We start from the raw sequence: 576,716 nt of genomic DNA, 5'->3' as shown, positions 1-576,716 counted from the left end.
ATCATCATAATAGAAGGGCTCCTTCCTGATGCCATTACAAGGGTGCACTGCAACAAAGGTCCAATGTGTGAGCTTCTGAGCTATGCCTGCATATTCTTGTTAGCATAAAAATGTCCATTTTGTAACATAATATGAGACAGACACCCAAGGACTGTAGACACATGGGCCAGGAACTATTGCCTCGTAGTTCAAAGCCTGTCTCATGAGCTGGGGTACAAGGCAGCTGGAATAAAGAAGAGATCACAAAGTCCATAGTGGTTGGAGGAATCGTTTGGGATGGGAGATGTGTGCTGAAGTAAATAAGGGACCAAATGTGGTAATCTCTCAGTATCTGTATTGCTGATAATGATGCCCCAAAGTAGAGAGTATGGGGGAAATTGTCTGCCATGGAGGCAGGGTGAGGGATGGAAGGGGGGTATAATGGAGACATTGGTGGTGGAGAATTTTCACTGGTGGAGGGATGGGTGTTTGATTATTGTATGATTGAAACTCAAACACGAAAGCTTATAACTGTATCTCACAGTGATTCAATAGTATCTTTTAAAGTCCATTTTTGTAATAAACCCTCCTTAATTTATACCATCTTTAATTGTGAAGCAGAGGTGATTTTTTTCCAGGAAACCATGCACTGATTAATTAATATATTCCAGTTTTGTTTACAAGAGGATAGATGAGGCTATGTGACTAGAAGTGTTTCATCAATAAAGACATTTTTTCTTCCATAATAGACTAATGCTATTAGTTTAGCGTGTCTGCAAACACATTCCATTACCATATTTACAAGGGGATTTGATGAGGTCTGTTTTTCCCACTGGGGAGAGAGGAAGGGGCTAAATTCCAACTATTAATCTTCCTATTCACTGTCATTACCTGTGAATTGCCTAAAGTGGGGTGATATTGGCAGTCTAGTCAATATTTTTCAATAATTATCCTTTTCAGAAAACCCAAACAACTAGTTTTGTATCCTGTTTTGGTTTGTCAACATGGCAAATTCAGCATTTAAATGGGGAATTAAAACAAAGTTATAGCCATACTAGACAGTAATAACCTAAGGCTACTTTATGAGTATAATAGATAACATCTATTAGATAGATGCAATGAAGATACAAGGTAATATTTTTAGACCTGGGAAATAATGAAATGAAAATATGGTAACAAACACTAAAACACAATACTTAAATCATATATGTTGATTGATCACCTCAGTATCTGGTGTTGAGAGTCATTGTAGTCATTGTCCAAATGAGGTGAATGAAGTTCCCAAATTTCTAAATTTTTGTTCCTGCTTCATTTTTGGGGGGTCTGTGTTAGATATCTTTATTTCCCAGGGATTTACAAAAAAGATATATTTTTAAAAAGATATCGTTTGAATCAAACAATGAATGCCCTTTATCTCAGTGAAATATATCAGTTCCAAGTTTCAAATTTCAATGATTTAATTCATTTCAAGAATTCTATGTTATAAGAAAATCACTTTGGAAGTTACACAGGTAAAGAATTTTCTTGCATCTTATGAGTGCATGGCAGAAACAAGGCCTCAAGATTCCTAAGAGACAAAACACGAAGCTGGAGAGTGAGTGGACCATTAAGAACATGTTCCAGGTACATTTTAGAATGTATCATGAGGATTTCATCCCAGCCCGAGTTTTGCATCACTGGGACTGTTTGCCACTGGTTGGCAACCATCCAATGTAATAGTCACAACTAGGAGCATACGTTCACCCAGCTAGAAACTCTCACATTCAGCATATTGCTTTGGCACAGTCACAAAATAATTTGCTGAAACCTGTTAAAAGAGTAAGAGCATATCTTATCTCAAATAAAAATCCACTGAAATAGGAGCTTCAGGAAATCCTACAAGTTCAACTTTTTTTTTTTAAATTTTTTATTGAGTCACCATGTGGAAAGTTACAAAGTTTTCAGGTTTAAATCTCAGTTATACAATGCTCGAATACCCATCCCTTCACCAGTGCTCATATTCCACCACCAAGAATCCCAGTATAGCTCCACCCCGCCCCCTCACACCCCAAACCCCCCCACGCCCCTAGCCCCCCCACCCTAAGCGCCCCCCGCCTGTGTAACTAATAAATTTCACTTTACTTTCATTTTGATTGCATACAATATTTCAACAAAACTCACTATTATTGTTTGGAGAGTCTCTCCCCTAAAGTCAGACCTGCTGAAAAGGAAGCATTAGATAATTTGTTTTCCATTGCTGAGGATGAAGAGGTATGAGGTCGAGTGACCACACTTTGCGGCCTCTCAGTTTTGGGTTTCTGTAATTTAGTATTTTAGTAACTAAGTCCAGAGAGATATCTGCCAGAAGTTGCATCGTTGCCAACTTGTACTTCTCAGTTACATTATATTCCACATATGAGTGCAATCTTTCTATGTCTGTCTCTTTCTTTCTGACTCATTTCACTCAACATGATGCTTTCCATGTTGATCCACTTATATGCAAATTTCATGACTTCATGTTTCCTGACAGCTACATAGTATTCCATTGTGTAAATATACCAGAGTTTCTTTAGCCAATCATCTGTTTTCGAGCACTCTGGTCTTTTCCATATTGTGGCTATTGTGAACAGAGCAGCAATGAACATGGAAATGCAGATGCCATTTCTACTATACCTTTTTGCCTCTCCAGGATATATTCCCAGGAGTGGTATTGCTGGGTCAAATGGGAGCTCAATTTCTAACTTTTTGAGAATCGTCCATATTGTTTTCCAAAAGGGCTGAACCAGTCGGCATTCCCACCAGCAGTGAAGGAGAGTCCCTTTCTCCCCACATCCACGCCAACACCGGTTGCTTTTGTTTTTGGGGATGTGGGCCAGTCAAGTTCAACTTTTAACTAGATGCTTCACGTTGGGACTGGAGTGATAGCACAGCGGGTAGGGCATTTGCCTTGCACACGGCCCACCCTGGTTTGATTTTTCCATCCCTCTCTGAGAGCCCAGCAAGCTACCAAGAGTATCCCACCCACACGGTAGAGCCTGGCAAGCTACCTGTGGCGTTCAATATGCCAAAAACAGTAACAACAAGTCTCACAATGGAGACATTACTGGTGCTCGATGCTATAGTGCTTCATATTGAGGCAGGCAGTAAACTTTGGGGCCCCATGCAATAGGGTTTAGAATGTAATAAAATAAAGATCATATCTAAAGAAGGGAGTTACACTGTTGCCAGCTCTTTTTCCAGTCATAATCAAAGAACAAAACTGGACCCATTTTGAAGGGAAGGAGCCAAGACGTGATACGTGTGAATGACTCCAGAGCAGCCCCGAATACGCTTGGGCCACTCCCACTTGTGAGTGGAGAAACTTCAGAATGAACAAAATATTCCCAATTGAGAATATGGAAGCAAACCTGCCTGAGTTCAGAGTTTTTCCTTCTCCCTTGGCAGTGGACTCCTCTATTCAGGAAGCCCCTAAGCTGAGGAAATTGGTAAAAACCCTGCACAGCATCTTTGCAAAAGCAGGTGACACGCATTCCATTCTCAAATCACCCACCTGGGGCACTGTAGCACTGTCCTCCAGTTGTTCATCGATTTGCTCCAGTGGGCACTGGTAACGTTTCCATTGTGAGACTTGTTACTGTTTTTGGCATATCAAATATGCCAGGGGTAGTTTGCCAAGCTCTGCCATGTGGGCGGGATACTCTTGGTAGCTTGCCGGGCTCTCTGAGAAGGATGGAGAAATCGAACCCAAGTCAGCTGCATGCAAAGCAAATGCCCTACCCTCTATGCTATCGTTCCAGTCCAACTATACGGTATTGGAGTTAAAATTATAATCAGTGAATAAATTCTACCAAGAGCAATAGTTGCAGAGAGATACAATTTAATATACAAAGTATGCGGGGTGAATTTTTGTTAGAGAAAAGAGATTAGCTTTGTCCTAAAGGAAATTTAGCAGTTGTGTCAGAATGAGAAAAGAGAAGTTTGATACAAAACTTGAATGGATATTAAAAGTTTTATAAAGTAATTAGAGAAGGAATTTTATTTGTCATGTTCAAAGCTGGCTAAGATTTGATAACTTATTTATAAGAATTTCAAAAATAGATTTATTTCTGAGAAGTAGCTGTAGTGTCAGAGTATACCTATGCAAAATGAAAATTTGGTTTTCTTTCTATCTTTATTACAAAGTTTTCTTCCTTTATTGGTCTATTCTGAATAACATGCTGAAAATATTTCTCTATTTAGAGTATAACTATTCTGTAATTTATCAGAATTCATCTGGTTTTTAGCTACTCTTTTAAAGTTCCTAATTATTTGAGAGAACAAATTTTCTTATTAAAAAAACTGAGGTTCTTTGAATATTATATCATCTATGTTAACGTTTTTTGTTTGCTTTAGGGTCATAACCAGTGGAGCTCAGGGCTTACTTTTGGTTCAGCATTCAGGGACCACGCTTGAGGATTGTTGAGGGGCCATACGTAGTTAAGAGGAGTGAATCTGGGTTGGTCACATGTCAGGCAAGTGCCTTAACCACTGAACTATATCCCCAGTCCTATGTTAACTTTCAAAATATTAAGCACATTTACAGAATAATGGTTTATCACATTACACGAATTTCACATATATATATATATACATATACATATACAGAGAGAGAGAGGAAGAGGGATGATCTTACAGTGACACGTCATAAGAACCAAGTTAACAGCTTACTAAGATCCTGCTCTTGGTGATGTGCATCTCTATAGATCTGGATGAATATGTCAGATAATATCATAATATTGTTGTATTTCCTTATACATTGTAAGTGAACATCCTCTTGGTGTTGTCTATTCATTTCTTCCCAGGCTCCAGTAACCACTAATTGTTTCACTATCTCCACATATGTTTTCTACATGTAATTAAGATATATCGTTTTAATTCTTCTTTGGTGGATTTCTAAAGTTTGTGTTTTTCAACTTAATTGGGGTAGGAATTAAATAGGAATTGACTCCTATTTCACTAGCAGATCTATGAGAATAAGTTACTTGTAGAATACCTTTATTAACTTTTTAACATCTGTAAGATTGGAGTGAGAAACTCTTCTTTCATTTGTTTTACAACTAATCACCTTTGAGTTCTATTGACTTCCTATATTGGTTTCCTATTTTCAATTTAATTAATTTGTGCTCTAATATTTTATTGCAATTCCAGGGACTTAACATAGGAGTTTGCACATGGGAGACATGCTCTCTACCACTAATCCACATCCCTGCTCCACTTTTTGTTGTATTAAATTAAGAAAAAAAATTTGAAACTTCAATTCCATAGTTGAATTACACAGTGTTCTGGGAGGCGACATGGTGTGATATCTTCTCTGAAATTTGTGAAGACGTGCTCTAGGACTCACATTGTGTTCTATTTTGGTGAATGTGATATTGAGAAAACTGTGTTATCTGCTGGTGTTGAATGAAGTAGTCTGTAGATGTCAATTATATTCAGCTGATTGATGGTGTTTTGAGTTCATCTATGTCCTCGGTGACTTCTCACATGCTACAACCGTTCATGTCTGGTCAAGGGATATTGAAGTCTCCAACTGTGAGAGTGAATGCAGAGATTTTTTTCTGGAACACAATTCAGTTTTGGCCTTGTGTACGTAGACCCTCTGCTGTTAGGTGTACGTTTTTTAGGGATTTTTGCATCTTCTTGGAGAATTCACTCCCTTGTAATCATATAATGCCCTTTCTATGACAAGCTATATCATTTAAAAGTTTTCTTTGCATGAAATAACACAGTTCTTCCATCACAATCTCTGTTTAGTTGTTGAATTTAGACAATTGACACTCAAAGCAACTGTAAAGATGGTTGAATTAATTTGTGTTATATTTATATTATTGTTTTCTGTTTGTTGAAATTTTTTTGTTTATGCTTTGTTTTCTACATTTTGGGTATTCTGTGGTTTAATATGAAGTTTTACAGGTTCAATTTCTCTCCCTCAGTAGCTTATCAGTATAGTTCCTTTTTTTTCAAAGTTATTTTTAGTGGTTGCCATAGAATTTGTAATATACGTTTACAAGTTATGCAATTCCATTATCAAATAACAAAACAGCCATAATTACTTCAAAGACATTTATTTCTTTTCATAGCGAATGCTCTGACTAGGATTTTGATATGCTGAATAAAATTGGTGAGTGGGTACCTTTTGGCTCCTGAGTGCTGAGGAAAAGCTTTTTAGCACTGAATATGCTGTGTGCTGTGGGCTAATCTTATATGTCTTTATCATGCTGAAATTCACTTTCTTTTTTATGCTTTTGGGTCACACCTGGCGATGCAAAGGGGTTACTCCTGGCTCTGCACTCAGGAGTTACTCCTGGCAGTGCTCGAGGGACCATACGGGATGCTGGGAGTCAAATCCGGAAAGGCAGTGTGCAAGATAAATGCCCTACCCACTGTACTATCACTTTAGCCCCTGAAATTCACTTCTCAATACCCAATTTATTGATATTTTTTAGTTGTTGAAACTAATATGTCTTTCCTGCATCAATGGAGATGATCCTGTGATTTTTATTCTTCACTTAGTTAATGAGGTGTATCAAATTTATTCGGTGTTTGTTAATTCTGCCTTCTACCACAGGATGTATGATCCATGGACTGTGCTGATGGATGCAATTTACTAGCATTTTGTTGAGCATTTTTACATCTATTTCATCAGAAATATTGGCCTGTAATGGTTTCTTCTTGTAAATTTTTTGCCTGGCTTTGATATGTGGATAATGCTGATCTTATAAAAAAGTAATTTGAAATATCCCTTATATTAAAATTATAATATATTACACAGCCACTGCCACGCTCCAGGCCACTTTCCGGACACTCGGGCCAAGCCTCATGCATGAATGAAGCCCCACAGAACCAGGTAAAGCAGGAATTTGTGATCTTGGACAGCAGGCTCAATGGGATCCAGAAACAGAGATCCTCTGCCTGCTCCCCCCAATCTCCAGTGCCCCAGGATTGACACCCAGATGACCCACCCTACCAGTGACATATAATACCTGATTGGCTGGCCTCCATTACCTCCACTACCCAGCCTCCGCCACACTCCAAGCTGCTTTCTGGACTGTGCAGCCGCTTCGTGGCCACATGACACATCATAAGAGAATTGATTAAACTCATTTTCCATAACTACCACAACATATTTGATGGGGTTCAAATATGGTGTGAATGATGGGAATACCTGTAAGCATGATTAGAGGCCTCCCTAAAAGCCTCCATCCCTCTCGGAGAGCCCAGCAAGCTACAGAGAGTATCCCGCCCATAGGGAAGAGCCTGATAAGGTACCTGGGGCATACTCAATGTGCCAAAAACAGTACCAACAATGAGTCTCATATTCCCTGGCAATGAAAGAGCCTCCAATATGGCAGAGTTAAGTAGGATGAGCAGAGAAAGTCTAATAAAATCTCAGGGATGAACTAGACTGCCAAAAGGAAGAAGGACTAAAATGACTGTCTGTACTTTCAGCTCATGTATGCTGGCATCAGAAGAATCCATCAAGGACCCAATGGTGCAAGCACAGAAGATCAAGCATGATATCATTGGTCTGACCCAGACAAGAAAGCATAGATCACATTATGCCATTTTCGACACTGGAGAGGAACTGTTCCTCGGAACATGCAACAACAGAGGTGTCCATGGTGTTGGTGTCCTTGTCAACACGAACTGGGCCATGAGCATTGATTCATTCGAATGCCTAACAACCTGAATTGGATAATTATGCTTAAATAGATGTCGCTCACTGCCGGCAGTTTCTATCTTCATTGTCTATGCACCAACATCCAACTACGATGGAAAAAAAATTGAGAAGTTCAACATGAAGCTGGAGAAGTTCTATAAAAAAAGATTACACTTTCTACGAGATCATTGTCGATCATTTTAATGCCAAGATAAGATCGAGAAGGTTGCCTGAAGAACTCCACACAAGGACCCATGGCCTAGAATGGAAAGAACAGGGTGAGAGGCTGTCTGAGTTCATCATATCTACCAAGACCATCCATGGTAACTCACAGTTCCAGAAGGCCGAATCTAAACGTTGGACATGGGAGTCTCCTGGTGGACAGTTACACAATAAAATTGAACACATCATATTCAATCAAAGCTTTTTGCCCTGACCTATGTCTCTGTGGTCTCAAAATTCCAAACAGGATTGGACCACTGTCTCCTTTGTGCAAAATTCTACTTCACAGAGCAGGGAGAAAGGACTGTAAAGTTTAAGTTTAAAAATAGAACTCCCAGGGGTTGGAGCAATAGCACAGTGGGTAGGGCATTTGCCTTGCATTTGGCCGACCTGGTTCAATTCCCAGCATCCTATATGGTCCCCTGAGACCGAGAGGAGTAATTTCTGAGTGTAAAGCCAGGGGTAACCCCTGTGAATTGCTGGGAGTGACACAAAAAGTGGAAAAAAAAATAGAACTCCCAGAATGACCACCAACTGGAAGCTCTTCAGCACTATTACAGCAATGAGGGAAGATACCATCCTTGACAACATCGACGAGGATAACGATCAACTGGTTCAGCATCTCTATGACTGTGAGAGGAATGCCAAGAGTGGGAAAGCCACAAAGAGGTGGACACCTGTCTTCGGAAACTCTCAAGCTCATTCGCCAACGTGCTTTGGCATGAGCCTTGGGCAATCACAAGCTAACGTCTGAGCTTGCAAAGCTGTGCAGAGAAGCTATGAAAAAGACCTCAAAGAGAGAGAGCAGCAGTGTTGGCCGATGTGGCAGAACCTGAGAAAAGTGTTCGAAATGCTTGCCTTTCCTTCCCTATCTATAAGACCAAGATGACTTCCCTCCGACTAGGTGATGCCATTTCACCTAGTCCTGATAGATCTATCACATCTTCTAGAAGGGCAACGAAGAGGATTATTCACTACTTCTACTCAGATCTCTTCAATAGCATCATCTCCCTGCCCACATACCAAATTCCACAGAATGGATATGTTGTATCCAACGTTCTCCCTTCCGAAACCCAACATGCCATTTCGTCGGTAAAGACCTGTACAGCACCTAGTCCAGACAAGGTCAGACCCAAACACCTGAAGAATCTGCCACCAGTAGTACTCAATACACTGACTCAGCTCTTCACAGGCTCCCTGTCTGAATGAAAGGTACCATCCCAATGGAAAACCAGCAGCACCGTTCTGTTATACAAGAAGGGAGACATCCACGACATCAACATCAGCAACTATCGACCAATCTGCCTGTTGTCCGTCGTCTACAAGTTGTTCACTAGAGTCATCCTGAATAGAATAGGCAGAACACTAGACTGAGGACAACCATGCAAGCAAGCCAGGTTCCGAAGAGGATTCAGTGCAATAGACCATATCCAACAGTGACCAAGCTCATTGAAGTTTTGCAAAAGTTCAAGATGCCGCTCTGTCTAATGTTCATCAATTTAAAGAAGGCCTTTGATTCTGTTGAGACTGAAGCGGTCATCGAAGCCCTAGACAAACAGAGTGGTCAAACTCAGTACATCAGGATCCTCCATGAGCTGTATTATGGATTCACCACCAGGATCTCACCATTCTACAAGGAAGTAATCATTGATGTAAAGAGAGCGATTTGGTAGGGTGATGCCATTTCACCGAAACTCTTCAGTGCCACCCTCGAGAACGTCATGCAATGACTGGAATGGGAAGGAATGGGATTGAAGTTAGAAGGTCGGCAACTACATCACCTCCACTTCACTGATGACATTGTTCTCGTAACACCAAACATGAGCCAAGTGGCACAAATGCTGGATGACTTCGACTGAGAGTGTGGAAAGGTCAGACTGCAGCTGAATCTCAGCAAAACAATGTTCATGAAGAACGAACTATTCCCTGATGTTCCACTTGCTTTCAATGGAACAAACATCTCTGAATGAAGCAGCTATGTTTACCTGGGTCAAGAACTCAACATGAGGAATGACTTGGCACCAGAACTGCGCAGGAGAAAGAGAGCAGCATGAAACTTCTTCAAGAGTGTAGAAGTAGTTGTTAAGAGGATAAAGAACTCTGCTCTGGGCACATCTTTTCAACTCCTCTGTTTTCCGTACACTAACATAAGCCTCAGAGACTTGGGTCCTACGAAAACAGGATGAGAATGCTATTTGGGTATCCCAAAGAGGAATCTGAAAGAGCTATGCTTGGAATATTACATTTTACTCAAGTGAGAGAAGGAATTCGGAGTTCCGACCTCCATCTACAATCAAGAATCAGGGATGCTATCTCATTTGCCAAGGCATTGAAAATCAAATGGGCCAGACACATAATGCGATTTAGAGATGATCGCTGGACTACAGCTGTTACCGACTGGATTCCACGGAAAGTCAAAAGACCCCATGGCTGCCCACCTACGAGATGGTCAGACTTCTTTGTCAAAACCCTGAATGAATGGTTTGAGGCTTTTTGTGTTCCTGGAGTGAGCAGATGCCATTGGGCTACACCAGCACATTACAGGGAGGATTGGGGACATTTCTGGCATCCACTCGAGCAAATCGAAGATCAATAGGATGACAAGTGATACAAGTGATTAAAATTAAATGAAAATTATTTGCAAGAGTTTGAAGACACAGTATCAAATATAGGATGCTGTGCTCTTTAAAATTTTAGAAGGACAGATCAAAGGTTGGTCTTACCAGTCTAAAAAAATAGCTGATACGAAATATTCTAAGTTTTATTTTTACTAATCTCATATACAGCTCCCTTTATTAATAAAAGAGTTAAAACATAATATTATTACTAGTAATGTGGTTTTTATCACATTACTAATAAGATAAATAGCATTTTAAATTTAATATAGAATATATCCACATTACCAAATAGCTGCTCTCCACATTAGTGCATCATTCATGTTCATTTTATGAAACTGCCTAGAGAGTAGACTAAGCACCGCCTCCTGTTTCAGGCCTGAGGATGTGTGTATGCATGTTACTGTCACAAAAATGTAGACGATAAATGTGACTATAGTTACACATAAGATGCTTCGGCCATAATGCTATGTATTTACTTTTGCAAATTCAATGATATCCATGTAAGAAGCATGTGATAAACATAAAGGGTGAGCAGATCCTTGAGATGCTCCACTTGACCCTCCTCAAGAGAAGCTGCTACTTCCTATCCTGCACCTGTGAGAGGGGGATCAGCAGTTTGCCGCTGGCTATTGATCCCCTAAGTTACGCCTTCACTAAAGCCTGAGTTTCTGTTGGACTGAGGCAGCCTACTGGTGATTAGAGCTGACTTTGGGGCTCTGGATGGACAATTATCTTCCTGAGGTCAATATCAAATTGGCCAAGTACCAGTGTTAATGGCACTTCTATTCCTCTACCCAATCCCATTGCTTCCCTGACCCCTCTCTGGAGTTGGTTCCTAATGGGCTTTCTCCAGTCCAGCCCTGTCCGGGTCAGCTCCAGGGTCCCGCCAGCCACAGGAAGCTCTTGTTTGCCTGCAGAGAGCTCACAGTGCTCCTAGCACAGACACAGGTCAATCATCACAGCTTAAAGATGCTGGAGTGAGGACACATTTTGAATTTAAACCAGTCTAAATGTAGATTGGATGTCAACTTTGTATGCATTGCTCCTTAGTATCTTCTCTAAAGACTTACTTCCAGCCCCAAGAACAGATATAGGTTCACTGCCTTTACCGGCTTTAGACATCAAGGGATATCCTTATTTTTTTCCTTTGATTTTTGTCTCTCTGAGAGTGGGATGGAGAGCCTGTTTGAATGACTTTTGTTTTTTTGGTTTGTGAGTGTAAATAACCTGTCTGAGTTTTGCCTTGCTGAATTTTTTTACATCGTCCTTTTGGATTCTGGATCCTGTCCTGTTTTTGTTTTAGGTGATATGAATATCCTTCATTAGCCAGCTGTTTTTTATTTTATGTGTATCTACCAGATAAATACAAAAATTTATGGCAAAATATTTCAATCATTCCACTAATGAATTTTGTGTGTATGCATATATAAAATATATGCATATTATATATACACACATATATGGGAGACATTCCATTTAAAGCTCATGGAGATTGGCATTTCTTATTTCCATCATGTAATTTTTACCTTATGCATCAAATATATTCTTGCTGGAAGTAAAGGAGGAGAGTCTATCTGTTTCACATAGTTCTTTTAACCTGTGGGTCCATTCTCCTGAATCAAGACCCCGCTAAAATAATTTTGCATCAGTCCCATTGTCTTACATTACAGCACTAAAGAATTTAGTATTGTGATTTTGTCATTGAGGAAACAGGTTTACATTTCTCTGAAAATCGGGCAAGAACCGTTTGGAAGGTTTGCGCTGCTGGAAAAACCAGTGACTGGTGTCTGGTGTTGTAGGTCACAGCGTGCCTGGTTCATTCTCCTGTGCTCTGCAACACCTCAGTCACGATTAAAGCAAGGAATCCAGTTCAAGTATCATTTTAAAGACTTTATTTTCAGTTTAAATTACTCTTTTGAGCTGGAGACATAGTACAGGGAATAAAGAACGTGTCTTACATTATATAGCCTACCCTTCGTTTGATCCCTGGCATCATGTATGTTCCTTTTGAGCACTGCCAGGAGTGATCCCTGAGCAGGGAGGGGGAAGTAAGCCCTGAAACAGTTGGGAGCCCCACCCCCAAAACACTCCCCCTCTCAAAATTATGATTTAATGCTAAAAGGTCAGATTCTAGAGTGTGAGTTCTTAAAAGTAATTAGGAGCAAAAATTTGCAAATTTCAAGTAAACAACTGACAAGAAAGACAAATATTTCTGCTTTTGAAGGGAAACTTCCTCCTCTGGGATCTCCTTAGTCCAGAGTACTCCTTACTCCAGTAACCTGTCACAGGAAGAATAGAAGCCAATTATTTGTGGAAGAAGCCCTTGAGAGTGATCTTTTCCCCATTGAGACAAGGGAAAAGCAACATTAGAAGAGAAATAAACAAGCTCAGTGGTCCTTCTAAAGGCAAAGCAGAGTAGAGAAGAGAAGCACCGGTGGGAAACCAGCCCTCAGTCCCGAAAGAAGTTAGGTGGATTCTTGGTTCTTGTACACACACAACCCTGAAGGGAATGTCGGGTTTTCAGAAGTGAAGGTGAGAGTAGAAAGTTCTGGACTGCTGAGTGCCCAGAGCGAGAGAGATTCCATCTGTTTACTTACCATGTCAACTGTTTCCCATTCTGGTTCCTGCCCCTTTGTTCTTAAGTGCCCCTCACCCCTACGACGAGCTGCTGTCCTTTTGTCCTTCCTCAGGGGTTTGAAGGATGTCACAAATTTTGCATCTTCTAGTATTCTCCTTGGTCTTAGGTACCAACCTTTTAATTTTTTTTGTATAATCTTCTAAATTTTCTCTAATTATTTAAAATTCTCCCCTTTCACTATCACATAAATGTTGATGGCACCGCACAGATGTCCCAGTTCATGATTGAGTTTTCAGTCCTTTCCATTATCTGTGGATTGCAGCTACATGGTGCCTCTGTGGTCCATTGGATTTCAACTGGTCATTGCTCGGGGACTCAGGGTCATGTTGGGGTCTCCAAAGGAATGTGTTGACACAGAGACACTTGCAGATGTTATTGGACACTTTAGTAGTATTGAAGATGAAGTAATTTTTTTCTTTACTTAAAACCATGCATTTAAAATAATCATTGGTGGTGGGGAATATACACTGGTTCTTCATGGACCAGTGAAGTGGTGGATGGGTGTTGGAATGTTGTATGACTGAAACCCAATCGTGAACGACTTTATAACTGTGTATATCACTGTGATCCAATTAAAAACATTCCAAAAGGGAAAAAAAAGAATTGGACCAGACATATGATATGCACTAAAAGAGATATTGGTATAAAACTCAGATCAAAGCACTGTAGCATGGTCATCCTGCTAATCATTGATTTACTTGAGCGGGCACCAGTAGTGTGACCATTTCTTCCAGCCCTGAGATTTTAGCATCTAAATCTAAATCATAGTAAAATCTCAGATCAAGAATAAATTGAAAAAACACGCATGAAAATATCATTACACATAGTTAATGTGTTTATGGCCCGTTGTTGTTACTGGGCTTCATTGCCCTGACTGTAAAAGAGCCCCCAATACAGCAATGTTAAGAAGGATGAACAAGGAGAGGCTGATAAAATATCAGGGCCCAACTAGGCTGCCAAAATGAAGAAGGACTAAAATGGCTATTTGCAGTTTTAATTCACATTGCTGGCATCAGAAGCATCCATCGAGGACCTGGTGGTGCAAGTGCAGAAGATCAAGTATGATGTCATTGGATTGACTTAGACGAGAAGGCATCGAACACATCATGCCATTTTCGACACTGGAGAAGAATGATTCCTTGAAACATGTAGCAGTAGAGGCATTGGTGGTGTTGGTATCCTTGCCAACATGAACTTGGCCATGAGAATTGATTCATTCAAATGTCTAACAACCCGAATCGGACGCTTACGTTTGAATAGATATGGCTCACTGCTGGCAGTTTCTGTCTTCATCATCGTCTATGCACCAACATTCAACTACAGTGAAGAAAAAATTGAGAAGTTCTACGTGGAGCTGGAGAAGTTCTATAAAGAAGACATAACTTCTACAAGGTCGTTGTCGGTGATTTTAATGCCAAGATATGACCTATAAGGTCATCTGAAAAACTCCACATTGGGACCCACGACCTAGAATGGAAAGAACAGTGTGAGAGACTGTCTGAGTTCATCATGTCGACCAAGACCATCCATGGTAACTCACAGTTCCAGAAGGTCAAATCTAAACGTTGGACATGGGAGTCTCCCAGTGGACAGTTCCACAACGAAATTGACCACATAATATTCAATTGATGGTTTTGCCAGACCCATGTTGCTGTTGTCCCAAAATTCCAAACAGGATCAGATCACTGTCTCTCCTTCATGCGAAATTCTATTTCACAGAGCAGGGAGAAAGGGCTGCAAAGTTTAACAAGAGAATTCTAGGACGACCACTAACTGGGAGCTCTTTGGTACTATTGCATGTCGAAATTCAACATGCAATTTAGTCGGTAAAGAAGCATACAGAACCCAGTCCAGACAAGGTCAGACCTGAACACCTGAAGAATCTGCTGCCTGTACTTATCAATACACTGGCTCTGCTCTTCACAGGCTACCTGTCTGAATGCACGGTTCCATTACACTGGAAAACCAGCAGGACTATTCTGTTGTACAAGAAGAGAGACATCTACGACATCAGCAACTATTGCCCTATCTGCCTGTTATATGTGGTCTACAAGTTATTCACTCTCGAGTCATCCTGAATAGGATTAGCAGAACACTAGATGAAGGGCAACCATGTGAGCAAGCCAGGTTTCGAAAAGGATTCAGCACAGTAGACCATATCCAAATGGTGACCAAGCTCATTGAGGTTTTGTGAGAGCTTAAGTGCCGCTCTGTCTAACGTTCATCGATTTAAAGTAGGCCTTTGATTCTGTTGAGACTGAAGTGGTCATCGAAGCCCTAGACAAACAGGGCATTCAAACTCAGTACATCAAGATCCTCCCTGAGCTGTATTACGGATTCACCACCAGGATCTCACCATTCTACAAGGAAGTGATCATTGACATAAAGAGAGAGGCTTGGCAGAGAGACACCATTTCACTGAAACTCTTCAGTGCCACTTTAAAGAACATCATGCAGCGAAGGGGCAGAGGTGGTGTGGTTGTTGATCGTCTATCTTGACTCCCATTCCTTCCCATTGCAGTCATTGCAGGATGAGAACGCTATTCGGTATCCCAAAGAGGACTCTGAAAGAGCTATGCTTGGAATATCACGTTTCACTCAAGTGAGAGAAAGAATCCAGAGTTTTGACCTTTGTCGACGATCAAGAATCAGGGACGCTGTCTCATTTGCCAAGGCGTCTAAAATTTAGAAACAACCGCTGGACTAGAGCTGTTACTGATTGGATTCCAAGGGACGTAAAAAGAATGCGTGGCCACCCACCTATAAGATGGACAGACTTCTTTGTCAAGACTCTGAATGAATGGTTTGATTGCTCTTCATTTTCCTAGAGGGAGCAGGCGCCATTGGACTACACTAGCACACTACAGGGACGGACAAATGGAAATGTTACTGGCGCCCGCTCAAACAAATCGATGAACAACAGGATGATAAGTGATACAAGCAATGCAATGTGTTTGTTTATTTGTCCTAGAAATTGGGTTGTAATAGTGATGAGGTTATAAAAACACTTACATCTCAATGGAATAAAGATCCCTAAAGTAAATGCTTTCTGAAGAGGGAGGCTGGGGCATATGAAAGTTTTTTTAAAGTTTAGTCTAGCTGAGGAGAGTGGCAATTTCCTCTTGATCAAGAGCCTTCTCTGTTACCGTTCACATTGATCCTCTGATCTAATCAGAGTAATGTTTCCAAACTGTGAACCTATTATGTCAACCTGCCATTGACAAATCCTGGTAGGCCTTCCCACAAAACCCACAGGGGCAAGCTTCTTCCTAGGGCTCAGCGTACCCTATAATTTCATAAGAACTGTTCTCTAACCATAATGAACTATTTGTAGTTACTAAAATCTCATTTGCAACTCTCCATGCTGTATTACTCCAACTTTTGTTCTCTGATCATGTTTTACATTGTTACTCCTGGTGATGTTGCAAAAATTTCCCAGGACACTTCTTTTTGAATCTTCTCACAAATTAATGTCCTGTGACCCCTCCTCAAGTTGTTTTCAACTCCCCAGCTGCTCCTAACTTCCTATCTTCCTTTGCTCAGAAGACAGGACACTTCTGAGCAGGAGGTGTATGGGCATCTGTGTTCTGAGTAAGAATGATACAACTGATATAAATAATAGATTGGCTAAGCTTTGTTAAAATGAAAAACATCTGCTTTAGGATGAAGGCTGTAGCTCAGTGACAGAACACTTGACTGGTGTCGGGTCTGTGAGGCCCTGGGTTCAATCCCTGTAAGCATAAACACAAATTAAAAAAAAACAAACAAAATAAAACAATGAAACAAGAACATCTGTTTTCTGAAGACTATGTTGAGAATGTGAAGACAAGAAACACAGATAGGGGAAGGTCTTTTCAAAAGACACACCCAATAAAGGGCTATTTCCCCCCAAATAAAATTTACTTTAAATTTAAAGTCAAAGTTGTGAGGGGTAGGAAATCATAAAACCGTGTGAGGAATTATGTACAAGGTTATATTCAGTACATTAGAATGATCTTTGCAGGAATAAACGCAGATGTTGGAGGGGCAAAAATAATAATAGAAGCAAGCGTGTCTCTAACAAGGTTTGAGAACAAATGATATCAAGACTCTGGTATTTTCACACATGTAATTTATAGCTGAAGTTTTGATTATATATTTGGGATCATTCTGATAACCATCTTATGCTCATGTAGTGACATATAATTTCAGTATTCACAGTTGAGATTGGATTTAAATTATGAAAACCTTCCAGTATTACTGTTACAATTGCAAGAGAAAATAAGAGGTACAAAAATAAATAATATTGATGTAGTAGCTGAACATTCAAGGAATTTCAATAAAAAATAAATAAACAATAAAAAATAATTAGGATGAGAATTATATCCTCCATACACTCTCACATGGGAGAACAAGTGTTATGAATTCTGAATGAATGGATGGTAGAAAATCTACATCTGATAGTGGGTCTTTAGCTTTAGTTAATTGCCATTTATACAATTAAAATAATACCTTGAATTTTCATTGAAATGATTTTTAACTGTTAGATATTTTCATTTTATTTATTTATAATTAAATGTGTCATTTGGATAAATTTTATATAATGTACCTGTAAGTGGTCTTCCCTTGATTTATATTTTCACACATGCATGTGACATAATGTGTGATAATTTGATAAAAGATAATTTGATCCTTGTGTTCTGTAAGAACTTGTTATCCTTTAAAGAGGCTCTGAAGCTCTGTTTTCCAACCAGAAGGTCAATATTGTTACTTCTCAGCAGAAGATTCCATAACTGGGTGGGTGTCCTTTGTACACTAGTGTGATCAGAGAGGAAATATTAAAGTTACGAAGTGCTCCTTCCTTTTCATCTCTTAACATGGTTCTTTAAAAAAATTATCTCTTTGAGCCAGGCTATGGAACCTTACTAGGTTTTTTGATAATGCTGTCTCTGGCCTTGTCCTACTGCTTTGATATCGATGGTTTCTTTCTTTTTTTTTTTTTTTGAAAACATTGTATGCTAAAACATTAAATGAACACTCATGTCATTCATGGTGCCTCAATTTTTTTAACAAAGTAAAAAAATTCTAAAGGTTAACCAACTCTCTAGTCTCACCACATGTGTACACACACACACACACACACACACACACACACATGAACATAACTAAGTTACCTTCTGTTCCATCCTTATCATCCTCTACCAAGTACACATGGAAATTCTCCTCAAAGATCCACTTCTTTTGGCAAGAGAAAGATCTGAAGGCAAATTTAGATGTAAAATAGAGGCTAACTTCGGTGACAGCTCTGATTCTTGAATAGGTGACTGTTCAGGTGTCTCCCTCTCCCCAAACCCCTTCCTCCAACAGAAGGGACAGGACAGTATGTGACCACTTAACAGTACAGCCAATCAGATTGGTGTTTTCCACATGTGTCCGGTTGGGATAGGTCCCAGAGAGACAGGGAGACCAATTGACACGCAAAGACTACCCACAGTTAGGGCTACCTGAGCAGCCATCAGTAAACTCACAGGTCCTCCTCCTCTTCAGTACAGCATCACCACTCCCCCTGCTCCCAAGCTGTGAGCCATTGTGTAAGGACATTAAGGACAGTCAGTGAGCCATGACATTCCAAGGGTACAGTAAGAGCAGAGGCTGGGGCTTCTTGACAAGACCAATTTGCAGGGCTTTTCAAGGCCTGACAAGTTCCTATTCTCTGGTTGCATCTAAAAGACTCTAATCTGTCTTATTCTATTCTTTCCTGAGCACTTTTTTCTTTTTTTCAGATCATTATCTAAAAGACTTTAACTGTTTTGCTCAGGAACTACCTTAACCAAGGGATTTTTTGGGAGTTGGAGGGGGTGGCTGCCCACTCTGAAGAAGACCCATCAAGCATCAGCTTTTTCATCGGGAACTAAGCATTCTCTCTTCTAGCAGGAGACAAAGCTCCCCATTCCTCACCTCCACCATGGGAAAAAGGCTCCAGTGAGGAGAGCACTGAGCATAGAGTCTTCCTCCGAGAGAGAATTGGGAGTATCCATAGAACTCAAGAGCTTAATCTCAGAACTTATTTTGAATTTGTGATGTCATGAGGAAAATCGAACCTTTGAATTTTAACATTTTTATATTTTGGTCGTTGGGCCCCACGCAGCAGTGCCCAGGGCTCAGCTGGGCTCTGCACTCAGGGAGGTGGTGGGGATGACTCCCAAGTCAGCCGAGGACAGGACAAGCACCTTCCCTGCTGTACTATCTCTCTGGCTCTCCCAACTTCATTTTCTCAGTCTTGTTTGTTTGGGACCACACCCGGCAGTACGCAGGGCTTATTCCTGGCTCTGAGCTCAGGGTTCCCTCCTGAGGGAGCTGGGGACCATATGGGATGCGGAGGATTCTCCCTGCGTCCGCAGTGTTCTAGGCATCACCCTACTCTACCGGCTGTGCTGGGATTTGAACCTTTGAACCTTTAGCCCCTCCTCACAGTTTTCCTCACAATGGCAGGTCTCCCTCACTGGCTGCCCCACTGCTTCTCTGCTCTGGAGCCCTCTGGACACAGCCAAGATCATGGATCACAGAAGGCTTCTGTTCCTCAGGCATCTCACTCTATCACTGTCACTGTCATCCCATTGCTCATCGATTTGCTTGAGCGGGCACCAGTAACATCTCCACTGTGAGACTTGTTACTCTTTTTTGGCATATCGAATACACCATGGGGAGCTTGCCAGGCTCTGCCATGCGGGCAGGATATTCTCATAGCTTGCCGGGCTCTCCAAGAGGGACAGAGAAATGGAACCCCGGTTGGCCACATGCAAGGCAAATACCCTACCCGCTGTGCTACCACTCCAGCTCATGTCAGGCATTTCAAATCCTGAAAATTCTGTCCTTTTGGGCGGTGGTTCGATTTGGAGCCTCTCTGTCTGTCATTAGGTCTTTCTCTCCACCTCGCCCAAATCACACTTGCTTGCTGTGAGGCTCCCAATACGTCCTCTGCTTCCCTAGGCTGATCTAAGAAGGGAGTAGGGGGTGGGGGTGAGGGAGGGAGCCTGTTTCCTGCCTCCACAAGAAAATCCAGATCCTCCTAAGATCAGACTGAACCTTTATTTATGGCCCTGAGCTTAGAACAATCTAGAATTCGGATGCCTAGACAGACCCTAGAGTAGACTCGCCCGGAAGCTTGAATCCAAGGGAGCACGATGGAAAGCTAAAGCATCAGAGCCTGGTGGGGAATGTGCACAGGTGGAGGGATGGGCGTTTGATCATTGTGAGACTGTAACCCAAACAGGAAAGCTTGTAACTATCTCACGGTGATTCAATAACATTAAAATGAATAAATAAATAAGTAAGTAAGTAAATAAATAAATAAAACATCAGAGCCATCCTTGAACACATCCTTCGGTCTTCAGTGCCAAGAAGAGGACGGGTGTTTTAACATCTGCTTTTCACATTGACGATGCCAGGTAAGCGTATTAGAAACTGTTTTAAATATATAGCTTCCTTTCCTACAAGGCTTTGTCTTCTCTTTTCTTTTCCCTGCTGCCAAAGGTAAGTGAGTCTTAGAGAGCAAAAGTAGCAATCTGGATCTTTTCCCCGAAAATACCCAAGAATGACTCCTCAACTGCACAAAACAGGGCAAGTGAAAGGAATTCAGGGGAAAGGTATTTGCAAAAGACACACCTAGTGAAGGATCGTTATCACCAAAATAAAATTTACTTTATTTGGGGGCTGGAGCAATAGCACAGCAGGTAGGGTGTTTGCCTTGCACGCGGCCGACCTGGGTTCGATTCCCAGCATCCCATATGGTCCCCTGAGCACCGCCAGGAGTGACTCCTGAGTGCAAAGCCAGGAGGTAACCCCTGTGCATTGCCAGGTGTGACCCAAAAAGAAAAAAAAAGGCAAAATAAAATTTACTTTATTAAACTGCAAGTAAAAGTTGTGAAGGGTAGGAAATCATAAAATCTTGTAAGGAATTATGTAAAAAGCATTATATTGAAAGTTCTCCATAAGACACATGTTATCACTGTATCACTGTATCACTGTCATCCCATTGTTCATCCATTTACTTGAGCAAGCACCAGTAACGTCTCCATTCGTCCCAGCCCTGAGATTTTAACAGCCTCTCCTTACTCATCTTTCCCAAAGATTGGAGGCTCTTTCAGGGTCATGAGACCTGTTTCAGAGGAACGAGACATGTTATCGTTACTGTTTTTGGCATATCAAGTACGCCACCAGGAGCTTGCCAGGCTCTGCCGTGCGGGTGGGATACTCTCAGTAGCTTGCCAGGCTCTATATTTATGTGCCTCTCAGAGAGCCTCTATGATGATGTCGGTCCAGGAATATGTTCACTCATGCGTGAGGCTCCGTCCAAGTGTGTGGAAAGCGATCTGGGGTGCGGCTGCTATTGGGTAGTGGAGGTCTTCTGCCAGGGCTGGGTCCCTTGGGGTTGGAGGGGCTCTCACCCAACCTCCTCTGGGGCGCCTCGAGTGGAAACAGGCTGGCATGGAGTCTGGTGGCATGGTTATGGGGGCCTCATTTTATGCTCCCTTCTGGGGAGTTGTGGAGGGTTGTGGAGGGTGGCCCATGAGGAGGTAACCTGGAATTGGCAGGAGGTGGCTTATGGGTGTGACCCCTGGGCTGCTGGAGACTGGGGGAAGCAGGCAGAGGATCTCTGCTCCCTGGTCCCATTGAGGCCAGAGTCCAAGATCACAAAGTTCCGCATTACCTGGATTCCGCGGGACTTCTCTCATGCATGAGGCTCGGCCCAAACTCGTGGGAAGCGGCCTGGAGCGTGGTGCTGGTTGGGTAATGGAGGTCGGCTGCTGGGCTGGGTCCCTTGGGGCGGGGAGGGCTCTCACCCATCCCTCTCTGGGGCACCCTGAGTGGAGTGGAAATAGGCTGGTGTGGAGACACATGTTATAGGAAGGAAAAGTTGTTTAAAATTCACAAAATAAATTAAATTCTGTAATTCAAAGGATGTAGCTCATTCTTTATTAAAAAAAAAACCTGAAGAATACTACTAACAAAAAGATGATTTTATTACTACTAACTCCTTAATATCTGGAACTTGAAGTTTGAGAATTTACAAATATCAAAATTTAGCGGCTTTCCTTTAGAGAAGCCTGTGTTGATGATGATGAGGGAATAGCGATTGTTTGCACTTGAAATAATATATTGTAATAAGCAAAAATAAAGCAGCTAAAAGAGATATGACCATAAGGGATTATGGTTTAATATCTAGAGTGCTCTGTTATTTTATTAAGAATTTATTGACTCCAAAAATTGCTTTGAATTGTTGTGACTCATGAAACATGAGTTTCTTGAATTAAAAAATATGTTCAAGAGCTCAAGTTTCAAAAAATCTTTGGAAAGACTCCTGGAAGACAGAGTTAATAAATGGAGGTTCCACAATCCAATAAGTTATTGTGAGTAAATGATAGAGAGAGAGGGAGAGAGAGGGAGAGAGAGAGGGATAGAGAGAGAGGGATAGAGAGAGTGAGTGTGTGTAATAAGGTGATTTTTCAATGGGCTAATATACAGGAATGGCAGTTATAAAACAGTATGCCTGAACCTTCAGTGATACCATGGCTGAAAACTGGGTCAAAAAACATGAAAGGGGGATCAAGGGGGCCTAAGGGTTTATAGAGCCTGATGTGACCCAGAAGAGATAGCGAAAGCCAATGTTTCCATGCATTCTGGTTTCTCTAAAGCTCTGAGGTGGTGGGGATTTCCACTGACCAGTAGTAAAGAAGGGAATCCCTGCTAATGGAGAGGTGCAAGTCAGCAACCTGGGGGAGAGACCGGGATAACAGGAGGAAACAACAAGTTACATAAGAAATGCCAAATGCCAAGTGTCAGACACTCAACATAGCTGTTTCCCCAAACAGAGATTTTGAAAAATAGAAAACAAGACATTTTGTTGGTAAATAAAAAAAGATCAGTGTTTATGTTCTTTGCTTATGTGGATATGTTTCTAAATACAAAAACAGAGTTATTGTGAATTATTTATATGATGCTAAAAATTACAGGAATCTATCTCATTAGACTAAAAAACTCACTCATTTAAAAAGCTTTGTCCTACATACAGAAAAAAATTAAACTAATGGGGCAATATGAGCAGAATGCAAGCCAAGAAAGTGATAAAGGGATCAGCTGATCTGGGGCTAAAAGGTCTTTATTTTTTCAAGAATCAGTTTTAAATCTGATAGCAGATGACTGGGCTTTACAGAGGAATCAGATCTCTAATCCTCTTCCATTGGTGAACAAATTACTTATGGATCTCTTTTTCTAAATATCTGTTTTTAATTTTGTTGGCAAATATTAAGTTTCATTTGAGTTAGAAAATGTGAGTTGAAAAGACAGCTTGATGGTCTGAGACATGTTTTATATGCAGGAGGTCAGAGTTCAATCCCCAGTACCACATGGTCCTTTGAGCACCATCAGGAACAATCCTGGAGCACTAATCCGAAGTGGCCCCTGAGTACTGCCAGGTGTGACCTCCCACAAAGAAGGAAAAAAGAAGGAAATTTGAAAATGGGATAAAAGCGCATGTTGCATATCAAAAGAATTGAATTTTTGTCTTCATATTTTAAGAAGAATGTTTTGTTTGTGGTTATGGAAGTGAGCACAATTGATACTAAAAACTGGAAATTGGTGGTAAGTACTAATTTCCTGGAAGAATAGAATATTTCACTAAATCAACACAAATAATAGGAATTTAGGGTTGTTGTTGAAAAATTACTTACAGTTTAATGGCTTAGAATCTTATAAATTAATATTCTTCTGAAACTGTGTATCTGTATATATGACTCTATACAATCCTTGTCTCCCATAAATATCTTGAAATTGACTCTGATGTCAGAAGCTCTGTTGTTTAATCAGCATCGTTCATTATGTTGCCAACATGCTGAACTCCTATTCCAATTACTAGTCACACAGCAAATGAAGGCAGTTCTAGATTAGAGTTAAAATTAAACTAGAAAATCATAGGATACTTTTCTGTTTAAACATATTGCTGACACTATATTAATTGGGTCACCTTTGAGCAAAATTTAACTCACAAGTAAATTTTGGTCACACCTTATTACAGCCAGAAACATGTCACCAGAGACTTCTTCTTAATAAGATTTGTTTGACATTAATTTGGAATTTTTATTCTCAAATACATCTCCCACCCCCTACCTTTGATCACAAACCAACTTGAAACCACAATGATGTTTTCAGGTCTTGAAATAATCTCATAGACCCTGAGTATTTTTATTGAAACCCATCATATGCCTAAGTATGTGATTTTTGAAAAAACGTTTTCATGTTTTTAAAATTCCATTGTTTCTAGATGGTAATGGCAATTTCACAAGTGTGTCTAATTCTAAAACTTTCTATCAGATCCTCTTTATACACAAGAAAAACTGTTTCTTAAAGAAAAGATTTCCAAGTTTGAAAAATATACTTGAATAACTGCACTCATTTGTGGAATATAAAATAGCATAATATGAGACTAACATCCATGGAGAGTCCACACACAGACCAGGAGGATTGGTCCATGGTTGGAAGCCTGCCTCAAGTGCTGGGGTGAAAGGCTGTTGGATGGAGATCGGATGCCTATGGCAATGATGCTTGGAAGGACCGCGCTGGATGGGAGATGTATGCTGAAAGTGGGTAAAGGACCAAGCATTATAGCTTCTCAGTATCTGTATTGCAAACTATAATGCTCAAAAACAGAGAGTGAGAATAGTACCTGCCATAGATGCAGGTTGGGGTGGAGGTACATTGTATGACTGAAACCCTATCATGAGTGCTTTGCAATTGTGTATCTCACGGTAATTCATTAAAAAAATTTAAAACAACCAACGGTGACATTTAAAAAAAAAGACTTCTATCTTCTAAGTTTATAATACGCTCAGTAGTAGTCTTAGGATTTTTAAAGGTTTTTGGTGGTTTTTTTTGGCAAATATTATATCAATTTGTATATTTTTTATACTTCACTTTATCCTTGGCTATAAATTTATTTTGTTTTAAGAAAATATTTTCCGTGCTATAAAGACTGGCTTTGCATTATAGAGAGACTATAGAGAGAGCTTCACATTATAGTGTTGAGAGAAAGGCAGAATAAATTAGCCAAAGCAAACAATAAACATGAGATTTTAAATGTCAATAGCAAATAAAATATGTGTAATATCAACATTTCTTTTTGGAAAAAATGTTGCTTGTCAATACTGTTTTTGAAAAAGAAACTGGTAAAAAATAAAGAAAAACTATATTTCTTTATCTTACCCTCAGCCACCCTTGCCTTATTTATGGCATAAAAGTATGATCAGTGAAATATTTAAATCATTCATTTATCATTTATTATACCTAAGAATCTAACACTGCAATTTTGGAATGCTAGCACAGTTTTGTTTTGTTTTGTTTTGTTTTGGGACCACACAGGCAATTCACAGGGCATACTTTTGTTTCTGCACTCAGAAATAACGCCTGGCGGTGCTTGGGTGACCATACGGGATATCAGTAATTGAACAGTGCTGGCCACGTGGAACTACTGTATAAAACCAGGGGATTCTTTAGAAAAATTCCCATTTGTAACAGTAAGTAACATAAGTACCGTGAGCCAATTACATGCATTCCCATGACTGAGATCGCTTCATAGTAAAATTTTATTCATCTTTTAGGCCTGCCGAAACAAAACCTTTTAAAATCTGTCAAATGTTTTGACTGTGGCATTATTTTTTTTTCATTTCAGGCACTTTAAAAAATGTTGATAACATATCAATCTTGTTGTCCCTTACATCCTTGATGGAATTATTATTTTCTGACTCTTCTGCCTTATTTGATAATTTGGTCCTTGATTTCACTAACAAAGACTATCTTGTAACTTAATTTAATCGTCCCCAGAAGGATAAAAATGTACACTTTTAAAAGTAAGAAGTATCAATAAATTTGGACTCAGTGATCAGTGTCTTTTTTCCATTAATTATTTTGGTTAAAAGAATACTAGAACTTCTACAAGTAAAAATATTTTAGTTACTGGTAGCCTGAAAGTCAACTGTGTGTGCCTGCATCTGCACATGTATGCACATGTGTGTATACTTACGTTTACATGTATGTTACATGTGCATATTTATAAAACCACTAGCTTTGTATGTAGGTCTTTATCAAACAAAAATGTGTGTGGTGTCATTGAGGTTCTCATATGTTTGCTAGTTTTTCATACAACTGTATTGACCTATAACTTATAGATTGTGAAATTCACCCATTTAAGTATGCAGTTCAGTGTTTATTTTTTTTATTGTAGTCACAAAGGTGTCCAATCTGCATCTACTTTCAGAATGGCTTTCTCATTCCTAAAAAGAAACTATATGTCTCGAGTCATCACTTCCTTCCTTCCCTTAGTCCTTGGTTACCACTAATTTGGGGGTCTGGGGGCACTAAGATTTAATGCCTTTCTTCAAGGAGAAGACAAGTGTATTTTTGGTCTGCAAAATCTTATGTAAAATCAAAATTCTCTTTATCAGAGAATACTGTCCTGGTGTGTTATCAGTTTTACTGTTATTATAAGAAATCCATACTGTTTTTAGAATCTTGAAACAAATATGGTCTCATTCACTTGTTGACCCTACATTTGGTGACCTCGACTGACTTCTTTGCTCCAGTATTTACCAAGTAAAAGTTGTGGGATGGACTTACCTGAACTAATTTTTGCGACTCTAGGAAGAACTCCCTTCTAGAACCATCCAGATGGTTAGATGGCAATTGGGTTCCAACACAGCAATGGTAGGGCCTAAATTCCTGCTTCTAGCCAAATCTGTGCCTTTACTCTGGACACTGACCCAATCTTTGACCCATGACCCCATTGCCCCGGACTCAAGGCAAGAGGAGGCTCATGTCTGTCTCTTACCCCTGATTCCCCTGAGAATAAAGCTGTTTTCTGCTAAGGGCCTTGGTTCTTATATGTACCTGCTTTTATAATATAGTCACATCTACCTATTTTGTTTCTTTATTCCATATGCACAATGTTTCCAGAAATGAACTTACTTTATTCATTTTTATTTTCTATTTAGGCACTGTAACTTGCAAGACCATTTATAATAAAGTTTTGGGCACACGTTTTTCCAAGATTACGCCCACCACCAGAGAGAGTATCACTGTCGTTCCTGATTTTGAAGTCCTTCATTTAATTAGATCTGTGAAGTCCCATTTGCCAGGAAACATACTGGCAGGTTTGGGAAATAAAAGTGTGAATTTCTCTATAAACAATTCATCTTGTTTTACCCCTCATCGAAAGATGACATACAGCATTGAACACAAAAACAAAGCAAACTCATGAGAAATCTGTGCAATGACTATAGATTTCTAAGAGTCACCAAAGTGCTTTTCAAAATGAAATGCTTTTATTACTTTAACTGATTTTGTTTTCAAATCTGAAATCTCTGCTTGCTCCTTTGCAATTAACTTAATAGAAATGGCTTCTATAAATTAAGTCAACTATTTTGGTCTTCGAAATTTGATAACTGTACTTAATTAGATGCATTAACTGAAATTTGGTTAGTGTGATAAATTCTCACTTGATACATTCCACATTGAATAATCTGCTAAATTTGACTTGATAAATTCTAATTTTACAAATGCAGTTAACAAATTCTGAGTGGTTTTCCTTACTCTTATCCAATGACTTTGCTTTTATCACCAGAGGACAACTAACAACCTCAAAAGGTAGACTTAACCTTGGTTTCTGCTCTCTGGATGTTCCTTTTCTCTTGTTACTCTTCAGACCTCAATTACTCTTTACTTGGTTGCTTGCCACTTGACCCACGGCATATTTGATTTCAAGGATAATATGGAGAGTTGGATCCTACAGTCTCAGATTGTGAGGTACCCACCTGAGAACTCTCAGCTCAGACTCTCACCTTTCCATTCATTTTCTGAGGCACCTACCTATAAGACCCACTGTTTACCAGAGCAGGCTCTTGGTAAAACCAGGTGATCTTGGGCTCCTGGAGAGACATCAATGATATCCTATTCCTAAAAGATCACAAACTTGTGGCACCTTGCTTACTATTTCTTGTCTTCATTCCTTCAGGACTCTGTGGAGAAAAGAGAATGGTGAATCAGTTTCCTAGCCTAATTTTTCTGTGCACCGTTTCCTTCCTGCTCCTAGCAGGCTTCTAAGGAGCACAACAAAATAAGATCTAACTCCTTACAAACCAATGGGAGTCATAAACATAGACAACAGAAATAACCTTTTTTTGAGTTGTGTTCAGAGCTGTTCATTTTCCACAGGTCAAGCAATTGGTATAGATAAATCAGGAGGGCAGTAGGAGGTCATAATTCATATCAAGTAACTGGGAATAGCCAAATCAAGTCACATCGAAAAATTTTGTAATCCAATCACATAACCAATTTCTAAATTTAAATGCTCACTTTATCTTCTTCCTTTGGAAAGGCCAAGTTACTCAAGTTCATTATTGTTCTTTGTTTAAAGTTAGTAAGTCAGCTGATATACATCATGGTTGAATAAATGACAATCACATTTAACTCAAACTAAGGTATTTTAATGACAGGTATATACTATTACTTTAAAATATGGCTTAATTATAAAAAAATGAACCATTGATTATTTAAATTTCTCTTTTCCAAATCTTTACTCCTCATAATTAAGACTAATTAACTTTAAGAACACTTGAACATAATTAACTTTAGGAAAACTTACTGTGTCCTAGATAACAATGATCTGAATTTACTCAGAATAGTTACCATTAGATTGTGTTTTTTTTCTCTATTTCTTTTGCTAATTAAAATTCTCATCCTTACTTTCTTTAAATGCAGCATTGAACAAATATCTGGTTTAAGGAACTTGAGCTTCTTCAGTTATTCATTCAAGCCTAACATTTGATAACATGAAATAGCAACCTTTTTATTGTACCAAAGATTTGGAGGTAAGAAATTGGGTCCAGCCATAGAGGAAATGATTTTTTTCTTTTTCTTTTTCTTTTTCTTTTCTTTTCTTTTCTTTTCTTTTCTTTTCTTTTCTTTTCTTTTCTTTTCTTTTCTTTTCTTTTCTTTTCTTTTCTTTTCTTTTCTTTTCTTTTCTTTTCTCTTCTCTTCTCTTTTTTCTTTTCTCTTCTCTTCTCTTCTCTTTTTTTCTTTTATCTTCTCTTCTCTTCTCTTCTCTTCTCTTCTCTTCTCTTCTCTTCTCTTCTCTTCTCTTCTCTTCTCTTCTCTTCTCTTCTCTTCTCTTCTCTTCTCTCTTCTCTTCTCTTCTCTTCTCTTCTCTTCTCTTCTCTTCTCTTCTCTTCTCTTCTCTTCTCTTCTCTTCTCTTCTCTTCTCTTCTCTTCTCTTCTCTTCTCTTCTCTTCTCTTCTTTTCTTTCTTATTTTACACAGGGTCTGCTCTGGGCTTGGTGACAGGAGCTATACTGGTTCTATGGGATCTACTGCTCAGCCTCTTCCTGGCATGCGGCTTCAACTGGAAATGCAAGGATGACTGGTCATACTATTTCAAGAACACATATCCACAGGGGTGTTTCTCAAAATCCTTGCATAACCCTGATTTTCCTAAAAAATAACATTCTAAAATTCCAAGATGGAAAAAAAGACACTTTCTTGCACTGAGGTAAACTTGACCACTGAGGTAAAAAGGTATCTGTTCTGCTACCTTTGGTTTGATGTTGGTCACATAAAGTTTGTGAGGGAACTATTGAAGAGCATAAGTAAGAGTAAGGTGTCCACTGGAACGCACTTACCTTTGGATCTAAGATGGGGTGTTTATCTTTAAAATATCTGCATTTCTGGAATGCTGTATGTTCTACCCACAGTCTTCATGTTTTCTTACTTTGTGAATGAAAATCCAGGAGAGGAAAGTATAATATTTTCTTTGCTAAGTGGTTTCCCTCAAAGCATAAGGTAAAACATATTCTAGCATTATTATGCAGTACCAGAAATTATGTACATGTGCAATTTATTTAAAAATTTTTTATTTGCATGTGGAATTTATTTAAAAATCATCCAATAGTAAGGGCTGGATCAATAATGCAGCTGATAAAGCACTTTCTTACACGCTGCCGACATGAGTGAGATTCCTGGCACCTCATATGTTTCCCCGACTCTGAATCCACCTGAACTTATCTCGTAGCACAGAGCCAAGAGTAAGACTTCAGTACCTCCTGGAGTGCCCCCCAAACAACCAACCAACCAAACAATCATCCCATAGTAGAATTGCAAAACTAAAATATAAATAGATCTCCATTGACCATTTGGGCTAATCAATGATGTATTTCTTGTTGCTGCTGGTCACAGGTTTCAGATGAGAAAGTATGTGCAATACTTACACATTTATTCATTTTGCAGCATCTGAAAGAGGATGGCTAAAACTTTAGCTTCATGGTGATGTAGAACTGTGGTCATAACAAATTCAAATTGGGATAGATAGTATGTTCAAGATACAAGCACCCCCTCCCCAAACCAATAGAAATAATTTGCAACCTTCACAGCCACAAAGATAGTACAGTGGAGAGGGCAATTGTTTTGCAGCCTACTTGGGTTTCAGTTCCAGAACTCTATATGGTACCCCAGGTAGAAACAAGAGTTACCATCCCTGAAAACAGAGGCAGGAGCAAGTCCTGAGCAGGAGCTGGCTGTGGCCCTAAAACACAAAATGAATTATAATCTTGATTGACATAACTATAGGGCAACAGATTGTACATCTGCAGTAGTAGGAAGTCTTTTTCCATTCTAGGACTCCCTCTTTGCTTACATGCAAATTAGATTAGTCCCTCTCAGGTTAGCAGCTTAAACCAGTAGATGTCAGATGTTTCTGACATTTAACAGTTCATTTCTTGTTCGTATAGACCCAGCTCATGGTTCTATACTTGTCTGTCACATGCTAGGACATTACTGATGTTTCATTCCAAAGTATATACAAGTCTAAAGACCTATAGGACACATTGCATTGAGCAGCTTTCATCTCTGGAATTCTTGCAGACTCTCCTAACCTTTTCAGCACTATCAGCCTTTGGGTTGGGACACATCTGGATCCCTGGACTAGTGTTCTTGTCAAAGGTAACACCATGCCTGGAGTTCAGTAAGACTATGTAGTTGTCTGAAGAAGTCAGAGGAATGTTAAGGCGATATCGAACTCAGAGAAAGGTCCCTGGAGCACGGCCTTTGGAGGTTCGGCAGTAGACAGAGGGACTTTTCACTCCGCATGCTAATAATTGGCTAGTGCTGAACTCTTATTTCAAAAGCAGTTATTCATCATTGCAAACATGATAAAATCATAATCTTTGACTAAGTTTTCAAACTTGTCTGCAAATGTAATTCTCTGTGTTATCATTGCACTTTACATTTCAGTCTATCTAATTGCATTTTATTATGAGTAGTCCATGTATTTGCCATTTTCTATAACTTGGCCTTAAACCATTCCTTGACTTTTTTTTTTAGGCAGTATCTTAACAGTTACATTAAATTAAAGTTAAAGGATTATAAGAGACAGTGCAATACCGTGCATGTTATATAAGAATATTTTGAAAATTTCCACATGGGCTGTGGGTGAAGAGCAGAATCTGAATGATGGAATTGGTTATTTGTTTTCTGATGCTTTAATTAAGGAGAGTTTCTCCCCTGGATATTTAAAAGAGAAAAGGAGATTAGTGAAGATATGTGTGGAGATGTAATAGGATATTTTTCCTTATAAAATACTTGTTATATCTGAAAGAACTCCCTTCCAGCGTCCATTTGAATATAATATCCATCTTTGCAAGCTGGCTATCTCACTGCAGTTTTGTATTTCTTTTTTTAATTATTGAATTATCTTTAAAATTTTTTTATTAGAGAATCACTTTGATGTACAGTTACAAACGTATGAACTTTTGTGTTTGCATTTCACTCATACAGTGATCGTTTACCCATCCCTCCACCAGTGCCCATTCTCCTCCACCAATAATCCCAGTATCCCTTTCATTCCTTGACTCTTAAATGCTTGGATCAGTTTCTACTTTATCTTCAATTATCCAAAGCCGACAGCATTCAACTATATTCTACCCTCTTTATAATTTCTACATTTCTTTTCAGAACTAATTTCTTTTTTTTTCTCAACTGCTCTTAATCTTTACAAAAGCAATACCTCTGTTGCTTTTCAGTTTTCATTTCATTTCATCTACTGATTTTGGTTACCTATCCTGTTATTGATGCGCTTACTTGATATCAACTATACATTTTATTTCCAGGAATCTAGCAGTAACGCTTTGAATCTGTTAAATGCTTAAATGATGCTTATATGATTTAAACATTGTGACTAAATAAACAGGGTGTCTGTGGTTAATTGTAATGTTTTTTTAATTACTATTAACATTTGAATAAATGAAGGATTCAAGACTGAAATAAGGAATGAAAAATGCTGAATAAAATGAGATCACTCAGGAAACACATCAGAGAGCCCACCAAGTAGCTGTCTTAGATAATTTTCTGTATTTTCCCACATAAAGGCTGGAAGCATAATAAAACTACTTTAGCATTCTAATGTTTGATGATGATTGTCCTCGCTTTAATTAAAGAATGCGTAGTGTCTCCCTTGGGTTTAAAAACAAAATAAGATTCAATTATGAATTTAGTAATTATATTCTCTTCATTGTCCTTTTACTTATTTTATAAAAAATACCCATGGACAGCGATCCAAGAAATGAGAAAACTGAAGTATTTAATGTCAAAATGATTTATTGTTGGGTATATTTTCTATGTTAGCAACAAAAGAATAAGGAATTTCAAAATACACAATGATCTATGGAAATTAAAAACAATAACACTGAAAATGGAAATGCTTTGTAAAAGAAAAATATACCAGATAAATTTTGTGAGATTTAAGTATTTTTTCAGTCAGATTTAGCATGAGTAGAGCATGCCTAATCATCCCATTTCTGTGGTTCAATATAACATCATTTAATATGATTGTTTTTAAGAAGCTTTGCATAAGTAAAAATAGATGCAATTTATCATATTAAAAATATAAATATGTAATTCATATACATGTATAATTTAAATATTCAGATACTTATGCTATTTTATGATATGAAAATATGTATTATAAAACATTTAATTTTTATATCAACACATGGAGATATAGAGCCAAAAATATATATTTACTTTATTATTCTAAAAATATATAAATTCAGTTTTTGAACATTTTAGCAATAATCTGGATAATTTTAGACATTTTACTATTGAAAAAAACACTAAAATCTCAAAAAATTTCTCCACCCAAATTGTCATCTGGGTTTATTTTTCTTGTTACTGCCTTTTTTCCTCTAAAATCTTTGCCTAAGTCATTTTTATCTTTATCCTTCTTCCCTCTTTCCCTTCCTTACTTCCTATCTAATATGAGAAAATTTTAAATCATCCTAGTTGGGGAAAGTATATCTTAAAAATTTATTAGACTTTTTGAAAATCATACATGGGATTCATGCTGCTCTAAAACCTAAGAATTCTCTAGTTCTGAGCTAACTTTGATCTCTGGAACAATACTCAACTTTTTTTCTTAGGATTTACATATGGTTATTTAAGAGAATTATGAAATGTCTTTTCTTTCTTTTATTCTTTTTTTGAGTCTCCCTGGAGATGCTCGGGAGTTACTTCTGGCTCTGTAGTTAGGGATTACTCCTGGCAGTGTTTTGGAAACCATATGGAATGCCGGGGTTGGAACCTAGTTCAGCCACATGCAGGGCAAATGCCCTACCCACTGTGCTATTGTTCTGGCCTGAAGTTTGAACTTCCTATGTCTGCTTCATATCTAAAACAAACTTAATGGAGCTGGAGAGATACTACTTAAGGTGCTTGCCTTGCACACAGCCAATATGGGTTTTATCCCTGTTACCACTAGGGATATGGCCCCCTGAACCCCACCGGGGGTGATCTCTAAGTCTAGAGCATAAGCCCTGAGCACCCTCGGGTATGGTCCTAAAACAAGCTTGACTTATCAGTCCTTTGGCCTACTGCTTCCCTCCTCTATTCTAAATGACATCCATGTAATTATCCAAGCTGAGCACAGAACCCACTTATGAATGACACCGCTCATTAGCAACTCAGCCTCTCGGTATTAATGAATTTCCTATTTTGCTTACTCTTTCTTCTAGAGTATAAAATGCAAAAACCCAATACAGCCCATTCTGAGGGCGGCTGGAGGTTGCCATGTTCTGGACAGTGAGAAAAAGCTAGACACGCTGGGGGCTGTCAGGGAATTTTTGTGGTCCTCATCAAAAGAACTGATGAAACTCAGCACTTGAAGTCTCTTCACCTTTCCTTTTTTCAGCAGATGGACATGACAGAGGATTGTGGTTGTGTTCATGTGACAAGGAGGCAAAGATTGTGAGTAAAATTTCCCCTAGTGAAAAATAGGTTGATTCCTAGAGGCATTGCTGTAGGTTAGGATGGAACTGAACCATTAGCAGCAAACACTTCCGGCCATCCTTTTTATCTCTCAGGAGAGAGCCACCATTGCCGGGCTCTGAATCCAGGTACTGTTCCTTGCAGCTAATACGTTTCTCCCTGACTGAGCTCTCTTCATCCCTAAGCCCGAGCATCACTAGTGCTTGTGCATCTTCAAGTTTCTGAAGCTGTACCACCCTACTTTGGTGCTCTTGATCTCTTTCTGAGATTGCTTTGGTAGTGATCAAATTGGTCTGTAGTTTCATTTTTAAATTCTACCTTTACATCCCTCATACATCTTGAAAGCGGGCATTTCTCAGGGTTATTGAACACTGCAATTTTTGTTCTTGCTATCTAAAATAATCTTTGAGCAGTTCTCAAATGGTTGAAGCCATTTTATTCTTAGGTTATTACAGACATCTATGCTGAAAGTATCCTACTTACTTGACTATTTCATCTAAAGAAGCCCTTTAAACTCATTTTTGGATTATAATGTGTTTCTCTTTCCTTTCATACTATCTAATATTACCCCAGCTTATCTTTTTATATAAATATTTTTATACCATCACCTTTTATAAACTACTTTATAAGTTCCTGAAGATCTTACTTGCCACTATAAACCAGTATTAGTAAGAATTTATTGATAATTACCATTCCATAAATACATGTTGGAAAAATGCATTAATGAATCAAAATTCAGAATTGTCTGCAACATTCAAAGGTGTTTATACATAAGCCCCCCCCAATATTTAATTAACACAGTGTTTGTTTTTTAATAAGCACACACTGAAATATCATATATTAATGAGACTAAATCATTAACATTATTTTGTTTGTTTCATGTATTTATGCTAATCATATTGAATTAGAGATGTATTACATAGGTACACAGCGTGATTATTTATTTCTGTCTCTTTGTCAAGATCTTTGGAATGATACTAAGATTCACCAGGACTAAACTGGAGTTTGTGGTAAGTACTGGAAACCTAAGAGAAAATGGGACCATATAGAGATCAGAAAGAAACACAGTATGGAGATCACAAAGGTGTGCCCTAGAGTTACAAGGATAATGATAGACTATAATATTACAATGAAATGCTGATGTCTCTCTGGAATCAAGTTATTCTCGGTAAATTCCATAGAACTTATGGGACAGTTCCTGGCACTGTTAGACTCCCAAACACTGGAGTACTTTTCTGTCTCTTCATTTCAAAACACAGGGGATCAGGTACATAGAAAGACTCATCAAAAACATAACCCAAGTCAACATAAATTCCTCACCTTCTATTTTCCATTCTCTAATGAGAAAAGGAAAATCTGACATTTTTTCTTCTAATCTTTATCATGCATCAATTTGCTAAGAATGTGTTACTGTAATTGTTGATGTATCTGACAGCTCCCCCCAGGCTAACAACAGCCCCTTCTTTGGCAGATATAACAGCTCTGTTTGCAGGGTCTAGGAAAGTGACAGGTGTTAATATTGAAAAATCATTACTTCTTATATAAGTTAGGCTATTTTGAGTTTAAAGGAAAAGATGCAGTCATAATTTTAATATTATTTACTTATTCTAAAAAATATGAAATCATAAGGCTCCATCTCAAGACTTGTGAAGTTCCAGCCCAACAAAAATTGCTAACTATTATGACCATGAACTGTCATTGAGAAATTGTCTTTATCCTGGGCACTAGAAGAAAATTCTATTGATGACAAAAAAACTCTTCCGAAGATAGTTATATATTATTTAATAAGTGCCAGTGAACCAAGTAATGAAGAAAGGCAATAATGCTTTAGAGTAATGCTTTGAGTAATGAAGTAGTATTAGCACAATGGGGTAATTATTAGAGTAACAGAGCAATGATTTAGAGGCAGGTATCTTTGTACACACGTATCATCTGTTATTCCAAACTCTTTTTAACCACTTTTATGAACATTCACAGTAATGTTCATGACCCCATGCAAACTTAACTTTCAGGCAGAAAAGTCATGGACATTCCACTAAAATTTATGTTCAGGATGTGTTTTCAAGGCCTCTAATGTGAATGTAAAGTATACTAAACTATTATTTTATAATGCTACAGTCATAAGAGATATTTTGAAATACCAAGATTTGTCTATTGATAGATACTCAGATTTTTAGATTTGATAGGCCTTGAGAAGTCTATCAAGTTAAGCAGCTTATAGTTTCAGTGGTCACAAGTTTCTTCATACTACTTCTGTTTAATATGGATATGTTTCAAAGCACATATCCTCTGGAGAGGTAAATCAATTTTGATGAAAGTTTTCTAGTTTATCTGTAAATTTCACATGTCGTTGGCTTGAAAGTTGCCTAGTAATTCCAAGTCACATATTTAGACTCCAATGAGAGATCCTACAGCAAAATAAATAATATCTTCTAATAGAATTATTTGTCACTTGTATCACTTGTCATCCCGTTGATCTTTGATTTGCTCGAGGGAGTGCAAGTAACGTCTCCATTCGTTTCTGTCACATGCTAGTGTAGCCCAGTGGTATCTGCTCACTCCAGAAACACGAAGATCTTCAAACCGTTCATTCAGGGTTTTGATGAAGAAGTCTGACAATCTCGTAGGTGGGCGGCCACGCAGTCTTTTGATGTCCCATAGAATCCAGTTGATAACAGCTCTAGTCCAGCGGTCATCTCTAAATCACATTACGTGTCTGGCCCATCTGATTTTCGACACCTTGGCAAACAAGACAGCGTCTTTGATTCTTGATCGTTGATGAAGGTTGGAACTCCAGATTTTCTCACTTGAGTGAAACGTGATACTCCAAGAATAGCTCTTTCAATTCCTCTTTGGGAGACCCGAATAGCATTCTCATCCTGTTTGTGTAGGGCCCAGGTCTCTGAGGCGTATATTAGTGCAGGAAGAATGGTGGAGTCGAAAATATGTGCCTGGAGCGGGAGGTTCTTTGTCCTTCTAACCACTTCTTTGACACTCTTGAAGGCGGTCCACTGCTCTCTTCCTACTGCACAGTTCTGGCGCCAGGTCGTTCCTCATGTTGAGTTCTCGACCCAGGTACACATAGCTGCTGCATTTGATGATGTTCATTCCCTTGAGAGCAAATGGAATGTCAGGGACTAGTTTGTAAATAATTAGAATTATTTACAGAATGCAAACATGACTTTTATCATGAAACCATAGTTTCAAATACCCAGTCAACTTCTTTTTGTACAATTATACTAATCTTGAGTTTTGAGTTAAATTCCCTCTGTGCAATCATTTCCAATTCTATTGAAGTCTCAAAGATTTTCCTCTATTAGAATAAAGAGCTTTCTACTCATATGACTCATGAGTTAGAAAAGGTCACCCACATAGGTATTATCTGCCTTTATAATCTAAGAAATGATACATCGATCCCATCTACCTCCTTCGTAGTGGGATAATGACCAAGAAGTAGCTCCATACTCTTTTTCATTACTAAGACTCTCCCCGTGAGCCCAGAGTGAACGAATGCTCTGTAGAGGGTAATGGATCATTGTAAGGCTTTGCTTCCTTCCTCTTCATGCAGAAAGAACTTGTCATTTCATCCTTGATGTTATCAATTTAACAGACAAGGACAATATCCTAAGAGAGAGGACATCCATCAAGTTGCCTGAGGACAACTTTGAGGTCCAGGACTAGGAACTTTCCATGACCTTGACGCAGACTTCAAGCTGAGCATTGCTGCTCCTTGGGGTTAAAATGAAACACTTGGTCGTTCAAGTGAGAAATAGCAGAAAAGAAGAAATGTCTTCACTTTCCGGTATGAGAGATATGCTTCAATAACATTTACTGGACTGTGAGTAGGGCCGCTCTTGGCTAGGTGTGGGGTCAGCTGGGGCTGGCTCTTCCTTCCAGAGCAAGATGGAAAATCAGAAAAGGCACCAAATTTGTACTTGATGTATTTAATAGTGCTTCTTCCTGAGGTGAATCGAAGAGAGGGGGAATGAATGCTCCGTTCTAACTTAGATACCCTCAGCCCTTTTACTTTTATTTACTTTATTTATTTTTTTCCCCTCAGCCTTTTAAAATTGAATGTCAGAGGACGTTTCAGTGAGTTTGAAGTTTTGCTTTATTGTTATAGCATGGAGCCAGAGATTTCTGAAGAGGTGAATTTTCAAGACATTTAATATAAAAGAAACAATGAATCTAATAAAAGAGCTGCCCTTATTCTGTTGAGGTAGATTTTTTCTTTATATACCTAAAAAATTAATCTCCATTATTTACAGTTACAAAGTTACTCATCAATAAGTTTTAGGCATCCAATGTCCCAACACCAGTCCCATAAATGGTGTCCCCCTCCCTCCATCAATGTCACTTTCCCCTCCAACATTGTCCTAGCGTTCCCTTCCCTAACTTATTCCACCCGCTGCCCTAGTGACAAGCTTCTTACTGAAGAAAAGGTCAACTTCTTATTGCTATTATTTTGGGGCCACACTCAGCAGTGCTCGGAGAGTTCTCCTCACTTGACTGAGGGACCATGCGTGGTTTAGGGGCTTGGGGCTGGTCTGTGTGCAAGGCAAATGGTCTACTTGCTTATTATCTCTCCAGTCCTGTGGAGATGGAATTTATAATGGAAGGTCAGAGTGAAATTGAGAAATAATTAGAGAAGTAACTATTACTAAGTAAGAATTCCTGCACATATGACTGAGATAGTTACTTTTCTCAATAAGCATAGCATAATATATGCAAAACTAACATAGAAACAGAGAAGCTTTAAATTAATAAAAAATGGAGCACAGATAAATTTTACATACTTCTGTAAAAACGTTATCAATTTAGCTTAGCTTTACTTGGCAGAATAAAATTAATTCATTTAAATAAAAATACATATATTAATAAATAAAAACTAAAAATAGTTGCTATCCACTTGCTACCTCATGAATTACCTTGTGGAATTGCTGTTTTCTTTTAAAAAAGTTTATTGGCATTCTGTGGCTTACGATACTATTAATAGAAGTTTCTCATGCACATAATTCCAAATCTACACTCATTACCAGTGTACCCCTTCCTCTCACAAGAACCCTAAGACCCCTCCTTCCCATGCTCCCCCCAGCTCATTGTGCAGATTAGTTCTCCCACTATGTTGCCTTTAGGTTTTTGGTGCTACCTTTCTGTGTGACTGGAGCAATATCACAGCAGATAGGGCGTTTGCCTTGCAGGTGGCCGACCTGGGTTCAACTTCTCTGATCCTCTCCAAGAGCCCGGCAAGCTACTGAGAGTACCCTGCCCTCATGGAAGAGCCTGGAAAACTACCCATGGCATATTCTATATGCCAAAAACAGTAACAGCAAGTTTCACAATGCAGACGTTACTGGTGCCCGCTCGAGCAAATTGATGAACAACGGGATGACAGTGCTTTACAGAGCTTTGCCTTGTTTTGTATCCTTAAGCCCCAGATAAAAGAAATAATTCTGTATTGTATCTATCTCTTTCACTCTGATTGCCTTCACTCAGCATGATATCGTCTAGTCTAGTTGCATTAATGCCATGGAAAATTGCATAATTTTATTCTTTCTTAGAGCTGCATAGTATTCCATTGTATACATAGTGTCCGAGCCAGGTTCAGTCCCTGGCATCCCATATGGTCCCCTGAATACTTCCAGGTGTGATCCCTGAGCCCATAGCCAGGAGGAAATCTTGAGCATGGGTGTGGTTCCAAAATAAACAAAAAAGATGCTTTGTTCCTATGTGCACAGAATACCAAAAACAAAGGGAAAATGTCATCCGATTATCTTTTATTATGATTAGAACTTAACAGGAAACCTATGCTCTTCTAAAATGCAAAGTGCAAGGTACAGCATTGCTAACTCCAGTGCAGTGTCGCTCAGAGGTATCTGGAATTGACTCACTTGCATAACTGAAACTTGCATATGTCATCCTGCCCTAACTGTCATCAAACACCATCCTAATATATTTCTACTGGTTCAGTGATTTAGACATTTCAGATGCATATAATGCAGTATTTCTTCCTTAGGAATAACAGATCATTTCACTCACAATAATATCCCATTGCTATCTATAATTAATTTTTAAGTTGAACGCTAATGATTCATTCTTTAATCTAATACCTGAAGCTATAAAACTTAGGGAAAAAAAAACATGGAAAACCTATGACATTCATCTAGACAAAAAAGAACAAGCCACTAAGGTTAAAATAGAAAAAGGGGGAGGGACTCCATCAAACTAAAAGCCCTGCGGAGCACAGCAAGAAAAACACAGTGAAAAATCATCTTTGAAAATGGGAGAAAATATTTTCCAGCTAGATGTCTGGTAAGGGGGTCAGTATTCAAAATATGTAAGAAACTTCTAAAACTTAAAAGAAAACAGCAACAATTATACAACTCTTTACACGCACACAGTTATGAGCCACTTAAAAGTAGATCAAGTGGGGTCAGAGAGATGGTAGCAGGGTAATGTTCTTGTGATGCAGGCAGACAGGTCTGATCCTTGGTAACCTATATGGTCCCCAAGCACTGCTAGGAATGATCCCTGAGCACAGAGCTAGGAGCATGTGCTGGGTATGGCCCGAAATAAAACCAAACAATTGGGTAATGTGCTAAAATTGGCATTTCTGTGAAGATAAAGACATGATTAACATTTCAGAAAAAGATACTCGATATTGTAATTATTAGGAAAAGGACCCTGCACACTACAGAGTTGTTACTTCATGCTGCTAAGATGGTGGTTACTGCAACCATCTTAGCAGCAAAGGGAAGTATTGGGGATGATTTGGAAACAAAACGGACCTTAATGCCTTGGCAGAAATGCACAGTGGTAAAGTCATTATGGAAAACATATTTCAAGTCAAAACAGCCAGGCACTACAAGTGTCCCTCTTCATTTGTAAAGTAATCAGAATCTGAATCCCGAGGAAATACCAGTTTCCCATGTTCATTACATTATTCACAACAGCAATGTGTGGAGGGAATCTGAATATCTGTCCATGACCAAACGGATCAAGAGAATGATGCTCAAATATAGAGAAATAAAACACTAAAGCATGAGCATAGTAGGTGATCAACAAATGGTCAACATTATCAGAACTGAGCATTTCATCAAGCAAACTGAGCTTCTGTGGGGAAGGGATCTGGGAAGGGCAGTGGGTGGTGGGTGTGGTCTTGAAGCACATGTGTCTGCAAAGTGTGATTGACAATGTTGGGACTCAATAAAAACGGGCTAATTATTTGTAATTTAGGCACTGTGATATGTAAAGCTGTCAGTAATAGTTGCAGGCAAACAGTAAGTTTTTGATTTGGGGCCACACCAGGCCAGTCTCATGGCTTACTCCTGGCTCAGTGCTCAGGGTTGCCTCAAGGTGGTGTTTAAGGGACCATATGCAGTGCCAGGATCAAACCAGGGTTGGCAGCATTTAGGTCAAGCACCTTCACCTCTATCCTATCTTCCTTTCTGACACCACGTGAATTTTTATTTTTACTTTTTTAAAACATTTTCTGGCATTGCATGAGGAGGGTACATAGGGCCAGGGATCAAAGCGGAGTCAGCCACATGCACAGCGTGCACCGTAACCCTTATACTATTCTCCTAGCCCTTGATGTATAATTTTGAGTTGTAGATACATTTTGATATATTGGGAATGTCTTTTACTGATAGAGATGCACATTTGTAAATTGTTTATTCAAAACTGGTAAGAAGTCAATGGACTTTTTAAGAAAATGGGCAAAGCACCTTGTGAATCACTGTAATAATTTTGAATCTAAGATGGATTCCTGGAAAGGCGTTATGTGTAATGTGAGAAGGAAAATAAGAGAAAATCATGTCGGTAAGTATTTCAGATCAGAATTAAAACAGTTCAATTTAACGTTACCATTTTTAGGGGCCAGAGGATGGTACAGTGGGTACGGTGCTTACCTTGCACACAGCAGACCTGGGGGTGATCCCTGGCACTCCACACGGTCCCTGTGCATTGCCAGGAGTGATCCCTGAGAATGCAGAGCCAGAGCAAGGAGTAAGCCCTAAGCACTGCCAGCTGTGGCCCTGAATTTAAAATATATAGTAGCTTGTAAATAAAATAAAGTTACCATTTTTCACTTCCATTGTGAAGGTCATTCTTAAAATCTACAGAAAGAGGAGCCAGGTGATTTGACCAAGTTTCTCTTGTTTTGGCACCATACTTGGCTATGCTCAGTGCTTACCCCTAGCTCTTAGCCACTGTACTATTTCTCTGGCCTTGGCCAACTGTTTTGTCCTCATTGGCCGACCTCCCCTACTTCCACTACCCAGCCACCGCCACGCTGCAGGTCACTTTCTGGACACTCAGGCCAATCCTCACTCATGAGTGAAGCCCCACAGAAGCAGGTAAGGCAGAACTTTGTGACCTTGGACTCTAGGCTCAACAGGACCCAGAAATATGATCCTCTGTCTGCCTCCTCCAATCTCTGGCACCCCAGGGATGAAACCCAGATGGCCCACCCTATGGGCACCAGATAAATACCTCACTGGCTAAACTCCACTACCTCCACTACTCAGCCACCTCCACTCTCCAGGCTGCTTTCCGGACCTTCGGACTGCGAAGTGGCCGCACCATGCACCATAAGACACATAATACACATTTTCCATAATTTCCGCACCCTATTTGATGAGGTTCAAATATGGTGGGAACCATGGGACACCTGTAAGGGCGATTGGAGGCCATCCTAAAAACCTACATCTCTCTTGGAGAGCCCAGCAAGCTACCGAGAGTACCCCGCCCGCAAGACAGAGCCTGGCAAGTTACCTATGGCATATTCTATATGCCAAAAACAGTAACAACAATGGGTCTCATTCGCCTGACACTGAAAGAGCCCCCAGTATGGTAGTGTTAAGAACGAAGAACAAGGAGAGGCTGATAAAATCTCAGAGACGAACCAGACTGCCAAAACAAAGGACTGAAATAACTGTCTGTATTTTCATGCATGAAAGCTGGCATGGGAAGCATCCATCGAGGACCTGATGATGCAAGCACAGAAGATCAAGTACGACATCATTGGTCTGACCAAAATGAGAAGGCATCGATCACATCACGCCATTTTTGATACTGGAGAAGAACTGTTCCTCGGAACATGCGACAACAGAAGCATTGGTGGTGTCGGTGTCCTTGTTGACACTACCTTGGCCATGAGCACTGATTCATTCAAATGCCTAACAACCCAAATAGGATGATTACGCTTGAACAGATATGGCTCACTCTGGCAGTGTCTATTTTCGTCGTCTACGCACTAACATCCAACTATGATGACGAAGAAATTGAGAAGTTCTACATGGAGCTGGAGAAGTTCTATAAAGAAGACCACACCTCCTACAAGGTCATTGTCAGTGATTTTAACACCAAGATAGGACTGAGAAGATCACCCGAACAACTCCACATTGGGACCCATGACCTAGAATGGAACAAACAGGGTGAAAGACTGTCTGAGTTCATCATGTCGACCAAGACCATCCACGGTAACTCACAGTTCTAGAAGGCCGAATCTAAATGCTGAACATGGGAGTCTACTGGTGGACAGTTCCACAATGACAATGACCACATTATATTCAATCGAATATGATTGAAAATTGCCTGACTGATGTCACTGTTTTCTGAAAATTCCGAACGGGATCGGACCACTGTCTCCTTCATGCAAAATTCTACTTCACAGAGTGGGGAGAAAGGTCAGCAAAGTTTAAGAAGAGAACTCCCAGAATGACCACCAACTGGGAGCTTTTTGGCACTATTGTGGCAACGTGGGAAGATGCCATCATTGACAAGATTGACGAGGAATACGATTGACTGATTCAGCACCTCCATGACTGCATGAAGAATGGCGAGAGTGGGAAAGCCACAATCTGATGCCTGTCTTTGTAAACTTTTGAGCTCATTCGCCAATGTGATTTGGCATGAGCCTCAGGCAATGACAAGCTAGTGTCCGAGCTTGCAAAGCTGTGCAGAGAAGCAATAAAGGAAGACCTCAAAGAGAGAAGAGCAGCAGTGTTGGCCAATGTGGCAGAAGCCAGGAAAAGTATTTGCAAAGCTCGCCTGTCCTTTGCCAACTATAAGACCAAGATTACTGCCTTTTGATGTCATGATGGATCTGTCATATGTTCCAGAAGGACAGTGGAGAAGATTATTCATGACCTCTACTTGGATCTCTTTGACAGCCATGTCCACCTGCCCACATGCCAAATTACGCAGGATGGATATGTCTTTCCCAACATCCTCCCGTCCGGAATCTGACACGCTATTTCGTAGGTAAAGACTTGTACGGCACCCAGTCCAGACAAGGTCAGACTCGAACAGCTGAAGAATCTGCCACAAGAATCTGCTGAGTCAATACACTGGCTCAGCTCTTCACACGCTACCTGTCTGAATGCAAGGTTCCATCCCAATGTTAAAAAGCAGCAGGACCATTCTGTTGTACAAGAAGGGAGACATCCACGACATCAGCAACTATCGCCCAATCTGCCTGTTGTCCATTGTCACAAGTTGTTCACTCGAGTCATCCTGAATAGAATAGGCAGAACAGTAGACAAAGGACAACCATGCGAGCAAGATAGTTTCCGAAAAGTATTCAGCACGATCCACCATATCCACACGGTCACCAAGCTCATTGAAATTTTGCGAGAGTTCAAGATTCTGCTCTGGCTAATGTTTATCGATTTAAAGGCCTTTGATTCTTTTGAGATGGAAGCAGTCATCAAAGCCCTAGCCAAACAGCAGGAAGATGAGCAGCGTGGAACACCTTCAAGAGTGTCAAAAAAGTGATTAAGAAGATGAAGAACCTCTGGCTCCGGGCACATCTTTTCGACTCCACCGTTCTTCCTGCACTAACATACTTCTCATAGACTTGGGCTCTATGCAAAAAGGATGAGAACACTTTTCGGGTATCACAAAGAGGAATAGAAAGAGCTGTGCCAGGAGTATCACGTCTCACTCAAGTGAGAGAAAGAATCCGGAGTTCCAACCTCTGTCAATGATTAAGAATCAGGGACGCTGTCTCATTTGCCAAGGTATCAAAAATCAGATGGGCTGGACACATATTGCTATTTAGGGACGACCGCTGGACTAGATTCCATGGAATGTATTCCATGGATTCCATGGAATGTCAAAAGACCGCATGGCCACCCACCTATGACATGGTCAGACTTCTTCATCAAAACCCTGAGCGAATGGTTTGAGGCTCTTCCTGTTCCTAGAGTGAGCAGATACCACTGGGCCACACTAGCACGTGGCAGGGACAAATGGAGATGTTACTGGCACCCGCTTGAGCAAATCGAAGATCAAAGGAATCACAAATGACAAGTGACTTGGCTGTACTCAGTGCTTACTCCTAGCTCTTAGCCACTGTACTATCTCTCTGGCCTTGACCCTTTTTTTGTTTTGTTTTAAGAATTTTCACTTGTGGGGCTAAAGTGAAAGTACAGTGGGTAGGGCACGCAGCTGATCGCCGTCTGCCCTCAGCATCACGGATGTTAACCATATACCTCCGGGAGTAATTCCTGAAAGCAGAGCCAGGAAGAACCCCTGAGCACTGCTAGGTGTGACCCCAAAACGGTGTGTGTGTGGGAGGGGATTTAAATAATTTTAAATTGTGAAGAAACACTGAAAGACAACAAACTCTGCTTTGGAATTAGAGTATTAGCACTTTATTTTTTTGCTTTTATTTGTAAAGGAAGAATATTGTCTCTCAAAATTAGTACCTATCCTGATACGAAAACAGGCTGGGACTCTGCGCCAGGCTGTTTCACTCGGGGCGCCCCAGAGGGGGACGGGCGAGAACCCTCCCTGCCCTAAGGGACCCAGCCCCGGCAGCCAACCTCCACTACACAACCGCCACCACACTCCAGGCCGCTTTCCGGAACAGACACATTATAAGACACTTCCTACCCATTTTCCATAATTACCACACACACACACACACACACACACACACACACACACACACACACACACATACGATTATACCTACCTCTCTTGGAGAGCCCGGTAAGCTATCAAGAGTATCCCTCCTGCACAGGCAGAGCATGGCAAGCTACCCGTGGTGCATTCAATATGCCAAAGACCAAAAACAGTAACAATAGGTCTCATTCCCCTGACCCTGAAAGAGTCTCCAATCGTTGGGAAAGACGAGTAAGGAGAGGTGCTAAAATCTCAGGGCTGGGAGCAGTAGAGATGTTACTGGTGCCTATTTGAGTAAATTGACAAACAATGGGATGACAGTGACACAGTGATATTTAAACACCATGGTTTACAAAGTTTTCCAAAATATATTGTTCCGGGCATTCAATGTTTCAACACCAGTCACGCCACCAGTGTGACCTTCCCTCACCATTGTCCTTCTTTCCCCACTCCTCCTCAAGCTTACCCCTTTAGCAGACACAAAGTAATTCATTTTATATTGCTTGTTACAATTAAATGGCTAATGGCATCATTGAAAAAGAAATATTTCAGTAAAAGAAAATTTGTGAAAATTGTTGTATCTTACAATGGGGTCATTAAAGTCATTTTGTTTGAGGGCTTAACTGAGCTTTTCATCACAATTTGATCCTTCTTTGTTACTGTTTTTGTTTATTGAGCTTACTGGACTTCTATGCAGCTTCCCCATCTAATTTAGTGTACTCCTACTGGGCTGTTGGTATTGCACTAGATGAAGGGGGCAATTAAAGAGGTGCATTTCAAAAGATTAAGTGCAACCCCTAAATGAGACACTTCCTGATTCTTGTTCTTAAGAAGTTTCAAAAAGTAGAGAGACAAGTCCTATCTGGTAGCATCAATTGCGGGTGGGCAGCTGAGCGTCTGTACTGAATGGAAATTGGATGATTTGAAGGCGTCTCCAGGGGGTCCCGTGACTCCCAGCCCCACTCTCTTCCACCCTAGGAGTGAACAAGTTCCTTCAGAGGGGAGATATGACGACATTCGCCTTTCTCCTCTATTTCATTGTGAGAAGGGGAAATCTTTGTTGTAAAATTTATGTGGTTCTTGAAAAATTCTGGACATTAAAAATGTATTTTCTGGTCTCCAGTTTCAAGTTTTAGTGCCAGTGCCATTGATGATTTATTCTTTTCGGGCATGGAGGGATGGAAGGCAACATGGGGAAATAAATTATTTTTGAAAATAATTTATAGAACATTTTCAATAAACGTTTGGCGTGAATACTAAGTGCTGGTCACGGGTCCTTGTCCATGAGACCAACACTTAGCACTTCAGTGCAAGGAGGTAGCCGAGGGTTCTCTCTCATTGCATATGTGAAGCATCTCTTCAATTTGTTACATATTATCAAATATTTAAATTGTTTCTCTAATGTTAAATACTGTTTCTCACAAAATGTGGCTGATGTTTTTACTTAAAACTTTTATGAGAGAGATAGCACAGCAGCAGGGCTTTTATTTACCTTCTGCACAGCAGACACGGGTTCGATCCTCAGCACTGCATGTGGTCACTGGAGGCCCACCAGGAGTGACCCCTGAGCACAGAGCCAGAGTAATCTCTCAGCACTGCCAACAGCCAGGTGTGGGACTGAAACAAGCAAATGAACAAGCAAACCCAGAATTTTCTGGGTGTGAAAATGAAAGGCTGTCAACTTGAACTTCCCTGCTACGAATTTGTCCTCGAGGAACCAGGGAGACAATGCCCTCAGCATACAGAAATTCACCCCCATTGCTGAACTTCCTGATTTTCTTCCACTCAAAAGACCTCTTCCAAGCAACATCTGTAATCATGCAATAGTCCAGAATCCAAAAATGATCATTCACCACATTGAAGAACTCACCATGTGATCGTTGAGCTTCTTCTCCCTAGGTTTCAAACCCATTTTCTACCTATCTGGTCTGGGTCCATCCCTTGTTGATGACCCCTCTCCTGAAGAATTAAACTCTGTGATGTGAAACACAGTGAAAGTCATTTGAGAAAAAAAAATTAAAGCCCAGCATCATCCCTTGAATTTTCCTTCCTGATCACGACAGACAATAATCTCTTCAGCGGTGCCCTGTGGCTCATGATGTGTCTCCCCTGGCAGTCTGAAATTTCTGCCGTCGTTCCTGAGTCATACAACTTCACAGTTATTTTCTCATTTTCGTTCATAGTTTTATTTTTTCCTGTGTTCCTCTCTGTCTGGGTCCCTGCCTCTGTCTCTGTCTCTCTCCATCTCAGATCCAGTGACTTTTGTACAACGATTTTCAAACCTGTACTCATTCCAAAGGAGTTCAAGTCCACCCGTTCTGAATGCATGGACTTGATTTGGTGTCTCTGCTCACCAGTTCTTTTTTGATCACATGGTTAGTGTCATTGATCCTGAGTCAACAAAGCTGGCAGGTGGGTACTGGGGTCTGAAGATTGAGTGCTCTGGTGATGCTGAAGACACTAGGGCCAAGCTAGTGGAGCTGGGCTGAAGAGACTCCTGTGATGGTCAGGGGGCTACATGATGCCGAGGTTGGAACCCAAGTCAGGGTCCTGCTCTCCCCCCAACGCCAAAGGAACTTGTGGAAATGGTACCTTCTCACAAGGAAGGTGTAGTGACAGGAGAGTCGCTCAATATGGTTTTTTAGCTCTAAGAAATTCTAAGCTTCTCCTTTATGTTACACATCACACCAAATTCTAGCTTAGTGACTTTTCCCTCTCTCAAATCTTTATTCTACATCCCCGTTCACTCTTCTTGATAGGCTTTTGAGAAGTGGACACATTTTGTTTAGTTTTTGCTTTTTCAGGAGTGTCGCTTCTGGTGATGTCTGAGAAACAATTTCATGCCTAGGACGGAACCTCCTGCTTACAAAGCATGTACCCCAGTCCTTAGCCTTGGATCTATTTCTTATTAAAAATAAACTATTATTCACAGACTCCTACGGGAATTTTTTCTTTATATTTTACTGTTAATTGTTTAAAAGTAATATGTCTAGGGGCAGGAGAGGTAGGACAGCAGGTCGGGCATTTGCCTTCCATGATGCAGACCCAGGTTTGATTCTCAGCATCCCATATACTGCCCTGAGCACTGCCAGAAATGACTGCTGGGTGCAGAGCCAGGAGTGGCTACAAACAAAACAAAGCAACAAAAATATGCGTAAGTGTGGAGATTTTTATTGTTTTTATTCTGTCTGATATTTTTTGTCTATACTGAATATGCTATTTCATAATTGGATTTCATTTTGGGAACATCTTTATTTACCATTTTTGAAAATTTTTTCTACTTTTTTTTAAAAACACAGTTACAAGTTGTTCATGATTAGGTTTCAGTCATACAATGTTCCAACACCTGTCCCTTCACCAGTGTACATTTCCCACCACCAATGTCTCCAGTTTTCCTCCCACCACACCCCCTGCCCCATCCTTAATTTTTTTTCTGATATTCCCATTGTACATTCTAACTTTTGGAGCTGACCCATAGTCTTCATATATTTATTATGTTCTGTTTTTATCCTTCTTTCTCTTTGCTTTTTGACTTGGGGAGTTTTTATTGAGATAATGTCAGACTCAGAGATTCCTTCATCAGCTGTGTCCTCTATAGAAATTAAGCCCATGGAAATAAATTTATTTCTGGGATGGCTGTTCTGATATCTAGCATATTACATATTTTGGGTTCTTTAGTAGCTTGTTTTCTCTTTCCTTATATTTCCCACTTGTTCTGCATACTGTGAACTAGATCCATTAGCCTTCTCACAGCGTTAATCATTGCTTTTTCTTTGTTCTATGAAATTGCTGTTGAGTTTAAATTTTCTTTTCTTATTGAGATTCTGTTTACAGTGGTTTCTCATGAACACAATTCCGACATCTGAAATCACTATTCCAATATATATTCTGTACATGACAGTCTTCAATAGGTGGGAATTTATGTTTATTTTTATCACATTTTCTACTTTTTATTGATAGCTGGATATAGTAGCTCTTTTGTAAGAGGAAATGGGCAGGTGGGTGTCCTGTAGGAGACAGTGGACAGGCCTGGGGCGAGGGGACCTTTTCTTTCATCCTTGATTATTCTAGGCTCTTCAATGAGCCAGTACCTCAGGGCTGCAAGTGCCATGCGTTGTTCTCAAATCCTGTAACCCTGCAGGACTCATGTGGTATGCAATGGCTCCAGTGGCTGGAGAGGTCCTGTCCCCAATGCCCTTGTGTCATTTGGGCTTTTCTCATACCCCAGGAGAGCAATTTCCTGGGGTATGAGTTTTATTTATTCATTTTTCTCCCAAGGGCACACTTTGTTCAGAACACAGGACTTTGGAATATGCCGAAGGGTTTTTTGTCTTTGCCGTTCCTGTTGCGGAAGTATAAGGGACTTTTCTCTGACAACCACATCCAGAGAACCTGCTAGCCCTTGGAGTGACTCAGTCAGGAAAGTGGCCTCAGGTGGCCCTGGAGTCCTGAACTCTGGGATCTGCAGATTGAATGAATTCCGCAACCGCACAGCAGACCTTGCCTCCTGCCATCAGGCCCCGCGGGTTTCTTCTGAGGAGTCATGACTGCGGCTGCCTGTCTAGCTCCCTCTCAAGGCAGATCCTGCCAGCGTGACCAAGCGTCTGACGACCCTGTGTCTCTCTCAGTGCCTGCTTGCCTGGCTGCCTTCCTCCTGCCTTCCTTCTCTCCTTCCTTCCTCTCCCCTCCCTTCATCATTCCTTCCTCCCTCCTGCTCCCTTCCTACATTCCTTCCTTCTTTTCTCCTTTCTTCCTGCCTTCTTTCCTCTCTTCCTTCCTCTCTCACTCCCTAACTTTCTTCCTTCCTTCATCCTTCCTGCCTTATTTCCTGTCTTTTTTCTTCCTTCTACTCTCCTTCCATCCTTCCTTCCTTTTTCTCTACTTCCTTCCTTTTACTCTTCTTTCTTTCTTTCTTTCTTTCTTTCTTTCTTTCTTTCTTTCTTTCTTTCTTTCTTTCTTTCTTTCTTTCTTTCTTTCTTTCTTTCTTTCTTTCTCTCTCTCTTTCTCTCTCTTTCTTTCTTTCTTTCTTTCTTTCTTTCTTTCTTTCTTTCTTTCTTTCTTTCTTTCTTTCTTTCTTTCTTTCTTTCTTTCTTTCTTTCTTTCTTCCTTCCTTCCTTCCTATCTTCATTTTCTCATTTTCATCAATAATCTGGAAAAACAATCTTAAAATAGTAGTGCTGAAGCTACAGCAAAATGGTGGTTGATGACATGCTTTGTGTAACTCAATGACAATTCTGACTCTTTGATTACTTAACATTTTCTATAACACAAGTAAGAAAACTGGCTCATGGTCTACAATGCCCCACATTCTGGTATAAGAAATATAAGAAAATCATTTCCTTGCACTGGTACTAATTTTTCACTATTTATTCTTGGATTTCTAAACCACATGAACTAAAAATAAACCTTAAATTTGTACACATGGAATTTTTGCTGTTTTAAAACTTCTCAGATGAACCGGGAGCCGCAGCACGAGAAACAGACCCTCCGCACCTATTGACTGTGATCCTGAGGTCTCCTAACCCATCTTGGCACCAGAGCGGATGCTTGCAGCCATCCATTTTGACTGTGAACTGAGCTACAACCTCGTGCAGCCCGGAGAGGGATTTTTCCCTCTCCACCCCATTTTTCTGAGCGAAAATGGTGGCAGCGGTAGCAGCCACGTGGTAAGAGCCACCCTCTAAGACCCCTCCACCAGGAGGTAGGACTTTCTTTAGTGACGTAGCCTGTAGGTGGTCCTGGGAGCGGGGGTGTTCCCGGCGCGCCTTTCCCCCAGAGATGAACCGGGAGCCGCGGCACGAGAAACAGACCCTCCGCGCCTATTGACTGTGATCCTGAGGTCTCCTAACCCATTTTGGCACCAGAGCGGATTCTTGCAGCCATCCATTTTGACTGTAAACTGAGCTAAAATATTAGAAACCCAAAACCGCTCGGCCACGATAGCGGCCGTGTGGACTTAAAGTCTTCACTCTTAGCAATGAAGATAAATTATTAGATGATGCCTATTCAGCAGGCCTGATTGTTGGGGAAAATTTCCAATCAATAATAGTGAGTTCTGTATGGAAATATGGAATGTACTCAATATATATAGAGAATTATGGGAATATCATTAGCTACTTAGATGGGGGGTGGGTTGGGAGGGGGGTGTATTGGCATTCTTGGTGGTGGAATGGGTGCACTGGTGAAGGGATGGTGGTTTAATCAGTATTTGACTGTGACTTAAACCTGAAAGCTTTGTATTTTTTTCTTTTTTTTCACGGTGGTTCAATAAAATATTTCTTTAAAAAAAAACTTCTTATGAGCAGATATTTTATTTATTTATTTATTTATTGATCACACTCAGCAATGCACAGGGTCACTCCTGGCTCTGTGCTCAGGAATCACCCCTGGCGGTGCTCAGGGGACCATATGGGATGCTGGGAATCGAACCTGGGTTGGCAGTGTGCAAGGCAAATGCCCTACCCTCTGTGCTATTGCTCCAGCCCCATGGAACAGATATCTTAAACAGTATTACGCCCTACCCACTGTGCTATTGTTCCAGCCCCTATTTTAAAACTAAAGGACAATGAATGAGACAAAAAATATTTGAAGTAGCATATTCATATCTAGGTAGTCGTTAATGACCAACCCCTTTAATTGCAGTTGGTGTAGTGTTTTGGGGTACAAGTCAGAGCCTCAGAGAACCAGAGAAATTTTGAGGAATTTATTAACTGGTGAATGCAGTTGTTCCAGACCCTAATCCTGTAGCCGTGAACACAGTTTCCCCCCCCGCCCCCGCCTTTTAAAGGGCTTTGCACATCCTTCTATCAGACAATCAGGTAGCAAAGGTACAGAAGCAGATCAGCGATTTGGTCGATATTACAGTTTGGTCACAGTTGGGGCGTGGATATTTCCTGCAGTCAGCAGTTTGGACAGCCCTATCTCTGGTCTTAATCAATAGGTGATTATTTCTGCAGTCCATTGTCTCAGGAAACCCTGACACTGGTCTAAAGATTATTTAAATGCTACAGTTTTAGTTACAGCTCTCGCTCAGTCACTGGCCTAGAGCATACGAGGCATCTGCACGCGGCTATTTCTGGCGTGGAGTCTGCTCGAAGGCAAAATGAAGGAGAAGCGTGATGATTTGAAGACAAGAGGATAGCCCTGATGTGAAATGACTACAGTAGCTTTGCATTAACTGAATTAATTTTAGGGCCAAAGAAAATTTTAGGGTTCAAGCAAGGCTCCTGCCTTGCATATGACCCACCTGGCTGAATATCGGGCAATATGCTGCCCTACGATGCCCGGAATTTGTTGAGCACAGAGCCAGAAACTGTCCCAGAGCAAGAGCAGCATGTGGCCTCAATGCAACACCAGCAGAAAGTAAAGTGAGCAAACAACCCGGTTTTAAAAATGAATGGGTGCAATCAACAAGACCTTTACATTGAGACAATTCGAAAACAGCATACAATGAAGATTATTACATATAAGTCTCCCAATCGTTTTGAACGTCTCCTTGAGATTATTGAAGATGGGCATTTCACTTCAGTCTGTGGTGATGTTGAGAAGACACGAACGCCCTGGTGACAAGCGTTACAGGTGTTCGCTGGTCCTTTGCTTCCATCCCAGTGGTTAAAGTAAGTCAGAAGAATTAAAAGTGTTGCTTTTCCCTAGAGACACGAAAGGGAGTTCTGAGTGAGTGGGGAGTATTTTCTCTTCTGTCCGTGGACGCATCTGGGTGCAGACGAGGATCATTGTCATGGAATTTGGCTGGAGAAGCATCCTTGGCTGCTCTCAACAGTCACGTGCGCATGGATGACGGTTTGCAGGCAGTTGCTCTGAACTCGTGTGCTGACTGCAGGACACCTGGTACCCTCCAGGAAGAGCCCCAGACAGGGAGGAAACACATGCCTGGGCAGATCAAGCTGAGGCTGCAGTGACGCAGCTACAAGGTAAGTGATCCCCGTGCCAGCCAGAACTGGCGGAAGCCAAAACGATCACTGCTGGAGACGGGAGAGGCTCTGAGCTCAGTTCTGGACTCACTGCCTTCCCCCCTTCCTTGCCCGAATGACCACTGCCTGGACACTCCCGCAGACGGCCTCCCTGATGGGTTCCGCGGGCAGCTCCGTGACAGCAGCGCGACTGCTGCGCGCCAGGCCGGGGAGTGGTACCGCTCTCTGCTGATTGGCCACCGGGCCAGGCTGCTCCCCGACGGACCCGCGTGGCCGCTGCGCATCAGTGCCCACCGCCGGCACGTGCCATCATCTCTCTGCAGAACGCTGTCGCCGTGTATGCGCGCGGTAACTGGGCACCCACTGCAGAAAACTGCGGATTACACTTTGTCGTTCTCTACTTTTGGAAGATACGTGAAAGAAAACAGTGAAGGATCAGCCCACAGAGCCAGACCTGACTTCCAGACCATTGTTATGTGGTACCCCGCCTGGCCCTTCGCTAAATCCTGCTAGATTTCCCTGTTTTCCGGTTTCATCACTTCGCAAACTTCCACATAAAGTTCTGTGTGCGGCATTGATTTTTCCAGTGTACCTTCCCCACGCCCCCCAGAATTAAAACTCTAATTTTTAATGTGTGCTAGAAGAGCCAGGGCCATCCTTGCTGACATTCTGCCTAGCGGTGTGGGACCAACATTTCCTCAGGGAAAATAGTGCTGGCTAGATACCAGAATCACAGCACCCAGGCGGGTCTGTGTGTATGAGGAGGTAGGATAATTCGTAGACCTCTCACTTGAACACGCATCACATACCTCTGAACCACGTCCTGGTACTGTCATAGCACTGTTGTCCCATTGTTCATCGGTTTGCTGGAGCGGGCACCAGTAATGTCTCCATTGTGAGACTTATTGTTACTGTTTTTTGGCATAGCGAATACACCACGGAAAGCATGCCTGGCTCTGCTGTGCGGGTGGGATATACTCTCGGAGTTTGCTGGGCTCTCTGAGAGGGATGGAGGAATCGAACCCAGGTCAGTTGCGTGCCTGCTGTGCTGTGGCTCTGTGTCCTGGCACTCAGGTTTATTTTAAAAGAGTTGATTTATATCATATGTGTAGTTAAAATGAGGGGGAATAAAAGCTAAGTTCTGGCTGGTTGGGAAAGGGAGAGTGGAAAAGTGCCAGTTAACTGGATGGGGAGATGATCTCCAAGAGTCTATGTAGAGTCTGGTATTCTCTCTGGCCTCATTCTAGAATCTTCTGCTAAATTGAAAGAAAAAAGAATGCTCTTTGGACCTTATCCTAAAATAATTAAGGCACTATGTTTTTTAGGTGTGGACCTAATAATTCTGTTGGGGACTCTACTAAAAATTCTAATGTAATTTAATCAGAATGGAGGAGGTCTGTTTTGGGCATGTGAATTGCAACACTAATATAGATGCAAAATTTAATGAGAGGATAGAGAGGGAATAAAGAGATAGAGAGATAAAGATCTATTCCCCATTTTAAATCAGAATGTACTTAATATTTTTTTCTCTTGGAAACTTGTTACACTTGCCCTTTGGCCATTCTTTCTGTGAAAATGTCTACCTTATCCTGTGAACTTTAAAACAAAGCCAGGGTTCATAAAAAGAAAACATTTGCTTCAGTCAGAAATGATCTTAGTGGAGACACTTAGATAGAAACAAAGGCAAAATAAGCTTGTTATGAAGCAAAGATTCAGAGTGTGGAGGGAGAGTATAAGAGGCAGTAGAAAAGAATTATGAATAGCCCATTTACAGTCCATAATCAGCTCTGACCTACAAGCGTTCCTACTCTTCTTCCATTTCCCTTTTCATGATAAATAAATTCCAAGGAGCCACTCACAGTGTGTCCAGGAAAGACAGGAACATAATGGCTAGAAAATGCCCAGTGACCAGGGTCAATGTTACGTCCTTGTTGAAGATTTGTGAAGAATTTCAAGATGATGCTTGAGTCTTAGCCCACTGGGAGGCTTAGCTTGTGGCCCAGAACTGGCCGTGCTCCCACGAACCTAGGGGGAAAGGAAGGCTCCAGTTTTGGCTGTTGCCCTTGGCACGGGGCAGCAATGATAAACCCATAAGGGGGAGCTCCCTGCTGGGTCCCCAGTCCCTGACCTGCTGAGCACAAGAGGCTCTATTCCTGCCTTCCGAATCAGCCAAGTAGTGGTGAGCCCAGAATAGAGCCGTGTCCATATTTTTCAATATAGAAATATGTGCTCGCTGGTATCCAATTTTATGTGAAGATTTGATAATCATCTTTGCCTCATATAACCTTAGCCTCTGAGAAAAGTTGCTGCCAGTGTATGAGAATATTTCAATGATAATGACTTGTCCAAGAGAGGTCAACATCTTAATGACTCCTTGGACTTCAGTAAATCATTATGATTTGTGTTTCAGTAAGCAATAAATCACAGATAAGTTTGTCCCACTGGCGAGACTTGCTCACTTGAAGCTTCTATTTTGTTTTTGTTCTGTTTTAATAAGAGCTCTTGCCAAATGGCGGAAGATGGATTAGTAGGCTGAGCAGTGATTAGAGTTTGTCTCTCCTCTAAAGAGCTTTTAGGAATAGTTGAGCCAAGAGAAATCCACCCAGACTTGCTCCAAATGAATCCTCTGGAGAGAGGAACGGTGAGATGCAGTTGAGCATCTGAGGCCCAGGAATCACGTGGGAAGCACCGACGGTGAGTGGGGAGGTGGGCCGAGGGCTCAGGGGGCCAGGATTGCAGGAGGGGCTATGTGAAAGGCTCAGAGCTTGCTGTCAAGCCAGTGTGTCCTGCAGAAATTCCTTTGATGAGTAGCAGGAAGCCGGAGAATCCAGTCCATGGCACCTTGCATGAGCCATGCCCTTCACTGTTGAGAGTATGAATCAGAAGTCGAATTCAAGGATGAAGCAAACAGAATTGCCATGTGCTGCCTGTCTTGGCACATATACTAAAATGAAGTTACAGTCCACCTTTTTTTTTGAATGCACACTTAACGATGTGCCAAGCTCCTTAAGAGAAATAGAACAAATGAAGGTTAAAATATTAGTAAGCCCTTATAACTACTTGTTGTCTAAGCTATTCATTGTGACAAATAAAATATGGAGTATAGCATAAAAAACTTGTTGCACTTAAGTATAATTAAGAACATGTAAATTACATGGTAGTATGGTTTATATGCCATTATTTGTAACTTAAAAGACATGATGAATCATTGGGTTTCATAACTCCCATAATAGGATTGAAAGTAACAAATAGAATAAGCAGGGAAATAAAATCAGTGAATACTGAGAAAATTTGAAAAACCCCATAAAAGAGATTAGTGATTATAGAAAACTCACTGAAAAAAGCAAAACCATATATACATTTATATATACATATTATTATTGTTATTATTATTTTAGGTTTTGAGGCAACATGCAGTGGTGCTCCAGGCTTATTCCTGGATTTCTACTCAGGAATCACTCCTGGCAGTGCTCGGGGACTATATGGGATGCCAGAGATTGAGCCCCTGTTGCCTAAGTGCCAAGCTCAAGTCCTACCTGCTGTACTGTGTCTCTGGTCCTGACAATATAATAATTTGTCTCAATTATATCTGAAACATTTTGTAATTTTAGTTATATTTTAAGCCATAAAAGTAGCCTAAAATATTAGATTTTTAATTATTAAAAACATAATTAAATAACTGGAAATTTTAGCTACTACCTTTTTTAACCATAGAAAATTAAAATGGGAATTAATAGTAGAAGCAAATATATCTTTAAAACCCCTATATATCTGGAATGTAAACAATATTCTACTAAATACTTATGGGTTAAAAGTTAAAAGGTAATTAGAAGATATGTAGTTTCTATGTTTATTCAACTCAGGTTCATTCAACTCTGAGTTGAATGCAGAGTACGAATCGCAAGGCAAACAATTCTGAAAGTTTTCGTCTTTGAGATAATGAGTCATGTTGAGTGTGGTGCAGAAACTGTTCTGCGCACTTTGCATTTGATCACAAAATAGGGGGGAAAACAGACGGAGTCGATTAGCTTTCATAAAATGAAGGTCATTTTCACAAAAGTCATTCTTCCATGAAACTGGCCTCCGATCATGTGACTGCATGGCATTGAAGCGTCCAGGTGGCCTCTGGGCCTTAGTGCCTGTCTACCTTCAAGCCACCCCCAAACTGCTTAGCTGCAATGCGAGTGTTCCCGGGTGAGACTGAGACACTTACTGAACACTTGAAAGTGGGGAGTTCTATGTGCTCTAAGGAATTACTGAATGAGATAAAGTATTACTATTTTCAGATTCTTCATTCTGATTACTATTTTTTTTTCAGATATTGAGTGTAGGAGACTCTTCCTTCCAGTATGGTGCACGTCAGGGCACGAGAGCTTCCTTCCCAAATGTGATTTACCTACATCTAACTGAACGCTTGCAGGGTTATTTCAAACTCAAATAGGCAATATCATGGATGCTGGCGTTCAAGGTGGTCTTTATTTCTAATTTTGATCAATGGAGAATCATTACTTTTGTTTCAAACAATTGTGACAGTTACTGATTTGGCCTTATTTTGTCTAGTTTATCCATTGAGAATATAAATTATATACATAAGTTCTTATGTTGTGGAGAGTCCTCCAGGGACCAAGGGGCACCGGGAAATGAACCCGGAGTTTTCCACAGGTTAGGTAAGTGCTCTGCCAGTCGAGCCATTTCCACAGTCCTGAATTATAACTACGCTGACCTTTGTCCCTCAACATTAAAATGACTTATTTCCTCTTCCATTGCATCTTTGCGTTTTCTTCATGTGTTTATAATAAATCTCACTTCATAACATAAATTCCCTCTAAACGTATTTTGATACTCATTACCAAAGTAAAACCTTTATTCTATTCTTTAATATTTGGCTATTTTACCATATTTTCTTATCCCATTTCTTTTTATCGAAATTCACATAGGATGGTGTTTGGAGGTAGGTCTCTGGGGAAGTGACTGGGTTTGAATACAGACATGGAAGTGGAGATCCAGGGTGGGATTTTGTGGCCTTTTCCAGTGGCAGGGGGATGGGGGAGGTGGGGAGATGGAATCCCCCCTCTCAAGTCCAGTGAAAGAAGAAGATGACCATTTGTGAACTGGAAAGAATCCTCAGCATGGTGGCTCATGTGCTAGCTCCAGTTTACCACCTGAGCCCTACATCACTTAGCTTATATAGGTTTGTTTGACTAGGAGTTAATTTAGAGAATCCTGTAGATGTGTTTTATGTAGATTTAACAAATGGCAAAACTATTTTTCTCATGCTATTTAGACTATGGGTATCGTGTCTGAGATGTATTTTGTCATGTTCTCAGTCTTTGATTAAGTTGGCTGTTTTTCCTCATTATTTTTCAAAGCTCTTTAGGAGTGTTCTATTACACGCCTATGTCAAAATATCACCTTCACTGCGGCTGCTTTTTCAATCGCCTAATGATGTCTTTTGGCAAGAAGTTGTCAATATCATTGTTGTTCCACTACTTATTTTTATCTTAGAGTAAAAATTTGTAATATCTTAACCTAATTCACACAATTTCTGTAATCCCTTGTGGTAAAAAACATCTGCCAGGGTTCAATCAGGGGAGGGCCCCAGTGGATCTCTGGGTTGGTCACACCCAAGTTCAGGGGGTCAGTCCGGGGCTGCTCGCCAGCTGGAGCTGCCCGGGTCTTGGGGCAGATGGAGGAGGAAATGAGAGCCAAGCTGGTTGATTGACCAGTTGCCGTTTATTCCATTCTCTCCATGTGCCTGTTCCAGTCTCTCTGAGCCCCCCATTCTAGTCTCACGGTGCTCCTCATTCCCGTCTCTTGTCTCTCCTAGCCCTTCATTCTTCCATCCCAGCTCTCTGGATTCTTCTCTTCCTTCCCTAGTCTCTCCACCCTGACTTGTCTCTCTGGGCCCTAGTCAGACCCATCAAAATCAACCTAAGAAAGCCCTTCCTGAGGGCCCACCAGGTCCAAAGGAAACACCCTCTAGAGGCATTCCCCTCCTCCTAGCACCTTAATTAACATCTTAATATTAGTTTTTTTTTCTGTATGGACACAGTAAGAGGTACATTGAGGCTTGTAGGGCAGCTCTCCAGGGAACATCTTGCAACAGACTCAGACTACAGCACTCAGGCCAGATTAATCATTCCTAACTCTAGCAGGGTTCAAATCTAGTTATTGCTTTTTGGATCATGGCAGCATTTGTCCACAACCAAGCTCTTAACTTAGAGTTAACATTAGGCACTTTGGCCAGGCCCATCTCGATGCCAGGGTAGCACACAACTCACTGCTTTCCCTGGGTCCATCCCGTCCCTCGTCAGGACCCTGTCTTTGGGGGTGGTAGGAAATAAGGGCACGTGAGTTTTAGGTCAAGAAAGCAGATACCCAGGAGAAAAGTATGTAGAGTCAAATGACTCCCAGGTTACAAAAGCATAGTATTTGCTATTGCTACTGTCTTCCTGTGTCCATACAAAAGGACATGCTCTGAATAAACTATGCAAAGGACTCAAGGAGAAGAGGAAAACAATATTTTCAAATGAACAGAGCACAAAGAAATAAGTTACAAATAAGTACAGAGGAAAGGGAGCACTGTGATGGGAACAACCCAATAAACCTAAACTACCTTAGGCTATGTTATACTACACCGTGTATCACACATTCTTCAGATACTTATTATGTTGGGTTTCATTCTCCTCAAACCCATTCTCCATTTTCAATATCCTAGTTCAAACAATGGGGAACATCTAAACTAATGAATGTATGGCATTTGTTTGTGCATCTTACTATTTTGATCTGTTTTGAGGGAGTTGTGATTATAATTAATTTTATATACATTTGAGAAAAAGGGGCAGGAGACTGGGGAAGGAGTTTGAAATGATTGGCTGCTTCACAGATAAGTTCCTGCAGAATAGACTGAGGAGTATTTAATGTTTCAGTAAAGATCCCAGCTCTTTAATTCGAGAATCAGGACATCACAAAGAATTTTAATGTTCGTGCTTCAAATTGTCATCTGAAACAAATCTTCTACTCACTGTTATATAAATTCTGGGGAAAGTTATGTAAATGCTTGGCCTTTTCTTTTTCTTAGCATAAATGTCCTGCAGACATTGAAATTGTATGGTGGTATTAATTTTCACTGTGTGTGTAATATATTTGGAGAATTGTTTTTACTTCTTTATTGGCTTAAATGTTTCATAGTTATTTTAGTGGGAAATGCTTCCCCAGACCAACTATTTATGTCTCTACTGAAAGATTGCGTCTCTTAAGGTATCCTGTGTGTGTGTGTTTACATGAATGTTCACATATGTGTGGGCACGTGCTTTTGTTTGCACATGTTAGAAAAGACTCTCAGGAAATAATCTGATTGATGATGCTGTGAGTCTGAGTGAGAAATCAGCTTCTCATAACTTTAGGATTTATTATAAAGAAAGTTAGGCATCACCTTATCAAGGTAATTTACTAATAAAAATTTCAGGAGAGTCTAGTGACCTGGAAAGGAGTATAATTGAGAAATGCAGTGGAGACATAGAATTTAATGTAGCTTCTGATTTGGATTGCTGCATTAATGTCAACAAAGAAAAGGTTGGGTTAGAGCCAGTGCTTATTAAAAAAAAATCTAAAAGGGTACTTTACTCATTTCTATATATTCTTACTATGTCATTGAATTAAAATACTAAGACACAAAGGTTAAAATTGAAGTTTCTTCTCATTTTTTTTCTTAAGGGTAGAGGTGGGAAAATGGCGATTAAAATGAATTATGTTTCATTTATGTTCTTTCACAAGAGACTGAATTAATTAAGACCAACCTCGTGGTCGATTTGTTATAGCATTTATTATTAAGATACTAATGTCCGTAAAAATATTAAACTAGCCAAGAATTCTCTTGCTATTTGCCAATATTTACTTTTGGTCATTTTTCAATTCGTAGCATTCTAGCCAGATCATAACTGTAAGGTATCTAAAAACACTTGACTTCAAAAAAGGAGAAATAGAAAGCTGAACTACTATGTATATTCAAAGATTTTTCTACACTTCTTTTAATACATCTCCAAATATAGCACTTATTGACTTTTAAATGATAGTTATATATTTTATAAGGGATTTCAAATCAGCTGTAATTTAAATATAAAGTATAAAACTTTGAAAATATTTACATTTGTGTGGACATTATTTAAAAATAGCATTGAGCATATATGGGAGAATGCGGCAGAGTCAACATTTACTTGAAATATGCCATGGATAAGAGTTTGTTTCTTCTAAGCCATCTTTAGTTTTAAGCAATAAAGAATGCTCATCTAGAAAGGAGCATTTTAGTCAATGTGATGGTAATTCGGGTCCACTTCTTCACTCTGGGAGATGAAAACAGGCTTCTGACAACTAGATGCCAATTGCCACTCTACAGGGACAGCTGATCCTTGAAAATTATCAGACACTTACCATGAACTATTTGATTTTGCTGCCCTTTGGCCAATTGCATTGAAATCTTTCCTTAGGCAAAATGAAACACATTGAATCATCTCCTTAGCAAACTCTTCTCCCAGTAAGTTTACACTTGCTATATAGAAAGTTTGTTTAGATGCTAGCAAACGTATATACATTTTCAGCAATTCTGTGTTATCAAATTAATTGCCCCAGAATTACTTATTTTGCATTCATAATTCACTTGAGTCATTTAAGGGTAAAATATGTAACATTAAGCACTTTATCCCAAGCAGACAGATCAATTAAATAATCAGTGTTAGAAAAGGAAGCAAAATTTACTGGGGGGGAAAAAGCTTTCAACTTCAAAATAGATTTTCTCTATTTCCTCCATTATCTTCTAGTTCTTTTTTTAAATTTCTCTCATCTATTAAAGGTGCTAATATCTTTTTTTAAAAAAAATTTATTTTATTGAATCACTGTGGAAAAAAATACAAAACTTTCAGGTTTAAGTCTCAGTCATATAATGATTAACCCCCCATCCCTTCACCAGTGCACATGTTCCACCACCAAGAACCCCAATATACCCCCCTCCCACCCACCCAAAACTAAGTAGCTAATGATCTTCACTTTATTCTCTCTATACTTTGAAAACATTCAATATTTCAGTAGAGAACTCATTATTATTGTCTGAAGTTTTCCTCCAACAATCAGTCCTGCTGAAAATGCATCATTTAATAATTTCTTTTTGTTGCTGAGAATGAAGATTCCATGAGCTCGTGTGGCCTCGACAGCAGCCGTGCGGTTTGGGATTTCTGATATTTTAGCTCAGTTCACAGTCTAGATGCATTTCTGTAAGAAGCTGCTCTGGGTGCCAAAATGGGTTAGAAGACCTCTCGGATCATAGTCTGTAGGAGCAGAGGGTCCATTTTGCGCGAGGCAGCTCCTGATCTTATCTGGGCAGAGGGCATGCCGGTAAGGCCCCCCCCTCCCATGATCGCCTAAGAGCAACGTCACTGTGAAACTCATTCCTCTGGGTTGGGAGTCTTAGAAGGTGGCCACATCGACCGGGGAGGGATTTCCCCTCTCCACCCTGTTTTTCTGCATGGAAAATGGCAGCGGCAGCAACATCCATGTGGCGAGAGCCACCTCCTAAGACTCCCAACCCAGAGGTATGAGTTTGAGTGACGTGGCTTGTAGGCGATCATGGGGGAGGGGGGCGTTACCAGCACACCCTCTGCCCAGATAAGATCCGGAGCTGCTGTGCACAAAATGGACCCTCTGCATCTAAAGACTATGATCCGAGAGGTCTTCTAACTCATTTTTGGCACCCAGAGTGGCTTCTTAAAGGTGCTAATATCTTGCACTGAAAATTAGTTTCTTTAATACAGGAAAAGAATTAACAAAGGTGGAGAAACCCAAAGAATTAGACATATGAACAAAATGCAAGGTACAAATGCAGCAATATATGTGATAGAACCAAATGTGGATGGATTAAATAACTCAATATGAAGGATAGTTAAATAAATCATATCTAATTATATGACATATACAGGAGACACAATGGTTAGGAGATGTTAATTAAAAGCAAAATCCTGGAAAATATAGAAGCATAAACAATAGACCACTTGAGTGATTATCCATATATTGAATAAAATGGACCACAAAACAATGTTACTAATAAGAAAAACTGAATTAAAACAAACATTGAACATCCATCTGACAGGAAAAGCAAGAATAGATGTTTGTAGACTATTTTGGCATTAATAGAAAATATTTTTAAAATTCTATAATTTTTCCTGGGAATTATTTGTCTAAAAATTACTTTGATGATAGGAATAAAAATGTTTTAAGAACTTAAATCTGACTTAGAATCTTCCCAATAGTTGTAGAGACTGAACATATTAAGTGTTGCCTCCTTTTTAGAAAACCACATAACACAGATACAGCAAGTTTTTTCCCCTTATAATTCACTGATGTCTACAGCTCAATTGAAAAAAGAAAAAGGCACCAAAATCCTGCCTAAGGAAACACAATGGATTAGAAGATATTAATTAATTAAAATCAAAATTCTGGAAAAATGGGGAATACTAAGAGCTAAGTCCGTTTGAATAAGACTCAGAATAAAGATAGTAGGAAAAACTAGTTAATAAAAATGTTTACATAGCATATTTGAGACATCTTATGGAATACATAAAAATACCAGGTACAAACTTAAAAATCATTGTCGCAATTGTAATTAGTTAAGCTCTGGAAAGGAGGAAAAAAAATCCCTGAATTATAACTAAAGTCAACATCAATGAGTAACCAATAAACTTTCTACATCAAAAACTCCAAACTTTGGATTCACTGAGGAATTCTGCCAGACATCTTCAGGACATGTAATTACAATGATACATAGAATTTCCCAGGTTTAGAGTGAAAGCAGAGTGAAATTTCCCCTAAATAGGTGATAAGACTCAGGTCCCTTAAAAAGAAGTGCAACAAGCAGGCACAGCAAAATAAAGAAAACACCAATCTCAAAAGCATCCATTTCAAGAATGCCCTTTACAAAATCCTAAGTGAAAATTTTGATGGTAAACTATGGAGGGAAATTCATCATGAAGCAATTTGAGATAAGACAGAAATACATTACACTCAATACAACCTGCCATGTTGTAAGTGAAATCAAAATAATATTAGTATGATTATAATATTTGACTTTAATCATTTCTATTCAGTCTATGGTTGGGGAAGGAATGTTTCCAAGAGGGTTATGTGGAGGGACAATCACCCCTTGGGGTAAAAGAGCTCACCCAAGGATGCAGGACACAGGATGGGTATAATATGAAGCAAAGTTAGCTGTGGCCTACGGAAGTGAAATAGAGCATGTTCATGGTAGAGTGTCTCTCACTAGCCATTGAGAGTGTTATATCTCCATGGAAGGATTCTCTAGATTTGCAGGGAACTGGCAGCCATTGTCAGGGACAAACAGGAGCGATTGCTCTGGTATTTGATAAGTAGAGTTACTTGGCTGGAGAACTTTATCCTTGAAAGCCAGGTGGATAGAGGATCCTGAATACAGACCTTTTGAAGCCCACCCAAAGTTTTCACTTTAGTCACACAGGATATTCTTCCTGAACTTTAGACCTAACACCACAAACGTCTGCTAAGAAAATGTTTATTTGGAAGTGGGGGTAAATAATTTCCTAAACTTTTTCCAGGGAAATGTTAGTTGAGCTGTAACTATCTTATCCAAACCCTACATTATTTAGTTTTGCCTGGAAGCTAGTGACAAAGCCCAGATAGTAGTTGCTAGAAAGAAAACTTCAGGTGTTGATGCAATCCTAAAAGTTCAGCGAGTGGATGTTTTATTCTCCTTTCCAACATTTTGTTTTCCGTTTGTTTTTGGACCACAATGAGTGACATGGGAGATCTACTCCGAGCTAGGGCTTAGGAGGGCACTCCCAGTAGTACTGGGGGACCATACTGTGCCAGAGATGTATCTTAGACTTCCTGCAGGCAAAACGTAAAAACAAACGTTGAAGTAGGTAGCTCACCCCTCAACATTTTTTGTCAAGATTTTGGGTTTGCCATCAATGTTTTCTGTAACATTCTCTCCTGGAAGGGATCCTTTGTCTGGGTGTGGTGTTTGAGCAATATATGCATGGAACCATGGTAAACAGTATTGCAAATCACAGTATGCCCTTTGGAATGGAGGTGGGTGGATTCATTTCACATCAAGTGCCCGTAACCCATACCACCTAGTGTGTGGAGATGCTAGCAGATGAGGGAAGAAGACTGTGGAAATGTGGGTTCTCCCACCCAACCACTAGCTACCATTCCACAATGCCACCATACATTGATGCAGACAAAGACAAATGTGAGGAAATAAGGAAGGAGTTCAAGTGTGATTTTCTTAATTTGTGCTAAATTGAGCTCCTTAAGACACTCCCTACTGTCTCCGCTCTCCGGGGTGCCTTCTTTGTGCTATCAATCTGCCTGATAATTTAAAGCATCTGCTTTTTCCTAACTCCAAGATGATTATAAATCTGGGGGCTGTAGCTGGGAGGCTTAAGCTTTGGAATTTTCAAAGATGTTTGTTTCACAATTTATGGGAGAGTGAATAAGACTATCTGAAATTCCTATCATTTCAGAAATATATTAGCCCACTCAGTCCAATATTTAGCCTTTTTATTTAACTACCCAAAGATTAGCTGAGCTGAGCTGATTAAAATGGAAACTCATATGAACAGACAGTTCTCAGGAAAGATTGCTAGTGGCTAGGGTTTTTAGGCTAGAAAATTTAAAACAGTTTACTTCTTAAATCTAATTTAGGAAATTTACAACAAAGGGAAGTCACGAGGTTGTTTTTCCTCAGATGAAACATTCAAATGTTTCCAAAGATGACATTTTGGATTGACAACTCTGATAATGATTACCTCATTGACCCGAGATTTCATTGGTTTGGGGGAGCACAGGAGGCATGAGGGTTATTTCCATGCTAAACTGTCCACTTCTGTGTTATTGTTATTGCTTTTGGGGGGCGCAAACCTGTTTGTTTGGTTGTGTTCTGGTGCTACTTGCAGCTTTGTGCTTGGGGATTGCTCCTGGCAATGCTTGGAGGAGTTTGAGGTAGGAAGGCTCCAGCCTGAGCCTGAAAAACAAAAAGACACTCTCTGCAGGCATTGGGCTGCTGCTACAGCCCCTGGTCCATAATTTTAAAACATATTAAATAATTTACCCATTAAATATCGTGTTAAATTATTTTTGTGTAAACTCCTTTGATTTGACGCCTTTAACAATCGCAACCAGACATAGCGTTAGTTACTCTGATTTTGCAAAAGTGAACCAGACAGTTTCTTCCATTGAATGCATGTTTTATATGTTCATTTGAAAAATAATTAGATAAGTGATTAAATATTAATAGTTAAAGTATTGAAAAGAATACCACTGAGCGCTAGAACATGATTTAATTTTTAAACAGTACTTTCATATCTACTCTTGAGACAAGAATTATTTTTCAACTTAATTTTTCAACTTGTTTTTACTATGAGGAGACAGAAGTCTGAGTAATGATCACAGGCTGTTTATTTATAAAGTACTCTTTCCCCCTGCATTGTGTTTGTGACCAGAAAAGATGTATTTTAATACATTGCCAATTATTAGATTCTAAAATTACCTTGAATTGGGTGCAAAATTCTGAAAGAGGTTCATATAACCTGTCACTGTTAATTAGCTGGTAAGCCTGACGAGTGGCTTATTGTGGGAAAAATAGATGGCTTTCATTAACTAGTAATTAGCCTAGTTACATTATGAAGGTCAAATATTAGTCTTTGGAATACAACATCTTACCAACAGTTTCCCAAAGACAAATTTATCAGTCTGAAAACTCACTGGGCATTACAGGTAATAACAGAGACAGAACCATAGCTATTCAATAAACAGCAGTGGCAGAAATTCCAAATAGAATGGAGTTGCATGTAATATATAGTCAGAGGAAAATAAGTTCTCAATGGCTACTAACTTAATAGCATTATATATTAATTTTTATAGCAATGTAAAGGATGGTTGCATATTTTCATTTTTAACCCGTTTGGAGATTCAGGGATGTCATTTTTCCTGTCAAAAATAATATAAGATCTGGGAAATGATTTCTTTAGGCAGTCTGTTGGTTGCGGTAATTTGCACTGCTATAGAAACAGGGGAAAGATTGAAATAGGAAGTATATACAATGGATTCACAATAAAGAAATATATGTGTATGTATAGCAATCTAAAGTAGATAAGCATTTCTTTTCACAATTTAAAATTTGCATATGTAGAATTTTAAGTAGGGAACATTGTACTGGTGGTTGAAAAGTAAAAAAATGGGAAATAGAGGCAATATTAATGAAACTAATATTAGAAAATTTAGCTTTGCCAGGGACTGGAGCAATAGCACAGCGTGTAGGGCATTTGCCCTGCACTCAGGGACCTGGGATGGATTCCTCTGTTCCTCTCAGACGGCCCGAAAAGAGTATCCTGCTGCACGGCAGAGCCTGGCAAGCTCCCTGTGATATATTCGATATGCCAAAAACAGAAGTCTCACAATGGAGACGTTACTGGTGCCCCTAGAGCAAATCGATGAACAACGGGATGACAGTGACAGTGTTACAGCTTTGTCAGATTCTCATAATCACTATTGCACTATTGACCCCTGCTTACTCGATTTCTTGGCCTTTAAACCCTTTTTTTCTGACCACTAATTGATCTTATAGTTTAAAACTCTATTTTGATTTTATTGAAATAACCCATCTCGTATTTCTTTCCATATTGTATATTATTAGTGACATATGTTAGCAGAGTATCTTGCCTCCGTGCCTGGCTGTCTTCACCGGGGCCTCTCGGAGCAGGGTGGGTTGAGTTTCCCTCCCCAGTAGGAGCAGAGACCCAGCAGCCAAAGACCTCCAGGACCCAGCCACAGCCATGTTCAAGGCCCCTCTCCACACGTTTGGATGAGCCTCACACGTGAAGGAACTGGCAGAGGAACCAGGTGTGCGGAACCTGGGCCTGAGATCTCCAAGCCTGCTCGGATCGGGACTGGATCTCTTCCATCCAGATCCCCCATTTTCCAGTAGCTAGGCAGTCACACCCAGAAAGTGCCCCCAGTGCCGTGTAATCCCATCAATGGCCAACATCCAGAGACTATAAAACCAAGCTCCAGGAAGTGCGCAACATCTTATAGCCTGGTTCTCCCTCTCAGAAAACCTGGTAAGCTACCGAGGGTTTCCTGTGAGCATGGGAGAGCATGGCAAGCTTCTGTGGCGTATTCATATGCCCAAACCAGTAACAATGGTGGGACTCATTCACTTGACTCTGAAAGAGCCTTCAATGTGGCACCATTGGGAAGGATAAGTAAAGAGAGACTTCTAAAATCTCAGGTCTAGGATGAATGAAGACATTACTGAGACTGCTTGAGAAAATCGATGATCAATGGGATGATGATGAAATTAGTGATTTATATTAGTGAGACTTGTTGTTACTCTATTTGGCATATTGAATATGCAACAGGTAGCTTGCCAGGTTCCTCCATGGGGTCAAGGTACTCTCGGTACCTTGCCGGGCTTGCTGTCCTGAGGGGGCGGAGGAATCGAACCCAGGTCGGCTGATAGTGAAATAATATCAGTTGCTTTCTCTGACTTATCACTTATGTCAGGAATAACACTGTTACAAATGACCTGGTTTTATTTCTTTCAGAGATGAAAATATACTCTATTTTTTTACTTATTCACCTGTCAATGGGTATCACTGTAGCACTGTTGTCCCTTTGTTCATCGATTTGCTCCAGCAGACACCAGTAACATCTCCATTGTGAGACTTGTTGTTACTGTTTTTGGCATATTGAACATGCCATGGGTAGCTTGCCAGGCTCTGCTGTGTGGGCAGGATACTCTAGGTAGCTTGCCGGGCTCTATGAGAGGGATGAAGGAATTGAACCTCGATCAGCCATGTGCAAGGCAAATGCCCTATCTAATGTGCTATCACTCCAGTCCCCAAAACACTGACTTCTAGATATCAATGCAATAAGGATGGGCATTTATTTATTATAGTAAGTATTTTTGTGGTGTATGTGTAAATATTCAGTAGTGGCATTAGTGGATAATTGAAATTTCTGTTTTTTGATTTATATTCTTTTAAGAATGGTCACAGTACTTTCCACTTCACCTATTTATGACAGCGTGTAAGGAATCTTTTCTCTCCAACAGCTTCTCCAAAATTTATTAATTTTTGTCATCTTTTGGCTAATAGGTATTCACAGGAGAAGCAAAGTATCTAATATTCTGGGATAGAATTTTTATGATAATTAGAAAAATATGAAAACATTTAAGTTGCTAACATTTAATTTTTCATTTGGAAATATAACTTGAATAGAAGGGCTCTTTTTAATATTATGAAGAGTACAGAGTATGTTCATGGTCAGGAGAGAATTTAATTCTAATTCTTTGAATTAACTAGATATTCTTTGGTTTGTGGGAAATTTTATGGTTTGTATTTCTATATTTGTGCTTATAACATACATAGAGGGAGTGGGAACTTCAAAAAATAAGTTGGAAAGAGATTTGGCCCATATTTCAGATATTTATCTTGAAGTTATTTTGCAATAAGACCAATGGGGCACAGTACTAAAGTTGGATCCTGCAGATAATAGTAATGTCCTTATCTTCTCTCAGAGAGGATGAGATGACTAAGGAGGAAAGTAAAAACCTATCTGGGAGCAACAGAAGTTGCTAATGATTATAGCAAAATAGGCAGCACTGTAGCACTGTTGTCCTGTTGTTCATTGATTTGTTTGAGTGGGCACCAGTAACGTCTCCATTGTGAGATTTGTTGTTACTGTTTTTGGCATATCGAATATGCCACGGGTAGCTTGCCAGGCTCTGCCATGTGGGCTGGATACTCTCGGTAGCTTGCCAGGCTCTCCTCAGATTATTCTATTATTGAAGTGTCTGGTAATGATATAGAATATTACCGCTTATCACTGCCAATGAGGTGTCCACAGCCCTCCGCCATCCCTCTGTCACCTCCTGCATTATTTCAAAATTAATATAATAAATCCGAAACACCAAAATATCAAAAATTTGCAAGTTGGATTTAATAACTACAATAAAGGTAGTAAAAACTTAATACTTTGGCTACAAGGTTGTATTTTCAAAATACTCTAAAAATAGTTCTTTTATAAGAAAATATCTTATCAAGAGCTGTATTATCCAGAATGCCAATAGTTCTCCAGAGAAATAGATGAATCAGAGTTAAGTGGGGATGGATGGTAGAGATGACATACAGTAATTAACCCGCCATGTTCTATATATAATGCCATGTGCAAATAGAGCCAGAAAAGGCAGTGATTTCATTCAGTCCAGTCCAAAGCCCCGAGACTGTGGGAAGCCATTTATGCAACTCCCAGTTTGGGGTTGAAAACCTGAGAAAGAATCTGTTGTTTTCGTTAGGTTTGAGCACAGCTCTCTGGGAACCTGTAGCTCCAATGTCTGAAGGCCAGTGAAAGTGGTTGTCCTAATTCAAGCAGAGGAAGGCTAATTTATTATTTTTTTGCATTTTTTCACATTTGGCGGTGCATAGGGGTTACTCCTGGCTCTGGACTCAGGAATTACACCTGGCAGTGCTTGGGGGGCCCTATGGGGTGCTGGGAATTGAACCCGGGTTGGCCACAAGCAAGGCAAATGCCCTACCCACTATGCTGTTGCTATAGTCCCTATGAAGGCTAACTCTTTTTTTTTTTTTTTTTTTTTTTTTTTGCTTTTTGGGTCACACCCAGCGATGATGCTCAGGGGTCACTCTTGGCTCTGCACTCAGGAATTACTCCTGGCGGTGCTCAGGGGACCATATGGGAAGCTGGGAATAGAACCCGGGTCGGCTGCGTGCAAGGCAAACGCCCTACCCGCTGTGCTATCACTCCAGCCCCATGAAGGCTAACTCTTTACTTGTCCTTTCCTACTGGCTAGAGGCTGCTTCCTTTAGTGCAGATCTGTCTTTACTCAATTCTATTGACCCCAGTGCTAATCCCCTTGGTACATACCGTCAGAGACAACCCAGTAATAACAATTTAGCATAAATTTAGCCATCATATTTATCTGAGCCCTAGAAATAGATTAAAATACTTGTGAACAGAGAGATTAGAAAATTCAGATGTGAAATCTCTAGTTATATGAGGCCTAGAAATAGATTTAAAAATGCATGCGAACAAATATAAGAAAACTCAGAAGTGCAATGGAAGGTAAAGGCAGGAAAAAAATGTGTTGAAAGCAGAGACAGATCTTTTTGCAGCAATTGTTTTATGCTTTTTGGGAACTGGCAAATATCAAACTACAGAATAGGACAATAGACTTCAGGTGTTGGTGTAGCTATTAAGTCAAAAGCCTTTACAGCGCACTCAGACAGGGTTTCTGTGTGACACCCCGGTGGTAGACTTGATCACTTCAGGACTAGAAAAATCATGGTGTTTGCTCTCTAACTGATTGGCTGAAACCCACTGACATTTGGATGGTAATTTGCTTTGCCCCAAAATATACCAAGTATAAAACACCAATCATTCTATTGTTATGTGCCTAAGACTCAACTATCAATAACTTTGTAAATCATTGCTCTTTAAGAAAAATTGAAAAATTGAAAAATTAAAAAATACAAAATAATATATTTTAATCTGAAATATTTTGTCACAAGAACATAGAAATTCTTCTCACTCAGTCAATGTTCAGACAATTCCATTTAACACAGGCAAGTCCATTAACACATAAAACTGATTTCCAAAGGATAATATTTTCATATTGTAGCACTGTAGCACTGTTGTCCCGTTGTTCATTAATTTTCTCGAACGGGCACCAGTAATGTCTCCATCTTGAGACTTGTTGGTACTGTTTTTGGCATATCGAATATGCCATGGGTAGCTTGCCAGGCTCTGCCGTGTGGGCAGGATACTCTCAGTAGTTTGCCTGGCTCTCCAAGAGGTGTGGAGGAATCGAATCCGGGTTGGCCTCCTGCAAGTCAAATGCCCTACCCGCTGTGCTCTCGCTCCAGTTCTGATTTAAGTAATGAAATAAAAATTTCCCATCAACATCATATTTAATAGAGCAAGTCCATAAACTATCAAAATACACATCCATTGAGAATAGTTTACATTGGTGAAATCAATATATAGATTAATACAAATAAAAGATATATCTATCAAAATGAATACACAAAGGGAAAATCATTTTAAGCAAATAAAAACATGTTGCAAAATGATCAGTGCTGTTACATGTGACACATATGTGCATATATACAGAAACATATGAAATATAACTTTGAATGGAGAGAAAAGTTTAACATCTGGCAAAAACTGAGGGAGAACAAGAAAGAAGCAAATTTGCTCCCCAGAGGTTGAATTTCTGCAGTATATGTGTGAAGTGTTTTTGAAAGATGGGAAATATGTGAGAATATATATTATAGTCGTTAACCATAGGGAATCACTTTATGCCTCTTTTATATTCATGGCTATACGACTTTATCTTCAAAAAATCACACTTAAGACAAAAAGGTGATATTAAGATAAAATAAGAACAGATAGCAACGACTTGAAAAGCTGGGTCATAACTACTAATTAGAGGCATTTGCTTCTAATCCATCCTTTCACGAAGAAAATCAGCAGTGAGCAATTTTGCTTTGTTTAAAAGCAACTCCACTTTTGTCTTTGAAAAAAATTATACTGTTTTCTACCAAATATCCTTCAAGTTTCTAAAGGAAGAGCTACGAATGCAGAATAGAAAAGTTCTTTAAAAACCAAGTCTGACCAAGATGATGTATAACACACTTGGAATGTTACACTAAATAGTCCCAATGCTTTGTGATCAATGATGTAATCATATCTCATCTAATGTCCATCTATATTTAAAACATAATTAAGCATAAATATATTAAAATATTGCAGCATTATTCTCATAATCAGTACCATATACAGAATGAAAATCTTTTCCAATATTAAGGAGAATACCAAGGTCAGAAAAAGTTTTACATGTGGCAGAGCTATCAAGAGCTGTAGGCATTCCTGTAAGAGCGTGAAATTCTATGAATTGGAAGGAAAAATCTATAGTGTTAAAAGGGAAACTATCCCTATGAGAAACTGCCTATAGAAAATAGAGAAGTAAAGGCTTATTTTTTTTCTGTAAACATATACTTTAAAGATGGGGTTACATAATGGCCCCCTGCTACTTTTATCGGAAAGGCAGTTAGAAGTCAAACAAGTTGAGCTTTATATTTCTTCTGTCATCTCAAATCAGGCCACACAGTGAGACAGAACTCTGTTGTTTCCTGAGAAAGGGCCATTTTCAGAAGACATCCTGGGCACATCGCATGGAGTGGTAGGCAGCCCTACAATGGGGTTTTTGAACATGCATCTCTTCATTAGTGTGGAGCGTTTGGAAAGCTCCAGCTATCATCAAAAAAGGGCAGTCCTTGGATAAGAAAACGGCAGTTTTTTGCAGACGAGAGAAATTACTTACAAAGGTGATTCATGTGATTATGCTACTAATAGGCATGAATAATTATAATTTGTGCTTTCTTTGCCAACAAAACAATTCACCAGATCGGAGCATGCAATAAAGCAATGCAGAGAAAGAAAATAAATAGATAATAAACAAATAATTGGGTTTTCTCCTGCTGTACCGGTACTTTTCTCCAGAATATTTTTTGCGATCATGGAATATTTAATAGGAAACTACCAGGAAATCATAAGTGAGTTTGTAAACACACAAAGCTATTATATATGAAGCATTCACAGCTTTCAGATTTTTAGACTAAAAATGTAAGATTGGGGCAGAATCACAGAGACAGACTTCCATGTTTTTGCTGTTTACTTAGGACCTTAGGCCACTTCTGCTCACCATTTCCGTTGCCTAGGAATGAAAACACCAGGAAAGACCTAGTTTGGTATTCATCCTGGAGCACTTGAGGATTTCATCAAACAGATTCTAAACTATAACAATTCACAGGACCCCGTGTTTCTCAAGATGGGCAATGCCACCTACCAAGGACTACTTGAAGGACATGGGGCAAAGCAGTCTCTAGTAGTTTCCTATATGATAAGAGGGGCTTACTACTTGATTCCTTAAAGAAGGTAGATACCTGAGGGTGGTAAGTATTTTTTTTAAGAAAAGAAGATGATAGGCTGAGTAAGTCTGGGACCTTCTTGACTAAGCCAAGTCAAGGCTCCATAAAAAAAAATCAATGACTATATCATTAATGAAGATAATTATTACATAGAAGGGAATGAACATTATCATGCCAAATTATCATTTTATAAGAATAGTAAGAAAGAGTGGGGCATCCAGAAGCAATGATTCAAGAGAATCTTAAAAAAGAAAGGCCATCTGTATCCACTCATCTGTAACTGGACACTTCGCTTGATCCCATTTCCAAGCTAGTGGGCTAAGTGCATCAATCATTAACCGTGTCCAGATGTCCTCTTGAATGAATGATTTTGAGTCCTGGAGGCAGACACCAAGAAATGGAATTGCTGAATTACATGGCCAGTGCATTTTCACTTTTCTTAAAAATCTCTATACTGTTTGCCATGGGAATGGAATTTACAACAATCCCACCAGCAGTTGACTGAGACTTCCTTTTTTTACCACATCCCTTCACTTTAGGTGATACTCAGTTCTTTCCCCATTCTCACTCATTGGTGGTCTAACTACATATCTGTATTGCAGACCCAGTAAAACTGAAAGCATGAGATCAAAACTTCAGCAACCAAATAAAACCTTCTTTTACTTTATTTTTGGGTCACACCCAGCGATGCACAGCCATACTCCTAGCTTTGCGTCAGGAATTACTCCTGGTGGTGCTCAGGGGGACCATATGGGATGCTGCGAATCGAGCCCAGGTATGCCGCCAGCAAGGCAAACACCCTACCCGCTGTGCTATTGCTCCAGACCCGAGCAACCAAACTTTAAACCAAACTTTACACTGTGTATGTCAAGGAGAGAGGCCCCCGGTGGGCAGGAATCCTGAGACATTGGTGGAAGGACGGTGACTTTGGTGATGGAATGAATGTTGGAACACTGTACACCTGAAATTAGCTACAGACAACTTTGCAAATTATAGTGCCTTCATAAAAATTTTAAAAAGAAAAAAAGTTCTCTAGCCATATTTAGTAACAATATCTAAAGGAATCTTTCATGTAAAATATAGTGTTCTGCCAAGAATTGTGTTGTCCTTGAAAATACACAGATTAGTAGCGCGATTCCTGCTCTTCCGACTGTCAAGAGCTTTTGTGGGTGAGAGTGTCACATACAAGTATGTTAAGAGCAATGAAGAAATTGCTATCATGAAAGGTGGCAGAAAATGCTAGATCATTACAAGTGGAGATCCGGGAAACCTTGGGAGTAAATAACCTTTCAGTCATTTGAAAAGTGGCTAGAGTAGCAAGATGCTCAAAAGGGTGCTTAGGGGAGAGAGTAGAAAGGTACACAACTGAAGAAGATCCTGGAAAAGAGCAAGTGTGGGGGGGGGGCAGAAGAGGGGCTGTGGGCTGAACTGATGAGGAGCCAATGATGGTTTGGAATGTGGTGGGCGAGGGGAGGGGAGGAGAGCCAGGATGGGAGGGAGCCTGCAACCTCCTCACAACGCCCAGCCCTGCTCATCCACAGGGCTGACCTGTCCAGTCCAGGCAGGGGCAGGGGGCTGGAAGCCGGGAGGGGTGTTGTTGCCCCTTTTCCTCTTTTCCAAGCTGCCTGCCTTGGGAAGTCTGGGGGATCTGCAGGGGAGGTGAGAAGGCTGGGAGTGGTGAGGGTTGAGACATTGTCATCTCCCTCTGGACATCCTGTCCCCGGGTCCAGAGCGGGCAGAGCAGCGAGGGACTAAGCAGAGCACCCAGTTGGATAGCTGGGACTTTCTCGTTTGCAGAGTTGCACGGTAGCCAGAGAGTCTGACATTAACTGGGGTGCTGCAAGTGCAGTTCCTTTCCGCCCCCGCGTTCCGCCCCTGCCGAGCCCCCAGAAGCCTCTTCACATGACACGTGAACTCTGGCCCTGGTTCTTCTCAGGAACCGTAGGGAAGGCACGGAAACAGCTTCCAAGATGACAAAGAAATCCAAGCACTGGAGGAGAGACTCGAATCCCGGGTGTGCCCTTGGCCCCAGGAACCTGGCAGGTCTTTTTTCTCTTTATCTCTGCGCCGGGGTCCCCTGCAGGGTTTACCTGGCATCCTGCGAAGCCACAGCCCCCAGCAGAGCCTGTGTGAGATGGAGAACTGATGATTTACTTCCACAGAATGCTCGTTTTTTCTTTCGTAATTTATTCAGGGCATCAGAAGAGGAAGAGGAATTCTGTTTATGGGCTGCGGGGGCCCAGCCACCTCCTGAAGCATTGGTACTCACCAGATTTTTGCTGAATGAATGAAGGTAATGTTTAATCGAACTCTATAAGTGGGAGGAAAATTAAATTAGCATTAAAGTATCATACGCAAAGATATATATGTGTATATATATTTATATTTAATGTCCTGTGCTTCCAAAAGCTGTTGATTCATTAAATCATTTGCAGGGAAATGGGGTTTGGAAACACTCCTCTTTCCAGCATTATGCAGCAGGTATATGAGCTAGGAAAATGATGGGCCACACAGGGTCAGTGGCGAAAATGGCAGCTAATGCAGAGATTTTATGAGACTCTAAGTAAAGGCTACAAGGCCAGCCTAGGCTTGGGGACAAAAGGAGAAGCGTAAGCACTCAGAGGGTGATCTATCTGTCTCTGTCTGCAGTCATATCTTTTGTGCCTCATGCCCCCAAGTGATCCTTTCTAACCACACTTGGCATTGCTTATGCTTACATCAATTTTCGGGGTCAACTACAAGTTCATTTTATTTTCTTGGGTGAAGAAATTAGGGTGGGGAGGGTACGGTGATTTGTCTCTTGCTATTAGAGGAATTACTTTTAGAACGTGTGCGGGGATTGGGCTGCCATAGTGCAGTACAGGAACAGTCAAGGGAGTTTCATCGTGAACTACAACATGCCTGTTTGTTGTTTGTTTTAAATTCAGTTATTTTGCTCTACAATAGCATGCCTAATTTGTTTTATTTGAGCAAATCAAACAGAGAGGCTAAACGCAAATTAAGAGGCTTAAAGAAAATAATATTTACATGAAATACACATTTTACACATAGAAAATCAAACTCAAAATTGTACCGACAATAAAGCATGACCATTCTTCTTAGATTTCCCAAGAATAAATAATTCTGCGGGGGTCTCCCAAGTGGTACTAAGGAGGTCTGGTAGCCCCATTGGTGATTCAATGTGGGGGACGGGGGCTCCCAGTACTGGGTATTAAACAGGGTCAGGTTCAAGCCAGGCACGCAGACGAATCATTGCAGTGTCTTTAGGCCCCAAGAATAAACTCAGCCCAAGTCTGTGATGCACTTTAAGTATTCTGTGTTGTTCTCAGAGAACTTTTGTGCTTATTTTCATCAACACACACTCACACACAAACACACACACACACACATCTCCTTATCCAGATGTTCTATGAACTAATTTTGTATGACTCTTCATTATCCACTTAAGTGGAATTCTCACAGGTGCTTTGGGTACTTAGCTTCAGACAGAGGTCTTTGTCATTTTTCTCATGTAACAGAAGGAGGAAAATTACAACTCACCAATCAAGAAAGGGTTTCCGGCTTCCTTTAATAAGACACACGAAGTGCCCTTGCTTAATCCCCTAGACATCCCTCATTTCCGTTCACTAAAGATAACTCCTTTGGACTCACTGGGAAGTTCTGTTGCTCAGGTGTTAAAATTCTTCAGAATTGTGAGGAATCTTCTCTCTATCTTTTCAAAGGACTAGAAGCTAGGAAGCCTTTTAACAACACTTACCCCCCAAGACTATAAAACAAAGCTCCTAGAAGCGCACGGCCACATTCACAGCCTCACGACCTCTTATTCTCCCTCTCGGAGAACCTGGCAAGGTACCGAGAACATCCTGCCTGCACAGCAGGGCCTGGCAAGCTCTCCGTGGTGTACTCAATATGCCAAATACAGTAACAATGATGGGTCTCATTCCCCTTACCCTGAAAGAGCCTCCAGTGTGGCACCGCTGGGAAGAATGAGTAAAAAGAAGCTGGTAAAATCTCAGGGCTAGGACGAATGAGCAAAATTATGATCAACGGGATGACAGTGATATAGTGATACCCCGCATAGCTCTTAGCTTCTTGAGTTCATGGCTAAGCTGGCCAAGAAGGGTCTCCCCTGAGTGCAGAGCAGGGACCTCAAGTGCACATCTGTGAGGGAGCAGGTGATACCCTTCAACTTAGGCACACGGACATCAGCATTCAACCTCTTGCTTGTCATTGTGGTTTGTTCTTCTTTTGGTTCCGGTTCTGCTTTAGGGCCGAATGGTTTGCTCATGTGCATGAAGCTTCAGAGATATGATGCCAGAATGGATGTGTTGAACATTCAAGAGCACAGATTAGAGTCTACTCTAATCATAATTTTGCCTATGCCCCATGTCTACATTGTCTGTGTGTTTGTGAGTATGTGTTTACAAAAGGAGCGAACTAACCTATTTATATGTTAATCTTTTATTTAGCTCTGGTTATTATTATTATTTTTTTGGCAGAGGGTGCACACAGTGGAGCTCAGGATGTTCTCCCAGCTATATGCTGAGGGATCAGTCCTGGTGGGGCTAAAGCATCTTATGGGGTGCCAGAGGTCCAACCAGGTCTGGAGTGTAGAGGGCAAGATTCCTACCTATGATACTATGGCTTTAGCCCAGCACATTAATCTTTCCTTCCAGGCTCTGGGCATTCCAGAACACGCACTTTGCATGACACACACATTTAGTCAGTGAATCACATGTAGTAGTTCCCTAGAATGTGCCAAGGAAAAGATTGTATGACTTTATTTAGTGAACAATTTAAATCTAGCTACAGTTTTAATTTTAAAAATAAAATGATGCCCTAAAACCTTGAAATTAAAAACATCTATTAGATTTATTAGAATTTATGCATGCATTACAGTTGCACATCCTGAAATTTAGTAGAGCTTATTCCCAGTGTAATTTACATAGTATCTGTCCTTGAAAGATTGAGCTTCATGTTTCCTATAATTTCATACAAATCATAGTTATTAGTGTTTAATTAAAACATCAACTGGAGTCATCAAACGGCGTCCGAGAAAGTTTAAGGAAAGCTTTGACTTGCGTTTCCATTAAAATTTTCACTGCTACAAATCAATTACAGGTGCTGATATAAAAATTCGTTTTAGGCACCTGAGTTTAGCTTGTGAAGCAACAAGTTCCCAAATACATAGCGCTAATCATCTTCATCCTCTATGGCCCAGGGAACTCAGGAGGCCAGATTGACGTCCCAACCGGAAGCCTGTGTAAAAGTGACATAACCCCAATACAATCAATATTCATGGGGTGTAAACAACCCATGTGTATCAAATGAATTGTTATTTTTTTTCTAATTTGGGGGTAGCAATAATTTTAATTAAATTTTAACGCCCAGGCATTTTGTTCAAATTCTGTTCAAAATCTCAGTTTAGTGGGCATTCACTGGTTGGTGGAAGAAACTTACAGATATGTAGTGTCTGATTTACAAATAAGTTAAATTAGACACTATCCCTATCATCCTCTTAAATTAATAAAATAACATAATTGAATTTTAAATACAATTATTCTTTAAATTAGTAGGAGTTGCCTAGGTCTAGATTAAGGTAGATGAAAACAAAAAAGCATCAGACAGTATATTACAATATAGTTATGAGATAAATCAAATTTATCCTTTTTTGGGAGATGGTGGTTAATGGTTTGATATATGGAATATGAGGATTCTAATTTCTATCCCTTTAGCCTTATGAAACAGAGTTATTATATGGAAAACTGCTCTTTGTGAAGGTACTCACAGAATTCCAGAGAGATGTTGACACAATTACACCCACACACTCACACACATACACTCTCACACACTCCATACATGTGATTCATTTTCTATTTACTCATTCAAGAAATCTTACTGAATACTTGGCCCAGCACTGGCTAGAGATATCCAGCAGAGAGCAAAGATGGACAGGTCTGTCTTTCTGGGCTGCGGAACACGTGGGAGGGACATTAGTGCTGACTTCGCTATTCCTGAAGAACCAGAACCAGAACAGTTCTGGCTTCCCTCAACCTTTCCCCACCCCATCCCGCTACATGTCACATGGGACACACACATAATTAGCCTTTCCTTAACATTCAGGCACTCTTATGCCTCTCTCTCCCTGTCCCTGTCCCTGTCCCTCTCCTTCTCTCTCTCTCTCTCTCTCTCTCTCTCTCTCTCTCTCTCTCTCTCTCTCTCTCTCTCTCTCTCGCTTTTGTGTGCAAACTAAAATGCAAATGGTTACTAAAGCATTTACTCTCTTCCAAGAGCTCATCAAGCATGCTATCCTCCCTAACTCTCCTAGCCAACCTGCTCCCTACTTCTTGGTAGCGCTTAATACCACCAGACATTCCTTTATTTGCTAGTGGAGGCTTTCAGGGGCACAGACTTGTCTTAATTTCCCACCCACCACTTTCCAGCTGGTAAAGGGCCAGAGAGAGCACAGGGCTTGAGGCACTTGCCTTGCTTGCTGCCAATGATCTCTTCTTTGTCGCTGGCCCCTTGTAAACGGCAAGGTGGGCGGGGTCCTCCAGAGAAGCTGCAGGGCGGGAGGAGAGAAGGACTCGACCTGCCTTATTTGACTCGGCACTCTTGTTTACAAAGGACTCCTGAGCACTGCGGGACTCCAGTGTTCTCTGTGACACCTGAGTGATTCCCCGGTGTCAATACCCGCAGAATGGATGCCCACTGTTCCCACAGCTACCCCACCTCCAACTCCACTTCAACCCAAGTCCTTTTCCTGTGCTTCTCAAACTCTTCCTTGCTCATCTGTTTTGCCACAGGATTTCTGGTCCCTGCCTTCAGGAGCGCCTCTTAGCTGGAACCAGTGTTTGGTTCTTGAATTTTCTCCTGCCCTACACTCGATAGATTCCAGCCTAGACATTGGAAGTAGCAGGTATCTTTTCCCACCAAGCAGTAAATTCGGAAGGACATGGTGTGCCCTTGTTACTCCTGTGCCCACACAGCCAAACACATGGCGTATCTAATTTTGTCCCTACTTCCTCCCACCAGGCTGTCGATGGGGGCAAGATGGAAGTAGCAGCAGGCTCTGACTTTGCTTCTGACCTCCTCAAGACTTTTCCAAATTAACAGGATGCTAACCTCAGGTCCTGGTTTGTTTGTACATCCTGGGATATCTGTGAAAGCAAATTTGCTCCCATTGGTGTTACTTAAGAACTTCATTGAAAACTTAAAGCATCCTTGAGCTCAAAGACTGGCGAGATGGTGCTCTATTATGATGGAGCATGAACAGTAATAAAGAAACAGAGTAACCTCCTTCTATCTTTTTAAAATTTGTAGATGAAAACACTAATTGTTAATTATTGCCTAGGAGGGACTGTCAGGCTCTGATAATGGCATTCCTGAAGCAAGTTGGTGCCCGTCAAGGAAGAGGATGTAAAAAACCCCTGGGGTGAATCTTCCTGGGAGAAACGTTTTATAGTTGCAACTCTGTATTCACCACTGCCCAAGATTAATAGAAAATAACTGCCAACCTAGCCCAGGAAGGAAAAGTACCACTAAGGAAGCTAAGTGCCATATGTCTTCCAATCTTCAGGTTCTAAAGGACATTAAGAGAGCCATTACATTGCAACCACGTAGCATCCGGTGTATACGCCATATGGTGCAGTTCCTGCCCCCAGCTGAAGCTCAGTGCTTAGTCAGCGAAAAACAGATTCATGTTTATGGCCACTTGTGAATGCAAAAATATGATTTACTATTTAAGGAGAATAAAGCTTGTAATAAGTCACTTATTATCTTATTATAAATTCTTAAAATTGGTCTAAAGAATTAGCATGCAGACTTTCATCAATTGAAAAACTAGTAATATAATAGGCAACATTTGTTGAAAACTTTCTAAGTGCTAATCACTATTCTAATTTTCTTAAAGATATAGACACTTAATTTTTGAAACTGATGTCTTTCTTTTTTAATTCTGGTCTTATAATGGCACTGAACTAAAGGAAGCAATTCTTCCACAGCTATATTTAATATATGGAAAAATTGATATTCCATACTTGATTGACTTAATTTTATTATGCTACCTTCAATTAAAATATTATTGGTGTTTTATAGAGTGTCAAATCTATAGAAAACATAACACAACACACACACTGATTTTTCACTATAGCTATTAATCAATTTAAAAAAAAAGAGTTTTTCTTGTTTTTACTGTGTGCTGACTTCACTGGTGTGAGACGGTGGCTTGCTGTTGTTTTGATTTGTACTCCCTGAGAGTAAATGATGAAGAACATTTTTACATATTCCTTATGGTCATTTGTATATCTTTTAAGAAATTATCAGTGCATCTCTTGTCCCCATTTTTGAAGGAGTTGTTAGTTTTTGCTGTTGGTCATAAGATTTATTAGTTTCTTTTTAATATCTTGAATATTAATCTTTTATCATACAAGTGGTAGGAAATAGTTTCTTCCAATCTGTGGGATGTTCTTCTAATCTAGTTACTGTTTCTTATCATTAGAGAAGTTCCTTAATTTTATGTATTCCCAATTGTCTATTTCTGCTTATTTTCTTCTCCAGTGATATCGAGTCACTGAGTTTGCCTCTTTTTTCAATGTCATGAAAGGTTGTGTCTACTTGTTACTTAGTATAATTTATGAATTGATATATGATATGAGATGCTTATCCCATTTGAATTGAACTTTGTGTAGAGTGTGAAATAGAGGTCTAAATTTGACTATTTAAATACATAACTAGTAGTCTTCTGAGCACTGTTTGTTGAAGATGCTTTCACTGTCCCACTTCATAGTCCTAAATCCTTTGTCAAAGATCAGCAGACAAATACATATACCCGAGTATACATATACATATACCGAGTCCTGGGCTCTCAGTTCTATTCCATTGATCTGAGAATCTGTCTTTGTTCCAGCACCGTACTCTCTTGGTTGCTATAGATTTATACTGTAATTTGAAATTTGGGAAATAAAAGCTTCCAACTAATTTCTCTCTAGGATTGCATTAACTATTTGTGGGATTTTATGACTTCATATTAATTTTAACAGCATTTGGTCTATGTCTAAAAAAATTTAAATCAGAATTTTTTAAATATTTAAAAATATGGACACGGTGTGTTATAAAGTTGTTTTAGTAAGGTTTCAGGTTTACAATATTTCCCCCTTTAGTCCCATTGCCCCATGATCCCATTCATTCATCCATGACCCCATGTTCCCTCACCCCTGACCTAATCCAATTGCTTGTGGTATATAAATTAGCATGGCTAGTGAATGGAAAGTAGAAAAGCTGTCACAGGTATTTTTGTAGGGACTGTGTTGAATGTGGACTGTGTTGACTATGGACAGTGGGAATGGTGGTCATTTTAATAATAGTAATCCTTTGCAGCCACAAGAGGGAATACACTTTCTTTTCAAACTATCTTATATTTTTTAAGTAGTAATATGTTTTCTTTGTGTGTCCTTCACTTCTTTTGTTAAGGTAATTCCAAAGTTCTTGATTTTTTGAAGCACAATTATAAATAGATTTTTTTCATTTTCCACTCTCTATTTGCAAACAAAAATGCCACGAATTCCTATGTGTTGGAAACTACCCACAAAAACTAAGAATTGAGCCTTTATATAGCACAGCAATTCAACTACTTGCCTCTAGACCTAAGATCCAACAACATTGCTTCAAAAAGACATTTTTGCCCTTATGTTCATTGAATAACTATTCACAGTAGCCAAGATCTAGAAATAACCCAAGTGCCCAAGAACAATTAACTGGATAAAGAAATTGTGATCTACATACAAATGGAATACTATTCAACCATGGGAAAAGATGACATCATGCAATTTATAGCTACATGGATGGAACTGGAGAGTATCATGCTAAGTGAAGTCAGTCAGAGGGAGAGGGATAGTTACAGAATTATCGGTCTCACATGTAAGATGTAGAGAAAAATAGGAAACAACAAATGACCAAAGGCAACAGAACTATAGAATTGTTCTACAGAATTTAGCTTACATGGAGGAAAGAGAATTGGAAGATGGGAGGAGTTCTTGGGACTTTGGCAGGGGAAAGTAGGCTCTGATGGGGGGGGTGTGTAATGTTGGAATGATGCATGGATAAAACTATTGTTCATAGTATTATAAGTTATGATGCCTCAAAAATGGGGAAGAAAGAATTGCTGAAGAGTAGATATTCTTAGATTGGTTTGAAGATTCAATAAATTCTTCACACTTTTAAGAGATAGAGAGTAATTCCTCTATCCTTCATTGCGAACTGTGCCCAGTGACTTGTCTTAAGAAGGAAAGGGATAAATGATCGTATGCCCTCTGAGACAGATAATGAGAAATGCTGGCTGCCATTGTGAGGGCACTCCTATTTTCTCTTTCAGAAGTGAACTCAGAGGGAGCCTGTACAATCTGCAAGCGAGAGCTCCATGTTCAGGCTTGGAAGCATCTGACTCGGAACGACCCTCATCACTGAGCGTGGAAGCAACGGTTTATTATCAGGTTGAAGCTTTGGGGCAGCATCTCAGACCCACATATTGGCTATCATCTCATGAAGGACCTGCGGCCAGAATCACTCTGTTCACCTCCATCTGGATTGCTCAGTCTTCTTTTGAGTAAATCAATTGATTAATTTTTTGTCTGTGTTTTGAGCCACACCCAGATTTTTCCAGAGTTTCCTCCTGGCTCTGTGCTCAGGGCGCACTCCGGGTGGGCTTGGAGGACGTTATGGGGTGCCAGAGAGCAAACCAGGCCAGCTGCGTGTGCAAGGCGAGCACCTCTAAGAGCTCTGTGGCCCCAAGTGTGTGATGTTTGAACATGCTGACTACATAAACAATTCTTAGAGAGAAACATTTGCTAATATAATTTCCATAGAATAAATTCAGAGTGCATAAATGATGAATGAAGCTCTAGGTTAATCTTTCAATTATTATTACATACAATGTATCCTCAGGAGGACATTAAATACATATGAATATAGATATATCAATTTATAGCTATATAATGTGTTCTCAATAAATAATATGTGTAGAAGGAATAGGTTCAAAATGTCCATATAAGTGCTGGAGAGATTTTCCAACTGGTACAGTGTTTGTGTTCTTTGCACCCCATATGTCCCTGAGCACAGATCCAGGAATAAGCCGGGTCTGATGTGCCCCCAAAGTCAAAACAATTTTACAAAATTCTTATTTATGTGTGTTTGAGCACGTGTTCCAACATGTTCATACATATTGTATGTGGCATATTATATCAATGGTCTAGCATGATTTCTGTTATCATATTTAATAACAATAAAATAAATTTTATTTACCAATGGTATATAACTTTTAATTACTTTGAAATGTTATTGGTCTTGATTTGCATTTTTAAATATTAGAAGGAGACACAAGAAGGATTTGGGAAATAATTGTGTTTTATATTCATCAACGAGAATGACTAAAAGATGAAATGGCTTAGCTGGCTGACATGATGATGGGAAACTATAGTTTAGCTCATCTGAACCTGTCTGCCACAGAATGAAGCGTTCCCCTTTCAAATCCATGTGTTGAAGGTCTAACCCCAATAGGAAGCTTTTTGGGCTATAACTAGGTTTATCCCCTCCCCTCTTCCTCTCTTCCTCTTTCCAGCTTTCTCTCTTTCTATATTACTCCTTACTTCCTTCTCTAATTCTCTCTCTCTCACTCTCTCTCTCTTCCACCATATCCACATATATGAACGATGCTCAGAGAAGCCTCAGGAAAGCAACTGGCACTCTCTGCCCCATCATGTATGTCCTATAATCTTGTTTCCACTTTCTCACTAGAACCGATTATTATTTGAGATGTTGGTTTAAGTGTGTATAGTTCAAGTCATTCCTTAGTAAGGTTTGGAGAATCTAGACTCATTCTCTTTTAATTACAGTGTTGCGTCAATGCTGAAAAGCACTCTGGGATTAATTAGTCTTTGAAAGAAACACATACCTGGAACATCTTAAAATTTATATCACTATAGATCCATTTTATTCACTTTCAACAGTTTGAAATAGTATAAATGTGTTTACACCATTTTGACTTACCTATTATTCATTTTTACCTATTTATCTATTTTAAAATTAAATTACTTTTAATTGTTCTTGAGGTGACATTGCTGCAATAGGTAATAATTAATTGATGTTTGTGTTAAGCAACTTTACTGTAACACCAGAATTTAACTGGAATTTAAATTATTTAAATGCTGTTCCTTGACTCAACTTCTCCACTACGAGTTCTTACTAAAAAGTGGTTTAGTTTTTTAGCTATTTATTTGATATTTACTTCAATATTCTCAATAACTGTTTTCTATTCATATTTGCATTTACTCTTCTTTTCAAAAATTTTCTTTTCTTGCTCAATAATGTCTTGAACAAACATGTACACATCACACAACCCTATGTACTCTGAAGTTAGTTATTTGAATTCTTGGATACAAATAAGCATTATTTTACCTTCTAGAGTTATGAGCATTGGTACATAAATAGAAGGGTAAGGAGAAGTAAATATTTACCTCCTTCCATTACCTTTTTGATAAACGGCCATAAGACGTACATCCTGGAAAGTCTGTTTTCATTTAGTGGACATCTTAGAAGGGACCCTCTGTTTCTAGGATCCCACGCCTCCAGCTACCTAGGTCTTCTAAAGTGCTTTGGAATAGACATCTTAGAAATTGAGCTAAGTGAACAAATCAGATTCTCTCGCCATATGTCTCTTAGTACATTGCCAACAGCATTATCTCTCAGGGCGTGGGGTAAAGATTATGGCACCCTGCTATTCACGTTCAGTCCATCGGATGTTCATGCCTTTGAAAAATGCAAGAAAAAGACATACCTGGTGCTTCCCCAATGTTAGTGTTCGTCTATCGAACAGGTGTGTGGCCCTGTACCTTTCCCTTGCATCAGACTCCTTGAACTAAACGCTCATGAAAACCGCAAAGAGTCCGTCTTTTGTGGTCACTGTTGGGGACTGAAGGAGGCTGAGAATCTCTCCAACAAAAGGTGGAAAGCCTTCCAAGGAGAGCAGCTGTCTCGTTGGCAAAGTCTGTCCGGCTAGGGCTGGGAGCCCCGGAATGACTACGGGCTTGGCACTCCTGAGATGGACAGGGCGGCTATTTTATCAATTATAAAATAATTAATAAGGGGAGCACTGAGAAACACATTCATGATAAAAAGGAAGACACTTCTTCTGAACACTCTCCTGCATGCCACCATCCGGACAACCCTTTATCTGATAGACAACTGTTGGAACACAGCGGGGAGCACTTGCCATTTTCTTTGCATAGAAATGTGCTGTGCAGGCTCCGTGCCATGCACGCTCGCTCCTGGCTTCCCACCTCTCCCGCTCACATGCTTCCTTTCTTAATTAGAACTCAACGATGCCGACTGTCCTCCATGCTGGGAAATTGCCTCCTTCTCTTTCTTAGGGGCGGGCATCTGCAGGATATTTTATTACAAATAAAATCTTGGTTCTTGGGCTAAACTAGGGACTTTCTGACAAGGAAATTGCATGCTTATTTAACGACATATCATCTCATTATTTCAGGTTTCTCACTAATGATATATCCCCCATTGCAGATCGATTGAACGTTGAATTTGTTTTCCTAATGAAAACATTGAGCCAGAGGAAGGATCTTTATATTTATCTTCATTTACCTAAATATAGATCTCACAAATTTGGAACAAGTTAGATGCTAAGATACATAATAAAGCCACAACAACAATATATACATCAGGCACTGGGATTATTTTATTTGGAGCATATGGAGTCAAAAGAGAAGAGAATAGTTTAAAAAGGTGCACAAATATATCTATATTTGGCAAAAATGTTCAAGAGAAATAATAGTAAATCTATATAATAATAAATGATACTATAAGAATTTCACTGTAGCACTGTCATCCCTTTATTCATTGATTTGCTCAAACAGGCACCAGTAACGGCTCTATTGTGAGACTTGTTGTTACTAGTTTTGGCATACCAAATATGCCAGGGGTATGAGAATTAATATATTGATTTTGGTTTAGTTGAGGAGCAGTAATATAAGGGCTTTCAATAATTTCCAAACTAAGTCTATAATATGGACGAATGTCTAAGTAAAGACTAAATACTTCCTTCCTTCCCTCCCCTTAATAGGCCACACCCAGCAGTGCTCTGAGATTCTTCCTGGCTCTGAGCTCAGAGAGCATGCCTGTAGGCTCAGTGGACCGTATGGAGTGGCAGAGATTAAGCCAGGTCAGCTCTGTTGGCATGTAAGACAAGTAACCTACCTGCTCTATTACTTCTCTGGCCCCTAAAGGTGTTTTTCTCTAAAGATAATTCTATAGCAATATGGGGATATCAAGATGATATTTGCATATAAGCTGTAGGTCTTTTTTGATAATTTCCTGGCAATTATTGGACGACTTAGTTCAATACTGGCTGTGTTTTCTGAAAATCAGAATATGCACCCTCTCACTAAGAGAAATACTCATGGAAATGTATCTTAAGCCTATTTTAAAGTCAGAAAAATTAAGAATCAAGCACTGCCTTTGGAAAGTACAACTTCTTCCACATTTAGACTAACTATAGTAGAGAATACATTTTCTTGGTCTACTTGGAGAAACATACAATATTAGCAATAGTTAACTCATGTTGGCATAAAGAAGAAAGTAGAAACACGTTACAGAGTTTTCTTTAAGGAATGCATGCTAACAAGGTTAATTAAGTTCCATCTGTAGCAAAGGAAAGTAAAAGACCAGCGTTAGGATACTGATTTTTCAGTTCATCATTATTTACCAATATTTATTATTATTATTATTATTATTATTTGTCAATATTAGATGTCATCCATTAACAGGAATGCTCAGTCCTTTAGACTAATTGAGTGATAGCTTTTAAAAAGAGAGAGAATTAATGATAGCCTTGTATAAATGTTAGTTTTGAATGAACATTTAAAGTGCTTAATGTGAGCAAACATACTGATTCCATTTTTAAGAGAAGAAAGACATAAATAATTGCCTTCATTAGACATGACAGTTATGCACAAAAATTATTCATTTTTTGGTTCAAGAAGAAACTTGAGTGTTCTAAGATTTCTGAGTCTTCAGAGATGTGATGTCTTGAGGGGTATTCGTGTGTCATTAAAATTAATAGTTATATGGGTTAAGCAGGAGAGACAGTTTGAAAAGTTGTTGTAAGAACCAGAAAGAACTGTCTCATGCGGTTGAAGTTGACTAAGCCTTGAGACCCTGAGTCTGACAGGTTGAGGTTGCTGACATTTTTTTTCTGTGGGGGTAAGTATTTTTATTAAAAATTTTTATTAGGAGTCTGTGTTTTACAATGCTATCAATAACAGCTTCTCATGCACAAAATTCCAACAGCAAACCCATCACCAGAATACCCTGATCTCTCCTCGCACCTAAGGCCCCTCCCTCCCCCAGAGCTTCTCGGTAGAGAATTTTGGAAAAACAGTTCTAGCCCATTTAGATCACATGCCAGAGAATAGAGTCAGTTTTCTCCTTTCTCTTTACGAAGACCCAAATAAATATTAGCTCACATGTTCCCTAGGTGCATAACGTGATGCTAGTGACTCACGTGACATTAGGAAATCACATAGTTCTTAGAGGCACATGCAATTTAGCACCAGGCCTACATGCTATTCACACACCGGGCTTATATACTAAAAGTGCCAATGTCCTGAGTCTTTTTTTCTGTCTTTTAGTGAACTCACTCTGTAAAACCCCTTGGGGATTATACCCCCAAACTGGGGTGTCATCCTGTCTACAGCAGGTGTGCCACTGTGCCTCAGATCAGTTGCTTCATTATATCTTTCTGCTTCTGTCTACACTGTCTTGTCCTTGAATTTGTCTCCACAGCCTGACAAGAATCCTGCGTTTTGTACAAGAGATCACCTTCTGGCCCCTTCTGGGCCATTTATACTTAAACCTCCTTCCGGCTTATGTTTCTTGGTTGTCCCGAGTCTCAGGGTGGTAGAAGTTAATTCCCAGGGGAAGCAGATCAAAAACAGACTTAGGTGTGACCTGACAACTCCTTCCTAGAAGTGGCAGAGTAATCGCCCAGTTTCTCATGTGTATTCTCTCTCTACTTCTATGACCGCCCCCAGTCTGACCTACAACACAGGCAAATCAGTGTTTGTAAGTTAGGCTACTCTCCTCATCCTGCATTTTATTTCCATGTTTCAGCTGTCGGGCTGGGTGTCTGGCCTAATGAAATTTGCCTTTCATTAAGTGGCCGATGACAGCTTGAGAGTCATTGTGCTGTGACAAAGAAAATGGCCCACTTCTCGATGGGTTAACGATCAAGAATGAACAGAAAAACTCATTGAAAGCAAGCCAACTTCTATTAGTGCTATTGACCTCACTCCGGTTTTATTCTTTCAAGCAGAATGCTTCTTTTTAACATCTAATTCTAAAGTGTGTGCCTTCTACATTACTGCCAATCCCATCTCCATTTTTAACCTGAGCTCTTTTATTTTCAAACGTGTACTCTCACCTCTCACAGAAGCTGACGTCATAGCTGGAGCTCTTGTTCACCACCCAGCCAAAGAGACCTCCAGCAAACCCTCTCCATGAAAAGCTTTCTAATTGGACTCCACTTTCCAGTGCATCTGTTTCCCTCTAGCATCTTCCTTTTTTGGCATACTTAGTAGTAATACCAGATTTTGACTCACAAACTGATATTTTGCCATTTGGACCCAACCAATGGTCCAACCAATTGGCTGTACATGTACAGCTAAGCTTCTGGAGAAACTGAGGATGCTTTGTGACCAATGCCAGTGCTCTAACTATATATAATACTTTTGTCCTTTGCATCAGCAACATAAACAAGTAAAGCTTTCTTTTTCCAAACTTATCATGTTTTTAGTTCCAAATGGTGTTGTACCAGCTTTCTACAGCCTTTCTCACTGTTTTACTTTAAAACATGTTTTTCTTTCCTTTCTCTTTTCTTTCTTTTTTTAGGACAAGCGACCTGGAGTGACAAATGATGACAAATATAATCTCAGGGACCAAGACACACACACACACACACACACACACACACACACTTCAACAACAAGTGAACAAAAAGAACATCATTCTAGAATGACATTCGAAAACTCTATTGTTTGAATGTCACCTCTCACCAAGAAAATTTCTTATGTTACATTGTGCTAAGAAAATCTGTATTACTGCATTCTTATGGCTGCCCAAAAATCAAGCAATTTGACTTTCAAATGGAGTGCATTTTTTTCTCATTAATAGATATGAGAATGAAACCAGCATACATACTTTCCCTTTAATTACGTGCACCATGATGGAAAGAAAGTATTTTAATTATCTGGACTTTTCCTTTTTGAAGAATCTAAAGAATCATGCATTTAAAACCACTAAGATGCAGCTATTTTTTCAGTTTCTCCTTTTGTCTGATAGAAAGTTTCCTTACTGGGTTTTGATCATTTGCATCTTAATGTATACTTATGGTTGGCTAAAACATATCATAAGCCCAAAGTTCCTTTCCCTCCATTAAATGACTTAATTCTTACATTTGGAGTTAGGAGTAAATAGACTTATCTCTGCATTTTTGAGTGGTTAATATAAGATCATTATTTTGGCCAGTGCAAGGAGAGATAAAATTTTGTTGAGAATATCAGGGAGTTTATTGAATTCATAGAACTCTGGAAAACTATGCCAAGGAAACAGGGGAAAACAAATAAGAGAGAATGAGTTACACGGACTTCATTCAAATCATGTTACAAGCAAAAAAAATTCTTCAGCACTAAAACTGTCCTGCTAACATGCTCCTCTAGGCTTCATGCCATCAGTGGTGACTGAGTACATCTGACTGCATGTGGGTTACATAGAGACAGACAGTTCACCTGGATTAGAGAGAGAGTTACAGTCCATTACAGAAAGAGGACAATTCTTCCATCAATAGCTTGACATCAAGTATCCACCTCTTTGAATAAAGGATTTTACATTAAAGGGGCAAAACAAAACAATTCACAACCCGTGAATACATACTTAACAATGAAAGCCCTCAGGCTTTTTCTTTACACTAAATAATAACAAGAATTACGTAATTATGTGCGGTCCTATTTTACAGTAAGTTAAAAGAGTACTTTTCATTTCTTTTGACACCTGACAATATGAGTCACTAGGTATTTTTATAATGAATTTATTTATTTATCTCTCTTTAAAAACAAAATCCCACTGATCCTAAAATAATACATTGAATAAACGTCTTTCTTCATGTGGTAGGTAGAATAATGCTCTTGTGTCCTGGAAGTTTATAACTTAATCCGTCTAACCATTAACTATGTTTAAGATATTCTGTAGATGAGATCGATGTTAAGGACTTCCAGATGGAAGGATTATTTTGCATTCTCTAGAGGAGGAAGCAAATTTAATTAGATGAAACCTCAAATGGCAGATAACTTTTCCAGGATCTGCTTAGAGAGATGTGATGAGGGAGGTAGGATCAGACAAATGAAACATTATTGGCACTAAGAATGGGTGGGGCACCAGAGATTGGGGGAGGCAGACAGAGGGTCTTGTCTCCGGGTCTCCTTGAGCCTGGAGGCCAAGGTTACAATCTCCTCCAATCTCCTGCGTCCAATCACCAGATAAATACCCCATCCACTGACCTCCACTACCTCCAATATCCAATACTCAGTCACCGCCAAGCTCCAGGCCACTTTCCAGACCATGCGACCACAAGACCGTGTGACACACCATAAGACACTTCATACACATTTTCCATAATTTCCACACAATATTTCATGGGGTTCAAATTTGGTGTGTACCATGCGAACACCTGTAAGTGCAATTAGAGACCACCCTAAAAGCCTCGATCCCTCTCAGAGAGCCCGGCAAGCTACTGAGAGTACCCCGTCCACATGGCAAGCTACCCGTGGCATATTCGATATGCCAAAAACAGTAACAACAACGGGCCTCATCTTCCTGAAACCGAAAGAGCCCCCAGTATGGCAACGTTAAGAAAGATGAGCAAGGAGAGGCGATAAAATCTCAGGGATAAATGAGATTGCCAAAACGAAGAAGGACTAAAATGACTGTCTGTACTTTCAACGCACGTACACTGGCATGGGAAGCATCCATCAAGGACCTGATGGTGCAAGCGCAGATCAAGTACTACATCATTGGTCTGACTGAGACAAGAAGACATCAATCGCATCATGCCATTTTCGACACCGGAGAACTGTTCCTCGGAATATGTGACAAAAGAGGTGTCCGTGGCGTCAGTGTCCTTGTCAACACAAACTTGTCCATTAGCATTGACTCATTTGAATGCCTAACAACTGGAATTGGATGATTATGCTTGAATAGATATGACTCACTACTGAAAGTTTCTATCTTCATCGTCTATGCACCAACATTCAACACAATGAAGAAAAAATTGAGAAGTTCTACATGGAGCTGGAGAAGTTCTAAAAAGACCACACCTTCTACAAAATCATTGTAGGTGATTTCAATGCCAAGATAGGATGGGAAAGGTCGCCCAAAGAAATACACATTGGGACCAATGGCCCAGAATAGAATGAACAGGGTGAGAGACTGTCTGAGTTCATCATGTCGACCAAGAACATCCATGGTAACTCACAGTTGCAGAAGGCCGAATCTAAATGCTGGACATGGGAGTCTCCCAGTGGACAGTTCCACAAAGAAACTGATCACATCATAGTCAATCAATGGTTTTGCCTGACTCATGTCACTGTTGTCCCCAAATTCCAAATGGGATCGGACCACAGTCTCCTTTGTGCAAAATTCTACTTCACAGAGTGGGGAGAAAAGTCTGCAAAGTTTAAGTTTAAGAAGAGAACTCCCAGAATGACCACCAACTGGGAGCTCGTTGGCACTATTGCAGCAACGTGGGAAGATGCCATCGTTGACAAAATCGATGAGGAATATGATTGACTAGTTCAGCACTTCCATGACTGCCCAAAGAATGCCAATAGTAGGAAAGCCAAAAGCAGATGCCTGTCTACGGAAACTCTCGAGCTCATATGCCAATGTGGTTTAGCATGAGCCTCAGGCTAATGTCTGAACTCACAAAGTTGTGTAGAGAAGCGATAAAGGAAGACCTCAAAAAGAGAAGAGCAGCAGTGCTGGCCGATGCCACAGAACCCAGGAAAAGTATTCGTAACACCCGCCTGTCCTTCAGACCAGCCTGTCTGAATGCAAGGTTCCGTCTCAATGGAAAACCAGCAGGACTTTTCTGTTGTACAAGAAGGGAGATATCCACAACATCGGCAACTATCACCCAATCTGCCTGTTCTCCATCGTCTACAAGTTGTTCACTTAAGTCACCCTGAATAGAATTGGCAGAACAGTAGACAAAGGATAACCATGAGAGCAAGACAGGTTTCGAAAGGGATTCAGCATGATTGACAATATCCACACAGTGACCCATCTCATTGAAGTTTTGTGAGACTTCAAAATGCTGCTCTGCCTAATGTTCATCAATTTAAAGAAGGCTTTGATTCTGTTGAGACTAAAGTGGCCATCGAAGCCCTAGACAATCAGGGTGTTCAAACTCAGTACATCAAGATACTCTGCGAGCTGTATTACGGATTCACCAAGAGAAGAGTTCAGCAGGGTCATGCCATTTCACTGAAACTTTTTACTGCCACCCTCAAGATCGTCATTTGACAACTGGAATGGAAAGGAATGGGAGTGAAGATAGACGGTCAACAACTACACCACCTCCGCTTTGCTGTTGACATTGTTCTCCTAATACCAAACATTAGCCAAGCAGCACAAATGCTGGCCGACTTCGACCGTGAGTGTGGAAAGGTCCGACTGCAGCTGAATCTCACCTAAAGAATGTTCATGAAAAATGAACTAGTCCCTGATGTTTCATTTGTTCTCAATGGAACGAACGTCTCCGAATGTAGCAGCTATGTGTACCTTGGTCGAAAACTCAACATGAGAAATGATTTGGCACCAGAACTGCACAGGCAGAGGAGAATAGCATGGGACACCTTAAAGAGCATTGAAGAAGTGGTTAAGAGGACGAAGAACCTCCAGCTATGGGCATATCCTTTTGACTCCACAGGTCCTGCACTAACATACACTTCAGAGACCTGACCTTACAAAACAGGATGAGAACGCTATTCGGGGTATCCCAAAGAGGAATCAAAAAAGCTATGCTTGAAATGTCACTTTTCACTCAAGTGAGAGAAGGAATCCAGAGTTCCAACCTCCATCGAAGATCAAGAATCAGGGAAGCTGTCTTGTTTGCCACGGTGTCCAAAATCAGATGGTCCGGACATGTACTGTGATTCAGAGACGACCGCTAGACTAGAGCTGCTACCGACAGGATTCCATGGGACATCAAAAAACCGCGTGGCTGCCCACCTACGAGATGGTCAGACTTCTTCATCAAAATCTTGAACGGTTCGAGGTTCTTCCTGTTCCTGGAGTGACAGATACCTTTGGGCCACATTAGCATGCCACAGGGATGGATGGAGATGTTACTGGTGCCTGCTCAACAGGATGACAAGTTACGAGTGACATTAATGGTTGCAGGATAAGGGAAAGGATCAACCAAGAAATGGAGAGAACTATAGAAATTCAAAAAGGCAAGAGAAAGGATTTTCTCTTGAGGAAAGCATGCAGGAATACCAAATACTTTGATTAAAGTCAAATACCTCCGTGTTTCTTAACTGTTTTCTACTGTGATTCACTTTCAACCTTCCTTGCTTCCTCATTAATGCTCTCTCCCATGTCATACTGGTTGGCCCCGTAGTCCTGGGCTGTGGCTCCGCTTTAAGCAATTTTTCACCTGTAGCCCCTTGTCAAATATGTGTTTTATACCAAGAAAAAAGGCATTGTTCTTATGGGAAGTGTGCTATGGATTTCCAACTGAAAGCATGAAGACAAAACACTTATTTAAAGCTAGATAGTCAATGTTTAACTCACCTGGTCTTATAAAATGGTCAGCTCTTCGTTTCAAGCAGGTCAGTATAAGGGGGGAATCTTCACCTTGAGATGGACGCTATATGGCAGGTCATATACTTTACAAGATGGTGTTAGAATAGAAACAATTTTTAAAAGCTAAAACCAATAAGAGAATGCATACTCATCTAACAAGTCATGAGTTGGAAGAAAGCTGAGTGATATTTTGAGTACTTTTTCTTGCAAAAATGTTATATAACATTTTTGTATGAAATGCAAAATGCATGAAATACAAAAAATATAAATTATATATATATATACTTTAGTCTTCAATAAAAATAAAATATGGACACTAACTCCTTTATGATTATTAGTCTCTGATAACAAAGTATTGTGAGTAGTGTGACTTAACACAATCTCTACTGTGACTTGGTTAACACTTGAATCTGTGAATTTTCATTCTGTTTTATGGTAGTCAAAGGAGTTCTTAGCAGTAGACTCATTTCTTAAATTCAGGGAACAGGATATGAAAAAATACAGACATTAAGGCTGTAGACTCCACTTAAATAAATATAAGCTAAGGTATATATATGTATATATATAATACACATAAATAAATAAAGGTAAATACCTAGATAACATATTGATATGTCAGCTGCATCCTTAAAACAAAAAAATACAATCACTAACATTCCCCCAAATCAAATTCTACTTAAAGAAATACATTCATTACAACTGAAAATAAGTTCATAGATATTTAGTGAAATGAATCAAAAGAACAATCTCTTCATATTCTTACCCTGGCACAGCTGATGTTCTAAACCAATTCCACAGGATTGAAATAAATGCTGTTGTGAGCATAAAGGCATCTAAGCAGAGCAATGGCAGCTATGCCATTTCCCTCTGTGCCTTTTGACTTAATTATACCATTAGTTTGATTGTCTTTTCCAGCTAACTGGTTAAAAGAGTTTGAAAAGAGCTTATATATAAATCCTAGAAAACAATCCTACATCCTTTGAGAAGTTGAATGCCAAATTCATATTCTAATAATGCTTTTAGAGCAGTATGATGTAGACAGATGAGACATCAGTCCTCTAGAGCTGAAAGACGTTTATCTACAAAATATCACCTGGATCAAGAAACTGAGTGTTGCATTTTCAGAAACGCCCCCATAATCTCCTACATGTGCTTCCTCCACTCTTCTGTACAAGTACCCACTTTCTGGATTTTGACACTAGAGTCTTTTGGTTTCTGAATGTGATATATATATATATATATATATATATATGTTAGGCATCTTCTCACACCTGCCATCGCAAATGTACTATCTTTCCAGTCCCAACTTGAAATGATTTTAAGTTTTGTTTTTATCATTAAGCATTACCTTGATAATGTGTTTTGTTGTTGATTCTTGCTTTATACACTCCCATTCATATATAGTGGGTGATTACTATATATACTTTTACATAGTTGTTTATTCTTGAAGTATAGTTGCTAGGTTAATGGGAATGCATTAGTTTAGATCAAGGAAATATTTCTAATGGTTTTATAAAATGAATATAGCAAATCACAGTCCAAAAACAATGCCTAAGATTCCAGTTACTCCATTTCTTTTGTAATACATGTAAGTTCTTCTTTTAAATTTTCTCACACCTTTGGTAGTATTATGATATTTTATTGTTAACTTTATTAATGGCCCAGTTTTCATCTCCTTTCACATGTTTATTTAGATGTACTCAACAAAATAATATTCAACCCTAGCAGACTAGTGGGTCATAGAAGTTTGAAGAAGCTATTTCAAGCAAGATTGCACTTTTGACCGGGACATGGAAGAATAAATTTACCACATTTTCTGGTAGCCTAAAGGATTTCAAGGTGAAAAGAGAAGGGCAGATTCAGATATTATGATATTCAAGCTACAGATAACTACCAGAAAAAAAAAATCACTCTGTAAAAACTTGAAAACTACTGAGAATATGCAATGTCTCTAGAACTTAAAATAAAGAGATATGAGTAACAAGAGAAAAAGTGAAAGATGATTAATTCAGCTAGAAATGAACAGGAATTTGCATGTCTTTAATAAGAAAACACGGCTTATTATTCTGGAAATAAACATGTTCCTTTAATGTCTGTATTATCAATTATGGGAATAGAAAAAAAAAATGGAGACAGATAGTTTCTAAAACATAAAGACCAGATTTCATGGTTGTAAAATTTTAGGTTTATTTTGCTTTTTTTTTCTGCATAAACTGTTTTTCAGTAGATGCAGGGATCAAAGCCAGGGCCTCACATACAATTAGCATGCATCTACCATTGACCTACATTTCTGGCCTCCACACATGACATTTTTAACTTGTAGCAATTTTGACATGTCCAGGAGAGGGAGAATTATTGAGTCCATTAATAATTAATGCTGGTTTAAATCTATGATTTACATTTGTACATATGTGAACTCTAATATTATGAGTAAATATTACAAAATATTACACAAAAATAAATTTAAAAAATTATCTCACCAAAGAACTCGAAAGTTCTTATGAACCTTCTTATTCCTGAACCTTATTCATGAGCCTTCTTATTCCTGAATATAATAAGGGCACATGCCCATGCTACAGAAAACAAAAAATTGGGGTGTTGGTATACTCAGCAGTGCTCAGAGCTAACTCCTTGCTCTGTGCTCAGGAATCACTCAGCATGGCACAGGGGGTCATATACAGTGCCAGGGACTATATCTGGGGCAGCTGCATTCAAGGCAAGCCCCCTTTACCTACTTTCTTTCTCTCTGCCCCCTGTCACTGTCACTGTCATCCCGTTGCTCATTGATTTGTTCAAGCGGGCACCAGTAATGTCTCCATTGTGAGACTTGTTGTTACTGTATTTAGCATACTGAATACGCCATGGGTAGCTTGCCAGGCTCTGCCGTGTGAGCGGGATACTCTCGGTAGCTTGCCCACTATCCGAGAAGGGAGGAAGAATCAAAGCCAGGTCGGCCTCGTGCAAGGCAAACGCCCTACCCACTGGGCCATCGCTCCAGCCCCCAATATTAGAATTTTTAAAATGATATGTCTACATCACATAATGTATTGTGTTGTTCTATTTTATAACTGCTGCCTTGCAGTCTAACCCCTATACCATTTCCTGGCCTAGATCTGATCATCTTGCTCACCAAAGGACATCAAGCTCCCCACTGCTTTTCAGTTGTTTTTGTTCTTCTCCAATCAATTACCATCTAAAACCTATGCCAATGAGTCCTTACATTTTCTACTCCTTCACTGTCCAATTATGTGCTGCCAGTGATGCTCTATCAAGTTTTATGTGTTCTAAACACCATCTACTGAGAATCGCATTGTATTTCTCATCGAGACAGGCTATCTGGATTCGATAATGTGTTGCTGAGTCAGTGCTATTACAGCGCACATCTTCTGTTCTTTTTCTTTTTTGTTTCATTGAGTAGCTCACTGCGAGTCAAACAGCTTTAGGTTAGTATGCATCGTGATCATTTGAAGTGCTTTGCTCTGAGAACCACAGTTACTGCGAAATGTCTTGCAAGTGTCTGGGTACAGTTCATAAGGCATTTTCTGTGTGGGGCATCACCAGCCTGGATTCTGCAGGAAGAGGATGTGTGGTGCTTTCTGATGCTCATAGACCTGTAGACTCACACGAGGAGCTTCAAGTCTGCCCAGGCCTCACTCCCTATCAACAAAATCAGAACGGTGAGAGGGGAAAACAGGCCGGGGTCACTCTACATCACCAGTTGATGCCAAGGTGAGCATTGGGGGCTTGCTTGGCTCCAAGACATAATGCCAGCATCATTTTCCAGAGATGTTACGCTCCGTTTTCCATCTGAAGCTGCCATGGGCAACTGCTTCTAAATCTTTTAGTTTTATATTATCCACAATAAAAAATTTTGTCGAGGTAGCCAATGAGAAATAGCATGCACATGGGGTTTAAGTGTGTGTTGTTCTTGGTGGCTGGTGAAGTTGGTAATTTGTTTCAAGATTTATGGAAGAAAGACACTTAGGCCTTTTCATCTATTAAAAAAAAACACTTTTTTTGGGGGGGAAAAGCCTGAAATTGTATGTTTGTTCTAATTTACAAATTGGGAGGAAATATTTCTATTTTCATTTAAAACTTTCTTAGTTAAGCTTTTCATATAAAGACTGGAAGTTTGCCTTATTCTTGGATTTCTAAATTCCCTTCCTTAGACAAATTATTAACTTTTATCAAGAGGCAAAAAGTAACTATTGGGTAGATGCCCCGTTTTCTCCTTAATTTTCAGTGTTGCCTAACATTACTTTTTAATTGAACTGTATTCTTGGAATAAGTCCTCTGAGTTCAGATCATTTTGTTAAGTACCACTGTATGGTAACATAGCCTCAGGTAGTTTAGGTTTATGGGTTGTTCCCATCACAGTGCTCCCTTTACTCTGTGCTTATTTGTAACTTCTTCCTTTGTGCTCTGTTGACTTGTAAATACTGTATTTCTCTTCTCCTTGAATCCTTTGCATAGTTTATTCAGAGCCAAGTCCCTTTGTATGGACACAGGAAGACTGTAGCAAATGCTATGCTTTTGTAAGCTGGGAGTCATTTGACTCTGCATGATGTTTTCCTCCTGGGCATCTGTTCTCTAGACCTAAGCCTCAGCTGCCCTTACTTCCTAGCACCCCCAAAAGAAGGGTCCCCACGAGGGACGGGATGGACCCAGGGCAAGCAGTGAATTGTGTGCTACCCTGGCATCGAGACGGGACTGGCCAAAGTGCCTAATGCTTAACTCTAAGTTAAGAGCTTGGTCTTGGACAAATGCTGTCATGATCCAAAAAGTAATAACTACATTCAGACCCTGCTAGGGTTAGCAATGACTAATCTGGACTGAGGGCTGTTGTCTGAGTCTGTGGCAAGATGTTTCCAGGCTGCCCTATAAACCTCAATGTATCTTTTACTGTTTTCATACACAAATGACTAGTATTAAGATGTTGATGGAGTTCTTGGACTGAGGAAAGGAGGAAAACACCTTAAGTGGTATTTTACCTGCAGGCTGTCAGGGAGGGCTTTGGAATACCTCTAGGAGGTGTTTCCTTTGAACCTAGTGGGGCCTCAGGAAAAGCTTTCTTATGTTGATTTTGCTGGGTATAGCTTGGGCCCAGAGAGACAAGCAGGGGTGGAGAGACTAGTGAAGAGAGAGAAGAATCCAGAGAGCTGGGATGCCACTGGGGCTCTCCCAGTCCTCCCCACACCCCCTCCCCCATTGCACCCCTGCCAGATATTTTTAACATCCCACTATATTCACTTTGGTAATAATCCATTGAGTATATATGTATCTGTTTACTTTGAAGTTTTTACTTTTATAAATGTTTATACGGGGTTTCTTTTGTTCATATTTATTGTAAATTATACAAAAAAATTTATCCCAAAAGCCTTGATTTTCTATTCTAAGAACCTCCCCCAATAGAATACTTTTATTTATAGGACATGCAAAGAATGAAGTTATACTTAACATTCTAAATCACAAGATACCGAGCTTTGCAATTTTCTAGCTGTGTAGACCTCAGCAATTAATATACTTGATATGTGTGTGTGGCGGAGGCCAGGGAGGGGGGTGTTTTCTGATAGCCAAGCAAGAGCAGTTCATTTGAAATCATCCACCATGAGATTTGATTCCTTTGTTCAGTCTTGAAAGAGCAAACTAAGCTCTAATCTTGCACATTTATGGGATGACACTTTCAGAGGCAGCGTTAGAGCCAGGAGGTTGTGAATGATTGAACTACAGAGCGTTTCCCCGTGATCCTGGGATGCTGTGATACGCCTCTCAGTTTCTCCTTCAAAAAACGTGCCTGGTAATAACTGTCTCACTGGTTTACTGTGCCGAATAAATGGGTGCATATCTGCGAAACATTTGGGAGAGTCCTTGGTGTGTAGGAAGTATGAGATACAGTTGTGCTGGAAAGCAATGAATTGGGACACAGAAATTTCTTTTTCTTTCTTTCTTTTTATGAAGGTGTCGCTTTTGGGGTCACACATGGTGATGCTCAGGGGTTACTCCTGGCTCTGCACTCAGAAATTACTCCTGGTGGTGTTAAGGGGACCATATGGGATGCTGGGAATTGAACCTGGGTCGGCCATGTGCAAGGCAAATACCCTACCCGCTGTGCTATCACTCCAGCCCCAATGACATCATTTCTTGGGTAGGAGAGAGAGCTCAAGGGGCTAAAGCATATGCTTTCTGTGTAGGAGACCCGAATTCAGTCCCTGGCACCACAGGGTCCCCAGAGCACAGCGCTGGGAGTAACCCATGAGCACTGCCAGGTGAGTCCTACCCAAAATAAGTAAATGATGACCTTGATCACTAAAATATTTTACTGTCTCTAGGTATGTGCATCCCAGTAAAGAGTTGCCGTATTTAGTTTATACTTCAGTCTGTGCATGTTTGTTGTCAATCCAAGAGCAATATTCCGTTTTATCACATGACGTACCTGGAGAAATGTCATGAGCATCTGAGGTTCTTGGCTCCTGGTGCATGTTCTATAGCTGGCATTTCACAAACTCATCCTAAGCTGTGTGCTAAGGCACAGCTACATGCATTTCATCCCAGGAATAGAAACGCAGCACATGAAAAACACCTTAGCTGTGTTAGACATTTCAGGGGGAAGGTCTAATTACCTTCCATTGTCTCCCTCCCACGTTAAAAATAGATGCAGCTCATCTCGAAAATCTCCAGAGATTTCCACTTAATGGTAAAGGTCAATGAAACAACACAGAAGTAGTTAGAAGGAAAGCAAAGCCCCTTGCGCCTAGGAACAGAATCACAATGCTCTCTGATATGCCAGCAGTTGCAGAAGAATATCTATTTTGAAAATGAAAACGAAGTGTCATCATTTCCATTCTTGCCTGGTACATTGTGTGATCGCGTCTTTTACAACGTGTTCCGGTCAAGTTCATTGTAATCTGCAGTCTGGATTTCAGGATCATCCCCAGTGTTCTTACATACGGGAGCTTTCACTCATTCCCAGCTTGAAAGAATGGAGTTACCAGAGCAACTAGGAACATACCAGCTGTGGGGGAAGCAAAAGCCATAGCCATTTTTTCTAACCCCCAGAATTTTAAATCCCTCATGTGTCTGAACAAGGACTGTTATTTCCACAGGCATCCAGTTTTCTGGGGTGCTTCCTGAGAGGCAACTGACTTTTAGCTGCCCCATGAAAGCAAATAAGTACTTTCCTTAAGCCCTCCCCAGCTTTCCAAGCTTGGTGCTGTCTTCTTCATTTCATGACTGATACCTGCCCCACATATGTGTTTTCTTTCCAAATGCATAGTTAGCTTTGGTTTGAGCTGCTGCAGGCTTGAGAAATAGTAATAATGTCAATGAAGTTTCTAGTTTAGAACTCAGCACCCGACTGGCCACATGAGGAGTGCTTGTCATTGGGTCTATTTCTACTGCCTCACCACCCGGCTTAGCCTTCCTGAAAACTCAGCCCATCTAGCCCCTGGCATTAGTGTCACAGCCCATGAATAGAGAATGGGGCTTCCAAAGGGCTACTGTTCTGACCAGTTTTCAGAATAATACTAGGAGAAGATATATTTTTTAATATTATTGTTTATGCCATGTTGCCTTTTTACTTAAAATGTATTATGAGATTCGTATATGTCAGTATACATAATTTCATTCATGCTTATATAAAGTCCAAAAAATATAAAATGAATTGATAGGGATATAGAAGCCTAAGAAAAGCAAGGCTGTGATGGTTTAAAGTTAGAGAATAATTTGGGATTATAAATGGTGGTTCATATATTTGGAGTGAAGACAATATCTATTTAACATGGAAAATATAATAATGGTACTGTCTGTGTGCTATTAACATGCTAATCTGCACACTTTTGCTGTTTTCTCCTCCTAAAGCACTTGACCAATTAAATGTTAACATTCATAAAAGACAACCATAACAAAATTCTAACATATTTGGAAGTGAAATTAAAGATAAAAATTCATTTGGATTTTAAATGTCACTTCTTAACAAAATAAATATCAAATAGCGTATCAATACTGAGATAAAATTCCTTCCCAGCTCTGTTTAATTTTAAAGAATAATAGAAGTAACTCAAATCTTCTTTTTCCAATTCTGGCTGGCTCTTAAAATAGATTGAAAAAGTCTAAATTTACAGATAAAGAATTGATAGAAAAAAAGTCATTTGCTGTTAATCTCTGCTATATACCTACATGTGGGTTTCTGTCTGCCAAGACTAAATTTGTAGGCAACAATATAAATGATTTTTAAGATAAGCATCACTTATTACAGGTTAACCATCAGTCTTCAATAAAGAAGCCCAAATTTAGATAAATTGCCATCGATGTTCGTAAAGTTTGTTGGTTGAACATCAAGTTTACAGAGATGTGATTGGAATTCTTCAGGTTTTCTATACATTACTTTTATAAAATTTAACTCAAAGCATGAGATAATATTTGTTTAATAAGGAATACTGAAGCAGTTCTTGTACCCCCACTACTTTTTATTAAAGCACTGTGATTTACAAAGTTGTTCTTAATTGAGATTTAGACATATAATACTGCAACAGCAGTACTACCACCAGTGTAGACTTCTATCCACCAGTGTTCCCAGGTTCCCTCCCATAACAAACACCACCCCTCTCCCCAGTCCAACTCGCCCCCTGCCCCCTCGACAGCACCTTTCTAAGGTAGTTAAAGTTTTGGTCTCTTTGTTTCACTACTGTTGATTCTGTGGTCTGAATATTTGGTTCTATCATTCCTTAATACCACCTTTGTACCTAGTTAGTTCCCTGGCCCTGGCCCCTGTCGCTTCTCATCTATCTCTCTTTGCTCCTTTCCACTCCTTCTTCCCTCCTCTCTATTCTCTGGGGCCAAGTTGAACAGAGTACCCCCCCTTTAATACACTGTCTTCCCTCTTCTGGTTATTCTAAACACCACAGAAGATTAGTGTCACTCTGTGTTTACCCTTCTAATATGGATGCATGTCTAAGTGTCGCTACACTTCATAGACAATTAAGAGTGGAAGTTCTAAGTTCATTTAAATGATTTATTTAGATGGACATTTACATAGCACATAATAAGTATGAGAATAGCACAATATTTTACTAAGAAGATATAGTATCAATAAATTATTGTAACTTAGACATTATACATAAGGCAATCATTAACTTAAGATATTTTTATCAAAACAGGACACATTTTCCTTAACTGATTCTATAATTTTTATGTATGATTGTGTAATTTTTTCTTGATTAAAAGTTATAATTCACCACTGCAGCATGTATGTATCAAAACAGTGAAATATGAAACATGTATATATATGGTGGTATATAAAACATTTACATATAGGAATAATTTTTATATAAAAACAAAAAATAGAATGCTTAATTTTTTAATTAAGCATTTTCGGTTGTTGCTCTGAGCATATGTTTCACTTGTTCTTCATTTAGTTGGAACTTCTGAGTAAGATCTTTTACGTGAATGGAAAACCAAACATTTTAAATATTAATTCACCTAAAGGTAATTATGACATTGATATGGATGTGAAAAACACAAATCTAGTGCCAGAAGTCTCAGGGAGAGACAAACAACACACTCAAACATAGCAAATGTTCAAAGACTGCCCAGGCTTTAGGCCCCGCTGGGCACCCGTGAATGAGCTCACAGACTGGCCATCTATTTAATCCAACATCATTTCCTCACCCGGAAATGATAAACTGCATTAAGGGCAGTTACTGAGCACATCTGCACTGAGCACATCTGCACCGAATGGGTGTGGTGAGAGCAAGGACTGGGGCATCCCACACATCCCATCAGCAGGCACCCTGAGAGGAAAGTTTGACAGATTCCTATTCTACTGTTTCCCATGTTGCTCTCTATATGTCGAAGAACCTAAAGCGTTTTATTCTTTTCATTTGGAGCGGTCAGGCAGGCAGTTAGGAAAGCCTCCCACCCCCACCCAACCCACCCCCACCATGGCAATGAACTTTTGGAAAATAATTAAACTAGCTATCCCTATAAGCCTCCAGAAACCACGTGTGGACACAGGAACTAAGGCCTGATAAGACCTTTAACGGAGGCCACAGAGACCCAGAAAAGCCTGGACCTCAGTCTGAGGAGCTCCGGCAGGAACAAAGGCCTGGAAAGGCTTGTTGAAGAAAGCCATCAAGGACTCCCAACACTTCCCCTTGGCAACCACCCTAGCAACAATCTCTAATCTGGGCAGAAAACCCAGGAGAGGCAGGTTGGGAGAAACCCTATAGAAGCTTGCTTGGAACAAGAAGGTGAACACATCTGCTGCCTCAGCCCATGTGCTGCCTGTGCCCAGGTGTTGCTGCTGTGTGGACTTTTATATCTTCATACTTTCATGCTGGAATGTGTCCTGAGGCTCTGACTCTCTGGAGCAGCCTGTGTTCTCCCTTGAGCAGGTCTCTCTCTCTCTCTCTCTCTCTCTCTCTCTCTCTCTCTCTCTCTCTCTCTCTCTCTCTCTCTCTCTCTGATTCTCTATCTCCTCCTTGGAACTTCCAAATAAATAAAATCTCATTATTTCATAACACTGCTCGTGTCCTCCTGAAACTCTTTTTCTGAGAAGCAAAGGTGCAGCCCGCAAACACCTGGGCAAGGTGTAGGAGTGACTCTCCTTGCCTGCCCACAGCTAAGCTCCCGGCATCCTCATCAGTCCTCAGTGCTCCAGCTGCCCAGGTGCAGAGGTGCGTTTGGAGAAAGCAGAGCTTCCCTTCCAGAGGCTGCTCATTCGCTCTTTCTCTCCCTTCCTTGCCCAACAAAAGTCATGTGCAGGCCCCTCTCCGGAGCATCACCTTCCTAGGTGCATTTTCGCTCCGCGTGCAGTCTATTCTGTTCTTTCTGGGTGCCCAGATTATATTTTAAAAGACTTAACCTGTTTTGACCAGGGGTCTACCCCAGCATTAAGGCTGTTGTTAGAGGTGGGATTTCCCACAACCGGGACTGTAAAAATTCCTGACTAAAGGGACACTTACTTACCTCAGTCTAAAAGGTAGAATAATAACAAGCACAAGAAACATGAATCGGATATTTTATTGTTCCAGTTTTACATAACTTTTAAGCATGACAACTACTGTTAATGGAATAATTGTATAAATAGCTTATATTGAAAGGGAAGATTTTTCTAATGTTATAAAGATTTTTCTAATACTATAAAGAAATTGAAGATCTTTTATTGCTCTTTTTTTGGGCACAGCCAGAGATGCTCAGATGTTACTCCTGGCTCTTCACTCAGGTATTACTCCTGGCAGTGCTCAGGGAACATATGGGTACTCAGGGATAGAACCTAGAACCCATGCTGAAAAGTAACAGCATCCATAAAGTCAATGGGCATGGTTTGGAATACTCCCATGTGGACCCGAACCCGTCCCACTTCCCTTTGTCACTGTTGTGTGCAAGCCAAACACCCTGCCTGCTGTACTATAGCTCGGGTCCCACTATAAAGAAATCAAGGTAATGCTTTTATCTGTTTTTGTATTGAATTCTTCTATGATTTTTATAGGCTTTCATTGATCCATTTACTACGATATGACTTTATCTTAGCAAAGATGAATTAAATTTCCGGGAAAATGGAAGGAAAATCGAACGGTGCATATGTGAGCCAGGGGTGGCCAAGGCTGGCCAGAAGCACTGTAGCACTGTCACCTGTTGTTCTTGGATTTGCTCGAGCAGGTTCCAGTAACATCTCTATTGTGAGACTTTTTGTTACTGCTTTTGGCATATTAAATATGCCACAGTAGCATTCCAGACTCTGCCGTGAGGACGGGATATTCTCGGTAGGTTGCAGGGCTCTCCGAGAGGGATGGAGGAATTGAACCCAGGTCGTCCACATGCAAGGCAAATGCCCTACCCACTGTGCTATGGCTCCAGTCCAATGACGGCCAGTAACGATCAGAAGCACCCAAAGTGGGGAAGGATCCTCCCCTGGAGCCTGCAGAGAAAGAACTCCACCACCACTAACACTTTCCCCCATATCTTGCCTCAGGAATTAAAAAAAATGCAATTTCTTTTGGAGTAGTCATGTAGAAACCATATTGCCCCAGCATTTCCCCTCATTCTTGTCATATAAAACAGACCAGAGTATACACAGCTCTCCCAGGAAACGGCAACCTTGATGGGATTATCATCCATAAAACATGGTTGGCAGGATTGTGGAGGATGGGCCTGTCCCTCAGGGTCTTAAAGAACTGTATGTAGGCAGAACTTGTTCTACATCCCTTAGCATCTTATGATAATTTTGAGATTATGACAGAACATTTCTTTGAGAATCTGTTTTGCACAAATTAGATATTTCTGATATTTGCACCCATTTGTTCTTATTCTGAAGATTGGCATTACTAAGCATAAATTAATTCCATTAACATTACAACTCTGAAATATTTGATAAAATACAATCCCTGTATCTTAAATCTTTCTTCAGAATATTTGTAATATAATTACCTGAAATATTCAGTCACACATTACGGATGTAACTTTGCCGTTATTACAAGCACATACACAAACTTACCTGCTTTGTAAAGAGAGTTTGAAATGAATCATGTTCTGATAAAGGCTAAGGCAAAACAATGGAGAAATTTGAGGTATAAAATACTTTCTCGATGTTTTGAGTTTCAAAAAAGCAGCTGCCTGACTCTGACTAGCTTAGAACTGAAGTTAAAATGTGCCTTTGAATAACCCTGGGTGGGTGTAATGGCTTGAATAGAACAAAATGCATAAATACTAATCCAAATTGACTTGTAATTTGTATCATATTGGGGTAACAAAATAACAGCAGAGTAGTATTGACATTCCTTTGTATGACTCTTGATTAGGGCGAATAAAGAACACAAAATCACTTGAAAACAAACAGCATCCTTAAAGTCGGCGGGCATGGTTTGGAATGCTCCCATGTGAATCCAAACTCATTCCACTTCCTTTGTCATTGCTATGAGTCACTGCTTCTCCACGATGGAGCAAGTGCAGATGCAGAAACATCAGGTGTGAACGTGCATCCTATTAACTACCCAGATGGCATTCCTGCACATTTTTATGTTTGTTTGAAATTCATGATATGCTCTTTCTACATCCATCCCTGATGAAAAAAAATCTTCAAATGAAGGAGAGAAATTGTGCATGGGGATGTGGGTGGATGGATGTGCCTATGTTTATGCAGTAAATAGTCTTTGTTACAAGTATTTCCCTGTAGGATGTTTTAAGACGATCTGATTTGTGATTCACCCCCTGGACAAATCAGTGGTTTCATGTCAATTGTTCTAATTGCCTTGCCTTCGTACAGTTTTCTACTTTACTCTTTGATTATGCGTTTTGACATTCCATCTGGCGTTCAGACTCTTCCCAACGCTCTCTGTAGAACAACCTGTCTTTTGGTAGCTAGAGGTTTGAATAATCTGACTTCTCTTCACCCCTTTGGCTATTTGCTTTCTGTTCTTCATAATGACGGTAAAATCTCACTAGTATGGATATCAATCGACTCTACCTCATGCATATTATATGGATCGCACTGGTCAATGGCAAGTACTAACCACCTTGGTTTGTAAAGAGTAAGAAAACTCAGGGGTTCTAAAGGATGCAGCCTACTATATATGCATGGGTGAGTTTTTCCTCACATGGCATTATTAGAAGCACTCCGAAGATATTTGTTCTCAGTAACTATGGATACAAACTTTCAAACAATATTTGCTTTGGAATCTTCTGAGCTAGGGATGTATAGATACTAGTTTAGATTATTGATATTTGCCAACAACAAATTTGTCTTCAACATTTGACTTATTTTATATTTTATCAAAGTATTTGTGATAAACATATAGTTTAAAATCTCAGGGTTGTGAACTATTTAATTTATTAATTAGTAGCAGTTTGGATTTTGTTGTTGTTACATGAGCACACCTTGCTGTGCTCAGGAATAACTCCTATATCTGTGCTCTAGGAACACTTCTGAGTGACTCGGGAGAACGTGTGTGGTAGCAAGGATTGAACCTGGGCCTGTCAAAGTAAAGGCAAGCATCCTATCCATCTTATCGTTCTGGACCCATTATCCAGTTCTGAATATTTACAGAATATGCTAGAGGATGATTTTGCTTGTTACGCCTTACATTTGCTATTGAGTTGACTGATGCTTTGAACCTTCTTACATACTTTTTGTATGAACAGTTACAATTTCAAAGTAAATTGCATATAAATGTTTTTACATATCAGTGAGTTCTCAATGAGTTATGTTTTAAAATTAAAAATGTCTTTATTCACTTTTAGATGAATAAAAATAAGTGTATCTTTTCAATGAATGACTTTTAACCCTTTACAAAATCAAATAAGGTGGGACCTCAAGTTTTAGGTGTCAGTTTATATGGACATTAAAGATATATTTGTTTTAATTTTGAATTTTTGAAATTAAAATAGCTTCCTGATTACAAACTGTAAATTCAGAAATGCAAATAGCACAAATAATTTGTTTTCCTAAATAGAACCACTCACTGCAAGCCTATATTAATATTTGAGTATAATGTCTACCTGTACATGTGTTTATTCCTTTCTCTCTGTTTATTTTGGCATCTTACTTAGCTTGCTCAGGACTTACGCCTGACTACATATCAGGGTACTATATGCGGTGCCAGTAATTGAGTCCTGGTGGGCCAAATAAAGAAGAACTTCTTAACCCAAGTATTATCTTTCTCCATATATGGGACATTTTTCTGGTCACTATAAAAATGTTTATGGGGTTGAAGTGAAGAAGTTAGTCAATAAACTCTAAGATCAGAGATTTGGGACACATCAACCACTATATAAATGTGTGTCTTTTGAATACCACTTGAACATCATTCCTTGGAATATAATTTTGACTTCTGATATTCATGTAGGAGCATGCTTTAATGGCTGGATAAACACTCACATGCATACTATTGATCATTGGTGGCTAACCCAAACCATTCACATTCATACTTGATTCATAAGGATCTATTTAACATTAATTTGAAGGCACACTGATATCTCTGCTGGAGTGATAGCACAGCGGGTAGGGTGTTTGCCTTGCATGTGGCCAACCTGGTTTCAATTCCTCTGCCCCTCTTGGAGAGCCTGGCAAGCTACCAAGAGTATTTCTCCCGCATGGCAGAGTCTGGCAAGCTACCTGTGGTGTATTCAATATGCCAAAAACAGTAACAATAAGCCTCACAATGGAGATGTTACTGGTGCCCGCTTGAGCAAATCAATGAGCAATGGGCTGACAGTGATACAGTGACAGTGACTGATATCTCTGTGATCACAGAAACAAAAAAATGGCCTGACAGGGATCTGAAGAAAGTATTAGAGCATTCTATGGCATTTGAAATGTTAAGAAGTGTCAAAATCCTCTGGAGAATCAAAGTGTAGATTTTGATCAGGCAGTTGGGTGGAGGTGGGGTTGAAAAACTGTAGTTTTTCAGGTGCCCTGATGTTAGTGATTCTGCTGACTCAAGGGCCACATTTTAATAGCAAGGTTTAAATCCAAGAGAAATTCAGTCGGTGGACCAACCAGGCTTAGCAACCCTTAATTAATGGGTAATTTAATACGAGTCCACAGTAAGTTTTATAGATGCAATATAATACACAAGTAAGCAGAAAACATATAGTGCTATTTCTTTTGCTCAAAACTATTAAAACAAAAGTCAATAACAGATGACAGTATGAGGCATGGATACTATAGCTGGGTTTACGGGATTACAGAAAGAAATTTGCTCACACAGAGAAGCTGTTTGCTGCATTTTCAAGATGGTGAATTTGGGTTCATAGTCAACCTCGCTGATACCCCAATGAGGGTGCTCATTCATCTAGTAGAATCTCATGATGTTAGATAAAGCACCTCTGAGATAAGCAAGAGCCTGATCTGGGAAGAACTATGTGTCTTGGAGATGTCAGCTGCCATATCCTCCAGTTCAAAGATATTTGAAGGACAGGACTTGAGCTGGTCACAGACAAGTATAGTTTCTATAGATTTATATAACAGTCACTCAGCTTTGGCAAGTCTAAATCCAGTTACAGATGACACTTCACTAGAAAATTGGAAGAGTCCTAGCATGCAAGCACAGGCTAACATTTAGCTACTAGATTCCTAGTTTGAAGGTAGGGTCATGGAAATAATTCTGGCCCTTTGAAATCTCAAGATCTTAAGTCTCAAAGGTACTATCTGGTGTAGAAAAAAAGCAAATAATTTATTTATACCACACATTCAGGGTGGTGTCATTTTATAGAGCTACGTCCGTATTCTACTCATCCAGATAAGGATTCTGTCCTTTATGGAAACCTACAGTCAAGGAGACAATTACATGTTCTGCAGTCTGATTTGAGATTTGACAACTTGATTCACATCACTGAAACATCACTTGTGTTTAAATAATTCTCACATCCATTCCTTTATTCAAATATTTATTGTCACACTTTGCACTTTTGGTTGAATCATTTATTGGTTGGTTTGTAGGAAGTATTGCTAGTTTTCCCAAAGTGGAAGTTGAATAATCTTTGAATAGATTTTCACCAAGAGTAGTTGGGTTCATTTAGAGGCAAATCCCAATATGCTAATACCCAAGGAATTCTCACTACCAAATATAAACAGGTCATAGTTTATTTTCTCTTTTTACAAAATATTTAGTGCAAGTTTCTTGAAAAAGTTTTTGAAGGAACCTGCTAGGTTGAGAGGTTGCATTCATTGTCCATGAAATAACTCGATTGGGTTTCAAGGGAGAAATCATCAGAAAACTTGTTAATATTCCCCGGGAGCACAGTTTCAGCCAGTGATTAGAGTGCTCAGTGAATGGCTCCCAGAAAACATCTCTCTATATCTTCCTGACTAAGGTGTTAGGGAAGACATGTCACTCATGAGCAGTTAACGCCCATCTCACTGTCAGCATGCAGTTCCACACTCAAGCCAACTCTGATCCTTTTTCACTCCTCCCCTTCTCAGGCTCTCTGAGAGGGACTGAGGGACTGAGGAATCGAACCCAGGTCGGCCGTGTGCAAGGCAAACTCCCTACCCACTGTGCTATCGCTCAGATTTGATATTAATTTTGAATAATAATTGGGAATATTTGACAGTGTGGGTTCTAGGGACAATTTAGGTCAAGAAACTGAATTTAATTTTATGGGCTCTATGTATAATTTAAAGGGAGGAAGCTTGATGTTTTAATGGAATTACTGATGCAGATAATATAGAATGATACAATGTTGAGATAAAGTTATTAAGAGGATAATGTTACTGACCTACAAAATATTATTGGACAGACAAAATGAAGATGAAATTTCTATATAGAGGCCCTTCTTAACTTTTTAGGTGCAAATGTTTAGTGTTAGCAATAATGAAAACCTTAACTATGGGGGTAACAAATCATAAGAATTTGATGCTGGCATTAAATTGGGGAGAGACACCCAGTAGAGTCCCACAATTTCAAACCCATTCTGGGACTGGAGTATGTGGAAATAAAATACATAGAAGGAAAAGAGACAACACACTAATTTATTCTTCCTACTACCCATTGATGGGCTGGAGTGATAGCATAGCGGCAGGGCATTTGCCTTGCACGTGGCTGACCCGGGTTCAATTCCTCAATTCCTCTGCCCCTCTCGGAGAGCCCGGCAAGCTACCGAGAGTATCTTGCCTGCACGGCAGAGCCTGGCAAGCTACCCGTGGCATATTCGATATGCCAAAAACAGTAATAACAAGTCTCAAAATGGAGACGTTACTGGTGCCCGCTCGAGAAAATCGATGAGCAATGGGATGACAGTGACAGTGACTACCCATTGATATTTGTGATGGTTCAGAGCAATGATGAAAATTGATAGTTATATTTAGTGTGGCTATTAATTTGAAGTTCATAAAAGAGAATTTGTTTTAAGCCAATTTGGAAGCTAATACTGTTTAATGAGTACACACAATGCATTTCACATTTTCCAATAGTAGAGCTAGGAATTCAACTCAATATTCCTACCTGTGGTTTAATCGGCACACAGGCATTCCAGCAGCTGTTGTTTACAGCTAAGATATTTTTACTCAGAGAATATTAACAAAGTTAGTGCTTCTTAAAAAAAAGTACAAGTTGTGAACATTTTATTTTATACTGCCAAATCATTTTTGTACTTCTAAGTAGCTAAAAAATTGTCATAAATGATTTTCAGAAGTTTTGATTATTATTTCTCATGGCAGGGAAGCATTTTCCTCAACAGTGAAAACTTTAAATTTTTAGTAATACTTCTGATAGGGAAGTAAACATGTTTTTGCAGAAAAGTAGAAAAATCATACTAACAATTAGACACTTTAAAAAGAGTACTAGTTCTTCCAAAATAGTGGAAGTTTTTTCACTCATGAAGGAAGAACTCAGATATCTCCATTGCAATATTTTGAGAGACAAGGGAATATTTCCCTGGCTGTGTGGTAAATGATAACTTTTGTCATACTAACTCATTTTCTCCATCTATAAACAATATTTTTACTTATTTTTATTTTGTTTTGACTGACTTTATTGAAAGTCAATTGACACATTACAGTGTGCAAGCTTAGAAGTGTACACACACGGTCATTTGATATATTTAAAATGGATTGTCATCATCAGGGAAACACATCCCAGTGGATTTGTTATCAACAAAAGATGGTGCTAATGATCGAATTAGTCCATTGGGTTCCAGTGGCCATAAAAGAAATAACCACCCACCCAAGTAGTAGCACGAGGCAGACATTAATTTTATTCCACTCCCATTGTTTAGGAGGCGTGAGTTATTCTACTGGCCTGACTGGCTGGTGGAAAGGCTGGCGTACAGGACCTCCCGAGAGTCCCTCACTGAGGTGTCTGGTGTCTGGTCCTTGGTCATCAGGGCTGGGAAGTCTCCAACAACTGGAGGCTGTGATCCTGGCCAAGTGTTTTTATTTGCTCTCCTCTCATTATTTTTAAAAATGATTTATTTCATTTTGTTTTGCTTTTGGAAGCCACCCTCAGTGATGCTTAGGGATTACTCCTGGCTCTGTCCTCAACAATTACTTCTGGCAATGTTCTGGGAACCAAATGGGATGCAGGGGATTGAACCCAGATTGGCTGCATTCAAGGCAAGTGCCCTCCTCGTGGTGCTGTTGCTCCAGCTCTACTCTGATTATTTTGCAAGGGAGATGGCGTCCTGGTAGCTCACAGTGTTCAGGCCTCTGATTTAGTGACCTCAAAGAAAACAGGTTGGGAGGACCATGTCTGAGCATGTATAGCCGAGCTTCTCACAATACAAGTTCCCTTTGGAGTTGTGTGACTCCAAAGTGGGCCCCGAATGAAGGGAGGAAAATTAAATCCAATCTCCCCATGAAAGGCAGGTCAAAATTTTGTGAAACACTTGATTTTAGATTGTCAGAGAATATTCAGATTTAATTACAAAAAAAACAAACACAGAGAGATGTTTTCCATCTCTATGATGTATGATTTTTTTATTCCACTAAAAAAAGGGGGGAAAGAAAGTAATTTTTGACCTAACTGACCATTTTCTTGTGATAAAAGAGAAAGGCGGGTTATTTTTGAGAGCAAAGCACAGTGATTTGATCACGTAGGGGAAGAATCCCTTTTTCCAACTAAACTTGAATGGAAGAAAGGGACTCTCCAAATATGCTAGAAATTGTTGAAATGCTTCAAGGAAAGCAGAGATCCAAGAAGCTAGATCAGCTTTTTATTATTTAAAATAAATATATGAGGGATAATGGGGACATTGATGGTGGGAAATATATCCTGGTGGAGGCATGGGGTTGGGACATCATATAAAACTCAATCACGAAAACTCTGTAACTGTCTATTTCACAGTGATTCAATAATAAAATTGAGTAAAATAAAATAAAAATATGACCTGAAAGCCAAAAAAAAATGAAAGACATTAGAGGCATTAGCTGATTCTTTCTTTCTTCTTACCCTGGACAGAAAATAAAACCACTTCAGCTAAAAGCCCTCCCATTGGACTTGGTCTCCAAGCTCTTGTTGTCTTTCTTTTTTTTATGATTTATCTTCATTTTTATTTATAGTAAATAGAAAATAACATGGAAATATATAATCAGTTTAAACTGATATACTCGATAATGAATAAATGTAAATAAATGAATATTTTAAAACCATTTTTATTCCTCTGGGAAGATATTTTACCTGAGCAAATTGTAAGCTTCCACAAACTTCTCTGCAACAGTACATCAAGAATAAATATTGATATTTATAATTCTTCCCTGGAAACATCTCTAAGATGATTCATCATATGTAGTTTTAATATATACATACAGACATTTACATATGTATATATGCATATACATATACATATCATTAGCCTGAGTTTTCTATATCCTTTAAAAAAGATTCAGGACTGATTATGGAAGTCCTACATGAATTTGAGCAATATAGGTTTAGAGAGTTTATTACTGAATAATCAGATTCAACTACTAAATGAATGAATGATAAATAAATTTAAATGGTCATTTTCTGTTCCAATACCTCACTAGTGTTCCACCCACAACCCTAATAGAACAGAATAAAAATCAAAACAATAATTTAAAATTATTTATTATATATACCAACTTTCTTTGAATGCTTGGTTATTATTATTTTTTTTTTGTCCCTTGCTGTCCCCATGTGTCTTTGCTGGTTTGTTCTACTCAGGAGCTGCCTTCTCTCTCGAACGTGTACTTCTCTCGTTCTCTGCCTTCACATCTTTTTAAATAAGTTTCCATAAAACACTATCTGGCTTCACTAAAACCAAAAAGTCCTTGAGGCAGGTATAACTTCTGATTTTATGATGTCTTTATTCCTTTGCTCATCGCCTTGAAAAATTATACCCATAACAGATAGCTATCAATTGATTGGTAGCCTTTTAAATGTAGACTGGAGTTTCTTCTGGCAATGTATACCCATAAAACATGAGCAAATTTGGGGAAAACTCTTGACATACAGACATTGCAATTATTAGTCAAAGTCAAACATAGCTGCAAGTCATTTTGAAATGTCAGCGACTTCACTCCACATTCAAAGTTAAGCGGTTGGTGATATAACTGCCTGAACTTCAAAAACGGATATTGTCAAGCCAGGTTCTGCTCAACTTTAGGCATGTACATCCTGAAATTATTTGGCTCATTTGTACGGGGAAAAGAATAGCAACAGTATCTCTTCTAAAAAAACGGTAACAATAGCAGTTTGAAGTTCAAGCATCCTATCTTCTCATGAATGGAGACTCAAAATTCCGTGAAACATTTAGAAGAGTTCAGATTTTGGGTGCTCAGAGAATATTTAGAAATGACTACAAAACTAAAACAAAGACGTGTTTTCCATCTCAATAATGTGTGATTGTCTTTCCACTGAAACAAAGAAGAAAGTAATCGACATTACTGGCAATCTTCTCACGATAAAAGAGAAAGGTATTTCAAGAAAAACGACTGCCTAACTATATAGACAGATGCATTTATATAATTCAAAAGTTGATAAATAAAATAATGTTTAGAACAAGAGCTTATATAATTTAATGATTTTCATAATTGTTTGCAAAGGGATATTATAGCCCTGAAGTAAAATCCCGTTATAGAAATATTCTAAGACACTGGTAGTCAAGTTTCTAACTATAAAATTATTGGAGTTTTATGTGAATAGTGTTTTTCCTATGTATGTACAGTTTCTAATGTGCTATAAAGTTTCTGACTTTCTAAATTAAATATTACAATTTTAGCTCTACTAGAATACCTGCATACACATACACTAACCAAATATATGCCATTATGTCAACTTATTTTAAATGTCATTTAAATGCATTTCATAGTTCTGTATTTCAGTCAACTTTTAAAAATTGCAACAACTAAAAGAATTTTAAAAGTATCATTATAATTAAAATCTAAAAATAGTAGATACTCCCTTTAAAAAAATATTCATGTTAGACTATTCACCACAACATTTTAGAGAATTCTGATAGTCCCCTCACAAAGTGTTTCGTGTAGAGGAAATGAAAATAAAATTGGAACATTCACCTCAGTTTTTTTTATGCAAGACACAGATTTTATTTATGACTTTAAAATATCAGAGAGCATATAGTATTCCTTACAAAGAGAATTTCTGGAAAACATACAGATGAGATGTTTTTATGTAGCTAAATATTTACTGATATGATTCATGTAGCTTACGTGTATTACCTGAACTTTCACTCATAATTCTCACACTGCGTTTCACATATAGTTGCTTATAGTCAATTAAGAGTTTTTTTTTTTATAATTATTCTTCTGGCCTTATGGCTGAATATACTCTGTGTGGAAGTGCCTCTCTGTGGAACAGATATGCACTGGCCAGTCCGGACTCTGGGATGTGTTACTGGATAATGCTACCCAAAAGCAGTAAAACTCTAATGGAGTTTTATTGCTTGCAAAAGAATCAAAGAAACAAAAACAATAAAATAGTGAATGATTAAAAGAGATCAAAGAGAGTCTTTCTTCCCTCTTGAGATATGCCATTTCACATCTTCTTATCTAACGTTGGAGTGTTCTGGGACTCTCTCCGCCCTGAAGAAGCCATGTTCTCTGCTGAGTGTGTTATTCTCTCGGTCTCTCTGTCTCTCTGTCTCCCCCCCCCCTCTCTCTCTTCCTTCTCTCTCTCCCTCTCCCCTACTCCCTTTCCTCAGAACATCCAAATAAAATTTGTTTCCCTTCACTGGTGGAAGCGATAGCACAGCGGGTAGGGTGTTTGCCTTGCATGCGGGCGACCCGGGTTTGGTTCCTCCGTCCCTCTCGGAGGAATACAAGCTACCGAGAATATCCCACCCACAAGGTAGAGCCTGGCAAGCTCCTCTGGTGTATTCGATATGCCAAAAAACAGTATCAACGGGGCCGGAGCGATAGCACAGCGGGTAAGGCATTTGCCTTGCACTCAGCCGACCTGGGTTCGATCCCCGGCATCCCATATGGTCCCCCAAGCACCGCCAGGAGTAATTCCTGAGTGCAAAGCTAGGAGTAACCCCTGAGGTTACTCCTAAAGTAAAAGCTGGGTGTGACCCAAAAAGCAAAAAAAAAAAACACAAAAAAACAGTATCAACAAGTCTTACAATGGAGACGTTACTGGTGCCCTTTCGAACAAATCAATACATAAAGGGATAACAATGCGACAGTGCTACAGTGCTTCCTTCACTGCTCAGTTTCTCCCTCCGGCCTGAGTCCTTGGCTCGCGGAGGAATCGGGTGGTGGGGACCAGCTCCCGTGCTGTGCAGAATAAGTGGGCGTCAGGGGTGTCTTGAGGGCACGTACTGGGGCTAGTGGGATGTGAGTTCCCTGCCCTGAGGGGCTCAGCGCACACTTGGTCAGTCCTACATTTTCCCACCTGTCCCAGTGCGGCAGAGGTGCCTAGAGAGAAAACGGCAGCCCCCCCTCTCGGGGCTGCGGTCTCTCTCCCCCCTCTTACGTCACCTGGGGACTCTGCTGACATCAAAATGATATAGAAATACTCTACTAAATACCTTCCCATAAATTGACTGTAGCCAAATGTGTCCTGCAGACACTCAGACCTTAGTTATTTGTGGGTTTTTCTGCTTAATTTTCCTTTCCCTGGGGGTTTGTGTGGTTCTTCCCGCCGACCACTTAGATCATCCAGCATCAGTTTTGCCAGAGTTCCCATGGCTTCAAATAGGAAACGTTCGCTCCAGTCCCTTTGCTTTATCCCCTAAATGACACCCCTCCCTTTGTCATCACATGGAGGAAGGGTTTTCCTGCGTCCTCTCCTGTGGGATGCAAGCTCCAGGAAATCTAACGTGTTCACCCACCACGAGTTTACTTCTATGGCGTCGAACAGCACCTGTCACGCTGTGTGACATTTTGAGTCATGAAAGGACGTCTACAAATAATGAATAAGATTATTTTGTTTTTCAATACCTCATGAATACTCTGACAAAACATGGTGGAAATTCAACTCATGATGCAAATGATTTCATATGAAAAATTTCACAAAATCCAGGCCAGAAGCAGTTGCCTATAACCTAGATTTGTGCCTGAACTGAAGATTCGATGTCTCCAGTTTAGTGCTCAAGCTCTCTCCTTGAAAGCTGCGTAAAGCACAAGGAGATTCAAATGATGATCAGAGACTACTTTGAAAGTCTGTATGCCACGAAACAAGAGAACCTAAAAGAAATGGATGAATTCCTTGACTCCTACAATCTCCCAAGACTGAGCCAAGAAGACGTGAAATACCTCAATAGGCCCATAAATATCAAGGAAATCGAAACTGTAATCAAAAGTCTCCCCAAAAACAAAAGCCCAGGTCCAGACAGATTCACTGGCGAATTCTTCCAAACATTTAAAGAAGACTTGTTGCCAGTTCTCCTCAAGCTTTTCCAGGAAATCGAAAAGACAGGAACCCTTCCGAACAGTTTCTACGAGGCACATATCTCCCTAATACCAAAAGCAAACAAAGACACCACTAACAAAGAAAACTATAGACCAATATCCTTGATGAACACCGATGCGAAGATCCTCAACAAAATACTAGCAAATAGAATCCAACAACTCATCAAAAAGATCATACACCATGACCAAGTGGGATTCATCCGGGGATGCAAGGATGGCTTAACATTCGGAAATCAATCAACATAATCCATCACATCAACAAAAGTAAAGATAAAAACCATATGATCATATACATAGATGCAGAGAAAGCATTTGACAAGATCCAACACCCATTCATGATAAAAACTCTCACCAAAATGGGTTTTGCAGGAACTTTTCTGAAGATGGTCAAAGCCATCTACCATGAACCTATGGCAAGCATTATCATCAATGGAGAAAAACTAAGGGCTTTTCCTCTAAGATCGGGGACAAGACAAGGATGTCCACTCTCACCACTTCTCTTTAATACAGTACTGGAAGTATTAGCAATAGCCATCAGGCAAGTAAAAGATATTAAGGGGATTCAGATTGGAAAGGAAGAAATCAAGCTCTCACTATTCGCAGACGATATGATACTATACCTAGAGAAACCTAAAAGCTCTAGTAAGAAACTCTTAGAAACAATTGACCTATACAGTAAAGTCTCAGGCTATAAAATCAATACCCAAAAATCCATGGCCTTCCTATATGCAAACAATGAGACAGAGGAAAGGGACATGAAAAAAGCAATCCCGTTCACAATTGTGCCCCAGAAAATCAAATACCTTGGAATTAGCTTAACTAAAGAAGTAAAGGACCTCTACAAAGAAAACTATAAAACGCTACTCCATGAAATAAAAGAGGACATGAGGAAATGGAAACATATCCCCTGCTCATGGATAGGGAGAATAAACATTGTCAAAATGGCAATACTCCCCAAAGCATTATACAGATTTAACTTGATCCCTATAGGGATACCCATGGCATTCTTCAAAGAAACGGAGCAAGCAATCCTGAAGTTTATATGGAACAACAAATGCCCACGGATAGCTAAAACAATACTTGGGAAAAAGATGATGGGAGGCATCACCCTCCCCAACCTTAAACTCTACTACAAAGTGGTAACAATTAAAACAGCATGATACTGGAACAAAAGCAGAACTGCAGACCAATGGAACAGGGTGGAATATCCCCACACACAACCTCAAATGTATGATCATTTAATCTTTGATAAAGGTGAAAGAGATGTGAAGTGGAGCAAGGAAAGTCTCTTTAACAAATGGTGCTGGCACAACTGGACAACCACATGCAAAAAATGGGCTTAGAACTCGATCTGTCACCATGCACAAAAGTCAGATCAAAATGGATTAAAGACCTCAACATCAGACCACAAACCATAAGGTACATTGAAGACAAGTTCGGCAAAACCCTCCACGATATTGAAGATAAAGGTATCTTCAAAGATGACACGGAACTAAGCAATCTAGTAAAAACGGAGATCAACAAATGGGACTACATTAAACTAAAAAGCTTCTGCACCGCAAAAGATACAGTGACCAGAATACAAAGACTATCCACAGAATGGGAAAGGTTATTTACACAATACCCATCAGATAAGGGGTGGATATCAATGGTATATAAAGCGCTGGTTGAACTCTACAAGAAGAAAACATCCAACCCCATCAAAAAATGGGGCAAGAAATGAATAGAAACTTTACCAAGGAAGAGATACGAATGGCCAAAAGGCACATGAAAAAGTGCTCTACATCACTAATCATCAGAGAGATGCAGATCAAAACAACCATGAGATACCACCTCACACCACAGAGGCTAGCACACATCCAAAAGAACAAAAGCAACCGCTGTTGGAGAGGATGTGGGGAGAAAGGGACCCTTCTACACTGCTGGCGGGAATGCCGGCTAGTTCAGCCCTTTGGGAAAACAATATGGACGATTCTCAAAAAACTAGAGGCTGAGCTCCCATTTGACCCAGCAATACCACTCCTGGGAATATATCCCAGAAAAGCCAAAAAGTATAGTCGAAATGACATCTGCACTTATATGTTCATCGCAGCACTGTTTACAATAGCCAGAATCTGGAAAAAACCCGAGTGCCCTAGAACAGATGACTGGTTGAAGAAACTCTGGTACATCTATACAATGGAATACTATGCAGCTGTTAGAAAGAATGAGGTCATGATGTTTGCATATAAGTGGATCAGCATGGAAAGTATTATGCTAAGTGAAATGAGTCAGAAAGAGAGAGACAGACATAGAAAGATTGCACTCATCTGTGGAATATAGAATAATAGACTATAAGACTAACACTCAAGAATAGTAGAAATAAGTACCAGGAGGCTGTCTCCATGGCTTGGAGGCTGGTCTCTCATTCTGGGCAACTCAGAGAAGGGAACACCAAGTAAAATGTGGTTGGAGGTCATGTGGGGGAAAGATGATGTGGCCGAATATAGACTAGAGACTGAACACAATGGCCACTCAACACCTTTATTGCAAACCACAACACCTAATCAGAGAGAGAGAACAGAAGGGAATACCCTGCCACAGTGGCAGTGTGGGGTGGGGGGAGATAGGACTGGGGAGGGGGGGAGGGATATTGGGTTTACTGGTGGTGGAGAATGGGCACTGGTGAAGGGATGGGTTATCAAACTTTGCAAGGGAGAAACATGAGGACAAAAATGTACAAATCTGTAACTGTAAAAAAAAAATAAATAAAGTAAAATCAAAAGAAAAGATCAACTTAACCAAAAGATAATTTTAAAAAAAGTAAACAAGATCCACAAATGAAGTCGAACTCTCACTATTTGTGGCCAGCATGTTGTTATACCTAGAAAACCATAAAGACTCTACAAAAAATTGCTACAAAGAATATACTTGTAGGGGCCAGAGCAATAGTACAGCAGGGAGAGCATTTGACTTGCATGCAACCAACCTGGGTTCAATCTCCAGCATCCCTGTATGGTCCCCCAAGCACTGCCAGGAGTAATTACTGAGTACAGAGGCAGGAATAGCTCCTGAGCATTGCTGGGTGTGACCTAAAAACAAAACAAAACACAAAAACCCAAGAGACTTGTAAATCGCAGGCTACAAAATCAATATGCAGAAATACATAGATTTTCTATATGCAAATAATGAAATCAAAGAGAGAGAAATTGAAAGCATAACAATCCCATTCACAATTGAGTCTCAGAAAATCAAGTACCTAGGAATCAGCTTAACAAATGACGTGAAAGACATATACAAAGAAAACTGTAAATAATAACTGAAAGACATAAAAGGAAATGAAGACACATCCCCTGTTCATGGATTGGAAAAACTAACATTGTCAAAGTGCCAATCTTACCCAAAGTAACTTACACATTCAATGCAGTCCGTATAAAAGTATCCATGAGATTTTTGTCATATTTTTTGTTTGTTTTTCGGCCATACTGGGTGATGCTTAGGGCTTACACTTGGCTCTGTGCTCGGGGATCACTCATGACAGACTCTGGGAACATTTGAGGTGCAAAATATGAAACATAGGTCAGCTTTACGCAAGGTAAATGATCTACCCACTGAACTATCACTCCAGCAGCCCCGCATGAAATTTTAAAAAGACGTATCAAATGCTGCTAAAATTTATGTCATAATACCATATACTCGCAATGGCTAAAACAACCCTTGGGGGGAATAGGGGGACTTCTCTTTCCCCAACTTTAAACTGTATTATAATATTATAGTAATCAAAAACTGTTTAAAGAAATAAAGACAGAGTCTAAGATCAATGGAATAGAAATGAGAGTTTAGAAATGGATCCTCAATATTTATAGTTAATAATTTATAAGTTAATAATTATATGGTCAGTTAATCTTTACTAACCTAACAAAATGCCTAAAATGGATCAAGGGGCAGCCACACAAGAAACGACCCATTGCTTCTTAAAGACTATGATCCGGGAAGTCTACTAACCCATTTTGGCACCCAGCAGCTTCTTGTAGAAATGCATCTAGACTGTGAACTGAGCTAAGATATCAGAAATCCAAAACCTCATATAATCTTCATTCTCAGTAATGGAAAACAAATTATCAAATGATGCCTTTCAGCAGGTTTGATTGTTGGGGGAAATTCCAAATAATAATAGTGAGTTCTCTGTTGTAATATTGAATGTATTCAAAGTATAGAGAGAATAAAGTGAAGATCATTAGCCACTCAGGTGGGGGTGGGTGAATATTTGGGGTTCTTGGTGGTGGAACATGTGCACTGGTGAAGGGATGGGGGTTTGATCATAATATGACTGATACTTAAACCTGAAAGCTTTTTTTGCGGTGATTCAATAAAATAAAAAATAAAAAATAATAATAAAAAATAAAAAAAGAAAGCTGCGTAAAGCAGAGGATGTAGCTCGGTGTGGGAATGTTCACTTTGCAAGTGTGAGGTTCTGGGTTTGATCTGCAGCACTGCAAAAATGTAAATTAAAAAAAAAAAGAAACATAGACCATTGCTCAGTGCTCTCCCCTCTCTTGTTTTGTCTTTCTCTATTCCACAGCAGAGTGAGATCGTCAATGAAAGCCCTCAGCATTGGATTATAAAACCAGTTACCAACTGGGAGGTCGGGGGTCCGGGGGAAGAAGACCAGATTGGAGGTGACACAGTGATGCAGAACCATGAGACATTTGGTGGTGGTTGAGCATAGTAATGTTGAATATTTCTGCTTTAAATTTAAATAGTACTATTAGAACTGAAACTGTAATAAATAAAAATTGTTGAAATAAATAATACTCCCCAAGAAAAGTGAAATAAAAAAGGAGCCTGAGAGATGTCCAGGGTGCCTGCATTGTGCGTGGTGGGCTCCGCCCCCGATCCACAGCTTTGGGGGCCCCTGAACACCTGTGGGGGTAGGTCTGGAGTCCTCAGCACTGTTGGGGTGATTCAGGAAACCACCCGAAATCCAGAAACTGGGCACATCAACACTCTCGGGTCCGAGAATGGAGCCGCAGACTCTTCTGGATGAGAATCACTGGGAAAAGCCCAGGTCTGCTGAGGTTCGCTGGGGGAGCTTCCTGCCAAAACATCAAATATTAAATTTAAAATTTTAAAAAGCCTCATTCTATTCTGAAGTTTCCCATATCCATGGTGCAATTTCTCCTTTATTCTGTAACACATTCTCTCTATTAAAGTTACTAAGAAAACAAAGAAAGAGAGAGGGAGGAGGGAAGGAAGGAAGGAAGGAAGGAAGGAAGGAAGGAAGGAAGGAAGGAAGGAAGGAAGGAAGGAAGGAAGGAAGGAAGGAAGGAAGGAAGGAGGGAAGGGAGGAAGGGAGGGAGGGAGAGAGGGAGGGAGGGAGGGAGGGAAGAAGGGAGGGAGGGAAGAAAGAAGGAAGGAAGGAAGGAAGGAAGGAAGGAAGGAAGGAAGGAAGGAAGGAAGGAAGGAAGGAAGGAAGGAAGGAAGGAAGGAAGGAAAAAGAAAGGGAGAGAAGGGAGGAAGGGAGGGAGAGAATGAGAAAGAAAGAAAGATAGAGAGAGAAAGAAAGAAAGAAAGAAAGAAAGAGAGAGAAAGAGAAAGACAGAAGAAAGAAAGAAAGAGAGAAAGAAAGAAAGAAAGAAAGAAAGAAGAAAGAGAAAGTCAGAAAAAACAAAGAAAGAAAGTGAGAAAGAAAGAAAGAGAGAGAAAGAGAGAAAGTGAGAAAGAAGGAAAGAAAGAAGGAAAGAAAGAAAGAAAGAAAGTGAGAAAGAAAGAAAGAGAGAAAGAAAGTGAGAAAGAAGGAAAGAAAGAAGGAAAGAAAGAAAGAAAGAGAGAAAGTGAGAAAGAAAGAAAGAAAGAAAGTGAGAAAGAAAGAAAGAGAGAGAAAGAAAGTGAGAAAGAAGGAAAGAAAGAAAGTGAGAAAGAGAGAAAGAGAGAAAGAAAGAAAGAAAGAGAGAAAGAAAGAAAGAAAGAAAGAGAGAAAGTGAGAAAGAAAGAAAGAAAGAAAGAGAGAGAGAGAAAGAGAGAAAGTGAGAAAGAAGGAAAGAAAGAAGGAAAGAAAGAAAGAAAGAAAGAAAGAAAGAAAGAAAGAAAGAAAGAAAGAAAGAAAGAAAGAAAGAAAGAAAGAAAGAAAGAAAGAAAGAAAGAAAGAAAGAAAGAAAGAAAGTGAGAAAGAAAGAAAGAGAAAGAAAGTGAGGAAGAAGGAAAGAAAGAAAGAAAGAAAGAAAGAAAGAAAGAAAGAAAGAAAGAAAGAAAGAAAGAAAGAAAGAAAGTGAGAAAGAGAGAAAGAGAGAAAGAGAGAAAGAGAGAAAGAAAGAAAGAAAGAAAGAAAGAAAGAAAGAAAGAAAGAAAGAAAGAGAGAAAGAGAGAAAGTGAGAAAGAGAGAAAGAGAGAAAGAAATAAAGAAAGAAAGAGAGAGAGAGAGAGAAAGAAAGAAAGAAAGAAAGAAAGAAAGAAAGAAAGAAAGAAAGAAAGAAAGAAAGAAAGAAAGAAAGAAAGAAAGAAAGAAAGAAAGAAAGAAAGAAAGAAAGAAAGAAAGAAAGCTAGCTTTACGTCCAAGTGCTATAGGTTCACAGTTGACTTCAAATTCTTTCCTGTCACTTTCCCCATCTCTTCGCCATGGCCCTGAAGGAGCACAGGACGAAAGCTTTGAAGTCAGTCTACTCTTACTTCTCTCTCCAATGCCACCCAGCCCGCAATTGAGTCTAACTTCTAACTTGGAGCATCCCGAATCTGACCCCCTCCCAGGCTCTCCTTGGCCCGTGCGCGTTCTCCCAAGGCTGGGCTGCAGCCCACGGGTGCCTGCATTCAGCTCTGTGCCCCGTTCTCTGCTCAGTTTTCTAAAGCATCAGAGGCCGAGTCAGGCTCTGCCCGTTATTTTCCCAGGGAAATTCTGCATTCCTCTCAAAAGCCGAGTTTGGGCGTCATCTTTACATTCCCTTGTGTTAATTTTTGCAATATTACAGCTAGATTTGACACAACGCCTTTAATCCAAAGTGGTAAAGAGCTAAAGCGAGGTTAAATACCCAGTACATTTGCCCCCCACGGGGGAGATTTATTATTTTGTTCTTTTCAGGCTCAGCAAAACAAAGCAGAAACATAATTTAGCCACTTTTAGAGAATTCCCTTACCTTTCCTATGGATAAATAGAAGAGTTCATTGTGGAATTTAATTCACTTCCAGTCGTATTTTTTAACTCTCTGCAGCACTTTGAAAGTTAGATTAAAGCTAACAAGAGTGACCTGGTTCTCCTGACCTTGCTGATAAAATGTTGCATTATCAATGACTTATTAGAGGGCTACAGAATGAAATCAACCCTCATTAGAATTAGAGGAACTGTGCCTTATATCCTCTGTGTCTTGTGCAGAGTTTGGGGATAAATAGCTTCAAGTTCATCTGGGTTAGTGCAATTATAGAGGTGTAAAAAAAAGAGATACTGCAATGAAAATTATCAAACTCAGCTGGAAAACTTTAAGAAACATTGATGTGACTTTTAGGTCCCTTTGTCTTCTGTGTATCACCAAGCAATGTACCTAGGAATATGTAAAATAAATAGCTTATGAGTGAAAAAAAGAATCCCCCCCCAATTTCCATTTATTTGTCTCAACATATGTATAATAAACACACATACATATCAAATTTGGATGAAGAAAAAGGTGACAACTGAAACAGGAAGGAATTAATACTTTGGAAATTTTAATTCTGCACTGTCATTTTAAGAATTCATACTTTGTGCACAATATTTCATGATTGTATTTTTGGTTCTTCGTCTTCTTAACCACTTCTTCTATATGTATATATCTCAGAGAGCCTGGCAAGCTACCGAGAGTATCCTGCCCACATGGGCAGAGCCTGGTAACCTACTCGTGGTGTATTTGATATGCCAAAATCAGTAATGATAGGTTGCATTCCCCTGATCCTGAAAGAGCCTGCAATTGTTGGGAAAGATGAGTAAGGAGGGGCTGCTAAAATCTCAGGGCTGGGAGCAATAGAGACGTCACTGGTGCCTGCTCGAGTAAATTGACAAACAATGGGATGACAGTGATACAGTGATACATATATATATATGTATATATATACACACATATACATGCAAATATATATGTATATCTACATCAATCTGCTGTATCTGCAGGAAGAGAACTATAATAAGAATTACTGGTTTATTACTATACTATTGAGTTAATGATCTGACACAGTCTTGGGAAGCCAAATTCTGAAACAAACTACTGTTTCATCTCCTTACACTGTATATCCATGTGAACTCTGAGTTCAGTGTGTATGGTAGTCTTAACAGCAAACATGATGGCCACTTGATACCTGTATTGCAAACCACAACACCCAAAAGGACAGAGAGTAAGAGGGAATGTGCCTGCCACAGAGGCAGGAGGTGGGAAGGGGTGGGGTGGGGGGTGGGATACTGGGAATATTGGGGTTGGAGAATGGGAACTGGTGGAAGGATGGTTACTTGAACATTGTTTGACTGGAATGCAATCATGAAAGTTTTAAGTCTGTAACTGCATCTCATGGTGATTCTTGAACATTTTTTAAAAAATTAAAAAAATAAAATAAAATCAATTGTAACAGGTATGCAAATGACATCCACATTTTACTCTATAGTTACTTTGTGGATTGAGATATGAGTCTCAGATCACTGTTAAATTAACCAAAAATTTGTATGTTCTTGGTTTTGCTTTGTGTTTGACTCTTTCTTTGAATTTCAAGGTTGCATAATTTAAAATAATATGCAAGTTTCTACAGCATACCTTTACTTAATTATCAAAGATACTCCAATATTTAGAAATAACTGGAAATAAACAAGCCTACACTTTGCAAACTGGAAAATTCAGTTTCCAATACATATTAGCATCTCTCTTCATGGTCGTTGGAGGGTAGATGGCAATCCAAGCTCTGTAGAGAGATCTTGATTGTATAGCCTCATGTCTAGGTACATTTAAGAGGACATAAGATGCTCTAAAGATAAATACTTATATTTCATATATAATGTGTCAATGCATGTATGCATAAGCATATATAAACACAAATACATTCACAACTCACTATAAAAGCCATCAAGGAAAAGAATAATGCTTGAATATGCCAAATAACTCTCTGTATTATCGTACATATTATTAAAGTTAGTTCTTACAGATACTTACATAATTTATTTTCTGTTGATTTATATGGTGGCAAAATGGAAAAGTTGCACAAGCTCTTAAATTTTAATGGGGACACTTGCGTTCATTTAGCCTGCTTGCATGTCATCCGGGATTCTATGTCTACCTAAAGAAAACCGTACACTGAATTCACTGGTATTTAATGCCGTGGAATGATAATCAGCTAAAATCCTGTTTATCTTTCCAATGTCAGTCTATTAAAACTGAGCAAGGCAGTGTAAAAAAATGCTCTATTATTAAGTTAAAGACAAAGATAGCAGAATAAACTTGAAGGGATTAGAAACCCCCCATTATACAAACACGTGGTAAGATTGTTCAGAATACATTAATTTTCAAGTGAAAGAAAGGGCAAGAAAATTGTAGACTTCAAGTATTGGAAATTGTAAGCACTGATATTTTCACCCAATAGATCATCCTTTCTTGGTAAAATATCATTGGGCAAAAGAAACCTAAATAAAATAGAGAGGAGTATTGTGATAATTATGGAAAGGTGTTTAGTTGTGAGACTGTTTTTTTACTGAACAGGAAGCAATATGTTCTTTGTGATATGTCAAAATTTGGAATCATCTCATACAGATTCATGCTTATTACCTTTTATTATTAACTTTAAATACACACAAAAATGGAAAAAATCATTCAAGGGTGTGAGAAAGTAGACAATATTCACAGTAGACAGTAGAAGGAAATACACTTTTGGTTATAACACTGCATAGCACTGTTGTCCTGTTTTCCATCGATTTGCTTGAGCAGGCACCAGTAACATCTCCATTCTAAGACTTTTTGTAGCCCGGCAAGCTACCGAGAGTATCTCACCTGCACAGCAGAGCCTGGCAAGCTGGCTGTGGTGTATTCGATATGCCAAAAACAGTAACAGCAGCACTTTTGGCTATGTCAAAATATTGTTAACTCTTAATGCTAACTTTCTCTTTGTTATTATAATAGAATGCAGGTTTTCTGTATATTGTCATCTCTGATGCAGACTAGATTTTTCCATACTTTGTGGCTGCTAAGCTCCGGGCAGTGAAATGTCAGCGGTCCTTTATTGGTGAAACCCAACGAAGCTGCCTTAGAACACAGCACATTCTTCTTGTGCCCCAGCCTTCTCTGTGAAACAGACACAGGGCAGCTGGCTCAATCGAGCTGCCATCAAATTCTACAAAGGCGCAGCATTTAGAGGTCTGAGTTCCTCCCATCTGTATGAAACTACTTACCCTGACTGGACTGACAATGCAGATTTTTTTTTTTATTGTAGAAAAAGAAACTTGCTTTTGTTGATTAAGGTGTTTTACTTCATGAAAAAAACACCTACCTTAATTAGGTAATATTTTTTTAAACACAATACACCACTAATTTGTGTAATAAATAGTAACTATGACTATAGAAAATTATCACATCTTCAAATTTCAGGGTCAGTAATTCTGGGAAAAAGCAAGTACATCCATTTCTAAAAATATGAGGCAAATTTCTACAGAAACTTCTTCCTTGGAAAAAAAAATTCAGTAGACAAAAACACACAACAAATCTGTATTGTTACCTCTCCAATACTATCAGGTGTATTTATTGTAGTAGATAATCCTTTGATTATTCTATTTTGAATGTGCTGAAAACATCCAATCTCCATGATGTTGATAATACCATTTGATTGTGAATGTAATTGAAAATTGCTGAAGGCAGAAAGAATTGTCATCATTCTCTATAGACAGATTAGTTTTCTTGAGTGTTCATATAAAATTACTATTTATTTACTTCACTGAATTAATGAAATGATTGCTAAATCCTGTGAAAAAATTGTTAGACATCATGATATTTATGGATAGATATTTTAATGTTAGCTTGAATTGTAACATGCAATGCAAGGGAATTTTTATACCAAAATAATGGGGAAATTTTTTCATATGTGTTTTTCATGTTGCTGTTAGAGGAATATTTGATTTGAAATTTATTTCAACTCAATGAACTTAAAATAAAGAAGTTTAAATTTTATTAATATTTAATTATCTTATGTTATAGAACATTCATCATTATCAAGGTTCTTTTTAACACCTTAAAAGTTCCAATTTTATTGGATCTAAAATAATTAACATTGTGGGTACATATTTACCCTTAAATTGACATCACTCAAGTTACTTCTTTTGCTAAATAAAAAAAAACTTTTTCTATTTCCTTTCAATAACCATGGTTCTTATGTTAATAGGAATGAAGTACAGTGAATTAATTAGTCTTTTAATAAAATTTGTCTTTCTTATGAGATAATTATTAAATAGAAAATCAGGGCTTATCAGCAAAATATTAACTTTTCCTCTTGACATTAATTTCAATGTTGATTTTTTCTGAATATAAAATGACCCCTTTTCATCATCTTAGTTATAGGTTTCATAGTAATTTTCATTCTAAATTCTACTAAATTTTTTACACCTTTTTAACACCAAATCAAGGAATGCAAATTACTTCAAAACATGCAAAGACCAGTGGTGCTGGGAAAACTGGTCAGGTACATGCAAAAAAATGATCTCGGACCTCATTCCAACACCATGCACTAGAGTCAAATCAAAATGGATTACGAATTTTGATGTCAGACCTGATCCACAGAGACATAGAGGAAAATGAACACAGGACTCTGGTGACATTGAAGCTCAAGGCATCTTCAAGGATGAAGCCCCACCGAGCAAGTGAGGGGAAGCAAAGATAAACAAACGGGACTACATTAATCTAAGAAGCTTCTGCCCCTCCAAGGACATGAGGACGAGGATACAAAGACACCCACAGAATAGAAAAAATTATTACCTTAATACTCACCCAAAAGGGGATTAATATTTAAGATATATAAGACACTGGTAGAACTTTGTAAGAAAAAATAGCCAGCCCCTTTGAAAAATGTGGGGGAGAGATAAATAGAAACTTCCTCAGAGAAGAAATCCAAATGGTTAAGAGGCACATGAGAAATGCTTGACATCTCACCATCAGGGAGATGCAAATCAAAGCAGCAATGAGATGCCATCTCACACCACAGAGACTGGCACACGTCCAGAGGAACACGAACAACCAGTGCTGGTGTGGATGAAGGGAGTCCCATTCATTGCTAGTGGGAATGCCAAGTGGTCCAGCCTTTTTGTAAAATTCCTCAAAAAACTAGAAATCAAGCTTCCTTGCAACCCAACAATATTGCACCTGGGGATATATTGTAGGGACCCGAAAACACAAGAGAAAAGCCACCTGCACATCTGTGTTTCTTGCAGCACTAATCACAATTGTCAGAATCTAGAAACAACCCAAGTGTCTGAGAACAGATGAGTAGATACAGAAACTATGGCACATCTACTTAACGGGACACTATGCATCTGTTGGGGAAAATTAAGCCGTAAAATTTGCTTATACATGGATGGACAAGGACAGTTTCATGCTGACTGAAATTAGAGGAAGAGGGACTGACAGAATGGTCACATTTATTTGTGGTACACAAAACATAAACACACAGAGAGAGAAAGAGAGAGGGAGAGAAAGAGAGAATGAGAAAGAGATAGAGAATAGAGAGAGAAAGAGAGAGAATATCATCTCCTGTAGAGACAGGCTGAGGGTGCAGGGAGAAAAACTGGAGACACTGCTGGCGGTGGGCAACATAGATTGGTAAAAAGAATGGGTGTTGGAACATTGTGTGACTATCCCAATCAGGTACAACTTTATATTATAGGACAGTAAATTTTACTAGTTAAGTTAAAGTCTAGAAAATGATGGAAATTAGTTTTTTAATCAAGGAAAATGATAACTGTCCTATATTTTCTGTTATAAATGTAATTTTTAGTATTTAAATTATTTATTGTAACATAATAATTAATAGCTGGTAGATATCTATGTTTATGGAAAGATTTATGCTGTAAAATTTCATTGCTATTCCTAACAACTAGTTTCCCTCAAGGAATATTCATTATTGAAAATTTTCCCTTCCCAGGGAAGGAAAACATCTGACTCCATCCTTCTCCCAGGAAAAGGGCAGAAGAAAAAGAACAATAACTCTAAGATTTCAGTTCCAGAATGAGAAACTCACTAAAAGAGAACAGCAAGTATAGGAATGCTACTCATCACATTTCAAAGACCTATTTTCACAGTTTTATTTACCCAGACAGTATCCCCATCTAGAATATAATAAGGCAGAGCAACATGCAAAAACCAACCAAATGAGCCTCCACAGCTTATAGACACAGAGAAAGCATCAGAAACCATTATGATAAGGATGCTGGAATAATCTATATGGAAGTTTAAATCAGTCAGATTTATACAATAAGGCTTCTAATGGTTAAAGCAGGCAACATGCAAAGAAAGAGGAGCAATATAGACAGATATGAGAATACAAGAACTATAAATAAATGGGAAAGATTTAAATAATACTTTCAAAGAAATGAAGACTTTGATGGGTTTCTAGTAGGCAAGATGCAATAGAGTGCAGAACTTCTAAGCTGTAGACTATATGGAAATTGTCTGGAAAACCAAAAGGTTAAAAACTACTGAAAGAAAGAGTATGCAGGGAACACAGGGTGATTACAAAGTAGGGGAAGGAATCAGAATAAGAAATCAAGAAAAAAAAGCTGAATATAAGAAACACTGAGAATTTCGCAAAATTTGTGTGAGATAGAAAATATAAATTTAGGAATCTTACAGAGCACAAAGTGGAATAACTATCTCAACAATACACCAAAGAAGATCCATTTCATGTGATAGAAAAATCAAAAATAGAGGTAATAACCTGGAGGAAACAAGGGAAAAAATAGAACTTATAGAGTAACAAAAAGGGATCTATTTTATTCCCATAAAACCAAGTAATGAGAATGGAAGAATAATATAGAGTGCTGACAGAAAAATATTACACCAATATAGAATTATGTACCATGAAAAATTACCCTTCAAAAGTTAAGGATAAAGAAATTTTCAGACAAAAAAATTAAGTAAAACTATAGCCAATATGTCTAGTTTCCAAGATATACTAAGCTGTTATTTAGAAAGAAAAATAGTATAGATAGAAATGTCCATCTGCAAAAGAAAAAGCATACAAGTGAAATAAAAATTCATAAAGGTAAAAGAGAAGTGTACATACTGAACACGTATGCAGAAGGGACATGAAGAAAGCAGTTACACAAAATACAAAAGGAACAATTCAAAGTACTTTACTGTAAGGTACAAAATCTGTGTGGTGGTATGGGGTTAATTACATTAGATTTGGATTAATTATAAATTTTATCTTGTAAAAATAAAGCATCACCTTTAAAGAATCACAATTAACATGGTTAGATTAACTGTGTACTTATATTACAAATTAAAAGACAACCACTAATTGTAGGATAACATAGCCTCAGGTAGTTTAGGTTTATTGCGTTGTTCCCATCACAGTGCTCTCTGTTCTCTGTGCTTATTTGTAACTTCTTTCTTTGTGCTCCGTTGACTTGTAAATATTGTTTTTCTCTTCTCCTTAAGTTCTTTGTATAGTATATTCAGAGCAATATCCTTTTGTATGGGCACAGGAAGACAGTAGCAAATCCTATGCTTTTGTTATGTGGGAGTCATTTGACTCTACATGATATTTTCCTCCTGGGCATCTGTTCTCTCGACCTAAGCCTCAGCTGCCCTTACTTCCTAGCACCCCCAAAGGCAGGGTACTGAGGAGGGACAGGACAGACCCAGGGCAAGTGATGAGTTATGTGCTACCCTGGCATCGAGATGGGCCTGGCCAAGGTGACTAATGCTTAACTATAAGTTAAGAGTTTGGTCGTGGACAGATGCTGTCATGATCCAAAAAGTAATAACTAGACTCGGACCCTGCTAGGGTTAGGAATGATTAATCTGGCCTGAGCGCTGCAGTCTGAGTCTGTGGCAAGATGTTCCCAGGAGAGCTGCCCTACAAGCCTCAATGTATCTATTACTGTGTCCATACAAAAATAACTGAAGGAGAAAAACACCTTAAGTGGTATTTTTCCCGTGTTATGTTGTTTTTGCTTCCAGACCAGGTGGCACTTGGGCCCAGAGGGCAAGGTGGAGAGATATAAAGAGGGCTGTAGAGGGAAGCCTAAGGGTGGAGTCAGAATCCAAGAGAAGCAGCCAGGGGAGGCAGAATCCAAGAGAAGTAGTGAGAGGCTGAATCCAGAGAGTCTGGATCCAGAGTGCTGGGTTCGAGGAATGAGGGGCAAGGAAGGAAGAATGTGTGAGATGGGAGAAACAAGAGGTTGAATAAATGGTAACTAATCAGCAACCAGCCTGGTCCTTGTTCTTCCTTCGCCTGCCCATCACCTACAGCCGTCCTGTCCATTCACAGCGGATGGAGAGCACCAAACTTGGGCAGTGCGAGAGAGCTGCCCGGAGAGCCCGAGAACATACATCCCTCATGCGCGGGGGTAGTTCTACAACTAATTTTGAAAGGAATTCAGGCATAATACTTAGAAGATAAATGGAATATAAAGTCCCTATTAAACCACATGAAGCAGGAGTGAAAGACAAAAAATAAGAAACTAGAACCACAGCAAATCAACTATAAAAATAAACATAGTCACTATTAATTTAATAATATACACTGGTGAAGGGATGGATGTTGGAACATTGAGTGATTGAAACCCAATCATGGACAACTATGTAACTGTTTATCTCACAGTGATTTCATTAAAATATATATATATATGTATATATATACACACACACACATATATATATATATATATTAAGTTTCTGTACATGGAACAGTCAAAAATTTATTCCAAGTAAATCATGTCAGGAATCATAGGTATTCCTGTTACCACTTTCTCAATGATGCTTTTCTTAGGATGTGATCATAAGTGGTAAAAGCTTAAGAAGACTAGAGATGAGGCTAGAAATATAGCTATATGTTCATAATCAACTGATCTTCGACAGAGGAACATGAGTCTAATAGTGGAGCAAATATTCTCTTTAACAATTGGTGCTGGAACAACTGGATAACCCATGTAAACTAAAGAATCTAAACTTGAGGTAAAATCCTTCACAAAACTATCTCAAAATTTGTTACTGATCTAAATGCAAAGAAAAAGAAAACAAAAAACCCAAAGAACAACAAAAAAACACAAACCTATAAAACTCTTAGAATATAATCTAGGAGCCAAACCAATATTCTCTGATATTTGGTGATTTGGCAATTGACAAGTCTGCATTGAAATAAAAAAAATTAAAAATATTATCAAAAAATGTTGAGACTGATAAGAAAAAAGAAATCATGAGAATATGTTTAAAAAAGACATAAAATACCATATGAAAAAGTGAGCCAGAGACTTTGACACCTTGTCAAAGAACATACACAGCTGGCAAATGAGCTGTGGGCACCTGCTTCACTAATCATAAGAAATCACAGAAGCGCAAATTAATACAGTCGGATTCCATGGCACACCTGTTGTAATGGCTAAAATGTAATCCATGGGCAACGTCAAGTGTTGGTGAGAAAGTGCAGAAACAAGAACTGTCATATGTCAACAGTGGAAACAGAAATGGAAATGGTACTAGTATACAATATTTTATACAAACTGCTGTTTGGCAGTTTCTTATGATAGTGGATACGATCCCCCCATGCTCTCTAATAATCATGACTTCTTAATATGTACACAAAGAATTTGCAATTTATAAGTGTATCAAAACCTAAACACAGACTTTTGTAGTCATTATATTCAGAATTCATGTAAGTATGAAGCTATCTTTCACTAGGTGAGAATGGGAAGGTAAATCAAGACAATGGCATAACATTCACTGCTTCAAAGATGTTGGCAATTAAGCCATAAAAACATGAAGGAATATTAAATGTGTAGTACTAAGTGAAGAAGCCACTTTGAAGAGTCTGCTGAAGAGTTTCTGAGAAATGATGTTCTGAGACGGACAACATCAACATCTAATAACATAATTCAAGGTTGTCAGGTAGGAACGGGAGCCAAAATAAAGCAAAAACTCGGGATTTCTAGGGAAGAGAAATTCTGCTGTCATAATAATGCTTATATGTCCCTCTGCTATTTCCCAAATGCATTGCAAGTGCAGCACCAGATGTGACTCCTAACATGAACTATGGGATTGGGGTGATTACAACATGTTAATGTTTTATCCCTGGTTTTAAAACATTGAGCCACTTGGATGAGTGATTCTGACCAAGCTGAGTGATCGCTGGTGAAGGTGCAGGAGATAGAAACTACCTATGACGTCACCTCTGCTCTCATACATCCCATAACACAAATGACAAGAAAACAACATGATAGTGGCATCCGTGTGCCTTTGAACACACAAGCCCAGAATACTTCCTTGAGTTCACTCAGATAGTGCGGATCCTGCTTCCTTATGAATAGGGAAGATCTGGTGTTTGTACTTGGAGCTCCACATCTCTGCGTCTCTCTTCAGTCACAGCTGGTAAAACACAGTAAGCGTATATAAAGATAGAGACTTTCCTGTGTGTTGGAGCACAGGGGATGACCAGCAAGGTTCAGAGCTCTGCCAGAGCCTCTTCTAGTCATTCTGGACCAACCGAACTATGACTCATGAATCTAGACCAACCGGAACTCTGACTCAAAGATGAGAAGACTCAAAGATGCAGTGTCTCCTGTGACCTGCAGAGCCAGTGACCAACCAGGTCTCCAGGTGTCCCCCAGGAAAGCTCCATAGCCCATGTGGTGAGAAGCCTCCATCCATTCTACCAACTCCCAGCCCTTCACTTGCCCATTTCTTAAAGGCACCTTCAGTTGTCGATAACCAATTTGACAAAACAAGTGAAAATACTGAACAAAGGTGAAATCTGCTTAGGGCATTGACTGTAAATCACCATTTAAGATAGAGAGGAACAAGCCTCTGGATGGAACAGTGACTGTGCTCGTTTTGGTGTCTGTGAGATTCTTTGGATGTTGTTAAATTAAGTGACATTGGTGCACTTTTAATTGATTATACTTGAGAGGGTTTTGTGCACCTGGTGAAATTATTCGCAACATTTAAATGGTGTGACTCTTGAAGAATATAAATTGACAAGCAGCTGCCTCCAAACACTGGTTATTAAATAAGCTGATTCACAGAATTCTAACACCTCTGCTCTTCCCCAACTTTTCTGCGTGTCATTTAGTCTCTTGATAATAAAGCAGATAAAAATAAAATAGCATTTCAACTTCTATATTTGAATTTCGACTATTTCCATATGTATCATAGATTATGTTCATACTTCTATTTTAATATTGGGCATAAAACATGAGCTAAATAAAGATATATACAACTTAAATGAGAGGTTACAAATAGCTGCTCCCTTATTTTTATAAAAAGGTATCTATTATATATATGTAGCTTCATTCCTCTAGTTGTTAATTACTAAACCTTATAAATGTATTCATGTACGTGGAGGTATTCTTAAATTAAATGGAAATATGTTTATGTGATAGGAGATGAATTGGGCAGGGGAGTCTCAAAGAGGAGAAAATTGGAAATGCAGGTAATTATGGGGGAAAATACCTGCTTATCTATATTTAGCACGAGAGAATACTGAGAGGCAAGACGGGGCAATCCGGGACAAACCTTTTGACAAATGTCCTAGCATGTGTAACCTAGAAAAACATGTCAGTACCTAGGGAGAGAGAGGTGAAATGAAAAGTAAAGCATCTGAGAGTTTTCTGGGCACAAAATCATGACATATGGCAACTATGGTGGACAACATGATATTAGAAATCAAAGACGTAAGAATTGTTGAAATTCTGTGCTTAGACATTGAGTAAGACTATGTTTGCTAGCCAAATCTAACCAAGGAGGTTTCGATGACTAGAATATATCCTTTTCTGATTAATCAATTCCTATTGTACAGTAGGAACATGGTTTTTTAAATAAATGCATGAAAGATAACAACCACTATCGGTCCTAAGTTGGAATTTACAGTGTTCTGCCAATGTATATCATAGATTATTTAGACACTTTTCTACCAAGAGATGGATCTGAACAAATTCAATAGAAAAAACTGAGGTGGTGAGAGAATTGAATTGAATTGAATTCTCATTTTTTTCTTGCTACTTGACAAGCATTTTAGGTAGTGCTATGTTAAGAAGATAGAGATCATTATCTTAACATATGAAAATCATTTCTTATTGGCTATTGGAATCTGATATTGTTTGCAGATTCTAAGAATTTTGTCATTTAATTGGACAGGTATATAAATGAAGAATATAAAGGCATATAACTTGATAACAAGTTTAGGATAGTTCTTATATAACGATTAATGAAATGATGGAACAGAGTAAAATTTCAGAAATGGCTTCTTATGGCCCCATGAAAGGAACAGATGGCAGGTACGTGTAAATTCTTAGGATACTTCTAAAGTTGACAATTGCTGCTCAGCTTCAGATTTTGAAAGAAACATGATCTAATGACCAAACTGCCTGTCCATTACAATAGAAGGATAAAGTGCATTGGGACAGAATGACTTCATTTTCAGTAACAGCTGCAGACACTAATCAAACCAAACAGTGCTAATTAAAATTGGGAAAGATCAGAGCAGTGACAAAGTACAAATGATTCTGTAGGATAGCAACCACTGAAAAAATGGACTCCTTCCAACCAGGAGGTAGCCAGAGTCATCATTTGCTACACAAGACTGGGGGATGAAGTGATTGCTCCACATACACTAAATTAAAGGGGGTATGCAGTGGTCTGCAGGATCAAAGTCTTTCAAAGCTAAGTTATGCTCATTGCAGATGAAACTTTGGGTTTTCTTTTGTCTTGGGGCCCACCTGACAGGCCTTAGGGCTTAACCTTGGCTCTATACTCGGGGGTACTCCTGATAGGGCCCAGGGTGAATCGTGTGCAAGGCCAAGATCTTTACTTCTATTTTTTCTTTTTGAGTTTTTGGGTCACAGCCAGTGATGCTCTGGCTCTACACTCAGGAATCACTCCTGAAGGTGCTCGGGGGACCATAGGGGATGCTGAGGATCGAACCCGGGTCAGCCACATGCAGGGTAAATGCCCCTACCTGCTGTATATATTGCTCCAGACCTCCAGAACCTTAACTTCTGTAAACTCTTTGGCCCTATAAAAGAGCTTTTAAGAATCAAAGTATAAGAAAAATCGTTGAAGATGATAGTTCTACATATCAGAGGAATTTATAAGAATAGCATAAAGACAGCCTTTTTATGAATCAGTCATATATATTAGAATAATATAGATCAGATATAGGGTATATGGAATTAATATCGTTTTTGAGCTATACTGGCTTCTACACTTTCAGTAGTCTTAGGAGTACAATCTCACCTTAACAATATCTACACCCTATCATGGACCACCAGCAGTTTAGCTGCCAGCTAGCACCGTCAAACGGACACCCAAGTTCATCCTCCTTTACTTTTCCCTCTGGCATTTTACTTCAGAGTCTGAAAGTTTTTGTTCTCTTTTGTGTGTTCATATGCTTTTTTTCTTTATATTTCACACAAGTAGATAATACCATTTTCTCTGCATTACTGACTTATTTCACTTAGCATAGTCACCTCAAGGTACATCCGTGACGTTGCAAATGAAAAATTCTCATGTTTTTAATAACAAGAAATATCTCATAATGAATGTATACATCTTTATTTGTTGGTTTATCAACAGGCACTTAGGCTATTTCATATATTGGCTATTTACATAGTTCTGCATAAACTTAGAATACCATTATGTCTTTGAAATATGTTTTTTTTACATTTTTAAAAAATTTTTTATTGAGTCACCATGTGGAAAGTTACAAAGTTTTCAGGTTTAAGTCTCAGTTATTACAATGCTTGAATACCCATCCCTTCACCAGTGCACATATTCTACCACCAAGAATCCCAGTATAGCTACACCCCGCACCCCCACACCCCTAACCCCCCACGCCCCTAGCCCCCCCACCCTTAGCCCCCCCGCCTGTGTAACTAATAAATTTCACTTTACTTTCACTTTGATTGCATTCAATATTTCAACAAAACTCACTATTATTGTTTGGAGAGTCTCTCCCCTAAAGTCAGACCTGCTGAAAAGGAAGCATTAGATAATTTGTTTTCTATTGCTGAGAATGAAGAGGTATGAGGTTGAGTGACCACACTTAGTGGCCTCTTGGTTTTGGGTTTCTGTATTTTAGTATTTTAGTTACTAAGTCCAGAGAGATATCTGCCAGAAGTTGCATCATTGCCAACTTGTACTTCTCAGTTACATTATATTCCACATATGAGTGCAATCTTTCTATGTCTGTCTCTTTCTTTCTGACTCATTTCACTCAACATGATACTTTCCATGTTGATCCATTTATATGTAAATTTCATGACTTCATGTTTTCTGACGGCTACATAGTATTCCATTGTGTAGATGTAGCAGAGTTTCTTTAACCAGTCATCTGTTTTGGGGCACTCTGTTTTTTTTCCAGATTCTGGCTGCAAGATGTTCTTACGTTCCAAATAGATATCTCAATGTGGAATTACTGGATCATTTTATGGCTCTACTTTTAATGTATTGAGGAGCCTTCATCCATGTTTTCCAGCTATGTTTTTACAAATGGTAGTATTCCATCTTTCATTTTAAGTTGTATTGTCCTACATTGATTAGATGTACTAAATTTTATCCGTGTCGGTGAGCCTTGCTGATGGTTTCCAGGTCTTGACGCCTGTAAACAGTGCTGCACTAGACTTGAGAGTGGAGGGCTTTACAAATTATTTAGTACATTATGGTGACTCCCTCACAATGGGAACATGGGACAAGATGAAATTTTTGGTTTTCAAGTTATTTTGAGAAAACTCTCACGGAATTTTCTATAGTGGTTTCTCCAATTGCATTCTCACCAGCAATTTAACCAAGTCCCTCTTTCCACTCATATCCTCCAGCTTCTGCTCCCTAGTTTTAGGTTAATACTGTCTCCAAGGTGGAAGGTAAAATCTAATTGGTTTTATTAATATTTCCCAAATATGAGATGACCAACAAGTTTCCCACGTGCCTGTTTGTCATCAGAGAAATTTACATGTGGAAGTATCTAGTCAGATCCTCTGTCCAGTTTTAATTGGTTATTAGCTTCACACTCGGGACAAGTGTCTCTCAACCCTGCACACATTTCTCACGGGCACTTTGTTCTAGGTGGAAAGTTTTATCAAGTAAATCCAATGACCACAGAACAGGCAAACCATACTAGATCCAAACGTGGCATGCATATACAAATTCAACTTCCAGTTTCACTTGTATCACTTGTCATCTTGTTGCTCATTGATTTGCTTGAGTGGGCACCAGTAATGTCTTCACTCTTCCCTGTCTTGTGCTAGTGCAGTCCAATGGTGTCTGCTCGCTCCAGGAACACGAAGAGCATCAAATTTTTTTCATTCCCCTGACTCTGAAAAAACTTCCAATTTATTTTTTAAAAATAGTCACTTTAGGGGCTGGAGTGATAGCACAACGGGTAGGGCATTTGCCTTGCATGCGGCCGACCCGGGTTTGAATCCCTGCATCCCATATGGTCCCTTGAGCACTGCTAGGGGTGGTTCCTGAGTGCACAGCCAAAAGTAATTCCTGTGCATCACCAAGTGCGACCCAAAAAGCAAAAAAAAAAAAAAAGTCACTTTAATGTTCTAGTTGTACTCTTTAATTATTCCAGATTCTGTACTGGAGCAGATAATTTATTCATAAACATAACCTTCTACATATTTATTATAATAAAATAAAGTCATATAAAGTGTGTTTCCTATGGCAAGTTTTCTGGGCAGAAATATCCATCATATTTAATAGGTCCTCATAGATTAAAAATTATCAAGTAAAACTTATGCATATCAAATGAAGTAGAAACATGTCATTTAAATTATGCAATCATTAATTATAATCATGTATGTACATAAGTTTTACTAGTTAACTCAGGTAAATGTTGAAATAGATCATTTGATTTCTTTTGAAATCAGGAATTAATTTATGTGCAAACATATAGCATATTCTTTTGGCCTCATCTGGAGCAGAAACATGAAAGAAGTCTACAGTTTCATAACACATAGACACCTAAGATATGTTCCACATTCCAACCAACACTTGCCAGTTTTGATCTTGGCTAAAACTCCATTTAAATTATTGACCCTTTTTTGATTCTTGTTTGAACACACAGACTCTTGTCAATTTTTTTTCCACTTACACTTATTAAATTTTAAAAAAAATTCTAAAAGTCTTTGTGCCATACGTGTGAATCTGTAAGACGTGTAAGACCAGTGGTTATATTATATGTTACCATTATTCCCTCAAGAGATTGTTGGCCTGCATGTCTTACCTCAACAGGTGTTCAAAGGGATTAGCTCCAAACTTAGGACCAAGAGACACTTTGAGTTCCACACTGACACAGAGAAACATTGCATGATGGGAGAAATTACACTCATGATCGAAAAGTGGCTAACCTTGTGAAACCATAGTAATCTCTATGTACCCCATGCTGTATGTACATTTCTGAGAGAAAGATCATGTCATGTGTCACTGATCATTGTTACCTTAAAGGCCTTTGAAAAATAGGAGAAGAAAAAGACATTAAATGAGGCAATTATCTCTGAGCAATTAGGACAAAGAGCTTTTGTGTTAAGTAATGTATTCTGAGTACTTAAACTCCCAGCTCCTCCTTATATATAGATTCCCTTACAGCATCCCTGTTCTTAAAAAAAAAACAAGCTTTTTTTTTCATATTCAGAGAACTATTTTAAGCGATGTTTGATATATGTGAAGTACTAAATAAACAAAATTCAAGTCAGGTGTTCTTTTTTGGACCAAAATATTGCATAACAGCAAGTTTATTTATGTTAGGTATTGGTAATATAAACTAACACATAGAACAAATCTCAAACATTTGCTAACACATTCCAGAGTCTGACCACCCAATTACCAAGTGAAACCTCAGAACGGTGGTCTTGCTATTGCCAGGGATCAGTCGCCTGGCATGTGGCAAACCTGCTGTTACAAGCATGGAAATGCAGAGGATGCTTTTTCAACCTTGGGTCTCTGTTTTGGTAAACAGCATTTTGGAATCAGAAAACAGTAGTACTCTTCAGCTTAAGGTATGCCACCTTAGAGCGTGTACCATTTATAGTGAAAAATTCCGTCACGTTAGTGGGAACTTCAATTTGTTAGTTCTCTATTCTGAAGATATATAGGTAAAGTCCTGCAGAAGGCTGCATAATCAACGCAAAACTCTATCTCATCTTCAAATACTCTTCCATCTGCTCTTGAGTCATATACTTCCTGCTACATGGTGACAATATCCACAGATTACACAAAGTGATATTTCTAATGTAAAACCGTTTGATATCTGTCATTCATCATCATCATCATCATCATCATTATCATCATCATCATCATCATCATCATCCCGTTGATCGTCGAATCTCTCAAGCGGTCTCAGTAACATCTTCATTCATCCTAGCCCTGAGATTTTAGAAGCCTCTCTTTACTTGTCCCTCCCAATTATGCCGCATTGGAGGATCTTTCAGGGTCAGTGAAATGAGACCCATCATTGTTACTGGTTTTGGCAAATGAATACCCCATGGGGAGCTTGCCAGCCTCTCCCATGCGGACAGAAAACTCTAGGTAGCTTGCCAGGTTCTCCCAGAGTGAGAACTAGGCTATAAGATGTCGCTTCCAGGAGCTTGGTTTTACAGTTTCTGGATGTTGGTAGTTGGTGGGATTACACGGTGCTGGGGGCAGTCCCTGGGTGTGACTGCCTGGCTACTGGAAAATGGGAAATCTGGGTGAGGAGGCCCAGTCCCGATCCGAGCAGGCTTGGAGGTCTCAGCACCAGGTCCCACACACCTGGGTTTCTATGCCAGTTCCTTCATGAATGAGGCTCTTCCAAACGTGTGAAGCGGGGCATTGAGCATGGCTGTGGCTAAGGCTCTGGAGGTCTTCAGCTGTTATCTGTCCATTACCCATATAAAAGTCTCCTTATTTCCTATATCTTACACCATGATCTTATGTTCTAGTTTTTTGGACGGAGTGTTCTCTCAGCTCAGCAGCAGGTACAGACCTGATTGTATATGGCAGCTGAGTAACAAGAATGGTCTTAGTGTTGGTATTTGGTCCTGGCCATCGAGTAGCTGATGTCAGCATTTTCCTGACAAGCAACTCTTCCCCAAAATTTTACTCCCACCCCTCGGTGCTGAAGGTCCCAGGACACATAATTTCTATAATCTGAAAGCAAAACAAGTTTTTTAAAAAGAGCAAATGTCTTCCTTTTGTAATAAACTTCCTTTGTTTTCATTATTGATTACTTGTTTATGCTTCCCTTCCTATTTCTTAGCCACTACTTTATTTGCCTCACTTTCTCCTAGGAAAATGAAAGAACCTCATCAACATCTATGTCAGGGCTAACGTCATTCTCTTTATCTTCATCATCAGCATCAACTGCAGTAATCCTCATCCTCGAATGGGCCCCACACTGAATTTCTAGTTAGTTCTAAAGAGAGGCTGATGCAGTTGGTGAGCAGCTTGCTACTCCAAGGCCATCATCTCCCAACAAACCGCCACAAGTTATGCCAAGTTCGAGCATTGTTTATCTTCCTGTGTATCATGGACCTTCCCCTCCTTGTTATCAATGCATTATGCCCCCTTAACAACATGAAACAGGAACTGTTTCCATTTCAACTTTATGTATAGGGAAACTAAATCACAGATCCATTGGGCTGATCAAGGCTACTAAGATAATACGTGGCAGGAACAAAATATGAACCCAGAAAGATTAACTGCAGAGTTAATGCTCTTAACCTCTCAGCTTGCCTTCTATCCAATCCTTGATGGCAAACATTAAATCTAAAGCAGATTAAAATTTGCATAATAGATCACAGGAGCAAAATTAAAAATTTCAGCTTGAGTCATATTAAGCAGCAAAGGAAATTCAAAAGTTTGAACAAACTTAATTCACATACTAAACTAATTAAACTTTGATAAAATAGAAGTATGAAGAACTTTTTATTTTAATTTATATTTTTATATTCTGATTTAATTTTTCTGATGTCCTGAAAGGACTATACATATTCTAATTATGGTAACAACTGTATCTGTATTGGCAATTAACTTTTGGGATGGATTTTCTCCCTTAATGTTGCTGATAATGTATCGTGATCTAACATTGATACCATTAGTTGTTTATTAAATATTCTTATTTTACCTGATATTTTATAATATTATAGATGGAAATGCAATAGACATTATTGTATCTCTCTATATAAAGAATTATAAAAGTTTATATAATTTTAGAATGTTCTTGGTAATTATTTATAAAACTACCTAAGTTTTTATTTCCAGTTACTATCTGAACTTTAGTATTCTGGTAATTTCTTGTTTTTCTTTAGAAAAATCTGTGATCTTATTATACAATCACTGAGTCAAACTTATTTACACAATGCATGTCAAACTATCAAAAACTCCAAGTGATCATTACCAAATATTATTTTCTTGAAATCAGATCTCTATTGTTGCATGTAGTTCTCATACAGGCATGCTGAATAGAAAATTAGACCATGTCCCAATAGAAAAGAAGCAGAACTTTTTTCACCTAAAGCAGTAATAATAAAGGGTTCATTTTCTTCCTTAATAATACTATTTTGGTTGTGTCAATGTTTGCATTTACAAGTATCCTTTGTATACCCAGAAATTCAAATTCAAGCCACAGGTTTTTTAAAACTCCCATATTATTTTACTGAAATCTGTATTTTATATGTCTTCTCACCCCTACCCCTACCCCCCACTACAATAAATAAAACTTTGTCACTATTTACTAGCTATTTAGTTCCTAGTCCCTGAGATACTTAGGTTAGAGTTATTTCTCATTAGTTATAGGAGAGAGGATGGATGAAATGATTATGATTTACTCTGCTTTATATTCTTCCACAGGCCAAAGTGTCCTACAAAAGTACTTTTAGCTGATTCTGACACTTTTATCCAAACTCCAAAATCCCAGTTTTTTAAACATGAAATATGGAATACAACCTCAAATTCCATCTGTAATTTAGCTTATTTGTTAACTTGTATTTATCAGAAAAATGTTGCTGCACTAAACATATATATTTTAGTATTAGAATGTGTACATATTATAAGAGATAGTAAAACATGTATATTTTCTTATATCTACCAATTCATCTATTTTTAATCTCTAAATTATATATGGAATGTCAATTTTAAAAGAGCCAAGAATTCCAATTTTATGAAGATTGTGAAATAATGTTATATGTTTCTGTAGTATTAGTATCATAATACTAATGGTCTCCTGCCCCTGTAACTGGCTGTCTTCACCGGGACCCCTCGGAGGGGGCCGGGTTGAGCTTCCCTCTCCTCCCTGAGCAGAGCCCCAGCAGTTGAAGACCTGCGGAACCCAGTCACAGCCATGCTCATTGGCATGCTCCACACGCTTGGACAAGCCTCACACATGAGGGAACTGGCAGAGGAACCCAGGTGTGCTGGACCCAGGGCTGAGATCTCCAAGCCTGCTCGGATTGGGACTGGGCCTCCTCCACCCAGATCCCCCTTTTTCTGCCCGCACAACAGAGCCTGGCAAGGTCCCCGAGGTATATTTGATATGCCAAAAACAGTAACAATGGTGGGTCTCATTCCCCTGACCCTGAAAGAGCCTCCTTAGGGCACCGTTGAGAAGGACAAGTAAAGAGAGGCTGATAAAATCTCAGGGCTAGAATGAATGGAGACGTTACTGGTGCCTGCTTGAGCAAATTGATGATCAACGGGATAACAGTGATATAGTGATACAATATCATAAATTTCCTTTTCATCAGTTATTCTGTTAGAGGAGGATACAATATACATTTGGGAAATTATGCAGATACAGAAGAAGCACCGATAATATTTGTATTCAAACATTAGGTAAAACTAATTGCGACAGGGGAGATAGTATAGAGAGTAAGTCTCTTGCCTTGCACACGGTCAACCAGGATTCAATCCCTGGAATCCATTACAGACCCCCAAGTATCACTAGAGGGATTGCTGAGTGCAGAGCCATGATTAAGCCCCGACCATCACCAGGTGAGGACCCCAAACTGATATAAAACAAAACAGAATAAAACAAAACCCTATACCATTGGGTAAAAGTAAACAACTGACGAAAATAGTAAATGTCTTATAGTTTATATGTCCTCAAACTTAATTTCCTACCTGTTTTCAGTTCGTTATATTAAAATAACATGTCTCTAGCAAAATTACGATTTTGAACCAAGGAAATGCTACAGCAGAAAGGTCATCTAGAGAAATAATAGTATTTTAACTTTCTCTTCTCTGGTAAGTTAATGCCACGAGGCAGCTGCTTTCCCCATTTAGATAAGAGAAGATAAAGGAAATTGTATTGCAATTTTAATATTTCCTTTGTCACTTTGAATGAAATCTATTAATGCCAGAGCTTTTACAAAACCATCCTATGTGAACAGAAAATACAGCCAGGTTATTAACCAAATGTAATTGCCTGGTGATAACAGACTCCTTTAGTTTCTATTTGACACCTATTTAACTTCAAAAAGGCTATCAATTAGGACACCACATTTAAAGCAAGTGGGAAAATTATGCCTGGGCACTTCTAACAAAAAGGTGACACATTCACAAAACAGTACATATCCCTTTTAGAATACCAAATCGCTACTTTAGTATTGTTTAAAATGAAAGGACTTAATACATTTTTGTCCCTCAGTGCCTAAAGGCATGAGGTAATGAAAATACCCAAGTGCCAATTCTGTGTACAATCCATATCCAGAATATGGATGGCTCTAATTTGGGGGATTTAATCCAAACAATTAAGGTAATTTCTATAATATAAAATGTGAATGTGTGTGTGTTTCCAAGGTGTCCCCAGCAATGAAACATGCTCGTCTAGCTCTGCAAAATAATGTTTCAGTTTTCGGCATTGAGGGTTTCCTATAAACATATAATGGATATAGTCTAACACACAATGAGAAATAAATTCATGGGTAAACTCTTAAGTCTAAAATAAATGCTGTGGAGCAAGACATTTGCATTCACTCTTCCTCGTTGATAAGCATGTTTACTCAGGGGTGTTCTCAGGAGCCTTGCTCAAATGTTTCTTCCCCTTCTGCACCTTTCTCTCCTCACCACAAAGGGAATTTGACGTGACCCATCTGGTGGCAAGCTGTGCATTAGTCACAGGCTTCCAGAGAGCAATGCGAAGTTGATTTCTCTTCCCCTGGGTCACCCACTTTGTTGACGGGTACTTTGGTCATCGCTACTGGGCATCATCCTTACTGGATAAACTGTGCGAGGCTCCTCTTCTGTGTTTTGGAGTCTCTTTCTCTTCTCCTTCACAGCTGGATTATTAGTAAACCTGACTCCTGAGCTGATCCTCTGGGTCCAGCCTGGCAGAAAAATATAACTTCTTCCCACCCCGGTCAACAAAAGTCCTGGAAGTCTCTACTAACTCCTTTCATTCTTCATGGGCCAAACTGAAAAACAATTCCAAGAATCCTCCTCTTCAGCAAGGTATACAAAAATGATGCACTTTTTTATGTCTTAAAACATTAAATTTGGAAGATACAGTTTTCTCAAGTCAGACAATTGACAACTATTTCTAAGTATTTGTTTGCATTGAATCTTATTTCAAAATCATTTCACGTTGATAATTACTTTTGAAATCTGATGTACAGTAGGTCAATTGTTTTTGTTTTCTTTCTAGTGGCGATAATATGGGTGTTAGCCAAACAACCCTGGATTTGAACAAAAGAAATGATATCTTAGAGAAAAACCTCAGAGACTTATGCCCATGAATTCCAAATATGAAGAGATGTAGTTACAGCTTCTAACACCGATAAGAACATTTTAATATTTTAGGACTCAAGTTGAGCAGGACACTTGTGTCATTCCCATCTGACTATTTTGGGAGAGGGCATCCTTCTCTCCCTTCACGGAAGCCTCTAGAGGGATGGCCAATTCAGACTTCAAAGCAAAATAGCCTATGACCTCCACCATTTGCCCTCAATTTCCTACCCGTGTCCAATTCCCTTGGCTCCATATTGAAACTATTGTATGTGTCCTTGTTACACCTCATGCCTTATCTACTCTTATCTCTGCAAATGGGCCCCATCTATTTATTTGTTCCAATTATTTGATGCTTAAGTGCACAGCAAGTTCACCTTCTCAGCACAGACTTCTGGAACTTTCCATTACTCATCAATCACCCTGTCTCTGAACTCCTCTAACATTCATTGCTTGCTGACACCCAATAACCTGTTGGCCAGTGGTGTGCCCTTCTCATTTGTTCTTCTGGCAGAGCTTCCGCACAGCAGTTGAATCTTTCCCACCCATTTACATCCTTTGTCCTATCAAAGAGAAATGCATTCTCCACCTGAGTGTTGAGTTCCATCATGAAGTCATGAATAGTATGTGGAATTGGGAATTCTATGCAACATACTGTTCTCTTTTAGATAAGTCACCCTCCTTATTTTACCAAGCTTGTGTGGTTTGGACACAACATTCCACAGTCAACATGGGGACACAATGAATGAATATCTGATAATTATATAATAAGCTAATGCAATTACTTAAATATCAATAGAGTCATCCTTTAATGAAAATGTACAATGGGCCAAACTACTCTGTATTTCAGAAGCTAAAGTAATTTTTTATGTCACTCACTATCAGAGGACACAGTACTCAAATTCAAGTCCCATTTACTCCAAAGTCCTTACTGCTCAGAAATATATGCTAGGCTTAGAGACAGTAGATTACTCTGAGATACGGAGCTTAAGGTGCTTGTCCTGCATTTGGTTGATCAGCTTTGGTCCTGGCACTCCATATGATTCCTGGATAATCTCCAAGAATTATCTCTGAGCACAGATCCAGGAGTAAACCCTGAACATAGCCAGGTGTGGCTCTAAAAACAACAACAACAACAACAAATAAAAAGATACTAGAGAATAAGAACGTTGGTTGATACAATCTGGGGCACTAATTTTCTGGTAATACTTCAATCGAATAAACGCGCTAAATGCCCTAAACTTAGTTGACTGCATGAAACAAACAAACAAAATCTTCCAATAGAGCATCTTAAATTCAAAACAAATTTTTCATTATTTCCTAGAATTTGGGGAGCAGTGTTGGAACTATACCTACCAGTGCTCAAGGCTGACTTTTGGGTTCTTCCCCCCGACAGTGCTCTGGGAAACATACGTAGTGCTAGGGCTGAGCAGAGAAAGTTGCACCACAGATGAAGGACCCCTGAAGCCCTGCACTATCTCTCTGGACCCCTGTTACCAAAGTGCCGTTCCCGCCTCAGTCCCAGGCTTTCCCACAACTCCACGGTCTCTTTCCAGCAAACTCTCCTGCAGTTTCTTCCCAGCCTTCGGAGCCATTGTCTCCTCATTCCGAAAGGGAAAAACCACTTTCACAATGTTATTCACAACATAAAATTGCGCTAGTCTTCCCAAACTCTTTCCCTGCAAGGAACATGTATTATGTATTTTTTGTTTTGTCAGCACATATAATAATTCACAGTCTTTGGGAGTTAAAAATGACCCTGTAATTTAAAAGCTGTATATTTAATGTTCACATTTCCTTTCTGCTTCCTTTCGTGGCAAAGTCATTCTTGTCACAGCCTTGAAATTTGAGTTAAGACTGTTATTTCCCTTTAAACACTACTAACGTTTTATTCAGGGATATTTTTCCTTAGTGAGAAACAGTAAAAAATGGCACCATACCAAGTAGGCTGATTCAGCAAGAATGCACCTGGCAAACGAAAATAATTTTGTTTTTATACTTTTAGGTTTTCGGCTCTGAAAGCTAGAAAGGGTCATCTAGTAGCTGGGGACAGGACCTTATTTAGATTTTACTTCCTTATTGTCTTAGATCACCCATGGTGAATTTTTTTAGATATAGAAACTTACATTTCCCTTGGCTATATAAGTAATTTATTTGTGGAATGAAAAACTAAAGCTGCATGCATGAATCAATTGCTTGCCCAAATCTTTATAGGATACTGATTTTAAAAATGAAAGTGTTGTTTGTCCTGTATAAAATATATGACAAAATTCAATGAGAGGTCATTATAACTACATAAAATGTTTAAAAAAAAATTTTTTTATCACTTTGCCACAGTTCTTGGGCTAGAGAGATAGTACTTGCCTCATGTAAGACTGATCTCCAGGACTTATGTCCTGGAGATTTGCATTTGTCCCAAAGCAACTCCAGAAGTTATCTATGAGCACAGTCAGGAGTAAGCCTTGAGCACTGTTGGTTGTGTTTTAAATTTTTTAAATATATTCATAAGGTAAATAAAAGAAAGGAAATTGCAGTCCTTGTTCTCAAAGTAATCAATGGCAAACTAAAATGTTTCCAGTCTCCCACATAAGAACTAAATGGATATTTGGTGCATTTATTAGAAAATAGTTTAATATAACTAAAATGACATGCTTATTGTAAGTGGTAGCTACAGTTATTTCCTTGTCATTCATTTTACAATTAAACAAATATGTTGTTTTCCCAATCTATATTAATGTATGTCCTCTATTTCCTAGAGAAATGTGTAATTTTGAGATTATTAGAATAATCAGTACAAATTTTATTTTAATGTCAGTTTGCATGGGCATAAAGACTGTGATCTTTGAGATTTATGTTTGTAATAATGACTGGAGTGATAGCACAGTGGGTAGGGCATTTGCCTTGCATGCAGCCAATCCGGGTTCAATTCCTCCGTCCCTCTCAGAGAGCCCGGCAAGCTACCGAGAGTATCCCACGTGCATTGCAGAGCCTGGCAAGCCACCTGTGGGGTATTTGATATCTCAAAAAGAGTAACAATAAGTCTCACAATGAATATGTTACTGGTGCCTGGTAGACAAATTGATGAACAACAGTACCACAGTGCTACAATAATGATCCTTAGAATGGTGACATATGACACAAAAACTCAGCATCCCTCAAATCTCTATTATTTCTTTGCTGGAGGAAAAATAAATCATTTAAGAATGCCTTAGTTAAAAATTCTGCCAAAGTATGTTACAGAACAAGAAACTCAATGAAATTTTAGTCACAATTAAACAAAGAGCTTCATACTTTTTACACTTCCAACAAAAGAGAGCGTGAAAACACTGCTTGCCCTGCATTCACTCAACTTTGGTTCAATCCCCAGAACCCAACATGGGTTGCCTGTGCCCACCAGAATTTATTCTTGAGTGCAAAGACAAGAGTAATACTTGAGCATCTCTGTTGTGGCCCTCCCAAAATAAATAAATAATGTGCAAGTCAATTAAAATAATCATGTGTTGATAACATTAAAAGGGAATGCAATGGTATTTAAAATAGAAGACACAATCATAAGGAAAAGTGGGTTAATATTTGGTAAATCGAAAGGAATTCTGATATATATTTTATTATAATACCGAGGAATAATTGTCAAATAATTGTTCTAAATAAGCCAATATTTGGTTTATGCATAAAAATCCAGATGTTGTAAATTAGACAATTATTCATAATTTTTCTAATAAGAATTTGCATTCTCTGTTTGAACAATATACATGGATTTTCAATTTTTTCTACATAAAAAGACATCAGTAGAATATAGAATGAATATGACCTAATTTTTTGTGGGTTATATGTTGTACCCAACATAGATATTTTTGTTTAAAACCATATTCTTACAAACATCACATACAAAAATGTATGAAATAAGAAATTTCAAAGGTAAATGTGGCAAAACACAAGGGATGAATAATTTAAAGAATAATAAATTTCATTTATGAGAATTTCTAATCTTAATATAAAAGTCTATGCTATGTATAGTCATGATTTCAAGTCACAAAAACCAATATGCAGTCTTAAAGTGTAAATAGTGTATAAGTTGTGTGGGCTAAATTTTAGGTGTAAATCTCGTAGGCTTACAAAACAAGACAAAAGCCAAATTCATGTACTACTTAAAGTCTAATTATCCAGACCTATGTCAGAATATTTGCCATGATTGCCAGATAACCTAAAGCAAAAGCCCTTTTTTAATTTGTGGTGACAAGACCACAGGGCATTTTTTGTAACTATAAAATTGGGCATTGGACAAGTTTTCAAACGTGACAAAGAATTTTAGGGTCTGAAATGCCAGCCTTAAAAAAAAAACGTAGATAGTAAATGAGCAAGAAATTGTAGGAGACACCGATTAAAGTTCAGGCTTCATCCCCTCCAGCTCTTGGAGAGTTCCAGAATAGGTGTGAACCTTGTCTTGTGTGCCACGATCACACGGTTAGAGTCCCTTCCTGGAAAGTCACCTGTGTTGGCTGCACACACAACAGGAACTGAATGAAGGCAGCTACTCTCTAAGTGGTTTTGGTTACGTGATGAGCTCAACTGACCCCCTTGGAAAGCATGGCACACGTGACAAGACGACTGGTCATCAAGAAGGTTTTTCATATCTTTATTAACAGACTCTATTTCCAAACCTCGCCATATTGTTTAATATCCATAGTAGACTATTTAGCAATTTCAGTGAACTCTCTCTTTGGCGTGTGGAGATTCTTCCAGCACTCAGCATCATGCTACCCAGTGTGAGACAAGAATTGGAGTCCATGATTCCCACCACTCAATCATAAGAGACAGTCCACTTTGTTGTTTTCAAATCGATACATGAGCATCATTGAAAGTATTGTTAGATAAAATACCACACAATATAGTCTAGAATATTTTGGAGCAGAATAAAGTGATAATTTTTTCTAAATATCTCTGAAATCCATATAAAATAGAATAGAAAATGAGATAAAAATAACAAAAAGTTGTTTCAGAGAGAGAACTATAAACCATTAAACAGAGAAGAGAAATCTCTCATTATATAATGTTTCATAACCTCACCAAAATATTTAGGTTGTCTGGAAAGATAAAATAATTTTTTTCCATTTAAAGATTTACAACTCATGAAATTAGGAAGGTAAAAATTTCGTGGGGCGTTGACAATAAAAGCCATGGTGACAATCACAAATTGATTATATTTAAGCTTTTATATTCCACTTTTCACTTGTAGGATGACAGTCTGATAGTCGAAGACATCATCTAAAATAAGAGAAAGAAAAGTGATCATTTTTGTACATGAGCTGCCTCAGTAATTAGAGGATAGACAAGAAATATCTCTTATTTACTGCATTCACGGAGCAATATATCAATGAATTGTTTTGTAGCTTTACAATAAATTCCTTTACAGAAACAATTATTTTCCCCATATGAAAATTTATCCAACAATGATCAGTACCAATATTCAAAGGATATTGAGAGATGTATGAATATATTTATTTAGAAAATATATAATTATAAATATAACTTTGGGTTTTGGATCTCCCTAAAATTTTGAATCATCGAACATGTGTAAAAATAGATCATTGAGAATTTTTTGCATATTATAAATATAGCCGACAATCTGCATGTTAGAAAGAGTCTCGGGCCCTCAACAGATTTGCTGTGGATTCAACAGCATTGCTAGAATAAATGCATCAATGGAGAGGTGACAGTTACAAATGGTATCAATTTTTTTGGCTAAATTTTTAGCAAGTCTATTAGTATCTTTCACCTTATATTCTCAAGAGACTAAGTTCAATCCATGGCATCATATCGTCTCAAGAGCCTCCAGTTATATTCCTGGACACACCTGAGCACCATGTTTCTGGGCTCTGGTGTGCACCTCTCTGAGATGGTTGTCCGAGTACCACCAAGAGTGGCCCCCAGAGATTCTGAGTATTAAAATTAAACATTTGAAAAGATATTGACTCCTATTAAAAAACTTTAAGAAAGTTTGATTGCCATGAATAATTATGGTACCATCTATTCTGTTTTCCAACTTAGTAATAAGAATGGCGGTCACTTCTTGTTTCAATATTCTGAACATAAATACTACATTGTCATTGCCTCTTGGGCTTCTGACTAAGATAAAGAATAGTGTCTGCTCTTACCAGTTTAATATGATACGTCCTCCATTGGAGAACAACATATTAAATAGAAGGAGGGGGGTTTCTGCCACAGAAGCCATCTGGGTAGGAGGTAGGTGGGGGCAGGAGGCAACCTAGGGACATTAGTGGTGGGAAAGATACACTGGCGAAGGGACACATTTTGGAACATTGTGTGAGTGAGACCTAATCTTGAATAACTTTGTAAATTCAATCTCATGGTGATTCAATTAAAAAAAATCCCACCAATAAGAAATAAAAACTATATTCTCTCAGAAGAAGCAGTACATTTATCAAGATACTAACATCTCATTTCAAAAAAAGGATTTATTGTGCATACTTTCCAAGTTATAAAAGTGATATTTTATTCCCCATGAATTTTAGAGGATTTGAAAGCAATTATTTTAGTAGGAGGATGTAGACCTCCTGACCTTGCATAATTTTCCACAAGAAAAATTAAATGAGGACTATGTAAGTATGTCACTACAAATCCACTTGGCCCTGGGGCAGTGCCTGAGAAGAAATAAGAATGCAGCAGCCGCAGAAATCGGACTACATTCAAGTTTCCTGTTCCCAGAAATCTGACTTAAATGAGCCTTGGCAGGAAGACCATAAGCATATGAACTGTCCGCAGTGCTGAAATATTTAAAAGTTGAAGGGATTATTTTAGAAAGAGTATGAGAATGAAGGGACACGCTCTATTTTTAAAAGTTGATTAAAATCTAATATAGGGGCCTTTAGAGAAATTGGGCGATGGTAAGACTAGCATCCTACATAATGTACTGTATCTCTAGCCCCTGGGCTTTCTCTGAAAGTAGCTATAAACTAGAGTAGAGACAGATACGCATACATGTTTATGGCAATGGTGCTCAAATGTTTCTTCAAATATTTAAATTACAGCTGAGGAATAACTTCAATTAGTATGTTTGTGGTTATGAAAATTCAAGATACATGCCGGTGTTTGAAAAGTATCTTTAGTAGAAAAATTATTGAAAGGACAATAGTGTTAAATAGCAAACTCAAACCAGACCAATGTAATTGGAATTATTATGCACAGTCATGTAGTTAGTCAATAAGTATACTGTGAGTATAATTGCAAGGCTATGACTGTGTGGGAATGCCCACAGAGGTACTGGAGAGTAACTGCACTCCAAGGTGAGGCTTCCTCGATGTGGATCCTAGATTTTCTGAGGAATGAGAACATTATTTAACATATTTTTCTAGGTTTCCTCCTATGAACTTCAGAAAATAACAGGTAAGATGTAAGACTGTCTGGGTGAATTGCTGCTAACATTTGATATAATCCTTTACTTCGGCCATCTGAATATACATGGTATGTGTACACAAAATGAAGCTATGATGATATATGCATATATAATCAAGTAACTACTCAAAACAGAGCGAAAGTTTATTTGTATCTCTGATTTGTGAGATTGTAAATAACTTTTATTTTTCACTTGACTTGATTTTTCTATTCATTAAGCTTTTATGGAATGAGAAAATATTGTTCTTATATTCCTAATTAACTTTTGGTAATTTAACAAACATGAGGTTTCAACTAAACACATATAAAATAATATTGAGGTCACACATATATATATGCTCAACACAATAACATGCATTATGAGTATTGATTAAAATTTTTATGATGAGTAGAAATTATTAATCCTGAGATGTATGCAAATTTTTTTAAGTTAAGGTTGAAAAGTTAAAATAAATCTGGCCAATTTTATAGTTTTTAATTCTAAAGGTTAATATTTTATGGCAAATAGAAGGATCCAGTACAAAGGAAATTTAGAAAATCTATGACGTCAATAAATAAGTTACATGACAACATGTAAATTCTAGGCAAAGTGGGAAAAATGAGATCTAGTAAAATAGCACAGATTTGGTTTATTTGTTTAATTTGGGGATGGCGATGAGTTCACATCCAGCAGTGCTCAAGAGTTCTTGCTGGCTCTGGGTTCAGGGATCATTACTGGGAATGCTTTAAGGGGGACACATTTAGCGGTAGAGGTCAGAGGGGCGTCTATGGCATACTGGTCAAGTTCTCTAACCTCTGCGCTATCCGACCAGCCATAGAACAGCACAAGGTTGTTTTAAGGGGACACGGGCGGTAATTGATCCTGGAATAAAAGAATCAGGGAAGGGAAAAGGTACATAGAACGTTAGCAGTTATGAAAGCAAAACACAGTACCAGTCAAGAGTCGATGCCTTCACGCTCTGTGAAATCTGAAGTGAAATGGGGATCACGGCCCTTTAGGGTATGGAGCGGGTAGTGTGGGCTAATGGTTCCCAGCTTCTACTATGGGAAAGGCTAATGGAAAAAAACTACTTCTATTTTTTTGTGAAGGAGCACTGGAATCAATAAACTCCAGACTGACCACATGAAACCGGACCAATTTTATATGCTGTGTCATTCAGGCTCTCTGGGTACTTCTTATAGACTTTCCTAATACACTCATTCAGTAACAATTATCTGTTTTCAGATTCCCAATTACCTTAGATAATTTGATTCACATACAGCCAAATTTGAAATTATTTTTAAAGAGTAATCTGAATTCAATCTGTAGAATATACATCTCATTCAGATATGTTTTACATTTACCATCTAAATTTCTCTAATATATTAATAGAAAGAAATTAATTTTAGGAATCAAGTACAAACACTAAATTTCCATTCAGAAAATGTACTGCACTAACAAGATAAATGGCATCAAATTCACAAATAGAGTGCTAACTAAATCTATCAGGTAAGTATTGGCCCCTCACAAAAAATATTTGTAGGAATTCTTGAATGCGTGAAATGTTATTATATAATCTTGATAAATTAGGGCTGAGCATATTTAGGCAATTTTTACAAAAGAATTTTTATTAATGCTGGCTCAATATTACATATTATTTAAAATTTAATATTTTAATTAAAATAGGGGCTTTATGAAAAATAAACTTTTGCATATATGAATATACAGTTTAAATTCATGAGTGCCCACAGGTAGTACACTTAGTAAATAAACCTAACATGTCAAGGTTAATAATTGCTAAAATGTGTCTTCAAAAGAGAAAAATTCATGTTCATTTAATGGAGTGATGTGTCTCATAGGCAGAAGCTTCCATAATGCAAGTTGACTTTAAATTTTTATATTGATTTTACAAAACCAGTGAGATAGTACAGTGTGGAGGGCATTTGTTTTGCATATGACCAACACAGGTTTGATCCTCAGCATTGCGTATGGTCCCTTGAGCCTACCAGGAGTGATCATAATATTTACTTGGAATAAAAAAAATAGCTTTTAGTTAATAGGCAATATTATTTTTAATTTTTTATTCTAAAAGTACAAAAGGATAGTACCAGAAATGGTAAATAATTAAGAGCATATAGCTATTATGGGAGAGTTCAAAGTTAGACTACAATTTACTCAAGTCTTGGTCCATTCTAATTTGAACACAAAACACTTTTGTTATGACCATGATGAATATCTGTCTAGAAAATGTAATTATTGAGGGTATAAAAATATATATTTGCCCTATCCTCATGCTTACAAGAATGGAAATTGAAATTTGTTTCATACTTTGGTTGAGTACAGAGGCAGGAGAAAGCCCTGAGCATGGCTGGATGCGGTCCCAAAACCAAAATAAAAGAAATATACAAATGAAAAGCTTCAAAAGAAAAATAATTTGGTAAATTTTTCCCTCATTCTCTCCTCCTTTTTTTTCATTCCCCATCCATCATCAAAATCCATCCTTTGTTTCTGCACCAGAAACTTTGCAATACACGAGTAAAGCATAAATATTATACTTTATTTTCCATACAGCGTAAGAAAGTAATGACTACAATAAAATATAATTTTTAGAAGTTATGTAACAAATCACTTGCATTTATGAGATAATTTTCAAAGAAAGAAGAAAATTTCTATGGGTCACTGAAATTTTTCCTTTTTTGCTTACTGTTTAAAGTGCAAAGTCTATTGCTGGCTTCCAGCTTACACAAATAAAAATCTCCTAATAAGGGATAGAATTCTTAGTTTCTTTTTACTTAATATAAACATTTTTCTTTTTTTTTCAAAATGCGAATTTCTAAGTTTGAAAGGTATATGTACAAAAGTGAAGTGTCATGTCACTGTTAAGTTTTACTATTTGAAGTTGTCAGCTACACAAGTGATAGAAATGATTCATCAATGTTTAATAGCAGGAAGTAAACATGGAACATCAACTTTGCTGCTAGCAAATCACTTGAGATTGAATTAATCTATATTTTTTGTCCTTATGTCTGACTGTGTAAGCGAGTGTTACAGCCAGAGTTTCTACAGTGCTCTTGACAGACGTGGCACTAATGAAATTATTATAATATTGCAACTCTTTATGTGAAGAGCAGTTGTACTACTTTTACAAAACTTTCTTAAGTTCCAAATGAAAAATATGCTTTGCTTAGTGCAAATAAAACAAATGTTCCATAAACTTAAAACATGAAAAATATACCCAAGCGGAGATAATGTAAAAATAAGAAGTGTTTTTGTCCATTACCGTATCTATATTTTCCCTAAGCAGGGAAATTTTTTTATTATTAGTGAATCACTGTGGGGTACAGTTACATACTTACAAACTTTTGTGTTTGCATTTCAGTCATACAATGATCGAGTACCCATCCCTCCACCAGTGCCCATTCTCCACCACCAATGATCCTAGCATCCCTCCCACCACCCTGATCCCATCCCCCCACCTCGCCTCTGTTGCAGGGCAATCCCTTTTGCTCTCTCTCTATCCTTTTGAGTGTTGTGGTTTGCAATAGAGGCGCTGAGTGACTGTGTTCGATCTATAGTCTGCATTCGGCAAGCATTTCCCATCCCGAGCGGGTCCTCCAAACACCCTTTACTTGGTGTTCCCTTCTCTGTCTGAGCTGCCTTTCCCCCAGCATGTGAGGCTGGCTTCCAAGCAATGAGGCACGCCTCCTGATCCTTATTTCTACTATTCTGGGTGTTAGTATCCTATTCTGTTACTATATATTCCACAGATGAGTGTGATCTTTCTATCTCTATCCCTCTCTTTCTGACTCATTTCACTTAGCATGACATTTTCCATGTTGATCCACTTATATGCAAACTTCATGACTTCATATTTTCTAACAGCTGCATAGTATTCCATGGTGTAGATGTACCAAAGTTTCTTTAGTCAGTCGTCTGTTCTTGGCCACTCAGGTTTTATCCAGATTTTGGCTATTGTAAACAATGCAGCAATGAACATACAAGTTCAGATGTCATTTCTACTATACCCTTTTGCCTCTCTGGGATATATTCCCAGAAGTGGTATTGCTGGGTCACATGGGAGCTCAATTTCTAATTTTTTGAGAATCGCCCATACTGTTTTCCAAAAGGGCTGAAAGCAGGGAAATTTTTTAAAAAATATATAAATTACAATTGAAATTTTTGAACAGCTATAGATTTTGTGGGAGAAAATGCATAAAATGTTGAAATAAAGTAATAAGGAAGGGAAATATAATTTAGTTGGTGGCCGCATTTGGCAAACTCATGGCCTATTGCAGGCTCAGTGCTGGTAAGTGATTTTGGAAGTGCTCTGAGAACATTTGCAGTGCTGAGAATTAAACTGGGATGACATATCTTAGCTCCTACACTTTCTTTCCATAAAGGATCTTTTAGTGGAAAGGAAATTTCATTTAAAGGATATATTCAAACCAGAGACTATATGGGATTTCTTGAAAAATAAAAATTTAAGAGTTTCAGCAAAATTTTAAGACAAAAAGTATGTTTTTTTTTTTACCGATATCACCAATGTATCAGATTAACATTTATTAACCCATGGTCTATTTTCATTAAATTATAGAATTTATTTTGGTAGAAATACTTTCTTCATATTATAATTAAAATTACATAGTATCTAAATGCTCTATGATACAGCAGAATCTCTATTTAGTTTAGTATTGTTTTGTGAAGAGTTAGGCACCCTTGAATTCAAAGTCATTTATTTTATCTTTAGATGAATGTCCTGTGGCTACAACGGGAAATACTCGTGTAAACAGAACACGTGTCCTCCTTTTATACTCTGAAGCATTTCTATGGAAAAGTCTGACCAAAGAGGGGCCAGAGAGACAGTACAGTGTGGAAGGTGCTTTCTCTGCACACAGTCCACCTGGATGCAATCCCCAGCATCCCGTGTGGTCCCTTGAGAGCAGGGGGACAACCTGAGCACTGCACCTTGTAGCCTCAACACAAAACCAAACCAAACCCCAGAAAACACCTAACAAAGAGCTAAGATAATATAAAAGCTGCTGGGGATGATGTCTCGAGGACGGTGTTTAGAAAACGAAGCAAAAAAAAAAAAGGTAAAGGTAAAAGACAACAACCTGAATGATAAATTACAGTAGTGTTTTTAAGAAATATACAGATTATTCAAAAAGTTTATATCTATAGACATATACTTAAGACAATTTTGTCGTTGTAGTCGATACATTGAAATTCTATCTTCTTTGTGTTCGCGGGGGTGGGCTGGGGTGGGCTGGGGTGGGGTCCCAGGCGGTACTCGGGAGACGCAGCGTCCTCCCAGACACCCTCAGCCAACAGGCTCACCCACTCAATGCCAGAACTCAAGAATGTGGTGGGGCTTGGACACTGGGGTGCCAAGGGTAACCCCGACTGCTCTCCCAGTGCTCAGGAGCATTCCAGGGCTGTGCCTCGTGTTTCTTGAGGAATTGTGTGAGAGCAGGGATCAAATCTGGGTTGCTGCTTACAAGAACACATGCCTCAACCCCCATCATACTGCTCCAGTCCCTATGGGTCTGTACCTTTCACCTGGACCCTATTCCTCAATTTTTTTTCATTAAATTGTGTATAAATTTTATATGTTAAAAGAATCAATACTAATGTGTATGGATTGTACACATCCTTAAGGAGAACAAAAATCTATTTGCTGTGTTTTAGATGATATTAAAAGTATACCTTCATTGCACCTATGGTTTTGAATTACTTTGCTGTGTTATAAAATATAAATATGGGCTGGAGTGATAGCACAGCGGGTAGGGCATTTGCCTTGCATGCAGCCGACCCGGGTTCAATTCCCAGCATCCCATATGGTCCCCCGAGCCCCGCCAGGAGTAATTCCTGAATGCAGATCCAGGAGTAACCCCTGAGCATTGCCGTGTGTGACCCAAAAGGCTTAAAAAAAAACAAGAAAAAATAAAATATAAATATGTTTTAATATTAAATGTGGTTCTTAACTCAGGTAATTAATTTAATTTTATATAATTTCTTTTCCTCCTATACCCTGAATAACTAAACAATCATAGAACAGTTTTATATTTTAAAATATTTCAATTTAATATATTTTAATTTATTTTAAAATTAGTCTTATCATGAACAAGAAAGTTTCAATGAATTGACTACCTACTTAGAAAATAGAAGCTTTACACTTGCATTTAAAGTTGTCTTCTTTAAGCCAAAATATGTAATACTTAAAAGTCTAGGAAGAAGCAACATAAATAAACACGTTAAATCCAAATAAATGAGAGATGATCATGAATTCATTTTCTTATAAATAATGCAAACATATACACACAGAAGAGGATTAGGATATTTGCTGCCAGGAATTCCATCTCTAAAATGTCATGATTTTCCCATTAAAATATACACTTTGCCTCCAAGTCTCAAATAAATATCAGGTTGTGCTAACATCAGTATTTTGATTCTGATATAGAAACAAAACAATAAAATGGTGCACCTATTTCTATGGATCTATATCATGTCCTCTTTAGGATCATATATATTTTATAGATTTCAATAACTTACAAATAATAAAATACATCAGGATTATAATTATGATAACATCTACTCAATCATATATAAAATGTACTAATCATGTAGATGTCTCAAAAAATTTTATAAAAATTGTTGAATTGCTCTAAGAACAGTTAGAGTCCTAAGAACAGATGTGTCCTTAGTGCTCTAAAAACAGTAAGAACAGTTGGACATGCTCAAGTGCTGCTTCTCCTCCACCCTTTAGAGCTTCACCAGGGAAAAAATCAAAGGGAATTGTGGTGAGAACTGCAGGAATGGCTCGTAGGGACAAAGAAAATGGACTTGGTTGTCAACCAGTTGGACAGGAGGAGTCACGGCAAGGAAGGAAGGTTGGAAGGGTTCATGGCTGGCAACAGATTGAGAAATATTGCTCTAAATGCCTTGGGCCTTGGGTTTACATGGTAGTTCTATCTTTGATTTTTCAGCTGCTTCCACATAGCTTTTCTACAGTAGCTGCAGCAAAGTCTTTTCACATCGACAATATAAAAACTTCCTTTCATCCACACCCTAAACAGCAGTAGTCCCTGTTTTTCTGTGGAAGTGTCCATTCTAGCAGGAGAAAAGTGACAGATGTGGTTTTGATTTGGAGATGATTAGTGAAGATAAGCATCATTCCATGTAGGTATTAGTCATATGTATGTCTTATTTGGAAAAATTTATTCGGATATTCAGTTTTTAAAAATCTGATTATTTGTTTTGATTTTCTATTAACTTTGTCAAATCTGTGTTGTAGATGTTAAACCCATACCAATTATCTTGTTTTCAAAAATATTCTATTTAGCTGGTTTACTTTTTATGCTACATCTTTTGCCTTATGCAAACTTTATATTTTGAGGAATACCAATTGTTTTAATTTTGCTTTTGTTGAAATTTACTGATATAATTTATTAGCCATTAATGTAATGCAACTCCTTATTTCTTGACTTTTCAAAACCTACCAGAAAGTGTGCAAATTTGTCAGAAGAAACTTTGCATACATATTTGATTTTTTCAACATCATATTTAAACTTTTGCATTTATATATTTTGGAGTAATGGAATTTCTTAGTACTTTTAGTTGAAATTTTATCAACATATTTAATTTAACTATTTTTTAAAAATTGTCCATATATTGTTTTGATACATGTTTTTTTCATATTCTTTTTGATACATGTTTTATATGTATGTAATCCCATTGGACTGGAGGAATAGCACAGCGGGTAGGGCATTTGCCTTGCACGTGAACGACCTGGGTTCTATTCCTCCGTCCCTCTTGCAGAGCCCAGCAAGCTATCCATGGTGTATTCGATATGCCAAAAACACTAACAACAAGTCTCACAATGGAGACGTTACTGGTGCCTGCTTGAGCAAATTGATGAACAATGAGATGACAGTGCTACAGTGCTAGGGTAATCAAGTTGTAATTTACAAATATTTGCACGTTCTTTCTCTACACACAGTCTTGTCTTATTAGATGCACAACTGTGTGCGGTTGATTTGATGGTCACCCTATTGTGTTTTGCTTCTGAACTCAATGAGAAGTTCAGTATTTCACTATGGAGAAAATTAGTCTATATAATTTTCTATTTTACTTTCAAGTTGAAAAAGGAAGCTCTTTCATGTTCCTAGTTCTAATAAGAATTAAGGCTATAGCTTAAATCTTCTTACTGTTTTATGTAAAAACTCTACCACATGTACCTTTAGAGTGGTGAAGTGGGTTTCTGGTAGAGAGTATTCCTAGATTCTGAGACTAAAAATCAAAAATCAAAAGGAATATACTTGTTTCCCATGACTGTTCATGGGGTTCCTGCTTACAATCCATCTGCCAGGGCTCCTGCTGTGCATCTGAGAGAGTCCATTCAGCTCTTCTCCAGTGCTGGTTGCCGTTACGTCCTGGGGACACAGATCTCTCCCATCGCTGTGCCCAACACTGCCCAAACTGTAGGCCCACTTAGGCAGCCTCAAGGCACCACTATTCCTCTCAGCTCATACTGCACACATTTCACCCCAGCTGTGAGACCACAACCAGTGCAGCCCTGGCTGGCCCTTTGTGCAAATCGTATCTTATTTCTAGCTAAGCACATATACCTATTCTGCAGAAAAACATATCACAAAGACGGTGGTAAAAAAAAAATCTTATTATCAATTATAGCTAGAGGACAGACAGAGTCAATATGGTGTAGAAGGTAGCCCTGCCTTCCACACTGGGCCACACAATCACAAACCAGAAACAGCAAAGAGTCACGGGGAAAGAACTGGCAGGGGAGGCAGAGGGTAGCATTTGGTTGAATCCCTCAGAGAGCTCTGTGGGCACAAATCACAAAGATTCCCTCTCAGAGCATAGTAGACATAATTGGGAAGCAGGCCAGAACCCCACCGAGTTTAATGACTGAAGATAAGAACCCAAAAGACTCTACTAGACTCTAGACTCTCTCAAATACTTACATACAGGCACCATGATGGGGATATTTAATAAGCTCAGGTAGTCAACAAAAGCACAAGAACATAAGAGAGAGGAAAATTGGAAATTATAGTCAGAAGTGACAGAACTGAAGAGAGTCATAGGTAACATTTTATCTTTTAATTTTATTGAATCACTGTGAGACAGTTACAAACTTTCATATTCGGGTTACAATCACACAATGATCAAATAGCCATCCCTCCACCAGTGCACATTCCCCACTACCAACATTCCCAGCATAACCCCCTTTCCCACCCTCCCCCTGCCTCCATGGCAGACAATGTTCCCCATACTCTCTCTCTACTTTTGGGCATTATGGCTTGCAACACAGACACTGAGAGGTCATCATGTTTGGTCCATTATCTACTTTCGGCATGCATCTATCTCCCATCCCAACTGGTTCCTCCAGCCATCATTTTCTTAGTGATCCCTTCTCTATTCCATCTGCCTTCTCCCCTCTGCTCATGAAGCAGTCTTCCAGCTATGGGGCAATTCTCCTGACCCTTGTATCTACTGCCCTTGGGTATCAGCCTCATGTTATGTTATTATATACTCCACAAATGAGCGAGTATAGAATATGTCTATGTGTGTTCCTCTCTTTCTGACTCATTTCACTTAGCACAATACTCTCCATGTCTATCCATTTATAAGCTAATTTTTTTGAGGAAGGCATCAGAAGCAGAGTCGCAAACAAGTGAGAAAAAGATTGGTGACCTTGAAGAAGAGAGGCAGGAAACCTCTAGGAAACAGAAGTTGGAAAAAGATTAGAAAGTAAATGAGCAGCACAGCACAGGACTACCGGAGGAGCTCACGAGGAACAAAATAAGGATCAACAGAGTCCCTGAAAAATAAGTGGGTGAAATAGAAGAATTGCTAGTCAAATCATAGCTAAGAATTCCCAGAGGTGACAAACGCATACACCCAGATTCAAGAAGTTCAAAGAAGAGTTGCAGTCAAAATTAATTCAAATAGAAAGATCCCAAAATATACTGTAATCAGAATGACAAAAGCAAGCCAGTTACAAAATACTGACATTGGCAAGATCAGAGAAGTAATCTTCATAAAAAAGATGCTCGGTAAGATCTACAGCAGATCTATTAGAGAAGACTTTATAGGCCAGAAGGAAATGGTGAAATATAGTAAAAACAAACAAACAAAGCAAAATAAAACCTTAATGACATGAACACCTCACCAAGAATATACTTTCTACCTAGGTAATCATTCAGATTTGAAGCAATAATAGAACTTCAAGATGTATTATTGGATAAGAACCAGTTTGAGTTCATAGTCTTTAAACAAATCTTGCAAGTAGCATTATAGGGTCTTCTTCAAAAATGCTCATAATTAATACAAGACAATGACAATAAATTTCTCCAACTCAGTAATTTCAATATCAAAGACATAAATTTAGTCTTGTTGAACAATCTATAATGCTTCCGATTTCATTTTCCAAAATTATCATTTAGACTTTCATATTCACAATCACCAATCACATTATAATTCTTTTAGTACAATTTTTACTATATTGTTTCAATAATATACTATCTCATAAAATGTTAGAAAATGTTCAACACTTCCCCAAAATAAAACTGACCTTTAAAAGCATATCTGTCACTGTCACCCTGTTGTTCATAGATTTGCTCAAGTGGGCACCAGTAATGTCTCCATTGTGAGACTTGTTATGGTTTTTGGCATATCGAATATGCCACGGGTAGCTTGCCAGGCTCTGCCGTGTGGGTGGGATACACTTGGTAGCTTTCCAGGCTCTCCGAGAGGGATTAAAAAGTAGATATAAAAGTATAATTTATTTTGGAAGGAATACTTCTGACTAAAGAAATTTCAGTGAAGTGTGGAGTATTACACAATCTGGTTAAAAATGGGTGTGGAGTATTACACAATCTGGTTAAAGATGGGAAGTATTAAGGCTGGAGAAAGAGTGTCAGCATAAGTCACTTGCCTTGCACATGGCTGACTCTGCTTCAGTCTCTGCTGTAGCACATGGTGCCCTGGAAACTGCCAAATCTTAACCACGGAGCCAAGAGCAAGCTCAGAGCATAACCAGGTGTGCCCAGCCCCAGAAGAAACAGCTGGAATGCTGGAAAATTATTTTTATAGAAAATTTCACCTAGCTACAGTTTTTAAGTTTTTTTAATTGTGTTTTATAAATGACAGTTATAAAAATGGCTATATTCTATCTTTAAAAGATTCTGTGGGAATGTTTGCTTTGTTCTCGGTAAGCTTTGATAATGACAATTTCAGAGAAATTTGAAAGTTTTAGTGGTTGTCAGCCCTCTAATTTGTAAGGAGTAACTACGGTACTTATTATGCTCATTCATATTCTGTGCCCTGACCCAAACTCTGTACTTAGAGAAAGGCCCTAGCTTACACTTATATTGCCATACTGTTTTCAATATTTGTACGGCAACATATGCCTATTTTATTAGGACTATAAAATTAAGTTTTAGGTCTTAAGGCTATGCTCAGAGCAAAGGACAATCGATGAACAATTTTACAATTATCAATTTGACAAAGATTATTCACATATTTGAATTTCAACAGCAATTTTATATAAGTATCAACATTCTTTTTCCTACTTTCCAACATAATTTCCAAAACACCATTATATCATGGTTGTTTTATATATTTACTCACATATAATCATAAAATGATTGAATATATAATTAGAGCACCAAGCACTTTCATTTTCCAAGATTAATGACAGTCCATAAACAGCAATTTGAGACGTATAATTTATTGTGCTAAAACAATAACTAATTTAATGGTATATGACCCATAAAAGCTAATGCAATTTTAGAGGAAACTAATAGAGTAAAAGAATAGCTATAGAAAGTGGGTCACTCTGTAAGCAAACCTCTATAAATCCCAAAGTATAACAGTGACAAAAATGATTTAAAAATAGCGACCAAAGAGCCAGAGTAGTAACAGAGTAATTCATTTTTACAAGTTGTTTAATGCATACAAAAGCAAGAAACTATGTATGTTGGCGATGTTTAATTTAATTTATTTAACACAAATGTATAACAGTTATATAAAATTATTTTATTACAATGAGCAGTATTAGAAAAATCATGCACACAGAGGGAAAGTGGATTTTCCATATTATATAGAAATATTTTCATTTAGAACAGTTACTTTACCTTAACGCATGCATAGACACACAAAACTGTATAATTCTTTTATGATAATTAAAGGCAGCAAATATGATCACCAGAAAGTTTATGTCTTCACACGGAGTTTTCAGTGTTAGATAATTGAGATATCTTTGTTTTGGCAAATTTGATATTTTAGATCTTTGGACTGGAGTGATTGCACAGCGGGTAGGACGTTTGCCTTGCACGAGGCCAACCCAGTTTCAATTTCTTCGTACCTTTCAGAGAGTCTGGCAAGCTACTGAGAGTATGCCACCTGCATGGCAGAGCCTCGCAAGCTACCTATGGCATATTCGGTATGCCAAAAACAGTAACAACAAGTCTCACGATGGAGACATTACTGGTGCTCACTCGAACAAATTGATGAGCAACAGGATGACAGAGATAAAGTGATACAGGTGATATGTTTATTTTAGTTGACATTTAAAAATGTCTATAGTTTATCAAAACTAGACTCATGAATTGTATAAAAAGTTAAAAGATCTAGAACTATCATAAAGAAATCAATGAAAAATCCCCAAATAAAATGGCTTTGTTTGTATTCAATAAAATGTAAGAATAATTTTCTGTTTCTTGTTACATTTCAACCAAAATAACTTTAAATGAACATAGCATTATGTGTTTCATGGGTGCATCACTGAAAATAAACACGTGTACAATCTACAAAGTTCATAACTAAATGAGAGGTTTAACTTTAGGGAAAAAAATACAAAGCTGAGAAAATGTGTCACTGTTTTCAGAATTCTTTTAGAAAAGTGACAGAAATATTATGTATCATTCTAAGTAAAGCATCAGTAGTAGAATGCTTAACTTATATTACATAAACTGAGACATTGCCTAATTAAAAAAATGTCTAAAAATATATATCATTGTGAAATAGTAATCTTTCTACCATACTGGTGTAAATACAGTCAGTCCTACTCTAAGAGTATACCATAAACATGATGATCAGAGAGTTAATCTTAATGGTCTCTTTCCATTATAATTCTTTAGATTATTTAATTTTTTATTGTCTACTATATTTCCACATGATAAAAATTTAAATTGCTTCTTTTGAAGTTCGGTATATTTCTTTATTAATTCTATGCATATCCCTTAATAGCTTTTATTTGCTGCACACTGGGGATTATAAATGGGACTAAAATGCTAAATAACCCAGGGCATCCCTCTGTCCTCAGAGGCTACAGCAGGAAGAATAGATGGTTTCAAAAGAGACACGGTTAGGAAACCATAGTCTGTGTGGGGCATGAATGAAAGAATAAAGGGCATATGCGATTAAGGCTCAAAGTCTTGAAAGTGCTATTTAAACTATCACCCAAGTTCAGAAAAAGAAAAGGGCCAGGCAGTGGTGTGAAGGCCGCTACTAACTTTGGTAACATTTAGCTACTGGATTAGTAGAGAGAGTATTGCAGGTCTAGTAACCTTACACACACACACACACACACACACACACACACACACACACACACACACAAATGCTATAGCGTCAAGAAAGAACCAAAAAGGTCATTAAAAAGCATTTGAAGGCTTATATGATTCTTTATTGGTATTGTAAGGAGTTTAAGTAGTTATCTTTAAATCTAATGTTATCTTTAAATCTAAGTTTTCACCTGAAGAGTGATGTGATATTAACTGTTCCTTGAGGATGACTCTTTAGGACATGTGCAGGAATTGCAGGTTTCTGTTGAGAGTTTGAACAGTACTGACATTCCAGGAGGAGAGCACGGATAGACCCAGCGCGCAGCATAGCAGGATTTCAGTTACGAGATTTCATGGAATATTTTGATGCACGAGAGAGCTGCTAAAGCAGAGGAATGGACCTTAGTTTCCGAGCAGGAAAAAGTAATGGGGGTCCGATTCTACACAACTGCCATAAACGGTGGTAACAAAGGGACATATGTCAGTGTCCAAGATCACATTTGAGAACATAGACTATGTCCGCGTGCAGGGCCAATGAGGGATACGCTGAACCTCTAATTTTTTTTTGCTCTGTCGTTTCCAGAGCCCGGAGCAAAGACCAGGCAAGCGGCAGGCTGGGGAGTGCCAAGGCTGAGGTCAGACCGTCAGCATGCAGACAGGGCTCCCAGTGCCAGGACGCACGTGCCCTGGGTTCTGCAAGTCATGAGGCTGGTGTTCCCGCCGGGTAAGATGCTAACAGGTGAGCTGAAAATCGATGAGGACAAGCTGTATGTTTTCAGGGGCCGCACAAATGGGGACAAGTTGGAGTTTCCTCCGCAGAGCAAGGAGAAAAAGGCCCCACACCAGGCTCTCTGATTGGATCAATCAGTGTTATTATCCGGGTCACTACTCTGGCAGTGAATGCACACACACACACACACACACACACACACACACACACACACACGCATACACACACACACACACACACTCTCTCTCTCTCTCTCTCACACACACACACACTCTCTATATATATACACACACACACACATATATATGTATATATATATAAATATTCCACCAGTGGGTGTAATTTAGTTTGTCAAAACTTAATTGACTGAACACACACTCTATCTATCTATCTATCTATCTATCTATCTATCTATCTATCTATCTATCTATCATCTATCTATCTATCATCTATCTATCTATCTATCTGTCTATCTATGTATCTATGTATCTATCTATGTATCTATCTATCTATCTATCTATGTATCTATCTATCTTCCCCGGTAGATATGATTTAATTTGTCAAAACTTAATTGACTAAATATTCATGGGATTATCTCTAGATTCTCTATCTGGTTCATTGATCTATTTGCCTCATGCCACTGTGATGCTGTTTTGAATATTGCAGTTCTATAATACAGTTTAAACTCCATTTATGTCCTATCTTTCTCCTTCATAACTTTCTTAGCTCCTTTCCTTTGCTATTAGTATTGATTTCTCATGAAAATAATTCCAAAAGAACAAAAATGTACTACTGGAACTTTATAGAGATTACAGACTTCATGTTAAAGGTAATATGGTGAATATTTAGAGCAAATTAAAATTTTTGTTATAATTAAATATATCTATTTTTTTCACAGTGATACATTTGTATTTCTGTTAGACAGTGTATGAAACTAATTTTCAATAGTTTATGAAATTGAATACGGGAGATAATGGGTAATTTTATTAATCAGCTCCTTTCAGAGAACTCAATATTTTACAGTTCAGTGGATCATGTAAACCTGCTTATTCAATGTACTGTCAAAGTTACAAGAAGGGTACTAGAAGATTCTGTATATTGAACAATTTTTGTGCCTTAAAGGAATTACACTGTTTTTTATTATCAATAATTCTGCATTGCCAAGGCAGAACATTAAATCCCAACTCACATTTTCCTTGACCTATAGCAACCACAACACAATTCTAGACCAGAGACCTTTAAAAAACATTTCACAGTAGAATATTTTTGCATAACATTTACACATTTATGGTTATAAAGGACTCAAAGTACAGAAGTTGGATTATTATAAGATGATCTGGAAATGGTAGTGTACAGCATTCCACAATCAGGGCCAAATAAAAAACCTTTAACCCCCTGGGTCTGAAGTCAGCAATTTATGCCATAGATACTGAAGTAGTTCATATTTTTTCCACCTTTCCAAGATTTCCTGTTTAAGCAGAGGAGAATTACTTTGGCAGAGAAGGACAAAGTGCAAAGGTGGAAAGTGGAAACTGTTGATTTGAAAATAGAAATATGCCCAGCAAAATGAGGCTCCCTCTTCCTAACAAAGGGAAACAGAAGATAAAGGGAATAAAGGGAAACAGACAATAGAGAATAGGAAGCAGAAATAGTCAATAAGAATGTTTGAGGAATTGAACTAGAGAAGAAAACCAAAGGCCCACCCCTTTTCTTCAGACACTTGGCTCCAGTATTTTCTGGCATAGTCTATGCTCTCTGTGTGTTCCCAATACTGCTGAAAATCTTTCAGATTTAGCAATGCCTAATAGTGTATTTTAATAGGAAGGTGTCAGAGAACATTTCAAACATGGAGAACTGTGTACTGCCAAATTGCCATTGATTCCAATGCTTAAAACTCAACAGCTGGAACAAATTTTATTCTTAGCCCCAACCTCGATGACTCACTGTCTAAATTGTCAAGGTAACTGTCATTTGTTATACATCTGAGCAAGTCGTGCTTTCGCTATCCCGCTAGGATCACACATTGTAAGTGCTACAAAATTTAGGAAAGTTTTTTTAATAATGTAGGTAATCTGAACCGAATAAATGCCTCCTCACAGAAGGAAAAAATATGCAAGGACATTTGAGCAAAGCAAAATATTCTGTCAAAAAGAAATAGGAACTAATATTGTTCTTAGTCAAAGTAAATAGGAAAAAGCAAGCTTTTGTGACAGTTAGCCATATATGATTCAATATGAAATGGTTCTTATGATGGAATTGCAAGATAATCCAAGGAGACCATAGAAGCTGTAATGATTAAAGTAAACAAGGCTAGCATTAGATATAATATAAAAACTCTGATAGATAAGATTAGTTTTTAATGTACAATATTAGCAACAATGAAAATTCAAAAAATTTAAAAAGTGTTCCCAGAATTCAGAGGCAAAACTATATCTAAGACTAAAACTGTTGGAGAGAATATAACACTATAACAAAAATTATATGAAATTAAATAAATACTAAAACTGTTGGAGAGAATATAACACTATAACAAAAATGATATGAAATTACGTAAATACTCTGATCTAAAAATACCACTCTCAACTGAAATTTAGACGAGTTACAAATTAATAAACTCTTCATAATTAAATTTAGTATTTCCACTGTTTACATCAGAATATATTCTGTTTATCTTCGAGTTGATGCTAATTTTAGAACTGGAAGAAACCTAGAAGGGGCTAATATCAAACTGATGACAGGGTATGTCTTGTAATACCAGGAGGGGAGAAACATTGTTCATTGACAGCAGGAGGTCAAGAACATTAATCCTGTGCAATCCAGCTCCTTTCTCACATAAGCAAAAGTACCAGCTTATCATTCTTGCAAAACATGACTAAAACATGTAGATCATATTTCCAAGGAAGAAGCCAAATGAAGGGGCCACAGAGGAGTACTGGGGTTACCACACTGGCCCTGCATGCAGGCAGCCCCTAAGAAATTAGGAGTTCCCTCCAAGCATCACAATTTGAGGCCCAATCCCCAACAACCCCCCGCAAAAAAAAAAAAAGAAAAAGAAATACTCTGGTGAAAGACTCTGGTGCTGGAATGTTGTATGCACAAGCCCCCACTCTTGATGGGACTGTAAAATTGTAAATCACAGTGACTAAAATAAAAATGTTTTTAAAGGTCAACGTAAGAGCCAGTTCAAAATGTCAAAGTTTCCTGCACTTTTTAAAAACCACTGTAACCATCAATTTATAGCTAACATTAGTTTGCCAGTCTCCCTCCAGACTTTGAGCCCTCTCTCCCTTTTTGCCTTCTGGAAACTTTCGTTCTGCTGTCGGAGTCTAAGGGTTTGATTTTATTGTTTTGCTTGCTTCTGTGCTTTCTTCCGTATGTACAACTTGTGACTGAGACCGTCTGGAACTGGTCTTTCTTTTTTTGACGTATTTCTTAGTATGACCTCATCCAGTCCCTTCTTTGTCGTAGTGAAGAAGAAATGTTCAACCTAACTCCTAAGGAGATTTCCAAGTTTTGATTATTGGAACTACTGCTGCAGTAACATTGAAGTGTCTCTCCTTCTGAAGTAGTGTCTTACGTTCTTTAGACGGATGATTAAGACTGAACTGCTGCAGCATATGGGAGCTCCATTTTTAATTTTGTAAGAAATCCCCACAGTGTTTTGCATAGGAGCGGGATGACTGCATTCCCAACATCATAAATTTTTCTCCACAATCCCAACAGCACTTGTTTGGATCCTTTTGATTTAGGTTATTCTCTCTGGTGTGAGGTGAATGATCATGTGCTTTGGATTTACATTCCCTAATAGCCAGTAATGATGAACATGGCTTTCAGTGCTTATTGGTCATCAGTATGTTTAGAGAACTATTCACTCAACTCTTCTCCCTACATATTCTGATGGCTTCAGAGTTCCTTAACGCTACTATTAAAAATAAATATTCAAATACACTATCATATTTTTCAATTAAATACTGCAAAAATACTAATAACATGCATAATCAAAACTAAAAATTCTCCTCTGGGCCTAATGACCACTAATCTATGGTTTGTTTGGGAGCACAGAAGTTTAAGGTCTTATGGGATGCTAACTTTATCTGGGAGGTAAGGATAACTGGTACTCAAGAAACTGTCCCTCCTACACATATAGGACAGCTATCTATGTCCTCTGAAAAGTGACACAAATTTGTGCGTCTGAGAGTATGAAAACTGTGGCATAGCCTCACTAGTTCCTGACACCAAGTATAATGAATCCTTAATTTCAACAAAAAGGCTGTTATTAAACTAAAACTTAAGGAAGAATAACATTTGATAGCACTTTAAACTTATTTCTGGCTTATATGTTTTACTCAAGTAATTTCTAGGATGACAAAGAACAAAGGCAAATATGAAGATAAACAATTCCTCATATGGAGAATGTTTAAACTGTAATTTTATTCTTGACCTTAATTACAGAAATGTAATGAAAGAGATTCTGAATTTTAAAAATAACTTAAATGGCTCTTAGTATAAATAAAAGCAAGATGTATAACTCCCAAATGGAGTGCAGAGTAGAAACCATAAAAGCAGCACGGCACAGACTAATCCCTATAGGAAAATGGAATGCATAGAAGATCAAGCACGCATAAAGCAATAAGGAGAAGAAAGCATGCTCATTTATTATTTATGACATTTTGGTTAATATTTTAAACCTTTTATAAAAGATAGAACTTTCATACTGACATGAAGTAACACCCATCTGTGTCTGGAGGGAAAAGATGGAGAAGTAGATCTGGGAAAGAGGAGGACGGGAAGGGGGTTCAGTGGTCCTCTGGGACCCTCTGCTCCGTGTGTGGACTCGCCCATCACTGTGGGTGCTCACACACTCTTACCGGCTGCTTCCTGTGCGTGGTTTCCACCAGTAGTGTGAAAACGGGGACCAGGACCAGAGCCCTCCTCAGAGGAAAGACGTACAGGTCGGAAGAATTCTGATTCCTGGTAGTAGTTGTGAGCTCAGCCATTTGCTTACCTCTTTGTGGAAACAGTATATGCCTTACTGTGAGTTTTATTCCTAAAAGTCCTTCTAGTCCCATGGGGCTGAAGACATTTAACAGAAATGGCATTAAGAACATGTAAATTCCAGATAAAATATTTAAATATTTTTAAATGAGAACTCTTAAAAAGAAAGACAATATATGTATGGCCCAAAATTGGAATTAGTGCTTGCCTGGCATGTCACTTTGACTGTTCCATTTCAGGTACTGCCAATGGTCCTTGAGTATTTATTGTCTAAAGGGATCTACGAGCACAGAGCCACGAGTCAGCCCGGAACACTGCAGGGTGTGGACCAACTGCTGCCCCTAATAATTAAAAATACTAATCTGGTTTTGATTTTCACTTGAAATAAACAGCAGATCTGATTTGGGAGCATAACTGAATGTCTCTCTGTCTTAAATACTCCATGGTGGGGGGAGAAGCACAAAGAGAGATGAGACTGAAACAACTTTCAGGGACAATTTAGTAATATCTGGAATTTCTGGCATCTCTAAATATTATTGTTCTAACAACTCTCACATATAGTCAGAGTGGAAACTGTTGGGAATTCCATGATTATCTGGTCAGCTGCAGTGAAGGGGCCCTACTATCCTCCAAAGAATAAGTCTTAGAAGATCAAAAAGAATAAAAGATTAAATAACAAAGTTTTCTCCAATGTGGATGCAGCGGGAGAGTATCAAGTTAAACAAAATAAATCAGAATGAGAAGGACAAATACTGGATGATCACATGCATTTGTGGAATACAGAAAGACAAAACAAGGGAATAGACAGTAGCAAACAATGACAAACTCTTGGCCTTGGATTACAAAACAGATTGTTAAATGGGGGAGAGATGGGATGGGATCAGACCAGAGGTGACAGAGGGACAGAGGTGGAGGGGGCAGTTGTGTGCAGCAACTCTGCACAACAATAGCAAAAACTTGAGCACTGTTGTAACCACATCACCTACACTAGAGCGGAATAAATAAACGATATCCAAGATTGTGCTTCAGAGTAATAGAATTGGGGTGAAATCATAGTATGAAAATGATAGCTTTTAATTTTTAAGTCATCAGACTTTACCATAGAATTGAATAATGGAGACCTTCATTTCAAAAGAACAATGCTATTGCAATAATCATTAGGAGGAAAAAAAATAGCATAATTGCAAAAGTCATATTTTGAAAGACCTCCGAAATGTGTAGAAGCAATAGAATTAGATGGACTGAAAGACTCACAATGACAATAGATTATGGTCTGATGGGCATCCTTCGTTTCATTTTATTTGCCTGAAGACTTTGTTGGTCCCGATCATAGCTTCACTCTGCCAGAGAAGCCTTGGGGAGGGAGCAAACGGTGATTCTGGGGTTGATCAGGGGATGAAGTGACACATGGCAGACTTGAAGGCTAAACTTTTCCAAGACATTTGAAAAATCTGCTTGGAGAGCTAAAGCAATAAGTGAACGTCCTAAAGAGAAGAGACCAGGATCCCAAAGTTGCACTGGAGAAAACGTTCTAGAAATAAATCCAGGACACCTCTCAGAGGGACGTGAGGTCCATTCTAGATCAAGACAAAGCATGAGAAACGTAAAAGGAGAAACAAATAAAGAAGAAAGCTGGATTGGGAGGAAACAAAGTAGACCAAAGAAGTCAGTATTTACCCCGTATCTTCAAGGAAGCCAAAAAAGGCCAGTTCATCCATCAAGCATCAAAACAATATTAAAGAGGGAATGAGAAAATTTAAGATGAAAGGACTAAATAATTTAACTTATGTAATAAAAATTACATTAAGTCACTAGTTATATCTTATGGGTGATTTATCGTTTGAGTAATAAAAAGTAGTTGGAGAAATTGAATCCAAGGTGGAAGGGGGCAGAGGAAGCAGACGGGAAGCAACGGGGGCGGGTCGCAAGCACCCCCGGGCACCTGGGCACCCTGGAGGAGCGACATCGCTGTCTCTCCGCTGGGGGGTCAGTCATGATGAAAGAAGGAAACGCCACCCCCCGCAGCCAAACTGAAATACATTCCTGTCAAGGAGACCGGCTAGGGGATGGGTTTGGGATCAGGTGGGCGAGCGCCAGGGGACACCTGTGAAGAGAAACTGTCGCAGCGGAGAAACTGATGCTGGAACATCGTGTGTGCAAAACTCAACTCTGAATAACCTCGTAAATAATGATGCCTTCATAAAAATTAAAATAATAAAAAATTAAGGTGGATTAAGAGGAAGTTAAAAAGGCTGGGTTTTAGAGACAGGACGGCAGGGAAGGTGACTGCTTTGCATGCCGCTGAGCCGGTTTCAGTCTCTGGTACCAGCCAGGGTTCCCCGAGCACGTCAGCAGTCCCTGAGCACAGAGCCGTGAGTATGTCCTGACACTCCTGGACCTGGTCCCCGAACAAATAAACAGAAAACTCAAAATAAGTAGCAAGAGTGCAATGAATAAAATTTCATAAGCACGTGATTTTAAAAGGAAACAGTTTATATGTTTAAGTATAACACAGGACTGGGTATTTAAGAAAAGTATCTGGATGTTATAAAAACTTCACTTTGACCCCAACTTTGGAATGATCAAAATGGGCACAATATAACAGAGGGTGGTAGAGGAGTGGCAAGAAGAATAAAAATCTTCATTTACCGTAATGAGTTCAAGAGATTAGAAGAACCATAGGATAAGTGGGAAATTGGGTTAATAAAAAGAAAAGCACGCAACAAAATTAAAAGCTACCTTCTCTCTACAATGAGTTACTGATTAAAGTAAATTAATTCTGAATTTCATAAAATCAAATGTTTCCAAATTTATAGCCTGAGATTTGTGTTTATTAAAGTCTTTCCCTAAAATAAATAACAACTATCTCATTTTTTCTTATAATGCTTACAATTTACTTTTATTTGTTAATTATATCTCTTTAATCTAATTATAGCTTAATTTTTGCATGAATTCATGTTGGTAGTTTAAAATTTTAAACTGTACCTACATTTACAGATTTATACTTCCTTAGTTACTAATTTATATAAATAGGTAACAAGCTAATAAACTAGTATGCTCAGTTCAAAATTTAAATCAATTCTATTATGTTGTAATGAGGAGAAAGTAAAAAACAGTTTTCACTGTGTCACTGTCATCCCATTGTTCGTCGATTTACTCGAGTGGGTACCAGTAACGTCTCTATTCCTCCCAGCCCTGAGATTTTAGTAGCCTCTCCTTACTTGTCTTTCCCAACGAGTGGAGACTCTTTCAGGGTCAGGGGAATGAGACCCATCATTACTGTTTTTTGCATATTGAATACGCCACGGGTAGCTTGCCAGGCTCTGCCTGTTTGGGCGGGATACTCTCGGTAGCTTGCTGCGCTCTCCTATGATTTGTTTCCTATTGTCTAAACTATGATTTGTTGCTTTCTGTCTGAACTCCATCAACTATGGTGTGGTAATTATGGAAAATGGGTAGGAAGTGTCTTACAACGTGTTGCGTGGTCCGGAAAGCAGCCTGGAGCGTGGCAGCGGTTGGGTAGTGGAGGTCGGCTGCAGGGGCTGGGTCCCTTGGGGCAGGAAAGTTTTCTCCTGCCCCCCTCTTGTGAGCCCCGAGTGAAAACAACCTGGTGTGGAGTTCCCTCCCCCAAAAATTAATGTACTTTTAAAATGTCTTAAATTTTAAGAAAGCAATGGAGAACCTAAATAAATTTGGACAAATCATTACATGTTATATCACAAAGTGGAGCAATAGCACAGCAGGTAGACCGTTCACCTTGCATGTGGCCTATCTGGGTTTAATTCCTCTGTCCCTCTCGGAGAGCCCAGCAAACTACCAAGAGTATCCCATTCACATGGCAGAGCCTGGCAAACTACCCATGGTGTATTCAATATGCCAAAAACAGTAACAAAAAGTCTCACAATGGAGATGTTACTGGTGCCCGCTCGAGCAAATCGATGAACAACGGGACGACAGTGCTACAGTCTATAATCTAAAAGCATTAAGAAAAATTTATGGTGAGGGTTTACTAATCCTTCCTAAATTGAAGATCAGTTGTGACTTTCAGTAAACTACTAGAAAAGGTAGTAATGTTGGGGCCAGAAAGATGGTTCCAGGATTAAGACACTGGCCTCGCATGGGGCACTCCTGATTTGACCCTGAACTGCACATGGTCTCCTGGGCTTAGCCAGAAGTGATTCTGAAACACAAATCTAGAAGTCAGCAGAATGACGTAACCATGTCATATCAGTGTCATTCATAGCTTTCCTCTAGGACACTTCCGCCTCTGAAATGGGGACACATATCACACCAGGTAGCTCGTGACAATCAGGCATTGGCACACCGGGTGAACCAGCTACAGGAAAGGCACGTGTTAACGTGAGAACACTTGTGCTTCTGACTTGCCAAATTGCTGTTAAATATCTCTTCACACTATTCTTACTGCAGGGAGAGCCCCTAGGATAAAACACACCAAGTTAACCCAGCAATACCCAGGTTTGTGTTAACCTATGTGCCTGTTTCCGAGTTTTCATAAATATGCGTGTACTTTTGAGAAGAGTGGCATAAACCACCACTTATAATAAAAATCTGACCCACGAGATTCTCTGATCTGAGAGATTGCCCTCCCCACAGAAAGGTCAAGGTGGGGAACAGACCCCTGGACAAAAGAGCTCAGGTCCTAGAATATCAGAACTCAGAAAAGAACATAATGAAATGGATTGGGATCATTAAATTTGCATATAAGTGGATCAACATGGAAAGTATCATGTTAAGTGAAATGAGTCAGAAAGAGAGAGACAGACATAGAAAGATCACACTCATCTGTAGAATATAAAATAACAGAGTGGGAGACTAACACCCAAGAGTTGTAGAGATAAAGACCAGGAGGTCTGCCCCACAGCTTGGAAACTGGCCTCACATGCCGGGGGAAAAGGCAGCTCAGATAGAGAAGGGAACACCAAGTAGAGGATGTTGGGAGGACCCACTCGGGTTGAAAGATGCATGCTGCAAATAGACTATAGACTGAACATGAAGGCCACTCAATACCTCTACTGCAAACTACAACACCCAAAAGGAGAGAGAACAAAAGGGAAGGCCCTGCCGCAGAGACAGGGTGGGGCGGTGGGGGATGGGGTGAGAGTGGTGGGAGGGATACTGAGATCATTGGTGGAGGAGAATGGGCACTGGTGGAGGGATGGGTAAACGATCACTGTATGAGTGAAATGCAAACACAAAAGTTCGTAAGTTTGTAACTGTACATCACAGTGATTCTCTGAAAAAAAAAATTAAATTAACAAATGGAGCAGGAAGCTGTCCTGGGTTTATACCGAATGGTGTCTGCTGATTGGCCGTGTGCAAAGCCCCAAGCTCTGCTTTTCATGGTCTAATGAATGCTGTCATTCTTATGTATTCTCTGTCAGCTTAAACCGTGGTTCAGGTGCTGGGAACCAGGCACAGGAGGGGGAGCAATATTGTGCTGAATGAATGAACAGCCCATGAGCTCGCTGATGATTGCTCAGACTGTTCAGGCTTGGACAGCCCTTGGGTGTGTTCGTCTCATTTCCTGAGAACGCTCTCCACTGGCTGGAAGTCGAAGGGGCCCATCGGGTAGGCTGTGGCCACTTTGAAACTATTCTTGATTTTGTATCCTTGATTTTGGAAGTATACAGTCATACGTACATTTTCAGAAATGATCTCAGTTCTCGTTCTTAGCGTCTGTACAATATATAAGCGCAAAGTAGGGGAATTAGAGTACCTGTATTTTTCCTTTGCTAAATAACGATTCAGATTCTAGAAGTATTAACCTGTTCTTATCACTGCAGGGAGGAGGATAAAAACAGAAGGGCATCAAGTGCTACTCATTTAACAAACACTTGCATCTATTTTTTCCCCCGTCGTGGGAGGGAGACCCAGCAGAGATCCGGGAATGGGAGCCAGGCCTCAGGGACAGGCCTGTGTTCTACTTGAGCAATATCCCCGCCCACATCACCGGGCCCCAAACACTCATTTCCTAAATACCACCTTGCACGATGAGAGATCACGGTTCAAATTATTTTGTATAACTTGGGGCTTGATGTTAAAGATTTCTGCAAAAGGCTGAAGTTGCATTCAGCAATGCTACTGCCTCGTCACGCAGAGAGCAAATAACAGATCTAAAAGCCAACTCCAGAGAACCTATAGAATTTGCAAGCCTTGCATGCAGCTCACACTAGTTCAAGCCCATCACTGGCACCATAGTCTTGGACCTACCTTTACACCACCAGGGAGCTGAGAATCACCAGGCAGGCCCCTGAGCACTGCGTGGGGGTCTCCACCCATCCAGCCCTAACTCAGCACATATTTAATGGGTCAATGTTACTAACATGGGCTTCCTTGCATTTAAATTCACCTTCCTCTTCTACTTAGTGTTGACTTTCTGTGGCTGCTTCCCTAGTATCTGTCACCCAAATCTGCTTTGTTATTGTTGTAAGAGTCGATTGAAACAATTGATGAAAGTAATAAAACATTAATTCCTTTGACTATACCTTTGGGGAAATTACTTTCAAACCAAATCAAGCCTGTTCCTTCTTCCTAACCCCCGTTTTCCCCATTGGTGCTGGTCAGAAGTAAAATGTGTGCTCAGTATTAAATATTAGGGAGAAGCACATTAACTGAACGAATAAACAGGAAAAGTGAAAACCTAGTGAAGACATGTTTTCTTGGTATTGTCTTCTCTGTTCTTAATTACTAACCGTGTAGCCTTCCATAAGGCACAAATGGCACACACTTAATGAAGTTCCTGAGTTCCTAACGTAAAGAGGCATTATTCTCTTCATTGGAGAGGTAAGAAAACAGAGACTTCAAACCTGCAAATATGTTTGGAAATGCCTTTCATGTGGTTCATGTTCTCCATACCGTCTCCTCTCAAATAGTGACAAGTTTATAAAATAGAAGATCTTTTCTAGCCCACAAGAATGTCAGGCATTAGTGCCAGAGCAATAGTGCAGCAGGGAGGGAACCCAGGCGTCTGCTCAGGGTCAACTCAGGGTCATTCCCAGCATCTCGTATGGTCCCCTGAGCCCTGTCAGGGGTAATTCCCGCATGCAGATCCAGGAGTCACCTCAAGCATCACCATCATCTTCTTTCATCTTCACACACACAAATGCTTTAATAAAAGCTGTCTTGTTTCACACGTGCACAAAATTAAATAAAATTGGAGGGGATTGGTCCCATGGTGTAGCCAGATATGACTATACTATAGTACCCAAAGAGAACATGAGAGTTACACATTTAGCAAGCCGAGTATTACTCATGGAAACCAAAGCTCTCACTTGCATAAAGGAGAAGCCGGTTTCAATATCATGCAAGGATGTTGCCAGCTTGCAGGCCAGGAGACCCGTTGTAAGGGTATCTGTGCTTCAGAAACCCTTACACAGAGCTGTTCTTTTTTCTGTGAGTTATTTTTCATAAATGTCCTGGTTTGTTCAAGTCATCAATGTAGCTATTAAATAGCTCATTTAGGACATATTTCTTTTATATCGCTTCTCACAGATTGGTGGTTCTCACTCCAGTAATTACGATTCAAGTTGAACTTGGAGTATTTCTCCCCAATAGAATATATTCAAAATAAAAATGTGTTCCTCTTGTGATTAAAACTTCAGAGCACCAAAATAACACCATGTACAGTATAAAAGTTGTTTTCCTATTTAAATGTCCCAGTCTTTTTATTGAAGGAATAAAGCTTCATACTGTGTTTGTAGAACTTGCTTTTGAATGAATCCCCTTATAGTTAATTTGCTTCTTTGATGAATGTAGCAGATAGAGCTATATTGAAAACATCTCTAAATCCACTCGCTTCTAACTGGCAGATCCATCCTCAACTGGAGAACATTTCAAAGGAATATAAAGTTGAGTCTTCCTTTGAAGACATGGAAAGAAGAATTCCAATGCAATTTCAGAAGATATGAAAACCGTGACAATATGAAAACCTTCTCAACATTATATAGCAATAAAATGTTGTGTCCTTTAGACATAGCTGGTGTCAACAGGATAAAGTGTATGAAAGTTAGGCTTACTCCTGAAGCCCGTGTTCGCACTTTGACACATCTCTTGCTTACTGGACTTTGTGTTCCTTTGCTTATCTATTTCTGCCCTGGAGAACCTATGTTCTCTCTTCAATACATGCTTCTCTACAACACACACACATACACACAACACACATGCTTTAACAAAAGCTGTCTTGTTTTACACACACACACAATGAAATAAATAAAATGACAGTAATTGTTACAGGAAGTTCAGCCACTGGGAAGAGAGGTGCATGTACACAAAGCTAAGAGTGTTTTGGAGAAGAGTTCCTCTCCTTTGCCAACCTCAATCTGCAGTTTAGTCCTAGGAATCAGTTAAAATACCTGGATTTTACATTTTAGGGAAAATGCACATGATGTAATATGTTAGCTCGATGGGAGTCCTTTCAATCTATGTCGGTTCTTATTGAGATAGGGATACAATACTAATTTTTCCAGTGTGAAATAGCTTGAGTTAAAATCTACTGTCTAGGATTAGAGACAAAATTGGTTGAGTAAAATAGTTTAGTGCAGCTTTGCATGCAGAGACCTGTCTGGGCACAACTTGATTTTCTTCATCCTTCAAGTAGTTGCCCCCAAACAAATAATATAATAAAATAACAACCCCCATCAGCATCTTTTCCCCACATGTTTTAAAAATCTCTGTAAGAGCAATACAGGACAGACTTTCCTGGAATCATGAAAATAAACAAAGCAGACTCCTTTTCAGATATGTCTCCTTATGGTGTACATACTTCCGTTGCATTTTACGGCACGACATTGAACTTCCCTTCTTATGATCTCCTCTTCTGTCGTTTATTTGCTATGAACCATGCTTAAGTTACTAGGCTTCCAATTTAGAATGGCAGATGACACCATCAATAATGCAAAGGTGTGGTTGTATTTTCGAATGGTGGTTGATATAATAAATAATACAAAGGTGTCGCTGATTTGGTTTTGGGTCCATACCAGCAGTTCTCAAAGCTTTCCTCTGGCTCTGTGCTCTTTCTCCTGGGATCACTCTTGGTGGTGTTTGGGGCACCCGAAAGGATGTTGAGCGTTGGACAGGGTAAGCCACGTGCAAGACACGCATCCTACCTGCTGCACTATCTCTCAGGCCTACAAAAGTGTATTTTTCAACCCCTGAGGTGGGCCCAGGGGGTAGCTTTAAGGGTTGGAGCCCATGGACACATGCAGGACCTCTCCCTACGTCCAAGGTAGACCCCAGAATCACAGTGTCTGACACCTGCAGTGTCGGGTCAGAGTATCATTATCAGCGGCTACCGGGGAGGACTCCCGGAGATAAACATTGGGGTTTCTTCTTTAAGGTGATGAGACTTCTCTAATTTAAGAAAAAGAAATTTTATTCAACTGTATGTTACGTAGTTCAATATTCACAATTTTCAACACTTACCTTAAAAGATAATATTTATCATGAAAATATAGTTTAGTGCCTAGTTTTATGTCACAATATTATATCCTGTGTTTGTTCTATTTCTTGTCTTTGTGCAACCAGAATGATTATATTTAGATGTTGTCTTAAATAAATGTGAATAATCTTATCATGGGTTTCAAATGAAACAAGAAACATGCCCAATAAGGAAGTTTAGGTTTAAGGCAGTAAAGTTAAGGGTGGCTTTAAGAATGTTCTATGAGTTCTTTTCAAGATTTATTTAAAGAAATGTCACACTTAAATCTTACTTTCTAAATAACTGTTCTGAAGAAAACTATTTCTTAAAAGGCAGAATGAGGTGAATAAACTCAGGACTCTAACACTTTCTTTCGTCTTCTTGGGAGTGTTACATGTTATAAGTAACAAGCTCAAGGTCACAGAGATAGTAAATAGCAAAGCCTTTCAGCTCTAGTGGTAAGAATATAGCAGATGAAGAGTCTAATCAAAAGTTCCTCTTTTGTGGACTTGTGATGATGCCAGGTGTAAGAGGACTCTGTATGCACAGAGCTCTTTATAGGAAAAGGCGGGGTCCACTGTTCTCGCTCCTGTTTCATCTGGGTAGGCTTGAAACCCACTTTGGCTTGCTGGATCTGGGAAGGCACCTCGGACGGCTCCATATTAAGTCCCTGTTGAGGTCAGACTCACATGGAGATGCTCGGCTTAACCACGAGACAGCAAGAGATTCCTGAGGGTCTGCAAGGGGTAGGAGATATGTGGATAAAGGGATTTTGCACACTCTGGCCAGGCAGCCTGTGAAATGCAGCTCTAAGTGGAAGTTCAGTAAATTCTATGCTTTTGTAACATGGGGATTGATTGATTCTGAATAATCTTTACTCCTGAACATCCATCATATTTACTTGACTTAAGCCTAGGTTGCCCTTATATTGACCTTAGTTCCTTACACCCAAAGAGGTGGGTCCACCCGAGGGACTTGGATGGGCTCAGGGCAAGTCCTAAGCTACCCTGGTTCCAACGAACAGCTTACGCACCATAAGTATGATAAATTAGAAGCATGGTCATGAAAGAAACTCTGTCATGACCCCCAAAATGTAACTGAATAGTGACCCTGCTGTTGTTAGGAAAAAGTAGCCTGACCTGAGGACTGTAGTCTGAGAAATATAGCAAGATGTGACCCAGGAAAAGCCCCTTTGAACTTAATCTAGGGTATAGACGAAAGCCTACATCTCTGGGGCTGGAGCCATAGCACAGTGGGTAGGGTGTTTGCTATGCACGGGCCAACCCAGGTTTGATCCCCAGTGTCCCATATGGTCCCCCAAGCGCCACCAGGAGGGATTCCTTAGTGCAGAGCAGGAGTAACCCCTGTGCATCGCTGGGTGTGACCCCCCACAAAAAAAGCCTAGATCTTTGTATTCATGCAAGATGACTAGAAATATTGTTCAGAGGTACATTTAACATGATTGTTTGCATAGGTTACCAGCGAAGGAAAGGAGAAAGCAATGTGCACTCAGCTGGAATTCCACTCTAAGGCGGGTCTCCTACTAGGAATCAAGAGTGCTGGACCCCTAGAGGAGATTCTGTCCCGGGTGGATCTCCTGAAAGAGCGTCCCCTGAAGCGGGGGCTTTACAGCTGCTCATTGTTTATGTTCATGCTTTGTGCAATTGCTACCCCTTCCCCAAACCTTCACAATTTCTCTACAATTAACACTGAGAGATTCGAACAAACAGCCACTGAATACCCACTGCTAGGCACCAGCCTGTGGCCCCTGCTCATTGGTCCATCATCTGGGGTGATAGTCATTGGCTCCGAACGCTCCAGGGAACCCTCGGTGGTCATGAGACGATGACAACAGTGCACCCCATTCAAAAAGAAGTCACTGCTCACTCCATTCCAGCCCATCTTAAAGCCACCACTTTACAATGCTGCTGGGGGTTTCTGCAATTCCACTGCAGAGTAGCAGGCGGAATCAAAGTCATTTTTGTCAGTCTTGTTTGTAACTTTTCCTTTACTTCAGACATAGCATTATTACTTTTTAAAAGTTGTTTGTTTTTAATAAATCATGGTACAGATCCTACCCTGTTCTTTTGAAAACTAATCAGCCAATGTTATCAAATACACAGCAAAGCTAAAGGCTTATAATTTATTTATTATTCATTTTTCACATGGCATAACTTTGTAAAAAGTTATATTCTGAAGGCTTCGTTTTCTTTTCAGAAACTTGGCATCATTAATAACTAAATGTTTCAATTAATATTCAAATTGTCTTTCACATAATATGTGACACCTATTAGGCTTCGTTGATTTTAAAAATTTTTTTCTACTAATTCAAGCTCATTTATTATTATTTCCCACTAGGAAAATGTTACTGATATTTAAGAATATGACCTATGAAAGAAATTAAGGTTTTCTTATACAACAACCTAATTTGAAATGCAATGTAGTAAATAAAATGATGGGACGGAGCGATAGTACAGTGGACATTGTCCTGCATGCGGCTGACCTAAGTTCGATTTCCAGCATCACATATGGCCCCCTGAGCACCGCCAAGGGTAATTCCTGAGTGCAGAGCCAGGAGTAACCCTTGAGCATTGCTGTCTGTTACCACAAAAGCCAAAAAGTTTTTTAGAAATAAATAAAATTAAAAAAAAATGATTACCGATTCCGGAAGTGTTGGAGTTCCGTTTCCAAGTTGTCATTTGCTTCTTTCTGTTCATCCAAAGCTCTCTGGAGTTTGTGGATCTGATGCCGGAAACCATCCAGCTAGAAGCAAAGCAGAAAGACTCACTGCAAAGAATTCATGTACATAGAGAAAAACAGCCACCTGACCAGCAGAGACAACTCGGAGGGCTGGAGTGTTCATTCTGCAGGTCACATTTCCCTGCTTCAGTGCTCATAATTTCTCTGCCTGAAGTTCCCACGCCACACATTCAATCCCTGACACCATGGGGTCGCCTAGTCTCTGCCTGGGCATGGCCCTAAAATAAAAAAAAAAATCACATGGACCCTTGATTCTATGACAAAAAAGTTTATTTTGTTTCTAAGAATTATTATTTTTATTATTCACTATCACTGTCATCCCATTGTTCATCGATTTACTTGAGCAGGCACCAGTAATGTCTCTATTCCTCCCAGCCCTGAGATTTTAGCAGCCTCTCTTTACTCATCTTTCCCAACGATTGGAGGCTCTTTCAGGGTCAGGGGAATGAGACCTATTGTAACTGTTTCGGGCATATCGAATACGCCACAGGTAGCTTGCCAGGCTGTGCCTGGGTGGGCGGTATACTCTCTTGGTGGCTTGCTGGACTCTCCAAGAGGTATGCATGTATATATATATATGTATGTATACACATGTGTGTATATATATGTATGTATATACATGTGTGTATATATGTGTATACACACCTGACCAGCAGATATATAAAACTCTATGATTTGTTGTCTACTGTCTGAACTCCATCAAATATGGTGTAGTAATTATGGAAAATGGTAGGAAGTGACTTATAATGTGTCATTTTTGGTCTGGAAGGTCAGCTGCCTGGGCTGGGTCCCTTGAGGTGGGGAGGATTCTCACCTGCCCCCCTCTGGGATGCCCTGAGTGAAAACAGCCTGGCGCAAAGTCCCTATTAACAGTTTATTATTATTTTATTTCCCTATTTTTATGATGCATTTTAATGTATTTTATGATATATGATAACAAAAAATGCACATGTACACAGGTTTAAACAGTGGAATCTGAAAGACAATAAATTAGCTAAGATCTTGGATTTGAACTTTCTTGAGAAAATCTGAAAGACAATAAATTAGCTAAGATCTTGGATTTGAACTTTCTTAAGAAAAAAAATCTTCCGTAAGTATTGATATTGTGTGTCCCTACAATTTAAACATTGAAAAGCTATATATTCGCAAGTCGTTTTGTTCTTTGTCTTAGTGGGATTTCATAGTATGTACTTAGGTGTTTCTCATTGTCTTCCTTTAAAAATTCCCAGCATCTGAGTACTTGTATTTAAATATTTCAAAGTCTTGTGAAATTTTCCATGAAGATAATGATATTATTTTTAAGGATAATCAAATATTTCTTACTATGTACAATGTAAAATTACTACTAAAGCTGAAAAAAACCCAGTTTCATTATTACCTAATCAGTGTTATGTAAATGAGATGAATAAATCTGTTTTAGTTAAAATATATCATGCAATTAACACACAAATATTAATTTTATTTCTGAGTTTAAAGCATTAACATTTTAACACCCACAATTTGTTGATTTCCACAGTCTTATGGACATTCTTAATAGTATTTCTTTATATGTAGATAATCTAAGATGAATTCTTTGCTAAAATATTCATACCAGACTTGTACAACATTTGTAGACCTCACTGTAGTCAACTTTATATAAAACGTGTTAGAAATTTTTTACAGCTATTCTATGTTTGATAGTTTTCATTTCTCTGTTAATATAGCATTTTCTCATACATTAGGTTTATGTTGCCTTTCAATTATCCTTCATATGGTTTTGCTATTTGAACTAGTAGACAAAACGTCTCTACTTTATTAGATATACACTATAATGATATTAATACTTTATCTTATATATTACTTAACGCTTTCTATAAAGTTGCAGATTTACTATGCAGGGTGACTATTTTTGGCTTGTTTTTTCTTCTTTTTCTCATTATTTGAAGAATAATAAAAACTATCAACATTTATACTTTATTATAATTCATATTCAGAAATAATTTTAAGTCTATGATATATGATAAAGATAAAAATTTGAAAATAAAACAGGATAATAATTATTTTTAAGTGGAGTGCAATCTCATTGTCAACTTCTTTCTTAAATATCTACTTTGGAAAAAAGACCAGTCCAGAATGCAAGCACCAAGACTATACTTTCAGGGATCATTCTATGGTTCATTACCAGAATGCATGTACCGAGAACAGTTGCAGTACAATTTCATTTCTAAATAGAAAGGATTATTTAATGTTAAACTGTGACTCTTCTCAACATTCTTTGGACATCTTAACACAAGTATTTATATGTCATAAAGCTATTTTATGCCACTTAAGTTGGGGGGAAAAACAATAATAAACCTTGAGCACTTCAATGTAGACCACCCTTCCCCCGCAAAAAAAAAAAAAATCCCGAAATTATTCTCACATTTTTGTGAGTAATTTATCACATTTTTACATAAGGAAAAAACAATGGCAAACCTGTTTAGTATTGCTGTTTCTTAGACCTGCCAACTTTAATAGCTTTTATACTTAAAATTCCCTGAAAAGAGAATTTTTTCAGGGAAAGACAACACAGTGGGGAACTTGGTTGCCTTGCATGTTACTGACCCAGGTTTGATTCCTGTTACCACCAGGAGTGACCCTGAGCACAGATCCAGGAGTAAGGAGTGAGCACCACCAGGCATGGTCCAGAAATAAAAAATAAATAAAATTTAATAAAACAAGAAATAAAGAATGGTGGTGTTAGTTTCTGACAGTGGTATGATTTACGTATTTCTTTATCTTTATCCACTAGAATAAAAATTCAATGCAAAATAATATTCATTTTATTCTTGTACATATTTCATATGATTTCAAGTGTTTGTATGTTAAAGAATAAATATGCCCTTTTTATTTTTGTTTAAATTATTAACTAAGAAGTAGGCTAAAGCTTAAACAAGTTTCCATGAGTTGTATATTTAATTCAACATTTAATGAGTGCGGAATAATTGCTTTGTTCCTATCACTGCTCTGTAAGGTCCCAAACTGGGTTGATTCCCCAAAATTGAGGAATTCAGAAATATCTATTTAAGTTTTTATAATAGACTATAATCAACAATGCAACAACAGTGCTGGCTAGAATCTAAGCCTCAGAGAGTCTCTGACAGAAGAGAGAGCCTGGAGGAAGGGTGCTTGCCTTGCAAGCAGCCCAACTGCGTTGGATCCCAAGCACCTGATGTTCCCTGAGCCCTAGCACTAGTGATCCCTGAGTGCAGAGCCAGGAGTAAGTCCTGAGCACCCCCTGGTGTGTCCCAAAACAGATACATCAACAAGGAAAGAGAAAGGAAAGGAAAGGAAAGGAAAGGAAAGGAAAGGAAAGGAAAGGAAAGGAAAGGAAAGGAAAGGAAAGGAAAGGAAAGGAAAGGAAAGGAAAGGAAAGGAAAGGAAAGGAAAGGAAAGGAAAGGAAAGGAAGGGAAGGGAAGGGAAGGGAAGGGAAGGGAGGGGAGGGGAGGGGAGGGGAGGGGAGGGGAGGGGAGGGGAGGGGAGGGGAGGGGAGGGGAGGGGAGGGGAGGGGAGGGGAGGGAGAAGGGGGAGGGGAAGAAAAGAGAAGGGAAGGGAAGGGAAGAGAAGGGAAGGAGCCACAAAGATTTGTGAACATTATTTCTTTATATAAAGGAATTATGTTCATTTGGTCTTTGGAAATAAGAAAACAATAGAGAGAAGAAAGGGGGTTTCTTTTAGACTTCTTGGACCAAGGCGCCCGCGTCACTTTGCTTTGTGTCACGTCCTTCCATCAGTGGAGCGTCCCGGCCAAGGCTGAAGTGAGAGCTGAGCTCCGGCTGCCCTGGGAAGTCCTCTGGCCAGTCCACTCCAACTGCTCCGTGACAGACAGTCACGACGGGGCGTCTTGTAATGCCCCAGCTTGGACTTTGATTAGGGGAGTGAGAAATGATGCTGCAAACTAGTTAAGTGGTCTACTCAGTAATTTGCTGAACACCACTCCTGCCATGCTGTCTTTATAATAAGTGACCAAGCGTCACAACTCATCAACCTCAATTAATATTATAAAACTGAAACAGTTAGTTTGTGTTATTGAATTTAACACTATACCATAATGTGCTCTCTGTAGCCCCCAAATCACACAAGTTAAAGAAACAATTTGCTAAAAAATTTTGGTGACTCTTGGTGGAAAATAATTATCTACTGATAAGCTTAAGTATGGAGGCTGTGTTATGGTTCTAATATCAAAATTCTTCTTAAATCTTCAAATGCAATATAGAACTACTTCTACGAAAAGAATTAAATTCTGCTATTTCAAATATTTCTAAGGCAGTAAAAATTAGAATATGATTTCCACAATATGTGATTTACCAGAATTATTTTAGTTTCTTTAGAGATCTTATTTTCTTACAAGTAGACAAATTTTATTTTTTATTTGACTTTAAATCTTTCATGAAAAGTGGCTAGTTGGGCTGAAGCAATAGCACAGCGGATAGGGCGTTTGACTTGCATGCAGCCAACCCAGGTTCGATACCTAGCATGCCATATGGTCCCCTGAGCACCACCAGAACTGATTCCTGAGTGCAGAGCCAGAAGTAACCCCTGAGCATCACTGGGTGTGACCCAAAAAAGCAAAAAAAAAAAAAGAAAAGAAAAAGAAAAAAAAGAAAATTGGCTACTACATAACATCCTTGGTTACTGACAGTTCTTAAGGTCTTTAGGAATCAACTAAAAGTCTTGTTTTGGATAAAAATATTGCCAGTCCAAAAAGATAAGTCAAGGAACTAAAGTATATACATTAATGCAGAAGTCCCAAGTTTGATTCCTGAACATTACTTAAGTTGCTCCTTAAAAAAGAAAAGAAAGAACGGTTGAATTAATTTGTTTACTCCTTCAAGTGTTCTAATAAGCTCTGTAACAATGCAACTGAAGATAGTTCGAGGAGTATAGGACATGGTTTGCATGAAATAGACCTAGAGAGTTCTCTACCTGCACTCATCCACGTAACTGTGTGGACATAGAGTTAATGTTCCAACAATAATAGCCAGTGAGAGCATAATAGCAGATCCTGAGACTGTGTCTCAAGAATCGAGTCTGTTTTGGTGAGATATAAATAAGCCAGCACAAGAAGCTCTGGATTTGATCCCAAATACTGCTTGGGTCTCTGAGTACCACTGTGTGTGCATCAAGCCACCAAAACTTAAAATAAAGGACAAGAACCATCTGAGTCGGCTAGTGGGGGAGAATCAAGTAGAATGAAAAGAGACCTAGAGACAGTCTCGGAGGGATGCCAGTTCGTTCATGGAGAATGTAGAGCAGTGATGCTATATTCCTAAAACATTATTAAACATTATTATTGTAAATCATTGTGAGATTTGATTTACAATGATTAAATCATGGGGCTGGAGCCATAGCACAGCGGGTAGGGCATTTGCCTCACACACGGCCGACCCGAGTTTGATTCCTTCGTCCCTCTCGGACAGCCCGGCAAGCTACCAAGACTATCCCTCCTGCATGGCAGAGCCTGGCAAGCTACCCATGTGGTATTTGATATGACAAAACCAGTAACAAGTCTCATAATGAGACATTACTGGTGCCCACTTGAGCAAATTGATGAACGAGATGAGAGTGCTACTGTAAATCATGGTACCTAATAAAAATATTTTAAGTTTAAATTAGCATCCAAATATTAGGATATTTCAGCTGAATAATATAATACTATAATACAAATTACACTCTTTAGAACAAAAGGCACATGGTTGGCTTAAAATTGATTGGACTTTCTGCTTTTTCTTTTTCATTTTTGAACTATTTTTTTATTGGGATATCATGACTTATAATATCACCAGGAACTTACCCCATTTCCTCGCCCTGGAAGTCCCCATTTCTTTCTTTTTTTTTTTTGCTTTTTGGGTCATACCTGGCGATGCACAGGGGTTACTCCTGGCTCATGCATTCAGGAATTACTCCTGGTGGTGCTTGGGGGACCATATGAGATGCTGGGAATCGAACCGGGGTCGGCCACGTGCAAGGCAAATGCCCTAGCCACTGTGCTATCACTCCAGCTCCTGGAAGTTCCCATTTCTACGCTCCATGGGTTGTTCACATTAGAGATTATCTATACCCTTTATTTATCTAGACTCTGAATAAAAGCAAGATCATCTGTATTTATCTCTTACTTTCTGCATCTCTTACTTACTTCAGTTCTATATGAAATGAGCCTGGTTCAGATAAGAAACTCCTGTCTGTTTTGGAAAACTGAAGAGTGTTCTATAAGTGGACTTCACAGCAAATGTAATAATGAAAATTGATGTTCCATGACTTAAACCAGTTGTTTACCAAAGTTTTTATGGTCATCTTAGTCACAAAAAGCCGGACTAATTTCCCCAGTGGCTATGCATTAAGTGCCAGTGTTTCTGTCTCCTTCAGAACACAGGAGGGTAAGTCCATTAAAAAAATGTATCAGCAGTCTTAATAACAAGACTGAGCAGGAAAAAAGTCTTACAACTTAGTTCCTGATTCCAGTACTTGGTAAGAGAGCTATAAAAATAAAGACAAAGTTCTACACACAGAAGGATGTACATTTATACCAATCAATAAAATTGCACCCAGATCCATAAATAGTTATCCTTATTGTCTATAGGATTTTGATTTAGTTGTCAGAATATTTCATGGAAAAAGAAAATGTTTCTAATAAATACTTCTGAATCAAATATATTCATAAGCAATCATTAAAATTAAATAATTTTACATAATTTGTAAAACTTCATTTAGTTGAATCATAGACCTAAATGTAAGACCTACTTAGAACATAATACGTAAATTTACCTTCGTGGCATTGAATTTGGAAACTTTTAAACATAACACTAAAGCATGAATAATAATAAAATATTAGACTATATTAAAATAATTTAAGAGATCTATGAAGGTTGAAAATGTCTTTATCACCATACATATTATAAATGTTTACAAACATTATATCTGAGAAGAAAGTGTATCCAACATATACTAAGAATGAGACTCAATGAGGAAAATCTGACTAAAAATAGAATATGAAAATACATTTTCCCTCAAAAATAAATTTCCAGTCAATGCATATAAGCATCACCATCATTAAAAAATTTAAAGTAAAATTACAATGTGATATCTTTTTATACCCATAAAGTTAATCATAAGTTAAAAATACAAGAATGAAAGTGTTGGTGAATACATAAAAAGTTGGAATATTCAGATGCTGCTTGTGAGAAGGACAAGTTATAGCCACTCTGAAAAATAGTTTGAGAATGCTTAAAATTTTGAACATTTAATCTCAATGTCTTTGATCCATTTCTAAAGAATTGTATCTAATGTGAAATGTAGCTTCACCTTCCTTCCTTCCTTCCTTCCTTCCTTCCTTCCTTCCTTCCTTCCTTCCTTCCTTCCTTCCTTCCTTCCTTCCTTCCTTCCTTCCTTTCTTTCTTTCTTTCTTTCTTTCTTTCTTTCTTTCTTTCTTTCTTTCTTTCTTTCTTTCCTTTCTTTCTTCTTTCTTTATCTCCCTCCCTCTATTCCTTTCTCCCTCCCTCTTTTCCTTCCTCCCTCACTCTTTTCCTCCCTCCTCCCTCTTTTCCACCCTCCCTCCCTCCCTCCCTCCCTCCCTCCCTCCCTCCCTCCATCCATCCATCCCACCCTTCCTTCCTTCCTTCCTTCCTTCCTTCCTTCCTTCCTTCCTTCCTTCCTTCGCAATGTAATGATGAAAATTGCTTATGAAGCAATTTTCTTCTTCCTTTGCCTTTTTTTCCTCTTTATTTTGTACCTGGCTATCCAGTTTGCCCAGCACCATTTGCTGAAGAGGCTATTCTCACTCTATTTCAGGCACCCAGCTCCTTTGTCTCTGATTATCTGTCCATAGATATGAATGTTTCTACTGGGCTCTCGATTCAAATCTGTCCCTCATTCTCTCCTTCTATCTGCACCATGGTATTTGGGTTACTACAGATTAGTAGTGCAATTTCAAGTTAGAAAATGGGATACTTTCTAGTTTCTTATTTTCTGGACTGGCTCTGGTTGTTCATGGTGTTGATAAATTAATAAAAATATCATTAGTGATCTAAATGATATTTTAGATATATTCTTAAAGAATGTAGTTGGAATTTTGATGGGAATTGTGCTGAATCTATAATACTTTGGAAAATATGGTTATTTTGACTAAGTTGGTTCTTCCAGTCAGTGAATATGGAATGTTTCTATTCTATGGTGTTCTCTTCTATGCCTATTAGAATTTCAGGATAATGCCACTTATCATCATATCATGAGAGATTATCTTCTACTCTCCTCTGAGAATCTAAATAGAAACTGCTACCAGGGATTCAACAGAAATGGTCAATCTGACAGAACAATGGCTGATGGTTATGGTAGGATAGTATAAGAGAATAGGGAATAATTGCTAATGGTTAAGAATTGTTTTAGGGGCATGATGAGAACGTTTTGAAATTATATTGCAGTGATTATCACACAACTGGTTATCTAAAATCTATTAAATTTGTTATTTTTTTTTCCTTTTTGGGCCATGCCCGGTGATACACAAGGGTTACTCCTGGCTCATGCTAAGGAGACTGTATGGGATGCTGGGAATGGAACTCAGGTTGGCCGCATGCAAGGCAAACTCCCTACCCGCTGTGCTATCGCCTCAGACTCTGATTTGTTGAAACTTTAATGGGCAAATTTTATGAACTATAAATGAGCAGCAAAACTGTTGAGGATAAAAGTAAATCTGCCATGCATTTTATATAGCTATTCTATTGATCCAAATAAAAGTATATGGTACACCAAAAAAACATAGAGTGACTGATCTTTTTAATAACATTACTTCAAAATATATTAACCAAGATGCCTGGATTATTTTTTGATTGACATTTTCAACCAAGTATTGTTGAAAAGTTTATTGCAACTAAGATCTACTTTTTTGTGTAATAAATTAAGCCACTGAATGACCTGTGTGTGCAAAGCATTTAGTTATACAATGCTGGCGATTCTTAATTAATGACCTTACAGACATAAGGTGAGAATTTTTTCAAGGTACCAGAGAAACTTCAGAATCAAAGCAATGATATCACTTGTCACTTGTCATCCTGCTGATCTTCGATTTGCTCAAGTGGGCACCAGCATTCATCCCTGTCACATGCTATTGTAGTCCAATGGCATCTGCTCGCTCCAGGAGAGCCTTAAAACGTTCATTCAGGGTTTTGACAAAGAAGTCTGACCATCTCGTTGGTGGTCAGTCACGCAGTCTTTTGACATACTGTGGAATACAGTCGGTAACAGTTCTAGTCCAGTGATCATCTCTAAATCACATTACATGTCCGGCCCATTTGATTTTTGACTCCTTGACAAGCGAGACGGCATCCCTGATTCTTGGCTGTTGACGGAGGCTGGAACTCTGGATTTCTTCTCAGTTGAGTGAGACGTAATATTCCAAGCATAGCTCTTTCGATTCCTCTTTGGGATACCTGAATAAACTTCACATCCTGTTTTCATAGGAGCCAGGTCTCTGAGGCGTATGTTAGTGCAGGACGAACAGTGGAGTTGAAAAGAAGTGCCCAGAGTCAGAGTTTCTTTGTCCTCTTAACCACTTCTTCAATGCTCTTGAAGGTGATCCACACTGTTCTCTTCCTCCTGCGCAGTTCTGGCGCCAAGTCGTTCCTCATGTTGAGTTCTCAACCCAGATACACATAGCTGCTGCATTCAGAGATGTTCATTCCGTTGAAAGCAAATGGAATGTCAGGGACTCGTTTGTTTTTCATGAACATTGTTTTGCTGAGATTCAGCTGCAGTCCAATCTTTCCACACTCACGGTCGAGGTCAGCCAGCATTTGTGCTGCTTGACTAATGTTTAGTGTTATCAGAATGATGTCATCAGCAAAGCGGAGGTGGTGTAGTTGCCGACCATCTATCTTCACTCCCATTCCTTCCCATTCCAGTCGTTGCATGATGTTCTCGAGGGTGGCACTGAAGAGTTTTGGTGACATGGCGAAAAACCCTGTGGAACCCCTCTCTTTATGTCAATGATGACTTCCTTGTAGAATGGTGAGATCCTGGTGGTGAATCCATAATACAGCTTGTGGAAGATCTTGATGTACTTAGTTTGAAGGCCCTGTTTGGCCAGGGTTTTGATGACCGCTTCAGTCTCAACAGAATCGAAGGCCTTCTTTAAATCGATGAATGCTTAGATTTGGTCTTCTGGAACCGTGAGTTACCATGGATGGTCTTGGTAGACATGATGAACTCAGACAGTCTCTAACCCTGTGTGTTCCATTCTAGGCCATGGGTCCTTATGTGGAGTTCTTTGGGCGATCTTCTCGGTCCTATCTTGGCATTAAAATCGCCGACAATGATCTTGTAGAATGCGTGGTCTTTATAGAACTTCTCCAGCTCCATGTAGAACTTCTCAATGTCTTCTTTATCATAGTTGGATGCTGGTGCATAGGCAACGAAGATAGAAACTGCCAGCAGTGAGCCACATCTATTCAAGCATAATCATCCAATTTGGGTTGTTAGGCATTTGCATGAATCAATGCTCATGGCCAAGTTCATGTTGACAAGGAAACCGACACCACCGACGCCTCTATTGTCGCATGTTCCAAGGAACAGTTCTTCTCCAGTGTTGAAACAGCATAATGTGATCGATGCCATCTTGTCTCAGTAAGATCAATGATATCATACTTGATCTTCTGCGCTTGTACCATCAGGTGCTCGATGGATCCTTCAAATGCCAGCGTCCGTGTATTGAAAGTACAGACAGTCATTTCAGTCTTCGTTTTGGCAGTGTAGTTTCTCCCTGAGATTTTATCGGACTCTCCTTGCTCATCCTTCTTAAGGCTGCCATATTGGGGGCTCTTTCGGTGTCAGGCAAATGAGGCCCGTTGCTGTTGCTGTTTTTGGCATATTCAATACACCAGGGGTAGCTTGCCAGGCTGTGCTGTGTTGGTGGGGTACTCTCAGTAGCTTGCCGGGCTCTCTGAGAGGGATGGAGACTTTTAGGGCAGCCTCCAATCGCCCTTAGCGGTGTTCCCATGGTTCACACCATATTTGAAGCCCATCCAATATGGTGTGAAAATTATGGAAAGTGGGTATTTAGTGTTTTATGCGGCCACGCGGTCCAGAAAGTGGCCTGGAGCGTGGCGGTGGCTGGGTAGTGGATATGATATAAAATGGCAAATTTTGTATTTCAGAGAACACCTCAGGGGTACCAATTGGATCACCTGGGGAAGCAATATATCATATCAGTGTGATAAGAGACAGTTAATCAGCATAGATAAGGGACATTTAATTGGCATTAATTTTATTCAAATTAAAGACAACTATAGAGTGTCTCTTTCTATTGAGTAGAATAGTCTCAAGAAGGTGTCCAACAAAGTATATTTGATTTGTAACCAGGATCTCACAAAGATTTCTACATGGATCTGTATTAAAATTAATTTCAAGTTGCACTTAACATGAATAATAGGCACAATTTTTTGTACAGAAAATAAAAATATTTTAAGTCACAAAGAAAGTCAAATCTTGTCAAATATTACTTCTTGATAACACCACTGTGTATAAGTATCATGCCATGATATATGCACTTCCTACTCTGCTAAATGTGAATAGTGGAGACCACTACCAAGGACCTAGAAATCCTTCCTCCCCTATTCTATCTTTACTCAATTAGCACACGGCAGATGTCTGCTTTCAGAAGGGAGATTTTAAGAGCACTGACTGGGCTTTGTGCCTCTTTGCCTTTGGATATTGGAAAGAATTCCAGCATCATGAAATTCAATGAAAGAAATGAAATTGCCATTTTTATCCCAGGTTTCAGTCTGTCACCACAAGCCATGAATCACTAAGCTTAATATCTAACTACTATTGAATCTAAGTATAAACATCTAGCATCCTTTGTTATTTTAACAAAAGAAAAGGAAATTACAGAAACATCAGTTACAGAAATGTAAAATAAAACATGATTAAAATTACGAAACTCTCTTGAAGAAATTTAAAGTGTAGGAATAAGCCAATTCAGCATAAAATATTTGATCTACTTTGTTTTATATTTATGATGCGGTTTGGTAACCCTTCCTCATAGCTCTCACTCAAACAGCTGAATTCAGTTATTAGAACAGTCTCTGTGACACACTAGGTCAGCTACACAAGTACCCATCTGCTAGTGGGTTGGAGACTTGATTATACAAATATATAGTGAAAATGTCTATAAAACATAGAAAATGAGTTTTTTAAGAGTTATATAACCTGAGTCAAAAACAAACAAATCCTAAAGGAGAATCCTAAATAGCAGTACATAATCCTGCAAATTGGTTACAACTAAAACTCAACCTTTCATAACAGCAAAAATTAGATATTAGAGAAGCATTGTGAAATTAAAATAAAATTTGAAGCAAGGGTGAGTAGAAAAGTCTACAAAACATGTCCTTAAGAAGTTTACAAAGAGTTGTGCAGTAAGAAAACAAATTACACTCATGATTATATGCAGTCCTTTAATTTATAATCTAATAACTCACAGATGAGTGGGAGGTCATTATCATTTAATCTCTCCAAATTAATAAAGAAGTCTTAAGTTCATGGAATAATAATTTTCATAGTTAGAAATAGAATTTCCAAAATGAAAAAACATATGCAAAGGAAATTATCCTGCAACATTTCCGAGGATGAAAGTCTTTTGGGTAAAAAAATAAAACAAAAAAAAAACTCTGTGCACTTATTATATGGATTTCCTCCCTGAGACAGAAAGCAAAAAAAAGCAAATCTTTTTTCGAGTTAAATAACAAACAAACAGACGAACATAAAATATGCACTCTTCTCTCTAAAAGGAAGATACAGACTTCCTGAAGAACACTTGCACTAGTACGTGACCTCTAAATGTAGCCATAGGTTACCTGCTTATGGAAGTCTCAAAGAACAGGAGCAATTGTTTCTAAAAACAAATGTGCAATGTTTCTAAAAACAAAAATAGGTACCTCATTATCGCTTGAATTATATTTAAGCTTCTGACTTCTAAATTCTTGCATGAAATGTCTCCTGTGATGGGCTATTTTATAACTAGACCAATAGCCATGACTTCCCATCAGGAAATTGTGATTAATTCCCTCTGAATAATTTAAGACTATTATCTGAAATAATCACCATTTACAACAGCAGCTGAATTGCTCAGAATAAGAGAAAATAGGGAATTAACTGGTACAATAGGACAAGTGCTTAACATATGGTAAAAATATTTAAATTGTTTACATATTTCTTCATAAAAACGTGATCAACTTAGATTTTTATCTTTTAGAACAGTTAAGCTGTTTTAAATAACAAGAAATTATAAATAGTAATGTAGTCATGAGTTACAAAATTTAAACAGTATTGAAATAAGAAGCATTTATTCCACTAAACAGTAAGTAGAATAAAGTTGGTATACTTTTATCTTAATTTAATTTTATCTTAATTTAATTCTAACATGTCACTTCCAGTCATAGCATTAGTGATATTGCAAAAGTCAAAAGGATCTCATTAGTGCTGATGAGATAAAGACAGATACCCAACACTTAAAGCACATTCCTTCAAATAGAAATCCAACACTGCACAAAACTATGATAAAATAGCACGCATTCTTTTGAATAACTTTCTGAATTCAAAAATTTAAATGCATTTCTTTGTCCCTTTCTTAGGACATAAATGCTGCCTGCCATTGGAACCCCTGGGGTTCCAATGTAATTGTAAATTGTATGACCTGTCATTTATTTGATGGTACTAATGTACAGTCAGTGTAGTGAAAAAAAGAAAAAGTGAAAACTATTGTTACACCCTTAAGAAAGTAATTTTGACCCCAAGGACCTCCAGAAAATTTCCTGGTGCCTTCAGAATTGAGTGCTAATAGTTCAAAGAATGTTTTCCCAATGAAGTAGATTTCAAGTTGAATGAACACAAAACATGATTGGTTTGATTTCTAGATAGAAGTTTCTAAAGGGGTATATAAAATAAACCGAAGCTGGACACTTATCATCTTCATTAAATATAAACCAAGAAGCATAAACCTCAATGTAGTAAGAAATGGAAGCTTGCTATATTTAGAATGTCACACAATATATGTTATAAAAGACACCAGCATGGGGGTAGAGAGATAGTGCAGGAGGTAAGGCCCTTGCCTTGCACGTCACTGGTCATGGATTGATATCAGAACCACATATGGATCCTCAAAGTCAGGGGTGGTCCATGAGCAAAAAGCCAAAAGTAAGCCCTGAGATCCTTTGGAAACAAAAGGTTTTTATTTTTCAAAATAAAAAAAGATATATCATCTTGGAATTCTTTCATCCTGTTCAATTAAGATTACTTGTAAAGAGTTTTGGAGATTTCCTTCAATAATAGCCTAGAAGTTCTAACTACTGAGCTTCCTGATAAAGAACAATTGAAATGAATGTAAAATGCAAACAAAAATGCACTGTAAGAGAATAAATGAGGTAGGAAGAAATTTGAAAAAATATAAATACTATTTGGGAGTTAACAGTACAATTCTGGCTTTAAAATTACACATCTATTCTCCGGTAGAGGTTAAGAATTTACAGAGCTGTAGGATGAGAAGCCATTCAAGTTACCTTCCAGAGATCCACTTTCCTCAATTTGGATAAGGATAAAATTTATGAATTTATGCGAGAAATTTAACTATATCACACATCTTAATCATAAAATGACTGTAGATAGTTAATCACAGAAAGGAAGTTCTATCTTTTTTAAGAATTTATATAGACTGAAGAAGATTCCCGTAGCTAAGCACTACAATTTACAATGTCTAGAGTTATGTTCACTCTGCTGTTCAGGGAATTTTAGAAAAATTGCCCTCATTATATCAATTATACTCTACTTCATAAGACAAGCTTATGAAGTATGCCCAAATTTGCCTGAAGTTTAGAATGCAATTACATTTCTTCTTTCTGCAGTTGTTATTTAAATTATTTTTCCAAAGAACATCATATTCTCTTAATAGATAATACGCTATGAAGCATGTTATTTTATTATTGGTTTTCAGGCCACACCTGGTGAAGCTTACCGGTTATTCCTGGATCTGAATGTTTTCATGAAGCAAAAATTTTTACTTAGAGAAAAACTTTGTTTCCTTGGTGACCAGTAATTTGGAATTCAAATCATTTCTCAAAATATTTGTAATCCAGAAGTGTAAATAAAACTCTTTTGCTTTTCATTTGTGAAAAATAAAGCCAGAAGTTATCTGATTTGTTGTTATCAAATATAAAATAGATAATAAATGAACACTTTCATTTTATCATTACATTTTTTATTAATTCTTTTATCTCTATTGTCATGACATTTATTTAAACATCAAATACCTATAGTTGCTGTAATGATAATATTTAATCTCAGAGTTTTAGTAAAATTTATGAGATACTACAATTAAATTTGAGCATTTATATATCTATGTGATTTTTAAACAAATTATTGTATTATTTTATGTTTAATACTAGAACATTCAACTCGACTGTTAGAAAATGTAAGATTAATTGCTAACACTTGGCCTAAGATCTAATTAGGTCAAGTCTGCATAATTTTTTCATATTTTAAGATGATTTTCTTGCTGCCCTCAAAGGTTTCATTAAGTCAGCTGCATACACGTCTGGTGGTTTAATTTATGTAATCCATGCTTTACTCCCCTCTCTGTAGATAAAGTGTATCTGAGGATGAATGATTAGCCCAAGAAACACTAGTACATATATGAACCAGTTACTTTTTTGTTGTTGTTTGTTTGTTTTGGTTTTGGGTCATACCTGGTGATGCACAGGGGTTACTCCTGGCTCTGCACTCAGGAATTACTCCTGGCAGTGCTCAGGGGATCATATGGGATGCTGGGAATTGAACCCAGGTTGGCCACATGCAAGGCAAATGCCCTACCCGCTGTGCTATCACTCCAGCCCCTGAACCAGTACCTTTTTACACCCCCCCCCCACGTTTTCTTTCTGTTTGTGTTTCAGGCACACCAGGAAGAGTTCCAAGGACCATGTGGTCCCAAAGCTCCAACCAGTGATCCAGCTCTGTCAGCCATCTCCCTGGGGCTGTCTTGACTCCATTCCTTCTCTTGTCCACTATTCCATATTATCTCCACATTTCTAAAGCTAGATTGAGTTTACATTTTCACCTATCCTTCTAAACACTATTCAATTACAATTGCAGATAGGAAACTTGTCATTAAAAAAAAAATGGCAGCCTCTCCTTTTCTGTTCACTGTGTGTGCTTGTAAGCTATGTCTGCATTCCACTGGCACAGCCCCAGATGTGATTTGCCAACGCTCTGGGGAACTAAGCCTCCACCCCCAATCACTCCCCCAATTGTGTAATAAGTCCGCTGGATCTCCACTACTGGAATGACCCTGGCTAATATGAAATATACATAGAGGACAGAGCGGAAATAGACACCTTTAACAGGTGGAGAGAGGAAAATGGAAGTCTGGTGAGAGGCTAAGAGGGAACATAAAATAAAGAAGAAGCAGTTTGCATGAACGCCAGACAATGAAGATATTCTGTAAACTGTGTGGTAGCAGGATCCAAGTCAATGTTTGAAGGAAACAGTGACTTCCGTGTAATCCACAGCTAGTATAATGGCATTACAGTGATTTGTGTCACAATGAACAAACACCAGAGTTTGTGTGCTGTGCCTATGATGTTCCTGTTTTAGAACCATCCCCGGAGCTCTCTTGGGTGCTGGCACCCTTAGAATCTCAGATTGTTTGGTCCTTGTCGGTCTATTGCAATTGGGGTGGCAGATAGTCAAGAATTACACATAAATACAGATAGCTCTCAATTGCTGAAAGGGGAGGGGTGGAGGGATACAGCCTTCGTTTCAACTTCACTTTGCAAATATCATCTTGACAACTAGTGATCTATTTCACTTCATAGGTCTGCGTTTGAATATCTGCCTCTATAAAACAAGAACTTCTTGAGCGAGCACAGGTATCTCCTGGCAGAAGTTAAGAAGCAACCAGAAGAGTCGCCTGAGTGACAGCGCAGTGGGTAAAGTTCCTGCCTTCCACTTGGCAAACCAGGGTTCAATCTCCAGTATCCCCTGTGGTCCCCCGATCCTGCCCTGAACATCTCTGAGTGTAGAGCCAGGAGTAGCTCCTGAGCACCGCCCCCAAACAGAGAAGCAAATAAAATTCAGTTGCTGAAAAAGTCATTAAATGCAAATTAAACATTTTTAAGAAAAGAAGTGACCAGTAAGATAAGAGTTGAGTGAGTTTCTGCAGTTGTTATCAGATGCTGGTTGGTGTCTGATGCTCATGTTTTCAGGCAGATCTGCCAATGACCTGTTTCCTTAGTTTTTTTTAATCTGAGCTGAAACACTTACCACATCCTTTTCTTAAGTAAACGGGAATTTCAGTCTATCACTATTCTCACATTTTTAAGACTAGAGGGGTGCAAATTAGTGAGATTTTGACCAAAAATATATTTAGAGCTGGGAAAAAAGGACTTTCTGCCTCCTACCAAATAAAACTGTTTAAAACTCAGCTGTTAATTGAGATAATTAATGGACTGTAGGTTTAAACAAAATGTCTCTCACATTCATCACTGCTTATGATATCGGACTTTGGAAAAGAGGCAACTTTTTGACACCAACAGACATTAAAATGTGAGGCCAGAATTAGCTAAGCTGTAATAATAAGGTGATAATTGCTAAGTGTGAAGTCACACCAACAATACATTTAGCAAAACACTCACACTTTTACTGTGTTCTCACAGTGCTCAGGAGTATCTTATTATCTCCATCTGTTTAAGTGATTTTTGTTTTTGGGATTTCTCTCAAAACTTGAAGACATTCCTTTTACATATTGTAATGTGAATAGGTATAGACCACAGTGGAATCAGCTCTGTTTAGCAGCAAGTTATTTATGTTCAGCAGATAAAATCTATTCTCACAGATATTTGTATCCAGTAGAGATTGACAATATGAATTGGTCTCACTCATGGCCTCCTTGTCTCATTAAACTCTGATTCTGACACCTGGCTCTAATCAGAATTATCAGAGAAGTATTTTTTAAATGTCCATATAAAGCTCCACCTGCAATAACTAATTTGCATCCTACAGATGGACATGGAATACGAGTATCTCTAAAGTCTTCGGGAATTCTATTATGCAGTAAATTTAGAGAATGACTGTATTTGATTTTGACGATGCCAAGGGGACTATATTTTTTTATCTATTTCAGTAATCTTACAACTTAAACCGTGCCAAGGACCACAACAAAAATTCCTTGGTTTCTATCAAAAACTGGTAGATTACTTAAAGCAAGAATAGCATCTTAAATTTAGAACATTCTTCTATAAGGAACTTCTCTGCAATCAGTGAGTATTTGCAGGATTGGTGATTGATTACAGGTATCTCATCCATAGAGCAAGGCACATCTTTGTCCTTGACTTTTATCTCTTTAAACACCAGATGTCATTGAATAATTTGAAAGTTCTCCTATTTATAAAAGTCCTTACCAAAATGTTAAATAAAAATTAAAGGGATATAGGGCTCAATCAAAGAGAAAAGATGAGGGGCTGGAGCAATAGCACAGCGGGTAAGGAGTATCCTTCCATGCAGCTGACCTAGGTTTGATTCCCAGCATCCCAGATGGTCCCCTGAGCACCACCAGGAGTAATTTCTGAGTGCAAAGTCCGGAGTAACCCCGGTGCATTGCCAGGTGTGACCCAAAAAGAAAAAAAAAAAGCAACAAGAGAAAAGCTGAAGTTCTCAAAAAAATTCACTCAAGTCTAGTGATATTTATAATTATATCATTTGTGGTTTAACTTACCTTCACATCAGTTAGAATTTGCATTCTATATAAATCAAATCCCCACTACTTGAGGCATACTTTAAAAGCATAGAAAATTTGTCAGAGGTACTGCATAGATTTAGAGCTATCTAATGTTATTTCTTCAAATAATTCCTCTTACAAAACTTTTTTCCCGGTGAATAAAAAGTTTATACAGACAAAAAATATATTCATAAATAGAGTCATGTTGGAAAAGAAAATCTACATGAAACTCAGTAAGGGAGGACAGTGATTAACTTTACAACCAAGGAAATAAATTCTGTACCATAGCTTAAAACACCAGCCATGAGATTGACACTGTAGTATTGTAGCACTGTCGTCCTGTTGCTCATCGATTTGCTCAAGCAGGCACCAGTAACGTCTCCATTGTGAGACTTATTGTTATTGTTTTTGGCATATCAAATATGCCACAGGTAGCTTGCCAGGCTCTGCCATGCGGGCAGGATACACTCGGTAGCTTGCTGGGCTCTCCGAGTGGGACGGAGGAATCAAACCTGGGTCAGCCTCGTGCCAGGTAAATGCTCTACCCGCTGTGCTATCGCTCCAGTCTGATATTGACACAGCACCTTAAAAATTTCCAGGGTGTTTGATATCAATTCACTTGAAGGAATATGGTGCTATGAATGGTGGGTGATAGTTTATGTGTATTCTTTGTTCTCCTTGGTGTGTTATGAAACTTCCTTACAAAACTTAAGATTTTCTTCAGAAAAATCGCATTTGATTCCATTTATTAGCCTTCCTGACACAACTTGTACTGTGCATAGAGCCCTTGAGTCTTGGTAATTTATACTTGTTGCTCCTGATATATGAGAAACATAATCTACATTTTTTCCCTACCAACTGTACTCATTGATTTTATTCATTTTATCCTTTCTTCTTCACCACAATTATTAAAGTGGTCAGTTCTGTTGATATTTTAATGTGACTAATTCATCATCAGTCATGCACCAGGTAATAAGGTCTCAAATAATTTTTAGTACTACACAAAACATACATATCACAATACTAAATGAAATCATAAAAGAACATTTAAACTCTAATACATACAAATTATTCTTCTTATATATTTTCTTTGAGAAATGTAGTTTATCCCCCAGAATTAATATTTCTTAGCTATTTAGATGGACACTGAGTTTTCTCTTATAATATCCAGAATATTTATTTTCTCCACAGTATCAATATAGGATGAGGATCAGTATTTCATTTTCATTTATTTAAAATCTCTTGGCTTGTGGGAGTTGGTAACTTTATATTTGACAGTTCTAATTAGAAGTTAATTTCAACTAATTGCAATTTGAGAAATTTGCAACTACAAAATTAAACTGAGTAGTGAGACTGACAGAATTTTCTTGGCTTCTCAATGATAAGTCAAATTGTGGAAACGCTGAGTGCCATCTAATTCAAAATCTTATTTCCATAAGGAATATTTTCATTCCCAGTCCCCAGAAACAGTCCCGACCTTTAATCAAAAAAAAAAAACTGAAGGCCTGACAATTGTAATGAAATAATCTATAATATAAAAGCCCATAAGACTTGCTAGTTCTGTGGGTCTCTCCGCTCTGTGATTATCTGACCTGACATAAAGATGCAGAACATTCTACCATTTTGTGTGTCGACAGTGCTGAGACACAGTACAGCAGGTAGGGTGCTTCCCCTTCAGGCCTGCAACCTATCTTTGGTCCCCATCACCATAGGTGGTTTCTGGAGGCACCCAGGAGTGATATCTGAATGAAATTAAGTGAGCAACATTTTTTAAAACACCTGCTTCATAGGAAGGAGAAAGTACAACATATTTATGAAACCTAACTTGACCAATGATGTAGTTCTTGATTTTTAAAATGTTATTAGTTTGGGGGGTGGGGCTGGAGCAATACCACAGCAAGTAGAGCATTCACCTTTCACTTGGCCGACCCCTGTTCGATTCCTCCGCCCCTCTCGGAGAGCCCGGCAAGCTACTGAGAATATCATGCCTGCATGGTAGAGCCTGGTAAGCTCCCCGTGGTGTATTGGATATGCTAAAAACAGTAACAATAAGTCTCTCAATGAGAGACGTTACTGGTGCCCGCTCGAACAAATCGATGAGCAACAGGATGACAGTAACAGTGACAGTGATTAGTTTGGGGGTCACACCCAGTAGCGCTCAGGGTTTACTCCTGGATCTTCATTTCTCTTGGGATTTGAGGGACCACGTGGGGTTCTGGGGATCAAGTCATGTGGCTGCATACAAGGCAAGTACTGTACCCGCTGCACTATCTCAGTCCCAGCAGGGAGTTCATTTTTTATTAATGGCAGTTCTTTATTTGACCAGAATTCTGCTGTCTGTAACTGGCTATTTGTATTTCTCTATGATTAGGTAGGTCTTTATACCCATGTATATGTTCAATATATGGCAATGTAGATTATTTTCTCTCAGGAAATTGACAGCATGCTAGACCAGGTAGTAACTTCTTCTAAAATTTTACCAGCAGGAAAGTTTAGAAGAAAAGATGATTTCACTTCTTGCAGAAAAAGTTTCTATCAAAAACAGTAATAATTTTGAGGCCAGAGTGATAGAACAGTTGGTACGGCACTTGTCTTGTTTGCAACCAGCCTCGGTTTGATCCCTTGCACTCCATGGGGTCCCCCAAGCTCCACCACGAGTGCCCCTTGACCACAATGACAGAAATGAGTCCTCAGCACCACCAGCTGTGGCTCCCAAACAAAATGACACAAAAATTTTAGTTTAATTTTTTACTAAGGCACTGTGACTTGCAAAGTTGTTGACAGTTGAGTTTTAGGCATACAATATCCTATCCCCAATCCTGTAACCATTGTTAATTTTCCTCCACTGATGTCCCCAGTTTCCCTCTCACCCCTCAGCCTGCCTCCTGGACAATTATACCTTTAAGTTATAGTTTGGATCTCACGCTTGTGTTTTTGCTGATCCTGCGGTTCAGATATAAGCTTTATCTCAGTTCTGCCCTGCAAATGTGTCCAAGGCCCCTAACTACCCCTGTCACCTTCAGTTCACCTTCCCACTTCACCCATTTGATTTCCTTAGGTTAGAAAACCCTGGTCAGTTTACCTTTTACAAAATATTTGGATTATGCATTTTTATTTAATTCTAGTTAATCTTACAGGTCACTAGACATGAGGCAATTATTTTGCAGAGACTCCACGGCCTGAGTTACTTTGAAGTTTTGGGACTCATTGGTATAAACATACTCTCATTCTCAGTTCCTTTAAAGCTATTTTGCTCAGATTTAAGGCTATATACAGAGAAGTACTGTTTAGATTAAGAAATTTTAACAGACCTGAATGACACACTATTGGTGGGGGTCTCTGCCTGAATGGTCAGGTTTAATCGACATGTATTTTTCAAAGGCATCCTAAATTTTGTTTTACCATATGAAAATGTCTAGGGGCTGGAGAGAATACAGCTAGTGTAGTGCAAAAAATGAAGGAATAAAAGGAAGAGGAGGAGGAAAAGGAGGAGGAAGAAGAAGAAGAAGAAGAAGAAGAAGAAGAAGAAGAAGAAGAAGAAGAAGAAGAAGAAGAAGAAGAAGAAGAAGAAGAAGAAGAAGAAGAAGAAGAAGAAGAAGAAGAAGAAGAAGAAGACGATGACAATGACAAAACATACTTCTATTTAACCTTACATATTTCTGCTTTTCTTTTCTGACTTATCTCTCAGGCACTTGTCAAATGCATCATTATCAAAGAAATACCAGACACAAACATAGTCACCTAAAGCCCACCCTCCCTTACCCATGACATTTTTTAAAGAAATAGACAAAACACTCCTGAAATTTATATGGAACAGTAAACCCTCACAAATAGCTAAAGCAATTCTTGGAAAAAAGATGGGTGACATCACCTTCCCCAACTTCAAACTCTACTACAAAGCAGTAGTAATTAAAACAGCATGGTATTGGGATAAAAACAGACCTGCAGACCAATGGAACAGAGTTGAATGTCCTGTCACAGACCCCAAAGATTTTCCACTTAATCTTTGACAAAGGAGCAAGAAATGCAAAGTGGAACAAGGAAAGCCTCTTCAACAAGTGGTGCCGGGAAAACCGAATAGCTATCTGCAAAAAAATGAACTCTGACCTCTGTCTAATGCCAGGCATGAAAGTCAGATCAAAGTGGATTAAAGACCTCAATATCAGACATGAATATAAGGTACATAGAAGAGAATGTAGGCAGAACTCTCCATGACATTGAAGCTAAAAACATCTTTAAGGATGAAACAGCACTGACCATGCAAGTGGAAGCAAACATAAACAAACGGGACTACATCAAACTAAAAAGCTTCTGCACCTCAAAAGAAACAGTGACCAAAATACAGAAATAGCCCACAGAATGGGAAAGAATATTTACCCAATACCCATCTGGTAAGGGATTAATATCCAGGATATACAATTGTAGAATTGTATAAGGAAAAAACCTCCAACCCCATCAAAAAATGGGGAGAAGAAATGAATGCGTTTCTTAAAAAAAACAAATACAAATGGCCCAAAGGCACATGAAAAAGTGCTCCACATCCCTAGTCATCAGGGAGATGCAAATCAAAACAACAATGAGATATTATCTCACACCACAGAGACTGGCACACATTCAAAAGAACAAAAGCAACCAGTGCTGGCATGGATGTGGGGAAAAAGGGATGCTCCTTCACTGTTGGTGGGAATGCTGACTGGTCCAGCCTTTATGGAAAACAATATGGACAGTCCTTCAAAAACTAGAAATTGAGCTTCCATATGACCCTGCAATACCACTTCTGGGAAAATATCCCAAGGATGCAAAAGAGCACAGTAGAAAGGACATCTGTACCTATATATTCATTGCAGCACTGTTCACAATAGCCAAACTATGAAAAAAACCTGAGTGCCCTAAAACAGATGACTGGTTAAAGAAACTTTGGTACATCTACACAATGGAATACTATGCAGCTGTTAGGAGAGATGAAGTCATGAAATTTCCTTACAAATAGATAAACATGGAGAGTATCATGCTAAGAGAAATGAGTTAGAAAGAGAGGGACAGACATAGAAGGACTGCACTCATTTGCATTTTAATTTGTATTCAATCTCTGACTGGAGCGATAGCACAGCGGGTAGAAAATACAAATACAAAATAAGTGTATGGTAGTATCAAATGAGGCTGATACCCAAGGACAGTAGATGCAAGGGCCAGGGGGATTGCCCCATAGCTGAGAGACTGCTTCATGAGCAGAGGGGAGAAGGCAGATGGAATAGAGAAGGGATCACTAAGAAAGTGATGGCTGGAAGAACCAGTTGGGATGGGAGATGCATGCCGAAAGTAGATAATGGACCAAGTATAATGACCTCTTGGTGTCTGTGTTGCAAGCCATAATGCCCCAAAGTAGAGAGAGAGTATGGGGAATATTGTCTGCTATGGAGGCAGGGGGAGGGTGGGAAAGGAGGGGGTACACCCGGGATATTGGTGGTGGGGAGTGTGCACTGGTGGAGGGATGGGTGTTTGATCATTGTGAGGTTGTAACCCAAAGGTGAAAGCATGTAACTATCTCACGGTAATTCAATAAAATTAAAAAATGAAAGAAAAAACAACCAACCCTCCTTCTGTCCATAATCAGCTTTGCAAGGTATTACAAAGGATGAGTCTTATTCAAGACCCCACCATATGGATGCTCTCCATGCTAGCCTGAACTAAGATTTTTATCATGTACTTGTGAAAACAGAACTAATGCTATCTAATTTAAAATTTGGGTAATTCGGTGAAAATACTGTGAATTTTAGCTAAACTTTCTTAGAGAAAAGATAAATGTAGAATTTCAGTGGCTTCCACAACACACATCAATTCTGCCCAGAAGGTTTCTACTCGGGTCTGTTTGTGCCTGTCCATGTCCTTTCCTCATAGAATTCAAGCTCAGAAATCGTGTCATCTGGACATTCTGACCTCAGGACAAGATACAAACCAGGAAAGATACTTGGGGGAAAGGCACGATGGAGCCCTGTTTGGCTTGTCTGTGTCTTCCTGCAAGTACTACAGAATCGGCCCCCAAGACACTGGCAAGGCAAATGTGCCATCACTGGCCTCAATATTGATGGTGAAGCAAGACTGAATCTGCAGAGAGGGGCAAATGGTATGGCCATTCTTACGACCACAGCACATTAGAACATTTCATTACATGATTAGGCAGCTGAAGCAAATGTTTGAGAAAAAAACATTTCATTAGCCCTTGAACCCTGCCTGATTTCACCAGTTTCTCCCCAATGATGCAGTCCTAAGAAATTTCTATGGGGTTTTATTAACAAAGATAAATATTCCATCTACAACCAATTCTTGAATGTTAAAATAATTCACAGGAATAAATACTATGGTCAAATAGGACTGTTAGTCCATTCTTCTGAGTTTTTTTTCTATATATTTCTTTCCTGACTTCTTTGTGGTTCATCTCCAGAATATACAAACAGCTAAAAGTTCAGGTTTTTTCCCTAAAATTAAACACATTAAAGAAGAAATGTCCACCAAGCAGTGAGTCCAAGTCTGAAGAGCAATTGAGCACATGTCTTTACAGGTCAAATAGCTTTTTTCCCTGTGATTTATTAGGGAACAAAATACAGTGTGTTGATTGCAATCATGATTATTAAACAATAAATTGTAAAATATAGAAAGAATTGGTATCAAAGAGCCCCTTGGGAAATAAATTCATCATTTGGAAATGATCAACTGTTTGGTGTTATCTAGAAAAAGTATTTCTAAACCAAGGACTGAGAATTTTTACCATAAAAGTTGTCCAAAAGGAACAGACGCAGGGACTGGAACAGCATCTGACTGAACCTCTGTCTGGTGTGACAGACTCCAAATACAGTGACATTGAGATTTTGTCTTTCCAAAACTCAAATCCTCGGGGCACAGCGGGTAGGGCGTTTGCCTTGCATGTGGCTGACCCGGGTTCAATTCCCAGCATCCCATATGGTCCCCTGAGAACTGCCAGGAGTGATTCCTGAGTGCAGAGCCAGGAGTAGCCCCTGTGCATCGCCAGGTGTGACCCAAAAAGCAAAAAAAGAACAAAAACAAAAAACAAAAAAAATCAAAAAACCAAAACTCAAATCCTCTCCTAGGCATAACCTCTGAAGTCCCTATTCTTGAGCCATTGGTGGTCAGGTCAGACCCCTCTACATCCCCCTGAGTCAACAGACCTTCCAGAATTCTTTTAAATAGTCCATAAATGAGCAACTTGATACCATAAAACACACTTCCACATGATTTTAAATAGAGCATCCTGAGGCCAAGGTATGTTCTATCATCATGACATCTCATAGATCATGGAAAGTTTTCAAGCTTAAAAATCTAGATCATTAAGTTTGCAAGACTTAGGGTACACAACCACAAAGAACTATACTGAAACGTAAGTGTAGCTATGGTACACACATTTAAAGAAGAAGCCAGGAACTGGACTAATAGTACAGGGCCTTAGACTTGGCAGGCCCAGGTTCGATCCCCAGCATCCCAATTTGTCTCCTGAGCACTATGTGGAGAAATTTCTGAACGCAGAGCCAGGAGTAATCCCTGAGCATCTCCTGTTGCAGCCCCCAAACTAAAATAATCAAGAAACAGATCTAGAAGAAACCGATAGCATAATGAAGATGAGCAACTCTGTCATAATTTTCTCTTCCCTAACTCTTATTTTGATCAAGTTTAAAATTAATAATTCTTAAAAACATAGCATGTTTAAAATATCAATAGTCCTATGCTATAAAAAGGTAAAAATACATTTTAGTTGAGCATTTATTGGGCATAAATGGTACCTCATTATCTTTCTCGTTGAGTCCCTGTTTTAGTTCTTCCACTTGGTATCTCAGTTTCTTCACCTCCGCCTCACTTTGGTCAACACGGTTGTTGGCTTGTGTCAGTTCTGCTAATTTTGCCTGGTACTGTTTGTTGAGTTTCTGGTAGGCATGTTGGAGATCCAACAGTTCCTTCCAAAAGAAAACAAAAATTTTATTATTTTTCATTTACTCTGGTAAATCATAAAACAGTATCTTCTGTGGACAAAGGAGAAAAGTGTGTTAGGGAGAATTCATACCAGGGAACTCTTCATCTAGAACTCTTATTTTTTATGATGAAATATTCCTCCACAGCGACCAATGGAACATTTGTGTGTGGCTAAAATGGCTAAAAAATAACTCATTTGGCGTTTGAGTGAAAGATCCGTTTCCCAGGCATGCAAATTTGTCTTTCTGTGGATGTTCCAAAACAGGAAATCACATATCCATAAAGGAATAGGCTTTGATCTGAGACTGTGATAAGTGCAAGGAAGTCCATTCAGGCTGGAGAGACAGTATGGGGGGAGGGGCGCAAGACTTGCATGTGGTTAACCTGGGTTCAATCTCCCGCACATTATATGGCCCCCCAAGACCATCAGGAATGATCCCAATCACAGTGCCAGGAGTAAGCCTTGAGCACAGTGGGGTATAGCCAAAAACATAAAACAAAAGAAAGAAAGGAAGGAAGGAAGGAAGAAGGAAGGAAGGAAGGAAGGAAGGAAGGAAGGAAGGAAGGAAGGAAGGAAGGAAGGAAGGAAGGAAGGAAGGAAGGAAGGAAGGAAGGAAGAGAAAGAGAGAGAAAGAGAGAGAAAGAAAGAAAGAAAGAAAGAAAGAAAGAAAGAAAGAAAGAAAGAAAGAAAGAAAGAAAGAAAGAAAGAAAGAAAGAAAGAGAGAGAGAGAAAGAGAGAAAGAAAGAAAGAAGGGAGGGGGGAGGGAGGGAGGAAGGAAGGAAGGAAGGGAGGAAGGGAAAGAGGGAGGAAAAGAAAAGGGAAACAATTTATTTGCTAAATAAGTAAAGTAGTAAGAGTCAGCAAATTATTATCAGCAATTAATTATTTTTCTAAGAAACATGTTCTGGCTGCAGTCCTGCTATGGACAGAACCCATCATAATCACAGGGATTTGGCAGAGAACTGGGGTTCAGTTTGAAGGAGCAGAGCACATCTAACGTGAAGTGATAGAATCTCTAACCAAACCTGTTACAATATACACTCTGTGGAGTAATAGCTAGCATTAAATGCTTTCAGTTTAAAAATAAAACTTCTTTCTAATTGGTTTTCTATGGAAAATTAACAGAATTGTCATTGTAGAAGTCATCCTTAAAATGAAGATCAATTTCTACGTAGTATATATTTGGTTTGGGGACCACACCCAGATTTGCTCAGGTCTTACTCCAAACTCTGCTCAGAGATCACTCCTGGCAGTGCTCAGGGGACCATACACCATCTTGGGGATTGAATCGGGATCGGTCACGTGCAAAGCAAACACCTTAGCCCCTATACTACCTCTTGTGCCTATCAACATTATATTTTAAGAAATTTCTAGATGTTCTTTCTATTTCCTAAAAGAAATTCTCTCATAGTATTTTACAATGAAAAAAATCGCAGAGAATGGCACATGAAAAATGGAAAGATAAATCATTTCCAGTCAACAGGAAATGAAATATTTTCTCATATCTTCTATGAATAATAATGGCCACAAAATAATAGAATTAACACACTTAAAAGTTTATTTCGGGGGGTGGGTGTCTGGAGAGGTGTGCACTAGGTCTGGGGTCTGCCAGCAATTCTGAGTGTAGGTGGGTCAAGGGCTTGAGGGTGTGATGCTGCGTCCCTGTGGTTCTGAGGATGCTCAAGCCATCCCAGAGGGACTGGCCACCTCTAGGAATGCACCCAGACATGCTCAGGTGTCCATGTGATGCTGGAAAGTGACCCTGGGGGGCATGCATGCCACCGAACTGCTACACTATCTCCTGGACCCTCTGCTTTAAAAGGGTTTTTTTTTTAGTCCTATACTATTTATTTTAAGGTTTTATTTTTTAGTCCTTTACTATTTGGAAATTATGGGGAGAAAACTGAAAAAGAGAAAAATAATAAATTTTTTTTTTCTTTTCAATTAATTTGGTGATACGCAGCTGTGCTCAGGGCTTACTCCTCACTTTGTGCTCAGGGATCCTAACAGAGCTCCGGGGACCAGAAGGGCGAAGGGCTGCTGGTCAGCACCTTGCAAGGCCAGTGCCTTACCTGCTGTACAATCTGACTGACTCATTAATTAAAAAAAATTCTGCACCATGATTTGCAGTATTGTTAACAACAGGGTCTCACGAATACAATGTTCCACCAGGGTTCCCCACCCCCGCCCGCAAATAACCCCAGCGTCTGTCTCCCCACGGGATGCTCAGGCCTACAGAGCTGTTCTTAAGTTCTGTTGCTTTGGGCCGTTTAAAAGAGGAAAGTTTCAAAGTATGAGCGCAAAGCATGAAATCCGAAAATGATGAAATGATGAATGTCATCAGAGTAAATACACGTTGAGTGCATAACGATCAATATAATACAGACTCCACAGAGAGTACGACAAAGTCATCTCTTACTAGATGAAAGGTTCTATCGAGGTTATCCAGATTCAACTTGTGGAGGCTGAAAAGACGTATTTCACAGGAGAGAAAATAGAGTACTCCAAACAATCAAAGTTGTTCATTTTCACATAAAATACAAAGAAAAACTATGTCCAGTTGAGGTAATACAGTCGGTGAAATGGAAGGATATAAAATAGAAAACAGATTTGCAGCTTCCAGGGGTCAAGGCTGGCAGATGGGGAAGGGCGTTTCTGGCTGAGGGGGATTCAGGGACTCTGGGGAGGAAATTTCTGGCTTGTGACTATCAATACAGATATCCTGGTTGCATCACATAACAGGATTATCGGTAACCGATAGGGAGCTCCGCGACTATAAACTGCATATGAGTGTGTGTCGAACACAGACATTAAACAAGGTTAAGTGTAATGTAACAATCCGCTGCCAGGACATTTGGAAAATTGGCCCCGAGAGATAGTGCAGGGGATGAAGTACTTGCCTTGCGTGCCCCAGCTCTATCCTTGGCACCACAGGCAGTGCCCTGAGTGTCCCAGGAAAGCTCTGTGGGCGCTGCTTCTGCTGTCCGAGCCCTACCAGAGTGACCCCTGAGCACTGCACATGGTGTCTGAGCCCCACGGAAGTGATTCCTGAGCGCAGAGGAGCGCACTTCCTCCAAAAAATTCCGAAGAACCGAAGAAACCGCATGTTGGTAAAATGTAAGGAATTCATTTAGAGAGAAATGGTTGTGAAGTTTGTTATAATTAAAAATTCACATGACTCTGACTACCCAATCTACGTTCAGCATCACAGACACAGAGCTTTGTGAATACCACTGCACAAGGGCATTTACTGCAGTGTTCGAGGTTTAGTAAGAGGGGACAGGACCTAGTATCCTGATCATCAGGTTAAAGGTATTCAACCATCAGGTATAACAGGTAACTTTCACATCTTCAAAATATTCTACTGTATAGAAAAAAATAAAAACAGTCCACACCATACACCATTATGGGGATAAAACTTACATAAAGGGAATTTTGATAATGTCAGTTATGATTGGCTGACTCCTGCCTTTCGGGAGGAAAATAAAGATGGGCCAAGGATGTGGACGGGGGTTACCAGACCTGGGGGAAAGAGTCGGCCTCCTCTTTCAGAGGCACGATGGGGAGCTCCATATCAGCCACCGCAAACCCATGTGTCTCCAAGGCTAACGGGTGACTAGCTGGGGAGAGGCTCGCATGGGAAGGCTGAGTTGAGAGGCCACGGACTGGAGCACAGGCCTTGACCGTGGGAGCCCCGGTTTGGTATAAGGCATTGCACATGGTTGCGTGAGCACAGCGGGGAGCAGCCCAGCCCGGGGCTGAAAGGTGTGACGCTAATCTCCTCTCCCCACAAAAGAAAAAGAATGAAAAATTATTTAGTAGCTAGGAGAATCCTGGAATCACGTTGCTGTCCTGGAAGCTGCCCCACAGGAGTCAGAACCATGATTACTGGTACTTCAGTCCCAGGGATAAGGCTGCAGCCTGATGGAGCACCAGGTGAACAAGCTGATTTGATTGGTCACTTTAAGTCCCACCTGCAACAAGGACGTCCAATCAAAATAGGTATTGAGATTGCTGGGGCTGGTAGACAGCATCAGATAAAAGAAAGACCCCATCCGGGAGCTCAAGGGAGCCCTCCCCCGCTCTGTCTGTCTGTCTGTCTGTCTGTCTGTCTGTCTGTCTGTCTGTCTGTCAGCTACCTCACTTAGCACAGACAGACAACAGGACGACAGGGATCTAATCCACACGCATATTTGACCCTGGCCAGAGACTAAAGAAGATCAATGGGACCCCAGGCAGCCACTGGGGTCCAGACCTAGAGAAACTCAGCCCAGGGCACGGAGCAGCAATCCAGAGGCACAGATGACAGGGTCCCAGTGCAGAGTTCAGACTAGGAAAGGGTTCCCTGGGCAGAGAACAGAGCAGGGCCAGCACCAGCCCACTGAGCACTGGGGGCGAGGAGACAGCAAGGGTCGGGGGTTAGAATGTAGTAGAGCGGACTGAGCATTGAGTAGCACTGTCTGTAGCACTGTTGTCTCGTTGTTCATCGATTTGCTCAAGCGGGCACCAGTAATGTCTCCATTGTGAGACTTGTTTTTACTGTTTTTGGCATAACGGCCAGGCTCTGCCGTGTGGGCGGGATACTCTCCGTAGCTTGCCGGGCTCTCTGAGAGGGACAGAAGAATTGAACCCGGCTTGGCCATATGCAAGGAAAATGCCCTACTCGTTGTGCTATCGCTCCAGTCCATGTTTGTCTGCTAATCTCTCACACAATTCTCAAGTACCCATGAGTTCAGGAACCAACGCACTTTGACATTAACAATGCCGCAGACAGCTGGGGACAAATAGGTTGGACTCGGGTGCCTGGCCAGTCACCAGACCCCAGCCCACCTCACAGAAGCAGAGCAGTGTGTGTCCACATCACGGTGCTTCACTCTACAGCATCCAAATCACATTGTAAACCAAGAACTTTGTATCGTCTCAGCACAACAACAACCTAGGCCCAGAGACACAGCAGCGAGTCCTGGAAGACACCACAGCGCTGGAGATCTCTCCGGGCCCCATACTGAGCCAATTTCACCGGGGCATCCCAGACGGAGCACGTGCAGTCTCCCTGCCTACTCCAGCTGGAATGCTGGTGGCCAAGAGCTTCCGCAAGGAAGGCCCAGGTATGCGGGTTCCAGGACTAAGTCTCCAGGCTGCACGGCAGCAGAGGACCCGGGCTGTCCTTCCCCAGGTCCCAGCCGACTCATCGGCCTGACTGGACTGTCCCACCCACAATCTGCCTCCAGGTGCCATTTTAGCGCATCAATAGCCCTGGCCTAGAGAATCCCAATTGAATCCCAAAATGGATTAGTGCCCTACAGAGATGTCTCTGTAACCCAACCGTTTACAATCTAGAATCCCAGAAGAGTGCAGTCGTGAAAGCTGCTGTGTGAGCTCTCATGATATTCAAAATGAGCAATGGAAAATACATTATCTACCTGGCAGGTAGGCTTAAATGGGGGTGGGAAAATTTGAGCAAAACATAATGCCCCAAAGTAGAGAGAAAATAAGGGGAAATTCTCTGCCATAGAGACAGGGTGAGGACTGGTTGTGGGGGAGGGATACTGGGTACAGGAATTGGTGATGGAAAATGTATACTGGTGGAGGGATGGAGGGATGGGTGTTCGGTCATTGTATGACTGAATCTCAAACATGAACTCTTTGTAACTCTTATGGTGATTCAATAAAATAAAAAAGAGAAAAAAAAACAAGAACTTGCTTCGTCTCTGCAGAATGCAATTTTCAAATGCTAAATTAGATGCCTTATTTTTTTTTCAAGGAGATATGAAATTGAAAGTGGAAGTCTGTTGTTTGTATTGACAGCGGAATAGTTAAGGAAAGATTTTTCTTGATCTGTCACAAAAATGCTGCCAAGTTTAATGGAAGAGTTATAACAAATTGGCAGGATGATGACTTTTTCTTCGTAAAGCTGTACCTCATTACAACTACGTAAACACCTTTGTGATTTAGCAGAATTCATTCTCACACTGTGCTTTGTCACTGGGCCTGTAAATCCACTCCGGCTGGATTAAATGGAGTTGGTAAATAGAGAGCACATGTTTATAAAAGGGGTGGGGGAGTGATTCTCTCTGACTCATGTGGCATCCTGTAGGCAGCTAGAGACTCAGGTATCAGGTTCAAGTCAATTTGTTTTGAGACCCAGGTCTTGGCTAGATTATAGTCAAAGTCAATTCTTCACGGGTGGTCTCCAACATCCAACTGCTGATCATCAGACTGCTTTATCCACGACACACAAACTCAGAAACTCAGAGCTTGGACCCAAAAGCCTAGAGTTTAAAAGCCATCTTTATTCACACTAAAATCTAGGGACATAAAAAATAATTGTGATAAGTCTTACTCATCGTAGTAACTAGTCTAGAGGTAAATGTAACCTAATGAAGCAGTAAGATGAGAGAAGTTTCCTTGGGTAGCAGAAGATCTATGAATATTTTACCACTGAAAACTATACAAGAAATATATATTTATAAATTCCTAGGGTATCTACCATCCTCTGGGTTGCTCTGAGATTTCCAACAAAAAATGATGTTGATAGACATGCCCTGTGGATGAGAAAACACCCCCAATCTTCTTTATGGCCTTTATGGATAGTATTTATTTCCATTAGATATTTTTATTTTCTTTTTTGGGGAGTGACAGAATTCCCAAGCTCAGGGTACTTGGGGTCCACAGCCAGCGATTCTTGGGCCAAAGAGCTTTGGGTTTAATACTATGGGCCAAGGAAGCAGGCTGCTTGTGCTCTGAGGTTCTGGAAGTCACCCAGGGGAACCCCATTGCACAGAGGCACCCAAAATAGCATCCATCAGTTAAAGCACTCAAGGCCCTTAGCACTGCACGTATGATGCTGAGAGAACCATGTGGGCCTAAAGGCAGAGCCGGGTTCAGATGCATACAGGGCATGGGCCATCGCACCTGCACACTATTTTAATCGTTAGAAACAAATTTCATTTTAGGAGAATACATATGCTTTTAAACCTCTGTTTCGGCTTGGTGTGAGGACCACACCTCCACTTGGGTGGTACTTAGGTACCCTGCTGGAGGTGATGTGGGTACCATTTGGTGTCAAGTATCAAATTGGGACACTTGGGGGCAGGAGTGATAATGTAGCAGATGGGGTGCTTGCCTTGCATGCATCCAACCTGCGTTTGATCCCGGCATCCTCTATGGTCCCTTCTCTGCACCATCAGGAATGAACCCTGAGTATAGAGCCAGAGGTAAGCTCTGAGCACTGCTGGGTGTGGCCCCCAAGCAAAAGCAAAACAAATAAGCCTGTCCACTTCAAAAGGCCTTGCTCAACCCCCTGAGCTATCTCCCCATCCCTCAGAGTAATTTTTATAAAAGCTATTTTATAAAAGGATTTAATATTGGCTGAGTACTACTTATTGTACACTATATACTTCAACTTTGTCTCTAGTTAGTCGCAGAGGAGCTAGGAAACTGGCTTATGCTAACCTAGCTGTAAATTGCTCCTGAACATTTTATCTCACCTCAATGATATCTCTTGGTCTGGAGCGATAGCACAGCGGGTAGGGCGTTTGCCTTGCACGCAGCTGACCTGGGTTCGATTTGTCCGTCCCTCTCGGAGATCCCGGCAAGCTATCGAGAGCACCACCCCCTCCCCCCACATGGCAGAGCCTGGCAAGCTACCTGTGGCATATTCAATATGCCAAAAACAGTACAAGTCTCACAAAGGAGACATTACTGGTGCCCGCTCGAACAAATTGATGAACAATGGGACAACGGTGCTACAGTGCTACAATGATATATCATGACAGGCATTAATCCTGTAATCGGACATTGTCTTTTGAGACTTTGAAAGTTCTTTAGACATTTTTATCCATTAATTCACCACCACTACCTGCTCTCTGCAGAGATTTCCGATCTGAGTCTCAAAACTCAGGTTGCTGTTTGTCTACATCTAATTCTGTGATGAGCATTTGCCTTCCCCACCCAGGTTCTTTCTTTGAACACGTATTAATCCCACTCATGTGTTTGATGTTGCGATCTTAAAATCTCTATTACCCCAGTAACTCTCTTTTAGATTTTCAATTAAAAGGCATCTAAATGAATTCTCATTTACACAGTATTGATTTGCATTCGAACAGAGTATTCTATGGATAGCAAAAAAGCACATAAGACTTTCAAGCAAACTCATTCAAATATATCTTAGTGGTAAAAATACATAAAGATGTGATATATTTGTGACTTTTTACAGAGAAAATTCTAAATAGAAATTAAGTGGTAAACTATACAGTATCGCAAGTTATTTTCAGTGTGTAGTCTTCTGTAAATCTAAAGCTATAAAACTGAAGAGTTAGTATAATTCACCACTATTTTATAAGTGGATATAAATAATGATATTGGGTGTTGATATTGAAGCGAACATATATGCTCTTACATGCAAATATTTTTGATAGATATTACTTCTCAAGTAGATTTACACTAAATATAAACAATTTCAAATTTCAAAAAGCAGACTTCAAATTTTGTATATTACTAAAGAACTCATGCATTAATTTATGTTGCTACATATAAAGATGTTGCTAACAATAATTAATTTTATATCTTGTATATCAAATACTAAGGCACACATGATTTTGAGGAATATAAACTGATGGAGTTAAAATATATTTTGATTTAAATAAGATGATACAAGAAGACACCAAGAAGACACCAGTAAAAACAGATTAGAGAAATATGCATGCATGCATATATATATATATATACATGCATCTCTTTGACAAAAAATGATATTCAGAATTTTTTAAAAGTCATTGTGTTTGTTGATTAAAAAATGCAGTTTTAGCACTGAATCCAAGTCTTCGGCTTATAAGGAATATGCTTAATCACTATCACTTTATCCCTGGCCCTGTTTGCTGATTTTTAAAAAATTCTATAGAAATGGTAATACTGGTAAACTTCTCTCTAGGATTATATAGAAAAAATATGAAACTTAAATGAAAATAATCACAGATGAAGTAGACAAAATTATAACTGATGCTACAAAAATGTAAAGGTTAATAAAAGATAGCTAACAACAACAATATGTAAGGAAATGGATTACTGAAAAATATTCAGCACAGTCTTAGACTCATAACACTTTCAGGAATAAACCCTGATAGTTTGAATAGACCAATCACACGTAGAGGTATCAAAATAATGTGGAAAATATCTCCCTAAGATCAAAAGTACAAGACCAAAGGATTTCACTAATGGATTCTTCCAAATTTCAAGGAACTATTATCCATCTTGTTCAAATTCTTTCACTTAAAGCCGCAAAGCAGAAAGGATTATATACAAAAAAGAAAATGACAAACAACTACTGCTGATGAACAAATATGCAAAAATCCTCAACAATATCATAGCAGATCAAATCAAACATCACATGGAGAGAATTAGTTACAACCTTGTGGGATTTATCCCAGGGATACAAGGACGGCCCAAATTTCAAATCAATGTCATACACTACATGAACAAAAAGATAAAATTCACAGGGGTAAATCAGTAGAACTGGGAAAAAAATGATAAGTTCAACAACCAGTTTTGACTCCATAAACTTTAAATAAAATAACACAACTCAGTCTGACTGTTGTTATATATAATATTTTCACAAACAAAATTAAACTCAGTGCTTAAAAACATACAAATTTTTGTCTAAAATGCATAGCAAAACAAAGTGCTCAAAAGTGCCCTGCTGTATAGTTTCAAAATTCCTAGCCTGGACTAATTAGGCAAGAAAAGTTAACAGAAAAAAATACAAATTTACAAATTTAAAAAAAAAAACTAAGATTACTATAAGTTCACATAGAAACCCCATAACATCAGTAAACTAATAGACACAAGAAATTCGGTATAATAGCAAGGTGCAAAATCAGTAGAAATACATTGTATTTCTATGCAGCAAGTTGGAGAAAAGGGAAATTAAGAACATAACATCATTTAAAATTGCATCAAAAAAAGCTAAATTATTTAGGAAAAAACTGACAATGCAGGTGAAAATGTGTGTACTACAAGTACATTGTGTTTCTGGATTGGAAAAGTAAACATTATTGAAATGGCAATCTTATCTAAAGCAACTTGCAGACATTCAGTGAAATCCTTGTTAAACTACCAATGGCATTGCTCAAGGAAATAGAACAAACAATTCTATAACTTACATGACCACGAAAGACCTCAAAGCAACTCTGATGAAAGGGCAGACGACCAGCACATCATGTTCTCTGACATGAAGGTCTACTGCAAAGCAGTGGTAATTAAAATACTATGGCATCTGGAACAGTAAAGGGCACTGAAGAAAAAATAATAAGATGCAGAATCCAGAAGAAAACCACATAACCACATATATATGAGCACTTCATCTATGCTAAAAGAGTCAAGACCATACAATGGAGAAAGGAAAAACCTTTTAAATACTGCTGGGGAGACTGCACAGTGGCAAACATCTGCTCCCTGAAAAACATCTGGATTATCTCTTACCCTTAAAAATGAACTGAAAAAGAACTGAAAACTCCCCCAGCACCATGTAATCTCTCTCACCAATGGCCAAGACCCAGAGACTATAACACAAAGCTCCCAGAAGAAAGTGATGCAATTTTTCCTGGAGTACATGGCCGCATTTGCGGCTGCATGACCTCTCTGTTTTTATTTTATTCATTTATTTATTTATCTATTATTTATTTATTTATTCATTTATTTGTTTGTTTGTTTATTCCCCCGCACGGCAAAGCCTGGCAAGCTACCTGTGACATATTCTATATGCCAAAACCAGAAACAACAATGTGCTCTTCGTGTTCCTGGAGAGAGCAGACACCATTGGGCTACAGTAGCACGTGACAGGGACAAATGAAGACGCTACTGGCACCTGCTCAAGCAAATCGACAAACAACGGGATGACAGTGATACAGTGATGGTACACGTATACTCATATCATTAAATTTTCTTCCACAATACCATTTTAGGATATATAATTTTTCCATCCACAGTTTAATTTTTTATTGAATCAACATGAGATCCACAATTACAAAGTTGCTCATGATTAGGTTTCAGTCATACAATCTTCCAACACCCATCCCTTCACCAGTGTATATTTTCCATCATCAATGTCCCCAGTTTCCCTTCTCCGCTCCCACCCCAACCTGCCTCTGTGGCAGGTAATTTTCTTCTCTTTCTCTCTCTCCCCCTCTCCCTTTCTATCCCTCTGTCTCTCCCTCTCTGTTTCTCCCTCTCTCTCTCTCTCTCTCGTGCTCCTGCTCTTGCTCTTGATCTCGCTCTATCCCTTTGGGCATTATGCTTTGCAATGCAGGTACTGAAAGGTTATCCTGCCTATTCCTTTACCTACTGTCAGCACTTAGGTCTGGTCCAGAGTGAACACTTTGTTATTTTAAATTTGCATGGGTTCTGACCAATCAGACAGCGGAAACTGTCAAGGACAGACATGTAATCTACGTAAGTGCAGGGCACTGCACAGCTGGAAGTACAGACAACAGAGATGATGATGGGAAGAAGACAGCATAAGCCAGTGGCCAGCAGCCCAGTCAACAGCTACTAACTGCAGAGAGAAGAGCAGTAGATGACCCGGGCCAGCATCCTGCACAGTGGCACAGTAGAGGTGGAGAGGTGAGTCGTGGAGTGGGAGAGGGAACTGGGCTGCTCTCCCGAATGGGGAAGCTCCAGCCATGAGACTGCTACGGCCCACAGCCATCTATCCACATGAAGCGTGAAATAAAGTTCTGTGCAACCAAAATGCTGCAGTACCCCGGACATCTGGTGGTTGATCTGCACTGTTTATGTCTGATCCCGGGTGAGCCAGGTTCACAGTGACACATATCACATCAGGCATTGACCTGGTGGACAGAAAAACACTCATCTGAAAAGACAGCTCCTCTAGTTCCAAGGCTACATTATTTGTAATATTCATAATCAGAAATAAACCCAAAATGCACACAGGTAGACTGGGTACCGACGCTGAGATCTATGCACTCAAAACTAACTAATGAATTTGTGCCATTTGGGACAAAGTGGCTGGGACTTGAGGCAACCATGCTAAGAGAAATAACTAGGGAGTGTAAATACTGGACAGTCTTACCAGGACGTGGAATACAGATAAACTAAAGCAAACTGCTGGGTCAAAAACACAGCAAAAAACTAATTGCTGACCTGGTAAGCCCTCTGGAGCTTAATGTAGAGCAAGAAGGGAGAGGAATAGTCAGGGGTTACTTTGGTGGTTGGTCCAGAGGGTGCCTGACACGTAGATGAGTTAGGCTGCACTACCGACATTGTACAGTATTTAAACCATAAAGGGGCGAGGAGAGACAGAAGGAGAGGGGGATGAGGGGCACTGTGAGACCAGAATGGGGAGCTCAGAGAGACTGGAACAGGCGCGTGGAGAGAATGGAATAAACAGCAACTGACCAATCAACCAGCTTGGCCCTCATTTCCTCTTTTGTCTGCCCAGGGCCTGGGCCACCCTGGCTGGGTGAACGGCCAGGGACTGATCCCCCCCCCCCAAACCCAGGTGACTGACAGGGTTATTAGCTCTCCCCTGGCCGCCCCTGGCTGATGTTTTTTAAAGCTGGCGTTCCTGGGTGGGCCCGGACTACCAACTAAAGGTAAGAATAGTGTTCATTGCACACCCACTCTAGAAAGTGAGTGGAAGAACAGGATTTTTAGTGTGCTGGGAGTTAGAATCCTAGAAGCTATCCCTGACTAAGATGCGGCAGATTCTGAGCACCCCATTTCTCCTGTCTTCTCTCTCTCCCCCAGCACTCTTCCTCTCTAGCCCTTCATCCCTCCATCCCAGATATCTGGATTCTCCTCTCTTTCTCCACTAGTCTCTCCACCCCTGCTTGTCTCCCTGGGCTCTAGTCATACCCAGCAAAATCAACATAAGAAAGTCTGAGGGCCCACTAGGTTCAAAGGAAATGCCCACTAGTGGTGTTCCCCTCCTCCTAGCATCTTAATTAACATCTCAATATTAGTTATTTTTGTATGGGCACAGTAACAGGCTTGTAGGGCAGCTCTCTAGGGAAGTCTGTCTTGCCACAGACTCAGACTACAGCGCTCAGGCCAGATTAATCATTCCTAAACCTAGCAGGGTCTGAATCTAGTTCTTACTTTTTGGATCATGACAGCATCTGTCCATGACCAAGCTCTTAACTTATAGTTAAGCATTAGGCACTTTGGCCAGGCCCATCTCGATGCCAGGGTAGCACACAACTCACTGCTTGCCCTGGGTCCATCTCGTCCCTCGTCGGGACCCTGCCTTTGGGGGTGCTAGGAAGTAAGGGCAGCTGAGGCTTAGGTCGAGAGAACAGATGCCCAGGAGGAAAATATTATGTAAAGTCAAATGACTCCCAGGTTACAAAAACATAGCATTTGCTACTGTCTTCCTGTGCCCATAAATATGTACACAGCTCTGAATAAACTATGCAAAGGACTCAAGGAGAAGAGAAAAACAATATTTACAAGTCAACAGAACACAAAGAAAGAAGTTACAAATAAACACAGAGGAAAGGGAGCACTGTGATGGGAGTGACCCAATAAACCTAAACTACCCGAGGCTATGTTATCCTATAGTCAATAAGATCCTTATCTTGTCAAAATTAAGTTTCTTCATTTCTTAAATTGTTTCCAGAGACTAGCCCAATTTCTGGACAACTGTAGTGAATTTTTTTCAATTAAATTGTAGGAGTGACATTTTTTTCCTTTGCATTTGTGTGTCACACCTGATGATGCTCTGGGGTGACTCATAGCTCTGTATTCATGAATTACTCCTGGAGATGCTTGGGGGACCATACGGGATACCAGGGTTGGAACTCAGGTCAGCCGTGTGCAAGGCAAATGTCTCTTCCATTGTACTATTGCTCGGCCCCCAGGAATGTCATTCTTATAAGTTGACTTAAGGGCTGGAAAAAAGTTCAGAGGTTAAGGTACTGTCTTACATGTGCTGGACCAAGGCTTGATCCCTGGCACTGCATAGGGTGCCCCGAGCACCGCCAGGAGGAAGACCTGAGCACCCCTGGTCCTGTCACTCCCTCTCCACACCAAAGGCAGGCTTAAGCATCTTAGATGATGGCTGTTATCAAATCCAGTTACCTAAATATGGTACAGAGCTCCCAAATCTCATGCTAACGAAGTACTTTGCATTTTATAAAAATATCCTGTGTCATCTGCTTATTTCTTAGGATAAATGTCAACTTGGATATGAGCTCTGTATAATAATTCTTACATCAAGAATCGCAGAACCCAAAAGTGAGTAGACTTTGACGGGAACCAGCCCGAGATTCGCCATTAACCTATATGAGACTGAGGCTGCGGGCATCACCTGAAACTCACCTTTTCAGAGGCGTGGGGCCTGCAGCAGCCGAGAGTCCCTTTAGTGACCATCCCAGAGGCCCAAGAGCTGTGACAATCTGGCTACTCTGCCCTCGCACACCTCCAGAGAGAGGGGGTGGGGGCAAATTCAGAAATCTGGGTGCTCTTCGGAGCGATAAACCTGCGAGAGTGTCCAGTACAAGCACTTGGTGATGAAGTACGCCAAAGACTCACGGTGCAGGGGCCCAGAGGCCGGGGCTGTGGCCTTCACGGCACTGATGTAGCCGGTTTGTGAGTCTCTGCTGCACGTGCCCTTCCTCTGAGCTGGTTAGGAAATTACCAGTCTTCATCTTTCCATGAAGGAAACGATTCTGACTTGCATCAGCTGCTGTCCTCCAACACTCTAAAAAGACCCTTCTTTGCATCCCCCAAGAAAGTGGAAATCGAATAAAATATAAAAACAATGAAAATTTCAGTAAAGTTCAGTTCCCTTTCTGAGGGTGCATTTGCTATCCTTTATCTTGGAGACGGGGAGACGTTTTCCATCCCTTGCCCCGCCCCCACCTCCTGTCCAGCATCTTTTTTTTTTTTTTAAGAACTGTGATTTACAAAGTTATTGACAGCTGAACTTTAGGCATCGAATATTTCAGCACCAGTCCCACCAGCAGTGTCAAACTCCCTCCAGCAGTGCTCCCATATCCCGTCCCCACCCCAGTCCGTATCCCATCCCTGCCTGCCAACTTGACAGGCACATTACCAAGTTTCAGTATCACCGGGATAACTGAAGCCCTGATGCTTGTTCTGGACAGACGCTTTTAAGATCTGATGCTAAGTGGACACACAGCCCCCCACCCACTCGACAATCATTCATAAAGCTCCTAGGCTCACTCTACAGACTAGAGGAACAAACAAGCAAGAGACCTAATCTCCAAGCCTTCAGCCACCCATGAGGACTGACGTGAGATGGAAGTAAGAGGCTCCCCCCAAAGGCCACCGCAACTCCAGGGGCATCGGAGCCGTAGGAAGCGTGTCCCCACCCACCGGAGAGGCTCTCCAGTCCCATCAGACACCAGCTGCGGAATCCGGATGCTCCGACTTCCCCATCCCCTCTCCGGCCCTAGCTGGTCCACCCTGCAGGAACTGCCTGCACCTTGAGTTCTGCCTCTAAATCTGCTTCCCGCAGAAGCAAACGTGCCCGGGCTGTCGTCTGGGGAGCTTCACCCTACAGAGTCCAGAATCACGGCAAGGGGCCTCCGGGATGAAACAGGCCAGGAAAGCGGGACCGAGAAACGAATCCCAGCGTCCTGGGTGTCCGCAGCGCAGCGGGTCTGCCCTGATGCTGCTGCACCAGGTGATACCCTCGGGAGAACTGGACCACTGCGCCCGAGGGCACGTCCTCTCCTGCTCACGCACTAGGCATTTGTTCCACAACCAAGTGGGTCGGATTTTTGAGGAAGAACAAAAATATTCACACCTACCTTTGCAAGGAAACTCTTACAGAGAGGAGAAAATGAGGTGTCTAAAAATAAATTGCAGCAGTCGGGGTAAGGATATTACAAAACAATTAATTAGGTTAGGAAATGTAGATAATTAGGGTTTTTTTTTCCAGGACAGCTTCCAAATACATTGTTAGTTCAGGGTAAAGAATAAGTCAACGTTAAATTTCTTTCCGTTGGAATTGGAAAGATGTTGCTGAATTTAGCACAGCAAAAAAACAATGTCCAAAGAGGCAAATTTGAGAAAAAAGGGAAAGAGGTAAATACAGCTCAAGAAGAGAAAATGGATTTTTTTTTAGCTCCTTTCTTCTCCTCTTCATGCCCAGTAATATTCATTATAAATTTTATGATGATCAGACAACAGCTTAAGGGCAAGGCTTTGTGACGAGCTAAAGGGTGAGCAGAAAGAGAAACAGGCCAATCACTGCTGGCGTCTGCATCTGCCATGATGTCCTATGTAATCTGGGTGATAGACCTTGGACTTATATTACATTTAATAAGAGCTAAATATCCTGGATAGTCTTACAAGACTACATATTCTATTACATTGATGTTTCACCAATGTTTGTACATATTATACTATTAAAGAATTACAATTCTCTAAAATTATCATTATTTTGCTGAGGAGAAAACTAGAAAGACAAAATTAATAGTGAAGTTCATTCAATATTTCTCAAAACTTATTATTCAAAAGATAAACGTAAATAAATAGGTAAGATAGTGGTCTTAATTTTTTTGACAGCTACTTAATTCTCTATAGCATTTTGATTGACTTATATACTTGCAATTTTAGTTCACATATACGATTACCAATCCTTAGTTTGGCAGATAATCACTAATTCATTAAATTCCCCAAAAATGAAATAATAGTTTTGTTTTGTTTTGTTTTTTTCTTCTTGGGTCACACCCAGCGACTCAGCGATGCACAGGGGTCACTCCTGGCTCTGCACTCAGGAATTACTCCTGGCGGTGCTTGGGGGACCATATGGGATGTCGGGAATGGAACCCGGGTTGGCCACATGCAAGGCAAATGCCCTACCCGCTGTGCTATCGCTCCAGCCCATGAAATAATTTTTGGTTGTATATCCCATATACAATAAGGAAGATAAGAACAAGGCATTTTTCTCTGTTCTTTTAATTGAATGGCTGATTACCCAAAGTGTATAAAGAAGCATCTGGGATTTGAAGATGGTCATCCATGATGTGTGAATGTAGTCTTTTGCGATTTCGAGTGTGAGTTGACTAGACTATAGGACAAGGGCAAAAGAAGTTTTGCCCTTATTTAGAAGAAGTGAGCAAATCAGAATGGAACACTTGATTTTTTAAAAGAAGTAAAAAAGAAATGAGTGTTTGTGAAAGGAAAATTGGATGACAAATGTATTGTTTCTATTTTAGATCCAAATAACCACAATTATTATAAAAATGATTCAATTTATCAATGTTATTTAAATATGTGTATAAATATTTATGTATATATGTTTTTTAAAATTGGTGAGGCACATCAGGTGGTGCCCAGGGAATACTCCCACAGTGCTCAGGGGCCCCAATCCCAGGGCCCAGGCTGGACTCCAAGCTCCCTGATTGAAAAGCATGTGCTCAACTCATTGTAACATATGACATGTGACATGTGACATATGACAATATTTACTAAAAGCATGTGCTTAGCTCATTGTGACATATGACATATGTGACATATGATGTGACAATATTTACTAAAACATTTTAGACTTTGAAGTGAATATTTTTGATGTTTAAAACACCTTATCAGGGCCGGAGCGATAGCACAGCGGGTAGGGCGTTTGCCTTGCACATGGCCGACCCGGGTTCGATCCCCGGCATCCCATATGGTCCCCCAAGCACCGCCAGGAGTAATTCCTGAGTGCAAAGCCAGAAGTAACCCCTGAGCATCGCTGGATGTGACCCAAAAAGCAAAATAAATAAATAAATAAATAAAACACCTTATCAATTCTCAGTTATCCTATTGAGGATTACCTAAAAGGACTTCTTAGAGCCTAGAATTGTTACAATTGCATAATTATCCTTTTCCAGTTTTGAAACACAAATAACATTTAAAGTGTTTTGAGTAAAGTATGTAATTGGGAGTGTTCAAATAATAAAGAGCATTTTTGCTGTATTAAACATGTCCTCCATGTTCTATCATTTAATCATAAATTGTTGGGAAATAAATATATTACCACACTAATATTTATTGTTATTTATGAACTGTTATCTACTTATGACATGTTTTATGTTAATAGGCAAAATTAGAATCTTCATGGGAAAATATGTTGAGACAGATGCTGTGAGGAATATGATCTATTTTTTTATGAACAGACCTTATTAGAAAGTGAAATGTTGAACATGTTGAATATAAGATGATGTGAGGCTGACATACTAGAGAATGGTTTTGTAGGAATAAAGATATTTCTGATGGAACTTTTTTAAAGCATTAATTATCAAGGAAAGGGACTTAATAGAAATGACCATAGGATGCCATAGAAATGACCAGAGGATACTATAGTAGTTGTGGACACACAAGTTACCAATCTTTAAATCCTTTATAAAAGATTAAATTCTAATCTTTGTTTTTACGGTGGGCAGGAAAAAAATCAGAGAATTAAGATTATGAAATATTCATAGCTTTTAAAATGGAAAATAACTCTTGACTTACTTGAATACGTAATGACAAATAGAGAACCCAGTGGGGAGAAATTTTCAATAAGGCTTAATCAGCTAATATATCTTTTAGTTTCATATTGAAATAACAACAACAACAACAAAAACTAGGCCATGTTTTATCTCATGTAATAAATCCAAGAGAAGAGTACTGCATGCTTGGTTAATTGGGTCGTTCAATAACCTCATAAAGGACTACACAATTTTCACATTGATATTGCTGATTTTTGCCGTCCAGTATTATCACAATGTTTTAATGTGTTTATTTGTGGCTCAGTGGATTTCAGGGCACACTCCTGGCAGTGCCTGCAGGGGTCGGGGGCATATGCGGTGCCACAGTTGGCAAAGTACAGGATCAGTAATTTCACTCTATGCTCTGTCTTTGGTCCCTTTTCACAAATATTTGGTTCTGTCCTTTAGGAACATGATCATGCCCATTTCCTGTTGGACTGTGGCCAAAGGAGATTCTTTGGACTATGAATTAAGTTGAAGGGTTGGTGATCAGTGGGCCAGTTAAAGGCTTCTGATGACTATGTCTTCTCTCTGCCTCTGCAATTTTACTGAAATTGCAGTAAGACTGAACCCTTTGTATGAACCCTTGGCACCCGGGGTTTCAAAGACATTGTGTCTTTTTCATAACATGATAAAGAAATTACACCTTTGGGCTGGAGTGATAGCACAGCGGGTAGGGTGTTTGCCTTACACGTGGCCGATCTGGGTTCAATTCCCAGCATCTCATATTGTCCCCTGAGCACGGCCAGGAGTAATTCCTAAGTGCAAAGCAACCCTGAGCATCACTGGGTGTGACTCAAAAGGAAAAAAAAAGAAATTACACCTTGTTTATATTATCAGTGTATACATAGTGGCATTAAGGACATGTTCCATTGTGAAAAAATTAAATATGAGAAACAACAATTCTACTTACCTAAAATAAGTATGGTATTTTACTTAAAAATAATAATAGTTAAAATTAGAATAGGGGCCAGAGCAATAGCACAGGAGGTAGGGTACTTGCCTTGGAAGTGATCTACCCAGGTTTAATCTCCAGCACCCAATATGGCTTCCCCAAGCCCTCCAGTAGTGATCCCTTTGAACGGAGCCAGAAGTCAGCCCTGAGCATCACTGGATATGGCCCAAAGAAATCAGACAAAACAGTAGACTCATCAAACTTCTTATGGAAGATTCTTAGACCACAGAAATAGTGTCAGAAATAAGGTCACGCAATAATCTATGTTTGTCTTCTTACAGTGATTTGCTGACTTCATCATCACCATCTGCACAAAATGGAACTTTCTATCATAATCGTGTGCTTCCAATGCTGCAAAAGGAATGAAGAACAAATGGAAAGAATGTACTAATTTGTTCGAGGGCTGTGGTTCATTGTATGTGAATATGTAACTTGTGCATTCAATACTATTTTCTGGGCATAAGTAGTGACTTAGACATATATAAATAATTCTGTATTACTAATTGAAATCATTAATATTACTATATCAGATACGTTTTCAATTTAAAAACATGTATTTCATATTCTAATCAAGAGCTAGATTTACCATCAATATTTTAAGATTTATCTATTATATTATATATAGCAAGAGTCTCTTGCCCCCATGCCTGGCTGTTTTCACCAGACCCCTTGGAGGGGGATTGAGTTTCCCTCCCCACCCCGAGCAGATCCCTGGCAGCTGAAGACCGCCGAAACCCAGCCACAGCCATGCTCAAAGCCACTCTCCACATATTCAGACTAGCCTCACGCATGTAGGAACCGGCAGAGGAACCCAGGTGTGCAGTAGCTGGGGCCGAGATCTCCAAGCCTGCTTCGATTGGGACTGGGCTTCTTCCACCCAGATTCCCCATTTTCAGTAGCTAGACAGTCACACCCAGAAACTGCCCCCAGCACCGTGTAATCCCATCAACAGCCAACATCCAGAGACTATAAAACTTAGCTCCCAGATAGCCTAGTTCTGATAGCCTAGTTCTCCCTCTTGGAGAACCTGGCAAGCTACTGAGAGTTTACTACCGACACAGGGGAGAGCCTGACAAGCTCCCCATGGCGTATCCATATGCCAAAACAGTAACAATGATGGGCCTCATTCCCCTGATCCTGAAGAGTCTCTAAGGCAGCACCATTGGGAAGAATGAGTAAAGAGAGGCTGCTAAAATCTCATGAATGGAAACATTCTTGGCCCGCTCGAGCAAATTGATGATCAACGGGATGACAGTGACACAGTGATACAGTGATTAAATACAACAATAGCATTTATCTCAAAGGGCTACTGTTCATAGTGAATTTAAAAACCATATACAGATAGGGAGCTGGAGAGATAGGTACAGAGGGTAGGGTGCTTGCTATGCACATGGCTGACCAGGTTTGTTCTCTGGTACCACATTATGGTCCCCTGAGCCCACTGCGTGTCACCCTTGAATGCAGACAGAGCTCTGAGGACAGCCAGGCATGCAACTTATTCCCCCCTAAAAACCCCAAATATATACATATATATAGCATATGTATGTATTGATGTCTATACAACATGCTATTAAATGTATTGTTCAATATATAGCTAATTGTTGTCATCACAAATGTAAATCATGCTCGTGTGCTCTCATCACGGGCTGTACATATCTGCTTGAGAGAACTCAAAACTAAATGGATACTACAGACACTCACAGAGAGGACATTCAGTATATGTGTTTAAGTTTAGAGTTGAGTAAATATGAATTTAATTCCATGTTTTTGTTTTTGACAATTTCCAGAGGGCATGTAGTATATCAATAGGGAAACAATACAAACTCTTTGTTCCAATTTCAAACAAGTCTACCCGGCTGACATGATTTACAAAAGCACATTTAGTTTGTACCAGTGAGTCTGAACCAAGAGTCATTTTTTTTCACCCTCAGAGATGAAGTATTAGATGCAGGCAACTGAACAAGTACACAAACGGTTTAGCAAGTGCAGGATATTTGTAGTGGGGTCGCATCTGAAGATAACAAAGCCATGTAGTGTTTGAAAAATCTCAAATATTCACTAGTCAGAAAATATGCCCAAGGTCTCTGTTCTCAAACAAAACACATCTTTTATTCCCTGCGCTACTGAAGATACAGCCCTGTCTCTATTACTCTTCAAAGTGAAACTTTCTAAGGGAATTTTCCTATGTTGCTCTCCACCCACTATCTCATACCCAGCTAGTTCTTTAACTTTTTTCCTTTGTTACTTCTATATACGATTCCAGAAAAGCTGCTTTTGTCAGTCACCAAAGGCTTCCGGAGAAATACATTTTCTACCACTCAGCCTTCATTTCACCTGAATTTTCTCTATTTTGTGGGTTTTATAATTACTTAAGAATATGTGACAATAAATCCTTATAATTTACACGTGTCTATATGCAATTACACACAATATGACTCATAATAGCATTAATATTTCACTCCGATTGAACAGTAAACTAAGAGTAGTACACAAAACTACATGGTACTTACATTTGGAGTTCTAACATATTTTAAATGATGGATCTGGCAGCACAGAGAGAACAGATGTATGCTGAAAAATAGAGCTGAACTCTTTATTAGTGGTGAACTTAAGGCAGGACTGTGTTCTCACATTGAATTTCAATGTACACACATGGAACATGTTGCAATCCAATATTCAATGAAAACTGAAAAAGAATTAAAATCGAGTGCAACAAGATTTAGTGTACTAAATATTTAAATGATGTAGAAAAGTTCATCTTTCCAGCTACAAGACAGATAGACATATAATTACAGGCTAAGAAAGCAAGGAATTGCCTCGATAGATAATTCCTAACATAATGTTGAGCAGGTTTTAATACTCATGTCAGAAGTCAAGCTATGGATTTGAATTTCAGGTGACTGAGTGGGCTTGCTCCTGCCCATGACAAAGTCTAAATGAATGACCCTGACCAGAAAAAGGACATCAGTGGGACTGGGGTGAGCTCAATGGGCTCTTGAACATGATTGCCGTGCAGGTGGCTGGGGTTCAATCTCTAGCACCACACGATCTCTGAGTACTGCTGAGAGTGGCCCCCAAGCATTGGGCCAGGAAAATGAAATAAAAGGGAAATAAACAATCACATACTAAGACATGCACTTATGTGGAGGACCTAGTCAACAGCTTGAAAATCAGTCTAAATCGCAATGGTGACAGTTTTGGAATATAGAGAGGAAAGGATCCTCAAATGACTTAATACTCCAATACACACAGGTCCAGCAATCTAAGGAAGAAAACAATCTCCAAGAGTCTAACCATAAGAACCTTTAATTATGCCAGGAACTTGAGCTACAATAATCTAAAATTTCTTCAAATCATAAAATTCTTAAAAGGTAACAATGCCAAGAATTATAATGAAACAATAATTAGCAGAGAACAGTTGGGGAATAGTTGAACAATGACCAAGTAGAACTTCTTAAAAGACAAATTAATTTGTTAAAAATAAAGTAGAATATTATTGAAGAGGAAATTATCCAGCAGATCAGCCAAATTATAGAGAAAAGAGCAAAGGAGACGTAGGAAGTGTGATGGGAAGGACAGGTAAGGAGATCTAGACTTGCAGATCAAACCATTTACTTGGTCATGCACACTAGAATATTATTTTAGAAGTCAACAGTGACTAGCCCGGGAGCATAACCATCATTGCATCCACATGCTTTTGTTTTTGTTTTTTTTTTTCTTTTTGAGTCACACCTGGTGATGCACAGGGGTTACTCCTGGCTCTGCACTCAGGAATTACCCCTGGCCGTGCTCAAGGGACCGTATGGGATGCCAGGATTTGAACCCGGGTCGGCCGCGTGCAAGGCAAACGCCCTACCCGCTGTGCTATCTCTCCAGCCCCATCATCCACATGCTTTTGGCTGTCTGTAGACACATGGACAACCGGAAAGGAGGGAGTCTGGGAAATATACACATTGTACATGCCCCAAACGAAGAAATAGTCAGTTTTATTTGAACCCCCCCAAGTCTTCTTAAAGAATAATCAAATTAAAATGGTGAGTTTTGTGAAATTTTGGAAGATTTTTGGAAGATGTGTGAAGTTTGTTCTATTAAGAAATTTACTTAGTGGTATGCCTTTCTATAACCCCTCTCCCCCACCAAGGAGCAACTCAAGTGAGCACATTCTCCATAACTGTAGTTCATTTTAATATATGCAGTTAATTGGATATTTATAAAACTGTCAATATGCTTTCTTACGAAGGAAGTCTCAACAAATTTCAAATAATTATAGATGACTTCTCACAGTCATTAGGATATAAGTTGATTAAAATTGTTCTAAAGAGAGCCCCTTATAAATGCACATAAGTTAAAAGAAATCAGTATGAAAACTACAAATAAAAGAATATATAAACATTGTCCACCTAATCCTGTGAACAGAAAATTTCTAGCATTAAAATATTACCTTTGCACTTCTAGCACTGAATTTCTAGCATGGAATTTCTAGCATATTTAGCAAATGAAGACTTAAAATAAATCAATTAAATCAATAATTTAATTAATTAAATTAATGATTTAATTAATTTAGTCAATATTTTAGTGCATTTAATTTATTTAATTATGGATCAAAGACAGTTAAATGGTAGATTAAAAAACTAAGTAAAAAATTAATTTAGGAGAGTTCTCAAAGCTGCACCAGAGGTTCAGTGCACGGCCTGAGGATGCAGTGCTTGGCAGGGTTGTGAGACCAGGGGTTGTTGGGGAACTTGAGGGCCAGTCTGGCTGTATTCAAGGGCTTCCGCAGATGTACCCAGTGATGTTCAGGTGTCCTTGTGCTACCAGGAGCTGAAGCAGTGTCAGCTTCACACAAGGTGAGAAAACCCTGTGCCCTCTCTATAGCTGCAGCAAAACACATTTAAGCTATAAGAATCAGCCTAGTGAAGAAATTATATGATCCTCTAAAATCCATATATTCAGTAAAATACTAAAAGGAATGAGTAGAAAGCAAGACAAAAGGAAGACAACAATAGGGGTAATGGATGGAGATAGTTTAGAAATTCATAAATGATTTGGGAACACCATAAAGTAGAGTATGGAGCTGAAGCGATAGCACAGCGGGTAGAGCTTTGCACCTGGTCGACCCGGGTTCAATCCTCAGCATCCCATATGGCCTCCCAGCACTGCCAGGAGTGATTCCTGAGTGCAGAGCCAGGAGTAAACCTTGAGCACTGTTCAGTGTGGCCAAGCGACATATAATAAAAATAATAATAATAATAATAATAATAATAATAAGAAGAAGAAGAAGAAGAAGAAGAAATTTAAAAAATTTAAATTTTAAAAATAAAGTGGATTATGACAATAAATGAAAACATAATCATGAAAATATATATTTTATAAAAAGTATATTTACAAAAACATACCTTATCAAAAATTGTTCTGAGAAAGATCAGAATGTTAGAATGAAGGAACAGCCACTGCAAAAGTTGAAAAAAGCTCAAGAAACAGTTCAGGTGGATTTTATCAAGGCTTAGAAAAATAGATAATTTTCCCCTTAGATAAACTAGTTCAACCAAAGATCTATAAAAATTACATTTAAGTTAGATGAAAAATATTGCCTGTTTCTCTGATACTGATTTGATAAATGTATTGATAAACTTCTATTTGAATACCGCAGCCAGACTGGAGGCATCAAGTGGGAATAGTACTTGGCCTGAGCACGGCGGGGGGGGGGGGGAAGGTTGGTGACATCATTAGGTAAGAAAAGCTTCAGCAATTATGGGCCCAAGTGCAGAAAAATTCGAAGCAGCATCAGCAGAGACTGACGTGTCACTTTTCTGCCCCCATTGTTGGCTGGTGGGACAGTGGTCGACAATCACCTCACACCATCCTATTCTAAATGATGAGATTCTTACAGGTCACAATTTTCCCATGTATTGTATACATCAGTTACATATTATTACTCAGAAACTACTGGTAATTTCCTCCTAAGATAAAGATCTTAATAGGTTATTTTTCTTTTTAATTTTAAATCAGAATACAGCAGAGCCTGGCAAGCTACACGTGGCGTATTTGATATGCCAAAAACAGTAACAAGTCTCACAATAGAGACATTACTGGTGCCCACTCAAGCAAATCAATGAGCAACGGGATGACAGTGATACAGTGAAATCAGAATATATGGAGCGATAGCACAGTAGGTACGGTGTTTGCCTTGCATGCAACCCACCCGGGTTTAATTCTTCCGTCCCTCTCTGAGAGTCTGGCAAGCCACCAAGAGTATCCCACCCACACGGCAGAACCTGGCAAGCTACCTGTGGCATATTCGATATATCAAAAACAGTAACAACAAGTCTCACATGAAGACATCACTGGTGCCCACTCAAGCTAATCGATAACAACGGGATGACTGTGTTATGACAGTGCTACCTTGACAAAAATAAGGCCTTAGAAACCTGTGTTCAAACATACCTGGAAACACTGCAGCGAAAAAGTACTGGACCAAAGTAGCAAGATTCAATGTTTTTTTTTAATGTCAGACTTATGTCCGTGTTTGTAGAGACTCATATTATAAGATTATCTCATATGCATCTCCTGCATAAATATAAATTAATCTTTATGACACAGTCTAAAGAAAAATACTTCTCTGGGGTCATTTTCTTTTAATAGCATGCATTAATCACCAATTAAATCTACAAATAATAAAGCTTTATAACAGTAGGCACTACATTTCTTCTATTGTAATATATGTCCTAACTCTGTGTGATATTTAAAGATTTATAAAGAATTACAAATAGGGCTATTAATCCTACAGCTAACCCATAAGTATAAGTTACAAATATAATTTAGTATTCTTGGAGCATACTGTGTCTCTTGAGACCATACAAATATTAAGTTAAACCCGTAATGGTTAGTCACCAAAACTGTGGCTGGAATCACAAGTTCCTTCTCTATTTTTCAGACCCCCGTGGGGCACAGAATCAAGATCACTGACTCATACCCAGTAGGGTATGCGTTACTCCTACACAGTTTCTCCTAAAGCCATGCATAAAGCAAAGCTTTACAGCTAAAGTTTCCAACCCTCCCTCTACCCACACTCACTGCTCTATAATTGCACACGCTACAAATGTTCAGAGAAAATACTTTTCTTTTGAAAATGCTTAATTTCATTTGATAAATCACGCTTTCCCAAGTCTCCCATGCAGCCTTCCTATATGAAAATGTTTCTTTACAGAACAAACTCTTCTGATAGATTGGGCTATAGTATTGGCTCATAGTTCTAGAGAAATAAATAATTTACATTAAAAATAGATTATGTATTGCATTTCACAGACCCAGTAGTCTAACAACTCATACTTTCATTTGTGTAAGAGAAAGGGCAGGAAAACCACCAGAGGAGAGAATAAGAAAGTGGTCAGAAAGACAAATAGAGGCATAGTCATACTAAATGTTCATAGAAAATAATAGGAGCTGATCCAGAGGTTAAGATACTGACATAAAGAGGAATGAAAATTTTCAGAGAAGGTAATTTAGCAAACCAACATAAAAATATTAAGATTATTGTTACAGGAATGGCAAGAAAGACATTCTCTTTACACTGTGGACTTAGAATTATTTTATGACACGTTTGGGAGGGAAAAATTTGCCATAATGTATTAAAAATCTTCCCAAGAGAATATTTTTCTAGAAAAATACCTAGGTATATAAATATCCAAAATATAAATATATCCACCATGAAACACAGTTGTGGAGTGTGTGCCTTGCATGACTTGATTCCCTCATATCAAAAAACAGCAAACAAAATAATACACTTGATAATAAAAGGGCTTAAACAGTTGAAGTGGTGATAATAATATTTAAATATATATTATGTTTAGATATATTATATATTTAGACCCCTATGGGGTCTATTTATAAAGAACAAACATATATTTACTATACCTGACTACTTCTAAATATAACAATGACCTATACTAGGGAAAATCAATAGAATTATACCAACATTAAACAAAATATCATTAACCCATATCACCTGTCATCCCGTTGATCTTCGATTTGCTCAAGCAGGTGCCAGTAATGTCTCCATTTGTCCTGTTGTGTGCTACTGTAGCCCAATGGTATCTGCTCACTCCAGGAACATGAAGAGCCTCAAACCATTCATTCAGGGTTTTGACAAAGAAATCTGACCATCTTGTTGGTGGATGGCCATGCGGTCTTCTGACGTCCCGTGGAATCCAGTTGGTAATAGCTATAATCCAGCGGTCATCTTTAAATCGCATTATGTGTCCAGCCCAACTGATTTTTGACACCTTGGCAAATGAGACAGTGTCCCTGAATCTTGATCATCGACAGAGGTCGGAACTCCAGATTCCTTTTCTCACTTGAGTGAAATGTGATACTCCAAGCATAGCTCTTTCGATTCCTCTATGGGATAACCAAATAGCGTTCTCATCCTGTTTGCGTAGGGCCCAGGTCTCTGAGGCATATATTAGTGCAGAAAGAACAGTGGAGTCGAAAAGATGTGCCCGGAGCCAGAGTTTCTTCATCCCCTTAACCACTTCTTCGATGCTCTTGAAGGTGATCCACGCTGCTCTCTTCCTCCTGCGCAGTTCTGGTGCCAAGTTGTTCCTCATGTTGAGTTCTGGACCCAGGTACACATAGCTGCTGCATTCGAAGATGTTCATTCCACTAAGAGCAAATGGAACGTCAGAGACTAGTTCCTTTTTCATGAACATTGTTTTGGTGAGATTCAGCTGCAGTCCAACCTTTCCACACTTGTGGTTGAAATCAGACAGCATTTCTGCCATTTGGCTAATGTTTGGTGTTATGAGAACAATTTCATCAGCGAAGCAGAGGTGGTGTAGTTGCCGAATGTCTATCTTCACTTCCCCATTCCAGCCATTGCAGGACATTTTCAAGGGTGGTACTGAAGAGTTTCAGTGAAACGGTATCACCCTGCCGAACCCTGCACCCCTCTCTTTACATCAATGATCACTTCCTTGTAGAATGGTGAGATCCTGGTGGTGAATCCATAGTACAGCTTGAGGAGTATCTTGATGTACTGAGTTTGAATGCCCTGTTTGGCTAGGGCTTTGATGACCACTTCAGTCTCAACACAATCAAAGGCCTTCTTTAAATCAATGAATGTCAGACAGAGCGGCATCTTGAACTCTCCCGAAACTTCAATGAGCTTGGTCAACATGTGGATATGGTTGATTGTGCTGAATCCCTTTTGGAATCCGGCTTTCTCGCATGGTTGTCCTTCATCTAGTTGTCCAATCTGCCTATTCTATTTAGGATCACTTGAGTGAACTACTTGTAGATGAGGGAAAACAGACAGATTGGGCTATAGTTGCCTATGTCATGGATGCCTCCCTTCTTGTACAATAGAACAGTCCTGCCGGTTTTCCACTGGGATGGAACCCTGCATACGGACAGGTAGCATGTGAAGAGCTGAGTCAGTGTATTGATGAGTACTGGCGACAGATTCTTCAGGAGTTCAGGTCTGACCTTGACTGGACCAGGTTCTGTATGCATCTTTACTGACGAAATGGCAAGTAGGATTTGGGAAGGGAGGCCATTGGGAACAACATATCCATCCTGAGGAATTTGGTATGTAGGCAGGTGGACGTGCTGTCGAAGAGATCCAAGTAGAAGTCATGAATAATCATCTCCATTACCCTTCTGGGAGATGTGATAGATCCATCAGGACATCAGAGGGCCGTCATCTTGGTCTTCTAGTTGGTGAAGGACAGGCAAGCGTTGTGAATACTTTTCCCGGCTTCTGCCACATTGGCCAACACTGCTGCTCTTCGCTCTTTGAGGTCTCATTTATTGCTTTTCTGCACAGCTTTGAGAGCTCAGACGTTAGCTTGTGATTGCCTGAGGCTCATGTCAAACCACGTTGGTGAATGAGCTCGAGAGTTTCTAAAGACAGGCGTGTGTTTGTGGCTTTCCCACTCTTGGCATTCTTCACACACTCATGGAGATGCTGAACCAGTCGATCGTATTCCTCGTCCATGTTGTCAACGAAAGTATCTTCCCACGTTACCACAATAGTGCCAAAGAGCTCCCAGTTGGTGGTCATTCTGGGAGTTCTCTTCTTAAACTTAAACTTTGCAGACCTTTCTCCCAGCTCTGTGAAGTAGAATTTTGCACGAAGGAGATGATGAACCAATCTCATTTGGAATTTTGGGACAACATCGACATCAGTCAGGTAAAACCTTCGATTGAATATAATGTGGCAATTTCGTTGTGGAACTATCCACTGGGAGACTCCTATGTCCAACCTTTAGATTCGGCCTCTGGAACTGTGAGTTACCATGAATAGTCTTGGTCGACATGATGAACTCAGGCAGTCTCTCACCCTGTTCGTTCCATTCTAGGCCATGGGTCCCAATGTGGAGTCCTTGGGGTGACCTTCTTGGTCCTATCTTGGCATTGAAATCACCAACAATGATCTTGTAGGAGGTGTGGTCTTCTTTATAGAACTTCTCCAGCTCCATGTAAAACTTCTCAATTTCTTCTTCATCGTAGTTGGATGTTGGTGCCTAGACAACGGAGATAGAAACTGCCGGCAGTGAGCCACATCTATTCAAGTGTAAACATGATTTGGGTAGTTAGGCATTCAAATGACCATGGCCAAGTTCGTGTTGACAAGGACACGCCACCAATGCTTCTGTTGTCGCATGCTCCAAGGAACAATTCTTCTCCAGTGTTGAAAATGGCGTGATGTGATTGATGTCTTCTCATTTCAGTCAAACCAATGATGTCGTATTTGATCTTCTGCACTTGCACCATCAGGTCTTCGATGTATCCTTCCGATGCCAGCAATCATGCGTTGAAAGTACAGACAGTCATTTTAGTCCTTCTTCGTTTTGGCGATCTAGTTCGTTCCTGAGATTTTATCAGCTTCTCCTTGCTCATCCTTCTTTTTTTTTCTTTTTGGGTCACACCCAGCAATGCTCAGGGGTTACTCCTGGCTTTGCACTCAGGAATTACTCCTGGCAGTGCTTGGGGGACCATATAGGATGCCGGGGATCGAACCAGGGTCGGCCGCGTGCAAGGCAAATGCCCTACCCGCTGTGCTATCGCTCCGGCCCCGCTCATCCTTCTTAATGCTGCCATATTGGGCACTCTTTCAGTGTCAGGCAAATGAGTCCCATTGTTGTTACTATTTTTGGCATATCGAATATGCCACAGGTAGCTTGCCAGGCTCTGCCATGCGAGTGGGGTACTCTCGGTAGCTTGCCAGGCTCTCTGAGAGGGATGGAGACTTTTAGGGAGGCCTTCAATCACCCTTACAGGTGTTCCCATAGTTCACACCATATTTGAAGCCCATCAACTATGGTGCAGAAATTATGCAAAATGCATATTAAGTGTCTTATGATGTGACCATATAGTATTCAAAAAAAGAATGGGAAAACAGAATTTCAGTATAGTGGTCATAAGAACCCTCAACTTTAGCTCATGAAAGGATGGGGTGTGTCCTGTGAAATTATTTGTCTTCTGAGAAATACAGAGCTTATCATGCACACAAGCGGGGCTCTGAAGAACAATCTGAGCATGCAACACCTGCAGTTTGGGACTCAGATTCGGTGCCTCACTTGTAATGTTGGAAACTCACTCACATTAGAAGCAATAGCATTCCACTGTTGCAACAGTCCTAGTAATTTCCTGCCTTTATGGAATTTGTTGTAATAAGACCAGATGAATATTTAGACAAAAACATGTTTCAGAAGTTGTGGTCTCCCACAAAATAATAATAATCCTTTCCCTGTTGTAATTTGATTAGCTTCTCCAAATTTTGAGTCTTTCTTACAGGTTCAAGACTGACAGTGATCACCTTACTTTATATTATCTGTGAATACTTATTTTTAAGTATTTGAGAACAAAAAAAAACCTAAATATTTTTGTCCGAGGAAGTTAAGTATTCCTAAGGAGTTAATCACTTTAAATGGCCCAGAAAGATAGTGAAGAACTAAAGCTAAAACATCTAGCTTGCTTCTGACATGTAGGCTTCCATTCATGGATTATCAGAGAATCCCAGTTTCAGATAAATGTGTAAGGATAGAGCTTGGAGTGCTGGTACCATAGGTAGGGTGCTTGCCTTGCATGTGGCTGGCCTGAACTGGACCTCCAGCACACTCTATGGCTCTCCAAGCCCACTAGGAGTAATATCTAGTCCAGAACCTGGGAAAAGCCCTGAAGGCCATGGGTTCTGACCCAAACAACAAAAACAAAGATAATAGTGCATGGTTTTCCAGGAACTAAATGATGCCAAGTAGAGAAGAAGGAACACTTGTCCCAGTGTCTAAAACTCAAGAATGGCCATAAGGAAAAGATATGTGACTACAACAGCAAAGAGCCAACACAGAAGTTGAAGTCTATTTAAGTCATCCTATCTCCCAAACGATTCCACAAATAAAGCTCCTGTTTGTGAAATCTGTCTTTGGTACATATATCCACACAGATATTCTACATCCATTATACACTCAAGAAGTCCACAACCAACCAAAGATTTTAATCTTCCCTGAACTATACATTGGTAAAACTATTCTTATACAGAGACAATGCTGAAACATTTCAGAGAAAATTGTCATGGAAACTGAGAATACCATTAGTGGCATACAGGTGACTCTTCACTATGTCATTACTTTATTTTTTTGATATTATCTTACTTTGATCTTATATTTTTGTACTTTATCTGTTCTCAAAATTAGGTCATTGAATTCCTGAGCTAAAGACCATCACATTATGCAATTTATTTTTAAAAATTAATTTATAAAATATGCATATTACATATTTATTTTAATATATCAGTATTTAGGAATTTAGTACTAAGATTTTAATGAAAAATAAAAGACAAGTCCACTTACATTCACAAGAGGCCAGCATGATATTATAGCGGGAAGAGGCCAGCATGATATTATAGCGGGAAGAGGCCAGCATGATATTATAGCGGCCTTGCATGTGGCCGACATGGGTTTAATATCCGGCACCCCATATGGTCACCTGAGCCCCACCAGGCGTGATCTCTGAGTGCAGAGCCAGGAATAAGCTTTGAGCACTGCCAGGTGTGGCCTCAAAACCAAACAACCACCCCAGCAAAACTTCTTGGTTTAAATGCTAAACATATATATATATATGTATATATATATGTGTGTGTGTGTGTGTGTATATATGTGTGTGTATATAATATATATATTATATATAATTATAAAGTGAATATATATATGTGTGTGTATAATATATACACACACACACACATATATACATATATATATATATATATTCACTTTAATCTTGACCCACATCAAAAGCTTTCTGCTGCATCAGTTTGTCTTTTGTCTCACTCTGGTCCAAGAATGAGCCATTGTCATGATGTCCACCACAGTCATTAACCCCACCTCCTCACTTGCTCTGGCACTGCTGCCGCTCAGGTGGCTGTTTGCCATCTCTGCCTGCCTCTGGGAAGGAGAGGATGACTGTAAAGTTCTCATCCAAACGCCCCGCTCCCCAGTTCAGCATTCTCTCCCGACTCGGAGGGTCCTTGGGCAGCCCACCGCAAGCTACTTGTTCTTTAATAACTGCAACCATTTCTGCTCCCTGGATCATTCCTTTGTGTTTGGAGAAAATGGTGTTTTCTATTTATAGGATAAACCCCTCACTGACAAAGCATATGTTTATGAAGACAACTCTTTCACCTTGTTCATTTGGTCTCTTTTCAGCACCTACAGTGTCTGTTATGTAGATAATCATCCAAAGGGGGTCCATCAAGTTGAATTATTAATCACTAATATAGAAAAGATTGAAAGAGATAGGATACAATTTGCCTTAAAGCCACACTTTGCTAAAATGATGAGATATCTTGCTATTAAATGAGTATTATTCAAGAAAATTTCACTCTCCTGAACATCAAAATGGTATTTGAGGTTAGTGATTGCTTTGGGGATAGGATGAGAAGAATACAGGGACAGAAATTAAATGAACCCACCAGCCTTTTACTTTATTCTGAAATAAACTCAAAACCGAACTTGAAGCTAAATTCATTTTCTAATCTAATGGGTGAAGTAGTACATATTTTACTCACAAGTGCAAATATCTTGGAACTCAGGAATTCTTCACCTCTGCACAGCACTTATTAGCATTTAATTCTCCCCCACAGTCTCCATCTCCAGAAATCAATATCTATTACCTAATGAAATTATCAGAAAACTGTTCTATAGGTTAACATTAATTGGTACATTAAGGTGGTCTCAAAGGGAGTCTGGAAATATGGTACGGTTTAATATGGTAATAAATTAAAACACAGGAATAAATCCTTCCGGGAACTTCTCTTTTTTTGATTTAGAAACACCAGTCACTTGATGTTTCTAAAATAATAAGCATTGCAGTCCAAAATTAATATTAAAATAAATCTGAAAAAATATTAGGGATGGTTTAGTTTTAGATCAATGAGTTGCCAGGGTTATGTGTTGGGCCAGGGTATGACACTATGACGGCCCTTTTCATCTTGGGTCCTGAGATAGCAATGAACTTGACAATGGTATGGCGAAGGTTAGGGAGATGAGTTTCTTGGGAAAACATGTTAGGTCTACTTGCTGAGTTGAAGGAGAACAGGCAAACTCTCCCAGCCTTCCAGGAAACCAGAGAGATGGTCCCAGGCACAGAGCTTGCCCTTATATGAACCCACTTCTTTATTCATGAGTACCAGGCAAGTCGTTGGTCATACAAAGCAGAAGCACATGCTTGTTGTCCTTGTGGTGAGAAAGGAAGCCTTGACTATTGCTAGTGGGAATGTCATTTGGCTCAGCCTTTGTGGAAAAGCAATATGGAGATCCATCAAAAAAACAGGACTAGAAGTCCCATAAGACCTAGTGATACCACTTCTCAGCCTCCACCACCCCCCAACGTAAAAGCATCCAGTCAAAAGAATAAAAGAATATATGCACACTTATGTTCATTGCCAAACTTAGTACAGTAGTCAAGAGGTAGAAACTACTCAAATGTCCAAACACAGAAGAATAAATCAAGAAATGATGATTTATATACATCATGGAAGACGATCCTCTCCAAGACGGAACAAAATTGTACAGTTTTCTGCAGTCTAGATGGAACTAAAGGACAGACGATGACTGAAGTCAATCAGAAGGAAAAGGATAGATAAGGACAATCTCTTTTCTATGTGGGACCTAGTAGTACACAGCAAAGTAACAACAACTGGTCCAAGACAACATAATGTGGGACTGATACACACAACTGTGTTGGGAAGGTTTCACGAGGGAAGAGGGAGGTTGGTATACTGGTGATTTGTGTGGCGTTGGACTTTTGTGCGTTAGAAACCATTATTGACAGTATTGTAAACCACAGAATCTCAATCAATATAATTTTAAAAATTATATTTTGTGTCTCCCAGTAAAGACACAAAAAAAACACCAATATCTACTGCACAGATCCTGAGAACTCCAGTGCCTGGGAGGATAGAGGGAGAACCGGGTGAACCGGAAGGAAGAACAAGGAGAACAGGAAGGAAGAACAGGGTGAACAGGAAGGAAGAACAGGGAGAACAGGAAGGAAGAACAGGGTGAACAGGAAGGAAGAACAGGGAGAACAGGGAGGAAGAACAGGGAGAACAGGGAGGAAGAACAGAGAGAACAGAGAGAACAGGAAGGAAGAACAGGGAGAACAGGAAGGAAGAACAGCGAGAACAGGAAGTTCAGTGCCCAGGAGAACAGAGGGAGAACAGGGTGAGCAGGAAGGGAGGGCAGAGTGAACAGGAAGTTCAGGATGGGAGAAAAGGGTGATCAGAAATGAGCAGGAAGGAGAGCAGCGTGAACAACAGCTCGGTGTCTGGGAAACATAGTTCATTGGCACCACAGGTGAGGTGTTCCCAGAAAGCAGGAGGTGTTCTTGGTAAAATGCTGTAAACCTCCATGTTATATAAAGGTGTCAGAGTCCTGGTATCAGGGCTGTCAGGTTCTGTTGGAAAATGGATATGAGTGTTGTACATCACAGTGAAATGTGATGAGGGCTTGGAGGGCTATAAATATACAGCAGAGAAATTCTCATGTCCCCGCCCAGAGGACTTGACTCTGGCTCCCGTTCCCGTTCATTTACCTGTCAGAGGGGAGCTCTATCTTCCTTTCTTCCCTTTGATGATAAAAGCAAAAATATAAACAATTTTAACAGTGGCTCTCAAGACCCAATAAATGCCTTTGCTGTAAATATATACTTGTCACTTTTGCAAAATGAGAAGACCCCAAGTCTCTGGAGGGAAAGAGAAATCTCTGAATAGAGTCTTGACTTGTCCTGGCAGCTCAAAGTATTCTCTAGGTCTTTAATGGGAAACAGTGCACAGATGCAGTTTCTGTTTCTTCGATTTTATTTTGATGTTGTAACAATCGAAGGTTACTCAGACAAAGCTTATATTCCAAATTGTTAAATAAACCTTTTTCTCTATGTTTATAAATGAATAGGGTTCATGTCACTGAGCATTGTGGCTGTGCAAGGGTACAGCTCTGGGTTTAATTCTTATCACCAAAACAACAACAACATGGAATCGGGTTCAAATATTTTATACTAAGCATTATTTTAAGTAATCTAAACACAAATATTGCTTTACCTGCATGTCTAATATAGCATATCTCTTAAAATAGCTTACCAATTTAAATGTACTCTCAATAGACTAAATATTTTCATTTATGGTGAGGACTGAATATACGTGATTTTAATGAAATACTGTCCAACATTTAAAAAATAAGCCAAATGTATTAGCTAACTAAGTAGAATACATTGTAGCTATTTCATTTTGTTAACATAAGTTCTCCATACAGAGATATTTTCTAACACAATCAAACACAATTTCAGGAAAAAAAATGTCTTTCTTCATGAAAACAACTCACTTCTGCCAAAGGCATAAATAAATATCCTTACCAATGCAAGAGTGCAATTATGATAAATGTAATTCTCTTCCAAAGGGATGCAACATTTCTGCTAAATTCCTTCATATGAAAAACTTTTTTGAAAATACCAGAAAGTCATCACTAAAACTAATTTTGTAACTTCAATTATAACTTTAGTGCTTTGATCCAGAGGAAATTTTTCCTTCTTAAAACATAAAGTTATAGTCATTCTTAGCCAACAGGTGCTCGAGATCAGTTTTATACTAACCAAAGGCAAAATGAAATTTGACTGAACTTACTTCATCTAGCAACTAGGAAAAAATGAGCTCGTTCTCACTCTGATAAAGAAAAATTATAAAGAAGTTTGGTGTTATTTAGCAACAACAATTTCTATATCCTTATAAATACTTTGTAAAGAGCATTTCAGCTGATATACCAGAAATAAATTTTTAGACATATTATTCCTCATCAACAAAATAGACATGATTGCATATGAAGTTGAAATAAATTCAGTTCAGTTCTTCGTAGGCTTATGAAATCATAAAACTTGAGAATGTTTGCTTGAACTTTGGTGTCCAACTATTCCCATTTCTGGTGGATTTTACAGGGTCAGTTCAGATGAGGTGAGCAAACCATCATTGGAATCGCATCAGCCACTCGATTCATTTAAAGCCTACTTCAGCTGCCAAATGACATTTTTCCCTGCATAATTTTGTTTGGCGTCTACATTAATCAAATTAACTGGCCACTTGCCAAATGTCCACTTCACTTTGGCTTACAGATAAGGATCATAGGACTGAAAGAATGATTTACTAAATGTATGAAATATACTAGATGTCTGAAAAACTTCAAGTATTTGACCAAATGACATAGTTGTGCTAAAAAATAATAATCCCCATGGTATTAAAATGTAATGAATATCTTCTAAATTATAGTAAGATGTTCTACAAAGATGGAATTTGAATATATAGATAGAAATAATCAGTAGAAAAAAATACTTGGTTTTATACTAAATTTACTCATTGCACAAAATCCTTCTCTTTTGTGATGCTAACTATAAAAGACATAAACACAATTTTTAAGCTTCAATAATAGAATAAACACAATTTTGAGAGAAACAAATGTGAACAAATATTTTAAAAATTGTAACATTTCATCACTTCTTAGTCAATTCACAAATATTTTTAATTGGACATTAGGCTAAATACTGTTTTTGAAGGGGTATTGTATTCTAAATGAAAAAGGTAACATTCCAATAACTCACTCGAAGGATTATATATGCTGTGGTGAAGAAATATGAGAACTGTGGCTGTGTGTGGTATAAATACAATGTTCCTCTAAAACACTTATATTTTTGTAAATCAAAGTTATGTCAGTTATAAAATACACAATGATCAAGGAAAAAACCAGACTTTGTAGTCTTATTCATAAGGCTAGAATTAAGACTAGAATATACTTAATTGTGAAAATTAAACATAATTGGTATTAAATTAATGCATAGTTTGTATCAAAAATAAAATTGTAAATGGACTAGATAATTTGGATCAATGTACTGGAGAAGTTCATTTGGGTTAACCTTGCTTTTAACCAGGAAATTGGCTATTGGTCCACATCCCCAGTGGATCCTGCTTATGTGATTGTGGGGGCAGGTTTGTTTCGAGTTCTGTGGAGAGACACGTGTTGCTGCAGATTAAACCCACATGAAAGCATGGACTCCAGCCCTAATGCCTATATCCCTGGCCCTGGAACTTTATAATATACTTTACTAAAAGAATCTTCAACAGAGATCTTTTGCTAGAAGAAAGTTGAGTCTTATCAAGAAAATGCTGATATCTTGCATCCTGCCATTCCCTAAGCTCAGCACCTGTTTATGATCCTCAAAATATGTCTCTTTTCTGTCTAAAAATTGCTCATAAAATCTTCCAAATTGTTTCCTAATGATCTACATGGTCATTCCAGAGTCCTAATTTAAATGTCACTTTCTCATCTCCTTAGCATGAGGACTTGATGATAACAGTCTCAAAACCCCTGCAAAGGCGCCCAAATACATCAAAGAAGAAGGGAGTTTCAGGAGGCCAAGGAGCTCAGAGTTTTCTGTTGCACATACCCACTACCAAGCACAAAATGGGTAGAAGAATTGTTAAGGGATACGAGTTTCCATAGTAAATCCGTCGCTTTATTACGGCAAGTCTTGAATTCAGATGCCTCTGGCCGAGAGTGGAGCGACCAGGTCCGGTAATTCTGGTATCTTCATATCAACAGCTCTTGCCCTGCATCAATACTCTCCAACCGCATACTCTGTTAGTGGCCATAACCTTTATATTCCTTATTCCTTTCTAAATAACTTAACTTTTAATATAATAATTATGGATACGATTTATTCCCAGTCACCTCACCCTGAGTTCAAACCAGCTATGCCTCAGTTTGCCCATTGCTAATTCTCTCAACTTCTAAGACACTTCCTCCTCAAATCCCCGTTTTCAACAGTCTTACTCTTACATGAACGGATCATTCCAAAACAATGGGGGTACACAGATAGCTACCCGACCTTCCTGCCAACTATCACAACACCCAACCTTTGTGTACATTTTCACCTCAAGTCCGAGGGAGAAGACAGAGTCCTGCTATTAGAACTACAATGATCGACCTGCCTGCTTTGACTCCACGTCTCATCTTCAACACCAGTTTTTGAATTCCCTCTAGACCAAGCCCCTTGGCATATTGCACATTTTAATAACTATAAATACTTATAGTTTTATTATAATTCAACAGAATAATCATAAACTCTCTATTGAAGTAACATTGGATTATAAGAATGTATGTTTCATGTGTACATGACTCACAACCAACTGCGCACTTACTCCAGGAAGCTTATGATTAAATCTCAAGTTTTACATATCAGCATACCTTTAGCCACTTCTTCCCTAGTTAACGCCCTTTATTCTCATAACATTGGTCTTATTTGCACATCATCTGTCCAACAAGACCATGCTATCCCAAACACATAAATGAAAATTTTAGCATATTTATTATTTAAAATATATAAGATACACTTCCAGGATCAAATAGGTGCTCCAGTGGTCAAACTGATGCCTTAGATAAGAAAGACACTGAGTTCAATCTCTGGACCTTAAAAAAATGTGTTTCTGAATACTACGCTAGATTATTCTCCACATTATAAAACTCAATAAAGCATTAAGATATTCACTGTTTCCAAATCCTTATCTCTATACTCTTAGTAAACATCAATCAGGGTGTATCATTGCTTCTTTATCCAAATGGCTCTCATTTAGATCACCAGCAGATTGCTACTATACTGCTAGACCCAGGACCTTTCTTGATCCTTCTATCTAACCGTAGAACTTGATTGCTTTGGTCCTTCTTAAGGAACATTTTTATCTTGGTTTCTAGGAAAACTTCATGCCTGGTTCTTCTCAGCTTCCGTCCTTCCCATTTCCTCATGTTTTTTTCTCTATCTGCACCTTTAAGTTTGCTGCACTCTCTGATTTGCCCACCCTGAGCATAGTGATTTGGGTGTCTGACTCTTCTGGATTAATATTCTCTCAGTCTGCGTGGTTCAGAGATAGGCCCTGCTCCGATGAGCCCAAAGTGAACTTTGTAGGATGTGGCTGCATCTCCCAGCAGGTTCCTGCCTCAACATAAGTAGAAACAACCGCCATATTGAGCTTTTGGGTTGTGCAAGGAGTAAACCGTCATTTCAGTCCATCTTTGAGGTTCTACCATGACTGTTGTTCTTGTTCCCAGAGCCTAGGTTAGCATTCCGTATGGACATAAGTTAAGGGGCCAGCTTTCCACAGAAGACTAAATCTCTTCATTTCTTCCCCTTCTCCTTCCCACTCTGCCCTCCAGCACTTTGCTTCTCCCTCCAGAGGCCTTCAGGGTAAAACTCTGTCTTCATCCCTTTTCGTCCACATTTTGCCAACTTGAAAATTTAATCCATAAGAGGACTTTCAGAACTACAGAGTGCTGCTCACTGTAGATATTTTGAAGAAGACAATAAAGTAAAAAGTCTGAAACCCAAGCCAGCCATGTGTGGAAAAAACAGCTGCCTTGGAAACTCATCTCTCTGGAGTCCCAAGCTGAGGCTCTGTCCAGGATTGCTGCCTCAGGCCCCTGAGTGGGATGGAGAATTCTATGTGCAATCTCTCCAGCAGCAAGAACCATCCTTGATGCTCCCGGGTCAGTGAGATGAGACACTGCTCTGCTCGAAAGTCACCCTTGCCCGTCACTCAAGGGGTGGGTGGGACTTTAAACAGGAGAGCCCAGTGTTCTACTAGCAACCCAAGGTATCACGCACCATGTTCTGCCTGACTTCTGTTTCAACCACCAAATCTTCTACATAATTCTTGCCCCACGTCAGACCCAATGTTTCTACCTGCCTTGTTCTCATATTCACTCTAACCTCTAATAACCCTTCGTCATCTTTCCTTAACGCCTACTAAGCTTTATTCAGATTCTGCCTTTGAGAGAAACCAAGCTGTCCACGCTAGTTAAGGCCACAAACTGCCACACTTACCCCCCAAGCCCCACAACTATGCTCTCCTGGATCTATTTTTCCTTTTACAAAATAAAAGAACAAACTTTCTCAGTGGTACAGTTATGTATCTTTATTTACCTTGATTGACAGTCTTGGCTAAAGGAAAAACTGCTCAAAGGGCGAAGATCTCTGTAGTGCTCATTGGTGTATTCCAAGCAAGGAACAAGGTTTATATAAATGCCTTATAAATTTATAAATTACAAACGTTAAAATATGTGAGAACAAAAAAAATGACATTCTTTTTGTAAGAACAGAAATAGGTTGATTTAAAAAAAAAACAGGTTGATTGTGAGTTTAAAATTTTGAAGTACTGTTGGGTGGGACCCAAAGCAACAAAAAGTAAGTTATTTCACAAAAACTTAATAGCAAGGGGCGGTGGGGGTTTCTGTCAGGATGCAGGGATTCCTGATTCTGCAGCTGCTGTGGCCCGAAGAGAAAGCTCCTGACACCCACAGGAGATACCTACATAAGCTGTGAAATAGGGTTGTTAAATAAAAGAGTGAAACATGGAAGGCAACTGGTGGTCAGCATGATAATTTTATATGCAGCCCATGGAGGAAGCAGGAGTTATCCAATTCAGCTGTAACAAAATGAAATTTTAGAAAGGGTTATGGCGGGGGCGTGGGAGATGTGCATTGTGTAAACTGGTATTAATAATAGAGCCAACAGCTAAAACAGCCGCAATTTCATGTCTGAATATGAAAGCAATCATAAACGGGATTTTCCTTAGGAACAGAGGGCAGCGATTTGCAAGATCATCTGCCAGGGTGAGTGAAAGCAGAGCTGAGAAAATTGGAGTGAAATACGACAATGCTCACTCATGGAACTGAAATATACCAACACTGTAATATTTAAGACAAGGTGGTATCAGGACAGAAATAGATGAGCCTAATGAAGGCTGAACGCGGAGAAATGTCTAGGCATATAGATATATGCTCATATACAGTGCTATTTTCAGACGAAACGTTTATAATGCAAATATGAGTTAAAATGTTCTCAACATTTTGATCCAGTACTAACAGAAGTAATCAGGTAACTGCCAGTGAGAATTTATCTGCCACATTCTAGACATTAATTTATTGCATTACAATTATAATTACATCATAATGCATTTGTTTAAAAGTTGTTTTCCAGGCCAAAGAGCTCAAACCTTTCTGTTCGTGCATGTGGGAGGGTCGCGTTTGATCCTCAGCTCTGTCAACTGAATAACACAGGCACAAATTCCAATTCTGGAATCCTCCGAATATAATTGTGCGGGACCCAAAGCAACAAAAAGTAAGTTATTTTGCAAAACTTATTTTTAAACTATTTTAAATTATATTTTATATATTTTAAAATACACATGAATATATACACTAGACCCATGCATCTTGGGAATAATAATGGATCTTAGGCCTGAGGTTGCTGAAATTTACATCATTCGCTGCCCAGTCCTACATCAGAGATATTGCAATAATCCAGGATGTCAGCTCTGGGAAGCGGTGAGTAATGCCATTCAAGTCTCTCCTACTTTATAATGACCACCAAAAAAATAATGAAAGTGAGTCACAATTTCTTGATATTTATAACTTTCTCTGGATCATATCTGACTCTTCCACTCTGGCATCCAGAATTAGATAGGGTCTCAAAAATCAGAGGATTTTTTTGTTTTCAATTCTGTGACTATTATTTGAAGAAACATTGAAAGGAGGACTTTGGCCCATCAAATAAGGAACAAAACAAAGTTCAATACTGACTGAAATCACTACGGCGTTCCATTACGTCTGTGGGCATGCTATTTAAGGATGAAGGACCCCATCCACAATGTGAAACTCAGTTACTAGGAGACTCAACTATGTGGGGATATTGTTCTCAGACTAGCGGATCTAGTCACCTCAGCAACAAAGCTCAGCAAACACAGGCCTGAGATACATTATGATTCCCAGGATGCATGGATCAGTGTGGGTGTAGATTCTAATGGACAGACCGAGAGCATCACTCATAGCCTTCACTAATATTTATTTACTATTAGTAAGATATTAAATTAATACTCATAATTACAAATTCCAAAATAAGAGCATTAGAGATGTCCCTGAACACGTAATCCTTCCTAAATGAAAAGAATCCTGTGATTAAAGGATTTGTTCATATCCTACATGAAATTGTAATGATGTGGAACTTTTTCTTTATCATTGCTAAGCTTCAGAAGCTATCTGTAAATTGAAACATACTTTTTGTTTAAACAGCTCAGAAGAGTTACAGAAACTAGAAATGCACTGACTTTAAAAGAGAAAAAAATTGCATCACTGTTTTCATACCAAATTAGAATATAATTAAAGAATTCCTAAACTTTTCGTAATTCATAATCAGCTAATTACATTAATATGCATAACATTAATACCTAAATCATTTCCATAAAATTTTGCATGTATCCCTTGAGACAAATAATACTCACATTCAGAGAAAATGATGTTTCAGTAAGATACGTGCTACCTGGAATATAGACTTTGCCCTAGTTAACCAATCATTATGGATTCCGTGAGTATTGAAATTAACTAACTAAGGTGTTTTAGGTTAGACAATTTTATCCAGAAGGCAATAAGACATACTGAATGCAGAAAATAGCAACATAAGTTAATTGCTTTCCTGTCTTTGACTGTTCGATGTTACTAGCAAGTGTGAAGTCACCTAATTCTCTAAATAATTCTGTGTTTAGAGAACTGCTCCCTCACTATTTTACAAATCAGGAGACTGAGGTAAAAGCATGCTAAACATTCTTCAGTAAGCACTGCAAGTATATAGGAGAGACATGATTACAAAGCAGGCAAAAATAATTGATATCATTAAATTCAGATGTCCTTACACATATATTTTAAAGAATACCACAATTTTCTAAGATATCATACTCCCAGCTTGAAATGAACCAGAAGCATCAGTTGTTTCTCTAACAAAATACACACAAATATTCTCAAAAGAATTATGTAAGATAAATAAATAATAAATATGTTCATCCCAATTTATAATAGAGATTCTTTTTTTTTTCTTTTTGGGTCTTTTTGGGTCTGGCGATGCACAGGGGTTACTCCTGGCTCTGCACTCAGGAATTACCCCTGGCCGTTCTCAGGGGACCATATGGGATGCTGGGATTTGAACCCGGGTCGGCCGCGTGCAAGGCAAATGCCCTACCCGCTGTGCTATCTCTCCAGCCCCTAGAGATTCTTATTCTTTGTATTTTGATTTGTTTCATCTAAAAATAAGCCCCTATCTATACTATTTCCATAGCCAATAAGGGATTGCCAAAGAACTTGAGATATAAATAAGTGCTCTTTAAAGATTTATTATTAATATTGTATCTCTGTTTACTATTGAAGTTTAGTCAGTCTGTGATTACCATAGCAATAAATATGTTAAATATTTATCATTTGCTAATATATTTTATGAAACTCTCTCCTTCTGACAGCTTAAAAGGAACTTAAATTCCTGTTTTCAAATTTAATAAGGAAAATAGCTAAACTGATGGATTTACATGATGTACGATTTGCTGAAAAGTAATACAATTATATTTCAAGGCTATATGATTTTCTCTTACCAGAATATAAATATGTATATGCACATTAAAAATATTTTTACTCTTGGCCAATAAAAAAATTACTACATTATTCATGGGAATTTTGATACTTAATAACTACATACTTCTCACATCAATAGATACAAGGAAAAGCTCATTTACAAAAAATATCTTGTAATATAAAATTATAATGCAGCAAGAAGTAAAAGAGTATGGTTTAAAATATGAGCAACAGTTTTTGTCACTAGCTGCCACTGGAAATAAAATTCTGGGGTTGGATAGGACAGAGGGTAGGGAGTTGGCCTTACACATGGTTGACCTGGGTTTGATTCCTGGTACCACATATGGTCCCCCTAATATCACTGGGAATAATTCCTGAGTGAAGATTCAGAAATGATCCCTGGGAATCACTGAATGTGTATCACCCCCCAAAAACAGACACAGACACACACACACACACACACACACACACACACACACACAAAAATAAAAAAAGAACTTGAAATATGGGGGGAGTAGTTCATGTAAATGGGGGGTCCAGAAAATACAGAGATGAATTTACTTCCCAATCTGGTGGCCCTAAGCTTGATTCCTGACATCATAGAACTTGCCCCCAGAACTGAACTTTTTAACTCATAAAGCCAGATCAAGTATCTCCGTGGGTGGTTTTCATTTCTTAGAATTATATTTTATCACTATATTGAGTATTGTAACTTAAATACAGAATTTAGATGGTCAACAATAATTTTATGTTTTCAAGATCCTAGATAGTTATGAACAAAAAGTATGAACCAAGAATTGACTTTATAGAGAGGTTAATTAATAAAGAATCAAGAAAATGGGACCTTTACTCATGTAGGAGATTCGGGAATACATGTTAGGTGGAGGATGACATTGGGAGAAGGGTCAGATCGCTGAACCAGGTTACTTCCTTCAAATCCCAGATCTAGAGGTTGCTGAAGGCTGAAGTTCTTTAACTTAGAAAGACATATACACCTATTTTAGCACCACTTACAGTAGACAAGACACGGAAGCAACCCAGGTGTGGAATGACAGAGGAGGAACTAAAGACGCCCTGTCTTCCTCTTTCTATAGTTGCTTCTTCCTGTCCACGGGTTCTCATCTACACCATTCTACTGGTAGAGATCAGACTTTCTCTCCCCATGGTCTGTATATTTATATGCTTTAAACACCCGTAAGCGCTGCAGTTTCCTCACTTCTCTAGCTTACAACATACTCTTCCAAGTAGGGCTGATCAATTTTGGAGCAGATGGGACCATGGTGGACCCAGTCTTCCCCCTGCTAGACTGCAAGTGCCCTGAGGATCACACAGCACTGCTCCAGTGCGCTGTCCATTAAAGAAATATTTTGAAGAATATATGCACAGTGGATGAGGGAGTAAACTGAGAAAGCAACGCCTTCAACAATGGGAGGACAGTTTATATTCTTCCATGCAATAAGGAAGTAGGGTGATATAAGGTAGCTTTGATTAGAGGAAAATGTTGAGGCTAGTGGGCAGAAGGCAGAGGAATTCTGCAGGGCTGGAGACAATTCACTGCAGATGGTGCCAAGTACCGATGGGGAAATAAAGGAATTTTGGTGATGTTTATTATAAATATGCAGTAGGGAAACACCACTCAGATTTGAACTTTTTTTTCCCATTTGCTTCTATTATCCCGTTGAACTAAATTAAGCTATTTAAGCTCCATGTTTGATGAAATACAGTCTATGCAATGCTGGGTTGTAACCTAAACATACGTGGGTAATGCATGATGGCTGAACATCGACCAGAAGAATGAATAGATTAACTAGAGGTAGATAGAATCATAAATTCAATTCTGAACATGACTAATAACTTAAATTTGTTTCAGATGTTTTAATCTACTGAACAACATAATTTTCTGTAAGCATAAAGGATAGATATTGAATTGCAATTTAACTCATCTTAGGATATGAAATTCTTAGATAGTTGGAAATAGCAGATTATATTCAGCAGATTAAATATAGAGATTTCTAACCTGTCCATATAGAGTCCAAAGCAAAAAGCCAAAGGACTCAAAAAAAATGGAGCAAAGTTTTATTTGCTTTTCAAAAGTATACCGCAAAACTAAAGGAACATTTCCTCTACATAATTAAAGTTAAAGAAATCAAAGGATGGAATATAGAAGTCCAGAATATATTAGAAAATATTATGATTCTTAGGATGACATTTTTTAAATACCAATTTGGCTGCTCTTTAAAAAGCAAGAACTAATTTTCTAGAATATATTAGCAAAGACATCAAGTGAAAGAAATGCTTATTTTATGACATATACACAACATACAAAAATGATATCTGCAGTAAAATGTTCAGGGAGCTATATCTTATGAAATTTAAAAGTTAATTTATAGAGTCCCATAGAGGATGAATATATAAAAGCAGGTACGATTCTATTAAAATCCATAAAGTGCTATGCTAGTTGGTGTCAAATTATACCCTTTTGGAGAACTTAAATTACCATAATATTTCTACAAAATGCTACTTTTATATGCACATACACATAAAGTCACACGCACAGAATATTCAATATGAAAACAGGCTACAAGACAAACAGTAGTATTAGGAAGTGTTAAAACCTCAAATCTTCATTCATTTCAATCGATAATTTAGTTGGCAGAATAGCTTGATTATTTTATATTTCATTCCAATAAGTTTTTAAAAAATTATATCAATAACTATAAATCTACTTATAATTTATTATAAATCCACTTAAAATTAATGTAATGCTTTGTATAATTACCAAAATGTGAACATTTTATAAAGGTACAAAATGGACAGTACTCATAATCTAGTTTTCCATGAAAAAGAAAAAGATTGAGTGATACAAATGCTTTGTCAGCACTGTCTCCATGATAATGTAGATAATTCTGTACATGAAACAATCCTGTATGGAAAATAATGATTTCTTTCACATTCCCAAATTTCTGAGAAAATATAAATTTGCATTTTTCATGTATGTTTTCTGTGGCAATTCAACACATCCTATTCAGTATTAAAATGCATGTGCTTCACCACATTAGTAAGGTATATTTGTTTTTTAATATTTCATATACAGATTTAAGCATTTGTAGCCTCAAAGGCAATGGGCTGCTTGTCCTGGGGCTTACTAACAGGAGGTGCTGTTGGTGACTGGGAAGCAGAACGTCAGCCTCACTTTCTCCTCTAAAGAGAAACAGGGTCTGCGGCTCCTGGGATAAATGACAGGAAGGGCCAATGTCAAGAAGAAAATCCAAAGACAGGGGGCTGGAACGATAGTACAGCAGGGAGGGTGTTTTCCCTGCACACAGCCGACCTGGGTTCAATCCCCAGCATCCATGTGGTCTCCCCCAACCCCGCCAGCACCAGCAGGAGTAATTCAGCAGGAGTAATTCCTGAACGCAGAGCCAGGAGTAACCCCTGAGCATAGCTAGGTGCGACCCAAAAAGCAAAAAAAAACCCAAAAAAACACAAAAAAACAACAAACAAACAAAAAACATTACAATAAAATAAAATATAAAGAAAAGCCAAAGACATTATACCATAGACATTATAGCAAGATACAGAGAAGCCACAATATTTATAGAAGCAATTTTATCAGCATTTCCTCTGAAGATATTGTAAGAAACCAAAAAAAAAAATCTATGAGAAAAGTTCCTATTGAAATAATAATTTGAGGGGCTGGAGTGATAGCACAGCGGGTAGGGTGTTTGCCTTGCACGCGGCCGACCCGGGTTCGAATCCCAGCATCCCATATGGTCCCCTGAGCACCGTCAGGAGTAATTCCTGAGTGCATGAGCCAGGAATGACTTCTGTGCATTGCCGGGTGTGACCCAAAAAGCAAAAAAAAAAAAAAAAGAAATAATAATTTGATATAAAAGAGACCTAATGTTTCACTTATTTTCTGGTATATAAATATTGGGGTTAGAGATATGGAAGGAGTTAATTTTCTACAAAAGGAGATAAAAGAAAAACAAATACCCTCTACAGAAAACATAAACCTATATTCTATCAGATTTAAACAACAACAAAATGAGGTGGGGGGGGCAGTCTGCTCAGGGGCTTCACAAGGGAACCTAATCTGCTGGGAACTCCAGGTGTGTGGGTTTGGGTGGCTGAAGACTTTGGCCTTCTTGGAGCCCGCATGGGCAGCCTTCCCCCAACTCCCTGTACTTTTGGAAGCCCCAGCAATCATGTCCTCAAACCGTTTGTTACCATGCCAGCTCATCTGCCAGCCTTGTTCCACAGACTCATAAATAAATTTCAAAAGAGATCACCTTGCGCTACAATGTCTGGGTGACTTGGGATGGGCGGGCCAGCTCCCACCCTCACAAAGCCACTCCTACATTTCAAAGCGGGACTCCATCACCTCAGGACTGAGCCTCATAGACTACAAGTGGAATATTCTGGATTATCTGGAGCGTGCAGCCGTGAGATTGCCAAACTCTGCCACCCTGACATCCCAGTAGGAGCACACCAGACTGGATGGGATGGACCATGGAAGCCAAACAATCCTGATTAACAGGACTTTAACACAGAAGGCTTAACTTGCAACAACAATTTAACGAACACTCCAACGAGAACTTAATATCCTCATGGTGAGACATACGTGTTTAACAAATTTTCTTCTACAGAAATAGTTTTCAATCATTCTGTTAATCAGCTAATGATAACAAGCAACGTGAAACAAATTATTGTGGGTCTGCTACAGGGAAAGGCTTGAAGGGCGGTTTGAAAAATGGAGACGAGATAGAGGGAAGGTGACATGGTGGTGGAATTCGTGTTGGGATACGAAAGCCTGGAACAAATCCTCATGAACAACTTTGTAAACCATGGTGTTTAAATAAAGTGGGGAAAACAACAACAGAAGTGGTCATTGATAATGCACAGCATTCATTGTTCTTTTTGTTATTTGAGTAAGCAGGCAGAGGTTGGCAAGATAGTTCAATGGGCTGAGTGCGTGCTTCAAACAAAGACTTGAGTTGGACCCTTTGGTTTCCAAAGCACAGATCTGGGTACAGCACCCAAGAATGACTCCGTGTGACCCTCAAACCCATAATATAATTAAAAGCAGGAGATGGCTCTTAAGTTCAAATGACAAAAGCAGTTCCCACTGAGTTTCGATATACCCGCCCGCCTCTTCATGTTCACACATGTGGAGATGTTTGGGAAAATGCTAGAGGTGGAGAACTTGCATGACCTCTGCATAAACTTGATGATGTAGCATCTTAGCTATCATATAACAGCTCAAATTTATTGACTCGTTGATGGGATTGATTGACTGTCTTTTGTTTTTTGGGTTTTTGGCTATACCCAGTGACACTTCTGGCTCACTCCTGGTGCTGTGCTCAGGGATCATTCCTGAAGGGGCACAGGGGATGTTGAGTCAGGACTGAATATGGAGTGCCAGGGATTGAACCCAGGTCAGTTGCATGCAAGGAAAGTGTCTTATCTGCTGTACAATCTATGCAGTTCCCACCAGCTCAAATTTAATAAGAATTATTTGTCTAATCAAGTAAATTTTCTGAAGTAGAACATAATTCTAAATTTTCAGTAAAAGGGTTGGAACATTATATGACTGAAACCCAATCATGAACCAAATCTGTAGCTGTGTATCTCATTGTGATTAAATTAAAAAAAATAAAGAGTATATAGTTGTTCACTGCACTGTGGCAAGAGGAAGCACTATGCTTAGAGAATAAGTATTTTAAACAAATTAGGAATTTTAATGGCACAAAAAAAGTCCTTTGCACAAAAGCTAATGGAAAGCTAACACAGGCTAGGGTCATTACGGTTGTCATCAATTAATCCTTTTACCTAAAACACAAGACTATTGATATTGCTGCTCCAGCATCAAAGGCATAGAGCATAGTGGATGGAAAGAACATAGTGGATAGAATTGAAATGGCAAAGGCAGAAGAAAACATTCTTCATTAGTGGAAATACAATGAGTGGATTTTAAATATGTCAATTGACTGAAACACACTCTCTGATCTTTCCAATTTGTGCATTAAAATGGAAAGTCTTCTGATGCATTCTTCTAAACATACAGAAACCTTCAGGTACTGGGCATATGGATCTACAATGAAAAGCATTTGCCTCGCCCATATGAGGCCCTGGGTTCAATCCCTTGGTGCTGAAAAGAAAAGGTAAAGGAGAGAGAGAGAGAGAGAGAGAGAGAGAGACTGAGACAGACAGAGACAGAGACAGAAAGAGAGAGAGGTACTTGCAGGTATTTTGTTTGACTACCCACCTATAAAGCTCTTAATAAATACATGTAAGTACCTAAAGAATAATGAAGTGGCACGGACTTTTATTTTCTAAGTCAACATATATTATGATTGGTTCCAAATCAAAAACCCTGTAAGACAGAGAAAGAAGAGAACTGGAATGCTTTTATACTCATTTATCTTTACTGGAAGACTTCTGTCAAGACTGATTGAACTCAAGCATGTACTCTGAAGAGTATTCTACAGGCACAAAAATATCACTGAGTTAGAAAAGATAACAATTTTGCTACTGATATTAAAACTTCCATAGATAAAACATACAGGCTTTCTCTCATCAGAGCATTTGGAAGTGCAGAGCCTTAACAAATGGTTACCATGGTAGGGCAGATGGTAAGTAAAACATTTAAAAAATTCTGAAGAAATTTAAATTGCTGAAGTCTTTAATCAGAAGTGAATTCCAACACCTTACATTTCTGCTCATGGAAACGGCAAAAACTGTCATCTGGGCATGGACCAAGGCAATCCAGAATCCTAGTTAGTTTCAGGAGGAAAGATTCCATTCCCTTTTTTCCCCAATACATGAGTATTATTGGCACTGATTACACAGTGCCTCTAAATTTCATTTTCCTTCTTTAAGTAAGATGATGAATAATTGTGCAGGGTGATTGGAGATTCATAAATATTATATTCCATAATGCATGCAAATGCCTGACAGAATATAGAAAATAATGTCTGAAATGTGATTTTTCTATTTTTTCCCTTCCATAAAATCTTTTTAGGATCAAAATGTAAACTTAACTTTTTCATGGTCCTTCTGCCTACAAAAGGAATGCATTTAGAATTGTATTTAAACATTTTTAAACAAAATATCAATGTATATCCACTTAAAAGTAATCATATTTGATCATGTTTAGTGCTGCACATATTGTCTAGTGGGTTGTCATTAATTTTCAGACAAGTGCAAAAAGCGAAATAAAGGCATGAGCAAGGCTCTGTTCTTTGTTTGAACAGCTGGCAAGATATTTCCACAGATCAGCATTTCCTGTGGGTGTTGTGGCGTTCTGTAAAGCAGAATATCATGTGGACTGTGTCACTGATATGATTGTACTCGAGGGTTATGATGTTTTCATAATGAAAAAGTACATCAGTAACACTGCAAATATTCAAGGAAAGAATGCCAAAAATGAGGCAATGTGATCGTAAGTCAGACATTAGAGGAAGAAGCAATTCAATGAAAATCACTTGAGCATTTTAATGTCATGTAAATAGATTCAAATAATGCTCCAGAAGTTATGCAATTATCCTGAAAAGTCAGTTTGCTCTTTTAAAGCTCCATGAAATCTCCAGGGATAATGGTGGGAGAAATTCACACAGGAAAGTAACATTTTTTCAGTGTCATCTGGACTCTTATACTCAACATATAATAATTGGTTCTCCTGAGGAAACATTTTTGGTTCATTTGACTAATTCCACAACAGCAAATAAAGAATATAAAATGAGATTTTCTTTTAAAAAGTAATGAATCCAGTTGGTCTAAGCAAGGCATATTATAGATGACAGTATAAGCGTTCCAATTACTTATTTCTTTCTATTTCTTTCTTAGGACAGAAACATTGGGCATTTAAACAAAAATCAATTCCTAAATTTAAACATGACTCTACTTTAGTAAAGATCATTACTCAGTAAATGAAATTCCCCTTCGCTCATATTACTGGTACATAAATATGTCTCTTCTGTGGCATTTATTGTGCCCATTAAAGCGATATTCACTTTAAACTCATGTGATTTTTATCTAATTTTTAAATGCAATGCTAGATTCATTCAAAGTATATAAAAGATATGAACCATTATGAAATCAATACCCATAAACCCAATAGACTTAAGAACTAAAACATTACTAATACTGTTATGTTGACCTGTGTGTTTTTTCATCCCATCTCATTGCCTTATTCCAAATTAATCTAAACCCCGGATTTTATACTTATCATCTGCAAGATTTTCGAACATTGGTTTATCACATGTGTATATTCCCCACTACATTGTTTTTACTTTTTTCTTTGAGAATTATAACAAACAGTGGATACTCTAAATTATTTCTTTTTATTTAATTACATTTTTTCAGTATTATATTTCTAAGATTAAACAACAGTACCGTAAGAAACTCTGGTTTATTTATTTTCATCTTTGAAAATATTCCAGTGTGTATAATCACAATTATTTTCCATTTTTAACAGATATATTTGTTGGTGCTATGCATTTCTATCTTTCTTACAATAAATTTCCTGTATTTAACTTTTATGTATAATCTGGGGGCGAGCCATAATTGGTGGGCCAAAGGGCTTAGTTCTGGTTTTGGGTTCAGGAACCACTCCTGGTGGTACTCGGGTTGACCCAATAGGGTCCTAGGGAATCAGACCTGGGTTGGCTGCGTCACTCCCCCTCTTCTATCTTCCGGCCCATTGAGTGGTTAGGTAACATGCTACAATAGTGTTAATGTTTTGCTCTACACAGTTTCTGAACCGTTAGCACCACCAAAACAATGGACACCTTCCTCCACTGTCCTTCCTTCATTTACAGATCTCCTCTGCAATTCTGTCCTCTGTCTACTCACGATAGTACTGGCGTGGTGTGATGTCTAATGCTAGCATGCTTAATTCATAAGCAATGAAATTTCAAAGAAAACAATGCAGCATTTCTACAGTTGCACTAATTTAGCTTTACCAAAACAATGCATACTTCTATTTAGGCAAATCCTAATGACACTTGGCATTATGATATTTTTCCAAAGAGTGAAAATAAAAATCCTAAGTCAGGGAGGTTGATCAGAATTTTAAATACCTAATGCTTATCTACTGAACTCTGACTAAATTTTAGTCCAAATTCTATCCTCATAGTTTTTCACTGAGTCTGAATATTCAATGAGGAACAAAGTGAGCAAATTAATCAACCACTCTTACGAGATCATTTTCAGAACTTTACTTCTTCAATTCTGATTGTTTTATCCCAGGGAGATAGCTACGCTCTAATCATTTATACTCATTATTCCCAACAGTTTAACAGTATAACTAGTAATGACAAAAGCTTAGAAGTACATTAAACTACATATGTACATATAAACACACATACATATGTATACACATATACACATATTCAAACATGCACATATATAAAAGTACATTAAACTATATATATGTGTGTATATATACATATTGCTTTATTGCTTTGTGATCAACTCTGGAAATGCTCAGTGGTCAGTGATGATTCTGTAATCAAAATTCACTCCTAGCAGTGCTCAAGGGACCACATGGGATGAAGGGGATCAAACCTGGTTGGCTGTAAGCAAGGCAAACACCTTACCTCTGTACTGCCTCTCTAACCCCCAAATAAATAAAATCTTAAACTTCATCTCTAGAGTTGAAGCAACAGAAAAATAACTAATCACCAATAAATATAAGATTTAAAATTAACTTGTGTGGTGATGGTTGATAGTCCTTAATAACAGAACCATGGAAAAGCAGTATTGTGTGTATTGGTGCATTTAATGCTTAGTCTATTTTGAGATTTTTTAAATTTTTGGGTCACACCCAGCTACGCTCAAGGGGTTACTCCTGGCTCTGCACTCAGGAATTACTCCTGGCATTGCTGGATAGGGGTGGGGGGGGGCGGGGACCATATACGACACCGGGGATTGAACCTGGGTCAGCCACATACAAAACAAATGTGCTACCTGCTGTATTATCGCTCAAGTCCTGCATAGGTGATTTTAAAAAAAGAAAATTGCTAAATAGAGGAGCACCATTTTCTAGCTTCATTCTCCTACTTGGTTAATTTATACTGTTCAAATAAAAATGCATAATACAACCGTAAGTTTGAATTAAGCTTAATTTTCAGAAAGGCGAACTGAAGCTGTATTCTCCAAGTATACGTCGACAAACGTTTGGCGGGGGGAGGGGGAGTAAAAGATAGATTACGTTCTTCTTTTTCAATTCTTATTAACGACTATACCACTTAAAATTGAAACTTTAGACGAAACATTATTTTAAGCAGTGTGGCTTATAAAGCTGCTAATGGTAAGGCTTCATGTGTAAAACATTCCAGCACCAGACTCTTCGCCAGAGTCGGCCTCCCTCTGCCACTGCCCAGCTGCCTCTGATCCCCTCGCGCCCCTCTACGGTAAGATCAGTTCTCGGTCTCTCTTGCCTGTGGGCGTCAGGCTTTCAGCCCCAGGGTTCTCTATACCCTGCCTGCGAGAAAGGCCAACCCGTCTGGCCCTCCCGTCCCAACCAGCTCCTCTCTGCATGATGCTCTCCACATGCAGCCACTAGCCCCGAATTGCATTATTTCATCTTTCCTTTTAAGTTTTCCTTTCCTAAATTTTTCCTTTTTGCACTGTGGCTCACAGTATTGAAAACGACATGGTTTCGTACATAAAATATTCTAATACTGACCCTTTACCGGACTGCCAGCCTCCTTCGACCGTTCTCCCGGTGCCCCCCGCCCCCAGCCTTCCCCTAGTCCTGTTTTGTCCCTCCTTCCTCCTACCGTGATCTGTTTCCTGCTAAAGATCAGTTCTCAGTTTCTTTTGCCTTTGGGCATTTGTTCATTTGTTGTTTCCTTATAATGGTTGTATAGTCCAGATATAAAGAAGATCAGACTGTGTCTGTCTATTCTTCTTACTAACTCTGTTCAGCATGGTACTCTCCAGATCCATCTATATAGCGGAAAATTGCAGGACTGTGTCTTTTCTCATAGCACAGTACTTGGTTGTGTATACATATCATAGTTTCTTTATCCAGTCATCTATTCTTGCCACTTGGATTATTTCCAGATCTTGGAAATTGTGAATTAGTGCTGGAGCAAATATAGGAGTCTTTTGTGAATACAGTTTTGAGGCCCTTTGATGTCAAGACACGGAATTTATGGATCAGAAGGAAATTCAATTTCTAGACTTTGAGAAGTATCCATATTGTTTTCAAAAAAAGACAGTACAAAGAAATCCTTGGGGGGAAAAAAAAAACAAGATTGTAGGCTTCTCTTTCCCTAACTTAAAACTATAGTACAAAGCTGTACTAATCAAAGCAGTGAGGTACTGGAATAAGATGAGACTCTCAGTCCAAGAAAACAGGATTGGGAATCCAGAGACAGATACTCAGGTAAATGGACAGTTAGTGTTTGGTTAAAAAGCAAAAACATATAAAGTTGAGCAAAGAATGCTTCTTCAACAAATGGTGCTGGGAAAACTGACCAATCACATGTCAAAAGAGGAATTCAGACCCTTTTCTAATACTGTGCACAAAAGTCAACTCTACTGGATTGATTGCCTTGGTTTCAGCCTGAATTCATAAATTATATCTAAGAAAACAAGGTAGAACATTTTACCACATTGAAGCTAGAGTCATCTTCAATGACCCTTGACTATTGACCATTGACTAAGCAAACAGGAGCAAAGATCAACAAATAGGACAATGTCAAATAAGAATATTCTCCACAGATCACAAAACACAAAGCCAAGTAGTGTTGGCAGGGATGTGGGGAAAACAGATTCTTATTTACTGCTGGTGGGAATGGATACTGATCCAGTCTTTTATGAAAAGTTGGATATTTAAAATATATTTTTTCCCTACTAAATGACTTCATCACTGTGTCATTGTAGACTTCATATTTTGAAGACATTACTGGTAGAGATACTGAGTTAGAAAGTACTGGATGAAATAAATCCACTGAGATTTACCTATCACTTGAATTTTCTCAAGTTAAATTTGGACCAAATCCAGGCTACTAGTCACAAAATATTTTTTCTGAACACTCATTTCTGCTTGTTTACTTAAATTATATTTTTTTTCTAGAGTTCTCTTCTCATTACCTAAATGTATTAATGTAATTTGTTCTCCCAGGCTAGTTAAAATTATTCCCTTGATATCCTGTAGCTAATTTGGGAGAACCAAATTCTTTTCTACCATATTCAAAAACAATCTCTTTGTCAAGCTAATAATTCCTTAAAAATTTTAACTTGGCATATGAATCCTTACATTAGTTAATGGTAATGTTTTTCCATAACATATTTTTGTGTCAAATTTCATGAATAACTGAACTAACGTGTGTCTTATGTCTATAACTTATCATTACATGTTCATCACATCAAAATTAATACTAAAAACAGGTTAGTTACCATATAATAGATGATAGATTATGTAAGAAAGCAATCTTAAACAGTTTACTATATTTATCAATGAACCTTATGCATAATGATTTTCAACAGGTGAGGAGGCTGTTAATTGTGAATATATCTTCCTTCGCTTTCATCAATTAATATATATCAAGCAAATGATCAACAACCATACAATCTAATGAGTCAAGTGGGATATAAAGTTAGAATGTGCCATTACACATTAAGACAAATTAAAGAACATTAAAAATGTTTTACATATTTCAAATACATTTTAAAAGGCTGCAACCAGTATATTTTTTACTTTTCCTGTGAATATTATGCATTACTAAATTAATTTCCAGATACAATGCATATATTTTCAAATGCTTTCAAAACATACAGGTACCCACATATGAATTCACAGTAGACTGAGACTTTTAACCTTTGTTATTTTGAAATTTACTACTGTTCATATTTTAATATTTGTGTAAACTCAGAGGTGTTCATTTTGAAATGCTTCCAAAATTTATAAAATTTTATCAGGCTTATAAACAAAATATTTTATAATAAATATACTCACAAGTTTTCAGGAAGTTCTTGCCATACTCATCCTGAAACCTAACATTTTAAACTTATTTTGTCTTATGTTTCCTGCATAGAATGCACTGTTTCACTGTATCACTGTCATCCTGTTGTTCGTTGATTTACTCGAGTGGGCAACAGTAATGTCTTTATTCCTCCCAGCCCTGAGATTTTTAGCAGCCTCTCCTTAACTCATCTTTCCCAAAGATTGGAGGCTCTTTCAGGGCCAGGGGAATGAGACCTGTTATTGTTACTGTTTTTGGCATATGAATATGCCATGGGGAGCTTGTCAGCTCTGCCTGTGCAGGCAGGATACTCTCAGTAGCTTGCCGGGCTCTCTGAGAATGGTGATGGTTGGGTAGTGGAGGTTGGCTGGTCCCTTGGGGTGGGGAGGGTTCTCACTCGCCCCCCTCTGAGGCACCCCAAGTGAAAGCAGCCTGGCTTGGAGTCCCTGCATAGAATTAAAAAAATTTAAACCAATTATATTTAGATTATTAACTTCTTTGAAGTAGTCATATTATAAAATTTAATTTTAAAATTAGTAATGATGGAGGCCACTCAAAGCAGTTTGAGCTTTTGCCTTGTATGCAGTCGACCTTGTTTCAATTCTCAACATACCATATCATCCTCTGAGCACTGTCAGAAGAGATTCCTGAGTGAGCAGCCAGGAGTAACCCTTGAGCATCACTAGGTGTGACCCCCAAATCCAAAAAAATAAAAAATTAGTAATGATAAATCAGAATTTATCTTAGATCAGCATCCTGATTTTTGAGATTTCTCTTAGATTTGGTAACTAGAAATACATCTCTATTTAAACCCATACCCATGGGTTTTCAAATGATTTCTAATCTACTAGGAACTCCTTCAAAATAGATACTCCTTAGAAGTGAAAATAACCAGAAAGGGGTATTAACCTAGTGGAAACTTATTAGCATGTTTTATTTTTAGGCCAAGATCGTGCTGTTAGAAGATGGAGAAATTATGTAGAACAAAGACATTAAGAGGAACCAGTGGGTGGAGATGAATTGCTGATGTCAGGGTCTGTAGGGCAAACATCCTGCTTCTTTTTTGTAGCAGGAAGCAAAAGTGACAGAGGGATGGAACCACAGCATCAACCTGAAGGAAGCAAGGATGATTCCATAGTTCCCATAATGGATTTTCTGGAGAGTATTATAATCGCCTTCTGTGCTTGTTCCTCAAATTGACCCTGTTTCCACCTGCTCTGATTCCTCCTGTCTGCTGCTTCCATGCAAAGCCTCCCTCTCTGGGGATCCGCCTCCATCACTCTGCCCACCTTCCTCCATGGAATCTGTGCTCCAGGATCTGATGTGTGCACGAGGCCACGACTCACTTTACTCCCCTCACAGTTCATGTTATCTCCATCTAGCTTATTGGAAACATCATTTACAGGACAAAATCTTTCTGGGAGAACGAGCTCTCCTGCTTACCCACAAGTATCACTAGTTCCCAACCCACCAATGTGTCCCCCGGCCCTAGATGCTCTCCTGGCATGTACAGAAATGTGTTTATTCTGCAAGTAGTTGTGGGGAGGGAAGAGCAGGCTCAGTGGCATTCTCTCCAGAGTTGCAATGGCCTGAAAAGGAAAAGTACCTGTACAGAAAGTGCAAAATCATCCTGGCCATACATCTACTGCATTCCTGGCAATCTGATACCACTGCAAAGGGCCCTCGTGATAGCACAGCCACTAGTTCATCTCCCTTTAGACTTTCTTCATTGGAAAAGTGCTGAAATTTAAACAATGCCATTATGTTGAAAATGCCATGATAGTGTGTTTCAAAACTAAGAAGAAAAGAACATTTCATCAAAGAATAAAGCTTTAACAAAGCTTGTACAGTGGCTCTAAATAATTCCTTAAAGAAAGCACCGAGTTGCACTGACCACAGAGGAAGGTGATAGTTTCTAGGGGTAAGGGCAAGTAATAGACAAGTGCATAGCAATTTCCCATTGTATCACTGTGTCACTGCCATCCCGTTGCTCATCGATTTGCTCTAGCGGGCATCAGTAACATCTCCATTGTGAGACTTGTTGTTACTGTTTTTGGCATATCGAATATGCCACCGGTAGCTTGCCAGGCTCTGCTGTGTGGGTGGGATACTCTTGGTAGCTTGTCGGGCTCTCCTAGAGGGATGGAGGAATCAAACCCGGGTCAGTCCTGTGCAAGGAAAACGCCCTACCCACTGCGCTATCACTCCAGCCCAGTATATCAAAAACACGCCTATCAATTTTATTTTTTATTATTGCTACCACAAAAACTAACATGCTGCGTTTTTTTCCACATTATCATGTGACTTGTGCAAACCATAATTTTCTAATGGACTAAAACATACAACCAACTCTAATAAAAAAATAAATCTAATTATGAAGTCCCCCTTGAGGAAATGAACACATATGGATTTAGCAGGGAAGGACTCAGTCACAGTAGGCTGAAAACAGAAGGTATCTATCACTGAAGAGAATATCACTGCAACATCTATGTCATACTCAATTTCCTGAATTTTATGTGAATGGATGATAGCATAGTGAACACGGAGCAAGGAGATTAGTAGACCACCAATACACTAAAGAAACCACATCCTTCTTTCTTTTTCCTTATTTTAAAGATGACAGGGTTCAACTAGAAACCTTCCTGGAAGATATAATGTACACATAGCTATTATGTTTTAAATCACAAAGTTCTGAGCATATTGCAGATATAAACTTCAAATTCCATTCAAGACTCTCTAACCTAAAATCCTACTCTATAGTTATCTTCCAATGAGTTAATCACCTATGTCAGGAAATTTGTGTAAATAATATGCAACTAATTACCTCAGACTACTATCCCAGGGATTTTGAAACACTTCTCTAAGGCACCAAAGAAATGGGGGAAAATTTTATTCTATGCATAAATATAACATCATGCTCACTCTTAGCTTCTTTCAAAAGTATTTCTTAAAGATTGTTTCATTAAAGTTACATGATCTTATAGTTTTTTTGTCCTGGAACACACACTATATTTATCCAGTTATCCATTTCCCATAAACATACTGCATTTTGTATAAGCCTATTATAGAGACATAGTGGTTATGTGTATGGAAATAGACATAAATGTATGGAATCAAAATTACTGGAATATGATTCTGGTCACAGAAAAATACAATTTCCATGTAAGTGGTGCTTGACTAAGTGGTCCAACTTAGAATAAAATTTGATGTCCTAACTAAATTAGTTTTACAAAATCACATTGCAATTGAACTAATTTTCCTGCAGACCTCTATATTTGGCTAAACAATTCATCATAAAGACTACCTTATCACCAGGATATGCAAAAGAAATTTTTCCAAGCTTCAAAAACTCATCTTGTTTTGGGCAATCAAATGAAAGGCTGAGAAATTAAAAATTCTTAGCTATAGTGTATTTGCAACTTATAGACTGATGTAATCCAAAATATTTTGAATTTGAAATAAGTATATAAGACATATGTTTGTGCTTGTGCATATATGTGAATGGGAAACATAACCATTAACATGAATGTCTGCTTCTGAGTGGAAACAAGACTAAATATTATAGGTATTTGGGATATGTGCATTTATATGTGAGAGATAATCTATATGCATAGCAAAGAAAAGGGCCTAAAACCATATACAACTGTAAAGGATTTTTTGAGATAGAACTTTGGTTGAGCTCAGTACCACTTCAAAATATTATTTTTTTTCTTTTTTCATACTCTATAACATGAAACCAACAAACTATAGAAAACTGCATCAGGTTTAGCAGCAAAAGATATTTATGAGCCTATTTACAAAAATAAGATTCAATAAACTGCATTGTAAATGAGCAAAATGAATACAATGTATTTTAGAGAAGTAGAAAGCAAAAAATAATTTTAAGAGATACCCATATTTTTCAAAAGTCCCTTTCCCTCAGGCTAGTGATTGGTAACATCTATTGTTCTAATATCTATGAATTAGATCAGAAACCATAGTGTTCTCCACAATAACATGATTATGCCAATTCTGTAAAGGACAACTCTTAAAGAAGCATATCAAAGAACAACATGTACGGATATGGTCTCTTTGGAGTAAACAAGGACAAATTGTTTTACTGCTGTTTTACAAGAGATTTCCCACACAACATTTATGAGGGATACCTTCAGGTTACATTGCTACAGCATGCTTCAGTAACCAACACTATTAAGAAGAGTTTTGATCCATTATCTACTGGAATAAACAAACTATAAAATACTCTGCCAACCAGCAAAACAAAGCCAGGTCAAGTAAGCGAGGTGACTAACTTTTCTATGAGTATTGGTCGACTGTGGAATTAAAAGTGTCAGTAAGAAATTATTTGTCCTATGCCTCAGATGGGAGTAAATGCTGATTGCTTTTAAGACATTGATAAGTTCATGATAAGCAAATCATAAGTCTTCTATTAACATATTTTATAATGTATTCAGTTACATAAACCCACAGATTTATTTTAGCTTAAAGAAGCGCTTAAATACAGACTAGTGAGCAAAAGTTTTAAAGTCCTAGAAGTAATGTTACTATATGGTATGCAAAAGAAGTGATTTTATTCTATGATCGTTCATCTAAATCATATAAGTACAATTATTTGCCTGTGGGAGCTAAAAGAATAAGGGAGAGTGTAGATAGACGTGAAGAAAAACAGAAATTGAAGCAGGATGGAGAAAAAGAGCGGGAAGGAGAGAGACGGAGGAAAAGCAGTTTGAGCCCATAACGTAAACTTTACTCTGTGAAACTAAGGATTTTAGCAGCCAACCGTGCCTGGCACTTTCAAGACCTTTGGCAAAGCAGGAATAACAGGATTTCCTGTAGCTTTTATGAAGCAGAAGCAGGAGATAGGGTAGTTCTCTTGTGAGAAACTGGTCAGGAGAATGGGTTCTGCACCGCAGCCTGGAGTCTGCCAGTGAGAACTTTTCATACACTTCCAAGTCAAATGTTTGATCTCATAATTATAATTGGTACCATCTTCAGCCACAAATTTAATAGTTCTGACTATGAGTGTTTTTGGTGTCCTTGCAAATACTGATACTTGATTTCATGAGTCTGAAAAGATTACTCTGACCCATCTTGGCTGACTGGCTCCACAAAATGTACTAATTTACTCTCTGGGTGCTCAGTCAACTCAAGAAAGAATGGCATTTTCATTCCTGTGCTTGTGGCCAGCTGTCCATTTTAATGTTTTAATGAATGAAAGTCATGATCTGTCAATGGAACCTTGCCCCAGTTTTGTTTATTTATAATGGCTACAAATTTAACATGAATGTGTGCCCTTATATTGTTAGAGGAAAAATATTAGAGCTTTGAACGGTGACTTAATAGATATTCAGTAAAAGCTTTGATGACAAAATTGCTTTTAATAAAAATGGTTCCTGCCTCCAATAGAACAGAGAAGGCTCAGAATTCCTAATTCACTTAATAAATGCTTTATTTTAGAACACGTGTCTCAACAGTATATTGTATACCCTAAAAGTTGAACTACTGGTGAGATTTAGACTTGGGATATATAAAATGGGCTTGTCACAAAATTAAAACATTGCTAATTGAAACAAATAATTTCTAGGGTGTGAATTTATGTCTATATAAGTCAGGATGAAAGCCCAAACTCTATGACTATATCTCAGCAAATAGCTTATTTTTTTTTCAGTAGGAAGTGAAAAAATTGAGGGATCTTTATGGTAAGAAAGAGCAATTAATAAGTCATTACCTATGTCTTAGCTAGGTCACACAGAGAAAAATATACAACTACCATTTTGTGGGATTAAAATAAAGACATATTGCATAAATATAAATTTTTACTACCATGGACTCAACTATTGAGAGTAAACTATTGTTCTGTTATGCCATTTTCCAAGAAAATGGGAAACTTCCAATCTTCTGTACAGCTTCTAATAATATTGCATTTTCTTGCTTTAAACATCTGAAAAGGGACTGAAGTGATAGCACAGCAGGTAGGGCGTTTGCTTTGCATACGGCCGACCCTGGTTCAATTCCCAGCATCCCATATGGTCCCCCGAGCACTGCCAGGAGTGATTCCTGAATGCATGAGCCAAGAATAACCCTGTGCAACACTGGCTGTGACACAAAAGCAAAAAAATAATAATAATAAATCTAATAAATTTCTCAGATATACTTGTGCTTTCTACTGAATATTGATAAGCATACCTTAGTCCCTTTCTAAATTAACACCGTCTTCTGACCAGTTCTTCAAAAGAAAACACTCTCCATTCATTTTCAAGCACTCAGGTGAGAGAGATTTTTTCACCTTGTGAATGAACAGCAGAAGCCAATAGCATAAGTGGAAATTGGCCACATTAGCACCAAATGGTGACTGAAAACCACTTTCTCATTCCGGGGAGACTGGACATGAGTGTGTCAGGAAATACATTTAGGTTGAGGATTTAGGAATACATTTAGGTTGATTTAACATTTAACACTTGGCCCATGTCTTGAATAAATTAACTTTTATTAAACTAAATATTCTATTAATTACCTTTCAAAAGGACTTTTCGAGGGGATGGGGAGTGGGGGCAGAGGGGTCATACATCTGGAAGGTTCAAGGTAATTCCTGACTCTGTGCTCAGGACTGACCCCTCTCGGTGTCCAGGGGACCTTATGAGTGCCAAGGATCAAACTGATGTCTTGCAGATGTTCAACCTCATTCACAGCAAGTGCTCTACCTCCGAGATCCTCTCTGCAGCGCCCACAAAAGGATGTTTAACTGACCAATTGAAAATATTCTCATTTCTAAATCCTTTGCCTCTCTTCTCACCCTAAGTATAGACTACCTCTCTCTAGCACCTATTTGGACAGGCCATGTGCTTTCCTGAAAATATATCAGCTAATAGCCCCATGTCTCTGGACCTGTGTGTTTCTTTCTGAAACACATACATACATGCACATACACCTTGGTACACAACTGTCCAAAGTGTGAGACTCTGTGGCTAGTAATGTTTAGTGGTTTTATGCAGAAACAAGAGGTAGAGAATGGGAAGCATTCCTCATTTTTGAACCATTTGTTAATTAAAGTTCTATTATAATTCCCTCGGATTAGGAGGCCTGGTTTGCCTAAGAGTTGGTCTAAAAAGGGTGATCTAGTATTTTTTGGTATGTCACGCATGTGAATATGTGTATATATAACACATACGTATCATTACAAAGGTCCGTGACATCTTGTATGAAATACTGCTCTATGAGGAAGCTCTTTTTTCAAATGCTTAAATGAAATAATAGTTCTCCAAGTTTAGAGAAACAAAGAAAATTCCTATGTAATGAGAAATATGATCTTTCCTAATGAGAATTCATTAGCTTGTATATTTACTATAAGCTTCTTTTTTGAGATTTCCAGGGCAAATTAATATAGAAGCAAAGAGTTAGTTAGCATTTCATGTAATGAACCATGAAATAATATTAGCTTTCATAAGATGGTTTTCCCTACATGCAATATGACTCATTAATGTAAAGAAACAGACTGTGTCAATTATGGGATACTTTTTTGCTTTTGCAGAAATATAACAAAAAATAAGTCGGACAAGTATGTTTACTGACTAACATTAATGCATTTGAAAATTCAAATGTCTCATACAAACAATTCCATGAAACAAAGATGATAAAGAGGTTTTATGTTTTAAATGAAGTCTTTTACAAGTAGAGCAATTATTCAATATTCATAGCTGAATCTAAGGAATGATTCTTTTTGAAAAATTATTTTACTAATTTAAAAATATTTATAAATGTCTTAGTATTATATAATATGTATCTGCATGGAAATTATTTCTCTTCTTTTGGAAAATGATCTTTATGTCTATAAACATGGAGTATGGAATAAAAATTGTGGTTGCATTTTTGCACTACAAATCTGGAAATCAGACTAAGGCTTTGTTCTGTGAATCCTGTGAATAACCACCAAATAAATATATTTTTTTAAAAGGATGAGCATATTAGAATTCTCTGTCCAGATGTTGAAATGATAGTGCAGTGGGTGGGAGGCTTGCCTTTCTTCCATGTATCCACCTGGTTTCAACCCCCCATATCCCATATGCTCCCCAAGATCCAACAGGAGTGATTCCTGAGCGCAGAACCAAGAACAAGCTCAGAGCACCACAGAAGTTGCTAAAAAAAATTATAATGGCCAATTCCATGTATTCCCCAAATTCAATACATATTTTCTTATGTAACTTCATGGAGTGAATCATATAACATTGCCACTTAGTCATACAGTATCGCATCTTCATATTTACTGGAATTGCATTAACTTCATTCATTATTATTTTTATTTATTTTGGCTTTTGACCCACACCCAGCTGTGCTCAGGACTTATTTAATACTGGCTCTGAGCTCAGTGATCACTCCTGGTGGTGCTCAGGGGATCATAAGGAGGCCAAGAATCGAACAGGGTCTTTGATATGCAAGACCAGTGTCCTGCCCGCTGTACCATCCTTTCCATCCTTAGCTTTAGTATTTGAGAATATCAAGTAAGGTGAAGAAACAAGCTTAAATGCAAGGGAAAATATTTGTTCTGCATGTGATCTGCTTCAAATTTCTACTATGCACTTTAATATACATTAGTACCTTCTGGCATATTATGTCTTCCATGGTTAAAATAATTATCTCCAATCAATATAGCTGAAAGTCACTGTGCCCAAGTATGCACAGAGAAATCAAATTAAATCTATAAATAACTGATGATAGACCTAATTTCAGACATCAAATAGAAACTGAGCCACGATGGTAGATTTCTAGATTATAGATAGCTTGACTTGTATTTATATTCGAAGTAACATACTCTCAACAAGAGTGTTTAGATGAAAAGAAATATTATTCCCCCTGGGCATATGAAAAAGTATATTTAAAATTACCTTTGAAGTTCAATTACTCAATTTTTTTAGAAAATACAGTTATCTAATATTTTGCCATATTTTATATTTTAAGAATTCATGAAGAGAAATGAAGTTCCTGAAGTGAAAATAACCAGTAAAATTTGGCAGACACACTCACTCGCTTAAACTCTAATCTCAGGAATATCATTTACAGGGATGCTTGACCGTACTTAACATCCTTACTTACAGACATCGCTCAAATCATCTGGAAAAACTATGAAGCATAAATGTAAAAATGATTAACAAGTTTCTTATTTATATTTTCTATATATCCCAGCATCATGAGAAAGGTTAAGCTATATGAAATAAAATGAAATGAATGTAAAAACCGTGAATAGAATGCTGTCACTATTTCATAATATTTTCTATAAAATAAGAAATTGACATAAAACAGATACTTCAATAGAAGTGTATATAGATATTTTTTATTAAGCTCTTATTCATGAAATAAGCATTAAATGAGAATGTCATGTACACATACATCACACATCAGGCCTGTGTGCATGAGTAAATTTTTGACAGTGAAAGTGACAAAAGTGATTGAAATTTGCTTGAATCCTGAAGGTAGAGGTGACTAAAAATGGTATAGATTCTGCATGTGAGGTGTGAAGAGAAAGTATAGGGTCAAGAATAACTCTAGGGACAAGGAAAGTGACTGAATTGGCACCAAGGTACTATATTAATCTGTTTATAAAATAATTTAAAAATATATCAATAATCACCTGGGCAAATGAATAGAATGCTAATAACATCTATAATTATTGTAAGCATAAAAACACTAATTCTGATGAACGCTAAGATGAAATATTGATTAAATGACAATTTTATTCCAGCTAAAGGGAAAAATGGTCAGTTTAAGACTGGATATAGATTTTTGAATAGACAATCTTATTGCCCAATATATTTATAACTAGTATTATCATAAAAATATTTAATTAGAAAAATATATAAATTTCAAATGCTCTCTTACGATGCATGAAATGATAGATAAAAATACTCAACAAAAAGTGAAATTTATAAAAACTGGCCTTATTCTTTAGGGGGCTTTACAATTTCTGTTATATAAAATATACTTTTAATGTGTCACAAAATCATATATTCACTTAAGTTCATATTCCTTCTGGGAATCTCACCATGTTTTATTTTAGAGTTCATATATTGTATTTCATAATCTAATTACAAGAAAGTTTAAAGATTCCAAAATTAACGATCCCCTAAAATGAGTTGCATCCTTTTGAAGAGTCAGATACAGGCCCACTGGTCACATGATCATTGCATCACAGCCTGGGACTCCTGCAGGACTCATGTAGTCAGAGCCAGAGACCTTAGAAACCTTGTTTGTCACTGAATTTACACTGTAAAAGCAAAACACTATATTGTGGCCCTTCTTTTTTTTATAGAATATTTTCTCTTTTTTTTATTGAATCACTGTGACATAGTTACAAAGTTTTCATGCTTGAGTGTCAGTCATGTAATAATCAAGCATCCATCTCTCCACCAGTGTACATTTTCCACCACCCATGTCCCCAGTATCCCCCCATCCCAACCCTCCGCCTGCCTCTATGGCAGACAATTTACCCCATACTCTCTCTATACTTTTGAGCATTATGGTTTGCAGTATAGATACTGGGAGGCCATCACGTTTGGTCCTTTATCTACTTTCAGCACACAGCTCCAATCCCGAACGATCCCTCCAACCATCATTGACTTAGTGATCCCTTCGCTATCCTAGTTGCCTTCTCCTCCAGCTCATGAGGCAGGCTTCCAACCATGGAGCAATATACCTGCCCCTTTTTTTCTACTATCCTTGGGTATCAGTCTCATATTATGTTGTTTTATATTCCACAAATGAGTGCAGTCATTCTATGTCTGTCCCTCTCTTTCTGACTTATTTCACTTAACATGATACTCTCCTTGACCATCCACTTATAAGCAAATTTATGACTTCATCTTTCCAATAGCTGCATAGTATTGTGTGGATGTACCAAAGTTTCTTTAAACAGTCGTTTGTTCTTGGGCACTCGGGTTGTTTCCAGATTCTGGCTATTGTGAACAGTGCTGGAAAGAACATATAGGTGCAGATGTCAAATCTACTGTGCCTTTTTGCACCCTCAGGATATATTCCCAAAAATAGTATTGTGGGGTCAATAGAAGCTCAATTTCTAGTTTTCAAAAGAATGCCCATATTGTTTTCCAGAAAGGCTGGACCAGTCAGCATTCCTACCAACGACGAAAAAGAGTCCCTTTCTCCCCACATCCACACTGGCACTGGTTGTTCTTGTTCTTTCTGATGTGTGAATGTGACCCTTCTTTAAGCATGGGCCTATATTTGCAAATTTACTTTCAAAAAATAATGTGCAACCCTCCAATCAATATGGCAATCTCAATCACTGTGCCCAAGTTTGCAGAGAGAAATCAAATTTAAGTATTCAGATGGGTGCCCAGTTCCCATTAAAGTGAACTAAAGCCACATTTGACCCTCACATTCCTGCTTTCACAAAGTAAACAACATTTTTTGTGTGATCTATTCAATGCAGGTGTTTGATTCTGCATTTTTTACTTTACCTGATAATTTGGGGCAGGGCATGTGTTTAACACAGCCCTAAACACTGTGCTGAAGTGTCTCCTTCATCTGTGCTATGCTTTAGGGCAGGAATATATGGGAGAGAGAAGCTTCATGCAGCCAAGAGTTAGTGTGCTGTTGGCCTGGTGTTCAATGCCACTGACTCCACAATATATAGTAAGTGAAATTTTGTTAAATGGAAACACATAAAACAAGCTTGCGTATTGATTAGAGGCTTGCAGAAACTTAATTCTGCATTTCCCCGATAAGTAATGTCAATTTGCTAATTCAGTTCCTGCAGTGATTTCTATGGAGAACAGATCATGAGACTCCACTAATGCGCAGGCATATATGATAAATATACATATATATTTATATACATATAATGGTATGCATATGTTATAAAACTGATATGTGACATTTGATACAGTACAGACACATGTAGCTTTATTTTCCTTTTGAAGTGCTCCTGACAAGCAAGTGTACCGGGGATGGATTCTGTGCCTCCACTCAGTATAAGGTTAAGAAAACGTAGTTCTGGAGAGAGGTGGGATGTGAAAGCAAGTAAGGAATCAAGAATGACTTTCAGGACAAGTGGAAGATGGCATTACCAGTCACTGAGAGAGGAAAGCTGCTTCAAGAAGATTTTGGAGGCAGCAGGAAGTGGTAATGTTCTGATTTGAGTTTGGGATTTTAGTTTTTTTTCTTTAAACCATGTTGAGTTAGAGACATATAGCAGACATGCAAGCTATGTGAGAAAGCTGTGGGCATCTGAACACGAGGCGGGTAGTTGGGGTCTAGATGGTGAATGGAAATCTTTGGCCATAGAGTGACGGCCAAGGTCATGAGACTAAGAAAAGTATTGATGAAAGGAGGAGATGGAAAAGCAGCAAAGGCAGAGTCTGCTTCCAGAATTCAGGGGGAGAAGTCAGAGCCAGCAGGGCAAAGGAGAAGTCACGGAAAGTAGAGTCAAGTGCTCATGACAATGTGAATGTTTGGGAAGTAGCTTGAAGTGAGGTGAGGAGGGCATCTGAAGAAGGATAGGTCTCACCTGCTGCTACCCGGACAGGGGAGGTGGGTCCCAGAACTGACGAGTGTCCTTACTCTCCTCACTGCTTCACTTTTCTCCACAAGACATTTCTAGACGTATGATATCTAAAAGTATGCATCGTTGTGCTATCATGGTTGAAATTAGCTTTAGGTTTACAAAAACTTGGATTAAAAAATGTAATACATATAATTATCTCCGCAGGATTTCAATTCAATTGTGAATATTAATCTTATTTGTGCTATGATCCACATGCAGAAAGGCAGTTTAAAAGGAAATGTCTTTAGTATCACGTGCCAATAAACAGTACTTATACCTCTCACCCCAGTAGACTAGTGACGTGGAAATCAAGATCCAGCGTCTCGTGACCGGTATGATTCCCGGTGAGCACCATGAGGACAGGTCTTATACACATGAGGTTTTGCTTCTCCTTCTGCCTTTTTTTTTTTTAACATTTTGCATAGTCAGTGGTGTTCAGCTGTTCTCTAAGAGATTTTTCCAGATTGTTACTTAGGGTTTAGTTACTTCCTACAGCTTCGGGGACCACATGGTTCCAGGAAATAATCTCAGTGCTTCTGCATGGGAACATTTGCTTTAGCCCTTTGAGTTACTTCACTGGCTCTGACTGGTTTTAGATTTTTTTGCTTTTGTTTCTGATAGTCATGTTTTGTGTTTTTTCTCCCTCCCCAAACCCTGTGATCTAGTCTAATCTGAAACTAAGTTTTTCTTAGAAATGCATGGATTAGCATAAGATTTTCCCAGTCTTTTTTTCTTTCTTTTTGGGTCACACCTGGCAATGCACAGGGATTACTCCTGGCTCTGCACTCGGGAATTACCCCTGGCGGTGCTCAGGGGACCATATGGGATGCTGGGAATCGAACCCGGGTCGGCCGCGTGCAAGGCAAACGCCCTACCCGCTGTGCTATTGCTCCAGCCCCCCTTTTTTTCCCCAGAATTTTTTCATATAACACTGAATAAAGAAATATAATGACCCAAATAGAAGATTAAGAGGGATGAGTTGCATCCAGTTTCCATTTAAACAGAATTCTGTGAATTCACCCCCAGTATTCTCCAAAGGAAGCAAAGCAAAACTATGGTGTGATAAAGAAAACTTTGTCATTTATTTTCAGAAATATTCCTGTTTCTCCTTTAGAAGTGACTTTTTGATCTATTCTAATATTTTCCAAGCAGTTTTCAGAGGTTTAAAGATAAATAGTAAGCTATATAGCTAATTTCATATTTAAAAGCTGAAATAACTATTCAAAACAAAAAAAAATAGCAAAAACAGAGACTAAATACACAGAAGTGCTCTCATTTACGTGGTGTCAACAAACAATAAGGGGGAATCCTGTGAAAGATAAATGAACTTCCACATTTTTTTACAATTGCTCAGAAACCTGTAATAAACACAGACCTTAGTCATCTTAGGAAGGGCTGGATGGGTCCATGGTCTGAAACATGGTCTGAAACATGGTCTGAACATCCACTCTAATAGAAACTTGACTCAGAATTTCAGTTTGAAGACAACCACCAACCAAAATTTGTCTTTGTCCTGGTCCTTCATACACTACAGGATTCTATTTCCCAGCATCCTTTGCAGCTGGCTAAAAGAAACAGTTACGACCATAAGAAATGGTTAAGCATAAGAATCGTTATTTTTTGTTTGTTTGTTTGGGGAAGGATGAGGATGTCTTAAGCAGCAGTTTTGTTTTCTTTCGGGGCCACACTAAGAGGAACTATCGATAGTTCTGGAGACCTAATCGAGATCTGTTGCTCGCAAGGTGGAAGCTTAACCCCTGCACTGCTCTCTCGACCCAAGGCCACTGTATGCTCAGTTTCACTGCCCCTTTCTTTACACTTGTCTGCTATCATTTCTGTCGCATCAAGAACAAGAGCGAGACCTTGGAACAGTATTTCTCAGACTTTCCTAATGGTAACTCCCCAGAGAGTCGTCTTCTATTTACCTACTTACTTGCATTTGTCTGTCTTGCAGGGGATCCCAGGCACTGTTTGGGGATCCAGAGAGCCCTAGGTTGGGGAGCCAGTGGGCCAACTAGGCCTGCAGTTCAGTACTTCAGATCCAAGGATGGGCTGTTCATCTCAGACCCTCGGTGTTAGGGTCACACGACAGCAATGCTGTCAGGGGGTGGCTTATGATACTGGGGATTCTACCTAGATCTGGCACAGGCAAAGGGCCACAATGACCAGGAAGCCATGTAGGTCAGGTATTACACCAGGGCAGGTGCACGTATGCTCATGAACCCCTGTGCTATCTCCCCGGCTTATTTATTCTTGAAGGGAAATTAACTGTTCATTAGTGGTCATCAACGTGACAGTGACCAAAAAAAATCACTGCAAATGAAACACAGACACCTGAGAATTATCCGATAGCAGGAACTATGTCATTACCTCTGACATATTTTAGCAAAAACTACTTCATGTGCACCTCAAACCTCTACACCCACACCTATTTCAGCTAAAAGAAAATGCTGGCAATAAAAGCACAGAAGAAACAATAGCCCAGGAAATGAGATGCATGATTCCAGAGTGTTAAACTCTCTGATACAAGATTGTTCTGGACTCAATAGGATTCGTCAGATGGGTCAAAAGAAATGAAAGCATTGTTGTAGGAAAAAGGAATGCTAGGAAATGCGAAATGCAGGCTGGATTGGATCCTATGAGAGAAAGAAATCACGAGAAAAGACATTGGCACATATATGAGGAATTTGAAATACAAGTAGCATATATGGAATTAGAAAATAAGTTTAGATTTGACAATGATAATGAGTATGTGGGAGAATCTTCTTATCTATAGGCGATGCACTTTTTAAATATATGGCAAATTGGCATATGTGAAAGATTTAAAAATGTGCATATTCCCCCCCAACCACACACACACACACACACACACACACACACACACACCACACACTCCCCACACACTGAATCTTTTTTTTTCTTTTTGGGTCACACCCAGTGATGCTCAGGGGTTACTCCTTGCTCTGCACTCAGGAATCACTCCTGGCGGTGCTCGGGAGAACATACGGGATGCTGGGAATCGAACCTGGGTCGGTCGTATGCAAGGCAAACACCCTACCCGCTTTGCTATCACTCCAGCCCCCACACACTGAATCTTTTAAAGTTTCGTTGTTTCTATTAAAGTTCTCAATATTAGATCAGAATCTGTAAAAATATATGGGGGAAAACATCAGCAGAATTCTCCAGGAAGTTGACTACAGAGCTAGGAGATGATCACAGTGGCAAAGAAAACAAAATCCAAGAATAAACAAATGGCACTACATCAAATTTAAAAGCTTCTGCATAGCAAAAGAAACTCAGCCTATAATTTAAAAGGCACCCTCCTGAATGGGTGAAAATATTCACTTGCAATAGACCAGAGAAAAAGTTGATATCCAAGACCTACAAGGCACTCAAAAATCTCAATAACAGGAAGTCCAATGGCTCCATCTATACATGGGGTGAAGACATAGATAGACACTTTCCTAAAGAATACATGTAGCTTAGTCAATAGACATAGTAAACATGCTCGTCATCAGTCATGCCTAGAAAACTGAAAATGAAAAGCAACAGAGGTGGGGATGGAGAGATAGCACAGTGAGTAGGGCATTTACCTTGCATACAGCTGACCAGGGTTCAATTCCCAGTATCCTATATGGTCCCTTGAGTACTGCCAGGAGTAATTCCTTAGTGCAAAGCCAGGAGTAAACCCTGTGCATAGCGGGGAGTGAGCAAGAAAGAAAGGAAGATGGAAAGAAAGAAAGAAAGAAAGAAAGAAAGAAAGAAAGAAAGAAAGAAAGAAAGAAAGAAAGAAAGAAAGAAAGAAAGAAAGAAAGAAAGAAAGAAGGAAGGAAGGAAGGAAGGAAGGAAGGAAGGAAGGAAGGAAGGAAGGAAGGAAGGAAGGAAGGAAGAAAGAAAGAAAGAAAGAAAGAAAGAAAGAAAGAAAGAAAGAAAGAAAGAAAGAAAGAAAGAAAGAAAGAAAGAAAGAAAGAAAGAAAGAAAGAAAGAAAGGAAGGAAGGAAGAAAAGCAACAGAAGCAACACAGAAATCACCTCATGCCTGTGAGAGAAGCACATATCAAACTGTCTGGAAAGAACCAGTTTTGGTGGGTTGTGTGTAAATGATCCCACATCCTCATTCGCCTGGAAATGTTGCCTTGTTCAGAATCTATGGAAAGCAATGTGGAGATCTCTCAAAAACTTGAAATAAAACTCCCATACAAGTAATCAAAACCACTTCTTGGTATTGATAAATACCAAGACACAAAAATATCCATTCTGAAGGATATATGAACATAATGATGCCTAATTTGTATAATAGTCAAGGCATTATATGTCTTTTCACATGCCTGACTATAGATAAGTGGATCAAGAAGCTGTGGTATGTATACACAATGAAATACTACGCACCTCTTAAAAGTAACAAAATCATAATTCGCTGCAACATGGTTAGAACAAGAGGATACCATGCATAGTGAAGAAGCTAGTCAGAAGGAAAGGGAGAGGTACAAAATTATCTCTCTCATCTGCGGCACTTAAAGATGCAGAGAAAGGAAGGAGAAAAAGGTCAAAGGCGTTATAATGAAAGAACTGATGCACTCGACAGAGTTTGTAGGGGATATTTGAAAAGAATTGAAGTTGGAGGCCCATGGGAGAGAAGGTGGGTCCACTGGTGCAGGGCAGAATTACGTGCACAGGAGACCCTCATTAAGAGATCAACAGTATTGTAAATCAAAGAACCTCAGTAAATTTTAAAAAATTTCTATAAAAGATAAAATTTGTAGATCTGGAGTGATTGCACAGCGGATAGGGCATTTGCCTTGTACTCGGCAGACTGGATTCAATTCCCAACATCCCATAAGGTCCCCCAAACACCGCCAGGAGTAATTCCTGAGTGAAAAGCCAGGAGTAACCCCTGTGCATCGTTGGGTGTAACCCAAAATGAAAAAAAAAAGATAAAATATTTTTCTCTGATTATCCTTTTCTAACTTTTCATGGGTTGATTTGGGGCCATAATCAGCTATTCTCAAGGCTCCCTTCTGGGTCTGTGCTCATGAATCGCTCCTGGCAAGACTCAGAACCATATGTGAGCTCGGAATCAAACTCAGGTTGGCTGCATGCAAGGCGCGCTCCTCACATGCTATCTCTCTGGCCCTCTGCCTCAATAGCTCAATATCATGAATTTGCTTACATAGTATGGCCCTATGGAAGACTATAAATTATAAAATTTATATTGTAATTTACGATACAATATTTATACCACTATAATCACAAATCAAGCATTTCAAAATTTTATTTTATACTAGCATACCCTCCTCACAAATGTTCACTCTCTGGATATGACCAATGTTGGGAATTCATTTCCCAGAAAAATCAAAACTAAAATGAGGATGTCAGGGTCCAAATTATACAACTATATTTGAGTGACAAATTCCAGCATATTGAGACAAACTTTTTGGATCCAATATGTTACAGAAGTTGTGAAATAATAAATATGCCGTGTTACATAACTGGCTACAAACCCAACAGTTGGCAAAAAATCACTATCAAACTTACAAATCAGATAATTAAAAAAAAATACTTCAAGTAACACAATCGTGACTTAAAGATCCTATTTTTCTTTAAAAGAAGAAACTGACTGTAGTGTCATCAGACTATTCAACCATGTGTCTCCCAATCAAACACCACAGAGGGATGAGCAATGATGGATTTAATTAACATCCCACACCCTTATAAATCTCACTGTCCTCAAACCTGTCTCTCTAGAAAACTCTTCATCACTTCATAGGAATCAAAAGACAAAACTACTTCTTACACAGTGACTTTAGTACAAACAACTATAAAAGTGCCAGGAAATGTGAATAGTGCACAGTTTAGTTTTTTAAAAAAATACAAAACCTTATCACTGTAAAATATTAGATCCTTTGATTTCACTCATAAACAATAGCTCTCATAATCATTGTCTGTAGATTTCTTGATGTTTCACTGCAATATTTTTGTATAGGACTTCACATTTATTGGTGGTTTGGAATATGAGTCTAATGGCATACAATTATATAAATTAATAATAAATGATATGATTTTTCCTCAGTCCCTCTCAGAGAGTCCAGCAAGCGACCAAGAGTATCCTGCCCACACAGCAGAGATTGACAAGCTACCCATGGCATATTTGATATGCCAAAAACAATAATAACAAGTCTCACAATGGAGACGTTACTGGTGCCTGCTCGAGCAAATCAATGAACAATGGGACGACAGTACTATAGTGCTACAGTGCTATATGATTTTGATTAAATGGTACAATATATATAGCACTGTAGCACTGTTGTCCCATTGTTCATCGATTTGCTCGAGCGGGTACCAGTAATATCTCCATTGTGAGACCTGTTGTTATTGTTTTGGGCTTATCGGATACGCCATGGTTAGCTTGCCAGGCTCCGCTGTGCAGGCGGGATAATCTCGGCAGCTTGCTGGGCTCTCCAAGAGGAGAATACAATATACAAAGTAATAATATTTTACCATTCTCATTACTTATGCAATCAAAATTCCCATCAATGTTTTCTTCCAATCATTTAATTTTTTTTTTAATATAGGCAATTAAAGGTTCTACCCAAAGTCTGTCCACTCCAGCTAATTGATCCATTTGTTATTGGAGGAGAGCAGTGCTGCTAGATTTCCCAATTCATCTATTACGGCTTCATGACTGTGAAAAGGATTCTGCTTATCATCACATAGCAAGCAGTTAACTAACCAAGTTATGGGAAAGCGATACTTTGATTTCTCAAGCATACAGAAGTAGTGTCAGATTTAAGCAACTATAAGAAAAGCCCATATCAAGAATTTGCATTTGGCTAAAAACACCTGGAAACTCTTCAGAAACAAATAATTTCAAAATTTCCTTATAATATTGACCTTTTTCAGAACCATTACAATATAAAGGCAAACATTATTGGCCGTGTCTCTTAAAAAAAGAGAGAGAGATAATGTGAAATGAAGTCAGACTCATTTGAGTTTTCTCTAACACTTGAACAATAATTAGTTTTCTGTAGTGTCTTTCCAAATGACTCCCACATTCATACAAATGTTGGTTGATGGCGGGTCTCTCACATACTCCCTCTGTGAACGGGAAAGTAGCGCCTCACCAGCTGCCACAGGATGAAGGCCTGGGGGCGGGGAGGAAGCTGAGCTTCAGCCTCCTCATCCCTGTCCAGATGCCCATCCTTAGAACCCGCCCAGAGTGACCACGGGCGCTGGCCCGGCTGTGTGCCTTCTCAGCCCAGCCCTGCAGCCGTGCCCTCCCTGACTTCCTTCCCTTCCACATACAGTCACTGCTGCCAATTTGCCTCATAGAACCCAACAGACAAACAAATCAGTTAGATTCTTTTTTTCTATTACCTCAAAAACACCAATAATGAAGAAGAGCCTATAAAATTATGCAGGTATGTCTTGCTTGCTTATTTACCATCACGATGAGGCAAATATTCTGGGTCCTTTACTGCTTGACTTGCGTCCTGTTTGCTTACATAATCTTTGTAGTGAGGCCTGTGAGGTTTTCAATATCAATATTCAGCTCTCAGAAAATAACAAAAATGACACTAAACTGATGTGGGTATAGAGAGAAACATACTTATTCTTCATATTTTTTAGGATTCTGTGGTGATTTTAGAAATAGCTGTTATATTGGGGCTGGAGTGATAGCATAGCGGGTAGGGCAGATTTGCCTTGCACGAGACCAACCCAGGTTCGATTCCCAGCATTCCATATGATCCCTTGAGCACCACCAGGAGTAATTCCTGAGTGCAGAGCCAAGAATAATCTCTGTGCATCACCAGGTATGACCCAAAAAGCAAAAAAAAAGAAAGAACTGTTATAGAAAGATTAAGGATGAGCTAGATTAGATGAGTTAGTGATTTTAGGTATAAAACACACATCTCACTAGATTTTAATCACTAATTTGTTTTGTTACACTCCCCAACTACTTGGTCTATCAAAATTAAGTAGGAACCAAAAAAATATTTTCAAATAGATCGGAACGCATTGTCTGAAATATTTAGATGCTATTAAGATGGTTGAGATGAGGCTTAGAAATCTGAAATCCAGTTCAGTCAATGAGACGGATCCCTTCACTCCCAGCAAGACTTAACCAAGACAGAGTTGGGTTTGAATCAGGACGCCAGCTTCATTTTGCACAGTTTTTAATGTTTAACAGACTCAGGCTTCCTGGGGTTCTCCGCCTCACGGAGGGGGTCACAGAAGCTCCCGCTGCCCAGCAGGGCCTCCCCGTAAGGCACTTTCCTTCCTCGGCGGGAACAATGCCGAGGCAGTCTACTGGAAAAGCAGCGCTTCCGCAAAGTGGAAAACTCAGCAGAAGGAGAAAATTGGTCCCTGCCAGGTAGGGAAGCCTCCGATGCAGCCTTCCCAGCCACCTGGTCCAAGGGAAGGCGTGAGCCTCAGAAGATGCTGAAGGGTGAAATTAAGGCCACGGGAGCTCTAACACCCCTGCCGCGTGGAATGCGAGAGAGGCCGCACCCCGGGCTCAAATGATTAAGGCTTCTGCTCCACTCAGGGAAACCAACATTGAGTTTCCCTGTCCTCTCCATGATGCTCTTTCTCTGTGTGAAGAGACATCGCTTCATTCATATGATAATTTCATGTATGTAAGATCCGGACTAACTCCTGGAGCACCTGTCCAGGATTCCTTCCCCTGATGGCCACTTCCTGGCCCCCAGCTCACTGTCCTGAGTCTTCACTTTGTCTGTTACCATCAAGCTTCAGCATTCCAGCTATACCCTTGCCCCTCAAGAAATCACTGTCGTTACCCAAACGCCAGCTTTTTGGAAAAGCATCGGTCTTAGGTCTTAAGCTTGACAGAAAAGCAATTCCTGCATCAGCAGGACACGCCTCTGCCCCTCCCTCTGTCTTAGCGCAGTCTAAGGGTGGCACCGTTCCACTCGCCCATCTGTGTTTGGAGAAGGAGCTACGGCCTTCTTGGGCTCCTGTCTTTCCACCTCAAAGCCTCTGGACGCGTGTGTCTCAAAGAGATGGCTCCACTATCTAACATAACTAGTTTCGTTTTTTTTAATTTTATATTTAAAAAAAAAATACCTTCAGATGATTACCTATAATAGTTCCCTCCATTCATCCAGCTCGCACTCCATTCTTATCCATTTCAACCTGGTTGCTCCCTGGAATACCTGAAAATTCCCAGCAAGTGAGTCTTAAATTCACATACCATCTACTAAAGGGATGCATTTTATTCCTCCGTGACATCTCTCCATCGCACTTGACAGAGGTGACCCCTTCCTCCAGGAATCAGTGTTCTTCGAACCACATTATTTTGGTTTTTCTAATTTGTTTTGAAGTTGTGTATCAGCCTCATGGCAGTCTCTGCTCTTTGGCTATTTACAACCTCCTTCCTAAAGGACCAGTGACTCATCTCTTACTCTTTGCGTAGGACATGAGCCTTGTATGCGGCCAATCTAGGTGCAATCCCCTGTCACCTCATCTGGTCCTCAGTTCCAAGCAAGGAGTGACCCCTGAGTGCAGAGCCAGGATTAAGCCTGAGCACTGCTGGGTGTGCGCCTTCACACACACAAAAGAATAACATGCCCAATGTAAACTTGAATCTTAGTAAAAATGAACATATTGTGAGACGTGAAATAAATAAGCAGTTGCTGTAAAGATATTCATTGAAATATCACTGTAACTGTCATCCCATTGCTCATCGATTTGCTTGAGCGGGTATCAGTAACGTCTCCATTGTGAAACTTGTTACTGTTTTTGGCATATCGAATACACCACGGGTAGCTTGCCACGCTCTGCTGTCCAGGCAGGATACTCTCGGTTGCTTGCTGGGTTCTCCGAGAGGAGTACATTTTTCATACAATTTATTATTACATAGGTGAAGCAATATGACTTTATAATGAACTAAAAATACTGATTACACAAACACAGGAATGTCTTTGCTGATCTGTATTCTTAATCTTTTTTGGGGGCAGGAGGGGGTAGCACACCTGGCTGAGATTTATTAATATTATTTGAGTTGGTTATCAGAGCCATTGTTATGATACGGTTATATCATAACCATATTTTAATAATGACTGGTATTCAGGGCTTAACACATGTGAAATCACAGACAATTACTCATTTGAAATCAATTGCATTATGTCTATCATAGTTCAAAAATAATTACACTCTATTTACCTGCTATCTGCTTTAAAATCCTAAAGTCTGATATTTTCAGAGGTAGCTCAGAGGGTGGGAGCAAGTGCTCTGCCGGCCCGAGGCTCATGTTCAACTCTGGGTGTCGCTCGCATTGACTCCAAGTACAGGGCCAGGTGTTGGCCCCAATCCAGAGCATTGTCAAATGATATAATAAAGATTTAATTTTTTTTGTTTTTTGGGTCACACCCTGAGATGCACAGGGGTTACTCCTGGCTCATGCACTCAGGAACTACTCCTGGCAGTGCTCGGGGGACCGTATGGGATGCTGGGAATCAAACCCAGGTCAGCCGCGTGCAAGGCAAACGCCCTCCCCGAGTAAAAGAAAAACACATTTGACTTTCCACAATGCATATTTTATCATTTTAAGTATTTTATTTCATAAGATGATTTTATAATCGGATTTTGTTTCATAATCTGAATCCAAAATTATAAGATACTTTAAAAAGCAATGATTTTACAAAAAAAAATAAAAATTGAGGACATATTTGATTTAAATTTTTTTTTCTCATTATCTTTCTAGGTTAGAAACATTTTCAGACTTTGAAACATTTTCATTCTATTTCAAAATAATCTATTTTGGTTACTAGAACAGTCAATTCTTCAGAAAGATTGTGAATACTCCCCAAAGAGCTTTTCCATCATATATTATCAAAAGCCCAAGTAGACTTATCTTGGTTTTCTTTTTATGAAAGTTTAATGAGTTTTATAATTTATTATTCCTGTCAGAAGAAACTTAAAAATTAATTTATAAATGCATTTTGTCTTGAATGATTTATTTATAAAAAAGCAAAGACTTACTGAATAAAAGGTTGGGGTGGAGTGATATCAATACAGTCTTAAACATATCTCAGACATTGTATAGATAATCCATTATCAAACCCACAAATGAAACAGTGGAATGATCAGTGTCCATCAATGTTATTCACCTGGTAACCAAATTTAAGTGCAACATAGACCCATTTTTGTTAGAGTTTAAGAGAGCGATGGCACCTAGTAGGTGCTAATGAAACAGAGGGTGGAGAGAAGTTACTCTTACTAAGGAAGGGAGAAGGCTTTGTAGTCAAGAACAGAACATAGACAGATAAAAAATTGGCCTGCTTGTGGTTCCCAGTTTCTGCTTCCAAGATAAGCCCAGGAGATCAAAGTAATGTGACCGAGGACAGATGACAATAGAAGTTCTTCCACCGAGGAAACTGGAGAGAGGAGAGTAATGAAGAACTGCGCCCCCCCCCCCCAAATACTCCCTTCAATTTTCATCATAAGGGGAGAGGACAGCAGTGAGGCCCTTGCCTTGCCCCCGGCTTATCCAGTTCCATCCCCGACACCATATATGGCACCCGGAGAGCACCTCTGGGGATGGTGCAAAGACAAACAAACAAACAAAAATACAAAATGGGATAAAAAGGTCAAGGAAATAATATTTAGTTTTATCTTTACTTTTATTTTTGGGGGGTCACATCTGTCGGTGCTCAGGGGACCATAAAGGATGCTAGGATTTGAACTCAAATCAGTTGCACGGGAGCCTGACCCACTCTACGATCACTCTGGTCTCGCAGATAATAATTTGGATTCCACTGAATTTCCACTTTTCTTTCTCTGATGGAGTGAGGACATCTGACTCAGTAGGCATTCGCTGGTTCCTCTCACTGGACTGAACGCCTCTCAGCTCACAGCCAGAGCCCTTCCTTCTAGTTCTCCTCCTTGTGTTGCTAAACATCTCCAGGTTATATGTGTATGTGTATGTATATGTGCATATACATATATACACATATATATATTTTAATTGAATCACTGTGACACACACAGTTACACAGTTGTTCTTGATTAGGCTTCAGTCACGCAATATTCCGACATCCATCCTTTCACCAGTGTACATTTCCCACCACCAATGTCCTCAGTTTCCCTCCTGCTCCCCCACCTCTCAGCCTCTCTCTCTCTCCACCCCCCTATCTCCTTCTAGGCATTACGGTTTGTGATACAGGCACTGAAAGGTTACCATGTTTGCTCCTCTCCCCGCTTTCAGCATGCAGTTCTTATCCACAGTGATCATTTCCAACCACCACGGTCATCGTGGTCCCTTCTCCAACCCAACTGCCCTAAGATTCTGATGCTGGGGAAAAAGATGCACCAATGCCAGGCTGGAGCTAAAGCTGGTTTCAGCAGAGAGTGAGGCCCTGAGGAGCTGCATGCAGCAACAGCATATAGGAGCGTCTCTCTCCCCAGTTCACAGTTCATCAGGAGGGAGGAGGCAGGGCTGGGTGGGGTGGAGGCAGGCTGATCTACAGAATGTCCACAAGGAATCCGAGAGAGGCTCCCATGAGCATCCCCGCACGGCACCGTGGGAGCAGCTCCCAGCCTTCCGACTCTTCTTTCCCTCACACTACAGACCTTTTGATACGTGTGTGTTTCTCGAGCCCTGCAACCGAACTCTAAGTACGGTGACAGTCAGTACCTCTGTGTTGAAAATGCCAGGAGTCGAATCAAAGAGCAGATACTACCTGAGTTTTAGTGGAATTTCTTAGACCTATAATAGATGAAGCAGCTGCACCTTATTAAAACAAAATTAGCATCACTTAATCTCCTTTATTAAACCTATGCTACAAATACAGATGAGAAGAAAATGATATGTGGCACTTGAAAACTCATACTGCCTCCATCACACACAAACTCACACACACACACACACACACACACACAATGCACACAATGCCTGAAAATCCTTCACCTCATTTTGAAAATATTCTATTTTAAATCTTAAACCTAAATACTGATTGAAACGTTTTTCTTTAAATATTTTGTGATCATACAAAGAACAGATGTAAGACACATCTAGTAAGAGGAAGGAATGAAAAAGGCATTTGTCCCTGAGCCTAAGTCAGGTTCTTAAACGGTGATCCATTCTAAAATAAAGACCAAAATATTAAAACACAGATAACCTATGGAGGGAAGGTCACAGATGACTTTTAAACATTTTATAAACCCCATTTTTATTATTTTTCTTATGTAGCCTATAGAGCCAACAGATACAGCATTCATTATGAGATGTTCATTAATAGAAGAAATGCTCCAGATTTATAAGCCCAAATGGTGCCAAACAAGCAGTATCTTTGGTAGTAAGTGATTTAATTCTATGTGGCTAAAGGTAGATAATTAATTTTAACTGGCTTAAGGTAAAATTATCCTTGCAATACAGACTCAGCCAGCTAATTATTTCTCCATATGCTTCTGCTTCCCACACCTGTCTCACCTTGGCACGAGGACCTCTCGTATGCCACTCTGTGTCCCTGCTGCCAAGGACATGCGCCCCAAGGTGCCACCCACCTACTGGCCACGCAGAGAGAACCTGATTTGGAAGCTTCTGTCTGGCACATCCAGAGATGCATTCGATGTGCGACATTCAGCGAAATGCAATAGTGAAATGCATACAACATCCTTGAAGATACGTAATTTGGGAGCTGGGAGGTAGTAGAATTAGGCGAGGCAGGGGCCTGCACTGGGTTCGTGCCCCAGGAATGGCTCTTGAGCACTACCCGGTGAGAGTCAGGAGTTCCAGAATGTGGATGCCCCCGTAATGCTTAAGCAGATTCACTGCCTTGCATCTGGACATTGAACTGCCTGTGGTGTTAAGCATCACCAGCGCCATCCACTAGTCGGGTCCCCTAAGCACTGCTTGAGAGATTCCCACCCCAAAGAAAATATGTCATTTGAAATTCACATTAATAAAAGTGAATTTAAGTATTGTCTTTCCTAAAGTTACACACACACAACACACACACATGCCTCTCTCTCTGTCTCTGTCTCTTCTCTGTTTCTCTCTCCCTCTCTCTCTTCAGCAACGCCATCAAATATCAGTGAACTTATTCCCAGTTATCACAAAGTATATTTTATAATCCTTTTTTACAATATCACCACGGTTATATTATAACGTATTTTGCAAACTGAAGTGTGAGCTTGAGAGTTTCCAAACTATAGTGTACCTGAAAATCACTAAGGTGCTTGTTTGAATTACGTGCACTTCTAGATTCCAAGTTACATGCCTTCTAATAAAGAATTTTTATTTCCAGAAAGAAAATTATCTGGTACAGATAGATCATGTTCCAACTCTAAGAAGCAGTGCCCTGTAGAGAATATTTCTCATCTATTTTTAAATTCTTTCTCTTCTCCATGCTAATTCCATCCAGTGTACATAGAGTAACATGGTTTCAGCAGAATAGAAAATAAGCTGAATGTCAAATATGAGTGTGATTTGTAATTATTCTTTCTCTATTGACTTCCCGTTCACTCTGCACTAAAATAGAACCACCTTCACAAAGAGAAAAAAAAGAACTATGGAACGGAAAATTAAATTACAGTTGGTTAAAAAGCAAAGAGATGATTCTTGTTAGTTACTGATGTATTTGTACTTCCTCTCTTGTATTTTCCTAGAACTTAGAGAGAATTAGAAAGGCTGCCAAATGTTATGGGAATTTAAATACCATTAAATTAAGCATAATAAAATGATAGGAAAACAGAAAGTGATGGCCAGTAGTAGAGAAATATTAAATGAAAAATCTCTCAATTATGTCAACAACCATATTAAATTTAACTGTGCAAATTAAAAAGAAATCAATCCAGCAAGTGGAAACAGTGCGCTAAGTATATTGGGAGCCAACAGCCATTTCATTGAAAATAAACTAAAATTCCAGAGAAATATTACATTGTCCTCATGAACCAAAGTAATGTCTTTATTTAAGTCCAAGAGCTAAATTTTGGAAAGCATCATGGAATCACAGAATTTGGGGGCTGGAGAATCTCAGTTACTTATTCCAAACTATTCTTGCAAAAAAAAAATTGGAATGAAAATACTAAGTATTACTTGGTCCACATCCCCAAATATTGTTCATGGACCCAGGATATAAATTTCACTCTTGTAGTTTCTAGATTTTGGTGCCATTTTCTTAAATGAGCTGGATCCTGCTTTTGGCTGTTTCCAAGTTCATTGAACAGGGAAATCACTGCCCAAAACAATGGTCGGTCCACAGAGAACAAACATGCAAATCTCTGTTTCAACACAAGAACTGGTTCGATGCAAACCTACAGCGAAATCAGTGCTTCTCAGTTTTCGAGGATGTCAAGTTTCCCTCGGCGGCTTATTAAACCAGCTTTCTGGGGCTGACACCTGGAGTTTCCAGGTCAGGAGGTCTAAGGCAGGGCCTGACATTTCCTGCTTCTGCAGACACTAATGATTCCACGTCAGGACTCTTGAGAGCCACTGAGCAATACAGTGATGTGTAAATGAGTGAAAAGCACTAAACAGAACAGAAATGCTTCATATTTTCTTTTAGATCTAACTGTCACCTAGAGCTGTAATCATGGTACTGTGTTTCTTCTGGTCTATTGGTCAATGATTATGAAAATAATTTAATAAACTTCCATTTTACAGAATGAATTACCTAAAGTTTAGTCTGCCTGGGACTAATGACACATAGGACTGACTTAGCCTACGAAAGCCCTTCTCTCCATAGCCAACGTTTATCTTAAAGAGTGAGTTATGCAACATAAACAAACAGACAAGTAGCATACTTTGGAGATATGTTTTTTTTTAATGGGGGCTATGTCATACCACTGTTCTTATGAAAATGTACAAAATTTTTTTAGCTTAGTAACAGCTTTTACTGCCACAGTGGCAATCAATAAGCCCTTGTATTTTAGTACCAGAGAAAATTTTTATTTCTTTAAAACATTTTTAAATTACAGATTAGATCATATGGTTACAAGAGTGTTCAAGTTTATGATATCCATGTACAAAGTTACCTCTCCATGGCATGTTATTTATAATCCAAGACCAAAGGCTCGTCATTGTTTGAAACTATCTATTCTCTGGTTTTGTTTCTATATTCCACAAATGAATGAGAATATCTAGTGCTTGTCCTTTTACCTCTCAATTACTTTTCTCAGCATGAAACCGTCCAGTTACATCCAAGTTAGAGCAAATTTATTTCATCTTTTACAGCTGCATGCTACTCCACTGTGAATATATACCACAAGTTGTTTATATCTGTTTGTCTATCATTGAATATTTGGATTATTCCATAACCTAACAACTGTACTAAGATCTTTAAAGAATATATATAATATATTTAAATATATGTATATATTTTTATGATCTACAGTAGATGACAAGAAATGAAGTTGCTGGGTCATAAGGGAATTCCATTTTTATTTTTCTGTTTTTGAGGAAGCTCCACGCTGCTTTCATAGAGGCTGAACTAGATGCCATACCCACTAACATGAGCAATCATGAATCAAGGTATCTGTTTCACTAAATCTCTTCCATCAAGTTTCCAGGGTTTTTTTATGTGTCATTCTCACTAGTGTGATCTTATCTCTTGCTGTTTTGTTTTTATTTTGAATTTCACTGGATCACTCTGAACTAAGGAATTATGCCTGGTGGGGTCAGGGCATGCCTACCTGCTAAACTATCTATCCAGCCCTAAGAAGTGGCTTATTCTTACTAACAAACACTCAATGCCTAAGGTTATTCTCTTCATCTTACCCCTTTCTGAAAGTGAAAGCAGTGCCTTGGAAGATGTCCTGAAGTAACAAATTAATCATTACTCTAAAAAATATAACTTGAAACCAAACTGTTGACACCTCATGAGTTGTTTTTAAGACTGATGAATATTTAGTATTCAAGTCATTTTTTCTGCAGTGGAACAGGTTTTATATTTCTCTTTTTTGATGAGGTAAATGGAGACATAACAGAAATATCTCTTAGGACTACTTGTTATTGGAATCATATATTCTTATTTTCATTCTCTTCTTGTTCTGGGGAACCATATCCAGCAATGCTCCAGGCTCGGTGCTCAAAGGTCACTCCTAGAGGTGCCCGGGGGGACCCTGTGATGCTCTTCAGTGACCCTGACAAGCCGCGTGCAATGTGTGCTCTGAGCCATCCAGCAATCTCCAGCCAAGAATCATACACTATTTTGCACCTTCAATCCACGTTTTGTATGTTAAACAAGAAACACACTAGTACTCAGAATCTTCTCATAGATTCTGTGGCTCAATCCAAAATGAATGATAATGGCTTATTCAGTTTGAGCACCAGACATCAAATTACCTTGTTTTCCTAGGTATGTGTCAATGCCCTGACTATCAAGGACCGAATTTCATTTCCTATTTCTCCCAATGTGAAGAGAAGTCACTCTATAATTTTCACAGATATCAATATACTTTTTCTTTGATCTTTATAATTACTTAGTTCCTCTATAAAAAATTTATTTTTATTAGAAATAGTAGAAAAATAATAGAAATATTTTTTTCAAATGAAAAAATACTCTAATTTCCAACACTTCCCCCTAAAGAATACATATATTTTTGAAATTGCCTTACTTCAGAAGAAATAGATATACAAACAATAGCGACACTTCAAGATTCAAAAAGCACTCAAGAAGCTTTTGGAATCTCTTGAAATCTATTTTGTTATTTGTGATTTCATATAACTGTTTTGCTTTCAGGCTATCGTGGTTATAATAACCTTTACAAATCACGTATATTATTTTTCCATTACACTTATCTCAATTGATTTTTCAATTAAATTTATTAATCTCATAAAAATGTAATATTCTAAAAACTGCATCTTTTGACACAGAAAAATATTGTCTTCCACAAATTATTTCTATTGAAAAAAATTACTGACATTTCTTTAACGTAAAATTTGTGGGGAAAGTCCTTTCGTTAAAGGAAAGATAAAGAACAAAGGAGAATTAAGGGAAATAATATAACACAGTAATAATATAACACTGTTAAAAGAGAGAAAGAGTTCCTTTTAACACCATGAACAAGGATGCCTATTTCCACCACTCCTCTTCAAAAATTATAACTAGGATAATTACACACTAAATTGAAATAGAAGAACAAAATCACTGCTCACATGTGATACAATTTTGTAGAAAAATAAAAAGGTCCAAAGAATATGCAAAATTTTAGAGATTAAACACAAATTCAGAAAAATTCTAGAGAAATAAACAAATAATAATCAATTGTATTTGTATATGCTAGCAATGACTAATTTTAAAATAAATTTAAATATTCAATTTCCATTAGCATCCAAAAAGAATAAAATAAAATAGAAACTACTGAACCAAATAGATAAAGGATTCAAGCTCATTTTTGTGTGTAGTAATCTCATTAATCTCATAACAATGTTTTTCATTTTTTTTTATTTTTGGTAGGGAGGGTACACCCACCTGTACTCAGGGCTTTCTCCTGGCGGGGCTCAGGGAGCAATGAGGCTGAGGATCAAACCTGGGTCAGTTGCATGCGAGGCAAACACATTCCACTGCCTTATCTCTCCAGCCCCCAGAGACACTCTGAACATTATATTAAACTGCTAGAAAAATTAAATAAGATATAAGTCACTGGAATAGCATTCCATGTTCATGGGTAGAAATATTTTACCTTGTTGTCTTAATGCACGGCTGAAGCAATAGCATAGCGGTAGGGTGTTTGCCTTGCACCAGGCTGACACAGCCTGGTGCCTCTGCCCCTCTTAGAGAGGGGTTCCTCTGCCCCTCTTAGAGAGCCCGATAAGCTACTGAGAGTATCTGGTAAGCTACCTGTGGTGTATTCAATATGCCAAAACCAGTAACAGCAAGTCTCCCGATGGAGACGTTACTGATGCTCACTCAAACAAATCGATGAGCAATGGGATTTTCTGTTGTCTTCCTGTTGTTGTCCTGTTGTTGTCTTAATCTGTTCAGGCTACAATAATAGAGATACCGTAAACTGGGTGATTAATAGATAAGTTCACATTTGGCAGTCTCTTTTAATATGTCTATAGTGATTTTATTGGCAGATATGAGAAAATGATACTTAAATTTATGTGAAATGTTTCTAGTTCTTGATTACCCAAAAATTATATTGAGGGAGACTAAATATGAATTTCCTTATTTAAAAACTTACAAAAGGATACAATAATCAAAACATTATGATACTGGCATGAGAATAAAATTTAGATTGTTGAATAGAACTGAAAGTCCAGAAATGTACACACGCATTTATGGATGCTATGGTTTTCTAACAACTCAGTTAGAGGAAAATGCCTTCAAAAAATAGTAGTGGGAAAGATGGATATCCGTAAATAAAATAATGAAGTTGGAATCTAATGTCACATTTTATTAGTTGGAGTGAAATAAAAAGTGTCATAGAAAATTAATAATCTAAATATAACTAACCTATAAATGTTTTAGAAGAAAACAGAGGGGATAAATTTCCATAACCTTGAATTCAGTAACAGATTCTTAAATATAATATTTTATAGTTACTTCAAGAACAAAATAAGTAGTGAAGCAGCTGTGTCCAAAGATAAAAGGAATATGAACTCACTGAGGTCAGAATATAATAGTTTACCTACCATACAAAGGTATTTGGTAGTTCCTCTGAAAGTAAGATTACATAACTAACAGATCACCCAGCCATTCCACTCATGAATACTTACCCACCAATAGTAAAATGAGTATCACTGTATGGTTGTATCACTGTCAAACTGTTGTTCATTGATTTCTTGAGTGGGCACCAGTAATGTCTCCATTTGCCCCAGCCCTGAGATTTTAGCAGCCTCTCCTTACTCGTCTTTCCCAATGATTGGAGGCTCTTTCAGAGTCAGGGGAATGAGACCCATCATTACTGTTTTTGGCATATCCAATACACCACAGGGAGCTTGTCAGCCTCTGCCGGTGAGGGCAGGATACTCTTGGTAGGGAGCCTGCCAGGCTCTCTGAGAGGTATGTGGATATATATTATTACTTTCTATGATTTGTTGCCTGCTGTCTGAACTCCATTAAATATGGTGTGGTAACTATGGAAAATGGGTGGGAAGTGTTTTATAATGTGTCTCACGGTCTGGAAAGCAGCCTGGAGCCTGGTGGTAGTTGGGTAGTGGAGGTCGGTTGCCAGAGCTGGGTCCCTTGGGGTGGGGAGAGTTCTCACTCGCCCCTCTCCAGGGCGCCCTGAGTGAAAACAGCCTGGCTCGGAGTCCCAGGAGTAAAATGAGTACCGAAATAAATACATGTGCATGCAATTTCATGATACCAGTAAGCACAAAGGCTAAAGATAGAAGAGACACAAGTGTCGAGGCCATTAGCTCCTGACAAAGGAACAGTGGATGATGTTCATAGAATTCAATTCTACGCAGTCGGAAAGGAATAAATTACTGATGTGTGATACAGCGTGAAAGAATATAGAAACCCTTGTAGTGAGTTAAAGAAACCAGTGGCAAAAGTGATGCATTCTCTTTGTAGGAAATATCCCAAACTGGAAAACATCCAGACGAGAAATGGGAGCTGTGGCCCAGAGAGAGAGAGAGAATAGGGTGTTGCTATACAGTGTTTACTGAGCTTGCTTTCAGATGATTAAAATGTTTTAGAATTAGAAAAAGGAGGTGGCTGTACAACATTTACTGATAAACGATTATCTCATACACAGAAAGGAGACTTTAAAAGGCCACATAAACCTCTAATAACCTTGCATCAATTGCAGTTAATAGAATAAAAGGTAAAGCATACAAACTAAAGATCAATCAAAATATACAATGGAATTTAAATAATGAAAATGGAAGTGTAAATTAATTTATTCTTCTGTGCACACATTCATGATGATGTGCCAAGCACTCGGGTAGCAAGTGAACTAATATGCACCAGTTTAATTTAACAGAACATGACAGAATTGAGTGTTTCCGCAAGACAAAGCAAAATCTTATCCAACAATTTCTTTCTAAAAATAGTGCTTCATATATATGAAAACCCTTACCTGTTTCTCTTTCCCATAGGAAATGACAAAGCAGGAAGAAAATCAGAACTATAATTTTATGATATATTTGTAAGGAACAAATTTGGAAGTGCGTGTGGGGCCGGGAGAGACAGTGCCAGCACTGGCTTTGCACACGGGCAGCCTGGGTTTGAAATCTGGCACCGCAGACGGCCCCCTGGTCACGTCTAGGCGCGATCCCCGAGTGCAGAGCCTGGAGCAAGCAAGCCCAGTTATCGCAAAAGAAAAAGAATTAAACCAACTTGAACAACACAATAACAATCAAATACATGTACTTGCCTGTGAGCAACCATGTCGTCTGAGAGTTGACGGTACCTGAGACCAAGATACGGCCCAGTGGTAGAATACAGATCAGACCTCTGTGGTGTCAGACCTCGGGTTCAACACCTAGTAGCACTTTTTTTAAAAAAAATTCACCTTAGTTGGGAGCTGGAGAGATAGGACAGTGGCTAGGGAATGTGCCTTGAATGTGTTCAACCTGGTTCAATCCCCAGCACTCCCTCATTGTCCTCTGAACCCTCCAGATGTGATCCCGGAGCACAGAGCCAGGAGTAAGCCCTCAATACCGCAGGGTAGGGCAGAACCCCCACCTGAAATCCACCTTATTTTGCATCTTTATTGAATGCTAATGGCAGCTCTCTCAGCACATAATTTCCTAATATGGTCAACAAATGTCTAGAAGACTAAGAAACTCTCTCTGCTAAACTGTAAGCAGCTTGGGGAGAAGAACCCTGCTCCACGCAAGGTTCCGTTGGAAACATGAAAGCCTCTTTTGTTAAAAGCACCCCAAGTCATGAATGTGTTCCTGAAATAACTAAACTGCAATTCACCCAAAATATTATGTCTCATCATTTTTTGTGTTTCAAAAATAATATTCTGAGACCAAGTGATAGTACAGTGGGTAGGTTGTTTGCCTGGAACTTGGTCAACTTGGGTTCAATCCCTGGCACTCCATGTGGTTCCGGAGCCCATCAGGCTTGGTCCCTGGGCGGAGAGCCAGCAGGAAGTCCTGCGGACCACCAGGTGGGCCAAACACCAAAACAAAAACAAAAACAAAAAAGAAAAAGCAAAAGATACTCTTCAAAATAGATGCATCAAAATAATTCTTTTATTTTGTTTGAACCTGGCACCACATATATTTTATCACATTGATAAAACAGAATTCATTTAATGTACAAAGCATTTAAATTTTCCTTATATCTGGCTCTACAGTAGTCTCTTTACTGATGGTATACTAAAAATTCTCGACTGGGGCCAGAGTCATAGTACAGTGGGTAGGGTGTTTACCTTGCAGGTGGCCAAGCTGGGTTCAATTCCCAGCATCCCATATGATCCTCCAAGCACTTCCAGGAGTGATTCCTCAGTACAGAGTCAGGAGTAACCCCTGAGCATCGTTGGGTGTGACCCCCCGAAAAAAATAGAATATATAAAAGAAGAATTAAAAAAATCTCAACTGTTTGAAAAGAGCAAAACTGTGCAATAATAGTTAAATATACTAAATCAACCTATTATCATCAAACTATATTTTCTATCTATATTTTCGTATTATTTTACTACCGAAGGATGGGTGTAATTACTTAAGAAATCATAAGCTATAAGCTATAGAAACTATAAAAGAAAAACTATGATTAGGAATAACTTGGCAAAAAACACTGGTTTGGGTGGTAACCCACTGAATGGAAATAAAACATAATTCCAGACTAAGTTACAAAGAAAATAAACATAATGTCATTCCTTGGATCTGAACTGTTGTCTGTAAAGTAAACTCATTAGAAATTGACTTTGATGGCCTTTTCACTTTCAGATTAATTCATCATTTCCCTGAGACACATCAATTACCACCCTGTCACATTAACTTTTCGAAAATGACCCCTTATGTGACCTGAATGAAAGGATCTTGTTGCCAAAATGATTTAAGGAAAGAAGCTTCCAAAGCATTTTATGAGAGGCACGCTGAGAGTTCAGGGGGCTGTACCCGACAGAATACGTGCCACTTTTCCCTGCAACTTTTTACTTTAAAAAGTGTCTGGGCTGCAGGGGCCAGAAATAAGACTTCATGGGTTCAAGAATGAACGAATCAGCAAGTACAGGATTTTTAATATCATACTTTTAAATGGCAAGGAAATATTTTTGTTTTCCACGACTGTAAAAAAAAATCATAATTGATTGTGATAAATATTCGATTAAATGTATTGCTTCACCCCTTTGTTTATTTTGTTCTGACTTGTAAAGAGAGAGAGACAAAATCCCTTCTTTCCTTCTCTTATTCTCTGTTCTCTCTCTCTTTTTGACACTTCTATCATTTTTATTGAAGTACTGGGATTTACAACACTGTTAATTATAATTTTCAAGCACCCATCATTCCAACACCACACCCCATGCTAGCTCAGTGCTATAAACAAAATATTCAGTTCTAATGACTCGGACCATTTGTTGCCCCCATACTGCTGCTTTTTCTAAATCCCATATATGGGATATCTCTCTATATATATCTCTCTCTCTCTTTCTCCCTCCCTCTCTCTCTTTCTCCCTCTCCCTCTCCCTCCCTCTCTCTCTCTCTCTCTCTCTCTCTCTCTCTCTCTCTCTCTCTCTCTCGCAGATGGTGACATCAGAACTGCATGAAAAGCATTTCTCTGTTCTCTTGATGGTTCATAGCAAGGGGAGACAGCTTGGAAAGGAATTTGGAGTCATGTTGATCTGACAGTTTTCACCAACTCATAGCAAAGATCCATTTTCTTAATCCAGAGCTATTTTTGTTTCTTAAAAGATGATCTCTATGGACTCTGCCTGGACACGTTCTTCACTCCCCCAGGGCACTATGAGCTATCATTCCTAGTGGTCCTACCGGCTGTTCCCTAGATTCTTAATAAGAAGGTGATGATCACCAACACCCTCTCGTCGCCTTCCAAATGATTCCCACTTGAAGGAAGAGTACGGTGGGGAAGCACACTCACTGATTGGTCAGACATTCTGAAATCTTCCCAATTTCCAAATTCTGTCTAGGTCCAGACAAAGAAACTTCACTGGCTCCAGTGGCCCAGAGCTCAACTCAGTACCCACAGACAGAAGACATGTGAATAAACGTCAATGCCAGTTCTAGAACTAGCCAATGCTAGTTCAGACCCCGACATACACTCCTATTCCTGACTACTACACTTCATGTTACAACAAATAGACATAAATGGAAAGAATCAAAGTGAAATAGAATTTCTTCTTCTTCTGTGCGCCCTTCCTTAACAATCCTCATGATGTATTATTGATGCTAACTGGTATGTTTATCTCCCTGTACAGACCCTGAGCTTGTGCTGGGAAGTGAATTGTTTTTAATGAATCATTATTCTTCACTCCCCACATCGCCAGGATCTAGAATAGCAACTGACATGCCATATCTAACTTTGTTCCGTACAAATGAGTCCAACAGAAACAGGTATTTAGAAGCATATCAAACCATTTTCCACAGCTGAAAAAAATTCTATGCCTTTGGAAGCAGATATATGCAAAAGAAACAATTCTCCGCAGATTTATCAGGCTATAGGTAAGGTGGGAATGAGTATAGCAATGCAGTGTTTTTTGAGTCCACTTGATAAGGAATTGTGCTCACTGACTGTCACACTCAACTTTAAATATTTGCATGACCAAGTCATGAAACACTAATGAAATTTAATCTTTCATTTTCAGTAAACCCCTGGTATTACAAAGAATAGCGAAAAGCAATATGGGATTCTATTTTTTTTCTGGTCATTTAGTTCCCGGAGAATATATGAGTATGAACTGCTTCAAGAAAAAAATGTACTTATCAAAATCACTTCTAATTCATTGTTAAAGGAATAAAAAATGTGTATTAAAATGCTCTAGATTCTTTGATGAAAGAAAAAAAACAAGATGCCTATATTTTTTCAGCATAATGACAATAAATCATGCAAATTACAACTGCCACTAAGAGAATATAAAAATCTCTGAAAGCTTATCCAAAAAATCATATCTATAGCAGCCGCATCAATTTACATTAGAACAAAAACAATTCCTAAACTACCCAAATTTACCAATGCTGAAATTTAATTTTGGTTTTAATATTTACGTCACGGTCTATAAAAGCTGCTTTCTGCAGGATATATTTGATTGGCTCAAAAACTTGTTAGATGAAAGGAACCAGAGAACATTACAAAGCGTCAACCTAAATGTCTGTCAAGGCCCACCAACATCTCTAACAAATCCACATCAGATAACTAATCAACACAAATGTCTCGATTGCAAACGTCAATTGGTTCAGAATTGGAAGCACTACCAGAAGCCCAGACAATGAAGGTCCCGCCTTGATTTCCCCCTTCTGCGTGGAAGAGCTTGAGATAGCAAGACTTGTCATCACCATTTTCAGAGAGCGTTTGTCACCCTTTTTCATGTGCATGAGCATCAGGATTTTATGAGTACCAGGGACAGCGGGTGCTCTGGGTATAAGCAGGAAAGAAAGGCGGGGTTTGAAGGTGTGTTCAAGTGAAGGCGGCACCGGGAGGGGAACAATCCAGAGAGTGTCCCGCCAGCGTTCTTACCTGGTCTTGGTCCTGCAGGCCCAACTGCGACGCCTTCACGGTCAGCCCTTGCGTGTCTGCGCTGAGTCTCCGTGTTCTGTGCAGAAGCGCGTCCATTTCTTGCACGTGCAGCCTCAGCCTCCGGTTCTCTCTCTCCAGTTCTTGCTTCTCAGTTTCCAGTGTCTCCCGCTTGTCCCATTGGGAGGTCCGCAGTCTCTCCAGCTAGACAAAGGATGCACAAGAAAAAAGCGGCATGTAGCATATCTAACGGTCAAAGAGCAAGCTCCCTGCTGAGGCCTGCCCATGCGGCCAACGCCAGTGGCCCCTAGTTCAATGCGTCCAAAGTTCCCCAAAACACAGCAACATTGGGAACATTGGCCCTGAAGGCCTGCAGTCCAGCCAAGGGATACCTAGAAGGATCTCAAAGAGGAAGAAACTGTTTCCTAGTGGGGTGTGGAGATTGAGACACAACCCAGAGAGAATTCAAATCCCAGAGCTTCTCCCTAAGAAGGAAAGGGACGCGCCCCTTCAACAGGGCACCCCAGCTCTGCGTCTCTGAGAGAAGACCCTCCAGCATCTCCCTTTGAAAGCCAGTAGAGCTCTTGTCTTGAAATAAGCTCTAATACGGGATTCTTTATCTCAGTCATCCCCAAGGGAGCCAATTTTTTAAAAAATCACCCTGACTTCTTTTGAGAGATTCATTGGCTGATTGTCAACAACTGCCGCGAATGTGGGAACCCATTGCTATGCCCTCTGCTTGGAGACAGGAGAAACATACGCCTTCCCCTTCTTCCCTTTCATTTTGAATATTTCACCTATGGCGGGTGACATCTTTATGCTGCAAAAGGCGACAGCATCTTTTAATTTGAATGAGTTCATTATTTTGAAGTTTCTTTGGGAGGGATATGGACACTGGCAGTGGACGTGGTGCCGGGTTGCTATATGTCTGAAAAGGGTTTCAGACCAATAACAGTTTCATAAACCACATTGCCTAAAATAATTTTTAAAACATGGTGTATAATCTCACTTGGGTATTTAATGAAGAGATAAAACAAAAACAACAAAAGTATCCCCATCATGGGCATGTCCATATTCTCACACCCTTCATAAATCTCCAATCAGGGTTATATGTTAGATTCTTTTGGGGAGGCATTAGGGCTAGAGAGATAGCACAGCGGTAGGATGTTTGCCTTGAATGAGGCCAACGGGGGTTTGATTTCTCTGTCCCTTTTGGAGAGCCTGACAAGCTACCGAGAGTATCTTGCCTGCACGGCAGAGCCTGGCAAGCTACCTGTGGTGCATTCGATATGCCAAAAACAGTAACAACAAGTCTCACAATGGAGACGTTACTGGTGTCTGCTTGAGCAAATCGATGAGCAACAGAATAACAGTGATACAGTATATTACAAAAACATAGAATGAATAAAAACATTATATTATTATATAGCATCTCACAGGACTGGCTTACATTATAAAATAAAAATCAACTTAGTCAACATTAAGAAATGTGTTTAAATTCAATATTACTTTGGAAAAATAATGTTGATTATAAATAACTGAAAACTGCCTTTTAATATATTTCTAATTGCACCATTGTTGTAGAAGACGTTCTGTTCCCAAATCTAAAAGAGCTTCTTTTAAAACACAGGAAACTAAAATTACATTCCTGGCACCAGACCTTGTTTATCAATTAAATATAATAAACTAAGGGAACACATTTTAGATGATGTGGTTTGACATTTGGGGTGCCTGCTTGTGAATATGAGGTGAAAATAGTATTTCACAATCCAATTTAGAGATGACATTACTTTAATTATTAAGATTAATGCTTAAACTTCTTTGACTATCATCACATCACTTATCGAAATGAAAATAATAAAGCTGTAACAAGAAGTCACCGACTTAGTGTTGAAAAATTAATTTTAAGAGAATAAATGTAATTTTGACCAAGGACACACATGATGTGAATGTCAAGACTTTTAAAAACTGTAGACAGTTTTCAAATGAGTTGTTGAATGTTTTATATGTAATAAAAGATAAAGGTGAAAACTAAGGTTTTTAAAAATAGTAATGGATGGTTTGAATGAATAAACCCTAAATCTTAAAAAAATAGAAAGGAATTATATTTATACTAGTACCTGCATATTTCAAATAACAATATCTGATCTTTTCTAGTTGCAATTTTATTTCTTTTTTCTTTTGAGTCACACCCAGAGATGCACAGGGGTTACTTCTGGCTCTGCACTCAGGAATTACCCCTGGTGGTGCTCGGGGAACCATATGGGATGCTGGGAATTGAACCTGGGTCAGCTGCATGCAAGGCAAATGCCCTACCCGCTGTGCTATCGCTCCAGCCCCACTGTCAGGGCTACACTGGCTATGTAGCCCAGAATCATTCTGGCTAATGCTCAAGCATCATATGCAGTTCCAAGGATTAAACTGTGGTCAGTCAGAGTGCAATTTCCTGCCCATAACAGTCAGAATTTATCAGAAACAATTCTAAAATTTGTACCACATTTTAACAGAATTACATTTATTTGCAACCTATTGTTCAAAGAAAAACTGTAATGTATTTTAATATACTTTAATAGGTGCACTGCAGCACTGTCGTCCCATTGTTCATCTATTTGCTCGAGCAGGCACCAGTAACATCTCCATTGTGAGACTTATTTCGGTTCTTGGCATATCGAATATGCCACTGGGAGCTTGCTGGGCTCTCTGAGAGGGACGGAGGAATCAAACCTGGGTCGGCTTCGTGCAAGGTAAATGCCCTACCCGCTGTGCTATCACTCCAGCTCAGAAACAAAAGTATAATGCACTCATACCAATGTTCATCCTTATCATTTATGTAGTAAAAGAAGTGGCACCATGAAGCATAAACTCATCACAGAAATGTGTGAGATCAGCACAGGGACAACAGAGCAAACAAACATTACTAAGGAATAATTAAGTGAATTAACAGAAAGATCCAGGCACTGGTTTTGTAGTCTTTTATTTAGTCTCCTCAGAACACACTCAGCAATGGGGAGTGTGTAATAGATACTTGTGTTAAATTAATTTCAGAAAAGACATTGGAAAATATCTCCTAAAATTTTTGATGCAGATATACATTCTAATCTATCACTAAAAATATTTGTTTATAAAGTGATCTCTAATTTATGCATATTTAAATTAAAATATATAAATATCTAACTTCTCAATGATTTAACTTCATTCTATATGTCAATATTTTAAGAGGTACTGCGTATACAACTGTCAAACTACAAATAAATAGAAACATACAAAATTGAGCAAGGAAGCAAAATCCCTAGGTACTGTCGAAAGACCTGCAATCAATCAGGTCATCAGAGTAGACATTTTGCAGAAAGAAACAGAAGTTTAAGAAGGCGGCCAAGAAAGTAGATAAAGGACCAAACAGGATAACCTCTCAGTATCTGTATTGCAAACTATAATGCCCCCAAATAGAGAGAAAGCATGGGGGAAATTGTCTGCCATAGAGGAGGGGGAGGGGTGGGATGGGGGGTGGTATATTGGGGATATTGGTGGTGGAGAACGTGCATGAGTGAAGTGATGGGTGTTTTATCATTGTATGATTGAAACTCAAACATGAAAGCTTGTAATTGTATCTCATGGTGATTCAATAAAAAAATAAAACTAAAATAATTTTTTAAAAAAGGCAGCCAAGCAAAACCAAGGCACAGGAATCCCAATGAAAGAAACAGGAAGAAGCATTTTTTTTTAAAGAAATATTTTATTGAACCACCGTGAAAACAAGAAAAAAAATACAAAGCTCTCAGGTTTAAGTCACAGTCAAATACTGATTAAACCACCATCCCTTCACCAGTGCACCCGTTCCACCACCAAGAACCCCAATACACCCCCCTCCCACCCCACCCCCCATCTAAGTAGCTGATGATATTCCCATTATTCTCTCTATATATTGAGTACATTTCATATTTCCATACAGAACTCACTATTGTTGATTGGAAATTTTCCCCAACAATCAGGCCTGCTGAATAAGCATCATCTAATAATTTCTCTTCCTTGGTAAAAGTGAAGACTTTGAGTCCGCGCGGCCGCGATAGCTAAAGACTAAAGAAAGTCCTACCTCCTGGTGGAGGGGTCTTAGAGGGTGGCTCTCACCACGTGGCTGCTGCCGCTGCCGCCATTTTCGCTCAGAAAAATGGGGTGGAGAGGGAAAAAAATCCCTCCCCGGGCTGCACGCGGTGAGAGCCACCCTCTAAGACCCCTACACCAGGAGGTAGGACTTTCTTTAGTGACGTAGCCTGTAGGTGATCCTGGGAGGGGAGGTGTTCCCGGCGCGCCTTCCGCCCAGAGATGAACCAAGAGCCGCGGCACGAGAAGCAGAGCCTCCCGCCTACTGACTGTGATCCTGAGGTCTCCTAACCCATTTTGGCACCAGAGGAAGAAGCATTTTTAGTCAGGCTCCTTTGCTGACTCGATCTTCACCAACTGTCCCCGCTTAACGTTGTTGAAAGGCCAGCAAATATTCTAATCAATACAGTAATGAGATATAATTTTTACAGAAGCAGAACTGGACCATCTTATCATCCTGCAGAACTGTATTCTTTCGATATCAGCCTGTCACCTGACACTCTGCTGTGAAGGAGCTCCGAGTCCCCGAGGAAGGAAAGAACCCATCACACAACTCCAAGGGAGTCTCCATGTATTTCAATTACAGCAATTAGACACAAAGGGAAATTAAAGTTGCATCCTCCAAACACCAACTATTTAATGTACCATTACGAACACCAATGGCATTTCTCAGTACATTTACTCTTAACTCTCACTATTCTAGTCAGAGCTCACTGCACTTGCAGGTAGTGATTGCACAAAGATAAAAAGAGGAATTTCTCTAAGATGACAGAATGGAATCATGATTCTTTTTATCCTGTGCCCCTATTTTTCATTTGCAAAATTTGAAAAATATTTCCTATAACCTAGTTGTCAGATACAAATATTATTTAAGAAAAGTCTCTATCAAACTTAACACAAATTACTTAAAACAAAAATGTTTTACTTTCACCATATCTGTGTTTCCTGGAAAATGAAATATATCAGCAGTCCACTCAAATGTGTCAGATCAAAAGAGTTTAATAATTGTTCACGTTTGATCCAGATGATAGCTTAGAAATGTACCTTGTTGACTTGTTAATTCAACAGAAACCATTGTATGACATTAAGCGGTTCAGTGACACAATCTTAAACCAAATGTCGATGTTTCAATAACAGAACACTATATAGTCAAAATCTTTGCCACAAACGCTGTGATTTTGTAGTTCAAAGGTTAAAGGCAGGATGCCTGATTTCCTGGCAGAGATCATTACGTTTTATCTGGGTTCCTGATATATTCATAGAAGTGCAGTTTACAAGGTCTTTCTTATCTCACGAAGACCTTGAGAGATGCTACTGGATACTAAGAGGAAACTTGGGTTCTAAGAGAGGAAGGAATTTTCATTGCATGAAGAGCCCAGGCCATAGTCATCCCGGCTCTCTCTGCTCACTGCACCGTAGCATTGTAACAGGAACTGTGGACATAAACACAGTTACCTGCAATAGTAACCATGGCATTCTAGTCCATTGTATACAGTGCCATGGCAGAGATTTTGTATGTTTTTTCTTTTTTCTTCCATAGTTTTAGTTCTTGTTTTGTCTTTACAAGCAAATGAATTTATGAGAGCCGAGTTCTTTAGACCCAAATTTAAAAATTGAGCAATTTAAACCTAAGTGCAAAATGTATTATTGGTCACATTCCCTGGATCTTTTAACATCCTTTGACTAAACATGTCCTAGAATCACAGTAAAGACTTGAAATTACTTGGAACAGCGGGACGCTGGTGGAATCTCGAGCCGGGGCCGATACCAGCGTATCACTTTTGGTTCCAGAAACTGCTTGCAGACATTCTACCAGACTATCAACTAAGCCAGAGCCCCACGCCGGCTGATGATGGGAAATAACCATATTTTTTGGTTTGTTTTCCCTTTGTCAGGTAGAGTGGTGATTACTAAACAGGCGTGATCTCGGTGGCGTGGAACAAGGGGGGAAAAAAATAGAAAAGTTATGTAACAAACAGCGGGACTTAATATCTCTACATTCTCAGCAATGGAGAGCCATCAAATGCTTCCTTGATAGTGGGACTGTCTTTTCTTTTTTGGGGGGAAACCCTAGCAACAATGGTGAGTTATGTGTTGAAACATGGACTGTAACCAAGATAAAGCGTAAACGAAGTGAAACTTATCACTTACAAGGGCGGGGACTGGGGGGGCGTAAGGGAGCGGGAGGTATAATGGGGTGGTTGGTGATGGAATATGGGCACGGGTGAAGGGAAGGGTGTTTGAGTACTGTATAACTGACATAATCCTGAGAACTATGTAACCCTCCACATGGTGATTCAATAAAATTTAAATTTAAAAAAAAAAAGACTTGAAGAAATTCCCTCTTCTATCATAGTCTACTTCCCCACCAACCACAGTTCAATAGAACTCAGTTTGGGTGCGCGCCTTCTTCTATGAAATATCAGCCAAACAATGAATGGTTTTAATTATGCGTAACTTTGCATATGTTTTAGTGACTTTAATTGCATTTTGAATCCCTGGGCATTTTCTAAAAGTAAAGAAACCCGTGATTAACTTGAAACAGAACCAAAGCTAAGTAAAAGAGAAATCCATATGTCCCCAAATTAATTCAGATATAAATCTTAGAGTCTTAACAGAAATTAACTCAAAATGGGTCATGGACATAAATGCAAATGGCAAAGCTATAAAACCCATAGAATATGAATAGTATAAGAGAAAAATATAGATGACTTTGAGCTTGGCATTAACTTTTTAGATATATCAGAAAAGACATGATCCATGAAAGAAATAATTGATAAGCTAGTTTCACTAAAATAAAAAACTTTTACTCTGTGCCAATCAATGTCAAGAGAATAAGTCACAGACTAGGAAGAAATATTTTCAAAGATATCCTTTATAAAACATTCCTGTCCCAAAACATAGAAAGGGCAATTCAACAATACAAAACATAACCCAATTAAAAATGGGTCCAAGATTCAAATAGACATTTCATTTAAAAAGACAGGTGAAAATAAGAAATAAAAATGCTCTACACTGGACGAGAGAGAGAGAGAGAGAAAGATACAGAGACAGAGACAGCGAGATAGAGAGAACAGGACTCCTGCCTTGCATGTGGATGACCCTGTTTTAATCCCTAGTACAAAATGGTCCCTTCTGAGCATTGTCAGGAGACATTCCTAACCACAGGGTCAGGGTAATCTTTGAACACTATCGTTTAGCCCCAACAAAAATCTCCAAAATATAATAATTGGAAAGCATAGCTTTACATTTTCCATCTTGGACGTCACCCAATTCTCAACCTGATATGTGTACTTTTAGTTTTCCTCCACTGAAGATGCTTATGTTTTCTCTTGAGCATCTCTCTCTCTCTCTCTCTCTCTCTCTCTCTCTCTCTCTCTCTCTCTCACACACACACACACACACACACACACACAGATTAACACAATGAGCTATCACTGCACACTAATTCAAATGGCCCAAATCCAGACCTCTGTCTACAGCAAATGTCACTGGTGAGGATATGGTACAATAGACACTATCATTCACCCACTGCCGGTGGAACTGCAAATGGAACCGTCACTTAGGGACGATTTAACAGTTTCTTTCAGAATTAATCATACTTGTGCTATGTGGTCCATAAATTGTGCATGATATTTATTTACCTGAAAGGAGTTGAAAAGATCCACACACAACCTGAGAATTGATGTTTACAGTAGATTTAATTCATAACTGCTCAAACCTGGAGGGCACCAAAATGTCCTTCAGTGGGTGAATCGTAGATGTTTCTGTTGGGGAAAGTTCACTCTGTGATACTAGCATGAGGAATTCATGTCATTATACATCTGTGCAAATCCACAGAATTTACAAGAGCAGAGCGTAAGAAAGCAATGGCCTTTGTGTGAAAACTCTGTCAATGGTGCTCATCCCTGGTACAAATACAGCACTCTGAGGGGGCAGGCTGATGGTGAGCCGTCGGTCACGAGTCTGGGGAGGAGGGAGACAGGAAAACTCTGTACGTTACCTACAATCTCCTGCTAGAGTGTCAAGATCTCTAAACGACCTAATAAAAAGTATAGAACTATAGCACTGTCGTCCCGTTATTCATCGATTTGCTCGAGCGGGCACCAGTAACGTCTCCATTGTGAGACTGTTGTTACTGTTTTTGGCATATTGAATACGCTCACAGGTAACTTGCCAGGCTCTACCATGTGGGCAGGATACTCTCGGTAAATTGCCGGGCTCTCCAAGAGAGATGGAGGAATTGAACCCAGGTTGGCTGTGTGCAAAGCAAATGCCCTGCCCGCTGTGCTATCGCTCCAGTCCAATAAAAGTATTAGACAACTAATTTAAATTCTGGTCATTTATCAGATTAGAGCTTCGTAAGTATTTCCTCCTAGTTTAGTTTTTGTCTTATTGCACTACTGGTTTGTAACTAATTGGTTTGTGTCTTAATAATGTCATTAGCACTGGATGAACTTCACACTGAAAACAATGCCGGAGTAACATGCATTCCTAAATATGAGTCAAAGGAGCCCAAACACACATATTGCTTTAAACGTGAATCAAAAGCAAGTGTCATTAAGAGAAGTACATACAATTAAGTCAGTCTAGTAGTATGAACAGACAAAATACATTTCTAAGCTTCGGTAAAAAAAATAACACAGACATGAGAAGTCAGGGCTCTTCAGGGCAATTTTTCACCCTTACTTTTAAAAAATGTTTGAATATCTTTTTATCCAAAGCATCTAAAATATTATTTCTATATCACTAGATATAAAAATGTTCTTGTATTATTTCTTTGCACACTACGATTTAAAATTGAGTGCAGGAGGGTCTGGAGCAATAGCACAGCGGGTAGGGCATTTTGCCTTGCACACGGCCAACCCAGGTTCGATTCCCAACATCCCATATGGTCCCCCCCCAAGCACTGCCAGGAGTAATTTCTGAGTGCAGAGCCAGAAGCAACCCTGTGCATTGCCGGGTGTGACCCAAAAAGAAAAAAAAAGTGTGTGGGGACAGCAAGAACATCCAAGTGGCCAAGCATAGCTAGCGAGTGCACAAGCCTGAGTTTCATCCTGCACATCCGCACCAAGTACTGCAGTACTGCATGATGTGGAGCTGTATTCCCAAGCACCCAGCCACAAAGCTGCCAAAACACAGTGACCCACTCCCACAAGCACCACTGGTGTGAGTTGATGAGATATTTCAGTGCACATTTTATGCTGTGTCAGAACATTCTTTAACTCTAAATTTCTCTTGGAAATAGCTCGTCTGTACTTAGGAAGAATTTCAGTCACACAGTCCAACTGTTACACACTTAAAAACAAGTAGTTGAGAGCAGGAGCAAAGTTACAGCAGGGAGGGCGCTTGCCGTGCACAAGGTCAACTGATGTTCAATTCCCGCTGCTTCGTAAGGTTCCTTGAGCATAGCCAGGAGCAGACCCTGAGATCAGAGGCAGGAGGAAGCTTTGAGCACTGATGGGTGTGGCCCAAATAACAAACACAACTAACAAAAAAAAAAAGCAGGTATTTGAGACACACGTTTTCTAAAATATGCAGTGAACATCAGTTATTAAAATAAAGACTAAAATGAATCACTTTCTAAAGCACTGAAACTTTAATTGCTTCGCCTGTTTAGCTCACATTCAGGTGACCAGGATCCCCTGAAGTTCAAGGAAGAACTGGCAGCCTTTGATCTCATGTTATATTTATGATGTAATCACATTCCCCATTCCTTTACTTCTGGTCCCATGTTCTGGTTCTCTTTCAAATTTCCCTTTCTTCCCAAGACACACTCACTCCTCTGCTTCTCCATCTGGAGTCCTCCTTGAGCCTCCGGCTCTGCATCCCTTCCAGCAGACGAGATGATGTGAACTTTGATTTGGCATCAGTCTCAATTTTTCCTGCACACAAGTATTTTCTACAGAGCTCGGGTTATAAACTTTCACGCACAGTGTTTTCTGCCTTTTGTTCCTGAGGCGAATAACCATTTACACCTATCCGAGTCAGTTAAAATGAGATCAAATATACAAATAAAACTACTGACATTATTCCAGATGACGGGCCGTGTTTAAGTGTCTGTTCTGAACAGCCAGAGAATGACTTATCCTTAACCAAAAGAGCTAGAAGAGGCTTTCGAGAACTGCCGTGCCAAATTTTCATAGACTGCAATGAATTTCTTATAACCAGAAACAGTGCATAAAAACCTGGTGGAGTGAAATAAATAATACTTATGAAATATGACTGTTGTTTAAGTGATAAGAGAAAAGGGAGAAGTTACAAAAGACATCTATGCTGAATAGAACTTAATTTTTCTTTCACTTGCATTTAGTTGTGCTTATGACTAGGAAAAAACTTAGAAAAGTATTCTATTTACTGTGTAAGGTAAAGCAACAAATTATAAGAGTTACAATTAAGCAAGACATGAGGGTTTTTAATTTCAAAATTTTCTCATAAAAGTAATTTTAAAAGTAGGTAAACTAACTTAACCCCACGGGTGTGAAATTGGTCTTCTGAGATTCTGCTAACTCTGAGAATCCAAAGAACTTGAAACATGCTGATATTGCCTATAGTCAACTTTTCTTATCAACAAAAGTCTCTCATGTTAATCAATATATTAATTTTTTTCTAGAGGGTTAGCAGCTATTTTACTTAGAGGTTATATTGATGAATTTTGTGCACTTTGCTCAGCTAAACTAGAATGCTGGATGTGATATTCACCCTGAGATGGAAGTAGTACACGTGATTTATAGAAGACAAACAAAATAAATAAGGTACAAGAAAAGAAAGATCTAGAGAGTGATGAGAAAAATGAAATTGTGGCAAAAAAGATAAGATCATCTCTCAGATCTTTACTTTACACAAAGTGACTTAGCGGCACAATTTTATTTTTTAAATAGGCCCCTCGATTTATTTACTTAGATTTGTAGGTCACGCCCGGCAGTGCTCAGGGCTTCCTCCTAAGCTCTGTGCTTTGGGATAACTTCCGGCAGTTTTTAGGGTAACTGATGTGGGGCAGGACATTGACCCCTGGTCAGCTGCATACAAAATAATCACCACGCCTCCCACCCCATATACATTGCCCTTTTTTTGTTTTGTTTTGTTTTGTTTTTTGGATCACACCTGGCAATGCTCAGGGGTTACTCCTGGTTCTGCACTCAGGAATCACCCTTGGCGGTGCTCAAAAGATTATATGGGATTCTGGGAATCGAGCCCCGGTCAGCCACGTGCAAGGCAAACGCCCTACTGGCTGTACTATTGCTCCAGCCCCATGTTGACCTTTTAATATCTGTTTCCTGGGAGAAATTTGATAAAACAGATATAGCGCCTAATTAAAAAAAACCACAATGAATAATAAAAATTATTTTATCAGGTTGATCAAAACATTATTAAGCTATTTTATATCCAAATTAGATCATTAAAGAGATAAATGATAGGCACTCGGTTAATGTCTTTGTTTCATCTTAAATCTTTGTTAGACTCGTTACCAAATTGTGATGGCAACTCTTAGTACATCCCCAAGTGTGAGCCTTTGAACATGGGCTCTTATTCTGTCCTTTATTTCGTTGACCCATCATTTTACTACCATGGGTATGTATGCATGTATTTGTGTTAATATGAATATGTAATTGCTTCTAAACCTAGAAATATGCATATAAATCTCTTAAAATTATATTTTATGGATTATTTTGTAGTTACTAAATGATTTTATCATCTGTGATAACTACAGTTTTGTTATCACTGTCATCCCCTTGCTCATTGATTTGCTTGAGTGAGTACCAGTATTGTCTCCATTGTGAGACTTGTTATTACTGTTTTTGGCATATTGAATACGCCATGGGTAGCTTGCCAGTCTTTGCCGTGCAGGTGGAATACTCTCGGTAGCTTGCCGGTCTCTCCTAGAGGGATGGAGGAATTGAACCCGAGTTGGCCGCTTGCAAGGCAAACGCCCTGCCCACTGTGCTATCATTCAGTATCAATATATAACCAAGGAAAATATCATGAAATGATGTAACTATAGAAAAACATCATTGACATCTAGAAGCCTACATTCTAAACTTATGTATCCTGAACAATCCTGTATATTTTTCCAACGTATGCTTCCTTCTAGAGACCCATAAAAGTCTGTTGCTTGTTCAATGAAGACACTACATGAGTGTTGATTGTCCTGCCCTCCTTACCTCGCTGCCCTTCTCCCTCTGCCTCGGGACTGTTTGACTAAGCCGAAAGGGGCTCAGCAATTGCCCCCACCACAAATAAATAAAATTTTAAGAATGTTATGGCTCAAGCTGCTGGAAATACTTCCCTATGAATTTATGAACTGATGAGTATTTTTATTTATGTTTTGCTTTTTGGTTCACACCCAGCAGCATTCAAGGGTCACTCTAGGCTCTGAGCTCAGGAATTACTCCTGGCAGTGCTCAGGGGGCTACATGGCATGCTGGGCATCAGCTTTCCAATTTTCTATGCCATTGTATGTGAGGCACTATAATTTACAGTACTGCTCACTCTAGGGGTCATGCGTACAGCACTGAAGCTACGCCCTCTGTCAGAGGGCACACTCCCATCCAGAACCAGTGTTATTCCCTGAGGTTTCTTTCTATCCCACCTAGGAGAGAGACCATTCTTCGTGTAACCTTTTCATTCTCATGTTTTTAGCATGACACCCGCTAGTTCTTTTCAGACTGGTAAATTACATGAGTTCATCTTTTGATAGAGTCTAGTAATGTTCCATTATATACAACAGATATTGTATATCCAAGGATTTTTTTTTCTTTTTGGGTCACACCTGGCAATGCACAAGGGTTACCTCCTGGTTTTGCACTCAGGAGTTACTCCTAGCAGTGCTCAGGGAACCATATGGGATGCTGGGAATCGAACCTGGGTCGGCCGCGTGCAAGGCAAACGCCCTACCCGCTGTGCTATTACTCCAGCCCCACCAAGCATTTTTTTTTTTATCCAGTCTTCTACTCTTGAAAAATGTACTCAGTTCTATCAATAAGATTCTGGCTATTGTAAACAGTGATGCAATAAACACAGGAGCACCATAATCTTTTTGAAATAGTAATGTTGGACTCTTGTGGTAGATTCCAAGAAACAGAATTGTTGGGTCATATGGAAGCTGCTTTTTTAAAAAAAAATTTAATTTTATTGAATCACCGTGAGATAGTTACAAGCTTTCATGTTTGGGTTACAACCTCACAATGATCAAACACCCATCCCTCCACCAGTGCATATTCCCCATCACCAATATCCCGGGTGTACGCCCCCTTTCCCACCCTCCCCATGCCTCCATGGCAGACAATATTCCCCATACTCTCTACTTTTGGGCATTATAGCTTGCAACACAGACACTGAGAGGTCATCATGTTCGGTCAATTATCTACTTTCGGCACACATCTTCCATCCCAACTGGTTCCTCTAGCCATCATTTTCTTAGTGACCTCTTCTCTATTCCATCTGCCTTCTCCCCTCTGCTCATGAAGCAGTCTTCCAGCTGAGTCAGAAAGAGAGGAACAGACATAGAGGGACTGCACTCATTTGTGGAGTGTGGGGTAGCATCACATGAGGCTTACACCCAAGGACAGTAGATACAATGAAGCTGCTTCTTATTTTTCCTTTTTGAGTGTTGGTCATATTGAGACCTACCAAAGAGAATGGATGGTTGACTCTTCCATCAGGCACAGAGGATGGTGGTTCCTGCTTCCCCACATTCATGCCAGTGCTGATGTTTTGTTCTTTTTGACCTGGTGTGAGGTGTTAGCTCATTGTTGTTTTGATTTGCATTTCTGTGGCAAGTGAAGAGCACGTTTATGCATACTATTGGCATCTGTATATCTTCTTTAAAGAAATGTCTATTCATCTCTTCTCCCCATGTTTGATGGGGTTGTTTGTTTTTTTTTTGAACTATCCTCTGAAGTGAATGATTAATGTAAAAGTAATAACATGCTTTTAAGATTTCATCATTAAAGTGTTTTGCAATTCTATCTGGTTTTTAAAGTCCATTTTTTCTGAGTGTGTTAAAATGTTTTTCCCTATTATCATAAATTGAGTTGTAGTAACTGCTTTTTATATCCTTTGATTTTTATAAAAAAAAAGTAACATTTTTTTATCCTTTGCGATAAGCATAAGTTGTTCATTGATTTTGTTTACCCTGGTTAGTGGGTTCAATGCAGATTAAATCTCTCTCTTTCAGCACAGCCTTCCCAAATCAAAAATGATAAAGAATAAAATCATCCATTCTGCAAACATCATTAAGGCACCGACTTCAATGTATAATTGAACCTTAGTTTCCCTAGAAGAAGGGAAAAAAACATGTGGCAAATGCTTTGAGGGGGATGTGGAAACAGCCATTGTGCACAGTTATTCATCAATAACTGTGAAGTCATTGCTGAAGAGGCCGGTTTACTTATAGAGGGAAGTATTGAGAAAAAGGTTTGAGATCATGAGGAACAGAGTACCCCAAGTCATCACAGTGAAGAAGTTTAGAAATTAAATGGGCAGTAGTTTCCAGTATTAGGGTTGAACCACTTACCAGGGATTTGTGTCTTGAGGGTAGAGGTGCCATTTAGGAATTTCAAGGTAAAGGAAAACAAGAGTTCCAGGAAGCTGAGAGTAAGACCCCTATCGAGGATCAGAGGACAGATTGATTAGCATTCCTCTGACATGCAAGCATTCATCAAAGCAATAAAAGTGGGTTCCCTCATTCCAGCAACCTAAACATCCACTCTCAGATCAAGGCATGAAGTCTTCAGCTCTCCCTCTGCAATAGTCCACCTTCCCCAATAGGACCACCCGTCATTGCTTATTATTGCTTGTCCAAGAAAATCCTCTACAAACAAGAGAAGGAACATGACATCCATACAAAACTACTAACCGTTGAAAAACAAGGGGGGAAAAAAGACCTTTTCAGCTGAAAATGTGCCTCATAAAACTTCCACAAAACAGAGCAAAATCATAGCATCATATTCCAACACAAATCACAATCAATAACCTAGAGGAAAAAGGACAAGACCTACCAGTGAGACCGCATGAGCTAACAAGCGCTCTATCAAAATGATTATATAACTCGGAATATAGCTTCACAAATGAAAACTGCAACACAGAATTTTTATTTAATATCCACCGGGATATCATCTCAGAACAAAAAGGATTGCACAGAAACCTTCCATTTTATGTAAGAAGATGGTTACAGCCAATAATACTGAGGTTAAAAGATTGTAACACTTTGTATTATTAAGATAAAGCATGTAATTATGTTTATGGACTTTTAAAAAAATGTGAAAGAAAAATGATGCAAATAAAAATTAAGAAAATGAGATGATAACATTAGAAAATAAGATAGAAGTTTTCTTTAAAAATTAAGTTTATACGCACCAATCTCTCTATCCCTGGAGAGATAAGTTTCGGTCCCCTGGTTTTAAAAAAAAAATGATCATAAAATGTAATCATGTTGAAACACATTAAAAGCTGTATTTGTTCCAGAGAAAATCTGGAGGAAACAAATGTTCATCCACAGAAAAGTAAACAACTTCCACTATTTCACTGTAGAGAACTATTATACTACTTACAAATAAAAGGAATAGGTAACTGGCAGATAAAACACCATGTATCAAAAACTAAATTTTGATGAAAAGGAAAGGATGCTATGGATGTTTCCACTTATAGGAAGTTCTAGAATGAAAAAAATTAGTCCATAGTATTTCATAGATAGAAAATTCACTGTGAAGATACATTAGCAAACTTGAGAACATCTCAAGGTGATGGCGGTAGTTGATAGGAAAGTGCAGTCTAGAGCCTTGCGTATTCCGGGAGGCATCGACCAATGTCACTCAATATCTGTGCATCTAACTGTGTGTAAATTATGCCTCGGTAGAAAAGGTCAGTGATAAATACTTAATGCTAACTCTAAATGAAGATTTGAAATATGAATGTGAACACATACTACCTCTGACCACTGAAAGGACAGGGGAGTGACTATAGTGCAAAGAAAATCAGCAAGCTTTTGTCACTGTGGTGTGGGGAGTAAGTTAGGGAAGGGAACGTGGCACAATGTTGAAGGGGGAAAGTGCCTGACAGAGAGGAGGCTGGGGGAGAGGAGGGGAGGGGGACACTGGTAAAGGAGTTGGTGTCTGCACGGCACACTCTATGCCTGAAACTCAGTCATGAATGTCTATGCAACTTTGTAATCCACAGTGATTCTGATGGAAAAAAAAAAATATGAGCAAGCTTTCCAATAAGATAAAGCAGAACTTTGTGAGAAATGCTTGATTCTATTTATGAAACTATGAAAGTATAAAATGAACCCAGAACCTAATTATGTGTAAAACAATTATACACACAGTGAATGATGGGTAAATGTCACAGTGACACTAGTTTCATCTTAACTGGGTTCCTTAGCGATTACATTTAGTACATTTGGGACATCATAAAACAATATTAATTCATAACACACTGAATAAAATTAAGTTTCTGAGCATATGATATAACAAAGGAAGGAAAAAATACAGAAAAACTTAGCTATGTTTGGTGCAAAAGGAACAAATAAATAATAAAGGTTAAACACATAGTAGAGTTCTTGCAGCAACCAACTATAATAATGATAATGAGTTTGGTAAAGATCACCAATGGTACCCAAATCTTTATATTAATAAGTGTTTATAATGCATTTATTCAATATCTATTAAATAATCAAGATATTTAATTTCTTTAATAATGCACTTATTAATATCTTCAGAATCTTAGAGAATCATCCCAAAGTTCACTTACTAACTTAAAAGTCGTGACACAGAGCAGAGCATGGGCAACCCCACCTTCCAAGTGACAGCGTCCATCACCATTACCGCCACATTAAAGTGCATTTTCTTCTCCGGACGTGAAGTATGAGGCATCTACATATGAGGTAGATTTTATTCTTGGTAGCAATGCTGAACCTCACTGTAAACCTGTCTGTCAATCAGAGGTTCTCAGCCATAGTTATTTTACCTTCAACTGACTCACAAGGGCTGGCCGACTTCTGGCTGTTACAGCTAAAGAGGTGTAACTGGGACTGAGTGGACAGAGGTCAAGGGGAGCACAGATGTCCTGGAGTGCCCATAAGAGCAATGCACACCAGCATGTCAACAGTGCAAAGCTTGAAGTGCTGCTCTAGACCTGTCTTCCAATGGACAATAAATAGCAACCACAGAAGAAAGAAGACCCGTCACAATCAAACAGATAAACACTGGGGAGGACACCCAGAGCCCCCCAAACTGGTCTGGGCTGGTCAAACACCAGTATAGGAGGAAATATTTGGATAATATGAAAATTTATTCTCACTGGGGAATAAATTCATACCACAAAGATTAAGAATACTGGGGCTGGGGCGATAGCACAGCGGGTAGGGCATTTGCCTTGCACACGGCCAACCCAGGGTTGATTCCCAGCATCTTGTGGTACCCGAGCACCGCCAGGAGTAATACCTGAGTGCATGAGCCAGCAGTGACCCCTGTGCATCACCGGGTATGACCCAAAAAGCAAATAAATAAATAACAAATAAAAGAATACCACCACTCAGTAAAGAGAAAACTGAGAACAGTAATATCATCTGGAACAAGTACAGTCCTAGCCCCAACGTTCAAGAATAAATTCTAACAGTAAGAGAGAAGAAGTACAGCAGTTGGCCAGACTCTTTGACTGTGGCCAACAGTGTTCCAATTCATTGAGGGGATAATTGGAAAGCGTTGGTTGGTGAGTGGGTTCTACAGCAAGAGAGAGATGAGCAGTTTGGAGCTGAAGTGCGGTTCACCAGTAGGCAGTGCACTTGACCCAGCAACTCCAACAGCACTAGACCAAATCACAGTGAAGAACGCACAGGAGAGAGAGGTGGGCAGGCCTCGGGGAAGAAGTTCCAGAACATTCCTGGTGGATTCTCAAGCAGGTCTGACACCATCTGTGGAAGGAAAGGTTTCCTTTGAAACCTGCACCTCAGATGAAAAGCAGTTCCGAGCAGAGAGGGAGCTCCTGAGCACGGAATACTGAGTGACTCTGGAGCCCGCCATCATCACACAGTGACTCGTACTCAGGATACTGTCTAGGAGGTTCTTAGAAGCACAATAAAATTCACATATAGATGAACAAAAGCCTCAAGTTACATGTCTACGGGCTGGAGCAATAGCACAGCGGGTAGGGTAGGACGTTTGCCTTTTACTCGGCCGACCCAGGTTCGATTCCCCGATTCCTCCACCCCTCTCGGAGAGCATGGCAAGCTACCGAGAGTATCTTGCCCTAAAGACAGAGCCTGGCAAGCTACCCGTGGCGTATCCGATATGCCAAAAACAGTAACAAGTCTCACAATGGAAACATCACTGGTGCCCGCTCGAGCAAATCAATGAGCAACAGGATGACAGTGACAGAGATACAGTGATACATGTTTGTATTATTCAGCAGTTCCTTTCTTAGCTACATGTATGCCCACAACGTCAGAGTCAGTTCCTTACAATGAACTAAGACATGTACTCAGGACATGAACCCAGGAGTGATCCATGAGTGGGTCATCCTGTGAGTTAGGAAGAAATGAAAATAGAAAATTCACTGTTTATATACCACTCAGAGGTGACCCTGAGGATGGACAGTAAGAAAGACTTCCCCCAGGACGAAGAGAAACATGCCAGCCGTGATCTTTAATGAATCAACAAGTTGATCAAAGGTAAGGATATACATAAATACATAAAGTGGTCTACCTTTTGGCTTTTGGCTTGGGCTCTTAACAGAGCAAGACTGAAGCACTAAAGACAAAAGACTAAAGACAAAAAAGGTGTGTGATGAAGGCTGGACAGATGGATGTGGAAATGAATGGTGTGGTTTTCGATACTCATATCTGCTGTTGTTTCAATAACCTGAGGCTCTGAGCTCCCAGTTGGACAGGGAGAAACATCCAGTCAACACAATCTGCTGGTTCTCCACTGCCCACTGTGTTCGAATCGTGGGAGGGAAATAGAGTTGTCTGTGTCAGGCTTGGAGTCCAGCCCTGGGTCCAAGGCATGGACTTCCACTCCATGGGTGAGCTGGTCATGCTTTACCCTAACTGAAAGTGATGATCTAAGCTGCGAGCATCAGAGGACAGTGTCCGGGGAGCCAACTGAGTATCCAAGGCTCTATCTAAATGGCGCAGCATATGATCCACCGGAATAGAAAACCTCTTCCCTTTGTTTTCTCTTGCCTTGCCTCTGCTGGCTTTAGGATTGAAGCTAACAAAACAGATGGCTGACCAAGATGGATTGATGCAAAACTAAATCTAAAATCTGATCACATTAACATGTAAAGATGATAAAGGCTGAGTGAATTTTCTCAAGACGCTCTGGTCCTCCAACTACAAATCACAACTCAGTGATCTGAGAAAGAACAGCTACTTGCCAGTTTAAGGGAAACTCTATAGAGTTGAGAAACTGTCTCAAATTTCCAACATGCACTACAGGCCAAGGCTCAATATGCTAATCTGTCTTTTAATACTGACTAGATACATGGCCAGGAAATAAGGGATTAAATTAAGATTCAGTGGGTTGGAGAGATAGTCCAGTGGGTAGGACACTTGAATTACAGACAGCTGACCCAGGTTCGATCCTCCATACCCTGAATCCTGCCAGGAGAGATCCCAGAGTGTATATCAGTATTAATACCTGAGTACCACCAGGTGTGGCCTCCAAACAAACAAAAATATAAACAAAAACTAGGATTGGCTCTTTTCATCATCATTCCCCATATCTTATCAGTTATTCCCAAGGCATGCAGAATGTTACTTATACTGTGGCATATATATCGATTAAATTTTAAGGAAAATATGCTGTTCTACTAGAAAGTAAGTATCACTGTATCACTGTCATCCCATTGCTCATTGATTTGCTCAAGCGGGCACCAGTAACGTCTCCATTGTGAGATTGGTTGTTACTGTTTTTGGCATATCAAACTCGGGTCGGCCACGTGAAAGGCAAGTACCCTACCAGCTGTGCTATTGCTTCAGCCCAGCTATCTTTTTTCCTTCTCTTTCCTCAGAAAGTAAGTATACACACATAAATTTGAGATGTTTGAATGGTTTTAGTCAATGGACAAGATTCAAAGTTTAAAATACTTGACTAAAACATTGTTCTGAGTTTTGACAGCAACATTTTGGGTGCACTGGAGAGCAGCGTTATATCTGTAGTTTAATTTTCTCTTCTAGGAAAGGTAAGATATTTCTCAAGTGTGAGTCAGTTAACAGGATCAATTACTCAAATATGTCAGTGAGCCCAAGTCCAACACGAACATTTGTCCACATTCAAAAACAAATGTCAATGGCTATGGATCGATTACAAGAGGATCTTCAACTCACCTGACCTTTTTACTGGAAAATTCTTAGACATTTATGGTTCAGGAAAGAATTTCCCAAGAGATTTGATAAAGGTCAAAGTACAGACGAGTATTATTTGAAATCTAGTTTCCAATAATTACTTGTGACCAGAATTCAGAATCATTTGTAAGGAAAAGTTTAAGTGGCTTTCACCTAGATCCAGGTAAACTCCCTAAAACGCTGATTTTGACTTCTGATCTCAAGTCCCTGTCCCCTCCTCTGCTCCACAAACGAAGACCAGAGTAACAGGATAAAAAAACAAAACAAAACAGTGTCAGTGTGTCACAGGGCCACAGAAAGGGGTAAAGTCAAGCAAAAGTCTTGGCTCAGAGGAATGGTTGAGTCCTAAATAAAGAGTCCTAAATAAAGATGAACTTCCATGGAGGCCAGAGATTGATTCAGAAGAGGAAAGGAAACCAACATAGAAAATGGTAAGACCCACTGATGAAAAAATATAGAATGAAGCCAGCTGAGACCAAAGTCTGAATTGTGAGCTAACACTAAGGAAGTTGAAGCTATAGAGTAGAGGCTAAAATACTGAAACCAGAGTATTGGACACGTGGGGTCTACGAGGGCACCTAGATCTCTCCTTCCCAAAGAGTCATACCACACCCCCCCTCTCAGGGACGATGGGAAAATCTAGGCGTGGAGCTGAGCCATGGGAACACCTGACGAGCATTAAAGAATGCAGGCTTCCCAGTGGGCACTGAGTAAATTTTTTCTTAAAAGGGGACAGTAGCCAAATAAGTTTGAGTGGTTCCATTTCAGCACTGGCAGAGTCCATGAGAGATGAGTGGATGCCAAACCAGACCAGAGCAACATGTACCTGGGCTGTAGAAATCTGTGCGGGAGAGATCCTCTGATAGATGACAACTACTGAGTAAGGGCTGGGCTTCCAGTGATGTAAATGCAACCTATTTTACATACAGTACGATCTGCCTGCAATCATTTTTAAAGCAGGAAATTCTGTTGATCTTGAAAAAATATGAAAGCGTGAATGGAATTTGGAAACAAACTTGGGATGTTCAGTGCACCAATCATCTTGAAAAACAAGTTGAGAATCCTTTTAAGTCAATAAAAAAGAACTTTTGGTTTCCATTCAATAGTGTTTTATGGATTTTTTTCCATTTTAAATTAACATGGACCCACATTCAAACTAATTTCTTCTGTTGTTAAAACCTGGTCACCTGTTCTGCCTCTCCCACAGCCCCCCTCCCGCCATACACATACACATACTTATCCTTAAATCATTACAGATATAGGACAGCTCTTATAGTCCCATATTATCTGAATATATTTTTTCTTGTTACTTTAGATCAACAACAGGTCTCACAATGGAGACATTGCTGGTGCCCGCTCCAGCGAATCGATGAACAACGGGACAACAGTGCTACAGTGCAGTGTTGCTGTAGATCCGTATCGTGGTATACCTGTACCCTATTTCTCCACTCCCACCAGAATTTTAGCATTTCAGTCTTTCTCTAATCCCAGTGTGTTCCAAATCAGTCCTGCCTTCTATCCTAAAACTGCATTGATGAAAAGGGCAACTCTCTATCTATGGTTAATTACCAATTCTTGGCAAGAAATTACCAATTTAGCATGGAGAACTAAATCAAAAAGCTGAAAGTTACTGGTGACTGCCATGGCTTTATGGTGTTAAAGCAATGCAATTTTGTAAATAGAAATGACATTCAAATGTATCATTTTACTTGCATAAGTATTTAGACCATTTATTAAAAATAAACTTTATATTTAGTTTTGTATTTTATTATCCAATAAATTCAATGTAAATTTATATACAAATGCATTTCTATAATATAAATTTAATATGAATAAATGTTTACTTATAAATAGATAATATATAAATTATCTAATTGAATTTAAATTTTAATATGTTTACTTTTTTGCTACAATATCAGTCTAGTTGATAGAGTTTTATTACCCCATATATATCATTTTGATCAAAACTAATATAGCCTGGTAATGGAAAAGCTACATTGACAATAGTATTGTGACTCAAGACGTGAAAATCGGAGTAATATTTTAAAAATAAGTTTAGCATGACATTTAAAAAGTTACAAAATTATTCAGTTTGTATACTTTCCTTGTTTTTGAAACATAATCATTAAGAAGACTTAATTTAAAAGAAAGAAAGAAATAGAAAATTAACAGGTGATCCTGAAGGCCATCTACCCTCGTGAAGGTCTAGAGTGTGGCAATATAGTCTAGAGTGTGATAACATTAAAGTTGATGAAATATTATGTGTCAGTAGCATTATAGCTGATGGAACTATGCAGGATATTAAAACATTTTACAGACGCTTGGAAGCACAGCAGACTTCAGATGCGGTGCATTCTCAAATCCCAGCTTCCCCACTTACTCTGCTATTTGTAAGGTACGTGAAAAATATCTTTCCATTGTTTGCAGGTTAAATAACTTTCTACATGTACTGCAACTTTTACCTTCCTTTAATAGAGTAGGACCATAAGTAAGGACTATATAATACCTTACTTTATTTTTGTCAGTTTCTAATAGAAAAGGCTAAACTATCACCCACTGTAATATATGGGTAATCTAGTCAATTCATGCGGTTACGATGCTGTTTGCGCTCAATCTCCTCTCCAAGGAAAGTACATTATGGCAATGTTAAAGAAGGAAGAAATTTACCTAATCTGGCCTCTTAATAGCCAGAGTTCCAATTTACACACAATGAGCCATGTTATATGAAGCTCATTTATTTACTGATAGCCATTCTGGTCCTAAAATGAGATTTCTCAGGTGATCAACTTAAACAACAGGGGATTCAATTATGTGTTATTGAAAATTTGGGGGTATCAACTTTTTTTTTCAGTGAAGTAAAATAGTTTTCCTTAGAGAACTAATGGGAAAGAGAGAATGGAGGAGAGGAGGGAAGGTTAGGGGAGGGAAGTGGGTGGGACGGAATGGGAGGGGAGGAGAGGGGCGAGGGAGGGAGGGGAGGACAGTGGAGGAAGATTGGCAGGGAAAAGGCTTGAAATGTGGGTAAGCCTCATCTTTTATACTGAAGGACAAAACTTTCATGAATAAATTATGCATTTGCACAGCTTGTGTCAACTGCTATCCATGAGCCACTCCAGACTTTAGCAATGGAGAGAGTAGGGGAAAATCCCCAGACATACCGGACTTGAGGTCAAAGAAATGACCTTGGCTTTCTTCACCATCAGTGTCCTTTTATCTGTCAGCATTTGGAACTAGATGATAAAACAGGTAGAACGATGGAAGACTTGCTTAGGAAAAGGCAGATACTGAGAACATCCCTACGGAAAGGAAAGAGATCCAGAAAATCTTTTCCAGGGAAGGCACCTGATGTTCTCTACCCTGTCATCGTCCATCCCCATCGTCCACCCTGTGCCAAAGGACATGTCTTTATGGCATCTGGTGAATAATAATGATAGTCTTTATTTACATTCTCACAGGTGACACAAACTTTCTAAAGTGGAGCACAGCAAAATTCACTCCTCCAACTGCCATTTTTAGGTGTTGCATGGTGTCTTTTATTGTTGGAATGATATAACCACAATAAAAATATTTTATTACATTGAAAAATGAAGTATTTCTAGAATCATATACTGGCCATAATTTATTCACCATATATAACTCATTTTGGCTAATTCTCAAGCATCTGTTTCCAAATTAATGGAAAAATTAATTTCAAAACAATAAGATGAAAAACACTTGAAATATTTCTTTGATTTATAATGGTATGAGTCAAACACACAGTAATTAAGTGTGAGACCAAGTTCTCAAGCTTCCATTTACCTGGCTGTGTAGTCTTTGGGGTATTCTTTGCACTTTCAAAGATTTCTTTTTTTATATTTGTTATGAACACAATTGCAGGGGCTGGAGCGATAGCACAGCATGTAGGGTGTTTCACTTTGCACACTGCTGACCCAGATTTGATTCCCAGTATCCCATATTGTCCCCTGAGCATCACCAGGAATAATTCCTGAGTGCAGAGCCAGGAGTAACCCCTGTGCATCGCCAGGTGTGACCCAAAAAGAAAAAAAGAAAAAGAACACAATTATAAGATTGCGTCCCTTATCAGATCATGTGTTGAGTAAGTGAAATTCAGTCTGTTTATGGGTTTATAACGCTCGTGGAACCTACGAAACTTTCATACACACTAGCTGGAAATAACTAGTAATATTGAGAAATAAAGTATATAGGCATTTTAAGAGATATTACCTTCCATTACTTTCCAATACTTACAACAAGTATGCATGCATTAAATAACTATTCTCCCTTATATTTTGCTCTATTTTTTCTTCTGTTTTGAGTACATCTAATTACTTCCTCCACTTTTTATTTCTTTTTCTCATTCATTGATGAAATAATTTGGAAGAAAAAGTATCTTGCTTTATCACCTATATGATTTATTTATTAAGACAATTATTACTTTAGTAATTACTATGAAACCTAAACAGGGCCTCAGATGAGCAAAAAGAGTTTTTCTTTCTACCAGGGCACTTACATCCTTGCTAAATACACACAAAAATGCCTTAGGCTACAAGACTCATTAATTCCAGAACAACAGTTTTGAACTTGAACAGATCAATACTGAAAATAAAAACCAATATGGCTCATTATGATTAAATATAATTGTGCCAATACCACCTGTTCTTCCACAATTTAAAATAAATATTAGAAAAGTTTTACTGATTCATAAATTTATAAAACTCCACTATTCCACTAAAGAGTAATTGTGTCTTCTGTGGGGATTTTCTAATAATATTTTAGAAATTTTTCAATAATCTTGCAATTATTGAAAACATAAATAAATGCAAAAAAAAGTTCAGATGACACTTAATTCCCTCAATTGATGCCTAAAAGCAGAAGTATCATCTGAAATTTGGGTTTTCCTTTCTGAGTTAAGTCACTAATAGCTTCTTGATTTCCTTATCTCTTAAGTCTCACAGTTTATGTTACTGAGCACATGTATGACCAACAAATCCGAAGCATGTGCATCCTGTGTGCATCCCAATACAACGAATCTAAGTGCATGTAGACAGTCACACCATCCCCCATTTTTGTTTTATTTCTTTAACTTTCACTAAGGTTTAAATAGAATACTTGTTTTTTTCAAAATAAAGCTTATCTTTTTCCTCATTCATTCAATCAACAGTCATCTCTTGGGGATATTTTCTAATGGAAACATTTTTGTTTGATTGTTTTAGGGCCACATCCGGGGATGCTCAGGGATTACTCCTGGCACTGCACTCAGGGATCACTCTGGCAGTGCTCCAAAACCATATGGGATGCCAGGAGATCAAATCCAGGTTGGCCACATGCAAGGCAAATGCCCTCTCTGTTCTCCTATTGCTCCAGGCCAGGGAAAAAAATTATGGATAGAAATAGAATGCTATAATGCTTCTCTTTACTAGTGATTGCAACCCTTACTGGATACACAGGCATCACAGGAGTCCCATTTAGCCTCTGGACTGCAAGGACACAGTGGGTACCTAAAAAGTGGTGGGTGACACTAAAAAGTGGCAGTATTTCTAATGAAGCAAAATGAGCTAATATAAAGTAGGCAGTTTTCAGCAGTTTAAATTAATTTGATCTCTCCTATTACCAACACACCACAACCTTTAGCAGTTTCTTCTCTGCCCAGTAGCAGACAAAGGAAAGCAATATTAAACAAACTCGGCATGGATTGAGACTCTCGAACTATGCATTTCTGAACGTTTGGCCCCAGGGAAAGCTGGTGCTCATGGAAATTCCCCGCAGGGATTTTAAATATCCTTCTACCCTACATGATCAAAACTTCTTTTGAATGTCGTTACTCAAGGCACTTAGTATTTCCGGTATAAATGATAACAGGCTTTTATCCATTATTCAATTACATATTTTTCTGTTTCGGTACATGGAGGGCAAGTGACAATTTTTAGTCATGGGTAATTGGGCCATTTAGAGATAAATTTGTCTAAGTGACCAGAATTTGTTACGATGCATGACAGTTTGATCTTCACTTTTCTCTGAAACTTATTTCTAACAGCATACTCATATCAAATATCTTATTATAGATTCTGTGTCATGAGCTTTGTCAATATGAACTAAGAATATGCCAAAATGCCTAGACCCATATCACTAACTGGCTTCAAAATTAATCTGCCTGCAACCATCAATATCCTGTTCCAAAATTACATAACCATTTTTGATATATTCATAGTAGTCTCAGTAATCCAACGCTTTCAGCTAAAACATGAATAGTGAGTCAGACACAAGATGCAAGATTAAATGAATTCATCTCAACACTTTTTGATGGCAATCTCAGAAAATAAATTTATGGTAGAACTGGCTTTGTAAGCATATAAAACCCTGCTGGCCAAAGATAAAGCTAGTTAGCTATGCCAGTAAACAAAATCCTCGGTGGTTCTTAATCTAAAATCTCGTAACTAGGTCAGTTGCAGAAGCATCCTGCAAATCTGCCATCAAACTCTGATACAGCTCTGCTCTTTGCTTATCTACAGGACTTTGATAAAGCCCGGCCTCTGAGAGAAGACCGCGCGGAAGACAGTATCACAGGTACATGCATAGCGCGGAACGACCAGACTGTGAGCATTGCACCACACTTGCAGAATTAAAACTGGAACTTCTCATTGAAGGAAACACCATGGGGGCTGGAGGGATAGCACATTCCAGCAGGTAGGGTGTTTGTCTCGGACACAGCTGACCCAGGTTCGATTCCTGAGTGTGCAGTGAGCCACGAGTAACAACTGTGCATCGCCAGGTGTGACCCAAAAAGCAAAACAAAAAAAAAAAGAAAGAAAGAAAGAAAGAAAGAAAACACCGTGGCAATATTTATTTTCTTCCCAAACTAAAACAAAACTGTTTTCTGTCTTCTAGATCCCCTGATCATGTCTCCCTCAAATGTATAGGTCAGACTCCGCAGCTCTTTTAGTGATCAAAATAGCACCTAGAGCACTGCAGAGAGAGTGTACCTGCTCTCGTGTGCTAACCCCCCTTCAATCATGGCACCACCTAGGGCACTCCCAAGCACAGGTACGGGTCATTACTGAATATAGAGCCAAGAATAGCTCATGACACCTCTGGGTGTGACCCAAGACTCCGCTTCAATGAAAAAAAGAAAATGAACAACACCCACTTGATGACAATTCCTGATATCGATCGTCATGTAAGAGGGAAAGAAAGTATTTTTTTGGCAAGGGGCATACCCAGAAGTGCTCAGGACTTATCCCTGGCTTGGTGCTCAGAAATCACTCCCTGCGGGGGACCAGGGGATCATGTTGGGTGCTGGGGCTCAGTCCCAGGAAGGCAACATGCAGTGCAAGGTTACTACCCTCTGTACTGTCTCCTTGGCCCCCTAAAGGAGATATTTTTACTGTATTATCAGTAGCAGAGAGTCTCTTGCCCGTACGCCTGGCTGTCTTCCCCTTGGAGGGGATGGGCTCCAGCTTCCCTCCCCATCCCGAGCAGAGCTCCTGGAGGCCTAAGACCACCGGAACCTAGCTACAGCCATGCTCAAAGGCCCCTCTCCACACGTTCGGACAGGCTTCATGCATGAAGGTGCCAGCAGAGGAACCCAGGTGTGTGTAATCCCATCAACAGCCAACATCCAGAGACTTAAAAGCAAGCTCTCAGAAGCGATATCTTGTAGCCTACTTCTCCCTCTGGGAGAAACTGGCAATCTTCTGAGAGTTTCCTGCCCACACGGGACAGCCTTGCAAGCTTCCCATGGTGTTTTCATATGCTAAATCCAGTAACAAGCTGGATCTCATTCCCCTGACCCTGAAAGAGCCTCCAGTGCGACATTGTTGGGAGGGCTGAGTCGAGAGATGCTTCTAAGATCTCAGGGAAAGGACGAATGAGAGGTTACTGAGCCCGCTCAAGAAATCGACGATTAACAGGGATTTCGTGATTTGTGATTCACGATTATCAGTAGCCTCGGCAGAATCTCCTGCCCCCGCACCAAGCTGTCTTCACTGGGGCCCCCTCAGAGCAGGGTAGGTTGAGTTTCCCTCCTCGCCCCAAGTAGAGCCCCAGCAGCTGAAAACCTCCAGAGCCCAGCCACAGCCATGCTCAAGGCCACTCTCCACACACTCGGACGAGCCTCACCCATGAGGAAACCGACAGAGGAACCTATGTATGCGGGACCTGTGGCTGAGATCTCCAAGCCTGCTCGAATCAGACTGGGCCTCCTCCACCCAGATGCCTAGTTTTCCAGTAGCCTGGCAGTCACACCCACAAGCTGCCTCCAGCGCTATGTAATACCATCAACGGCCAAGATCCAGAGACTATATAACAAAGCTCCTGGAAAAGAGCAGCGCAATTTTTTCCTGGAGCTCTTTATTATTAATTAATTGATTAATCTATTTATTTATTTTCCTGCACAGCAGAGCCTGGCAAGCTACCCATGACGTATTTGCTGTGGCAAAAACAGTAACAACAACATGCTCTTCATGTTCCTGGAGCCAACAAATACCACTGGGCTACACTAGCACGCGACAGGGACAAATGAAGACGTTATTGGCCTCTGCTTGAGCAAATCGATGAACAACAGGATGACAGTGATACAGCGATCAGTAGTCTCATTGTTTAAAAATTTTTAATATATTCTCGATCTGGGCTAGAGCTATAGAACATCAGGAAAGGCATTTGCCTTGCACGTGGCAGACCCGGGTTTGATTCCTCCATCCCTCTCAGACAACCTGGCAAGCTACTGAAAGTATTCTGCCTTCACAGCAGAGCCTGGCAAGCTACCCGTGGCATATTCAATGTGCCAAAAACAGTAACGAGTTTCACAATGGAGACATTACTGGTGCCCGCTAGAGCAAATCGATAAACAAATGACAGTGCTACAAAGTGCTATTCTCCATATAAAAATAAATACTCTAAAGTTTTAATTTTACTCATGAGTTCTCTATTTAATGCACTTCCGGCTAGACAAACAGATGCTTTTGCCATCCCTGCTTGTGGTAAGATTCTTCCTTATACTTTTGCTTTTTTTCTTGGCTAGCTGCTGTTCAAACATCAGGTCTCATTCTCATTAAGTCCTCATGTACTTGCAGAGATTACTACCTAGCCCAGTCCCTAAGATGTTGCCTTTAATTGTTTTACTAAATTGATTCCAACTGAGATCATCATGTGACATATCTATTGAATTTTCAGAGCATAATCTCAGTGGAAGCAAATGAGAGATGCTTGATAACGACTTGTTGAATAGATGCTCCAATAAGGCACCAAAAGAATCCACACACATAAACTATTTATTTTTGTTCTCATGTTTTTCACTTCTCCAACTCCACTTTGCTCATGCAGAGAGATACAGGGACTGCTCCCTGGGAGAAGAGCTCCTCTTCCTAACCCCACTGGAATTTCTGGCTGTGAAAAAAAATGGTGACAAAATGCATCTTATTCTGAATAAGTAAAATCATTTGGGATATTTATATAATAACTACATAAAGTTAACATTTTACTCACAGGGCCAATGTTTTGCTCAGTTAGGAAGTAGCAATTCAAAAGTGAATAAACAGAAACATTCTAAGAGAGAAAAAATCAATCCCTTCAATTTATATCACGTTGCATTCACTTATAATTGAGAAGAAAAAGAAATCATTCAAAGGCAATTTTCTTGTACTGTGGGGGAAGACGGTAAATGTAATGAAGGATCTGAGACAGTGTGTGAATGAGAGAGCTCAAATCCTGAGCAGGAAGTGCCTTTGCATCCTGCACAATTCATTAACTTCATAAAATCCCTCTGAAATGTGGGGTGGGGGTAGCAGAATGTGGATCCTCAGGTTCTTTCCAGCTTAAAAACTCTTGTTCTGAGATTGTTTTGAATAGATATGTGTGTATATATATGTATATATATATATGGGTTTGGGCCTTATGTGTGTGTGTATATATATATACATATATATGTAAACCCAGATAGATAGATAGATAGATAGATAGATAGATAGATAGATAGATAGATAGATAGATAGATAGATCCATATATATGGCTTTGGGCCACACCAGGAGCTACTACTCATGGCTTACTTCAGGTTCTGTGTTTATGGATCACTCTTATTGATTACTAATGCTTGAGGAAGCATAAGTGGTGCTGGGGATTTGAACCAGGAAGCCCTCATGCAAGGCAAGTGCCTAAACCCCCTATACTCTATTTCTAGGGACCGAACTATTTTTAACAGGGTCCAGACCCTTTGGTGCTCAGGAATTCATAACATGCCTTGATAGAACTCAGGGTCCCACACATGCAAGCTATATATTCTACCTTTTCTCCAGTGGATTACTTTTTGTGGTTTTTGTGCACATAATCATTAAAGATTTGCATAAGGAAATAAGTACAACACTCTAGGTGAATTGAGAATGATAGGAAAATCTACTTCTTTTGGAAAACCTTACAGTATAATTTGGGATCAGTTTATTTCCATTAAGTATCCATTCTCACGCTCAAACATCTATTGGAGAACTGCTCTGTGTCAGAAACTGTAATAAGTATCCTTGTTCTACCCAATAGCCTCAAACACAAAAGAGTTAAGAATAGAGGAGAGGGAAGCCACAGACATAAATATTCTGAAGATCTTCAAGACCTCTAACAGAATTGTGCAGAATGCTATTAATACCTTAAAATCTGGATGGTCAGTGCAATATAGTAGCACCGTCACACTCCTGTCCCATTATTCTTTGATTTGCTCAAGTGGGCACCAGTAATGTCTCCATTATAAGACTTGCTGTTACTGTTATTGACATATTGCATATGCCACGGGTGGCTTACCGCTGGTGGGATACCCTCGGTAGCTTGCTGGGCTCTCTGAAAGGGATGGAAGAATAGAACTCTGTTCGGCTTCCTGCAAGGCAAGTGCCCTATCCGCTGTGCTATCGCTCCAGCCAAGTGCAATATAGTATATATAAAATGTCCTGTGAATGGTAAAGGACAAAACAGGCACTCGCCACACAGAATGCATAACCGTAACATTTCACATACGTTTATAAAATAACATTTTAGAGAAACTGCCACTAAACCACCATTTTTCACATAATCAGTCAAAAAAAATGTAATTGTTGAGAGTTCAGACAGCAAAACGATGGCCAGATAAGAACTTGATTTTACAAATCCTGGGTTCACCCACCAAAAAATAAAATAAAATTAATTAATTAATTAAATTAGTGATGCATATTTCCAAAGGAGTTTATGGAAAAAAGAAGGGACTTGTCATAGTTCCTGAAGGAGGATTTTGATTTCTGATCCAATTGTTGTTGTTAGATCATTGACAATTACTTAACATGTCTATGAAATAATGACAGATGCCTTCGCCCTGTATTCTCCAGTGATCTCATATTTCAAGTGTATGGAACACTCTCAGAGCTAGGTAGAACACCGATGTAGTCAAAATGCAGACCAGTCCTGTCCTGACAAGGATGCATCAATTTGTCATTGTATAGCCACGCCCCCTCCCTCCCATTATTCCCTAAACCCTGGCAACCACTAATCTGCACTTCAGTTCTGAAAATGATTATTTCAGTAATGTCTTATCAATGGAATGAGTACTGAACTCCTCAGTCTTTGAGGAATGGCATTTTTCACTCAGCGTACTTGTCCAGAGATTCATGTAGATGGTCACATGACCAAAATGTTCATTCTATCTGATTGCTGGGGATTACTTCAAGATACAGGTGCTGGATCTGCTTAATTATTCACCCATCAAGGGCAAATAACATATTTCGTCATTTTACTCACACAAGGGTAAATGATAGTCTTTGGCACTCACACACCACTTTTTGTTGCTATTTCTTTGATTTGGGGGGTATTGTGGGGAGAAGAAACACAGCCATCATTTAAACACCATCCTGTCTTGGCTCTGAGTTTCTCAGCAATGCTCGGGGCCTATGTCTCACCAGGGATCAGACCAGGATGCCTTCTAGATAGATTCTTTGCCCCCTGTAATACCTCTCCAGCCCTGACCTAGAAAGTTACTGGAAAGATCCCTGTCTAGGATTTCCATGCTAAGGGAGAAAACATCCTTCATTTTTGAGGTGTGCTACAATACACAGATTGAGGAAGAGTCTTCATTAATTTTGGTTTTTAATTGTTGAAGAAGCACTTATGTAACAGGCTGCTAAATGCTGTTAATAAGGATACTTCTTGCATCTCAAGGCCAGGGAAATCCTGTAACTATCCTTGCTGTTGGAGTCTGTGGGAAACATAAGATCTGAAAGCTCTCATTTTCCTCCATAAAGGAGTTTCTCAGAGAGCTGTTTTTGACAGTTCAGCCTTTCTCATCAAGTATTCTTGAAGGCACATGCCTCTCGGAAAATTCTTTTGGGTGACTCACAGAGGGGAAGAGATGATGACACCAATGTAGGCAACGGAGGAAGCACTAATTCCCTTGAGCCACCAAAGACCATTTCTGAACTTAGACAAGTTTTCATTGGCATGCAGAATCTTTGCAAAAATTCCATGATCACCATCCATATTTCCATCTGTAAACAGAGACTTAAGGGAATCAGAAAGTGACGCCCTTGCTTCTGACCCCTGATCCACACACTTTCTGCAGAACTACGTTCCTCTGATGTAAAATAGATTCTTGTGTGAATTCAGCCTTTCCACGGTTTTACAAGAAACCTCTAATGCAAGAAACCATGGAATGCAAGTTACTTTTTTCCCATCCGATATTTTCACAAATTTAATTATTCCTCCACATTTGTATTCAAGACATCTTCCAATGTTATCTGTTGAATATAAATAATTTATGATTTCCCACTTTTAATGCACACATGCAATTGTTTAGAAAGTACAAAGAATCCAATCCCCCTCCTATCTCTAAGGATAATTCATCTCTTATCAATCCAAGACAGTGAAAACTGAGTTTACAATCTGTGAAAATTAATTTGTTGGTCGTGATGGTAGTGTAAAAAAATAAAAGTCTCTACCATTCTACTTGATATTCCTAGGAAACGAATTAACTGTATAAAGTGAGGTTACCTTGTCTGCCTCACCATTTTCAACAGCAGATAGCTGTGTTAATTCCAACCAGAAATGACAGACAACAACTTGTGTGATATTGGTCCTGACAAAACTTAGCACATCAGATACAGCTTCCAGTTAACTCTAGAATAAGGATTCACTAACAGTAAGATTTGTATTTATTATACTCACTTGTATCACATTTTTCTTTATAACATTTAAATAATATAGATTGATCAGCCACTCTCATTCAACCATTTTAATTACATATAGTAATATTATATTTCTAATGTAGCCTAATATTAGAAATATATAATATAATCTAACATTAGAAATATATCTCCTAAAACTCTTCCATTTTATATTCATATTGACCATGAAAGACATTAAAAAATAAGCTAAGATTATAATTACAACAAGTATATGGTTTCAAAATAATCCTTATTAGTCATTTATTTTGATCCTAAAATTTTTTTCTGGGAGTTTTGTTCTTTCTATTTCACTGTGGTTGAAGCATTTAATAATATACTCGTGGTGAAAAATTTCAGAGCTGTCAGAGAACAGATGAGCAAATAATCATAAATCCAAAGTCACGAACTGAAAATTAGAAAAAGCTTAGTTACAGCCACAGACTCCCAGTAATCTGCACACTGAATTCTAAACCCATTAATCCTGGTCTTGGAACCCTGAATATTAGTATCAACGTTTTCTTTGTACTCCAATAAATGTTTGTTTTTCATCAAGTGTATATATAGAGCATAGGTTATAACAAAGGCAAACTTGAATAATGGAAATATGCCTCTATATATAACACCAAAAATACACATAAAGCCCCTATGAAAGGTAACAATATATAGGATACATTCATTTTCAATGTTGTCCTTATGCAATTTAAATAGTTATAAATACAATATAATTCAATGTCTAAAAGTCATTTAAATAGACAATAGATAGCTTCAGTAACATGCTAGGACTAAAAAAATTATAAAATAAAAAATTATATATCCTAACATATTTTCATAGGAGTTCCTGCAGAAAAACAAACAAACAAGAAAACTGTGGTATTTCTTGTCCATAGAACAGTATTTGATACTAAAAATAAAAACATGCCCCTCCCATTCCTTTTCCATCCAATATGAGCACTGTTCTTGGTGGTAGTAAACGGAGTAAGAGGGAATTATTTCAGTGGGTTGCACAGGGCTCACAGTCTACCGTGGAGCACATGGGCTTCTTTCAAACAAGGAAAATTAAATATATATAAAAAACGAGTCATTATGTCATACACAAGTACAGCAAAATTTTAAATGCATTCTAAGTGAAAGTCACATTTGAAACGATGCAACCCAGGCCTAGCAGGACTGGTCAGGGGTTGGAATCTGCCACAAGCTTGTCGGGTGGAGGGTAGGTCAGATAGAGAAGGGACAAGGATGACAATAGTAGTTGGAAATGATCTTGCTGGACAAGAACTGAGTGCTGAATGTCGGTAAAGGGATATATACAACAACCTTTCAGTATCTGCATTGCAAACCACAGTGCCCCAAAGGGGAGAGAGACAGAGACAGAGACACAGACAGAGACAGAGACAGAGACAGAGACAGAGAGAGGCAGAGAGGTGCTTGCCATAGAGGCAGGCTGGGGGATGGGGTGGGATGTGAGGGGAGGGAAATGGGGGGACACTGGTCTTGGGGCTGGGAAATGTACACTGGCCAAGGGAGCAGTGCTGGGACACTGTATGACTGAAACCTAATCATGGGCAGCTTTGTAAGTGTCTCTCTCACAGTGATTCAAATAAATGTTTAAAGATTTTAAATGAGAAGCTGCACCCTGTCGGATTCCATCTTATTCTGGAAAAAGCAAACTTACATGGATAGTTTAGAAAGAGAGAGATAGAGGGAGAGAGATAGAGAGAGAGAGAGAGAGAGAGGAGAGAGAGCAATGATTTTTGAGGGGTTGGTGGGAGAAAGGGCTAAACAGACCAAACACGGACACTCCGAGGGAGTGGAAGTCACGGTGTGTGATAGATGCCATAACGGTGGCGCCACACCACACTGTGGGTCCAGGCTCACAGACTGAACGATGCTGAGTGAGCCCGACAGACAACCAGGCACTCTGCAGATGTGCGTGCGTCACTGTGAGCGGCGTATCACCTGGAGATGAGGCATCGATGGCAGCGAAATCTTGGAACCCTTCACATTTCATCTTTGAACACAACATAAAATAATTTAGCAGCTGATGCTGATTCCAAAACTCTAGTATTTATGAACTATTTTATATATATAGTATTTGTGAACTTATTAACAATAGAACATAATTCAGTTTCCCTGAATAACAAACTCGCCACTTCTCCCATAACTCTTACCAGATGATCTTGACCACTTCCTTAAAGAATTCCAGACAGAAAACTACACCTTGATGACAAAAATTGCAGCTGGGTGAAGCTACCAAATCTTTCCTCCTATGAAAGAACCTAAAGAGCTTTCCTAAGTCAAAGACGAATCTCTATTATATTAAGCACGGTTGTACTTGACAAACTCACTTTAATGATCTCCCCCTCCTGCATCTTGAACATCCTTAATTTCTCTCTGGTCAACATTAAACTATTCTATACTTAGGTTGACTGGAGCCATAGCACAGTGGATAGGGCGTTTGCCTTGCATGTGGTCAACCCAGGTTCAATTCCAAGTTTGATTCCTCCGTCCCACTCGGAGAGCCTGGCAAGCTACCCAGAGTATCCCGCCCGCTCAGGAGAGCCTGGCAAGCTACCAGTGGCACATTCGATATGCCAAAAACAGTAACAAGTCTCACGATGGAGACGTTACTTGTGCCCGCTCAAGCAAATCGATGAACAATGGGACTACAGTGCTACAGTGCTACAGTCCATCATTTAGGTTGGACAAGCAGCTATGAGACATCCTTGCTTGCAAGAATTGCTTGTCTACAGCTGTCTCATACACCCCTTCCTCACTCATCCTTCCGCTAGCTTCTTCTGCCCACATTTTCAATGTGCCGCATCCAGTGTTCTCCTTCGTGGCAGAAATCAACATCATTGAAAATGTCTATGTTCAATATTCACTTTCCCTGACTTAGATGAAAAAATGTTTTCCTTCTCCCTTTCTTCCTAACTCCTGTTTTCTGCACAATTTACTTCCTGTCTGGGTTCACTGTCTTGTATGATTGTCCTCTTTTGTATTATTGTATGCTCAAATCTTTTATGATTCCAGCTACTCCCAAGTCTCAACCAATATTTCACCTTGCATTGCTCAGATTTATTTTCTGTACTCATCAATCCCAAAGCCTAATAGACATATCCACCTTCAACTCAGCATCTTTTCAACAACTTGTTTCTTTTTGGTGATATGTCACCTCTTGGAAAATGGTCATCAGAACTAGGTGACAGAAGCCAGTGAGATATTACAGTGGACAGGGTTCTTGCCTTGTATGTGGCCCTCCCAGGTTTGATCCCTGTCACCACACCACATAATGTGCCCCAATCTGCACCAGGAGTGGTTCCTCAGCATAGAGCCAGGAGTAACCCCTGAGCAAAACCAGGTGTGACGACAAAAATAATAACAAATAATAAGTTATAATAGTAACTTAGAAACCTTTACTTTTTCTATTGTTCTCTTTCCACCATCACCACAAATTTATAACATTCAACTAGTCAACCACTGTAATTTCTTTCTTTTGTATAGTTCTCAACTCTCGACAGCTCTTTTCCCAGCATGCTTAGAAAACCTATTACATTTGGTATTAACATGACAGATTCTTAACTATTATCCTCTTATCAGCCCACCTGTATCTTCTCAAATCTCTTCATCGTACTGAACTGATTCTTTTTCTCTCATCAAATTGACCACATTTTAGCATACTTAGGTGATTCTCCCACTGCTTTTGTGTTGATACCTACATTTATAATGTGGCTTTAGGCTAGGATTGAATATCAATTATTTTAACTTATAAAGCTGAGAGTTCAGTGGTTAGGCAGCTTCTGGTAGGAACGCTACACTCTTTGAAAGGTGAGGCAGTGAAGGAGGGAGCGGACTAGACAGAAAGCTTCCCGATTACAGGAGAACCAGGGAGAGAGAAGAGCAATGTCAAGGCTTCAAGCACTTTAATTAACTAGAAGTGCTCAGAGAAGGTTGCACCTCCCGCCCCAATTTTTTACTTTTGAGCACCACTTTAAAATTAAAAAAAAAAAATGACCCTATTCTCGGGACTTCCTGCTGACTGTGCAGTCGGGGACGTGTCCTGGAAGGCACACGGGACCTTGTGGGGGGCCAAGGCTCTAAGGAGGGCCGCAGCATGCAAGGCACGTTCGGTACCTTCTGTACTCTTGGCCTGGCCCATAACTTCACAAATTTTACCAATGTTCTTCAACAAAAATTTTACCCAATTTCCTCCCTCACTCATAAATAATGGCGGTAAATTCACTAAAGAATGTTTAGTTAATATTAATGCAAAACTGAGCCTGGAGCGATAGCACAGCAGGTAGGGCATTTGCCTTGCATGTGGCCGACCCAGATTCGATTCCCAGCACCCTATATGGTCTTCGAGCACTGCCGGAGTAATTCCTCAGTGCATAAGCCAGGAGTAACCCCTGTGCAATGCCAGGTGTGACCCAAAAAGCAAAAAGCAAAAAAAAAGGCAAAAATATATTAATGCAAAACTCTTTGTATCCTTCGAGTTAAAAGAAGAACACCAAACATCTTTGTGATCTTACCAGTATTTTGTAAAAGTTAACCTTAAAATAGGTATTTTTTTTCTTACATAGTATATGTATTGGGGCTAGAGGGATGCACGGTTGGTAAGGAACTTGCCTTGCAACAGTCAACCAGGCTTGAGCCCAGCCAACAGATACAGTCCCCAAGCCCTAAAGAACGATTCCTGAGGGCAGAGCCAGGAAAAGGCCCTAAGTATGAATGGCCTCACAAAAAATCAACAAAAAGTACATTTATTTAGAACTTAAAACTTAACAATTCTGGTAGATACTGATACTTTGAATAAAATGTTAGTTCACACTTTACAGAAATTTCATATTCACTTGATCTGTTAAACAACATATTGCTAAATTTATTCTTGAATTTTTATTTCTATGCCGTCATACAATATATTTATTTTTAAAATTATGTTTTATTCTGTAATATATTATATAACCATCTATGCTTTTTAATTTTTCAAATATAATTAATACACATATGGATATGAATATTAAGATTACAATATTAAAAATCTTTAGGATTGAGTTATCTTTGTAATTATTATGAGCACATGGTTACTTAAAAACAAGATAACATATATTGTGATAAGAAATTGTTAAATATAAACCAATAATTTCCTGGAAATGCATCTCTTAATGAGATGGATAGATACATATTTTTCAATTAGTTTGTGTATCCATGGATGAAATTACTTATTGATAGAATAAAATAAGAATTGTCATTTTTATTTCTATTTTGGTAAATGTAGGAATGAACTGATAGTCATCATATATATAGAAATGGAAAATGTTTTATTATAACACAGCCATTGTGTTGTTTTTAATATCTTTTTAAGCATATGGCAAAGTCAATTAATCTTTTTCGAAACTTATTTCATATTATTTTTTTGCTCACTAATCTATTAGGTTCTATTCTATTCCTTTTATGAAAAGAAAAATAAAAGAAACTGCCTGAAAGACCAGAGGTTTCGTTATTCATAAATTAGTTGGTGTATTTTCACCAATAATTTAAAAATCTCTCTTTGGTACTGCGGTGTTTTGTTTTGCTTTGTTTTTCACTCTGGACCAATGTTCCAAAGTGACCCCAGGGGTGAGAGGCAAGTATCCCTTCATTGAAAAGTGGTTGGAGATCAATGTCAGTGAAGAAAACTAGCTTGCAAAGTACTGCCTCAAATAGATCAATTTTTGAAGACGCCATCTAGAAGTTAGGAGCCTGGAGCTGTAACTATATAACTAGCCCTGTGGGACTGTGGTGGTGGTGATTATTTGAAAGTCTACAAATCTTCCATGAAAATAGGCAAAGCAAAGATAATAACCAAGGCAAGGCCTATAGGTTCCTATCGCTACGTTTCCCCACGGATGCTAGAACGCCCTAAGTGGGTTAAGGCAAACTACTCACAGCTTAAAGAATTGCAGACTATCTGTCTGACTGAGGAAATGAGAGGGAAGCAACGTGATCAGAGGACAGGAGAACCCCAAGGTAACAACAGGCATTCCATGGAAAATAGGTCAGGTCAACGGAAAACAAGTTAAAAGGAGGGGAGTTTCATCTATTCTGATTTGAGTGTCTGCGGGAGGCCCGGAGAAAAGTGAAGAACTGAAACAATCTTTCTCCCACATACTCTCCAAACCTAAGCAGGAAACTTCCATCATAGACATCCTACACTGTAGGGAAACGCTGAGTATAGAATCCATGTCGAGAGGGACAATGGTGACAGGAGAGGAAAATCAGGAGCCATGGAAAAGTCACTCATCTAGGAATCGAAGCAGGAATTTAAGCAAAGACAAGACCCTCACGTAGGACTCTTAATACCAACAATCGGAGCCAGTGACACTAGAATTCATTTCTTCATCTGCTCATTTTTTTTATTGCACATATAAAAGTAACATCTAAATCCAGGTATAGATGTGCCTGAGGAAAGAGTCATAGCTGAGTGATGACTGAGAACAGACGGAGTACGCTACAACAGCTAAGGCAATATTCTAGACACGCATGCCACTAGAGCGAGTAAAACAGGAATCAGAGCTGCCAGTGTCACCTATAGAATTGAGATAAAATAATAAATGTCAAAAAGGAGCAACATGACCAAAAATTAGAAAACCATAGAAATATAAATTACTGAAAAGTAACTTCAGAATAAGTAAGAACAAATGCAATAGGCATGAATTGCAATAGTAAAGAAAACAATCTGACCAATCACTAAAAACTAGAAAATAATAAGGATAAAAGACTTAAATGACACCAGAATCTTTGAGCAATGAGGAACAATGAGAATAATATAGTTAGAAATTTTCCAGATTTTTTCCGCACCTCAAAAGAAACAGTGACCAAAATACAAAGACATTCTACGGAAAGGGAAAGGGTATTTACTCAGTACCCATCTGTTAAAGGGTTGATATCAAGGAATATACAATGCATTGGTTACACTCCACAAGAAGAAAACTGCCGGCCCGATCTAAAAATGGGGTAATGAAATGAACAGAAACTTTCCAAAGAAAAAATCCGAATGGCTGAGAGGCACATGAGAAAATGCTCGACATCACTAATCATCAGGGAGATGCAGATCAAAACAACAATGAGATATCATCTCACACCACAGAGACTGGCCCACATCCAAAAAACAAAAGCAACCACTGTTGGTGTGGATGTGGGGAGAAAGGGACTCTCCTTCACTGCTGGTGGGAATGCCAACTGGTTCAGCCCTTTTGGAAAACAATATGGACGACTCTCAAAAAATTAGAAATTGAGCTTCCATTTAATCCAGCAATACCACTCCTGGGAATATATCCTAGAGAGGTAAAAAGGTATAGTAGAAATGACATCTGCATTTCTATGTTCATTGCAGCACTGTTTACAATAGCCACAATCTGGAAAAAAACAGAGTGCCCAAAAACAGATGAGTGATTAAAGAAACTTTGGTACATCTACACAATGGAATACTATGTAGCTGTTACAAAAGTTGAAGTCATTAAATTTGCATATATGTGGATCAACATGGAAAGTATCATGTTGAGTGAAATGAGTCAGAAAGAAAGAGACAGACATAGAAAGATTGCACTCATATGTGGAATATAAATTAGCAAAAAGGTCCAAGCTAGCAATGATGCAATTTCCGGCAGAAATTTCTCTGGATTTAGTTACTAAAATACAGAATCCAAACTATTACGCTATTATGTGCTATTACGACTGCTTGACCTCATGTCTCTTCATTGTCAGCAATGGAAAACAAATTATCAAATGCTTCCTTTTCAGCAGGCCCGACTTTGGGGGGAGAAACTCCAAACAATAATAGTGAGTTTTTTGCGTAAATATTGAATGTAATCAAAGTAAAGAGAAAATAAAGTGAAATTGATCAGTTACACAGGTGGGGTGTGGGAGTGGGGAGGTGGAGGGTTGGGGGCGAGGTATACTGGGATTCTTGGTGGTGGAGCATGTGCACTAGTGAAGGGATGGGTGTTCGAGCACTGTGTAACTGAGACTTAAACCTGAAAGCTTTGTGACTTTCCACATGGTGATTCAATAAATTAAAAAAAAAAAAAGAAAAAGAAATTTTCCAGCTTTTTCCCACTTAAATGGGCCAGAAAGGATGACCTTCTCAGCACGAAGGCATCTATGTACACTGTGCATCTTGAAATGTTTCTCGACTCCTTCAAGAAATTATTTATTCCAGGTTGAGGAATGTTATATGCTGGTAAACTCATCATACCAAAGAGTTAAAGAAAGTAAAAATATTCTAAAAATGCACCAAATGTTGGCAGCCAAGACAAAGCTTTTTTTTTTTATCTCAATAAGGATTATATCCAGTAAGTTTAAATTCATAACAGTAATTTTTTTAAATGAATTTGGGCTAGCAATATAGAATTATTTGCTTTACATGCCCGAGCAGCAGGTTTGCTCCCCTGAGTATCACTGGGAGTGACCCTCAATAATAGAGGTTTAGTCCTTGAGCCCTCGATGGTATGCCACCCCCCGAAAGAACTTAACGAAAATTATCTTGACCAACACTTAGAAATGTTTGTGATCCATTCACTCTTTTTTTAATTGGTATAAAGAAAGACAGGGGTGGAACCTTTCATGGAGCATGACTATCACTGTCTATTCTGGGCCTTTTGTTTCTTCACATAAACTTTCTCATCAATTTGTTGATATCCATGAAATGGCCTATTTTCATGGGGATCAAATTGATTTTGTGGATGAGGTTAAGAAGAAACAACAATACTATCTTGACAATATTGAGATTCCTATACACACACAGAAGCATCTTCAAGATAAATTTATTTGCCTAGGGGGCTACATCTGGTGGGGGCTTATGTACTCCCACTGTACACACAGGAGTGACCCCTGGAAGTGTTCGGGGTCCGTATGCTCCAAGAAGGGGGTCTAACCAGCGTTAGCTGCATGCAAAGTAAGTGCCTTTCCTCCTGTACTATTTCTCCAGCCCCAAGATAAATTTCAAATGCCATTTAAATTGACTTGTTATAATCCTTTTTCAATGTTAGAGAATATCATTTTCTACATTCTCCCCGAAGGTTCTTTAGGTGATTAAAAAAAAGTTAAAATTACAGAACACTAAGTTTTAAGGAGAAAACGTGGTTTTGATTTTTTTCTTTTAGATGAACAGGTTTTTTAAGGGATTAGCATGGTTTAATTCTTAATTAAATTTTGCCTGAAGCTGCACATAATTACTATAGCATGAAAGTAGGAAAAATAAAATAATTATGTTTGAATATATTTTATTAGAGTTAAAATGTGAGATTTAACTTCATCAAGTAACAAAATAAAGCCGACTTTGGCAATAATAAAAGGAAATATGCAGAACCTTAAAACTGAAAGGCTTTGTTTTCTGAATTAGTCCCATTCGATTCAACACAAAGTAGAGGCTTGCACTTCTAAAATTATAGAGTTTTCATTTGAATATAATAATATTTTTTAAATAATGTTTTAAAATGTTTGCCTCTTGCTTCAGATGCACAGAAGACAGCAAAACCCTAATGTTTTCTTTGTAAACACCAAAAAGTTAACTTTGATTTTCTTTTTTCCCCTCAGTGTTTGCGTTTGAGCAAACCAACACCGTGCTTGTGTGCAGTGTTGAGTCCTGAAGGAAGAAGCTGCTTGGACAGACAGAACCAACCATCGAGTGGATGGTCCCATTCGATCCAGTCAACGTAAAACCTGCTTAGAGACCATGAAGCTGGTCACAAATTCCATTTATAGGAAATGTCCAGAATAGACAAATCGATAGCATTGAGTTTAGCTCAGGCTTTCCTAGGGGAAGGTTGGGTAGCCTTGGAAATGACCGCTGACAAATAGCGTTTTGTTATAAACATCAAAATACTCCAAGTTTAATGGTGCTGATCGCCAAATAGCCCTGGGGTTATACCGAAAACCCCAGACTCTATTCCACAAATGAGTGCATCAGAGTGTGTGGATGTGGTTTATAATAACAATTCCAGGACTGCAGAGGTAGAAAGAGCAAAAATGAGTTTGATTCAAGGCTCTGCTTTCCTCTAATCCAACTTTCCATCGCGGAGATGATCTGCCAGACCCTTCTGAGCAAACGGTGTGAAGGCCAAGGACACCCACTTCTCAGGAGCACTTCCAGGAGAATCAAAGACCCACAATGTCTCCCAGGGATTCCCTAATTTCATGTTGGAAAGATGGTTCAAAGCAGGGCTGCTCATATTCCTCGCCCCCTTGCCAGGAGTGCATCACTGGCTGCACACCTGTTACGAACACAAGAGCCTTGCAGACGCCACATCCCTTTATGCCTGTCACTAATCTGCTGACCGGAAATGTGTCCCTACATCCCTATGTCTCCTACACATGGCCATTGTGAGATGGGTGGAGAGCAGGGCCTGGGTAACTCTACCAACAACCAGACAGCTCACGGTCTCTGGGACCTCAGGCCTTTCTGAAGAGATAATATGACACTGAAAATCACCAAAAAAAAAAAGGTGTAGAGAGAAAAAAATGGCAGGACCATGGGGAAAAGGCAAAAAAAGTATCAAGTCTGTAGGCCTCTAGCAACTACCTCTCTTGCCCTAGATATTCTCTCACTTTTTAATTAACTCACCAGTCCACGTTTTGCAAAGTTACTGGTAGTTGCATTTTAGGCCTACAATAACTCAACGGCAATCCCTCCGCCAGGGTCACCCTCCCTCCACCAGGGTCCCCAGATTCCCTCCCCACCCCAGAGGCATCAAACCTGGGTTGGCCGAGTGCAAGGCAAACACCCTACCCGCTGCACTATCGCTCCAGCCCACCGTGCGTGCGTGCGTGCGTGCGTGCGTGTGTGTGTGTGTGTAAAACATATCTTTCCACATCTTTGTAAATATTATTATTTCCACCCGCCCGTCAGCGTGACAGGCACAGTACCAAGTCTCGGTGGCTGCCCCTTAGGTCTCGTGTGTTCAGTCCTGTTGGGTCTGTATTTGAGGTACACGGCTGCACCCCTCACCCATATCACTGGCGTAACTGAAGCCCTCTTCGCCCATTACTTCCCGCTCTCTTCTTTCCCCCTTGGTTTCTTTCCTTCTCTGTCTATCGCCTCCCTCAGCACTGCTGCCCTGAGATACCCATGATCATCTCCAACAAATGTACTGCAAGTTTCTACTGACTCACTGCGAGTCCTTCTACCCACTCAGAGATGCGTTCCGTATAAACATGTATATCACTGTCACTGTGTCACTGTCATCCCGTTGCTCATCGATTTGCTCGAGCGGGCACCAGTAATGTCTCCGTCATGAGACTTATTGCTACTATTTTTGGCATATCGAATACACCACGGGGAGCTTGCCAGGCTTTGCTGTGCGGGCGGGATACTCTCGGTAGCCTGCCGGGCTCTCCGAAAGGGACGGAGAAATTGAACCCGGGTTGGCCGCGTGCAAGGCAAATGCCCAACCCTTTGTATAAAGAAAAAGTTGCACGACTACAGTAATAAGTTATTCTTGTTGGAGGTGAGGCAGCTCTTCCCATGGCAAAGGCAAGGACAGATACAGGTATATATAGGTGAGTTTATAATTAAGTGGGAACGCAGAAAGTTCAGGGACAGGGACAGAGTTGTCCCTGAAACATGTGTGTATGTATGTATATATGTATATATATGATATGTGTCTGTCTGTCTGTATGTATATATGTATATATAAAACATATCTTTCCACATCTTTCTAAATATTATTATTTCCATTTTCCCTATAGAGACTTGCCACAGGGGTCTGGCTCCTTTGATCACAGAGGCTGGGAATCCCATTCTCCGAAGTCGGCGAGCTGTGTGCCCAGCAGAGGAAGAGTTCTCAGTTCCCGTGAGCTGAAAGGCCACAGCAGAGGTGGAGTTTCTGTCTGAACCTCCAGGAGCAGCCCGGGTCAGTGTGAGCGTGAGTGTGAGAGCGGTCACCAAGACGCGGGCCGACGGGTGGAGTCAGGCAGGGGAGGAGCCTGCTGGCTCTCAGAGAGGGCTTGCCGCCTGCAGAGTCCCTGCCAGACCTTCAGCTGACCGGATGAGGCTCACCCTGCTTAGGAAACGCTAGCCACTTCCCTCAGGGCCCTGACTCAAGTGTGAGCGACACATAGAAATTCTCGCACAGACACACCCAGAGCTGTTTGCCCCCCAAACCTGGGCTCTGTGGCCAGGGTATATAGATCCATAAAATCAATGGTCGGTCATACTTGGTTTGGAGGGACTAGAATGCCGACCCCCTCCCCCAACTCTGGGATCCAATGCATTAGAGAATAAATTTCAATTACAATGCACGTAAAACAATAGGTTTCTGAAAATCTCAATATTCAAGAATAATTCCTAGCCAATTATATCAATATAAATCAGTATCTATACACATACACACACATATGTCCCATATGTGTCTCTCTCTCTATATATATATATGTTGTTTATACATATTGTTGAGGTGAATATAATGGGTTCTACAATTCACGATCCTGCACAACTGTGTTAAAGCATTATTTACTGCTCTTTCAATCCTACCCGTGTTATCAGTGTGTGAACCCTCATAAGACTTCATCAGCGCCTCCTTTTGTAGACGTGGCAGACTGTTTTGATGTAGTATGGAATTAGGTCTTCCACTGCCTTTGATCATAACTTCAGAACCACATTAGAAAGGAAAATTGCCTCAAGTGACAATTACACATTCAAAGATGCATTTTGAAGACCGAGCTCTGTTCCAGGCCAGTGTCTGTGTCTCTTCAATGCTCCCACAATACCCCTTTGAAAGCTCTGTGGCAGGGGCCTCCCCTCGTTCCGATTTCTGAATTCACTGTGAAAGCGGCAGCACAGGCCAGGGTCCGTCACATCTGCCGAGAGGGGTGTCTGCAGTCCCCATCACCTGCTTCTCACAACAGCTAACCCCAGCTCCTCCCGTAAAACCAGTAAAACTCCCGCACACAAACTCCTGCTCCTACCAGTACTGATCGGGCTCATTCAAAGGCTGCAAGCCAGGAGGTGACCTGAGAAATAAATAATGTCAGGCAGGACCTGCACGGTGGAGAGTAATAAGTAGGAGGCTAGAAGCCTCGCAGAACCCTGCATGCTGCTGTTTAAAGCCACCTCGTTCACGCCTGCCAAAGCTCGGAAGCCAATGAGGTGACCTTTAGTATGATGAGTGCAAAGAAACTGTGATCGGGTGAATATGATTTAGCACTAAAACACGTAACTGCTCCAGCCACCAAAACCATGGAGGAACTTAACTGCATTTTCCTAAGACGCAGAGGCCAACCCGTGAAGTCTACTTCCTCTAACGTTGCAGCTGCGTGTCGTTCTTCAGCCCACGGGGACAGGAAGTATAACGGTCAGTGCAGGGGACAGAGCGAGAAAGGAGACTGCCCACACGTGGAGGCCTTCTGCCCCGCAGCCCAGCCTACAAGGCCCTGAATTCCACCCCTGATGCTGTGTTGTCTCTGAGCACTGCTGACAGAGTCCTGGTGGCCTCATCTCCACAGAGCCGAGTGCCTTGTTGCTGAGGACCGAACAGCAGGCCTGCATTGCAGTAACGGGGATCACTGGGAGGGCCCGAGGCCGCTGAGCCCTGCTGGGGTGACCGTCCTGTCCAGGAACGGAAAGAATTAGGAGATCAACCAGAGATCTTTTTAGGATAGCTAGAGCACTGAGTAGAGCACCTATGTTTTTAGAGTGCGTGCAACGCTGGGTCAGATACCCTAATAATTGATTAACGAAAGCACACATTAATCTAAACACACAGGTTTACAGCACCAGGAGTGAACCCCGAGGTGAACTACGGGTTGGGGAGTTAGAATTAGTGCCCGTGTGGGATTCTCCTTGGTAAAAAAATAATACTACTCTTGTGAGACTCGAGAGCAAGGCCATGGGCGTGGCTAACATAGAAAAAGGAATTTAGGGACAGAGTAAATGCCTTCACTTTTTTTCTAAATTATCCTGTGAGCCAGAAACAATCCCGAGAAAACTAATAAGAGGCGGGGAAAACACAAAACCACTAATTCAAGGACATGCATTCAAGTCCACATTTAGTGCAAACTGCAGTTTTATCTCCAAGAATGGAGATCTAGAAACAGTCTTAGAGACTGCTAATGAGCATACACCCCGCAGGGTATGAGCAAGGGTGACTCCTGGCTCAGTGCTCAGGGATCACTCCTACTATATGTGGTGCCGAGGATCAAATCCTACCCCCAGTTCATGAAAATCAAGCATGGTATCTGCTGTTATACTATTCCAGCCCCAAAGTTTTGTAATTTTTTATTGGTTATGTTTTTTATTGTATATTCTTTGACAATGATTATTGCTTTTAGAGAATTTTATATTTATGGAAAATTGAAATAAGCATCTCTTCGCTGGTCAATTATATTCTTAGGAGAGCATGCACTTAAAGAATAAAATGAATGTATTACAATTCATGTTATATTGTTGCAATATCCTAACAAGCTAAAAGAAGTACAAACCATATTCATTTTCCAACTGTCTTCCCCATATAATCTTATTTTATCTTTCTACAGCACCTGAGATAGTATTGTCAACCTTGAAATTCAGAAGGCAATTAAATTGGAAAAATAAGTGTATTTAATTCAAGTCAAGGAATTTCAATTTGGGGTACACAATTTCTTTATAGAAACCTAAAACATCCCCTCCCTCTGCTGGAAAACGTTGGAAGTTTTTATGGGAAGAAATAAGGATGTGAACTCAGTGTTTAAAGGGAAGATTTGATTTGTGTTAATAGATTAAACTATTCTTGTCTGTACATAATTGGTTAACGATTCTGTAGAAAGGAGAAAAGGGGAATGTGACTGATTCTGTCCTTCAACTCAAAGCCTGTAATTATTAGTTCTAGCTGGATAGCTTCGAAGCCATTGTTAACCTGATAATTTTAGAAAACAATTGTTTGACCCAGCTCACGGGTCTTTGACTCAGCCAAGGAGACCGGTTATGTATATTCTCTAAAATAGCTCTCCACTCTTTCCTTGAAAAATAATGCTCCACCAATGTCAACTTCCACAGCCGTAGCACCAGGAATCGGTAGAGGATTCCAAACCACATTCTGTCAGGATGTCTGTATAAAGGACAATTTATAGTGTGGAGTTATAGTTCATTTATATGCATACGAATTTACATAAAGATAAGGTCGATAAGCATGGGGGAAAACTAAAGTCTTATACCCACGGCTGGTGCAAATTGACCATGAGAGAACATCTAACGTCCATCCAGAGAGACGATGTTCTCCAGCAATACCACTTCCGCTTCCGCTGTTTCCAAAGCAGCAGCTCACAGCACCTCGGAGAAACATCTCCCTGTCTGCAGCTGCTCTCTGCACTCACCAAAGGGTAGAAACCACCACCCAGATCCTCGGACAGATGATGCGGAAAGAAAGAAAATCTATCCGCACCGTAGAATATCTTTCAGCCTTACGAGGAAGGCAAGGCGAGCGTTTGCACCCTCGGATGGAACCGCCTGAGCTATCCAAGAGTCTCAAAGACACAGAACAGGCTGGGGTTGCCCGGAGAGGAGGGAAACTGGGCCTTGTTTGTGATCAGGTTCCATCTGTCCAGCGGAAGACCTGCTTCTGGTAGCAAGCACCCAAGGCAGTGCTGTGCTTAATGCCCGGCAAGGCGCACTGTGGAGGAAGAGGACAGACTGAGCCTTGTGGCACTGTCCCCGGGCACAGACAGAGGTGGGCGGCTCTGCACGGCCACCCAGGCCGCTAGCTGCCTCCCTGCCATCCCCTGCTCCGTCCAGCTGCTCTGCATGACCTCTCTAGGCCCTGAGCCCGGGGGCTCGGCCCTCTGGCTGGTCTTGCTGCTATTGTCCTTCCTCTCTCGGGCCCCCGGGCGACACCTAGGCTTTCTGGCCTTCTGCCCACGCACAGTGAGGGGTGTGAGAGCGAGTTATGTGGCAGGAAGCCCCTTTGGTAACACTACTGCCCACCCCTGTCAATTCCATACCTGCCTGCCTGGTAACTTTGACTAGGCAAGCAGGCAGGGAAAGAAGCCGGTCCTTCCTGTCCGCATCCCCCCCCCCCCCCACCAAGGCTATGGAAATGAATTCCCTGGGAAATACTAATATCAATAGCTCTGAAGTTGCAAAAAGTCAACTCAGAAGAAAACAGGAACTAAGGCCTGATAAGATTTTCACCTGGCGCCCGGGAAGGCTGGATCCCGCCCACAGAAGCTCAGGCAGAAACCAAAGGCCAGAAAGGAATCGCAAAGACCCTCAGCAACCACCCCCAACCCTACCTGCCCGGGCAACCTCCTAGCAACAGACTTGGACCTAGGGAGAAGCCCCTCAGGGGGGCAGGTTGGAGAAAACCTACAAAGGCACCTTGAACAAATGAAGCGGGCGCATATGGTGCCCGAGCACATGTGTGCCCGAGCAAGTGAGGCACCCACGTCTCCTCTCTTGAGATGAGGACTCGCCTACCTAATGCTCCCCGTGTGTAGTGGCTCTCCCCGCCCTTGAGACCCCGGGGTTCTATCTTGAGCACGTTAATCTCTCCCTCTCTCTCTCTCTCTCTCTCTCTCTCTCTCTCTCTCTCTCTCTCTCTCTCTCTCTCTCTCTCTCTCTCTCTCTCTCTCTCCCCCCCTCCTTTTCTTTCCTAAAAAACCTCCAAATAAAGTCTGCTTTTAATTCGCTGCTCATCTGTAAAAAACTAAGGCTCGCCGAGGGTTGCTAGCGCTCTCGGGCTCTCCAGGCGGCTCTGTCTCACTGCCCGAGTTCGGTGCCCCGGAACTGTTGTGTGCTGTTGGTCGAGGGAAGGCGACAGAAGGAAGAAGGCCAGACTGGTTGCTCGATCAGTTTATTTCATTCTCTCTCCCAGCTCTCGGTCTCTCTGGATCTGTGGATCTGACCCCCATGGATCTGGCCCCCAAACCCACTCTTACAGCCTAGTTAAATCTCCACAGCATGAGGGGTTGGGGTGTACACATAGGTGTGGTCACCATCAATAGGGTTGAGGTTCCTTTCCCTTAGGGGATGCTTCTCCTAGGACTTAATTCTCTTTCAGCAGGAGGATCCACCCAAGGGCAGAGTCCCATGAATGTGTTTCTCTTCTCAGACAGCAAACATAGAAGAATTCATAATATTAATTATTTTGTATGGACACAATAAGAGATGCATTAAAGCTTATAGAATTGCTCTCCTGGGGCCATCTCAATCTCAGACTACAGTGCTCAGGCCAGATCAGTCTTTCCTATCCCTGGCAGGGTCCTAGTCTCATCATTACTATTGGATCATGACAGCATTTGTCTATGATCAAGCTCTTAACTTGTAGTTAAGAATTAGGCACTTTGGCCAGGCCCATCTCAATGCCAGGGTAGCACATAACTCACCGCTTGCCCTGGATCCTTCCCGTCCCTTGTCGGGACCCTGCTTTTGGGGTGCTAGGAACTGAGGGCAACTGAGGCTTAAGTGGAGAAAGCAGATGCCCGGGAGTGAATAATATTCGAGGCCAATTAATTCCCAAGTTATAAAAATATAATATTGTCTTCTTGTGTCTATACAAAAAGGACATTGCTTTAAAGTAAATTATTCAAAAGGCACAAGAAGAGGAGAAAGGCAATATTAACTTATATAATATAAATTCAGTATCCTAGGAAAGTCTGACCTTACAAATTAGCAGAGTCAGATTAAGGGAAAGCCTCGGATTAACTCTTTTGGGGAAGAGAGCATGGAGAAGTGATTATAGCTAAACAAAGGGATGGGAGAGATTCAGGAACACCTTGATGGGTGTGACTGGGGTAAGCCTAAACTCTGGGGAAAACCGGGACAAGCTATTTGTGGCAAGGAGGGAAAGGACAAAGTAATATCATCCTACACTCATCTACTCCTAAAATTCTTTTCTATGAGGTCAGACAAGAAGCCAGTAACCCTGGGTCCAGGGTGGCAGAAGCGGTTCTGGAAAAAGTGACCGTGTCTCTCCTTCCTGCCTCACATAAGCCACCCATGGGGTCCACCAACTTCAACTTCTTGGGCAGGTGGGATTTAAATGGACCAATTAAATTAACCAGATTGGGGACCCAGCGTGGTCCCCTGAGCACTGTCAGGAATTATCCCTGAGCGCAGAGCCTGGACTGACCCTAGATTGCTGGTGAGTGTAGTCCCTCCCCTCAAAAAAAAAAAGACTAAATAAATAAACAAATCAGATTACTTGGCACCACCTCCCAGCTGTCCACCTCAACCGGGGTTCATGGAAAAGACCAGGCAATGGAAGCGGTTTCTCCTGGCTGGAGGCGTCAGAGCACTTTTCAATGGGCACAGCTTACACCACAGGCTCGGGAAAGTGAACGTACCAGGCCCCGGGCCTGGAGTTATTTGGGTTTTCTCGTCTCCTCATTCTTTCCTCTGATCTCTAATGTCTCTCTTGCCCTGGCCCGCCTTGGCATGGTGGCGGCAATAACAGCGTCACCCACACCAGGTTGTTATTCACCAGAGGACACAGATTTTGCGGTGGCATCTGGGAGCCCAACGGGCAAAGACACTGCCAGGACGCCAGTCGGCCAGCAGGGTGGTGCCGGGGATTGGAGTCGCAGCCTCACACTTGCAAAACGGTGCCCTGGCACCTGAGATGTGCCTCTGTGTCCTCTCTCCGAGAACTGCGCCTGCAGGTGGGGACAAGGACTCTTTTCAAGGGGGCCCCTAATGGAATGTCCTGTGCCAGGGTCTCTGACGGCAGAGAACAGGCCTCAGAAGCTCCCGGAGCCTGTCGTCTGAGTCTCTGGAAATAAACCAAGGTGCCATAGACAACGAAGGTCCCACTGTGAAAACCGTTGGTGATGTCAGACCTTCTCTTGAAACTTTTCTTTCCTTTTAACCCACATCCTTATTCTCCCACGATCAGTCCTTATAGATCAACAAAGATCAACTGAAGTCTTTCATACTTTAAAACAGCATGGCTAGAAGGCAGTTCAGATAGAGAAGGGACCACCAAGTAAAGGGTGCTTGGAGGGCCCGCTCAGGACGGGAAAGGCGGGCTGAGACTACAGAACGAATGATGGCCACTCAATACCTCTATTGCAAAGCACAGCACCCAAAAGGAGAGAGAGAAAAAAAGAATGCCCGGCTACAGAGGCGGGGTGGGGTGGAGGGGATGGGGTGGGGGTGGCGGGAGGGATACTGGGAACAGTGGTGGTGGAGAATGGGCACTAGTGCAGGGATGGGTACTTGGTCATTTTATGACTGAAACGTAAGCATGGAAGTTTATAAGTCTGTAACTACCTCATGATGATTCATTAAAAAAATAAATAAATAAACTGTACCTCACGGTGATTCATTAAAAAATAATAATAATAATTAGGGGCTGGGGCATTAGCACAGTGGGTAGGGCATTTGCCTTGCACACGGCCCATCTGGGTTCAGTTCCCAACATCCCATATGGTCCCCTGAGCACCGCCAGGGGTAATTCCTGAGTGCAGAGCAAGGAGTAACCCCTATGCATTGCTGGGTGTGACCCATAAATAAATAAATAAATAAATGATCACAATCACGAAATCCCGTTAATCGTCAATTTCTCGAGCGGGCTCAGTAACCTCTCCATTCGTCCTTTCCCTGAGATCTTAGAAGTCTCTCACTATTCGGCCCTCCCCATGATGTCGCACTGGAGACTCTTTCAGGGTTAGGGGAATGAGATCCAGCTTGTTACTGGATTTTGCATATGAATTCACCATGGGAAGCTTGCAAGGCTGTCCCATGTGGGCAGGAAACTCTCAGAAGATTGCCAGTTTCTCCCAGAGGGAGAATTAGGCTACAAGATATCACTTCTGGAAGCTTGCTTTTAAGTCTCTATATGTTGGCCTTTGATGGGATTACACACACCTGGGTTCCTCTGCCGGTACCTTCATGCATGAGGCCTGTCCGAACATGTGGAGAGGGACTTTGAGCATGGCTGTAGCTAGGTTCCAGTGGTCTTCGGCCACCAGGAGCTCTGCTCAGGGTGGGGAGGGAAACTGGAGCCCATCCCCTCTGAGGGGCCCTGAGGAAGACAGCCAGGCGTGTGGGCAAGAGACTTTCTTATTTATTTAGAAATGAATAAATAAATAAATAAATAGAAAGCAGCATGGCTTAAATGGATGTGAAGCCATCCGATATTTCCGCTTACATTTCTTATTTGGGGCGTGGGGGAGAGCCAGGGGGTGGAGGTTGTCAGTTTGTTTCTTCTGCCAGGAAGGTGAATTCCCAAGAGTCTCATCGCTCTCATGATTCTCATCAAGGCTTTGGGGGGTGACACAGCTCATCCCAGATCTAACTGCCAAATCCCATGGCTTAGCCAGGTGCATGAAACTAGATTTTCCAGGACTTCTAAACCACTTGTAAGGTAGCTCAGTAACATGGGAGCCACTGAATGTGTGTGTGTCGGGGCGGGGCGGGGAGGGGCGGGGACAGGGGAAGGGGTTATAGATTCTGTTCACATTTCCGAATGGGCGCCCATCACCACACCCTTAACCCCGTGAGGGGCTGGAACCAGGATGTCCATCTTGCAAAGGGGGCAAAAGCCTTAGAAGGTGGAAACAGATGAAATACAGCCCCTCTGCCCTGGGGGAGTGGGGGTCTGGGGAGTGGGTTGCCGGTAGGAGTCTGCAGGTGGGAAAGAGAAGGCACAGCAATGTTTCAGGTCATTTCTGCAGTGAAAGTTTCTTCGGGCCACAACGAAAGAGCGAGGCAATAAACTGTTTGCAAGGCAGTTGCTGGCAGTACCGCAACGCTCTGGCTCTAAGCTCTTCAAGGACCCCCTGAAAACACAGGCATTGAGTGGGTCTCATGAAAGCGTTTTTTCCCCCCAGGTTATCAGTGTAAATTTTAACTCCGTATCATTCATAAATCTCTGATTTCAAACGCCAAGGTCTGAAAGGTGTTTGGAAGTATTTGAAATAAGCTTTCAAGTAACAAGCAGAGGACCCATGAATTTCAGTCTCTATAAGTATTCAACATAGATATTTATAAAAGACCACTGTAAATATTAACTGGCAGAGGAATTATTATCATGAAAAGTTGGAAAAATTCTTAATGAGATCATTTTAAAATAACAGACAAAAGAATAAAACTTCAAAGAAAAATGTAAAAGCTGTCTCATTTTTCAGCTTGAGGGTAATTTTTAAATGCTAGCAGTATTCTCCACATATGGCAAAGGATATCTTTCATTCAGGAAAAAGAATGAGCCTTTTATTTTTAAAACAGGAAATCAAAACAACTTCTAATCAATATCATATATGTATCGCTGATTCTCCACGTCACGTGATTTCATTAAACTTATCATTTCAGCACACTTGGAATTCATAATTTTAATTCCAAATCAATATTTACAAACTTGCTTAGGAAAAGCAAATAAGGATTCAACTCACCAGGGAAACAGTATTTTGAATATAATTCCTGCTACTAATTGTCTTGGGAGCATTTTGAGTACTTATTTAATTTTACAACTAAATTCTTGTATTTACTTTTCTCTAAATGTCAGTGATTTAAGAATGATTTCCCTGTAAAATACATCAGACTTTCAGTTACATTAAAAAAAAAACTTGGTCTATTGAGCACATCTGTTTCCAACTCTAAAAATTGTTCATCTTTCATCAGAATTTCTCACTCAGGCGTGTACTTGCTTATAATCTAAGAGTTTCAGGCATCAAAAGAGAATTACAGTTATATCAAAACAATTTATAGATAAAAAGCTATCGTGAAAGTAAAAGCTATTCATCAGAATTTTGAGAAGTAATAAATAGAAATTCATGTGAGGTCCAAAGCTATATCCTGATATAACGTTTTCTGCCAATAAATTGTATCAAGACTGACTATTTACACTTTTTACATTATTTAAACTGCAATGCCATCTCCAAATGTGCCATTAATTCTAAGTTACTATAAAGCAATTTTTAAAACTGCTTAAAAATAAGCTGTGGTTCTTTTGTGCGATTGGATTTATTGAACATTACATATTTTATAAAGAACATAAAATATTATTTTTATTTTGGGGCAGGGTAGGGCCATACCTCATTTATTCCTGATTTGGCACTAGGGGTCACTCCTGACAGTGCTCAGGGAAACATATGTGATAGCAGGAATTTAAATGGATTGGCCACATACAAGGCAAGCAGCTAAGCACCTTACCCTCTGTGATATTTCTTTAGTCCACTCAAATGATTATTTTTAAGTGTTCATGATATAACTCTTCAGAAAGACTCTTGGGCAATTTTAGGAAGTAAAATTTTTAAAAATAACCTCATATTGAGTTAATTTTAAAAAAATATTTACTTCTTCACAATAACTTTGCAATATCTATGCCAAAATATGCTATTCATTGTCTTTTTATAGATTGTTCAAATTTGTAGTTCATCTCATTTAAACGTGGGCTCATGGGGGCTGGAGCAATAGCACCAGTAGGGTGATTGCCTTGCACGTGGCCGACCCAGGTTCGATTCCCAGCATCCCATATGGTGCCCTGAGCACCACCAGGAGTAATTCCTGAGTGCAGAGCCAGGAGTAACCCCTGTGCATCGCCAGGTGTGATCTAAAAAGAAATATTATATATATATATATATAATAAACATGGCCTCATACACTTAGTTGAGCATATTGTCCATACATCTGATGTTTCCACTGATCCAAATAACATACTTTATTTTATACAGTTAAGGCATCCTATCTTATATGTAGAATCAAAAGATAGGTACAATTTATGCTATATAATGCTATTTCTTCCCTCAAAAAAAAAAGCTCTATTAAGCAATTTAAAGTGATCCTTTCCCTTTTGTTATATAAAATATCATCTTTGAGTAGAAAATACTATGCATTTAAAAATTTGCCGATCACTTTCAAAACTGAACTTGAAGTCATAATTCATACCAAAAGCTGCTGTATCTATGTTAAATTGCTTGAATAAAATGCAATAGACCATATACCATTAGCAAGTTTGCACTGCCCACTGGTGGTAGTTTTTAGTAAATGCATGTTTATTTTTTAAATGAAGTCCATTATGCTACAGGATGTATACATATACATGGTGCAATTTCTGCATTTTGAATTTCTTTTCCTGTAAAACATTAACTTATTGCCAATACTCACTTCCTGATGATTATATTCAGTGAAGTTCCTCAATACAAATGCTGTTTATCCACATTTGTATAAATATATTTATGCACATATGTAAACATATCTCATAAAATAAACTTTATGAGACATAAAAATTCATTTTTTTTTCTTTTTGGGTCACACCCGGTGATGCACAGGGGTTACTCCTGGCTCTGAACTCAGAATTACTCCTGGCGGTGCTCAGGGAACCATATGGGATGCTGGGAATCAAACCTGGGTCGGCCGCTGGCCGTGTGCAAGGCAAACGCCCTACCCGCTGTGCTATCGCTCCAGCTCCTCAAAATCCAGTTTTACATGTTTATGATCCCATTACTCAAAATTTAAGCTAGAAGCAAAACCTTCCTAACAGTCTAGTAAGAATTCATAAAGGAGGAATCAGCTTAATAGCTTTAATTGTCTAATTTACCCTTCCCTGAGAAGTGCCATTCTCTAACATCACTCAAGGCGAACCCTCCGTGGTCCCCAATGCAATTGCCTTTCACAGGTAAAGTGTAAGACATTCGCTGAGGAATCTGAGGGCAGACTCTCCTCAGACCGCCACTGGGCTTCCACAGCTGCCTGTGTCAGCCCTGAGCTAGGAAGGCGTTTCTCCCCATGGCCAGTGGGATGTCTGCAGAAGATGCGAGAGCAAGGAGCCCACTGGCTACGGAGCCTCTCAAACATTCCTCCCGAGCCTTCAGCCAGCGTCAGCTAATGACTCACTCCCTGAGCACAAAGCTGGGACGTGCTGATGGGATTTCATCAACCACGAGGGCTAAGGGCTGCCCTGTTTCTGGCAGTAGGTGGATGCATGTTGTACACCCAAGGCGTGATCACACAACCGACCTCGATTCCTGCCCCTTGGGACAGCTGTGCAGGCAGCCTGGGTCTGGGGACATCTGCATGTGTACATTTGCATGCATATCTAATTATTTAATATTCCATCTCTGTTGTACACATCGATTCAATCTCAACCCATTTGAGACTAATTAGCTGGTTATTTCTGCTCAGTATTTTTCTTCACTGATAGATGCTCATTACTTTTTTTTCATAATTATTATAGTTCAGACAACGTGATCACAATAGTACTAATGTTCATAGTTTAGATATTGAAAGTTACTTCACCTGCCCACTGAAGAATGCGACCTCCCATCTCTCCACGGTCCTGGTGCCTTTCGTCCACCTCTAATTGCCCTTGTCCACCTCTAATTGCCCTCAGTTTTATAATTCAAAGCCGGGGTGTGTCAGCATTTATTGTCATCTGTTCACTTGCTTTCTTTCTCTGTACACAACAGATGGGTGAGACCACACAGCTTTTGTTCCTCACCCTCTGACTTAGTGCCAGCCAAATGTGGAGAACTCTAAGATTTCAGCTTTTTATAGAACTGCATAGAAGTCCAGTATCTAGACACCAGTATCCTTACCTCTCACTTGGCACTGGACATTCACATTATTTCATGGCATGGCTAAACACAGCAATGGACAAAGATGTATGCGTATCTATTCAAACTAATGTTTTTTTTTTTTTTTCTGTTTGAGAGGCAAATGCCACAAAGTGGAATCACCAAGTAATGTGGAAGCTCTGTTCTTAAATTGTTGTCATTTTGTTCTTTTCAGCCCTGCCTGGTGGTGTTCAGGGTTTACTCCTGGCTCTGAACTCAGGAATCACTTCTGGTCGTGATCAGAGGACCATATGTGGTGACAAGGATAGAACCCAGGTCAGCTGCATGCAAGGCAAACATCCTACCTGCTCTACCATTCCTCTAGTTCTATTCTTAATTTTTGAGAAATCTTTATATTTGTTATTTTTCATAGAGGTTGAAGCCAACATGATTCCCACAAACAGTGAATAAGGGTTTCTTTTAAACCACGTCCCTACCATATGCTTATTATTTTATCCGTGGCACATACTATGTGGAGTAAGTATGAAACAATTATTGATATATTCTGCGAAGGGTTCATGGCAAATTTTAACCACTGAAAATATAAAGGGAAAACATAAAGGTGATGCAACATGCAAATGATCCTCCTTTGCGCTTACCTGTTGGGCACTGACTGATTCCGGCTGCTCACCTGGCTCCTTACCTCTTTCCGAGTTTTCAGCTTTGATTCCTTCAATTCTTCATACTTCTGTTTCCATATAGATAGAGCTGACTCGAGGCATTCCAGTTCTTTTCCCATAGATGAGCGCATCCTAAATAAATTAAGTGCAGAATGAACACATAGCTTAGGAATGGTTTCATTGAGAATACAATATTATCAGAAGAGTGAGGAAAGAGTTCTATTTTCCTAATTTTTGATATTTGCATAAAACTATTATGACAGAAAAATTTTCAGCTAATTAAAAATTGCAAATATTGAGTGAAACTTGGTTTCATTTATTATTGTGTCAATTAGCTTTACAGTAGGTTAAACACATTTAATTTGACTTTGCTAATGTCAAAATAATTGACTTTCTGTCGGCTTTCTCTTGCATTATGCACGCATTTCCTTCAATGATTCTTATTTACATTATGTCCTAAGAAGAAAATAATTCTAATTTTGGGGGGTGAGAATGTTTGGGGTACATCCAGGTAAGCTTGGGTCTTACTCCTTACCGTGTTCTCAGGTCACTCCTGGCAGTAATCAGGGAATGATCCACAATGCCAAGAGTCCAGGCACAGTGTCAGGGAATAAACTCAGGTACTGCATGTACAGCAATCGCTCTACCTGCTGTACTATCCCTCCGACCCAAAATTTCTCATTTTAACCTGGTTCTTACCCAACTTTACATCATGACCATAGAAGAATGAAGAATTGTTTATGTAAAAGAGAACATCAAATAGCATTTACAGCAGTTTAAGAAACCAATCATTATTGGGTATAAACAGTACTGCAATTTTGTTTTAATGATGCATTTTCCACCGGGATCTTTATTTAAGTTATTTCACTAGAGTTAAACCCTTATTCATTGAATAAGGCACAAAATAGATGAGATAAGTGGCCCTTTCACCCCCTTTCTGTGGTTGTCACCGTGTCCAGGGGTCCCTCCTTGGGCTGTCGTGCTGGCATATACATGGCTGTGGTACCCAGGAGTCACCATTATTGCAGTCCCCCAGAACCACATCAGCAAAGCCACCAAAGTCACACATGCGAATTTCAGGGGATGCCCGGGACTGAGTCAGGCAGGTGCTCTGCCACGGAGTCACTCTGGTGACTTGGGACAGTTTGATCACTGGCCCGTTTTCTATGGCCACCAGTCTGTGAGAGCGAGTCGTGGAAAAATGAGTTTGGTTTCTGGTTGTGATTAGCACACGTTGGTCTTTGCCAGTGGCAGGTCCTTGTGTCGCAGCCTAGATGGCTGTCTGAACACACATTCTCTTTCTGCTGCCTGGGTGCATGGAGTTGTCTTCCCCTTCCCTCCAGTGCTACACAAGGGCATGTTAGGAGGAGCAGCGGTAGAGTGAAAAGTGCATGTGCAGCCAGACCCCTGTGATACCTCGGCCATTACTTTGTGAAGAGTTCCCCAGTTAACACACACACACACACACACACACATGCACGCACGCACGCACGCACACACACACACACACACACACACGCACGCACGCACGCACGCACGCACACACACACACGCACGCACGCACGCACACACACACACACGCACGCACGCACGCACACACACACACACACACGCACGCACGCGCGCACACACACACACACACACACACACTTCAGGTGGGAGGCAGGAGCCACCCCAGCCATCCTGGGGTCCCATCTTACAGAGACCCCTTGCAGCCACTGGGTAAATCAAATCACTGTCATTGGAAGCCACTGAATTTTATGGCAGAACCTGGCAAGCTACCCATTAATATGCCAAAATCAGTAACAAGTCTCACAATGGAGACGTTACTGGTGCCTGCTTGAGCAAATTGATGAGCAATGGGATGACAGTGACAGTGAATTTTACATGTTTGTTTCTGCTCTGTTCTGTTACTAAGAAAACTGGTGTGGGAAAACGTTCCTTTGGAAAGGAGAATGCTGCCATCGCGTACAAGAGAACCCGAGACTGAGGCTGGACACATGGAGCTGAAGCCCAGGGGGCTGGGAAACAGATGCGTGTTCATCCGTGGTGGGCCACAGGATGCAATTTTTCACTTGCAGCATCTTGGAAACAGCAGCCGCCCGGGTTACCCGCGGGACCCCGGAGGCACAGTGTGACCAAGGGCGAGAAACAAACGTGTTGGGGTGGAGGCTCGCTCGCTCTTTTGGCCGTTACTGAAGAGCTTCTGCGCCGGCCCCTGGCACGGGACGTGAACACCGTGTCTCCCTAAGAGCCCTGGTCTAGGCGGGCTCGGCGCCAGCGCGCTCACGGACTCGGTGCCAAAGGTTCTGCGCCCCCGCGCATCTGTGATTGAAGATGCGCCTTGGCCTGAGGAGGGAGACGCCTGGATCTCTTTCAGCGTTTACTTCACTAGGAGACTTTGGGTGTCTAGTAGCGCAAAAGACAAAAGACGCGGGACGGGGGCCACAGGGCGACGGTTAGGCGCTTCCCTTGCACTCTGCTAGCCCCGGGTTCAACCCCCAGCACGCCCAGCGTTCCATGTGGTCCTCTGCCCCACGGCTAGGCGGATTTCCAGAAAGTGAGCCCTGAGCATCACCCAAGAAACAAACCCAAAATGAATCCGAGATGCAGGTACAACCAACAGTGCCTGCCATTTGCATCTTTAGAGGGAGTATGACTCCTCTGCCTGTGGTAACCATGAAAAGTCCCACATAGAAGTAAGCTATAGCTAGTATTAGTTTAATTAAGTAAATGGATAAGAAACCCATTAAACAGTTGCACAATTATATTTGCATGAATCAAGCCATAAAATTAAAAGACGATGGAAAAGGACAAGTTAGGGCTTCATTTAAGCTCAAAAGACTCGGGTTGCACAACCGCATTTTAGCATTTTAATTAGAATTTTTTATTAACATCACTGATATATTAAAATTACAGAGAAATTCAGTTACAAAATCCTTGTTCTTACCAACACTACTTGGTACTGTAGTATAAATACTTGGTACTTTATGCTGTAGTATAAACTTATTTAAACTGTAGTATAATTTACTCTGGACTGGAGCAATAGCACAGCAGGTAGGGTGTTTGCCTTGCACATGCCGACCTGGGTTCAATCAATCCCTCAGTCCCTCTCTGAGAACCCAGCAAGCTACTGAGAGTATCCCGCCCACACGGCAGAGCCTGGCAAGCTACCCATGGCATATTTGATGTGCAAAAAACAGTAACAAGTCTCACAATGGAGAGATTACTGGTGCCCGCTTGAGCAAATTGATGAACAATGGGACGACAGTGCTATAGTGCAGTACTATAATTTATACTGTAGTATATAAATTTATACTGTAGTATAAATACTTGGTACTCTAGATTAACAATGCCAGTAAAAATTCTGAGAGACAAGCAAATCTGACCAGATAAGTACAAACAACTTGCATACTATGATTTATTACTTTCATGGCTTGGAGTGGCTGTTTAGAATTGCAAGAAAAATAGGTATGTCTATTCATAAAGAACACGTTGCCAAACACTAGTATATTCTATTAGGGAAAGAATAGATAAAAGTCAATGTTCATTAAAATATACTCTGTAGTTAGCATTAGAGTGTGTGTAAAGTTTTGGATGATTGGGGCTGGAGAGAGAGATAAGGCAGTAGCTGCTTATCCTGTAAGCAACCAACTGTCCCAGGTTCGATCCCTGGCATCCCATATGGTTCCTCAAGCATTGCTAGAAGTAATTCCTGAAGGCGGAACCAGCAGAAATCCCTAGGCATCAGTGATTGTGGCCCCCAAACTAAATAGAAATAAATAAAGTTTTAGATGACAATGCATGTTTAACTATTGTAATCAGATTGAGATTGACTTGTTAATTGAAGTCACAATATATTTTCAATTTTACTGTATATAACTTCATTAAGATACTAAAATGAAACTATACTTTAATTTTAATTTATTAGTTACATGAGAATAATGTGGGAATAATTTTTGTTACATAATTTAAAATTCACAAAGGAAAAGATTCATGAAATAATTTAATTATAAAGCATAAATTATATTATACAATATACTGATACACTTTCTCAAAATTAATAAAGATAATTATTTTACTTCCAAGCTCCATGGCTTGGAAGCTGGCCTCACATTCTGGGGAAAAGGCATCCTTCAGATAGAGAAGGGAACATCAAGTAAAATGTGGTTGGAGACCACGTGAGGGAAGGGAGATGCATGCTGAAAGTAGACTAGAGACTGAACACAATGGCCACTCAATACCCCTATTGCAAACCACAACACCCAATTGGAGAGAGAGAACAAAAGTGAATTCCCTGCCACAAAGGCAGGGTGGGGTGGGGGGAGATGGGATTGGGGGGTGGGAGGGATACTGGGTTCATTGGTGGTGGAGAATGGGCACTGGTGAAGGGATGGGTTCTCAAACATTGTATGAAGGAAACACGAGCACGAAAATGTGTAAATCTGTAACTGTACCCTCACGGTGATTCACTAATTAAAAAAAATAATTTTTATAAAGAAAAATAAAATATAATATAATATTTATGAATAAATATCTGTATAAAATAACTATGCCCACTTACTGAAAATTATATAGTTGTACTATGTAAATGACACAATTTGGCAAGCAGAAGATGCTTGATCAATCTCCTAGTTTGGCTTAAAAGATAATAGAATCTACAAACAAGTGAATACCAGGGACATTGAAATATTTATTTTGGGAAGCAAGGGCACTCTTAAAATTCTTAATTTCCTGTGTAACCCATTTAATTTTACATATATGCTTGTGAGTGACTGGGATGGATTCTAGAGTCTCCTGTAGAAAAATCTCGCTCCATCACCGGGCTGATCTATCCCTGAGCTCTCCATGTTTTCCATTTTGACTTCCAAATTATTTCTATAATTACATTTATAGTTGAAACTCAACCTGTACGAAAATATCTGAACTACAAGACAATGGAAAAAAGCTAACACTACTCTAAACTGTAATGCATGTTCTATATGTAGATTATTTAAGAGAAAAATAAGTAAGTAAAGCTCAGTAAAATGTATGGTGTTTCTCACATAATGCATGTTCCATGTGTAGATTATTTAAGAAAAAAAATGAGTAAGTAAATTAGCTCAACAAAATGTATAGTGCTTCTCAAATAATGATATTAAATAGTATGTAAAAGACTTTACAGGGTCTAAAAGATAAAGCATGATCCAAAATTACTTTGATGAAAATAAATAAATATGTATCTATGCCATATTTTGTTGTCAACTCTCATGACCTACAATAAAGCAACATAATATCCAGGGACCAGGACAGGGAGATTCATCATTGTACATTTGCCTCCACAGTCTCCTGGTATCAGTTATCTGTCTGAGAACAAATATATTCAAATGAGCCCATTTAGATGGAAAATAACTTTTGGGAGAGTCAGAGAGGATGAAAAGGGAACCTAATGATCCAGATAAAAACAAAGATAAAATGTAGAGCTCTTTCTACCAGCACCCCGTTATTGTTTATTTTGTTTGGGGGGGGCTTTGGAGACACACCCAGTAGTAAGTCTGCCTGGAGTGATGACTGAGCACAGAGCCAGGAGTAAGCCCTGAGCACTGTTGGGTGTTGCTCCCGAAACAAAAAAACATAAAGAAAAAAACAGAAATATTTGTATCCTAGTGCTGGTGGTATCATCTCCATAATAATAATTTAAAAAAAGAATTTGGATGTTGCAGAATTTGGGGGCTGGGAAATTAGTATAATAGGGGGCATGCCTTGCACACAGTCAAACTGGATTCAAACCCCAGTATCCCATCTGGTCTCCCATGTACGATCAGGAGTAACTCCTGAGTGCAGAGCCAGGAGTTACCCCTCAGTATTGCCACTTCTAGGCCCCAAATCAACACCCCCCCTCCAAAATAAACTGGTTGCTGCATGATTTTGAGAGGATAGAACCATCTAGAAATCAGTTTAAGACTTGGATGACAGAACATCGGGAGACTCAAAATGACCTTTCTGAAACGATTAAAATGTAAAAAGTAGATATTATAAACATTCAAAATTTTGTAAGATCATTCTGTATACATTATTCAAGCACCTACTACACACAGGAGCTAGTAGTTTTGAATAAAAGAATCAGAATAAATATTCACCAAAAAATCATGCAGAAAGGTGCTCATCACAAATCACCTGAACAAATGCAAAATCAAAATCAGGGAGGGCCTATTGACTCCCACCTTTTAGAGGGGCTATTCTAAAAATAACAAAAGGGATTGGGCTGATGATTATGAAATAAAACTAGAATTAAGTCTTAGTCTAGAAAACATCCCGGTATATTGTTCATTATATTCAGCATAATAACTATAGAAAACAGGAGTGATAGCACAGCGGGTAGGGCGTTCGCCTTGCACGCAGCCAACCCGGGTTCGATCCCCGGCATCCCATATGGTCCCCCAAGCACCGCCAGGAGTAATTCCTGAGTCAAAGCCAGGAGTAACCCCTGAGCATCGCTGGGTGTGACCCAAAAAGAAAAAAAAAATGTGATATGTCCATGTGTGTATACAGAGAGATTGACAGATAGATATGTGTGTGTGTGTGTATGTGGTGTGTGTGTGTGTGTATGTGCATACTGGTTTGTATCCAATTTGCCTAGAGTTAATAGGAATGAATATATGTGTGTTTCTATTCCATGCTAGTCATTGAAGCATATTCAGTTTTCTCTACCTTTTTGTACAGATTTAAAAGTCCCATTTATTAAGGAAAAATTTCTACATTTAATCAAGTAAAGTACAACAGTGAAGTATGCTAGTTTTGGAAGATAATTATCTTCCAATGAAGATATAAGGAAGATAAACGTTTTAAAAATTAAAGGAGGGAAAGAAAATAAAACAAATATTTTTGAAGGGAGAGAGGTGCCATCTGTGGTTCCTTTTGAGAACTAATTCTAAATGTTAAAAAGGAAATGTATCAAAATTATTCACCCCTTTCCTTAAGATCTGATATTGCCAAAGCATTTAGAAGAGGGTCAGTTTTCCCAGCCCCACTTTAAATTTTCTAACCTAGAAGTCTTTACCTGAAAGGCAGAGATATACAATGTTTTCAATCTATGTGATGCTTTCGGATACTGAATAATTCCTCTCCCAGCTGGGCAGTGCCAGAGGAGGTTGCAATCAGCACCAACGGTGGATGATAGCCTGACTTCCCTCGACTGATCCGTGTGCTCTCGTCAAGAGGATTTTCGAGCTAGCTGGGAACATAAGAAGATTATGATCTCATCTTCCCCACTCAAGCCACCCACTTGCTGAGACCCCAGGGGAAGAATGAGGATTAGACCGAGAACCTGTGTCATCCGTCCACCCGAGCAAAACAGCTTGTGCATTGCCTGGGTGGGAATCAGCAGAAGCAGCAGGAGAAGCCATGACGGGCTGGGGGCTGAGAGATTGGGGGGCTGTCGGCAGTCACAGTCCCCTTGCGGGACTCTGGCTCAGCTCTGCTTTATGTATGACACATGCTGGGACCCGGAGAGGCTTTTTGCTGACGGGGCGCTGCAGGAGGAAGTGACTCGTCACTGGTCCAAGAGAAGAGCCGGGGTAATCTGTGCCTTCCTCCTCCCCCTTACTGGAATGCGTGTCCCCTCTGCCACTCCCAGAGGCAAACCAGAGCAGTTTCAAGAACACAACTTGGAGAGGGTCCTGTGTTACTCAGACCACCTGCCCCGTGTGCATCAGAACAGTAAAGGCTTTGCAGAAATCCTGTCTGCAAGGGCCAGGAAGATTGCCCCAAGGTTGGAAGCCGGCCTCAGGGGCTGGGGGAGAATCTGGCAGCTGGGATAGAGAAGGGATCACTAAGTCAACAATGGTTGGAGGGATCTTTCAGGATGGGAGATGTGTGCTGAAAGTAGATAAAGGACCAAACATGATAGCTTCTCAGTATCTGTATTGCAAGCCATAATGCCCAAAAGTAGAGAGAGTATGGGGGAAATTGTCTGCCATGGAGGCAAGGGGAGGGTTGGAAAGGGGGGAGGGGACACTGGGGACATTGGTGGTGGAGAATGTGCACTGGAGGAGGATGAGTGTTTGATCATTGCATGACTGAATCTGAAACTGAAACTGAAACTGAAACTCAAAGACGAAAGCTTGTAACTGTATCTCAATATTTATTTATTTATTCCATATTCAATTTTTATTCAATATGTATTTATTCAATAATAAAAATTCAAATAATAATAATAATAGTATAATAGTATAGAAAAAGAAAAAGAAACTCCTGTCTTGCTAAAAAACCCCTTCCCAGTCTGAGGTGGTCTGATTTCCGTTCCTCCTCACCCTTGGGCAATTTCTAACTTGACATGGGGTGGGGGGGAGAAGAGGGGAGGGGCTCCCTAGACTAAAACTTCACTGGGATTGTTTGTCTATTGCAAGAAGGCAAATGCATGTGTGTGGCATATGTGTGAGAGTGAGTAAAGGCACGAACACTCTTGTTAACAGCTTACAGGGCTTTTTTTTCTAGAAAATTGAAGGTCCAATTGCTCTCTCCCATTATGTCAGTGAAGTAACACCGTGGATGGCTTTGAGAGTCACCTCAAACAGGACAACGTCAAATCCTAAAAGTTACACACTAAGCTTAGAGCTTAACAATAACCTCAAGTGCTGGGTAAAATTCAATGCTGAGTTAATTCAGTCTTAGAGTATTCATTATTTTTATTGACTCACTGAAATCTATGCTGCAAAATCTAGGTAATAGCTACTATCTAACTATACACGTGAAAAAATGGAGTGTAACTAAAGTGACTATCAGAAATGAGAAAAAGTTAATAATAAAGAAATGAGAGAAGTAGTAAGTTGCAAATTACTATTACAAATTCAGAAAACAGTTATCCTGCTCATATTTTTATCTTAAAATATAATAATGAATTATAGCCCAGGCTGCCAAACAGTCCTATTACGAGACTTAACCATTTCCAAAGATTGGAAAATCAGAAAAATGAGCACTTACTCGCGTTCTTTCCATAAGATTTTCTGAAACTCATCCAAAGGCATCCGCAAAGCTGAAATGTCAAGCACATCATTCTCCGAAGGCTCACTGCTTGCCTGCAGCCCTAGCCCAGGTTTCACTGCAGAATTCTCAGAACCATCATTTTTGAACAAATCAAGATAATCTAAATTGAGTTTCATCTCCTCTTTTAATCTTAATGGGTCAATAATCAAGCCTTCCTCCTGAAGGGAAAAGAGACACATAAAACTATGATTAATTTTTCCAGTATTAAAAATCATAAAGAAAACATTTGGGGAAGACATAAATGTGATAATTCAGCTTACACTTGATATTTTCATTTCTTTATTAATCTCAGAAATATGACCCACTCAACTCAGAATCTCCTACATGTTTTTTTCTGTCTTCGACTAGTCATAATAAAAAACATTTCTCAAAGGCCTGCTTTAACTATGTTTAGACTTTCATTTTCTAATCAGAGCTAAAAATAACCTCATACAAACTTGTAAATCTCTGAAGTCATCTAATTAGTTTATGGATTTATCTTTGACATTGCTTTTGCTGCAGGCACTTGAGAATTTTAAAGTGGAGCCAAATGATTTTTTTTAATCTCTTGTAAGATAATGTAGAAATAATTTTGCTATAGTCTTGAATTTTCTGAAATTTGGTTTTTTGAGCAATTATAGTTTGAGAGAAGTCTCAAGTAGATTGAACGGAACATCATTATAAATATGATCACCATTTATCACAACAGAATACTCATCAAAAGTATTATAATTCTGAGACATCACCAAACTCATTCTATTTTGTTTATAAACTTTCAATTTTTAATTGACATGTAAAGGATATAGAACTCTGCGTGGGGTTTTTGTATAATATATTGATAGTCATGTGCATTGTGAAATGTGAAACAACATATGACTATGTAGCATTGCAGCACTGTCATCCCATTGTTCATCCATTTGCTCGACCTGGCACCACTAACGTCTCTACTGTGAGACTTGTTACTATTTTTGGCATATGAATACACCATGGATAGCTTGTCAGCCTCTGCCATGCGGGCGGGATACTCTCGGTAGCTTGCCAGACTCTTCGAGAGAGGCAGAGGAATCGAACCCGGGTTGGCCACGTGCAAGGCAAACAATAACTAGCATTCATTCCCTTAGACACTTTCAAATATGCTCAACAACACTTGTCCTGACTAAAATATTTCAGGCTAAAATCAGGTGAAAATAAAATCTCAATTTACAGTAAAGTTCAAGAGAAGTTTAGTGATGCTTCCAGAAATTTTGTTTTGCTGTTGGATCCATGTGAAGTAGAGCTCAGAGACTACCTGAGCTGTGGTCAAGAGGGCACCTGGAGGCGCTTGGGTGGTGGTGGGGTGCTGAGTATTGAACCCCGGGCCCCCCGTGCAAGCCTGAGCGTTCCCCGTTGAACTACCTCCTTCTGTCCATCTTTTCAGAACTTACTTTTAAAATGCCGTGTTGGAATTGGAGAAAGGACCCGGGTCACAGCAGTGCGTGTCACACGCCAAGCCCCATGGGTGTTGAGGTGTGACCCTTCTATAAAAGACAGGCAGACTTGGGATACCAGCCGACTAAGTATGACTCATCTCTTCATCCTCACAATAAAAAGAGGATTGTGACTCTGTGGCTTGCTGAAAGCAGACGCCTGGGGTCCCCCGGGCAGTGAGCGAGGAAGCCAGTTTCCTCTTGCCAGCTTCCCCATCATCCCCCCATCACCCTCACGCACATTCCCTCCCCCAGGCCCTGGCTCAGCCTTCCTGCAGTTTCCCAGGACTGTAAAACCGCCCTGGAGCCCAGGCGGATGGGAGAGTAAGATAATGGGCAGTGCCTGCGGAGATTTAGACCAGGGAGAGCCCTGTCACCTCTCTCCAGCCTCTGTAAACACTTGCATGAGAAATGCTAAAAGCCTCTAAAAAGACCTGCACAAGGCACAGTCCGAAACCAAGTGCCTCCCCGCTTAGGGGATTCTTTTCCTTTCCCTTCTACTTTCCAGTAAACTTTTCTATTTTCAACTCTGAGTCTGAGCAACTTTATTACTCCTTAATTTCATCATTGAAATATTAAAGAACCTGGGACTTACGAATGAACAGAGACCCGCTGAGGCTGCTCCCGCATTGTTTGCATCGTTATTTTGAAAAACAATAAAGTAGAGTGTGTGTCTCTTTATGGGAAATATTCGGACAAGTCATTAATTTAAAAGTATCCTTTCATTGGTTTCATTGTGGACACAAACACTGATCTGAATAAAAACAGCTGATTGAACTCTCTTCATCATCAAATTTCCCTACCATAAAAGGAATTTAACTGTTCCCTAAGTAAATCATTTTAGTAGATACCTAATATGAATGATCTTCTGACACCGATAATACAAAAATATCCCTAGTAAAGTGCTAAGTATCGAGAATTTGTTATTAAAGAAAATGATCTTCACATTCACAAATACTTTGCCTTTGACTTGTAATAAAAAATATTTGTTCGCCCAGAGATATACCTGAATATAGGATATGTAGATAGATAAGTGAGGCTCTGGTTTTCATGGCCAGAACCACACACATGCCACGTTTGTGGATTGAGAAAACATTATATGAGTTAGGTTCTCTCCATCCTCGCCTCTACTCTAAGTACATGTAACAACGCAAATCGATGTTGAGGCTGTAGAACATCTTCCCAAAGATGTACACAAAGACTCAAATAGCTTACATGGTCAAGTTTTCAAATAAATAATAAATCAACCTGGAAGGCTAAATAGAAAGAAATTGTGCTGTAAAATGTTTTTGAGTTTTTCATTCCATACATCATAAATTCCAGGCATGAGGCTTAAAATAGTAGAGTTGTAGAGGAATGAGATACTAACTTTTTAATGATTTTTGAGATGGAATTCAATAGAATATAAATGGGTGCTTCAAAAAGACATAACACGAGTTTCTCAAGGTCCCCAAAGTATGTTCCCTGAGTTGTGAATAGTATGTACCTGGTTATCAAAAAGAAAAAAAAAGAAGGGAGTGGGGGTGGTTTATTGATCGAACCCAGTATTGTCTGGGTAGTGTGGAGAGTCATTCAGCCTTGTGTGTGGTGCCCATCAGCCTGCAGAGAACTGTGAGGGCAGAGCAACAGCCTCAGGAAGAGCTTTTCCCACTCTTTTTTATTTAAGGCACACATATTATTGAATCACCGTGAGATATAGTTACACACTTGCATGATTACTTCTCTGTCATACAATGTTCCTCCACCCATCCCTCCACTCATGCCCATTCTTCATCACCAATGTTCGGGTATCCCTCCAGCTACCCCTACCTTTCCCCCTCCTTCCCCCTTTATGGCAGACACATCCTCTCTTGCTCTCTCTCTCCTCTTGGATGCTATGGCTTATAATACAGGTACTAAGCAGGCATCAGGTTTGGTCCATAGTCTGCTTTCAGCATGCATCTCCCATCCCGAGCAAGCCCGCTAACCATCATTTACTTAGTGGTCCCTTCTCTCTCCCAGCTGCCTTTTCCCGCAGCACATGAGGTCAGCTTCCAAACCGTGGAGCCATCCTCCTGGCCCTTGTCTATCGTATCCTTAGGTCTTAGTTTCCTATTATGTTACTTTCTATTCCATGTCTGAGTGCAGTCATTCTACATCGTCCCTCTCTTTCTGACTCATTTCACTTAGCATGATACTCTCCATGTCTATCCACTTGTATGCAAATTTCATGACTTCATCTTTTTTAACAGCTGCATAATAGTGTTATTGTGAGACTCAGAACAAGCCACGCTGCAGCCATGCCAGGCAGCAGAAACCAGCAAAATCAGCCAGGCCTCAGGTTCATTTCCGGGAACTAAAACAATTTCAGTTTCCCAGCAATGAAACAATGCGTAACTAGCCAACCTGAACCTACCTGGGAAAGGGGGCTCAATGAATCAAGTCTCACAATGCCCCAGAAGTAGCTTTTTGTTAACCCTAAAAGAACGAGAAGTCTATGTAATCATAAAATTGGTACTGATACTGGAAATGACTGTTTAATTGTTGCCTAACCACGGTTACCCTGGACACTGGCCAAAACACCTTTGTTTGGTAACTAAGTAAGATTATTTTCTGAAACAATACAGCATGCACTGCTTATGCAATCAAACCCTATAGAAACTGCTTGCTGCACGAAGTGAGGGTCACTCTCAAGAGATTACTCTGTGGGTAAAGTTGACCCCAGTATGCTGGAAAAAAAAAAAAAAACTCCTTCTGCTTTTGCATCATCAAGTTAGTCTTTCTGTCCATTTCCCTGCTTGGGAACCCAGAATCCCGGGCTTAACATTATCACGAACACGCATGGGCTTAACTGGTGCTAAACACTATTGGTTAGTTCTCTGATGGGCTGAATTAGATTCAAGATTTGTGTGTTTCCCAAACCTCTGAAACGGGCTGCACTGCATAGCTGCAGGGCTTTGATGAGATGGTCAGGAAGGGGGAATAAAATGAGAATATTGGGAGAGCAGCTGCAGGCTGGCACCTTGCAGGAAGAGGACGCTTCTCAGCCCTGCTGCAGACCAAAGCCCGTGTGGACACGAGAGAAGCCTCCAGACAGGGCAGGCCCTTAGACGCGAGCGGGAAGTTGATTCTGCCTTGCACGCTGCTGACCCTGTTGGCCACAAGACCCAGGTCTGAAAGCTCCCAGCACATCGCCCCACTAACAAGGCTGTGTCAGGCTGGCCACAGCCCAGGAACGACGTGAGTGGTCAGCAGGGGCGATTGCAGCCGCCTTGCCCTTGGTGCTTTGCTTAGATAATGATTCACTGCCCCCTTGAATGTATGAGAACATCCTGCTTACACGGGAAGGCAGAGGATTAAATGTATGGCATTCATGCATGATGTTAGTCTGTGACAAGCAAATCTGTACCTTGATAAGAATCCTGTGCGCGATGCCCTTGGATTGCATGACCGGAAGGATGCACGATGCCCTTGGGGATCGTTTTACAATAAACAGAGACTGCAGGATCCGAACAGCCGGAGCAAGCCGCCGCCGTCCGAGCTCCGCTCATTCCTGCTCGCCTGAGTCTGCCTCTGCGCCTCCAACAATACTGATGGGTCATTGCAACACGGCCAACATTCGAACCCAGGCCCCACGCACAGAGATCAGTGCTCATCTGGCCGCCGGGGATCCCGGGATTCGATCCCCGGTCCGCACATGGGGCATCAGTGCTCACATGGTTTCCGGGGGTCCTGGGGTTCGATCCCTGGCCCCTCACATGGAGCTTCAGTGCTCACCTGGCCCCTGGGGATCCCGGGGTTTGGTCTTCGCCCCGCGCACGGAGCACCAGTGCTCACCTGGCCCCTGGGGATCCCGGGGTTTGATCTTCGCCCCACGCACGGAGCATCAGTGCTCACCTGGCCCCTGGGGATCCCGGGGTTTGATCTTCGCCCCACGCACGGAGCATCAGTGCTCACCTGGCCCCTGGGGATCCCCGGGTTTGGTCTTCGCCCCGCGCACGGAGCATGCAGCAGTGCTCACCTGGCCGCCGGGGGTCCCGGGGAGCCGCTTCCTGAGCGCGCTCAGCTCCTTGAGCGCCTGGTCGAGCTGCAGGCGCAGGCGGCGGCCGTCCTCGCGGGCGCGGTTCCTCTCGGCGCGCACCTGCGCCCACTTCTCGCGCCAGTTGGCCGTGCAGTCGGCCCACCAGCGCATCGTCTTCTCCATCTGCGCCGCGCGCGCCTTGGTCTCGGCCAGCTCCCGCCGCCGCAGCTCCTCGCGCACGTCCCACTCGCCGGGCGCCGAGGGGCAGGTGTCCCCCGAGCACGCGGCGGCGGCGGCGCCCCCTCCCGGGGCCCGGCCCGACGGCGGCGGCAGCGGTGGCGTCGTCGGGAACACGCGCGTCTCCTCCAGCAGGCGGTAGATGGAGTCCAAGTTCATCGTGACCCGGTCAGCGCTAGGGGAGACAAAGAGCACCGTCAGTGGGCACAAGAACCGCTTGTTCGCAGATGCCCGTGAAGACGGTGCAGCTTTTCTTTTTTTCTTTTTTTCTTTTTTGCTTTTTGGGTCACACCTGGCGATGCTCAGGGGTTACTCCTGGCTCATGCACTCAGGAATTACTCCTGGCGGTGCTTGGGGGACCATATGAGATGCTGGGGATCGAACCCGGGTTGCCGCCACCGCGTGCAAGGCAAACACCCTACCCGCTGTGCTATCTCTCTAGCCCTGAAGGTGTAACTTTCCCATGTTGCTTTTCTCTCCCATATGCTGCAGCTATAAAGGGGTGTGTGCGTTTGTAATTAGCTTCAAAACATACTGTGGGAGGGGAGCAGAAAGATGACCCAGCAGGCAAGGCACTGGCCTTGCATTTCACCACCACTGGTTTCATCCCTGGCATCACAATACTGTCCCCTGAGCACCGATCCAGAAGTGATCCCTGAGCACTGGTCCAGGAGCAATCACCAAGCACCAATGAGTGTGACCAAAACAAAAGAGAGTAAAACACAGTAATTGAGTCTTAGAGACAGTCCAGGCTTCAACTGGCCTTCCGTGGGTTGGCTTCTGTCAATTCCCAGCATCTCATGGTCCCCTAAACACCACAGGTAGTGACTCCTGAGGACGGATTCAGGAATAGTCCTTAGGTACTGATGCCTGTCAGAACCCCTTTTCTCCCCCCAAAAATCCAAGGAATTGGGGGCAGAGTGATAGTGCAGTGGGTAGGGTGCTGGCCTCTCACCCACAGAATCCCGTACGGTTCCCGGAGCCCTCTAGGAGTAATTACTGAGTGCAGAGCCAGGAGCAAGCCCTCAGCAAGGGGTGTGCCCCCAGCCCCAAAATACAATTTCATAAATTGCTTATTTTGCATGTTTTCATACAAAGAAACATCTTCCCCGCCAAAAAAAAAATTAAGATGCAACTAGAGATAGAATGTGACAGAGGAAATTTATTTAACAATCCAGTTCTGGTTATGTTAACAGTTACGGATCATTTTAGCATCTCTTTCTTCCCTGCCAGTGAAAGCACGAGTTGTTCAGATGGCATGCCGAATTAGGAAGGATAATAGTAGATATTTTAGGGACTAAATCAGAATGGTCTAAGTCTTTCATGGGGTCCAACTTCCTGCCCGTTCGCTGGTCCCCAGAGACCGCAGATCTTGGCGTGCTGATGGGAGGTGAGAGTCGACCAGGATGGCTCCCGTCTAGGAAACCAGAATGGAGGGAGACATCATCCCGTCTGCTTCTCTCCACTGTGAAGGGCCTGATTCCAGTGAGTTCCACTCGGAGAATGGTGCGACAGATGGATGCATGAGCTGGGGTCTGTGCCGGAGCACCTGCAGGGAGCCTTGGATGGCCCCCTCAGTGCTTCCTTGCACGATGAGGACGATGACTTATGTTCAGGGAAGCCTTGACACTCCAGATGAATGTTGCTGGCATTCAAAGGCACAGCCAACCGAGACCCGACCTAGGATGGTCAATCTTAGATAAGTCCTAAACTATATAACTTATAAATAAGGCCTCGTATGGTATATGGTCCATAAAAACTCAAGTGGAACCAGCCATGAGGCGAGAGATAGAAATAAAAAGAATACGTAGCTCAGGGCCAGAATGATAGTCCAGTGACAGCGAGAGTTCACATGCAAGGCTTTTGGTCATCCAAGTTTTGATTTCTGGTACCACATATGTTCCCTTAAGCACTCGCAGGATCAGTCCCTGAGCACAAAATGAGGACTGAGTTCTGAGCACTGTCAAGTGTGGCCCCCAAATAAAACCAATGCAATGAGAATAGTAATTGTCACTCAAAAATGTACATACTCAACCAAACATTTTAGCACATATTGTATCAAGTCAATATGAGGAGTTAAGGGTATGCAGATGATACCCTAAAGAAGATTGCTCATGAAATGATAAACACTTAGAAGGAAGGTTTGACAATATAGTTAACACTGTACAGAGTCTAGCAATATGGAAATTAAATGCATATGGAGAGTAAAATTCCAATTCATTGGTAAACAAAAACCTTTCATATAAACATATGTTCATATAAACACATTAAATTAATTGATATAATAATATAGTTGTGCTATACAGTTATATTGCAAATGGAGCCTTTTCTTTAAAATGTGGTTGTATAAACTTAACCTTTTTATTTTTAAATAAGATATTCTGGTATAGGGGGCTGGAGCGATAGCACAGCAGGTAGGGCGTTTGCCTTGCACTCGGCCAACCCGGGTTCTAATCCCAGCATCCCATATGGTACCCTGAGCACCGCCAGGGGTAATTCCTGAGTGAAGAGCCAGGAGTAACCCCTGTGCATTGCCTGGTGTGACCCAAAAACCAAAAAAAAAAAAAGATATTCTGGTATAAACCTTAAATAACATTTAATATTTATGACATCATTTTCCCCATTTGGTTTTAGTGGTTACAGATGACAGACTTTCTCCTTTCAAAAATGTAATTAACTGAAGGGGTTTCACTATATGAACCACTTGCAAATTAAGCTTCTATTCATTGAAAAATATCTTGACATAATTTTAAATGTATGTTGCTTTGTTGTAGTAAAACATCACATGTAACTGTGTTCTAAATAGAGATACCAAACCAATTCACTATTATAATGCCTATCATAATAATATCATTTGTGGTCCAAATTATTCCCTCAAATTTGGTACATGTGCAGTCATATTTGTATGGGAGCTCATTAGGAATAATTGTTCACTGTAACTTAATAATTGTTTACTGTAACTTAAAGGAAAATGATAACATAATTGACAACATTTCTTGAACCATTAGTAAGTCAAGACTAATATCAAAGTTAAAACAATTAAAGATGCTCTTAATTAGAACCAAACCAAATATATCACTATATCACTGTCGTCCCGTTGTTCACTGATTTGCTCGAGCGGGCGCCAATAATGCCTCCATTCATCCCTGTCCCGTTCAGGGTCAGGGGAATGAGGCCCCATTATTGTTACTGTTTTTGGCATATTGAATACACCATGGGTAGCTTGCCAGACTCTGCTGTGCGAGATTCTGCATTGCTCTCTTCCGGGAGCTTTTGTTTTATAGTATCTGGATCTTGGCCATTAGTGAGATTACATGGTGCCGGGGGCAGTTTGTGGGTGTGACTGCCAATCTACTGGAAAATTTGGGATCTGGGTGGAGGAAGCCCAGTCCCGATCTGAGCAGGCTTGGAGATCTCAGCCACGGGTCCCGCATACCTGGGTTCCTCTGTCAGTTCCTTTATGGGTGAGGTTCATCTGAGCATGTAGAAAGTGGCCTTGAGCATGACTGTAGCTGGATTCTGGAGGTTTTCGGCTACCCGGGCTCTGCTTGAGGCGGGAAGGGAAACTCAACCCACCCCCCTTCTAGGGGGCCCAAGTGAAGACAGAGATTCTGCCCCAAATATATATGCAAAAATATATATGTATATATATGCATATATGTATATATTACATATACATACTGACTTAATTTCTTTGATAGGAATTCCAAAATGATGACAAAAATAAAAAATGTCAATACCTTAAATTTATCCATGCCTTTTTCAAAGTAAATCAGTATCATAAAATTATAGTGTCTTTAAAATATCTCATTAATTATTTTTTCACTGGTATTTTGAAGGATTCTTATACACTAGGCTTTGCCTACCAATTAACTATTCACTTCTGATTTAAGCAAAATTTAATTGAGTTTAATTGTTCAGTCCTTGAATTTTTTAGTATTTCCTTGCCTAAAGAATTTGTCTGTCACGTGCAAAGGAGGAAACTTAATTTTTCTGTGTATTGATTAAAGCAATAATTTTCCCTTTACAAATGTGTGCTTTATGTTTTAGAAGGTTTCATTATGATGAAAGTCAGTGGTTGAGGCCCAAAAGCTTTGATGTATAACAAAGCATGATAAGACTTTTCAGTTTCTTATACTGCATTTTGGATCTTTTTTATATGGTAGAAGGAAATCCTCAGATTTAGTGGATATGTTTATCATCTTCAATATGGTGATAGTTTCCTGCCAACATCAAAAGCCATCACATTTTCTACATTAAATTTATTTATATTGTATTTATATTTTACTTAGATATTATATTAAATAATATTAAATATATTCTATAAAACACACACATGATATATTAAATATGTTATATATTAAATATGTACTGCATATATTATTTTATAGTTTATAATAAAATAAATATTGTTTATATTATGTTATATTTTATATCAATGTCACCTCAATAAAATGCTAAAATGTTCATATAATCATGCTTTCATGATTACCATTTATATGTAGTTTATAAACAGACATGTGAAATATTGGTCATTCATTTATAATATTATTCAGTATATTATGTATTGACAGTGATTTTAATGCATAAGACATTGGACTCAAGGGTACTGGCTAAAATTCTGACTCTGCCACTCTCTATTAGATTATCTTGGACATATTTATATACCTGCCTGTAACTCATATACTTCTCAACAAAAGGAGACATAAAATATCATGTACTTCACAGAGTTCTTACGACAAATGGAGAAAAGCCCGTCATTTAGCTGCCCCAGGCTAAATGGCTGTTTCCTACAGGTGACAGCACCATCTCAGACAAAACACTAATAGGTTAGCTTTTACTCTTGGGCCATTTTTAACCATCTTTTTCTCTTTTATAAAGAGTGTGCATTTAAAATACGGGGAGCTCCCTCGCAGAAAGGCTCCAGACTGAGAACTAAGCTGTGGCCCGAGGGCCGCCCAGGAGGGGATAGGTATTTCTCTCTCTCTCTCTCTCTCTCTCTCTCTGTCTCTCTGTCTCTCTGTCTCTGTCTCTGTCTGTCTCTGTCTCTGTGTCTCTGTGTCTCTGTCTCTGTCTCTGTCTCTGTCTCTGTCTCTGTCTCTGTCTCTGTCTCTCTCTCTCTCTCTCTCTCTCTCTCTCTCTCTCTCTCTCTCTCTCTCTCTCTCTCTCTCTCTCTCTCTCGCCTCTTCCTTGCCGGGGGCGAAGGGCGTGGTGACCACCATATTATGATGACCACAGATGGGGTTTACAAGCTTGCAATGATCCAATATCTGGAAGAAATCTCCCTGGACTTAGTTGCTAAAGTACAGAAATCCAAAACGGCATGGCCGCTACTGTGGCCGCGCAACCTCATTTCTCTTCACAACAGGTCTGACTAGTGGGGTACTGCTAACAATAATAGTGAGGTTTGTGTTGAAATATTGAATGTGACCAAAGTAGATAGAAAGTAAAGTGAAATTTATCAGTTACATGGCGGGGGGAGCGGGTGCGGGGGGCGGGATGGGAGTGTTTTCTTTTTGTTTGTTTTTTGTTTTTTGGGGTTTTTTTTGGTGGTGGGATATGGGCACTGGTGAACGGATGGTTGTTTCAGCATTGTATAACTGAGACTTAAGCCTGAAAGCATTGTAATTTTTCACATGGTGATTCAATAAAATAAAATTCTTAAAATAAAAAAATAAAATAAAATAAAATACGGGTAACTGGGGCTGGAGCAATAGCATCAACATTGTAATTTTCCACATGGTGATTCAATAAAATAAAATTCTTAAAATAAAAAAAATAAAATACGGGGAGCTGGGGCTAGAGCAAAACCCTAACCCTAAGGCGTTTGCTTTGCACGTTTCCTAGCATCCCATATGGTCCCCTAAACACTGCCAGAGGAAATTCCTGAGTGCAGATCCAGGAGTAACCCCTGAGCATCGCCAGGTGTGACCCAAAAAGCAAAAAATAAAAATAAAAAGATAAAAATAAAATAAAATACGGGGAGCATCAGATAAATCAAGTGCACAAAAGTTCTCTGAATTTTATATAATATGGATATAATCCAAAATTCTTAATCATATTATTTACAGTAAAATATCCAAGACCCTTGTAGATACATGAAAATCACAAATATGTGGTTAGACATACTTAATGAGTTTAGGTTTGAGTTAATTGATTTATTCTATATATTAAAAGAGTTCATAGTTGATAACTTAACATTTTATCATTTTATCTTTACATGGACTAATTTAATAACAGTAGTTAATAAAATTGTAGAGCAAGCAATAATTTAATTAAGAAGAATTTTTCAAAATTAAAAATCAGTCATTGAGGAAAAAAATCAAACTATCAAAGGAATTTCAAATATGAATTATTCATGGTGTTCTAACCACCATTTTAATTTATGTCAAAATTCATTGGTAGCTTTTTCAAAAATTTTGATGCTAAATTTTTCAAGATTGCCAAACATATCTACATTTTTGGGTTAAAAATAAAAGAAGCCTTCACTGCTATTATCATCCTGTATGGAGGCAAGGCACGAGGGGCTCGGGAGCTAAGGGAGTCGACCCAAACCACACAGCCCAAAGGGGCCATACCAGCGTGGGAATGACGAGAGTCTGAACCTAGCGTGGCGGCCTCCCCATATAAAAAAATCAACAGCTTCAAAATATGGTCTATTTTTATGGTAGTGAGATCATTTGTTAGCTTCTTTCAGAAATACACTTGGCCGACTTCCATCTGTATTTCTGCATTCCAATATTTCCCATTAGCAAATACTACAGTGGGTTGCTGGATCCTGGCATCGTTCTTTGAGATAATCCCGTCTTCTTGCAGCCAACAGCACCTGAAGCTTCCTCTCTAGCATCCCGGACTATCCCTGCCCTGTCCCCCCACCCCTCTGCCCGCTGATTCCCTGAATCCATCTGGCCTTGGTGTTCTTCTTGGCAAAATCTGGGACCTGAACAACCTCCCTCCTTCAAACCCCCCATCTCTCCTTCTCCTTAGGTAGCAACTGATGATACCTCTTAACCCTCTGCCACCTCTGAAAAGTCTTCCTCTGAGTGGAAATCTACTCCAAGACTCCTGGGTGACAGAGTGACAGAGGGGACATGTCTGAGGCAACCCCAGTGCCTTGCTCTTAGCAATAAGTCAAACGAATCATCACAGATCTTAACTGTCTTGGGAAGAAACTACGTTGGGATTCAATGCATGGTTCTCTACTTGACCTGAGTCTCGCGGGGTGATGCCCTGAGTACGGTCTGGAGAGTGAGACAAAGCCCAGATAAAAGCATTTCTGGCAGATGATATACTAAGACAGCAGAGGAAGAGCCGCCTAAAGGGATTGGGGGATTATTGTTGGTACTTATTGTTTTCATTAACCTCTCAGGAACGCATTCTAAGTGAAATCCTTCTTGGCTTTGTTTTCTAAGAGGTGGAGGCCATCTCATGCATATACAGCAATAACAAAAGCCATTAGTAAGGAGAAAATAAGTTACTACCAATTCAGGATATGATGTTAATGGGAAGTCATTACCCACAGAGGTGACGCCATGCACTCCGCTAAAAGGAGATCATGTAGGATCAGTTTTTAATATTCAGGGAAATAAAATATTGTACTATATACCTTAAAATGTTGCCTGTCAAACAAGTACACAGGAACAGTATAACAAGTTGTGCATTTGGATCTAGAGCAGAAAAATGTAATTTTAGAAATGCTTTATGCAAGAACACTGTATCATAAATTGAAAACTGTAGCTTTAACAGTGAGGTAAATATATCATTTACACTGGATGGCCAAATGGCATCACTTCAATAGAGCTCAAGGTTTGCATAAAGATAAATATTATATTTTAAAAATCTACATACTGTAGCAAATCACATAGACAGTTGTGGATTATGTTTGCTGATATGGATGTGTGATTTTTGAGTCATATGGAGTAGGAAATTCTTTCACAGAGAAGTCATATCAAATATATGCATTTTAGATGAGGTAATATAAAATAAATTTTATAAGTTGCCAGTTATTTATAACTTAAGACATTTTTTCTAAACCATGAGTACGAAGTAATCAGAAATGTAATTATTTTTAAATGTGTGTACATCTATGTTTGCCAGGAGTCATTATTACATTTGAAACTGCATTATCTGATCAAAGAGAAATTAACTTTAGTTTGTTCTTTTAAATTGAATTTTATTATGATTTAGATGACATGCTTTACATGAGTTAATATTTACAATTTTGGCATATAATACTTCAAAATCACCAGTACCAAAGTGTCAAAAATACTCCATCACTAACCTTATAGTCCTTAACATATATAACCTATATAACCACTCTTTAATCGTTTTTTTCCCCTAACCCATCCTAGGCCTCAGGCCCTGCTCCTTGGTACCCTCTGTTCTATGTCCAGAATATAAGCATATTTTCAGTGAATAATATTCTCTTCTTTTGTTATTTATATATCACACAAGTGAAGTCATCTGTCCTCCTGATTTAACGTTGTCTAACATGACACTATCTAGTTCCATACAAGTTGTAGCAAAGGACAAGATTTCATTCTTTATTTTAGCTGCATAGTATTCCAGTGCGTGTGTGTGTGTGTGTGTGTGTGTGTGTGTGTGTGTGTGTGTGTGTGCATCATTGCAAACAATTTTATAGACTTATATGTCCCTGGACATTTAAGTTGTTTCTAGATCTTGGCTATTGTACTTAATGCTGCAATGAGCATAGGTTGTTTTTTTTTTTTCCTTTGTTTCTGTTTTGGAGTTTGAACCACCTCTGGCTGTGCTGAGGGAGTTTTCCTTGCTCTGTGCTCATGGATTACTTCTGGGGGAGGTGGAAGGACATTTTGTGGTGCCAGCATTGAACCTAGGTCAGCAAGATCAAGGCAACTGCCCTACTCATTGTACCATCTCTCTGGCCCCATATATATTGTTTGAGTTAATTTTTACATGTTCGTGGGAGAGAAGCCCAGGATATATGTATTGGCCATAAGGAAGCTCTATTTTTAATTGGGAAATCTGTACACTGTTTTTCCGGGGCTGACCACTGTACATTCCCACCAGCAGAAAATGGAGGTTCCTTGTTTTACTGCATGCCTTCCAACACCCGATGTTTCTGGCCCTTTAGACACATGGCGTTCTCATGGATGTGAGTGAGATCTATTGTTATTTGCATTTGCACATCCTTGAGAATCATTGATGATGAACACTTTTCATATGCACACGAGTTCTTTGGTCCATCTACTCCATCTACTCTCCCCAAGTTTTACAGGGCTGCTTTTGTATGTTGAGTTTTGTGAGTGTCTGGATATTATTTTAAATAACTGGCATGCAATTCATACAATAAGCTATGTCCTACCTTATTTTGCAGCTAAAACTTCAATTATCTTTTAAAACTTTTATCTTTTCTTCACCTTGTTGCAATCATTTATCACTGTTTTGAGTCAATGTGATTCTGTCTTTTGTCCAGATTTTTAATAAAACAATTTTATTAAAATTTGAAACATATTTATCATGTCCAGTGATAAAAATTATATTAATTTATTTTAAGCAATCTATCCACATGGCATATTTATGCTCAGTCCCAGCTAACAGCAATGTTTTAAATGTGCTAGGAAGTTCCCAAAAATACTGCATTAAAAACACCCTATGGTTCATAGGTAGAAAATGATCCATTTTATTTCTCTCTTATGTGAATATAGGAATAAAGAAGAGTCCAAAACCCATATCCACTTTATAAAGTATCAATGTATCACTCGTAATGAGTCTTGGAAAAATAAAAATTCTACTTTCTGGCAGGCTGATCAAGTTGCAGCTTTTATGGTGTTTTATCTGCCAAGTACAAATTTAGGTTCATACAACTGAGAATTTCTTGGAGAAGATAACATAATTGAACTACCCTGAAGCAGTACTGGTATCAATCTCTTTCCAGAGGAAAAAGAATTGTGTTTCTGAATATTCTTGAAATTTCTCATTAGTGAGTAAATTTGAGCACATAGATATTTTATATAAATCAAGAGTTTAGCAGCTTCACATATTTTCTTATAATAAATATAAAATTGATGCTAATTACCTATCCACATGGAAGCTTTGAACTCATCTGCAGTTTCAAATATTTACAGTTATTTGAATGCCTCAGTGAATAGAACCACGACAACTCAGTTTTTATGCAACATAATCTAAATAATGATGAATAAATAAGCCAAAATGTTCATTGAGACCTTTAGCCAAAAGTTAGATTAATACTATCTGTGGTGAAAATGTAGGTCTCTGCTGAATCACACGTTCATCTAAGAAGCATCTTACTTAATGGAGCTTCTATAAGACCAGAATGATTCCACTTTTTGGCATCTACTCCCCAAACACAAAAACAATAAATTAAAAATATATGAGTGCGCCTATGTTCATTGCGATGCTTAATACAAGAGCCAGGCTATGAAAGCAACCCAGATATCCAACCAAATTTCTTTATCCACAGAAAAGTTGTAGTATACACAATGGAATATTCTGCAGCTATGACAAATATGAAGTCTTGCAGTAGACTGCAACTTGGCTGTATCTTTTAAACCATACAAGTCATAAGATGAAAATCAAATGCAAGATGATCTCTCCCACTTGCCATGCACAGAAAAACAAAACAAGGGAATAAACAGTATCCACATGGTGACCAATTTTTGTTTCTGGATTACAAAATTATTTAACGATCAGTGTAAGGCAGCAGAGAAGGAGGGAAGGAAGACTGAGGCTAGAAGTAGAATAAGAAGAGCCTTGGTAGAAAATCTGGGCACTTCTTGGTGGTCTAGTGCAGTGACTTTGCTCTCCAAAATAATGCGTGGTAACACCACTGCATCACGTTACTAAAACTATAACAAAAAAGAGATATAAAACCAAACCATCTTAATACACTTCCAGTTAACTAAAATCTAGAGAGAATATTATATTGGAAATGACACTGAAAAAGTTTGGTCCTGGTAAAGATGGACAGGTATCGCTGACTGTGGGATTTACATCACTATGTAATTATCATTTTGTATAATTTAGTAGGGATTAAATAGTGTAGACTAGAGTATAACTGTGCCCACAAAAAATTTAAAGAAATTGAACTAAAATTCCAGAAAAAGAGATGAGAGAATTATCAGTAACTTATAATGGAAGCACAGGTTGCCCTGAAATAATTTCTGTCACAGTTACATGAAAACCACATGAGGGCTGGAGTGATAGCACAGCGGGTAGGCCATTTGTCTTGCATGCGGCCGACCCAGGTTCGATTCCCAGCATCCCATATGGTCCCCTGAGCACTGCCAGGAGTAATTCCTGAGTGCAGAGCCAGGAGTAACACCTATGTATTGCCAGGTGTGACCCAAAAAGCCAAAAAAATAAGAAAGAAAGAAAGAAAGAAAGAAAGAAAGAAAGAAAGAAAGAAAGAAAGAAAGGAAGGAAGGAAGGAAGGAAGGAAGGAAGGAAGGAAGGAAGGAAGGAAGGAAGGAAGGAAGAAAGAAAGAAAGAAAGAAAGAAAGAAAGAAAGAAAGAAAGAAAGAAAGAAAGAAAGAAAGAAAGAAAGAAAGAAAGAAAGAAAGAAAGGAAGGAAGGAAGGAAGGAAGGAAGGAAGGAAGGAAGAAAACCACATGAATGGCAGTAAGAGAGAAGAATTACAATTTCTTTTTTATTATTTGTTTTTTATATTAAGGTACATGTATTCCTACTCAAAGGAAGAAAATATCACATACTGTAAAAAACTAAAGAACGCCGAGGGCGTGCGCACTCGCGGGCTCTCCGGGCGGCTCTGTCTCACTGCCCGAGTTCGGTGCTCTGGAACCGCTGTGTATGGCTGTTGGCCAAGGACAGGCGAAGGAAGAACAAGGACCAAGCTGGTTGCTGATTAGTTACCGTTTATTCAATCTTCCATCTTTCTCATCTCCCGCAGCTCTGGCCTCTCTCTGGATCAACTGCAGCCTCTCTCCATCTCTCCTCCCTTTTTCCTCTCTCACCCTTGCCCCTAGGTTACACACTGCCAGGTAGCAAAATCAACATAATAAAGCCCTTCCTGAGGGCTGTCAGGTTTAAAGGGAACACAATCTAGGGGCATTCCAAAGCCCTTCCTGACTGCTTGTAGGCAAAATACCTCTTTTAAGGGTTTTTTCTCCTCTTCCCATTCCAAACACTCATTAACATCTTAATACTAGTTATTTTTGCATGGACATAGCAAGAGATATATTGAGGTTTGCAAGGCAGCTCTCCTGACAACATCTTGCCACAGGCTCAGACTACAGCACTCAGGCCAGATTAATCACTCCTCACCCTAGCAGGGTCCAAATCTAGTCATCACTGTTTGGATCATGACAACATTTGTCCATGATCAAGCTCTTAACTTATAGTTAAGCATTAGGCACTTTGGCCAGGCCCATCTCGATGCCAGGGTAGCACACAACTCACCGCTTGCCCTGGGTCTATCTCGTTCCTCGTCGGGACCCAGCTTTTGGGGGTGCTAGGAAGTAAGGGCAGCTGAGGCTTAAGTTGAGAGAACAGATGCCCAGGAGGAAAATATCACGTAGAGTCAAATGACTCCCAGGTTACAAAAGCATAACATTTGCTAAGTCTTCCTGTGTCCGTACAAAGAGGACATGGCTCTGAATAAACTATGCAAAGGACTCAAGGAGAAGAGAAAAACATTATTTACAAGTCAGCAGAACACTAAAAAAAAAAGCTACAAATAAACAAAGAGGAATGTGGAGCACTGTAATGGGAGTAACCCAATAAACCTAAACTACCTGAGCCTATGTTATCCTACACATACCATATATCCAATAAAGGACTGATAGCTAAGACCTAAAAGTAACACAAAAATTAAACGAGAGCCAAAGAGAGAACTGGGGAGTAGGAAACTTGTCTTGCACATGTCCGATCCCTGCACTATGTATGGTCCATCGAGCACCAACAGGAGTGATCCGAGATGCACAGATCTGAGAATGATCTGTGATCACAGCTGGGTGTGGCCCACCCGGACCCCGATGGGGAGAGTGCTAACAGATACTCAACAAAAGAAGATACACAGATCGCTTGTAGCCACACGAATAAACTCTCATCATCACTGATATCAGAGAAATGCAAATCAGAGTCTGAGACAGTAGGGCATGGCTCCAAGGGCTGTGGCATGCTTCTCACTACAACCAAGAAGGAGGGTGCTGGTGAAGTGATTGGTGTTGGAAAAATATACCTTAGAACTCTGTATCACTGTCACTGTAGCACTGTCATCCTGTTGCTCATCGATTTGCTGGAGTGGGCACCAGTAATGTTTCCCTTGTGAGACTTGTTACTGTTTTTGGCATATAGAATACGCCACAGGTAGCTTTCCAGGCTCTGCCCTGGGGGTGAGATAATCTGGGTAGCAAAATAAAAATAAAACAAAATAAAATAAAATAAAATAAAATGAAAAAAAGAAAAGAAGGAGGGGTAGCAAATGACCACCTTGCCCTGTGAGCTGCAAATTCCAGCTCCAGGGCCCCCACATGCTGGACACTCTGCTGCTTCAGGTCTTCAGCATCAAGATGACCAAGTCTGAGCTGTGCGGGGTCAGGAGCAGAGCACTGTGAGCCGAGGTTGAGCACCGCAGCGACTCGGACACCCAGCGACCCCGTCAGCTAGTACGGACCGAAGACGACAAATCCAGCTGCGTGATGCTCAGTGACCGTGTGTGCGAGCCCCGCTGTGTGTGCCCCTGGGAAACGCCAGGGTCAAGGACCACGACCAGCTGTGACCAGAAGCATCACAGCAGAGCGTGGAACTGAACCATTCAACATCGAGACAATCACTGTATCACTGTGATCCCGTGGTTCATCGATTTGCTGGAGCCTAAAACTCTATCCTGAATATATTTGTAACTTTGTAATTCATGGTGATTCAATTAAAAAAAGGAGAGAAAGAAAAATTAAAAATGCAATGTCACTTCACAATTGTGAGAATGATCAATAACAAAATTGCCAGAAACAATAAATTTTGTGGCCATGAGGAGAAAAATTAAACACCCCTTCACTATCGGTGGGAATGTAAATTGGGTTAGCTACTATGGCAAATACTATGGAGACATCTTGGAATATTAAGATTGAATCTAACAGAAATTTTGGTCCTAGGGATCTAGCTGAAGAACACGAATGATTAATTTGAGAGCTATCTGCATGCTCACCTCACACTAGCTCCTAATGAATGCATGAAATCAAGTCAGGAGCCCTTCACGGTTCTGGTTACACTTGTCTTTACACTTGTCTCAAAACACGAACAGCCTTTTCTTTTTTTTCTTTTTGGTTTTGGGGCCTACCCCACAGTGCTCAAGGCTTATTTCTGGCTTTTGGCTCAAGGATCACTCCTGGCAGGGCTCAGGAAACCATATGTGGTGCTGGGGATGGAACATGGGTCAGCTGTGTGCAAAGCAAGCACCTACTTGCTGTTCTATAACTTTGACCTTTTGCTTACACATGGCAAAATGATGCCCTTTCCCTGTGGTGAAAAGTGGAGAACTGCAAAGCTGTTCTTTCTGAACTGAGTGGAAATTTTCCTCAGGCTTAATAATGAATCTTAGAGAATGCAGCTTAAATGAATGTCATATTTACTTTGAAAAAGCAATCATAATTTTAATAAAAAAATATTCTTAAAGCTATTTTCATTGATAAACTGTATCCCCATCAAAACTCTAAGGAAATAAAGTAGGCCCAGAAGCAAAAACATCATAATGCACTTAAACTTTTGAGAGCTAAACCTATGGGTAATATTTCCAAATACTTTGCTCCTTCTACTGACTTCTTACTAAAGCAAGTGCTAGTCATATTCATACAAAAGGCACGCATAATCGTGTTTATTCCTTATATATGACCTGGAGTTTCACTGCAAACTCAGAATGTGGTGACCACACTGGTGACAGAGATTAAAAGTCACCCATTAGGGAGCTAGAGCAATACCACAGATGATAAGGTGCATGTCTTGCATGAGGCTGACCCGAGTTCGATCCCTTGCATCCCATCTGGTCCTCCGAGCACTGTCAGGAATAACACCTATGTGCGGAGTCACGTGTAACCCCTTAGCATCACTAGGGTGGCCCTCAAACAAAAACAAACAAAATTAACCCTTTGGAATTCCAAATTCCACATAACACTTCTGGAGATGATTAAAATAATGAACCTTGTTCATTAGAATCAAAGAACTTCATTTTGGGGTTCACAGATGCACGCAGACATATAAAAATGTGTCCCAACGAGGGACACAAAGGGGTTTCTGTGATGAAAAGGGAACATGAGACAAAGGGTTGGAGACTGGAGTTAGCGTTCACTAGCTCTGGCTCTTCTTTAATGTTTTTAACTGAATTTTTGAATTTTCAGTGTCTAGACCCCACCTGGCAGCCTGCAGGGCTTACTTCTGGCTCTGTGCTCAGGGATCACGCCTGCCTGACTATGCCTGGTGTCGGGCGAGGACTCGTGTGCTGCACTGTCGCTTCGGCCCGGGGCTATTTTTGACTGTGTGTAATTGGTACTGATTCTACTCTCTGGCCAAAAACGGTATATAATCACCAGTGCTCCGCGTGCTATTACTTCTCAGCAATTGCTTTCTTGATGCTTTCTTAAAAGAATTGCTTTTGGCTCGGTCCTGTGATCTTTGGCCCAGTTTAGAAATACCTGACCCAGTTCAAATGAGTCAGGTAAAACAATTTCTCTGAAATGACCAGTGGGCTCCCTTTTGAAAATGGCTCCAAAATGTCAGTGATTCACAGTCCCGTCCTCGAAACAAGGTCTTGGTTTTCATGCAGCCAGCACTCATTTGTATTCATATAATACTTGACCTTTTGTGATCAATTTCCCATGGTTTGAAAGAGACTTGTTTCTTAGATTGAAATAGAGATAGAGGTAAAATATTGATACAGACATTCCCATTTCCTTCATAATAAAAACTTCCCAAGGAAAGGTTTAAATCTATTAAAATCTATGAATAAAAAACAAAAAAAATACTCCCCAAGAAGTTGTATAAGGTAGTCATCTTGCCTTGATCGTTGAGTAAAAAGTAATATTTTAAATATAAAGTGAACATGCTCGATGTATTTATTCAGTATAATCACTAGATATCACCATGGCAAGAACAGATTTAACTTGAGCACAAGGAAAAGAGAAAGTGTTTCAAGTAATTAACAGACATGGAAATATAGTGTTTTTATGATAACTTAAAGCAAAACAACTTTATTATATTACACTTTGAAAGTTCGGAGGACCACAGAGATCATTCTCCACTAAAATCACGATGCAGACAGGCTTCTGCATATAAAATCTGCTTTCATATTCTTCTCAGATTCTAAAGGTTGTCTGCATTTCCTGGATCCCTCCGATCAATCTTAAGCACCATCAGCATATGAGCCTTGAGCTTCATTTCTCCTAAGAGTTTTTCTTATGTGTGGGGATACCTTGAAAGTCCAGGATAATCTCCCCTACCAAAAGGCTTAAGCAACTCACAGCTGTAAATTTTTATATATGTCATAAGGAAACATAGAGCAGGTCCTATAAATTAGAATGTAGACAAACATTGGGGGGGGACATGGGTATACGCAGCAGTCACTAGAAGGAAGCAATGAAAGGACACTGGACAGGAGAATGGCATGGGTCTGAATTCAGATTCTCCCTTTGCCACTCATTATCCGTGCATGTAGGCAATTAGCCCACACAGGACATTTCTTCATCTCTAAGCCACAGATATGAGCAACTTTATCCTACACCCTTTCAAGGGTGTCACATGCACCCCCTCTCTAGCAGGTCACTTCTTCCCGAGCTGCAGCTGAGAGTACCATGGAACCCTCCCCACGGAGCAATGCCCCAGCTCTGCTTCCTGCCACAAGAATCCGTCTACTGTCCTTCACTTCCTGCCTCCATATTCTCACATTCCATCTCTCAGTGATCCAAAAATAGCACACGACCTCAGTATTTCCAGGTCCCACATTCACTTCTCTCCTTGCCTGATTTGACCTCAGCAATATCCAAAGCAGCTGAAAATTGCATCCTCGATAAATAATCTTTGTTCTACTTCTCCTTACCTCCTGACTGTTCCTGCTTCTCCTGGCTGAGCACTTGTAAGTGCAGGCAGCCTATAGCCTGCTGGATCTCAGTGGAATGCCCTTGGCTCTGACTCTCACATTTTCCTCCCCTGTTCTGACTCTCCTCATTGCTAAAGGGCATAATGTGTTTCTCTCTCTTTCTCTCCATAGCATGAGCACCTGGAATGACTATTTCAACCTTCCTATGGACCGATTCAAACTCTTGCCTACCGACCACCATAAATGTGTGTTCCCTTTCCATTCTTCTGCTCCAGCATCGCATCTTCCCCCTCGCCCAAGTCAAAAGCATAGTTTCTCGCCCACTCAACATAGTCAGGTCTATAATTTTTTTAATTGAATCACCACGAGATAGTTACAAACTTTCATGATTATGTTTCAGTCATACAAGAATCGAGCACCCATCCCTCCACCAGTGCATTTTCCACCACTAATGTTCTCAGTCTCCTCCCTGTCTCCCCCACCCCATTCCACCACTGCCTCTTTGGCAGGTACACTCCTTCTTACTCTCTCTATTTGGGCATTATGGTTTGCAATACAGATACTAAGAGCCTCATGTTTGGTCCTTAGTCAACTTTCAGCATGCATCTCCCATCCCAAGTAATCCCTCCATCATTTACTTAGTGGTTCCTTCTCCATCCCAACTGCCTTTTCCCCCAGCAAGTGAGGCCAGCCTCTAAACCATGGAGGTATCCTCCTGGCCCTTATTTCTGCTATCCTTGGGTATTAGTCCCATATTATGTTACTTTATATTCCGCAAAAGAGTGCAGTCATTCTATGTCTGTCCCTCTCTTTCTGACTCATTTCATTTAGCATAATACTCTTCATGTCCATCCACTGATATGCAAATTTCATGGTTTCATCATTTCTAACAGCTACATAGTATTCCACTGTGTAGATGTAACAAAGTTTTTTTAATCAGTTGTCTGTTCTTAAGCACTTGGGTTAGCCAGGTCTATTATTGGGTGTTCCACACCCAGCAGCTGTCTCATGGGTCACTCCAGGCTCTGTGGCTTAGAGAATACTTCTGGAATGTTCATTTCCAATCAGTCACATGCAAAGCAACAGTTTTAACTTCTATATTCTCTGGTCCCAGACAGTCCCATTATTTCATTGCCATAGATTATCTTATAACCCAAGTCTTCCCTCTTCTATTACTTCATACTCTGAAAACCACCACCACCCCAATCACCATCACTACCACGTAAGTACCTGCTAAGATCTTTATCCTGTTGGCATGCAGCAAGGTACTTTAAAAAATAAACTTGTATGGATGCCCTATTAAAAGTTATGGGTACCTTCCTATTACAGTTAGAATAAGATTAAAACAAAACAACAACAACAGACCCAAAAAACACAAGGCCAGAGAGATAGTCATGACTCAAGACACTTGCCTTGGATGCAGCCAAGCCTAGTTTAACCCCCAGCACCACGTACAGTCCCTTGAGCACTACAAGGAGTCATTCCTGATCACAGAGTAAGGAATCAGTCCTGAGCTCTGCCAGGTATGAGCCAAAAACAAAAGCTTAAAATAAAAAAAGTGAAAAAATGTCTTGAAATAATGGTCTTATTCTCCCATGATTTGACACTAATCTCCCTCTCCACTTGTCCTTCTAGGCCCTTCTTGCTCCAGCCACATTTTTTTTTTTGAAGGGGGGTACAGGGAGTGGAACCCAGGGTCTCCTTCATGTGACGCAGGCCTGCTATCCCTGACAGAATAAAATGCTAACAGTATCCTTAGCCTCAGGATGTAATTACCCTTTGCAGTTGTATAATGTACCTTTAATATATGTTGTTGTCTAATGTATAATGTTGTATGAAAGCAGTTGTATATTGTATCTTTAAGATAATTTTTTTAAATAAGCACTTTGTATAATGCTCGTGGAATTGTATGAGGAGGGAACCTGGATCAGTATCAGGTAAGAGGCAGAGATGGGGCTTAATGATGACCTTCCGTTTCAAGTTCAGAGCTATCTCCACTATAAAGAATCACTCATTTAACTACATTCGGGATCAATATCAGTGTCCGACTGGGACAATGGATGGTATCCTTGGCTCTTAACGTGAGCATAAGAGCCATAAGCAAGCAGATTGGGCACGTTTTGTGTACATTTCAGTAATGTCAGCAGTTCTAGGAGAAAATTTCTCTATGTCAAATCAATTTTCTGTTTAATCCATTTTCACATACGTATATAGGAGTAAAGAATGATGTAGGGGAAAAATCAGTTTCTTTCCATCTATTTATGTATTTTGTCTGATTTTTGTCTCCAAGGTTCATGTCATTTACTTACAAGGCCTTTTCCAGTTTCAAAAAAAGTAATATTTATGCCTTTATACCCAAGTTATGGGTCAATGTTAATTTTGTTGCAGACCGACAATTAAATAATAGTAACTATATTGTTTTTAAACCCAAAACATATATATATATATACACTAAGAATTATTTCATACTAAGATTGAAGAAAAAGTAGGGCTTTGTTTTAAAGATAAAATGTCTAGAAATTATTTCACAAATCTGGCCAAGTAGATCAAAATACATGACTAAAACTGGCACTTAATATTAACTCATTAAGGACTAATAAAAATGGCTAAAAGAAGTTACTAGGGATACAAGCATTTTCCTATTAAACTTTCTTTTCTTGAAATTAATTGACTAAGTTCTAATAAACTAGGTTTCCAATAACTTTCAATATTAAATAATCAACCGTTATAATTCATAGCTTCTAAATTCAGAGGATTTCTGGAAATTTCTCATAATCTATACATTATTTACATGTATTGAATTTCAAATTTAAACTTTAAATTTGTGGCTAAGTGTAAGCTTACCAAAGTATTCCTGAAACTAGTTCAAGAGAGTTCTTTATATAGAACACGAAAAGGAAGAAGAAAAATGTGTCTACCACTTTGAATTATAAGCATATGGGTGGAATTCCCCTTAAATCACTGGAGTTTAAACCTTCAGGGTAAATAATTTAATAAAAAACATTAAAGACTGTAACACAAACCTTAAAACATTACAGAGGTAATTCATATGCCCCAAAGATAGATGAGATTTCTTCTCTGATACTGAGCGAACTTCACTTCCTCCCCTACTACTTTGAAATATCTGGACTCGACAATTAAAATGACAACCTGACTATACTTCTATGTCATAAAGAGTAATGAAGCTATAAGTTAGCTATCAAGAGGCTTTTATTTTCTTTCATTAACATTCTGTTTTATATATCCTGCCAATCTCTCTAATTGATCTATACAAGCCACTCACATTTGAGGTCAATATTGATATACTAGAGCTTAAGTCTGCCATTGTACTTACTGTCTGTCCCCCCCCCACGCCCCAGCCATCTTTTACTTCTGTTTTCCTTATTGCTCTTTTGTGGGTCATTTGCACATTACTTAGAATTCAATCTGCATTATGTATTTGCACTCTGATTTTAGTCTATCACACTGGACATTATAATACCAGTACCATGGAGAATTTGATTATGCAAATGTCACAGCAGAGCCACTGGTGACCCAAATATGATCAGAGGAAGAAGAAAAAGTCATAGAAAGACAAGTTCACCCCGGCTGAGCCTAAGGATGATGGTAACCTTAATGGATGGTGAGATACCCAAAGACAGTCCAAGAATCCAACTAAATAGCCAATACATCCCTAACTCACTTGAGTTTTTATAAATTATCTTTATTGAGGTAACACACACACATACACATGCACACACAAACAAGTTTTACAGGTACAATGCTCCCACACCATAGCTGCCATCAAAGTGCCAGGTCCCTTCATCATAGTCCAGTGGACATTTTCAGCTCACGGAACCCATTTTGTCCTCAGAGTTTGTTTTCATGGAACACTGAGAGTTCCACCCTTGCTTTGTTTCTTTATAAGCCACATATGAATGAGATCACCTGCTATTTGCCTTTCTCCTTTTGACTTCTTTCACTGTCACTGTCACTGTCATGCCACTGCTCATTGATTTGTTCGAGCGGGCACCAGTAATGTCTCTCATTGAGAGACTTATTGTTACTGTTTTTGGCATATCGAATATGCCACGGGGAGCTTGCCAGGCTCTGCAGTATGGACACGATACTCTTGGTAGCTTGCCGGGCTCTCCGAGAGGGGCAGAAGAATCGAACACGGGTCAGCCGCATGAAAGGCAAACGCCTAACCGCTGTGCTATCACTCCAGCCCACAACTTCACAACTTCTATAGTTCTATCTATGTTTGTAACAAAGGGCAACATGTTGTCTAATAGCTATGTGTTCCATTATGTACATGGTGTGTTTGTGTGTGTATGTGGTTATGGAAAGATCACTGCCAAAGGGGGCTGGAGCAATAGTACAGCAGGTAGGACATTTGCCTTGCACGTGGCATACCAGGGTTCATTCTCTGGCATCCCATATGGTCCCCTTAGCACCACCAGGAGAAATTCCTGAGTACAGAGCCAGAAGTAACTCTTGAGCATTGCCAGGTGTGATCCCCCAAAAATAAAAAATTATGGATAAAAAAACCCACAGAGGAGTATGTATGTTTGTAAATTCAAAAATGTTTTCATAAGGGTTGAACCAAATTTCATTCCCACCAAATGTGAATGAAGGTGATTCTTTTCTCCCCACCAGTGTTTGCTTTCCCTGGTCCTTTTAGTGTATGCCAGTCTCACCGGTGTGAAGTGATCCCTCACTGCCCTATAGACTAACATTTCCGTGACAGTCAATGGTGATTAGGGCCTTTGCATTGCCTATGGGCTACTTGGATGTCTTCTTTGGGCCAGTCTCTATTCAGTTCTAACTTTAAACACTGTTGTTGTGCTGGTTGTTGTTGAGTTTGGGAACTTCTTCTAACCCACCTAGAAGAACTAATTAATAAATAGCCCATTTATTTGAGAAAATAAATGTTCTTTTAATCATCCTTTTTGGTATAACTTCTCATGTAGCAATATGTTACTAGTAAATTCACTTCCAAATATTATCATTAACACTTAGCATTGTTTCCACTATAATTTAGTCTAACCTCAGGCACAATAGTATGTAAGAAATATACTGTTGATATTTACCAATTAAAGTTGATATCAGTGGAAAAATTAAATGAGAAGAAATGAAGAAGGATGAAACAGAATACATCAATCTATCATTGTGAGATTGTAATCCAAACATGAAAGCTTATAACTATCTCATGGTGATTCAATAAAATAAAAAAAATCTAAATATCAAGCAAAACATTGTAGCACTACAGCACTGTCATCCCATTTTTCATCGATTTTCTCAAATGGGCACCAGTAACATCTGCATTGTGAAACTTGTTGTTACTGTTTTTGGCATATTGAATACACCACAGGTAGCTTGCCAGGCTCTCTGAGAGGCATGGAGGAATCAAACCCAGGGTGGGCAGGTGCAATGCAAACATCCTACCAGCTGTGCTAAATTGCTCCAGATCCTTCTTCAGAATATTTTATAGTCAAAATGTTTCAGGACACTAAACAACATGTTGTAGTCTAGCCATACATGCAGGAAGTATCCTACTATATTCTTTCAAATAGGTATTTACATAGATAAACTGACTTTTTTTAGAGAAAAAAGATAGCTGCCCTGCAGGAAGAAATGTATAACCCCAAAGGAGAAAAGCTGTCTCAACTCAAGCCAGTGGGACACATAACTGAGTGACACCCAGTTTGCTTTTATTCTTTTCTGGCTTCCTATACTTAAACTAATTAAAATTCAAATACAGCTTCCTGTAAGACTCCAGACTATAGTCACACCTCTAAAATGTTGACATTAGTTGAAACAGCAACGAAAAATTTCTTTACAGATTACTTTGAAGTCACTAACACATCACGAAAAAATTCGAACCGAGTTTTAGTCTCTGCTGTTATTTGATTTTCATTCACACAGCCTGGCCTTTGAAAAGGTACCAGTAGGAGGACACATTAAGGATAAATTAATTGACATGCAACAGTACCATTAATAACTTAAGTTTAGAAAATGAAAACAGGGGCCTGAGCGATAGTCTAGCAGGTAGGGCATTTGCTTTTCACGCAACAAACCTGGGTTCAATCTCTGGCATCCCATATTGTGGAGCATGGCAACAGGGGTCAGTGCTGATAAGAGCTGTCCCTGCAGAGCAGAGAAGACCTGCTCCTGCATCGTGAACAAGTTGGGAGTGTCTGGGAACATTTTACAAGCACCATGTATCTAGTCTTGAGTCTCACCCCCAAGAATTGCCACCTAACTGCATTCCTAACTGCAGCATCTGGCCCTAATCGGGATTGGGCCGGGGCAAAACAGAGTTGGAAAAGTGACAGATCAGTAATGCTAAACGTTATGTGATTGGGCCATGCTCCTAAGCCGAGACCCTCTATAAAACGTGTATTTGGCAATAAAGTGAGCGTCCATCAGCGGTCTCCTGGAGCGGTTTATCCACGCCCCTGTCATCCTTCATTCCATGTCTGCCCCAGATCTGGTATGCAACCTCTCTGGGCATGTTGGGGAAGAACTGTTCCCCAACATCATATGGTTCCAAGTGCCGCCAGCTGTAATTCCAGCGTGCAGAGTCAGGACTAACCCCTGAGCATCGCTGGGTGTGACTCCCCCACCCCCCCCAGAAAAAAGAAAAAAGAAAATGAAAACAATATAAAGTCACTTTCTTAATTTTATTTCCTTTTGGTTTAAGGGGGTCATACTCAGAGTTCCTCAGGCACATGCATACCAGAGATTGAAGCCAGTGGTCCTGCACTCCAGCCTTTGAGCGACCTCCTGTTTAAGAGCTAGTGTTTCACTTTGGTACATCTACACAGTGGAATACTATGAAGCTTTCAGAAAAGATAAAGTCATGAACTTTGTATATAAGTGGATCAACATAGAACGTATCATGCTAAGTGAAATGAGTCCGAAAGAGAGGGACAGACATAGAAGAATTGCACTCCTCTGCGGAATATAAAAAACAACAGAATGGGAGACTAACACCCAAGAATAGTAGAAATAAGTACTAGGTTTGCTTCATGGCTTGGAAGCCGGCCTCACATGCTGGGGGAAAGGCAGCTCAGATAGAGACGGGATCACCAAGTAAAGAGTGGTGGGAGGACCCACTCGGGAAGGGAGATGCGTGCTGAAAGCAGACTATAGATTGAACATGATGGCCACCCAATACCTCCATTGCAAATCACAACACCCAAAAGGAGAAAGAGAACAAAGGGGAATGCCCTACCACAGAGGTGGGGTTGGTGGGGGGAATGGAATGAGGGGGGAGGGATGCTGGGATCATCAGTGGAAAACGGGCACTGGTGGAGGGATGGGTACTCAAGCAGTGTATGACTGAAAGATAAGCAAGAAATTATGTAAATTTGTAACTGTACCCTCATGGTGATTCATTAATAAAATAATAATAATAATTATTAAAAAAATAAAAGCTAATGTTTCAGAGCATCTGACTGGCCATAATTACAAAAGACTTGAAACTGTTTACTCTCTGACACATATAATTCATGCAACTTTCCAATAACATGCATATATGGGCATTTTTGATTTTCACTTTGTGTATAGTAACAAGTTAATTTATTGAAAAGTATTTTTAGTATAACAGTGCAAGACACGATTTTTCTTCTGGAAAAATGAAACCCTAAATAGAGTATTTTTTTCTGTCCTCTTTTTCAAATGCAACAATATGGAAAAATTCTGTGTTCAAATGCATCTTATTTCATTCAGTACTGCATATTTCAAATGCATGAAGTGGTATTACAATCCTGATGTTCTTCAGTTTTATCAAAGTCAATATGAGGGTAATTATATTGCAAATTGATTATCAAGCAATATATTTTGTAACATGCATATTTTTTAATGATAATGCATGAAAATCAAGTGAAAATTAAACTTTTTGATATGTTGCAATGAAGTTTGAATGCAAAGAGAAACAGAGAGGGACATACTGAGGAATCTTTGCAAACACACTTTACATGTACTAACCTATTTACTTCTCACTATGCCTCAGCAGCATATCTATTTATACTTTTCTCACTATGTCCTTTTGTTGTCTATTTACTTTGAGTACGAGTGAGTGTATATAAGACAAATTCTTCAGATCACTAAGTCTATTGCAATTTTTTGCTGTTACAAATTAATTTTTATTAATTTATTTTCAAAGAGCTTCTAATCAAGCAAAATATTACTGAATTGTTATAATGACACATTATTCTGAAATAAATAATTACATGTTCATGCTTCTCATATTTTCATTTTTATAGCACAGTGGTTGGGCATTTGCCTTTCAGGCGGCCGACTCGAGTTCGATTCCTCCACTCCTCTCGGAGAGCCTGGCAAGGTACCGAGAGTATCCCTCGGTATGCCCTCACAGCAGAGCCTGGCAAGGAACCCGTGCGTATTAGATATGCCAAAAACAGTAACAATAAGTCTCTCAATGAGAGATGTTACTGGTGCCCGCTCGAGCAAATCGATGAGCAACGGGATGTCAGTGACAGATATTTCTTAATAAATTTGCTTTATAAATATTATTAAAAACATAGTTAATTCCCAACTTTGAGTTAACAAATAGATACATGAAGCATATATCCGTTCACATCAGTAAACTTTATTTTCAACTATAGATATCCTTTCACGATTGGAAAACTTCCCAGAAGTTTTGTGATATGAGCTCCAATTTCATAATTTTACCAATTTCTGGTATAATGTTATACTTGACTTTGGCAGATGTTTCCTAAGGGAATTCTGAAATTACTTTCGGGAATTTAATTTTATGTACAATTACACTAAATGACATCCATATTCTTTACACAAACTTTTATGCTTGTGTTCTTAAACTTAAAATAAATTCATTGTTTGGGGACTGAAGAGATGATACAGTGGGTAGGCTGCTTGCCTTGTATGTGACTGACCAGGGGTCAAATGCCAGGACCTGATACGGTCCCCCAAGCCCCTCCTGGAGTGATGCCCGAGTGCAGAGTCATGAGTAGCCCTGAACACTGGTGGGTGAGGGCCGAAAATTAAAATCACTCTATCGGGGCCAGACTGAAAGTACCTTGGGTAGGGCTCAGGGCCAACCCGGGTTCAATCCCAGGAATCCCATATGATCCTTCTGTGCACAGTCAGAAGTAATTCCTGGGAACAGAGCCAGGAATAACCCCTGAGCATAGCCAGGTGTGATCAAAAAAGCCAAAAAAAAAATCTATCAATCAGTAAATGAATTGGTTTATTGTTTTTATTGTTTGATTTATCAATTAAATGTTGATTCCCCTAACACCACCACCACCAGCACACACACACACACACACACACACACACACACACTCCCCAAATTAAAAAGGAGAACTCTGCGAGATATTGTGTACATCAACCTGCTGCCTACTTGGAGCACGGTCATCCATATAAAACGATACACTATTTTGCATTCGTGAGAAAAATCCAGGGCTCCAGGTTTGCAGTCCTTCTGTTGCAGATGATGCCCTGGCAGCATAAGGTGTCAGGAAAACTCACAGCACTGCCCAGGAACTGTGACCTGGACACATAAACGCCAACTTTATTCAATTAAAAGAAGAAAAAGATATTGTACAATCTGGGGAGATAGTCTAATGATCTTTGCAGTAGTAAAGAAGAGAGAAATGAGTAGATCGCATATGGTCTAAAAAAAATCACTCTCCAAAGAGAAAGTCAAGTGGCTACTTTTGATTCCTTTTCGCTTGCCTGTGTGAGATCGTGAGACTCATTGGTCCTCGTGTTTTTCCTTCTTTGACTTGAGCAGGTGGATGCAGGGCACCATCTTCAGTGGCTTCTGGATTCTCAGCCTCCTTGGCCTTGGGAAATGAAGCGCCATGCACAGCTACCTTATCCTCATTCACAGCAGTTTCAGCCGCTGCCTCGCTGTCAGTCCAAAAGTGTGGAAGGGATGGATGGATGTGTCTCCATCAGCTTGGGAGGCCTCCAGAATCACACTGCATCACTTGCAGCATCTCTGCACTCCAGTATCCTTCAGAAATGAATAACAGAGTTTGGTCCCATGGAAAAATCTATTGGTCTCTTGCTCTCTGCCCCGTGAACACAGTCGTGAGCTAGCCGTGTGGGCCAGGGTAGTGTTTGTGCTCACAATTTTATCCCAGCGCCACCACAAGGCTTGAGTCATGGGGGATAGTAGACATCAGGTGACGAAGGAGAGCTAGTAACAAGAAGCGCCAGCAAGGATTATTTAGAAATAATTTATGTAAAGAATTGGTTCAACCCCAGAAAGTGGTACCCGCGTGTCAGAAACATCTCTAACTAAGAGAAAATGAGAGAAGACTCCAACTCATCACATGAGGCCAAAGCTACTCCTCATCAAGGAAGGATCAGAAGCTTAGGACAAACTCTCTCGCTAATACAAATATAAAAAAAACAGGAAAACACACTGTATCACTGTCATCCCGTTGCTCATAGATTTGTTTGAGCGGACACCAGTAACGTTTCTCATTGAGAGACTTATTGTTACTGCTTTTGGCATATCCAATACGCACGGGTAGCTTGCCAGGCTCTGCCGCGAGGGCTCGATACTCTCGGTAGCTTGCCGGGCTCTCGAGAGGGGCAGAGGAATCGAACCTGGGTCAGCCGCGTGAAAGGCGAATGCCCAACTGCTGTGCTATTGCTCCAGCCCAGGAAAACACACTGACAGGAAAAATCGACAGAGTAGAGAGATGAGTATATCGCAAAGAAGTTGAATTGTTCCAGGAACAAAAAAATTGGTTCAGTATTTGATTATTGATAACTTAAGTTCACTTCATAAACTTGAGAATAATTGAAAGAATCTAAATGCAATATGTTTCCTAATTTTCAACACTGGTTTAATCTTTAAAAACTCACAAAAAGCTTCATTTGACACTACTTGGCAGTGTCAAAGTTTGACACTGCAGGATTAATTTATATCAAGTCAGTCATATTGAACCTCATCATTTAGATACCCAAAAAGCAGCCTGTTGTCAGGTGCAGGGTTGATAAAGGTTGATAAGGTTGATACTATACGTATCATATTTCTAGGTGCCAAAAAGATTTTAGGTTCAATAGAACAGACTTCTTTAAGTGAATATTGTCATGAAGCAACAAGGTGTATTGTGATGGAAGTTCTGAGTAAGATGAAACAGAATAAAACAATCTTTTTTTCACTTGCATAGTATTAGAGTGGAAGAACTTCTTAGCCACATAACGAGAAGAAAAAAATATAGCATGGAACATTCCACATAGTTCACAGCTTTCCGGAAATTGTAGACCAGTCAGGTTGGCTGGGCAAGAAGTTTCTTCCTGAAGACAGCCCCTCCTTGAACTAAGTGTTTCCCAACTGTAGTAAAATAGCGTGGTGACTTTTAAGTGATTTTGAGTGGACGGACATAAAAGCACAAAAATGCCCAGAAGTCATTGTGATAAATTACAATGAATATTGTTAATGAAATTTGTACATAGAAGATACAGGTTAAAGCTAGTTTATTTTTTCTAATCTTACCCCTTTGATTGGGCTGGAGCGATAGCACAGCAGTAGGGCATTTGCCTTGCATGCCGCCAACCCGAGTTCGATTCCTCTGCCCCTCTTGGAGAGCCCGGGAAGCTACCGAGAGTATCTCGCTCGCACGGCAGAGCCTGACTAGGTCCTTGTGGCATATTCGATATGCCAAAAATAGTAACAACAAGTCTCAAAATGGAGATGTTACTGGTACCCCCTTGAGCAAATTGATGCACAATGGGATGACAGTGACAGTGACAGTGACAGTGACCCACCCCTTTGATTAAAGGGAACATACTGCAATAGACTATGTGGTTCATGCTGGAGTTATCCAACCACTGAGATCAAATTCTCAAAATATTTCCTTATCTTTTAAATTGAATTCTCACTAAACAAAAAGTTATGTTCAAATGCTCAGGTTTCATGTTCAAATTAATCATTTCCTCTCAAAGGGAATGAAGTCTTCAGTTTTAATCCACAAATGAAAGGCCTTGAGCCAGTCTTGGGATGGAGTTACTGCTCTCTTTCCCTAAGCAACGCACCGACTCAGCCATGATCACTTCCGGATAACATGTCTATCCATAGTGATCTCATTTAGATACATAAACATGTTTAGACAAATCACCAACACGACTTTCTGGACTCACTTCAACATAGTAAGCATTAACACAAAGGTAATAGGGCTTGAGGGATTAGGAAAAGAAAACCCAGCCATTCCCCCCATCTCTGAACATATTTCCAGTTCCAGAGATTTTCAACACAGGAAAACAGAATCAAGACAATTATTTTGCTATTCAAATGCTGAAATTCAAATGGAAAATGTGAAAAATTAAGTAACTGATACTTTGGAATAAGGCTAAATTCACATGTTGAGTTTCCGCTAGTTCATTTTGTTTATGAAAGCCAGATCTACTTTTAAATTTCTAACAATATTTGGCAGCATGAAAGATCTGACCTCAGAGTCCCAAGTCTCCCACTGAGTTTTTGTTAGAGAATCTAGAAAACAAACCCATGCACTGTTTTTTTTAATGCTTTAAATCTGTACCACTGCAAGTTAAGAATACTCAGTCAAACATAATCTTAAATAAATTAGGTATTTCCTAATATTCATAAGAAACTAAAATTAAAAATAGATAAACACATGTAACATTTCATAACAGCAGATTATCATTCCTACTGGCAAAAATACCTAACATTGCAACTACAATTTTTTTCTTCCGTAGCAAAGTAGTAAGTGCTCTGAGTGCTGAGACTGCTCTGGCTTGAACACATCTCACAATTATTTTTTTTCTCAACATAAAAGAGCTAATCAGGGCACTCATCCTATTCTCATGCAGAAGGTTGACTTGAACAAAAACATTTCCTTCTCTGTTGGTTATCCATTAAAGTTAGACACATATCTTTTCCTATGTTATCCTGCCTTGAGTCATTATTCCTCATTTTAAAGTATTTTATTGACTCTTCAAAGAAAACTGGTGCGATTTCTTTTGTTTCCAAGAATAATGAAGCAAGCAGGAAAAATCGATTTGATTTAACTTCCCATCAGGAGTGAAACTTTGGAGAAGTCCACTCTTCCCAGACTCAGTATCAAGAACAACCCACTGGTAACAATAAACCTCAATTCTACCACCCTCTTCGGTTTGCTGTGAGAATGTCAGACTATAATAACATCAAGATCCAGCACAATGGAGAAATTCAGTGAATGGCAGCTATTATTTTATGAATTTTTATCCTATAAAAATTGCTTTTGATCAGAAATTTGTGCTAAAATTACATTTTAAATTCTGTATATATATAAAAAAAAACCAATGTCCACATATGTCTAATGACCAGCATCTAATCTTTCATGAAAGTAAGAGAATATCCTGAGAATCAATTTTTTGAACCATTTTGTTCTATTTTTGTCCCCATCTCAGCAACAAAATATCAGCTAAAATGAAATTAAGGAAAATGAGATTAATAAAATTTAGTCAGCAAAGTCCTCAAAGATAAAATGCAGATAGAACTACAGGAATGTAAACAATCCTACTTCCAAATGATGGAAAGCGGTGGGAACTATAAAATGATAAATCGAAGTAAACAATTCAAATGGATTTTTCCTTGGTTCCTCTCCAAGGAGGAGGCATATTTCACAGAGCTCGTATAAATAGAGGCAAGCCTCTCTATTTTTCTAGCCTAATCCTGTCATCAACTCTTAGCTTGCACTATTGCATACGAGGTTATGCAGACTAGATTAAAAAGACAGTTCTGTGTCCATAATAAGATATCTGGTGCAGAAATGATTTGAAAATTGAAATAGTCAATGTCTGTGTGCGTGTATGTGAGAGAGACAGGGAGAGAGAGAGAGAACAAGATGAAAGTGGCTAATAGAGAGAAGATGGTTTGCTCCTGTCTTTCCAGGTTAGTCTATTCTCTTTGTATCTGTGGCCCCGCTGTCTGCAGAATTGCTATTTCTGGGTCTGTGACATCACATAATAATTGGACTCCATCTCTTTCCATCACTAGTCAATGAGCTTCTTAAGGGCAGAATTTGCATCTTATTTATCTTTCTCCTCAAAGAGACTACTAAGACATAGAATGCTCTCAATTAATGGATCTAGAGGGAATTCAAACTGCCATTCAATTAAAATAAAGTTTAGGACTACCAAGATGAATATGCATGCAATTATATTATGTATGCCCATTAAGCCGAAGCAAATTACTCAGACTCTTCAGGCCTGTCAGAAATGAAAAGTCTATGTGTTGTAGGAATATATGTGTGTGTTTACACGGAAATAGGAAGTGTGAATTGTGCTGTTCTGGGAGCTTGGGCCAATTCTACATTTCTCAAAGTATAGAGGATTAATTGGCTTTTCTCCATTTATTCCTGTTAGCAAAGCACCATCGTTATTTTAATTTGGCCATCTTAGGCAAACTACTGGCTTCCCTTTCTCAGATGAAATATATCTTCAACTGTTCTCCCCAGAGATTTTATTCAGACTTTCTTTGCTAACAATTGATTTCCTCCTCCTCTGTATTCAGCAAATTAATCATTGCTATTCACTTTAATTTCTATATTTACTTTTCAAAAAGATCTGTGTTTATTTTCTCTAAGTGGCCATCTTAGTCCAACTACTGGCATCCCTTTCCCAGATGAAATATATTTTCAACTGTTCTCCCCCGAGGTTCTATTTGCCATGTAGCAACTGGAAAACGTTTTTTATATTCTTAGTATAATTTTTCACCTGAAATTATTTCGATTGGCCTTCCCTTATTCTCAGGATTAAGTTCCAAATACTTATGCGAATTGTGCTATTCACCTCTGACCTCCTTTTCTTCCCTTTTGCACTTCTCCCACTCCCAGCATCCCCTCTTGGAGACTGGGTATCTCCCTCCTCATCCTAGCTGAGATTCTAGAGTGATATCACCCAACTGCTCTTGAGCCCCGTTCTACCTGCGGGGCCCCCCCAGGCCTGCTCCTAGGCCAGGGGCCATAACTGGTCATCTCCAGGGTCTCCTGAGCTGAGCCAGCGGTGCCTGAGGACGTGTGACAGCTGGGATTGGGCTGGGGTTTGTGGCAAACGATATATTTATCTTAACCCTGTTCTAACTCTTTTTAATATGAAAATTTCTTATCTTAATAAGAAATTTTTTCACAAGAAATGTCTTTTTAATAAGAAACTTAAGACATGGGTTTCCAATGAAACACAACCAAACCAAACAACACCTTAGTTTTTGCTCTAGCCTAATTTTCAAGCCTAGAGGGTCTAACCGACTGGAGCGATAACACAGCAGGTAGGGCATTTGCCTTGCATGCAGCCGACCCAGGTTCGATTCCTCCGCCCCTCTCGGAAAGCCCAGCAAGCTACTGAGAGTATCCTGCCCGCATGGCAGAGCCTGGCAACTACCCCTGGCATATTAGATACGCCAAAAACAGTAACAAATCTCACAATGGAAATGTTACTAGTGCCTGCTCAAGCAAATCAATGAACAACAGGACGATGGTGCTACAGTGCAGAGGGTGTAATGATACAAGATTATATGCTGTTGAAGACAGTCTAGCTCTGGGAGTATGCCTACCACAGGGACCTTTTGCCCCATGCAGTGTCACTCCGCTACTCAGACCTCGAATGTGTGTATCTAAATGGTTCCCATATTTGCCTGACTGAATTATTTTCCCAATTCAGAGAACGTGATCAGTGCGTTGTATCCAAACATAGTCTCCTGCGCGGGGGAATGATTCCTAGCTCAGTTTCTCTTCCTCTTATGAGTTAGATGTTTCATGAAACGCAGCACTGCCCCCTTTATCCTGCAGATTCCTGATTCCTCAGATTCCGGTCTTCCAGGAAGCCTGACATTTAATCAACTGGATTATATTAAAAGAGAAAGCCTCAATTTCCCCTTGAAAATAAGAGGGGAGCCAACAGTTCCGCTCGCCAGCACTTCCGTTTCTCCCACCGACTGGCCACGCCCCACCCCACGGCCCCAATTTTGACATCCCTGTACACCCCCAGGACCGTATTCTTCTGTCCCAGGACTGGGAGTCCCCAGACCAAGATAGTGAACAATACCCGCAGCAGGTGACCAGAAAGACAAATTAGTCCGACCCCTCTGTGGATTCCCTGCATTCACTGTCCCACAAAGACTCGATTTTCCTGTAAAAATCTCACAAAAAAAGACCCAGAGTTAACTTAGTCCTACACTAAGTTCCTCCCAGTGTGGGGAATGCCTATTCGTTTCTCTCCTCTTTCCAACTTTCTACTTTCCGACTCCGAGTCTCAGCATCTTTATTATTCAATATTTTCATTCTTTTTTTGAGAATGAACACATGAAGCCACCCCTGCTTCTGCCTCACCTGCATAGACACCTTTTAAAACTCCATTTCTGCACAGCCCCGTCACCTAAATTAATAATTTTCTTAGGCAGTGCACTATATTAGCCTGAATAGCTCTTTTCTTGAGGGTTTCTATGGCAAATCGGTAGGTTTTCATTTTGATATTTCTTTTTATTCCAAATTTTAGAATCTCTCTAAAACTCACTATAGTTATGAATACCTTGCTGGATTCTGGAAGCATTCTAAAACAACAGCCCAAGACACACTCACAATGTATTTTCCAGGTGACTAAGGCAGTTTAGGGAAAAGTTTCCCCTGAACTTCATTCTAATTATGTAGTAGAATTGCACGAACAAATTTAGGGCTTTTCTGTCCTTGAACTTTCATTTTACAGCTTTGCAGTCAGCAGCAAATGCCCAAGCAAATGATCAACCATTCTAGAAAGTTCTTGACTGAGGGTTACAAGTGACTTGTTTGGATTTATTAGAAGGAAATGAATAAATTCACCTGAAAAATGTTGTTCTATACTTTCCTAAGCTTTGGTCCTACTGAATCCTTTGTTGGTGCATTTCTTAAGAAATCAAAGTCCTGTTTATATGATGCTCCCTATTAAAAGAATAGCCTTTTTGAAATCTCCCAATAGCTCTAAATCTTATAGAAAATCATCTACAAACTGATGAATATTGGGTGCAGAGAAGTTGGAGCACCAGTCCGAGGGATAAAGGATGGTTCTACCCCTCTACAGGGCTCTGGGCCCTGCCAGGAGTGTGCCCTGGCCCAGACAAACAGACCAACAACACATGAGACACCTGGGGCCCAGTGACAGACAGGGGTTAAGCCACTTGCCACGCATGAAGTTGCCCCTGGTCTGAATCCCTGAGTCCTTTGTCCACCCTCACACAGCCAGGGTGACCCCTAAGCTTAGAGTTAGGAGCAAGCAGTGAGCACAGTGGGTATGTCCAAATAGCCCCTTCCAAATTAAAAAAATCATAAAAGACAGATGATTGAAAACTAATTCTGGTGAATGCATAGTGCTACAAGATAAACTGAGATATGTTCATATTTTGTCTTGTTTGGTATTTGGAGACTCTGCCCACATGCCTGGCTGTCTTCCCCAGGGCCCCTCGAAGGGGATGGGCTCCAGCTTCCCTCCCCACCCCAAGCAGAGCTCCTGGCGGCCAAAGACCACCAGAACCTAGCTACAGCCATGCTGGAGGCTCCTCTCTACACGTTCGGACAGGCCTCATGCATGAAGGTACCGGCAGAGGAACCCAAGTGTGTGTAATCCCATCAACGGCCAGCATCCAGAGACTTAAAAGCAAGCTCCCAGGAGTGTGGCCGCTTTGCCTACTTAGGATATCTTGTAGCCTACTTCTCCCTCTGGGAGAAACTGGCAATCTTCTGAGTTTCCTGCCCACATGGGACAGCCTTGCAAGCTTCCCATGGTGTATTCATATGCAAAATCCAGTAACAAGCTGGATCTCATTCCCCTGACCCTGAAGAGCCCCCAGTGCAACATCCTTAGGAGGGCCAAGTCAAGATGGACTTCTAAGATCTCAGGGCAAGGACGAAATGAGATGTTACTGAGCCCGCCCGAGAAATCGGTGACTAACGGGATATTGTGATATTGTGATTGTGTGGTATTTCGACCAAGTTGGTGATGCTCAGGGTCTACTCTGGGCTCAGTCTTCAGGGTCACTCTTGGCATTGGTGCTAAAGGCTAACCCAGCACTCAGCCCAATGAGTGATTTCTCGGGCCCAAAATTCTTTAAAGCTTAAGAACTGTCATGCAGTGCTCTGCTGGACAGAGGGGTATTACCCTGACAGGAGCTTGCAGAGACTTTTACAGGGGAATAAAAGCAAGCGAAGGAGAGAAACTGCCCATTGGTTGTAGCTTAACCCTGAAGTTCCACCTGTGTTTGGTTGAACTTAGTTTCCATCATCTCAAGGCATTTGCCAGCTTGGGAGTCCATTTGTGAATGTAGGTTTTTTTCATGACAAAGGAGCTACCATGGCGTCTAGCTTCTTGTATAATTCATGTGGTAACAGTATTTTAAGATTTGCAAAGTACTACGTTGCCCTTTGAACTTACATCTATTGTCATCCAATTTAGGATTTTTCGCTCATGTCAGCCACTCATCTGAGACAAAGGCAATGTGAAAGATACAGAAAAGCAGCAAATAGCTGTCAAGCCCTGCATTGCACTAAGCATTTCACAGGAAGCATTCACATGCATACACAATAAGCTCTGCTGGTTTCTGCCCGCTGCTGAAGTACAGTAAGGGTGAATATTTCTTACCTTTGGGGCCGTGAAGATATATGTTTGTTTTTAGTCCAAAAAATATTTACTGAGTCTCTCCTCTAGGCCAGATACACTATTCCAGGGAGCAAAGGTGAATGATGAATCAATATTTAAATGTGTGTCCTCATGGAGCTTATATTCGGATTACATTCTGATCTGACTTACAGAAGTCCAAGTGTATAATATAATATGATTTTCTTGAAAGATTTACTTGTGTTTTCACATTTTAAAATGAAACAAAATGATGGTATGTATGAATGAAAACAAATTATTCAGGCACACTAGAAGACTGGAAATAGTAGAATCGCAAAAACTGTAACACCAACTCACACAAATTTTGGAATTTAACCACATAATCCTGATCCATCTTCTGAATATAAATATTTACACATGTTCAATTCTTCTTCCTTTATAGAGGATGAAGGCTGAGAATGAACTGAACTTGCTGAAAGTTCTCAAATATTTTAAACAGGAAATCAGCTGCCTCCACCCACGCGGGCAACATGTTCAAAGTGTCAGACCACAAGGGTTCATTAGCTTCGTGGAGTTTCCTAAATTGCAGGTCAGCCGGAGTCCTTGAATTACATGCCTTTGTGGATATGATTGCAGAGGAAGTTGAGAAAATTATTAGTGAATATGGATTTACTCAACTTTTATAATTATGCTTTTTCTTGCCATACATGTTTAATCTATTTTGAAATCACAAGGCTATCTACCTCTGAATAGGAACGGCAGAACTTTTAGAAAATACTTGGTACCTTTTTATGAAATAAATAGAAACTATATAAAAAGAAAATGCAATTTTATAAGGTATATCCACTTATAAGTACCAAATGAATGTTTAAGTGCTATAAGGGTAATAAATCAAGGGTTTTTCTCTAAGGAATATTTTGATACACTGAAATAATACAGAACAAGAAATGAAATGACTGGGGAATGATTCAAAATGGAATTTTCATTTAACAAAAATAAATATATACATACATATACATATTATCAACACAAACTATCAGAACAGAATCCTGTATTGCTAATCAGGCAAAACATTGCTGCTTTATCAGCCACTGGCAGTAAACTTATATCCTTATTACATGTCTATGTATTCTCCTATGATAAAAAATGATATTAATTCCAAATTTCATCCTAATTCCTCAATTTGAATATAGCATAAAATATTTATAGTGTAACCAATTTATAGCTGTATCACGTGAAGGAAAATTTCTTGCCCCAGAATAACAAAGAGATTGGCTGTACAATAACTAAAATACTTTCTATGAGATTTTAAAATCTTGATTTAGCTGGAAAAATGTCTTTATGTAAGGTTTTGCTCTTAAGAAAGAAAAGTCATGAAATACAACAAAGCGAAACCAGGTTTTCATATTATGATGGAGATCAGTTACTGCACATACCAGTGAAACTTTTCTTCTGCTGGATAAACACAATTTATCCAGTGTAGCCAAAAATGTATAAATAACTTGTTTAGGTCTAAAGTGTCCCAACTTTTGAACTGAGGTTAAGTGCTCTGTGTGTGTGTGTGTGTGTGTGTGTGTGTGTGTGTGTGTGGTTGTGTGTGTGTGGGGGGGAGTCCTTTGGCCTAAATGATGATAACGCTAATGAGAAACTCAAATAAAATCTAGCAGATTTGTTGCTTTTGTTGTTGATATTCCGTTTGGGCCACACACGGCAGAGCTTCCAAGGCACGATGGCAACTGGACCCAAGGATTTCCCATGCGAAGTTCGCACTTTCTAGCCCTTTAGTCCTACCCCAGCCTAAACTATAGATTCCTCTTTGTCCGTGCTACTTATAGATTTATTTATTGTTTGCCAGGGGTCCCACCTCAGTCTGCGTCGGGCTGTGGGCTTAGGTTAGTGCATGGCGTTACTCCCACAGGTGCTCAGGGATAAAACCGGGTCTCTCACATGCAAACCTTCTGCTCCGGCTTCCTGAGTTATCCCTCTGGTCTGAAACTGCAGATTCCTAATTCCATTGCTAATTGACTTGGAGTCCTATTTCATCTGCTTGTTTTTCATTGTAGCCATAGTTTTATTTTATCCCCTTAGTAAAGACAAGAAATGGGATTAAAAATAAGAAATATGAGGTGAGTGGCCAGTGTTTATATTTCTCAGGAGACCTGCCTTTCCGTTCTCTAAATTGAAAACATGATGTGTACAGGAAAATTAATAGAATTGAAAAACAGATTAAACTCATATATTTCTAAAACCTTGCTCCTGGTCATAAAAGTTTTTCTTCTGTTTCTCATGTAATTCTTATACTGTCTCCATGAAAAATCTCCTTCTAAAACTTTATTTTCTTCATTATTTTGCTTTTTTGAATCTTCCATTTCATTTATGAAAAAGAAAAGAATTAAGAAATATATGGGTTCCCAGAACTGGATTTTACCATTTTAATCCTTGCCTCCTTTTTATACTAATTGCATCTTTAAGTAGGGCAGCACCAACTCAATAAAAAAGTAGTCTACATGCTTTTTTGGAATATCAGAATGCAAAATTTTCTATATCATTTTACATGGATTGCATTTAGAACATTAACATTTTCTATATTAGATAAATTTTATTTTTAAACATTTTCAATGTAAACTGTTTATTAAGATGATGTCAGCTTACAAGACTTCACATGTTTTGGGGGTACAATTTAAAAGCTCTTAAAAAATCCATGGACCCACACCTCATGTTCATCATAGTAGTATAACTATCCACTACAGTCCACTGAACACCCCTCCAAACCTAATTTGAAAGTCGTATTTTAAGTCTGTTGGACAATTACACTCAAGGAGCATTTTTTAAATTAAGAAATTTTTATTTTTAGAAAATCTTACAGGAAAAGAAGACTATGTTTCCAATTTTTAATGTTAAGCATGTTTTTAGAAGTACTACTGTATCTAAGAGAGTCAGAGAGACAGCAGAGGGGTTAGGGTGCTGGACTTCTAGGAGGTTGACCTGGTTCTAAACCCCAGAACTACACATGGTCCTGCAAGCTGCCCTGAACACAGAACCAGGGTTGGCATCTGAGAACCCTCAGGAGATGCACAAACTCCAAAAGAATATTACTCCTAATGTCTTTCTATCTGTATTTTAAGTTAAGATGGACCCTAACAAGATATTTGACAGATTCTTAAAGATGCATCCACTCTTGGTGGGAAAAAAAAAAGCAGACAGGTCACACATATCAAAATAAAGTGAGGACTATTCTCAACACTGGCAATTCTGTTCAGTGTGCTGGTCTAGGCTTTTTTTTTTTTATTTTTGGGTCACACCTGGCCATGCACAGGGGATAGATATTCCTGGCTCTGCACTCAGGAATTACTTCTGGCAGTGCTCAGGGGACCATATGGGATGCTGGGAATTGAACCCGGGTCCGCCAAGTGCAAGGCAAATGTCCTACCTGCTGTGCTATTGTTCCAGCCCCTGGTCTAGGCCTTTTTTAAAAAAAAAACACTGAAATAATTCAAAACTATTTAGACAATACAAGTTTTTAAGAAAGAATTCATTATTAAATTTTAAAATATATTTGTTTTATATCAACTACACTAAAGCCCAAGAATCACAGTATTGGTTTATGGTTCCTGAACAACATCAACAAGTAGAATTAAATCTTATTTTTATCCAAGAAATTGACAAAATAATAAGCATTTAGAAAAATTACAGCCTTCCAGCTTGTTGGATGTGAAAATTTCTGTCTAACTCTTATCACTGCCGGAAGATTTTTTTCTAACACAGTTGGGAGACTGATCAAAACATCAGAAAAAAAATAGCAAAAAGAAAGGTTAGTGAAATCACTAATAATGTAGAGTCTTAGCAAGGAAACCAATTCTGGGTATTTAACTATTTACATGATAAAAATATGTATCATGCTTCTTCATTCATCTTTATATTTATTCAGGTGTGTAAAGTTTTGCACACCTGAATAAATATTAAAACATATTTTTAGAAAAAAATTCTAACAACTTTTGTTACTCAGTTGGAAAGATAATTCAAAGATGACATTTTAAAAATAAAAATTTACTAACAAAATATTTTAATGATATTCTGTTTTAACATTTAAATCATCATCATCATCATCATCATCATCATCCCATTGAACGTCAAATTTCTCGACTCAGTAGCATCTCCTAACATCTCCATTTGTCCTAGCCCTGAGATTTTGGAAGCCTCTCTACTCGTCCTTCCCAATGATGCCGCATTGGAGGTTCTTTCAGGGTCAGGGGAATGAGACCCAGCTTGTTACTGGTTTGGGCATATTAATACACCATGGGGACTTTTCGAGGCTATCCCATGTGGGCAGGAAACTCCCGGTAGTTTGCCAGGTTCTCCCAGAAGAGAAGTTGGTTATAAGATATCTTCTAAGAACTTGCTTTTAAGTCTCTGGATGCTGGCTGTGGATGGGATTACACGGTGCCGGGGGCAGTCCCTGGGTGTGACCGCCTAGCTACTGGGTAAAGGGAAATTCTGGGCGTAGCAGGCCCAGTCCGATCCATGCAAGCTTGGAGGTCTCAGCCCCGAGGTCCCACACACCTGGGTTCCTCTGCCTGTTCCTTCATGCGTGAGGCTCGTCCGAACATGTGGAGAGGGGCCTTGGGCATGGCTATGACTGGGCTCTGGAGGTCTTTGGCCACCAGGAGCTCTGCTCGGGGTGGGAAGGGAGGCTGGACCCCATCCCCTCTGAGAGGCCCCGGGGAAGACAGCAGGGTGCAAGGGCAAGAGACTCTCTGCATCACTCTCTTCTGGGAGCTTGACTTTAAGTCTCTGGATGTTGGCCGTTGATAGGATTACACGGCACCGGGGCCAGTCCCTGGGTGTGACCGCCTGGCTACTGGGAAATGGGCAGAGAGTCTCTTGCCCGTGTGCCTGGCTTTCTCCCTTGGGGGCCCCTTGGAGGGGATGGGCTCCAGCTTCCCTCCCTGCCCCCAAGCAGAGCGCCTGGTGGCCGAAGACCTCTGGAGCCTAGCCACAGCCATGCTCAATTCCCCTCCCCACACGTTCAGATGAGCCTCATGCATGAAGGTACCAGCAGAGGAACCCAGGTCTGTGGGACCCGGGGCTGAGACCTCCAACATTTAAATAAATTTAATTAATTACAACATGACATCACTTTCTAACTATAGAACCTAGAAGTCATTATATGCCCAGAATCGCCTCCAATTTTAATACATCTCCGGTTTTCTTCTCCATTTGTTCATTTGTTTATTTTTTGACCCAACTCGGATTTCAAATCGATTGAAACTATTGCCTTCATTTGGTCCCTCCACTACATCAAACATACACTCCCATCTCTGCTAGATGCCATATTATCAATAAATAGCCCTCATCCAAAATGGCATTATATCTATCCCACTTGTCTGTAATTCTCTAATTTTAGTTAATAAAGATATCTATAGGATCCATATTTATTCCTGAATTCCTGATAATATTGAGAGGCCCTGCTCATTCGTCAGATCCTCACATCCTCAGATCCTTGACTCACCAGAAAGATGCTGAGTGCTGCCAGGTTAAATATACAACATTTACTGCAATTCTTTTTCCATTCCCCCAAACAGCTACACATTATCTGTCCTCAACTTCCCATATCTGTCCTTAATTTTAAATCCTCTGTCATTCTCAGTGAACTTATTATTCTATGTCACTGACAAAAAAAATTTTTTTTTTTGCAGTCACTTGTGTTTTACTCTGCCTCTTGGTCTCCTGACTCTGTTCAGGCCCCAAAACCTAAATAAAATAAATACATATATCAAAAGAAAAATCACAAAAGATGCTGAATAAGAAGAGTATGGGAAAGGTCTGTCTGGTCCACATCATCCGAATGGCGCCATCTCAGAAGTCTTCAAGTGCAAGATTTCTAGACCTGAGGTTCATAGGGTTGGATATGGGAGCATTTTTTTTAAACTAAACAATATGTTTAGACTTCAGCTAAATCGGTTTCCTGCTTTAACTACCTCTGCCTTACTCCTTTCTGCAGCTGGTGGCCCTCTGACCATTCCCGAAAGATATAAACACTCTCCTGGGTGGGACTTGAGAGTTTATTTCTATTGCCTATTAGCCCCTCCCTTCTCCCCAAACATGGCAAGATTTCTCAATGTGGAATATATTTATTTGTTCCTCAAGGAATGCCTTCCTTCCTTTCCCTGACAGAGAGAGTACTCTAAGGACCATCAAAGGGCACACAGTCACTCTTCTCTTTGAGTTGTTTTCTTTAAGTCCACATCACTCAATATGGACTATAATCATATAGAATTATGGGCCTTCCTATCTCACCATCTAACATACACACTTGAAGAAACCAGGGGGCTTTTGTTTCGTTCATAGCTATTCCATTTTCTATAACAACACACATTTACTATTGGATAAATAAAGCTGAAACTCAGAACTTACTGACTTGACTTATGGAACAATTATTTTTCTTGCAGGTGGCAGGTGTTACGTGTTCTATAAATTAAGTCACATTCTTTTTTAAATATCAAAAATTGGCCGCTGATTCACTTCCAGATTACCCTAAAGATGTTTTGAAGCAGGGAAAGTGTCATTTTAATCAGATATTTAGCTTTTCCAATTACCCAAATATTATATAGAATAGAATAGATAAAAAATTAAATCTATTTCAAATACTATTGCTGTTCTACTATGAGAAACTAACGAGATTTAAGTGTGTGTTTATATGTGTCTATATAATATTATATAGATGCATACTTACATTGTATATTTGCATCTACAAAGACAAATATTTATACTTAACCACAGATATCTTTGAAACAGTGTGTGAACGTGGATGGGGACTCAGAAGGAAAAAAAAATGCACAACCTTTCACAAAATGAAGAGACTTCACATGACTTGAGAAAGTCATGGAAAGTGAGTATTATCTGCTGTGTTATTTTTTTCTTTAGATTCTGCTTCTCATAAACACGTCCAGGCTTCTGGAACACGTAATTTTTATTGATTTCTAGAGATAAACACCTTCCCTGATTTTAAATTAATAGTACAAATTATAACCCCAGAGCCGACAGAGACTGGTCACCCATCCCCTGCAAATACATTAGTGCCAGATCTAGAAGCCCAATTCTACTATCGCTATGACCTAATCTACCCAAAGACTTCATAGAAAACACCCTCCTGATTCTAACCTCACAAATACTGTAGTACCTCCCACCAATCAGCGCATGAGGTGAAATTTAATTTAATCTCACATCAAAAGTTGTGAAGACAGCTGTAGATTGTTAGAGCACTGGATCTTCACTGTCCACTTATAACATAATCATGGCAATCAATGCTTTCAAACCAACCACACAATCATGATTTGACAGCTGAGCTTTGTTGAGAGAAAATGGAGTTAAGGAGCTTAGCATCAGAGAGTGGAAGCAACTCTGGGCAGTCAGTTCTGTGGTAAGCATGACCCCAGGGCAAGTATGGGCTCACGAGGGTTGACTCATACTACAGCCCTTAGGAAATCCCAAGCATCAGCTTCGGTTCCTGATTAGGAGGAGCTTACAGATAGAACCTTCCAGAATGACCTGATGGTCCAGTGGATTTCTGGAACGTCTACATCTCCCACTCCTCTGCTCTGCTAGTAAATGCTCTGCCTACTGCGCACTTATCACTTTGCTCTCATTTGCGAGTTACAATTTTATCCCAATTATGAACAAACAGAAGATACGGATCTTTAACCATAAATTGAGTAAAAAGCTATTTGATCTTTTTTTCAGTTGTCACAAATTCAATTTTTGAAATAACTTCATAATACTACATTTACTAGGTGAAGAGACACAAGGTTGTACCCCTCCCCACCCAGTCTTAAAAGTATGTAACGGTCCTGGGATTCAGATACATCATCACATGGGTACCCAGCCCTGGCATGAGCAGACCCTGGAGGCCCCTGATTACAGCTGGGGGTGGCGAGTGAGGACGCTGAGCCATCTCTGGGACCACAGGCTTAGGAATCCGCAGGCCCCACACTGAATGTCTGCTCGGGTTGGCCAAGAGCAAGAGAGGCCCCCAGTCCCCTTGGTCACCACGTGGCAACTTCCCAAACACAAAAGGCAAGAGGAAACTAGTTTAAAGTTGGGCCAAGTTCCCCTTCACTGACAGTATCTTTTACCTTGGGGTCTATTTCTAAATGTTACTGGATCTTGGAATTCTGTGCGTATGAGACAGTGCTGAGCTCACTTCGATTTACTCGAAAGCAAAGATCAACTAATTTAAAGCAAACGTCATGATAAAGTACCATCTACTTTAGAGTTTTCAATGAACTGTAGAGTTTTCAATGAACTGTTACTCAATAATGTAAGAGAAATGTGTCCTCAGATAACAAAAATTATTTTATAATAAGTTTAATAAAAATATATTTTACCTTATATCTTCACTTCACATAAGAACTGTCACTATCACTGTCACTGTCATTCCATTGCTCATCAATTTGCTTAAGCAGGCACCGGTAACGTCTCCATATTGTGACTTGTTGTTAATAATTTTTTTGGCATATCGAATATGCCACAGATAGCTTGCCATGTTCTTACCAAATATCTTTGCATATAAACTGCCTGAATAAAATTTAAGTATATGATAGTACTAATAATCCTCTGCCAAGAAGATTGCCTCGGAATCATTTTGGGTGAAATTCATTTTCTCTTTGAGGGGCTGATTTCCTCCAGTGAATTAACCAGTTTTTCTTTTCACAACAGAAGTTTCGAGTCACACTTGGTCATAATTAAACATCAACAATTGGACACTGAGGATGAGCACAGGGCATACAAATCAGCCTCGATACTGTCAGTCTTGGGATTCAGCCAACATCTGTTTAATTAAAGTAAAATGTTGAAAGGGCTGTGACCATTTAAAATGACAAATGAGCTTATTTAATAATAGTAAATCTAAAAGGATAGATGTTTATCTTTTAACAATGATTGTAGGTTGGGTGTGTGTCAAAAAAGTTTCTACTTCAATAAAGCCTAACTACTAATAGCAAGTTTTTAATAGAATAGAACATTTATCAAACAATTACATGGGCATTAGAGGAAAAACAATAAAACTTCAGAAGGTAGCTTATTTTCTTGAAATCATTCAAAAATAGAAAACACAATGAGTGCTATTCTGATACGAGTTTTATTCTACTTGGAGAAAAAATTCAAGCAATGTGTATAAGGACTGGAAAAACGAGGGATTAGTGCTAGTGCACACGCTGTTCTTTTCACTATGAATATATGTTCTTTCCTTTTCACAAGGACTTATCTACCAGCAACATAGACTTTGTATAAGTCTTCACCAATTGGAATAAAACTAACAGGGGATAATGATCTTGTATAACAACACTGTCTTTCTAAAGTGTTAAGGAGGCATATCAAAAGTATTCCTTTACTCACACATCAGAAAGAAACAAAAGAAAGCCAAGCTATCCTATATCATTTTTTAGGCTCCCTGTGTATTTCATTTATAATTAAATAATGGTCAATGAAAACCTGTCACTGTCACTGTCACTGTCACCCGGTCGCTCATCGATTTGCTCAAGCGGGCACCAGTAATGTCTCCATCATGAGACTTGTTGTTACTGTTTTTTTGGCATATTAAATATGCCATGGGTAGCTTGCCAGGCTCTGCTGTGCGGGCGAGATACTCTCGGTAGCTTGCCGGGCTCTCCGGGAGGGGCAGAGGATTCAAACCCGGGTTGGCCGCATGCAAGACAAACGTCCTATGCTGTGCTATCGCAATGAAAACCAGAAATGAAATTTCCAGTGAGAGATTAAAGGATATCTTCTTTGAATAGACCATTTACCAGAGAGGTTGTTAACCAGCTTTTGGTGGTGCTCACGCTGTGCCATGTATGTTAGTCTAGAATGCTGTACACCTAACAGCTATCTTCTGAGACAAGCCAGTACTTATTTATTTCAAGAAAATAAATATAAAGAAAAATAAAAGAGAAAAGCATAAGAATTAAATCTGAGGGCTGGAGCAATAGCACAGCGGGTAGGGCATTTGCCTTGCCTTTGGCTGACCCAGGTTCGATTCCAAGCCTCACATATGGTCCCCCGAGCACCGCCAGGGGTGATTCCTGAGTACAGAGTCAGGAGTAACCCCTGTGCATCGCCAGGTGTGACCCAAAAGGCAAAAAAAAGAGAAAGAAATCTGGCATAGATTCATTTTAATGTAAAATCTACTCATTGGATGTACCCAGTACTTCTTCCTGTTTCCAAAGTAAAGATGAGAACCATCCTAAAGAATAGAAATTTGCTTGAATTACAGTTGCTGGGATTGACTTCTGGATCCCCTTGTTCACAGCTGCACTCTGTTATTTCAACGTCCATTTCTACCTATTCTATGTAAATTCTGCAAAGCTCACGCTTCTAAAATACCAGAGCAACATATAAAAATAGCTCGGGAAACAGGAAGATGTGTTGGGCTCTGGGATCCTGCACTAGCTATATGGCTTAAAAATAAATCCTGCAACATTCCTGAACATCAGAGTTCTTCGTAAGTGATAAAAGAAGATAATGTGTCAAATGAAGTGTGATTTATTGATCGCCTTTCAAAACTGTGGGTGCATCTATCAGCCATATTGCACCAGGGGAATATTACTTGTGGTCAACATGATGGTGATATTAATAAAGGACGAGCAAGAGTAAGAGAAGGCAGGGGAGAAAAAAAAAAGAAAAAGAAATATCCCACTCCTTTCAAATGCTGCAATTTCCTAAACTGCTCTGTAGCAATTTTTAAGATTCCCTGCAACTGTGTGTGGCTCTATTAAATATAATGTCTAAACTCAAAAAGGGGCATTTTTAATGCTCTAATGAAGCCGATAACTCATCCCTATTCTTTCTGGCCTTTTATTAGTTCAAGCTTTAAAACCCTTTGCTCCAATTAAGTCTATAAAATAAATCATCTTTTCTCTTTTTCTTTTTTTTTTTGCATTTGGCAGTTCTCCAAATTCCACCAATCTTTTAAGACTCAGCCCAGGAAACTGAGCTTCTCTTTCAGTGCTTTTTCTAAAATCTTTCTGCAGAGTAGAATGTTGAAGGTTTTGGCATTGCGGCAGACTTCAATTGCCCTTGTAATGTCATCATCGGAAAAGTGATATTTCTTCAGATAGCAGCAAGCTGAGATCACTTTTCAATTTTAAAGAATCACTGCCATTATATTTGTGGCTCTAATAATTTATGAAATACTCATAAATTTCAAAACCACACCCATGGTACGGTATCAAGAAGTGGATGCCAGTGATTCAAAGTTACTGAATCCAATGAAAATATAACCAGATGCAAAATAAAAACCATACAGTAATCTATTATCTCACAAGAAATATATTTCTAGTAATACATGACCCAGAAAGATACAAAAGAATGAATCCACACATGATCACAGATAAAAATTAATATCACTAAAATAATGATATTATCTAAGTCAATAACATATACAATACAATCCCTATCAAAATACCAATAAAATTTTTAAATAAATAAAAAATATCATAGAATTTATTCACAACTACAGAAGACCATAAATAACAATAAGACAAAAAGAACAAACATGGAGGTATCAAGTTTCCCAGCACAAAACTAGGGTACAAAACAATAGTAATTAAAGCAGCATGGTATTGTAATAGAAACAGATGGACAAATCAATAGAACAGAATTAAGAGCCAGATATAAAATCACACGTAATAAACAAATAATTTCAACAAAAGGGGCCAAGAATTTTTAAATGAGCTATACTTTCCAATAAATGGTATTGGGAAAATTGGACAGCCACATGCCAAAGAATCAAATGACCACATCCTAAAACTACAACAGAAAAATTTATTCAAAATAGGTTAAATACTTGAATGCAAGACCTGAAAGTATGGCAGATAAAAAAAGGCAAACACACCTTGACATGGACCTTAGGTAAGTGTTTGGAAACTCAATTTCAACATCAAAATAAACTCTAGAATTTAAAAAAATGGAGCTACAGCAAAGTAAAAAGCTTTTTCAGAGCAAAATAAGGGTTGTATACTATAAAACAGAAAAACACACTTCATAATTTATGGGAATAGAAATTTGCCCATCATGCATCATATTCCTCTAGAAGTCCTAAGAATTCATAAAACTCAAAAGTTTAAAAATATTTTTAAAAGTATAGAAAACCTTAAATGTACAAAAAAACCCTTAAAGTGTACAAAAAACTTCTTTAAATAAGATGCCTAGGTAGCAAACAGAAATAAGAAAAGACATTTATCACCTCTTACTCATGAGATGAACATCAAAAATTACACAAATGCTTATTATCTGAAAGATAAAAGGTAGGTGTTAAGATGAAGGAACTATTAGTGGGGATACAAACTGGTGAAGAAAATCTGAAAATCAGGTAAAAAAATTAAAATTATATAAGATTTACCTATCCCACTCTGGAATAGTTATACCTAAATACAAAAACACTAATAAAAAGGGATATTGAAACTAAATGGTACAATATCCCAACACTAGAAACAACCAAAATATGCCTATTTGACAAATGAACTAAACAAAAACTAAAGCAAAAATAAAAACCAAAAACAATTATGTGGGATATACATACAATAGAATTCTGTAAATTATTAAAAAGAAAAATGATCCTGCCATTTATCACAGTATGGATGGACCCAGAGTATAGTTTGCTTAGTGGAATAAACTACATAGAGAAGAAGAAAGTGTTAGGTCCATATGTAGTATATAATAGAAAAAAGCAAAATACATTAACTAATATATATTTTGTTAAAAATATAAAAATAGTTCAATGATCACCAGAAAGTAAGAGTGAGTGAGAAATTTGAGACAAAGAGGAAAACTGTATGGTGGAAGACAGAATTACACTTAATAGCAAATGTATGCTGTATACACACACCAGTTTGCAATGAAACATACCTAAAATGTGTATATTACAATGCAATTTTACTTCAAATTTCATAAGAAAGGCAACTCATATAATTTCTTTAAATACAATGCAAGTGTGTTGATATTTATGTTCAGGTTATAAAACCACACAGAAGTTATAAAAATACCATATAGTTCCTGGAGTTAATGTTGTGCTTGTATAAAAAATATTTTTAAAGTGCCTAGGGAACGCCTCAGTGGCCAATTCCGCACATGTCTCATATGTACAAGCCCTGGGCTAGCTCCCTGGCACTAGTTGGTACCCACTGTATCTCCGAGCATGGCGCAGGTGGCTCTGAGCATCACCTGTCTCTCAAGCTGAGTTTGGTAGGGGTGTCTCCCCGGTTCCAGAACTACCAGATTTCCCCCAATTATAAAATAAAACTATGGCCAGACATATTTCTCAAAGGGGTGCAACACTTGCCTCGCATGCACAAAACTCTGGATCGAACCCCCAGGATCCCTGGCAAGTGCTGGATGCATCCTTAGTCACCCCCAGGGCCGCTGGGAGCCATTCAGACTCCAAATCAGCAGGGCCCCAGGACCAGGCTGAATGTCACCAGGCGTGGTGTCCCACACACTGTGGGAGATGCCCCCAAAGAAACAAACATTTAGAATGTTTTCATTAACAATTCAAAAATATTTACTGCATGGCGTATATGACAATAAAATGCTATGGAACAAAGCATTTCATCAAACATGTCAACACCCATCCCACTGAAACACGAGTAGGAATATATTCACATGATCTTAGAAAATAGGACAGTTATTATTGCTAGAAACAAAAGGATCAATAACATCTATTTCATTGCCATATGTTATGGACAGGTTACTTTTGGTCAAAAGAACATAAATCTTCTTTATCTTTCCATTTAATTGAGGTATCTACTCAATGTTCCTTTTTATAATTTATCTTTTCTGGCAACATTCATCCCAAAGGTTTCCAACTTCCTCCCACCTGCAGTTTGCTCACTGATTTCTACATTGGTAAACACCTCCTTCCTTCTTATTTTGTGGAAATTTTATTATTTTATTCTCTTCCTCTCTTCCGTGCACTACCCTGGTGACTTACAGAGAGAAGCCAATATTCCTGCTAACTTTGAAGAATACTTTCTCCCTAACAATGCAGGAATTCAGCAGGAGGGCTCGCAAAATGAAAATAACTCTCAGTGCATGGAGCATAAGCAGGAGCAATTGCATCAGAAAGTCACTTTATTTTCTGTAACAGTATGCATCAGTTCCAACACATTGGCTAATCCATATGCATTTGAAACCACACGCAAAAAAGGCTTCTGCTACCAACATATATCACTGTCTACATTTAGGTAGATTTCTTACCTGAGGTTTGTGCAGTGTGCGTTTATTTTGAAAGACAGGAACTTTATGACAAGCTGAGAGGATAAATTAAACCAAGAGTAGCAGTAGAAGAGGGAGGGAAGAAATCCATCCCCATGAAGCAGACTCTTCCAACCCCTCTCTTTCCGAGACTCACAGTAGTTCGCCCCTGCATCAGATAAGCAAGTCGCTTTGCCTCTGCTCTGAGAACACACGCTCTGCCCCAGCAGGAAAGCAGAAAAATGAACTAGAAAACCACAAGGTTATTAGCCATCTTACCCTTACGCTCCCCGTGCCGCTCTCTGTCTCCGTGCTACAGACCCATGTGTAAACAACAGAAGTTCCTGCATCCTTTTCTCATCTGTGGAGCTCTGGGGTCGTGGCCAACACAATTATTTCCAGCATTAAGTCTCCACACTCACTGAAAAAAAAAAGATACTAAAAGATTCCCATTGGTCGTGAAGTTTTATCAAAACCAATACCAAACCACTCTCTTAGGATCACAAGTGAGCTAACCCAAGTGAAATCATGCTCATGTTCCCTCTCACAGCCCGACCCTCCAAAGATTTCCATGAAACCACTTTTGGAACTATTTTCTGGAAGTTAAAAAAAAAAGGAAGAAAACACCCATCTCATCCTTTGCGAATTTTTTTCAACACTGAATAACCCATGCATGCAATTTGTGATAGCAATAATAATAAAAAATATATATATATTGAGAATCTCTCCCCCCCATGAAAAAGACTGATAAAATGTCTATCTGAAAAGATTTAAAGGGGAGATTACAGTGCAAATCGCAGCAAGAATAGGAGATATCAAGGGGCTCATCTGATTTTTATTACATTGCCAAAGGAGGAAAGAATATTTAATAAAATATTGGAGGATACAAACCATGATTCGGAATTTGTGTGTCCAAGCCCATGATTTCAATTTTGTTGGCAGGAATCGGGAGTTGCCGTCTCTAGGGTCCCAAACATGAACTTTCTGGGCCCTTTCCCCGGGGACAAACATGGAGAGGTTTTCGAGTGACATGGGCCAGCTGTCAGGAAATGTTCTGGCGAAGAGGTAGGAGCAGCGCAAGCCGCAGAGGCTGTGCTGGCCAGGAGGACAGAGCGCTCAGAGAGAAGAGGGCGGGCGGGAGCCACCCGGTGACTGTTTCCTGAAGGGCCCTGGGACTAGCCGTGGACTCGCTCCATCATGCGTCACTGTGTTGCCCGGGACAGAGGCCTGTTTCCCGTCAGTTGAGGGTGTGTGTCAAGGCCCGCTCTGAGCATTCTGAGACATCAGTTTTTCAAGAACGGGGACTCATTTGGTGTCTCTGTGTCACATTTTTGTCATTCTCACAATATTTCCAACAATGGGAATGATTATTGTATCTGTCTTGGTGGGGTGTGATTGGTCACCTTTGATGTTACTATTATTTATTATTATTATTATTATTATTATTATTATTGTACACCGCAACCTTGCCCTTATGAAATCATGGGGGAGTCAAAGTGTGAGACCTGATTTGCTCTATGGAGTGGAATTTCCTCATTTTTCTTCCCGTTCTCTGGCTTCTCTGTTTCCGAAAAACAACAATATTGAAATCAGGCCAATTCCTCATGCCGCAGTGATCTCGAAGTACAAGGCAAAGGAGCCAGCGCGTGTCTCTCCACATCAACGCTGAAATTAGGCTTCACGAAGGAGACGTGTCAAAAGCGGAGATAGTGAGAGCTAATATTTAGCCAAGTTGTCAATACAAAAGAAAAGTCCTGGAAGGAAATGAAAAGTGTTAGTCTGGTGCACGCATCAATGATAAGAAAGAAACATGACGCAATTGCAGATGGGAAGGAGGTTTGAGTGGTCTGAAAGGAAAATCAACCCAGCCATGACATTCCCTGAACCCAAGGCTCTTGCTCTTGCCCCAGTTCCCAGACGGCCGGAGCTGGGCTGCTGGAGGAGGCGGGCCAGGAGCTCTAAGACGCCTTCTCAGGAACGCAAAGTGCAAGATGGAACAGCAGATGCTGGTAGGAGCTGCAGCAGGACACCCAGAAGCTCCAAATCACTGGTGACAGTGGCCCCTAGGACAGACAGATCTCCACAGCAGACCAGACAGCTTTCTAGGGGAAGGAGGGACTGACAGTACTAGAATTGTCACTGCTACGAGACAGGACGTCAAAGTTTGAGTTCAAAGCACACAGATGGAAGCTCGGGAAGGGTGGGCACAGCCAGGAGGCCACTGTTCTAAAGATCCCAGAGCCCTTGCTCTGTGACTGACACCTAACCGTGAGCAGCCTTGTCAGGGTCTATCGCACAGAGATCCGAAATAATAATAATAATAATAATAATAATAATAATAATAATAATAATAAATTTAAAAATCCCAGAGTTCTTAAGAATAATCCTAAACCTACTTTGCCTGTGCTTTCTAAATTGTAAATATAACAAAGCCTGGCTGGCAGCATCAGTGCTCCTAGCAAGGGTCACTGCATAATTTATTTTTTCTGTACACCGAGGAAGGGCTGTACCCAGGGGTGCTCAGTGATCGCTCCTTTAAGTGTTTGGGGAACTGGATGAGGTGCAAGGGATTGAACTACAGTCAGTCTGCAAGGCAATGCTTTACTCCCTCTATTTCTCATTGGTAATGCACCCGGTTCCTCGGGCACCAGTAAAGATGTACCGGAGAGTGTTGTTTTTATGCTTAACCCAGCAGCCATTCTAGAGTGCAGGGATAAAGTCCTTTAAAATCTCTAGTCTTATTATTTATTATTGTACTTTGAAAGACTGTAACCACCATAGATAAGGCTGTATCTAACTGATCTTGGCAAAGTCAATTGAAAAAATTTCTGGAAAGAGTTCTTCACTCTGGATGCCATTAAAAACATTTTTAATTTATTGGAGAAGGTCAGAACGTGAACATTACCAAGACTATAGAACAGCAGTTCTCAGCAGAGCCCCCTACGTCCCTCATAGATCCCCAAGAGAAAAACTGCTTAATGGGGCAAGTGGCATAAGAGTTGTGAGCCCGTTGGTAGGGGGTCCTGGGAAGGAAGAAAAAGAACTGGTACATGGTTGGAAAAAGTTTGAGAAATTAAGATTGAAAGGGGAAAAAAAGTTTGGTTCCAAATCTCTGGTGACATTGGAGGAACGTTAGCGGGGGTATGAAGTGTGGATTTGGGGGAAATAGTAGAACTAGAATCAAAAGTGGAGACTGAAGTTTTGACAAGCGTTCTTCCAACCAGGATGGCTGGAGGAAAGTGGTATCTTGAGATAGACTGTAATCCTGGTGAAGGAGATGTGAATCCTGTTGAAATTATGATAAAAAATTTAGAATGATTCCTAAACTAAATGGATAAAGTGACAGCAGCATTCAGAGCACTGACTCCAATTTTATTTTTTTATCTTTTTTGGGGTCACACCCGGCAATGTACAGGGGCTACTCCTGGTTCATGCACTCAGGAATTACTCTGGCGGTGCTCGGGGCATCACATGGGATGGTGGGAATCGAACCCGGGTAGGCCACATGCAAGGCAAACACCCTACCCATTGCGCTATCACTCCAGCCCCTTAACTCTAATTTTCAAATGAATCCTGCTGTGTGTAAAATCCAAACAAATAGCATTCGATGTTCAGAAAAATGGTTCTCCGTGGAAGAATCAGCTGGCTCCCTTGTTATTAATTTTAAGAAACTGCACAGAAGGAGCTAGTGTCACATTCATAGACTCTATCCAGATATTATTTTACTATTTTCTTCATCAAACTAAATTTTGGATATCACAATAGTCTATATCTTCTCTACAAAACTGTAGCAAATACAAGTAACAGAAAAGTGAATTTACATTATATAAATGAATGAAAGGCTGAATATTCTATAAAAACAATAAAAACATTGAGCAAACTATGGAGAAAACAAATTATGACACACCTTTAAAATGTTGAAAATGGTGATTTTTAAAATTTTCCTATTGTTTCTTTCATGAACCTATAAATTGGAATAATTAATGGTGCCAATATTACACACATATTCCTTTTGCTGACCAAATTTTAAAAACTGAAAATAATGACATGATTTCTTAGGACTCAGTAACTTTTGAATGCAGCTATGATAATCAATCTTAATTGCTAAAATATTAATGGCTTAAATAATATTTGTAGAATTACTCTAAGGTAACATAGAGCTGTCTGAGTAATGGAAACTATCTTGCAAGAAAGCCAATTTGGTTTTGATTGAATGGTATCAGATGATTTGAAACCACAGATTAGAAACATGCACGCATAAAACTGCAAGTAGACGGCTTTTACAAATGTATGCTTTATTAATCTAAAGAGACCAGCTGAGAAGCCACCATAGTTTATGAAACTAATTTATGCCCCATGCATTCATCAATCTCATAAATCTAAATGTCAATATGTCTTACTGCAGCAAATAGAAGATACTGTCTTTCCTCTCATTACTTTAGAAATAGGAATTATTCTCTCATCAGATCAAGAAGAAGTTCTTTAAAGACGCAATATGTATTTTCTATGAAAATGTCTCAATTGTAATACGAGCCGACCTTTCTTGTATTTGGTCACTCCAGGAAAGAATTAGGAAATAACTAAGAAAAAGAAATCTGATCTACAACATAACACTCTGTAGAGGGGGACCTGCTGGCTTCAGAACCTCCAAAGTCCTGTGAGCTCCTAGGAGCACCTGTGGGCCTCCTTTCCCACGATAGGTAGTACAGAATCCCGACCATCCAAGATTCTCAGAGACTCTGAGCCTACCACTCTCGGACCCAGGACCAGGGATGTGGCACAGTAGTAGAAAACGCCCTCTAAATGTGAAGTCCTGGGTTCCCGTCTCAGACAGCATGGTCCCCCTAGCTCTGCCCGAAGCAATCCTGAGAAATGAGCCTAGAGTAACCCCAAACACGACTGGTTTGGGTAAAAAAAAAAAAAAAAGGAAAAGTGAGAGAATAGATATAAAGTACTTAAAACAATACCGAACACTAAAACAATCGAAGCTCACACTAGCAATACTCATTTTAATAATTACTTTTAAGTAGTTATGTCTATCCGATTGCCATGCCCCAGTGTAGTTTTAAAATCATCATCATCATCATCATCCCGTTGATCGTTGAATTTCTCCAGCGGTCTCAGCAACATCTCCATTCGTCCAAGCCCTGAGATTTTAGAAGCCTCTCTCTACTCGTCCTTCCAGCGATGCCGTGCTGGAGGCTCTTTTAGGGACAGAGGAATGAGACCCAGCTTGTTACTGGTTTTGGCATATTAATACCCCATGGGGACCTTGCCAGGCTCTCCCATGTGGGCAGGAAACTCCCAGCAATTTGCCAGGTTCTCCCAGAGGGAGAAGGCCCAGTCCCAATGCAGAGAGTCTCTTGCCCTCACTCCTGGCTGTCTTCCCCGGAGCCTCCTCGGAGGGGATGGGCTCCAGCTTCCCTCCCCACCCTGAGCAGAGTTCCCGGCTACCGAAGAGCTCCGAGCTCCGGAGCCTAGCCACAGCCATGCTCGAGGCCCCTCTCCACACGTTCAGACGAGCCTCACGCATGAAGTTTTAAAATAACTTTTAAAATATTTTAAGTACAAACCTGAGGTAAATGGCCAAGGTTGATGCTAAAATATTATTTTTGCTAAGTGGTAGATCAATAGGAGTAATTTCCTCTAGCACCTAAAATTTAGAATCTAATGAAAAATTTTAGACGCCGCACATAAAACATTTCTGGTTAACTTTTCTTTGTGTTGTTTTTGTGAACTTACAGTAAATCTAGTCACTGTGGGAATTTGAACGCTTCGGGAATGTTCCTTGAGAATGCTGACTTACCAGAAAAATAACAGGAGAAAATGACTTACAAGGGGAAAAAAAATTTATTTTAGAGAAAAAAAAATGAGGTCTGTTTTGCCAAATGTAAAGTTTGCTCATGGCATTTAAAGCAAGCTCACGAGAGTGGTAAATGGCCCAGTGCTCTTCTTCACACGGACTCAGGCGGCCAGGGACAGCGAGGGTCACAGCAACATCTCAAGCTCAGCGCCCTCAGAACTCAACAAATGACTGTGCTGCGTGCAGCTGTCTGGGGCACGGAGGCCGGGGGTTACACCTCTCGGCTCTACTTACGGTTACCACTAGTGCTCCTCTGTGATGACGGACCAACGATGTTTCTGTACATCACAAATATCCCCTGAGCAGCAAGATTTCTCCTTAGCTAATATTTGTGGTTTAGTGATAGAGTGGTAGAAAGATGAGCCCAAGGCACGGCCAAGATGTGCTAACACTGAGATGTCGGCTGCGGCTGGGTTAAGTGACACTGTGCTTGCAAGTCTTATTTTCCGTATGTACACGCAAATTAGGTGAAAAGTTGATATTCCTGTGAATTGATCTTATCTTGCTACGTTTGTTTCTTTCTCTTCTTACACACACACACACACACACACACACACACACACACACACACACACACACGGTTTCCCCTTCCAAAGACGATAACTTACGCATTCATGAACTCTTCACTAGGAAACAAAACCAAATATATTATAAATTTCATGTTTTTAGTGCAAGGAACTCATTGTTAACTTAGATTTGCAATATTTTATGAGTTTCAGGTTTACCACGTAAACTGAGGGGTGGGAGTGCTTAATATCTACATTGCCAGGGCCAAACTTTGTTCTTTTCTCAAAGGATACAACTCAAAATTCACTCTACTGATGAAAAGTTTTTACCACGTCAGGAAATAAATTGTAATTTAGTTCATTGGCTGAAAGAGCGACACTTCACACAGAGAACAACTACTTTTATTAAGCATAAAATGTGCATTTCTGCATCCTTGAACCACCAACATTAGACAACTAGGTTCAATATACAAAAACCAGAACAAAACTTCCTCACCACATAATTGCTCTGGCTAATGATGTTATGGCTGGCTGCAGCACTAAAATTACGACTAACAAAGGCTTATTAGAAAGTTTTCCCATCTTAAGAAAATATAGAGAAGTTTCTTTCACTATTTGGAAAGTTGTGGCTTTTTTGCTAGTCTATCCTTTCAAATGCTTTCAAAGAAAAAGTGTTTAAACCTGCTAAAGGAAAAAAGGACTTTCCTTATATTGTACAAAATTTTTCATCTTTTAATAATATATAAATAAAATGAAAAAATTAATAAAGATAAAATAATATGTAGCATAACTGATTCTTTAAAAATATTTAAGTAATTTAAAGGATCTTGGCTTTTCTTTCATTTTCTTTGTCTTTTCTTTTCTTTTTCCTTTTGAGTCACACCCAGCAATGCTCAGGGTTACTCCTTGGCCCATGCACTCAGGAATTACTCCTGGCAGTTCTGGGGAACCATGTGGGATGCTGGGGATTGAACCAGGGCCTGCGCATACCAGGGGACTATCCTCCCCGCTGTGCACCCCTTGGCTTGTCTTTTTTCTAAATCCCAATTAAACATATACCTAACCTCACTGAAGGAATATTTGGGAAATTTTAAAATGTGTATAAACAAAAATTTACCATTTTACATTACTATGTGGGCTGGAGCAATAGCGCAACGAGTAGGGCGTTCACCTTGCACGCAGCTGGCCCGGGTTCAATTCCTCCATCCCTCTCAGAGAGCCCGGCAAGCTATCGAGAGTATCTTGCCCCCATGGCAGAGCCTGGCAAGCTCCCCGTGGCATATTTGATATGCCAAAAACAGTAACAAGTCTCCAAATGGAGACGTTACTGGTGCTCACTCAAGCAAATCAGTGAGCAACGGGATGACAGTGATACAGTGATACGTTACTATGATGCTTATAATAGCAAGACTTACACTAATAAAAATAATATCAGACTTATTATTACAACACAGAAATTCTTAAAGTATTATATATTGTTAACTGTTGAGTTTCTTGTAAGAAGCATTTTTATCACAATATTGACCAGACTTGAAGTTTCTTTATAAATATTTTAAATTGTAAATGTATTTAAAATAAAACAAAAATTCTGAATCAGGTTAAATAATCTTGATGAATAAAGCATTATTAAAAGGGCTGAAGAAACCAATGCCCTTCAATAAATAGAAAAACATAGATTCAGACTTGAGTAGCAGTCTTAAGCCTGAACAAAGGCATTTCACAAAGCTCTTCAACAGTATCAACAGACAAACTTAATATAGTGGACTATAAACACATATTTTCTTCTCCTTACACAAATATAGTGCAATGACAATCTAAAAGAGTCATTCTTTTTGTTGTTTTTTACACTTTCTCAAAATCATTTAGTTGGCCAACAGACATATGAAAGAAGTGTTCATCACAGCTAATTATCAGTAAAATGAGAATCAAGATGATAATGAGTTATCACTTCATTGTAGTGGGAATAACCTATTAAAAAGGGGGCCAGAAGCAACAATTGTGAGAGTGAATGCAGAGAGAAAGGAACCTTCATTCACTGTTGTTGGGGTTCAACCTCTCTGGAAAGTCTCGACAACTTCTTCAAAAATTGAAAGTAGAGTTACCACGATCCAGAAATCTCACTCTTTGGCGTCCATCTCAAGAATACAAAATCACTTGTTTGAAAAGATGTAGGAACACCTAAATCAGAGTGCTCTTCACCCTCACCTAGACCTGGAAACAATCCAGGTGCCCAACAAGGACATGTGAATCAAAAAATTGTGGCATGTATACACAATGGAATACTATACAGCTATAAACAAAGATGACCTCCTGCAATTTCCCACTCCATGGTGGCTGGAACTCAAGGGGATCACGCTGAGTGAAGTCAAGCAGACAGAAAAGGGACAGCCAGCATGATCTGCCTCATGTGTAGGATGCAGACAAGCCTAGTAAGGGAACAGCAAAGGACCAATGGCAAAGAACTGGAGTGCTGGTGTACAGAACACGGCTTACATGGAAGGAGGTGGATGCTGGACGGGAGGGCCTTGGAATACCCCTGGACAGAGGCAGGCTCTCTGGTGCCGGATGCTGGGTGTGGTGTTGGAATGAGGCACGCATGAAACTATCATGAGTGGTGTTATAAATCATGCTATCTCCCTTACGGTGATTTCATTTAAAATTTTTAAATAAGTAAATATATAAATACATAAATAAAGTATTCAGCCTCGATACAAATGGTCAATCTTCCCAGCCATACCCAGAGATGAAGTCATCTGGGTCAACACCAAAAGGAGCTGGGCCATCCTCAAGAGGCTGCTGTTCCCTGCCGGGCCCTGGGGTCTGGGGGTTCAGTGCTTCTCATCAAACTCAGCCTGCCAGAGCTACCCACTTAACTGTGTTTATCAGATGCTATTCCCAGGCACCAAGAGACCTCAAACTACCTGTGTGCCACCCCCTGTCTAAAGGAGAATTATTTCAGGGACAAAAATGGAGGGTCACGGGGTTGGAGTGATAGCACAGTGGGTAGGGCATTTGCCTTGCATGTGTCTGACCCGGGTTCGACTCCCAGCATCCCATATGGCCCCCCGAGCACCATCAGGAGTAATTCCTGAGTGCAGAACAAGGAGTAACCCCTGTGTATCACCAGGTGTAACCCAAAAAGCAAAAAAAAAAAAAGAGTGTTTGAGTTAGTGCTGACCTGCACTCCTGTCTCTGCCACACAGCATGCTGGGAGAAAAGGGAGGAAACAGACAGCATGCTCCCCCCATGGCCCCCAACAGACATCAGGGGTTCCCTCTGGCACCCCAACCTCCACAGAACCTGTCAGCTCCCATCCACGGAACCTGTGAGCTCCTATGAGAGAGAAGCCCTGTGCAGGAGGCAAGTGTTGCTTTGCAAACTGGATTCCAGCAACCGGCCCTGAGTATCAAACACATGTCAAACGGCAGGCGTTAGAGCTGTCATGGCAATCATAATGAAGAGTTGTACTGCCTGTCTGTCTGTCTGTCTGTCTTCTCGTTCCTTGCTTATCGATTTGCTGAAGCGGGAACCAGTAACGTCTCCATTGTGAGACTTGTTGTTACTGTTTTTGGCATATCAAATACGCCACAGGGAGCTTGCCAGGTTCTGTTTGTGGCCCGGAAACTCTTGATAGCTTGCCGGGCTCTCTGAGAGGGGCAGAGGAATTGAACCCGGCTGGCCACGTGCAAGGCAAATGCCCTACCTGCTGTGCTAGGCTCCAAATATGGAGAGAATGAACATGATTCTTTTTACTCTAAGATGTTTAAATAAGGTCATTGGCCTTAGGATTTAACTCTGATGAATCAGGGTCAGTGAATTCAAATCTCTGCTCCCCAGACAAAGGAAACTGGGATGGGATCAGTAAATGGGATCTCTGATCCTTGGTAGGGGAACAACTTCTGGTCCAGGTTGCATCTCATTGAGAACATTAGACCCAAATGCAAAATAAAACATGTACAAAACACCCATCTAATCTAAATACAAAGGAAATATGTAGTATCATTAGTTCATTATATCAAAGCACTAATATTTCCCATTATACTTCTTCCTTGCCTAGGAATAATGTCCACTGATTTCCAAAACCAATGGGAATGCCAGAAAAGTAGAATAATGGTTCATTTAAAAATATTTGTGAGACAGCTATGTTACTTTCCTATATCATAAGAATATAGAGATGTGAGTGTTGATATTTAAATGAATTTTTAAATGTCTCAAACACAAAATAGAATCTTTTGTGAAATGCATCCATAACATGCTACATAAAAAAAATTAAAAAGTGTAGGAACTCTTGGGCAACAAACTTTACAGCACAGGTTGATTAGTTGTATGTTTCTCCTACACAGAAACTTTTTTCTTTTTTGTGATGATGCAAAAAAATATATAAACATGTACATATATCCAACAATTATAAAAACGTGCTCAAGACAAAAATTTTATAACTACTTTATATTTTTCAAAAGAAGCAAATAAAAATCATGTGTTTGGTAACATAGTCCAGGAACAGAGCTACAATTTCTTCCTCGAAAAGAAACTGCTGTAGGGACCAGTATAGTGTGTAGAACACTTGCCTTGCACACAGCTGACCTGAGTTCAATCCCCTGCACTTCACATGGTCCCCGAACACTGTCAGGAGTGATCTCTGAGCACAAAGTCAGGAAAATACTCTTAGTATAGCCAGTGTGCCCTAAAACCAAACAAACTAAACTAAAGAAAACTCAACAATACTTCCATGCCTACTAGTGTGTTTACAATACCTTTTATATCTTAAACATTGAAATTAAAGCACATTATTACTTGAAATGAAGTAATCGTCAAGGGCTAAGCAATATATGCTCTTACAAAAACTTTGAAAACTTCCCATAGTCTGGCACTTTTGTATTCTATTTATTCTGCCACATCATTATACAATCCAGTGTCAGATGAAGTTCCAAGCAACTTTTGAAAAAGGACCAATTTTTTTTTCATATTTTGGCAAACAAGTAGTAAGAATAACCCCATAAATTATGTTCTCTATTGGCTTCCAAGAGTTTTCTGAAGTAACAGAGTTATTTAAGTATTATATCTATATTATATGTATATAAATACACACATATATGTACATATTCATACATCTATTAAACAGAAGTCATCTTATGTCAAAAGTGGACCCTTTCCCACTGTTGCTCAGAGGAGGGCTTGGATCCCAGCCCACTTGGAAACTCTCCTCTCATCCCATTTCCTCCAAGAACAGCCCTGGAGGTCATCCACAGACTCTCAGACTCTAAGGAGCACTTTGGAAAGCAACTAGTATAATAAAATCGTTATTTTACAGATAAAGAATCTTGTCCTCAGCTAGGGAAAATTTTATGACCAACTTTTTTTCTGCCCACCCACTCATTCTCCTAAAATTTTTCTGAGAACTTAGATATGTTTTTCCCTTAAAACAATACTTATTTATTTATATAAGTAATGCACATCTGTTTTAAAGACATAAGAAAATATTGATAAGCACAAACAAGGCTATTACAGTTATGATCTGATCAATAACAAAGACATCTTGTCCTGCACTGCTCACAAAATCATTAGCTAATTATGCATGACACATGGAGAAGTCACGCTTCCTTTTCCCAAGGAGGGAGATAAAGATATATTCATATGACTATATTTTCTAACATGCCTACTTTAAAACTTATATCGGGCTAGAGGAATAGCACAGCGGGTAGGGCGTTTGCCTTGCACGCGGCCAACCTGGGTTCGATTCCCAGCATCCCATATGGTCCCCTGAGCATCGCCAGGGGTGATTCCTGAGTGCAGAGCCAGGAATAACCCCTGTGCATCGCCGGGTGTGGCCCAAAAAGCACATAAATAAATAAATAAATAAATAAATAAATAAATAAATAAAAAATAAAATAAAATAAAATAGAACTTATATCAAAGTGGTAGGTTTTTCCCCTTCTCCCTTGGTAAGACATCAGATAGCGCAAAGCATCACTCTATCCCCCACCCCCCTCCACTGTGTGATTGGTCTGAGATCATTGTCCTGACAACAGTCCAGGACCCTCCAGACCACACTACAATAAAGGATGGAGGAATTACGGTAGATCTGTGACAAAACTGTCCGTAAAAATAACTGTTTCTGTTACAAACAAACATCAACACAAAGGAAAGAGAAAAAAATAGTGGAGTAGGCTACTCTGGATTTGAGAAATATTAAGCCTTATAGAAACTGTCAGAATTCTGAAGCTCTGAAAGGCAGGCAAAGGTTCAGCACAACCAAAAAAAATGCTCAATGAGGAGACCGTCTACAATGATAAAGTAGATATATTTGGGGCAAATAAGTAAACTTCCAGGAAAAGAAAATAAAATACAGAATTAGCAGGAGATAACAAAGAAGACTAAAGCAGAGGAAAAACTACTCAGAGCATAGTATCCACAGAGCTAAAATGTCCTTTTAAAAATCTACAAAAACTGACAGCTTTTGGTTGGATTACTGATGGGGGAGTGGGAAAATGGAGAGACGGATGCGAGAATCATATTACTATAGTAGAAATAAAATTATGTGGGACTGGAAGGGAAGTACCAAAGCTAAAACATTTGCCTTGCATTTGGATGACCCTGGTTTAAATCCCTAATACCACAAATTACTCCCCAGGCAATAAAAGGAGTTATCCATGGGTGCAGAGCTAAGAGTAAATCCTGAACACTTTCAAATGTTGATGCAAAAATCAGAAAGAAAAGAAAAGCAAAAAAGGAAAGGAAAAGAGGGAGGGAGGAAGAGAGGGAGGTAGGGAGTAAAAAAGGGAGGGAGGGAGGGATGGGGGGAGAGAGGGAGGGGGAAAGGAAGGAAGGAAGGAAGGAAGGAAGGAAGGAAGGAAGGAAGGAAGGAAGGAAGGAAGGAAGGAAGGGAGGGAGGGAGGGAGGGAGGGAGGGAGGGAGGGAGGGAGGGAGAAAGAAAGGGAGGGAGGGAGGAAGTGAGGGAGGGAGGAATTCTACCATGTTACAGAGAAATAAAAACCTGTGTACCAACAAATCAGATTTTGTAGAAAGTACCAAATTCCAAGAAAGTATCAACCTACCTAAACAGACCTAATACCCAATACCCAATATGATATGAAGCAATATCTCCAAGATCCATAAAATATTATATATATATTTATATATTTAAAAAATGGAGTAAATTTTTTCACAAAATAAATCCCAGGACATAAAAATGGCTTCATTTACTTAAAAAAGGAGAATGGAAGAAAAGAAGGAAGAAAGAAAGGGAGGAAGGGAGGAAGGATAGGAAGGAGGGAGAGAGGGATGGAGGGAAATCTTTTTAAATTCTCAAAATGAAGAACAAGCAAAAAAACCAATATCCTTATAAATGTGAGTGCAAATAGCTTCAACATAATTCTAAAAACCAGTCTTGTGGTTTATTAAAAGGATTATATATCATGAACAACTGAACTCTACCCATGAATTTGAAGATGTTTCAATACAGAGAAATCAATATGTCACTATATAGATAAATAACACACATATAGATATAAAAAACCCTGCATATTTTAACAGCCATTAATCATAATAACATTCTCTAGGTAAAATTAGAGATAAATATCCTGAGTGGAGGAAAGTACATATAAAAAACTCTGACCTAACATATGAATGAAGTTGAAACATTTAAACTTCCCAATATAAAATTTATGGACAAAGCTACTACCATCAAAACAGTGTAGTACTCTTTTGTACTACAAATATGCAGATCAATGGAACACAACAGAGAATTCAGGACTAATCTCTCCACACGGCCAGTGAAGTTTCCACAATAGCACCAAAGCTGTTCAGTGGGAAGAAAGACAGTCTGTGGAGCCAATAGTTCTGTGTTAAGAGGATATTCAAGCACAAAAGAATGAAACTGACTTTTATCTCAGACCAAATGACCACACAAAATGAACTCAAGCATTTAAATTTGAAGTTAAATGTATAAAAAGCTTACCGGACAGATAATAGAGTGGGCATTGCCTGCGACCGATCTGGATTCAATCTCCAGCTTTTTATAAGATCCCCCAACCCCTTCTGGGAGTGATCCCTGAGCACTGAGTCAGGAGTAAGGACTGAACATTTGGGGGTGACCCCAAAACAAAACAAAACAAAACAAAAAGAATAATATTAGAAATTCCTTAGAAGTATACACAGGGACAGATCTTAATCACGTTGGGTTTCAAATTACCCAACGTTCCCTTTCACTTTGATGCCAGAAGCACAAAAGCAACAACATAGATGAACAGAATCATAACTTTGTTCTGTTGTGTTTGGGGACCACGCCCAATGGTACTCAGAAGCTACTCCCAACTCTGTGCTCTGGTTTCTCCCATCAACACTCAGAGGATGTTACGCTGCTGGGGATTGGGATCAAACATGGACCTTCTGTGCTCAACCCATGAGGTATCTCTCTAGTTTGAAATTTAATCTGAATTCTATTATTTTTTAAAAAAATGTTTTGTGGGCTCTACCTGGTAGTGCTCAGAGATTACTCCTGGCTCTGTCCTCAAGAATCCCTCTTGGAAAGCTCTTGGAACCATACGGGATGCCAGTGATTAAACCCAAACCCCGATTAGCTACATGCCCGAACCCAGTGTATTATTACTCTGGTGCCATTAATCGGCATTTTAAACCTAAGTTCATGGACTGACACTCTGGAAAAGAAAGACAACCCAGAGCAGAAAACAGAAAATATTTTCATTTTATATTGATATTTCAACCCACCAAGTGAAAATATTTGCAAATCACACATGTAATAATGGCCTTTCATCTAAATTGTACAAATAACTCTTGACTTTATTAGAAAAAATAAGCAACCTAATTAATAAATGGGCAAGGGCTTGACCAATATATATTCAAAAAGAATCATACAGATGCCACAAAGACATAAGCACTGAGATATTTTTTAGATTCACTATTTAGTATTTACATTCATTATTTCAAATGACCCTCGGCTGAGACCTCCAAGCCAGATCAAATTGGGACTGGGCCTCTTCTGCACAGATCCCCCATTTTCCAGTAGCTAGGTGGTCCCACCCAGAAACTGCCCCTGGTGGCGCTGTGTAATCCCATTAATGGCCAACATCCAGAGACTATGAAACCAAGCTCATCTTATACCCTAGTTCTTCCTCTCAGAGAACCTGGCAAGCTACCAAGACTTTCCTTCCCGAATGGGAGTCTGACAAACTCCCCGTGGCATATTTATATGCCAAAACCAGTAACAATGCTGGGTCTCATTCCCCTGACCCTGAAAGAGTCTCCAATGCAGCACTGTTGGGAAGGACGAGTAAAGAGAGGCTGCTAAAATCTCAGGGCTAAGACAATGGAGACGTTACTGAGACGACTCGAGAAATTCGAAGATCAACGGGATGATGGAGATGGTGATGATGTTTTCTAATGACACAAAATGACAATGTTGATGAAAATATCATAAATGGGACTGGGGGTGTCTAATTTGGGGACTGCACTCTGCTGTGCTCAGAGCTTACTCCTGACTCCACACTCGGGGAGAAGTCATAGAGGGGCTCAGGGGACCACATGCAGTGCCACAAATTGAACTCCAGTGGGACGAGTGCAAGACAAGTGCCCTACCCACTGTACTACCTCTCCAGCTCCAAGAGATGGGATCTTTTTCTATCTGTGATAGGAAGAAAAACTAGTTATCTGGGAAATAGTTTGGGTGTTCATCAAATTGTTTAATTCAATTTTCATTAGAACCTGTAATTGTCCATCTAAATACAATAAAATAATCAAAACTCACATGAAAACTTGGACTCGAGGGTTTATAGGAGCATTATTCAGTACAGCCAAAAATAGGAGAAGCAAAAATATCTGTGCCAGTATGTATCTAAACAAAACATGCCACCATCATTTAACAGCATCCTGTTGGCGGTTTGGACTAGTAACCTCTGACAGAGCACCGTCTGCTCTGAGGACAAACAGCAGGGAGGGGGGCAGCACCAGGGCCCCAAACCCTCTTTTGCTAGGATGTAATAACCAAGCACATTTGCACACCATAAGAATACTTGAAATCATTTTCTAACTAAGTCAGAGAAAGACAACATAGCACCTGACTCCATCCATATGCAGTATCTGTACTGGGCAGACACAGAGAGATAGAGCAGATCTTCTTTTGCCTGCAGCTGGTGGTGGAGGAAAATCGGGAATGATCGATAATGGGTTCAGGGTGTCTTTACCACTTTCCTTTTATTCTGAATCTGACTCCAATGTGGATTGGTCAAATGTGAACGCACAAAAATATTTGCAATACACATTTAAATAGACTAACTGTGTAGTGTATGAATTACATGTTAATGTAGCTGCCATATTCCTGAAAAATTCCTCCCGAGTTTGCTTTCGTAGCAGAGATCCTTAGGATCAACAGCAGGGCCCCGTCAAACTACCAATATAACTCACCTCTATGGTCAGCTCTACTTTCTACTCTCTCTGCGGGGTTTTCTGCTTCTCTACTTTAGCAGCCTATAGATAATTTTAAATATGCAGCCACCAGCAAACTACAATCACAAAGAAGCTATACTCCAACCATATATTTATTAGTAAATTATGCTTATGTACTATTGTACCAATATGTGAGGTACATTATTCAACTACTGCAAGATCACAAATTTCAGATGAGAGTTTAAAATATAATATTATTTTGATGCTTATAACCTTTATGGTCTTAAGCAATCCATGCTCAAGATATATGGATAAAAGATATAATTTCAGGATGCATTGTTCTAGTCAAATTCCCTTTTAATTCTTTACCACTGAGGACATTTGTCTTCATAATTTCCTGTAACGTTGACAATTCTCGTGTAATGTAAAGTCACAAGCACATAGGCATGCCCAATTTCCTATCAGAGTACATATTTTGGCGTTTGATTATTTATTTTCCAACATATGGGGGGTGAGATCCGGGTGCTTGACAACATCTGTCAGCCTCACAGGAAATTGTCTGAGAACCTCTATTCTGTTCTCTGAGTGTGAGTCACATAAATTGCTGCCGACAGCAATCCAGTGTTCTGGTCAGGCATTGCTTATCAAGGGTCCAGAGAATGATGGGCCAAAGGTACAATGTTGGACCCACTAGAAACTACCACTGGGACTGGAGAAATAGCACAGTGAGTAGGGTGTTTGCCTTGCACGCAGCTGACCTGGCTTAGATCACCGGCATCCCATATGGTCTCCCGAGTACCACCAGAGTAATTCCTGAGTGCAAAGCCAGGCGTAACCTCTGTGCATCAACGAGTGTGACCCAAAAATAATAATAAAAAGATGCTGCAAAATTCCCTGAGTGTAGAGGGGTGACAAATCTATTTTAAACCAGGGCTGGAGCAATAGCACAGCAGGTAGGGCATTTGCCTTGCATGTGGGCGACCCGGGTTTGATTCCCAGCAGCCCATATAGTCCCCCAAGCACCGCCAGGAGTAAATCCTGAGTGTATGAGCCAGGAGTAACTCCTGTCCAACACCGGGTGTGACCCAAAAAGAAAAAAAAATCTATTTTAAGCCATTATATGATATCCACACATAAGAATAGGATTGTCAATCCAGGCATTTCTCAGAATATATCTTTATCATTGAGGATGCATGGCAAGATTATTTAGAAAAGCCCCTGTCAAAATTATAAGGGGGCAGAAGAGATAGTACAGCACGTTAGGCGTGGCTTAACACACCCAACATCAGTTTGATCCCCAGAAACCCATATAGTCCCCTGAACACCACCTGCAGAAAGGACTGAGCATCGCCAGGTATGGTCCCAAAATAACAGCAAAGAATTATGAAAGGGTCAGAGAAGTTGGTACAGGGGTTAACACACTTTGCTCACACCCAGTTTGACTCCTGAAACTGCAGAGGGTCCACCAGGAACCCCGGGAGTAATCCCTGAGCACAGAGCCAGGATTAAGTCCTGAGAACTGACAAGTATGTTTCAAAAAAAAAAAAGGTAGGATAAATCAGATAATAGTCACTGTCATCCCGTTGCTCATCAATTTGTTCAAGCGGGCACCAGTAACGTCTCTCATTGAGAGACTTATTGTTACTGTTTTTGGCACATCCAATATGCACGGGTAGCTTGCCAGGCTCTGCCCTGCGGGCTCAATACTCTTGGTAGCTTGCAGGGCTCTCCGAGAGGGGCGGAGGAATCGAACTTGGGTCGGCCGCGTGAAAGGGGAATGCCCAACCGCTGTGCTATCGCTCCTCTATCCATTTAGAAACCCTCTTCAAGTCTTCATATTTCTGGCATTATATTTTCTCTCAATTTTTGTGTTGTTTTAGTCTTCCTGAATTTTCTCCTTTGTACATTTTCACTGATAGATTTGTAAAGGATGATTTGAAAGCAATCATTTGAAATTATTTCAAATGAAAGTTACGACTATTTTTTCAACGTTGTAAGTCTGCAACTCTAAATTCCTCCAGAGATGTTTTCATGCCAAAATCACTTTTTATTCCCCATCCCTAGCACACTGGTTTGATAAGCACTAGATATAATAAACACATTTTGTGCAAGCATATGATTCACTCAGCTATTCATCTGACTCTTGATTGTTTAAATAAACATATTTAAATCGAGTGCCTTTGAACATTTCATAAGTCACTGTGACTTTCACTTTATTTATTCAAAAAGAATTTGTGGTATCTAAATTGTGTTTATGCCTGAGTTGTTGATGTCTTCAAACAAACAGAATTTGTCAGAGGTGAATAGGTCATTCCTGATACTCAGTCTGATTTTAAAAAATAGCCAAATATCCCATATGAAGTCAAAGAGTAAATCAATGGATGAAAAAGCAAGGACAAAACCTAGATAAAGCTGGATGATGTTATATTTGGAATATTGATCAAGAAAATTATTTTGTGGGGCTGGAGTGATAGCACAGTGGGTAGGGCATTTGCCTTGCATGCGGCAGACCTGGGTTCGATTCTCAGCATCCCATATGGTACCCCAAGCACCAACAGAAGTAGCCAGGTGTGACCCAAAAAGAAAAAAAATTCTTTTGCTGGAAAACAAGAGTTTTGGACCTAGTAAGAAGTAACTTCTTTTATTAATCAAAAGAAATATGCTAAGCTAATTAGACAAATGGGAACAGAAAGTAGCACATTCTCAATATGCCTGTGTACATTAAGCTACAGTTCTGCTTTTCCATGGAGACACTGACATTTGAGCAATATTGCTCATTTTCCTGGCCACTTCATTTGTTAAACTGTAGATCAGTGGTTTCACAGCTGCCTTCACACAGGCCAGATTCATTGCTAAACTTATTTCTAATATTTGTAACATGCTAGCAAAGGAGAACTTAGTAAAGACAAGTTTCTATTGAGTTCAGGGCAATATCCTTATTCTTGTCACCTTTTCTTTAGTCTCTTGAGAATCACAAAATTACACAGTCAGTGTATTTAGGAAGCTGGTGGGGGAGGGGCTGTTTATTTACATAAGACAAGTCATTCCGGTTATTCTTATAACTACCTCCTTTGAATCAAATGACATTCATTGTCTTTTGGGATAGTTTATTTCTCTATCAACCTTAAAATGTTGTATATCATAAAATAGTTTCCTTTTTCTGGCAGCAGGATGATGTACATCTCCCCTTAAAGCTCTGTAACCCTGGGACCTGGGAGATGATTGTGGTAAGATATACAGGCAATGGACTCTGCACCCAAGGACAGAGCCAGGCCACAGGGTCCCCCAAGCACCATAGAGTGTGACCTGGTGCTCCTGAGCTAGGACCCAGCACTCAATCGCCCAGTCTGGGAGTGGCCCCTGCCCTGAAACACAGTCCGGGAGCCCCTCTCTTACTCTAGACCTATCTGCCAAGGGAGGAATTTTAAATAGCTGGGGTAGGGAAGGGGAGAGGAAGGACAGAAAGGAGAGGGGATAAAGGGAGGGAGGAAGGGATGGAGGAAGGAGGGAAGGAAGGAGGGAGGGAAGAAAGGGAAAAAAAGAAAAAGAGAAAGGAAAGATGGAGGGAGGGGTGAGGGAGGGAGGGAGGGAGAGATGAAAAAAGGAGGGAGGGAGGGAGGGAGAAAGGGAGGAGAGGGACTATTTTGCTGAACTCTCTAGCAGAGAAAGCTAGAAACCCAACAGAAAAAGAAAACTAAAATCAGTTTTCAGAGTGAGATATTTACCTACAGTTGGTAACCTTGATCTTCCCTTCTGAGCAACTGTCATAGGATCTGCCCGAGAGAGCAAGCTAGAACCTGACAAGGCAGGGGTTGTGGGATTGTGGACAGCAGAGTCTGCTCGAATGGAACTATGGAACTATGGAACTATGGAACTCCCAGCAGGTAGAGGAGCAATCAGTCAGGTGTGAAGGACATAACTCACCGCTCAACAGCTGCTTGTCTTCAGCTGATATCGAACACTAGAGGTAGACATAGTTCCTGGCCATCTGGAAACAGAAATTCTATCTGTACGTATCTGTAGTTCAGCTTCCTGTGATCTGCTTAATCTAAAAATTCTCGGTGAATTTATTTTTAAATGTTTCTGAGTTGAAAACACTCCCAGCAACTCAAAAGTTCCCACAGATAAAGTTACAAGGAAAGATGGTCTGGACACACTTACACCCACACATATGAATATGTATGACGTTTTGAGTGAAGCCAGGAAGAGAGTTTTATAAAAAAAACCACAAAGATGTCATGAATTAGAATCATTTACCAAAATCAAATACATTTAAAGTGTAACAGTATTTTAAACTAAAGAGTAAAGTATACTGGAAGTTGTCCAAGTAGTTCCTTAATAAGATAAATTCTACGTGTAAAAAAGTAAATCATTGATTAGCATTCCAAAATTCCAATTTTAAAGGGAGCAATGAGCAGATTAAACAGCTGAGGTGACACCTGGTACACTGAAAATAGAAGCAAAAGCAAAATCTAGAGTAAACTCCAAAAATTCAAAATATGAACCATGAAATGGGGATTAGGAAAAGTGTAGAATGAGATAGAAATATAAGATATGTGTAAGGTCATGATTTCAGGAAGAGAAAACAAAGATAATCGAAAGACAGTATCAGAGAAACAATGGAACTAGAGTATCATCAGTTGCATATCACTAACCACTACGCCTCCAGGCAGTCCTTAATAACTTGGCCCTAACACCACATTTCACAGGGATAACTAGTCAGATAAAAAACTGGTGTTATTTCTGAGAGAAAGTGTCACATGTCTATAAAGGTTTGGTGCACATTTTGACAAAAATAAGTTACTAAAAACAAGTAATGATAGCAACATCAAACCTTTAAATCAAACCTCTAAAATTTTCATTTAGTTTCTAGAAAAGATAGGGAAGTAAAGAGAATTAAATTCTACACATAGTTATATCAATAATGGAATGTTAAAGGAAATATAATAAAGGAATGATAAATACATTAAAAATATATATATAAAGCGGGGCTGGAGCAATAGCACAGCGGGTAGGGCGTTTGCCTTGCACGCAGCCAACCCAGGTTCCAATCCCAGCATCCCATATGGTCCCCTGAGCACAGCCAGGAGTAATTCCTGAGTGTAGAACCAGGAGTAACCCCTGTGCATTGCCGGATGTGACCCAAAAAGCAAAAAAAAAAAAAATATATATATATATATATATATATATAAAGCAAATGCAGCATGCAGATCTTACCTAGACATAACCTGAACATAAAAATTAGCATATATACAATAAAGAGAAATTTGACATTAACAAATCTACACATACCCTTTATCTTTTCATAATATTAGAAATTATTAGCATAATTATTTATTTTCAGAAATAAACAACAAAGGCAAATTGGCAAAAATACCACTGTCACTGTCATCCTGATGCTCATCGATTTGCTTGAGTAGGCACAGTAACGTCTCCATTGTGAGACTCACTGACATAATATTAAGGCTACTAACTGAAAAAATAATTGACTCATGAACTAGAAATATCACAGATGTTAAGACTCATGCACTAGAGGTAACATCAGAAGTGTTAGGATGAATAAGTATATGAGCAGAATAAAAATCCATCCAGCTGCAAAAAGACATGAGGGGTATTTACATGCATGACTAAAGTGATGTCTTGAATATAACATTACATATTTTAAAAATATTATGGTATACAATGAAAGGTAAGATACAAATGTATACATGTATAGTAATGCTATATATATATTAAAATAACTGGGTTAAACTGTACTTAAGTTATCACTACCAGTGGCACTGATAATCTAATTTACATACCTATTAAAATTTTAAATAAACTAATTTCAGGCTAGCTCAGTTGGTAGAGCATGAGACTCTTAATCTCAGGGTCATGGGTTCGAGCCCCACGTTGGGCGCGTGCTAAGTGTTTTGGGCTGGAGCGATAGCACAGCGGTTGGGCTTTCGCCTTTCACGCGGCCGACCGACCCGAGTTCGATTCCTCTGCCCCTCTCGGAAAGCCCGACAAGCTACTGAGAGTATCGAGCCCGCAGGGCAGAGCCTGGCAAGCTACCTGTGAGTATTGGATATGCCAAAGACAGTAACAATAAGACTCTCAATGAGAGACGTTACTGGTGCCCGCTCAACAAATCAGATGAGCAATGGGATGACAGTGACAGTTAATTTCAGGAAGATTCCCAAACTGTGCTCAGGAGGCTCCAAGGACCCACTGGGATTCTTGACCATCCAGGCCAGTGCTCCAATGCAAGAGTGCACAAATGTTTCCCTCCTCAATTTCCAGGATGCTCTGGGTCACCTGTGTCTCCGGCAGTGCTAGAAGGCCTCCAGGGAGGTCACACGATGACAGGGATTAAACTGGATCCAGTGCGGGCTTAGCAGGTGCGGTGATCACTGTACTACCTCCCAGTCCCTAAACTAAATGTTTTAAGGATAACCATTGAAGTGCTGGGTGGGGGAAATATGGCAGAAACTAACCAAATATATATAATTCATAAATTTATGTAGAACTAGAGCTTAATAATCACAAGATTAATTTATGAAAACTACTGGGAACAAAGTAGTTGAGTTTCCCTCCCCGCCCTGAGCAGAGCCCAGGCAGTTGAAGACGTCCAGAGCCCAGCCACAGCCATGCTCAAGGCCACTCTCCACATGTTTGGACGAGCCTCATGCATGAAGGTACCGGCAGAGGAACCCAGGTGTCGATCCCAACAGTCCTGATCTGAGCAGCCTTGGAGATCTCGGCCCTGGGGCCTGCACACCTGTGTTCCTCTGCCTGTTCCTTCATGCGTGAGGCTCATCCAAACAAGTGGAGAGTGGCCTTGAACATGACATCCAATAGCATAGTTCTCCCTCTTGGATAGAACCTGGCCAGCTACTGAGAGTTTACTGCCCACACAGGGGAGAGCCTGGCAAGCTCCCCGTGGCATATTCATATGCCAAATGCAGTAACAATGATGGGTCTCATTCCCCTGACCCTGAAGAACCTCTAATGTTGCACAGTTGAGAAGGATGAGTAAAGAGAGGCTGCTAAAATCTCAGGGCTAAAATGAATAGAGATGGTACTGGGCCCCCTCGAGCAAATCGATGATCAATGGGATGACGGTGATACAGTGATACTATGAAAAATTTTTTTCAGCAAACATATTCCTAGTGGTACTGTAATTCTGAGATGTGTGTGTGCGCATGCGCACTCGTGCATGTGCGTATTGTGAAGAAAGCTAATGAGAAACAATGAGATATGCTTGATAATCAGTCTCAGTGTCAAAATCCAGAATCTGGGACATAGGACAAAAGAGATTCATAAGAAGAGGTCAGCAGAGCTGACGTAGAACACATCTTGTTTATGAACAAAGGATCTTACTCATAAATGTATATGCTTAATATGTCAGCTTTGTTACATGAGTCTCTTCATACACACAAAAATTTCAATCACACACAAAATTCCCAAAGAACTGTTTCCCATATAGTGCTTGACAAGAATAACTGGGAACATCATTTGAATCATCTCTGTTCTTCCGCTCAATTGCTTTATTACCCGTCAACATCAAACACGCTGATATTGCAGATGACGCTCTTTGAAAGAAAATAATGCCTTGCATCTGTCAAAGTCATCAGTTACTGATATCAACACATAACGCAACTTACATTATCTCTTACATTCTTTAAATAATGTACTTTAAGAAAAACAATCATACTTAGATATCAATTTACGATTAATATAAATATATGCAGCAAAGGCTTATGCCATTAACCTTTTTTTCACAAATTGCAGCACATACATTCCAGTAAGGTAGAATAGTAAAGATCAATCTACAGAAGATTAAGTTTTAATATGTCGCTGCTGGATATTTCGACCTGCTCTTAGTTGCACATGGAGCAGATGCTTCACTTCTTGGATGCTACAAGACACACATAATAGATTAACCCCGTTTTCTCCTTGGCTCCTTTCCAGATTCCCAGGATTTCCCCAAGCCTGTGTTCTAAGTTGGGGAGTGCAAATCACCCACAGATGTACATCCTCTGTCACTGGAGCCGTGGCTGGGATTTTACAGTTGAAGGAAGAAATCTAAGTCCACTGTGTTCACATTTCCCCTGATTTTTTTTTGAGATGATTTCCAGGAATAAAAATGCATAATATTACTTTGGAAGATTTTCTAGAACGCTACATTTTGGATGCATGCTCATGGTTGCAAGTCCTTTTCTTCACTTGAACCATTTTTCTCTTAGATTCCACTTGTCATGATCCATGTCTCGGGAATTAAAATATCCAGGCACGTTTTTCTCACTTACCAGAAAGTTTTCTTCCCATTTCTGGAGTCAGAAAAGTTTGATTCTCTCCTCCCACCTTCTTTCTGACCCTTTCTCTACCACATTTTCCATCTCCCTTATATCCTTTCCTCCACAAAAATCATCTCTTACACCATCAATATCCCTGGGAATGCGGACCAACTAGTTCTCCCAAAGAAAATAATAAACCCTATTCTTTTAATTAGTCCATGCAAAGCAATCCAGAAAAATCTGGTTAGACTCCAGTGCTAACATTCCTTCCTTCCTTGGACTAGACAAAGGGTTTCTAAATCTCAGTTTCCAAATAAACATAAAATTAATGTTTTGATTAGTTAAGCCGTTTATCAGGAGATCGTCTATCTCAATAAATAATAAATGACGTGTGAAACCGTCCAGCTTTATATTACTAAAGTAAGAACAGAATCATCTGGTTTTGTAACAGTCCAGATTTTGCCCACTTTGCCAGTTAAGTACAAAGCAAAATGGAAAGTTGGCCATCACTCTGATGGAGAGAGCCAAGCCAGACAGCTTGGGTCAAAAAGTAAAAAAATTACCCGTTGCTTAAACATTCGAAGTTATTCACAGCTGCGGATCATTTGTGCACCGCTAGCTCGAAGAATCCGGTGCTGAGTGTGCTGTGTCCTAATTATCTGCTTTGGCGGCCAAGCTGACCAGCCTTTTAGGCTTATTTCCAATTTTCCATTTCACCTTGAGCCGGCAACCTAAATTCTGCACTAGACTAAATCCTTTGGAGCGAACCGATCTTCATTCCACTGAAAGGCACTAGACCGTGTCCAAGGCGGGACACTGACCGTCCAGCTTACCCCGGTACGTGATCCAGAACTCTTCAAACTTTAGACAAGATCCTGAAAGAGGAATCCCTTTCTGCAGCTCATGATATTTGCTTTATATACTTTGCTCTATGAATTTCTCACCTTGGAAATGCATAGAACTGGAACAATAAAAATCAGAATTGGCTGGTGAAACAGGAATGCTGAAATGCAGAAGCTCCCAGTTCACCTTGAGACATTCTGATGAGATGATGAAGAACCAAGAATCTTTAGAATCCTTATTCCCAACTGATGTTTTTGCTGAAATACAGTTACTCTGTTTTTCACAAAATTATCAAACCTGCTTTCATTAAATTCTTATTGTTTAGATTTTCACTAATGAATCTCTTTCGTTCCTTAGGTAGTATCTACATGCTAATAGTTTATAAAACTTTGCAGTATTCTAGAGAAAGATAGTTAATAACACAAAATAAAAGGCATAAGACCCAGAAGGCACTCCACTTCATAGCTCTAAGTAAACTTCAGGGAACAAAGAAAGATAATTAATAACAAAATAAAAGGTGTAAGATTCCATGTCATGGCTCTAGATAAACTACAAAGAATAATGTCATGACTGAGTGTGTTTGGACATGAGGAGCTTATCAAGGTGCAGATTACTGACTGTTCTTCTCATAAGAAAAAGAACACAAATGTCGTGAGATAAAAAGAGAATTTTCTTACAGAACATGTGATCAAATTCTGGAGAAACCATCATCAAGGGAGCAAGGACTACCTCTGTAAAAATAAAGGCTGCCTCTGTTGGATTAAGAATAGGTGATAAAAGCAGGAAATTGGATCCATCACTCTGTCACAAGATGGAAAATCAACAACCTCCTTCTTTATTTTTTATTATTATTTTTTGCTTTTTGGGTCACACCCAGCAATGCTCAGAGGTTACACCTGGCTCTGCATTTAGGAATTACTCCTGGCACTACTGGGGGACCGTATGGGATGCCAGGGATCAAACCTGGATCAGCCACATGCAAGTCAAACGCCCTACCTGCTGTACTATCACTACAGTTGCAACAACCTCATTCTTGAAAGCCTTGTTTCAGTGTATGTCTATGGGCTCCCATTGGGTACCCGTCATTGCAAGACTATCACTGTGTTTATAGCCTCATTGATAAGAAAAAATATCATAAATGAAATATTTTGAAAAATATCCAAAAGTTAACTCATTTAAAGCCCACCATATTTATTTTATATCTTAATTATATCTTAATTTATATATATATATAGTTTGTTTACCAACTACATTTATTTGTTTTGGGGCCATACCTGGTGGTACTCAGGGCTTAGTCCTGGCTCTACACTCAGGGATCACTTCAGGTGGGACTTGGGGAACCAGTGAAATACCAAGGATTGAGCCCAAGCCTGCAAGTGCCCTACCCACAGACTATCGCTCCAGCCTTCAAATTACCAACTTTATTATCAAGAAACTTTGTATGGCTTTGTATGGTATTAAAATGACTTGTATTTAATATACTAAAAAATAATAGGCCATCTACAAAGAAGGTAATTACAATATTAAATACTAATGGAATTTTAAAATTTAAATTGTTAAACTTTTAAACAATTAAATTTAAATTGTTAATTTTAACTGCATGCTTTATGAGAAGGAATTGCCCAGATATCCTTTAGGAAATTCACTCAGCAAGTCAGAAAGACTGCAAAGGCAGGTAGAGAACAGACAGGCCCTGTGCTGAGGGTTCGGTCTGCAAGCAGGCACGAGGAGAGAAGGCACAGAATCCTTCGTACAGGGATTTGTCTGTAAAACATAGAAGGTAAAACAGATCTCAGGCATCTTTTAAAGTACATGCTACAAGTATGTCACATACATTACTATATCTTATAATATCACTGTATCACTGTCACCCCTTTGCTCATCAATTTCCTCCAATGGGCACCAGTAACGTCTCCATTGTGAAACTTGTTGTTACTGTTTTTGGCATATCGAACATGCCACGGGGAGCTTGCCAGGCTCTGCAGTGCGGGTGGGCGGGATAATCTCGGTAGTTTACCAGGCTCTCCAAGAGGGAGTGAGGAATCGAACCCAGGTCAGCCACGTGGAAGGCAAATTCCCTACCCACTGTGCTATCACTCCAGCCCTTATGAAGTGTCTATTTCAATTTGTAGTGATGGAATTGTGAGTGCATCAGTTCAAACTCATCCAAATTTTACACAGTGAGCCTGTTCGAGTCACTGCACATCAATATTTCTTCAGTAAGGCTGTTAAAAATTATGCTACGTATTTAAGATGCATCTTAAGGCAGAACTAAATATAAAATATTGTTTTGTTTGAAAAGATAACCTTATAATGACCTAGATTCCAAGAGGCCAAAGAGGAAGGAGGGGAGGGGGGAGCAGCCAAAATAAGGACTAGCATCGATAAGAGTGGAATGTAAAACCAAACGTTCTCAGGGAGAATTTCTTCAGCCAGATTTTGTCTGTAATGGTGAAACTTTCAACTTCAGTTATTTTAAGACTGAGAAGACATGGAAGCTGGTTCATCAGACATTCCCTGGCCAGACTTTTGTCATCCCTTTCTGCAATCTAGTACGGTTCTTTTTGAAAATAATGTGTCACATCAAGTAGCAAACTGTTTCAGGTTCCTTCCTGAGAAAAAATTTAATAAATTTTCCAACAGTCTTTGTGAAATTTTTGTTGGGTAGAGTCAAATTCCCAGATGAAAACACTTAAAATCATATATATAAGATATATATTATACACATATATGTATCTGAATTGTCTGTGTGTGCGAGAGAGAGAAAAAGAGAGAGGAAGAGAGAGAGAGAGGGAGAGAGAGGGAGAGAAAGAAGTATCTTCCAAATGTTTTATCACCTCTCTAGGTGATAAACTCCACTAGAACAAGACAAATTAAAAGTTTAAGGGCACCAAAATATGCAAAAATACTGCTTTTTAATATTTTTGTTAAATGGTGTTTTAAGTATATTGAGACTTATTTCTAAGCACACATCTGTGAACTATTTATAAACTGCACAAGGATACTCCAATCATAAATTCTCAACAACACAGAAATATGTTTAATCTAATTTTTCAGTAATAAAATTCCCAGGATGAAATTACATGCAATCACTAAAAATTTTCAAGTTCAAAAACCTCAAATCCAAAGGAATTAAAATCAATAGCCATGCTAATTATAAAATTCCAAATATAAATATTTTTGTACCCAAAATAAAATTTTCAAAGGGATGAATTCTTCCCCCAATTTTTAAATGCTCAGTTTCAACTTTAAAACAAATATTACTCTTCTTCATGCAAGAATACATTCCAAGTTCTCTCTGCAACAGGCTGGGAATTGCACCTTGGAAAAGCTAAAGTTTCTTCAAGACTCAAAAGTTGGGTGAACTCAATTCCACTTTCCCATTAGCCTCTGCAAAGATATCAGAACTGCGAATAGCAGAAAGGATGCTGTGTACTTAAGACGCAGTATACTCAGAGGAGGCTCTGGCAGCAAAGGGCATGATCCATGCAGAGAAACATGGAGCTAGCCCAGGTAAGTACCCAGACTTGCCGAAGTCCAAGTGCTGAGTCTCCGGGGTACTTATCTGCACACTGAGAGATTGTCTGCGTTACACCACTGAATGTGAACAACAAATCTGGTTCCTGGAAAGCTGAGAGAGATGTTCCAGGAGAAAAATGTTAATGCACTTCTGGACAAAGGCAACCCAGTGTGTTAGCACGAAATTGTGATCAAGCCATGCGGTCCTTCGGGACAGAATGTCAGCAGCACTGTACAGAATCTAGTAGTACTATCTTGGAGAAAAGTCAGTACCAGGGGCCCCCAGAAAGAAATGCAGAGCTATCACTAGCCATGTGTCGTATTTTCTAATCCCATACAATGTCTTTTAAGGAGTCCAGAGATTACACTGCTCTTAGCCCCAGTAAGTTTAGAGAACGATGCAATCTCTGGGTCCCTGCATCAGCTTTGCAGGAAAATTTTGTTTGCATCCCCTAGACCTTGGTGAGGACTGGTTTACAGCCCTTCCCGATTAACCTATAGGAAGGACACATTACACATCATCTGCTTTGAAAGCTTCCTTTCGTGAGTTCAAATCCCTGCATGTCCCCACCTGCATCCAGGCAAGTCTGCCGGGTATGTGCAGAACCACAGAAGCGGGTGTGAGGTTCCCCACACCCACCCACTGAGCACCAGGACTGAAAATGTGTGAGTGGCTCATCCAGGGACAGTGGCTCCCAGCAAGCATGTATGTGAGCACTGGAGCACCCCTGTGAGCACCATCATCATGACTTTTGTCTTCTACCAAGCCTGAGCCCCATGGGGGCACTGTGCAAGAACAGCGACCCAAAATGCACTCACCAAAGAGCACCACAACCAGGCACAAGTGCAGTCCTGGGTCTCCAGAAATATACTGATGGCCATGAAGGGGAAGGGCTGGGGTGTGAAACTGGCAGAAATAATTTTTTTTTAAATAGAAGAAAAGGATGATGTTTTGATCACTATGGATTTACAAGTATAGTTTCAATTTAGGTAATGAGATGTTCCCCGGTTCCTTATTTTTAGTGTAGTTTTGGCTATTCGGAGTCTTTTAGGACTTCAGACAAATTTGATTATGAACTTTCCTAAGTCCCTGAAGAATGTCATCTGATTTTGGATAGGAATGGCATTAGATCTACTTAGTAGCTTAGGTAAGACAGTCATTTTGACAATATTGGCTCTTCCAATCTAAGACTATGGAATATTTTTCCATTTTCCAAGTTCTTCTATTTCTTAAGTGTTTTGAATTTTTCATGGTATACATGATTCCTACACACATGATGTTCTAGGACACTTTTTTATTTATTTTTATTTTTATTATTATTATTTTTTTTTTTTTTGCTTTTTTGGATCACACCCAGCGATGCTCAGGGGTCACTCCTGGCTCTGCACTCAGGAATTACCCCTGGCGGTGCTCAGGGGACCATATGGGATGCTGGGAATCAAACCTGGGTCAGGCCGCGTGCAAGGCAAACGCCCTACCCGCCGTGCTATCTCTTCAGCCCCTAGGACACTTTTTTAAATGGGATAGGTTCTTTGATCTCCCCTTCATTTGTATATAAGAATTCCAAAGGAAGCATGCACACCACTATTCATTGCAGCACTCAGAGCAATAGTGAAAATTTGGAATCAACCTTGATGTCCAATGACAGATAAATAGATCAAGAAGATGGGGTAAATGTATACAATGGAATACTACGCAGCTTATGGAATGATAAAATCATGCAATTGGCTGCAACTTGGATAGAACTGGAAGATATGTAAAATGAAGGCAGAAGAAGAAAGATAAGTACAGGATGATATCACTTATATGTGGTATCTAAAATCAGAAAATATAATTGTTTAAAGGGGCATGCTTAGATCACCCTTGGCCACAGAGTATCACTGTCACTGTCACTGTCATCCTGTTGCTCATCGATTTGCTCGAGTGGGCACCAGTAACGTCTCCATTGTGAGACTTGTTACTGTTTTTGGCATATCAAACACACCATGGGTAGCTTGCCAGGTTCTGCCATGTGGGTGAGATACTCTTGGTAGCTTGCCCGACTCTCCAAGAGAGGCAGAGTATCGAACCTGGGTCAGCTGCGTGCAAAGCAAATGACCTACTTGCTGTGCTATCACTCCAGTCCAGAGTAGAGGAAATAGAGTGAATGGGAAGGGACCGATAGATGAGTAGCAATGGGGCCGGGGGCCAAGGGGACTCGGGTCCATTTGTGGTGTTAAGGGATGACCAAGCTAAATATCCAAACCATGGAGTCAGCAACACTGAAATCAAGAGACCCAACTTGAGTAACCAAACATCAAAGGTGCCTTGGTTGAACTCTACAAGAAGAAAACATCCAACCCCATCAAAAAATGGGGCGAAGAAATGAACAGAAACTTTACCAAGGAAGAAATACGAATGGCCAAAAGGCACATGAAAAAGTGCTCTGCATCACTAATAATCAGAGAGATGCAGATCAAAACAACCATGAGATACCACCTCACACCACAGAGACTAGCACACATCCAAAAGAACAAAAGCAACCGCTGTTGGAGAGGATGTGGGGAGAAAGGGACCCTTCTTCACTGCTGGTGGGAATGCCGACTGGTTCAGCCCTTCTGGAAAACAATTTGGACGACTCTCAAAAAATTAGATATTGAATTCCCATTTGACCCAGCAATACCACTGCTGGGAATATATCCTAGAGAGGCAAAAAAGTACAATCAAAACAACATCTGCACATGTATGTTCATCGCAGCACTGTTTACAATAGCCAGAATCTGGAAAAAACCCGAATGCCCCAGAACGGATGACTGGTTGAGGAAACTTTGGTACATCTATACAATGGAATACTATGCAGCTGTTAGAAAAAAGGAGGTCAAGAATTTTGTAGTTAAGTGGATGGGCATGAAAAGTTTCATGCTGAGTGAAATGAGTCAGAAAGAGAGAGACAGACATAGAAAGATTGCACTCATCTATGGTATATAGAATAACAGAGTGGGAGACTAACACCCAAGAACTGTAGAAATAAGTACCAGGAGGTTGACTCCATGGCTTCGAGGCTGGCCTCACGTTCCGGGGAAAGGTCAACTCAGAGAAGCGATCACCAACTACATTGTAGTCGAAGGCCATGTGGGGGAAGGGAGTTGCGGGCTGAATGAGGGCTAGAGACTGAGCACAGCGGCCACTCAACACCTTTATTGCAAACCACAACAGCTAATTAGAGAGAGAGAACAGAAGGGAATGCCTTGCCACAGTGGCAGGGTGGGGTGGGGGGGAGATGGGATTGGGGAGGGTGGGAGGGACACTGGGTTTACAGGTGGTGGAGAATGGGCACTGGTGAAGGGATGGGTTCCTGAACTTTGTATGAGGGAATTATAAGCACAAAAGTGTATAAATCTGTAACTGTACCCTCACGGTGATTCTCTAATTAAAAATAAATAAATTAAAAAAAAATCATCAAAGGTGCCTGTCAAGAGGGCAGGATGGGTGTAGGGCTGGAGGTAGAAGAGGGCATCTGGGAACACTGGGGGAAGGAAGTTGGCACTGGTGGTGGGACCAGTGATGGAACATTGTATGTCAAAAACTCAACTGATCATGGTTATCTGCAGAGCCTCCAGAGAGGGCACTGAAATGAGGTCGGCCTGTGAGTCTCGTGGAAACCGTCTGTTTCTCTTTACTTCTGAGTGTTCTACTGGAGAGTCTGATGGCCGATGTGGTAAGCGATGCATGTGACATGTTCCTCCTGGGCCGAGTGACTCTAGCAGGGGGACGCAGTCTCCAACTAGAAGCACTGTCCTGCTCAGCTGAGCTTGTCCTGGCCGCTCTCCGCTTTCAGGAGATGACCAAACAGCTCTCACCTGGGACCCCTAAGGGTGTTTTTCTCTGTGTGTGCTAGGGTCTCGGTTTCATGGCTGAATAAATAGATGAAAGGTAAACCGTGAGACTATAGATGAAGAACACATAGTTGGAATCTAGTAACTAGAAGGACTATATCAAGATTGAGTTTCTCTAAGAATGATGTGTTTATCTCACCATGTCACACACGGTGGGTCTTGATATTTCAGAAGTCCAAAACTGCTTTGGAGGTGCAAGATGTCCTACTCCTTGGAAAATGTGGGCATGCACAATAAGGCACTTGCCTTGCGTGCATCAGACCGGGATTCTCTCCCCTGACCCCCGTATGGTCCTCCCAAACTCTGCCAAGAGTAGTGATTCCTGAGCACAGAGGCAGGAGTAAGCCCTTACACTGCAGGTAAGCAAACAAGATATATAGCACTGCACTGTAGTCCTGTTGTTCATTGATTTGCTCAAGCGGGCACCAGTAACGTCTCATGTGAGACTTGTTGTTACTGTTTTTGGCTATCGAATATGCCACAGGTAGCTTGCCAAGTTCTGCCGTGCGGGCAGGATACTCTCGGTAGCTTGCCGGGCTCTCCGAGAGGGATGGAGGAATCGAACCTGGGTTGGCCACGTGCAAGGCAAATGCCTTACCGCTGTGCTATCCCTCCAGGTGAGCTCAGTTGATTAGAGCGTGGGAATCTCAGAAGAGGGGAGAAATATTCCTAGGGAGACTGCCTGCAGCAGCCCGGACCACCACACGATGTCGCTCTAAGGCAAGGATCTCAGAGCAAATGAATTATCCAATGACCTCATAGGCAGATAAAAATCTTCATTGTGTTCACGAAAGTTTGTAAGTCTGTAACTGTACCTCATAGTGATTCATTAAAAATTAAAATTAAAAAATATACTCAGGGTGTATTTTTAAAAATAAAGCTGTTATTTAAAATAAAAGTTAAAAATACGTTAGTTAGACTTATTAATGAGATACAAAAAGATAGGTAGCTTTTTTTTGGACCCGGCTGTGGAAGGAGCATGATGGAGGGGCCCGAGGGAGCGCCCTCGGACCCCAAGCAGCCCACTGAACTAATTCCGGCATGGGACCAGAGACCCCACGGCGTGCTGAAGCTGTGGGACCCGGGCATCCCCCAATTCTTTTAACCTGTCTCTCTCTCAACTCCTCCCTCCCGAGCACAGCGCAGGGGCCGCGGTTTTCCTGAGCGCAAAACGGAGTCGCCGATTCAGCCAAAACAGGACGTGAGCGCGCTTGCGGGAGTCCCCAGGGGGCGGGGGCGGCGACCCCCGCCCACCGCAGTTAGATACTTAAACCCACCTCCCCCACGTGTGCTTCCTTTTGGACCCGGCTGTGGAAGGAGCATGATGGAGGGGCCCGAGGGAGCGCCCTCGGACCCCAAGCAGCCCACTGAACTAATTCCGGCATGGGACCAGAGACCCCACGGCGTGCTGAAGCTGTGGGACCCGGGCATCCCCCAATTCTTTTAACCTGTCTCTCTCTCAACTCCTCCCTCCCGAGCACAGCGCAGGGGCCGCGGTTTTCCTGAGCGCAAAACGGAGTCGCCGATTCAGCCAAAACAGGACGTGAGCACGCTTGCGGGAGTCCCCAGGGGGCGGGGGCGGCGACCCCCGCCCACCGCAGTTAGATACTTAAACCCACCTCCCCCACGTGTGCTTCCTTTTGGACCCGGCTGTGGAAGGAGCATGATGGAGGGGCCCGAGGGAGCGCCCTCGGACCCCAAGCAGCCCACTGAACTAATTCCGGCATGGGACCAGAGACCCCACGGCGTGCTGAAGCTGTGGGACCCGGGCATCCTCCAATTCTTTTAACCTGTCTCTCTCTCAACTCCTCCCTCCCGAGCACAGCGCAGGGGCCGCGGTTTTCCTGAGCGCAAAACGGAGTCGCCGATTCAGCCAAAACAGGACGTGAGCGCGCTTGCGGGAGTCCCCAGGGGGCGGGGGCGGCGACCCCCGCCCACCGCAGTTAGATACTTAAACCCACCTCCCCCACGTGTGCTTCCTTTTGGACCCGGCTGTGGAAGGAGCATGATGGAGGGGCCCGAGGGAGCGCCCTCGGACCCCAAGCAGCCCACTGAACTAATTCCGGCATGGGACCAGAGACCCCACGGCGTGCTGAAGCTGTGGGACCCGGGCATCCCCCAATTCTTTTAACCTGTCTCTCTCTCAACTCCTCCCTCCCGAGCACAGCGCAGGGGCCGCGGTTTTCCTGAGCGCAAAACGGAGTCGCCGATTCAGCCAAAACAGGACGTGAGCGCGCTTGCGGGAGTCCCCAGGGGGCGGGGGCGGCGACCCCCGCCCACCGCAGTTAGATACTTAAACCCACCTCCCCCACGTGTGCTTCCTTTTGGACCCGGCTGTGGAAGGAGCATGATGGAGGGGCCCGAGGGAGCGCCCTCGGACCCCAAGCAGCCCACTGAACTAATTCCGGCATGGGACCAGAGACCCCACGGCGTGCTGAAGCTGTGGGACCCGGGCATCCCCCAATTCTTTTAACCTGTCTCTCTCTCAACTCCTCCCTCCCGAGCACAGCGCAGGGGCCGCGGTTTTCCTGAGCGCAAAACGGAGTCGCCGATTCAGCCAAAACAGGACGTGAGCGCGCTTGCGGGAGTCCCCAGGGGGCGGGGGCGGCGACCCCCGCCCACCGCAGTTAGATACTTAAACCCACCTCCCCCACGTGTGCTTCCTTTTGGACCCGGCTGTGGAAGGAGCATGATGGAGGGGCCCGAGGGAGCGCCCTCGGACCCCAAGCAGCCCACTGAACTAATTCCGGCATGGGACCAGAGACCCCACGGCGTGCTGAAGCTGTGGGACCCGGGCATCCCCCAATTCTTTTAACCTGTCTCTCTCTCAACTCCTCCCTCCCGAGCACAGCGCAGGGGCCGCGGTTTTCCTGAGCGCAAAACGGAGACGCCGAGCCTCTCTCTAGGTTTCTCCATCTTATGAGCACCATAAAAGGGTAAAAGTTTATAGTGATGTTATTTCTGGTTGTACTTTCCCTGGACTTTATACAGAAACCCAAAACCGCGCGGCCGCTGCCGCGCGACTTAATGTCATCTTAGTATGAGCAATATGTAATGGTTCCTTTCTAATGGGGCGGACTTTTGTGGGAGATCCTAATAGTAAGTCTATTGCTGAAATATTGAAGGCAATCAAAGTGGTAGCCATCTCACTAGACTGAACTAAGCTATATCCCCACGCCGGCTGAGAAGAAATTTTCTTCTTTCTCGGGAAGAAACGCGGTGTGTCATCAACTACAGTGTGATGTCCATTAAGCAAACAGACCTGGTGGCGTGGGAATGGGATATAAGGGGAAAAATTATGTACAAGGAACAGCGGGACGCTGGTGGAATCTCGAGCCGGAGCCGACACCAGCGCAAGACCGTCGGTTCCAGAGACTGCTTGCAGATACTCTACAAGTCTATCAACTAAGCCAGAGCCCCACGCCTGCTGATGACGGGAAATAACCATCCTTTTCGGTTTTTTTTTCCCTTGTCAGGCAGCGTGGCGATTACTAAAACAGGCGTGAACTCGGTGGCGCGGGGCAAGGGGGAAAAAGAAAAACTATGTAACAAACAGCGGGACTTAATATCTCTATATTCTTAGCAATGGAGAACTATCAAATGCCTCCTTGGCAATAGGACTGCTTTTCTTTTTGGGGGGAAACCCCAACAACGGTAGTGAGTTGTGTGTTGAAACATGGAATGTAATCGAAATAAGGCGTAAACGAAGTGAAACATATCATGTGCAAGGGTTGGGACTGGGGAGGTGGGAGGGGGCGGCAGGTATACTGGGGGGGTTGGTGATGGAAGATGGGCACTGGTGAAGTGAAGGGTGTTTGAGAACTGTATAACCGACATAATCCTGAGAACTATGTAACCCTCCACATGGTGATTCAATAAAACTTAAAAAAAAAAAAAAAAAAAAAAAAAAGATAGGTAAAGGAAAGGATATCTAGACGATATTAATCAAAAGAAACTGCCATTACTTCCATTACTATATTAATATCAACAATTAGATTTTAAGAGAAATGACTCACTCAATGTACTGTTCATTCAATGACTATAAGTGTATGTAACTGGCAGTAATATTCCCCTTTTACTGCTGTGTTATTCTTATTAAGATAATAATAGATGTTTTATCTCTTACTAAGTATAGATTTTATATATCCTAATATTAATCATCATTTGTAATAAACAGAATTTCAAATTAAAAAAATCTTCATTTAGAAATGCTATGAGCCATACAGATCTTACAAAATTAAAATTAGGTGTTTCAGATTGCTCAGTTTACCCTGAATATCACAAAGCACTAATTTAAGAAGATGTTTCAATGGCAGGACTTCTTGGGTATACAACTTGGTAAGGGCGGCTTGGCAGGAAGAACTTAGCTTTCCCAAGGGATCTGCCTTCATGGCAATACGATAAGACACAGCGTAGCCCTCCCCCGGGACTGCTCGACTGGAATTTCAGAACATCAGAAGAGAGACACTGATCAAGCTCATGGTGAGTTTACCCAGAGCACCTCAAAGGAACAGAAATGAGGAGAGTCGTATCACTTGTATCACTTGTCATCCCATTGCTCATGGATTTGCTCGAGCAGGATCTTGATGAAGAAGTCTGACCATCTCGTAGGTGGGCGGCCAGGCGTTCTTTTGACGTCCCATGGTTCCTGATCCTCAATGTTGATAGAGGTCGGAACTCAGGATTCCTTCTCTCACTTAAGTGAAACATGATACTCCAAGCATAGTTCTTTCCATTCCTCTTTGGGATACCCTAATAGCGTTCTCATCCTGTTTGCGTAGGGCCAGGTCCCTGAGGCGTATGTTAGTGCAGGAAAAATGGTGGAGTTGAAAAGATGTGCCCAGAGCCTGAGATTCTTTGTCCTCTTAACAATTTATTAGATGCTCTTGAAGGTGTTCCATGCCTCTCTCTTCCTCCTGTGCAGCTCAGGTGGCAAGTCGTTCAAGGAGAGTTAGGAAAAAAATTATTTCAGATACTGGACTGGAGTGATAAAACAGCGAGTAGGGTTTTTGCCTTGCACTCGGCCGACGTGGGTTCCATTCCTCCATCTCTCTTGGAGAGTCCAGCAAGCTACTGAAAGTATCCCACCCACATGGCAGAGCCTGGCAAGCTACCCGTGGCATATTCGATATGCCAAAACCAGTAACAACAGGTCTCAATAATGGAGATGTTATTGGTGCCTGCTCAAGCAAATTGATGAACAACAGGACAACAGTGCTGCCAAATTCTGTACCCAAGAAAATTTTCCTTTGAAAGCTGCAGTTATAAGGAAATATGCTCAGTGATCTGGGGCTTCAGAACCGTGCTACAGTAAAAAGATCCTTGACCACAAGCCCCGAGGTTATACCACAGCAGGCTCCTGCAAGAGTTGGGGAAGGATGATTACATGATGCCATTCTGTGTCTCCTGGTCACAGAAGCCCTATACTGGAGAGATTTGGAAGATAAATCAACCACGAAATACTCAGTTCTAGAAGCTAGAAAATATCAGCAGGCTGAGGAAGATGATAACCCCCCGGTGCCTTTGATGTCCTCTTGTCCTGCCAAGTTGTGGAAAATAAGATAGGAAAGTATCTAGGGGCCGCCAGCTAAGGAGATCAAGTGTTTCTTCCACATCATGCACTTGAATGGCTGTGCTCTTTAGCCTGCAAAAAAAAAAAAATAATTAATATATCTCCAAGAAAGGTTTACATGCATGAGACTGCAAGGACTAGACGGCCAAGAGGGCATGTTTCAGGACACGGAATTAAAAGGCATCGGCGCTGAATCTGAAATACACTTTATGTGCTGACACGGGAGTCACTGCACATAAAGTCCTTGGCATTTATGGATCCTATTTGGGATTGGAATAGATGCAAGGCAGCACATTTCTCTCCCGAGCAGAGCGTGACAGGAAGCTGACTATTGTCATGCTGTGGCCTTCAAAATATACTGCATCCTGCCGACTGTAAAATGCAGCCGAGACCGGCACGTAATAGAGCTGGCTGTCAGCTGTTGGCGCCCTACACAGCAGACGGGGCAGTCTCCGAAACACACAAATTTACAGGCACTTCTCGAGCTGTTTGTCTTTCCAGCGCTTGGGCCATCCTTCCACCCTGGTCTCCTAATGAGCCCCGGAGCCAGCTTCCCGGGGGACAGTGCACCCCGTGCTATTTTCCTCCGAGGACAAGTCTAGTTTTGCTGCTATAGCAACTGCTCCTATCTGCTCTCGCTGACTTTTAAAGCATCTCAGCGCTGGGCGTTTCTTTGCCAAGCCTTATCCTCAAAGCTTTTGACTTTCAAAATCTTGTCTTAAAGAGCTTGCCCACCACAAATCCTTATTGTGAAGGAAGTTTGAAGTCCACGCTTCCGTCCTGTGCAGCTGTATCGGTGGTCTCCTGGGGAAGGCCTGCGTGCCTGCGTGGGTCCAGAGGAGAGAGAGTTCAGACCCAGGGCTGGCGGACGGCAGCACGCACGTGTCCAGCAGACGCCACCGCTCTTACTCCTAACAGCAGGACAAGGCCCTGCGCCCCTTCCCAACTGAGGAATGAGCTTAGGAGGAAAAGAGTTGAAAATGGCACCAAGACCTGCACTCAAGTGCCAATCTTCATCCTTAGTACCTGAACTTCCAGAAGCTGCAACTCAGAACAGCGTCTTAGCTAAGTTCCCACTTGCAGCAAGTGGCTTTATTTTCTGTTCATCCCCGTCAGTAAAGACTGTTCGGACTCCTAACCCTTGGGGCTGTAGCAGAGGGCTGTAGGATAGACGTGAGGCGCAGAGCACCCAAGCACACCTTTGACATGCACACATGTGCTCTGTTTTGGCAGTAAGAGGATTTATTTGGCAAAACCAAATTAGGAAGAACTCAAGCCCTCGTAATCCCATGTCACCAGCAGATGTGAACCATGGTCGCCACAAACCGACAGGTTCTTCATATTTTCTTAGAAAACTCATGACTCCACCATAATCTATCTTCGGTGCCTTTTCCAAACAGCTTCAGGAGTCCTGTTGTGAGTTTTGCTTCACTGGCTGGCACCAATATCCTCTCTCTCTCTCTCTTTTTTTTTTTTTTTTTTTTGCTTTTTGGGTCACACCTGGCAATGCACAGGGGTTACTGTTGGCTCTGAACTCAGGAATTACCCCTGGCGGTGCTCAGGGGACCATATGGGATGCTGGGAATCGAACCCGGGTCGGCTGCGTGCAAGGCAAACGTCCTACCCGCCGTGCTGTGCTATTGCTCCAGCCCCATCCAGTATCCTCTCTTCCTGCACCCCTGCTAATCACAGGCCAAGTCTCAAGGGCTCAAACACCCAGATGTGTTATTTGTATTACTGGCGGGAGAGAGACTCCCAATCGGTACTCAGAATGTCTGGGGGCACCACTGGCAACTAGGTTGTTAGTTCAAGGCAAGGGCTGGAGGATGCGGTGCTGCTCAGGCTCTTCAACGTCGGAGATACACGGGTCACCCCAGCAGTGCTGGGGGCCCCGGGCTGCATGCAGAGAGGTTGGGGAGACGTGGGCTTCAAGCTTATAACTGACTTGGCAGTGGGGATGCAGAATTACATTTTTCTATCCCAAGGAGTCACAAGATCTCCGACCCTTGTGACACCAAGAGCCAGACACCATGGTCTTATCTCCTAGTCCCTGTATAAATCCCTCATTTGTGCACGGGGATTAAATGTGAGATGATGCTCTCGGGCTCGCCAGGTGGCTCTCTCGCCGCCTGCCTTTGGTGCTCTCCAAATGCTTCTCCACCCGGGACGGCTGTTGCCTTGGACAGACTAAGGAAGAACGAGGGCCAAGATGGTTGCTGATTAGTTTCTGTTTATTCAATCTCTCGTCTCTACCAGCTCTCTTCAACTCTCTTTCTTTCTCTCTCTCACCGCTGAATCCATCTCCTCTCTCTCTCTCTGCTGTATCTCTTCTTCCTCTCTCCTTCTCCTTCAATCCCCTGCAGCAACTTTCAATTAATCAATCAATCAATCGATCAATCAATCCCCTTTCTCCCTGAAGCCGCTCTTCTTTATCTTCTCACCATGCCTCCCCAAACACGCCTCCCCATGAGAAGCGTGATCAAAAATGTTTTTCCAATCTTCCTGACCACTCCAGCCCACAAGGGCAAAACAGCCCTTAAGGTGTGTTTCTCCTCTCCTTAGACCTGCAACTTAATTAGCATCTTTAATTCTCCTTCAATATTTACTGTTCTGTATGGGCACATTAATAGATACTTTGGGGCTTATAGGGCGACTCTCCTGGGGGCATCTCACCAGACTCAGACTATAGAGCTCAGGTCGGATTAATCATCCCTAACCCCAGCAGGGTCCACATCTAGTTATTACTTTTTGGATCATGACAGAATTTATCCATGACCAAGCTCTTAACTTATAGTTAAGCATTAGGGCACTTTGGCGAGGCCCGTTTCGATGCCAGGATAGCTCATAGCCCACTGCTTGCCCTGGGTCCATCCAGTCCCTTGTCGAGACCCTGCTTTTGGGGATCTAGGAAGCAAGGACAACTGAGGCTTGAGTCCAGAGAGCAGAGGTCCAGGAGGTAATGTTATCTGGAGTCAATCAACTCCCAAGCCATAGGTTTGTCTTTTTAACTGTCTTCCTGTATCCATACAAAAACAATTGCTCTGGAATAACTAACCATGCAAAGGGCATTAAGGAGAAGAGAAAGACAATGTGTACAAGTCAGAGTCTGATCAGGAGACAAAGGCAACTGACAGGTTGAGGGACATCAACAAACACAAGCTCCCTGCGGCCAGGTCCCTGTGTGAATGCTATAAGTCTCCAATGAGTGATGAGTGCAGTTCCCTCATTATTTATTTTTCCAGACTCCTCAGCCACAGGGCCGGAGAGGCCCAGGAGACTGCCTGAGGTACTTTCGAGTGCAGGAGGCGCAGGTTTAATGTCCAGCACTGCACAGCACCGACCAAACAGCCACCAGCGGTGATTCCTGAGCACAGAGGCAGGAGTAGCCTTTGAGGTCCTCTGGGTGTGCGCCCCCCCGCCCCCCCCGCAAAGGAATCCAAACTCTGCTTGCGTGCTCTTCCCTCCTAGAACCAAGACCATGGATGATGCAAGCCATGGCCGCCTCCCTTTCAGAACATGCCTTGGTTGATCTCCCCTGCTTCGTCTGGGGAAGCCTGACCAGGTGACATCATGACCAAGACATGAATGAACTCAGGCTGCGGAGCCTTCATCACCTTCCCCCGCTTCCAGGCCGTCTCTCTATGGCATCCCTCTACAGGACTTTCCCCTCCGTCTCTAGTCTAGGGAGCTCCTGGTCAGGACCAGGGAAGGGAGGGTCACTGCCTTGTTTCTCTGATGTTCAACCGTAACAGTCCAGGTCTGGAAACTTATAATTGACTTGGCATTGGTGATGCCAAATTACGTTTTACTATCCTAAGGAGCCAGGCTATCTTGACCTTGCAAGAAAATCTGAAAAATTTCAACCTTGAATGGTTTTTTTTTTAAAAAAAAATTGTCTTCTGTGAGCAGGTGGGAGTTACCACTGGAGTAGGGTGGGAGGGTTTTTTTTTTAATCACCAGGAGATATCCTTAAAAAAAGCCCTTAGAACGTGCCAAATCTGCATTTCAAAGAATAAGATCTCCAAGTATGCTACTTCCTAAGCCCTTTGTGGGGCCATTCTACAAAGACCAAAAACACAGGGGTGCTGGCACAAACACCCTTTACTCCATGGCAAACTGACCCAGCCTCGCGCAAGTAATGTCAGAATATCAAAGTCTGAGCAGTAAGAACTTTTTTTCTATTTGAAGGAAAAATAGCAGAAATACTTAAGAGGTTCTGGAAGATTAAATCTAGAAAGACAAATTATTGTCCTTTGATAGGAAATGGAATTCACAGTTTTAAGTAAAAACTGTTTCTTCACTCAAGAGTCTGGACCACGCTCATTTATTAATATTCTGAACTTTTACTAAAATGAAAAATGGTGTTCAGAGATCTCACACTCATAGAACTGTCTGAAGAGCTTCCCTCCAGGGAAATTTATGATTCATAGAGACCCAAATACCACTGTTACGTAGAGAAATCTTTGACATGAATGTGTGTGTAAGTGTGTAATTAATAACAAAAAGGGTTCTACTGTCTGCTGAAAATGGTACAAAAGCACTGGAACCTCAGATGGACCAGATCAAGATGTGCAAAATCCATACATACTTATACATCATTTTTTCCAGTAAAAAGAAATAGGGATTTAGACTGATCATTGATTCCGTAACTAGGGAAAAGAAGGCTTAAGGAAGAAAACTTCTATCTCAGAAAATAAGTCAGGAACACATCCAGGGGTCAACAAAACGAGCTCAAAAGGGGACAGGAATCCAATTACAGACATTTGATTGGCAATATTAGCATTGAAAATAGAATATGAATGTGGTTAGTGGCATGTATTAAATCTATTAAGATTCTGGGACCATACACAAAACAATGAGTATCAAATGTAGCATAGAGGGTCATGGCAGCAGGAATATTCCCGCTGGGTGTAAGTAATCCTCTTGGTACTGCTGACATTCATCAGATTGATGAAATAAATATTAAACAATAAATTCATCACTTGAAAGATATTATTTGATTCAGAAACTTGGCTTCTAAATGTGACAACCAGTCACAAGAAGATATGTGACATCCATCTTATTTACAAACAAATATCATTTGTTTGAAATCAAAACATTTGCATTATTTTATAGACACAATGAGTATGAGATTGCATTGATGCTTAAAAGCTTTAAAATTTAAGGTTCAGATCTCAAAGGTTCTAATAAGATTTGGAGTGCCCCAAAACAGATGACTGGTTAAAGAAACTCTGGTACATCTACACAATGGAATACTATGTAGCCGTCAGAAAACATGAAGTCATGAAATTTGCATATAAATGGATCAACATGGAAAGTATCATGTTGAGTGAAATGAGTCAGAAAGAAAGAGACAGACATAGAAAGATTGCACTCACATGTGGAATATAATGTAACTGAGAAGTACAAGTTGGCAACGATGCAACTTCTGGCAGATATCTCTCTGGACTTAGTTACTAAAATACTAAATTACAGAAACCCAAAACTGAGAGGCCGCTAAGTGTGGTCACTCGACCTCATACCTCTTCATCCTCAGCAATGGAAAACACATTATCTAATGCTTCCTTTTCAGCAGGTCTGACTTTAGGACAGAGACTCTCCAAACAATAATAGTGAGTTTTGTTGAAATATTGAATGCAATCAAAGTGAAAGTAAAGTGAAATTTATTAGTTACACAGGCGGGGGGCTAAGGGTGGGGGGGCTAGGGGCGTGGGGGCGTTAGGGGTGTGGGGGTTCGGGGTGGAGCTATACTGGGATTCTTGGTGGTGGAATATGTGCACTGGTGAAGGGATGGGTATTCCAGCATTGTATAACTGAGATTTAAACCTGAAAACTTTGTAACTTTCCACATGGTGACTCAATAAAAAAATAAAAATAAATAAAAATTAAAAAAATTTAAAAAAAAGGTTCTAATAAGATTTGACCTGGGTGGATCTGCATCATTTTATGAACACACACAAAGATCAAGACTCAGTTACTCCTCAGAGTTGGCATAACATCTAGAAATATGGTTGAAAATAATTTTATTACAGGGTCATGAGCAAGAATCTAAGTGGAGTGACTTAGTAACTCCCTAGAAGTGCACAACCTAATTAACGGAAATATTAGCTGCCTTCCATAATTGGGATGGAAGCAACCCTAGGGAACATTAGAAGAAAATACATTTGATGGAAAGGAAAACAGAACATTGATATGTTTATATTTCTACATTCACAACAGGTAAGAAAATAATTAGAACATTATCCTGGGGATTAATCTGAACTATAAAGGAATTCATTTACATGAAGTTTTACATTTTCTATTTAGCATTAAAACACTAAAGAAAACTTTAGTTGATTGTATTCAGAAACAGAAACCTGACTCCCATCAAACTTCTCTGAGAATTACCAACACTCTCACTGAATCCAAAATGAAGCTGGATAGTATGTCAGTGAGGCATTTTAAAAGCATATATTAAAGAAGCAGAGCAACTCTACAAAGTGTTTGATATTGGTGCTTCCTCTTTCATAAAGTGTCTTTTCCTGTGTTTTACCATTATTTTTGATCTGCTTTATAATTTTACTGATTTTTTAAATAAGTCCTTTTCTAGATATATACGTTGCATGTAACTGTTGTTACTCTATTGCTTATCTTCCATTTCACTCTACTGTGTCATTCAACAAATTATGTACATGAGTGTATTATATCTAAATATCTGTGCTTTCTTTCTGGCTAGCAATCTTTCCTAAGAAAGATATAAAAGCATTAAAAATTAAGAATTAAATTTTTTAAAGCTTTTTAGGTCACACCTGGTGATGCTGGGAATCGAACCCGGGTCGGCCGCGTGCAAGGCAAACACCCTACCCGCTGTGCTATAGCTCCAGCCCCAAGAATTAAAAAGCATATATTTTTTTCCTAAAACACAGTAGTAAGTATATGCTAAATATTCTTTTAAAGATTGCATAATTTAGTTTCTTTTATCTGACTTCCTTGTGACTGGACTTTGTTTAATCCATGAAGTAAAATTTAGATCCAAACGAATCCTTTTGATTTAGAGATTATGAATCAACTCACTGTGATAAGCTCTTTCCTTTACTTTAATCCAGGCTCACAGAACTAGTTTACACATGCCAACAATTCTCTCTGAGCTGACTATTTACTTCAATGGCCAACTCATCTAGCTCAGTGTCAAGACTACGAATGGATTCTCATTACTGTAAGCTTAAGTATAGATATTTAATGGAGTTAAACAGAATTACCATTGTCTTGACAAGTTTCTTTAATATAATTGAACATTTGCTCTTCTACAAAAAAAAATAAAACAACATATTATAATGTTTGAGAAAAAAAATCATGGTAAAATTTGAGATAGGAGCGCTGATATAGCAAATCAGATGTTTCCCTTGCAGGCAAAAGACCCAGCTTAATCTGAAGGTTAAGGTTACAGAAGGTCTCCACAGTACTGCTAGGGATGATCTTTGAGCACAGAGCCAGGAGTAACCCTGAGCTCATAGGGAGGGGCTGAAACAGACAAAGAAAAGGTTTGGAACAAATCAGTGAGTCCAAAGGTAATCTAAGAGTAATGAATAAGAGTAGTGAATACCTAAGAGATCTTTCTATTAAAGTGTGTGTGTGTGTGTGTGTGTGTGTGTGTGTGTGTGGTGCATAGCATCAAATCCAGGTCTCCTGTGTATGAGATACATGCTGTATCACTGAGTTATAACAAAAGTATTTTGTCTTCATTTGTTTAATCATTGCTTATAATTAGCTATGACATATCATTAGCTTATCACAAGCATTAATTTTTCTAATACTAATAATAAACTTCTAAAATATTTTCTCTTTATTATTATTTAAAAATAAGTAATATTGTGCTACTAATCTTATACTTAGTCACTTTGGAAAGCTTCAATTAGTGCCAATAATTTGCATGAGTTTTCAATAGGGATTAGCTTCTATCTATGACGACTGAGTTTTCTTTCTTTTTTTTTTTATTAAGTTTTATTGAATCACCATGTGGGGGGTTACATAGTTCTCAGGATTAGGTCAGTTATACAATACTCAAACACCCTTCCCTTCACCAGTGCCCATATTCCATCACCAACCACCCCAGTATACCTGCCGCCCCCTCCCACCCCCCCAGTCCCTGCCCTTGTAAGTGATAAGTTTCACTTCGTTTACGCTTTATCTTGATTACATTCCATGTTTCAACACATAACTCACTATTGTTGCTGGGGTTTCCCCCCAAAAAGAAAAAGACAGTCCTATTGCCAAGGAAGCATTTGATAGTTCTCCATTGCTGAGAATGTAGAGATATTAAGTTCCACTGTTTGTTACATAACTTTTCTTTTTTCCCCCCTTACCCCGCGCCACCGAGTTCACGCCTGTTTAGTAATCACCACACTGCCTGACAAAGGGAAAAAAACGAAAAAGATGGTTATTTCCTGTCATCAGCCAGTGTGGGGCTCTGGCTTAGTTGATAGTCTGGTAGAATGTCTGCAAGCAGTTTCTGGAACCAAAAGTAGTGCGCTGGTATCGGCTCCGGCTCGAGATTCCACCAGCGTCCCACTGTTCCATGTGCATAATTTTTCCCCTTATATCCCATTCCCATGCCACCAGGTCTGTGTTTGCTTAATGGACATCATACTATGGTTAACGCCACGCCGCGTTTCTTCCCGAGAAAGAAGGATATTTCTTCTCAGCCGGCGTGGGGATATGGCTTAGTTCAGTCTAGAGAGATGGCTACCACTTTGATTGCCTTCAATATTTCAGTGAAAAACTTACTATTCCTGTTAGGATCTCCCCCCAAAGACCGACCCGTTAAAAAAGGAACCATTACATATTGCTGATGCTTAGATGACATTAGGTCGCGCGGCCGCGTGGTTTTGGGTTTCTGTATAAAGTCCAGGGAAATTACAACCAGAAATAACATCACTACAAACTTTTACCCTTTTATGGTGCTCATAAGATGGAGAAACCTAGAGAGAGCTGGCTCGGCGTCTCCATTTTGCGCTCAGAAAGCCCCGGAACCTGTGCTGTGCTCAGGAGGAAGGGATTGAGAGAGAGGTTAAAAAAATTGGGGAATGCCCAGCTTCCACTGTCGCAGCACGGCGTGGGGTCTCCGTTCCCATGCCGGAATTAGTTCAGTGGGCTGCTTGGAGTCCAAGGGCGCTCTTTTGGGCTCTTCTATCATGCTCGATCAGCAGCGGCGCCAAAAGGGACCCACACGTGAGGCAAGTGGGTTTAAGTATCCGCAGTGGGTGGAGGTCACCGCCCCCACCCCCCTGAGGTCTCCCGCATGAGTCCTGTTTCAGCTAGCTCGGCGTCTCCATTTTGCGCTCAGAAAGCCCCGGAACCTGTGCTGTGCTCAGGAGGAAGGGGTTGAGAGAGAGGTTAAAAAAATTGGAGGATGCCCGGCTTCCACTGTCGCAGCCCGGCATGGGGTGAGTTTTCTTTCTATCTAACTCTTTGACTATCTCATTTCATTTATTTTACTATCCAATGTAGGATGTTTGGAGCAACATTTATTTATTTGGTGGGGTTGGGCGCTGGTTTGAGGCTGACCTGCTCTATGCTCAGAAATCCCTCCTGGCAGTGCTCAGCGGACCCTTTGGTGTTGGGGATCAACCCAGGCCTCCTGCATGCAATACATGTGCTCCAGTGCATGAAGCTCTCTCAGTAAAACAGCTATTTTAATTTTTTTATTGCATTAAATTTTATTTTATATTCGATCTCATTATGGTAATAATCATGCCTTACCTGTCATTAATAAAACTTTTACAGAAATTCTGTGCTATTTTGGAGTTCACATGAAATATGTAAGGCCTATTGAAGTAAATTTTTCCCTCTATATTTTTTATAAGCACTGTGGTTTGAAAACTTGCTCATGATGATTTGTTATAGACATTTAATACTCCTACACCAATCCCACCACCACTGTCACCTTCCCTCCACACAGTCTCGAATTTTCCCAATCACCCCTCAAGCCTGCCTCATAACAGGCCCACAATAATTTATTTTATATTGCTTATATAAAATAATTTATTTTATATTATCAATAAGTTGCTACTGAAATGATTAAATATATGAAATAGCTATTACACATAATAATAAATTTCCCATTTGTCTCCTCATATTCAAGGAAATTCTTTTATTTTTTTAAGCAGATTGGTAAAAATAGGACATGGTAATATCTGACATGGCCATTTTTTTTTTTGCTTTTTGGGTCACACCCGGCAATGCATGGGGGTTACTCCTGGCTCTGCACTTGGGAATTACCCCTGGCAGTGCTCAGGGGACCATATGGGATGGTGGGAATCGAACCTGGGTCAGCCGTGTGCAAGGCAAACGCCCTACCCCCTGTGCTATTGCTCCAGCCCCAGTTGTAGCTTTCTTGACATCACATTGAATAACAAATCAAATGGGAAATGTTGATTTTAATATATTTTATTGACTTGTAACTATTTTATTTAAAACTTAACATATAAAACTACTATTTTGTTTTATATGGCTGTGGCTGGGTTCCGGAGCTCTTAGGCTGTCAGGGCTCTGCTCGGGGCGGGGAGGGAAACTCAACCCTCCCCCTCTGAGGGGCCCTGCTGAAGACAGTCAGGTGCGCGGGCAAGAGACTCGGGAACCGAGCCACAGCCATGCTCAAAGCCACTCTCCACATGCTTGGACAAGCCTCATGCATGAAGGAAACGGCAGAGGAACCTAGGTATGCGGGACCACGGGGCTGAGATCTCCAAGCCTGTTTGGATTGGGACTGGGCCTCTTCCACCCAGATCCCCCAATTTCCAGTAGCTAGGCAGTCACACCCAGAAACTGCCCCCACCACCATGTAATCCCATCAACGGCCAACATCCAGAGACTATAAAACCAAGCTCCCGGAACATCTTATACCCTAGTTCTCCCTCTCGGAGAACCTGGCAAGCTACCGAGAGTTTACTGCCCGCATGGGAGAGCCTGGCAAGCTCCCTGTGGCGTTTTCATATGCCAAAAACAGTAACAATGATGGGTCTCATTCCCCTGACCCTGAAGAGTCTCTAATGCGGCACCATTGGCAAGGTTGAGTAAAGAGAGGCTGCTAAAATCTCAGGGCTAGGATGAATGAAGACATTACTGGGCCCCCTCGAGTAAGTCAACGATCAATGGGATGACGGTGATACAGTGATTTTGTTTTACATATATTCAAAATCTAATGAATAGTTACTATTTATTGTGTCTGTCATCTCAGATTCTAAAGTTTTCAGGATTCAGATTTCATCTCCTTGAAAAGCAACTTCATATAAGCAAGGTTTTCTAGAAGTACTTAAAACCGTTTCATTATCTGAATCAAATATCAGATTTGAAATTTAAGTTGAGGGCTGGAGCGACAGTGCAGCGGGTGTGGTGCTGGCCTGGCATATGCCCTACCTAGGCATAGATTGGCCATCCCCAACACCCCATGTGGTCCCCAAACCCTGCCAGGAATGATGCCTGAGCACAGTCAGGAGGAAGTCCTGAGCATCACCAGGTGTGGTCCATTTTTAAAAAATTTCAGTTGAAATATAAGAAAGTAAAATGAGATTCTGCCTCAAACCAGATGCTATACGTGGCTAGTGGTCCCACCATTGAAAAGCTGAGGTGGAGAGTGATATTGCTTGAACACTGTTGCCCGTCACTTCTCCTAATTAATCTGTTTTTGCTGTCGTAACAGGTAGATAAGTGTCTTATTAAAAATCCTATTAATTGATGGGTATACAGTTCATTAAAGGCAAATGAGTGAAGAGGAACTAGGTTTAAAACTATATTGCTTTTATTTAATTTATGGGGAGGGGCACACACGACAGTGCTCAGGGCTGACTCTTGCTGGGGTTGGCGGGGGGGGGGGGGGGGGGGCACGTGGGGGAACCAGGACCGAACCCGGCTGGCCCCCTGCAAGCCCTTGCCCTTCCCACTCTACTATCTTCCCAGTCCCTTTGTTGTTTAGAAAATAAGAGGTAACAAGGGTTGTTTTGGGCCACACTGGGCAGGACTCAGGATTTCCCGACTGGTCCTACACTCGGGGTTCACTCCAGGTTGGGCTTGAGCGACCCACAAGGGCGTTGGGGGCCAGAACCTGAGCCCACTGTGTGAGAGCAAACGCCCACCCGCTGTTCTCTCCCTCTGGGCAGAGTTAACGATGCACTTTAGAATATTTCACTAAAAATCATCAGAAAACAGAATAATTTATCCCCCCAATGCTATAATGACTTTCCTATTTCTCGGTTTTGCGCCCCAGCGGGCTCTGAGCTCAGGGTCACCGCCGCAGACGGGCGGGGGCGCGGCGCTGACCCCTATATGCTGTCGCCCCTTTCTTTTCGGGGTCCAAAGCTTATGAAAGGCGTGTTCTACCGGGACTGTCTTTAATAGCATCCCTCCCTTTCTGCCATCGGGCGGACTTCCCACTGCCCCCAAAGAAGATTGCAAGAGCACAAGTGGGTTTTGCACAAGCGGCTCCCCAAAGCCGCTTCTGGGCACGGTCGGGCGCGCTCCCTGCACGCGGCGAGGCCGCAGGGCTGCCTGAAGACCAGGACAAGCCGCGTTCGGGTGCCCGGTGCCCTCTCCGAGGCTCCAAAGACGGCCGGGAGAGCTCCCGGGTAGCAGGGTTCCCACGCTCGGTGCTGCGGGCCCGCAGCCAGGCCAGACCACGCCCACTGCGCCCGCGCCTGCGCCTACGGCCTCCCTGCCCCGCGCCGCTCCGACTGCGCATGCATCTGCGGCCCCCCGCCCCGCGAGCGCGCCTGCGTAGACGGGACGCGGCCGCCTCGCTGCGGGAGCCGGGCCCGCCCCCCTGCACCCACCCTGGAGCGCGCCTGCGCAGGCGGGACGCGGCCGCGCCGCTGCGGGAACCCGGCCCGGTCCCCCCGCCCTGCCTAGCACCGCGCGCGCCTGCGCAGAGGAGACGCGACCGCCGCCGCCGCCGCCGCCGCCGCCGCCGCCGCCCGTCCGCGCCCCGGGCCGCGCTTCCCTTTCCGGGCGCGGAGGCGGCGCTGCCGGGTCCCGTCCGTGCCCTCGGCCGCGTCGGCTCCGGCTGCTCCTGCGGCGACCATGGCAGCCGCGCGGCGCTGCGGGGCCGCCCTGCGACTCTGCGCCACAGGTAAAGGCCGCCCCGGGGGGCGCGGTGGGGGGGCTCGGCCGACGCTGTCCCCGGGGGTCCCCGCAGCCGCCCCACCCCCGCCCCCGCCCCCCGCCGCCGCCGCCGCCGCACCCCGGGGACGCCCGCGGGCCAAGGGCAGCTCATGGTCAGAGCGCGGCGGGGGGCCCTGCCCAGCCCCCGGCGCCCCCCGAGTGCCGCAGCCCCGCGCCGGGGCCGCGCAGGGGCTGGGGGCGCCGTGCGCGCGCCGCTGCGGGCCGGGCGGGTCGCGGACACGCGTGACGGTGCGCAGCCTTTAACGGTCCTGGCGCCTCCATGCCTAGCGCTGCAAAAAGAATAAAATAAAATAAAATAAAAACCGAAAAAAAACCCACGGGGGGGAAAATCATCCCCTAAGCGGGGCTGTCATCCATCCACTTGTTTGCATGGGTGCCTGCGGAGGGCGGGGCGTTGGGAGGGGACCTGCTACTTCCTTGCAGAGGGGCCCCAGTGTAGACCCTGCGTCCCCGCTGCGGCAGGAGAGGGGGAACCCGGAGGAGGAGGGGCTTTATTTTTATTTATTTATTTTTTTTATTTTTATTTTTTTGTCTCTACGCCCCCAAGATGGCCTGGTGAAAGAGGAAAATGGGCCGAGCGCGAGGAAGCCAGTGCTGCCTAGAACCCACCTCCCTGTTTGATTCCCTCCCCCCCCCCCCCCACCCGCATGCAACTTGCCAGCCCCGGGCTCTCTGGGTGGGAGGTAGATGTTGCTGCACAGGTGAAGGGCTTTGGTTCTTGCATCACTTGTGCCGTGGGTGGTGGTGGGGGGGCACTTTTCTTTTTCTCAAGGTTGTAGAATACTCCTGACGTCGCCTGGGTGACTAAGCAGGAACACCTAATGACACGCGTGGTCGGCTACACATTATGGTCTCTCTCTCTTTTTTTTTTTTCCTCTTTCAGTGCTTTTACTGGGCATGGCTTTCTGTAAAGGCATCGTGGAAGATTTAGATGACTCGTGAGTATCCATACGCACCTCCGTGATGTTCATCCGCACACACGTGCAGGAACTGACATGCTAATGACAGGCCTGTCCCAGCTCTGTGCGGGGTTGTGGAAAGGGCTTAGTCGGGCCTCGGAGACCTTCACCGACAGCAGACGGAGAAACCAGCGCAGCTCCTGTTCCCTAAGACCCTGTGCGGGGTCTTGTGCCCCTGGGCCCGCCCAGGTCATCACAGGCTTGGGTCCGAGGCGGCCTGCCCTCCCGTCGCTCCCTCAGCCCTGCCTGGCTGCCCCTGAGGCCCCGCGGCCTTCCCGCCCAGGCCTGCTGCCGGGGCGCTCACAGATCCAGGCCGGACCTCAGGGAGCCGGTGTCAGCCCGATGCTGCTCTCTGGGACTCGCGTCCTCTCTGCGCCCTGCCCCTGCTGCCGTGCCCACGCTCCTCTGGGCCTCCCTCCACCTGCCGCCGTGCCCTTGAGGGCGGCGCGGTGCTGAGCTTGTTCTCTCGCAGCCTTGGCCTCCTGGCACGCCCGGCTGCCACCCTGGTGCCAGGGCTGGGAGGTTCTGGGTTCTGGCCTAGCGGTGCAGGTGTGTGCCGGGGGGGGGGGGGGGTTGTTCCTCTGGGGGTCATCGCCGGCCTTAGGGCTCCCCTGGGGGCTGTCTCAGGGGCCTCTTCCTTTAGACTGTCCTGACGGTGGGTGTGGGGCTTGGGGGGCCTGTCCAGGAGACAGACTAGTCTGCATCTTCTCCGTGGGGCCCTGCGTCCCCGGGTCAGAGCCGCCGCGCTGTGACAGATGGGTGGCGCATGTCACCCCCCGCGGGTCCCAGGCTGACCAGCGCGGTGCCGTAGAAAGCGGGGACTGGCCTCGGGGCCCTGGGCAGCCCAGGGCACACTTGCCCCCGTCACCCCGGATGGTCACGCGGGGATGCTGGGGTCCAGCTTGATCTCCTGGCCAGCTGCTGATGCCCCGAGCAGCCTGATGGCAGCCCCCTCCCCGGCCAGTGAGGGGACAGCGTGTGACTGTGACCGAGCCCCCGTCATCCCGTGGGCCTCTCTGGAGCTGGGGGGAGGGGCTCGAAACCTCGATCCAGATCGGGCAGGGCGGGTGGTTGAGGGTCTGTCTCCCCACGCGGACTGGAGGTGCAGTGCCAGGTGGGTTTCCTTGAGCAGGTGGGGGTCGTTGCCCTTGGGCCTTGGGGGTCTCGTGCCCAGTGGTGTGGCGCCCCAGCCCCCGCCGGTCTCCACCTGGACGCTTGCCCGCACTCACCTGTGGCTCCTCTCAGACCCCGTCCCCTCCCCTCCCCACTCAGCGCCACCCCTGCCCTGTGCGGCAGCAGCTCACCGTCCTGTGCTCAGGAAGACCGCGAGGTGTTGGTGCTCGAACCCGAGCCTGTGCGTGCACAGCCTACAGCCCACATCCGTGCCCTTTGAGCAGAGTTCCCAGTCCCTCCTCCTCGCCCTGTGCCTGTGCACTCTCTGTGCCGTGGGTCCGACCGTCTCGGGACACCATTCAAGACAGAACTCGCCTGAGTACCTGTCCCGTCCTCGGGCCTCTGGTCCCCCCCGCAGCCCTCCCGCCCTCCGAGCGCTCCCGGAGGCCCTTCCCCTCCCGTCCAGGGTCCCGGGCTCTGCCGCACGGCGCTGCCCTGGGTGTGGTGGTGTCCGGCCTGGCTTGGTTAGCAGGTGAATGTGGAGACTCGGGTCCAGTTCCTCCCTATGAGACGATGGCCTGGTGTCTCTGCACGGCTCATGCCTCCCCTCGACCAGCTTGGGCCCTGGACTGGGGCTAGCTCGCCTCAGAGTGGGGCCCCGGACCTCCCGCTCCGTTCATGACGCCGTCCCTGAGGGCCTGCACCGGGCACTGCCCAGCAGAAACGGGGCCCGTGCGGGCCGTTAACACACGCCGTGGTCTCCTGCCCAGACGGAACGGCCGGGTCGGGTCCCGGGGCCAACACACCTTCCCGTTCTTCCTGTTCTTGAGCGTATCACCACCCACCAACGTTTGGGTTCTTTCTGGCCCCCCGCAAAGGTGGGGCTCGGGGGTTGCATGGGCCCTGGCCTCATGGAGCCAGGGGAGCGATGGAGACAGCGCGGTCACCCCAGAGAACGCAGGGGCGACCCTGGACAGCAGGGTCAGGTCCCAGTAGAATCTAGCAGCAGGGGCCGGGCCGGGCCGGGGGGCTTGACTCCTCCGTCAGCCGAGGCGTGAACGTGATCTTCCAGGAAATCTCACCGGTCCCTCGGGGCCAGGGCTCGTCACGGGGGCTGCTTGTGTCTGCACCTGGTGCCTGCCCTGTCCCCCGTGGCACCGGAAACCAGGGACAGCAACTCGAGAGCCCGTGGGAGCCCTCGGGAGGGCCCGGTACCAGCTCTGGGCCGCTCTCGTGTGGGTTTTCCCCAGGGACTGCGGTGCCGGGCTCTCGTCCTGCGCATGACTCACATGATGCCCCACATCTGCCCGGCTCGCAGTGACCGCAGCCTCGCAGGGGGCCCCAGCCGGCTGCTCTCTCTGACCTCCAGCAGCCCACCGGGGACCCACCCACACTCACCTGCCGCCTTTGGTTCCTCTGGGGGCAGGCAGGACGGCACGCTGGCGCCATGGAGCTGGCAGGTCCCGCTTCAGGCACCCGTGGCTCCTGGCGGGGTCCCGGGGTTTCTCCTGGCACGGCGGGCGCGGCCTACGCCCTCTGGCGCCTGTGCCCTGGTGGCACTGGTCGCCTCCTTGGGGGTGGAGATGGGTGCGGAGCTGCCTCGGGGCCCCTGCAGGTAGGTGAGTCCTGGGGACACGGACCCGGGGCGGTGAATAGATGAGTGACGGCTGTAGGCAGCGCCAGTGGCTGTGGAGGGACCGGCTTTCCGGCTGGGAAGGTTCCGGAAGGCCTCGTGGGGCCGGTAGTGCTTTTTGCCGGAAAGCCTTTGGAAGGGAAAGAACGCAAACCTGACATACCCGGGTGGGCTGGGGGCGGTGGGGTGCATGTCTTGGAGTGGAACCCTCTCGTGGCGCCCGGTGAGTGAAGAGAATCGTGTTTTTCCCCCTGTGGCGGGGGGAAGGGGGTGTGGACCAGTGTTCAGTGCAGTGTTGAGTGCTTTGCCTTAGGAGGGTGCTCTGGCGGGTCACCGGCACCCAGGGGTCCACCAGAGGTGACTGGCTCGATGCACTGAGCCTGGGACACGAAACGTAGTCGCCAGAGATAAAAGGTGCAGGGGTGACTGGGAAAGCAGGGACTGGCCCCCAGAAGAATCTAGAAGCAGGGGCACGAAAGTGATCTTCCAAGAGAGCTTGTTGGTTCCTCGGGGCCCAGGGCTTTTCACTGGGGCTGGCCGTGTATGCACCCAGTGCCTGCCCTGTCCCCGATGGCATCGGGAGTCACGTGACCACATGCTTGGCGAGGGTTAGGGGTGATACACGGAGAGCCCCTGGGGGCCCTGGCGTGTCATGGCCCCAGGCTCATCTTACGAGGACTTTGCTCAGGAGCAAAATATAGCCTTTGCTTTTTGAGGCTGGGGGGCTCTCTGTGGTGAGGTTTGAGGCCCCCCCGTGATTCAGAGAGCTGAGCCTGGGGGGTAACGCTGCCTGCACCCTGCGTATAGACATCTGGGCAGGGAGCACCCTGGGGCCCCGGAGCTGCTGGCGGGGATTTCAAGGTGGTGTTTGGTGCTGAGGCTCGGACCCAGGGCCGCACCCGTCCGCCATGCTCTCGCCTGTCCCGACTTCCTAAAGCAGTTGCTTCTCCCTAATGAGTTGTTTCCGGGTCTCTTCCAATTAAAGAGTTTAGTGACTTAAAACGTAGAATCCTTGAGTAAACAATATTTTCACAGAAATTCATTGCGTTTGTTTCACGCCCCTGTAATTACCAGCTTCTCATCTATACCAGGGAATTATAAATTGGAAGCGAACACATTATAAATTGGAAACAAACACAATCAGACTTTTTCTTGTTTTTGTCTTAATAGGTTTAAAGATAGTCGGAAAAGCGACATTTGGCTTGTAGATGTGAGTATGTGAATTTTGCGTTAATTATCCACCCTTAACCTTTACGTATTTCTATTCTTTTCAGCCCACATGTAGTAATAGTTCTGATGAGTGTTGCTAATTTTGTTTTCTTGGGTTTTTCATGTCTTATATTAAAATGAACCATAAGTCTTGAGGTTTTTTTTACAAGCACTTGGAATATTAGGAAAGAGATTAGCCTGATTTCATGTAAGTGCAGCCATTTATTATACTATGGAACTGGGGGAAGCGGAGTGCCCCCCACCCCACGCCCCTGCCCCTGTGACTGGGCAGAGCAGAGTTGCCTTTGGTCCATACGCTCAGGCTTCCAGGCCATCGGTGGCCTCTGGCTGGATCCCCTGCCAGCCAGGTCCTCATCGCCTGACTCGGACCAGCCTTGGAGTAGCCGAGGCACCGCTGAGCTGGAAGTTTTGTTGCAGAGACATTTATGCGGTCTTCCTACTTCAGAGATGTGCTGCACGCTGGTGTGTCTCGGGCTGTACTTTACACAGAACGTAGGCATGCGCTTGGAGCGAGGGTGCGCTGGCTGTCAGCCATACTTCACTGTCACTTACTCTCAGTGATCACGTGAAAAGAACCTACAATAACACTGCTGCCGACGGGGGAGCTATATGCTTGCAGTTGGGGTGTGTGTGTGTGTGTGTGTGTGTGTGTGTGTGTGTGTGTGTGTGTGTGTGTGTGTGTGTGTGTGTGTGTTTCTGGGTGACCACTAACATTTTGTTTTTTATTTTAGCTTAGTTTTTTTTCCTGAAACAGGTTATTTGCTCATTTTAAAAGGTTCTTTAGAAATTATGGTGCATGTCTGTAATAGCAAAAACATTTTAGTGGTTTATTTGATTTTTTTTCCATTTTATAAGTTTTATGCACCGTGGTGTGGCCATTGTAAAAAATTGGAACCAATATGGAACGAAGTTGGACTTGAGATGAAGAATGTTGGGTCTCCGGTGAAGGTTGGCAAGATGGATGCCACGTCCCACTCCAGTAAGTCCTTCCTCTGCTGAAGCACCATCACGGTGGCAGGAAGAAGTAACCTACTTGTTTCATTTAGGTAAAATTGAAGTGATCTGGGCAGTGCCGGCCTGTTGCTGAGCCATGAAAGCGCGTGCACCTTACATGGAACACGGGCTCCGCCCTCCCCCCCAAAGCCCACTCTCACCCCAGCAGCTTGCGGGCAGACGCTCCAGAACTCCCTCTCCCCATCCCCCGTTCCCCTGGCACTGCTGCTTTGGGGATGAGGAACGGATTAGCTTGCAGCTTCTGAGAGGCCGTGCGGGGTGGGAGGGGTGGGAGCGGGTGGGGCTTGGGGAGAGAGCAGATGTACGAGCAACCCGGGCAGCACTCGCAGAGTGAGAGGCCGCGCACAGGGCACGGAGTCCTGGTGAGCTTGGGCCGTGCCCGGGAAACGCCTCCAACCACGGCCCCGGGCCTGGCCGCAGCCCCCAGCGCTCAGAGCCGCCCCCGCTCTCCCTGCCGTCCCCGGCAGCCCTCAGGGCCCAGGGCAGAGTTGAGTGGCAGTGACGGGTTGTGACCTAACGTCTCAGCACTGCCCCAGTTTGCTGTGTGGGTGAAGAAACGGAAGGCGGGCCGCAGGGCGGTGGTGTTGGGGGATTTCACACCGTGCGCTCGGGAGTCGGCCCCGAGTCCTCGGGCTCCACTGAGCACAGCCAGGCCTCCCGCTGCCTTCGCCTGCTGCTCTCACGGGAAAGCCAGTGAGCCGGGGTGCGGCTCCGGGAAGCGACTGCGGTCAGGAAAGGACTGCTCGGATCCCGCGGGAGTCTGAGTCCTCTGTGCTCGGTTCCTCTCTAAGAAGAAAAGAGGGGCCAGGGAGAGGGTCTGGCAGGCAGCCGACCCCGGCTTGGTGGTCCCTGAACACTGCCAGCAATGACCCCGGAGCAGCAGCCGTGGTCCTACCCCCTCCGCCCCCCCAGAAGCAAAGATCTACCTTAGAAAATAAGGACACATGCTTGAAGTTGAAGCTCAGGCTCGGGTATAAGCCTTGGCCCTGCCCCCTTCTCGTCAGTACTGCCTCCCAAGTGCCCAGATCTTTGCAAGTTTGCCTGCTTTATCTACAGAACGGTCCAAGGACCTTCCCTCTCACTGCAGGATTATTTTGAGGCGCAGGCAGCTTCAAGATACTCTGCCTGGCACAGTTGTTCTCACGGTATCTGAGCATCAGAGTGTGGGCAGATCTCTGGGTGACGGGCCAGTGTCTAGAGGGCCAAGAGGTGGCGAAACCCTTCCTCACCGGGCGGAAGTGACAGCTGAGGTCAGGCAGGTGAGGTGAGGGAGTAGAGGCGGCGGCCTGGGGGGTTTCAGGCAGGCCAGAGCCCCAGCACTGGCGGCAGTGGACTCCCCTCGGAATTTCTGGGTGCCGTGTTTCATTGACCTGCTTGGAGTTTGACTGCGTGCTGCAGTGTCAGTCACATGGGCGTGCCCCGTTCGGTCCCTGCTGTTCTGTCTGCATGTGCTACTGGGTGGGCACGCGAGGTTCACGAGCCAAGGCTAAGCTGAACCCCCGGCTTCCGACCTCGGTTTCTACCGGGCCTTCTGTTGTAAAACGGTGAATTCTTCCTGACATCCCAGACCACGGTGAACTTACTCTGTAAGCCATCAGTTATTTTTAAGATAAGGGCACGTGCTTTTTGGGGCCTTGGCTATTACACACTTGAGAGAGATGGGTACAAATAAGTCCTGCCATTGGCCTAAGTCCACGGCTGTCAGAGACAGAAGGCCCGAGTTCTCGTTACTTCTGCTGCTGTGTTGCCGCTAAAAGAAATAACCACACGTGGGGGAGTCGGAAAGGGTCACTGCCAGTAGCTTGTCTACGTGGTGTTGAACAGAAATTTTGCCCTGTTCCCCGTCGGAGGAACTAGGTGAACGCCCCCCTCTGTGGTTCTGGACACTGCCTGGACACATGTTACCAAGAGGCGGGACGGGGTGCTGTCTGGCACGGCAAGGCCCCGGCTCCCCTTCTTGGCTGCAGGTGGCCCTGAAACTGCAGCAGGTGTGTGCGGGTGCCCCCAGCCCTGGATCGGTGCTGGCACTGGCCTGGCCCTTTTGGCTCCCCCGTGTGCCCCGGGAGCTCTAGAGCGAGATAGTCAAATGATTTCCCCACAAATCCGCTTGGTCTTAGGTTTGTAAGTTGGTAGCACATCACAAGAAACCAAACATTAGTGACCAGCAAACCCTCCTGTGGTAGAATCTTGCTGATGCTCAACTACAATAGGAGGATGTTGGCAGTACAGACCATGACTGTGCCCTGAATACGGTATAGACCATGCCTGTGTCATTACAGTCTGAGCATTCTTCAGTTTCAAAACATGCTACGTTGTAAACATATTGTTTAATTTTTGGTGTAACCTGGGGGGGTTGGGATATTTTATTTCTATTTGTTGCCTTGAATCTAAAATAGTTCAGTACCTACTAGAGTGATTTCTTTGCCACTAACATCTTAATCTTCCTATTGCTTTTGGTTATTAGTCTTCAAAAAGGATACCATTGTATCTGCTGTGGCTCATTTTAACTCACAAGAGAATTTAAAGTAATCCTCGAGACAGGATTTGGGTTGCCAAAAAAAGCATAGGATCTAAGACAAGTGAACAGTTGCTTACTGATGTTAAGTTTATTTTATAAATGCTGATTACAAGTATTTTAAGTTAAAATGCAGTGCAGTTCTTTATTGACCTGGAAATGAATTGAAATGCAGAAAAATATCATTTTACTCTTCGGTATTTGTTTCCTCTTAGTGTTCTAAGTAGAACAGCGGTTGAAGATTTTGTATGTCATGTTTTTTCTTAGTTTGTGAATATTCATTCTTAGGTTTAAAAACAGTTATAAGGATTTGTCTAAGTATGTGTGTGTGTGTGTCTGTCTGTGTGTGTACATATAATGCAGATATGATATCATGTTATTTATTTCCTGGTCTCTTTCTAAAACCTGAATTATTTTTCTCTCATCAAGGTGTTGCTTCGGAGTTCGGAGTGCGGGGTTACCCGACAATTAAGCTGTAAGTTGAATGTTTGTGCTTACATATATGTTGGTTCGTTCGCTCTCCTCGCCTGCCACTGTCTCTGCTGCTAGCCACCTCCTTGCGACCGGGGATCTGAGTTCAGTTCTGTGTAGGGCCGGGTATGCTGGGGAGCCGTGCCTCTGGAGGTTTCTTTGTGGACGGTGTTTGTGTGTGTGGGGTCTCCCCTGCGGGCATCATCCTGTCCCGCAGGGAGGACCTTTCCTGGGGCTAAGGAGGGGACGCAACCGAATGGAGAGCCGCAGAGCCAGAAGGAGGAGGAGAGAAAGAGTTTATTCACAGCAGTTACAATACTTATACCTCTTGGTGGGCGGGGCGGTATGCATGCTTGGACCCCCATAGGAACAGTAGTAAAATGCAGATCAGGCATGGGCCTTGGGCAGATCAGGCATGGGCATTGGCTAGTGAGAGAGGAATGGCGAACTGATAAGATCAGTAAGGTCAGCAGTGGTGACCTTGTTACAGGAATCCCAAGTAAGCCTCCACTTGACTAGAGGATAAGAGCCGGGCTTGTAAAATGGCTCCCTACATCTCCCCGTTTTGTTTTAAATTAAATGTGTTCAGGGGAGGCATTGTCCGGTATCCCTTGTGACACAAACATGAAAGCATGAAAGTACACATCTCAAAGGGGAAGATGCGGGCGACACATGTGCTCGGCCACATGGCACAGAATTGGAGTAGCAGTCCCCCCCCCTCCCTTGGCTTTTCCACACTGAAAATTGTCAGTACTCTGCGTCCAGAGCCAGGCGTGCGCCCTGAGCACCACCGGGCAGGCAGGAACCAAAATGCAAAATAAAGAGACAGATCATGAAAGTGTTTGGTCAGGGGCCGGTGAGATCATGCAGCGCGGGTCAAGTGCTGCCTTGCGTGCGGCCAACCCAGGTTGGGTCCCTGTCCCTGTCACCCGTTCTGCTCCCCGGAGCCCACCAGGAGCACTCCAGGGTGGCCCAGACACCAAACCCAAATTCCTGAGGTGCCTGGTGAGCCTGTGTGGTATTTAGCGAACAACCCCTTGTGTTCCTTCTGAATTGCTGGGGTCCTCCTAAGGTGGTCTCAGGGTCCATCACACATGCCTCCAGGGCAGGCTTCAGACCCGGGCCTTGCCCGCCCTCTGTGCACCTGTGCATTAAGGGCACTGCTCGGCCTCCAGTGCTCAGCCTCTCCCGGGCCCTTGGGCTCCCCTTGGGCTCTTAGGAAGATTCCGAGTGTGTGAGAGATGTCCTGCTGCACGCTGGAAGCTCAGTGGACACTCCGCTGTCCACTTTCTTATTTTCATGGCTTTTTAAGCATCTATGTAGCTGGATGCCTAAACCTTTGGCAAATCCCCAGATTTGGAAAGCTAGCGACGCCTCTGGGTGTTGTTTGTCTCTAATCTCGGGGGTCTGCTAGCTCACTCTGACAGTCGAGCCGCCGCCTCCAGAAATACCTTTCAGCTCCCTGCCCACCTGTTCATGCTGACAGTGAGAGCAGGCGTGAGCTCTCGGTCATGAGTCTGCATGGGATTCGTGTTCCAGGAGGCGTGGACACAGTGCAGCTATTCACAGAGTAAAACGGTTTTGCATCACCTTAACAAAAATCCAGCAGTTTTCTTTACCTTTTGACCTAGCTAGTCACCCAGTGTATTTCATGTGGTTCTGCTGCTACTTCTAAAACTTAACCTGCATTTATTGTTGAATACACTGTTATCTTTTCTCAGGGGGGGGGCACACCTGGCAGTGCTCAGGGCTCACTCCTGCCCCTGTGCTCAGGAATCACTCCTGGTGGGCTCGGGGAACCGTACGTGGTGCTGGGGTGTGACCTCAGGTTGGCTGTGTGCAGGGCAAGCGTCCTCCAGCCAGCCTGTTGTCCGGTCCCCGATACACGTCATCTCATGGGCCATAGAGTATGCTTACGCTGAATAGGAGAAACAGTTTCAGTAATTGTTTTTTTTAATCTTTTTCTTTTTTCACGTAAGACTGAAGGGGGACTTGGCGTATAGTTACCGGGGACCGAGGACCAAGGATGACATTGTCGAGTTTGCCCACAGGGTGTCTGGGTAAGTTGTCTCTGGGAAAAGTCTCGACATGTGAGGTGATCGCTAAAGATGAACACGAGACTGTAATTGGATTCAGCTTTACGGATTTGGGTTTGTTTCTGAGAGGAGAGAGGAGAAGGTGAGCCCGAGCAAAGCTGTCCTTGAGAGAAAGAAGGAACCCTGATCTCTGCTGGTCTGTTACCCTCACATTTCAGTTCCTGTCAGAGATTGAAAACCTTTCTTCCTAATGGGGTTTAGTACATTTAACTATAACCTCTTTCTGAATCTTACATTTTTACCTGATTATAATTTGCTTTTGAATTGCCTACTTCACATCAGATTTCTTTTTTTTCCCCCAAGTGCCAGTTAGGGCTTGAACCCGGGTCTCACTCATCCCACAGAGCTGCCTCCCTAGAACCGATTTACTTTTCTTACTACTGTGAGACTTCGAAAAGAAACCTCATCATTTCGTTCTGAAAAAAATTTAAACGTTACCATCTGATACCGGAAGCTGCTCTTTAGGTGGAGCTAATAAACGTTTCCCTTTCTATCCCGTTTCCTCCCACCAGCTGTGAAGTTTCTGTTCTGTTCAGTTTTCGCTTGGGATGTGGCTTCACCAGAACCGAGAGGTCTGTGTGTGTTGGAGATCCCCGGAGTTGTATTTTCTATTTTTCTTTTTTGCTTTTGGGTCACACCCGGCGATGTACAGGGGGATGCTGGGACTTGAACCCGGGTTGGCTGCGTGGCAAGGCAAACGTCCTGCCCTCTGTGCTATCGCTCCAGCCCCTCCGGAGTTGTCCACTGGAGGAAAACATCCTTCTGTTTCTCTTCTTGGTTTGAGGAGTGAATTTTTTAAATTTTCTTTAAAGTCTACATCTTGCTGTGGTAGAAAGAAGATTGAGCTCATACAATTACTTTATGTCATTGATGATTTAGAACTTTGCAGTAAACACTCGGGAACGTAGGTTAATCTGCATGGGCTTGGGTCACCTCTCATATTGTGGCTTTAAGGTAACGTATTCTCTGGTTTAAATATGTTAAGAGGGCACAGAATCAGGAGGAGTTGTTGTATATTAAAGTTGAAACTTAGCAATACAACATCTGACTGCATGACTGCATGTATCATTCATTCTTTTGGTTATTTATTTTTTTGGCTTCTTGGGTCACAGTGGGAATGTTCAGTTATTTTTCCTGGCTCTGCACTCAGGAATTACTCCTGGCAGTGTTCGGGGCACCATATGGGATGGCAGGGATCGAACTCGGGTCAGCGGCATGCAAGGCAAACACCCTCCCCGCTGTACTGTAGGAGGGCCTTGCTCGTGGATGCCCTTTGCCTCCCCTGGCTGATGCAGTCTTTGTCTGGGCCGAGTTTCGTGTCACCCTGGGAAGGGCTTCCTGATGTAACTCGGGCTGGTTCTGTTGCACATGAAATTTCAGGAGTCTGTTCTGGAGTTGCATCACTTACCAGCTAATGACTCAAGTGTGAAAATAGACGTGACGCAGCGCGCCCCGGGAACTGTGCAGTTTGAAATGCTCCCCCTGGAAAATGGGTTTTGTTCTTTTTGCAATTTTGGTGAAGTAAAACATGCCGTAGACCATACTTATAGGAAAACTGCTTCTTGGTCTAATTATATTCTGGAAGTAATATGTTTTGTAATAACCTTTGATTCGTCAGTCTGACTCAGAATGCATTGTATAATAAAACTCTAGAGTTCTGTTTTCTTTTTATGAGGTTCTTAGGTACTATTATAGCTACCATTTCCATATTATTATTATTTTTTTTAAAGAAAAGAACATCTTAATTATAAGCCGCATTTATATTTTAACCTCAATAGGGCATGTTAAAGCACTATAGAATTTAAAAGACAGAGTAAAACCTAAATGGTCTTAATATAGTCTCAGGAACTCCTGGGATGCGGTTTCCCTGGGTATTTGTATGAATGATCATTTGAAAGGGAGAGAAGTGCGATTCCCCTGTGTATTGTGTTGCTCTTACCCGAGCGCTCTAAAAGGTTTACAGTTCTGTTTTTACCTAGCAAAATATTGGTGAAGGTGTTAACTCCCCGGGGGCTTATGGCTGGAGTCTGTTTCTAAGTGCTGATGAATTGCGGGTATTATTTGTCGATGCGGGTTTGGGAGGGTCATAAGCCACAGTTTTGTTGGTTTGATGTGGGCTGAGTGACCCACAGCAACGCAGCTACCCTTGGGCCTGGTGGGCTGTGGTAGGAACCGCAGCCCCGAGTGTGCCCCCGGCCTCTGACACGCCCTCCGTTGGTGCTTCCCCCCCAGGGCACTGATCCGGCCCCTCCCCAGCCAGCAGATGTTCGAGCACGTGCAGCGCAGACACCGGGTGTTTTTCGTCTACATCGGAGGAGAGTCAACTCTGAAGGTACCCGCGGCTTTCCTGCTTGGACCCCCAGCACGTGTGTCGGCGTCTAGTCTGCCCCCAAAGGCTCGGGGCTGGCTGGTTTCGTTCCCACAAGATGTCCTTTAGGGGACGCGTCCAGGCCGACCCTCGGAGGCTCCCCTTCCTGGGGCTGCGGTCACAGGAGCACGTGCCTTGCCGAGGAGGCCTCTGGGTCGACCTGCCCGGGTTTCACGTTTTTTTTCTTTTAAGCATTTTGTGTCTTTGAGACTGCACAGTGCAGTCTGAATGCAGAGCCTGGAAAGGTCAGAGTGCTGTGCCCCGTGAGTCTGAGTGCAGAGCCTAGGAAGGTCAGAGTGCTGTGCCCCGTGAGTCTGAGTGCAGAGCCTAGAGAGGTCAGTGCTGTGCCCCGTGCAGTCTGAGTGCAGAGCCTAGAGAGGTCAGAGTGCTGTGCCCCGTGAGTCTGAGTGCAGAGCCTAGAGAGGTCAGAGTGCTGTGCCCCGTGAGTCTGAGTGCAGAGCCTAGGAAGGTCAGAGTGCTGTGCCCCGTGAGTCTGAGTGCAGAGCCTAGAGAGGTCAGTGCTGTGCCCCGTGCAGTCTGAGTGCAGAGCCTAGAGAGGTCAGAGTGCTGTGCCCCGTGAGTCTGAGTGCAGAGCCTAGAGAGGTCAGAGTGCTGTGCCCCGTGAGTCTGAGTGCAGAGCCTAGAGAGGTCAGAGTGCTGTGCCCCGTGAGTCTGAGTGCAGAGCCTAGAGAGGTCAGAGTGCTGTGCTCCGTGAGTCTGAGTGCAGAGCCTAGAGAGGTCAGAGTGCTGTGCCCCGTGAGTCTGAGTGCAGAGCCTAGGAAGGTCAGAGTGCTGTGCCCCGTGAGTCTGAGTGCAGAGCCTAGAGAGGTCAGAGTGCTGTGCCCCGTGAGTCTGAGTGCAGAGCCTAGAGAGGTCAGAGTGCTGTGCCCCGTGAGTCTCAGTGCAGAGCCTAGAGAGGTCAGTGCTGTGCCCCGTGAGTCTGAGTGCAGAGCCTAGAGAGGTCAGAGTGCTGTGCCCCGTGAGTCTGAGTGCAGAGCCTAGGAAGGTCAGAGTGCTGTGCCCCGTGAGTCTGAGTGCAGAGCCTAGAGAGGTCAGAGTGCTGTGCCCCGTGAGTCTGAGTGCAGAGCCTAGAGAGGTCAGAGTGCTGTGCCCCGTGAGTCTGAGTGCAGAGCCTAGAGAGGTCAGAGTGCTGTGCCCCGTGAGTCTGAGTGCAGAGCCTAGGAAGGTCAGAGTGCTGTGCCCCGTGAGTCTGAGTGCAGAGCCTAGAGAGGTCAGTGCTGTGCCCCGTGCAGTCTGAGTGCAGAGCCTAGAGAGGTCAGAGTGCTGTGCCCCGTGAGTCTGAGTGCAGAGCCTAGAGAGGTCAGAGTGCTGTGCCCCGTGAGTCTGAGTGCAGAGCCTAGAGAGGTCAGAGTGCTGTGCCCCGTGAGTCTGAGTGCAGAGCCTAGAGAGGTCAGAGTGCTGTGCCCCGTGAGTCTGAGTGCAGAGCCTAGAGAGGTCAGAGTGCTGTGCCCCGTGAGTCTGAGTGCAGAGCCTAGAGAGGTCAGAGTGCTGTGCTCCGTGAGTCTGAGTGCAGAGCCTAGAGAGGTCAGAGTGCTGTGCCCCGTGAGTCTGAGTGCAGAGCCTAGGAAGGTCAGAGTGCTGTGCCCCGTGAGTCTCAGTGCAGAGCCTGGGAAGGTCAGAGTGCTGTGCCCCGTGAGTCTGAGTGCAGAGCCTAGGAAGGTCAGAGTGCTGTGCCCCGTGAGTCTGAGTGCAGAGCCTAGAGAGGTCAGAGTGCTGTGCCCCGTGAGTCTGAGTGCAGAGCCTAGAGAGGTCAGAGTGCTGTGCCCCGTGAGTCTGAGTGCAGAGCCTAGAGAGGTCAGAGTGCTGTGCCCCGTGAGTCTGAGTGCAGAGCCTAGAGAGGTCAGAGTGCTGTGCTCCGTGCAGTGTGAGTGCAGAGCCTAGAGAGGTCAGAGTGCTGTGCTCCGTGCAGTGTGAGTGCAGAGCCTAGAGAGGTCAGAGTGCTGTGCCCCGTGAGTCTGAGTGCAGAGCCTAGAGAGGTCAGAGTGCTGTGCCCCGTGAGTCTGAGTGCAGAGCCTAGAGAGGTCAGAGTGCTGTGCCCCGTGAGTCTGAGTGCAGAGCCTAGAGAGGTCAGAGTGCTGTGCCCCGTGAGTCTCAGTGCAGAGCCTAGAGAGGTCAGAGTGCTGTGCCCCGTGAGTCTGAGTGCAGAGCCTAGGAAGGTCAGAGTGCTGTGCCCCGTGAGTCTGAGTGCAGAGCCTAGAGAGGTCAGAGTGCTGTGCCCCGTGAGTCTGAGTGCAGAGCCTAGAGAGGTCAGAGTGCTGTGCCCCGTGAGTCTGAGTGCAGAGCCTAGAGAGGTCAGAGTGCTGTGCCCCGTGAGTCTGAGTGCAGAGCCTAGAGAGGTCAGAGTGCTGTGCCCCGTGAGTCTCAGTGCAGAGCCTAGGAAGGTCAGAGTGCTGTGCCCCGTGAGTCTGAGTGCAGAGCCTAGAGAGGTCAGAGTGCTGTGCCCCGTGAGTCTCAGTGCAGAGCCTAGGAAGGTCAGAGTGCTGTGCCCCGTGAGTCTGAGTGCAGAGCCTAGAGAGGTCAGAGTGCTGTGCCCCGTGAGTCTCAGTGCAGAGCCTAGAGAGGTCAGAGTGCTGTGCCCCGTGAGTCTGAGTGCAGAGCCTAGAGAGGTCAGAGTGCTGTGCCCCGTGAGTCTGAGTGCAGAGCCTAGAGAGGTCAGAGTGCTGTGCCCCGTGAGTCTCAGTGCAGAGCCTAGAGAGGTCAGAGTGCTGTGCCCCGTGTGTCTGAGTGCAGAGCCTGGAAAGGTCAGAGTGCTGTGCCCCGTGAGTCTGAGTGCAGAGCCTAGAGAGGTCAGAGTGCTGTGCCCCGTGTGTCTGAGTGCAGAGCCTGGAAAGGTCAGAGTGCTGTGCCCCGTGAGTCTGAGTGCAGAGCCTGGGAAGGTCAGAGTGCTGTGCCCCGTGAGTCTGAGTGCAGAGCCTAGAGAGGTCAGAGTGCTGTGCCCCGTGAGTCTGAGTGCAGAGCCTAGAGAGGTCAGAGTGCTGTGCCCCGTGAGTCTGAGTGCAGAGCCTAGAGAGGTCAGAGTGCTGTGCCCCGTGAGTCTGAGTGCAGAGCCTAGGAAGGTCAGAGTGCTGTGCTCCGTGCAGTCTCAGTGCAGAGCCTAGAGAGGTCAGAGTGCTGTGCTCCGCAGTTTCGCGGGTGGAGACTGTAGGCGTAGGTACGCACACCTCTTCCCAAAGGCATGCGGTCACCTCGGAGTTGGGCCAGGGGAGAGCTGCTGGCCCAGGTGGGCTGAGTGCGTGCTCTGACGTGGGAGGGGCTCGCACCCGGCACCAGCCGCACACGGCCCCCTGGGCACTGCAGGAGCCATCCCCGAGCCCCTCCGAGCACCCCCCCCCCCAGAATCCGTCAATAACATGAATTGAGCTTGTTTCATATCAGGCTGTGTAGTTTGAGGAGCATGATAGTACTCGTTTATAATTTTTTGGGGGGGGAGGGGAACCTGGGGGAGTGGCCACACTCATTGCTCAGGGGTCACTCCTGGCAAGGGGCAGGGATCCAGTGACCACATGGGGTGCCAGGACCGAGCCTGGCTTGGCCTTGTGCAAGGCGCAGTCCCACCTGCTGTACTACCTTACAGTGGCCCCTACGGTGAATGATCACTTGCCTTAGAAACGGTTTATTTCTCCACAGAAGAGTCCATAGTAGCGCACTTTGAGTATACTACTTAGTGATGTTTTCTCTGAACACTTAGGAGGAAGTTGAGTTGCAACTGTATTATGAGCTTTGTATGTGCCTTAGGGGCCACATCAAGGGGTTGTCAGGGACTCTTCCCACAGTGCTCAGGAGACCACAGAGTGCCTGATTCAGCCCTTGGCCCCTGGGCGTCAGGCCTCCTTTCAGCCTCTCGCCGCCCCTGCAGTGGCCCTTAGAAGTCACCTCTTTCTGCTTGTGTCCTCACAGGAGAAGTACATCGATGTTGCTTCAGAATTAATCATCTACACGTACTTCTACTCTGCCTTCGAAGATGTGGTTCCGGAGGTAATATTTAAAATTGGGTTTTAAGTGACTGAGGGTTCTGTGTGTGTTTCTTACGGCTTGGTCGTGTCTTTCAGACTGACTTTCTGGGAGTCGTTGCCCTGTGTGAGGAAATAAACGCCAGCCCTTTCCTTCCCGTGTCAGGATGCAGAACCTCCCGTCTCGGGGCTGCCGGGTTCTAGTCATCCCCCAGCGCCCTTCTCGCCCTTGAAAGCAGCAGCAGTTGCTGGTGGCCCCGCTGCCCTGCCGTGGGTCACCCTGCCTTGTCCCGGGCCCTCATCCTTGAATCCTTTATGACCAGCGGGGTCCTCCCAGCCCCAGTAGGGTGGAGCTTCTTGCCGCCTCCTCGTGGGCTGCAGAGGCGAGAGGCCCGAGCTAGTGGCCTCAAGAGTGAGCCCGGGGATGGAAGCCTGAGGTGCCGTGGACACGCGTGCCGGAGCGGGGTGACCGGGGCCCGGCCCCAGATGAGTGAGCAGGAATGTTGGGACCGGAGGCGTGGCCGGGATCTGCAGGGACAGGGAGCAGCACCCTCAGCGTGCTGGGCTGTTCGGGGCCCGCGGCCAGGCTGTCCTGAGTGGGCAAGGACTTGGTCTCTGCTCCTTTGAGGACCCTCCCGGCAGCTCCCACCTCACCCCCGGAGCTTCCCGTGCAGTGAGGGCTTCCCCGGGTTTGCCAGGCCCTGGCCCCGCCTCCCGCCGGCCTCACCTCGCTTCTCCTGCTTGTCACATTGGCCGTCTCACCTGGACGGGCCAGGGCAGCGCCTGCAGGACATCTGCCCTTACTCCTGCCGCGGCTGCGGGCACACCATAACCAGGGCCTTCTCTGCCGGTTCCCTTACGCACGCTGCTGTCGTGCCTGGGCCGTCCGTTTCCGTCGTCTGCATTTTACTTCCAGGTTCATAGTTGCAGGACTTTGCAGAGAAGTCCGGAGTTCTCGGATAAGGACAGTGCCCCTCCCGTGATGTGCTCCCGTATCTCGAAATACAATTGGGCACCGCCAGGCATCTTGCTTGCGAGTAGCGTAGTGCTCATGCAGCTGTCTGCGTCGGCACTTCCCGACTCTGGGTAGCTGTAGATGATTGGAGAAGACGGGGGTGTGGGCACGGGGGTGAAAGGTAGTCGGAGGGGTACAGGAAAAGAGGGAGAAGGATTGTGAATGAGAACGAATAGTTGGCTGTCAAATTTGGGCGATCTCGTAACGTTTCAGACCGGCTTTGCCGCCAGGAGTCCTGGGAGAGAAGGTGCTCTTACGTGCTCCCCGTCACTTGGTCACTTGGTTCCTTTCTACACAGGACAGTTCTGTGTAGCTTTCCCAAATGATGTGTCTCAGACACTCCCCTTTGCTGGAGGCTTGTTTTAAAAATAACCACAGCTCAGGTGTAAGGAACAGGGGCCCAGTGAACAGACCCTATGGCTGGTGAGGTCCCTCTGGGGACGCTCTGACCCTCCGGAGCCCTGCCGTGCGGGAAGTAGCCCCAGCGCCTGCTCCCTGCCCCCCTTGCAGACACAGGGCCCGGCCCGGCCTCTGGGTCTGACTGGGGGCTGTCCTGGGGACCCCGGGCCAGAGGCACCAGGCACAGCCAATTCTGGCGTGAGTCAGGGATTGCCCGTCCTCTCAACTGGACGTTTTCATTGCTGAGAGGTGTGTGTGTGTGTGTGTGGGGGGGGGTGGTGTGTGTGTGTGTGTGTGTGAGAGAGAGAGAGAGAGAGAGAGAGACAGAGAAACCTCAGATTGGAATGACCAAAGGTCCTGTAACTTCTGACTTGCAGTACGTGAAGCTGAAAGAGATCCCCGCTGTGCTGGTTTTCAAGGACGGCAGCTACTTTGTGTACGATGGTGAGTCCCGGGGCGCCCGCTGCCGGCGGGGGGTTGTGTTCGTGTCCGCTCAGGGCCCCAGCGGCCGTGGGTACCTCCCGGTAAGCGTGTCCTTTCCAGCTGATGTGCCAGTCAGAGCTTTGCTGGCGGTGAGTTTGTTTGCCACTTACTGCGTCTCTGAGACGTGAGCCCCGTGCGGTTCCTGTGCGCGATTTAAAGGTATCTGACATTTCAGCACAGAAAAGGTAGCAGAAATCAGACGTCGTTGGCAGTGCTGAAATGCTGGAGTTGCGTCCCAGCCCCCACGCCTCTGCTCGTCCCCAGGCAGAGAAACGCGTGCTTGTTCCGGCTTTAAGCTGCTTTTATTCCATCCAACATCCATCACGGGGAGAGACAGGGAAGACAATAAAGCTGCCCACACCTGTCACCCAGTTACAGAGTGACTGAGATCTTCATACATTGGCGGAGACACAGGGTTTGCTTGAAAGTGTTTCCAGCAAGCCCCGTAGCATGTGATCACTGGGGAGCATCGTGCAGCTGTTTGGGAAGAACATTGGCACATACTTGGAGAATAATGGGAATGGCGGGAGATTCCTGGGCACGATGGACCGCCTTCCCCACAGCCCTGCCCAGTGCTCTGTGGCACCGTCCAGGGCGGCCTGCCAGGGTCCGGAGGTAGCAGAAGGTGCTTTAAAATTCAAGGAAGAGAGAGCCAGAGTGATGGCACAGTGGGGAGGGCACTGGCCTTGCTCATGACCAACCTGAGTTAGATTCCCTGTACCCCAGGGGGCTCTGGAGCCCACCAGCAATGAGCACTGAGCACTGAGCCATGAGTAGTGCAGCCAGGTGTGGCCCAGAAACCAAAAGGAAAGAAAGAATCCAAGGGAGACCGTGAGCCCGTGACTGGACACTGCATAGGTGCGCTGTAGCCTGCGCTGGCTGGGCAGCCGCCCCTGGTGACCGTATCAGTACCGTGCCGAGTCACCGTAGAATGCAGAGTCTCTTGGCATCAGCCACCAGCCACGTTTGTAATCCTCAGTGGCGTTCCGGGGTCTCGGTCGCCACGTCGAAGAACACAGGTGCGTTCTTGGTGGTGGCTCACCCCAGATGAGAAACGGCACGTGCTCGGCGGACAGCTGCGTGCTGGGCGTCGCTGCACCGGCCCCAGTGGAGCGAGGGAAAGGGGCACTTCGATCTTGGGAAAACAGTTTCCCCTCCTTTGGTGCTTGTCATGTGAGGACGGAGCGTATCTGCAGTCCTGGGTCTTCACGGCTCTTCAGCGGGAGGGCTGAGCTTCCCTTGAGCTCCCTGTGCTGGCTGCCGCCGGCCCGTCGCTGCTTCACCCGGAACCCTGACGTCTGAGAACATCTCTCGGCCGCAGGGCAGCAGACGGAGCCGCAGTCTGGGCTTGCGGAGGAGACCCGGGGGCGTCGGCGTGAGGAGTGGGCCCCCCGGTACTCGCAGGAGACGGGGGAGGGGCTGGGGTGTTGCCCTGCCTTGGGCTGAGCCTCGTTCAATGCCCGGCGCTGCATAGCGTCCCCTGAAGGTCGCCAGGCGTGTTCGCCGAGCACAGATCAGCACCGAGTCCCGAGCACCCGCTGCTCTGTGCGACCCAGAAACCGTCCGGCCGCCAGACAGCTTCAGCCGCACGTTGGTTCACTGGACGCAGCGCGGAGCGAGTTGGCCACTGCGGTTAGGGAGACGGTGCCTGGGCACGTGCTTCTTGGTATCCTAAAAACGTTCTGGGGTGAAGAGACAGTGCAGCGGGCCGCACGCAAGGCAAGTGCTAACGCCAGCCGTGGCCCAGGAGTAAGCCCCGAGCACAGAGCCAAGCAGGGCCCCAAAGCTGGGGGGAAAAAAACCAAAACATGAGGAAGGGAGTTTGGAGGACCTCCCGTGGGGACACGTGAGAGGGATGAGCTGTGGGCTCCTGCCCCCCCTGGCGCACTTCTGGCCTCGTCCCTTGTCTTCCTGGCCCATCTTGGCGCCGTCTGGAGCTCGGTACTCTTCACTGCAGCTCACATCCAGGCGGGACAGAGAGGCTGGGGGCGGGGCAGGGCGGGGGGCGAGTTCTCACACCCTTGATCCGGGCGCACAGCCGGGGCTTCAGCTGAGCTTCGTCCTTCAGCCCCTCACGCTGGCCTGACTCGGGCTCGCCAGCAGCTGCCCAGCCACCCGCTTTCTCCGGGAGCAAACGCCTGCTCCCGTGTGCGCTCCGCAGGGGCCTCTGCCCGTCTCGGCTGGGACCGTTCCCGAGAGGACAGGAAGGGCCGGACGCCCGGGCGCCTGCTGGCCGGCAGGCCCAGAGTCCCCGCGCACGCGAGAGCTTCAGCCGATGTACCCTGTCGTGGTGCAGTCGGCCGAGAAGCACCCGGGACACTGGCCCCACGGGACTCTCCAGTGTGTTTTAGGTTTTGTCGTTAATAATTCATTAGTGAAGATTTTTTGGACCAGGGTAGAATATGCCCGGCCTACCAGCTCCTCGGTCCTCTGGTGTAAATCCAAGTCCTGAGAAGCCCCCACATTTGCGTTACGTCACGTTTCATAGGTTTGGCCCTTTGAAAACGTTTTAGTCACAGAAGTGGCAGTGGAAGAAATGATTGCTTTCAGGAAATCAGTGTGGTCCGCTCTCGGCCGCTTGCTGGCGATGCAGCTGGCTGAGACTTTCTTTCCAGCTCTCCTTCCAGTTAGAACAGTATTCCTGCTGGATCTGAATCAGTTTATGTGCTCAGCAGAGGAAGTTCTTGACGGAGAGGTTATAGAAACTCGGGCTTTACATGTGGGTTTCTGTGGGTGGCACATGCAAAAATACTGAAAATTGAGGTAGAAATGTCATAAAATGCAGATAAGCAAAGAAATTGAAATAAAAATGTACCCAAAGTGCCATCACTAAAGTAACTACCCATGATAACCATTTTGTAGGAGTCTGTGCTTTCATTTTTCATCCATTCAGTTTATCTTTTCATGCTTTACTTTTTACAAAGTCATTGTCATAAGATACTATTTTAAGAACCTCCTTACCACATAGTTTTACCGGGTTATTGTGATTCTTTTCAGTCTTTAAATGTACTCCCTCAATATGTACTATGGTTGTTTAAATTATTGCCCTTTGAATGTTAGTTATTTCATCTTCTGTTACTTCAGTCATGCAGTAAAGAATGACGTGTGTTGATCCTTTGGTGCTTGCTTAGGAGAGATCCTCAGAGTGAGCTTCTGTGCGTAGTCCGTGATGGTGAGAACGTGACAGCCGCTTAGAGTCACAGTGATGCTCAGATCCCCACACTTTGCTTTTCCAGAGTATGAAGACGGCGATCTCTCGGCATGGATCAACAGGGAGCGCTTCCAGAATTACATCGCGATGGATGGTTTCGTCTTGTATGAGCTCGGGGACACTGGTAACGTGCTTGCAAACGGCCCTGCTCTATAATTTTCCCTCCCCCGAGCACTGAAATCAGTTCTCTAGAAAATCTGCTTCAAGGTTTCATTTCTTCTTTAGACCTAAATGCCAGTTCTGCTCTGTGAGAATGTCAGTGGCTCTCGGCAGACAGAGAGCGTCTGTAATCCTTGCCAGAGATGCGCTGTGGAGCGTTGGCTCTGCCAGGGCGGAGAGAGGTGGCAGGGCACAGAGCCTGGCCAGTGAGTTGGGGAAGAACTAAGGTGCCGGCCAGAGGCGGCGGCTGTGCCAGGTCCTGCTTCTGGGAAGGGACAAAGCTCTGGCCTCTGGAGGGCGGGGCCGAGGGTGACTGGCCGGAAGCACAGGCGGAGATGCGGAAGCGGGAGCATTTTTCAAAGGTAGTTACCTGGGTGCAGGGAGTCGCTGTGAGAGTTGCCGGAAGTTGTGTTTCACGAATTTGTAGTGAATTTTCGAGTGAGGGTTAAATCGGGGTGACCCTTGCCACGCTCGTCTCCACGCACAGCTTCCGACTAAAGAGAAAAGCGATTGTTTCCGATGAAGAGGGCTGGAGAGGGGGCTACAGAGACAGTCTGGGGGGGGGGGGCGCGCTCGCCTCCCGAGCGGCTCCCCCGGGGGTTGGTCCTTGGAGCCCTGTGTGGTCCCAGAGTGCACACACACACAAACACACACACACACACACACACACACACACACACACGCCGAACCGTGTGCGGCTTTCTTGTTGGGAACGTTCCTTTAGCGCTGCGGGAATTAGTAAGTAAATCTCCTCTAGTCCTTGTGGTTTTTGTTTGAACATAAGCCACCCTGTGGCGGTTTTTCTTTCTTTTTTGCTTTCGTTTTCCGGGGAGGGGTGGGAGTCTTGTGACTCTTAGTGAGTAGAATGTGCAGGGTGCTCAGAGCCAAGCCTCAAAGTACAGGTGACCCATTCTCCATCCGGAGTGACGCAGATCGTGGTGACTTTCTATAGTGAGGGTTTTTTTTTTTTTCTGATGTAGATGTGTCATTTTTCATTTCAGGAAAGCTTGTGGCCATTGCAGTTATTGATGAGAAGAATTCATCGCTTGAACATACCAGGTATCGTGCCTTCAATGGTCTAAGCTTCCGTTACATCTAAACTGTATTTTATAAACTTCAAATAAACCTGATACAGTCCTAATTACAGTTTCCACAGTATTTGACAAGGCCAAAGATACATAATTAAATAATATTGAATTGAATATGGTTTATAGTAAAAAGATGAAATAGTCCTGTTGGTTTTTCCACAGACTGAAGTCAATCATTCAGGAAGTTGCTGGAAATTTCCGAGGCCAGTTCCACAGGTGGGTGCTTGTGTCTAAAAGATTGCTTTATTTGAGTGGAACTCTGTTTCCTGTGTGGTGAAGCAATCGTTTTCTACTTTTTTTGTTGCTGTGGTTCAGTATGAATTGTCTGGGCTTGAAGTGGGTCGTACATGTAAATAGAAAGAAACATTTTACTTGTCATTGCATTCATATCTGCTTCTTGGCAGAATTTGTGGTACATTGTTGGTAAGAAAATAGGCACTTAAAATTGAGGTGGAGGTTAAAATGAGCTAGCGGAGGTCAGAAATAAACATGATTGTAAATGGATCTCAGAGTGGAATATTAAGAAGTATTCTCACTATGATAAGTCATTCTTGCTCTTATTATAGTCAGTATATGACTGTATTTGTGTTACTATTTTCATTCTTATTTTTGAGTCATTTTGTGATACACAGGTATATATTTTCCTGTGGCATCTTCTTGGTCCTTTCGTAGAGTAAGGATAACTTTTCATGAACACATTTCAGTGAGAAAAGTCACACTAATCACCTTGCATCTTAAACATGTGAAGTAGGATTGTCTTAGAATTTGCTTAATTCTACTGTGGATTTATATCTCAAAACCAATAGAACTTACACATTCTTCCACATCTGTTTTGTGTAGCTTATATGCTTAATGTTTACAGCAGTGGCATGCTTCACAAATCCCCATTTTTGGTTGTGTGCGTTATTTACATTTTTGTATTAATGTTCTCTCTCTTTCCTGGTTGTCAGGGATCTTCAGTTTGGCCATATGGATGGGAATGAATATATAAATACCTTGCTGATGGAGTAAGTATGACGCTGCGTGGTTTGATGATTTTGTTAATTTTCTGTTTCTAAGAAACCAAGGACTCTGGTAGCTGTGAAAGCTATATTCTGAAGTAGATAATCTCCCTAATCTTTCTTTTAGGGCTGGAGTCATAGGACAAAGGGTAGGACTTACACGTGGGTGACCTGGGTTCGATCCCCATCACCGTGTCTGGTCCCCTGCGTCCCACCAGGAATGATCCCTGAGCACAGACCCAGGAGTCAACCCTGAGCATCACTAGGTGTGGCCCAAGAACAAAACAAAAAAACATTTTTTTCCTCCAACCTCTATGTATATTTGTAACACTGAATTTTAATATTGAATATATTAAAAAAGATTTTCCCTTTTTTCTAATATATAGTATCTGGTAAAGAAGACATTGGAGGTTGTGCAAACGTTGTAGTTGAGTGTAATACACATTGCGAGTTCTGTTAGACCACTGTCACTTAGGAAAACACAAGGCTGTGGGGGTTTGGGGCCCGGGGCCGCACTCCCGGCCATGCTCCTGGGTCTCTCCCAGCAGTGCTCCAGGCACCCTCTGCAGCCCTGTTCCTTCTTCTCGGCCCTGGCACCTCCGAGCCACTTCAGAGCTCATGGCTACTCCCGAAAGCTTCGTAGCCCACCTTAGTGATGCAAAGAGCTGATTTGTCGCTGCCAGACTTTAGGAAACATTCCTCAGATTTGGGCTGCATCGGTTCCTCAGCGTCCGGGGAGAACCTCTTGCCTGCCTCGGGCACCTGCGCCAGAGCAGAGACCCCGCCCGCCCCTTCACCAGGTGCCAGGCCCCGTGGCGGAGGGAGCGCAGAAGGGCTGCCCGTGCCAGCCCATCCCATCTCAGCCCCGCAGCCGCCGAGCCTCTGGTGTTCGCCAGTGGACAGACAGGCTGCTGGGAAAAGAAAACTTTAGGCCCCCCAGGTGAAGGTCCTGGTTTTCAGATGCTAAAATTTTAAAGTACTCAAGCTTGTTTTTTTGTTTGTTTGATTTTTATGGTTTTGGGCACCCCCATTGGTGCTTAGCATCACTCCCGGCAGGTGCTGGGCACCCTGTGGGGTGTCTGGGTAGCAAGACAAGTGCCCTGCCCGCTGCCCTGTGGCTCAGATGCACGTACTTGCAGTTTCCAGGTCGAGTTCCTCACTTGTTCCGTAAGGCGTGTGAGGGCTTTTACAAATGGATCAAGTGCCAGGTGTAGTGAGGAAAGGAAGACGAAGGAGAATCAAGCAAAGGAGCCATTCGAGTGCTAAAGGACCTTGAAAAATCTGGCACTAAATTTTTAATACTGAAAGGAAACCCGTATTTGTACATAAATTTTCTGTTTGTTATAGGAATGTGATAGACCTTGTAGAAACCTTTAAAAACAAAACACCTCTTAAGGCGCCATTGTTTCATAATCCCGGCAGTGGAAATAGGATTTTCAATAGGATTTTCGGTGTTCATACTACCACCCATTTTTTTTTTTTCTTAAAACCTTTTTTTTAAAAAAAAAATTATTTATTTTTGGCTTTTTGGATCACACCTGGCGATGCACAGGGTTTACTCCTGGGTCTGCACTCAGGAATTCCTCCCGGCGGTGCTCGGGGGACCATATGGGATTCTGGGGATCAAACACGGGTCAGCCGCGTACAAGGCAGACGGCCTCCCTGCTGTGCTATGGCTCCAGCCCCAAAGCCTATTTTGTAGTATATTTGTGTGTGCTTTACCGCCGCCTTTCCCTGGCTGCTGGTGACGCTGCTGTAGTGCAGGCTCCTCCACCTTCACCCCAGCTCCCCCCGCCCCACCCCCTCAAGCTCATGCTCAATTGACCAGATTTCGGGATCTCTTCCCGCCCCGTGGGGACTGACTGAGCACAGGGGTGCAGTTCCAGCTCCTTGTCTTTCTCTCTCTGACTCGCTGCACCGTGACCTCCTCTGCGTCCATGCAAGCTGCAGCAGCAAACTGCAGCATTGCAACATTTCGTCTCGGGTCATAGCCAAGTAGAATTCCATCGAGGACGCACGCCGCAATTTCTTTATCCATCCCATCACCTGTTGTTGGGAACGTGGGTGGATAGAACCGTTTCTCATGTGGTTTCTCAAGGCACATCCGTATCTTATTGCAGTGGAATAGTATGGTCAAGAGAACAAGGTGTTTGGGTCTAATAAACAGCTGTTTGGTCCAGGATAATAATATTCAAATGAGCTAGAGGTGAAGGGATCCGAGTTCTCAGTTGAATTTCTTCATTTGATTTTAAAAAGATTCCTCTCCCCTCTCTGTTTGCTTTGTAAATGAGAAGCTTCAGCCTCAGGCGGAAGCCAAGTCATAAGCATGGCAGCTATAGTCACTCGGTCTGTATATTTATGTGTCTGTTTATTTCTCTCTTCTCCTCGCAGTGAGTTGTCCGTACCCACTGTGGTCGTGCTGAACACTTCGAATCAGCAGTACTTCCTGCTGGACCGGCAGATCAGGAACGCGGAAGACATGGTGCAGTTCATTCACAGCATTCTGGACGGCCGCGTGGAAGTATGAGCTCCACTCGAACTGCAGGGGGGCGGTGGGAGGAGTGGAGGAGGAGCGAGGTCCTTGGCACCGCTGGCCGGAGACTGGCTGTGGAGTCGGGCTGTGGCGCGGTCCCCTGGAGGGTTCCTGAAGGCCATTTGCGGTGACCCCGAGTCGGGGAGCTGCTTCCCCGGTGCTGTGAGGTCACTGTCTTCACACTGACCTGAGCCCAGGCCCCTTGCACTGGCGCCCGCGAGAGGGGCCGGTGCTTGGGGGTCACAGCGGACAGGGGAGGCGGACAGACAAGGTCTCCCTTGGCCCAGGCCTCCTTCCGGGACTTTTTGCGTCTCTGTTGCCCGCCCCAGCTGCCACTGCAAGGGCCAGTGTGACTCGGGAAAAGGATTACTCACTAACACTTCTTTCCCCTCTGCCCACTGTCAGGCTCAAGGAGGCGATAGCATTTTCCACAGGTTGAAGAGGATACTATTCGATGCCAAAACTACCGTGGTGGTAAGTCACCGTGTTGCGGGAAGTTCCACTGCTTGTTGGGGCAGGTAGGTCAGTAGTCTCTTCGGGGTGAGGGGAAGGCTCCCTAAAGGCCGGGCCAAAGCTAGGTCTGATTTGAGAGGTTAAAAGTAAGTGTCTACTTAGGCTGGAAATTAAGCTCCTTCGTTTCTGCTTGATGAGGCCACTGGAATGCGGGATTTATTGGCCCAGTGATGTGACAGAATCCCGATGCTTTCCTGACGCGGGGTCTCAGCCTGGTTAGAACCCTGGGCCGGGGGTCGCAGGCCGTCAGACCCACACCTCCCCCTCATGGTCGCTCTCCCCGCACCTGGGGGCTTTCACCCCTGTGGGCGGACGCGATGGTCACAGGCGCCCGCTGTTGCCGCGCTGGGAGACGTACAGCCGGGCAGCTTCCGCGTCTCCCCGCCCCCGACAGTGCCCCTGGCCCCAGGGCCGGTCACGGTCTCCCTGGGCGCGCGCTGGCTCTCGGAGTGGCCCTTCCGCCCGCCGCCCTGCCTCCGGCTCTCCCCGTGCCAGCCCTCGCGCTAGCCCGTCTGTGGGTGTTCACCGTGCCGGGGGCCGCCTTGCCCTTCCTTCCTGGGGTCCAGTCACCGCCCCAGAGCCCCGGCCCGTGCTGTGCTCGCGTCCTCCGAGGCCTCGTGCCCGGCAGCTCTGTCTGTCCGCTCCTGTGCTCCGTGACAGGTGCTCTCCTGTCCCGGAAGGCTGGGGCCATGGGTCCCAGAAACGCAGCCGAGGGTCCCGGCTGCGCACAAGTCCTGCTGTCCCCTGCGCGAGCGGCCGGCGGCACAGGGCTCGGCCCCAGGGGCTGCCACCGCCCTTTCCACCTCCTCCCGCCGGCCCCGCATTTGCCACGGGCTGGCTGGGGGGCAGCCGCCGGAGCCTTGGCGTTTAGCCTCGGACACCGACAGCAGGTCGCGGGGGTCCGTGGGGGGCTCTGGGGGCCCCGCCGACTCGCCCCTGCCTGTCCCCGCAGTCCATCTTCCGGAGCTCGCCGCTCATGGGCTGCTTCCTGTTCGGCCTGCCGCTGGGCGTCATCAGCATCATGTGCTACGGCATCTACAGCGCCGACGCCGAGAGCAGCTACATCGAGGAGCGCTACGAGCTGTCCAAGGGCGACGGGGACCCCGAGGGCGCCGAGCTGCCCGACGAGCCGCGCGAGCACGAGGTGCGCAACGGGCACCCGCCCATGCCCGCCGAGCCCGAGCCTGAGCCCGAGCCCAAGGGCGAGCTGGAGAAGAAGACCGACTGAGGCCCGGCCCGGGCCCCAGAGCCCGGCGCGCTGCCCGGCGTCCGTGCATGGATTCGAGTAGGCCTGGCCGCAGGCCCCGGGGACGCGGGGGGCCGGCCCGCGGCCCTCGGCCACCTGCAGGACGTCCCCGGCTCCCGTCGTGTTTGCATGTCTCTGTGGGGACGTCCTGGGGCTGAGGGACACGCCCCGGGCTCCGCATTCCCGCCGGCCTGTCGGGGAGAGGCACCGGGTCCCCCCACCCCCTCCCCTCGCCCGGCCGCCGGACAGGAAGAGTGAAGTCTTCAAATCGAGGCACTTTAAGGAGAAATGGTCTCTGTCCACAGGGCAGATCAAGATTATGAGAAGAAAAAAAAATTTTTTTTTTTCCTATAGTGTGTCACTGGGTTTTGAAGGAGCCGAGCCGTGCTGTGCTGCATTTTATTTCACGCTTGGCCACGTTCCTTGGGTTTTCCCAGGGGCCAAAATAAGCGGGTAGCCCCAGCCCTGAGTTTTTCTGCTGGGACATACAGCGGCCCAAGCCGGGGTAGGAAGCCGGACCTCGGGTGCCGGTGATGGGCAGCCTGACAGCTGTCGATGGCCCCCGCTGTCCCCTGCTCCCTCCCAGTGGGGTTTCCTCTGCGAGTTTGCTTGGCTGAAGAAGCTCCCGCCGCTCTGCCAGGAGTAGTATGGGGTCACTGCGATCTGCTGGGCGTGTGGGCGTGCACATCTGCATGCACACGCGCATACACACACGTGTGTTCTGGAGGCCCCGCGCAGGCCGTGCTCAGAGTGAGCGAGCGACAGTCAGCCCCCTGCCAGCCACTTGCCCCTCTGCCCCCGTCCTCCCAGCCCCACTGCCCAGTCCTCCCCGAGACCCCTCACCTGCTCTCCGCGCTGACGTGGCGGAGGAATGCTGCCCTTGGCCGTGCCCTCTCCCCCCCCCCCCGCCCCGCGCCTTCTCAGTTCCAGTCCGGTGTGCCCATCGTAGACTAGTTCGCCCTGACTCTGCCTCTCAGCCAAGTGTAGGGTCTTGACTCGGTGACTCCTGGCCTCGTTGAGTTGTCCGCTTGAAATGTCTTTCTGGCCATCCGGGACCATGGAAGCATTTAGTACCTGGTTCCTCGTCCCAACACGGAGGAGGCGCCCGGTGGGTGCCCCCGCCTCCTCGGCAGCTGGGAGCAGCAGCTTCTGCGGCCACCGGTGGAACTGGGACAGCAGGCTGGCACCTCGGAGGGTGTCCTGTTGGCGTCCGTGAGGGGCCTTCTTCATGGAAGCTGGAGGCTGATGGTCGTCAGCTAGCAAGGAGACTCCCCAGAGCATCCTGGGCAAGTCGGGAAGATGGGCCGGTCACGCTCCCAGGGGCCAGAGTAGCGTCTCCTGGCTGTGCCCCCCCACGGCTGCGGGGCCGGTGGCCAGCGTTCTGCCTCTCCCTCCTCGTTCCTCCCTCAGAGACTCACCGTCTGCATGTCTTTGTGTCTTGTGGAGTATCCCGTAAAAGTGACAGGCCCGAGTGGGAAGAAGAACGGAACTCTCCGCGTGCGCCCGTGGGGAACGCCCGCTCTTCCTTTCTCCATAACCGGGGGCGTCCGTGTCTCCAGGGCAAGCCTGAGTTTCTGTTCCTAGCTCTCTCGGGACACTAGACGTCCTCAGACACCTCCTGTTCACTCTGTGTGCTCGTGGTCGCCCCTTCTCTCTTTTCACAGTGGCTACTTGGGAAACAGAACGTGTAGATGGTTTGTAAGTGAGTGTATTTATTTCTGCCTTTTTTGTATGAGGATTTTGCTTTTTACTTGTTTCTACTTAATGATACTGTCACATTTCTCACAAAACCACCTAAAACTTTTGTTCCCCGGTGTGCATTTGCTTTTATCCCTTTGACGTGATAGCAGAACTTGTAGAAATGCTATTTTCATTTCAGGAACACTTTTAAAATGAAGGTAGATTTATTAATGAATCGAGAGAAAGAACCCTTTAGGAGGGCTTGGCCCTGCCGTTCTGATCCAGTGATGAATCTTTCACAGATAGGAAAATACCCTTCAGTCAGAGTTTCGCCTTCTCTTGGTTGCAATAGAGTACTGTTTTTCAGCTTCCAAAATTGAAAGACTTAAGATGCCTGCTGTTGCTGAATCTGGTGCTCAGACATTATTTAAGGATATCTGAAATGGAGAACGTGACTATTTCAGTCAAGCTGTGTAGCATAGAGCAGGCGGTCCTTTTGATTGGTTACATAGTCCATTTTAATATTCCTCCCGGTACCACTCACGGAACCTGGGTGAGGTCTGTTAGATCAGTAATTCTGTTTTCTTCCTCACACACAATAAGGTATCTAACTCAGAAATGAAATTAAGAGCCAAATTTATAGTGCTTGAAGGGTCTCACTGTTAACGAGCTACATTGTGATTTAGTTGCTGGTAATTCCTGGTTTGGGTTTTTGGGGCCATTTTGGTTTGGGTTTTGCAAAATCAATATTTTTATCATTGCTTCATACGAAATGGAAGTAAGACGGGGAAAGATCCCTCACCATCCTATTATGTAGAAATTGCTTGAGCAAAGCAGAGTGTGGTGAGAAGACTATCGGTGGGAATAGGTTTGCCATTTTATTTTTATAAATATCTACTTTTTCCTGAATGTGTCTGAGTCCAAGAGTGGGCAAGAATCAATTTTCTACTTTGGACCAGTTGGTAAAAAAGGCTTTTGAGAGACTGCATTGCTAACGTGTCGAACTCATGAGATCCTGCCTCATGGCACCAATTGTTCAACCTTTGTTTTCTAAAATAAACACATTGGAGACATTTGTAACTGTAATTGTGATTCCTGCTGTCTCTCTTTCCCTTGGTTGTCTGTGATCCGAGGTTCTCTGTGAGAAGCAGAAAGGTGGTCGGCCGAGAGCAGGCCCCACAAAGCACGTTTGTGCTCTGGTTACTAGTCAGTTGTAGTGGTAGAAACATCAGCGTTTTCAGAGTCTGTGGAAATCCTGGTCCCCGCGGCCCAAGCCCTTGTGTGCACATGGGCTGCCCGAGCAGGTGATGAGCCTGGGGAGGTCATCCTTGGGCTCAATCCCCGTCCGAGGGGGGGAGGAGTCCGTCGGGGCGGGGCTCCCCCACTGCTGTCCCTCTCCCGAGGGACCCCCAGGTTGAGTCAGAGGGGACGAGCAGGGCCGGGCAGGGGCCGTGGGGCCCTTGAGGGGGGAGGTAGGGCCCCTGGTGTGGGGGTGTGCGTGGGAAACCGTCGTCAGCAGAGTTGCAGACACAGCGCCCAGGTCAGCAGCAAAGTTAGAATGAGAGGGAGTTTGGAGAGAGACGCAGGTGGGGGGGGGGCAGGGGAGGGGGGCGATGCTGCGAGCCCAGAGAGCACAGTCAGCCGGGCCAAGGGTGGGGCAGATCTGGCCCCCACACCGGCGAGGATCATGCGAGCTTTGGGACTGTCTCTCACCTCACGAAAAGTAAAATATTCCTGTTCAGGAGCCAGAAATTGGAAAAACAAAACAAAACCTGTTGAGGGGCGCATGGGGAGATGGGGGACCCGACAGCCCTGGCCGCCTCCAGGCCACACGCTGGCCACCAGGGCCACGCGGCTCCTCTCCCCAGCGCCTGGACTCCGGGAGAGCGAGGCGGAGTGCGTGAGAACAGCACGGGGAGCGTCTCTGCGTGAAGGAAGGGACGCGCCCGGGCTGAGGCGACCCCAGAGCAATGCACACTCGGGAAGGAAGGGAGGAGGCGTCGCCCCACGGCCAGGGTGCGAGCCTTCAGGATGGGGTGCCCCCTGCTTTGGCAAAGCCGGTCTCGGTCTCGGCGGCCCTCGCACTCCCCCCTTGCCCAGCGGGGCGCTTTCTAAGCGGATGCGGCTCCCTCGCGGGGTGCTCTCATCTGAAGCGTGTCTTGTCCCCCGAAGCACCTCCCTGCCATGGGGGAGAAGCTCAAGCATTCACTGGCTCCTGTCACGGCTCCTCCGGGGGGCAGCCTGGGCACCCCGGAGACGCAGGTCAGGGCATGGGTTCGTACCTCCAGACACGGAGACGGGGGTCTCCTGCGCGCCTGCTGCCTGCCCACGCCTTGACACCGGGGCTTCCTGCCCGAGAGCCGGGAGAGTGAAGGGGTGTCAGGGGGGCCCTAAGGGATACAGCCCACCCTTCCCCGCTGTACCAGGGTGTTGGGATCCTCAGCACCTCCACCCCCACCCGCCACCCGCACCCCTGCCTGGCTCTTTCTGGAGCACCAGAACTTCCGGGCTGCTCAGGAGACCCACGGGGCCTGTTTGCTCCTCCTTGGTGTCCATCCCAACGCCTGGCGGAGTCAGCCTGTGGGAAAGAGCCCTGGCCTGCCTGCGGCTGGCCCGACTCTCTTGGCCCGTTTCATCAGCCGCCAGCTGCAAGCCCCGGGGCGCAGCCGCTCCTCAGTGTCTGTTTTAGTGGCAGTGTCTCAGCGTGGTTCCAGGTGTGGCCAACACGAGAGTCCGCAGAGGAGTCACTGCGTGCATCGTCTTTGTATGACAATCCCCATGTGTGTGCAAGTTGGAGAAAACAAAGGCATACGTTTTGTTAGAATTGAAGACCTTAAACTGGTTTTCCAAGAAGACTTCTCTGCATCATGTCTGAACAGTAGGAAGATAGGTAATTACATATTGCCGTCACAAATATTGGACATATTTCATGTCTTAATATGGTTAGATTCATTTTCACGTGAGTTAATTTAGTATCTAAAATCTATGCAGTAGCTGAAAATATGCCCAGAGTAGAGGCCAAGAACTATGAAAGTTTCTTTTTGCTTTTTTTTCCTTTTGTGGGGGAGGCTCCTTGGGTCACATCCAGCAATGCTCAGGGGTTACTCCTGGCTCTGCACTTAAAAATTACTCCTGGCAGGTCTGTTCCACGGCTTGGAAGCCAGCCGCACGCTCAGGGGGAAAGGGCAGCCCAAATACAGAAGGGAACAACAAGTAAGGGGGTCTGGGGGACCCGCTCAGGATGGGAGATGCGGGCTGAAAGTAGACTATAGACTGAGCACGATGGCTACTCAATACCGCAGTTGCAAACCACAACACCCAAAAGGAGAGAGAGAGAGAGAGAGATCAAGAATGCCCTGCCACAGAGGCGGGGTGGGGGTGGCGGGGGGGATGCTGGGACCATTGGTGGTGGAGAAGGGGCCCTGGTGGAGGGATGGGCACTTGATCACTGTACAACTGAAACGCAGGCACGAAAGTTTGTAAGTCTACAACTGTACCAGATGGTGTTTCACTAATAAAATATTAAAAAAAAAATAAATACCCCCCAAGCCAAAAAAAAAAATGACTCCTGGCAGTGCTTAGGCAGCTGTACCGGATGCCGGGGAGCCCGGGTCGGCTGGATGCAAGGCAACGCCCTCCCGCTGTTACTCTGCTCTGGCTCCATCCTGGTTTCTGAGTAACCAGTTCTCCATCTGCCTCAAACACCCTAGAAAGGAAAAACCAGACGTTTCCCTGCCAACACTGGCTTGTATGGTTGCCTCAAGGACTGTTCTGACTTGGGGGCTCACCAGGCAGTGCTCGGGGCTTCTGGCTCTGTGCTCAGGGATCCCTCCTGGTGGTACTGAGGGAACCACAGAAGGTGCCAGGATAGACCTGTGTAGGGCTGAACCGGATGAGAGGAGCTAAGTTTCCCTGTGTCTACTCAGAGACGAAGAGTAAAGGACATGCTGGGGGGTGATGATTCTAAGTAAAGGCAGGTGCATTCAGAGACCTTTTCTAGAATTACTAGCTGCACCTATCCTACATCTTTTTTTTTTCCTTTTTGGGTCACACCCGGCGTTGCACAGGGGTTACTCCTGGCTCATGCACTCAGGAATTACCCCTGGCAGTGCTCGGGGGACCCTATGGGATGCTGGGAATCAAACTCGGGTCCGCGGCGTGCAAGGCAAATGCCCTACCCGCTGTGCTATCACTCCAGCCCCTCCCTATCCTGTAGCTTTTGTGTTAATCTTGCAACTTTTGTGTAGGTTTGAAAGGTTTCAAAATGAGTGTGGGGGAAAAAGGAAACAATAAAGTATTATGCAGTGGTTTTCTTCGTCATAATCCTAAGTGTACTTCCAGAGATTCTCGAAATATAAAATATGATTGGAATAAATACTATGGCTTTGGATAAAATGTCCCAGAAATGCACAGATTTTCTACAAGTACTGTTTCTCAGATAACTGAGATGGAAAATGGCCTTGTGTAAAATGAAACCTTGATTTCAAAGATGTATATGAAAGCTTTGCGTGGAGCTGGTTCAGGAGAACCTAAATAAGTCTTATTTATTAATGATAAATGATAAATCATATTCCAAAGCCTCGAATGTGGAGCTAAAGTTTTATCTCTTTCATTAAACCTGGCATATAATAAGTTAGCAATCTCTTAATGATGGTTTTTCAGGAAGGGCTTTAAAACATAGCTGAGTATTGTAACTTTGTATATGACCCGAGTATCTCTGATGTTAACAACAAAACAAATGCAGCCTAATTCAGAAATAGCCTCTGACTCTTCACTAACTCATCAATGGATAGAAATTCTTTCCCCCATTTTAGACTACACTGGATATTATATAAACTGTGATTTGGTATTTTATTTAAACTCTGATCTAATGATTGCAAATGTTGCTTGGATTCAGTGCTCATCAAGAGTTTGAGTAGAAATCTTTGAATCGTTCAACCAATAGATAAAATAGAAATACTTTTAAAAATAAAAATAGCCAAATTACACTGTTTCCCAAAAAGTATTCATGTAGAATATTCATGTCATTTCTTTACATAGTACTCCAGAGAGTAGCACAATGGTGGAAGCAATTGTCTTACACAAGACTGAGTCCAATTAAGTCCCCAGTATCACATATGGTCCCCTGAGCACTGCCAAGAGTGATCCCTGAGCACCTCAGGCTATGGCTCCAAGACAAAAATCAAACAAAAGGATTCAGACGTATGCTTGAGATTGAGAACACACACATACACATTTCCGTGTAAAAATTACACCGATAATAATTCCACTACACATTTCCTTGAAACTAGGAAAAAGTTCCCTACAGGAAGTTGAATTGGTTGGAAATCGGTGACTCCAGCAGGTTAACCGAATGAAGAGCTGTGGGGTTTGCATCTCGATGCTTGAATTTCGAATCCCCAGGGCCGGCTAGGAGCAGACAGAGCACACGGGTTGGTGGAGAGAAAGTCAAGTTCAAGGTCGGGAGAGGGCCCCGAATGTCAATCAATTCTTGTCTTCCCCAAGCTGGGGGCTGAGGAACCCTGGAGGTTCTTCTGACTCCAGGGGCCCCAGAAGGAGTTGCAGGGTGGGGGGGACACTTGTGGGCTTGTCACAGCTGGGCAGATGACCCGTGTCTGAGCGAGAAGCGCCCGCCCCTTTCCTGCCCTCCACCAGGAAGCAGGAGGCGGGAGGGCGTGCCCCTGGGGCTCCTGCCAAAGCCACAAGCATCCACCTGTTGTCCCTGGCAGATCCACCAGCTCCTGAAACAAAATCACCGGTGAAGACCGTGCCCTGCTCCTCCGTGGCCTAAAACTGAGATTGTGCCAGAACAAAATGCATGCGTTGCCCCCTTGTTTTTTGACAAGGGGCCGCTAAGTTCCTCCGCTGTCTTTGATGCTTGTTTTCTTTGGGCTGGTTTCACTTCCCGTTGAGGTCTGACAACTCAGGGACTGAGGCAGAAGCAGCTTGACTTCTGACAGAGCTCATGCTCCATGGGGAGGAGGGGGTGGGCAGAAAGCCCCCCACCGCCAGGCTCGTCCTGTCCTTGGCAGCCTGCACCTTCAATCACAGGCGGGTCGCTCTGGCTAGAGGACGGGCGACCGTCCCCTCTGCACATCAGACTGTGCTCGGCTCCCCATGTGCTCGGTTCCCCAGTCTTTTGCAAACAGCACTTCCGCCCGCCGCTGGCACCTTACGTACCGTCCCATCTGCCGGGGCATAAAGCATCTACCCACTGTGCCCCTCCTCACTGGCGAGTTCGAACTCGCTCGGTGGGTGGCTCAAGCAGCAACCTTTGAGGAGGCACAGATGAAATGCACAAAGAAATTTACTCGCCGTGAGCGCAGCTCTGAGATGCAGTGACACCCTTCTTGCCCTGAGGTCTGCGCGAGCCCCTGAGGGATCGTTGGGCATTTCAGGGGATCCGAGCCTACGCGTGTCTGTGGGACTCCTACCCAGGCGAGCAGCGGGGTTGACCAGTGTGGCATGTCAGTGGTGTCCCTTAAAGAGTCAACTCATTGAAGTCTCACTACTCGGTGCTCAGAAGTAACGTAGCCAGGGTCAGGACTTGAGAGGGGGAGCAGGCGGACGAGGCAGGGCTGGGAGACCCTGTGCAACGGGGACGGACGGGGGCTTCTGGGAGCAGAAATTTGGGGCCTGGGGATTGGCCCAGTGGCCAATCAAATCACTCGGTTTGATTCCCGGGTACAGGCCCCGAAGCCAAGGGTAATTCCAGCACCCCAGCCGAATCCCAGACAAGGTAATCCCCCAACTCTGCCTCAACAGTATCAACAAGAAGTCAGTTAAATGGGAATGGCAGGAGTGACCTTCAGGGAATTAAAAATATGACCCAAATAACCAGGTTTTTTTAAGGAATACAAAATTTTATTTTTTCTCTCAATTTCTTTTTTATTAAGACCCTGAGATTTACAAAATCATTGAAAATAGAGTAGTTTCAGGCCTAGAACATTCCATCACCAGTGTCCCTTTCTCTTCACCAATGTCCCCAGGTTCCCTACTACTGTCCCCCCCCCCGTCCCGCCCACCAGCCTGCACCCCATGACACACAACAGATTGCTTCAATCAAACTAAAGAAAGTTAGTTTTGGCAAGTAGCAGTATCAGAAAACAAACCGGCAAGAGTTCATTTGTATTGGTTAATTGCTACATGCTTTTAACCTCTCCTCATCTAGAAGGGGACAGTCAGATGCATCATTTCTGAACTCCATACTCCAAAATGCCACATGGTGGGAAGTTTGGTCCTTCAAGGAGCTTTTAAAAATGCTTCTTGCAAAATTGATCTCAAGCTGTGGGTTCCCTAAGCTGTTGCCTCTCCAGAAAGCTCTGCACGGTTTCTTGAGTCTGCATGATCATCTTGCTGGATAGAGTATTCTCGGTGAGGGTTTCATTTCTTAGTGATTTTTGTATTCTATCCTTTTGTACTCGTCTGGCTTATAGAGTCTTACTCGATAGATCTGCTGTACACCTTAGAGGCTTTTCATTGTATGTAAATTCCTTTTCTGATCTTTGTGCTTTCAGTATTCTCTATCTTTGGATTTTGTCATTTTGAGTGGGATGTGTCTTGGAGTTTTCCTAGTCCAGTTCGTTTTGACTGGGACTCTTTGGGCCTTTGGGGTGTACGTGCTATCATCCTCAACTCTGGGAATTCTTAAAGGACTTATTTTTTTGTTTGTTTGTTTTTTTGCCTTTTGGATCACACCTGGTGATGCACAGGGGTCACTCTTGGCTCTGCACTCAGGAATTACCCCTGGGGACCATATGCTCAGGGGACCATATGGGATGATGGGAATCGAACCCGGGTTGGCAAAGGCCCAACCCACTGTGCTATCAGTCCAGCCCCAGATTTCTTGAACTGTTGTTTCTTCATCACATTTGCCTTCTTGTTTACCAGGGACTGTGATGATTCTTGTATTGTTCCTCCTGAGCTGACCCCACAGCTCTCTGGCATGCTGGTCATTGCTTTTCATTCTATTTTCCACCTCCTGCTGTGTGCTGATGGTTTTTGCCTTCTCATCTTAGAGCTTCTTCTTTTTTAAAAAAATTAGTGAATCACCATGTGTGGAGAGCCTCCATGGAACCTGCTTCGTGAACACCTGTTTCTTGTTGGTTGCACCGTGCTTCGTGAACAACACCTGATGGGGAATCAGGATGTCTTGTCACGCTCACAAGTTATGGCTGGTTTATCAGCTGCAGACACTTGAGGGCAAACAGGCAGGGAGAAGTATATAAGGGGGGAAGTCACCTGGCTGGTCGGTTCTCCCTCATGCGTCCCCTTTTCCTCCTTACTCCACGTCCCCGTTCCTGATTTTTTCTCTAACGCATGAGAAAGTTCCTGAATAAATCGCAGCCAAAAGGATCTCCGAGTTGCGTGTTTCTTCGCTGAACGAAGCGGCGCGCGACAGCTGGTGGCCCGTACGGGGAACCCGACCTCCAGTACCCCCCCGGTGGATTCAGAACTTGCTGCGATTTATTCAGGACTAAGGTTCACGAGAAATCGTGACGATCCGGTTCCTGTGGTAAGTCAGGACGAGAAGTCGCGACGATGAGGTTCCTGTGGTAAGTCAGGACTAAGGTTCACGAGAAGTCATGACGATCAAGTTCCTGTGGTGAGTCAGGACAATGGTATCCATGGATGTGTATGTTTCGTTTGTTGGTTGGATGTTTGTTTGTCTTTCCCTTTGTCTTTTCATTTTTGCTTTCTATGATTAAGGATCAGAAGTGCGATAAGGCCGTACGATCAGGACAAGTAGTGTTAGAAGACACAAAGAAGGACAGAGGCAGCCGTCATAGCATTGTAGCCTCTGAGCCAGAGGAGGGTTCGGACGTGGAAAGCGAGGCCTCTAGGGGAACCCCGTTGATGGAGGGACGCGCCCCAAAAAAGAAAGGAAGGCCCCAAGAACCATCCATGACCCGTCCGTCTCTTTATCCCTCGCTACGTCAATTTCAGCAGGGACGGGCTAACGGGGATTCTGACCCCCCTATTGAGGAGGAAGCTGCGATACATGATAGTGACCGATACTTACCGCTAAAGGGCTCTAAGGATGATCCGCCCCCTTACTTTAACAAAATGGGAGGCGGACTTTCTTTTGCAAAACCCGGGCTCTGGGCAGAAGTTAGGCGAGAGCTACAGTTAACTTACCCAGTTTTTGAAGATAATAATCAACAGCGATATCATGAGCCCCTAGATTTTAAAATAATTAAGTCCTTGGCAGAATCAGTAAAGACTTATGGAGCCAACGCCGCATTTACCTTAACTCAAGTAGAAGGCTTATTCAGATACTGTATGACCCCAAATGATTGGCAACAGGTGGCTAGAGCGGTGTTGACGCCTGGACAATACTTGGACTGGCGCACCTTCTTAATGGAATTCGCAAATGAGCAAGCAGCAACCAATCTAGCCCAAGGAGGGGCACGAGCAGTCTGGGATAGGGACATGTTATTAGGACTTGGCAGATTCGCCAATCAGCAGACCGGGTACCCCCCAGAAGTTTATACGCAGGTGAACCAAATAGGATTGAAAGCGTGGAAAGCTCTACCCAACAGAGGGGAAGTCCGAGGCAACCTTACTAAAATAGTTCAAGGGCCCCTGGAACCGTTTTCCGAATTTGTTGCCCGTGTAGTTGAGGCTGCCGGAAAAATCTTTGGAGATTCGGACACTGCGATGCCTCTCATAAAGCAGTTGGTATTTGAACAATGCACTGCTGAGTGTCGCAAGGCTATCGCCCCCTATAAGAGTCTGGGACTGGAGTATTGGATGAAAATATGCCGAGAAATAGGGGGTCCCCTAACCGCCACAGGCTTAGCTGCGGCTGTCATGGATATTACCAAGAAAGTTACGGGACTCGCTGTAACCTGCTATACGTGTGGAAGGACAGGGCACCTGAGGAGACAGTGTCCTGTCAATAACCAAGTTGTAGGATCTAGACCCAGACTTTGCCCTAAGTGTAAAAAGGGAAGACATTGGGCAAGTGAGTGTAGGTCAGTGAGAGATGTCCACGGCCATAGGATATCTCAAAGCAATATAAGAAGGGATTCAAAAGAGGGCAAATCATTTATGGATTTGATTCAGTCTCTCTCCTGCAGAATAGGAGACCCGGAATTCTACATTTCCAGAGGCCAACTCCGGTCCTGCCTTAAGGTAGTTTATGAGGTTAACCCATGGTTCCCAGACGAAGGAACTCTAGATAGCAAGATATGGAAACAAGTTAGAAAAAATGTCTATAAGACATCTAAGAAAAGGACTAAGATCCCTGTGGAATTCTGGAATACATGGGAGATTGTTAATTCTATTCTCCTGTTTTTGAATAGTGCAATTGATATGGAGAACATTAGGAATAATACGGCCTCAGCTCCTCCCACAACTAAGTCTCGAAAGGGTTTTAATAGTAAAAATATTTCTGAAGCTGGTGAATATAGCTCTTCCAGTGCATTAGATGGAAGTGATGCAGGTTATGAGTCTGTTGCCACTTACTCAGATTCTGAGTCCAAGAGTGACTCAGCCAAACGGCCTCCAGACTGCTTGGGACATACTCTCAATCGCCCAGTCCAGGCAGAGAAGAAGCAGCATCCATCTTATCGCAGGTTAAGGATGGATTCTCTCAGTCGTTTCAAACAGGCCTATGTCTCGTATGCCTTACAGAGACAAGCTCAGAAAAGATGTTTTAGTTGTGGAAAACCAGGCCACTTTCGTAGAGATTGCAAAGCACCCCCAAGCAGTGCTATGAGAGCACGTCCTGGGCCCTGTCCCAGGTGTAAGAAGGGAAACCACTGGGCCAGAGACTGCAGAGCCAGACTTGCACCTCCCGGGCCCTGTCCCCGGTGTAAGAGGGGAAATCATTGGGCCAGAGATTGTCGCTTTAATTTTGATGCAGTGGGTAACCCCAATTCGGGAAACCTGCAAGGGGGACAGCCTCGGGCCTCGCCAAATCAGGGAATGTTCTCAGTTGCAGCCCCTTTTCCCAGTGTGGAGTTTCAGAGTTCCAATCAGTATAATCTCTGCAGCCAGGGACGGCAGGAAGCAGCCTATTTCCTGCCCCCTCCATGGGCATAAACCCTCGTGGTCTTGTGCCTTTGCGCATTTGGCAAATGGATGTTACACATTTCTCGGAATTTGGCAGGCTCAAATATCTCCATGTATCTGTGGACACGTGCTCCGGTATCATTCATGCCACTCCCCTTTCTGGGGAGCGGTCCGCAAATGTTATCTCTCATTGCCTTGAAGCATGGGCAGCCTGGGGCATTCCAGCCCAACTGAAAACAGATAATGGTCCGGCATACACCTCTGCTAAATTCACTGCATTTTGTGCCCAGATGGGAGTCTCTTTATCTCATGGCCTCCCATATAACCCACAAGGACAGGGCATCGTTGAGCGTGCTCATTCCACCCTTAAAGCATGCCTAATAAAACAAAAAGGGGGAGTTGGCCTGGGACGGCCCCCTCGAGAAAGAATCTCTATTGCACTTTTTACTTTAAATTTTTTGATCATTGATGATAAGGGCACCTCCTCTGCAGACAGGCATTCTTCAAAGATTCCTGTGTGCCAAGGATATGTTAAATGGAAAGATATCCTTTCTGGTGAATGGCACGGCCCAGACCCCGTGTTAACCTGGGCCAGAGGTTCTGTTTGTGTTTTTCCACAGGACAGGGCAGAACCAGTGTGGATTCCTGAACGCCTGACACGAAAGACCGCACCTCCAGTAGACCAAGAGGTGGAAACTGGTGCTCCTGCTCAGCCTGGTTCCTGTGATGATACGAGCTGAAGAAGCAGCTTTTTGGGCCATTGCTACAACTTGGCCTGTTCTAATCCCTTCCGTTCCCACCTTAATATAGACCTGAGTAGAAGTCCCCTCTATTTTATCAAAGAGTGGGTGGAGGTGGGAGTAGTACTATCCTTATTGCTTCTCACTGCTTTGGTTTTTGCCTGGTGTCTATATAATATGCAGCAAGTACAACTATTTACAAGGGCGTGATATTTGCAGATATCCCGGCCCTGGAGGCACAGCAATCCCCCAAGCTTTGGCTTGCAACTTTGAATCAATAATCTCGCTGAGAACAATCAAGTCTAGCTGGATGTAGCAAAGGTATTGTGCAGCTGAGAACCCTTAACTGCAGGGGACCTCCTGTAGTTGAGGAGTTTGAAAGGGTGCATTATACCCACCTGACCCTTGGACCAACCTAAGACAGGGACCTACAAGCGAGAGGGCTCCCAATGACGGGTAAGGCCAAGGGGGCCGAGGTCGCTACACAGACTTGCTGTTCTAAAACAAAAAGGGGGAACTGTGGAGAGCCTCCATGGAACCTGCTTCGTGAACACCTGTTTCTTGTTGGTTGCACCGTGCTTCGTGAACAACACCTGATGGGGAATCAGGATGTCTTGTCACGCTCACAAGTTATGGCTGGTTTATCAGCTGCAGACACTTGAGGGCAAACAGGCAGGGAGAAGTATATAAGGGGGGAAGTCACCTGGCTGGTCGGTTCTCCCTCATGCGTCCCCTTTTCCTCCTTACTCCACGTCCCCGTTCCTGATTTTTTCTCTAACGCATGAGAAAGTTCCTGAATAAATCGCAGCCAAAAGGATCTCCGAGTTGCGTGTTTCTTCGCTGGACGAAGCGGCGCGCGACAACCATGAGGTACAGCTACAGACTTATAAACTTTCGTGCTTGCGTTTTAGTCATACAATGGTCGAGTACCCATCCCTCCACCAGTGCCCATTCTCCACCACCAGTGGTCCCAGCATCCCTCCCACCACCCCCACCCCGTCCCCTCTACCCCACTCTGTCTCTGTGGCAGGGCATTCCCTTTTGCTCTCTCTCGCCTTTTGGGTGTTGTGGTTTGCAGTAGAGGTATTAAGTGATCATAATGTTTGGTCTGTAGTCTATTTTCAGCCTTCATCTCCCATCCCGAGAGGGCCCTCCTGGTACCCTTTACTTGGTGGTCCCTTCTCTGTCTGAGTTGCCTTTTACCCCAGCATGCGAGGTCGGCTTCAAAGCTATGGAGTAATCCTCCTGGTACTTACCTCTACTGTTCTTGGGTGTTAGTCTCCCGTTCTGTTACTTTATATTCCACAAATCAGTGCAATCTTTCTATGTGTGTCTCTCTCTTTCTGACTCATTTCACATCTTGGAACTTCTTGATCCTTTGCTCAGCGGTTCTTGCTCTGCTATTCAGAGCTTCGGTTGTGTTTTTGACTAATCACCTACCCTGCTCTTTATTTCTGATTGTAGTCGTATTGTTTTTTTGACCCATACTTCCCTGTGCTCTGCTGACTACCCGTGCTGTTGCTTCTTTGAGCTCACTGACCTCCTTCATCATGGTGTCACTACAGACATTGCATGAGGATTTCCGGATCCAGTTGATATTGTATATGTCTCCCGTCATATTGTGTCCACTGGTTGAGCTTGGTGGGCTTCTACACGTTTCCTCCTTTGGTTTTCTACTATTCTTGTGCTGGGGATGAGTATTTGTCGTCATTCCCCATCCCTGGAAAGTGCCAAGGGCTTCAGCTGAAGGTCACTTTCTTTTTTCCCTGCCCATCCTCACATAACGACCGGAAGAACAACCTAGCAGTGCACGGTTATCGAGTAGACCTGTTGCTTACATAAGGAGCCGGCTGGGGGCCCTTACTATGGTGCAGGTGGGGCGAAAGGGGCTGCTGGAGCCCACGTGGCGGGGGGCTCCGCCTCCCATAAGGGAATAGTCCCAGTGGCGTCAGCCAGAGGCGAGCCTCACCCGAGATGGCAGAGAGCCAAGCAGACGGCGGGAAGAACCAGCCTTACCAAGGGAACTGTCTCACCCAAGAGTGCAGGGCGGCGACTGATCTAAACTGCTCTGGGCAGGAGAGCCGTGGGTGGGACCAGACAGACCCTCGGGTGTCCCCGCTCTCCCCACAGGAGCACAGGGGAACACACACCAGGCGCTTGGGGATGGATGGCGAATGCCAGCTTTGATCGGCTTCCGTGGCAGCCTGTAGGCATTCTCGAGGGCTGAAGCCAGCAAGACCCAGGTGGGACATGGTACCAGTGAGGCATCAGCACGCGCTGAGGTTAGGAACTAGGAATGCTGTCAGATAATGTGTGTGGGGAAGTTGTGCCCCTGCTTTGCCTGGCTCAGCTGAGAAGCTGACAAGGGGTGCCATGCCTCCAAAACGTTTCTTTCCTGAGGTGGGAGACCCTCGAGCCCCCAGTGGGGGAAGGAGCCTCAGCGCCATGCCGGGCAGCTTGGCTTAAATAGTGGCAGATTTCCAGGGGCGCATCTCAGTGGCTGTTCGGTTTTGTTTTTCCTGCAGAGGGGGCAGTGAGTCAAATAATTCTGCAGATCTCAAATAATGTCAGCACTGAACTTCCCTGCAGTTTGCCTTTGTTTCACCTCGAACTTGGTGGCTGAGATTCACTGCCCTGAGTTTTCATTCTCCCGGAAGCAGAGGCAAAAGCAGGACTCCGAAGAGAATGAGCAGCCATTGTGGAGGTAAACTGAGGCCTGACGTCCCACAGCCCCGGAGACGCTGTGTCGCGAGAACAGGTGTGCCGTGTTGGCAGGGACCCCCAGCCTCGTGGAACAGCTGAGACTTCCTGCAAAGGGCAAATGGTCAATCTTTAGTTCTGCTGTAAGACAGCAAAGAAAACATTCATAAATTCTGATCAGGCTGCACGGCTTAGTGGAAAAACTCTGCGGAACCTAGTTGATCGGGCTCATCTTCTACACCTCAGTAAGGCGGGGCCCCGAGTGCTTCTGAGAGCAGAACCGAGGGTGAGGTTCCTCGGAGTAGATGCTGCTTCGCTCCGAAGGGCCTGGTTTCGAGTTGGGGTGGATTTATGTCTCCAGGCAACTCTGACTTCAGAGCCTGCTCCGCAGAGCCAGGCTGAAAGGACACTGATTAGTGACCGTCTCACTGCCTGTTGAGAGGACATGCCCAAGGCCACTCTGCCATCCGTCGTGTGAGCAAGAGGCAGGAACACGGGAAGCGTAGTGGGCAGCGTCGAGGGACCCAGGCTGTGGCTTACACTCGTCCCTCCCAGCAGCGCAAACTCGCTTTCCTCCACAGGACACCGCAGTTTCCTCTCTGTCGAAGCTGCCCTGGGGTGCGGTTTTCTGTTACTTCCGCATCAACGACTCGTAAATATCCTCTCTCCAAAGGTGTACGGGTACACTCTAGAAGCAGATAGAATCCAGGTATTTGTTCTTGAAAGTTTGCCAACTGCTTCTCACTGCGTCTCTCTTGGGTGGTAGAGAGGGCGGAAAAACATCTGAGAAAGCATGCCGTGTTTAGAACCCCCGACTTTCATCTGCTTCCTGCTCCCTCATCCCACATGGTAACGTTGGGCCAGAATGACAGAGGTGCAGGCCAAGGTGAGGGCAATGGGAGGATGGATGTGTGTGTGTGTGTGTGTGTGTGTGTGTGTGTGTGTGTGTGTGTGTGTGTGTGTTCAGGGCTATGTCTCTCTTCTGTGGTGAGGGCAATAGGAGGGTGTGTGTGTGTGTGTGTGTGTGTGTGTGTGTGTGTGTGTGTGTGGCAAGCTTAGATTTCCTGGCTGGCAACGAGAGGATGTGTGTGTGTGTGCATGTGTGTGTGTGTGCATGTGTGTGTGTGTGTGCATGTGTGTGTGTGTGCATGTGTGTGTGTGTGCATGTGTGTGTGTGTGTGTGAAGCTTAGAATTCCTGGCAGTGGTGTTAAAGCACCTCAGCCCTTTTCATCTGCATATCAATAAACCAAGACACTTTTCAGGGGAAAAAATTGTCCCAGTGCCTAGCATCCTTATTAATGTCTGACACGCCCTCCCGCCCAGCAGAGCTTTTCAAAGTTCCCTTGCAAACACACCGGCTTTTGTTCAGGTCTGAATGGAAGGTAGACACTAAAGCCCCGACGCCTGGTGTACATGGACGCACGCTTTTCTCCGAGATTCTGATAGCTGAGAAAACTCTCTGGGCTGAGCTTTCTATTAAGCGGTTGTAATTCTGTTAGACGCACAGAGAATACAAGTTATAGGGTATCTAATTTCCCAGCAAGTCTGCGGCCTATTTTAACAAATGGGAGACTTCTACATGAAGATGTTCTTCTTGGGAAAGGAAACAAAATGAGGGAGAAGTGGTTTAAATTGAACCCCCTTGAGGAAGAAAAAAAAAAGTGAAAACAATTTATTGATTTGCCATAGTCTGGTTAATGCTCAAGGAAGAGGTCAGAATTTTTATTGCCGAGTTTCTTTGAGTTAAACAGAAATGAGATGCAGCCCAAACCAAAATCAGAGCCGTAAAACTGGAGCTGCATAAATTGGAATCGAATTAGGCTGGGGATGAAAAGGAGAATTTAGAGCCATGCAGACATCGTTCTGACTACACCTTGTTGCACGCCCCTCCCTGATCCACTGAGCATCAGCTATGGATGTAACAGCAAATATCTTCAAAGTCGATCTCCCTTGGTGCCATTCTGCGTGTATTAATGAAGTCTTTCAAAAGCAATTTGATCTTTACAGCAAGATGATGCAGTAAAGAGGTTTTGTTTCCCTTCATCTTCCTGCCCACCATATGAAGTTTCCCCCTTGTGACTGTCCTTCACAATAAGGGCACGTGTTTACCCACGATGACACCACATTGACGTCATAATCTGAATCGTGTCACGTCATGCTCACAGCGTCAGGCATAGGAGTTCCACTGCCTGAAATTCTTGGTGTTTAATGTGTTTATTATCCCCCTCCCATGTCTCCTGGTAATCACTTTTTACTCTTCTCCTTTTTTAACTTTTTCAGAATATGATCACGTTGGAATTAGACATTTTCAAGCCTCTTCAGATGGGTTCTTTTATTTATTTATTTTGTTTTGGATGAGGACTGGAGTGATAGCACAGCGGGTAGGGTGTTTGCCTTGCACGTGGCTGACCCAGGTTTGATTCCTCCATCCCACTCGGAGAGCCCGGCAAGCTACCGATCGTATCTCGCCCACATGGCAGAGCCCAGCAAGCTCCCTGTGGCATATTTGATATGCCAAAAACAGTAACAGCAAGTCTCACAATGGAGATGTTACTGGTGCCTGTTCGAGCAAGTCGATGAACAATGGTTTGATAGTGCTACAGTGCTACAGTTTTGGGGAGATCACACCTGGGGGTGCTTAGGGGTTATTCCAAGGTCATCTATATTTTCTGTTATCTCTGAAGAGTTTTATAGATGTGTGTTTTATATTTAGATCCATGATCTATTTTGAGTTAATATTCTCATATGATATACTTAATAAACATTAATAAAGACATTTGTATTTTAATGATATGGAATTATTGCAGGTGTTTATATGAGTTATTTGATATTAAGAAATGTTTTGAAACATATGCCACATAAATAAGAGAGTCAGGATAATAGTTACAAGTAATCATGAAAAAGAGTTGCTGGGTATCTGCTTAATTTAGTTAATTTTATTCTCAAATTAATCATTCCATTTAACTCCCCTTGAAAATATTTAATGTTAAAATATTATTCTCAAAAATTAGATCATCAGTCAGAAAACTTGCTTCTGCTAACATTAAAAAAAAAAAAACCAATCAGATGAAAGGAGCCAGGATATAATATGGTCAGTAGGGTGCTTGGTTCGCACATGGTGAACCCAGCTTCCATTCCCAGCACCTCCAAGCCCCTGTCAGGAGTGATCCCTGAGCACAGAACTAGGAGTAATCCCCGAGCATTGCGTGTGACCCCAAAATCCAAAAAAAATGGGATTCAAACCTATTTCTTCCTCTATAAATATTTCTTCCTCTATAAATCAGATGTTTTTATAGCCATTGTTATGGAGAAGGAAACTTGCAATCAGAGTTTGATTCCTGTGTAAGTTCAGAGCACGGACGTGAGGCCACCACACTCCACGTCCCCTCAGCTCTCCAGTGCCTCTCATTTTAGTCGGAGCTAGGACAGGTCCTGAGAAGATGCTGCTCAAATCACTCTCTTGCCATCGTTGGCTATTCTTCCTCTCTTTCAGTTTCTCTCAGTGCAAGTAATCTTCTCTGCATTGACTTTTATGGCTCTTGATCCTAAAGCAATGTTTCATTCCCATCACAAGGAGCACGCCTGTCTTGTTAAGTTTTTATTCCTCTAATGTTTTGTTTCCAAAAACACCTTCTCTTTAAAAAATACCAAGAATATCTTGGTATCTTTTGAAGGAAATGAAAAGTCAAATATGATACATCAAATTAAATTCATTTGTTAACCTACTTACGTATCTAGCTGACTAAGAGAAATGGCCAATTGATCCTTAAGCTCATGTTTTTGTATCAGGTGCATGACTATGTATTATCCAGTCTCACAAAATTAGCAATCCAGGAGCTGGAAGGATAATATGTGGGTTAAGGCATGTGCCTTCACCTTGAATGTGACTGATGCAGGTTTAACCCCTGGCCTTGTATGATCCATGAACAGTGGGTGCAGACCTGGAGTCCCACAAACGCTCCTCATGTGACCATGGGTGCACCTGGGCACTGCACAGATGACTGGTTGACCCCTGGCATGCTCGGTCCTGAGCAGCACGCTATCCTCGGACCCTTGCATTTAATTGCAGGCCTGTTTGGTAGAGACTTGCCTGGAGGAGCCCCTGGTCCTCCTGAGGTCCCGTGGGGATTCTGCACCCCCAACATTAGTAGTTTGTCTGGAAGTGTAATATTTAACTGGTAGATGGTATGAATTTATGACCTCCAAGAGTAGAACTTGTGGAAATTTCAACCAATTTACACAAAGCTGTTGATGATTACTCTTCTATAAATGATAATTGTATATAAAAATATAATTGTGTACTTAAGAAATAGATAAGGGGCTGGAGCGATAGCACGGCGGGTAGGGCGTTTGCCTTGCACTTGGTCGACCTGGGTTCGATTCCCAGCATCCCATATGGTCCCCTGAGCACCACCAGGGGTAATCCTGAATGCAGAGCCAGGAGTAACCCCTGAGCATTACTGGGTGTGACCTGAAAAGCAAAAAAATAATAAATAAATAAATAATTTAAAAAAAGAAATAGATAAACTGATCTGCTTTTTCAGTGAACTAAATTAGGTGTTACAGGAGTAAGTCAAGACTCAAAACCAAAGCTTCTTGAGTCATCCCCACCCTGATTTTCTGCAGAAATCTGTTTATTACAACCCTTGCATTAGAATCTCGAGATGACATTGGACACTCATTGTAGGAAATGAAATGTACATTGATGATGCAGAAAGAAATATGCTGCTATAGGTCAGAACCAAGAGGCAAGTGATGGTGAATCAACATGTTACTTTGATAATTGTGTTGCTAACTGTGCTGCTAATAAGTAAATTAGTGTTCACTGTCTAAAGGTTCATGATTGAGAAAGATGGTGAATACTTCATTGTACGAACAGCAATCAATACTGTTTTTGACTTGCAGTTCTATCTTATAATATTTGTCATTTACTACTTCTGAATTCTTGAGATATATTGACAGATAACCTGGGTACCTAGAAGCAAATGATGCTGAAAAATGCTATAGGCATCCTGATTTAGAGCTGATATATTTCTGAAGCTGGGCACTTATTGAAATCCCAGGAAAAAAAAAAACCTAAATGCACCCACTGTATACTCAGAATATTATTTCTTTCTCTAATAGAAGGTGAAATATGACTGTCCCAAGGGTTTCAAAGCCCATGATGTGATAGAAAAGAAGGGGGGAAAAAGTCAACTAATCTGAAAAACCATCAGTGGGTCAGTGATTTACTGTCATGTCTGACCCAGCTTGGAGTTGGTTCTAGAAATCCGAATACCCAAGAGAGGGCTCAGCAGTTTCACATGAATAATAATTAATCTAAATTATAGGGAAGTAATGGTGATTTAATTCATGTTAGACTATTTGTTTCAAAATTTTCCACTTGGCTGAAATATTAATACTTGATCTAAAACTCTCAAAATGATATTGTACAGGGACATCCCACTAGACCCTGGTCTCCCTTCCTGAGCAATGCATCAAAGCAAGAAACAGGCAGTAGAGTCCACTCAAAGTGTGCTTCCTCATCAACAGTCTGGGAGCCAAGGGAATAACAATCATTAGGAAGCAGTAGCAAATCCAAAGTGCTGGAGGAATGCTAAGCCATGGGCAGAGCTTTCCAGGTGAGTGACTCATGTGTTAAGCAGTTCAAATGGATTTTATTCTGCAAGAAAGAAACATGTGCCTGGACGTAGCAAACAGCAGAGTGCATCAAATAAGTGGATTTCTACCTAGTTTATATCTAGCTCTCACATCCGGCCATAGACCAGTGCCAACAGCACCTCTGAATGTTCCCTTCAGTCCATGTTGTCATTTGGGAAGGGGAATTAGAAGATGTTTTGATTTGCCCCTCCCCCTCCTCCTCCTCTTCTAATAAAAGGAGAGGAGAAAACTCCCTCAAACACAGGGAGATTATGGAGACTATGAAGAATGTTCCTTTAGGCAAGACATTTAGTCCACTGCTCTAGAACTGTTTCTCAGTGCGAACCCATAGAGGAGGCTGCATGGTCTTCAGTAACTTTCTTTTTAGAGACAGAGGGGTGTGTGTGTGTGTGTGTGTGTGTAGAGAGAGAGAGGGTGTGAGGAGAGAGAGGGAGAGAGGGAGAGAAGAGAGTGACGTGTCTGTGCAATGGCTCTTTGGTCTACACACCATGACTTAGGATTTTAGTAGGATTTTTAAATTTTCATTGGAAAAGTTTCTTTTGGAATGGACTGGGGGTGAAACTGAGTTTTAATTCCCTGAGAGGAAAGACAGTTTTCCTTTCAGGCTGGTCATTCCAGACCGCTTTTTGCCGCACACTCAAAGCTGGTCTTCAGTCATGCTACCCAGGCACACCTGATGCTCACATTTTGTTTGTTGCTCATCCAAATTTTGTGAAAATGCTATATTGTCATGGTGTCATAAACCAGTTGGGTTTCCAATGTGGACACTTTGGAAGATATGCATTCAAGTAGAAACATCCTATTCCTATTTGCTGCTATTTATTTTATAATTGAAAATTGATATTATTTTAAAGTTTAAAAACAATGAATATAACTGATGGAAGGAGCTAATTGTATGCACAATGGTGTGTGTGTGTGTGTGTGTGTGTGTGTGCGTGTGTGGAGTATGTGATAATGCACAGAAAGGTAATGAGTCACCTCAATTCTTTCATCTGAAGTGTCTCATATAAGGTGAGGGTTTTTTTTCATAGAGCTCAAGTCACCCCAGCTGTATGTATCATTGTTATACAAGAAACACTAAAGCACAGCGGGGTGGACGTTTGCCTTCACGTGCCCAACCTGGGTTCAGTTCCTCGCTCCCTCTCGGAGAGCCTGGCAAGCTACCAAGAGTATCTCACTCGCACGGCAGAGCCTGGCAAGCTACCTGTGGCGTATTCGATATGCCAAAAACAGTAACAACAAATCTCAAAATGGAGGTGTTACTGGTGCCCGCTCGGACAAATTGATGAACAACAGGACGACAGTGCTACTAAATACACCAAACACTATAGTAACTAGAATTAAAATAAGACTGTAGGATCTCCCATTTGATGGGGCAGGGGTGACATATCTGAGGAGTGTATTGGGAGGCAGTTCAGTCCATAAGGCAATTCTTCAGCTGTGGAAGCCCGAAAACCACCACTGTCACCGCACCCTTCATCTCTGCTCCCGCCTGAGTTTCAGCAAGATGAAATAACGCCTTGGGCTAGCTTAGGGCAGCTGTGTCCAGCCATCTTTTGTTAAGATCACCAGGGTCGCACTTAAAAAATTTGAGGATTAGAAAATACTTAACATGAATAGTGGGAACAGTTGTGAGAATCTCACATTATAAACCAAAACCCAGCTCCATGTCTGGAATTATAAGGGTGCGTGGGGGCGAGGGAGTAGAGGCCACCGAGTGGTGCAGCTCAGACCTAGAAAATGAAGCACCTTGGGGTAGGAGATTGAGCACTGCCAGCTGAGTGCCCAGCCAGGACCAGCCCTGGGCTTCATCTGGGCTCGGAGCAGCAGCACGTGTGGCCCGCACCGCTAGAAGCCCTGATACTCTGGCTCTTGCTTGGACGTGCAGCAGGAAGCCAGGCCTGGCTTCAGCTGTGGAGAGGCTGGGTGAGGGAATTATTGCTTCCGGGACAAGTACTGCAGGAGATGAAAAACACGTCCCTCGTGGTGCAGTTCCCTTTGCATTTGCAGTTAGATGGAAAATGCATTTTAAAAATTAACCTCACGGGGCTGGAGCGATAGCACAGCGGGGAGGGCGTTTGCCTTGCATGCGGCCGACCCAGGTTCGATTCCCAGCATCCCATAGGGTCCCCTAAGCACTGCCAGGAGTAATTCCTGAGTGCAGAGCCAGGAGTAACCCCTGTGCATCGCTGGGTGTGACCCAAAAAGCAAAATAAAATAAAATAAAATAACGTCACTTCTGTTTTTCGGGCCAGTGAGGTAGTAACGTGGACAGAGAGCTTGCTTTGTTTGACCATGGCCGTCTCAGGTTAAATTCCTGCTCCACAAAGCACCGCCAAGACCAGCCCCTGAGCACAGAGCAGGTGTAAGCTCCGAGCACTGCCCAGCGTGGCCCCAAGCAGACAAACAAAAGCGAACCGTTACAAAGCTGTTATCTCCTGGACACAACTAAGACAGGGTGTGTGTGTATTTTTTTTAAAATTTTTGTGCCATGCCTAGGGGGCACTCAGGGCTTACTCCGGCCTCTGAACACAGGGACTCCTGGGGGGCTCGGGAGGACCCTTTGGGAGTTCTGTGATCCTCATGCAAGGCCAGTGCCCTGTCTGCTCTACTATCTCTGGCCCCAGACAATTTTTCTTAAAATAAACCTATGGAGACTTTCTCTAATCCTCTCCATAAAGCCCAGTGGGTATGTTTTGGCCATATGATTTCAGATCATCTTTTGCAAGCTTAGACCTTCTTGCTGTAGGTTCACCGGCCTGCCGCACAGCTTGTAATTAACCTGGCTAGAGAAATAGGATGCAGCGATAACACAGCGGGCAGGGCATTTGCCTTGCATGCGGCTGACCCGGGTTCCATTCCTCCATCCCTCTCGGAGAGCCCAGCAAGCTACGGAGAGTATGCCGCCTGCACAGCAGAGCCTGGCAAGCTTCCCATGGCATATCTGATATGCCAAAAACAGTAACAACAAGTCTCACAATGGAGACGTTACTGGTGCCCGCTCGAGCAAATCGATGAGCAACGGGACGACACTGCTACAGTGATAGAAATAGGATGAAATGGAATTTCTCTGCCTGTTGCGGAGGAACAGAAGACTCTTCAAGGTAAGTTCTTACCTCCTAGGAAAGGCTGGAAGGGGCAGGTTTGGGCCACGCTTGATGGAAGTTAGTGTGTGCTCCTGGCTCTGTGCTCAAGAGTAACCCTGGAGGTGCTTGGGGGGTGTATGTGGTGCAGGGATTGGGCCTGATTGGCTGCATGCAAAATAAGCACCTTCATTCCTGGTTTATTCCTCCAACCTTTCAAAGGAACTTCTGAAATGTTTCATAAAAATCTTCAAATTTCTGAACTGGAACAGTAGCCCAGCAAGTAGGGTGCCAGCTCTGCACACGGCTAGCCCGGGCTCGATTCCCAGCATCACCTAGTCCCCTGAGCACCGCCAGGAGTGGCCCCTCAGTGCAGAGGCCGGAGTAAGGCCTGAGCACAGCCGGGTGGGGCCCAAAGAAACCAACACCAATCTTCAAGTGGTTGAGAAACTCTGATTTTTGTAGCTTTCCGAATGCTATGTTTTTTCTCTCCACATTCAGGATACCAGCCTTAGACGATATTGCTGCCAAGTCGGTATTTGATGGCTGAAGTTAATCTTAAATCATAAAGAAATCCATTCTAACTTTCTTCACGCGTTCTATGCAATTACTTCAGCCTTATCATTTGCCACTCATTTTGATCCTTCCTGAAATCTTAGGATCAGCGCTCAGCGTCTGATTAATTAAAGCCAGGGATGCGGCTTATACTCTTTCCGAAAGGGAAGGATCTCTCCGGTGTGCTAAAAATGTCCTCCCATTGTTTGTACTTATTTTTAAAAATGGAATGCTGGCAGCAAGGAATACCACAATCAGAAGTCAATAACCTCTCGGGACGGCCGGAGGGGTAGCCAATTGACGACGGTGATTATAATCAATAGTGTGGGAGTCAATAATGTTGCCTGAATTATTTAGTTTTATACTTCTTCCTTAGGGGAAAGAAGCCAGTGGTTGAGCAAACAAATGTTCTCATTACATGCTGTCACTCATCCCTCACCACACATTATTGGGTGGTTATTTAGAGAAAGATTACATCTGGAGAAACAGGCGTGAGCTCTGTGACTTGCCAATAAAACACAGCAAAGCTCGCAAAGAGCAGGTTTCCAGGGACAAAGCAAGGCCCTCGGCTCCCTGGTAACATTTATTATCTCTAACGGAGCAGCATTGCGGCAATGAAACGGTGGCTCTGGAGGGGTCCTCTTAAAAGACACTTCAGGAATTCCAAGGCCTCCGGGAACTGCTCTTGAGGTTAGGAATTCATTCTGGATGACCGAACCCAGAGCATCTCCCACTTTAACCAGTCCTCCCCAGCTCAGAATATTCCACGGAGAATCGCCCCTCCCCCCACAAGAAACCAGAAATGACAGCACAAAAAAACAACACCTGATATCCTTCTATGTGGAATTAGAAAAAAAAAAGGAGAACAAAATATGAAGAAATAAAGTTATTGGAATGGAGGGTGGGACTTGGCAAATGTTTAAAAGTAAAAACGTGCCATTGGAGGGTAAATAAATTCTGGAGAGTCAAGTCACAGTTGAGTGATTTTAGATAAGAGAGTGTTTATATACTTCAAAACTGTTGGATTAAATTTTAAGGCTTTATTAGCATAAAAATATAACACATTATTTCTCAGTATAATTTTTTAAAAGAAAGTTAACTCTTTCATCTCATGCTACTCTAGCCTACCTAATTCTTCTCAGGGATTAAAAGACAAATATTGGGTCATTGCAGAAGATGTCAGGGTCACCAAGAAGAAGGATGACAAAGTCTTCAGGGATTGGTGGTTAAGAATTTGGGCACTCCGGAAGAGGGTGTGGTGTTGGGACACTGTATATGTGAAACCTCTATCATTCACATCTTGCAAAGCACAGTATCACAAATAAATTAAAAAAAAAATTGTCTGTTTTCTGCAGCCATACTAAAGAAGACAAAGAGACACATTGGGAATCGGAGAAGCAGTGACTTTAGCTGGATCTGTCTCAGCTTCGCAGAACTACACTGGGACAGTCACTATTTTGTGGGCGGGAATGGGGGTTTGGGGTCAGACACTTTTATTCCAAGGACGACTCCCAACTCTGTGCTTGGGGGATGCTCCAAGACCACGTGGGGCAGTTTCTCTGCATCCTCACTAGCATTTGATGCTGCTCCTAATTGGAAAGGTTTCTAGATATACTCTTGTGATTTTCATCGTATTTCCGCCATCCGTCTAAAATCCATCCACGTTCTATAGACGGGGTTGGGTTCATGACAGAATTGTCTTTTCATATTCTTCGGCCATTTTCTAGTTGAATTTGTTGTTATGTTTGCCGTGAGTTGTGGGAGTTTTCACACATTTAGAAACAAGTCTTTCATCCGAAACATGATTTGCAAATGTTCCTTCACTCTGTAACTTGTCTTGCTACTCTCTTAGATAGACTATTCATAGAGCAAGTGTTTTAAATTTTGCTTAGGCACAACTTTTCAGGTTTTGCCTTTTATTATGCTTTGGGAGCATAATAGATCATATTTGCTATGATTTTTTAGTTCCAAATTAGGATCATTTATCTGTTTACCTGAAAAATAGAAAAACTTGAATTCGAAGATATACATGTACCTCATGTGCATTGCAGCAATATTTATAATGGACTAGCTCTGAAACAACCTAGGGTCCCATATGCTGTTGAGTTATGAAAGCAGATATTGTATAAAAGACATCAGAATCCTGTCAGCTATTAAAAGGAGGTAAAATCCACTATTTAAAACCCAGATGAACCTAAAGGGTATGGTGCTTAGTGAAATACGTCAGATGGAGGAAGAAAAATATTTCATGATTTCCCTCTTTGTGGCAGAGAAAAAACAAACATATGCTAAATAAATTAGCAAATTGTATTAGATTATGAGATCAATTAGAGGTGACTAGAAGGGAAGGTAGAAATGGAATAAACTGGAACAAAGAGAACAATTGTATAGTAAAGGATGGAATTGGAGTTTCAGTGGGGAACATTTATATGCTGATTTTCAATGATGCACATTTGAAATACAATGTGAGCATACAATGTGACTTCAATATGGAAAAGTCAGCCTCAATGTCACAGATTTGAGACTGCTAAGAGTATGTCAGCTTCAGGTTGAACTTAAGTCATTTTGCTTATGATTATCCTATTCACTGGTATCATTTGTTGAATAGACAATTCTTTCTCTGTTAAATTGCTTTTTCGTCACTGTCAAAAATCATTTGAGCACATTTTTGTGAATCTATTACTCAAGTTTCTATTCTGTTTGTTTCATTGATTTTTGCATTTTTTTCCCTCTACACTGTCATTATGATTATAAAGTCAATCATTGTATTAGGTACCAAAACTTTTTGCCCACTTCATTCTCCATTTTTTAATATTTTAATTATTCTAAAGTCTGTGCTTTTCTATGTAGATTTTAGAATAAGCTTGTCTTATTTCTGTGACATTGTATCGCTAATTTTTATTTAGCTATTTAATAATGCATATTGTGTAGGCTGGTGAATAAAGACATGTTTTCTTATTTTCTAGCTTTATTAACTAAAACTAAAAAATGAGGTTCTTCTTTGGTTGATGATATTTCCATATATTATGTTCCTACTTTATCTAAATATATACAACTAGAAGATTGTATAACTCTAATATAATATATTCAAACTTATATTTGAGTGTGGAGGTTAATTTATATCATTTATCACTTTTACTATTATTAATATTGGGATCTATTTAATTTGCATTTTTTAATTTAAACTTTCTCTTTTCCTTGTTCATTATTATTTCTTTCCTTGTCCAGAAACTTTATGAGCTTTATTTTAAAAAATGAAGTTAATAAAGGGGAAACATGGACCATAATTATTATGATGATTACAAATCACAGGGCTGGAGTGATAGCACAGTGGATAGGGAATTTGCCTTGCACGCGGCCAACCAGGGATCAATTCCTCTGTCCCTCTTGGAGAGCCAGGCAAGCTACTGAGAGTATCCCTCCCACACAGCAGAGCCTGGCAAACTACCTGTGGTGTATTCAATATGCCAAAAACAGTAACAAGTCTCACAATGGAGACGTTACTGGTGCCTGCTCAAGCAAATAGATGATCAATGGAATGACAGCGCTACAGTGATACAAATCATGAACAAGCTACAGTGGTCTGCTGGCTCTGAGGCTATTGCTGCAGGTTGAGCTAGACAGGCTGGAGCACAGGTTGATCCTTGGATTGGAGAAGGATCAGCCATGCAGAGGTCGATCCCTGGTGCTGTGTGGGCCCCTGAGCACCTCCAGGAGTGACTCTCAAACTTGAGCCCAAGGACCGCTGAGTACTGCTGGCTGTGGTCCAAAAATCAAAAGAAAAGATAACTTTTTACTCAAGATAAGAAATAGTTTTTGAGGGACTGGAGAAATAGGACAATGGGTAGGGCATTTGCCTCGCACATGGCCGACCTGGGTTTGCTTCCCAGAATCCCATATGGTCCCCTGAGCACTGCCAGGGGTAATACCTGAGTGCAGAGCCAGGAGTAACCCCTGTGCAATGCCAGGTGTGACCCAAAAAGAAAAAAAAGTTTTCAAGTAAAAGTATGCAGTATAATATTTTAAATATGATTGCCCATGTGTGCTGTTCTGTTTACTCCATCTCAATAACAGACACAGCCCCCCTCCCTGGCATAAGAGCTTTGAGCTCTTGCTGATTGGCCATCTCCAGAATGAATCAGTGGAAAACTTTACTCCATTGAATGGCTCATTTTATGTATATGTTAATTAATTTAGTTTTTATTTTTATTTCTTTGTGGTAGGGGGGCTAAACTCAGAGGTTCTCAGGTCTTACTTCTGTCACTGTATCTAGGGATTACTCTTAGCAGGGTTCCTGGAGCATATGGGTGCTGGGAATTAAACCTGGGTCAGCTGTATGCAAGGCAAGCTCTCCACCCACTGTACTATCAATCTGGCCTCTACAATGCATTTTACAAATGAGTTTTAGCAAGACAAGGTGAACTTTTCAGGTCGGTACATGCAACAAGTAGTCTACAATTGCCAGTACATTTATAAATTTTACTAAATTACATGCCTGTGATTTGAACAAGTCTCTGCATTATGAAATAATGGCTTAATAGGGTTTAGGGACAATCATAGAAGGATAATTTTTAAACATTATTTCTATTTAATTAGAAATTAATTTTAAGATGGATATTCTAATAATATTATATATTCTGAGATGGAGAAATGACTTATAATGACATGGTCAGATGAAGACATCTCTGAGATTATAAAGTCACAGTGTGAAAAAGTAAATTCTTTTGGTCAATCATGAGCTTAAACTATGGTTCTTTGTAGTTGTTTCAATGTAGTAAGTGATTGAAGGCCATATATTTAGTTTCATACAAGTGCTACCGTGCCAAAGAAAGAAGAGAATATTCTTTTTTATTATTTTTGAGTCACACCCGTCTATACACAGGGGTTACTCCTGACTCTGCACTCAGGAATCACTCCTGGCTGTGTTCAAGGGACCATATGGGATGCTGGGAATCGAACCTGGGTCGGCCGCGTGCAAGACAAACGTTCTACCTGCTGTGCTATCGCTCCAGTCCCCAGAAGAGAATATTCTTAATGTAATGTGGTTCAGCTGAAGAGATGATTCCTTGCAGAAATAATAGCTTTCTACTAACACACATTTTTATGTCAGGTAACTTATGGTTATAGCTTATGAATTCACACATTCAATTTATTCAACAAATATTTAGCAAGCTCTAAACATGCTACAGCCATGTTTCTATGTTAGGTAAAAGAGCACAGTAGAGAACAAACATTAAGCCTTTGTCATTGAAAGTATGTCCTAGAGGGTAGACAGCCAGGAAGTAAGATAGATCAGAAAACATTGATAGTGCCAGTGAGAGCTAAAGGAAAGAGAGAGCAGGAAAGAGCGGCGAGAAATTAGGGGGACTGATGTCCAGGGACGGTTATTATTTCTCAGCTTGATGTCTGCATGCCAAATAACTCTACATGCATTTCCTGCTCTTCCTTCAGGCCATCAGCAAGAATGTCCTCCAGAGCCAATGGATGTCATAGTCATTCACTCAGCAAAGAAAATTCCTAAGGATGCTTGTGTGCAATACAACTAGACTGTAGCACTGTCATCCCGTTGTTCATCAATTTGCTCAAACGGGCACTAGTAACGACTCCATTGTGAGACTTGCTGTTACTGTTTTTGGCATATCGAATACACCATGGGTAGCTTGCCAGGCTCTGCCGTGTGGACAGGATATTCTCGGTAGCTTGCCGGGCTCTCCAAGAGGGACGGAGGTATTGAACCCGGGTCAGTTGCGTGCAAGGCAAATTCCCTACCCACTGTGCTATAGCTCCGGTCCTACAACTAGACTAATTAGAATAATTAATTAGAATCATATTTAACTAGAATAAATTATTCTAGAACTATTGACTAAAGTCTTATTCTCTAGCAAGAACAGATTGGAGAGCATGGTTTCAATTAAGTTAATATTCTACATCATTTCATTGTTTGGGGGTACACTGTTGATATCATTTCCACTTAGAATTATGCAGCATTTGCTACTGGAAAGAGACAATACCATGTTCCTTGCATTAGACTCATTTGCCAATAACAGTTCAACATACAACTCAACAAAATCCAGGGGTTAATGCCACGGGCTGTATCACATCCCTAAATATAGATTGTTTGATTAGTAATGACTGCTTTTCAATGAAAATCAACACTATTAACATCAAATTGGCACTTACAAAGCTGGAGAGTCATCGTTTGGTCGTATGCTTTTCTTTTAAATGTCTTATGCTAACTTCAGAAGGCCATTAAAAAAGGCAAGGAGCTTCTCTTTGGGAGCAAAAAAAAGTTGCTTTTTGAGGTACACAGATGAAGGTAGAACGCCTGAAGCCCCAAGAAGAGCAGAGTTCTGTTTTTATTTTTTATGGAATAGAAAGAGGAGGGTTAGCTAAGTGTCACAGAAACTTTTAGATCAGTGCTAATCAGCTTCAGCCACTGGACACGGAATCCTTAGACGGGATGAAGTGGAAGCTCACTCACTGATTCTGTCCTGCAACTCCAAGTTTATAAGCAACAGATCTCAAGCACATGTTTGCAGGATGATTTCCTCAAACACTTGCTTCTTTAGCAGATGCCGCAAGCATTGAGTCCCTTTCAGTGAACACAGGAAGTGTGATTTCTCTGGAATGCTGGCCCGCTTTATTTCCTATCTTTTCAACTTTCTGTTGGGTTTTTCGAAAAAGCAACTCTGCCAAGAGCTTACTCCTGATTCTCCGCTTAGGAATCACTCCTGGTTGTCCTCAGGGGAACATATGGGGTGTCAGGGATTGAACCCAGATCAAGAGTGTGAAGGCAAGTGCGCTACCCACTGTACTATCTTTTTGGCCCCAGTTCCGTTTGTTTCCTTTTAAGGGGCAATACTCCAGGGTGATGTTGCTGTGGTGGGAGGGGCCTGAGAAGGAACCCGGCTGGCTTCATAACTTGGGGCAAAAGCCATCACGACTACACCTAGTGTTCCTCGGGGACTGGACCCGGAACTAGGCATGCAGAAACGTGTTCTCACATGTGAGGTAGCTCTCTGGGCCCCTTAGATCCATGGTAAAGTGGTATCACAAATATCAGCTTTCTACAGCAATGAAATAATTATTCTTTTTGTCATTTATATAAAGTGTTCTTTTTCTAAATTTTATGCTACTGTGGAAATAACTTCCACATATAGAATTTAAATTATAAGCAGAAAACACTTTTTTCTTGAATTGCTGTATGGATCAATAGGAAAAGATGAAACTTACAGAAATCTTTTCAATATAAGAGATATTTACTGTGGGATTTCTCTCAAGAGAAAAGACTATGAATAATATGGAGGAGATTAGGGCCAGTTAATGATGATTAAAATTAAACCTGCCTGCTGACTCCTTAGTATGAAAAATGAAGAAATCAATCTGCCTCCACTTCCTCCCACGTACATTTTCCACAATTATTGATTGTATTATATTTTGTTCTTAGTAAGTTTTATAATTTTTGCATTCTGATTTACAGCTATAGTTCCCCGGGTTGTTTACTTATGGTTTTAATATAAATCAATTTAATACCCATCCTCAATCTGTTTACCACAGATTTCTTTCTCAAGTTCTTTGCTTAATGTCTGCTCTGGGTTGACTGAATTTCACCTCAGAATAGATTTTTATTTTTAAGACGAGCTCAGGGGCCCTATGTTCCCTGTGCTATATGTAATTGCAAATGAATATCTATTTCCTTGATACTTTTAGGGAAAAGCATAGGAATGAAATTCTCTTTTCACACTTTCTCTACTCAAAACTTTGCTGACAGTTGAAATCAGTGAACATTCTGGGTACTTGGATTTCCTATTTATAATATTATTTTTTTTCTCACCTTAATATCAGTAAGCATATGTTCTATAATTAATACATTATCACGTTATCCTGTATTAGTATAAACATTTGACAGTACGTTATAAAGCTAATTTTTTCTTATCTAAAGATAATTATTCTATATTATTGAAAGTTTATCCTCTCAAACCATAAAAATTAACACATAATTTTCTTACTTAAATTTCAATAAAAATTATTCTCTGGGGTTCCAATTCTATCTATGTATGACCAATTTAGTTTCATAAGTTTAATATTTCTAATTCTTCCTCTTTCAAGAGCACAGAAGTAAAATAAGAACAATCTAAAATTGCTCTCCCTTGAGCTTTACATAGTATTTAACACGAACTGAATATTACCCCAAAAACCTATAAAAGACCAATTGGTCTTTGAAAAGTTGGTCAACTGGTATTTGAAAAGAGGGTCAGTATCATTAATTATCATGGACATAAGCATCAAAATCATGATTAATCAGCTCATGCTGGTTAGGATGGCTAGAATGTGGAGAAAAGTGAGTTCTGTCATGTTGAAGGGAAGCTGGTATTGTTGACATAAAATGCAGGACAGAAGGAAATAGAACTGCCATATTATTTGGCGATTTCACTCTATGTTTATTTAAAGGAAATGAAACAGCTCTTGAAGAGATAGGTATGTCTTAATAGTGAAGACACAGATACACAGATGAATTGATAAATAATTATGGCACAATGTGCACCATACAATACATAGAGTGTTTATATAAGTAGTAAACTATTGTCATAAAAATCAGAAAACATTACCAGTTGTGAAAATATTGAATGAACTTGAAAGACATTAGTTTATGGGAAACTTTCTCCTACACGTAGAATCCAAAAAATAATCAACTTCTTTCTCCTACACGTAGCATCCAAAAAATAATCAACCTTCTAGAGGCAGTGAGTGGAAGGTTTATTGACAGAGACAATAGTAGAACTAGGATTGATATCAAAGGGTACTCATTTTCAGCTATAACTGAATAATTATGGAATCCAACATAAAGCATGGTGTCTCAGGTTTAAAACAATCTTGTATAGAATACTTAAAATTTACCCAGAGTAGATTTTAAGTGTTCTCAATACTCAGAGCAAAAACAATCGTAACATGAAATGATGCACTTTGAAAAAATTAGTAATGTCATCATTTCAAAATGAAGTTTTGAACATTTGTTAGACATGGTATACCTTAATATGTAAAATTGTTTTTGTAATTATACTTCAATGAAGTTGAAAATTATTTATTATTTTTATTTATTATTATTATTGTAGTTTAGATTTCTAAGGCCTCAGAGACCTGGGCCCTATGAAAACAGGAAAAGCTATGAAAACAGGAAAGCTATTCAGGTCTCCCAAAGAGGAATTGAAAGAGCTATGCTTGGAGTATCACGTGTCACTCAAATGAGAGAAGGAATCAGAGTTCCAACCTCTGTGGAAGATTGAAGATCAGGGATGCTTCCTCGTTTGCCTAGGCGTCGAAAATCAGATGGGCCAGACATGTAATGCAATTTGCCTGACATTTTGCCTGCGTACGCTAGCTAGTAAATGTTCATAACTTTAAATGAGTTTATATTAAGCAGCTCTGTTTGGTTCACATGGAGACAACAATTCAAACCCTTGAGGCAATCACGTTTGGTTACCAGGGACTGTGAGGGAGCAGAAATGTCGGGAGATGTCTCTCAGAAATCCAGGGCATCCAGCCTGAGATCTTGACCTGAAGATCGTACAGGACCTGTCAGAAACCCAGAGTGCCAGACATCGGGTCAGTACCTAGGTCCACGTGTGGACTCACTTAGGGAACTGTGAACACATTGTAGTTTTCTTCTCTCGTGGTATTTTTGTAATGATTTGGGCTTTAGCAAGGTGGCTGCTACCCGCTACTTCTCTTATGCACTATATGCACTATATCTTGTATTTCCTGGAGTAATTTCATCATCTTTAAACACAAAGCTCGTGAGTGTGTGTGTGTGTGTGTGTGTGTGTGTGTGTGTGTGTGTGTGACTGTTCACATAGCAGGAAGGTGGAAGCCCACTATTTCTGTGGGAACCAGAGTGGGGGTGGCTTGAAATTCTTGTGAAAGCGCCTTCAAGATTTTATTTCATACACCGCCCAGCTGGCTCCTTGAAATATTTTAAAGAGTCGAGCCTTGCAGTTTTGCGTCCTAGTTCTCCAGTGTCCGACAGGGGGCAGCAAACCCTCTTGAGAAGAAGCAAACAGCATTGCTAGCGCCTGTGTTAGCTGTTTATGAAGCTTGTCTGACATTTTCTTTCTTTTGTCCTTTTTAAAAACATACAGCTTGAATCTTTTAAAGTGATCAACTTTCTTATCCTGTCTTCATGCTTAATTAACAATCTCGTCAGAAAATAACGTGCCTGTTTTCTGTAGAGTAGAAGAAAGGAATAGATGCATTTTGATTTTTAATATTTGGTCAAGATGGGAAAAGTACAAGATCATCTAGATAATTTACTTTCTAAGACTTTGACTCACAGGATAATTCTCCTCAATTCATGTTTGCATCAAATATGATAGATTATGATGTTGAGTCCTAGAAGAAAGTAAAATGAGTTTAAGATGAATTATAGTTTGGTTCACTAGAAGGAAATGATTTAATTTTTCATTGTCTTTAGTACAAGCTGGTTTTGTTATTTTATGAAAATCAAAGGCCATGAGAGAGCTGGAATGAGAAGAGAAAGAGAGAGAAAGGGAACACAGAGGGGAGCAGCAAGCTTGGCAATCTCTTATTTCAATAAGGGGAATTTCTTCTTAAAAGATTCCTTTTAGGACACACAAAAGAATCTCAGACCCGAGCAGCTTGCTGCAGAGATGCCTCCGAACTTTGCACTGGCCACTTTCGAGGGGCTACTGCACACGGAACAGGTGCTGTCCCTCCACCGGCCCCTAGGAAACCCAGTGGCCGTCATCTTCCAGAAACCAATGAGAAGTCCAGATACGCAGAAGCTGTAATGGCAAACACCAGGCCTCACGGGATAGGGGATGGGCCAGTCCCTCTCATCCCTCTGCCCCATGGAACCCTGAGATGACACCCATGAACTGCCTCCGGCTATTAGTTAAGCTCCTTAACGGCCATGATCCAGAGACACACACAGGAATCTCAGAACCGAGCAGCTTGCTGCAGAGATCTCTCCAGACCCCAATTATCTTAAGTTTTAAAGCAGCCACATGACATCTTATGCTATTTATACCAAGCAATACAAAATAAATTGTCTAGCATTGCCTTTTTGGCAGGTTTGAGTGGTGGTGGGAAAATTTCAAATAATAATGGTGGGACTGGTGTCGAAATATTGAATGTAATCAAAGTAGAGAGAGAGAGAGAGAGAGAGAGAGAGAGTGTGTGAGTGAGAGAGTGTGAGTGAGAGAGTGTGAGTGAGAGAGTGTGAGAGAGTGTGAGTGAGAGAGAGTGAGTGAGAGAGTGAGTGAGAGTGAGTGAGAGTGAGTGAGTGTACTGTGGAAATTGTCTGTCATGAGGGCAAGGGAAGGTTGGGATGCCAGGGTGGGGAACGGTGAGGGGGCTAGATCCTGGGGATTTTGGTGATGGAAAATGTGCACTGGTGAAGGGATGGGTGTTTGATCATTGTACAACCGAACCTCAAACATGGAAGCTTTGTAACTGAAAAGCTTAACAGATCCAATTAAAAAAAAAGATTCCTTTTAAAATCGAGGTATTTCACATTGATGCAATGAACAATCCAACAAAAGAAGCATAAAAGTCATGAAAATTTATGCAAATAACAAGTCTGAAATAGCTAACCTGGACAGTGATGGAAACATAAAAATGTAACAACAAAGTAATGAAAGAGGAGACTTTAAAAATTCACAGGGTAGGTATATAAAAGAACAAATAGTAGAAGACTAATATCCATGGCCATGGAAAACAAGGGCCAGTCGGTCAATGGTTAGACTAACCACAAGTGTGTGTGTGAGACTGAGGGTAAGATAGAGAAGTGACCAGCATGACAATAATAGCTGGCAATGATCACGCTGTACAGGGTTAAAAGTTGATAAGGGATCTTCTTACCAGTATCAGTATTGCAAAGCACAATGCCCCAAGGGAGGGGGGAGGAGAGAGAAAGAGAAAGAGCGAGAAATAGAGAGAGAGAGAGAGACAGGCAGACAGACGGAGACAGAGAGACAGCGAGATAGCCAGAGACAGAGACAGAGACACAGAGACACAGAGACAGAGACCGAGAGATAGAGACAGAGACACAGAGATACAGAGAAAGAGAAGAAAAGTGCCTACCATAGAGGCAGGCAGGGGTGGGGGGTGGGGAGTGATGGGAGGGAACCTGGGGACAGTGGTGCTGGGAAACGGTGGTGGGCTGCATGTTGGAATTCTGTATGACTGATACCCAATCATGAACTGCTTCGTAAGGGTATATCTTACAATGATTCAATAAAAATAATTAAAAAATATTTTATAGGTTACTTGCTGTAGGAGCTGGAGTGATAGCACAGTGGGTAGGGCATTTGTTTTGCACGCGGCTGACCTGGGTTCGATTCCTCCGCCCCTGTCGGAGAGCCTGGCGAGTTACCAAGAGCTTCTCACCCGCACAGCAGAGCCTGGCAAGCTCCCTGTGGCATATTCGATATGCTAAAAACAGTAACAACAAGTCTCACAATGGAGACGTTACTGGTGCCCGCTCGAGCAAATCGATGAACAACAGGATGAGAGTGACAGTGATACTGGCTGGAGAAGGACTGAAAGATTTGAATCAAGGACTTAACCTTCAGAAGGACTGAAAGCATTTGAATCAAGAGGTTAAGCTTTCATTTCAATTTTCATGAAAGCAAATCACCAGAGATTGCACATTATTTATTCAAATGAGAATAGGCATTATTTTATATTTTATTACATGATTTGAATTTTTTAATTTACACATGTTAAAATCATATCACAACCACCCATCACAAATTGACCTTTATTGATTTATTTTCTGGTAATTCATTTGTCATTTCTTTAGCAACATGAAATAAATTTGGTATATGCCTGTCACGGGAGAAGGTTGAGGATAGTAGGAAACCTGGGGACACTGGAGGAGGAAAGGTCACTGGTTGTGGGACTGATGTTGGAATATCATATGCCAGAAACATTATTATGAAGAACTTTGTCGGTCACTGTGTCTTAATAAATATAAATTAAAATAGCAGAAGACAAGACAAACTTGCCTTACCAAAAAAAATGCTGTTCAAAGAAATTGACTTGAATTTATCTTAAACTAAAATTTACTATTATTGAGGTAACATTGTTTAGAATAGTGGTCCTATTTACATCCTATAGTAATTAAATCATAAAGGCATCACATTTATTTCCTAGAAGGAAAAAGGGACACTATAAACAAAAAAATAATCTGTCCGTTATGAAATTAATTTGTAACCAGCAATTAAAACATAATAAAACAAAAGACTATGCAATATTTAAAAATACATTTAAAAACATATGTAGTTTATAGTTTGTGAGATTTGAAGTTTCTAGCTACTTAATGACAAATAGCCGTACAGGACTTCAAGTTGAGAATAGTGGAGTATAATCAAACTGCTACCAAGATGAGGGACTTATTTTTCATTGTGTATGTGTGTAGGGGGAACACCCAGTTGTGCTCAGGGGTTTCTTCTGACAGTCCTGCAGGACCATATGCAGGGGTGGGATTGAACCGGGGTCTCCCGGATGCAAGGCGTGCACCCTCCTTGCAGTGCTTTCTCTCTGGCCAGCACTGTTGTTTGTTTGTTTTATTGTCACAATAAATTTGAGCCCATTCAGTAGGAATGATATTGTGCAGAGTGGCTCCTTTCACTCAGCAAAATATACTTCCGTTTGCTTTTATTACTTTTTTTTAACTTGAAAGTCCCTATATCATTGAATAATATTTCAATGTCTGTGCATGTCTCAGTGTGTCCATCCACTCACCTATGAGGGATGTCTTGATTGCTAATAGATTTGAGCAGTTACAAATAAAGTTGTTGAAGATTATTAGTGCAGCTATTGTGTGAACTACAGTTTTCCTCTAACTTGGATGTATATTAAAGAAGCATCACTGCTACAGCATCTTACATACATTCAGTTCCTTAGGAAGTGAACTCACTTCCAAAGTAGCCGTTCTATCATTTTTGCTCACTACTTATGAATGAGAGTTCTTATCACCCCACATCTTTGTTAACATTTGGTGTCATCCATGTTTTGAATTTTATTTATTCTAGTAAGTAAGTAGTAGTATTATATTGTTGCTTATTTTGGAATTTCCCAAGAACGTTTGCTATTGAACATTTTCTAATATGCTTATTTCCTATTTCTGTATCGTTTGTGGTGAGATATTTATTAAAATATTTTGTTCACTTTAAAATCTGAGTGTCTGTTTTCTTGTTAAGTTTAAAGAAATCTTTGTGTAAAAGGAATATTAATCCTACACACACAAACGCACACAGTTTGAAAATGTTTACTCTCATTTGATGGCATTTCTTCTCATACTCTCCATGAATCTTCATTAAATGGAAGTGTACTAAAATTTCATCAATTTGTTCAAATGGGCACCAGTAAAGTCTCTCATTGAGAGACTTATTGTTACTGTTTTTGGCATATCCAATGTGCACGGGTAGCTTGCCAGGCTCTGCCGCGTGGGCTTGATACTCTCGGTAGCTTGCTGGGCTCTCCGAGAGGGGCGGAGGAATTGAACTCAGGTCGGCCGTGTGAAAGGCGAAAGCCCAACCGCTGTGCTATCACTCCAGCCCATACTAAAATTTATATCAAATAATGTGCTTTTAGTTCAGTTTTGGTTATCAACCTATATTTTAGATCAGGTTCACAGAGAAATGAAAGGAGAGTTACAGAGATTTCCCCTCAACTTCCTGGAATTGTGTGTAATGAGCCCCGCAAACCTTAGCACTGTAGCACTGTCCTCCTGTGGTTCATCAGTTTACTTGAGTGGGCACCAATAACATCTCCATTGTCACACTTGTTGTTATTGTTTTTGGCATATTGAATATGCCATGGATAGCTTCCAGGCTCTGCCCTGCGGGCGGGATACTCTCGGTAGCTTGTCGGGCTCTCCGAGAGGGACTGAGGAATCGAACCCAGGTCGGCTGCGTGCAAGGCAAACATCCTACCTGCTGTGCTATAGCCTGTCTCAAATGGTCCCTAGAATTGTGCATATCAAGTATTGTAATTTATAGGCAAATAAGGCCTAGACAAAGAACCTATTTCATAGGAATATGATGGGTCGGCTAAGCCCCCTGCCTCTTACCTAGGGAAGCAGCGGCCCAGGCTAATAATTATATTTCTCTGTTTTCCCTTAGTCCAGTTTTACCTTTTCAGCAAACTGAACTAATTAGAATGTTCCTATAAAACTGGCTTTAAGCCAAAATTTGCTAGAGAGTTTTTTGCTCCCAATTTTACTGTTTCCTTTTTCCCCTTTACTTTTTGGATCAATTCCTAGTGAACTTTTTAATGTTCATTAACTCTAGATATGGCTGGAAGCAGGGAAAAAAATACCCTATAGGAATAAGACCTATTAATTTTCTTGCTCTACTGCCAGCAGCAGAAAAATGTCACCTCATGAGGCAAACATGAAAACTCACGTTAGGTTAAGGACAGACACTTAGTGAAGTGTATCAATGTAATTGCGCCCGAATCTTATCAGAGAAGCCAAGGATTAAACCATCTAGCTCTTAAGTACCAAAAACATGCAAAATAGAGCCAGCATCTCTAAGCAAGTTCCTTCCAGCTGAATGCATTTGATTTGCAAAGTGTATAAAATGTTTTCACACTCTGAAATCATTTTCAGATATTATATTCAACAATATCCTGAAATGGTTAGCAGTTCCTTTAAAGAGATAATCACTAGCCCTTGAGCTGTATGGCATTAAATATGTGTATATACGGTACTATTTTAAAGGGCAGAGTACAAATAGATCAGTTCATGTCCTACACTCAGCAAACAATCACTTTTTCCTAAGACATTTTCTCCTACCAGGGAAAGTCACACAACTCTTGTCTTTTTAATCATATATTTGGATGACTCCCTCCAATCTCAACCCAAAGCATTTGAAATTAATAATACATTTGAAGGGAATCACAGACGTCAAGACATATTTACACTGTTTAACTTTAGTTTCAAATAATGTGTTCAGCATTCCCTTTTTTAAAACAAATATTCGAAATCGAGCCCTTCTTGTGTTGCTCACAGAGGCGGCTGTATTTGTTTTGAAGATAACAATAGTCCCCTGTTGTTTTCAAGAAAAAAATTGCATCTTCAGGACAGGAAATATCCAGAATATGTACATTGGTCACTTTTTCCACATCAACACCTATCCCTCAGAATTACGGGATTTTCTCATCCTTGTTAACTTCACATGCGTGTTCATTCCCGCCTCTCCTGTAAGTGCTGTCCAACTAAGCTTGTTCACTCATTTGTGGCTGTTACAGCACGTCGGAGTGAACTAAGTTGTGGTTCCAAGTTGTATTTATTTGCTAAGGCTATTGTCAGAACTGGGGAGTTCAACTTAACACTGTCACACTTCTGGAATTTTGGTAGGAGTCTGAGAATAAGTGTGGATGGGGTCAGTTGTTTTTAAGGGGCATGAAAGGATCTGACCAAGATTTTCCATACCTTTAGGTACTTTCTTTTATTTTTATTTAAAAATTATTATTGAATCAGCATGAGATACAGTTACAAGCTTTTTTTTTTTTTTTTTTTGCTTTTTGGGTCATACCCAGCGATGCTCAGGGGTTACTCCTGGCTCTGCACTCAGTAATTACTCCTGGCAGTGCTTGGGGGACCATATGGGATGCCGGGGATCGAACCTGGGTCGGCCGCGTGCAAGGCAAACACCCTACCCGCTGTGCTATCGCTCCGGCCCCCAGTTACAAGCTTTTATGTTTGAGTTTCAATCATGAAATGATCAAACACCCATCCCTCCACCAGTGCACATTCTCCACCACCAATGTACCCAGTATCCCCCCCTTTCCAACCTTTTCCTGCCTCCATGACAGACACTTTCCCCCATACTCTCTACTCTTTTGGGCATTATGGTTTGCAATACAGATACTGACAGATACTGAGAGGTTATCATGTTTGTTCCTTTATCTACTTTCAGCACACATCTCCCATCCTGAACGATCCGCCCAACCATCATTGACTAAGTGATCCCTTCTCTATTCCAGCTGCCTTCTCCCCCAGCTCATGAGACAGACTTCCGACTACGGGGCAATATTTCTGGCCCTTATGCTTTCTTATCCTCGATCTCTTCATGCTCTCCACCCTCTTTATTTTATTCAAATCGTCCACTACAAGTCCAGCATGCAGATTTGGACCTAGCCAATAACCTCATCATCTCCACAAGGATACTCCAAGCCTTGTAATATTCTGAGGTTCTGGGGTGCATTGAAGCACCTGAATCTCATGGGTAGATAATTCAGTCCTCAACAAATCTTTCACACATCCACTTTTTTAAAAAATGGTTAATTGAAAAGGACTTTTCTCTCCTTCTCTTTGAATTTCAAGGTGCTTTGTAAAATTAGGACGCACCCAAATATGCAGTAACCAATTGCATGAGATTGAGAATAACTTACTGTCTTACTACCTACAATGTTCCTTGAAAATAGGAAATAGTGAGAACATTTTTGGCCCACATCTCTCTTTTATTTCTAAGAGTGAAGTTATAAAATTCAAAATAAATACATGTAAACATATCAGTGGTGTTGTTCAGAGGACCATCTCAAATAAAATATTATAAAGTGCATTGCATATGGGGGATTAGTGAAATCCTGCAAACTTCTTGGGCATTCCTTTGTTCTCTTTCCTCTTTCTTCCATCAGAGCAAATATCTTCTCACTTTCTCATATTTTCTTAATCAAAATTGGCTCTCTGGAAGGATGTGATGAATTCTTTTACACTGAAGCATAACACCAGGATTTAATAATGTCATTTCCTCCAGGAGTATTTTGACTTTAATTTGAAATGGCTTCAGCTACGGGAGGGAATGCTCATTTCCACCTGCAGAATTGTGATCAAGAAGACACTGCCTTCCTCCTTTCCTAGACTGAGGGGCTCCGTTGCATCGGTGGAGAATAAATTAATTAATACAAACAAGACACTTGAAATCACGTTTGGCCATATGAAGTGTCTTTTACTTTTTGAGAGTTTTTGGATTAATGTTCTACTCAGTCCCCACAATTTGCATAATTGAGTTTCAGGCACACATTGTTTTACATTGTTGATGCCACCAGTGTTAACGTCCCTCTGCCATTGACCCCACATGCCCTCCCACACCCCAAACCTGGCCCTTGAGAGACACAGTTTCGCTTTGGTTGTGTCGTTTGGGCCTCCTGCTGTGCTTTGGCTATATGCGTCTCCCTCACCTCCAGCCCACCCATATGCCCCAGACCCTGGCTCCTGCCCACTACCTCCCATCCACCTCTTCCTCCTCCCACCTCGATGTCTTAATTTTCCTGTCCTTCTCAGCCTCTAATCTAGCGTCAAGGGTAACGTGTCTCCCCTCTGACCCTTTGCAATCACCTGGCCTGTTATTCCACAAGCCGCAAATAAGCGAGATCATCTGGAGGATGGGGTATGAGCGTGTCATTCTGGGATGGTGGCATTCAGACCGTCACTTGTTATTGTCAGGCTTAGCTTCTGACTGAGTGGTTCCGTTTATCTATTTTTGAATTTCCCTTAGTTTGGATCAGACTTCAACTCTGCCTCTTTTGCCCCAACCTGAACAATTAGTAATATGGGAGGTTCGTTCCTGTACAGCTTCTCCTGAGAATTCGGGGAGGCCTTGTCCTGTCAGCCCCCACTGGTCTTGCCCTGCTGACCTGCTATTCAAAACTTCTGTTCATATGAGTTTGGCTTTTTAGGTTCCAAATACAAGTGAGTTCACTCAATGTTGGTCTTTCAGTGTCTGGTTTACATCACTGATGTCCTCTACTTTCAAGCAACTTGTTTCAGTTAGCAGGATTTCCTACCGTTTTATGTATAAATCATACACCCATTTACTTTACCCTTCATCTATTTGTAGGTGCTTCGGTTCTTTCCGTATCTTGTCTCTGCTGAGTAGTGCTGCAGTGAGCAGGGAGTGTAGATATAACACCATGACACATATTTTGTTTCATAGAATCGACACCAACAGGATTACTAAGAGATTGGATATGGATTACTAGGAGAATAGAGCTTAAGCATTCTCACAGACACATGCAGAAAAGAGAGATACTGTGTGAAGTGATGAGTGTGTTAGTTCAGCTTTAATAAATCTAGGAAGATAGATGACTGCATACATAATCCCCTCCATATATATACAAGGGGTGTGCATGTGTGTGTGTGTGTGTGTGTGTACACATATATCAATCCTTTTTTTCTAAAAATAAAAACCCTTATTATTTTTGAATTTGAGGTGCTTAGAGAGATATGAGAGGGAAAAATTCTCCCTATAGCAAATAATCTCTCTGAATAAAGTTTCTGCTTATCTAATTTTATGAGGATACCATAAATTTATGGTATTAGTTATGGTATAAATGAAAAGATTTATGAAAAGATGATGATGACAATGGCGCAGATTGTGATTATTACTGACGTGATTTAGAGAACATATTAATGGGAAATAATAGATTTAATTCTACCTTACTCTATAGGAGACTTCTTTCTTCTTGGAATATTTGCTAGAAAGCTTGCAATTGTAAATTCTTTCTCTGATTTTTTGAAATGTCTGCTTTCTTTTTAAAGGTTATCAAAATTCTTCACAACCTCCTTATTCTCTGTGACCTGGGATCACAGGAATCCTTTCTGAAATGCCACCGCCAAGAAAGATGAGGTTCTACTCCTGTTTTCTCTGAGGAGGGGGCATTTCTCTCTAAGACTACACTGTTACAAAGTCAGAAAAACATTCTTTTCCCTTCAAACAGTGCTACAATATGCGATCACCCAATGGCATATTGAGGGCAGGATGAATTCTGGGGGACTAATGACCCATCAAATGCCCCAACTTGGGGACTAGCTGCTGTGCATCTCGAGAGCATGAATGTGATGAGCTGTACTCACTCCATTACAGAGAAGGGTGACATTTCTTCCTGTCTTCATAATCTGGCACATTGCCCATGACATGTACATTTTCATTTAATGTTCCACTAGTAACACAATGGTTTTCTTTCTTTCCTACCTCAATGAAGAGGCTATCTATGTTGAAAGAAGGTTTATTTTATTTTTATTTTATTTATTTATACATTTAGAGTTTTGGTTTATATCCAGCGATGCTCAGGAGTTACTCCTAACTCTGCACGCAGGAATTATTTCTAGTGGTGCTCGGGGGACCATATGGGATACTGGGGATGAAACCCCGTCAGTTCCGTGAAAGGCAAATGCCCTAGACCCTGTACTATCTCTCCAGCCCCCAAAATTTAGTTTATAAAGACATTAAAAGACACTGCAAGTTATTTCTGCAAAACATACTTCACCTAACATTTGTCTTCCTAAGAAACCATTGTGATAATCACCGCAATTTAGAGATGAACAAAGGGCGGCTTAGAGATGGCTTCCTTTATTCAATCTCACTGCACCACGGCCAATCTTCAGACACGGATCTGCCTGCAAGGCCTGTGTATTTTCCCACGTGCTCTTCTTATTTCAGTTTTGACAGGAGAGATGAAAGAACTCTGTTCCCTGCCTCTGGCGCTCACAGGCGGCAGAACGCAGAGCTGCACGGGAGTCACTGAGTCTCCTTCGAGGGAAGCTGCAGGAACCTGGTGCCGAGAAAGGGCCCTGGGGTGAGGAGAGAGGAACACACCATCGCTTCCCAGCCGCATCCCGGACCAGCCTACCCGCTCTTTGTTCATCGACCCACAACTACTCACCCTCTCTGGAGACTATCTGGCATGGCCTTCAGCCTGCAATTTCGACTCTACTGTGACCCATTCCGCCTTCAGTTCTCAACTCCCCACTGGCCTCGCTGTAGCTTTCCCTTCCTAAACTGCCAGCTCCTGCTCTCAGTGATGTGGCAGGTAGACTGGGAAGGGCCCCGTGGGTGGCAATGGGATTCCTGAGGAGCAGTAGAACCACCCAGCCCTAAGGCCTGCAGGACCCACCTTGTGAGCACAGGAAATAGGCTGATAAGACCCTCACCTGGTGCCAAGAGAGCCAGAGCGGCTGGACCCCTCTGAGAGAAGCTCCAGCAGGAACAACGGCCAGGAAAGGGATTTCAAAGAGGACCCTGGACCATTCCGTGCTCTACCCCCTTGGCAAGGGACTTTGACCAAGGTAGAAGCCCATGTGGGGACAGGTTGGAGAAACCCTATACAAGCCACCTTGGGTGGGGGAGTGATAGCACAGCGGGTAGGGCGTTTGCCTTGCAGGCGGCAGACCCAGGTTCGCATCCCAGCATCCCAAATCCCAGCATCCTGAATCCCAGCATCCTATATGGTCTCCCAAAGCACTGTCAGGGGTAATTCCTGAGTGCGTGAGCCAGGAGTGACCCCTGTGCATCACTGGGTGTGAACCCCCCCCCAAAAATAAAGCAAAAAAAAGCCACCTTGAACAAAGGAGGGCGTGCATATGCTGCCCGAGCCCATGTGCTGCTTGCGCCCATGTGACCGAGCACATGCGGTGCCTGAGCACATGTGGCGCCGGCATCCCCCCTCCTCAGATGTGCACCCCCCTCCTCAGATGGGGCTCCCGCTGCCTTTGAGGAGCCCCGTTCTCTCCTGACACATTTCTCCTGCGTTCCTCACTCCCCTTCCCTTCTCCAAGACCTCCACATAAAATCTGCTTTCACTTCGCTGTTGTGGACTCCTGGAATCCCTTTCTGTGAGAAACGACCAGCACCCGCAGACCCCGGGCCAGGCCTAGGACCGACTCTCCTTTCCTGCAAAGAGCAGTTGCTTGCTTCAGCCTGAGTCCGAGGCTCCTCAAGAGATCCAGCGGTAGGGATCAACTCCCGCGCCGGGAAGAAACAAGTGTATGTCACGTGTGGCTTGGTGGGGGCTGGTATGTCATGGGGCCTGAGGGACTCAGGTTTGTGCTGCCCGAGGTGACAGAGGTGGATCTGGAGAAAGTGACCGTCTCCTCCTCCCCACCTCACATAAGTCACCCTTGGGGACCCACAAACCTCATCAGCACCTCTAATGAGAAGTCGCCCTACCTCTGACTTGAACTGAAAGACTTACCTGACAGCACTGTCTCTCTAGAAGCGCCCCCCCAAAGGAGAGCGTTGGTTTCCCGCCCAAGGCCCCTGCACGTCAGGATGAAGTTCTTCAGAGCAATCCAGACCTGCCCCGACACTTCGCTTTCCTCATCACTGTCACCACACCTGTAGCGTCCTCCTGGCCACTTGTGGGGCTCCTCCATGTCGGAGTCACTCTGTAAGTGCCGGAGGCTCAGCCGGCTTCTGACGTCTCCCACATTCCCCAGCCCCCTCTCTGCTCTTTCCCGTGCCGCCCATTCCCTTGATTTCAAACACTCTCTAGTGAGCGACAACGCACACGTTCCCACTCCCAGACAGGCTGCGCCCAGCTCCCGAGGCATCGATTTCAATGCAGCTAATTTGGCAGCTCCTCTTGGCTGAGTCAGAGGCATCTCAATATAACTCATGGAAATTAGGAGTCTTCATGGGAGTTTGCTCCAGACTTGTAGGCTTACATCCATGCATTACAGTCAGAAATGTAGAGATATTCAGTTATCCTTTTTTACTTCGCCAGTTACATCAAACTTACTAGCAAATTAGTCGATGTTTTCTCTAGAGATAGTTTGCATCAGTCTCCAGTACCCTAGACCAGCTTTCTATTTGCTTGGCTTTTTCAATAGCTCCTAACCCCCATTCGCCACTCATTATGAGTGCCTTGTTCTTCTCAGATGCCTTTCGATGAGAAGTTGTATCTGAGCCTTCTATTTTGTGTTTGTTGTACTTAAAATAAAACTCAGCCTTTATGCTGTGTCGCTTTGGATTGGCAGGCAAGTCATGAATGTTCATTCAAGTAACTGGGGTACTCTCAGTAACATTATTGCAAACCACAGAGCCTCAAAGGAAAAAAAAAGGATGAGAGAGAGACAGACAGAGACAAAGAGACAGATAGAGATGGAGAAAGAGAGAGAGGGAAAGTATCTGCCACAGAGGCGGGTTGGGGGAGGGGGAGGGAAACTGGGGACAATGATGGCAGGAAACGTACACTGACGGGTGTCGGAACACTGTATGATGAACTCAATCATGAACAACTTTGTGACTATGCATTTCAAGCTGATTCCATTAACAAAAATAAAAGAGCAATTAGGGTATAGATGGGTCTGAATATTCAGAAACGAAGGGAGATGCAGAGACCAACATCTTCTCAAGTTTTGTTTCTCATCTATCAAAACTTCTCCAGACATTTTGCTTCGTCTTCTTTCTACCAACTCTCTTAGTTCCTTCCCTCACTCTGGCGAGCATGATCCTCTTTGTGTTCATCACACCATAAGCCCAAACCCAGAATATTCATTGATCTCCCCAGGCCACTTCTTTTTATTCTCCCGCCCTCCCCGCCCCCAGAGAGTAATTTCATGTGGAGAGGGCATCATTTCCTTTGAGGCTATTGTTATGGGGGATTTAGGGAGATGATTTCTGAGTATGTCCTGATATTTTTGACACCATCACAGAACTTTTCCTACTTGGTAAAGCCAGGGCTTCTATATACAGCTCTTGTTCTTACTTGTGATTAGTATGATTTTAATGTTCCTTATACTCCTAAGACACAATTTCATACAGATCACTTGTATCACTTGTCATCCTGTTGATCTTTGATTTGCTCGAGTGGGCACCAGTAACATCTCCGTTTGTCCCTGTTGCGTGGGTGTGTAGTCCAATGGTATCTGCTCACTTCAGGAACAGGAAGAGACTCAAACCATTAATTCAAGGTTTTGATGAAGAAGTCTGACCATCTAGTTGGTGGGCAGCCATGTGGTCTTTTTACATCCCGTGGAATCCAGTCGGTAACAGCTCTAGTCCAATGGTTGTCTCTGAATTGCATTATGTGTCCGGCCCATCTGAATTTTGATGCCTTGGCAAATGAGACAAAGTCCCTGATTCTTGATCTTTGACGGAGGTCAGAACTCTGGACTCCTTCTCTCATTTGAGTGAAACGTGATACTCCAAGCATAGCTCTTTCGATTCCTCTTTGGGATACCCTAATAGCATTCTCATCCTGTTTGCCTAGGGCCCAGGTCTCTGAGGTCTATGTTAGTGCAGGAAGAACGGTGGAGTCGAAAAGATGTGCCCAGAGCCAGAGGTTCTTGTCCTCTTAACCACTTCTTCAAAGCTCTTGAAGGCGTTCCACGCTGCTCTCTTCCTCCTGCACAGTTCAGGTGCCAGGGCATTTGTCATGTTGAGTTCTTGACCTAGGTACAACATAGCTGCTGCATTCAGAGATGGTCGTGACAAACTCCTTCCTCCCAAGTTCTGAAGCATCTGTCTCTGTATCCCACTCTGTAGATGGCCTTCCCATTGCCCCAGTGGGGAAGTATCTCATCACCCTTAAATATTTTTCTCACTCTGATGTCTAGGAGAGCCCAGCAAGCTACCTAGAGCATGCCGCCCACACAGCAGAGCCTGGCAAGCTCCCCATTGCGCATTGGATATGACAAAAACAGTAACAACAAGTCTCACAATGGAGATGTTACTGGTGCCCGCTTGAGCAAATCGATGAACAATGGGACAACAATGCTACAGTGCTGAAAAACAAGTCCTTCAGTGAAGTTTGTATTTCTCTTTTTTTTTTCCTTGATATTTGGTATAGTTTCAGGTTATCGAAAGTTCCTTAATCTGCCTATATTGTTAGTGCATCTCTTTGCTGAATTTCTGGTTTTGTTACTGCGTTTTGAGTGTGTGTTCATAAGTTAAAACAATCGTTATATTTTATATTCTCAGATTCAACAGTAGGTGGTTTCTTCCTTGTAGCCTCGAGATAAAGTATCTGAGCATGGCTGCCATATTAGCCACCAGCAAGATCTTGAAAGAATGTGTCATCTGAAAGAAGAAACACATTTTGAACAACTATGATTATGAAAGAACCATGAAGGTTAGGTTAGGAATTGTCTGAAATTGCATTTTAATCAAATGTTGTCATGTGAAACACAAATCAGCATACAAGTGCAATATGTTATTGGTCACCAAGTCGTGTAGAGTGGGTAAATGAGTTGCTAGTTGGGACCTGTTGTTTGACTTTGCTTATTCCAGTATTTTGGTGTGCATGGGCAAAGGGGCTTTACTGAAACTGCCTGGTGCTGTAATATCTAAAGCTTTCAATCAAGTTGAAAACAACAAAAATACAGGGTAAGTAAAGTTGATAAACATTTGAAAAAACAAATATTAATAAACCAATAAACCAAAACCCCACCAAGAGAACGGCTTAATTTTTAAGATTAGAAAATGGAACTGAAACAGTATTTGGGTGAACTGTCCTTGCAATGCTCAGGAGGGAAAAGGAAGTAAAACGACCAACAATAGTTTCAGTGTACAGCAAAGTTAACTGAAGGCAGAATGTGTTCAAATGATAAATCACTCTACAAACACAAAGTATAATAACTTACAATGTCAGAAGAAGGTCGTGTCTTGAGATAGATTATCATATCTTTATGCATATCCTTCAAAGGGTTAGAAATAAAGTTGGAAGGAATGAAAATCTTTATCATTATGCTTTTAAAAAGAACTTAGTAAAATCAGTCTAATAACAGCACAGAAACAGGAGGTAGTTCTGTAGTAGAGGAGAATTTGCTGTGATTATTTGCTGAATTTCACAAGAATTCTGTTGCGGTACTTTATAGGGTCACAATCATACTTTGGGCTCCCAGAGTAGAGATGAGTATCAAGAGGAGTACTCCAGAGCTTGGAAGCTGACTTCACATGCTAGGTGAAGAAGCAGCTCTGATAGGGAAGGGATCACCAAGCAAAGGGTGCTAGGCGGGCCCACTAGGGATGGGAGATACAGGCTAAAAGTTATGTTTAATATAAGTTCCTTACCCCAAAGACAAGTTCTTTATAAGCTATCAATAAATAGCAGTATGAGAACTATTTAATTATTTAATTTTACTTTTCAAAGCAAGCATTTACCTCTCTTATTTATTTTCATTTAATGCATATTTATATTCATTTATATGCCACAGTATTTATTTCGCACAGGCATACAATTTATTTATTTGTTAAATATACTTTTAATGGCAATTATTAATATAAGGATGCTTTACATGTGTTCTATGGATTTACATAAGTTGTATAATGTTCTCAAGAGAGCTAAGAAGTTGATAGTAATAGTTTTTTTGACAAGCAATGAGAACAAAACAGAGATAGGTAGATTATTTGAAACCCTATTATACAGAGAAAAAACCTTAATTCTCAGTGTCTAACTCTAAAACCCTCACTTTCCCAGGCTCAACATATTGTCTTCCAGAGTTCTCAGTTTAACTGGGGGGAGGGTGTCACTCTGTGAACTGGAACAGGATACAGTATGTTAGGACACATGTCCAGTGTGTATACCTGAGCTGGGTTTGGTCCCCAGCACGATGTGCTCTCCTGAGGCCCAATGGCCCAGGACTGCCCTGGAGATGCCCTTGGTGGCACTCAGAACCAAGATCCAAGTGGCACTTGGATTTTAGTGTTGAACCACTGGGCAGCCAAATATTGCCCAGAGTGACCCTGGGGCTCTCTGAGCATTGCTTGGGTAGATCCTCCCAAATATGTGTGTGAATAGTCTCCAGACCTTTGTTCTAGCTCCCACTAGAATTTCGGTTACAGAAAAGATGGAAATTCTGTGCATTCATACTTATTCGTACTCTCTGGCCTCTAGAAATACCTCAAAAAATAACTATTGAATACATGCCTGAAGGCTGAATGTAACCCCAACTTTTATGAAGTTGCTATCAAGCCCTGAACTATAAAGCAGCAAGTCAAGGGGGCGTGTGTGGCGTGTTCAGAGAAAGAACTGGAAACGGGAAGGGGGATCTGAGAGTCTGGAGGATTTAGAAAGGAGAATAGAAAGGATTTTCCGCAAACCTCCTGTGCATGGGTGAGGCCTAGAGAACTGGGTATCCGGCTGGAACTCTTCCTCCACACGCCCCATGGGGGAAGCAACATCAGCTGGGAATTTTCAGCCAAGTTTCACTGGGCTTTGAACCCTTGTTGGCATTGTTTGATAGTGGAGGGAAAGTGGAACTAAAAATAGGAATTTGGTGGTTGTTAGGAAGTTCTTTTCTTTGACCTTCATTATTACACATCTACATATTCTAGGAATGCTAGCTCTGTGTTTTGGTAGCCCGGGGAAATGGAATTTACCCCGTAAGGAGCAATCTCTTTGTATACAAGCAAGGGTTGTTTGGAGTTATGTCTGCTGCAGTTTTGGTGTGGGAGCATCGACTGGGAGATCAAACTGTTTCCATTTTGCTGGGCAATGCGTTGCCCACAGGGCCTGTGCTGGCCTAGGGCTACCTTCTCACTCACAGTGGCACTGCCCGCCTTTGCTGGCAGGGGCATCCTGGCACTGCTTCTGCGGAGCATACCAAATCAAAATCAGGACAGAACAGGAGCGTTACCATCGTGAAACTGCAGCGGGTTTTGATGACGGTGCAAGCCATCAGAGAAATAAACTCCTGGCCACTATATCATTTTGATCTCTTAAAATTTATGTTTCTTCTGGATGTGTAGGTCCCTTGGCTAGAGTCTTCTGGAATATTTAGTGATGACAAAATGCATAGCTCTATTCGCTGTTATTTGCATACCTTTTCTTTCTCAATGAAAGTAAACTTTTTCCTTACCATGATATCTTGGTGATATCCAGTTAGATCAATCTTCAGACTGCCTTTCACAGTAGAAGTGAGGAGATAGGCATTGTTTCTTCGGGAATGCACTGCTTCACTCCAGGTCAGTCAGCACTCGCCTCTACTCCATCAAAGGGTGGTCGGGATTCCGCACTCTCTCGCTCTCTCCCCTCTGAGTTCAGGAGGGCATTTTCACACGCGTCTTACCTGGTCTGAGGCCAACTGGACTGGCAACTTTGACCTCCATCCAGCCAGGATCGGTCACCGAGAATGAGATAAACAGACATAAAAGGGGACAAACACACAAGGACTGCCCACGCTTTGGGGTTTCCTGGGCACCCCTAGTGAGCACACAGGCTGCTCATTTGTTCAACACAACATCACCCCCCCCCCACTTTCCCAATGGTGAGCCATGGTTTAAGCTGACAGAGGCGTTTGGGCTGTCAGTGAGTATATTAATATTCAGTGGGACTGTGAGTGCCAGGACTGGGATGCTTTGCAGAACAATCAGCTGCTACCCTTAAAGTGAAAAGTTGTGAGAGTTTCCTGGTATTTTTTTGCCCACAATGCCCTCTGCATTTAAAACACCCTAACATGTTTCATGCTATGCTTTCCAGGGCACATTTTTGCTTTCCTTGTTTCTTATTCTATTTTTCCAGGTATATTTTGGCTTGCCTGATAGATTCGAAGAGACCCAAATCATTTTGCCCAGGAAACTACTCTAACCCTGAAGTTCCTGTTAGAGAGATGACTCCCCACATGGCTTCGCCTTCTTGCAGCATCTTCTGGGTTTCTTTGGAATTCTTTCGCCTATGTTCCTTGCCGCCTCGTTACCCCTGCCCTGTTTCACTGCCCCTTGCCCGTCTATGTCAGGCTTCTTTTTGGCCAATTGCTAAAATCTTGGGATGTCTTAAGGTTTTTCTCTCCTACTCCTTCAAGCCCCTCAGATAAACACCATTCCTTTCTCGTGTTTGGTCCTAATTTCCAAATCCCTGGTTTGATTCTTGAGTGATTTCCCAAAGCTCCAAACACTAGGGTATGGTATTTCTAAATTGTAGCTTTAATTTTAGCTTGAACCCTGTAATTCAGTTGATACTTTTGTTCCCTAATTATTCTCTAATATTGTATGTTAGAAAAGAATAATGGCTTTCCCTCCTCTTCTATTTATCTGGCTCCAGAGCCTGAGAATTTTTCACCTCCAGAAGAGAAACTCCAACCAAGCTTACTGAGTGTCCAGTTTGCATGTCCACTGTTATTCAGACTTGCCAGCCTAGGTCTGTCCAGTGGAGGGAACAGTGCCCTGGACATAGGGAGAGCTGCCTGCTTTGCCAGAGGCACTACAGAGAAAATCCACACAGCAAACCACACCGAAGCTGCAATCATTCTCTTTGCTCTTGGTAGAGCCAGCTCTCTTGGCTCCTTCCTAGAAGCCTTAGAAAAAAGTCAAAGGAAAACAAAAACAATGATAGATGGATAGTAGTCCTGACCTGCCCTCTTGGCTTCCTGATAGACAGGTCTGGTTCAGGGGTGTGGAGCACTGAAGATGAGGGCAAGGTTGGTTATGATGAAAACACAAAAGAGCAAATGACCAGTATCAGAGAATATGCAAGATCACTGGAACTTTATTGTAATTTTGATGAGATTTTAACATAGTATAACCACAAAGTGAAACATTATGGAGCTTTCTGAAAAAAAGAATTAAAACTACTCCATGGTCCAAGAATCTTGTTTGAGGTATGCCATCAAAAGATTAAAATCAGGGTTCCAAGAGATCATTGTTCACCCTACATTGATAGTAGCGACCTCCTATGTTGATAGTAACACACTAACAATAGTCAGGAGGCGGAAGTAAGTCTAGTGCCAACTGTGGGTTCCTGGCAAGTCTGAAGTGTGTTGGAGACACCACCAGGCTGAGGGCTCCCAGAGGCTTTATTGCTGCAGTTTGAGTCTGAGAGTCATATTCTGCAGAATTTCCTCTTGTTCAGAGGAAATCAGTCTTCTTGGAGTCAGGCCTTTGGCTGAATATGCGGCCCACCATTTTAAGGAGGACAATCTACTATATCAAATGTGTGTCCATTCAGAACTTGGGGGGGGGGAAGCGCTGATTGACGGTGGACAGGCAAAACATCCACTCCAGTCATTTGAGTCATCTCCCTGACCCTTAAATGTTTACTGCATCCCACAAGCATTCTAGAACTATCCAAATAATGTTAGATTATATATGTCTAAGGGGTTCAGCCTAGTTGACACTGAAAAGTTAATCTTCCTAGTGATGCAGATGTGGCAGAAGGGGCTATGGTGGGTCTCTGTGTCCCTTCATGTTTTCTAGGTCCTTCAAGATCTCCAAGAATGAAAATATTGAATAATAAAGATGCTCGGACTCAATGTAAAAAAAGGAATTGGAACATGAAAAGAAGTTCCTCAAGTGGGGAGGAACTTAGTATAGGACTAGGCTAAAAGGGGGTTTTGTGGGACTCTTTTTTTTAAGGCTCCTTCCTTATCGGTTGAGAAGGATTTGCAAAAGATGCCAAAAAATCTCAAGGACGTCCAGCTGGTCTAAATCTCTCTGGGCAGTTTTGGCCCTTCTCTTAGTCTCCCTCTCAGCCTAGATTCCAGAACAGAGTTTTCTGGTCCTGGAAATCCCTGACCATAGGGGCAGGACTTTGGGAATGAAATGTGTCAGGTCAGTGGGGGGGGGGAAGAGGCCGGGGGAAACGGTGACTTCCATCTTCTCTGGCAAAGGGAAGCGACTCTCCAGGCCTAGTTGCCAGTGGTCTCGGCTTTCCCGCCACCCTAGGTTCCAGGACTGCCCAGTAGTTTAGTTTCCTTGTGAGCCTAACGTCCAGGGAAGCCCAGGAATGCTGAGGCAGAACTTTGGGCGGTGGCTTGTGTATCAGGTTCACTGGGGCGAGGCGGGACATCGGGAGAGAGGAGACTGTGGCTTCCTCTCTCACTGGCAAGGGGAAACCGAGGCACTCTCTTTCACTGGTGCTAGAAGAGAAGGGACGAGAGGAAGCCTAGAGAAGCAGGAGTGCAGGATCCAGCTGAAGAGCAGCCTGGAGAGACGCCGGCTGAGAACATGACTGGTTTAGGGATTGTGAGCAAGAACATTAGCCCTGGGAGTTCCTGAGCAAAGGTGGTACAGGAGGAAAGCAAACTCCCAGTAGGATTGAATATACTTTATCTCTCATTATAAAACTAGAAAACCAAGCTTGCTTGGCATTCATCTTATTTACATTTAACTTTGACAAGTTCAAACAAACAAAGAACTGCGGGAAGTGGAGACCAGATTTCGCTTTCCCAGGGCCGGGCTCAGAGACAGCTGCTCCTCCCCCCTGCACACTTCTGGCCCAGGCCCGGCCTTGGCCCGTCCAAGCTCAGCAGCCGGAACCATCCCGGCACCCGAGAGCACGTGTCCTCTCTGCTTCTAGGGCTCTAGGCGGGATTTTGCTGTTTTTCCTTTTCCCGTGAGCCATGACGTCACGTGTTGGCAGAGCCAGCACGGAGGCGTGAGCTGCTGCGTTTGTCAGCGCCCTTTCATTGTGACGTCACCAGCGTGGCCTGGCTGCTGGCGACCTTGACACTGGATATACTCGAGGTCGCTCTGTTCCACCCTTTGGGCTGAGCTGGTGCTTCACCGTAACAGGCTCCGGGTCAGGACCCAGGAGGAATGTTGCGTTCTAGAAGCATCCCATCAGGTGCCATATATTTCGGGTTGCTGATTCTAGGAGATCGTTGCTAAACATGATGCCCACACAACAGAAACGTTCAACATTTACCATTCAAAAATTACTGACCCCGTTTAAAAATATTTTTGAGCAATTCAATAAGTTTTACACTTCACAAAATCTCAGTATTCCCAAATTTTCATTGGCTGGTGTTTTCTATTCATCAGCATTTTATGCATTATGATTCAAATATCTTTCCATGACAAAATGCTTATTTCTTTAATACTGTGTGCTATCCTATTGTATGGATATCCCACTAGATGTATCATATATCTTTATTGTTTTTGATTTTAGAGTGCATTTTTAAATAAAAATGGTGTGGAACAAGCACTGATTTTTACCTGCAATTCTCATTTTAAAACATGCTCTCGATTTTTCTGTGGAAAGTACATTGCACTGTTGCATGAGAAGACTAAAGTAATAGTGCACCAGAAAACTTCTAAGTCTTGTTTTTAAAAAGCTTATTGTACAAATGAAATGTTAGAGATGATTAACATACTTGAAGTGATCAAGTTGACCTTTCAAATATATGATGTTAAGTATTTGGATAATTCATCGAGAAAAGTTAAGTGATAAACTCTTGTTTCAAGAAAAAGGACAAACCTGTGTCAACTTGCTATTGTGCAGAAGTTATATCACAAACCCTTTGTTTAACTATTTCTTACAATTGTGTGATCATTGCAATATCTGGAAATTTTTTAGACTAGGGCAAGTCTCACAATAGAGACGTTACTGGTGTCCGCTCGAGCAAATCGATGAACAAGGGGATGACAGTGCTACAGTGCTAAAGGGACTGGAGCAATAGCACAGCCAGTAGGGCATTTGCCTTGCATGTGGCAGACCCAGGTTCGATTCCTCAGTCTCTCTCAGAGAGCTGGGCAAGCTACCCGTGGCATATATGATATGCCAAAAACAGTAACAACAAGTTTCACAATCGAGATGTTTTTGGTGCCTGCTTGAGCAAATCGATGATCAGCTGGATGACAGTGCTACAGGGTTATATGATGGGGAAATCTTTTATGGAGTTTTATCATCACTAGAATCAGAGAGAAATTCTGTGTGCCATCTCCAGCTGTTATTGCATCAGCTTATAACACTGCTGGGAGCTTTTCATCTCCTCTCTAAGACTACTACTAAGTTAATAGCCCTAGCCACTGGACATATACTAAATGAAATGGCCCTGTGTCAGGGGAGGGAAATTAAGTATCAAGTATGGAAGTTTTAGAAACAAAAGGAATTGCAGAATTTCCTTTATGCAAACAATTGTGCACGCACAAGGATTGTATATTTTTGGTGCCTAAAATAGTCAAAAGACAGGAAAATGAGGTATTTCATAAAAGGATGTCAAGATTGATATAGAAGCCTAAGCTTTCAATTTATGTAAATAGATAATAAAAAGAGAAGCAAACCATAATATTTAACCTGTGGAACATTATCATTCAGAATATGAAATACTCCTCTTGTGCATAATATGTTCACGTTTTTCTCACAACCTTTCATAAAGTTAATGCGCACATTTCAAACCCAACATTTATAGCTCAGAAATAGCACAGCACACACACAGTTTTTAGTTTATATGTGTTGGAAAGCCAAAGCATATTAGAAAGTCACAGAGGCTTAGGAGGAAATATTTTAGTTCCCTATTTAAAGAGCAGGAGTACTGTTATCTGGAGTCTTTTCAGATACTGTACTTATCAGAACACGCCAGAATTACTTCCTGAATGCTTCCCATGACTGTGCAGGCGAGAGTGACTTCGCAGGGCACCGAGCTGCACAGAGCCCTGGGAAAGTACTGCTCAGACAGTCCACCGCCCAAACTCCCAGCCCAGACGCTTTCCCTGAACCGGGCAATGAAATAATATTTTTGGCACTGCATTATCAGGCCTTTAAAGTTGGTGCAATAGAAATACATGCACCATAGCACTGTTGCTCTGTCCCATTGTCCATAGATTTGCTCGAGCGGGCACCAGTAACATCTCCATTGTGAGACTTGTTACTGATTTTGGCATATCGAATACGCCACGGGGAGCTTGCCAGGCTCTGCTGTGTGGGCGGGATACTCTCGGTAGCTTGCCGGACTCTCCAAGAGGGACGGAGGAATCAAACCTGGGTTGGCCACGTTGAAGGCAAACACCCTACCAGCTGGATTAGGGTTACTCCTGGCTCATGCACTCAGGAATTACTCCTGGTGGTGCTCAGGGGACCGTATGGGATGCTGGGAATCGAATCCGGGTCGGCTGCGTGCAAGGCAAAGGGCCCTACTCACTGTGCTATCGCTCCAGCCCCAGAAATACATGAAACGTAGAAAACTATTTCGAGTGCTGGAGGCACTATGTTAATAGATGCTAGTTTATTTACAAAAGGTTTTCCTCCTTCCTGTTTCTTTATGGCTTTCTGTGGTCATTTGGGCAGCTGCAGGCTTGACGGTGGTGTTCTACATAATGGGTTGAGATGTTCTCTTGCAGTTGGACAATCTTGCAGATCGCACAACTTTGGCTACAGTACTTGGAGTTCATACACTGCACAGCTTGTCGTGGTGCCATGGGTACCCATGGCAGTGCCGCAGGAGTCACACCTGGTGGCAGCAGGAATGGAACGCCAGGCCCCAGGGCCTAGCCCGGGGTCACTCCTGAGATTCTTGGCCAGCTGGATTGGAGAGCTCAGTGCTATGGCCAGAGTATCTGGGTGACACAAAAATGCTTCCCTGCTAGGGACAACCAGGGCCACCCCAGTGGTGCCCAGGGTCTTCAGGGCCACCCCCAGGAAGATTTCAGGGCCATGAAGTGCCACGGGTTAAATCTGTGTTGGACAACACAAGGTTTGCACACCCTGAGCTATCTCCTCGGTCCTAGCTTTACTTTGTTAAAATAAACCTTGAAATCCTTCATCATTATCTTTACTCTTTACTGAGATATTTGAATTATATTATTTCTTTTAAATGCAGATTTTTTTCCCTGGATACCATAGGTTATGGTATAA

At 41.1% G+C, this 576,716-nt stretch overlaps 2 protein-coding genes and 1 pseudogene across 2 annotated transcripts; 2 read left to right on the top strand and 1 right to left on the bottom strand.

Annotated features, from left to right (window-relative positions):
* Positions 1-156,226: 156,226 nt before the first annotated feature.
* On the bottom strand, positions 156,227-436,239 carry CCDC102B (coiled-coil domain containing 102B). Its single transcript, XM_055129118.1, has 8 exons — positions 436,208-436,239; positions 385,831-386,242; positions 380,323-380,543; positions 371,385-371,493; positions 312,643-312,843; positions 216,932-217,102; positions 190,268-190,371; positions 156,227-156,730 (listed from the first exon to the last, which is right to left on the bottom strand). Exons 2-8 carry the CDS (start codon positions 386,224-386,226, stop codon positions 156,727-156,729), a joined length of 1,206 nt encoding a protein of 401 aa, XP_054985093.1. The 5' UTR covers positions 386,227-386,242; positions 436,208-436,239; the 3' UTR covers positions 156,227-156,726.
* LOC129402697 (U2 spliceosomal RNA) lies at positions 157,572-157,698 on the top strand (annotated as a pseudogene).
* Positions 436,240-487,674: 51,435 nt separating the features above from the next.
* Positions 487,675-519,723, top strand: TMX3 (thioredoxin related transmembrane protein 3). The gene is made up of 16 exons (XM_055126410.1): positions 487,675-487,886; positions 488,823-488,877; positions 492,815-492,854; positions 493,730-493,853; positions 496,833-496,878; positions 498,854-498,934; positions 501,203-501,302; positions 505,257-505,334; positions 507,101-507,167; positions 510,443-510,541; positions 511,578-511,635; positions 511,827-511,880; positions 512,615-512,671; positions 515,057-515,186; positions 515,604-515,672; positions 516,664-519,723. Exons 1-16 carry the CDS (start codon positions 487,838-487,840, stop codon positions 516,937-516,939), a joined length of 1,383 nt encoding a protein of 460 aa, XP_054982385.1. The 5' UTR covers positions 487,675-487,837; the 3' UTR covers positions 516,940-519,723.
* The last annotated feature ends 56,993 nt before the right edge of the window (positions 519,724-576,716 follow it).

This window comes from Sorex araneus, chromosome 2, assembly GCF_027595985.1.
Source record: "Sorex araneus isolate mSorAra2 chromosome 2, mSorAra2.pri, whole genome shotgun sequence".
NCBI lineage: Eukaryota > Metazoa > Chordata > Mammalia > Eulipotyphla > Soricidae > Sorex > Sorex araneus.
The sequence above is the reverse complement of the archived record's forward strand: the minus strand, read 5'-3'. Positions and strand labels throughout refer to the sequence as shown.

Bases quoted from the DNA above. Each gene is read 5' to 3' on its own strand.
- CCDC102B (XM_055129118.1), bottom strand. From the start codon at position 386,226: ATGAACTTGGACTCCATCTACCGCCTGCTGGAGGAGACGCGCGTGTTC. The intron at 380,544-385,830 runs GTGAGCACTGCT...TTTTCCCTTCAG, and splicing joins CCGGGACCCCCGGCGGCCAG to GAGGAAGGCTTGATTATTGA. The intron at 217,103-312,642 runs GTAAGAACGCTG...TTCTTTTGGAAG, and splicing joins GCCTGCAGGACCAAGACCAG to GAACTGTTGGATCTCCAACA.
- TMX3 (XM_055126410.1), top strand. From the start codon at position 487,838: ATGGCAGCCGCGCGGCGCTGCGGGGCCGCCCTGCGACTCTGCGCCACA. The intron at 496,879-498,853 runs GTAAGTTGAATG...TTTTCACGTAAG, and splicing joins GGTTACCCGACAATTAAGCT to ACTGAAGGGGGACTTGGCGT. The intron at 511,636-511,826 runs GTATCGTGCCTT...GTTTTTCCACAG, and splicing joins TCATCGCTTGAACATACCAG to ACTGAAGTCAATCATTCAGG.